Source organism: Lutra lutra, chromosome 7 (assembly GCF_902655055.1).
Source record: "Lutra lutra chromosome 7, mLutLut1.2, whole genome shotgun sequence".
In the NCBI taxonomy this organism is placed as follows: Eukaryota; Metazoa; Chordata; class Mammalia; order Carnivora; family Mustelidae; genus Lutra; species Lutra lutra.
Window position 1 is genome coordinate 131,267,999 of NC_062284.1, and position 576,716 is coordinate 131,844,714.

General features: G+C 44.6%; 8 protein-coding genes, 2 long non-coding RNA genes and 1 other non-coding gene across 27 annotated transcripts in view; 5 read left to right on the forward strand and 6 right to left on the reverse strand.

Moving 5' to 3' along the window:
* Positions 1 to 649: 649 nt before the first annotated feature.
* On the reverse strand, positions 650 to 6,019 carry LOC125105095 (uncharacterized). Its single transcript, XR_007128805.1, has 4 exons — positions 5,812 to 6,019; positions 3,445 to 3,843; positions 1,509 to 3,202; positions 650 to 1,399 (listed from the first exon to the last, which is right to left on the reverse strand). It is a non-coding gene; the product is annotated as an uncharacterized LOC125105095 (long non-coding RNA).
* A 1,917-nt stretch (positions 6,020 to 7,936) lies between these two features.
* Positions 7,937 to 88,703, reverse strand: IFT43 (intraflagellar transport 43). Of its 2 annotated transcripts, none has more exons than XM_047738200.1 (9): positions 88,617 to 88,703; positions 85,414 to 85,506; positions 57,947 to 58,011; positions 31,038 to 31,070; positions 30,339 to 30,385; positions 9,241 to 9,313; positions 8,916 to 8,991; positions 8,397 to 8,459; positions 7,937 to 8,210 (listed from the first exon to the last, which is right to left on the reverse strand). In XM_047738200.1, the coding sequence occupies exons 1-9, from the start codon at positions 88,668 to 88,670 to the stop codon at positions 8,091 to 8,093; spliced, it is 624 nt and encodes a 207-aa protein (XP_047594156.1). In that variant the 5' UTR covers positions 88,671 to 88,703; the 3' UTR covers positions 7,937 to 8,090. The 2 variants fall into 2 exon arrangements, with proteins under 2 accessions (XP_047594156.1, XP_047594158.1); XM_047738202.1 differs by having other exon boundaries at positions 88,480 to 88,635.
* Positions 88,704 to 92,325: 3,622 nt separating this feature from the next.
* Positions 92,326 to 114,507, forward strand: TGFB3 (transforming growth factor beta 3). The gene is made up of 7 exons (XM_047735333.1): positions 92,326 to 93,679; positions 101,566 to 101,729; positions 102,018 to 102,147; positions 108,072 to 108,179; positions 109,929 to 110,100; positions 112,294 to 112,447; positions 113,329 to 114,507. The coding sequence occupies exons 1-7, from the start codon at positions 93,190 to 93,192 to the stop codon at positions 113,485 to 113,487; spliced, it is 1,377 nt and encodes a 458-aa protein (XP_047591289.1). The 5' UTR covers positions 92,326 to 93,189; the 3' UTR covers positions 113,488 to 114,507.
* Positions 114,508 to 115,979: 1,472 nt separating this feature from the next.
* On the reverse strand, positions 115,980 to 400,213 carry TTLL5 (tubulin tyrosine ligase like 5). Of its 10 annotated transcripts, none has more exons than XR_007128458.1 (35): positions 399,892 to 400,213; positions 398,413 to 398,581; positions 392,355 to 392,461; positions 380,376 to 380,458; positions 378,703 to 378,809; positions 370,021 to 370,151; positions 365,416 to 365,498; positions 358,225 to 358,294; positions 357,721 to 357,805; positions 346,506 to 346,607; positions 344,646 to 344,737; positions 343,753 to 343,860; positions 333,382 to 333,463; positions 331,757 to 331,818; positions 329,934 to 330,028; positions 327,690 to 327,731; positions 319,385 to 319,498; positions 319,012 to 319,103; positions 312,502 to 312,564; positions 306,941 to 306,979; positions 299,997 to 300,164; positions 298,543 to 298,875; positions 294,164 to 294,284; positions 291,454 to 291,600; positions 290,239 to 290,342; positions 287,312 to 287,439; positions 283,705 to 283,788; positions 282,691 to 283,092; positions 273,349 to 273,536; positions 251,732 to 251,886; positions 199,731 to 199,926; positions 182,030 to 182,247; positions 163,975 to 164,057; positions 117,820 to 117,939; positions 115,980 to 117,088 (listed from the first exon to the last, which is right to left on the reverse strand). XR_007128458.1 is itself a non-coding variant. In XM_047735325.1 (35 exons), the coding sequence occupies exons 2-34, from the start codon at positions 398,502 to 398,504 to the stop codon at positions 159,791 to 159,793; spliced, it is 4,059 nt and encodes a 1,352-aa protein (XP_047591281.1). In that variant the 5' UTR covers positions 398,505 to 398,581; positions 399,892 to 400,213; the 3' UTR covers positions 140,240 to 140,256; position 159,790. The 10 variants fall into 10 exon arrangements, 8 of the variants coding, with proteins under 8 accessions (XP_047591286.1, XP_047591281.1, XP_047591280.1 ...); XR_007128457.1 differs by having other exon boundaries at positions 115,981 to 117,085; XM_047735325.1 differs by lacking the exons at positions 115,980 to 117,088; positions 117,820 to 117,939 and adding exons at positions 140,240 to 140,256; positions 159,790 to 159,912 and having other exon boundaries at positions 273,349 to 273,533; positions 298,543 to 298,849; positions 300,007 to 300,164.
* On the forward strand, positions 259,607 to 263,031 carry LOC125103653 (uncharacterized). Its single transcript, XR_007128459.1, has 3 exons — positions 259,607 to 259,715; positions 261,163 to 261,165; positions 262,711 to 263,031. It is a non-coding gene; the product is annotated as an uncharacterized LOC125103653 (long non-coding RNA).
* LOC125103652 (small ubiquitin-related modifier 2-like) lies at positions 375,265 to 375,884 on the forward strand. The gene is given in 2 exon segments (XM_047735337.1): positions 375,265 to 375,595; positions 375,597 to 375,884. Coding segments are annotated over 2 exon segments (282 nt in total). The 5' UTR covers positions 375,265 to 375,347; the 3' UTR covers positions 375,631 to 375,884.
* On the forward strand, positions 390,733 to 390,922 carry LOC125105950 (U2 spliceosomal RNA). Its single transcript, XR_007129186.1, has one exon. It is a non-coding gene; the product is annotated as a U2 spliceosomal RNA (small nuclear RNA).
* A 196-nt stretch (positions 400,214 to 400,409) lies between the features above and the next one.
* On the forward strand, positions 400,410 to 409,608 carry ERG28 (ergosterol biosynthesis 28 homolog). Of its 3 annotated transcripts, none has more exons than XM_047735334.1 (5): positions 400,410 to 400,540; positions 403,131 to 403,294; positions 405,929 to 406,023; positions 408,629 to 408,747; positions 408,875 to 409,608. In XM_047735334.1, exons 2-5 carry the CDS (start codon positions 403,162 to 403,164, stop codon positions 409,059 to 409,061), a joined length of 534 nt encoding a protein of 177 aa, XP_047591290.1. In that variant the 5' UTR covers positions 400,410 to 400,540; positions 403,131 to 403,161; the 3' UTR covers positions 409,062 to 409,608. The 3 variants fall into 3 exon arrangements, with proteins under 3 accessions (XP_047591290.1, XP_047591291.1, XP_047591292.1); XM_047735335.1 differs by having other exon boundaries at positions 405,929 to 406,019; XM_047735336.1 differs by having other exon boundaries at positions 405,929 to 406,066; positions 408,875 to 408,889.
* Positions 409,609 to 410,639: 1,031 nt separating this feature from the next.
* FLVCR2 (FLVCR heme transporter 2) lies at positions 410,640 to 463,000 on the reverse strand. Its single transcript, XM_047737998.1, has 10 exons — positions 461,259 to 463,000; positions 434,794 to 434,935; positions 431,701 to 431,841; positions 422,986 to 423,053; positions 421,297 to 421,400; positions 418,142 to 418,252; positions 416,931 to 417,036; positions 416,669 to 416,780; positions 416,023 to 416,078; positions 410,640 to 412,315 (listed from the first exon to the last, which is right to left on the reverse strand). The coding sequence occupies exons 1-10, from the start codon at positions 461,979 to 461,981 to the stop codon at positions 412,241 to 412,243; spliced, it is 1,638 nt and encodes a 545-aa protein (XP_047593954.1). The 5' UTR covers positions 461,982 to 463,000; the 3' UTR covers positions 410,640 to 412,240.
* Positions 463,001 to 487,864: 24,864 nt separating this feature from the next.
* Positions 487,865 to 510,600, reverse strand: BATF (basic leucine zipper ATF-like transcription factor). The gene is made up of 3 exons (XM_047738674.1): positions 510,307 to 510,600; positions 507,854 to 507,958; positions 487,865 to 488,426 (listed from the first exon to the last, which is right to left on the reverse strand). Exons 1-3 carry the CDS (start codon positions 510,367 to 510,369, stop codon positions 488,217 to 488,219), a joined length of 378 nt encoding a protein of 125 aa, XP_047594630.1. The 5' UTR covers positions 510,370 to 510,600; the 3' UTR covers positions 487,865 to 488,216.
* Positions 510,601 to 558,202: 47,602 nt separating this feature from the next.
* Positions 558,203 to 576,716, reverse strand: part of JDP2 (Jun dimerization protein 2) — a 38,831-nt gene continuing 20,317 nt past the window's right edge. For all 5 annotated transcript variants that reach the window (XM_047737627.1, XM_047737629.1, XM_047737630.1 and 2 more), the window contains 2 exons: positions 566,480 to 566,584; positions 558,203 to 559,338 (listed from right to left, as the gene is read on the reverse strand). In XM_047737627.1, coding sequence (XP_047593583.1) covers positions 559,153 to 559,338; positions 566,480 to 566,584 — 291 coding nt within the window. In that variant the 3' untranslated portion in view covers positions 558,203 to 559,152. The remainder of the gene's footprint in view (positions 559,339 to 566,479; positions 566,585 to 576,716) is intronic.

Consider the following 576,716-nt stretch of genomic DNA (forward strand, 5'->3'; position numbering starts at 1 on the left):
AATGAGTGATGGAGGAAACTACCTCTGGCCAAACTCCTTTTATCCCTCTCCGGGAACCCCACACCCCAGCGGAGCCACCCCGGCTCCTGAGGCAGGTGGCTTTGCAGAAGAGGCCACACCCCTCCTCAGCCCTGCCCAGGAATGGGCCCACCCTGTCTCGCAGGACCACCGCAGGCCCACTGTTTGGACCCCTGAGGAAGCAGACACGCAGTCGTTCAGGCCTGTGAAAGCTAGAGAGGGGACCAAGCAGGAGTCGCAGGGAAAGCCTCCAGGGAGTGACGAAGGTCTGTCACCAGAGAAAAGAGAGGAGGAAGGAGGGAGGACTGGGCAGTCAGAGTCTCAGACCACTGGGTAGCTCTTGAGAAAGTCCTAGCCGGCCTCAGGGAGAGTGCTGGAAGCAGGACTGTCATAGAGGAGTCGTGCAGGCTGGGAATGGCGAGCCTCTGCCACCAGCAGGTTAAGTGACCGGCTGGGTGTTGTCAGCACACCGGGGCAGACCCCGAAAGCTCCATTGCTGGAGGCTGTCCACTAACTGTGTCCTCTCTCTGGAAGGGTGAGCTGAGTGGGGCACCCTCGGGGGTGTCCCTCCTCCTGAGCACAGCACAGAGACCCTCCTGCCTGATGGGTGTGGGCGCGCTCCCGCCCCTGCAGCCTGCAAGCCTCGGCTCCCCCCAGCTTCCCAGTGCCTCAGTGGTGCGCTCGAGGCACCAGAGGCTGCTCCAGAAAGAAGGTGACAAACCTCCGCTTCTTGACTGCTGAGACGGACGCTGTTCCTCAGCAGACACCACGAGTGCCAGAGCACAGTTTAACGGTTTAACTGCCCTTGACTAAGGGCAGAGGGCTCACCCGTCGCTGGCCTAGGACTACCGCAGGACTCCGGTCAAACTCCTCTCGGATCCCTGCTGGACACAGGGTCAGGCGTCCTGACCCGAGGAGGAGAAGCCCACGGCACCTGGAAGTGCGGAGGGAGTGGGGGGCGCGCTGAACTGCCCCTACTTAAAGGAGCTGTTGCTTCTTTGCTCAAGCCAATCACCGCCATACGAGCCGTGGCCCCAGCGCGGACACATCCCCTCATTTCCTCAGAGAAGCCGGAAATCTGGGTTTAATGTGAAACCTTAACATTTTTAATGCTGATAATTAACGAAGTGATTTTTAAAAAGTGTATAGGCCCGATCAAACACGTTGTATGGTTGATCCAAGGTTAGCCCACAGCCCTCCAGTTCATGACCTTGGGGTAGACGCCCACACAGGTCCCCTCAGTGCCTAATGTCCATGACTTCTGTTGGAGGCAACACGTGACCACTGACAGTCCCTCGGTGTCATCAGAGCTCCCCCTCACTGAGTGCTTCCTTTGTGCCAGACCCCTGATGTGTTGCAGGCCGTTTGATCACCCCAGAGCCTAGGAGACAGTAATGATTTTCGACCTCACTCTGTAGACGAGGACACCACCGCACAGACTCCCCGTGCAAAGCTGTGCAGGTACAGCGTGGAGCAGCAGAAAAGCGAACCTGGCGTCGTCTGCCTTCCCAGCCACCACGCCCTCCTGTGCGGCTGCCTCTCCGTGGATCTCGGACTCCCGAAGGACACTCTGCAGTAAGAAGCCCAGACAGCACCCGGGGGGTTTCAGGGACTGGTACTCCGGAGGGCATCCCAAGATCTCTGCGTTCTTGCCTCTCCCAGCACTGTTGCTTACATCATGCTTACATGCGAATCTACCGCAGCCGAGATCTGGAAGAGAGCGCTTTTGCAGGACCCTTACAGGCCTTCTCTCAGCCCCTTCACAGGCAGGTGCTTACTTGCAGTGAGCATGTGGAGGGGACCCCCCCCCGGCCTCCTCCCAAGACAGCACTGCCTGCCACAGCTGCAACAGATGTTCCTGGGCGTGCTGGCCAGCCATCGTTCTGTGGGAGCCGAGAGCCCCAGCAGCCCGGGAATTCTGGGCTAATGCTCAGCCCTGGCAGGGTCCTCTCTCTCTTGCTGACCCTTCTGGTCCAGGCCACCACGACAGATGCCGGGAACATATGCCGGGAATTAATTCACTCCATCATAGCCACAAGAGGGCCCGGCCGCTTCCTCTGTTGGCTCCCGCCACCCTCGCGTTCTGATATCTATCTTGCCAAAAGAAAAACTGGCCTTTTTCTTCCTCCCTTGCTCCTAGCCCCCCTCCACTGGACTGCCCCTTCATTATCCTGAGCCCAGCGCCAAAAGTATCTGACTTCCAGAGAACACCCTCCTTCCCTACATCTCCAAGAGGACCGAAGGGCCCAGAAATCCAGAGTCACCCCTCCCAGCTTTTTGTCTCCAGATAGCTTATGTCCCAACTGTGCTGGAGTGGAGAAGTGTGTTTGTTGTTGTTGTTGTTGTTTTTTCTTTTTCCCTTTTCCGAAGGGAAGTTTGTCTCTCTGAGGAGCCAGAAGGTTACCACCTAACCTTGCCACCCGTCCAGTCTTTCCTTACATCTGATTCAGATCACGGTTCCTGCAGTTGATTTTCTGGATATCACCACGCAGCCGAACTGTGGGAGCACATGGGTGTTGTTATCTGTCATCTTCATTCTTTCCTCTAAGGAGATGTTGGCAAAATCTTTCGGTAAAGAGCCTGACTGTAAATATTTTAGGCTTTGCAGGCCACATGGTCTCTGTCACAACTAAGTTCTGCTCTCATAGCACAAAGGTGGCCACAGACAGTATGTAAACAAAACAGCAAAGCTCCGTTCCAGTAAAACTTTTATAAGAACTGGTGGCAGGCTGAATTTGGCCCCCGGGCTACCATTTGTGGATCCTGCTCCAAGCAAACCAGCCCCACCTGTGTACTTCCCGGTGGACACTCCAAGTTCCCTATCTTCCTGCTTTCATCTCCACTTTGCAATGGATGGTGTGGGGTGCTTCCATCTGGAAAGCCTCTGAGGTTTTCAAAACTAGGGCTTTGAAAACATAGATGAGACCTGTCTGTTTCTCTACTAGTTTGTGAGCCCCTTGGGGTCAGGACCATGTCTTATTTGACTGTTAAACTCCTGGCAAGGCTTTACAGAAACTCAAACAACACCCCCTTCTTACCCTGAAGAAGCTTCCAGGCTGGGGCAGAGGAGGGGGGCACAGAGAGAAGAGCTCTGCATTCTTAAAACAGAGGTAAGCTCAATGACAGGAAGGAGGAAGAGAGGGAGGAATCAGGAGATTGGGCCAAGTATAAACTTCACCGCCACCTTTGAAAAAGTTAAGGAAAGGAAACAAACAAACAAGCAAAACAAATCAACTACTTCATTAATCCTGATACCCGAAAGCACCTGCAGACAGAAGTGCTGCCCTGAAAAAGTCTGGCAGTTTCTGCAAAGTTAAACATAAATAATTCTCCAACTGTTCTGTCTGCTCTTTAACCTTTAAGTTTTACACAGTGTTTTTCTTTAAAGAAAGTGAAAAAAAAAAAAAAAGTTAAATGTAAACGTACCCGATGACCCCGTGATTTCACTCCTTGGAATCTACCCGAGAGAAACGAAGACGTATGTCCACACAAACACACGCACAGGCCTGTGCAGAGGGCATTATTCCTGAGAGGCCCAAACAAGAAACAACTCAAGCGTGCGCCCACGGGTGCATGGTCCAACACCGCGGTGCGGGTCCGTCCGGCGGGGTTCCGTCTGGCGGGGTTCCACGGAACAAAGATCAAAGGACTGACACGTGCGAGGGCGTGGCTGGACCGTGAAAACGTGGGAAGTGAAAGCAGCCACACTCAGAAGATGGCATATTGCATGAGTCCATTTCTATGCAGTTTCCACAAACAACAAATGTATAGGGTCGGGAAGCAGATCAGTGGTTCCCGAGGGCTGGGAGCGGGAGCTGGGATTAACTGTAAAGGGACACAAGGGAATGTTGTTGTCGGGTGATGACGATATTCTGAAACAGGATTATGGTGACAGTCGCACCACTTGGTAAATTTACTAAAATCACTGAGTTGTGTGTTTTCGGTGGTGACTCTGAAGGCGTGCATAGTGTGCCTTAGTAAAACTGCTATAAAAACAAAAAACCTCCTGCCAAACCATTCTTCTATCCATGGCTAAGAAATAATGCACGAGGGGAAATGAGGGTGACAGTCCCCGGCAGAGTGTAGGTTCGTTGCAGTAACATATCCGGTGGGACCTTCCCTATGGTCACTTTTGGAGCCCATCCAGTTCTAAAATCTAGCAGAATTCAGCTTTCACTGGGCATCACTATCTTAAGAGTGATATCTTAATCTCACTAATATCATCTAATATCATCCTAATCCTATTCTCATACTAATATCATCACCGTTTTACAGCTGAGAAAACAGAATCAGAAAAGGAAGGCAGCTCACTCAAGGACCCACAGCTACCAAGTGAGAGAGACAGACTGGAACCCAGGTCTTCCATGATTCTGGAATCTGGGTTCTTTGCCCCTTGCCCCCTATCCCCATCTCTCCGGACACTCCCTTTTCACCCAGCTATCCATTCCCCAATGACTCTTTGGGCTGTGAGAGAAACACACAGCGCCGCTTGGGCAAAGCTGAGCAAAGGAGGCTAAGCTTCCTTATCTTGCTGTAGTAAATACTACCCTTCATTCAGGTCATCGGCCCCGGGGATCCCAGGAGCCCCCCGACCACTACGCAAGAAAGGCCCTGATTGACGTAAGCTGCACATTTGGATCAAGCAACACCGAGCAGGTGCTAGCATCAGTTTCCGTCTGGAGCATGTAGTACCTAAATAAAGCCTGTCTGGGGTGCCCCGGGGTCCAGCAAAGATGAGCCAACAACCAGGGATAGAGATGACCCAAGGCGCAGCCCAGATGAATTTCTCTCTTGAGCTTTTCATCAGAGCTGTGAGTTTTCGGGGAGCGTTGCATGCAGGGGCCCAACAATTCCGCCCCGTCTGCCCCACACAGGGCCGGGCAGGGTGCGGACAGTGGCCTCCTGACCTCCGGTTCATGGCAGATAGAGCTTATTGTGCTCCACTTCTCCCAGGCTGGGGCTTGGGAGGCCCAGGCAGCAGTCTGAGTTCTCTCTAAAGGCCATCTGGCGAGGGGGAGGCGGCCCGAGAGTGCGCGTGTCCCTGGAGGGCGTGGGCCCCACGTATCCCGAGACCATGGGCACGGCAAGACAGAGCATCTCCTCTCCCCATGCCCCTTCCACCCAGGAACACCGACCGCCTCTGCTACTCAGACAAGCCAGGTGTCTGTTCGCCTGCTGGCTTTGCAAGTACTGTCCTCTCTCCCTGGGACACTGCTCTGTAGCTCCTTGTCTTGCCCCTACTCTTCCCCCTGCACCTTCTCTAGGTCTTTGCTCAAATGTCACCTTCTCTGTGAGGCTTCCCCTAACCACCCCACTTAAAAATCGCAGCCCCTGACCTAGCATGTCCCTCCCTGCTCCAGCTTTGTTTTTCTCCAGGGCACCCTTACCACCTAACACGCTGTGTGTTTGACCCACTTGTCCGTCCCTCCCCCACCCTACCCGAAGTGAGTGCTACGAGGGAAGGGAGTTCAGCTTGTCTAGTGTTCTCTCTGCCATGCCTAGAACAGAGCCGGGCACGTACAGAGCAGCAATCCATATCTCATGAGGGAGCAAACTTCCCCACCACTGCCCAGCCTATGAACGGCATCTCTGCAACTAATGCCCAAAGCCAAGGTCCCCACGGGAGACTTTGTCAGAGACCAGCTGGGAGGTCTCGGGCCCACTCAGAGGTGACATGAGCCAGCCTAGGAGAAGTGGCTGAGGGGCCAGTCAACATGCCCCATGAAGGAGGTGGCCACAGAGACCTGTCCCGTGACTCCTCGACACGCCTGCGGAAAACCATAGTGTGGGTACCTGTAGCCGCGGGTCCTTTTGGTCATACCTCCTGAGCCCTCTTCCGGGGAGGCCCTCTGAAGTCTGGGCTGGGTGGCACCGCTGGATGAAACATAAGAAAGGTAGCTCAGGGGTCGGGTAAGAACCAGGTGGTCATAAGGTCTGAGACACCTTGTCAATGCCCAGGAGCTCTCGAGGTGTGGCACTTGAAGGCTATGGAAAGGATGAAGCCCAGACAGGTGAGAGGACACTTGGCCATCCCCGGCCTGAACCTGACTCTTGGCCAGGCTTAGCTTATTTGACTTCGAGCTGCTCCTCACCCGGGTCTGTGGGCTTCATCCTTACCTCCCTGGGGCCAGGACTCTGGAGCCCAGTCATCCTGGGAGGCTTTGTACGCTCTGTCCTGTGGTCACTCCATGCAAAGGAGGGATGCGTGGTCTGGGAGGTGGAGGGCGGTGGCAGGCAGCTTCTCCCAGTACACTGCTAATTCTGCCTGCTATACACTAGGTTACTTCCCCCAGCTGAAGGCACCAGAAGGTTCCTTTTTACACAAATGTTAAAAGCACAGCAACGTCAGATACCTTGGTCTTGAGTTCCAGCTCCGCCACTAAGTAGCTGGATTATCTTGGGTAATCTCTATACCTTTCTGAGCCTGTTTCCTTATCTGTAAAATGGGGTAACAGCAACTGTGTTTCACTGGGTGGTTGTGAGTAGTTAGTGGGATCACGCGTATGTGCCGAGCCCAGTGCCTGGCCTGTGGTGAGGACTCAGTCCACAGGAGACCTTGTTGCTGTCACTCTCATAAAATAAAGGGAGGAGGGAAGTCAACCCCTAGCCACCTGCTCAGGCTGGCTGCAGCCCTCCCAAGTTTATCAGCGTCCCAAAGCAGCTGAACTGGTCAGTAGTTAAGGTACGAGAAATACCTTTCTCCTTCGGATTTCAGGATGGTGCTCAAGAAAAACCAGAATGGGCGGACACTTCTCAGTGACCATGGGAATTATTTCAAAGGGGGAGCCATCGGAGCTAAAAGTGTGACTCTTGAAAAGAAGGAAAAGGGGGCCCAGAGCCACTAAATCCCTTAGTTTATAATTAACAGCTGCGCAGTCTCATTGGTGCTTCTTGAGACCTCCGGGCTCAATGGGGAAGGGCACGAGTAGTCATACAAAAATAACCCCCCAGTGGGTTTTTGAAGTGTTGAGCCTCTTTGTTTTACTGAATTTTAATGAAGGGCTTTCCAGGCAGGATAAGAGCAGCTCTCAGCTCTCCCCATGGCCGCCCCATGGCTGCGGAGTGGGGCTCAGTCCACAGCTGCCAGCCTGGGTGGGCTGGACCCAAAGTGGCATCTAGGAGAGGTGGGCAGGGAGAGTCCCTGTCCTCAGATGACAGGTCTTGGGGGAGAAAGTGAGAAAAACAAAAACAAAAGATGTCTCTGTTTCGAAAGAAGGTTGGGCTCTGCTCCAGATACTGGCACAGTTTGGAAACAGCGATGCTGCTTGGGGGAGCAACGGAGACAGGCAGCTACGTCTCCGAAAGGTCAGAGGGAGTCCCAGGCTCCCCGGGAGAGAGCTTCTGTGGAACGTTTGGGGTTGCCAAGCTGGGCCCCGCTGACCAGAACCAGCAGCGAACCTGGGGCGGAAGGGAAGGGCACACCTGGGGAGCCCCAGGCATGGGCTGTGAGAAGAAAGGAGAAAGGGGGGGTGTTGTCATAAAAGCCCCCCAGACCCCACCGTGAGGAACGGGTCACCTTATCACACCCACTCCTTGCTGTCTCCTCAGCGAAGCTGCCTGCCAGCGTGAAGATGGTGCAGCTTCGCTGACGTAAGCGACACCCCACCATGCCCTCCCTGGACCCCGGCACCTAGCAGCTGGCAACCTCCCGGACCCCTGTGTCCAGGTGCTCACAAGGAGATGGATGTTCCGGGCAAATGCTGTGGCCCCTGTGGAGCAAACAGCATCCAGGAGCAGCGCCGTTCGTCTCCCTGAGCCAAGCTTTCCCTCACGCTCTTCAACGGCCGCTGGCGTACCTGTCAGAACCTTCAAAAGCCGCCCTCCTTCACTCTTGACGAATCTTTCCAAGAGGTGCTGAAAAGAAATGGAAGAGATGGCCACAGAATAAAGTAATTTATGACAACGGAATGATCCCATGTGGTCTACTGAAAATAAGTATTTTTATTACAAAATATTGCATAGAAAAGTTCTAAGCTGCTTGCAAGCTTCTCTAGGTTTAGGCTTCTGGCCTTTTCTTCAAGTCCAAAGCAGAAATGACTCTGTGTGGGGAGAGCAGGCTGTTGACCCAGGGCTCAGGGATGCGCAGGCTGTCCCACGGGCTCGTCCTTCTCTGCCTGCAGCAGGTCCCACTCGGTGAGGAGCTCAGAGGATACCTCGGTGTACAGACGGTCCCAGTCCCAGCTGACATCGTCCTGCCAGAAGAGGTATTGCTGGGTCATAGGAAGGAAGCCTTTTCCCTCCGTCACATCCGACCTCCCCTGAACCCCCCACCCCACCCCCACCACCCCATGGGCCACAGGAAGGGTGCGCTCATGCTGGGGAGCCAATCGGTCGCAGGAAGGACGCAGCACGGAGAAGGAGATCCTGTGGCTACTTACCTCTCGGACTTCATGCTCTGGTGCAAGGACTTTGGTGAGGAGCTTCAGGTCAATCTCCCCATCCTGCGAATGCAAACAAACAAACACATACACCAGCTTGTGCACCCCAGGGGACCTCCGGACAACCATCTCTTGCTAAGTGGGTCAGGGTGTGCGTGGTGGGGCTTCCCAACCCAGACCTGCAGAACCGCCTTAAAGAGTAAAAATGTGAGGGGACCACACAGCCATCAAGGGAGGCAGGACCACCATAATCTCCTGCAGGCTGGGCATTCTTTGCAGGAAGGTCAACAGCAAGAGGGCAGGGCATGACAGCGGCAGATCTACCGGGCCACAGTGTCTACCAATGCCAGTGGGCAGCCATGGAGGTGGGTGGGATCCTGGCCCTGGGAGACACTGGGGTAGGCTGGGTCTAGGGACCTCAGATACCCGAGGACAATGGCCCCGCCAGGCGGCCTCAGAGCCCTGTGGAGGAGATGCTGCCTGGAGCCTGCCCTCTGGGTGAAAACTGTTTCCACTCACCAAGGTCTGGAAGGCTGAGTACTTCATGAGGTCATTGTCAAGGTCACGGTAGGTCATCACCCGGTTTACCTGGACGCTGTATAAAGAGAGAAGGTGAGGTGGAACCCCAGGTGGGACCAGATCCAGGAGAGCCATGGGGCCACCATCCCCAGAGCCTCCTAGGTAGCTGGGAAGGACCAAAATGGAAGGACTATGCCTAGCAAAACGGGAACCCATCACCAGAAATTCCCGATCTCCACTCAGGGAGCAGCACCACTATACATGGGATTTGGAATGTATGAATTCACATGTTCTCTGCCTCCTGCTAACTTCATGCTCAGTGTACCTGGGAGGGGCGGCCACCTGCAAAGCAAAGTCTTCTTCCTGTACTTCTTCCAGATCCGGAATAACAGGGATATCTGCAAAGAGAAGAGAAGCAAGAGGTTAGCAGGACAGACAGGGAGGGACCTGGCCCACTTCTCTGTTTATTACTTATCGCCTTCAATGAGCCAGGTGTGGGGCTGTGGGCTGGGAGTAGAATGGGCACTTGGACACAGTCTCTGGCCTCCAGGGATTCCCAGGCTTGGGCTGTGTGGTCCTGAAGCACAAAGTCAAAGGCAGACCTCAGAATCCCAGGCCCTACCCCAGCACCTGCTGGAGGAGAATCTCCTGGGTGGGGCTCAGGATTTTGTACTTTTTCCTAAGATTTCTTTGGCGATCCTGATGTATTCTCCAGCTCAGGAGCCCTTGGAATGGCTCTCCCAAGGAGAGATGTAAAGAAAGGAGAAGAGAGTCCCAGTCTGTGCTCAGGGAAGTCTGTGTTGGAGGAGCCGGTGAATGAGCCCGGCCTGGCCAGAGACAGAGGAACGTGCAGTGACATGACCTGGACATCACTATGAGCGACTGCCTCATGACCAAAGTCCACACGTGCATTAGCTCATCAGAATTCTTGCCATCATCATAGCTGTCAGGGCCCTGAGCCTGACTCTGAAGGACACTTTACACCTAAGGATATGAACGGCTCCCCAGTGGTGTCCCCAGGAGTCTCCACTTGCCAGATCTGGTAGAATCAACAATGCTGATTCTAAAGATGACACTTGTGTGTCACAGAGATCTCTCCCTTCTTCAAACCCTCCATATGAGGCAGAAGTGCAGACAGAGGAAGACACAGGAGGACACACAAGGCCACTTCTCTCATCAGACGAACAAAGTCATGTGAATGGAGAAGCCAAGAGATAGCAATGTAATGGTGAAGACTTGTTGGAAATAGCCTGTCTTGTCATGGGCACCACCTAACCCCCTAAAGTAGCACTTCCTTTTCCACATGAGCATCACTGGCTAGAGGCGGGGTTCTGTTTGCTTTAACCAGTTGGAGTTCAAAAAGAGAAGGGGTCGGGGGAAAAGGCCACGTGGAGAGATAGAATCCTAGAATTCCCAATCCAACTGCAAACAATAAAGGGGGGAAACACCGCAGAGAGGACAGAACAGTGAAGAAACCGTTCATTTTTGCTTCCGTGGATTGAATTCAATTTTATTTTTAAGACACGCAGCATCGTTCCAAGAACATCTGGGAAGACCTCTGCCACTTTTCGGCTATTCGTTCTTTAGGCTTTGCCATGGCTCTAGGCCAACTACGGCCGAGTATAGAAATGTCAAGGTCGAGCCTGAGCTTTGGTCGTTGCTCCTGACTAGGGAGTTACAGATACTGAACCTGAAAAGAGAGGGAGGAAGTGCATGGGGGAGAGACAGAGACACAGAAAACAAGACCGAGAGAGAAAGAGGATGGTTAATAAATAAAATATAAATAATAAAAATAAATAAAAACAAAAATGAATAAATGAATAAAAATGAATAAAAAGAAGCTTAGAAAAGAAATGGCTGATAGGGGAGATAGAGAACACATGCACGCCACCCCCAAAATAATGAACCACGTTCAGCCAGTCCTCTGTCCACAGAGCAGCTGTGCAGAACTCAGAGTCTCTCTCTCCGTCCTGCTGGGGAATTAGAGAAGGAGTTCTCTAAGATTCTATCTCTTATGCTAATCGGAATTTAGCTTTCTCATTCACTCTGGCTCTGCGTGATTAATACCGTCCATGGTGAGAGCTGCTGACAGGACCGTCCCTGAGCCCGGGCCGAGCGGGGCTCCCAGGCTGCAGAGATGGCGTGGAGCCTGCGGCTGGGCAGGGAGGAAGCCGGCTGTGCCACGCGCCATCAGCAAGGTGACAGTTTTGGAAGGAGCCAGTTAGTGGCTCCTGTCTCTCCTCGGGTGTGGAGTCCAGCCTGAGATGAATATTCAGAAGGTGGTAAGAGGAGGCCCCATGCTGGGTTTGGGGCTCAAGACAGGGTCTTCCCAAAGTCCCCTTTCCCTCCACAGCACTAGCATTTGGGTCCTGTCAACTCTGCCCAGCGTCTCCCAGCTCTGAGGAACTGCACTGCTGCCCAATGTCCACTCGGACTCCCCGTGGGCTTCCCTCTTCAGCCTCACCCCTCTCCTCCAAATGCGCACAAAGGAGTGTGGGACTGGCCCATCTGTGACAGATCAGAGGTCAGCCTGGGCCTTGGCAAAGGGACCTCTCAGAGTGGCACTGGTGAGGCTGGCCACACAGTGGGATTTCTCTCTAATTGGAAGCCTGGTGCCCAACAGAACCTGGTGAACCGCCTGAGTGGGACAGAGCCAGCGATGACAGCCAGGCGGAGGCGAGCTGGAACATTCCGGTGCAGTGACAGCTTGAGCCATCGCAATGGAGTGGGGCCGTCCAACTCCCGGCCCCCATGGAACAGGTGGCCGAGGAGCGGGTTTGGGGCAAACTTCAAAGAACTTCACAATTTCACAGTTCCTGGTTTCCTCCCATGGACAAGGGCTTATGTCTACGTAATTTGTTCTTGGAAATTTTCGTCTTGCCTCTCTCCCCTTCCCACTTTCCCCTCAACACACACACACACACACACACACACACACACACACATCCATGAACAAACCTAGAAAAAGAAAATGGACCTGAGAAATTTGCTTCACCAGACTACCTACATGGACATCTCAGTTACCACTGCTTGACCTGCATGTCTGGACTGGGGACCCAGGCTGATTCACAATGTCAGACTGAACTCTCAGAATGTGACTAACACAACACTTCTTTGTCAACTGTGCTCAGACTAAAAAAAAAAAAAATTAAATTAAATTAAATAGCATCTGATTTTAACAGCCAGGAAGAGGAATATGGGGGTCTGCTCTCGCTGAAAAGGCTACCACTATTAAAAAAAAATTAGGGGTGCCTGGGGGGCTCAGTGGATTAAAGCCTCTGCCTTCAGCTCCGGTCATAATCCCAGGGTCCTGGGATCGAGCCCCACATAGGACTCTCTACTCAGTGGGGAGCCTGCTTCCTCCTCTCTCTCCCTGCCTGCCTCTCTGCCTACTTGTGATCTCTGTCAAATAAATAAATAAAATCTTTAAAAAAATTAATAGTTTCAGGAACTTCATTCTCATTTTGTTCGTGCTACCAAGAGGAAGAACGGGAACGGAAACAGTGAGTAGGTTAATTATATAGGCAGGACGCCCACGCCATGGTTAAGGGCACAGGCTCAGAAGACAGGGAGGTTGGCTTTCAATCCTGGCTTCCCCTTTACCAGCTGCGTGACTTTAGCCTCTCTGTGCCTCAGCTGCTTTACCTGTAAAACGGGAATCATAATTACACCCACCTCACATGGTCACCGTAAGTATGAAATGCAATCGTCTTTATAAAATACTCATCACTGGGGTGCCTGGGTGGCTCAGTGGGTTAAGGCCTCTGCCTTCGGCTCGGGTCATGATCCCAGGGTCCTGGGATCGAGCCCCGAATCGGGCTCTCTGCTCAGCGGGGAGCCTGCTTCCTCCTCTCTCTCTGCCTGTCTCTCTACCTACTTGTGATCTCTATCTGTCAAATGAATAACTAAAAAAAAAAAAAAATACTCATCACTGTGTTCAGTGCATAATTAACAGATAAAGTGTTGAGCCTGGGAGAAACTATATGGCTCTACTTTCATCTTCTCCTTTAGTCTCACCCATTTTGCAGGCAAGAACAGTGAGGCTCAGCAGAGAAGGCAGCTTCATGACCTATGATCATTGATAACAGACAGTGCCAGGCTTCCAGCTCTGTCCTACCATAACCCGTGAGCTCATCCTCTCTACCCACTGTGCTTTCTTCGCAGAGGGATGAGCCTGGACAGCTGTTACTCTGCCTGAGACTCATTGTCCCCATTTCTGGGTACTTCTCTTGATTCCAATCACCACAAATCACTGAAATACCCTCCCTCCCCCTATGCCCCCACTTGCTACTTCCCTCTAGCAAGGCCACATGGAACAGAATGGAAAGAGTGCACTGATGCCAGAGCCCTGTTGCCCATGTCTTAACTCACCCAGACTCCTGGAGGTGATGGAGGACCTCAAACAGTCTCAAGAAAGGGGAGCAAGGCGGGAGGGCTAGGATGCCTCCAGGGCCCCGGGAGTGGGGGCCTTTCTCCTCCATCTCAGCCCCGCAGGCAGGCAGCGCCTCCTCACCCAGACCGCCCCCACCCCTCCCAGGTGCCACCACGTGCTTCTATCCTTCCCAGCTCTGACCCCTTCAATATCACGGGTTTTCTTTGCTCTCTGCACTTCTCCCTGCCTCTTCTGTTAGCCGTCTCTCCTGCTGGCTCAACCTGCCTTTCTGCCCTGTTTGTCAGCCGGTTAGCCACACGGTGGGAAACTGCATTTGCTCGCTTGTCCATTCATTCACCCAGCCCTTCCTTCAAGGAGCGCTGACGGAGCGTCGCTACCTGCAGGTGCGAAGCTCGCGGGGCCAGTGACAACAGCAAAGGAAACAGTCCCCGTCCTCACGGAGCACCGGGAAAAAACGGGGCTGAAACAACTAATTGTCTTATGTTCAAAAGGTAAAATATCATGTGTGATAATAATTTAGATGCTACAGAAAAGTTTAAAGTCAAAATTTTCCTCGTCTTCTATGAGCCCCAGTCTGTCTCCCTAGAGGTGCTATTAACAATTTCTCCTATATATTTACCGAAAAGAACGCAATGCCTACCGCAGCACGGATGTCCTTTAAAGGATGTCTGCAAAGGGGATCGCTTTACACACGTAATCTTCTGCAACTTGCTTTCTCTTTCCTCATCAGTACCCTGATAGATCTCATTCTTTTAAATGACCACCTAGTATTCTGTTGAACTGGTGCCTCCTAATGCATTTAATCCGGTTCAGAGAAGACCTCACTTAGAACTTTGGAAGAGGGGTTGGGGAGTTGGGAAAGGTCTCTGAATTAGGGACGATATAGCTCAAAGCCAAAGGATAGATAGGATTAAACCAGGCAGGGATGGCATTTGCAAAGGCACTATGAGGTAAGAAGTAACTTGCAACACTGCAGAAACTGGAGAAAGGCCAGTGGGGTCGGCACAGGGGCCCCGGGGAAAGAGGCATGGGGTGAGGCAGGAGAGAGCGCGCTCGATGCCAGGTGAGGAAGGCCCCGCACCAACCAGCCAGGAAACATGGACTGGGTGCTTGCTCTACGCAAGACCCCTTCTGGGGCGCTTCAGGGGAAAACCAACATTGATGACGCATGGCTACACTGCAAAGGGAAGAATACACATAAAGAAATAGTAATCATAAAAGCAGAATCAGGAAAATGTATATCCCTTCCTTTGTAGAATCACCTTGGAATCCAACAGGCAGAATTCAGAGCTTTCTACTTTGGCTTTCCATTATACCTTATTTAGGGCCACAGGATTAACCTCACCACCTTGTAACAGGTAGAGTAAGTGAAATTTGCCCTACGTCTGTCCCCTATATGGTGAACTAGCTGAGGGCGACAAGCACATCCCAGTCACTGTCTTCCCAAGGACCATCAAACCAAAGAAGAGCTAAACAGAACGGAATGGACAGACGCCCCTCAAATCTGAAAGTTCCACGCAGGGAAGGGCCACGCCGATCTTCTCTGGATCGTTCCAATTATGGTGTAAGTGCTACCGAGCCTTAAAAGTTGCCTGAGTAGGATTCATTTAATAAACAACCAAGCACAATCCTTGGATCATGCCTGGACTTGATAACATCACAGCAAAGGTTCTGCCTCCCTTGACAGCTGCAAGGCCTAGCTGGGAAGGGCCTGGGCACACGCAAGAAACAACGGATGAGCGAGCACAAAGTTACAGGGGAGGAGTCATTCAAATTCGGTCCATATGGACCACTGGGCTTCCATCCTGAGGCTGGGTCACACTGCTCCTCACCAACCTCCCAGTGTTTCTTTCTTCTTGGGATTTCTGGAGTGCCCCCTCCTGTATCACTCCACTTTCTGGAAGCCCCCAGGAAAGGTTTATTAATATACAACAGTAAGAACTTACTTCGAAGAGAGAGACTGCCAAATGGGAAATTCATTATGATGCCAGAGTGCTAGTCTGCCAACAGATCTGCCCCAACAAACTGACCACCAGACGAAACCACAGAATGAAGGGGTGCTGATATAAATAACGGAAACACGTGGGAACACCTGTAGGATCGATTACAACTGGTTTCAAAGATGTGAGAAGCTGCCATTTGCCCTGAAATATATTCGTTCTGGATAATATCATCATACACGCACACTAAAAAGCTAACTATCCAGTAAAGTCCCAGAGGGCTCCTTTTCAGCCCCTGCGGCCTGACAGTAAGAAGCCAGCCTGCCTCTTCCAATAAAGCAGCCTCCAGATCTCCGTGGTGATTCGGAGAGAGCCCGCATTCAAACCCACATGTTGTTGGCCTGTTTTGGTACAACCGGAAGAGAAAGTGATTTTTTAAGACCGGACTCAGCATGCAGGGTACACCTGAGTACACCCTGAGTGTAACTCAGGCTCTTTACCTGGAGCATAACTCTGAATTCTGCAAGAAGGAGAGAACAAAAGAGGCTCCCTAATCTGGACCTTGGGTCCCCCAGGGAGCCTTGCCTCTCTGTGTCCCTTGAGGGTCTACTCTTTGCTGACTTTCTTGGTTGGGGATTTCTGAATGGGATTTCCTGGTTGTAACCACAAGGGTTTCCGGAGAGCTACAGAAAGTCTCTTCTATACTCTAGCACTTTCTCGCCTTGACACCTTAGTAAGGATACAAGTGTTTGACTTACCTGGCAGGTGTGTCTGTGTTCCTTCTGATGACCTCTGTCCCTCTTACTTCATCCTCTAACTAAGCTCCCCAGGGCACAGTCCCTGCTTGGCTACAGGCACTCTCTTCCCAGAGCTGCTTTCCCACGCAGTGCCCTTTCCCACTTACAAAGCATCCATGGGCTCTTAACGGCCCACATCCACCATCCATAGCCAAGTTCAAAAACCAATCCACATGGAAGGAATCTAGACATACTGCTTAAGGACGCCGCAGGAAGAGTGGTCCACACAACCCCTAATTCTGTGCCCAAAGTTAAAAGACCTCAACAGAGCCCAAAAGCGAAACAATGTCCATGTTTTTGGGAGATGGCAACTTTAGACCAGAGATCATTATGATTTTTCTCTGCAGCTGCAAAACTTTGTTTTACTGAATGCCGTTACCTTCTGCATCACGTATGGGGAATTTTAAACAGGCAAATGGAAGAAGGTCTGATTGAAGATGAAGTTAAGTGAAAGAAATTGGTCTCATTTAGCACATGACAGGATTCATCTGTGTTCCCAAGTCCACTGAGGTGGCATCATGGGCGTTCCATATTCATGAGCTGCTGCGACACTGTGTCCCCTCATTTACAAAGAGCCGTGTTCAGCAAATTCTGTCCCTGTGGACACACCGTGCATTTCATGGTCTTGTCAGAGAGACATCAAACGCTCCAGTAACCAAATACCAGAAAATGGCTTTAATTAGCGGATCTCAATCGTATAAATAATTTTTTTTTCTAAGTGAAAAAATGGAGAATTTTTGAAAAGAGAGAAGAAAAGGGGAAAGCAGTAGGCAACAGGCTTCAAACACCCGAAGGAACAAGAGAAAGAGCCGGTCTCAGAGGAACTCAGAGCGCGCCTGGGCCCTGCAACCATCTGTCCCCCGCACTCCCCAAGTCAGGGTTCGAGGGGCACAAACAAGTCTGCAGGTCCCTGGCAGGTCCGCTGTGTGAAGACTTTTCCCCTGTGACTACCTGATCGAAACCGGGTCCCGCCCGGACCCGCTACCGGCAGGGGAGGAGAGAGGCAGTGGACACGGCCTGGAAACTGGGATCCTGGCTAGAGACCCACACCGCAAACGCTGAGGAACAGGCATGGCCGAGCCAGTGTCTACTCTGGAGCAGTACACGAGCAGGTCCCCAATGAAGCGTGTGACAGACCGAAAGAAAAGGTGCCCCGTCCTGGGGTGCCAGCTTGGTGGTGGGGGGGGCGCTGGGGTGGAGGGATGTTCATCTGTGTCCTGCAGGTTGAAATGCCTCCGTGCTCCTGCCCAACTGCATCTCTCTAAATGTTGCCAGGGAAGGAGATCACAGACCTTAAGATCGGAATAGCTGATTGTTCCTCACGGCCCTCCAAGCCATAGTGACTCTCATGGCTGAAGACGGTTTGACGAGGAAGGTTTGGACTGACTTAGTTTCTGGGATCAGCTGGGCCTCCGTATACTGTGGTGCTGGCTGGACCACGGGCAGAGAAGGGGCTTTGCTAAGAGTGGCAATCCAGCTCATGGTAGATTATGGTGTGTGACAGCCTGACCTCCTCATATGACCCCCAAAGGGATGTTAGGATGTATCTGAAGGAGCTAGGAACGCAACACCCCAGAATGAGATTTCCCACATCTCCTCACCCAAGGGCATTGAGTGCTTGGAAGAATCATTATCAGTAACGCAAAAGGTCCTCAACCAGGATTGAGCCTTTGGATCAATTCAAAGGTGGCGCTCGCAAGAAACCAGCATGGCCCAACAAGGGTTCTCTATAAAGAAAGATCCCATTTGGCCCAGGAGCACGACACTGGGAGGACCCCACTGCCACCTGCGAGGTGGCCTCTAGGGTACGTCACACCACGGGTCGCTGGCGGTTGAAGGAAATGAACAAGGAACAGGAATGCTCTCTACCACTCGAACAGCTCTCAGAGCTTGCTGGGGGTTCCAGCTTTGATCTGCACAGATGTGTTAAGGACAAGGAGGGGTAAAGGACTTTGAAAGTGATGAGCAAAAAGTGGCTGGAAGGAATGGAGACTGAGGAGCTTTCCACTCTCTTCAATAAGGCCCAAGATGAGCGAGACAGCATTAACGTGACACGGAGCGCCTTCTCCGAGCCGCCCGTGGAAGCGCGGATGTAAGAAACCAGGCATATCTGATTCTATTTCATCCTCTTCGTGTTACACTGAAAAAAACAAGACAAACTACACCGCTTTTATTCTAAATCCTTAGGTTTTGTATTTTTCCATATATATATTTATTAAAAAAATGCTACTTTGATCGGTGCCACCCGTGACACTCCCACATACGGAACGCTTCTGAGCGGTTCCTTCCGCGCGAGGCCACTGCTGGTGACAGCCAGCTGGTTTTGATCACAGCCATTCCGAATCGGATTTTCATAAGATAGATGAGGAGTCTTAGTGCTGCTCTCGCTCTTATCAGATGAGAAACAGAGGGGGAGGGGGAGACCAGGTCCTGAGGGAACAGCTCAACAATCAAGGGCTGTGTGGTTCTTTCTCTGTCCCTCCGCTGCTGCAATTTTCAAAGGCGTTTGCCTCAGGCTCTTTTAAATGATGGTGTCTCAATTCTGTAATCATCTTTCAAGAGCTTTCTCTTAAAGGGTCTTTTAGGTAAACCTAGTCCGTCAACCACACTTATGGACTCAGGAATCACATTCCCAGTCTGTGTCCTCCTGTGTGTATATATAGACGAGAACACACGCACACACACACATGCACGCACGGACTCCACATCTGTGAACTTTTGGAAAACTGGGAGACCCTAATGCTGGAGAGGAAGATCTACCATGTGGCTACATCAAGTTCTTCTCTTGCTAGGGTAAGACAGTCCCCGTTACCTCGCCCCTCGATTTCCACTAGACCTAACCCTTCTTTAGAAAGGAATTTCCCTGTGTGATGTGTCAGAAGGAAAAGACTTCTCCAAGTGACGGCTAAGAGGGGCACCGAGTCCAACCTCCAAGCACAGGCTGTCCCTTTCTATCTCACCTCAGTGACACACATGGCTGTCGGACTTCAAACCTGGCCACCCACTTGGGAGAAGAGTCTCCTGCTATCCCAGGGCACAACGGGCTGTGTGTTTGCTTATAGACACTATCTGGAACAACTCCACGACATTGTCTTCTTACACGCAGAGAACAGAGTGCCTATGCATACAGTCTCCCTCTTTTCAAAGAGGCATCCTAGAAAACGGAGCCCCTATTTCTTTCTAGGCAGATAGAACCCCAAGTCATCTACCAGCTCCCTGGGGGAAGTGGTTCTCACCAAGGCGGGCCTGTCTACTGCATGCAGGGCTCCCGATTCCTCACTTGTCCACTCCCTTAGCACCTGTGGGATGTACCTGCGCCTCTCCCCGAATGCTGGAACACTCCTCCAATGGTCTTGTGAAACTAAATGGGATTAGCTCTGCCCTATCCTGGGCCTGTCTTCTGTATTCACCCAGGATGGAACCCAGGGAGTTATAGAATAAATACCCTGATCTCTAGAATGATTTCAGGGAGATTTAGTTCTCTTTTACTTTTGTCAGTGCTTAATGTTGGATGATTTATTGTTAATCACATCCCTCCAAGCTGATGATAGCATGACAGAATGCTGACGGAGCAGTCTCTGTGTGTGTGTGTGTGTGTGTGTGTGTGTTCCTGGAGGAAGGGGACTATAACCTGCCTCATTTAAAACAGGTATGCACCCAGGGTACCTGGCTTTCGTTTGCATTCCCCATTCTGCCTCTTCAGATGGGGACACACAAGTAAGCTGTGCACACGAACAAAGCAAATGGAACCCAGAAAGGTTCGTGATGATACGTTTGGCAAGTCTGGCATGACCAGAGATTTCAAGGCACCACTAGCGGGTTAGAGCACTGAGTCCCGGCTCTGCCAACAGAGCAAAAGATCTGGTCGAGATGTTGGGCTATGCCTTGCAGCTGGACTGGGGCAGGGCGGGGGAGTAAGGTAGAACATGACTGAGCTGACAAAGCAGAACTAAAATCTGCTCAAAGCCCAATTCAGCTCTCAAAAGCCCCCCTGACATTCTGCCTTTTGGGAAGGCCAGAAGAATGCAGCCAAGCCAGTCTCTCCCATATTTGCTGAGTTAAGTAATTCTAAGTATCTCTCCTTCCCATCGACTCTTACGTATCTACTCTTTCATGGCTTATACTTTGCCTAGGGTAGGGTCATGGGACCTTGAATCACCTCCTGCAAAAAACCGAGTAAATAACAACTGTGGCTGCATTAAAGAAACTTCTGGCAAGTTCCAGGTCCCTTCCTTGGTGTCTCCCTAACTCTGGGGACCAGCATTGGCCACACCCATACTGGAGAATAGAGAAGTCAGCCCTGTGGCCTCGAGAGTCTATATCTATTAATGCTCCTTTTTCTCTTATAAATCAGGACACCTGGGTCCCAGATTTGTCCTCAATTTGCTGAACTTAGGCAATCACTTGTCAACTCTGGTCCCAAGTCTCCTTATCATCAAATAAGCTCTACTCTACGATAATCTTATTCTGGAGTGTCCATTAGAATGTATCTCATGATGTATTAAAAGAAAATTTAAAAACCACCTCTTCTGTCACATTTGCTCACAGCAGTGTCTTCCCAAATATTCCAGCCATAGTTATGGCCTACGGCTTGAGCACGCCAAATCTCTGTTTAGTCACTGTAATAAAAATTCTTTTCCTCCAGTGTAATTAATATGCACAGATTCCACCTGTGGCTCCATGACGACTCCAGCTCACACAGCGACCCAGTTCAACCCCCTTCCCCACCCTCCCCCACCCCCTGCGGGGGCTCTTCCATGTCCTAGGCATGCCTGTGGTGTCAATCCTTCTCCTGGGCTGCACCTCAGAGGGGCAGGCCGTGGAAGAGCTACCAGCATGGCCCTTCAGGCCCAGCTGGACGCCTGTGGGGCCTTGGTTCTCACCAACTTCCCAAACTGCCCAGCCTCACAGTGAGTGCTCCCTGCGTCAGCCCAGTGACCCTCCTTCCTCGTGCCCTGAGGTAGGCTCTCCTCTCCGGAAGACTTGGCAGAGGCACCAGACACCATCATGGCTTTGCTAGAAAGCGAAGCATAACGAGAGAGAGGGGAACGGTCAAACCTGAGGATTCGGCCCCCCGTCACGGGCCTGGTCTCTTCGGCTTTTGCCTGTCATCTGGGGGATGCCGGCAGGTGAGACCTGACAGTGAGAGGGCCGGCAGAGCCCAGGACAGGGCTGGTCTGAGAACGGGGGTGGGAGGGGATCTGCCACGGGGTGGGGGAAGCTAGAAAAATGAGGGGAGTCCAGCTTCCTCAATAAGCAGGGTTGAAAACCCCTGCCGATACTTTTACAAGGAGGAGGGCTGTGACAGCAGAGTGCTCGGGAGTCACAGGGACATCTAAATTGCAGCTGTGCTGCCTTATAAGAGCGACCAGCCCGATGTATAGGAATATGGCATGCAGGTCGTTAAACATAAGCATCATAAATGACTAAGTTATGTACTCTTTGAGCTAGAGACATTGTATTCAAAACACAGGCAATAAATTGTTGAAACTGAGCACTTCCTGAATTTTATACTTTACTCTACCCATGCTCCTGCAATTCTTTACCTCCATTGTGCCTGTGTGGCAGAAATCGGATACACTGGTGAGCTCCCGGCCATCTCTTCCCGGCTCTGTGATGAGTCGGGAAGATCTCTTCCGGGATCAGTGATGTCCTGGTGGGAGTCCGAGACCACTAGCAAACATGACCAATGATACTCGCTTCCCCTGGAGAGCCGGTTGTTGGACATTCACCAGGACATCCCTGCCTCTTAGCCATGTGACTTCTGTGCGTGACTTCCCTTCACAAGGCTTCGATTTCCTCCTGTGACAGGGGTGATCATCACAGTATCTCCTCCAAGAACTGCTGAGAGGGTTACTGCACGTGACGCGGTGCAGGGGCCTGGCTCACACTAAACACAAACATTAATTGTCAATACCGTTTCCTACAAGAACGACTTCTTTCTCCAATCTGTCACCCAGTATCTTGTAAGCAGAACAAAGCACAGATACAAGAGATGGGACAGCTAACCCCTGCACCAGCAAGTCCCACCCCATCCCACCCCTCTTCTGGGCTAGATATGTAACAGCTCCCGCTCGTGTTTATGTGTTGGGGAAGGGTGGGAAGGCATGGGTTTAGAAAGACCTCAGCATCCACTCCTAGTGACTCTGAACCTAGAAAAAAAAATTTTTTTTTTTTTAAAGTAGGCTCCATCCCTAGTGTGGAACCCAATGCAGGGCCTGAACTCATGACCCTGAGATCAAGACCTGAGCTGTGATCAGACACTTAATTGACTGAGCCACCCAGTGCCCCAAAACAAACTGATTTTAAGGAACATTATTTCATCAAAAAATTAGCGCTGGTTAGAATAGTTTAAAAAGATTAGGGAGGCAAAGGAAAACCAGGTTTGGGGACGATCTAAGAAATTCCATATGCTGAATGCTGATTTAATGGAACATTCTTATGAAGCCAGAGAAGGGAACTGAGATGTCAGGGTTCCAATTTATCTGTACTTAAAGAATTCTTTCCACTTTCTCTTTGTCCCCATTAAAGCTGTTTAGGCTCAGAGTGACTTCACAGTTTGCAGGATAAGGGAGGGAGGGCATGGTGGGAAGATTAAATACGGAGTGAAAAAGAGCCCAAGAAGAGAGTTAGAGGGCACCTGGGTGGCTCAGTGGGTTAAACCTCTGCCTTCAGCTCAGGTCATGGTCTCAGGGTCCTGGGATCGAGTCCCACATCAGGCTCTCTGCTCAGCAGGGAGCCTGCTTCCTTCTCTCTCTCTCTGCCTGCCTCTCTGCCTACTTGTGATCTCTCTGTCAAATAAATAAATTAAAAAAAAAAAAAAAGAAGAGAGTTAGAAAGCCCAGAGCTGGTGATGCCCAGGTAGAGGGGAAGACAGAGGCGAGGGAGCGACAGCCCTCTTACAGATGGCATTTTTCTAATTCCACTGACAGTCCAGCATCTCACATCTCATCCAGCCTCATTGCTTGGCTGTTTTCAGCCACTTTTACCTATTTTCCCTGTTGACATGGATAGAAAATTGAGCTATTACCCTTAAACTCAGAGCTCTCAGATCATCCAGATTGCTACACTTACAGAATTAAGTCCTCAATTGCCCCTGGCTAGAAGTGGCTCAACTTAGCTTGTCCTTTAGGAATTAAACACTTTTTGGCTGGCCATAAGGATTTATTATTTCTAAGGTTTTGAGGTATTCGATTCTGTCAAAACTGGGCCTGAGTAGCAAAGAACACAGCCCTCTCTGGTGGGGATGGGATGCCCAAGAGGGGCAGAGAGCGGCCGGGAAGAGATGGTGAGCATTGCACCCATGGTCCTGTGGCACGCCAAAATGCAATGGTTAAATGCAAGAAAGATCCAATCCTTTTTTTTTTTTTTTAAAGCTCCTGTTTTCAGAGACTTTCTACTTTTGAAAGACATCTTTGGGGCTTACAAGTTCTTTCCTAACTTGAATTTCACTCTCAGACGAACTATTCGAAAGGCAAGTCCGTATCTAACTGTGTTTCCAAAAGTTGTTTCAACCTCAATACTAGTCATCTTTCTTAAAGACAGGGAAGTGCTCTTCTCCCATTTGTGTGCTTCTCAAAGCTCATCTCAAAGCTTCACGTTCTATCCAGAGTTCACTTTCTGAGAGCTGGACTTTAGAGCTGGAAGAGGCCACACAGGACTAGAAACATTCCTGGAGTTGGAGAGCTGACAAGATTTTTCATGTGCTGTCTCCTCTTCCGGGGCCCCCCACTGATGCCCCAACTCACATCCCCCTCTCAGGGTAGCTTCACTCCCCCTTCAGGCTGAGGTATAAAAACCACCGCTGCAGAGCGGCCTTCCCTCATCACCCGATCCAAGTCGGGTCTCCACGCCATTCTCTCTCAGAGCGCCCATGCCCCGCCTTCAGTGGGCTCAATCACTCCTTGTCCTTCCTTCTTTAGTTGTGTGACCATTTGTTTAGTCCCCAGTTCCCCCACTAGGCTGGAAGCAGTATGAGGGCAAAGACTAAGAATGGTTTCTTCTACATCATATCCCCAACACCCAGCCCTAAGCATCACATAGTATGTGTTCAATAAATGGTCGTGAAATGAACGAATGAAGGGAAATGACTTGCCCAAAGTCACTTGTAGAGGCTGCATTCAATCCCATCCCAGATTTGATGCTCTTTCTTCTAACACCGTACAACCTTCCATGACAAAAGAAGTCTGAAGGCCTTAGTGCACACCAGAAACTTGATTCCAGGAACAGGGATGGGTAACTGTGCTACCAAAGGATGGTCATCTAAGAAGGAAAGATGAGTGTGGTTGTCCAACAGTTTTGGAACCCTGCAGTCTTCTGGGGGATCTGGCTGTCCATCCTTCTCAGCTGTTCTGATCATGACTCCCAACTTCCTGAAGCATCATGTCAACTCGAGCTGTGGGCGATTCCACCGAGAATCAGCAAATCAGATGACTGGCCATCTCTCGACTTCACGAAAGGCAGTTTATGTGGGACGTCTACTTCCTGTAGCTGAGAATGGACCAGAACCAGGGCTTTCCTCTGCAGAACCAGCTTCTCTTGTGGTTACCGAAATTCCCTGTTCATTCTCTGCGTGGAGTCTCTCCTCCTGCCAGGCCTCACCCGCAAGGCCCTTCGCTTTCTTCTTTACCTGTTCAAAGACTGCCTGGCCTTTAGGACCCACAGCTCGTTCTTCCTTCCTCCTGAAGTGCCCTCAGCCCACAGGGATCGTTTTGTTGCCTGAATTGTGGCCCTTACTAACGTGAATCACAAACACAGCAACCACCTCCGGCCGCCTCTGCCATCTGGTATACTGTGTCTTTGCCCCTTAACTCCATTCTTTCCGTCTCCGTGTTCTGTCTCCCCAGCAACGTTGCGTTCCTGCAGAGCACAGCCCTACAAAGCCTCATGGAGCACTTGCAGATCACTTCCCACTGGCCTCATCCAACTGGCAGGTGCATTTTGTGCTGCTTATGAGCAAATTTTTAAAAATTCGGTCATTTTTTGAAATACAAACATGAAAACTTTCAGGCGGCGCCATCTCCTCTCTAGGTTTACCACAGGCCCCACTGTTCTTTACTGCCTCATACTTCTGCTGTTTCCTGTGTGTGTGGTATCTGCCCGGCCCCTTGAGTTGTGTGAGCTTGTGGACCGCCATGGCCTTGCAAAGGGTCCCACGGAGTACCTTCTAGTTAACCAAAAGACTCTGAAACCACCTCTAAATGTCACACACCTTATCCTAAAAGCCTTTTCCTTCTTCTACTTTTCTGTTCTCTCTCCTTGGAAACCTGAGGCATGTATGGCGGGGAGGAAGTGCTTCTCTTCTCTCCCTGGGCATCCTCCCCACCAAAGGAGAGTTTGTACCATGAGTGAGGACTAGGAGGCTGGATGCTGAGAAACAGATCTGAGAGACAGGGTTCCTGAAAGTTCCCTACAGAAGACGGGGAGGGAGAAGAGGGGGTTATTTCTCACTACTTCAGAGTCTCTGGGAGGGCCAGGGCTGTCTTACTTGCCACCATCTCCAGCATCTGGAGCAGTCGTGGCCACAGGGGGCACTGTCCAACACCCACTAGCTTTCCGCAGTAAAATTAACCTCGAAGACAGGTGGTAGAAGAGACCACCTGTCTGAAGGAGGCCCTAGTCCTTGGCTTCTCATTTCTATTCCCCAAGATACATTCTCTTTTGGGATTGCTTGCCAAGACAGCCCTACCAAATCTAGGGAAACTAGCAGCCCGTTCCCAGCAGACAGCGCTCCTCGCACTGACAACCTCGAAGAACCTGGGTGTGATTTTATTATGCACCAGTAGGTTCCCTCAGAGGTGCCCAAAGATCTGCTTAATATCATTGCTGAACGAAGACTCCATGGATGATTCTAGGCAATCATTCACGGAGCATCCCCACCCACTGGTTATTCCAAGTTCAAAGGAGAAGCCTTCGCTAGCCAACCAAGTAATTCTCTGAGCAAAGATAATTCTAGAAACTAGTTATATGTAACATATGATTCCTACCGCATAATGGATTCTAAACAGTCACATATAGTGAAATGGACGAAGTCGAGTGTGAAGTGTAACATATGAACTGATTTTTCCATTAAAGGACTCGGGCATAACTGCATGGAAAACAGATTTATGCCGGGGAAGAGGCATCCCTCCTAGAAGGTAAAATCAAGTGCACTCTGATGAAGGGTTTTATGCGTCAAACCTCCAGAGCCAAAATAAAGGCCAAATCACTAATTTCACACTTCAAGTTTATGAAGGGAAAAAAAATACTAGGTGGTGTTCTCTGAAAATAGGTATCTTTCTTCTCTCCTTCCTTAATGGAACTGTTTTAAGCATCCCATCAATCATGCTAGGCACTCTATGCTACAAACGGGAGAGCTGACATTAACATGAGACACCTGTGGAAGGAGATGCCAGCATGGCTGAGGGTAATACCATTTACTATAGCCCCAAGGCCAAGAGCAAGGACTCCGGGGGCAAGATCTGTGTTCAAATCCCAGTGCTGCACTGGGTGGCATCGGTGGTGAGGTGGTGAGCAGAGATGCCTTCCAAGTGTTGTCACTTACTGTGTGAACTTCGGCAAGGTTATTTTTCTTGTTAAAATGGGGATAATGAATGATCCAAATAAATGAATGAACACCAGGTGAATACATCACCAAAATGTGGATGTCCATACACCAGAATATTACTCATAAATAAATGGAACAGGCTAATGGCATAGACAACAACCTGGATAAACTCACAATCATTACAATGAGTGAAAAAAAGCCAGACACAAAAGCATATGTACATAGATTTCAACTTACATGAAAGTTCTAGAAAATGAAACCACTGCATAGTGACAACAAACAGTAGCTGCTGGGAGACAGGGACAGGGGAAGGACGGACTGGAGAGGGGCATGAGAAATCTGGGCCGGTGGGGGGGTGATGGAAATGTCCTATATGTTGACTGTGGCGGCGGTTTCCCGGGCATATACATCTGTCAAAACTCAAATGCTATGCTTTAAATGGATTCGGTTTATCGTATGTAAGTTAGGCCTCAATAAAGTTGATTTTTAAAAACTTTTCCATAGGTTTGAGAACTAAGCGAGTCTGGTGATGAGTGGTAACAGCAGTGATGTTGGTGGGCGTGTGGTAGGAGGGAGAGTGGTCTCTTGTGGGTAAAAAGACCAGAGTTCCCCTGAATCCTGCTCTTTTGTGTAATAATCTCAAAGCTTCGATGCTGTAACACGGCAAGTGAGGGGCTCACACAAGATGGCCAGAGGAGTTGCCACCACAGCAGCTGGCACTAGCTTATGCTGACACACATCTAGAATGTGTGTACACTCCGGCACTTGGAAGGTTTTGGTGGAACATTTAACAGTTACTCCTTGAGAGGCGCCTGGGTGGCTCAGTGGGTTAAAGCTTCTGCCTTCAGCTCGGGTCATGATCCCAGGGTCCTGGGATGGAGCCCCACATCAGGCTCTCTGCTCGGCGGGGAGCCTGCTTCCTCCTCTCTCTGCCTATCTCCTCTGCCTACTTGTGATCTCTGTCTGTCAAATAAATAAATAAAATCTTTAAAAAAATAAAACAAAACAGTTACTCCTTGAAATGTAGCATTTTCACATGTTGAAAATAGTGGAAAAAGGAGGATTTCAGTCTGCTGAAGGGAGTAAGAAAGAGGTTTAAGGTAGGGTAGGGAAAGGCCTGAAGAAGATACCAGCTGAGCGAACCTTCTGGAGACCCTGAATGTAATGAGTACCTCGGAGTGGGCAGCGGCATCATTGCCCCGCACCAGCAGCTCTGTCAATGTCCAGCAGGGCCCCTGACTCCTTGAGCCCTTTGTCACATCCTTCTGGATGGTTAGCCCATCGTCCCCCGCGACAGTGGCTGAAGCAACAGTGTGTGAGGATGGGCGGATCGAAAGTGTAGCCAGCACCAGTAATCACTGAGCCACCGCAGGTCAGCACCGGCCCGGGGCCTCCCGGGGACACGTGCAGGGAAAGAGACCTGGGCAACAGGGGTGCGGGACACTTGATTTCACAGGGTTGCTGGGAATTCTTAGTGGGTGGGTGGGTTTGATGGCTACAAGGAGTTTAGTGAGTTGAGCTAAGGAGGAAGAGCCAGTAAAAAGGAATGAGCTTGTCAGTAAGAGAGTCTAGGCAACCCAAGAACAAATGCTGAAGAGTGATGAAGTCAGGCTCATGAGTTCTTACTAAATCTCTGAGTAGACGCGCAATTCCTGACTTCCAGTGACTACCTTTCAACCCGAAAACCCCTTTGGCACAAGGCAGAAGTACCTTTTCATGATTCCTGTCCTTTCCCATCCTCAATCCTGACTTTAGAGCCACTAAAGGCTTGGCAAGCTCAGGTGGGCAGAATGTTCATCCAGGGAGTGTACTGAGATTAGTACAGATCTCTGGGCCCCGGATTCTGATTGCTGGTGGCTGGGCGTCTGTGGTTCACCAGCACGCCAGCGTAGTTCGGATGTTGCACACGCCCCCAGGCCTGTGGGGCAGCTAACTTTCGGGTCATAATCTAAGCTTTCTAGATTGAATGCTGCCCTTCGCTTTGTGGTCCCATGGTAAGGTTAGTTACCAAAAGCTTTGGGGGTGCCACCTCCACCCACGAGGCAGTAACCGGGACTGGACTCCTGCCGGGAACAATTAGGAAACTGGAAATAATGGAAGGAACAGCTGTGTGCAGGCAGTGGACAACAGGTAGCGCAGGACAGGGATCCCTGAGTGAAGGGAAATGCAGTGAGCCTTATCATCAGCCCTGGCTTTCTGCTTAGCTGTATACTTCCTGGACTAGGAGGGGGAAACCCTAGGGAAGCATGGCGATCTCACTGGGTTGAGGAAGCAGAGGTCAGGATGTAGACAGGCTAAGGTGGCTGGAATTTGAGAAGCAGAGGATGAGAGAGGCACCATGTGGCGGAAGGGTACAGAAATCTAGATCGATTACTTTTTTTTTTTAATGTATATGCAGGTGAGGTGCAGAGGGAGAGATAATTTCAAGCAGGCTCCATGCCCAGTGCAGAGCCCAACGCAGGGCTTGATCTCCTGACCCTGAGATGGTGACTTGAACGGAAATCAATAGTTGGGTGCTTAACTGACTGAGTCACCCAGGCGCCCCTAGATGGACTGCATTCTAAGCTGTGTGTGTATAGGGTCAAACTCCACACGCCTGGGCAAAGAATTACTACCAAGAAGGTGTGAGGTGAACCATCCCCGTAGCTTATAAAGGACCGGAAGAGGCTCAGCTCCCCTCAGGCAGAGCAGAGAGTCCTGGCTGAACCACCAGGCAGGGACACCTGAGTATCTTAGTGTTTAGGGTTAACTCTCGATTTGCCCTAATAAAACTTAAAAACAATTCTCAAAATGATCACAAGTTGATCAACAGATACATTAACTGCCTATTAAAACAGATATATGGGTCTTTAAAGAAAGACAAGATGCAGACACTCAACATAGGAACTAACACTCACAATGACCAGCATCCAATCAAAAACTACTAAACATGTGAAGCAGCAGAAAAAAATAGAACTTGTAACCAGAAGAAAAAATCAGTTGGTAGAAACAGAGGAAAGAGAGAGACGGTAGAATTAGCAGAACAGGACTTTATAACAGTGACTATAAAGGCTGCCATCAAGAACGAAGCAAAACGTGATCAAAATAAGGAACTGAATGGAAGACACGGAACTGAACGGAGCTTCTAGAGCTGAAAAATAGAGTTTCTGTAAGAACAAATCTGCTGAGAGGTTTTAACAGCAGATTAGACTTTGTAGAAGAAACATTTACACAGCGGTAGAAACTACCCGCAATGCAGCAAAGAGTTCAGGGTGAACTGGAAAAAACTGACTTCATCTCTCTGTGCTTTAGTTTCCTCAACTGTAGAACCCAGTTCACAGGCTGTTGTGATGATTAAGTGCTTTAACATTTAAAAGCTGGTAGGACAGTACATCAAGTGCCTAGTAGATAATAAACACCTAATAGGTATTAGCTAGTGCTGCTGTTGTCATCTTGGAGGTTGGCCCAGGAAGCCTTGGAAGCACAGGGAAGAAATAACGGAGTAAGAGAGGGAGGGGGGTGGGAAGGGAAGACATTTCAGAGGAGACACTTCCATTTCAGAGGACACACAAGGCTGGTGGAAAGCCATGGGGGTGAGGTCCTCCAGGCAGAAGCAGTGCTCAGCAAGGCACAGAGACGAGAAGGGATGGGGCCACTGCTTCCCAGGAAGGGTGCAGCCAACAGGGCCTTAGCTGAGGCCCAGGAAAGGCTCTGGGGGCTGTGGAGCCTCTCCGAAAGCCTTTTTGATTTCCTCCCAACACAACTTACCTCCTCCGTCATCTGATCCAACCAAGCTCTGCTGTCTGAGGCGGTGACTGCCCCCAAAAAGAAGGAAAGGAAAGAAAATGAATTTCACATGCAGAAAGAAACCATCCAAATTATTACTGTGTCTGTCGTTTTTCCTAGATGAGGTCTCTGGACCCACTTTCCTCTATCAACTTGGTGAAACCTAATTAGGCAACTGGGTCTGCCAATACGGTTGCACAAGCCGTGCAGTGCACTATTCCATAGAATATGATATGAACACTCCTCTCACTCCTGGGGGGGGCAGGCGTGAAATTCAGTGGTCTTGCCTTTACATTCTATCTTCACCTAGAAACCTTCTCCTTTCCTTTCTGTTACAAGTCTTAGGAGAAGGCTAGGTTCAGAAAGCTGGTATTGTTTCTGCCCATCTGAAACAACAGAGAAGAATCCATGGGTCAGCACTCTGATACCTGGACATACGGTTCTAAAAACCCCAGGGTGGGAGAAGGACATGGACATTAATGCCAGGGTCTAGACCTTCAGCTAAGGAAACAGCATTAACTAAACCCTGGATCCAGTGTGCATCACTAAACGCCCAGATGAAAGCCAGATTCGTTCTATTTTCTAATGCTGAGTCCAACAAAGGCTGCATAGATAATGACCACCAAGACTGCACTGCTAGCAAAGTTTACCAAAGGATGCAAAAGAATGCTGGAAACATACTCTTCTATTTCTTCAGAAGCCCTCCTTCCTGACCTGAAAAAAAGAAAAAAGAGGTTCATGAGAACCTACTAGTCTCATGCATTGGCGGGGTACACTGGAGAGGGGGGTTTCAAAAGCAAGGGCAAATTAGCATACTCCAAGTGCTTTACTGACCTGGACTTCTTTTTCTAGACCAAGGCCCATAACCAGCATGAGAGAATTACAGACCTCGTAATGCCTACTTAACAGCCTTATTTCACTGTAACTCCAACTTAAATCGTCGAGTTTAAGTGTAGATTGGGAAGTTCAGAACTTGAATGGATATTGATGATACGGTGCCCTCCTTTCAACAATCAATGGGCCAGTTTATAGAGCACTTTCTTAGGACTGAGGCCTTGGGTCTTCCCTTGGAGCTTTAGTTGTCAGCATGGGCAGCTTCGCAGTAGTAAAAAGAGATGAACTGACCAGGCAGTTTAAGCCATAATCTCTGGGCCTTTCCAGAGCCTCCACTTGAAGCACCAGAAGACCCCGTGAGTGATGCTGAGCAGATAGTGCCCTTCAGATGTTCCATGAGAACAGGAAGCCTAAAGATATACAGACATTTATCTAAGGCTGTGGTTCTTAATCTTCAATGTGCCTAAGAACTATCTGAGAAGCTTGGTAGACATACAGATCACTGGACCTGGCGGAGAGAGCTTTCTGGATCAACTGGTCTAGGGGAAAAGGAGTCCGGGAATACACTTTTTTTTTTTTTAAGATTTTATTTATTTATTTGACAGAAAAAGAGCGAGAGAGGGAACACAAGAGGGGCAGTGGGAGAGGGAGAAGCAGGATTCTCACCAAGCAGGGAGTCCTATGCGGGGCTCGATCCCAGCACCCCAGGATCATGACCTCAGCCGAAGGCAGACATTTAACAACTGGGCCACCCAGGTGCCCCTGGGAAAATGCATTTTAAACAAATCCCTAGGTAATCCTAATGTAAGGTGGTCGTTACTGACCCTCTGAGAAACACGGATCTAAAGTCTTCTAAATGAGACTGGCCAAATGTTGACAATTATTAAAGTTAGGTGTTGGGTACATGTTGATTACTTTTCTGTATGTCTGAAAATTTCCCCAGTAGATTTGGTTGGTTGGTTGGTTGGTTGGTTGGTTTTTTTAACGACTTCTTTCAAATCAGAAGTCAATCACCATGATGAGCATGGGCAGAGGGTGGTGGCAGTGTCAGGAGTCGGGGTGCATGAGAAGGCATTTAACAGTGCAGGGCCCACTAGCCTCTCCTGAAAGCGACACTGGAACCAACCAGCAATTCCTGCAAAATGCAAACAACGCCTCCCCCTCTCTGAGTATAATCTGAAATTAAGGCCAAGTTTAAAGGAACTAGTGTCCATGAAATTTAGACCACGCCAACTGCACTGTTAAGGAAGGAGATGGGGGAGAATTTTGGCCTCCATTGGGAGGGAGAAGAGAATGGGTAGCTAAAGCTGGACGAACAGGATGAAACAACTCTGAGGGGGTCTCCCAGGCTGCAGTTCTGACTCATCATAGGATAGTAAAGAGGCAAAGAAAGTCGGGGGAGGAGGACAAGTGGGACAGAGAAGGCAGGAGGGGGCATCACAGGTAACCTGCAACGGGGTGCCCAAGGCATCACCACCGGGGTACTGCTGGATGATACTCATTTCCAATACTGCTCTAAGTCAAGAAAATCCTAACAGTCACCAAAGCCACCTCTATCTGTGTGGGAGGACAGAGGCTCTGCTTCCAGTTCACATCTGCTCCCCATGACCACTGCCTCTAATTGTCCCAGTGAAGTTGAACTCTACCAACCCACCATCCAAATGCCTTGGTAACATGTCACCAATGGCAGGAGGGCTCAGATGAATACAGGGTCCAAGAAGAACAAGGTGATTAAGGCACCTGCATTTTGTACGTAAGAGACATAGCATCTCTGATCACCCTTAGTAGTTGTTAGCACATCGTTCCTTCCTAAGCAACGGGACGTGGCCAAAGTAGTGGCGATTCCGTCTAAAGGAAACAATGGTAATGCGAATCTTCAGGGGAAGGTTGATTAACTACCATTTATCCACTCAACATCCAGAGCCGGGATGAGTTTCACATTCAGCATAATTGCTGCGGAGCTCACGTTCTACTCTCTCTTGCACCAGGAGGAGCCCAAAGACCCTCCCAAATTTCATCTCACCCCATGACAAGGAGCAAGATCAAAATGGAGCCCTTAAGGTCAGAAGGCGGGGATGCTCTCAGGCAGCCTGCTCTCCCGTTCTTCCCCATTTTCTCGCACTCTCTCTGCCAGAAACAGCAGATTCTGGGCAAGCCTTCTGCTTGGGAGATGGACAGACAGTCCAGTGGGAACTCGGGCAAGGTCCTGGAGAACTGGCCACGGAAGGCCCTGCCTTTGACAAAGCTGAGCGTTTTCTGGCCTTATCTAGCAAGCCTGCCCATTTGTTGTGACCACACTGTCGTTCATTTTTGTTTTGGTTTTAATACGAATCTGTTGCCCAAATTGGGAGATGCTCTACAAAAATCCAGACTTCTGGATTCTTCAAACACAAAGCCTGCAAACTGGACCTGCATTCCCACATGGAAAATTCTGGGGAAGTGGAGTGTGGCTGTGATGAGCCTGAGCTCCCAGCCCTGCCCGACACTGGGGGGCGCGTAGAAGCCCTTATCCTTCACTCTGCACTGCTGGCTCTCTTACAGTGGAAGTTAAGAAGCAAGTGAATTATTTCGTGTAGCTTTATGGCGACCAAAAGCAAGAGAAGCGAAAGGAAGGCTGAGTGGGAAGCATGTTCAGGAGAACTGGCAGAGTGTGTGTCTTTAGAGGAATGTGAATGTCTGTGTGGCCACCTCAGTAACGTAACTGAAGGTGTTATTCTGAAATAAAATCCTGCTTCACAGACATACTGGACCTGCCTGGTCCCCAAAAGTACCTCAGGTCTCCCAAGGACATAGAATCGAGCATAGCGATTTTCAAACTATAGGTCATGCCCCATGGTGAGTCATGGAATCAATTTAGTGGATCGCCTCCAGCCTTTCTTATCTTTTCCTTTAATTATTTATCTTGACAGAGAGAGTGAGGGGGAGGGGCAGAGAGGCAGAGAGGAGGGGCAGAGAGAAGAGAGAGAAGAGAAGTTGAGAGAGAAGCTCAAGCAGGCACCTCACTGAGTGGGGAGCCCAACATGGGGCTCAATCCCATGACCCTGAGACTACGACCTGAGCCAAAATCACGAGTCGGATGCTTAACCCTGACTGAGCCACCCAGGTGCCACTCTTTTTGTTTTTTAGAAGCATAAAGTAGAATAGGAAAGAGAATGTCCTGCAAATAGTAAGGGTAAGTACTACACAAACTCTTTCCCCCAGTTTTAAATACAGACGTAGAGTATATTTTTAAATTGTTGGTGACAGGTTAAAAACAAAATACAGTGGTCTATCAGAGCTCAAGAGGATGGGTAACTAAAGAAAGATCTGGACTGAAGTCCTGCCTCCCACAGACTGGGTAAGTGAAGTAGAAAACTGTGGGTTCTGGCTCATCGTTTCCTCACATTTCTGAGGAAACCGTGTGACCTGGTCCAGGCCCAGGGTAGGCTGTCTACAGGGCTGCGGTCAGCTCTGCCCTGGGCTTCTGGTCTCTTACTACACCCTCTGGCCACGTGCCTTCATCCTCAGAAGTGGCTCCTTGTGGGGGGGTGCTGGGAACCTGACAACCGTAACATGGGGGACACCATCTTAGGCAGCTGGATCATTCTTCAGGTTTCTTCCCCTTCCTGTCTGCCAACTGCCACGTGCTCAGCCCCACTGTGGAAAAGAGGCAACGCCGGTTTCAGAGACACTATGTGACAGAAAGGGCCATGGGCCACGGCCATGTGTGCTTCATCCAAATCACCCAGCTGGTGAGTACCGAGGCTGCAGCCAGAAGCCCCATCTCCCGACTTCCACCCGGGGTTCCAAACACACTGCCCCAAGCCTTTTCAAAAGGAGTTACCCACGACTTTCAGATGTCCCCAGGGCACCCAGACATCTGTTTGGATTTACTGGGCAGAAGGCCCATTCCTGACTTGCCACACTTATAGAAGGCAATAGAACGTACAGAGAACTGAAAGCTACAGAGAATCCTTTAAACCAATAGTTCTTAACCAGTGGTGTGCAAGAGAATCACTGAGGGTTTTTTGTTTTTGTTTTTGTTTTTCAGTGTCTCTGGGCTACGCCTCACCCCAGGCCCTCTGAGGCAGTAGTCTCTAGAAATGGGACCCAGTCACACATGAGAATCAATGGCCTACACCTCACCGCAGATAGTAAGCTGAACTACGGGTACTAGGCAACAAAATGGAAACCTTCCGAGATGCCCCCTTCCTTCTAACCAAAGTGTTAATGAACTCTCACTTGACCTAAAGGTTGAGGGGAGGGAAGAAAAGACTTCACAGACTGCAGCCTCCATTCCTGAGTAATCCTGAGTCGGCTTCTCTGAAATCCAGACAAGATTCCACGCTGTTCCTAACCAAAGCAGGTGCTCTTCAGGCTGGCAGGCCCAGGAGCAGTGTAGATCCGATTAGAGATGCTTGTTCAATATTCAAAATGTAAAACATAGAGGTTGCTGAACCAGCACTTGGAAAAGTTAATTAAATGCCAGGTTTCTTTTTAAGAGCTACTCCATCACTTGCTGATTGCTTTGGCCATTTTGCAGAATGAAGCCTTAGCTCTGGACAGTGACCGGAGTGTTCCCCTTCACCTCCCACCTTGTGGGGCTAAGGTAACAGGGGTAAGGACACGCGGGCTTCCTGCTTGGGAGCCAGTGACACATGGGTGGGTGACTTGGCACGGGCGTTGTCTCGCTATCCCTACCTTCATGGAAAGCCTTGTTCAGCCCAACCCTCAACCGGTCACTCCTGGTTTTCACCCTGCTTCTCTCCGACCCATGCTAGGTTTCCTCCCCTTGGCTTCCCATAGCCACCTTCGCTCCTCAGGGGGAGGCCCATTCCCAGGTCCTGCCCCACAAGCCTGTCGCAGGAAGGCTGATGACTGAGGCCATCCACAGTTAACAATTATTGAGGTTGGTGGGTACCTAGAGCTGTTATTATATTATTTTCTTTACATACATTACTTTTACATACTATATATGTATATATTTTTTAAGATTTTATTTATTTATTTGACAGAGAGAGTGAGAGAGCACAAGCAGGCAGAGCAGCAGAGGGAGAGGCAGGCTCCCCACTGAGCAGGGAGCCTGATGCAGGGCTCAATCCCAAGACCCTGGGATCATGACCTGAGCTGAAGGCAGAGGCTTAAGCAACTGAGCCACCCAGGTGCCCCATATATAATGCTATATATATTTTATTGATATATACCATTGTACATTATTTTACTTCATTATCACGTTATCTTTTCTGATTTGCTCCATTTTACAAACGAGGAGACAGGCTCAGAGAAATAGAGAAGGTTGCCTAAGGTCACCCAGCAAGAAAGCCATAGGGACTGAATACAAACTCCAGGCCGTCTGCCATCAACGCCCAGCTCTCAATCCCTACATCCCAAAAGCACGCAGGTAGCTCTACATGATGGGAGATGCTCATTCCATAGCCTCTGCTTCAAATCCAATTACTATTTTCCATGACGAGGACGCCCTTTCCACTACAGTAGTACTGTACTTTGTCAGGCCTGAAAAATCATTAATGTTCGTTTAATTGTTCTGTGGCATTTATTATATGTTTTATTTACAACACAGCCGTTCGCATGTGGCAAAAGAGATGGCATGTAGCGAAGTCACCTCTTCCTCCACACCCTCCTTTTCTAAGTTCTTCTGCTCAAACACAACTCTCTTCTCTTGGCTTTCAGAGACCACACTGCCATTCGATGGGCGTGAGTTGGTCAGCCGGGGACCAGCGTGGTGGCACAGGTACGTCCTGTGATCGCAGCCTCGCGGGAACACGACTGAATCCTGGATTCTCGGGGTCATTCTGGCGCTCCGTGGGGGAAGAAATGCGGTGACGTGCAGACCCTTCCACCCAAGAAGTCTGTCTCCTGTGTCCTCCCCGCTGGATCAGACACAAGGCCTCAGCTGCCGCTTCCACGGGTTACGAGCTGAAGGGTGAAAGGCAGCTCTAATGTAGACATCATCTCAGTTAAAATGTTTCTCTCAAGTTTAATGGAATACTGCAGAGATCTAAATGGAGATAAAGTACCACGGCTCAGAGAACAGCCCGGATGCTATCTTTATGCAGCATGACAATGTTCGGTGGTTAATTAGACACCGTTAACCTATTTTAGCAGGGGACATAACTGGGATAAATGGGGGGAAGTGTCCTTGAAATCTCTTAATATCCACAGCACATATTGGACCCTAGACTCACCTTCTTGCTGCAAGACAGAACAGGCTTAAAATAGACCAAAGGGCCAGGCATCTAGCGGCCTGACTGTCCCAGGGGAAGGCCCTCTGCTCGCCCAGCCCCCACAGGCCACGGCCTCTGATCCGGATATGAAGGGTCTGGACACATGGTTGAAGTGCAACTTGTTACCTGGGAGAAAAAAGCTGGAGCCACGATATGTGGCTCACAGGGCTCCTATGACAAAAGGAGGAAACTCCGCAGCCAGGGGGCCAAAGTCAGAAGCACTCGGCAAGGGAAAGAGCAAGAATGAGCTACCAGTCAAACAGGAGCCAAAGCTACCTGACGTTGCCAAAATATATCACTCCTCTGGAGGAAAAGAAGTCAAAATACCACTTTCTTTTGAGGTTTTCCTGCCAGCATAATTTTTAAATGTCCAGTAAAAATCTCCCAAGTGCCTCCGAACCTCACTTGAGGTAAATTTTACCAAGGGATGAGAAAAAGGAGGTAATGTGTCCCAGATCGTGTAACAGCTCACTAGCACATCAAACACCAAGGCTCTATTTTATACATTGTGTGACCCACAAAAAGAGCCTTCACGTGAAAATCCAAATCTGAGCGAAGGAGACGTTGCCACTGTAATCTCAGCTACCAGGTCTAGACAGTAGCAGGCCATGGACTGGGTCATCTGCTCTAAGATGTCCTCATACCTATCATACCGACTAAAAGTCAGATATCTGCCATGGAATTTCGCTTGGCAAGTTGCAGATCCCACTGTTCTCCCCTCGTCTTGGCTCTTAGTTCTTCCATGCATGGGTTCAGAGTTCAGTACGTGTTTTCTTCCTCCTTTTAAAGACGAGTAGGAACTCCTCAGCACTCAAGTGTTGGCATTTGGGGGTTTTAGGTCATATTAGATCGTATTTAGCTTCTGCTGGTATCATCAACAAGGTGCCCAGCAGAAAGATGAAAACCGAAGGCTTGGTAGACTACTAAGCCTGGGTGGGTCGAAGGTATAGTGATTTTGTAAGGCAATTCCTGGGTGAAGTTTGCCCCCTGCTGGTCAGATTCAAAATACCAACTCTGTTCTGATCCAAATTCTAAAGGCGCATTTATTTATATCAGGATGATAAAAAGGTTGAAAGTTTTAATAGCTAAAAACAATTAGGGGCACACATGAAATGTATGTATATGTCTGCTATCAAAAAAAAGTGGAAGAGTTGAGAACTCTAGATCTTTGGTGTCTCAAATGAACATTATTTTATTCAGACACTTTATTGGGTAACTGATTATTTGGCATCACTAAGAGGTGTTGAGATTTGGGAATCTTTCACCCAGGATTTTACAGACTGGAGAAAAGAACATTCTAGAAATAGCAGTAGTACTTCCAGAAGACACATATGGCAGTGCCTGAAAGACTACTACTGCTACCTTCCCTGTGCATCTTCTACCTGAGAAAAGAGAGGCCAGGAAGCAACCTAACCAGAGCCCTAAGGCTAGCAGACACAGAGTTGGAGCTAGAGACCAAGGTTCCCACTCCTCATCTATTGCTGGTCCCAGCTTCCCAGGACAAGCAATGGAGATGGAAGCAACATGTCATGGTAGCACAAAAGAGGGAACTAGCCATGCTGGCTGCAACCCTTGGGGCAGACTTTCTAGAAGCCTGGAAGATAAGCAGGCTTGGAGAGGCAGAAAAGGCTCTAGCAAGGCTCTTCCTGCTGGAAGAAACAACCTGAGTAGAGGTAGGAGGCAGAAAGGGCCAGGGGTGTTTGGAAGGCAACAGGGGACCTGGTGTGGCTGAAATGCAGACGAGGTGCTGTCACGCGTTGGTATCGGCGCTATAAATATACACACTGACATTGGTCAGGGATCAGGAGAGAACCATGGGACTAGAAACGAATTTTCACAGGGTTCCCTTTTCTTCCTTCAAGTTAAGTCCACAACTGAAAGAGAGGTGGCAGCGAACACTGTGCCACTCATTGGGCATCAAAGGAGCAGGAAGGGGTGAGTGGCAGAGGCTCTGTCAGCCCTCCTGCTGGGGGAGAGTCTGGGGAGGAAACACAGGGGTAAGCCGCACTCCAGGGCAGTGTTTCCCCGACCGGCTGTCATTTTCAATGCTACCTTCAAGAATTTTGCTACAGCTGCGCAATTTCTGCACCTCCTCCATGTTTTACTTTTACTTCAATACATTTATTTAAAGGAAAACTTTAGCTCCTCAATGGAAAGCTAGCATTACCAGCCATATAGAAGGTAAACTGTGAAAAACGAGCATTTTTTAGAATCACAGAACTTACACTATCAGGCCGGTGGAAAAGACAGGAACTGTGAGGCTGAGCACCTAACTCTGGGAAGTGCGGCCATGAGGACGGAGTGTGAAACAAGAGGAAATCATGGGTCCCTGAGTCAGGGACAAACGTTTATCAGTGTTTCCGGAGACCCGGATTTCAGTCCATTTTTAATCACTGAAGAGAAGTTTCTGTTCTGTAATGGAGAGACCTATAAAGATTTCCTTCCAATCCCTTACCCACAGTTTTCTCTGCCTCTCCTCTACATCCTGTGGTCCCCCAAAGGCCCTTGAATATATTCACACCCAACCAGGTGATGGGGCGCTCAAAGAGAAGGTGACACATGCCATTTCAGGTGATGCTGTTCCGGCTAGCTGTTGGAGGCCTCCTCGAAGGCTCTGGACCCACCCCGGTGACTCCCTGCTATAGACGAGCCTGCACAAGGCCAAGGACGCCCTGGTACTTCTAAACCCGGCCTCTCCTACGAGGACCACAGTGAAGCCAGGGGGCCCGGTACAGCCACCTGTGACCAGCTGTGGTGAGAGAAACACGGGTCAAAAAGTAAAACCCCTGGCAGCCTCAGAGACCAGAGAAAACCTAGATTCCGTGAGGGGGCTGTCCTCTGGGTGTATATTCAGACCGACAGATGCCCGAGTGGCTGTTTCTGTACTAAAATTGCTCTTGGTTACTTCTCAGTAAAGAACTAAAAAGAAAAGGGAAGAAGTGTGAGGTAAGGAATGACGTACACACAGGCACTTTATTTCTGAGAGACTGAATCCATCAGAGGAGGGAGGACAAGAAGATCATTTCTGTCAGGGGAATCCCTAGTCACCTCCTCCTGGCATTTGGCTGCCCAAGTTACAAACCAGCAAGTCCCCCACAGCAGGCTGGCCGGCCCAGGATACATAACTTTGTCCTCTGAAAGTTTGTCTATTCAGTAAGATTGTTTCATGCATCAACACTGCATTTCTGGAAGGGTCCCAGAGGACTGCTGGGAAGATAATTTCTTGCTAACAGGCTTGCTATTGCACAAACAGCATAGCGCATGGCCTTTCCGTGAACTTGATAAACGCGTGCATGTGAGGTTTGTGGATGGGCATGGGCCGTAGAACGAGAGGCACATTCTATTACACTAATTAGCTGTATGACCTTGGGGAGCAGGCCAAGGTGACATTTTCTAACTCTCAGATTTTATACCTGAGTCCCTGAAGCACCCCAGGCCTCACTCATTTCTCCCTCTCTAAACTGAAGGGGCCCCGCACTCCATGACTTCCCAGGTCTCTCCCCAGCTCTGTGAATGACACTAACCCTGCCCCATCATTCCTCATTTATACCATTCTCTAGTCTCATCACGTCCCCCCAGTAGACCCTTCCCTGGAACTGGCTTTTCTGGCCCCAAAATTTCAACTACTGGGATGTGCTGGTTTGGAGATCCCAAAGTTAACACGGCAAGGAAAAACAAACAAAAAAGGAAGGGAGGAAGGGCAAAAGAAGGAAGGAAACCCTCTTTTCTTTATTCAATCTTTTAAAAAGTATTTATTTATCTGAAAGAGAGAAAGAGAATGAGTAGGGGGAGAGCAGAGGGAGAGAGGGAATCTCAAGCAGACTCAGCAGTGAGCGCGGAGCCTGTGGTGGGGCTCAGTCTCAGAACCTTAGATTACGACCCAGGCCAAAACCAAGAATCGGCCACTTGAAGGACTGAGCCACCCAGGTGTCCCTGTTCAATCATTTTTAGAGACGATAAACATGAACTCCCTTCCTTCATCAGAAATGTAGCACATTTCCATCCTGGTTCCTTAGGGGTTGTCAAAACCAGCCACTACCTTCCCAACTGCACAGGGAAATTTACTTTCCCTTCACCCTCCTCTCCTGTAGAGTTAACCCAGTCTTAACGTTCCTGGTGTTTTCTTCCTGCTTACTAGGACTCCTCTCTCCTTTCTCTCTCTCTGAGCAGCTGGAAAGAGGATGTCTGCCTGGCCGCGCAGAGCCCGCCAAACCTCCAAATCAAGCTCCCCAGAAAGCAACCCTTTGTCCTCTGGGTCCCAGAGGACTCAGAGCCCCGGGCTCAACCACTTGGGATCCGGCCAGCCTATGTGTGGGTGCTAAGCTCTGATCTTGGGCCCTGATGGGGCTTAAAGCCAGCAGCCGAGTGGGGCTCTGGAGTCAGAAGGTTCAAAGCAGAGTTCACCATTCACTAGCCGTGTGCTCTCAGGCAAGCCACGAAAAACTACAAATCGGTGGTACCACCACATTCTGCTTCACAGCGTGGTTCAAAGATTCCAATGAGCTAATTCATACAAAGCATTTAGCACAGTACATGGCACACAGGAGGTGCTCAGGGAACAGTGGCTGCTGCCAACATTATTATTATTACTATGTTGTTATTCTCACCCCAGTCTCTATTCCCTATGCTGCTGATCACTGCCCAGGCTGGACACACTGTCTTTTTCCTCCTCAGTCCTGCAACTGAACCCCAGCTCTGAGGTGGGTGCTGGCTAGGTCCACCCAGCTGAGTTGCTTCATACTTTTTGCTTCTAGAGCCCTTGTTCCCCACCCCTGCTTCCCACATTCCTGCTGCCCCTTACTGAACTTGCCTGGAGCCCTCAGCAGACATGCCCAGCAGCCTGCCCTCACCGCCTGGCCTGGATGGTTCCTCCCATCCTCACAGGAGAAACACTCTGCCTGACTCCCAGGGCCTCTCCACCAGCTGGACCCTGCTTCCTACAACAATATTAACTTCGCCTTCAGCATTAACCTCTGGGTTTTTCAGCAGACACCCCTCTCCTGTTTCCCATCTCCTGCTTTATTTTCTCTGCATTTTGGTTCCCTTCTTTCATTTCGGCCAATTCCATTTATCTCTGTCTAAAGGGCAACTTGTTCTGGCTTGCAAATCCTTTGAAAGCATTCCCCACTGCTGGGAAGCTTCTAGAATTCAGTGAAATTGTTTCTAGGCTCCTTAGCACACCTGACCCTCTATATCACACAACACAGTGACTTCTACAGCTCTTCCACAGATGGGGCTGGCTGCAGAAAACAACTTGGTACCCACCCCAAAGTCCTTTCTCCTTCTTCTGGATTCAAACCCTAATTTTGTTTGGGTTGGCAACGAGCCCAACTGAAAATAATCAATTCCACAGCCTCTTTCACATTGAGGGGTAGGCATACACCATATTTCTGACCAATGAGAAAGACAGGGCAGTCCCAGGAAAATATATCCCCCCAATTCTGTCTCCTCCAAAAGACAAATTCCTGCTAAGAAATAGCCCTATGCCTTCACCTCCATGTCATTCTCCCTTCTTCTTAGCTGGAAAACAGAGGTGAGGCCTGGAGGTACAGCAGCCATCATATAACCATGAGGCATGAACATGAGGACGAAGGCCTAAATGTGAAGGATGGTGAGCAGGAGGATGGAAAGTGTTCCATCCCTGTCATCACCATGGAGCTGCCACACCGGTCTTAGACTGTGGAGCCTGGACTTCTTGTTTCCTGAGACAAATCTCTTTCTCTTTAAGCCTCTGTTAGTGGGGTTCCCTCTTGCTTGCAGATACAAATGCAACCTCAACTAATACAGCACATCCAGTGGCCAAATGAGAGGTCATCCTAATTGAGAAGGAACACAGATCCCATGTGAAAACAAATCTCAAACAATTATATCTAGTTAAGCATATGGTCTCCTAAGAGAAAGCAAGCATTTCAATCAGAACAGGAACAGTGCAATCTCGGGATAGGAATGAGCAACATCACCAAAATCTGCTGGGAAAAAAGGCATCCAACTTAGGGAGAAAAAAACGAGCAGACTCTCTCCACAAATTTGTCTAGTCTAAAAAGAGAACGCTCTGCCATCAAGAATGGAGAGGAGACCAACTTTAAGATGATTCCACATGAGGAGAAATGGGTCTTTTTATTCCAGCAAATAGCCCAAACCATGAAACATCAAAAAGGCATTCGGAGGTGCCTGGGTGGCTCAGTCGGTTAAGAATCTGCTTTTGGCTCAGGTCATGATCTCGGGATCCTGGGATCGAGTCCTGCCTCAGGCTCTCCACTTAGCGGGGAGGCTGGTCTCCCTCTCCCTTGGTGCTCTCCTTCTCTCTCTCTCTCTCAAATAAATAAAATCTTTTTTTTTTTTTTTTTTAAAAAAAGGGCATTCAGAAGAGGTGTTATACTGTGTCCCTCACACCACTGGTCACATACCTGTCAACACTTCAGTGGCTCCCTGTTCTCTAAATAATTAACTGTGTGCCCAGACTTCAAGGTCCTGCACTCAAGCCCGTTTCTACCTCACCTATTTCTATCCCCTTCTCTAGGCAAACCCTGGGCTTTAGTCACACAGGCCTGTTCATTCTAAATTCACTGTGGCACATTCAGGCTGCACACCCAGCCTGTGCCTGGAAGGACTTCTCTGCCTCAGTGTCTGTCAGCTGCTTCATTTCAAGGCAGTGATTTCGAAACTAAAATATTTCAAGTAACCATCTAGAAAGCAGCTTTCAGAAGTTCAAACATCCCTTCTGAGTTCTGGAGGGCCTGTGAGACCACTCTGCTTTAATGCTGAAGAGACAGAGCACGAGGGTGTTGAGCTAGCAGACCTATACTGGCCCTCTCCTCCTCTCTCTCCCCGTTCAGTGTCCTCTGAGAAGAAATCTGGCATACCCCAAGGCTTACGCATTTGGGATTTCCCAGGATCAAATCCAGTGCTGAAAAGGGAACTCAGAGATCACCCAGTTCGGACCCCTCAGGGAGCCTCCACCCCAGGAGTCCACACGACTTGCCCTGAGGTGACACGGTATGTGTGTGTTTGGCAGAAGGGGACTAGAACACAGGCAGACATCCCAACTCCTAATAGGTGCTTGGGGAAAGGGTTAGTGGCCCTAAGAAAGGAGGGCAGCCAGAAAGGAGCTCAGGAAATGGCCTGTCTTTCACATGTACTCGGGGCACCCTGCTACGGGCTGATCTGGATTACTCTGCCCTCAGCCTCAAAAAGGAGTCAGAGGCCCGAAACCAGAGGCGGGGCTGCCGAGGCACTGGTAACTAGAACTGGCTCTCGAGCGCCTGCCTGGGAATGGATCCAGTTCTTGGAGGGCAACACAGGGTTAGAAGGAATGATCATTTCCAATGCCTAATTGAACTTAATGATGAGCCTAATTAGGCCTTTCAGTGGCAGGACTGGCCTGGCCTTAGCTTGGGCCCCTAAGTGTATGCTGCATCCTTTGCACTCACCTTCCTGGGGCCCGGTGGCTGGCTGGAGCACAGCTCTGCACACACGTAGGCCAGAGGAGGTGAAGGTCAAGTGCTCACTCCCTGTTACTCTTCCCACAGGCCGACCAAGCTGGATGCTGGAACCACATGCAAACAGTCCTCACGGAACCTCTGCTGAGGGCCTACTGAGTGCAAAGGTACTAGACCAGGAGCCAAGGGCGCAAAAACAGAAGGCAGCAAGACACAGAGAATTAAGAGAGTGACCCTGCAGCCAGGTGCGCCCAGGCTCAACCCCTAACTGGTTCCTTACCAGCTATGCGACTTGGGGCAAGTTATTTAACCTTCCAGAACTTCTACTTCCTCATCTGTAAGCTAGGGCAATAAGAGTACCTATCTCACCAGGTTGTTTTAAGGATAAAGTAAGACAACTGTGCTTAGCTGTGCCCAGCACAAAAGCCACAATAAATGACATGCCCAGCACAAAAGTCACAATAAATGGCATAAAAACTAGAAATAACTGGGGCACCTGGGTGGCTCAGTTGGTTAAGCGACTGCCTTCAGGTCAGGTCATGATCTCGGGGTCCTGGGATCGAGCCCCACACCGGGCTCTCTGCTCAGTGAGGAGTCTGCTTCTCCCTCTCCCGCCTGCTCATGCTCGCTTTCTCTCTCTCTCTCTAATAAATAAATAAAATATTTAAAACAATTAAAAATAACCTCAATGCCCACCAAGACAGTGAGGAGCATGTCTCCACCATGGCACTGCGATGCTGCAGTTAGAAGCATGGGAAGAGGGACGCCTGGGTGGCTCAGTTGGTTGGGCAGCTGCCTTTGGCTCAGGTCATGATCCCGGCATCCTGGGATGGAGTCCCACATCGGGCTCCTTGCTTGGCGGGGAGCCTGCTTCTCCCTCTGCCTCTGCCTGCCATTCTGTCCGCCTGTGCTCGCTCTCTCTCCCTCTCTCTCTGACAAATAAATAAAATCTTAAAAAAAAAAAAAAAAAAAAAAAAAAAGCATGGGAAGAGCTCCAGATGTACCGCTAAATGAAAAATGAAAAAAAGGAGAACACTCTTAATATGAACCTATTTATGTAAAATAGATAGATAGATAGATTTCAGTAAGCATACCTATTGTGTAAAATTATATATTGAATATCTATTGTTGATAAAAGCTGACCGACAAACTGTTACCAATAGTTACTTCTAGAGTGCTGACTAGCCTTGGACAACATGGTGGTTTCAGGCAAATTTAGCTTTATCTGTCTTGTTTGAGTTTTTATATCATTAAAGTGCTCTTGGCTTCCTTGCACAACTAAAAAAGGCTTTTAAAAAGTATACTCCCACTGAGCTCCCCAGCCATGGAGGGATTCAAGCAGACCCTGGACCAGCACTGCTAGAGGCTAGAGACTAGACTCTGACAGGAGTTGAGAAGAAACTGGCTCTAACCTTCTGGTTTCAAAACCTCTGCACTGTGCGATGATCCAGAGAGAGAGACGGGAATATTCCACACCACGCGGTGTTTTTTGGCTGTTACCTAAGGGATATTTCCGCAGGCCTATCATTTCTTCCCTGACCCTCCGAGACCCTCTTACTTTGCGATCCTACCCCTGGCTCCACAGAATGAGCAGCTCTGGCCACAGAAGACTTTGCACTTCTGCAGAATGAGAAACTACAAAGGGCCACAAGTCAAAGCCTTCATAGGACACGCTGAGAACTCACTCCAGAACCACTCCCAGTTTTCAGTTATAAACATCAAATACAAGGGGCGCCTCCATCGGTTGAGCCTCTGACTGTTGGTTTCAACTTAAGTCATGATCTTAGGGTGGTGGGACTGAGCTGTGCACTTGGCGGGGAGTCTGCTCGAGATTTTTCCCCTTCTTCTCCCTCCCCCTCTGCTCTTCCCCTCCCACTCTCTCTCTCAAATCAATCTAAAAAAAAGAAAGAAAGAAAGAAAGAAAGAAAGGAAGGAAGGAAGGAAGGAAGGAAGGAAGGAAGAAAGAAAGAAAGAAAGAAAGAAATTCAAGAGTAGCTTAACTTGTTAAGAAAAACTCAAGGCCTGAAAGGAAGTTGAGAGCAGGCTCGGGGGGGAAGTGGGGATCAGGGCCTGGACATCGGAGTCTTCCAGCGGGCCTCCCCCCAGGCCTCCACACAGGTCGCCCCACAGGCAAGTGGGAAGCAGTTCTGCTGACCTAGGCCCTTAGAAACACAGCCACTGGATGCCATGTGGCCTCGGGACCTCAGCGGTCCCTTCCCTGGTATACAGGCGTAAACAACAAGTTCACTTCAAGTCACGACACGCGCTCCTCCCCTCCTCCTTGGGCCTCAGGTACTCACCTCTGCGCCAGAGAGGGGACTGACGAGGGCCACTTGTCAGGGAAATGGCTCCACTCTTCAGAGTGGGAAGTGAAGTGTCCAAATGCTACTCCACATGGGGGCTTACGGGAACAGACTGCCATCGCCTTCCACTGGGAGGCACTTGACAGAATTGCAAGATTCCAATTATTTCATATTTAGTCATTTGCATAAGTAAATTGGTTTTGTGACACTAGACAAGCCATCCAGGGCTCTAACCTGCACGGACTATAACACAGAACATCTCTCTGGCTCTTAACTGAACAGCACTGTGTCAGTCTAAGTGGGAGTGCATGAAAATGTCCTCCACGGAACCTCAAAGAGAAAAAGCTTCATGCATGCTTCTTATCTTTTCCTTAGCCTAAGGGGTGTATATGTACCTTACCTGAAGCTTTTATGATACTTTCCACAGGATCACGTTATATTCAGTACATAAATAAACATGGGAAGTCTGCTTTCCCAATCTGGGAAAATAGTACATCTATGGTGAGCTTATGATTACTTTCATTGAGATGGGAAAGTTTGGAGTACTACGTAGCCCTTAAAAATGATACAGTTCTACTCTGTCTTGCAATTCAGAAAGACCACCAAGAAATACTGTTGTATGGGGGCATGTGGGAGGCTCAGCTGGTTAAGCATTTGCCTTCAGTTCAGGTCATGATCTCAGGGTACTGGGACTGAGTCCCGCATCAGGCTCTTTGCTATGCAGGGAGTCTGCCTCTCCCTCTCCCCCTGCTGTCCTCTCTCCCTCATGCTCTCTCTCTCTCTCTCAAATAAATACATAAAATCTTTAAAAAAAAAAAAGAAATAATAGGTATGTTACCATTTATGCAAGGGGATAAAAGACTATATGAACCTGTACTTCTTATAAATGCACAGAGTCTCTTTGGAAGGATACTAGTGAACAGTGGTTGCCTCTGGGAAGGGAAATGGAGTGCCTGGGGGGAGCAGGGAGGGAGAACTTTAGCTTCCTATCATCCCTCCTCACCCTTCGAATACTCTGTTATGTATATTCCTAATGTATATAAAAATAAATAAAATTCAGATTCACTGAAGAGTGCTAATGTCTCAAAAGATGACACCAAGTTATACAATGACTTGGATGTAGGAGTTTGTCTGAAGGGTGACTTTTAGTAAGGACCTCATTGCTGTGCACTGAGGGGCAGAGTGGGAAACGACAGTCCTGTTATTATCTATTATTCTCACTCCTTCCCACCAACCAGCTACCAAAACCGATAAAATCTATCAGAATGGTGCAGGTGTGTGCAAGGCCTAGGGACAGCTGGGCACACTCCACACCTCCCACTACTTCATGGAGGACACTTCTTTCTTCGTGAGTTATTTCACTGCATACAGTCTAGGTGTTCCTTATTTCATCTGCAGATTCTACTGAACATATGTAATTTCCAGCAATAAACAATGCAATTGAATTCCAATTAAAAAAACAAACTGTGAATTCTCCAAGTTCAATTAAAATAGAAACTAATCTAGACCTTCCTTTACCAACTTTCTGTCCAGGCTCTGAACATAGGTGGAGAGCAAAGCCAGAAACTGCTGTTTGGGAGCCTACGCAGAAGAAACGAATACAAGGTGTACATTAAAGAGATCTGCTGTTGAGGCCGAGGTTACCTTTTCTGAATACGCCATGTCTTGGAGGCCACGGAGTGGAACTTCATAAATGCATGAAAAAGCACGACAGAAAGTCGATACAGAAGTTTATACTGGAGGCTCTCGTGGGCATCTCCAAAAGCCACAGAAACAGGGACACGGCACCCAAGCCCAGGCATGGCCACTGGAAATGGGTGCACAACTAGCTAGCGAGGACTTTCCCTTCTCACCAGCTCATATGCAACCGCTTTACTGATTTCACCTGATCTTGGACACTCATCTCTCATGGCCAACCTCACTGAGAACCAAGTTCACCCACGGTGCCCAGGATCCCCGGTCCCACCATGCCGACCCTGGGTTCCTTGTGATGGTTGGCAGCATGTGGAAAATAAATTCTCAATATTTCTAATTTGTTTTGCTTTGCTTTGAAAACTAAACAAAATCATGTTTGTTGATGAAAATCTGAAGGTCAAGGATTAAGATCTTATAGTTGGCAGTACAGACCTGGGGATACTTGGTCCCTTTTTAATTACTGGAGCTCTGTAAGAAAAGTCCCAAACTCACTCACTGACCAGGCATGAGCTGAGCACCTCAATGTGCCGGGCACTACAGACTCAGAAACAACATACAGACAAAAATCTCTAGGAAAGTAACCGTTGACTAGTTACTAGTAATACCAATGCAGAGGTAGCTGCAGCTCTCAGACAGGTCAGCAGAAGAGAAAAAAGGAGAAACAAATAGGGAAGAGAAAGAGCCACAGGTGGTAAAACATTACCCGGAAGGGTGTTTGTTGTACCAGCCTTTCCACTTTCTTACAGGTTTGAAACTTTCTGAAATAAAGATGGGGGTGGTGGGGGGAAGGCAGGATTATAGACATGAATTGTATTTCAGGCCACCAATGAAGTGACAAAAGCGTTCTTTATACAAGAATTTTTGTTAAGGGAAAACTGGAAAATCACCATTTAACGTCCTTCGATTGAAATCATGCTCTAGGCCACAATTCTGCATGGACGCTACGACTTCTAGGTGGGAGTTTGGTGGGGGGCGGAAATGGAGGGCACATTCCTGGCCCCACTCATGGATCACAGCCTTGCCTCACATGGAGCCCCCGCACACCTGCCCCTCTCACACCTGCCTGTGTCTTCCCATGCAACGCAGGAGGATGGGCAGAACACCACCCTCAAAGTCTCTTGCCAACATGGTGAGCCGGAGTCTAACTTGCTATATCTAGATGTAACTACAGCTACACAAGGAACATGAAGGACGGAGGAACAAGCGAAACGCCATAATCAGGAAGTGCGAGCCAAATCCAGAATGTGGGACATTCCACAAGACAAGGAAAGAAAGAAAGAAAGAAAGAAAGAAAGAAAGAAAGAAAGAAAGAAAGAAAGAAAAGGGAAGGAAGAGGAAAGAAAAAAGAAAAAAAGAAAAAAAATCAACAGCATAGAGAAAAAGGGAGGCAGGGGTGTTGCAGAACGAAAGGGAGACTAAAGACATCTAATAACTAAATATAAGGTGTAGACCTTGATTTGCCCTTTTTACAATCCAACTGTAAAAAGACATCTTTGAGACAATGGAAGGATCTGAATATGGCTAGATATCAGATGACATTAAGGGATGATTTTTAATTTTGACAGACAGGATAACGGAATGATGGTTAATAAATAAAAATAGTCCTTATCAGTTAATAAAAATTATCTTCAGCAGGAGAGGAAGGAGGGAGGGGAACAATGACGTTCTTTCTATATGGTCATGCTTCTCTGTTTATCCTTAGACTCATAAAGGATAAAAGATTTCTCACATCTCTATGTATACCTTCTTAACGCTAAGTAACTACATACAAACACACATACACATATAGATAGAAAGCCCAGTACTATACCACACACACACACACATACACACACACCCCTCCAGTCCTTCCTTCATCTTTTTCAAAACATAAAACACTTAAAACTATCATTGTAGTGGCGCCTGGGTGGCTCCATCAGTTGAGTGTCTGCCTTCAGCTCAGGTCATGATCCCAGGATCCTGGGATCGAGCCCTGTGTCAGGCTCCCTGCTCAGCAAGGAGTCTGCTTCTCCCTCTCCCTCTGTGTGTTCTCTCTCTCAAATAAATAAATAAAATATTTAAAAAAAAAAAACAATTATCATTTTAATGGAAAACTCGGGTGACAGACAAGACCGCGCATGTGGTCACAGCCTAGGGACCTTGGCAACCATTGGCCTGGCCCCGCAGCCCTGCGGCCAAGCACCCACATCTTGGCACGCTGATACCCACCAGGCAGCACAGGGCACACCAGTGGAGAAATTCCAGCTAAGCTGCCCTCCATGCTAAGAAACTGACTCCCATGGGGAGAGAAAGCCTGTCACAATGCTGGTGCAAGAGGACAAAACACGTTTGCAACGGTGCTTATAGATCTAGAAGCCCGGAGGCTCTGTGAGTTTTTGCCTTTCACACTTTTGTGGCCTAATAAGAATGAACTATCCGTTGCTAACAAGAAGGTAGGGAGACTCTGGTATGGCAATGACACACACACACAGAGAGGACAGAAGCCCTTTAGTATTCTTGGAACATCTATGCCATTAAAAAAGAGAGAGAGAGAGAAGGAGGAGGGAAGGGGGCAACCTCGGGCCTGGCACTCGGCTGTTCTCCCGCCATCTTGATGTCCTTGACGCGTGCAGATGGTGAGGAAGTGCTGGCACCAGAACGGCCCAGGAGAAGGAACAAGCGGCCAATGGAGATTTATGTGAGGAGAGTGAGATGGACAAGGTAAAATTGTCAGGAGGAGTTGTTAGAAAGTAAAATATATTGTGACAATTCCACTCCTGCCGTTCATCAATAAACTGACAGATCATTTAGTGTCAATTAGGAGTGATAGATGGACAAGTCCCCATGATCCTGGGCCAAAATTAATGGCTGGGAGGGAGAGGGTGATTGAAAATGACGGCTGACATTGAGAGCAAAGTCCTGAAAGTCCCTGAGGGGCCATTACTTGCCTCATTCCCTTGCAGATCAATGCAGGGACAAACCCAAAAACAGACACTTTGAGACAAAACTTAATCAGACTACCTTTCCTTCCTCTCTTTACCAGGTCTAGTTGCCTCTCATTCAGCTCTGTTCTCCATGGCCAAGTCAGCGACCCACAGGCTATAAGGGCCCCAGATGGAATCTTTGGCATAGCTATGACTTTGGTGCCCGGAGAAGGAAAGGTAGTGATCCCAATAGGCCCCAGTATATTCCTGAATACGGCCCTTTCCTGCGGCTCGGGGACAAGCATGGGAGTCCTGGCATCCAGAATCTCTAGCCAGTGTGGCGGGTGATACACGTTCTGCTCTCTATCTTGGGCAGTGTCATACAAATAAAATAAATCCCAGAAATTCATATCCCTGGGCTATAAGCTCCTGGTTCATATCTGGAATTAGCCCTTCTACCTCCCACTGGCAACAAGACAGCTGTAGACCTCTGTAAACCTCCTTTTCCTCCTACCTCCCTTGTAGAGAGGTACCTAGCTTCTAGAATAGAGCCTACCCAACAGAGCTGGTACAATGTGCCTATAAGGAACAGCTGTGGACCAAATGTTTATATGCCCCCCAAATTCATACACTGAAACCCTAATCCCTAACGTGATGGCACTTGGAAGTGGGGCCTTTGGGAGCTAATCGGAGTTAGAGGAGGTCCTAAGGGACCCACATTGGGATTGGTGCCCTTATACAATGAAGAGATACGAGATCTCCCTCTCTCTATATACACACCAAGGAAGGCTGTGTGAGGATATAACCAGGAAGAGGCCCTCAACAAGAACCAGACCATGCTGGGAACTTGACCTTGGACTTCTGGCTTCCAGAACTAGCAATCAAGGTGACAGATACACGTTTGTTGTTTCAGCCACCCCGACGATGGCATTCTGTTCTAGCGGCCTGAACTAAGTCAGTGCCATTATTATCATTTCAAAAGAATTCAAGTAGAGTGCATGACTTTCCAGCATGAATTCCCTGCTCTAAGCAATAAGGTTACTATCCCTGCAACACTTCTCCGTACACCAAGGCTCTCCTCATGATCCTCTGCGCATGCGAGTCCACCCAGCCTGACCCCCGTGTCCTCTGCAAGGGACCCCCAGTCCCTGTGATCTGTCTCTCCTCCGATGTCCCATCACCGGCGTGAGCCAGTCCATCTGGTTTTCACTTGCAATGTGCTCCTTCCATTGTTCCTGATTTTCGTGAGCAAAAATCCCCGATCTTCCCAAGGTGAACCCAAGCTCTTGCAGGGCAGGAAGCACAGCCACATTTTGTCCTCGCTGGAGTGCCCCGTGAGGCACAGGCGGCCACGCTTTCCAACCTGAATGGGTGGGTCCTCGATGTGGCCGGACGATAGCCGCTCCTACCCCTGGCCAGCAGCCTGCTCCTCTTCCTGCAACACGCCTGGCCTACATTGCCGCCAGAGGCCAGCTCTCCTCGGCTCCTGCAAGCTCAATGGTCTGCCTTTCTACTTTGGAAAAAGAAGAAAACCAAAGGGCCGATCCAAAATGAAATTCCCCCAACTCCCTACTCCCTCAACTTCTCTTGATAGCTTACCCAGCCTTTCCAAGCTCCCTCTTATCTTGGAGGAAAAACGTCCCTGCCTCCTTCTGTCCAAGGTTTATTGACCTCTCTTGGAAGGTTTTATTCTTCCAAGGATCCTGCTCCTTCCAATCCTTCCTGTTTTACGTGCAAGCACTCTTTGCCCACGTATTACACACATGGTTCTTTTTTTTTTTTTTTTAAAGATTTTACTTATTTATTTGACAGACAGAGATCACAAGTAGGCAGAGAGGCAGGCAGAGAGAGAGGAGGGAGCAGGCTCCCTGCTGAGCAGAGAGCCCGATGTGGGGCTCGATCCCAGGACCTGAGCCGAAGGCAGAGGCTTTAACCCACTGAGCCACCCAGGTGCCCGAAACACATGGTTCTTGACACAAACCTCTCCTTCCAAATACTGTCCCCTATTTTCCTTTCTTTCTCAGGGAAGATCACCATTTCTTCACCTCAGTTCCTCTTCAGCCCCAATGCTTCTGCCCCAGTGCAAATCACTGTAACTTTCTCAACGGCCCTAGTAACCTCCGAACAGCCAAATCCAAGGCTCTGTCCTTGGCTTCTGTCTGTGTAGATGACCAAGTTGTACCTCCCTTTTGGCCTCTCTTCCAGACTCCCAAACTGTGGAAAATTATCTACGTGGACCATCACCAGCCTACAAATCAGGTCTCCCCTTCTGCGTTCCCTACCTGATGGCACCGCCCCCAACCAAGTCATTGAAGCGAGGCCCCTTGCAGAACCTGCCACTCCTCCCTCCTTTGCCCTGTATCCAACCAATGGTCCCCAGAGCTCCTCTCCTATCCAGGCTCACACCACTGCCCTCATCCAGCTCTTATCATCCTTCAAACAGAGTATTACCTTTCCAACCACGCTTCCAACCTTCCAGATCTCCACTTCCCACACTGACAGCAAAGTGACCTGATCTGAGAGCAAAAACACCAATGAGATCATTCATTTGTTCAACGAGCAGTCACGGAGCACTGGTTATGGACTGGCACTATTCGAGGTACGGGGCATAGGTAAATAAGAGTGTGTCTCTTCTCGAGAAGCTTACCTGTAACGTAAGAGAGAGAAAGAGACTGCATGTATGTGCACCCACAAATACACACATGTACATACGTATATATGTCATGTGCGGATACATGAAGAGATGGGAGCACAGAGTGACGAGGGGAGCTACTTTTCATAAACTGAGGTCAGGGAGCGCCTTGCCGGCCCTGGTAAAAACTTGGGGATTTACTTAGACTGTGGGGAATCCCCACTGGAGGGCTCCGAGGAGACAAGGGAAATGACCTTGCTTGTGTTTTAAAAAGGTGCTTCTGGCTCTGTGGAGATAAGACGGAGGGAGAAAGGATGCAGGGGGAGACCAGTCCGGGACATTCTCGGTCGAGCTGGTGCTAGAAATGACAGTGGCCACAGCCGAGCACCGGCGGTGCAGACCACAGACGTATTTTATCTGTAGACTTCACCTGCTTTGCTGACAGACCGAACATGGGCTGAGATGAAAAGTGGGGTCCAGCAAGATTCCAAAGTTTATGGTCGGAAGTAACGGGGAGGCCAGAGTCACCATTTACAGAGATCTGAGGGAGACTCTGGCAGGTGCAGGTTAGGGGATGGGACAGGAGGGGTAACAAGGAGGAGCACTGATTCAGATATGCTGTGACTGAGTCGTGTATCCAAGTGGAAACTTCACCTGGATGACTGGATGTTCGGGGACAGGACTAGATGGATATATATTTTGGGGGTGTCGCTGTGAAGGTGATAGTCAAACTCCCGAAACTGGGTCGAGATCCTGTAAGCGCGCATGTTGACACAGAAGAGAGAAGGTTCGAGGATGGGCACTAGGTTCCCCAACATTGAGAGAAGTCAACACTAGGCCACAGACTGAGGAGACACACAAGATAATACTTTGAAAGGTAACATATGAAATGGAAAAATATCTTTTTTCTGGAGCAAACTGATTTGCTTTGGAAAAATCTTCAATATATTCATTGATATATTCATTTAAAATAGTCATTTTTGAGATTTCCTTTTGTTCTCTAGGCAGCAGATACAAGGTTTGTCTCATCTCCATATTTCAAAGTAAATTCCAGATATTACAAGCACTAAAATCCCCTAATACCTTGGAAAAATGGGGCGACTCTGGGAGACTCTCACTGATATATGAGACCTACATTTCAAAGTTACCTTCTTCTCCTTGGTTAGCACTAGAAAGTAGTGCTATGTTCTAAAGCAAAGAGTGGTATTTGCCAGCAAATGAATCGATGGAAAGACCAATGGAACACAATAACAAGTCTGAAAGTAGACTCAGGTATGTGTGAAGGTGTAGAATTATGATACAGGTGGTTTCTAAACTTACCAGAGAAAGACGGATTTTTAAATAAATGGTGGTGGGACCACAGTCATTTGGAAACACATAAAACTGATCCATACCTTATATCATGCAGTAGAATTAACTCTGAATGGATCAGAGATCTAAATTTTTTAAATGAAAGGGTGGGGGGGGCGCCTGGGTGGCTCAGTGGGTTAAGCCTCTGCCTTCGGCTCAGGTCATGGTCTCAGGGTCCTGGGATCGAGCCCCGCATCGGGCTCTCTGCTCGGCAGTGAGCCTGCTTCCCCCTCTCTCTGCCTGCCTCTCTGCCTACTTGTGATCTCTCTCTCTCTCTGTCAAATAAATAAATAAAATCTTTAAAAAAAAAATGAAAGGGTGGGGTCATTTTCCAATAAAAGATGATCTCTAAAAACTGGCAGTTAGCTTGTGGGTCAAAGTTTGCTGAATCCAGGGCGCCCGGGTGGCTCAGTTGTTAAGCAGCTGCCTTCGGCTCAGGTCATGATCCCAGGGTCCTGGGATTGAGCCCCGCATCAGGCTCCCTGCTCAGCAGGAAGCCTGCTTCTCCCTCTCCTACTCCCCCTGCTTGTGTTCCCTCTCTTGCTGTCTCTCTCTGTCAAATAAATTTTTAAAATCTTCAAAAAAAAAAAAAAAAGTTTGCTGAATCCTAGTATATAGAAACAAAGAAGAGTAAATTAAAATTGTATATGCTTATGTTTAATTCTGCAAAAAAGAGTATAGGTCAGATAGACCAGAAGCTAATAAAGAGGTTACCCATAGGGGATGGATGGAAATGAGGTGGAGGGAGTAAGGATGGCAGTGAGACATCTCTGAGTGTGTTTCTATACCATTTTCATATGATAAGAAGTATATCAAATCACGTTTTCTTGCCCAAAACCTACAACTTGAACCTGATCATGAGGAATCAGAGAAAACCAGAATTTAAGACATTCTACAAGACAACTGGCCAGGACTCCTCAAAAAAAAAAAGCAATATCTGAGAAAGCAAGAGGAATTGGGATTATTTTAGAACAAGAACGATATTTCAGATAAGATGAATTTATCTAAACAAATGTATCTACATAAACTTAAATAAAAGTAATTCTGGCTATAAAAAGGCAGAACTACCCGACATAAGGTGTGAACTCTGACGGGATACTGGGGCTATAAAAGACATTTTGGGACACCTGGGTAAATTTAAATATAAATTCTTATTAAATATTAAATCATTATGAAATTACTTGGATGTGAGAATTACACAGTGATCATCTGGAAAATGTCCTTAATCTTGAGAGATGTGTGCTGAAGTATTCAGAAGTGAAACATCATGACTTCTGCAACCTGTTTTCAAATGATTCAGGGGGAATAAGTGTATGTGTGTGAGACAGAGCGGGGAAAGGAAGGGAGGAAAGAAAAAGGGTATATTTTTAAGGCAACAAGTGCTGAAGGAAATTCAAGATAACAGCAACGTCTGTATTTTAAGGAAAAAATTCCCTTCCCAAGTCTACCTTAAATAGTTAAACTTGATAGTCAGTGATCCTCTGCCGGTGTAGTAAATATTCTTTTCTGGTTTACTTTTCATCTACTACTTCGTGCGAGGGATTAAAGACCAAAGTGGTTTGTAATCCCACAGTGACTAATGGGCAATTCTGTTCTATTTAGAAAGTTACTTTAAGAACACAGAATGAGGGGCACCTCGGTGGCTCAGTGGGTTAAAGCCTCTGCCTTCGGCTCAGGTCATGATCCCAGGGTCTTGGGATCGAGCCCCACATCAGGCTCTCTGCTCAGCAGGAAGCCTGCTTCCTCCTCTCTGCCTGCCTGCCTCTCTGGCTACTTGTGATCTCTTCTGTCAAATAAACAAATAAAATCTTTTTTAAAAATGTTCTAAAAGTAGGACACCTGGGTGACTCAGTTGGTTAAGCATCTGCCTTCTGCTCAGGTCATGACCCCGGGATCCTGGGATGGAGTCCCGTATCAGGTTCTCTGCTCAGCAGGGAGTCTGCTTCTCCCTCTCCCTCTGCCCCTCCCCACTGCTTGTACTCTCTCAAATAAAGAAATAAATCTTAAAAAAAAAAAAAGTTTTAAATTGATTGTGGTGTTTGCACAACTCTGTTGGGGCACCAAGAATGACTGACTGACTTATACATTTTATATGGGTGAATTACGTGGAATAAGAACTATACCTCAGGAGAGCTGTTCTAAAAAAATTAAAGAAAAACAACCCAAGAGCCAAGTGCCCACGTCCACACTCACGAGCTGCTGGCACTTACTTTGAAGACTTCACGGAGTCATCTGCCCAGCCTCCTTGCCTGCGGGGCGGTTTGGGAGGGGGAGCCTGAAAGGGGACAAGAAGCCAAAATCACAGTCACTCACCACTGGTATTCATGCATGCAGGGGATGAGGCTGAGGCACCTCAACCAATATTCTATCAAAATCTTTCCAATAAAAATATAGTAACCTTTCTAATTTACTTTCAAAATCTGGATGCTTTTGAGCCCTTCGGGTGGGTGTTTAAAAGCAAGATCTGTAGGGCAAGATCTGGATGGCAGAGTCTACCGAAAGCCTTAGATGGCTGCCTTGGTGGTTCAGAGAGTTGGTTGAGCGACTGCCTTCAGCTCAGGTCATGATCCTGGATTCCCGGGATTGAGTCCCATATTGGGCTCCCTGCTCAGGGGGGGGTTTGCTTCTCCCTCTGACCTTCCCCCTCTCATGCTCGCTCTCTCTCATTCTCTCTCTTTCAAATAAATACATACACTCTCTCTCTCTCTCTCTCTCAAATAAATAAATAAATAATCTAAAAAAAAAAAAAGAAGAAATGCTGCATACTTTTTAAGCCAGCAATTCTAATCCAAGAAATTTATCCCAAAGAAACAATCAGAGAGAGAGGTAAGGGCTGTTTCTGAATAGTAAACAACTCAAAACCAAAATAGACGGTAATAAGACATTACGTAAATCATGGAACACACATGTGAAAATACTATGTAATAACAAAGAACTATGGTAAAAAAGAATACTTAATGAGATGAGAATGTTCGGTATATAGTAACTCTTAAAAAAACATATTGCAAAACAATAGGTATATGCTTCCAATTTAAGGAAAAGATTTTTAATACATAATATCTGGTGTTAACTAGCTATAAGTACATGAATGAGAGGGATTCCAGGGACAGAACTGTGGGCAATTTTTTTAGTCCCTTCTTTGTGTTGTTGTGCATGGTCTAATTTTTTTTTATACTCACCTTATATTACTTTTATAAACTGAAAGGTAATAAAAGATGTAAGACGAAGGTTTGCTTAATAGACATAAATTAAATGGGTGGGTTACAAATCTACTCAGATTACTTAGGGAAGATGCCAAGGATGCATTCAGGAGCCTAAGTGCAGGCGTTCTGGTCCAGCATACAACTGGAAATACCAAGGGGATGTCAAGCAATCCACTGAGTCAGTCAAGTTGGATAAAAGAGCAAAGAACACTTCCTACTTTCCATTCCCCAGCATTCCCCTGAGACTGTTTTTTGAGGTATCAATTTCCTTATTCTAACAATGGCATATAATTATAATTCTTAGTCTTAAGAGATACTTTGATGAATGGACTTAAAACATGGGTTGGCCAACTTTTTCTACAGAGGGTTGAGTAGTTTTGACTCTGCAGGCCATATAGCCTTTGTTCCAAATAAATTCTGATACTGTAAGGCAATAAAGAGCTATGGACCATAAATGAACAAATGGGTGTCTCTGTGTTCCAATAAAACTTTATAAAAATAAGCAGTGGGCCAATTTAGCAGGAAGGATGTGGTTTGCAGAACCGTGAACTAAAATGTAGCATTGCAACATCCTTTAAATTGATCACTTAAAGCCTAACTTGTAACTTTTAAAGAAAACATCCTCTCAACATGCCAAAATACATTTATACTTTCCATATTTTATTTTGCACCAAGATACATTTCCTTTCTGGCTTCTCTTGTAGCATGGGACTTTCTTCAGAGTGAGCCAGAACCTGCTGGAAATGGCTAACTGAGAAGAAATCAAGCCCCAGGATGCCTGTATCCAACTCAGATCCCAGGAAATGGTAAGCGGAGCTTTAGAGAAAACAAACTTGAGTTTTCTTTGTCAGAGGCAGGTAATGGAGTTATGTGGGGGACTCTGTTAGAAAAGCCGAGAATGCCAAAGTGGAGAACAAGCTATTATTTGTCTCTACCAGAAGGATATCCAAAGAAGACAGACCAAGAGATGCTCACTGGTGCTTCCCACTCCACATACCCTTATCTGCTGTCCCTGCCATCCACACTCACCCACCCCGAGGCCACGAGGGGAAGCCTTATAGTCCAAGACCCCCACTGCCCTGAGACACTGACTGAACCAGGGTGCACCAGAATGACCCCGCTGGAACCAATCGATATGCCTGTCCTAGTGCTCCAGAACTGAGGCTCAGAGGCTGGGCTGTTCGGAAGGCATGAGCATTGAAACTATAAGGACCAGCGGGAATTAGAAAAACCCCAAAGTGCCAAAAACCAAAGTTGTATAAGCAGAAAATGACAATATTGCCCTGTCGACCTCCTACTGTGTATAAAGCACTGTGCTGGGGAGGCCTGATAGGTTAAAGAGAAGAGAATCACACGGGGCCCCTCTGAGGATGTCCGAAGGCAATCCGGTCTACAGGCGATCCTGGGGCTTCTGCAGGTGACATCCCACACTTCTCCACCCAAGGACAGGACCACCTTGTGATAATGAACATTCCTGAATGTGGAGGTCACAGATGTGTAGCCACACGTTGTGTGCGGACAGACAGCGGCTTCTTGGTGTGTTTCTCTTTTTAAATTTAGGCTACCACTGTAAAAACTGGACGACTTCCACATAAAATGTCATTTTCCAGCTTCTCTCGAAAAACTCTAAGAGCCAGTAACAGTGGGGCTGGTTATGAGTGGCAGCGGTCCCTGAAGACAGGACCTGCGCGTTCCAGGTGGCCCCAGTCCTCACTCTCCCTCTCTGCCTCCTTCCTGCTAAAGTCAATGCCCGCTGCGGCTTACTAGTATCCCCCTTGTGCTGCTGTTTCTCTTCCAGGGCAGAATCCTGCGTTCCTGTGTCCAGCGGAAGTGGGAACGGGAAAGCTAGGTCAGCCGTTTTGAGAAAAGTGGGCAAGAGCATGTGTCTTAGTCGGGAGTGTGAGCTGACCTTGCGACTTCAGTGCGCACACTGAAGGAGCGTCTGTCTTACCCCTCGCCCCACGTCACTCCCCGAAGCTGCCTGCCCGCCCCCCACCCCCAACAGTCACCTGGGCATGTGACCCCCAGCTACCCCCCACCCTCAGAGCTAGGCTTTCTTCTCTTGGCTCTGGATGTTGGAAAGCACAGAATGAACCAAGTCAAACCCAAGGTGCCACAAGGTTGGGGTGTCCGAGCCTGCCTGGCGCCTTCCCAGCGCTGGGAGCTGCAGAGAGTCCGCAAGAAGGCAGGGGACCTGCGTGGCACTGGCGGGCTCCCGCTACTTGTCTCCTGATCCTGGCAGATGCACAAGCAACGGACACTTCTGTCAAAAGGCAAACCTTTGAGTAACCGCTAAACTGTGGGACTACATCAGTGGCTTCACAGCAAGTACTTAGAGTGGCGCAGGGCACGTCGGTACCCCGTCTTCCCTGTCACCATCCCCGTCGTCATCCTTATTACTCACGTCCATATATGAAAGCTCAGACTGTGGGTCATAAAATATCCTGCCCTTTAGAAAAAAGAAAAAGGAAAAAAAAAAAAAAAAAGACTCCTTTGAGCCTGGCCTGAGCTGTCACTCTGACTACTAAGGGACACTGTGTGATTAATAAAGCTCCCTAAGATTCTAAAAACCAAAATGACCGGCTTTATCTCCTTTTAACCGCAAATCCCAGGAAGCCATGGCTATTGGGGGGATGAGAACAAATCCCTTCCGGCCAGAGGAAGCACAAAGACACACTTTCTCTCATGCTCCTCCCATTACAAAATGGTACCAGCTGCTGCATTAGGACGGCAGCTTCAAAGCAAAAAGATCCTCACAGAAGAGCCACAGCTCCACGTCTGATGGGGACTGGAAAACTGGTTCCAAAGTCACAGGGTATTTTCACAAGTAACTAAAGACTTCAAGGGTTGACAGGATGCCGTAAAAACCACGTAAGCTACTCTCCCATGAGAGGCCAAGAAGTTCTCTGTGCAAAGTGGGACTGAAGCGATGATTGTTCTCCCCACTCTCCACTGGGGGTCTCGGCCAACCTCAGGAGAGCGCACGGGGCAGATGGGAGACCCGAGGGGCAGGCAGAATATGCTCTCTGCAAACTAGGGCTCGGGTGTGAAGCCGGGGCTGTCTCCTTCCTCATGAGGAATCCTTATGTTCAGTCTAGCACTCTGGGGCCCAGGGTAAAAACATTTTTTTTAATACTCCCTACCATGAGTCTTATTATGGCTACACACAGACACCCTATCTAGATGAAAGACTTAATTAGCCACTCTGAAGTGATAAAGGCTCTTCCCCAGAATTCACCTTTGTTCCCCACATGGGGAGCCAGGCACGGTCCTATGTGCACTGAGTGAGACAGGAAAAGTAGACGTCACCTCTGTCCTCAAATATTATCTCTGTTCCGTGAGGCAGAAGAGAGGTCAAATTCGGTGTATATCAGACATATACGAACTCTATGTGATGGCATGTCAGGGCCACTGGGGAACTTAAGAGGCCACAGTGGACGTGGGACACACGCATCAGCAATGGGGGCAGGGGGCTACTCCAGGGACAGGCCGCATCCATGGTCCAAGGGCGAAGCTGAGGAAATTTTGCAGTTTTCTTGCCACCTCTCGTGGTTTTACTGGAACACTCTCTCCTGTCTCATTCAGACAGAACTCAGGACACAACCGAGGATGAAATAGAACTGTGCCAGGCCAGGAAGTGCCAAAGACCCTTGGAGAGGGCAGAGAAGCTTTATGGATGTGAAATATAAAGAGAGATGAAAAGGCAAAGCATTTCTGAAGGAACCAGATGCAAGGTATAGGGGTTCCAGAATAGCACATAACACTCGGGCCGCAGCAAACGCTAGTAACCAATCGTCATATTTGTAGGAGTCCCTGGGAAAACTGTCCCGGAAGAGGGGGCAGTCTGAGCAGGCTGGCATCTATCCTTTTACAATGCAGGCCATAAGAGGAAGCTGATGCAACCCGGTCACAATGCAGCGATTCGACATCAGGTGCAAGTGACCTCGTCTGAAACGTAAGGAGATAACCGACTTTCAGCAATATAATTTAGAAGGTCTGGCAGGTCCTTTGCACGGACAGTCCAGCCCCTGAGAGCCTGGCTGATCTTCCTAAGAGCTACGATGACATCTAAATACCCAATAAGCCCCTGTTTCAAAAAGAATGCCACGGCTTTCTCCCAGGGTGATCTGAAACTCAAGACCCACTCATAGGCCATGGCCCTCCTGTAGCTCCTTTTAGAACCAGCTGCCAGAACTCAGCTTCCCCCTTTTCCGAGGTGACAGATGAGATGTGGGAGGATGTCAGGGGCCTGCATGCGCTCTCCAGCTGAACTGTCAGGGATCCAGTCCCTGCCAGGAGTAGTGAAAGGTTGTAACCCTTCAGCTATGGGCCCTTTGTTTGGGGCCAGGGGTGCTTCCCTCTCCTGCCCATCAGGTCTGGGGAGGACAAAAAGACATGAATGTATGATTTATGCGCTCTCAAATCTTTGGTGCCTGAGCTCTCTGTGTAATGACCCCAGCATTTAAAGGAAAAGGAATTTACTCTTGCTCCATCCACTTAAACTAAAAACTTACACTTGAGGCAGGCTAAGACAGTCAGTAGGGGCATTTTTTCTTCTTCATGGAGCCCAGCAACTCTAAAATCCTCCCTTATCCACGCACTTGGGAAGACATTACCAATCTGTTTGAGTCATGACTTTGGAAGAAGTCTGTACGCTATGTCTGTGTTAGGAGGAGGGAAAACCAATAAAACAAAACAAGCAAACAAACAAACAAAAAACCCCACCCTGGATGGGTAAGGAGGGGACAGCTCAAGTGATCTTAAAGGCCAGAATGCAGACCCGATTCCAGAATTCATAAGTCCTGTGTCTCCTTCACATTGCTCTGCTTCTGAAAGTCAGAGGCATAGCGCCAAGACCATCTGCAGGGAAACCCATTTCTAATTTGGGCAGATTTACTGCCAGGTAACAGTATCCAAACTTGCTTTAAGAAGGACAGAGTCTTAAAATGTGCAACACTACGAGGGCCAGAAATAGGAACGGGTGACGGGAGCCCACAGGCAGCAAGCGCATCCCTCCCATTCTCTCTTGAAAGCTGGAGTCACGTCTCCGAGTGTGGGAAACGAGCACAGCCTGCTGGGGCTGCCGCCTGATGGACGGAGGGGGCAGGACCCCGCATAGCTCCTGGAGAGAAGCAAAAATGTGCTCTCTCCAAAAATAAACAGGGGGCAGGAGAGACGGAGAGTAAAGAGTTGAGAGCACGTGACTGGTGGTTGCGGTCCTGAAATACCAGCATTCTACAAAAAGGAGCCTGTGAGAGGCAGGGAGCGGGCGATTCAGGAAACGGCCTCTTTATATGGTCTCATCCGAATGGGCCAGGATTCAACGAACTGGAATTACTCTGTCACAGGGAGCCTTCGGGGCCAGACTGGCTTCTGATCTTTATATGGTTTCCCCCAGATTCTTAAGATGCCGAAATAGAAAAGATGTTGCAGTGCCAAAAAAGGAGCCTTTTGGGTTGAGAAACTTCTCACACACTCTCGAAAGTCCTGGAGAAACCCCACGATATGAATCAGTCCCAAATCCAAACGGCAACCTGCTTCAAACATTCAGTGCAAACGCACACACAAATTCCCAAGAGCAAAGACATTCAGTTAGGCAAGATCCACCGCAAACTTGCCAAACACCCCTCTATCTCCCAGCTGCCAGGGGCAACGCAGCTCCCGTCCTCAACCCTTGCGTGTGGGCTAAGAGCAAACTTCCCTTCCTTTCTCTAGCAACCCAATGGAAGATCCAAGAAAGGTGTTCGTTGATGCTGGGTGAGAGACAAGGCTAACACCAATTAAGATAAGTACAACGCAGGGGCTGGAGTTCATTCCTCAGATCTGTCCTCCAGCCTCCACCCTGGCTGTGACAGCTAATTCATCACAGACCTCAGTTTCTCCCTCATGGATTTAAGGTCATGGAAGGTAGCGGGCCATCCAAGCTTAAAACGGAACCCCTGTGAGTCAGCATAGCTCTTTCGAGATGCAATGCACGTAACAAAATGCAGAATCTGTTTTCAGTATAAGAAAGAAACCTGAGTGTCAGTAGATGTTAAAGCCATTAGGTGAAAGACTGATTGATGGGGAACCAGACATTCTCGTGGTGCCAAAGAATCGCCCCATACATCACCCGCAGTCACAAGGGAGAGAATGTTCCTTCGCCATGGAGATACCTATCATGACCTTCACTCACTGAGCAAACTTAGCAGCATGACCAGTGGGAGGCGAGGAGTTGCTGCTGGAGGCTCAGGGCCCCACCCGGGGAAAATTCCCGCTGCTAAAGGTCCTCAAGTCCTCCAATGGGATTCCCAGGTTATTGCCAGAGGAAGAGCGAGAGCAGGAAGAATCAGAAAGATCTAGCATGGGGGGAAACTCTAGGACAACTGGCCCTAAAAGTCAGTCCCAGACTATTCTCAACTGAGAGAGACTTAAGAGACATGGAATTCGGAGTGGTTCTTGATTGGATCCTGATTTTTAAGAAAAAGCTATAAAAGACATGTGATGACAACTGGGGAGAATGAATATGGACCTGGTAATAGATGATATTAGGGAACTCTGAGCACTGAGAGGTGTGGAATTGTGGATTTCTAGGAAACCATCCCACCTCCCCGGTTTTTTTTTTTTCAGAGATACGTGCTAAAGTATTAAAGCGACATACCAAAAAACATATATAAAACACATAAATATATATCTGCAAATAGTTTATAAATTATCATTCAAGCAAATCTAGCTCATTGTCGGTAACAGCTGAAGCCACGCAGTGGGTATATGCTGTTCGTTGTACTCTATTACTGTGTCTACTTTTCTGGATGTTTCCAATGTCAACGTGAAGTTAAAAAAAGAAAGAAACCAGATGCATAAAGTTCAGGTTAACGAAAGAGACAAAAGGCAGGGATGATGAGGGACAGGGGCACCAATATGAGCATCTATCTGCTCGGGAAGAACCATGCCGAACAGGGACAGGCATTTTTTGCTTCACGGCTGGAAATTCTTAATACCAACACCCTGAGGACCAGAAAACTCTATATCCCAAATCTCCAGTCTTGAGATCCCTGCCAGAACTACAATGACAGGAGAGTGAGCTTTTTATACGAAGTGCCTCCTCACACCCTCCCACACTTCAGTTTACTGTGGATTGTAGTTCAGTCTTGTGCGCATATGGACATAATGAAATTTGGGTAAGAAAAAAGTGGGGTGGAAAGAACATGAGACTGGACACCAGGTCATCCCGGGCCTAGTCCTGATTCTACCAATAGCTACTTCCATGATTCTGGAGTTTCACTCAATCTAGAAGGGATTCCTCTCAGTGGTACAATTTTGTGATTCTATGAGTCCAGGCATTAAAGTATTTTCAATTCAGGGAGAGCATACAAAGGGTAAGAAAGGTAAATAATGACAAAACATTGATCATCGGTTTGAGCTGGAATGAAGAAGATGGAGACAAAGAGAGAAAAAGAAGACAAGGTCAAGAGAAAAAATGAGAATAAGCAAGAGGATGTGATCAATGGTGAATGAGCCCATCGATGCAATGACAAAGCATAGACTCACTAATTCATAGCAACTGATAACAATATTAGTCAGCATCCCTTGAGGGTTTGCTAGACACCAAAGCTTTAACAGGGTTACTCTGCAGAATCCTCATGCCCCAGTGGAGGACAACTACCACATTTACCATTGCCAAGTTCACCAATGAAGAAACTGAAGCTAAGAGGTTAACTCACCTAAAATCATCCTGTTTCTAAGTCATAGAGCAAGGATTCGAGTCTGTGTCTGACACCAAAGCTTTGCACTGAACCAGGTGATACATGAATTCCTAGACATTAGATGCATGCCACCTAGAACAGGCTTGAAAAGACAGAGGAACTACAGGAAAGATTCCAGCTGGGTTGAAACAAAGTGCCCAATAAGGGGGACTAGAATGACAAGGGTAAAGCTTGGGCAGGCCAAACCAAAAGGACCGTCTCCTTCCTTCACTTTCTGGGCAGAGAGCAAGGTGTAGCTGCTCATGATGGCAGTGTGTTCAATGAGATGGAGGACCAGAAAGTAGCTTGGTCTAACCCTTACCTCTTCGCCATGGTCAACCAAGGGATGGGTTAAGGGTAAAGTCAGGATTGAAAAGAGATGCCAAAAATAAACCGTGCCATCACTGAGCACTGTGTCGGACTGTATTAAGATGAATTCAATATAAATCTTTGTGCTTGGAAAGTGGCTGTCTTTACTGCCTGTCACAAGCTAAGCTCCTCATACCAATGGAGCAGTAGTTGGAAGAATGAGGGACTGAATGTGGGGAGAAGGGAGTTTGCCAGAAAGAAGGAGATGAGAAAGGCCATAGTTTTTTGTTTTTTGTTTTTTGTTTTTTTTTTTAAAGAAGATTTTATTTATTTATTTGACAGAGAGAGATCACAAGCAGGCAGAGAGGCAGGCAGAGAGACAGGAGGAAGCAGGCTCCCTGCTGAGCAGAGAGCCCGATGCGGGACTCGATCCCAGGACTCCGAGATCATGACCTGAGCCGAAGGCAGCGGCTTAACCCACTGAGCCACCCAGGCGCCCGAGAAAGGCCATAGTTTTAAAAGAGGGGTGGAGGGACAGGTTGAGGGGAAAGGAGGGAGAGTCCTGGGTTCAAATTCTAGAGTCGTCATTTTCTAGCTGTGTAACCTTGGGCTAGTTGTCTTCACTAAGCCTCCTTGTCCCTGCATGAAACACAACAAGGGTCCTGAATCCCTTATAGATCCATTGTTGTTAATGCTGGAGACCCTCTCTGGCACAGAGCACACAGTAAATGGTGGTGAAAGTGGCTGATATTTACCAAAATTCATAATATTAATCAAATGCACACTCTGGAGCCAAGAATCTTGAATGCCCATAGTTGAGATGACAGAAAGGTTCTGACAGGCAAACACGGCAGGGACCTTTACCTGGGGCTGCCTTGCACAGGTTTCATTTTGGGGATCCAATTCTTCCCTATTCCAGCTTCCCTAAAGATAAAGAAATCCTTTAACGTTGCCTGAACCAAGAAGAGGCAGCCAGAGTTCTGCCGCTCACTGAGAAATAAATGTGAGGCTCGGGACGACCACAGGGTCTGGCACTTACTCTGGCGGTGTCACACTTCACCAAATATTCCCACGTACCCTGTAATAAAAGACCCATATCCCATATCTCAGGCCACAGTCATCAAACCGCCTACTTCAATGACTCACGGGATGGGTCTGCCAGCAGTTTGCCGAAGTGGCTGATCCAAAGAGAACAGATTTCAGCCCCCAAAATCATTCTTAAAATTCATCCTGGATTTTCTACCCTGGATGGCATCCTCTTGATCTCAGTTCTACTGCTCTGGGTCAGCCTAAAGCAGCTCTCCCCTCTTCTTGGGTCTATACCTACCAGACACTTTGAAAGCAATGCCCTGGTTCCCCCATACTTTTTGCAGTTCAGCCAAAATAAACATTCCTTTCAACTTTCATCATAAATCAAAACCAGTACGTTTCTGTCATTCTCTTAACTCCTTTCGGTTTGCTAAAATTCATCTAGCAGAAATGTGTACCATGTCGAGGGTGGAAATTCCCAGAACTCCAAGAGGCAGGCCCTCCTGTCTCTGGTGACTTGGTATAAGCACGGTTTAGACTTGCTACCTCAACCAGATCCAGAGTGGAAGAACTCGGAGGAAGCTGAGAGTGGAGAAGCAAGCTTTGAGAAACCTGATCTCTCACGAGACTGACTCTTCAAGGACGAAGACTGAAAACAAATGGAGGGAGCTTGAAAGAAGTCTTAAATCATGGGCAAGCAGCCCTCATCACAGAAGACGAAGAAGGGGCGACGCCCAGCTCCACACCCTGCTCGACCCAGTGGTGAAATGCCAGACATCACAAGTCTCACCCTGCAGTTCCTCCCTATCTTGCCTCACTTGTGGGAACAAGAGGAGAAGGTGCCCACATACAGCAAGGCCACAGCTGACAAGTTAGCACCCACTTAACTCACCCTCCAACATCTCTAGTAACTCAGTAATCACAATTTTTTTATTTTAATTCTAGAACTGTGTTTCCCTAACTTCTAAATTTCATGGACTGTCAACATTTCAAGAAACAAAGTTTGTGGGGCATAGGAGATGGTTGGACATACAGAGTTAACAGTTTTTAGTTTTGTGAAGAATCTTTTTAAAAAAACCACCATTGCCTCTCATGGTCATTTCACCTTAAAGAGGGGACCTTTTCAATCTTTCCAATAGGAAGGACACAAACCAGGATAAAGAATGTTCCTTTCCGGGCACCTGGGTGGCTCAGTCTGTTGGGTGTCTGCCTCCAGCTCAGGTCATGGTCTCAGGGTCCTGGAATTGAGTCCCTACCTCAGGCTCAGAGAGCCTGGTTCTCTCTCTCCCTCTCCCCTCACCTCTCTCCAGCTGGCTTGTACTCTCTCTCATTTTCTCTCTCAAATAAATAAAGTCTTAAACAAAAATGTTCCTTTCATTTGATTAAATTCAGTTTATGAAAAACTTACTACATTGTTCTTGGTTTTCTCATGTTGGTAAAAACTTCCTCATAGACCAGGGTTGAAACATGTTATGTTCTATCTCCTTCCAGACACTTTGCAAGCAATGTGGACTTCTCAGGTTTTCATCCCACCCTTTCTGGAACAAGGAAGGCTGAAGGCCAGCCACTCTACTCCTCCCAGGTGATGATGCCCTAACACAACAGGCATGACCTAGGTAGTCACTTAATCTACACACTTTGCTACTCAGTTTGAAGTTGTTCAGGAAGACCTTCTATCCTTCAAAGAACCACTGCCAGCCTCTCCAACTCCAGAGGAGGCCTTTCTAGATAAACTTTTCACAGCGCTTGGCACAGGGTGTGCAAGAATGGGTACTGTCAGCCTTGACTGGATCACAGTTCTCTGGGCCTCTTCCATACCCAGGTTTCTGACTGTTACTTCCAAGTGCACCACTGATGTCAGAACACTTTCTGTCTCGATAGCTAACATACCTAAATGCCCCCGGTTAGTTATCCTAAGAGGAAATCGACATGATCTGTTTCTGCTACAACCACTCTCATTCTTTTCTTGTCAACAGTACCGCTTGAAAAAAACCACAGTGGATTCTGAAACAATCCAAAAGCAATTGGCAGGTTCTGGAATCAGAAATGGGAGAGTGGTCTGTATTCGACTAACGTTCACACAGACAACCATAGACTCCAGATGAAATACATAAAACAACTATTCGAAGGCCCTGGAGGGCAAACAAAAGCGGGCAGAAACCGGAGGGGACTTGACCCTTGAAGGAAAAAAACCGTATGGGGTAAAAATCCATGTTTAAGTGGATTTTCCCCTTGAGTGCACCCTCCAGTCTGGGCAGCAACTGAGCAGCTAGAACTCAAGCAGAAAGCTGCAGTTTTATTCGCCTGAGGACAAATTTGCGGACGGCCAGGGTCACTAAAATTAGAAAGGGAGAAATCCTGGGAAGAAAGGAGCCCCAGATCTGCATTTTTACTCCCCTAAAATCCTTTAGGCAATACCTGAACTGCATTAAGAAATCTAGTGAAAAGCAACTGCTAAAGAAATAAAGAGAAAAAAAGAAAAAGCACAAAGAAGTGCTGAGTAGAAATGAGACTTTAGCTGCTGCTCCTTGGAAGGGACAGGAATTGGTTTGAGTTCCACCAAGTTAAAGGTATTTGGTACATACCTTGAGTTTTTTCCAATGAAATCTCAAAAGAATCACACCTTAGGATTAACAACCATGTTCCAGGACTCCGGGATTTATTCTAGGACTAAAGGCAAAACCCAAATAGACCTGACCTAACAAAGTCTAAAATCAAGTCTTCATAAGTTCAAGGTGTTCTGCAAATAATTAAACTGTCTATTAAAACAAAAATCAACACTTTTCAGAGGACGATAACATAATCCAGAGTTTCCACAATGTATTATCCACAAGGTCCTGTATATAAACAGAAATGACTAGACATGTGAAGAAACATGAAAATGTGACCTACAATCAAAAGAAAAACCAACAAAAACTGACCCCAAGATGACCTGAATATTGGAATTAACAGATAAAAGTTTTAAAGCAGATATTTTAAGAATATGTTCAAGGACTTTAAAGAAAAGATGTTCATAATGAATGCACAAATGGGGAATCTAATAGAAGCTAAGGGGGAAAAAAAGAAGAAGAAAAAGAAAAAGAAAAGTGGAAATTTAGAACTTAAAAGTTCAGAATCTGCAATAAAAAATTTTAGTTTGACAACAGCAGAAGAAATAATCACTAAACCTAAGGAGAGAAAACAGAAAATAAATCCAGTTTGAAGGGAAAAAAAAGATAAAAGATGGGGGAGGGGAATTAGCAATGCTTTAGGGAGGAAAAACATAGGACAAACCAAAGGGACAATATCAAGCAGTTTAACACATTTGCAGTTGGAGTCTCAGGAGCAAAGAGAGAGAAAATGGAGCAAAGATATATTTGAAGAAATAATGGCCTAAAGTTTCCCAAATTTGGTGAAAAATACTGGCTTACTGATCTAAGAACCTCAGCAAATTCCAAGCAAATCACAACTAGCTACATCACAGTCACACTGCTGAAAACCAAAGAAGATAAAAAGAAAATCTTTGAAGCAGCAAGAGAGAGGAGAAGAGATTTACATGAAGGAGAACAATCCTCAGAAACAATGAAGGCCAGAGGACAAAAGAATGAAGATCTTTAAAGAGCGTGGAAGGCAAAAAAATTCTCAATTCAGAACTCTATATGGACAGAAAGTATCCTTCAGAAATGGGTGTGAAATAAAACTATTTTCAGATCAAGCAAATAGGGAGTGGTTCTTAGCAAATCCGCACTATAGGAAATGCCAAGGGAAGTTCTTCAAGCTAAAGAGAAACGCTGTCAGAGGGAAACCTAGACAACCAGGAAGAAATGAAGAACAAGAGATGTGGTAAACACGTGGATGGATAGAAAAGACGATCTATTTCTCTGAACGTCTCTAAACGACAGCTATTTAAAGTGAGGTGACAAAGGGTATTGTGGAGTTTCTGAAGTAGTAGGGAGGTCTAAAGCATGTGACATCACCAGCACAAATGATGAGAGGGGTCAAAAGGACTTCTACTGAAGGGGTATGACAGTAACTTCATGTAGCCATGGATGACTTAAAGATGTATTTTCTAATCCGTGGAGCAACCACTAAAATAAAGTATAAAAAACTATACCTAAAAAACCAATGGAGAGCTGAAAATGGAATATAGAAGCAATTGGCTAACCAGGCTGACATCATTCTCTATGATCCCGGGTAGAGGCATGGGACCAGAAATGTTTCAATCACCAAGGACATTCAACACCCGTCAGTACCCTTCTGCTGTAAAATATCATTATTAAAAGGATATTTTACTATCATTCTGTTCCTTCTCAGTAATTATTGACATGCTACATAATGAGAAGAAACCTAGCCCAGCTAATGATTTCAAGGAGGCTTTCTGACCACAGTCTTCTGGTTCCTAACTGACTGGATACTCCCTACTCACAGCATACCCTTTCTTTCCATCTCCTCACCTCTCCTAGATCCTGGCATTCCACCCCCTGCCGCCGCCCCCACAATGTCTTTTCTCAGGCAGTTCTTTCAAGGAGAGCCTGTCCAGTGTTTTGAGACCCCACAAAGCAGGGCCCAGCTAAGGCTCACTCCCCAAAGTTCCTCAAGACCATTATTCTTCCAAAGTATTACGGAACACTTCTCTGGAAACTAATCTTGTTCAGCTATGTCACCTCTCCTTCCTCCTTCATGTCTGTCACAACCGCAGTGAGCAAGACAGATCCAAAATTACATTATTACCACTCCTCGACCTGCCCCACCATTCTAAGCAAAGCTGATGTTCCCATCAACAGTCCAACCAATGCTTAGCCAAAGAGTTCCCGGACTCTTTAAACACCAATGACCTTGCTACTTTTCCAACGTGTCACAACCCGGAACTGCTCCATTTCTGAAGTATCTAGCCCCCTCCTTCCCTCCTCACCCAAGAACTCGCTTCTTGGTTTTCTTCCTTCTCCATCAACCCAGCTCACTCCCAAGGTCTATCACACTATGCTTCACTCCCTTGCCTTTTTACATTTCCCCTAGAACTACCCCCAAATCTAGATTGAGTCACTCACACACCTCCACTCCGTCAATACCCACCTGCTGAGGGGTGCTGGGAACCTGTACAACCACGCCAATTCAGGCCTACCAAGCTCATCTTCTGCCTTCTCTCAGCTGGATCCTACTGGTCTCCCAGCTTCTGTCTCACGTTCCTCCAATCTGTACTCCACACCTGCATGGGCCCCTGGGAGTTACAGAGTGTTCTAGATAGTGAAGGGATACTAGGTCTCAGTCAGGAAGGTTTTTCTATGTAAGCCTTTCTGGTGGGCTGCCTAACAAGTTCTCTAAAGAAAGGTGTCTGAACATCCAGGGCTCTTGTAACTTGGCCATGATTTCTCTTCTCATTATAATAAGTATTTACTTTCATAGTTCATTTTGAACTCATAATTTTGAATTATTTTTCTTGAAGAAGGCCTCCAAACTATTTAAGTCTTGGGGTCCACAAAACCTGGTTCCATCCGTGACCAGTGCTTGGCAAAGTGTTCCTTCTAAAAATGCAAATTAAAAAAATAATCATAAGGGCACCTGGGTAGCTCAGTCGATTAAGTGTCCAACTCTTGATTTTGCTCAGGTTATGATCTCAGGGTTGTGAGGTTGAGCCCCATTGTCAGGCTCCACAATAGGTGTGGAGCCTGCTTGGGCTTCTCTCTCCCTCTGCCTCTGCGCCCCATCCTCTCCTCACATGTGCTCTCTAATAAAAATAATAATAATAATAATTTAAAAAAGCAAATTTGGTCGTAGCTCTTCTCTGTTTAAAACTCTCACACATTCGCACCCTGGAGATCATGAAAGGTCTGTGAGCTACCCAAAGGAATGAGAAGTTTTTCCTGTATGTTCTTAGATACCCCCGTTCTGATGACTTGCACAACTGTTATTATCAGTTTCAACTTTCTCTTAAGCTCCAGCCCACATTTTCAACTGTTTACTTGACAGACCTCTTTGAAAATCCTGGAGGCAACTCAAATTCAAATTGCCCTGAACTGAAATAATGATCCCTTCTGGCTCCCCCACTGCTGACACTCTTAAATCTTCAGTCTCAAAAACATCAGTATCTACTCAGTCACAGTAGCTATATGTGGGGTGAACTCCAGACTATCCTTCCTCCTACCTCCAACAGCCAACCTGCTACCACAGCCTATCTATCTTCTCTTCAAAGCATCTCTGGGCACGGACCTCTTCTCTTCACCCCTTTTGCCAGGTTTCAGTTAATTGTTGCCCAAAGTAAGGGACATACAGCACCGTAAGCAAGACCACCACAGGTGGTAGGTGGCCATGCCTTTTAAAAACAGCCATGCATTTAATTTTTTTTCTTCTTTTATTTAAATTCAATTAATGAACGTATAGTGTATCATTAGTTTCAGCAGTAGAATTTAGTGATTCATCAGCCTTATCTAACACCCAGTGTTCATGACATCACGTGCCTTCCTTAAGGCCCAGCACCCATCACCACCCCCGCCCTCCAGCAACCCTCAGTTTGTTTCCTAGAGTTAAGAGCCTCTTATGGTTTGTCTCCCTCTCTGATTTTGTCTGGTTTTATTTTTCTCTCCCTTCTCCTATGATCCTGTTTTGTTTCTTGAATTCCACATTTGAGTGAAACTATATAATTCTTCCTGTGATTGACTTGTTTGGCTCAGCATAATACCCTCTAGTTCAGCCATGCATTTTAACGTGAAACCACAGAGACCGCCCTATTGTTAAATCTGACAGACCCTGCTCAGATCCTCTTAGCGACATTGAACACTCTTGACCCCTCCCTCCTCCTTGGCACTGGATGCTACAGGTGCCTGCACTTCCCTTCCCCACTCTGGCGAGTCCTCCGCAATTTCTTTTGGTGAGACACTCTTTGGCCGTGTGTTCTTTAAACACGGATGTTCCTCAGATTCTGTCCAATGGCTTCCTCTCTTCTTTTGCTACGAACTGTCCCTTACAGAGCTGGGCTTCCACTTATCACCTCAATACTAATGACTTCCAAATCTCTAGCTCTGGCTTCCTGGACGTCTCCAGCTAGGGCTCTCATAGGCATCTCAAGCTAACCTAGCCCGGAACTGAACACGCCCCCCGACCTGCTCTTTATTCATTGGACAAGTACCTTACTGAGGGCCTACAAAGTAACAGGCTCACGGAGAACAGAACAGTCACTTCTGGAACTTGCAATTAGTGGGGGACAATGACCTAAATAATCACACAAACATAATTACAAATTGCAGTTGAAAAAATAAAGTTAAAAAAAAAAAAAGTTAAGGAGTATAATAAGGAGTGGTAATGAGAAGGATAATATTCTTATTTAAAAAGAAGTGATATTCATGCTGAACACAGTGCAGAAGAGATGTATGAATCAGCCCAGCAAAGACTAGGGGTGAGAATTTAAGGGATCCACTCCACTCCAGTCCATTCTACTGAATTACAGTATTCTAGGGAACTACAATAGGGAACTTCATAATCTAAAGACTCCACGTGAGTCTTTACACACAGCAGAGTGGCAGGTGTGAAAGGAAGCTGGAGATGTAGGCAAGTACCAAATCACACAGCTCCAGGGTCAGGATTTAGGAATTTTTTTTTTTTTTTCTAGTGAGCTCTACACCCAATGTGGGACTCGAACTCATAATCCCCAAGACTGAATTGCATGCTTACTGACTGAACCAGCCAGGCACCCCTAGGATTTTTTTTTTTTAAATCCTAAATGCAATAGGTAGCTATTAAAGGGTCTTGAGTGTGAAATGAATGATGCACATTTCTATCAGACTGCTCTAGCTGAGCAGCAGGAGGACAGAAACACAAAAGAAGAGTCCAAGTATAAGGCAACTGCTACAGTTCAGGTAAGTTAAGAGTGGCTTAAACCATTTTGCTCATTCTTGATCATTTTTTTTTCCTCACAGGATGGTATTTCTAGCCATAGATTTCAAGAAACCTTCGCTCTGGGAACCTTGCCTGAATATAAGTCAGTTCTCATTACAACAGAAGTATCATCATCATGAAAATCTTCACATTCCAGAAAAAAAAAAAAAAAAGATCTCTGAACACAGGCCAGCACTCTACATATTCCAAACAGTGGTCACATCAAATTCTAATGCTACAAGAGCATTGAAGTCTTTTGAGCTGGGTCACGATGAGCGGGTATGACCTGTGTTGTTAGATCTTGTACATTCTGAAGATTTTATTTATTTATTTGGCAGAAAGACACAGTGAGAAAGGGAACACAAGCAGGGGGAGTGGGAAAGGGAGAAGCAGGCTTCCCGCTGAGCAGGGAACCTGATGCGGGGCTCGATCCCAGGATCTTGGAATCATGACCTGAGCTGAAGGCAGACGCTTAACCGACTGAGCCACCCCGGCGCCCCACATGTATGTTCTTCTAATACCAATTAGGAATGCTGAGCTGAGAGTTCTGATCCCCCCTGAGGCAAAGCAATAGCAGTCTGTCTTAGGCACCAACCTGGCTCATGTCACTGATTCATGGACACATATTTTTATTAAGCATCTAGCATATACTTGTTAGAGCAGGATTTGGAATAGCATTAGTCTCTTATTTTGTGAAGTCAAAGGACATTTTCTAAATCCAATCAGATCACAGCTACTTTAATGTTACTTTCATAACGAGCAGATTTCTCTCAAGGGTTACTAGGATCTATCATATATGGGAGAATAATCTATGTTCAGAACAATCCTCAGAGGAAGCTAAGAATTTGCAGGATATGAACGAAGTATAAACACTATAAACTACGGGTCTACTCAGCACCTCCCTGTAAAGGATAAGCCAGGAGAGTCACAAGTCAGTGACACTGCCCTTGAGCACACCTCTGAGTTTTTCTTGACCAGCAAACATGAACACAGAGTGTGGAGTGTAATGGCTGCACTGAAGATTCATCAATGAAAGGCTAGAAAAGTAGAGAAAGGTCAGTCCATATACAAAATCATAATATTGCCAATTTGTTCAGCATCAAATAAGACACATTGCCTCCTATGCCTCATTTGTCAAAAAAGACAAGGCAGCTGATTCTGGAATATTTGGAAACTATCTCGTTGCTTGCAAAAGTAACTTCCAACCACCATTCCATCGCTGGTGGTTTATCAGCGCCACTGACAAACCCAGCGTGCCAAGCTCTCTCTCCCTTACCTCCAGGACTTGGCACATGCTCTCGCCTCCACTTGGAGAATATCCTCCTCTGTCCCTTCCCTGGGCTCACATCTACTTATCCTGAAAGTCTCAGCTCAAGCATGAGTTTTTCCCTAGAAAACCTTTCTGGATGTCCCCCAGAATAAATGGGGCGTGATGTAGGTATTCCTGTATTTTTCTGTGTTCACCCCTACCTGGCACTCACTTCTCTGAGGCCCCCAGATCAAAGTTCTGGGAGGACAGGGAGCAGGTCTGGTTTATCAGTACTGCCAGCTGCAAGCACAATGCCCGGCATGTAGAAAATTCTCAATCTGGGGCGCCTGGGCGGCTCAGTGGGTTAAGCTTCTGCCTTCGGTTCAGGTCATGATCTCAGGGTCCTGGGATCGAGCCCCGCATCGGGCTCTCTGCTTCCCCATCTCTCTCTGCCTGCCTCTCTGCCTACTTGTGATCTCTCTGTAAAAAAGAAAAAAAAAAAAAAATTCTCAATCCAGTTTCACAAGTGGATGAGTGAATAAATTAATAGATATTACCTTCTACTCCAAGGTCACTGAAGTTACCAAAGTCACTCTTGCCCTCCTCATTTTCTACCTCTATTTCCCCAGAATGACAGAATGATATAAGTCAGCAATTAAAGATTATTCTTTGGAAAGACTCCCAACCTATAGACAGAGGGTTGGGTTTTGAAAAGAAGATGGAAAGAGACTAGCAGATGACTGGTCTGCTGTATGGGCAGAAAGGCCTAGAGGAGGGAAATAAAATGGCTTTCAAGTGGCACAAAGAATTCTCACCAAAAGGGCTCCTCATCCAAATGCTTCTGGTCCTAGGGGCCAATTAATTGTAAGAAATATGGATATCTCTGCATCTTGAGCCAAACTGCAATCAAACCTAAATGAGTGATACTTTCTAATTCTTCTGTGACACACACGACAGTAATAGTATGTACCAGGCACTATCGGAAGAGCGTTACACGTTCTTTTTAATCTTCCAATGGTGCTAATGGATAGCTTCTACTGTTATCTCCATGGGATCTGTGGAGACGAGGAACAGGGTTTGGGTGGGTAAAGAATGTGCCCAGGGCAAACACCCTGAAACTGGCAGACCGGGGATTAAAGACAGAACGATAACGAGGTCTGCTTCTCACATTGTGTAGATCACCTGAACAACAGCTAATGTGAGGCCCTGGGCTAAACTCTTCACATATATTTCTCACCTAACGCTGCTCACAGGGGCCGAAGAGAACCTTCAGGTGCTGTTCAAGCACCGCCTCTCAACCTGGGACTCGCGGAAGCCAGCAAGAGTGACTCCCCCTGCCCTTACAGGGAGCAAACCGAGGCATGAGGTGTTCCCGTGCATCGGGCTGGGACAATGAAAGGGCTCGAGCCAGTGCTGGAAGAAAACCTAAAGATGATGTTTCTAAGGACAGGCTCTGCCCTCAGTTGACATTCCCTCCCCCACAGTGGCGGCCCTAGGGATGGGGAGCGATGTGCATCGCCCACCCTGAGAGAGAGAGTTCAAAACCGAAGCATGCGAAGCACGACATAAATATGAAGTGTGGAAAACGCATTCCTCACAAAACAGTCCTTCATCAAATTCCCTGCATCCCTCCTTGACGACGTTATTGGGAGCATCCTTCCAACCCAGCCCATTGGAGCGCGCCTACTAAAAAGGCTGAAAAATGTGACCAATCAGGAAAGTTATTTTTGTGAGAAAGAAGAAAAATGTCACCAAAAAGGGTCAGCAGATAACCCTATTGGGCTGAAAATAGCTGTCCGGTTGGCAGAGCAGTCAGGGAACAGGCAGAGGGCGAGAAACGTCATGCAAAGTGCCGAGGGAGCTCCAGCTGCGTGAAGCTGCTGAGGGATGAGGAAATTGGCCTAATTTGGGAACATGAGCCCAACAGCATTGCTCAGATTCCTGTGAGAGAATCTGGCTAACTTTCAGTTCTGCGTCCTAGGAGGAACACTGAAGGGATGGGGGGGTGGAGAGAAAGGGAACAGCTGTGACTCGAGCATTTCTCTAGACAAGTGGACGGATAAGGGTCATCAAGTAAGAACTTACTCATGCTCCAGAAGGATTCCAAGGGAATAACCCAAAAGCTTCTCTTCCCTCTCCAAAAGCCTTCCTCTGCTGGGAGGGCTGTGCACCTACCTATCTAGCAGGAATCACAGAGACCAGTCTAGAGTCAGAGACGGGCTGGATGACTCTGGACCAGTCGTCCAACCTCTCGAAGTCTCAGTGTCTTCATGGCTAAAGTGGGATAAGAGTAGCCACTGCTTCAAGAGCCGCCACGAGCCTTAATGAGGACCCCACATGCAGTTCACCGAGAGATGGCAATCGTTCCAAAGTCAGTCGAAATTATTATTAAAGGGAGAGTCTGCAAATTAAAAGTTAAGCCACAAAGAGGTCTAGACCCAAGTGAGAAGTGCTCATCCCAAAGAATGGCCAGACCTAGACAGGTTTTGCCTGAGATCACTTTTCACCAATCCCATGATTCGGTAGTGTAACTTTATGGTAGAAGATGTCCTGGTCTTGAAGGAGTGTGTTAAGGGCAGAATCATCTGTATCAACAGAAGGTGAAAGCTCGGGCAGAGAAACTCTCAGAGCTGCCCTTACCAGAGAAAGGTACCTACTACAGACATGCAGGCATGCATCACGGGACAATCTCTGTAACCATAATACCAACCTCAACTACCACTCAACTATGCAGCTAGTAATCCAAGCCTGAGTTGTGACAGGTGACCCCCAAAGTCCCCAAGACAGAGAGTGCAGTCAAAAACTTTCTCGATGCCTGCTGTTTCTTGAGAGATTCCTGTGAGCCGGAGACTGTGTTAAGCACTTTATCTGTATTACTTAATTTCTTTATGACATCCCTAAAGAAGTAGGTATGACTCTAACCAACTCTGAGCGAAACTACACGGGGAGCTCATTTTTAAGGTTACTCAGTACAATCAAATGGTTGGAGTTCTTGCAAAGTATTCAAAACTTACTGAAGGACGAGTCAAAGAAAGAGACCTTCCCTCTCTCCTCTCAGAGAGGGAGGAAGCGTTTCATCACCTGGACCGAGCCACAGGTAGAGGCAAAGAGCCCCGGGAGGCAACAGAGAAAATGGGCAGAAGGAAAAGATCCAGAAGGGTTGACAAAGGCAACTCAATCAGGTATCCTGGAATTTCAGGGCACACAATGTTTCACTGATCTCTACATGACTTCGAATTAGAACTCTGGAGAGGAATGTGGACTTTTTTGTTGTTAGTAAAAATAATTCTTTCCTGTCATACGCAAATTTATGAAAAAAAATCTGTGTATGAATTGTTTTTTTAAAAAATGATGACACATCGGTTGGAAACTACCTACTCAGCAGCCAGTCTCCCCCACCCCAAACTGCCATGTTATGGCTGCGGCGACAGGCCTCACTGAAAAGTGCCTTGAAACTCAAGGCTGTTTGAAGAGCCAGTTCTGATCAATGAAATATAACTAGAAGTCTCCTTGGTGAGGTCTCTGGCTACCCTTTTCCTCATAAGAAACAAACTTAGTGGACAAACACCTTGAACTCTTCGTCTCTTGCCCCTCTCCCTACCTAGAATGCAGGTCTGACCCCTGGGGAGCAACCAGCCATCTTACAACTATGGGAGCAAGTCACAAGCTCCAGCTGGCAGAGGAGGAAGCTAGAAGGGGCCAGGGTAAGGCACGATGTTGCTCAGTGACTGCACCTGCCCTACTCTGCCCTCCACTGGATTGCCTGCTGTTAGAAATATCACGCCTGGGGCACCCAGGCAGCACGGTCAGTTAAGTATCCGACTCTTGGATTTGGCTCAGATCATGATCTCAGCGTCCTGGGATCAAGCCTGGCATCAGGCCCCACACTCAGCGCAGAGTCTGCTTGGGATTCTCTCTCCCCTCCTCTCTCTGTCCCTCCCCTTGCTCGCTCACTGTCTTTCTCTCTGAAATAAATCAATCTTTTTTTAAAAAGTCATGTCTGCTTGATTCAAAAACTGGGATCAAGTGTCTGATGCATGTGGCCAAATTACTGATCCTAATAGATACACGAGAATGCCTGAAAATAGATCCATCCTCAAAGACCAGGAGTTTTCAACTTAAATGGAAATAGAAGAAGGCAGATCAAATGTGAGTAAATCTGACAGGTGTATGAAGGGAAGGCGTGGCAAACTGCATGAGGTAGGCCACACACCAGTTCGGGCCAGCTCCTGCCAACTGCCGCCCCTGGGGGGTGGCGGGGGCGATGCCAGCCCAGCATGTCCACTGTGCCAGAAGTTCTGATTTTAAAGAGAAGCCCAGAATTGGGATTTTCACGTCAAGTTTCCTAATGTATAAATAACAACCGAATTTTAAAAGTTTTAGCTCTGTAAGGATCAAACAAGACATCACTACAGGCAACATTCAACGTCAAGGCTACCAGTTTTCAACCTTAACAGAGAGAGTTAAGGCAAAATAAGAAGAATCCAAGTTCTACAGAAATAATAACAATTAGCAACATACTGGGTGCTTCGTGCCAGACTGTGTGAAGGGCTTTACATCAATTATCTCATTTTTTCTTTTTAGCCACCCTGTGGAGGATGTGATATCATTACTCCTGCCTTACCCATGAGGAAACTGAGGCTGAGTGAGGTGAGCCTGTGCTGTGCTCCTGGGACGCCGGGGTGGCGCAGTCAGTTAAGCGTCCGGCTCTCGGTTTTGGCTTTGGTGGTCTCAGCCAAGGTGGGCTCTACACTCAGCAGGGAGTCTGCGTGACATTCTCTCTCTCTCTCTGCCCCTACCCTGCTCCCACTCACTCTCATGAGCTCTCTCTCTCTCTCTTTCTTTCTCTCACTCAAATAAATAAAATCTCGAAACCAAAGGAGGGTGGGATGAAACAGTTAAATAACTTGCTGAGTCCTAGGGTTCACGTGTGGCAGAGCCAGGATTTCAACCCAGGCCTGTATGACCCCGAGCCCTGTGTCCTTACCCACTCTTCATGAGGAATGGCCCCTGCACTCAGAAAGCACAAACCCTGCTTTAGATCACTACCAGTCTCCTGAAGGGATAAAGGAGTAGAGCTCTCGAAGAGACTTCCCAGTTTGACAGGAGACCCAGGCTCCTGGCCTCCTACGTGGCTGCCCTGTAATAAAAATGGCAAAGCCCTGTCCAATCCTCGTGTACTCACGAGTTTCCTGAAGGAACACAAGGCGTGTAGTGCTGTCAAACGCATTTCTCTCTTAATCCCCACAGCAACCTGGTGGCATTGTTACCGCCACTTGACAGACAGTGAAATGGAGGATTAGAGAGATCAGTGAACTTGTCCAAGATCCAGGTAATTAGCAGAGCCGGTCTCCAGCCCCGGTTTGCTGGTGTCAGGCCCTATGTTCTCTTTGTTCTAGCAGACTGCCTCTCTGCTTCCTCCACCAGAGCACCCAGCTCCGCCACCTCGCCTCAAAACAAACATTCCTACCTATCTCTACAGTCACTCCAGGATGTCGGATGGCCCCCAGGTGCCATGTTTATGTTTGCAGGGATAGCTTCCTCCTAGGATCTAGTCAGCCAGGGGACAAAAATAAACATGTCAGGTCATACGCTCAGAACTGGAATGTAAATGGGCACACACCAAAGTCCTGGGATCTAATTTTAGAAAGACACAGCCGAAAAGTCCCACACAGCACACGGAGCATCTGGCCCCAGGGGAGGCTGCCCACACCGCTTTAAACCTCAGTCAGCCCAGGGAGGGAAGGAATCCTGGAATTCTGACCGGCCTGTCACTGCTGGAGGCACCAGTTGGGCAAAGAACAGAAGGACTTTTCATCATGTTCTCTCAGAAAAAAGCTAAGGCCCAGAGGTGAATGTCCCTGGGAAAACACGTAGGTCTTCCAGAAAGGCTGAAACCCTGTCTGTGCTTTTGAAGTTAGCTGCTCACAGTCCTCTCACTGGGATCCACAGGGAAGGCGATGGGTAGGTGAACAATGCCTACTGACCCCAGCCAGGAAGCTGATTTGGTGTGGGGGTTACACAGAGCCTCAAGGCCAGCAGGTCATTCCAGGATATCCTGGCCTACCACAGGCCCATCACCTAACCACCACAAGTGGCTAAAACCTCCTTCACAATTAAGTAGACATGTGATCGGTCTTTCCAGCTGCCAGTGATCACAGGAGTGAAAGTTCCAATATGGCAGTAGATTTTTTTTTTTAAAGATTTTATTTATTTATCTGACAGAGAGAGATCACAAGTAGGCAGAGAGGCAGGCAGAGAGAGAGGAAGGGAAGCAGGCTCCCTGCCGAGCAGAGAGCCCGATGCGGGGCTCGATCCCAGGATCCTGAGATCATGACCTGAGCTAAAGGCAGAGGCTTAACCCACTGAGCCACCCAGGCGCCCCCTGGCAGTAGATTTTGTCTCTTTTGTTCACTAAAATATGCCAACCCTCTGCAATGGTGCCTGGCACATAATAAACTTCAGTAACTATTTGTTGAAGAAAAGCAGAAAAGGATTTACTATTGGGAAGATGTCCCTGGACCCACAGTCTAAAGTGGCCAGCCATGAGGAGATTCCATTAACCCAGTCATCGGCTTGGCCGTTCTCTCCTGGCAGGCACATGCTACTGTAGGTCAAGCTCCCTCAGACAGGGGACGGGTAGGATATGTACTCTTCTGCCATCTCCCCACGCTGTACCATCGTCCCCCTTACTGGGGCCTCCGGTGCACCACTATGTACCCACCTGCCATCCTGCGCCACTCTTCCTCAGCCTGTGACAGCCCCCGTGAGCACACGGTGCACCTCACCACCCACCCCCTCTCAACCCCGGTCCTGTCAACCTCATGCCTGTGCTGGGCAATGTGAGTGACAGACGGCCTTACAAAAGCTCATCTCTTATGAGGGGGCCAGTCATGGAAACGACTAGAATACAATGTAATAAGCACTATAATGCAGGTGCTCTGGGCTAAAGTCACCAACTGACAACCCACGGGCCTAATCCAGCCCACATGGAGATTTAATCGTTATAATTAGTTGCTCACCTATAAAAACGTGTTGCTGTCTCACAAAATTTTAGACTGCCAGCATCTCTCAGAAAATCAGAGGATCTGGCAATATTGGGCCTGTGTTCCCCACAGTGTCCGTCAGCTTTAGCTAGGCAGTGGTTTCCTCTTTACGGGGGACAGGTGGCCTCTGGTTCGCACAACCTGTCTCCCACCCTCTCCCTATGGTGTCCAGGCAGTGAGGCCACAGGCCAGCCACCAGCAGCTCTGTGCTGGAATGACTGTTTCCTTAGAATAATGATGCTCTGTACCCACATCTCTACATTAAGTGAGAAAGTAAAAGACACATCGAAAGGGCCACGTGGACTGCTCACAGAAGTGCTAGAGGACTTGCTCCCCATGAAAGTGAAGACTATTCCTACATCTGTGATACCGTAAGTAAGTGTACCTGTGTCTTGTCCCCAGCATGCTTTGCTCAGGCACCTGCCTAGCTCGTTAGGCCTCTCAGCGAAGGCCCCTCATTGATTTTAAACCTCCTATGGCCAATGAACTAAAGAACTGAGAAGAAGCCAGACTTCCCGCATAGTGGGGCAGACAACACCTAAAAAGAAAATGAGCGCACTGTGTGAGAACATGCAGATGTCCTACAACAGGTACTACGGGCACCGAGAAGGAGCCCTACGCTGGCCTGCGGAAGTTAGGAAGAGCCGACAGAGGGATTATCTCGAAACTGGTTCTTGAAAAGAGCACAGTTTATTCAAACGGACAGAGGAAGATACAAAGGGGATCTGAGTAAACTGCCAAAAATAGTGCCCTGGCATTAAAAGTGTTCCTCATCAGGAGTACCCACGCTCCGTGGAGCAGCTGGATAAATTCCCACAATTCCAGGCCACTCAGAAAAGTTTCCAGGGAAGTGAGGCCAGCACTAATCCCCTTCCTGCCTGAAAATTGTAGCAAGCGCAGGTCACCACTGAGAGCAAACATCCAGTTGTGTAATCCAACCTTACATCACCAGCATGCCTCACTGGCACTGATTCGACAGAAATAAAAACCTGGATTTCCACTGGATTTTGAAACTTCCTGGTCCCTGGCTTCAGCGAACTTAAGAACCTTCTTCACTGAGAATATAACGCAATGCACAGAAACTACTCTGGCTTCAAAGAAAAAAACGTTCCTCTTTCATTTCTTGCTACCAGGATGAATGCCAAGGAAGGGAATTCCTAAATCAAGATAGGAGGAAGGGCTGGCATTACAGAGAAGTGATATCAAATCCCAAATCCTTGCTCATTAAGTAATTACTTACTCTTAGAAAGCATTTTTTTTAACACCTACCTCTCCAGTCAGAATTGAAGAGGAGTTCTTGCTACTGAGATGATTCTCGACTTGAGCTGCCTCCTGTTGAGCTCGGCGACCCATCTTCGGCCCCTGTAAAAAGAGATGAGGAACGCTGCTGACCCAAAGATCTTTGGGCCACTGTGAGAACGAGAATTCTGGGAAGGTAAAAGCAAGGACAGGATTTGGGGGATGGGGAGGAGGATGGGATTTGAGCAACTTGAACATATTTTTCAAAAATGCTCCATACCCTTACACCCGATGCCACTTCTATTTGATAGGAAAATATGAAATTCCTGGATTAATGACCAGGGGTTTCTCTTTTAACTGCCATAGATCTTTCCTACCCAAAGAAATGCACACAGACATTCCTCTAGAATGAACAGAGACCTCATGCCAAAGTTCAGGGAAGAAGGTGGCAAAGGCTCTCATGTTCCAATGCAGGATTCCAGAAAGGCCTCATTTCAAAGCTGCAGCCTGGCATGAAATTGTTATCAAAAAGGCTTTTGGGGGAAAGTATCCTTAAATTCCATGGCAACTAGCACCAGAGAAATACAGTTCGCATTTGCTCTGACGTATACACTAATTGGATTTGCGCTTCTAGAGAGTAAAGAAAATCTCTTACGAGAATTTTGAGCCATCAGCTTCAGAAATCAGGACGCTTTAAATTCTGAGTCATCAAATGAACCATCTGCAGGTGTTCCCCAAAGCCTTCCTGGGGTGGAGGCTCTGTGTCTCAAATGCTTCCCAGCACAGAAACAAAACTTTATTTAGGCAGACTGGTGGATGTTGAAATATTTATATTTCAGTTGTTGGCTTTTCTAAAACCAGCATTAATATAAGCACTCATTAATAAAATCTCATTTGATGTGGCTTCACTGGATTCTCACAGGAGCAGGGACTAGGACTGATGCCATTTCACAAGTGTGGAAAGTGAGGCCCAGCAAGGCAAGGAAATGGCAGAAGAAAATCGAAAAGCAAAATCTTCTTCGGTCTTCAGCTTCTCAGTTCTTTCCACTATCCCATGCTGGAGTTTCAGTTTTCAGATGTTCTAAGAACCGTCTGCACCCATACATTGAGAGGGGTTACACGGGAGTTGCATAAAAACCCCTATGACCTGTTTACATTTCAAATTCAAGCCAGTAATTTAGGATTCGGGGATGATGGAAACAATCTTTCTGATCAGCAGCTCATTTTCTTCCCGAGGCAGATAGTTCCACCCCTCTGCCTATCTCTCCCCTTTCCCACTTGTCCTAGCACTTGGTATCTCAACATGGTGTACTATGCGCAGTGGGTTGTGCTAAAACAAAAATTCAACGATCTTGTCTCTAAATGCGGTTTCCAGGCAGTTTCTCTAATGACTGTTAAGTATTTTAAGGTTTTAAGCTTTTTTGAAGGCCCTATATAAATCCACAGGAATGACTGGTAGAAAAACTATTTTACTATACTTAGATGTACGTGTATTTTAAATGTATAGTCTGTTTATTGTCCATTTTCCCCCGTTGGATTGTTAAGCCCCCTGAGGACAAGGACTTGTTGCTGTTGTTTTTTAAAGATTTTATTTTTTTAAGTAATCTCTACACCCAGCATGGGCCCTGAGATCAAGAGTCGCATGCTCGGGGCACCTGGGTGGCTCAGTGGGTTAAAGCCTCTGCCCCCAGCTCAGGTCATGATCCCAGGGTCCTGAGATTGAGCCCCGCATTGGGCTCTCTGCTCCACGAGGAGCCTGCTTCCCCCACCCTCTGGTTGCCTCTCTGCCTACTTGTGATCTCTGCCTGTCAAATAAATAAATAAATCTTTAAAAAAAAAAAAAAAAAAGAGTCGCATGCTCCACCATGCTCTGAGCCAGCCAGATGTCCCTGTGTTGTTCGTTTTTCCGTTTTTCTTTTCCCACTGCTACATCTCCAGCACTTAACACAATGCCTGAAACACAATGCCTGATACACAATAAATATTTGTTGAAAGAATGAATGCATAGCTACGCTTACATTCCCAGGGACTAAACAAGTTCACATCTCAGAAAGACCCGGTGACCTAATATTCTCTTTGGTCAGTCAAGGGACCTGCTTCATCCTAGAACACCTGTTCTTGTCCCCTGAGAGGTGCTCCTCTCCAGTATCTTGGAGGACATCTGATGCTCTCAGGGCCCTTCAAAACACTTAGAGATTCCAGAGCAGAAACTGAAGACCTGCTGTGTGCCCCAATCTTCTAGTGACTGTGGTCCTGACTAATTTTAAAGGTAAAAGGGTTTGATGGGACTGTGATGGAGTTACAACACTGAACTTGGGTCTTGAATCTAGATTGATGATTTACAGACTATATACACAACCAGGTAAATCGCAGCCTCAGAAGTCAGAGCAGCTAACTTCTTCTAATAACTTAGCACATGACAAGTGCTGCATTAAATGCTTCCCAGGCGTTACTCTGTCTCATTTTCATTGCAGCACTTTACTTTGAAGTATCAACATCTCCATTCTAAGATAAGGAAACCAAGGTTGGGGAGCGTGTGTTTGTTTGTTTTTAATTTTTTAGATTTGGGTACAGTTGACACACAATGCTAGCTTTTTTTTTTTTTTTTTTTTTTAAACCCAGTAAGCAGCTTGGTACTCCATCCGACCTCTGGGCCCCCAGCACCTAGCCACTCCTCCACGTTATAAATCCTAAACCATAAAAATAAGGTAGTGCCCACGACCCCTTGGGAACTCAAGGGGCAAGAAAAGGCCCTTCCAGCCTACCAGCCTGCCCTCCATGCATAAAACACTGAGGTTTTTACATGAAATTACAGCATGAGAATTCTCAAGGAAAAAAACCCTAGCATGGGTGCAAGTGCGACTCTGGCCCGGGATGCCTCCAGTCACCCTCCGCTCTAGGGGAGTTAGCACTCACGGCTCCAGAAAGCGGAGCCTGGCTGGGAAGTTTCCCACTGGTCCCAGAGGCCGGCAGGGGCAGGTTCTGGTTTTTTGCTTTCAGAGAATTTTAAAGAAAGCAAACCCCAGGCCCGTAGCGGCGGAGCCCACAGCTGCCTCGGGGGCGGGGCGGCTGAGGCAGCCTCAGCACCGGCCTCACCCCCGCGCGGCTCCGCGTCCGCCCGCTCCGGCCACTTGGGACAGGCCAGGCCGAGGCGCCTCCGGGAAGCCGGGCCGGCTAGGTCGCCCCTCACCACCCGCCAAATCCTAGCCCCAAGCCCCCAAGTCGGTCCTCACGGAGGTGGCCAAGCCGCTGCGCCGCTCCTCGCCTATGTCCAGCACATCCTCCATCTCCGCGGCCGCCTGAGGTCATTTCCTGGAAACCAAGCGGCGCAGTCGCGTCCCTGGCGACGGCTCCGCCCTTTCATCTCAATATTTAAAGGATCCGCCGCAGGATTCCTGGAGTCCCTGTGCCACCTCTGAATTTAAACCCAAACTTTCCTAAACTGCTTTGCCTGACTTCTGGAAGAAACCCCCAGCTATTAAATCCTGCTAGGGCCGCTCCTATGCGACAGCGAAAAAAATATTAGTCTTTAGGAACTGTCTACGTGTGTAGCTCTGTTTAAATATAGGTTATTAAGTGCAAAGCCTACTACTAATAGTAGTGATTAAATTGATCCTTCCTATTTATATAGCCCCTTACTATGAACAAAGGACTTCCTCAGTTATTAGCTCACGGGAAGGGTATAATAACCTTATGTGAAAAGCAAGGTGCGCCTATTATTTCCACAGGACAGATAAGAAAACAGGCTCACGGGAGGGGAGAGTGGTCAGGTGCAAATAAATAGTTTCTCATGGAACATGCAATATACATAATCTCTGCCTTCAAGAAGTTGACAGAGAGACGGAACCAAAATGTCAAATACCTAAGTAGTGATAACATTGAAAAGTCAAGTTATCCCTCCAACACCCCCACATAGTGAGCATCAGTGATATCTCTGTTCAAAAATTGAGGACCCTAAGGTGCAAAGAGGTGGCTTGAGGGAAATCATCTGAGTGCCAAGCAGCAGAGCCTGATGCCTTTTTGATATCAGATCTTATTAGAGTATTTTTCTCCTGCACATATTCCTGGGTACCAGCCATATTCCTAGGTCAGCAGAGGAAGATGTTCCTCGAATTCCCAGCTTAATGGAGCAGCCGAGTGGAGTCCTTATTGACTCTCCATGTAACATCCCTGAGTCAACACCACGGGCCAGGTCCCTGGTGCTGGTTAGCTAGACACCCTCTGCCCCCCTGCCAGAAGATGGCCTCATGGTCCTGAAAGTGAGCAATATCCCCATTATCAGACTAGGGTAAGGCCTAGATGCCCACTGCTAAAAAGCCTTTTTAAATACCCAATAAACTACTCAGTTCAACCAGTCACCCACACATGTTTACTGGGTAGGGCTGTGTGTTAGCATGTCTGGTGACAGCAACAGCACAGCTTGATGTCAGGAGAGTTGTGGGCTCATCCTAGCTCTGCTGATAATCACCTGGTTGGCCAGGCAGAGCCCTCTCTGGACCTCAGTCTCCTCCCTCGTAATTGCTCTTGGAGATGACCCCCAAGATCTGATCCTCCCTGAGAATACCCGTTTAGATTTTAATCTGATGAAGCATTCATTGCCAAAATCCAAGACAGATGAAACGTAGGCTCCCATGAATCCTTTGTTTTCATATTCCTTGGCACCAGATGAGGAAGAAGGGATTCATCTTTGGATTTTTCCATTTGGTGTGAGCTCATAGCTACACTACCACCACCTTACTGCCAGTTTCCAAACCCTAACTCCCACTTCCTCCCTGACTTCCTGAAAGCAAAAGGTGCACTGCGTGGTGCTCAGTTTGAGCAGAAAGAAGCCCTAGGGCAGTGGCTTCCAGACCTCGCTGAGCACCTGATTCATCTGCGGGGTTTGTTAAAAATACACATGCCAGGGCCGCATCCCTGGAGACTGACTGGAAGTCCCAATGGATAGAACTTGAATAATTTTCCTCCCATCTTGCAGGTGTTTGCTTAAAGGCCTCAGTAAGGTCTTCTCTGTTACCCTATTTTAAGTTTCAACAGTTCCAACCTGGGCACTCCCTAATCTACCTTCCTGCTTTATTTTCCACCATGACGCTTATCTTTTATCATCATACCTAATTATTTGATTTACTGCCGGTTTCCCCGCCCCTCCTCCCCCCACCCCTAATGTAAGGTCCCTTCAGGGCAAGAGTTTTGTTAGTTTGTTTTCTTCAGGGCTACATCCACAGAGCCCAGAACAGTGCCTGGCATACAGAGAACGTCAAAATATTTCTCAAATGATGGCTGAATTTCAGAGGCAGTATTGCCTAGGAAAATGCATAGAGCCTGGCAATACATTTCCTGGGTCCAAATCTCAGAGTTGACACCTACTGCCTATATATTTTAGGTAAGTTACTTTTGAGCTTTCTACACCTAGATTTCCACATGTTATTCAAAGGACAACAATGCTTACCCAAACTAGAGAGCCTGGATTAAATATCGCTTCCACCACCCATCAGCAGGGTGGCCTTTAGAGAAAAAAAAAAAAAATCGCTCTGTGCCTCAGTTTCCTCAACTGTAAGCTGATCAATCACTGTTCTGGGCATTCAGTGAACATCCCAGAGGCCTAGGAGTCAGGAGCAGGAAGCAGACCTCACAGGAAGGGTCCAGGAAGGCTGGGTGAGGTGGGGTGGGGTGGCGGGGTGCAGCACTGATTCCCAGGAAAGAGATCAAGTCAGAGGCAAGTCCTATGTTGCCGGAAAGCAACGTGCCTTGCCCTCTCTGAGCTTCTCGTGGGAAAAGACCTAGAAGCTTAGGCGGAGAAGACAAACGAGAGCGAACGGAGAGAAAACTTCCCCTCACCCATCTGGGAAATGGGCTGGGGCCAACTGCTGACTTTGCGCTCGCTGGCGCAGCTCCCTGCGGAACCCTCGGCGGGGAGGGAGGCTGCGAACATCTGGAGGACATTTCTGCGAGAGCGGCTGCCGAGCGGGGCCCCGGGAGGAGAGAGGTGCACTTGTGCGCGCGTCGGGCCGAGAGCGAGGCCGTCCCCCCAGGCTCCGGTGTCGCTTCCCTCGCCCTCTGCCGCGGCCCCTCTTCTCCAACCCCCCGGTCCCACCCCCAGCCCTCCCCAGTGTCCCGGCCCCGGCCCGCCGCGCTCCTTCACTGGCGCGCTCGCCTCGCCAGAGGGCACCCTCGGTCTGCCGGAAAACGCCACCATTTTCAATGGCCCTGGAGCATCTCCAAGCTTCAGCCCGCCGCCCGACTCCAGGCTTGTCCGTGAAGAATCGGGGCCCGGATCACCGTGGAGCCGTGCCCACCTCTGACCCCGCTCCCCGGCCGGGCGTTGCTTCCCGCGCCGCCCGCCTCCATCCCCGAGGGTGGGCACAGCCGCCCCTGCGCCAGCCCCCCCGCGCGCCCCTGCCCGGTGCCCCGCGCCCCTGCCCGGAGGGCCGCTGTGCCGGGGGTGGGGTGGGGGTGGGGGTGGGGGCGGGCCGGGGCAGGAGCGAGAGACTGGCGGAGTAGAGAGGACGGACTGACAGCTGGCGAGAGGGCGAAGGAGCTGGGGGAGAAGGAGGGAAGGGATTCGTCGGAGTAACTTTCCAGAAAAACAGTCAACGTGTAGCAGGAGTGACTCCAAGAGGGGAAAAAAAGTTCAGTTACCACGTCGAACGAGAGGGCTCGCAAAGTATTTTTCAAACGGGCTCGGCTTTTCCTGTGCCTGTTTAAAACATTAAAATCGTGCAGCAAAAGAGGCTGCGTGCGCTGGTCCCTCCCTCCCCCACCCGGGCCAGAGACGTCATGGGAGGGAGGTATAAAATTTCAGCAGAGAGAAATAGAGAAAGCAGTGTGTGTGCATGTGTGTGTGAGAGAGGGAGAGGAGCGAGAGGGAGCGAGGGAGAGGGGAGAGAGAGAGGGAGAAGGAGAGGGAGAAGCAGCAGGGAGAGGAAGGGAGGGAAGGGAGGCCAAGGGAATGAGCAAGAGAGGGGAGAGATAGGCGAAGAAGCCTGAGAAAGAAGGAATAACAGCTTTCCGGAGCAGGCGTGCAGGGAACTGGCTGCTATTTTCTTTTCCTTTTCCTTTTTATTTTTTTTTTTAAGAGAAGCAGGGAACAGAAGCAATGGCCGAGGGAGAAGACAAGCCGAGGTGCTGGTGACACTGGGCGTCCAAGTGGATTATTGGGGCTGCTCTCCAGGGGCCTGTCCTCCCTGCCTTCCAATTGCACATACCCCCACTTCCCAGCCAATGAAGACGAGAGGCAGCATGAACAAAGTCATTTAGAAAGCCCCCGAGGAAGTGTAAACAAAAGAGAAAGCATGAATGGTGTGCCCGAGAGACAAGTGTGTCCTGCGCTGCCCCCACCTTTACTGGGGCCAGCCCAGCCCAGCCCTGCCTCTCCCCACCTACTCACTGGCGATCTGACTTTTTTTTAAACATTTTTCCCCCCTTTTCTTTTCCCTTCTCTTTTCTTATCCTCCTTCAGGGGAAGGCAAGGATTTTGATTTTGGGACCCAGCCATGGTCCTCCTGCTCCTTCTCTAAAATACCCACTTTCTCCCCATCGCCAAGCGGCATTTGGCAATATCAGATATCCGCTCTATTTATTTTTACCTAAGGAAAAACTCCAGCTCCCTTCCCACTCCCAGCTGCCTTGCCACCCCTCCCAGCCCTCTGCTTGCCCTCCACCTGGCCTGCCGGGAGTCAGAGCCCCGCAGAACCTGTTTAGACACATGGAGAAGAAACCCAGAGCTCCAAGGCACACAGTCGGCTTCTTCGCGCTCAGGGTTGCCAGCGCTTCCTGGAAGTCCTGAAGCTCTCGCAGTGCAGTGAGTTCATGCACCTTCTTGCCAAGCCTCAGTCTTCGGGATCTAGGGAGGCCGCCTGGTTTTCCTCCCTCCTTCTGCACGACTGCTGGGGTCTCCTCCTCGCTGGGCCCTGCAGCCTCCCCCCGGCCGCTCTCTCCAGCTTGAGCAGGAAGATGCACTTGCAGAGGGCTCTGGTGGTCCTGGCCCTGCTGAACTTGGCCACGGTCAGCCTCTCTCTGTCCACTTGCACCACCTTGGACTTTGGCCACATCAAGAAGAAGAGGGTGGAAGCCATTAGGGGACAGATCTTGAGCAAACTCAGACTCACCAGTCCCCCCGAGCCATCGGTGATGACCCACGTCCCCTACCAGGTCCTGGCCCTTTACAACAGCACCCGGGAGCTGCTGGAGGAGATGCAGGGGGAGAGGGAGGACAGCTGCACTCAGGAAAACACCGAGTCGGAGTACTATGCCAAAGAAATCCATAAATTCGACATGATCCAGGGGCTGGCGGAGCACAGTAAGTCCAAATTCTCGCTGGGGTGTCTGCTCTGGAGGGTCTGGAGTAGGGAGTCCCGCGGAGGGGGGGCCCCGAGTGCTGGCCTCTGAGCGAGGTGGGGGGTGCCCCCGGTTCACCCACACCAAGGCTCAGGAGGTGTGATGCACAGTTGGGGCCGGGTGGGTGGGTGGGGAGGGAGACAGAGCCACTCTGGTAAGAGCAGGGGGCTTTTGGGAGGCCGGGAGCCCTGGGGTTGAGTGGCTTGCTGAACTGCCATCACATCCTGGACTGCTTTGACTTTGGAATTACATTGTGCTGTCCCGTTAACCTCTGTGCTCTGGCACGTGTCAGGGGCTAGGTAACTGAGCAGACGGGTGCCCGGGAGGGCAGGGCCGAATCTCTTGAAAGCCCTTCTGGCTCCACGAGTCTGGAGACCTGGGTCTTCTCCCCCGTTTTCACAACTCCTTGTGACACGTCTGTGGTTTAATCTTTCCCGTTCTTGGGAAGAAGGGGATACCTGCCCCAGATTCATGTCTGTCAAGCTTCTTGAAGCCCGGGCAAGGCGCAGCGTCTTGCTGTCCAGGCCCCTTGGTCTGTGCCACACACGTGACCCACGTGAGCCGTGAGCATGGTCACACCTCTGTTCATACGTACATGTGCTTTCAGGCTTTGTACAGTAGACAGATTCCTGGGATCAAAATGGGCGGCTTCCAGGCCCGTGGACACGGGGAAAGCAGGGTTGTGGCTCTGGACGTGTCGATGATTGCTGGCCGCCCTTCTGTGTCTGCGTGTCACGGGAAGAGTGGGTGGGAGGTGTGGCTGTGGGTGCAGAGAGGACATGTGTCTGGGAGTGTGTCTTCCCAAGAGGTTCCCGTCTGTGCCGAGAAGCTGGGAGGCTTCTGGGTGAGACGTCCGTGTGTGTGTTTGTACACGTGTGGAAGTCATGTGTGTTTGCTGAACGGACATTTAAAAAACCTCAATATGAGAGAGAGAGAGAGAGAGAGAAGAGAGAGAGATTTGGCAGATGTTGAGAAACTGACAGCCCAAGAAGGAGGAATGTGAACCACGGCAGGCCAGGGACTCTGGGAACAGCTCTGTTTGCTTTTCCTACCAGCAGGTGTCCTCGCCACCCTGACTCCATGGCTCCCTCTTCTTCCCGGGCTCACCTGGCAGTGGGAGTAGGGGTGGGAGAGTGGGAGGGAGGAGGCAGGGTGAGAGGGGTCAGCTGGGGGTGGGGGGGGGGGACCGCAGGGGTTGAAAGGAAGCTGGCTGAAGAGGAGGGAGAGAGGTAGGTGGCCGGTGGGTGGAGCAGCTCTCGCTGAAGGGGCAAAAGGCCCTATTGGGAGCGGGCCCAGGCCAGATCCAGGAGCCTGTGGTTCCTGGCGAGGGGTCCCCACTCCCGTTTCCTGTGGCTGCCTGGAGCGCCTTGCCTTAGGATGTGGCTACCGTGTGGGGCGGAAGCCGGAGTACGAGGCAGAATGAGTAGAGTACGAGGCTCCCACCCCGGTGTCCTCCAGGTGGGGCTGGCTAAGGGTCTGCCAGGGGCCTGCAGTTCCCAGAGGCACCTGGATGGCTGAAACCCGCCCCCCCCCGCCAGCCCCTGGCAACTGCCAAGTGAGGACGCAGTGGCCACAGATAGGGACAGCTGAGGCCTGCAGGAGAGGTCTGAAGAGAGCTCAGGGTGAGGGAGAAGGGCTCAGACCTCAGTGATCCAGGCCAGGAGGTGGAGTCTCGGGGAGGAGGGACTCTGAGTCACAAGGGCCCCATCCAGCCTGAAATCCCGAGCCCAGAATGAATGGGCCAGATGCAGGCAAGGGCATACAGGTGCCAGTGGACATGGATTTTGTGCAGCAGCTCGGGGCACATAGAGGGGGTAGCCCTGGGGAAAGCCAGGACAAGGGCACACGGATGCCGGGCAGCTCAGCCGGAAGCACCAGGACCTTGCAGCTGGGGTAGGCAGGGGTCAGTCGCCCTCGGACCACAGAGCCTGGTCAGTCTGGGAGCAGATCCGGCCCAAGGATCCAGATGCTGTGTAAGATCTTGGGGAGGAGCTAGGGCCGTGAGGGACACGGGTGATGCCGTGGAGGCTTGCAGGTGCACACAGGAAGCAGGCCCAGACTCTGCAGCTGCTGGAGGTGACACAGGGGCTGAGCAGACGTGGCTTGGGCCCGCCCTGCAGCTGGTCAGGTGCTGAGCCAGCCCTGAAGAGGCAGATGCAGAAGACACGCTAATTAAAAGGAGGCAGTGGGCAGATGCGGAGCAGGAGCAGAAAGCCATCCTCAGAAGCTTAGCGTAGGGGAAGCCTGTCCGGAGCTCGTGAGGGTTGGCCAGTGGCGGCACTGGTTCTGCGGCAGGACGCTGGTCTGGGTGCCAGAGCTTCTGGGGAAGTGATGAGATCGAGTTCCCTTCCACATTTCATCATTGCCCACGCACTCCTGTACACAGTGGACAGTCACTTAGAGAGGAGTGACAGCAGGGAGATGGGGGAGCCTGGAGAGCAAAGTGTGGTAAGGAGTAATTTCTGGGGGGGTGGGCAGGAAAAAGGGCACCAAGGTGAGCAAAGAGGAGAGGGCCCTTCTTCTGGCAGATAGGGACCCCAATTCTCCACCTTACAGATGAGGAACCAGAAACATGCAGTTAAGTAATTTGGCTCTAAGAGCAGGGACTCTAACCTAGACGCTTTGCCTGCAGAATGCATATCGTTAGGCACCAATGCCGGTGTGTAACATAAACATTGCAAGTCCCACCTTTAACCTTAAGGCTTCAATATGACCTTGACTTACAATATGAATAAATCACATATTGGACCAAAGCGATGGTTGGGGGAGGGCGGATAGGAGCTGTTAGTAACCCCGGGGCAGATCGCGGGGCCAACTGGGCGTGTTCTGTCTTAGCTCTGCCTGTTGTTACGGCCAGGAGATTCATACCACCGCAGATGTTCTCCCAAATTCAACAAAAGGGTTTTCTTTATCTAAAGAAAAGCCTCAAGTTGGTTAAACAGCCACACCAGGGGGCAGTGGACTGGTCACCTCTCTGAGCCCAGTTTCCTCATCTGCGAAGTCAGAGATAATCTCCAAACGCTCTTGCAGCTGAAACAATTTTGTATCTGTATCTGGGACGATTCAATAGTCTCCGCGCGGAAGGCAAGCCTCTGTAAATCCTTTTATAATTCACCGGGAGTTGGCCATAGAGAGGTTCTCTCTGACATCCGCGATGGAGAAAGACACAGCCTTCTCCATTCTTTTGTCATCCCTATTATCAAGATATCACCAGGGTGGGTGTCATTTTAACTTCTGGCCTGTAATTATCCGTGGCTGGCGGGAGACTCTTGTTTTCGTCCAAAGCTGGCGTGAAGACAGCCAGCAAACCCAGAGATCCTGAGCAAAGAGAAAATTTGATATGTTGGCCTTTTCTTTCCTGGATGCTACATTGAGATTGGGTTCATTCTGAAAATTAAAAGACCTTTCGTAGCCCGAGAACTCATTGGTTCTCAGTGCCAATGCCCTCGGCACACTAGTCAGTGTTTCTCCAAGAACGGTCCAGGGGCTGTGTGAGTAGGAATTATGTAGATTCCCAGGCCCAACCTCACCCTTCCAGAATGAGAATCTGCGGGTGGGGTCCTGGGGAGTCTGTATGTCCAAAAAGCGCCCACTGCTTCTTAAGCTCCCTGAAGCTTACAACTCAGTGTACTTGGGCGAAACCTTTCCTTCAGAGGCTGCCAACCCAAGTGTCCACGGAGACGAAGCAGCTATTGCAAAGGATCCGGAAGAAAAGTCTCAGCACCAGCACCATGACAAAGCACACAGGGCCCTTGGCCTTGGGGTCAAGGAAAGCACAGGGTGTGTGGGAGGCTAATGGGGGTTGGCGGGAGCCGGAAGCACCCACGCCCTGGTCAGAGAAAGCACCCACTGCTCAGTTCCTACCGATTTCTGCATTTAGGAATGTGGGTCCAGCTTCTCTAGACCTCGCCGTTTGCCAGACATGCCGGAAACCTGGCTCTTTTTGTCAAATTTCCCACTTTTACCCTGGGCTTGAAATATCGATGGGCTTCTAATTAAAAAAATTTTTTAAATGATGCATTGGCCAAACTGCGTGTCTAACACTTCTGAAAGGTCAACCTCTTTAAAGGTTAAATCACTGAAGCGTGGTTTTTCAAACTTCCAGAACATCTGGAAGCCATGGTACCCTTTGCAGAGCACTGTAAACTGTGGTTCTCAACCCTGGCTGCCCATTAGAATCATCTGAAGACCTTTACAAAGAGAAGAAAGATAGGGGAAAAAAAAAACAACAACAACAAGCTCTGGACCCACCCACTCCAAGGTAGTCATGGGTTTGTAAGGCTCTGCACGTGATTCTAAGGGGCAGGGAGTGAGAAGCAGCGCCTGGCTGGTGTCTCTGGGCCGCCACTGGGAGCAGCAGGGACCAGGCAGAGAGGACGGATAGACACAAAGGCACGTCCAGGAGTCCCGGTGTCTGAAAGCATTTTAAGAGGCATGGTCGAAACATAGTCAACCTTTCCACATTTTTTCATGAAGACTCTACAGGAATATCCTTTGCTTATTTTTCTCTCCCTATAGCAAAAAAGAGAAACTCGCCTCCATATATATATATAACTTATTTTTTGCATAGTGGAAAAAGTTGGTCCTAATGTAATTTTCAGGGTGGCCCCTCTAGCGTCCTGAAGATGCAAGGCCTACACACAGAGCTGAGCGGGAATGGGCTGTTGCTTGGGCCTAAGTTGGTACTCTAGGCCTGCTCCACGGAAGCTTTCATTTTTTTGGTGAAACTGTGCCTCCATTAGAGGATCTCTTAGGGCTCCCCCCAACTTCCAGAGGCCCCATTTTAAGAAGAGAGGGGTGGTCAGATGACCTGGCTGAGTTCAAATACTACCTCTGCCACCCCCTGGTTGCGTGACCTTGGGAAGGTCACTCACTTTTCTCCTTTGTAAAATGGTCAGTTTGACTTATGCTCATTCTCCTCAAGGACTGTTAGAGGGCCAGGTGAGTTGGGAAGAGGTCTGTGCAGTGTAAGGTGGTGTTACTACAGTTGGTTTATTTATAATCTCAATCCACAAATGATTTAAAATACCATCATTATTCTGTGGATTTAAATGCCAAAAAGGTTATATTTACATTTTTTTCTCTCTCCTAGGCAGTTCCCTTGTAGTCACTAATGATTCTATGTCTGAGCTTTCCTTGCTGGTGTCAATTTGCTTGCATCAACTAATTAATGAGTGGGTCTGGCAAGACCCGTCCGAACATCAGTGTCTTCGTCTGAAGAGGGTTGCCCTAGATGACCCTAATGTCCCTTCTAACTCTGCTAGAAATCTGTAGGTCCCGGTGACTTAAAAAAAAGAAAAAAGAAAAGAAAAGAAAAAGAAATAACACTTCCCAGGGAGCCTTGGTGGCTTAGTTGATTGAGCATCTGACCCTTGGTTTTGACTCAGGCTGTGATTTCAGGGGCATGAGATCGAGCCCCACATCGGGCTCCGTGCTCAGCACAGAGTCTGCTTGGGATTCTCTCCCCCTCTCTCTTCTTCTGCTCCTCCCCGCACTTATGCACGTGCGTGCTCTCTCTCTCTCTCTCAAATAAATAAGTAAATAAAATCTTTAAAAAAAAAAAAAAAAGATCTTCCCCACCTTCTTCTTGAAATCTCCTTGAAGTTCCCAGCAAGAGGAGTCCGTCTGAGGGACTGGGATTGATTGATTGACTGATTGATGGGCTGGGAGCCACAAAGGAGGGATGGTTACCTACGAGAGTGTCCCGAAGACCGTCTTAGCTCCTTGCTGTCCTGGCCTCCTGGGTCCTGGTCCCGCTCTGACTCTGCTTACGGGCACGTGCCCTTTTCTGTTTCATTTCCCTTCCCACAGCAACACGGACACACTCTGCTCCCTCTTTCAGCAGTTACTGGATGTAGGGTTCTAACCGGAGCCGCCTCGATGACAGCTCCTTCAAGAACCGAGTGTGTCAGTGCGTGACAGGGTTGCCAGTCCATGAGCTTGTCCGCGTCCAGAGGCTTCCAAACTGGCAAGCTGAACAATTAAATTGCTATCACTGATGCCTCTTTCTGGTTCTCTCTGACACGGTTTAGGGAGTAGTTGGCAACATTTGTTTTCTCGAAGGCAGTTATTAATCAGGGTTCGTTAGGCGGCATTCACACATTTATTTTCCTAACATCTGTTCCATTAATTTTCTAAGAACCAGTGTCAGGCCCACCAGATGGCAATTTCCAGAAACACTCACTCATCCTTTCCTAAAGATCAGTAGCACACGTGCTTGTTTCCAGGCCTCTGATCCTTCCCGCCTTGTCCGTGACTTCCTACACCATCCCTCGGGCTGATGATGAGCTCATTCCAGCCACATCCATTATGTGTGCAATCTGGGTCTCCAAGCTTGAATTTCAGGTTCTGGCTATTGTTACCATTCGTGCAGAAAGTTTTTCTCTGGGTGTTAATGCTGCTCCGACCTTGAGGTTGTAACGCATACAGGAGAGAAAGATAGGATCTTTTTTTTTTTTTTTAAAGATTTTCTTTATTTATTTGACAGAGAGAGAGACAGATCACAAGTAGGCAGAGAGGCAGGCAGAGAGAGAGAGGAGGAAGCAGGCTCCCCGCTGAGCAGAGATCCCGACGTGGGGCTCGATCCCAGGACCCTAAGATCAAGACCTGAGCCAAAGGCCGAGGTTTAACCCACTGAGTCACCCAGGCGCCCCAGGATCTTTCTTTTCTCTTTGTCTGGTGCTGAGGTATGGGAAAGAGCATCTGCTGCCCTGTGCCTTGTGGACAGGGACGAAGCAGCCAGCAGTGTGGCAGAGGCTGGCATACCACATGCTGTCAAGGACAGAAACCCTTAGAAAGGAGCCAAAGCGGATGGCCTAGCTCTGTCTGAAGATATGTCCGTGGGTCTGCCCGGCTTGAGATGTGGGCCCTCTGGCATCCTGATGCTGCCTCAGTGGGCCTAAAACACGGTGTTAATTATGTCACTGCGCAGCTCTAACACTTTCCATGGCTCCCACTGCTAGTGGGGTAAAATCCAGCCTCTTGGTCTAACATTTCAGCCTCCCTGTGGGCAGAGCGCAGTTAGCTGTCCTGACCTTGTCTTGGGGCCTCACCTGGCTGCTTCAGGTCGTCTTACACACGGGCACCTCCTCCCTTCCCCGCTTTGTTCCCAGCAGTCCTTCCAAGGAAAATCCCTTCCTCTCCATCCTCCAACCCTTTCCTCCTGCAGGAGCCAGATTGAAGGGTGCCTCTTCGCCTCAGTTGCTCCCTGCTGTATCCTTCCTCGGATCCCTTTGCAGCAACTCCTGGGCTTCTCCAAAGGCCCTCAGCACTTTCCTGCTGGTCCTGTTATGTGGGTCTTTGTATTAATATCCTCCCCTGGATCCGAATCTCCTGAAGGCAGGGGCGCGTCTCTTCATTTTTGCTTCCCAGTGTCAGCACCGGGCTTGGCGCACAGTGTGTGCTCAAGCCAGACGTGATGAATGAATGAATGCCTGAAGGGACGAACGCAGGAATGGGTCAACCAGCGGTGAGATGTTTGAACTACTCGGGGCATTTGCTGTGACCTTTTGAGAATCTGTGTCTTCTAAAAGAGCGGGAAAGCAGGCTGGAGAGCCTGTCAGAGCTGGGATGTCGAGGTGATGGGAGGAGGGGTGATTGCCTCTGAACGGCCAGTCATTCGTGCCGTGTCCTGGGGCTCCCAGGTCTCCCTGCTCCTGAATCAGGCCTGTGTGTGATTCCAGGGCCACCCAGATCTTCCTCCTGTCCCCACCTTTAGGCCTGAGCCCTTGAGCCTCTAGGGAGGTTGTGGGTAGGACCTGGGCCACCTGGTCAGTGTCCCCGGGCACCACATGGGCTCCTATAGGTCTCACTCACACTGCCCTTCTCCCCGCTTGCTTGATCTCCTAGATGAGCTGGCCGTCTGCCCCAAAGGAATCACCTCCAAGGTTTTCCGCTTCAACGTGTCCTCAGTGGAGAAAAATGGAACCAACCTGTTCCGAGCAGAATTCCGGGTCTTGCGGGTGCCCAACCTCAGCTCCAAGCGCAGCGAGCAGAGGATCGAGCTCTTCCAGGTGAGCCCCTCCCAGAGCAGAAGCCCCACAGACAGGAGAGCCAGCATCTCTACCATTCTGGGCCCTCCCTCTGCTAGAGCTCAGCAGACCTGTCTGTGAACCCTGCCTTCTCGGACTCCTTGCATCTGTGTCTGTCCTGGAGAGGACGAAGCATTAACTAAGGGGCTTGCGGGAGCCTTCCAGAATTTTTAGCTTCCCGTCGCTGCCCTCGCCTGAGCTCCTGCACTGTGACCTAGGCTGCCGACCTTGTCCTGGCCTGGGGTACTTACGTCTCTCTCTGCCCTCTAGATTCTCCGGCCCGACGAGCACATTGCCAAACAGCGCTACATCGGCAGCAAGAATCTGCCCACGCGGGGCACCGCCGAGTGGCTGTCTTTTGACGTCACCGACACTGTGCGTGAGTGGCTTCTGCGAAGAGGTAGGTTGGCTCTTAGTCTGAGCGTTTTGGAGGGAACCTCGGGTCCCTTGGTTGTTCCCGAAACAGAAGGAGCAGGACAAAACCAGAGGAGTCCCAGATCTGGGTTCAAGCTCTAGCTTTGTCACCGGCTCTCTGTGCTCTTCATTCACTTACTCAACCCCGTGTTTATGCACGGGGCGGGGGGGGGGATGCAGCCGTGAACATGACCAGGGAGGTCTGTCTCCCATGGGGCTGTTGTTCCGACGGGAGAGACACACAGTAACCAAGAAAACACACTGAGGAGCAGGAACGTCAGTGATGAATACCACAAGAGAGAGAAAGGGGACAGTGTGGCCGTGACGGGTGGGATCCGGCAGGCGGTGCTCAGGGAGGCTCTCTGTGAGCGGGAATGTGTGCCCCGAGGTCTGAGGGATGAGAAGGGCCGGCGTGTGAAGGCGAGAATAAGGATGTGCTGGGCAGACGAGGTGGGGAGGTGCAGCCCCCAGGTGACAGCAGGTGTGCTTTGATCTGATGGCAGCACGCGGGGGGACACCGCTGGAATGGAGTGAGCTGGGGGCCAGAGGTAGCTGGGGCCATATGACTTAGGACCTGAAGAGCCATGGTCAGGTTTGAGGACCTAGTCCCTGTGTAATGCGAAGCCTTGGAGTATCATAAGCAGGGCTGGGATGTGGAGTGAGGTGATTTGGTTTAGACTCCTCTGTGGGCACCTGGGGCCTCGGTCAGTGGAGTGTCTGTCTGCCTTCAGCTCAAGTCATGATTCCAGGGTTCTGGGATCGAGCCCCATGTTGGGCTCCCTGCTTAGCAGGGAGTCTGCTTTGCCCTCTCCCTCTGCTCCTCCCCTCTGCCCCCACTCACACTCTCTTGTGTGCTCTTTCCATCTCAAATAAATAAAATCATTAAAAGAAAAGAAAAGACCCCTCTGCTTGCATGAAGTCAAAGGAAGGAGAGGGAAAACCAGCTCGGGGGTATCACAGCAGCCCAGATGAGTGCGGCTGGGGCTTCAGCGAGGGCGGTAGCCGTGGGCGTGGAGATGCTTGGGGTCTGTTGTCCATTTTGGAGGTCTGGCCCATACAAAAGGCTGGTTAGGTAAGCGGTGTGAGGGCTGGGATGGCCTCGGAGGCTGTGGATGGAACCCCCAGGTGGTAACACTGACACCGGGAAGACTGAGACCAGAGTAGGTTTGGGGCCCAGTTCTGTTAGCGCCAACTAAGTTTGGAAGGCTTGGTGGTTATCCAAGGGGAGCTGTACAATATGCATATCAAATGTCACATGTCCCAAATATCTCAACCACTTGCTGTATTTCCTTACCTGGAAAATCAGGTCACGGTTCCTTCCCTGTATGTCTCACAGAGCCGTTTTAAGGATCAAATGGACTAGAGAGAGCTGCATGGTTTTTATCCTGTTACACAAGAGTAGTCTTTGGTTAGGTCAGATAAGGAAACTGAGGCCCTGAGAGGTTAAGTGGCTTAGCCAGGGTCATCCAGCCTAGATCAGGACTGGAGTCTCCTGACTGGCAGTCATGGTGTCTCATAATATCACGTCTGCTGTTTCTCCCCTTCTTTACTTGGGGACACTGCCCGAGGACTGATGCTCAGTGCCGGGGGGTGTCTGTGGCAGGCGGGCCCATCTGTTCCTTCTTCCCGTCTTGCCCAGAGTTTTCTTCTGTCATCAGCTGCTGTGGGGGCACAGTCCACCCACAGGCTGATGTCCAGAGTCCCTGGAGCCGGTCAGCCCTTTCTTGTCATTGACATTTTAGGAAACTTGTCTTGGTGTTTGGGGGCTAAAGCACTAAGTCTGACCTACATGATATTTTAAATTTAGAAATAGTCAACAGTTTCTGTTCTTCAAGTCAGGAGATGTCACATAAAACCTGGACTTCTGGATGTTCTAGAAAAATAAGAAGATTTCCTAGTGACGATCCACAGGAGATGAGTCGTGGCCACCTCTTAAAATGGGGCGGGCGTCCTTCACATCCCCATAGGCCATTCAGTCCCTGCTGTCCCCCAAGAACGAGGCTGGCAGTCCCCGTTGAGCACGATCTGCTGGCTCGTTTTGTTCACTTACGTAACCTGCCCGGGCTCCGCAGGCCTCCGAGTCTGCAAGTCCTCATCGAAGGGGCATTGCCTGCTGCTGAGCTGGCTGATCGTGGGCTGGAAGTCCTGCCTCAACTCCAGGGATACCCGGGAATTCTGTCCCATCTCCCCTACAAAGCTCTCTTGCCTGAGAGCACCCACAGGATGGGGACCTGCCGTCGGCAGCACGGTTGGGAAGTCTGACTCAGACGGCACTCCACCTAGAGCCTGACATGGCTGCAGAAAGGGGAGACTGGGGAAATTAATCTCTTAGCTTCCCTGTCTGATTTTGATCAGCTCCACCTGGATTTCTTTGAAGCCCTGGGCACTTGAAGGAGCTCTTATTTTCCCAGCTGCCGAGCTCAATGCAACGTTTGCGCTGAGAATGATTTCCATCTTCCTTGAGACATCAAAAAGATAATTTCGTAATAAAACCTGTGAGTCCCCCACCCACCATCCCTATGGTGCCAATTCTGAGGTTAGTTCTTCCTTGGAACCTTCAGTTCCCACTTAGGCAGATGCTTCCCGCCCCTCGCACAGGGGAATCACATGCAGACCTTGACTTTCGCAGAGCTCGTGAGACTCCTCAGAGTTCATGGCCCCAAACAAGGCAGCAGGTGGACTCCAAACGGAGCAGTGGGTGATGTGGACTGATGGGGAAACTGATTCACATATTGGGTCTTGGATTCATTCAGCAAACACTTGGGAGCCTGCTGTGCACCAGCTTGCCAGCCTGCCTTCTGGGTCCTGGGGCTGGCTGGAGCCCCACCGAGAGTTAGGGGCCTGGGTCCTCATACCCTTGTGCTCCTTCTCCTTCTCCTTGGTAGGCACTTTCTCCCCCTGCAAAGCTAGACATCCCCTAGCGACAGGGGGAGGGAACACAGCCAGCATCATAGCTCAGGAGAGGGGCGACCCTGCGAAAACACAGGCATCTTCCCTGGTGATCTCTGTTGCCCCCTCTTTGTCCCTCCTTGTCTCTAACAATTAGGAGTGTGACTTGGGCATCAGGTGTTTGAATCTTGGCTCTCCCACTTACTGGGTGGGTACCTTGGGCAAGCCATTAAATTTCTCTGAGCCTCGGGGTCCTTATCTTTTAATGGGGATGGGTAATAATTGCTCCTGCTCTGTAGGATTATTATAAAGATGGAATGAGTTCCCGCACATACAGTCTTAGAGCAGTGCTCGACATGTAATGCTCAGTGAATGTTGGTGATTATTGCCATCACTCTGAATCTTCTACCCAGACAGAGCCTGTTGGCCAAGCCAGTCCTCCATCTCTCACTACCACCTGTCCCCTAAGCCTAACTGTCCCCAACACATCCGTCTGCACCTTGACTTTCTTCTTCTTCTTCTTTTCTTTAAAGATTTATTTATTTATTTTAGAGAGGGAGAGAGAGAGGGCGTGCTCACGAGCACACACCAGGGAAGGGACAGAGAGAGAATATCTAAGCAGACTCCTGCCAGGTGCGAAGCCCGCTGCGGGGGTCGATTTCATGACCCATGAGATCAGGGATCAGGACCTGAACTGAAACTAAGAGTCAGATTCAACTGACTGAGCCACCCAGGTGCCCCTGCACCTTGACTTTCTAACTCAGAATCATAGAACTTGCTTACGGCGGGTCTCTCTTGGCCTACCTTGAGCCCTTCTGGGTAATAGAAGTTGTACTCTGCCGCCCATCCCAGCTGCCCCTGCTCCTTCCTTCAGTGGCCTTCAGCCAGGAAGAAGACACTCCCATGGCTCCGTCTCTATTCACTTCTTTTTTTTTTTTTTTTTTTCTATTCACTTCTTGTTCTCTGGCTGGCCATCAGCTTCCTTGTTATAGTAGCCCCATGCCTCCCCACCAGAGCGAACCTTCTGGAACCGAAGTCTTCAAGCTCACCAAGGGTCAGCGTGTCCTAGAGGTTGCCCTGGCTTAGAGGAGGACAGATGAGACTGGGTTCTGGAATTTATGGAGAGAGGATCCTGGCCTGCCTAATGGTGATCGGAACCCTGGGCTTGAGTCATTCTGTGTATGAGAGGGTGCTGAGCTGGCTTAGACTCTGGGGTTTTCCCTGATGACACCAGATTTCAAGAAGACAGCACGTTGGTCCCAGGGCTGGATGCTCCCACAGAACGAGGGTGGCCTGGGGCACAGTAAATGAGTCAGCTTGCTGAGATGCTGGTCCTGAAGAGGGGTCCTTCCCCCATGACCTTTCCTACAGCACAACCTGCTGCTCCCTTTGGGTCGACAGAGCTTCCCTAGCTGACTCTGACCCACCGGAATTGATAGTATCTCAGACCCTTCCTGGTCTCCCTGCACAAAACTTCCGGATTCAGTTCAAATGTGTCTCTTCTTTTTTTTTTTTAAAGATTTTACTTATTTATTTATTTGACAGACAGAGCACAAGTGGGCAGAGAGGCTGGCAGAGAGAGAGGGGGAGGCAGGCTCCCCGCTGAGCAGAGAGCCTGACTCGGGGCTTGATCCCGGACCCTGAGATCAGGACCTGAGCCGAAGGCAGAGGCCTAACCCAACTGAGCCACCCAGGCGCCCCCAAAATGTGTCTCTTCTTATACCTCCTTTTCTCCCTGCACTTTGCTCAACCCATTTTACTAATCTCCTTGCTTCCCCCATTTTAGTACAACACAAACACCACTGGTAGAAGAAAGGGCCACAGCTGGCCTTCTTACACCAGAGAATCTGTCCCCAAACCCTGGCATCTCCATATTTCCTCCCGTTGCTTCTCTGAGCTGTGTCATCTGGGCCCTTGGCCCTTGGCCATGTCCTCCGGCCAGTGCTCTGATTTCAGAACGGTCTTCCTGAGCGGCTCGTTTCCCCACAGCGAGCCATCCCTGTCTCCAGCTTCCCCAGGAACTGAACAGGGATTCCCAGGGATGAAACTTCCAAGTAACTTTGACCTCATTCTGTCCTTACCCCTTAAGGAAAATACGGTCAAATTTAACTGTGATTTTCGTCTTCTCTCCTCCGGAAACTTGAACTCCATTTACACCCACAGTCGTGGCCCTGGCAGAAAGGCTGCCATCCTCCCCATACACGGTTTGTCTGCAGGTGATCTTGCCTGTAGCATTGCTTCCTAACTCCTCTAATTCTATGGCTCAGACTCCGCCAGTTTCCGCCCAGCTGGTGGAATTTGTGGCCTTTTGCATCAATGCCTCTCTGCTCCGAATTTCCCGGTGAGCCCCCTCCCCCGTTCTCTCCCGGTCCCCCGGCCCCTCAATTCGTCCTTCTGTAGCAGGTTGGCTTGAGCATCTCCTCTCCCAACAAACACCTAGGAAGGGGGTGATGGTTAGTTTTCTTCCTTCTTGTACCCTCGTTTTTTTTGTCCCCAAGTAGGCAGGTGACAGTCTTTTTCCCCAATACCATCCTTTGAACATAGATGACCGTGAATATTCTCCTTCGGGATGCCTGGGTGGTGCAGCTACTTAGGCATCCGACTCTTGCTTTCAGGGTCCTGAGATCAAGCCCCTCTCTGGGCTCCAGGCTCAGCACAGAGTCTGCTTAAGATTCTCTCTCTCCTTCTGCCCCTATCCCCACTTGCACACATGTGCCCATGCTCTCTCTCTCTCTCAAATAAATAAGTCTTTCAAAAAAAGGAAAATTCTCCTTTATAATGCTCCTTAATTTATGCCTTTATTTGGTTGTTCATGACATAAAAGAAACACCTGCATTGTGGTGACACGTGTGGAGGTCCACTCCAGCTTTGGTGGCACCTTCTGGCTCCTGTGCCTTCAGTATCACTCGGCTCCTGTGACTGCCTAAGGGAGCAGAGGGCCTGTCTAACCGTGTGTGGTGATGGGCACACTTCCCCATCATGTAAAGAATGTTCTCACTGATTCCTTGTCTTATTTTGCAGAGTCCAACTTGGGTCTGGAAATCAGCATTCACTGTCCATGTCACACCTTTCAGCCCAATGGAGACATCCTAGAAAACATTCACGAGGTGATGGAAATCAAATTCAAAGGTAACAAAATGGATGTGTATAGTAGGTGGGGGGGGGGGGGTCAATGAGGCAGGGTAGAACAGTAGACCCAACCAAGGCCCAAGAAAAACCACCGAACTCCATCACAGAGATAGACCACTATTTTATACTCGAGTATTTCTGCTTTGCTCCAAAGCAAGGTGTGTGACTTTCTGATTATAGATAGAATATGTGAGTGTCTGGAAGACAGTGTAGTGTTGGGAAGAAGGGTGCAGTCAAGGCCAACCAGTCTGCCTCTCTGGGCTCAGTCAGTAAAACAGAGATGAGAATACCTCTTCTGTAGGGTCATCACGCAAATTAAATGAGATAACAAATGTGAAACCCAGTGCCGTAAACACTCAACAAATAGTAGGTGTCTTCCCCCTCCCTAAAAGAAATGAACTGCTGCGGTGACTGGGAATATGTTTCCTGACTCCTGAACTTCCTAAATGCCCCAGAAGCTACCTGATTCCTACCCAGGAGTCATCATGGTTTGAATGATGGCTTTGGGCTCAGGGTAATTGTATGAAGATGGAAAGAGAGTTGACAGTCTTTTCAGGTTTTCCGGTTTTCCAGTCTGTTTTTGAGGCTCTCAATCTCTGGACGGTCTCTCGATCCCAGGGACGTTCCCCTTCCTTTAACAGTCCCATCTGGATAACTGAGGCACACCCAAAGCCAGGCGGTTCCTCAAGATCCAACCAACCACGCCAGAGCCTGAGATCAGAGGTTTGTCTGGGAAGAGATGTACCCTCTCTTGGCTGCCAGCCCTGGGCAGTCTTCTTACCCTTCTTGGCCTTGATTTGAGGGCCCCCCGCCCTCCCTTTTTTAAAGCCAAGCATTCAACATCCTAGTCACAGAACTTCAGAGCTCAGAAGACCTTTGGGGTCTAACCTACAGGCCAGGTCAGGATGAAACCCTCCCACTCTGTCAATAGTTACTTTGCTCATAAAGATGCTCAGAAAAGGGAATTTCAGATTCAAGCCTCCCATTTGTCTTCTGGTCCTAGTGTGCCTTCATGGGGCGCAAGTTCCTTCCGTCACTGTATAAATTAAGCTCCTTGTGTTCCTGTCCCTGGTGGAGATGGACAGCAGCAGGCAGCTGCCTGTCGAGAAATAGATCTTTTAGTTGAGACTCGCTCTAATTCAGTCCCCAGTTTTTTTTCCCTTCCAGATGAAAGAGGGTCCCCACCACCACCCTGGCTCTGCAGAGTTTGTTTGCTAATCTGTGCGTCACATCCCTTGTAATCTCATCTGAGTGTTACAGTGGAAACACTTTGAAACTCCTAGAGCGTGTGTCTGTTAATGGTTATGGTCTAGTGCCTCCAGCTCCCATCAAAGGGATCTTCAACCAAGACACCTTACGTTATAGGGAGGACTCAGGGGCTGTCTTGATCAATTCAGAGCATACGAGGAAACTCACACCCCAAGATTCTAAATCTCAGAATCTACACCGAAAGCAATGTGTTAGCTGCCCCCACCCCACCCCCAGGGTACTTCATGGAAGCTTCTTGGGCCTGACGTCCCAGGAAGCATCTCGGAAGGCCTCTCTGCTCTCTGGATGGTTTACACAGAGGAGACATGAGGGGATCCGAGTATGGGTGTCTTGTGAGTTCCTGTGAGGCTGGTTCCTCCACCTGGTCTCCTCCTTCCCCTCACGAGCAGGACGCCCGGGCAGTGATGGGACAGAACAGGAGGCCAGCCTCCACTCTGCCTTCCTTAGACAGGAGATTGTCCTCCTCCTTCCTGTCCACAGGTGTGGACAGTGAGGACGATCATGGCCGTGGGGATCTCGGACGCCTTAAGAAGCAGAAGGACCACCACAACCCCCACCTCATCCTCATGATGATTCCCCCGCACCGTCTGGACAACCCGGGCCAGGGCGGGCAGAGGAAGAAGCGGGCCCTGGACACCAATTACTGCTTCCGGTGAGCTTGGGCCCACTCATGACCATGAACTCCTGAGGCAGCCTTTACTGTGTGCCCGTTGTGGCTCAGTCCCCACGCCCAAGCTGGGTCCTGGATGCTATTCGCAAACCTCTCTAGGAAAGAAGATTGAAAACCTCTTCCCAACATCTTCCTGCTTTTCTGAGAGCTGCAGGTTTTCCACAGCACAGCTCTTGGGGGGACCTGGCTGAAGCCAATGGCCAGGAGAGTGTTGCTAAGATAGTTTGGATTGGAGAGACTTGGCCGAAGCCCCTCTTCCTCTTGTGTTGTAAAGTACTCCTACCATGTGTTTTTGTGTGGGGGAGGGATGAATGCAGGACTTTTTTTTTTTTTTTTTGGGCTATTTAAATTCTAATTAGTTAGCATATGGTGTCATATTGATTTCAGGAGTAGAATTTAGTGCTTCATCCCTTATATCCAACACCCCGTGCTCAGCATCACAAGTGCCCTCCTTAATGCCCATCCCCCATCTAGCCTGTCCCCCCACTCCCCTCCAGCAACCCTCAGTTTGTTCTCTATCGTGAAGAGTCTTTTATGGTTTTCTTCCTTCTCTTTTTTTCCTCCTTTCCCTATGTTCATCTGTTCTGTTTCCTAAATTCCATATATGAGTAAAATCATGGTATGTCTTTCTATGACTCATTTTGCTTAGCATCATACTCTCTAGCTCCATCCATGTCATTGTAAATGGCAAGATTTCATTCTTTTTGACGGCTGTGTAGTATTCCATTGTAGATATACCCATGTCTTCTTTATCCATTCTTCAGTGGAGGGGCACTTGGGCTCTCTCTGTAGTTTGGCTATTGTTGATAATGCTGCTGTAAACTTCAAGGTGCATATACCCCTTCGAATCTGTACTTCGGAAAAATACCTAGTAGTGCAACTGCTGGATCGTAGGGTAGCTCTAGTTTTAACTTTCTGAGGAACCTCCATACTGTTTTCCAGAGTGGCCGCACCAGTTGAATGCAGGGCTTTTCCATGAAAGGAGTGCTCAGTTCCTTGTGAACTGTCCAAGGATGCTCCTGGGTGAGGGGAAAGAGGGCAGTCGCCATGTACCAGGGCATTTGGAGCTGGAGAAATTAACGAACTAATTCAGAAGTACTAGGAAGCCACTGTGAAGACAAAAAGAGAGTGAGCCCCTTCTCTTATTTAGTTTTCTTCCTCTTTTATGAGGGGATGATAAAACACACCTAGCAATGACGAAAAGGCAGAAAACAACCACATCCACGAGAAGGTCCGAAAGATAGAGTGCTTTAAGAATCCGGAGCAAGTAGTTCCTCTGTGGATGCAGGAAAGGCTTACGAAGGGCGCACAATGTGAGCCTTGGCAGATGAGTGAGGTTTGGGCATGTTGGGGCATGGGGGAGGAAGGAAGGAACACGAATGGGTCAGTTTGGCTGGGGAGGAGGATGCCTGAATGGAGCCGGGGAGAATGAATTAGAGCTTTAGATCTAAACCCATGTCTTATAAGGAGGGACTGAGTGAACGAGGGATGTTGAACTTGAAGGTGTAGTAGAGGCAATGTAGTTGGCCGCCAACTGTCTGAAGGCTGGCATGTAGGTTTGCCCTGTGTGGCTCATAATCAGTTAGGAATGGGTGCTCTTAGCTGCAAGGAACAGTGGCCTAAACCACAAAGGATTTCTTGTTCACAAGAAGCCTGTAGCAGCAGGCTCAGGGTTGGTCTGGCTGCCTAATTACACCGTTGGGAATACAGGCTCTCTCTCTGCAGTCCGCCATGTTTCCTGTGTTCGCAGGCTAATGTATGTAAGCCACATGAGCTTAGAGTTCACGTCTCGCTGAGTGCTCCTTAGGAAGGTAACAATAAAACGAACCTCCACAAAGCTGAGCTGGCCGAGAACATGCAGCGCTTGGTTTTATGTGACGCGATTTATGTCTCTGCTTTGATCTATGATGTAAAAGGAGGCAGGACCACCTTTGCCTTTTGTCCTCTTCCTCATGCCTTGTCTTTATCTGCCTATTATGCCCTTGGGATCATGGTCTTCAGTACAGGAAGATGCTTTTATGGTATGGTATGCACTTGAATGTGGGATTCCATGGATTAGGGCCACCTCTTAGGATGACCAGGAAGGATTCCAGGTACAAATATGAGGGCCATTGAAGTTTTTGATATCGATTTCCTTTAGGTTGATGGTCTATAAATGTTTATTTGTTGTTGTAGCAATCTGGAGGAGAACTGCTGTGTGCGCCCTCTCTACATTGACTTCCGACAAGATCTGGGCTGGAAATGGGTCCATGAGCCTAAGGGCTACTACGCCAACTTCTGCTCAGGCCCTTGCCCCTACCTCCGCAGCGCGGACACAACCCACAGCACGGTATGGAGTGGGTCTATGCGATGTGGGGCTCTGGGGCCGTGCCCGCCGGGCCACTCGTTCACACGAATGCGTGAGGACTGAATGTTGAATGAGCGAATAAAGATCTAGGTAGAGTAAAATCCCTTTGCTGAAGGTTCTGATCTTGGCATCCTGGGCTGACTCTATACTACATTCTGCCCTTTAAAATTTCCTCCATGGTTTCAACCAGCCTTTTTTTAGTTTGTTCTGTATAAAGCTTTTGTACCATTCTGGCAATTAATGCACTGTCCCAACACCGTATGTCAGAGACGCGCATGCACGGCTAGCAAGGAATGTTGGGGCAGAAAGGCTTCCACCAGCAGTGAAAGGACTGGAAATTCCAGCCTCTTGGGATTTTGAAAGATCATGCAAAGCACACAGAAGAAGCTTACAGGCAACAATGGGAAGGAAAAGGGAGAGAGGGGAAGTCAGGATTCTGACACTAGCTTGCCTTTCTTTCCCTCGAGGGGAATCGGAAATAGGGCAGTCCTTTGGGAAGCATGGTTCCGGAGAGCTCATGGTTACTGCATCCTGTCTGGGGTCCCACACTCTGGGGCTTACTAAATGGCCCAAAGCAGCATTTAGTGAGATTGCTTCTCACCGGAGTAAGCAATACAGCTAGCAAAACCAGAGTGTCTCCTAACAGCTAAGAAAATTTCATGATGCATTTCAAGTCACCCACTAGTTGTTATTGGCTTAGCCTGATAACGCTCAGCCCACACAGTATAGGTGTTCACCCACACCCAGACAGCATCCATGGCCAGTCTGTAAGCGGCTGTCTCTGGAGAGGCCCCCAGAACGTGGTAGAGGGCTCCAGGCCTGTGGCTTGGCCTGCCGCCCTCTAAATGATGTGTCCTCCTCAGGTGCTGGGACTGTACAACACCCTGAATCCTGAAGCATCCGCCTCACCTTGCTGTGTGCCCCAGGACTTGGAGCCTCTGACCATCCTGTACTATGTCGGGAGGACCCCCAAGGTGGAACAGCTGTCTAACATGGTGGTCAAGTCCTGTAAGTGTAGCTGAGACCCTGCCTGCGATGGAGAGAGAGGACAGAGGACTGCCACCGCCTGACCACCTGCTCCTCGGGAAACAAAAGCAACAGACCTCACCTAGAGGCCCGGAGCCCACAACCTTTGGCTCCGGGCGGATGGCCGAGATGGAAGTTCCCTTTCGGGACATTTCTCCTCCTTGCTGGCTCTGGGAATCACTGTGGTAAAGAAAGTGTGGGTTTGGTTAGGGGAAGGCCCAACTCTTCAGAATACACAGATTTTCTGTGACGTAGACGGAGGTGGTGGGGACAGAGGAAGAGGGATGGCAAGTCGACACGGGGACGCATCAGGTGACAATGGATCTGGGATACCCTAGGGAGGAGGAAGGGCAGAGGACAGCTGGGATAGGTCCAGGCCCGAAGACACTTCTGAGGTCAGACGGGCTCATTGCTGCCCCACATCTGCTCTAGGGAATAGGAATTACCTTATTCAAGGCAAGCATTTTCCTTCAGACAGGTGACCTAGACAAAGTCCCAGAATTGTATCTTGGGCTACCTGGGATTAAGGAGGAATGTGTTATTTTTGCAAATTGTCCTCTCAACATCAATCAGCAGCACCAAGGGTCAGTACAGGGAGAAAAATCCAGGGAATGGAGTTCCTGGGCCGTCAACTCCGTGGGGCCATCTGGACACGCTGAACTCAGAAGCAGAGGGTGGGAACGAACGCTCTCCTGTCTGCCCTCTGGGTCCCTTCTCTCGCCTTCTTCCTCGATCGCATTTCCCCTCGGACATATGGCTAGACACCTTCCAGGGCAGGGCGCACATATTGGGATTTGGGGTCTGTGCAGTCTTGGGGCATTATGGGTTCTCTCCCCCCACCCCAGACCCTGCGTTCATCTGGTGTTCCTGGAAGAAGGTGCTAGAATGGGTGAGGCGTGCGGGGAGGTCGCACACACGCCACACAGTGACTTGGCCCCAGACACGTAGACTGAGGTATAAAGACAAATACAAATATTACTCTCAAAATCTTTGTATAAATAAATATTTTTGGGGAATCTTGGATCATTTCATCTTCTGGAAGATTGTCTCTAGAACAGTAAAAGCCTATCCTAAGGTGTTCAGTCTGACTGGATAAATATCCTTGATTGCTCTTTTCTTAATCCCATGTTCGTGTCTACTAACCTGAGGTAACTGGGACATGGGGCAGAGTGTCTCAAACGTGGAAAGCGTTGCTTAGCGTGCACACCTTGGACGGTGGGACGCCGCTCTACCTTCTGCCGTCTGAGAAGACTGAACCGTCTGTGTTCTCTTCCTTCTTGTGGAGTTATTTTGTTCTCAGACACACAGAGGCAGTGGCTCAGATTTGCAGAAAGTTGTATGAACGTGACCTACATTTAACTGGGCAAAAATCATTTGCGGTGAACCCTTGCCTGTGGAAATGTGTTCGTTTGTACCTGCGCTATAAATTATGAACATTGTCATTTTTGAAAATCTAATCTCACCCTTGAGGCAGTTGAGAATTACAGAAACTGTCTGTGGCAAACGGCTGAAGAAGATGAGGCTAATTCTGTTATCGGGGGAGCCTGCCAGGAACACCTCTGTCAGTGATTTGGGGATGGGAGAGGGCGAGGAAGTGCAATCCCATAGTTCTCTTTTGCGGTCACAGATCCCAGAGCGATGCAGAATTCTACTGTGGTATTAATGTGTACCTGAAGCAACCGTCTGCAATGCAGAGGAACCATCTAGCAACTCCCCCAAAAAACATGTTCCTCTATGGAAATCCCCTTACTGTTGGTGAAAAAGTCTGTTTGAAGCTAAATTTGCAGGTTGAAGGGTCTATGGGATATGTTCTTGCCTGTGTGTGTGTGTGTGTGTGTGTGATGTGTGTATCTTGCTCCTTCTGGAATTCTCCCAAATTGAATTCCTGAGTTTGGTGAAGACCTTCTTTCCTGCTTTGTCAATGCCCAGCCAATTCTAAGAGCTTTTCTCTCAGGCTTCATCCCCTGTGGCACCCATTCACTTCCACAGTGCTTGGGGGGCTGTGTCCCTGCCCTAAAATCATGGCTGCTGGGTCTGTGGTCCACCTTACCCAAGGGAGCTAGCGGGCCTAGAGAGGGGATGCAGCGTGCCCATGGCCATGGGCCATTGCTTTCCCAAGCTGCAGTCTTTTAACTCGTGGCAGCTGCTCTCGAGTTTCACTGGGCATGAGAAACACCCAAGTTTTTATCTGAACACAGTAATAAAAAATAAAGTGATTAAAAAAAAAGTGCAATTTCAGCCTGTAGCTTTAGAGATACCTTCAGGCGTTGGGGGAGGGTCCAGGCTGCCTAAAAGCTACATTTTGAGCAGCAGTGTCATATATGACATCACTGGTCCTTCCTTGAGACTTAATTAAGAAAGAAGGGAATAATCTTTTTGACCCTAGAATAAACCTTCTTTCTTCTCCAACCTCACAGGACGTCACTAGAATGTTGGTCTGTGGCTCATCCTAGTGAACCAAGGCAATGAGTTATGTTTCCTTAAGTATCCCAAAGAAAACAGAACACACTGTGATTCCAAATGTTCTTTTTATACGAGAGCTCTATTCTTATCTTTATCAGCAGATACAAATATGGGCGGGGGTCTGAAGTTCAGCCTCTCCATTCCACAGGTCACTGAGAGGCACTACAGAAACTTGAGCCATTGTCTGTCTGTCTGAAAAGATACACACTTATTTCGGGGGAGGGGAAGGAGGGACACTGGAAATGACACCATTTTTGGAGGGTGGAATCATATGATCGGTCTCGTTTATTACCAAGAGAAGTCCAGTACCAGTAAAAATGACACGAAAAGTACTTGCTTAAATGAAAGAGAGATCTGGAGTCTGGTCTTAACAGCTGATAAGCACATGGGGTGTGCAGTAAGAAATGAGCCTGAGGACCCGATTCTAACGGCTACCTAGGGCAATTCCACACAGTCTAGCTGGTCTCCGAGTTCTTGTCCTGGCCTCATGCCCTCTTATCCTTTCTCACACGATCCATACATGGAGTCTCCCATGTACCTTATTTCCCAGTTCTACACATCACCGGGGAGTCAGGAAGGAATTGTCTCCTACCCAGTTCACAACCAAGTTGGCCAACAGTTCAGATGGTCCTCAGACTACTAACCAGAAGTCCCAGGCACATCAGGAATACATTCTCTCCCCTCCCTCAAGTGACAGTCTTCATTCCTCACAGGCAAACAAAATGCTTCCCTGTGCTCAAACCTGTTTGCACTCACTGTGAGGTCAATAAAGTCCCTTTTCTCTCTGCCTTGTTGGGCATCAATTCTCCTTGTGGGTTTCAATGCTCAGTCTAGAGTACCTTGCTGTAGAAAAACCCAGACTCTGGATCCTCCCCCAGAAACTCCCCAGGGTAGCTGTCAGCCCTTCAAACTTTTTCTTCAGTAGAAGCCAGAGAGGGGACCAGGGAAAGGGGAGGAGAGGGAGCAGAGGTCAAGTGGAAAGGCATCGGGGGTGGGGGGGGGGCTGTGCCGCCTCATTCTGACGAGGACCCCTAGAGGACCTGTTCGCTGCGGGCTGATGATGGAGACATGTGCACATACGAGCTTCCCAGGTTCAGGAGCTGCTCGTGGGGAACAGCCTGGACCCACCATCTGCTGAAACCAAATGGAAGAATAAAACATCTCTTTGTAGTTCACATTTCTAAAGTGAAGTTTAAAAAACTGCCCAGCAATGAAAGGAAACGAGAAGTTGGTCCCACTTCAGGCTTGTTTGTGAGTACTGATTGTTGGGAAATTAGTACATGGAAAAAAGAAAATAAAAATAGAATTACTTTATTAATTTTAGAAATCAGTAATTCCAAAGGGTGCCTTCGCCATGGCTCATGTGGTCAGCAGCACACTGACTTTCCTCCACTCTCTGGGAAACTTGTGATGCGTGCTTCCCCCTTCCCCCGAACCCTTGGAAAAGGGAAGAACAACTTTGGTAGATAATGTTGTTGGGATTTTAGGCTTGTAGGAAGTAAAGCTTAATTCTGCAATCTGGAAAAGAAGAGGAAGCAAAATGCAAATAGCCAAAGAGCCTCTTTTATATCATCTCTGTGTGGTAGCAGGGGAGGGACAGAGAAGGCCTAAGCAGATTTGTGGAGGAGGCTAAAAGGGATAGAAGATACATGTGTGCTCTGATGGGGTATAGAACGTATCAGCTGAATGTCCCCACTGCCAAGTTCAGTCAAAACCCAGCTGACGTGTTTTCCCGTCATCTCAGTAAAAGTCTGAATTGGCTGATTGGCAACAATCTACTGCCACTGTTGCTTGAAGGCTCTGGGGACTGAGGCAGCAAAAAAAGAAAAAAAAAAGAAAGAAAGAAAAGAAAAGAAAAAAAGTACCGTGGACCCCTCGCAGCGCAGGTGGATGCTTCAGCCTCGGTCACGCCCCCGCAGGTGCGGGAGTAGCAAATAGGTTCTTCTTCTGGGCAGTCGCGGTTCATCTTTTAGTGTGAGCGGGATCTGAAAAAGAGAGAACCAGCTGCTAAGTGACCAAAATGAAGAGTGTGGGGTTTTATTTACAGCAACGTCTGGTTTAGTTAACACTACTGAAGACTAAAGAAGTTGTGGCCAAATAAATGTTCACCTTGAACTTGAAGACTTTTCGTTTTAACCACTTGGTTGGAAACCTAACACATTCCTGTTCTGCTGCTTTTTTCTGTGCTTTTCTTAGTTCCTCCCTTCCTTTTGCTTTTTATCTGGATAAGAACATTTTATCCCTTTTGCTTCTTAAATATAAAATGCTGAATATGTTAAGCTTTTCTAGAAATGTAAGGTCAGCATTATTAGCGTTCGGTGTTGAATTACAGGGAAAAACTGTTCCATGTACGCTTCTGAGTTGTGTAAGTCTTTGCTGAATGCTGGGTTGTTGGAAAGCACTCTGCCTTGGACCGCTGTTCCCATCCTGATCATACACACCTACATCCCACCACCCAGTTTACAAGGACATTACTCTCACCGTGCATCCCCTGTGAGGCCCTCCCACTGCCTTCCCGTTTCCACTCTCCTGAATTCTGTGTTTATCTCTCCCTTGTTTGGTTTTTAAAAACAGGTTTATTTATTACATACACTCCTAACCATAAAAATTGTGTTGTTTTCACAATTTTGTGGTTCAGTCTGACAGTGCTGCCATAACTATTATTATACGTGATCTCAGCACACAGCTGGGAAAACTTCTTCAGTTATATACTTAGGAGTGTAACTGCTGGGTCCTGGATGCTTCCATCTTCGATCCTCTAAAAATAATGCCCTATTACATTCCAAAGTTGTTTGTACCAATTCCCCCTCCCAACCCCCAGGGCAGCTTCTCTACCTCCCCTACATGTGGAGAAGGGGGATTGCCTGAGTGTAAAATATTTGCTAGTCCAGTGGGCACACAATGTGTACCACTACTGCAGTTTTAATGAGCATTGTCCAATTAGGAATGAGGTTGAGCCTCTCTCCAAGTATCTATTGTGCATTCATGTTTTTTTCTTCCATGAAATGCCTGGACATGGCTTTTGGTTATTTTCTTATTGAGGTTACTGTTTATTGATTTAAAAAAATAAAACAGCTCTATTGAGATATAAGCCACACAACATACAATGCACCCATTTAATGAGTATAATCCAGTGGCTTATAGTATATTCAGAGTTATGCCTCCATCACCACAATCAATTCTAGAACATTTTCATTGCAAGGAGATGAAACCTATACCTACTAGCCATAGCCCTTGCTCATCTTGTCCTCTGGCCCTAGGCAACCACTAATCTGTTTTCTGTCCTGTAGGTTCACCTCTTCTAGACATTTCATATGAGTGGATTCATGCAATATGTGGTCTTTTGTGTCTGGCTTCTTTCACTTGGCATAATGTTCTTAACGGTCATCTGTGTTATAGCATGGAGCGGTTCTGTCTGCCTTTTTATGGCTGAATAATACTCCATTGTGTGTGTATTTTATTTATTCATTCATCCCTTGATGGCCATTGGGGTTGTTTCTGCCTCCCGGATATTAGCAGTCATGCTGCTATAAACAATCATGTACAAGGTTTTGTCTGGACATATGTTTTTATTTCTGCTGGGTCATATGGTAACCCTAAGCTTAAAGGTTTAAGAAACTGCTAACCTTGTTTCCAAAGCAATTGCACATTGTTAAAACATATACAACTTGCAAACTGTTTTATTTTATTATTTTTTAAGTTTAGTCACTCTCCCCATTCTCTATCTTGTATAGTTTTATTTTTTCTCTAGAACACTCACCATTATGTAACATACTGTGTTTCTTAGGTGGTTTGTTGTCTGTATCTCCAGTTAAGGTTTTGGGGCTGTTTTATTCACTGCTCTGTGCTATATGCCTAGTGTAGCTGCTCAGTAAGTATTTGCTGAGTGAATCAATCTTTCACTTTAACTGGAATGTTAAGTCCACTCACATTTTTGTAATTACAAATACTTTTATTTATTTCTACTGTCTTAAGTTGGGTTCTTCTTTAAAGATTTATTTATATTAGAGTGGCAGAGGGAGAGAATCTTCAAGCAACTCCCTGCTGAGCGTGGAGTCCAATGTGGGGCTCGATCTCAGAACTCCTGAGATTATGACCTGAGCTGAAATTGAAGGTTGGGTGTTTAACCAACTGAGCCACCCACGCCCCATCTTAAGTTGTGCTTTCTATTCATCCATACTCATGTGTTTTCTTTTCCTCCTTCAAGTTTTATAATTTCTATTCTTTTAGTAGTTACTCTATTTATTTTTGCATTTGTATATACTGATTACGGAAAGCTGAAATGAATCATCTTTATTTTTTGCTTTACAAGGTAAAGTTAGACTACTTAACTCTGATCATACCTTCTGTCTTGCTTAACACAATACTGGTGTTGGATATTTTCATCCCCTTCCTTTTTGAACTTCCCAAGAACATGATTACTTTATTGATTATTATGCTTTTATTTGCTCATGTTTTTCTACATTCTTTGCACATAAGTCAGTTTTGGCATCTCAGACCTTTCTCTGGTATCATCTTCCTCTGTTTGAAGTCTATTCTTTAGAATCTTTCCTTCTGTGAAGGTTTACCGATGTCAAATTTGTCTGGGTTTTACATGTTGGAAAATGTCTTTATTTCATCCTCATTCATGAAAGATATTTTTGCTTAAAATACATTTCTGGAGGGGTACTTATTTTTTCTCACCAATGGCAACATCACACTGTAGTTCAGCTCTACGACTGCTGTCAAAGGGCACACTGTTATCAAGCTGGCATTCCTTTGGAAAGCCTTCCTTGGCCATGAGGGGCTTAAATTTAACATCTTTTGTCTTTAGTAGTCCAAAGTATGGTATGTCTAGATGTGGATTTCTTATGAGTCACTATAGCCAGTTGTATCTTCCATTAGTTTTTGGAATATTTTTAGCCATTATCCCTTCAAATATTGTCACTGTCCCTTTTTAAATGTTTCTTTCTAGAACTCCAATTGTCTAAATATCTATCAGGTCCTCTCATTTGGCTTTTCATCACTTTTTCTTTCTGTCCCGCAGTTCATGTAATTTCTTTAAATATATCTCTGAGCTCATTAAATATCTTTAACCTCTAACCTGCAGTTAAGCCCACTCGTGGATTTGAGAACTGTAATTACTGTATCTTTGCAATTCTAAAGTACTACACAGTTCTTTTTCAAATCTGCTTAGTCATAATTTTAATCTTTTGATTTTACTCATACTTTTACTCCCTCAATTTATCTAAACACCTGAGAAAATTTATTTTTCATTGTCTGGTAATTTCAGTATCTTAGTCTTTGTGGGTCTAATATTGTTGTTATCTGTTACTTTGCTGACTTTCGCTTATGGTGCAATGATTCCTTATTTGTTTTGTGGTTTTAAACTGTGATCTCACAGTTCTTAGACCTTTAGCTGTAAGAATTATTTGAGATTTGAGTTGAAGGAAGATTCTTCCAGAAAAAATATGCATTTGTAAAGTATATGTGCCTGGGGTCGCTATTAGCTTTGGATCACCTTAGATTAAATTCTCCATTTGAAGTTTTTCAGGGTACCTAGGGAATATGAATTCATGCCCAACCTTACACAAGGGCTAGTTTGTGGTTATAAGTCATCAGGGGACAGTCCCCTACTCCATCTCACTCAGCACCCAGGCTCCAGATTGGCAATTTTCTTTCAATGCCTGTGGGAGAAGAGGTAAAGTGGGAAGGGAAGGTTTATTTCTGTTGACCTTTACATGGAGAATATAGCCTTTTGGGGTCCTATCTTCATGTGAAGGGTCTCCAATTAGATGCTCCACCTGTTGTCCATGATACCTGCCATAATCCTGGTCCAGAGCTGCTTGGATCTCCACTCCTGCCTGCTGATAACCCCAGGGCAGGAACAATGCACAGGACAACAATGCTACTGTGTTTCCCCCCCTCACTGCCTCCGTGGCCATGATCACAGCTTGGCTCTTTCTTGGTAGGATTTTGAAAAACCAGTCATTGAAGTTGTCCATCTTCTTCTTTGCTTTGATGTCCTGACCTGGAAATTCTCTCTCTCTCTTTTTTTGAAATGCCTATGGTTCGTACTATCTATACACTCACTTGGTGCTTAACAAATAAATGAGGTTGCATCTTCTTAGGTTAGTTTTAAAGTCAACCAGCCCATAGATAAATTATTATCAGAATTACCCTTAAAAACCTTGAAGCCCTGGTTTGGCCACTATTGGAGTCCAACAAACCCAATCTGTCCTCCAGCCTACTATTCTTCCAGTAGTATCACAGTAAGCAACTGGGTTGTGCTACTGTAACACAGCAAATAAAATACTTTAAACACTATGGCCAACATGTGCCAGGGGGCGTGAGGAGAAGCAGCCAGGCATGCAGAACTGCTAAGGGAACAGATGACGCTCGTGCTCACTTTGAGCAGTACGTCCCCTGAAGGGGTGGTTGACAGACTTTCCCAAACCACCCAAATCATTGTTTCTTACACCTTTCTTGGGGGGTGGGGGGCTCTGTCTTGCTCCTGTCCTGTGGATACACTCTTTTAAGTGCAGAGACAGCATCTTACACATCTTCGCATGACCTGAGCCAGCTCCTAGCATTTTGCCACGTACTTGTTTATACTGGGGCTGCTTGGAAAATACGGGGTCAATGATGGGGACAACGGTCAACAGCAGTGCGCTCTATGGGCAGCCAAGGATTGCCAACTAACAATGCAAACTTGGCTTCCACAAACACCACAGCCTCGTGTGAAAAGCCGTAATCCGTGCTCCAGACCAGCGCTCCTACCACTCATCGGCTGTGTGGAGGAAAAGGAAGCACATTTTCAATGAGGTCATCTGACTCACGGCTTTTCCAAACGAGAAAAAAACAGAGGATGCATCATGACTTCCACGCCACTAAAGAAGGCCCAGACCTCAAACAACACGGATGTGTCACTGCAATTATTTTTCTCCCTCCCAGGTCTGAAGTGAACCGGAGAAATAAAATTAAAAACTTAATTTTTAAAATGACTTAAATGCAAAGGCTTTTGTACATTGTGCCTCGTAGATGGGCCCCTAAGGCCGTTCCAATGGGTTAGAGTGGCCCTGATGGTACCTTCTGGCAATGTTCTGGTTTGATAAGAGAGTGAATGAATCACTTTATTTATATCCTGAGTGACATTAGGAGAAAGGGACAGCTGGGGCGTGAGGGCCAAGCTGCTGGCCCCTCACCTTCCCGGGGCACAGCTTCAGTATGTAGGAATGAACAACACAGGCATAAGAGCATCAGATCCATTTCCTGAAACCCTGCCTGGTGACACAGAGGCGCCGGGCACAGCTGCAAGGGGCTCGTTCAGAGCAGAGGCAGCCCCGGAGGCACTCTGAAGCCAGCCCCAGGGGAGAAGGGAGCGAGCTGGCTGACCACAGCAGTACCCCAAGCACTCAGGCCTCCCCGAAACCCTTCTTCATGTCTAGCGAAACATATGGGCACTTGGTTGAACTCTCAGATGCTAAATGCAACCCAAGTCAAGGGTCCGTCTATGGGGGAGAATTTCTGCTTGCAAGTAAGTGTAGAAGAGTTTTAATAAGATGCTATTTTAAGGAATTTGACTGTAAAGAACTGAAGTCATATATGCAAGAAGCCGAATTCTTCTAAGAAAAATGGTCCCTAACTCATTTCCGAAAGTATATTTAACTCCTATAAACCTGTAAAAACCATGTCCCCTCACTCTGGTTCATTTTCTCACTTCAACAAAGCAGTCAAATGGGCATGACAGAATGATGTCGCGGAACAGAGAAACCTGTCTGGACAACTTTTCAGTGTTACTCAGTGAAAAATGTTTCTTTTTGTAACTCCATTTTGATAGTTAAGGGGAGACCATTTAACATGTTTGCAGGGCTCTGAGTTTTTTGCATGAAAATATTTAGTAACTTCCCTTTAATGAAAATTTAAAAATTGCAAGGCTGATCTGAATCAAAGTTCTTGACATCTAATTCCATGATCTTTATACATCTATCTAGTTTTGAAACATAATCCACTTAAGCATATTTGGGATATTAATATATATGTTTACATATATTGTGCTTTTTTTAAAGATTTTATTTATTTGACAGAGATCACAAGTAGGCAGAGAGGCAGGCAGAGAGAGAGGGGGAAGCAGGCTCCCTGCAGAGCAGAGAGCCCGATGTGGGGCTCGATCCCAGGACTCTGAGATCATGACCTGAGCCGAAGGCAGAGGCTTAACCCACTGAGCCACCCAGGCGCCCTTATATATGTTTATATATAAAATGTTTCTATATAATGCACATGTACGTATATATAAAAATATATATAAAATCTGGATTTATAAAACAAATCACTAAATCATTAAAAGGAAAGTGATTTACAAAAAGTTTATTTACTTCAAAAAAGATTTAATTTCTTTATAGAAAGTTCTCATAATGAAGAATGGTAGAGTAACCCAAGGCTATGTGCTGAAGTCTGACTTCTGCTATTTATTGGCCTTCTAATCTTTGGGACTTATAATAATGATTATTGCTTTCTGAGCATAGGACAAATACATGTTCGCTCTACAAAAATCTTTGGTGGGATGTACAAAGAGATTTTTTTATGTAGGTTTGAGTTCAAAAGAACTGATATATAGGAGGATTTTGTCTATTCTAGAACCTTAATTTCTAGCTTGATACAAATTCAGTCTTGTTCCTCCCACAGCAGATACAGCATTCATTCAAAAAAGATGCCGGGGGACGCCTGGGTGGCTCAGTTGGTTGGATGACTGCCTTCGGCTCAGGTCATGATCCTGGAGTCCCGGGACCGAGTCCCGCATCGGGCTCCCAGCTCCATGGGGAGTCTGCTTCTCTCTTTGACCTTCTCCTCGCTCATGCTCTCTCTCACGGTCTCTCTCTCAAATAAATAAGTAAAATCTTAAAAAAAAAAAGATGCCGGATATTAGTAGTTCTTTGCCTAAATATCAGCGGAAGAGCAGACTTTCAAGTACTTGAGGAAGGTAAATGGAAGGACCCTAGACCACTGACTTTCAAACTTATTTTTAGTGAAAAATACATCTTATATGAATACATACATAAATATCTTTTTGACCTAAACAGAAGTCTCACAAAACAATTCTTACTTTTATCACAGATGGACCCTCATTCTTTTTCTCTCTGTTCTATTCTGTTCCATTGTAGGAAGGGTGGGAGGGAAGGGAAGAAAAGGTTATGATCAGTGGTACGCTAGTGAAGGTTTAACAACTGCTTCTCTGTGGTAAAACGAACAAAGGCCCCAGCTTTGTGGTGTTGGCTGATTCCCACCACAGCCAAATTCAAGTAACCCACATGAAGAAGTTACTGAGTGTTCACAGTGTTGGGAAGACACATGCACCACTGGCTCTGGTGAGCCTGGTCATGACCCATTACCTGATTTGATGACCCACTGTTTGCTTATGACCCCATTGTTCACAAATTACTGTTCTTGAGTCTAGAGATTCAAACTCCTTAGTATTTCAGAGGAACCTGAGAGGGGCCAGTAGAAATTGTTTCCAGGAGTATTAAGGGAAAGCGCCCGTGCTAAGGACTACAAGCTGCCAAGGCACTAGTTTGAGGGGAAACTACTCTGATGCCCACTAGGCATCATCTGTCTTCAGCGTCCCCCAAACTGATCATCTTGGGAAAACGAGAGGTACCAAACAATAACTTTAGGAAAACCTCAATCTCCCTGAGATTCAGTTTCTTTCTTGTAATATGGGAATTACAACTTGTGTACTTCACCAGATTAAGGGCTAAATAAAATAATCCACATGCCAGTGTTCTGAAAATTATAAGGGGCTCTCCAGGAAGGTATTCACATGAAAATTATTCAATTTAACAAAATTTTAATTACGGGTAATTAAAAATGTCATCTGAGCTCATCAATCATCCCCACCCTCTTGACTCTTCTTCCCCTCTGTGGGTCTCTGAGATTCTGAAATAACCAGTGCCTCTCAAGACTGCTTCCTTGGATGGTTCCACTGTAGCCTCTTTCTTTTCTGTACTTTGCTGCCTTTTTTTTTTTTTTTTAAACATTCTTTCCCTCAGAGAATTTATCCGCTTACAGCTAAACTCTGGATCTGGCTTGAACTCTTCCCTGGTTTTGAGAAGACTTTTCTGAGTTGAATGTTCAGCCACCATGTCAAATTTGACTTTTGTAAATACTCAGTGTTATCTGTCCCATGCATCTACAATACTCGATGCTCTACTTCTGTCAATGGCACTTGTACTAGCCCAGTTACCAACGTTTAATTTAAATAACTTACAACCACTTCACCCATTAGCATGGCTACCTTTCAACCATTAGCATGGCTACTATAAAAATAAAAAAAGAACTGTTGGCGAGGGTGTGGAGAAAGGGAACCCTTGGGCACCATTGGTAGGCGTGTAAAATGGTGCAGCTGTATGGAAAACAATATGGCGGGTCTCCACAAATTCAACATAGCATTACTATGGAAAACAATATGGCGGGTCTCCACAAAATTCAACATAGAATTACTACACGACTCAGCAACTCTACTTCTGGATATACATCTAGAAGAACTGAAAGCAGACTTGACCAGGTATTTCTACACCTGTGTTCACAGCAGCATTACTCACAAGACTCAAAAGGTGGAAGCAAATCAACTATCCACTGACAGATGAATTAATAAATAAAATGTGGTACAGACATACAATAGAGTACTATTTAGCCTTCCAGGAAGGAAATTCTGACACATGCCACAACATGGCTGAACCTTGAAAACATTATGCTAAGTGAGATAAGCCAGTCACGGAAAGACAAATGCTGCATGATTCCACTTATATGTGATATTCAGAATAGTCAAATTCATAGAGACAGAAAAGAGAACAGTGGTTGCCGGGAGGTGGGGGAGAGGAGAATGGGGAGTTACTGTTCCATGGGGAGGGTTTTAGTTTTGTAAAAAAAAGTTCTAGAGATGGATGGTGGTGATGGTTGCACGAAAATATGGATGTATTTAATCCACTGAACGGTACATTAAAAAATGGTTAAAGTGGTAAATCCTGTGTTAAGTGCATTTTGTCACAATTAAAGCAGATAGTCAATCAAAGAAGCTAGTCCATAGATATTGCCCTATCATTTATTCTGCTGTAGGTACCATATGAACTATTTATCACACACATTGTCTTATTTAACCCCATATTTGCACAGTTGCAAAGAAGCTCTGGGCTAAAAGTAGGGGAAATCTGTCTTTGTCTCCTAATATCCCTCCCCATCTGCCTGTGGTCTCCACTCCCTTCACTTCCTTTGGAAAACAGCTCCCCACTTGCTCTATTCCAACCTGGTGATTATGGCCAGACTACAAATGTCAGGACCATAAGCATTTTTTTAAAAAAATTCCAGTATAGTTAGCACACAGTGTTATATGAGTTTCAGGTATACAATACAGTGATTCAGTGATTTCATATGTTATCCGTGCTCTTCGACCAAGTAAGTGCACTACTTAATCCCCTTCCTCTACTTCACCCATCCCAGCCCCCCAACCTCCCCTCTGGTAATCTTCAGTTTATTCTCTATAGTTCAGAGAGTCTCCTACCCTCTTGATCACAAAAGCTGGCAGGTGATCCAGACCTGGCCAAGGTCCCCACCCCCTGGGGCCACAGCAACTGCCACAAGAGTTGGTCACGTCATCCAAGCCAAGCAAATCACAGCCCTTCCTCGGGATTTCTATATCCTAACATAAAAAGAGAAATACTGTTTGTACTCTGTGGTCATGAAACTGGAAAGAATAAGGCTGAAGCTGCTCCAACTCTACTCTCCACTGATCTGCTCCATGGAAGAAAACTCATAAAGAAGGAAGAGGGAGGTTTACAGAGCTGTGAAAAGAAATGGAAAGAGATGAAGACGGAGAGAAGGAACATGAGGCAGAGAGAGAGATAGAGCATAGGAAAGATCTCATGACGCTTAGCTGGAGTCACTCTAATTCTCTCTACTCAAGTGAGCTCACAGGTGCACGTTCTCCTTACGTGTCTGAGAGATTTATCGCTGTAACGGAGTCTGGGTGCCCACGGTGGAGGCTCCCCGGTGAGCACTGTTAGAATGAAGTTGAAGTTCTGAACGTGACTAAAATCAGAAGCGCGGAGACAGGAAATACGAACAGAAGAGAGAAACTCAAGGGCGAAACTGACCAGTGCACCCCTCAGAAGAAGGGTCCCTCCAGTCTTTGCTGAAGTAAAGTGCTGATCAGGCATTGGGCAGAAAATCTATCTTGGAACTGTGTCCCCTCCATCTTCTAAAAAGTCCCAGAGGAAGAAACAGACAAGTCTCAGCTGAAAAAGGAGACCGGAAGAAACATCCTCATGCAACTGCTGTGATGATGAGGTGAAGCAACTCCATGTAAAGCCCCAGCACTTGGGGCAGAGCAGGTGCCCCACGGCTAGCGGCTCCTGCTGTCAGGAGTTTTCAAACTGCGATGACAAGAGGGGAGAACTGGAAAGCACAGGCGCCCGCGCGGGAGGACACAGTGTGAGTTCAAAGGCTTTATGTGGGAACTAAAATTTCCTCTCTTCAACGCCTTTCTCTTTAAAAACTGTTTCTGTTTGTGTTATATTAAAAGTAATTCATGCACCTTCTATATACTAATAATGAAGCAGGACAAAAGGAAATTGAGAAAACAATCCCATTTATAATTGCACCAAAAATAAGATACTGAGGAATAAACTTAACCAAAGCGATGAAAGACCTATATTCTGAAGAGTCTAAAACATGAATGAAAGAAATGGAAGACTACACAAAGAAATGGAAAGACAGTCCATGCTCACGGACTGGAAGAGCCAGTATTGTCAAAACATCCATTCTACCCAAAGCAATCTATACACTTAATGCATCTCTATCAAAATACCAACCGCATTTTTCACAGAACTAGAACAAATAATCATAGAATTTGTATGGAACCACAAAAGACCCTGAATGGCCAAAGTAATCTTGAAAAAGAACAAGACTGGAAGTAATCAATTCTAGATTTCAAGATATACTACAAAGGTGTAGTAATCAAAATAGTATGGTGTTGGCACATAACCAGACACATAGATCAAATGAAAAGAAATGAAAATGAAATGAAAAGATGCTTAACCAAATGCAAATCAAAACTACAATGACCCGTACCCCTGACACAAATAATACATTGAATGTTAATAAAATAAACAAAACAAAACCAAATACCACAATGAGCTATCACCTCATTCCTGTCAGAATGGCTAAAATCAAAAGCATAAGAAATAGCAGGTGTTGGCAAGGATGTGGAGAAAAAGGAACCGCCATGCATGGTTGGTGGGAATGCAAACTGGTGCAGCCACTGTGGAAGACAGCATGGAGGGTCCTCAAAAATTAAAAACAGAAATACCATATGATCCAGTCATTCCACTACTGGGTATTTACTCAAAGAAAACAAAAACACTAATTTGAAAAGATACATGCACTCCTGCATTTGCTGCAGTATTTACCATAGCCAAAATATGGTAGCAACCCAAGTATCCACTGACAGATGAATGGATAAAGATGTGGTACAAACACACACACACACACACACACACACACACACACACACACACAAGCACGCACACGAATATTACTTAGCCATAAAGAGGAATGAAATCTTGCCATTTGCAACAATGTGGATGGATCTAGAGGACATAATGCTAAGTGAAATAAGTCAGAGATACAAATACTATATGATTTCACTCATATGTGGATTTAAGAAACAAAACAAATGAATAAAGAAAAAAAAGAGACAAAAAAACCAGACTCTTAAATACAGAGAACAAACTGGGGAAATTATCAGAAGGGAGATAGGAGGGGGGAATGGTTGAAACAGGGAAGGGGATTAAGAGCACACTTTTGATGATGAGCAGAGTAATGTATAGAATTTTTGAACCATTATACTGTACTCCTGAAACTAATATAACACTGTGTGTTAACTATATTGGAATTAAAAAATTCTACAAATGACTGAAAAAATAAAGGAATTTTTTAATAGCTTCTTAACTACAAAAAAAAAGTAATCCATGCACAAATTAAAAAAAAATCAAATAATACAAGAGGCATAGGGTTAAAAGTGTCTTCTACCTCAGAATCATTCCTGGTGTGTATGTGTGTGTGTGTGTGTGTCCTTTTCAGAGCAGCCTATGCATATACAAATGTATATTCCTGCTCCCCTTTTTATACAAATGGGAACATAACCTTCAGTGGGCTTCTTGGGTATCTTTTATTTAACAATGTATCTCAGAAACTGTTCCATACCAAAATAAACAACTACTTAAGGGGAACTCTTTAGATTATCCGTAGAATCACTATTCAAATCTAAAGGGACCTTTCTAGGGAGGGTCATCTTGTGAGATCCCCGTACTGTCCCGCTCTAGTTCCACAGCTTTGTGTAAGGAAAACTGAAAGAGACCTAGAATTGGTGGTCTGTCATCTCTTATCGTGCAACCAGGAGATAACAGGAAACAGCTTCTTCCTCTCTTAAAACAAAGGGTCACCCAAGGGGGAGTTCTGATGAAGCAGGAGCCAAATTATTGAAGCTTAGTATTCGGAGGGGTTATTATAAGTGATAGCTTCTAGAATGTTCTGGAAGGTAAAGGGACAGTTTAACCTCATGATAGCATCATTTAAGAGGTCAAAAGGAGGGCTGTTGGTGAAAAGAAGTCTGACTGTGCTTGGGAATAAGAAAACTTTGCCACATAGATTCTGATTGTTAGAAAAACATGAGACAATCAAGCTGACAATGCTACTAATTTTAGAGCCTAAAGCTATTGGAATCCCAGCATACTTACCGAGGAATCAGATGTCAGCTTGCAATCATGACAGAGCAGATGTCCTTTGGATCCTTTGAACTAAAGCTTGGGGTTCAACTATCACCCATCCTCCTCTTGTAGAGTTCTTCCTACTGGCTCTCAAAAGGCCCCCGCATATGTCTGTTAGATTGCGTTTGCCTTCCAAACTAATCCATAGAACCCATTAATCATTTTTCATTCCTCCCTGGATTTTCTAAAATGTACCCCCTCTCTGGGTATTATGGCTCACTGCATGCTCCCCTCTAACCCGCTATCCCTTATCCCTCCTTTTTGTCTATTAACAATAAAAGAGTTGTTTCTCAACTTTTTACGACCTATGTTCTATCATCCAAGAAGATTTTGTTCAGTTTTACTTTCTGTACTTTGTTTTATAAAAGCTGTTTCTTCTCACTTTTCCTACAGAAGATTATATTATGGTTTGCTATGCTTTTTTTACGACTCATGCTATCTTCCCTCCTCTTTCCCTCTCATTCTCCTGCATAACCCCTTGGTATATACAGCCCTGGGTGAGCATCACTGTATTAGACACAGACAAGATTCACTGGACCACTTCTCTTCAATCTCATTCACAAAATCATCTTTTTCTCACCCCTAGAAAACCTTGTCCTAAAGGTCAAAATTTTAGTTTCCAGATCAGAACAATCTTAGCTTCACAGAATGATGAAGAATCTATAGGCCATGCTACACCTTCTATCAGCCAGGGTGCCGTGTATTTGATGACATTTTACACACGTAAAATATACCAGTTTGCCCATCTGTTGACTTCTAATTTCTACTTTGTTAAAAACAAACCTAAACTAGTGTGGTAGGTAGGCAGCCTTAAAGATGGCCTCCGGTGACTTCCACTTCCTGGTACCCATGCCCTCTGACATCCCCTCTGAGTAGGGACTGACTGGACTTACTGACTCACTTCTGACAAAGAGAATATAGCTGAAGTTACGGGGTATCCCTTCCAAGACCAAGTTATAAAAAGATTGTGGCTTCTGTGTGGGTGCTTTCTCACTTTCTCATGGATTGCTTGCCCAGAGAAGGCAGCGGCCATGTTGTAAGGCAGTTATATTAGCGTGCCACAAGCAAATACCACACACTGGGTGGCTTAAACAACAGAAATTAACTTTCTCATCGTTCAGTTGGAAGATCAAGGTGTCATCTGGTTTGGCTCCTTCTGAGGTCTTCCTCCTTGGTTTACAGATGGCCGTCTTTTCCCTGTGTCCTCAGAGTCTCTCACTGTGTGGGTGCCTCCCTGGTATGTCTTATGTTCCTCTTCCTATAAGGACATCAGTCAGGTTGGATTAGGGCCCATCCTCTCAATGTAGTCACCATTTCAAAGGCCCTATGTCCAAATACAGTCACATTCTGAGGTAATGGGGGTTAAGACTCAACATAGGAATTTGGGAGTCACATTTCAGACCATAACAGCATGAAGAGGCCCAAGTGGAAAGAGGCCTGCCAACAACGATGTGAGTGAACTGGAGGTAGATTTCCCAGATGAACCTTCAGATGAGCTCCCAGCTCCCAGCCAACAGCTTGCCTACAACCTCATCAAGAGACCTTGAGCCAGAGGTATGCAGTTAAGCTAGGATGCCTGAGCCATAAAAAGTGTGATATAACAAATGTTTTTTGTTTTAAGCCATAAGTTTGGGGGTAAAATGTGTTATGGGTTTTACAGTGTACTAGATGACTACTAACCACCAATGACCTCACACACCAACAAAGAAAAACCTGTATTAACTAGAATACTTGGGGGGCGCCTGGGTGGCTCAGTGGGTTAAAGCCTCTGCCTTCGGCTCAGGTCATGGTCCCAGGATCCTGGGATCGAGCCCCACGTCGGGCTCTCTGCTCAGCGGGGAGCCTGCTTCCTCCTCTCTCTCTCTCTGCCTGCCTCTCTGCCTGCTTGTGATCTCTGTCTGTAAAATGAATAAATAAAATCTTAAAAAAAAAATTTAACTAGAATACTTGGGCAAAGAATATTGTAGCTACTTGAATTTATAGTTAATTGGGATTAAGGTCAAATTTTTCTTTGCTTCAAACCTTGCTGCAAATGAATCAGTTGTAAATTTTTTTTTAATTTTTATTTTTTTGCCAAAAATAAGTCTTTGACGACTAGATGTCAAGACTGCTCTAGGTGTCACTTGATAGTGAAAAATATCAATGTTGCAACAATTGCACATGCAATATGCCATCTAGCTTTCACAGCAACCCCATGAAGAAGACATGAAAACTATCTGAAGTCAGGAGCCAGGCAAAATTCAGGCATTCAAGACGCATCTCTAAATGAATGCTATTTCCATTTTATAGACGGTGAAACTGATCCTAGAGAAGTTAACTAATTGTTTCAGATCACAGTTACTAAGCAGCAGGTATGGTAACACAACCTGAGTCCAGAATTTTTCCTACTGTATTGTGTCACCTTATATATTTGCTGTTTGCTGCTTTCTTCCTTCAAATGATAAGTGAAAACATTTAAAAAAACAAAAACAATCAATCTGTTGTCAATAGAGGCTTTTCACCCAATGGTTCTATAAGAGCCCTGGCCAATTATCTCTCATGAGTTCTGATGCCTTTGGTAATAGTATTGATACTAATTGTTCAATAGAACCTTTAGAAAGTCAGTTTCCTCGTAGGGCTGCATATCCACATCACAGCAATCTTTGAAGTTCTCTGCCCCACCCCCTCCTCTTTCTCCCCAGCCAAAATGTTCACGTTTCTATTTTTATAGGAAAGGATATTTGTGAAGTATTTTTTTTCCTAGTAAAAATTTAACATGAATGATTTCTCTAATATGTTGAGTAGGCCTTTAAAAAGTGACGTCCCAGGAGCCTGTGAAAGTAAATCAGAAGGAAGGAGATCTCATTGCCTTTTAGAATTGGAAGGGTCTGGCCCATAGTGCTGACAGATGGGGAGGTGGGATTAAGCCCTCGCATCCCAGTAGTGGTTTTAGGACCCAGAAAATTCATGAATGATCAAAAACTGCCAACTGCCTGGTATGGAAGATGTAGAAAGTACATTTCATTTGTTTGACAGCCTTATCTGATGGTGCTAGGCTACCTTGGCTACAACCAGCTACCTGACTGGAGGCCACGTCTCTCTATCATTCGTCTACCTCCTGTAGTATATAGCTAGAGAGATGTTTTGTTTTTTCCTTTTCTCAGACTAAAAGAGTGTTTGATAGCATCTTGTCCAATTCCCTCATTTTTAGGGGGGAGCTAATACACAAAAAGATGGTGTGCCCACACTTGGGAAAATATATAAAATCCTGCATTTTAGTGTCTCAACAACACTGGGACTTGTAAAGATTATACCAACTCAGAATTATCCTGGTTGTAAAGTAATGGAAGATTTCATATTAAGTCTTCATCAGTTAATCTGTACAAACACCTTTTTATTTTATTTGTGTATTCATTTGAAAGGAAAATATTTCAGACTCTATGTCTGAACTTTCCTTTTTGTGGATTGTACAAATAAAAATGTGATTATGGCATAGATTTTTTATTTTCAAGATTTAAAAAAAATTATTCACTTGAGAGAGAGAGAGAGAGAGACAGAGCACAAGCAGGGGGAGAGGCAGAAGCAGACTCCCCACTGAACTAGGAGCCTGATGTAGGGCTCGATCCCAGGACTCCCAGATCATGACCCAAGCCGAAGGCAGATGTTTAACCAACTGAGCCACCCAGGTGCCCCTAGCATAGATGGTTTTAAAAGGTGAAATTTTCTTCTTCTACAATTTGTTAATAGGTTTATAGTATTTTTAAAAAAATGTGGTATTGGATCATCTCCAAAATTGCCTCTTCTGTTTCCAGATGGTAGATCCCGGACACAGGAGGATTCAAAACTAATTTAATATTAAACATACCTATTATGAGTATCTGACTCAGTTAAGAAAAGTTATCTATTTAAAAAATAATCATCTTGGTAAGACTGATGATTCACAGGCCTGTACCCCTGAAACAAATAATATATGTTAATAAGAAAAATATCATCTTGGGGCACCTGGATGGTACAGTCAGTTAAGCATCAAAACTGGGTTTTGGTTTGGGTCGTGATCTCTGAGTCATGGGATCGAGCCCTGTGCTGGACTCCGCAGTCAGTGTAAAGTCTGCTTACGGTTCTCTCTCCTCACTGCATGTGCTCCCTAAAATAAATAAATCTTCAAAAAAAAAAAAAGCCATTTTAACACATTTCAGAATGCACTGTATTTTAATGAGTCACCAGAGCTCTCTTCTCAGTGGGTCAAACAAGGTTACTCATTGTGATGAGGCCATCAGTGATCATTTTCCATCAACATTATGAAAATAGCTATGAGGCTATGATGGGTGTAGAAAGCAAAAGCTATTCTCATTTTCTCATCATCCTGCACCACTCTGTTCAGTTAGTCAGGACTTAACTTCCCTGCCTAGACTGCTAGTGGCTTACTGGCCAAGGAAGTTTTTAACTGGAAGTGGTATCAGGGGTGGTGAGGCTATCAAAATTCACTGTTTAAAAACACATGCTTCTACTCTCTACCACTGGTAAATGGGATTTGGTAGGCCTCGCAAGGGATTTTGAAAGGATATTTTCGGTAAAAGGTGATTTTTATACATTTCCACAAATGGGTCACTGGAGACAAATCTGATGCCATTGGGGCACTCTAGACACAACACGATAGCACGAGTTCACCAATGAACAGAAACCCACTGAGTATCTATTACTGTTTTCTCCTGGGACACAAGATGCTGCTCTACAGAAATAAATTTTAGTTAAAAGATGATTGATTTTACATTTTTCTTTTTGATGAGGGCTGTGTTGGGATGAATGAAAAGCAGGTGTAAGCAAACAACTATATTCCAAAAATGGTCAATTCATAAAATATGGGCACATTCACCCTAGTTTGCTACTGAGTCAACTCTAGAAGATGTCTGTATACATGTATACATTTTGTATCTTTTTAACAGTCAGTAAGTAGTGGATTTAACATCTTTAGCTTATCAAAGATAGGTATTTGATTATATGTTTGTTTTTCCCCCCCACATAAATTTCTGGGTGAAGGAATACAGCTCCTGAACACCAGGGAAAAGTTCACAGAAAAAATGGCATAGAGTTAAGGTTTCCTCTGAGAAGTCCAATGGGCAGAAAGTATAGAAATAGTTACTAAAAAAATCCCATAATTTACAGGATATAAACACTTGATCTTAACACTGTCCAGAGACAGACTTGGCAAATGACATCAATTCCTGATCCCCCCGGGAGTTTATAAATCTAGTGGAAGAAGCCAACAAGTCAAATAAAATATTTTAGCAAATTCTATGGCAGAGGGAGGCAAAAGGATGCTACGGGAGTTGATGGTAAGCGATGGAAGTGGGCACTGTGGTCAGCGAAAAATTCTGGAAGTGATGACAAGATCTGGAGATGGAAGCAGGGGCCAGAGTCAGCCAAAAAAAGACCAGATTTCCCTGAATGAAGAAACAGTGCCTACAACAGTACAGGAGTTTGAGACAATGTGGCAAGTGGCCTAGAAAGACTTGAATGTCAAGGTTCCTGCTGGGGGGAGTGGTAGAAAATACAGAGAAGAGAAGAGAAAAGACCATGAAGGGCTTTGGTTACCCACTGCACTTTGAAGGGAGCTTTTGAAGATTTTTAGTGGGGGGAAGTGTTCATAATTTAACTGTTGTTTAACAGATCACTTGACGAGCAGCGTGGAGGACAACGCAGGATGAGACCGAGGGTGAAGACACTTAATGTGGAAAACACGGTAGTAATTCAAACAAAAGTGCTACATGTCTGGACTGAGCGGGAACTATGGTCAGCTGACTATGGTTTGTCTTTGACTTTGACTCTATGTCTTTGTCTTTGACTCTGGAATCCTGTCTTTGGTACTATCCCATAGTTGCAGCTGACTCTGGACTGATGCAGTGGCAATGAGGTAGACCGGACACAAGATCTGAGAGGTTTAAGGTGAGAAATAGAATAACTGGGTGAGGAGACCAGCTAGAAAGATTCTTAAGGTTTCTGGTTTCACCTTTGATGAAGGGAGGGACTGCAGGAGGGGTGTGTCTGAGAGGATGGTGAGTTGAGCTTGGGATGTGTTGGGTTTGAGAGGACTGTGAGACACTTAGGAGAGATGTCTACAGGCAGTCGAGACATATAGATCCTGAGAGAAGTCTGGGCTGGGGCAGGGCTGCGGTCTCTAATACAGGACCTCCAGAACTGTGCAGTGCATAACCAATCTGAGAAGTCATATGTGACAGCCCTGGCAGAAGGTACAGGTCTGAAATTAGTGCAGGTCAAATACAGATGTCAGCTGGAACTATGGGACAGTACCAAAGACAGGATTCTAGAGAATGAAAATTCACAAGTAAGCAAAGGATTTTTGAAAAGCTTTACAAAAGAGAGTAAGGTGAGAAAGGAAAAAGCCAACATTACCAAAAACTCAGTATCAGTAAAGACTGACACTTTAAATATGTAGGTGGTATTTCCCTGAAGTGAGTGATAAAGTAAACCATTCTTATTATTCCTTATAAGATATATTATTAGTCATACTTATTTTTTTTCTAACTAATGCTAGGATTGTCTGGCTAAAATTGCTCTTAGCCAGAACTTAATTTAAGTCTCAATATTTCTATCAGCGACTGCTACTTTTCAAGGTACTAAAAGTACTTCTTTGCCTGATCCTATTTTCACGTTTTTTTCCCTCCTAAACCTCCCATGCGACCCCTGATCCAGTTGTTTCTTGAATTTTCTTTCATGTTTTACTTATATTACTGCCGTGAGTCCCTGTTCTCTCTGCATTTTCTCAGTAGATATTTAACTAATATTTCTCAAAATATAAATTTGTAATCATTCTTTGCCTCACTCTATAAAATCTGGAATTCCATTTTTCTTAGTATATATGCTTTCGTCTCTGAATTCAGAGTAGGGATCTTGTGATTTATTTAGTTATTCCTTATGAGAACCTAATAGTAGGAAATTCCTACCACACTCCCAAAGCCCGTAAGAACAATGCTGACCGTCTGAAAGGTGGAAGTTGAAAACAGAAGTTCCACAAAACTTTTTAAAAACTCTAGTCAAAAGCCTGTGTTGGTCTGAATAACTGCTTTGGCTCCTAAGTGCACTTTTTAAAACTAGAAGTCACCTTGCCGTATATGAAACTATGTTTCTTTTCCCCAGGAATGAGATTTGGAAGTTGAAAAGTTAGTTTCGGGGTGCCTGGGTGGTTCAGTCGTTAAGTGTCTGCCTTCAGCTCAGGTCATGATGCCCGGGTCTTGGGATCGAGCCCGCATCAGGCTCCCTGATTGGCTGCAAGCCCGCCTCTCCCTCTCCCTCTCCCACTCCCCCTGCTTGTGTTCCCGCTCTCGCTGTGTCTCTCCCTGTCAAATAAATAAATGAAATCTTAAAGGAAAAAAAAAAAAAGTTTCAACTGAGGCTGGCAAACACACCAGGCACGTGACAGATGATAGATTTCTACTTCATTTCTCCAAGTGTCAAGATGTTAATCAGCATTACAGGACCAAGGGTCCTAGTGTTAGATAAATTCAAGAAACGCTGGGTGAGAAACAAGTTTCTTTATTGAAAGAACTCCTCAGAGATAGAAATATATATATATATATATATATATATATATATATATATATATATGACTCCTTAAGAAATGACACAGCATAAATGGAATTTCTCAAATTTATTTGACTTCGAAGACTTGCATTTTGCAGAACACCCCGGAAAACACTGCTGTAATTTTGCAGATGAGGGTCCTAACCCCAGTGAGGTTTGGTGACTTGCCCAAGATCATACAAATAGTTAGCAGCAAAGCTGAGATGACAGTCAGTTCCTCTGATTTTTAAATTGCTCCTTCTGGGGCACCTGGGTGGCTCAGTGGGTTAAAGCCTCTGCCTTCGGCTCAGGTAATGATCTCAGGGTCCTGGGATCGAGCCCTGGATCGAGCCCTGCATCAAGCCCTGCATTGAGCCCTGCATCGAGCCCTGCATCGAGCCCTGCATTGAACGAACCCGCATCAGGCTCTCTGCTCAGCAGGGAGCCTGTTTCCCCCCGCCCCCCAACTGCCTGCCTCTCTGCCTACTTGTGATCTCTTTCAAATAAATAAATAAGATCTTTAAAAAAAATTGCTCCTTTTTCCATTATACCGCACTGCTGGTATGCTACTTCCTTTTTATTCGAACCTGTTCATGGAGCGCAGACCCAAAACTGATAGTACTGACCCACAGAAATTTGTACCTCTGGGACTTATTAAGAGATTCCTCCCACAACAATGACAAGATCTCTCCGGGAGTCTGTCAGCTGCTCTGTGGCCATGAAATGGGCTGTGGGGGTGGGGAGGGTGCATGGGAGGAGAAGCTCCCTGGGATGCTTTAGGATGCTTAAAAGAAAAATGGATTTATGCCGAGGATAATTCCTGGAACAGATGTGAAACCAAATACTTCATCTCACAATCCAGCCCCCGCCCTCTCTGAAAGGGAAATGAAATCGTAGGATTAACCTGCTCCTCATCAGATCATGCTTTGTTTCTTTCAAAAATCCCATGACCCGGGCAGATTCCATTTCCTGCTACTCCCCTTCCTCCAGCGAGAGGGGAGAGCCCAGGAGGGAGACGAGGCTTTCCTTAGGCTCTGTAAGCGCCAGGAGCACGGGGGAGTGGGGATTAGAGAGACACACATGACAGTAAGTCACATGCTACCATGCGCTGTTACCCCCCCAGTTTCCAGCTGCATTTCTCGGTCCACACGCCATCAGGAGGTATCCTTTCACAAATATAACCAACATGTCAGTACACGGATAAACTCATCATTTTGGGAACAGAGAGAAATTAGAATGAGTTAGTTCCAGGGCTCTGTGAAAAAAGTACCTATCGACTGAAAAGTGACTCATTTTTTGGGGGGGGGAGGCATAAAATCCAGGGCTTGTGAGAGAAATAGATGAAACTTTATTATTTTTATTTTTTAAAGATTTTTAAGATTTTTTAAAAGTGAACTCCACACCCAGCGTGGGGCTCGAACTCACAAGCCCGAGAACAAGAGTGGCATGCTCTACTGAGTGAGTCAGCCAGGTGTCTCAAGATGGATGAAATCTTAAATAAGTTGTAATGTCCTGACCAGGTAATGATAGAGCAAAGTAAAAATCCGATGTACGATATACATAATTACCACCAAGCCAGCTGTGCTGTGCTTCCAAGGGATTTGATAATCCAAATGCCAGAGCGTGAACGCTTCTCTAAGAGCCAAAAAGCACGGGAGGTTTCTCACGGTCTGCACCTAGCAGTGAAATGCTCTCCCTGGCGAGCCAGCCCGCTAGGCCAGGATCTCGGGGGCGTCAGCAGAGGTGACTTTCTCTTCAGGTTAGGCTTGGCTGGCAAGTGTGCTCCGCCAGAGAGCTCTGGTGCCCCAGGGCGATGAACGTCAAGAGCTTCCCGGCACACCAGGAGCTGGGTTACTCGAGGTGTCTCGAAGAATCACCTTTCAAAGCCAAGCCACTTGTTCACCCCTATCACAGGCGGGCAACATGACAGTGTGAAGGGAGCGGTGCCTGTGGATGGCAGAATTAGGGGGATTAACAATGGGACAGAAGCAATTGGCGGCACGGCTAGCCCCATTCTCAGCTGCTCTGTTTTGGATTTGGAGCACGAGGGGAAGCTTAAGGCTCCCAGACTAGAGTTAAGGTCCTCCTTGCTCTGTGCTGACTAAAGCCCCCAAAATGCTCTGGAGCCTGACACCTTTCCAAACGGGGAAAAAGCAAGAGAGGCCAGGCCCAGGCACAGCTGCTGTCCCCGAGGCACACCACCTTACTTGGGAACGTCAAAGACCAGGGCCAGAGCGGGACACAGGCCTCTCCCTGCTCATGACCTTACAGCACACCCCGTACAAAGGGGACAAATATTTGCTGACTTCATGAACTGGAGGCACTAAATAAATACTTACTAAAAAACCTGGCCCTCTGAGAAGTACATACAACTTGCTTACACTGAAGGCTTTTTTTTTGTTTGTTTGTTTTACTCTTTACTATTACACTTTTTTAAAGATTTGAGATCTATTTCCCATGCTAATAAAATTCACCCATTTCAAGCGTATAGCTCAGTGGTCTTCTATCACCACAACCTAATTTTAGAACATTGTCACTGCCCCAAAAAGGAAACCTCTGTGCCTCTCGGCAGCCACGCCCCAAACGCCTTTCTCCCCACCTAGCCCTAGGCAACCACTGATCTACTTCCTGTATACGATTTGCCTATTCTGGACATTTCACATGAATAGAATTATTCAGTATGTAGTGGCTTTACATCTCCAAGGTCCATCCATGGTGTAGTCTGTATCAGTACTTTATTCTTTTTGACAGCTGAACAGTATTTGTTGAATGGATATACCACAGTGTGTTTAACCATTCATTATCTGATAGACATTCATGTTGCTTCCCTGTTCTGGGTATTGAGGAATGCTGCTATGAATATTCACATGCAGTTTTTAAGATTTTATTTATTTGAGAGAGCGCAAGAGAGAGCACAAGTTGGGGACATGAGCAGGGGCTGGGGAGGGCAGGGAGAGGAAGAAGTTTGTTGTTGTTGTTGTTGTTGTTTTAAAGTAGGCTCCATAGCCAATGTGGGGCTTGAACTCATTACCCTGAGATCAAGAGTCACACGCTCTACTGATGGAGCCAGCCAGGTGCCCCATGTACAGTTTTCAGGTAGACAGTGTTTTCGTTTCTCCTAGACACACATTTAGGAGTCAAATGCTGGGCCCTAGGGTAACTCTATGTTTAACTGTTTGAGACACTGCCAGACTCTTTTGCCAAAGCTGTCGCACCATCTTACATTCCCACCAGCAAAGCACAAGAGTTCCGCTGTCTGTATGCTCAAGGACACTTATTGGTTATCTGTCTTGATTGCAGCCATTTAGTGGGTGTGAAGTGGCATTTCGTTGGGGTTCTTACTTGAGTTTCCCTGATGCCTAATGATGCAGCTTTTCAGGTGCTTATGGTCCATTTGTATATCTTCTTTGGAGGAATGTCCAAATGCTTTGCACATTTTTAAAATAGGGTTCTCTTTTTATGTGAACTGTATGAGATATGTATATATTCTGTAGTTAAGTCCCTTTCCAGAGACATAATTTGCAAATATTCTCTTTTGTTCTATAGGCTGGCTTTCACTTTCTTGATGGCACCTTTTTATAAAATTTATTTTTTAAAATTTTGTTTTATTTAAATTCAATTAATTAACAGATGGTGTATTCTCAGTGTCAGAGGTAGAGTTCGGTGATTCATCAGTCTCATAGAACACTGAGTGCTCTTTACATCAAGCGCCCTCCTTAATGCCCATCACCCAGTTACTCCATTCCCCCTTCCGCTCCAGCAACCCTCAGTTTGTTTCCTATGATTAAGAGTCTCTTATGGTTTGTCTCCTTCTCTGCTTCGGTCTTGTTTTATTTTTCCCTCCCTTCCCCTATGAAACTGTTTTGTTTCTTAAATTCCACCTATGAGTGAAATCACATGATAATTGTCTTTCTCTGACTGACTTATTTCGCTTAGCATAACACCCTCCATCCATGTCATTGAAAATGCTAAGATTTCTTTTTGTTGTTGATGGCTGAGTAGTATTCCATTGTGTATTTATATACCAGATCTTCTTTATCCATTCACCTGTCAGTGGATTTCTGGGCTCTTTCCATAGTTTGGCTCTTGTGAACATTGCTGCTATAAACATTGGGGTGCACATGCCCCTTTTGAATCACTACATTTTTATCTTTGGGGTAAATCCCTAGTAGCGCGATTGCTGGGTCATAAGGTAGCTCTATTTTCAACTTGTTGAAGAACATCCATACCATTTTCCGGAGTGGCTGCACCAGCTGGCATTCTCACCAACAGTATAAAAGGGTTCTCCTTTTTCCACATCCTTGCCAACATCTGCTGTTTCCTGACTTGTTAATTTTAGCCATTCTGACTGGTGTGAGGTGGTATTTCATTGTGGTTTTGATTTGTATTTCCCCGATGCCGAGTGATGTTGAACATTTTTTCGTGTGTCTGTTGGCCATCCAAATGTCTTCTTGTCATACAGGAGAAATGTCTGTTCATGTCTTCTGCCCATTATTGACTGGATTATTTGTTCTTTGGGTGTTGAGTTTGGTAAGTTCTTTATAGATTTTGGATACTAGCCCTTTATCTAATATGTCATTTGCAAGTTATCTTCTCCCATTCTGTCGGTTGTCTTCTGGTTTTGTCAATTGTTTCCTTTGCTGTGCAAAAGCTTTTTATTTTGACGAAGTCCCAATAGTTCATTTTTACCTTTGTTTGCCTTATCTTTGGAGGCATGTCTAGCAAGAAATCACTGCAGCCAAGGTCAAAGAGGTTGCTATCTGTGTTCTCCTCTAGGATTCTGATGGACTCCTGTCTCACACTGAAGTCTTTCATCCATTTTATCTTTGTGTGTAGTGTAAGAAAATGGTTCAGTCTCCTTCTTCTGCATGTGGCTGTCCAATTCTCCCAACACCATGTGTTGAAGAGACTGTCTTTTGTCCATTGGACATTCTTCCCTGCTTTGTTGAAGATTAGTTGACCATAGAGTTGAAGGTCCATTTCTGGGTTCTCTACTCTGTTCCATTGATCTATGTGTCTGTTTTTGTGCCAGTACCATACTGTTTTGATGATGACAGTTTTGTAATAGAGCTTGAAGTCTGGAATTGTGATGCCTTGGTGGCACTTTTTGAAGGAGATGATTTCTGAATTTTGATGAAGTCCAACACCGTTTAATTTTTGTTGCTTGTGCTTTTTGATGTCATATCTAAGAAACTGTTACCTAACCCAAGGACATGAAGATTTACTTCTATGTTTCTTCTAGGAATTTTATAGTTTTAGCCCTTACATTGGATCTTTTATCAATTTTGAGTTAATTCTGTGTATGGTATGAGGAAGGAATCACACTTCATTCTTTTGTATGTGGATAACCAATTGTTCTAGTACCACCAGTCTCTTCAATCCTAAGTTGAAAAGACCATTGTCTCTTCTTGGCACCTTTGTGGAAAAGCAACTGGTCATACACAGGTGCATTTATTTCTGGACTCTCAGTGCCAGTCCATTGATCTGTCCTATGCCACACTGTCTTGATTACTTTATTTGTATTTATAGCTTTGTACTTATTGTTAGTTTTAAATCCTGTTTCAAATTCTCTGACTCATTATTACCAGGATCCAGCTGTATTCTTTTTGGAGAATCTCAGCAAAGACCTGAAGCACAAGAAGCATTTCTTTAAATGCAACAGGGGTCGTTAATAACCTCTCTCAGTTTCTGAAGTAGCTGTACTGTGAGCAAAACCTTAGGAAGACAACACACATGAAAAGAATTTAGTGTTGAATAAAGTTAAACTTACAACAAGGTTAACCTGCATAATTTGAGAATACATAATCATTCTGCTACAGAAAAATCAAGAGCAAATAATGACTAGTTCATGCAAATAAATGTGCTATACTGTCAATTTATACTGTGTTTAGAGCAATTTATCATTTTATTTTTTTTATTTTATTTATTTATTTTTTTAAGATTTATTTATTTGACAGAGAGAGATCACAAGTAGACAGAGAGGCAGGCAGAGAGAGAGAGAGAGAGAGAGAGAGAGAAGCAGGCCCCCTGCTGAGCAGAGAGCCCGATGCGGGACTCGATTCCAGGACCCTGAGATCATGACCTGAGCCGAAGGCAGCGGCTCAACCCACTGAGCCACCCAGGCGCCCGCAATTTATCATTTTAATTAAGAAATGCATTCATAGGGTTCCTTTTTTTTTTCTCTATGCCTTGTTTTTCCCCCATTCTCCTCTCTTGTAATGACCTTTCTTTTAGGAAGATGGGGACTCTCTTGTATTCCTGAAACCTCCAGGTATCAGGTACTTTCAAGCCCCCACGTACTAAGAGCAAGCCCTAGGTTAAGGAACGGTGTTCCTCTTGGCAGAGTCAAGAAGCTGGTGGAGAAGGGATGGAGAAAGGTGATGGATTCCATCCAGCAGGGGAGGAGACTATGGAAAGAAAACGTGTTGTGACAGAAACTAATGGATGTTTCTTGACATCCATTCTCCCCTTATGCCTCAATAAGAGATTCTCAGAGAATGTGAGAGAGAGGCAGTGTGCGCAGCCAAAAGACTACCTCTCCAGACTTGTTTGCTGCTAGGAGAAGTGGGCCTGGGGTCCAGGTCCGGCCAGTGATGGATTAGTTGGAACTGTTGGGCTTCCAAGGAAGCTTTTTAAAAAAAGTGGGCCAATTTAGGGGCGCCTGGGTGGCTCAGTTGGTTAAAGCCTCTGCCTTCGGCTCTGGTCATGATCCCAGGGTCCTGGGATAGAGCCCCATATCGGGCTCTCTGCTCAGCAGGGCGCCTGCTTCCCCCTCTCTCTCTGCCTGCCTCTGCCTACTTGTGATCTCTGTCTGTCAAATAAATAAATAAAATCTTAAAAAAAAAAGTGGGCCAATTTAGCCGGAACTTGTCTTTTGCCCTTCCTCCCAACCCCCTCTTCTTGCCAGGAACATGGACACAATGCCAGTAGGAACAGGAACCACCCTGTGACCAAAAAAAAAAAAAAAAGAACGCCAATGCTTTAGGGTTGGTCGAGCAGAAGAGAGGAGCCTGGTTGCTCCATTACGTCTCTGAGGAGCTGTGCTAGCTGTCTCCAAATTTCTTGACATGGAAGAAAAATAAATCCTTCACTTATATAAGCCACTGATGTGCTGAGTTTCTGTTACCTGAAGAGAGAAAGCTCTTCTGTCCTCTCTCTTTCCCCCCAACCCTCCCATCTTCACCCCCCTCCTGCTGCACAGCTTCCTTGCTCCATTCCCATCTAAGCTCCCTCTGCCAGTCAGAACTGCTGCCCCTCCAGAGGTGTGGCAGGGAGTGTGGGCAAGCTTAGCACCTTCCCTAGCCCTCCCATCAGTGGGAGCAGAGGCACAAGCCCACCTTGATCCTTATCCTCTCCCTTCCCCCATCTGGCTCCACCCAAAGAGGGAACGTGAAATGGTTGGAGAAAAGGAAAGCCCACCTCGCCCGCAGATGTCTCCACATTACCAGGAATTCCCCTGAGTGACTGGAGATAACTACTGGACACTTCAGAGAGATTCCCAGGCTGGAGAGTTGGGCTACCAGCCACCCAGCTCCATCAGGAAAGGAAGCTGGGAACATGAAATCATCCTGACGGGCCTAGCGTTCTGATATGACTAGGCAGCTCCTAAGTTCTGGAAATAGGGCTGTCTGGCTTTGGATTTCAGCTCCGCCATTGACTGTGTGGCTCAGACAAGGCACCTCACTTCCCTCAGCTTCCGTTTTCTCATATGCAAACTAGAGAACAAAGCCTCCTTCTTCCGTAGGGTTGAGAAGATGAACTGTGACAGCGCCACAATGCTTAGCACAGCCGCCGGCACATAACAAGTGCTTGAGAAAATGGCGGACCATTGTTGCTGTTATTATACTGGTAAAGAGAAAGGGCTCTGAAGTCACATCCGGGTTCAAACCCAGCTTCCCCGCCCATCAGTTATGTCGACCAAAGCTGTTTCCTCATCTCTGCCCCTTTGTTTTCTCTCAGTGAGAGAATGGTGGACTCACTCATCCATAAATACCTATCGCGGGCCTGCCTGACACCAGGTTTTCTGCTCCACTGGGGGCGTATGAAGGGAACGCTGCCACAGTCTAGTGAGGAAGACAGACACTACAGGAAAATCGCAAGGGACTGTAACGAATGCTCCAAAGGAGCACTACCCAGGTCTCTGTAACAGGGACATGTCCTGTCAGAAAGGCCACAGAAAGCAAACGCACCTGAGAGTGGGAGAAGAGCACGAGGAGTCAAATAGCATCTGCGGAAGCTCTGTGGACCCAGGGGTGGTGCGGGGAGCTCAGAGATGGCCAGGACGGCTGGTGTGGAGAACGCATGGAGGGAAGGCGATGTGACATCAGGATGAAAGGTACGCATGCCATGTGAGACCTCTTACCTAGGTTTACCTTCATCTTAAAGGTAATGGTCAGCTTTTCTGAAGGGCTTTAGGTGGTGTGTGTGAGAAACAGTCTGCATTTTGAAAAGCTCAGTGCACAGTGATGTGGAGAATGGAAAGAGAGTAGGGATGGCTTGAGGGTTGATGGGGAGAGCTAGTAGCATAGGTCCAAATGAGAATGTCTGGTGACTTGAGCTTGACTCCTTTCAAGTAGGGAAAACGAATCCATGTTTCAAACTAGACACTTAAGTCACACTTAGTTTTTGGGGTCACTCTGAGCACCCTCTTGAATAAAGGCACAAAGGCAGGGGATTCATAGATCAGCCAAAGCTATAACCATGGGCTTAGGTTGAGTTCCCTCCTCTTCTACACACTTTCAAAGTCATTTTACAAGGCCAACATTACCCGGACACCAAAACCAGACAAAGCTACCACAAGAAAATTTCGGACCAATATCTCTGATAAATGTAGATGCAAAAATCCTGAACAAAATAGTAGCAAACTGAATCCAGCAATGCAATAAAAGGGTCATACCATGATCAGGTGGGATTTATTCCACACACGCAACAATGGAGCAAAATGTGCAAATCAATCAATGTGACACACCATACTAAGAAAATGAAGGATAAACATTAAATTATGTGATTATCTCAACCGATGCATAAGAAGCATTTGACAAAATTCACCATACATTTGTGATAAAAACTCAACAAAGTGGGTAAAGAGGGAACATATCTTAACACAATAAAGGCCATATATGAAAAGCCCGTAGCTGACGTCCTACTCAATTGTAAAGAGCTGACTGCTTGTCCTCTAAGATCAAGAACAAGACAAGGATGCACACCCTCCCCGCTTGTATTCAACAAGGTATTAGAAGTCCTACCGAGACCCATACACAAGAAATAAAAGGCATCCAAATCGGAAAAGAAATAAAACTGTCTCTATTAGTAGATGACATGATATTATACAGAAAGAACCTCAAGGACTCCACCAGAAAACTGTTAAAACTAATAAACGAACTCAGTAAAGTTTCAGGATACAAAAATCGATATACAAAAATCTGTTACATTTCTATACAGTAACAACAAACCATCACAAAGAGAAATTAAGAAAATAATTGCATTTATAATTATATCAAAGAGAATAAAATATCTAAAATAAATTTAACCAAGGAGGTGAAAGTGTTATACAATGAACACTATAAGACATTGATGAAAGAAACTGAAGAAGACATAAATAAACGGAAAATATTCCATGCTCATGGACTGGAAGAATACTGTTAAGATGTCAATACTACACAAGGCAATCTACAGATTCAGTATAATCTTTATCAAAATTCCAATGGTATTTTTCACAGAAATAAAACAAACAATCCTAAAATTTGTATGGAACCACAAAAGACCCCAAAGAGCCAATGCTATCTTGACAAAGAACCAAGCTGGAGGCACTATGCTTCCTGATTTCAAACTATATTACAAAGCTTATAATAATCAAAACAGTATGACATATTGTATTGGCATAAAAACAGACATACTGACCAACAGAACAGAAGAAAGAACTCAAATAAACCCATGCATATGTGGTCAAGTAGTTTAGGACTCATGGAACCAAGAATATACAAAGGAGCCAAGAATATACAATGGAGAAAGGACAGTCTCCAATAAATGGTGTTGGAAAAACTGGACAGCTACATATAAAAGAATGAAATTGGATCCCTATCTCAACCAGACATAAAAATTAACTCAAAAATGGATTAAACACTTTAAAGTAAGACCTAAAACCAAAAAACTCCTAGAAGAAAACATAGGTGGTAAGTTCCTTAACATGGGTCTTGGTGATTGATTTTTTTGGATTTGACATCAAAGAAAAGGCAACAAAAGCAAAAATAAACACATGTTGACTGCACCAAACCCAAAAGCTTTTGTATAGTAAAGAGAACAATAAAATGAAAAGGCAACCTGCCAAATGGGAGAAAATATTTGGAAATCGTATATCTGATATAGGGTTAATATCCAAAATATATAAGGTATTCATATAACTCAGTAATAAAAACAATCTAATTAAAAATGGCAGAAGAGGGGCACCTGAGTGGCTCAGTCAAGCATCTGACTCTTGATCTCAGCTTAGCTCTTGATCTCAGGGTCATGAGTTCAAGCCCCACACTGGGCTCCACACTGGACATGGAGCCTACTTAAAACAAAAATGGCAGAAGAACCCAACAGACATTTTTCCAAAGAGGACATACAAATGGCCAACAGGCAGAGGTAAAGGTGCTCAACATTCCTAACCATCAGGGAAATACAAATCAAAACCACATGGAGATATCACCTCGTACCTGTTAGAATGGCTAGTATAAAAAAGACAAGAAATAACAAGTGTTGCTCTGTTGGTGGAGACGTAGACTGGTATGGTCCTGGAACGCTCTGGAGGTTCCTCAAAATATTAAAAATATAACTTTCATATGATCCAGCATTCCACTTCTGGGTATTTATGCAAAGAAAACAAAACCACTAATTCACTGCATGTTGACCCTCTGTTTGTTGCATTGTTTACAAGAGCCAAAATGTAGAAACAATCTAAGTGTCCATTAATGGAATGAACGAATAAAGAAAATGTGGTATATATATTCAATAGAGTATTATCCAGCCATAAAAAAGAATGAAATCTTCTCATTTGTTGTTAACATGGACAGACCTTGAGGGCATGCTAAGGTAAAATAATTCAGACAGAAAAAGGCATATATCATATGATCTCACTTACATGTGGGATCTAAGAAAACAAACAAACAAACATACCCAAACAAGCTCATAGATACAGAGAACAGGTTTGCAGTCGCCAGACATGGGGATGGGGAAAAATGACCAGCTTAACCACTTTTAAGTGAAGAGTTCATGGCATGAGGTACATTCATGCTATGCAATCATCAGCACCATCTATCTGCAGAACTTTTTTCATCTTAAAAAACTGAAATTCTGGGGGCACCTGGGTGGCTCAGTTGGTTAAGTGTCTGACTTGATCTCCGCTCAGGTCTTGATCTCAGGGTCCTGAATTCAAGCCCCACATGGAGCTTACTTAAAGACAAAACAACAACAACCACCAAAACTGAAACTCTGTATCCACTGAAAAATAACCCCCCATTCTCCCATCTGGCCAGACCCTGGTAACAACCCTTTTGCTTTCTGCCTCTGAATCTGACTGCTCTAACTATCTCAAATAAGTAGAATTATATACTATTTGTCTTCTTGTGATTGGCTCATTTCAGTTACCATAAATCCTCTCGGTTCGTCCATGATGTAATGTGTATCAGAATTTTCTTTCTTTCTAAAGGCTGAATACTATTGCATTGTATGTACATACCACATCTTGTCTATCCCTTTGTCCATTGATGGACACGTGGGTTGCTTCCACCTTTAGGCTGCTGAGAAAAAACTGCTATGAAAATGAGTATACAAGCATCTATTCAAGACCCTGCTCTCAGTTTTTGTGGTTATACATCCAGAAGAGGAATTTCTGAATTATACGGTAATTCTGTTTTTTAAAAGTTTTTAGAAAACGCCATATGATGGCACTGAACTTGAAGCAAGACCAGGTAGGGAAGGTAGGAGGTAAGAGTTGAGAAGACTTTTGTTTTTGAGAGCATGGTATGCTAAAAATAAACTAGAACACACGACTCCAGAAGCATCAGGGTACATCTTACACTACGCATAACACGAGGCGGATTTCTACGACTCGAGTACAGTGTCCAATGTCAGGTAGCAGACAACTTAGGAGAAGCCTAAAAAATTCATGAAGAAATAAAAAAAGAATTAAAAAAAAATCTGAGTGTCCAAAACCAAAACCTGATCTGTGTTATAAGGTCAAAGAGCTCCCTCCGATCAGCTGGTATAGAGGGACAAAAGCTGAAGGAGGACGTTTTCCAAATAAACTAAACCTCATTTTGACTTTGTTCCCTTAAAGTGAGATCCTTGGATGTGGTTAAAGTAGAACATCTTTTTTTTTTTTTTTTTAAGATTCTATTTATTTACTTGTCAGAGATCACAGGTAGGCAGAGAGGCAGGCAGAGAGAGAGAGAGGGGAGGAAGCAGGCTCCCTGCTGAGTAGAGAGCCCGATGCGGGGCTCGATCCCAGGACCCTGGGACCATGACCCTAGCCGAAGGCAGAGGCCTTAACCCACTGAGCCACCCAGGCACCCCTAAAGTAGAACATCTTTATACTGAATTCTGCTTTGTAACAAGTAAGTGTATTATTTTTTAAAAGATTTTTTAAAGATTTATTTATTTATTAGAGAGAGAGAGAGAGTGCACAAGTAGACAGAGTAGCAGGCAGAGGCAGAGAGAGAAGCAGGCTCCCTGCTGAGAAAGGAGCCCGATGCAGGACTCGATCCCAGGACCCCGGCCGGGATCACGACCTGAGCCAAAGGCAGCCGCTTAACTGACTGAGCCACCCAGGCGTCCCAACAAGTAAGTTTATAGTAAGTTTCTGAATGGGTATAAGAAGTTGTAATCTGAAGGACAGTGACCAGTCATTCTCTGATTTCAAGGAAGTAGTTTTATAACTTTGATAGGCTTGAAATACTGTACTAGGTAATTTATAAGGAAGGTTATTCTGAGTTTTAAGATTGTTTAATAATATCGAAGAGGTTGCTGCCTGTGTTCTCCTCGAGGAGAACACAGGCAGCAACCTCTTCGACGTTCAGCCGCAGCAACATCTTCCTAGGAACATCACCAAAGGCAAGGGAAGCAAGGGCAAAAATGAACTATTGGGATTTTATCAAGATCAAAAGCTTTTGCACAGCAAAGGAAACAGTGAACAAAACCAAAAGACAACTGACAGAATGGGAGAAGATATTTGCAAATGACATATCAGATAAAGGGCTAGTGTCCAAAATCTATAAAGAACTTAGCAAACTCAACACCCAAAGAACAAATAATCCAATCAAGAAATGGGCAGAGGACATGAACAGACATTTCTGCAAAGAAGACATCCAGATGGCCAACAGACACACGAAAAAGTGCTCCATATCACTCGGCATTAGGGAAATACAAATCAAAACGACAATGAGATATCACCTCACACCAGTCAGAATGGCTAAAATTAACAAGTCAGGAAATGACAGATGCTGGCAAGGATGCGGAGAAAGGGGAACCCTCCTACGCTGTTGGTGGGAATGTAAGCTGGTGCAACCACTCTGGAAAACAGCATGGAGGTTCCTCAAAATGTTGAAAATAGAACTACCCTATGACCCAGCAATTGCACTGCTGGGTATTTACCCTAAAGATACAAACGTAGTGATCCGAAGGGGCACGTGCACCCGAATGTTTATAGCAACAATGTCTACAATAGCCAAACTATGGAAAGAACCTAGATGTCCATCTACAGACGAATGGATAAAGAAGATGTGGTATATATACACAATGGAGTACTATGCAGCCATCAAAAGAAATGAAATCTTGCCATTTGCGACGACGTGGATGGAACTAGAGGGTATCATGCTTAGCGAAATAAGTCAATCGGAGGAAGACAACTATCATATGATCTCCCTGATATGAGGAAGAGGAGATGCAACATGGGGGGTTAAGGGGGTAGGAGAAGAATAAATGTAACAAGATGGGATTGGGAGGGAGACAAACCATAAGTGACTCTTAATCTCACAAAACAAACTGAGGGTTGATGGGGGGAGGGGGGTTGGGAGAGGGGGGATGGGGTTATGGATATTGGGGAGGGTATGTGCTATGGTGAGTGCTGTGAAGTGTGTAAACCTGGCGATTCACAGACCTGTACCCCTGGGGATAAAAATATATGTTTATAAAAAATAAAATAAAAAAAAAGATTGTTTAATAATAAAATACATTATTTATGAAATCTTTAAGGTTAAAGCATTTTAATTTGAGGTTAAGCATTTTACTTGAAGCCAGGAGAACAGGGGGCGTAGATTATTTTTCAGAAAAATTTTATGTGTTTTATGTATTCTTTTCTTTAGGGCTGATATTACAAGGTAATGAAGCATTTTGGGTGTTCTTATGGATTCCACAAACACACAGAATGTAATCCTGCCGTCATAGAATTTATGGTCTTACTGGAGACAATTTACCCAAGGAGAAAGTAGGATAAAAGAATGACAAAAATACAAACTTTGTGACGTAAATTGTAAATGCTCTAGGGATTTAAAAAATGGCAAGATAAAATCTAATTATATGAATATAGCTTACTAGACAAGACCAAAACCTAACTAGACCTTTAGAGGATAAGAAGGATTTGTATATGTGGACAGGGATTCCAGGTGTTAGGAGAAATATGAAAATTCACTCATTCATCCATTTAATCAGCCTTTTACGTCCCTGCTCTGGCCTGGACACTGTGCTAGGCCCTAGGGTTTCAGAATTAAGTGAGAGCTCCTCCTTGCCTTCAAGAGGATTACGGCCCTGGCAGTGGGGTAAGGGTCAAGGAATCCAGAAAGATACTAGAGTGTTGTAAATGCCCCAGCAGATAGCTGGAAGCACAGTCAAAGCACCTAAATCATACTGGGGGTGGGAATGGGCTAGGGTTGGAAAAGAGGAAGGACAAATAGGAATCAGCCCGACTGGGGGGAAGCAGGCATGAGGTGCCTAGGGACAGAATAAAGGGACAGAGAGCGAACATGCCATGACAGGTCAGAACGGTGCTTGGCTCCAGTTTCCACGAGACGTTTCCTCTGCCACCTGCTTTCCAGAGCACATCGGCGCCATCTTCAACGAGCCATGTAGAAGACTAGGCCTCTGTGCCTTTGCCTAAGAGCACAACTAGCTCTCACCGAGCCATCACCCGAGAGAAGGTATAGGATATGTAGGATTATCTAAGACACATGCAGTCCATCCACCCCTCCACAGAACCACTATCTCATTGGATTATACTGGACCACAAAGTGACTTGGACTGTAATAGTTCACAAAATTGTCTTCACTGACTTGAACTGCCATGTTTTGCCTCCGTGTAGCTCACACCGAGGAGCAGTCCCTTGAAACACACCGCTGTGCTGTGAGGGCACCATTACTCTGTTCAGTGTCCTCGCTTTAAAGCATGTGAAATACTTCTTTTAGAATAAGATCTAGGAAGGGGCTCCTGGGTGGCTCTGTGGGTTAAACGTCTGTCTTCAGCTCAGCTCATGATCTCTGGGTCCTGGGAGGGAGTCCCACATCTGGATTCCTGCTCAGTGGGGAGTCTGCTTCTCTCTCTCTCTCTCTCCCCCACCACTTGTCTCCTCCCCTTGTTTATTCTCTCTCTCTCTCTCTCTCAAACTCTCTCAAATAAATAAATAAAATCTTAAAAAAAAAAAGCAGCTAGGAAAAAGTTTAATAATTTTCCTCTGGAGTATGGCTTCCTTTTTGAAAATGAGAACTACAGACCTCGATGTGTCAGGTTTCTCTTTTTGTCTGGCCTGTGAGAGAAGACTCAGAACCAAATCTAACCTTGATTATCATAATTTTATTTGGTCTTATATTTGAAAAATGCGAACCATCTTGACCTTTGGCCTTGGTTTTCCCTTTATATTTTGTTATTTTCCTGCAGGTGCTTTTATGTTTTGAGACTTGATGCTAGGGATGAAAAGTCTGTTGCACGTGCCACCTGAAGAAACGGCCAGAAACGCTGAAGCTGGCAGCTTCGTGTCATGTCGTTACACTCTCCTGGTCACAGGCTGGCCCTGGTCTGCAGGCAGCAGCCGCCCCCTTTAGCTCTGTACACCAGCGGCACTTTGTTGGGTGAATGAAAGCCCAGTTTTCGAATTCTGTCCTTTGATAGCTGCACACCGAGAGAGAAACAACCACACTGAGAGAGGCGGGGTCCTGAGGAAGGCAGAGGTGCTACCCAGGAGAAGGGTGGAGGCCAGCTGTCCTGGGCACAGGGACAGACTGACAGACATGCTGTTGAGCCACTGATTAGCCATTGCTAATTGTCCCAAATAAGTGGTAGGTTTTTATGAGGTCTGGCCCCCGAGACTATTCCCTATGCTGATGTACACGAACTTTCCTTAACAGAGGTAAACTGAGGCGGTCTCTCTTTTATTAATCAAAAGGCTACAGAGACAACTCGACTTCTCTGCATAAAAGAGGAGGGTAAGAACACGTACACAGAACTGCAATTTATCCTGGAGAACAGCAGCAGGGATGGCTGAATACAAGGCCTGCGAGGAGTCCTATTTCTTTCTTTCTTTCTTTTATTTTAAGATTTTATTTATTTACTTTACAGAGATCACAAGTAGTCAGAGAGGCAGGCAGAGAGATGGGGAAGCAGGCTCCCTGCTGAGCAGAGAGCCCGATACGGGGCTTGATCCCAAGACCCTGAGATCATGACCTGAGCCGAAGGCAGAGGCTTAACCACTGAGCCACCCAGGTGCCCCGGAGTCCTATTTCTAAAAAAGAGCTGCATTTTCAAGATGCCGTGTTCCAAAACCCAAGTAACGGCAAGCAATTTATTACCTAATATTATTTTGCAGTTCAGCCATAAGAAATTATAAAACAACAACAACAACGACCAAAAAACCAAAACACTTGTTAAATTCTAAAACATCTTCATTTGGGTTCATCCCACGAACAAACATGTCTTAATTTCCCTGGGAAGCAGAGGAGAGGTGGATGGGAGGAGGAGAAACACCTCTGTCACCTTTTGGTCCAATTGAATGTAAAAAGGAGGGATTTCTTTTTTTTTTTTTTTTTTAACCTGATAACCATAAACAAAGAAATAACATTAAAATACTAACTTCTAACCAGTTGACCTTTCCATTCACTTCACTGTCTTAGAACCAGGTTGGTTTCCCAGGTTACATCCTCCTTTTGTACTGGGGATACATGCTGTGTTTTACCCATACGGCTAAGGGGACATGCTGCACATTTAAGCTGTTCCTCTCTGGTGGCAGGTAACTACCTTTTTTTTTTTTTTTAAGGTTTTTTATTTATTTATGACAGAAAGAGATAGCAAGAGAGGGAACACAAGTACAGGGGAGCTGGGGAGGGAGAAGCAGGCTCCCCGCTGAGTAGGGAGCCCTATATGGGACTCGATCCCAGGCCTCTGGGATCATGACCTGAGCCAAAGGCAGACGCTTAATGACTGAGCCTCCCAGGTGCCCCTGGCAGGTAACTACTTAACCTGGCCTTAGGTTTCAATAGAAGAAGGTTCCTGATACCTACAGGAGTCCTGAATGGAAATGCTGGCATGTTCGAAAGAGGAGTACACAAAGAAGTATAAGAGACTATTGTTTTATATTTCCTAGCGATGCTCTGCTCATTCTGAGGACAAGAGAGGCCCAGTCTTTTCCTTTATAATTATAATTTGAAAGAATAAATGTCAATGGCAATCAATGCTAATGGAGAAATAGACTTCAAGCCACCATTCTCCACGCCCTACAGTTACCCACCCACACACTCTGGGGCCCAGTAAATTCTACAGATCAGGCAAGCAGAGATGTAAATATTTCCATGTACAAAACTTGCTTTTTCCAAAGACAGGCATGGCCTAGCATGCCATTTTCTTTCTTTAGAACTTTGAGGAGCAATTATGACCCGAGGTTATAAGGATGGTAAAGCAAAGGTATGTGCCTATAACAAGCATTTCTTTGAAACCGACAGCAAGATGTGTGGGTTCCACACATCCAGAGTATAGACTGATAACTTGTAGTGATAAGTATAAAAGCTAACAAAGTAAGGCAATGTTATGCTGGTTACCAGCCCAGTTCAGGAATACAAGAATAAACAGGATCCACTTCCACCCAAAGTGAATGGATATCTCACAGGACAATTCGAACGCACTACGAGCTGGGGTGGTAGGCACAAGTCTAACCACCCAGGGTGCCAAGCAACTTTTTTTTTTTTTTTTTTCCAGTGGGTGTGTGTGCTTCTGTAACATGAACGTAATTTGAGAAAGGGGCCACTGCACTTTCCACGTCTCTTTATAACAAAGTAGTAATTGTTAACAATGGAAGAATCATCACTCCTCTCTTGGGAGTTTGCCAGCTCAGCAAGAGACAATATCAATTTTCTGATGTTATCTCTCTCCGTGGTCCACTTCTTAATCCATTTCAGAAAAAGAGTTCCCTGGTTTTCTTTAAGGCAAATGAACCCCCTTTTGGGTGGGATCTTAGAGGTATCCCCCTACTTCCTCTGAACTGAAAGTCAAGTTGTCTCCTGCCCCACTTCCAACCAGGTTGTTCTGCTAGGCTTGAGTTTTGTTTCTGAACGTAGAAAGTTACTAAATGAAAAGAAAGAGGCCTCGGGACAGGAAAGCATGAAATTTCAATGGCTGACAGCCAGGTGATTTGGCCACGTAAAGGGATTCACATCCTTCTTGTGTGGCTGCGGCCAGACTGCGGCTAGCACCACACATACTGTTAAAACATCACTTGTAGAATACAGCCTAGAATGAAGTGAGTGCTGTGACCAGTTGCTTAGAACTTGGTCATATAAACCTAATTGATTCAGATTTTTCCGTGTTCCCTGCTAGACATATTAAAGATATTCTCTCCATTGCCGCGTGTTCTAAGAATGTACAAGTTGAGTAAGGTATGGTCCAGTCAGTGTGGCTATGGAGGCGATGAGAACAAGGCCTGGCAGGAAGTTGATTATACTCAGGGTCCCAGAGAGTGGGTCCCTACGTGCCTCACAGGGGAAAACACCAGTGTGGTCCAGAGATGGAAGACAGGAGCGAGGAGAAAGTCTAGGCCAGAGCCTTATTTGGGATTTCCTTGGAAAAGGCAAGGCAGGGCAGAGTAAACAGCTTAAGACTGGCTTGTTTTAGTAATTCTGGTGGCCTCTGGGCTATAGCGGTGGTCTCCAGCTGCCTGGAAGCTGGCCCTGGAGTGATCTGGGGCAAGGGAAATGTGGGTTTTCCATGTGAGAGTTAGATAAGGAGGTGGTTGGGTATATAAACTTGGGATTAGCTGGTTTCTGTCTGAAAGGCATACCCGTGGGCAAGCTGATAGGATCTTTCAGAATCAGCTAGCCATGGGATAGGCAGTCTCCCCCTGGCTCCGTAAGGCCCCAAATGCTAAAGCATCAAGAATACAGAAAACACAGTTAACTGGCTCTGTGACGAAGAGATGCCGAACAGACGACACAGAACCTAAGAAGACACAAAATCGTGCATGTATTTAAATATGGCCCTTGCCTGAGACAACAAAGTAGGCGTCTTTGAGAGTCTCAGTCCCCGGTATCCTTCGGTGTGGCTCCCTCATTCTTCGATAAGGACAACTGACGTTTTCTCAGTCTTAGATAACAAGCTATGCAAACACACTTCAATCTTCTCATCTCCTTCCTGCCTCCCTAAACCCATACAGGAAGGGGTTCTAGGACTGTTAGAGCTGGTGATGACATTCCTTTGTGTCTGCGGTTGAAGGGACGTCTGCCAAGCAGTGATCTGCCTACACCCCATTCACAACAAGGAGAAAGCAAGCATCCAGGTGGACTCTGGGTTCTCCCCGCTTCACGTCGTAAACTACCTGTTTCTCTTATTTGGCCTGGCAGGTGGCAATGGGCTGCCTCTGGGACCTCCCAGCAGTTCTGCTGCACCATGGGAGGCCGGTCCTTCAGTGTCGCTCTGACCCACTCTGTTATCTGAGTCCATACACACTCGGCACGAGGTCTCACCACTGCAGCTCATCACGAAGTACAGCATCACCCACCCCTAGCTTGTGCGCAGCTCAGTTCCGCAGGGCTGCTTGCAACAGACTGACGTGTCGAGAGATGGGCTCTTTCCCAAGGCTTCTCTGCGGATGATCTGATTTTGCCATGCAATGTTCTGGGTGGATTGTAAGAGATACTAATGAAATAGGTTCAAGGAAAGTGATATTACAACTGTGGCAGGTCCAAGTCTCACAGTCCTGGAAACTGATGGACATTAGTACTTTTTGGCAGGTCAGTGGTTTAGTTTGGAGCTTGGTGTCACATTCATTCTTTTGGCTGCCAGTCTCCTCAAGGAAATATGGACCTTCTCGCTTTAGTTTTCTATATTTTGTTAGTTGTTCATCCCTGGATAGGCTGCTTCGTATCAGAATTAAAGGATCATTGGCAAAGTATTACCAAGACAACTCTGGTTGTTTTCAGTTTCATTGGTACATTTTGGTAGATGACCAAGCCATGGATTTGGTGTTCCTTTCTCTCTTCTCATTCCTTTTTGGAAAGAGTTTAGATGGGCTGGGGAAAGATATTTGAAGCTTTCTGATCCAATGTAAATGAACCCTGTGGTGGGTAAATAATCTTCCTCCCTCCTTTGCTCTCCTGGGGTATTTTGATGAATAATGCTTCTCAAATAAGTCTGTAAGTATTCCCTTAGAGGTAAGAAGGGTATTAAGCTTCTAGCAGTATGCCTTTAATACTTTAGTGTGTACGGTAGAGCAAAGAGGAAAGGAATCATCACAACCTTGTGGTTTCATAGAATTTTCTGAAAGTTTTGAAGGCCAGGGGCTGGGAACAAAACACTGTGGGGCAGTGCTAGTGGTGCGAGTACAGCCTCACGAGCTCAAGTCAGGCCATCCCTTTAATGTTGGAGATTTTTATGGACGGGGTTTACAGTTTGTTTTGCTGCCAATGACAGCACATGCTTATCTTAACTCAGAAAAAAGCATATTAATCAACCTCACCAAAAAAAAGTTTTTTCAAAGTTGTGTTCCTTCCTGCCTCCCATTACTTGGAAGTCCAGTTCACAAACTACACAACTCTAATCTAACAGCCTTCTTTAATAATAAATATCTTTAACAACATTCATTCTCTTTAGAGGCTATTGCAATTTGACCTTCAAATACCATGTTCTCCAATGTATTCTGTTACTCTTTACCTGTGATAACTCGATTATGGCTTTAGTTTCTTCCTTTGATTGGCTTCATGTCCCCATATTTTTAAACAAAAGCCTCCATAATAGTAAGGAAATTTCTTACTGCCACAGCGCCACCTACTGGTGGTCCAGTGCAGAAGCACGCTAGCAGTAGCTTAACTTTGACTCACAGTTTGGAGTCCTTCTGAGTTCTGGTTTTATAAAATCAAAATTTCTTTGTCATTCTGAGAAACTGTCACTTCTCTTGATAGCTATTAAGCCTCTTGCTGTGATATAAAGTCAGCAAGTTATCATAAAAAAATATGCTCTTATTCTTACTGTTACCTTAAATTGGCCCTGACTTCACCGACTTTGATTTTCTCTGTCCTATAACTGTAGCAAGGGCTCCAGATTGTGTGGGCAAGGGTTTGGATCTGGCGAAAATAACTTGGGGAGCTTCCAAAGATCCTGAAAAATGTAAAAAAAATCCCTACTTAATACTTTATTTGATCTTGGTGAAAGGACAAGAGGTCAAATCTAAAACTAGTCTTAGGATAGGACAACAACCAGAGAGAAGAATAGCAAGGGACACCAGGCCTGGAAAACTGCCCAGAATATAGCATCAGGTGGCGGGTGACAGAAGGACCAAAGAAGGAAAGAGAAGGTTGAGAAATACATCGAACATAAAGAACGGAGAAAATAAACAGCTATGTGTATTGCAGGAAAATAAACAAACAAACAAACAAAAACCAAATCTAGGTTTTAGGGGATCACTGCCCAGATGCTGACACTGAGTTTCTTGCCAAACACCAAATCTGTGCCCCTTGCTTTCTAACACTGTTAGAGTGGGTAGTCAACCCAAATTCTTAACCCTCTGGCTCCAGGGAGAAAAGAACATTCTGGGAGCGATAAAGGATATAAGCCGCTAGGGCAAGCGTCTCAAGAGGTTTATGATTTTCACTATTAATCTACTATACTCCAGATCCATCCAGGATCCATGACAACTATATAACGCTTGGTGAAAGGCATAAGAATCTAATAATAAAAATGGGTCATTCAGCTGAGAACTGCCGGGCAAATGATTTCGCTTCAAAGTTAAAGTGACTTCTAGATCCTTAGAGTTTACGCTCCACTGGGTTTACTCTGTATTAAAATAAGTCCCTTTCTCTTGTCTTAGGGGAGATGGTGAAGTGGGCAGCCGGACTCACACCCCCATGCAAAGAAAGAGGATAAAGCTAACCTGTGTTTTCCTGAGGCCCCAAATTACCAACACTTAACAAGGACATTGTTTCTCACTTCTTGTAAATGAAATCCAACACTGGTGTTCAAAAGGCAGTAAGAATCCCTCTACCAACTACAGACCCGTAAGAGCTTTAAACAACAACAACAAAAAAATTGGGGTGGGAGGTGGGCAGAGGCTGGGCTCCAGGACAGAAAAGGCGTAGGCGGAAGCTAAGGCCAGGGATGAGGGCAGCTGGTACCTCAGACCCTACAAGAATGGTGGTTTACACTATCAAGCCAGCACGAGAGAAATGCCAGTTATCTAATCTGTGGCTCCCTGCTATTTTAGTTCACCATCTCCACTTCAGAACTCAAGAACGCCATGCTTATAAAGAACGAAGGCCAATGGCTTTGGCTTTGAGCCAAAGGCCCTCACTCTAGCCTTCCTTCTCAAGTTTCCCAATTTGCTGACTCTACACCTTTCCTTCCATAGCAAACTCAGAATATTTAGCTTGAAGGAGGGAAGTCAAGGAAAAAGTAACATTCGTGGAGCATTCCAGGCCTTCTGCTAGCAGCCCTCACATCCACTACCTCATTTAATGTTCACAATTAGAAGAACACCGGCACTAGGTCACCTTCAGCGGGAAAGGATTCTGAGTTGTTTTTCAACAGTGTGCTGGGCTGAACGAGTTATCTCATTCAGGCGCCCGACGAACAAAGTGACACAGCTTTAAGGCCCGGCTGGCTAGACTTGTAGAGGGTCAAGGGGCCAGGAAACAGACTTCTGCTATATTCATGCCGTCGATAACACCATGTTTAACCAGCTGAGTTAACCAGACTAGACGGGGGCTTAAATACCTGTCCGAGTCAGTGTGGTGCTTCCTGTTGGGGCAGAAACGTCCCATCTCTGAGAGACATGTCAACTTTGACTTACTGTGGGGGTTGCTCTCCCTTCTTATGGGTTTAAAGAAAAATGTTGCTGATACCAACCTACCCTCATTTTTGTAGGACACCCTTCTGAACCCCTAGAAGACCATCTTTAAATCTCTGTGTCATAGAGAAAAACACGTGCTTTGTAGTTGAAACCTTAAAGTGCCAAGTAGTTCCTGACTAGCTGCAAAAGTAACTCTTAACGGGGCAAGCTGCCGTCGTACTGCCAAGGCAAAATATGGATTGGGAAGGATTGAATATACCATGTTCATCAGTGTTTCTTCAACTGAGGATCAGGAACACCAGGAAAGGCACAGAACGGAAACAAATTCAAGGCACTTTAGAGGTCCAGAGTCATTGGAGACAAAAGCAGTCAAGAGCAGGCAGCCTAAACAAGGTGACAAGAATAATGCACTTGTCTTCAGACAGAAGCAGGGAAAAACTAGATATCGGGATCCAGGGAGACACACAACTTCTCTTTGCTCTGTGGCTTTATGTGGCTACCGAGTTCATTACGACTGTTACAAAATCCCTAACAGATCACTTCAGTCAGGAAATACGAATTCATGATGAGATGCTGAGAGTATGAGCCCTCGAACTTCCGACTCCCCCAGCCAGAGCGCACGCAGAGAGTTCAAGTCTGCATGTGACACATCAGTTGGACATACAAATGCGGCAGGCACGTTTCCTGCCTCTCCTATGCTTTGCAACCCTCCCCGGCTGCAGCAGTTAGCTGGGTAGAGATACTCAGCTGTCTGTGGTGCAAAATTCTCCCAGCCACCCAGTTCCCAGGCCGTAACAGTTCCAGGGGGAAATTTTACTTCCTTAAAAATAACTACCGTATTCTAGCCATTCTTTTTGGGGGGAGGGGAAGAGCAAGTAGATACCCATCAAATATTTCTTGAATTCAGGTTCAAGATTTTCAGTGGAGAGCAAAATCTTTATACTCTTATATTATTACCTGAATGGGTGTCGTTATAAAGCTTTTTCTATATATTTTGTCCTTTAGGTCCACAGGAAGCCCATGACATATATGGAATTATCCCCATGATACAGTCCAACCAAGTTTCTTGGTGGTCTTATAATCATTTGAAGGTCTATTATGTCCCCCACGCACCCTCCATACCCCGGCCCTAGACTCCTCGATGGCTGCTTCTTGCTCTCGGGACCAAGTTCCCTACACGGCTCACGAACTGGCCCTGCTATCGCCACGACCTGTTCTCCTGCTGCTCCCTGCCCACGCTCTCAGTCCCTAGCCACGGTGACTCAGGAGGGCTCCCAGGAAACCGTGCATTTGCACCCCTACCCCGACCTCCATTTGTGCAGGCCTTATTCTCTCTTCCTGGAACTCTTTTGGCCTCACAACCCCCCCTCTCCTGGGGGACTTGGCAGCGTGCAACCCTCCGCTTAGATGTTTCTTCCTCTAGAAGAAACATCCACTCTAATCCCTAAAGAACCCAGGCCAAGTCGCTGGGCTTCCAAGACGGCCCTGCCATTTACTAGCTATGAGGTTTGGGGTGTGTTTCATAATCTGTGCCTTTATTTCTTCAGCTGTGAAATGGGCAACACAGTTCCTGCTCTATGCCTGTTTGGCGAACAAATGAGTTATCATGTGTGAAGCATTCAGAACCGCGTCGAACACACCAGATGTTCAGCCGCTGCCGCCTATGGTTATTCTACACATCCCCAGGCCCTGAGAACCACCCAGCCTGTACCCACTCCCTGCTGACTCTCCTCTCTCCCTGAGTCTGTAGGGTCCCTGGCCGCAGGGTCTGCCTGGTGCACCTTCTGCGTCCCTCAGTGCCCAGCGTCTTTCTCCATGGGAGGCGCTCAGTAAGAAATATTTGTGGAAGGGAATCCATGTGATTTTCTTTTAGTTTTCTGATTACTTATCAGCATGTTTTTTTACAAATTAGTACTCCTAGAAAACTCTCCCTGGGCCGATGCTGCCTGACTTTTAGGTGGGTCCCTACACTGAGAAGCTTTAAGACCTCAGTAAGTATCTGGCAATGGACCAACAGGCCATCACACTAGCGTGACAGGTCCCCGACCAAAGACTGAGGGCTCCAGCGTGCGGAGGAGCCAGTGGGAGCTACTAAGGGTGAGGATCTGAGATGAACGGGGAGGAACACCAGTCAGACACAGGCCTTTCTACTAAATGCTGCAAATCCCATTACACTCTCCCGGACCAAGAAACGTCATCTACCCTGAACTAGTTCTGGAAAACCATTCCATCCTCAAGCGGCCATTTGCAATGCTTCAAAAGCCCGGATGCTCCTTCATTCTTTGAACCGCACGTTTCTTCTGAGGCACAAGTGAGAACACGCCCAGGGTGGCCCCCGCCCCGTCATCCCGGCCTCCGTGGCTGTGCCCACTGACCTGTGTGGCCGGTGATGGGCGCAAAGGCCGCAGCGTTCAGGCTGCCCTGGAGTCCGTTCAGCTGCCCTTCCGCGGAGGAGCCCCTGAAACACAAGCAGGTCGGTCAGACAGCAGACGGGAGGGGGAGCTCAAATCCCCGCCCTCTGGGGGCTCTGCCTTGTCCTCTTCTCCGAAAGGACCTCTAGGACCAACCTCTCCCTTCTTCTGAAACATGAAAATGTATTGCCTCGCTCCCTCCCCTGGAAGGTAGTTTCCAGAAAGCATAGGGCCGTGACCATGGCTGTGTCTCCGGTGCCTCGCACAGCGCCTGGTGCTAAGAGGCACTCAGCAAACACGTTTATTGAGGAATAAATGCTGTTCCCAGCATTGACCTGGATAAATCACGAGGTGAGGCATTTTTTAAAAAACCAAGTTTTAAGTAGGCCAGTGGTTCTCAACTGAGGTACAAAGGAGGGGCAGAGTTTGCCCTGACTCCTGCCCTTCCACAAGGGACATTTGGCAGTGTTGACACATTTGGGGGTGTCACAGCTGTGGAGTCTACTGGCCTCTGGTGGGGTGAGCCAGGAATGGAGCTAAGTATTTCCTATGGCATACTGGAAGGTGTCCACAAGGCCCAAGATGTCTGCAGCGCTGAGGCTGAGAAGCCATTATACAGAAGCACCTTCCCTCACGCCAGCTCTGACAAGACACAGGACCCAGGGTACCGCATGCTCTGGGCCCAGATTCCCCAGCCACATGTCTTAGAAATTCTGTGACTCGCTTACAGGCCATGCCAGGTCTCCCTACAACAGGCTCTTATAGATTTGTCTTTCTCTCATTGCATTTACAAAATTATGAGACTGTGTAACTGGTTGCTTAATTCCTGTCATCCTCGCTAAAAAGCTCCACAAAGACAAGAGATTGTATCCGCCTTATTCACTGTTGCCTCCATAGCTCCTAATACTGCATTTTGCACACATTAGGTATTTATTAAGTATTTTAAAAATAAACTGATCCATTGTCCCATAAATACAAATTACTGGTTAGACCCGTCTACTTTGCCTTCAGTTGATATGTGCAAATTTTACCTTGGAAGATTCAAATTTTCCTATGCTCAGTTCGTTATTTGTTGAGCAGCGTTCAATCCAACCTGTGAAACCCTTCTCTGAGCACTAGTTTTCCATTTGTTCATCCATGCAAAAAATACTTCTGGAGTACTGTGCTTGGTACTAGTGAGGAGGTAGGTATTAGGCAAATACACAAGGTACAAACTCTGTGATAACTGCCAGGGAGAAAAAGCACAAGGTGATTTAAGAGGATGAAACAAGGGAATCTGATGCAGATGGTGATGAGAGTGGTCAAGGATGGTCTGAAAAAAAATCACATTTTAGCCGAGTTATGAAGTTATGAGAAGTAGGGATTGGCCAAGAGTAGGGAACAGGTAAGAGCTTTCCATGGAGAAGAAACAGCATATACGTATAATGAATCTGAGACAGAGGTTTAGAATGTCCTATGAGCATTTAAAAACGAGCAAGGTAGAGGGGTAAGAAGTCTGCCAAATGTCCTTGACAGGAACCACCTGGGATCACTTATTCATCATAGAGCTTTCCAGGCCCTTCCCTTGGAGATACTGACTCAGTGGGTCTGGGATAAAGCCTGTGAACTGAGGCTTTCCCTAGCTCCACAGTTGTCCGGTTTCTATCGCCAGAGAAGTCAGGGAAACGTTGACTTGCGGGTAAGGGGAAGGAGGTACAAGAGCACTTAGAGACCCTGGCAGATGCTCAGGTGATCAGGTGGTCCCTCCGCCCTCAACAGAGACACGCCCCTCGAAAGCACACTCCAGCAGCAATGCGAGGATGGCGCTGTCTTGCACCCTTCCCCTCCAGCAAGGTGCGGTCTGGGCCCTACCCACTCCTTTCCACTCTCCTTTGGAGGACAAGGAAACTGGAGACAAAAAAAGGAGAGAAAGGAACAGAGGGCTTCTCCCTTTTCCCATGAGCCTCAGCCTTGGACAGCTACCCCTGAAATGCTTATGCATTTTATTTCAGCCCTTTATGGACCCAAAGAACTAGCCAAAGCATCTATAGCTAATATTGGCTCTTCCAGGTCCAAGTGAAAAAGGAAAAGTTCTGGAGCCTGGGATGGGTTCTTTCCTCCATAGAAATTAAAAACCATCCAAAAAAAAATCACAAACCTTAGGGCCGCTCGACCACATTAGGGGCAGCGAAGTCTAGAAAAGCCACAGGGCTGGTCTCAGGATCACAGAGGAATTAAATAGTGAAAGGGAGATAGGCAGGCAAAACACTGGAGTCAGTAGAAAAAGTGGGGAACAGGGATCTACCGGAGGGATGAGCAGCGCTCTTACATGTTTACAACTCATTAGTTCAGGATCCTCAAACTCTTTCTCCTCTCTTCTCTGGAATTCTTACCCACCCTTCACCTTCATGGGTTTCCTCCTGTTCCTCTCCCAACATCTCCTGCCCCTATGACTGTCCCCCTTGTCCCCAGCTTCGGTCACTCTTCCAGCCTCCTCTCTCCATTCCCATCAGAGGCCTTGGGAGCCACCTCTGATTCTGACTTCAAACATTGCTAATGATTCTGCTGTTTCTAGCATAGGCTCCCCATTTTCCTAGCAGTGGAGAAACGTGTCCAGCAGCTGTTCAAGAGGAGAGTGAGTTTTTCCATGAAAATGCTGGTATGCAAAATGGTTTGGGTCTGTGTTTTTACTACTTCAGGCACACCAGGGGTAAACAGGCTTTTGTTGTGATAACATCATTTCCCTGGGAAAATACATTTCAGCTTCTGGACAACCCACTCCTAAATGAGAACTTTTGAACCACAGCTAGTTTAGGGCCTGTATGTTAATTTGTACTTGCTGGCCTCCTTCTGCAATAATTCTTTGCTGCTTTCCTGGGAGCACCTGTGTTTTGGGAAATATTTACACAGGAAGGTATGTACGTGTTCCCTTGCTTGTCTAACTCAGTCACTGCTTTAACATCAAGACACCTCATTGGGTTATTAAGGATTAAATGAGATGGTGAATCTTAGCGCCGTGTCTGGGATTATATTAATGGCTAAATAAACCTTAACTTTTATTAGTATTGGTATTTTTACTTAGAAATACCAACCATCTTTGTATTCACCATAAACCTATCTATCTACTGAAATATTAAGTCTGGGGACTCGGCGACTCTGATTCAGTGTGGAATAGGACTGCTAAACAAACTATAGAAGAAGGACCAACCACAACATATTCAGAACTTAGACGTTAACAGCAATTTGCTATTAAAGTCAGAAGGTAGTTAAGTGGCAATCCACCCGGCAGAAATCGCATGGTCAAAATTACTCTTCAACTCCCCGAAGAGAGGTCTATTTGCGATTGACAAACGACCTCTCAATAAATCCAATATACACGTATTTTCAGCATCAGAACGAACCACCATTTCTTCACCTGTGTGAAGTGGCTGGCCTGTCATCTAACATGGCTTTCTACATAAAAAGAGCACACAGCATGGGGGAGGCTCGTCCTACCTGAGAGGCTGGTAGGAAATGAGATGGATGGGAAGGAAGGATACATCTCCCATCCATCCCATCCCATCCCATCCCAAGAGGAACGTCGAATGGAGTCAGCTGCTACTGAAATTGCACATTCCCTTGCTCTCTGGAGAGCTGAACGTGTGAAGTTCCATGTGTGTCTGGTGCAGTCCCATTACCTGTCGCTGACCATAGTACATAAGGAATACGAAGAGGTGGCTAGAAGATGAACTCAGAAAAGTGACTTCTAAAAGTTTCAAGAATTCTGCAGAGAGGAAAACCGAAAAGATGGGACAAGAGAAGGGCCATTAATTTTATACTACATCAAAGTTAGTTTAAACCAAGAAGAGTGCTACATGGGACTACGTAGTCCCATGGCATTCCTTAATTGCTCTTCTTGGAAGTGGGGCAGGTTCCAGGAGATGGAGGAGCCCAAGATACAGGCCAACGTCAGGAGTTTGAGACTTCCTACAGTCTCAGCTGTGGTGCTGGGCTTAGTTCAGACCTGTCTCCAAAGGACGAACTGTGTAATTACCAAAAGCCACTGAAGGAAGGGCAGGCTTCCCCGGGGAACCGAGCACCTTCAGTGCGGACATGATACATGGCCATGCGTACACGGTAGTGCATATGGCAGCAGTGAAGAAGTCTAACTAGAAAAATTCCGTTAATAATGACAGGCTCTTTTCAACTAAGGCAGGACCTTCCCTTTGGATAGATTCAGGGCCAGTAACTGAAGAGTTTCTTTAGGTATTAAGTGTGCACTTTCTAACCCAGAATTCAATTCACTGGCTTCACTCTGCCTACTCCTTCGATCTCTTGCATTTTCCTGAAGTCTAAGAAAAGGCCTGACTCTGCGGAGGGGAGAATAGCCTCTCAGCCTTTCCAAGAAACTGTTCAGTAATTACAAATAAATAATATCTTCATAAGCAGAAATATGGTCTACATTTATTATTGAAAGATTTCTTCTAGTTCTAGTCTCTACTTCGGGTATACATGCAGATCAGACAGCTGGCTAGGAATTCTGCTGGCGTCAGGAGCACATGATCCAGACGGCCTATGTGACAGATCAGCACCAGTCAGGGAGGGTTCTAATAAGCAAAATCCCTACTATCCATTTTGCTGGTAAGGCTTCTGACGTGCTTTTTCATGATCTTTATTTCCTTTATTTGTGGTTTCCTCTGTTTCTTTTCCCCCTCCTCCCATTATTTTGATCAGTGGAAACTTTACTGAAAGTGATATCCTTTCTTTAAGATCTGTTTTGTTCATTACTTCGCAAGATTGACTGTGGTTTGGTGCTATATTGTTTCTCTTCGAGTTCTTTTCAAGACTTTCCACATCTCTAACACAGAGGTACTAGTTTTCTGTTCCAATGGTTTTGTAAAAGTTTATCTTGGATCCATGCCACCACATCAGGGATGACCTTTCTACAGAAGTTGGGACCCACAAAAGAAAAATGCTCAGGATTTCACAGGAAGAGGAGAGCTAGAGATGCCGGCCTTGCCGGGGATGTGGCTGATAGGCGTGGTGGCATTTGTGAAGGTCCTGAAAAGAATCCCCAAACTTGATCATTTTTAAAAATATTGGTGAAACCAACCTCTTTCAATTCCTAAAGGAGAGAAGAAATCTCAAGGTACAAGTTAGGTTAAAGAACTGAATTCCAAAAGGAACACATACTGATTTTTCTTAGCAAACATTTACTCACAGATGAATCCTCTCCAGTTTCTCACCACCTACACGTGCACAGGTGTCTCTGTGCGTCTTCCTTTTCTCCATCAGGCCAGGGATTATGTATGTGTTGCCCAAACAGAAGCTAATATGCTAATCCTTAGCAAGTAACAATGAGAACATTATTGGGTCTGGTTCCAAAACCAATTCAGGAAACATATCACAAAGTCAACTTCTGTGTGTAGTGCGCACAAGACACCATTTTATAAATCCACTACACGTGGGGCGCCTGGGTGGCTCAGTGGGTTAAAGCCTCTGCCTTCCGCTCAGGTCATGATCCCAGGGTCCTAGGATCGGGCTCTCTGCTCGGCAGGGAGCCTGCTTCCCCCTGTCTCTCCCTCTCTGCCTGCCTCTCTGCCTACTTGTGATCTCTGTCAAATAAATAAATAAAATCTTTTAAAAAAATAAATACAGTACACATTATCTAAGCCATAATCCATTATCTTTGCTGCTATATTCCTTTTTATTCCTAATCTTTTCTCTGTGGGTCTTTTTTTTTTTTTTTTTTTTTTAATTTACTGGATTAGTCTCTCCAGAGGTGAGCCCCTCTATGGGAGCCCCACTTCGGGCTCTCTGTTCAGTGGGGAGTCTGCTCCCCCCCCCACCTACTTGTGATCTACCTCTCGGTCAAATAAATAACCAAAATCTTTAAAAAAAATAAATGCTACAGATTGTGTGTGAATTATTTAGCTGGTTTTTTTCTAAGTATAAAATTTAGCTTTTTTTCTACTTTTTTCCTTCAATAGTTCTGTCTTGCCCTTAGAACTGTTATTATTTTCACTATCCACTGAATCCCCTTGTCCCTCAATCTTGTCTTTGTCTTAAACATATTTTAGTTTTTCAAAATACCAATGATGTGTATAGTCATTAACATTTATTATCATTTAATAAAAGTTTTGCATGTCACTGTCTTCATGTTATCCCCCACTTCTGTGTTCACTTTTATCCTATCCAGTCCTCACCCAGTCTTTCAGGGAAAGTCACAGGTGGTACATAATCTTAGACTTTGAATATCTCAAATTACCCGTACTTTGGCGGGTCTCTTGAATGACAGTTTAGCTGGGTATAAAATTCTAGACTGAAAGTTACTTTACCGCAACACTCTGAAGCTATTAGCTCTTGTCTTCTACCATCTATTATTGAAGAGGAGAATGCCAGTATTCTGGGTTCCTTTGTGAATTTTCTAGCAAATAGTAGGTAAGTCTCCCTTTTAAGCTCAGTGTTCTGCAGTTTCACTCTGATGTGTCTAGATGTGCATTTGTTTTGGTACATGGGGTGAATTTTTCAGCTGAGGACATTTACATTTATTTCTTTAATTCCAGAGAAGTCTCAGTTATTATTTATTAAAATGTATCTTGTCTACCTCTCCCTCGGGTCTCCCTCCTGAGACTATGATCAGAGTTTCAAGAACCAGACTTTATACTGGTATTTCAGTGCCCTTGCCTCTGTCATACTTAGGAATCCAGGTGAATTCTGGGACATGAATAGCTGTACCCTCAGGCAGTGGGTCCACGCCAGTTTTACCAAGTCTCTGATAAGGAGAGCCCACTGCATTCCTTAGCTCAGGATTTTTAACCTTGGTACTATTGACATTTTGGAATGGATAATTCTTTGTTGTGGGGAACTGTCCTGTGCTTTGCAGGATGCTTACCAGGAAATTCCTAGACGCTACTCATTAGATACCAATAGGAACTCCCCACCCCCACCCAACTATGATAACAAAAAAATTACTCCAGACATGGCTAGACATCCTCTGGGGGCAACATCTTCCCCAGCTGAAAAATTACTGTTTTATTTTCAATTAATGAGCTCGGTTTCTTAAGTCTTTCGTCTTGCATAGGGCACTTTCAGGCCCTGACATGCCACTTGAGCTGAACTCTGTCTAGGCTGTCACTACCTGCTTCTAAAGCAGAGCTCAGAAAGCTTGTTGTTTCAACCTCATTCACTGATTCTCAGTTATTTCTGTCCATCTGGGGGCCAAGGAGATGTTTCCCTTGTTCTGAAGCTCAGTTAGGCCCTTCTGTTTTTTTTCTTTCTTTCTTTAAAAAAAAAAAAAAATCACTGCTATGTATTTGAAGCAGAGGGAGGGTATTAAGTGTTAACTGTGGAGACAACTTGACTGGAAGTTAGTACGTCCAAATTTAGTCTTTCGTTTTATTTGAAGCTAAGCCCTTGCCTTCAATAGTCATTAGAGTTATTAGTGTTCAGGATCTCAGAATGCGTTTGAATTTCCACAGCCTTGTCAGCTAGAGCCAAACCACACTTAGGAATATCAGCTTAATAACAACAAGAATGCCATCTTTTTAAATAGGAAACAACAGCAGCAGCAGAAATTGAACTATACCAACATGCATGCATTGGACACTTGATGTATGTCAGGGAAATACATGATCTCATTTAACCCTAAGAACCACTCTATGATGTAGGTAATATTTTACAGATAATGAAACAGAGGCTTAGAGGGAGCCCCAAATAACAGTCAATTGACAAAGGAGCCAGGATTCAAATTTAATTAGAAATCTTGGGCTGTTAACAATTGTGCTCTCCTGCCTCCTGTACACTACTACTACTCTATGTGGTATAAATAATTACTTATGAGGTCATTGCTATTTGGTGATCCCTGACACATACACCCTGATACACAATACTGCACCACCACCACTTCTGGCACGTCTCCATCTTCACCACGGTCCCCTGTACCACCATTGCCTGAGAGGTCGTCATGAATAGAAGCCAGCCCAGGGACTGAGGAATATATACTTCTCTCCCCTCTCTTAAAAATAAATTTCCTGGGGGCACCTGGGTGGCTCAGTGGGTTAAGCCGCTGCCTTTGGCTCAGGTCATGATCTCAGGGTCCTGGGATCGAGTCCCGCATCGGGCTCTTTGCTCAGCAGGGAGCCTACTTCCCTCTCTCCCTCTCTGCCTGCCTCTTTGTCTACTTGTGATCTCTCTCTGTCAAATAAATAAATAAATAAAATCTTTAAAAAAAAATAAATTTCCTGGAAACTAGGCTTGTATCTGTGTTGTCCACTGGTCTTATCAGCAATATTTAGAGCAACGCCCAACACAATGGACATTCAAGATATGCGTGATAAAGGGTAAAGACAAGGTATCTATCCCTAGAGAATTATGGGGAGAAGAACATATATAAAAAGGAAAAATCAGACAAGGAGGTAGATGATAGAGTTAGCTGAGGCACTTGGCAAAGCTGCATCAACGTGATAAATTAAAACCTGATCTTGAATAAAACACAGGACTTAGATTCAAGGGGTCAAAGGGTGGGGCGCCTGGGTGGCTCACTCGTTAAGCATCTGCCTTTGGTTCAGGTCGTGATCCCAGGGTCCTGGAATCGAGCCCCGCAACAGGCTCCCTGCTCGGTGGGAAGCCTGCTTCTCCCTCTCCCATTCCTCCTGCTTGTGTTCCCTCTGTCTCAGTGTCTCTCTCTGTCAAATAAATAAAATATTTAAAAAAAAAAAAGAGGGCAAAGGGCACAAAGAAGAGGGGAAAACATGAGCATGTGGGAACAATAAATGGAAGCATGGGTGTAGAGCAGACTGTAAAATAGTATAGGGAAGGCTACAGACAGCACAGAGGACATATTGCTGAAGGCTTTAGTGTCAGAGTGAGGACTCTCAACTTTATCTTGTAGGCACTTGGAAGTGTCCAAAGATTTTGGAAAAAAAGTTTCAAAGAACTATTTTAGAGATGATATTTTAAATTGCTTCCTAGGCCTACCCATGTACCCTATTTCTTTAAGAACAAATTTGGATAGTTTAAAGATTTCTACCTTGTTCTACTTGGGTGGTTCTACAAGAACCAATCTTGAATAGTTAATATTTTTGAAAATATTAGAAAAAACTTACATCCAGTTTTTAAAATTTAGTAGCATTTAATTATGCAGTATTCTTATAATTTTTTAGTCTCCCCTATATCTACTTTCATTTTTTAATTTTTTTAAATTAAAATTTTTTAAATTAAGATTTTATTTATTTATTTTTTTTTCATAGAGGGAGACACAGTGAGAGAGGGACCAAAAGCAGAGTGGGAGAGGGAGTCTAATGTGGGGGTCAATCCCAGGACCCTGAGATCATGACCTGAGCCAAAGGCAGACGTTTAACAACTGAGCCACTCAGGTGCCCCTACTTTCATTTTAAAAAAAGATTTATTTATTTGAGAGAGAGAGAGAATGGGAGGGAGGGGCAGAGAGAGAGGGAGAGAGAATCCCCAGCACACTTTATGCTGAGCATGGGGCCCAACATGGAGTTTTATCTTAAAACCCCTGAGATCATTACCTGAGCTCAAACAAAGGGCCAGATGCTTAAATAACTGTGCCACCCAGGCACCCCAACCCTGTATCTACTTTAAAAACCTTTTTCTTATTTTTAGTTCTCTTCTTTTTCTGGCAGAGCTGTTTATTTTCTCTTTCCCTGTCGCTCTACCCCAAACTAAATAAGGTTCTGAATTTAACTTTTTATTGCTTTTCACTTTATTTATATTCCTTTTCTTCTTTATTTCCTTTGACCTGTTTTTCTTAGTTTTGTTTTATTCACCCTTTTCTAACATCAAGAAAGGAAACCTTTAGTTCAGGTATGACAAACACGTGGCGTGCATATTCATTACTCATACTCCCTGTCTGTGGCAGACATTACTAATCTATCAAAGCACTCCTTCTTGCTGGGCTCAGAGAAGTGCTCATAATTCATGTCAACAAGACACTCTAGATAATCAGCTTCCGCCAGTATATCAGTTGAAGCAAATCTGCCATTTGTATCCTGGTTAATTTCTTTTCAATCTTCCTACACAGTAACAATGAAAATAACTAAGATTATGAACTTACCTTTCAGTATATCTTTGACTATAATTCAAATATAAGTTTTGATAAATACAGTTCTTTTTATTTTTAAAAATATTTCAGCTTTATTGAGGTATAATTGACATAAAATTGTAAGATATTTCAACTATATATTGTAGTGATTTGACATACATACACATTGTGAAAGGATCCCCACCTTCTAGTTATGTAACACATCTATCCCTTACTCACCTTCTTTATTTGGTGAGAAGATTTAAGCTCCACTCTCTTAGCAAATTTTAATTATACAATACAGGGTCATAAACCATAGTCACCACATTTTACACAGATCCTCAGATCCTCTGTAGCTGGCAGTCTGTACCCTTTACCGACCTCTCCCTGTCCCCCCACCCCCACCCCCACTCCGGCAACCACTTTCCTACTCCGTCTGAGTTTTGTTTTGTTTTTTCAACTCCACATTTAAGTGGTACCATGCAGTTTTTGTCTTTCTCTGTCTCACTTACTTCACTTAGCTTAATGCCCTCAAAGTCCATTGTGTTGTCACAAATGGCAGGATTTCCTTCTTTCTCATGGCTCAGTAATCTGTGTGTGTGTGTGTGTGTGTGTGTGTAACATCTTCTGTATCCATTCATCCACTGATGGACACAGAGATTCTTACCCTATCTTGGCTATTGTGAATGATGCTGCAATGAACACGGGAGTGCAGATATCTCTTCAACATCCTATTTTCATTTCCTTCAGAGGCATATCCAGAAGTGGGATATATATGATCATATAATCATATGATAGCTTTATTTTTTATTTTTCTGAGAAACTGCCATACTGTTTTTTATAGTGGCCACACCAATTTACATTCCTACCAACAGTGCATATCCTTGCTAACACTTATCTCTTATCTTTCTGATACAGTGTGAGGTGGTATCTCTTTGTAGTTTTGATCTGCCTTTCCCTGATGATTATAATGTTATAATGTCATTATAACGTTGAGAACTTTTCCAGGTACCTGTTGGCCATTTGTATGTCTTCTTTGGAAAAATGTCTTTTTGGTTCTTTTGCCATTTTTAATTGGATTGTTTGTTCTTGCTACTGAGTTGTATGAGTTCTTCATATATTTTGGATATTAACCCCTTATCGGATATATGATTTGCAAATATCTTCTCCCATCTGACAGGTTACCTTTTCATTTTGATACAGATTACACTGAATCTGTAGATTGCCTTGTGTAGTATTCACCATTAATTCTTTCAATCCATGAACATAGAATAACTATTTATTTTTGCATCTTCTTCAATTTCTTTCATGAATGTCTTATAGAGTTCAGTGTATAGATCTTTCACCTCCTTGGTTAAATTTATTTCCAGGTATTTTTTATTCCTTTTGATGCAATTACATTGTTTTCTTAATTTCGCTTTCTGATGGTCTGTTGTCAGTGTATAGAAATGGAACTGATCTTATATATTGATTTGTTTTGTTTTGTTTTTAAAGATGTCATTTACTTATTTGAGACACAGAGATCACAAGTAGGCAGAGAGGCAGGCAGAGAGAGGGGGAAGCAGGCTCCCGGCTGAGCAGAGAGCCCAATGCGGGGCTTGATCCCAAGACCCTGAGATCATGACCTGAGCTGAAGGCAGAGGTATAACCCACTGAGCCACCCATATGCCCCTGTATATTGATTTTGTATCTTGAAACTTAACTGATTTCATTTATTAGTTCTAACAGTTTTGTGGTGGAGTCTTTAGAAAACATTACATATTTTCTATATATAATATCAAATCAGCTGCACATTGTGAGAGTTTAATTTCTTCCTTTCCAATTTGTATGCTTTTTATTTCATTTTCTTGCCTAATTGCTTTGTTTGGTATTTCCAACACTATGTTAAATTAAAGTGGCAAAAGAAGGCATCGTTGTCTTGTTCTGATGTGTATAATTCTTACTTTTAATATAGTTTGCAATATCATTCTGATCTAAGTTACTTAAAAGAATGTTTAAAAATTCCAAAATTATTTGGGCATTCTGTCCAGACTTTTAATATCTCATTTTATTGTAAAGTGGTTCGAGAATGATGTAATTCTATATCATCACCCTACATAATTGCTAATTTTTGAGGCTTTAATTAAAATGTTCTAGTTTTGAAAAATATTCCATGGGAGCTCTGCAGGGCACAAAACTGTGTATCTATTAATTTAATCTCACTAATTATTACACTGTTCAAAACTTTTCATGTCCTTATGTTAGCTCTATTTTGCTGGGAAGAATGACTATTCCTTCTATTCCCTTTCTGGAATTCATTATCTTAGGGTGAATCCACCTTTTGTCAACATTTTTATCTTTATATGCTGTCCTCAGAATTTTGAAGGAATTTTTGAAATCTGTCCTCTCTTTCGCTAACTCAACTTTCTGCAGTGCTCAATTTACCGTGTTTAGCCCAATTTTTCACTTAGGTAGTTTTCATATTCTCCCTGACCATAGACTACTTAGTCTCTACGTGAGATAGCTTTTTTTAAGCTCTACACATCAATGTTGTCTATACTTACAATTTTCAAGAATACACATTAGGGATTTTCTAAAATGTTCTCTTGCTTGCTTGAACTTATTTCAGAGGCTGGCAGCTCCCCTGAGTCTTCTTCCCTGAGCTTTCTTTTAAGCTGTATCATCTATTCCTAGGCCCCACTTATTTAAACATTTGCTCGTCCTCAGAAAGGTACATCTCAGTTTGCCATTAAAGACTCATGATCATGGAGGAACTGATATGGATTTTATAAAACCCATAAGATCCTGCCCATATCTTTTAAAAAGGGATTTTCCTACTCAGATAAGAGAGAAAAGTGAGACATGGGAAATATCCAACAGTTATATTACCATTTTATTTTTTAAAGATTTCATTCATTTATTTGAGAGAGAGATGGCTAGAGACAGAGATAGTGGCAGAGAGCAGGAGCGGGAAAGAGAGGGAGAAGCGGGCTCTGCACTGAGCAGGGAGCCCAACATGGGGCTTGATCCCAGGACAAAGGCAGATGCTTAACCAACTGAACCACCCAGGTGCCCCAGTTATATTACCATTTTAACATCCCAGTGGCAGGGAGGAGAAGTAAGATTTTAATTTAAATTACCCAAGTATGAATCACCAAAGGAAGACCCACCATTCCATGACTCTCACATACTTCTCCTCCTCATTGGACCATACACATGCCAGCAGAACTTCTGGTTCCGTGTGGTTCCTAGCACCCAGGTCTCTGACCAATGTCATCATCCACGCCAAAAGCAAAACCCTAAGATATCCTAATGCTACTGCTGAAGTCCAAATGCTGAAGGCTGATAGAGGAAAGAGTCTAAGTTGGGGAACCCTTGACTAGCTCCTGCCCCCTCTTCGTACTTCCAGGCCCTTCCCCTTAGAGTGAGAGGGTGTTGTCTTGTATATTCCACTCATTTTCTAGACTTCACTCTCATAGGAAGGCAGTATATAAAGGCCTTCAGTATTGTTCTTTAATCCAATCCTTCCCAGGCTACATCTAACAGAAATTCTCCCAACACTGCAGTAGGAGAGTGACAATAATTCTTCCCCCTTTTGAGTATTTCAGTGGCCACTTAAGTAGTAAAACTGGCGTGGAAAGGGAGGGGAGCGTGCTCTTAAGTGCTTACGTTGCATTTTCCCGGAGGCAATATTTTAGGATGATTAACTTGTCATTTGCAGTACAGAATGGATCTGAACGGGTTGGCGGGGGGCCTTTGAAATTAGGGGTCTATTGGGAAGAGTCTGGGGTTAGCACAGTAGGTGACACAGATTTGGCTTTGGCTCTGCCAGGACCACCTGTGGACCTTGCTACACTCACAGCCTTTCACTACCCTGCAGTCTTTTATCTTTCAGCACTAAAATTCTATAATACATATTTTGGAAATGCGTAATTTAGAGAATCCTGTATTTAAGATGGACATGTCACAGATTCGATCATATTTCTTGAAACTACACATAATAAAAAAGGCTGAAAGACTGACAGAAGATGGTTGCTACAATACGACCTCTTGTATCAAGAACCTAACTTTTGGACCGTTTCAACTCCTGATCCCTTTGCCTCACATTAATGATGCTTATGTTAAAAAGATAGAGCGCGTTGTTTTTTAAACCCGATCCCCATTTTTTTATCTGTCTGACCTTAATCTCTGAGCATCTTTGCATCTTTCATCATATTGCTCCTGTCAGCAATCCCGTCCCACAAATGCGTCCTGGTCTCCCCGCCGTTGCTGGGCTCCTGGCCACCCTCCTCCCTTCCTGATGCCCAGCAGCCATTAACAAACACCACTGTCCTGGGTCCTGACATAGAACAAGCAGTTACCTTCAATTTCCGCTGAGGTCACCCTGGTGCAGAACATCCTACAACTTGGACAAGGAAAGGTAACCCCAGTTACTTAAAGAAGAGCACTGTAGTTAAGTCTGGGGTTTCTTTTGGACCTTTCTTTCTTCAGAGCGGCCCCAGGCACCACAGTTTTGACTCTGCCCTTCTCAGTCATGGTTAGTCTGTGAGTTTTGCCCATGTCCCTGGCAAACTTTAATCTCTGCAGGTTTCTTTCCCTATATTTCCTGGAGAGCACGATTCTTGCTCTGAGAAAAAGGTCATTTATACATGGAAGACGCAGTTCAGATGCATGTCGCTGATCCTAGCCTGTCATCCTGTAGTGCAAATATGTAGATCTGAGAACTATGACAAAGAACTTCTGGGCCAAGTGGGGACAAGGAAATGGCTGTAAAGCAACAGGATGAAAAAAACGAATGTGCTCATAAAAAGCTTTCAGCAGAACAGACAGAAAACAAGTTATTTTGGTTAATTATTCAGTGGGGACAGGGGTTTTGTTTTACAGATGGGAAACTGAAGTCTTTAGAGGGAAAGTCACTTGAATATTATCATAAAGAAATAGGACCCCACTGTTCTGATTCTCAAATCCCTTTGCACCAACATCCAAATGACATTCCATCTTTTATGTTCTATTGTTCTCTAAACTCAACCCTCTAGGATGTGGAAACTTTGATGCTCTTGGAAATTGCTTCTATATTTGTCCAATGCCAACTTCTGTGCTAGGAGAAGTTTGAAGCTCAACCCAAAAACACAGGGCTTGGCACGGTCAATAGCTCATTACAACTTCTCATTAGTTGTGTCTCTTGGGGCAACTATGACATTCCTGAGTGTGACTCAATGTCACCACTCATAACTGAGGGTTCCTGATTAATCTGAACCGAGCCAGAATAAAGGCTGAAATGAGCTCCCAGCAAATGAAGCAAAATATCCTGCAGGAAAAGAGTAAAAAGTTATCCGAAAATTTCTCGAAATGTCATCTTAGTATGAACCTAAGAATGACACAGTATAATGGTGAACGCTAATTCAGCATGTTTAATGTACCAGGCACCATGTCTGTACCTGATACTAATTCATTTATTTCTCTTAATAACCCCATGAGGCAGGTCCTATTATTATCCCTATTTTAAGTAGGAAATGAAGTCACACAAATGTTAAGTAACTTGCTAGGCTGGCAAGGAGCATTAATTACTTTAGAACAATAAGAATAAATCGGCTGATACTCAAGGATCCTAATTTCAGGGGCCATGAAAGTTTTCTCTAGATTAAAAATAACTTCATCAATCCAAATAAAGTGCGGCATTTCTAGTTCATAATAATGTACGAATGACGGTTTCTCAGTTCGGCACCTTCTTCAAATGTACATGGTGACACAGGATGTTAACAATGGGGAGAATTGGGTGTTCTTACCTTCGTGTGTACTGTCCGTACAACTTTTCTATAAATCTGAAATTACTATAAAATAAAAAGGTGATTTTTTTACCTGAATACTTTCTAGGAGGAACTTTCCATTGAGTCGGGTCAGATAAGAACAATGTTTTTCCTTTTCCTAAAAGTCTGAAGAGTATTAAAAACGGGGGGCCCTGGCAACACTACATTTTACGTGTAAGTGAGAGAAATGGGAAGGTCTCCATTAGTACTAACTTATGTAGCTTCGGAGACTTGTGCTAGAATTTTAAAGGCAAATTGGAAACTATTTCCTGGAACAACGCCTTACAGCATGCCTTTTGATACTTGGATTGTATTTCTTCAATTCTGAAGAAATCTTGCCTTTTTCCCCCCTTCTGTGCATTTTTGGTGCTGAGCTGTTTCCGGTTTTCCCACACTCCTGCCTGTCAGAGAGAAGAAACCACAAAAATGCAGCAAAGTTTGTCCATAGAGCTGCAATTCCATCTCTAAGGGCTGAAGAGCTCCCTTGCCAGCAATGAGTTCAGGGCGGTGGACGGCGTCTTCAAAGGTCCGGCGCTGCTGCCTGCTGACAGAGCCCACGTCCCCCCGGCATACCAGCCAGCTACACAGGCCACCGTGGGCCATCTCGGGCTACTGGCAGTACTCAGAGGAGCCACAAACAGGGAGTGCACTGGCAAATTCAACATTCGTATCTGACTCACGGATTTTCCTACCTAACTGTGGGCTTCTTGAACCTGTGAAAAGGAGCATGCTTTTCGAATGCTTACGATGGCAACTACGGCTCACTGAGTTCTTCCGTGTGCTAGGTCCTGTTCTGTGTACTTTCCGTGGATTAACTCTGCGAATAGTTAGCAATGTCCTATGAGGCAGGTACTCTTTATTATCCCTGCTTCAGAACTGTGGACAGTGAGGCTAACAGATAAAGGACCTTGCAACTTGCCAGAGGTCTCCAGGTCGTAAACTGCGGAGGGAGGGTGTGAGCACAGGCAGACTGGCTCCAGAGGCTGAACCTTTAAGGACTCGCCTCTACTCCTGCCAGAGTGAGGAGCCATACAGCGTCCTTCTTACTGGGCTCCTGGCCTTCGACCACAAACTGCTCCCTTCTGACTGCTCTTCTCTACTGCTCCAGAGAGTTCTCTGTAAAGTCATTACAATGCCAACTCTTCCTACGATGGCACTTAGCCCTTAGTAGGCACAGAGTAAATATTTGTTGGATAAATGAATAATGGCAGCAGTATAATTAAAACAGCCACGAGGGGTTGGTTTCCATCCAAATCCAGAATTTGATTCATGGTCCAAGGGGAAAAAAAGAGGAACTGCTTTTTCTGTGTCCTAGGATTCGTTCTCACAACTAAAATTGATTTTGCAAAGGACACATGAACGAGGAGCCTTAATGAGGGCAAGAGAAAGACACAACCCCCTCTAGGTGTTTATCCAACAGGAGACACCTGCTTTTTACAGGAGTCCTTGAAAAGTTCCCCAATTTTAAATGGAGAAGGGCTATTAGAACTAATACTCTTTATTAGTCTATGACTGGTTCGTTAGCTAAAATATGGCTGGCAACAGTGAAGGATGGAATGTGAAAAAATTTGATTTGGGCATGGAAGTGTCTTTTTGAGGTAAAATGGGCAGACTACAAAAGGTATTAGAAACACGTTGCTCCACAGAGCCTGTATACTAATGTCAAGGAAGTTAACTACCACCCCCCAACCCCAGCTTGAAATCCCATTCCAATGTCTTCCCATCCAAATGCCTAGAAGTAAACAACAAACAAGGGTTGGGGGGGGTAGTACTGAATTTTATATGAAATTGAAGAGATCAGACTCTGTAGAAAGACCAAGAACAGAATATATCAGGAAGAAGCCTTCCTTTCCTTTCTCCAAGCCCACAGCTCAGCACCGTTACCTGGCGCACTGTCTGATCGCAGTTCCTGTCAGAGGCTGGAAGACTTAGAAATGATCTTGAACCTGCATCAGCTCTCATCACAATCCCCAGGGACGCTAAGAGCCGCGCCTGCCCCTCCCACAGGGTACACGGCCCCAACCTCGGCAGGGCTCACTAGTTCCCTTGGTGATTCTGACCTACAGCCCAGGCTGAGAGCCAGAGTTAGCTTTCAGTCCCCATCACAGGCTCCTGTCTTCAACATTTCAGTACAAACACTTTTGAAATTCTCATAAATAAAGAGTACTCTTAGCACAGAATTGACACCACTCAGGAGAAACCGAACAGAAGATTAAGGACAACTTACTTGGAGGCCTTCTGGGATGTGGTCTTTCTGAGGACTTGTTTGTGATTGGCTGGGGGCTTGGGGGTCAGCGACGAGGAAGAACTTGGAGGCGGCACCACTTTCTGGGGCAGAGGGGTTGGCTTCTGGCCACTACCTGTGGCACTTGAAATTCTGCAAGCTGCACCAGTATTTATTGTCCATAAATTGGAGTTAGAGAGTGTGTGACTGCCAAAGATGGCCTACAAGAAAAAGAAAAAAAGATGGGCAATGGAGATGCCCTTTATAACCCATCTGCTATAAATGAACTTGGCTTGTAATCCAAAGGAAAAGGGAAACCGTTCAGGTAATTTTTGAGGGAAAACTTCTCTAATGAGGCCAGTGCAGGGCCACGCTCAGAGAAGGGAAATCTCTGGAAGCATAGAGTGGAGACGGTCTTGTTGAGAGTACACTGGGCTAGGAATCAGGGTATCTGGGTACTGTGTATTTTCAAGCTGCAGAAATCAGAAAAGCATTTGGTCTCTCTCAGCCTTCGCTTCCTTCATTGTTAACAAATATTTCACGAATGTCTCCTAGTGGGTGTCAAGCACAAGAAATAACGCACAAAACAGAAGTGGCTTGAAGCTTGACTCAACTCCAGCCCACTTGGAGAACCTGGAACTCTTCTAGAAGGTTTGCACATTTGAGGAGTAGAGAGAAGCCAGGGTGGCAAGGGCATAGTGAGTAGAAAGGGTGGAGACAGGAGGCTGGAACAGAAAGCTCGTTACTGGGGCGCCTGGGTGGCTCAGTCGGTTAAGCCGCTGCCTTTGGCTAAGGTCATGATCCCAGGGTCCTGGGGTCAAGTCTTGCATCGGGCTCCCTGCTCATCGGGGAGCCTGCTTCTCTCTCTGCCTCTGCCTGCTTGCTTGGGTGCGTGCTCTCTCTCTCTCTCTCTCTCTCTCACAAATAAATAAATAAATAAAATCTTTTTAAAAAAACAGAAAGAAAGAAAAGAAAGGTGGCATTCTGTTACCTATCCATCTTTAAAAAAGCAAGCAAGCAAGCAAGCTAGTTACTAACTTTAACTTTTCTGACACAGTAACACCTTGTGGACCTAAAGATTGACGTAAAACTTTACATTTCAAAACACCCTCAGGGGCACCTGGTGGGCTCAGTCGGTAGAGCATGCGACTCTTGATCTCAGGGGCTGTAGGTTCCAGTCTCCTATGTTGGGTGCAGAGGTTACTTAAAAATAAAATCTTCAAAAAAATAAGGTACTTCAAAGTGAAACTACTATCTGTGAATACTGCTCGCTAAATGAATCTAAGATCAACACAAAGGTATATTCGCTCAGAGGGTAAGCCTACAAATCAATAAAGACCTAAAAATCACCATCTAAATATCACAAACACCAACACGTGTCTATAGTTAGGATGTAAATGTATGCTTTCTCAAGTACATGCTTAAAAAATTCTTACAACTTATTTACCTCATTAGAAATTCGGTTTTTTGGGGTCACAAATTTTGTTACTGATCATTCAATACTATTAATACTGCTTTCAATATCCATGCATTATAAAAGCTTTAAATGTGAAATAATACTAAGAGAAAAAGAATGAAGTTGACAAAACATAAGGTCTTTTTTATTAAAAGAATTTCTGGCAATTGATTTCCATCTGTAGACACTACATTTAAAGAGACATGGGAGAAATGTCATTTCTTTACAGCAAGGCCTAAAGGAATAAGATCAGATGCTCTTAGGAAACATTTACCTTCTAGATAGACTTTATTAGTATTATCTTTTATGACTTTTTTATGACTCTTTTATTTTTTAAGATATAAAAGATAAATTGGTAGCTTTAGTAAAATGTTAACTAATCCTTCTATACTCATGCTTTGGAATGTCCCATTTCATGGAAATGTGCCAAAGGTCCTGGGCTAGACAGGTCTGAGGGGGATCAAAGAGTCTTGTGCGGAGGAAATGTATCGCATGGACAGGCCTGACAAAGAGCAAAGCGATTTCAGAGCAAGGGGGTCAGAGCATTCTCAAATGGAATAGTCTGAGATGTTCATCTCTGCAAACCATCCAAAACAGAAATTGAAAAGCTCTTCACTCACCTTCATCTCTGATCCAAAGAAGGGGAACAAAGGAAGACCCAAGCCCATGGGCAGAGCCCGGAGGTTGGCACTGGGGGAGGGGGCGGTGTCTGTACATGTGGAAGGTCTTAGATGGCCTGAGAGGGCCTAGGAGCCCTGATTCTGCTCCGGCAAGCCTTCTGAGGACAAGTAACCAAAAAGTCCAGCAAGGCAGCCTCAGAAACAAATCCTTTCCTTTCAAGCACCATTTCCATATGTGAGGGTCTCCACATCTGTGGGAGACATTCAACTGGAGGGGAGGGAGGCAGGAAAGGGCTCCTGTAGGTTCCTCTTTTCACCACTACATCCTGACTCGTGAGCATAGATTGCAGAGTGCTCGAAAGTGCCCCATTCAGGCCCCTATCAATATTTTTGTTCATAATAAAGAAAGGAAGAAAGGGAAAAAAAGGTGCCTCCTTCAGGCTAGGGAAGACCAGAAATCAGAATGAGGGCTGCAGAGCGCTACAGCAGCCGTCCATAGACAAAGTCACTGGAAGGGGAACCAGGGAAGAAAAGCCATTGTTAGCAAAGGGCTCTTGGAAGTGAAAATATTCTTTTTTTTTTTTTTTAATATTTTATTTATTTATTCAACAGAGAGAGAGATCACAAGTAGACAGAGAGGCAGGCAGAGAGAGAGGAGGAAGCAGACTCCCCGGTGAGCAGAGAGCCCGATGCGGGGCTCGATCCCAGGAACCTGGGATCATGACCTGAGCTAAAGGCAGAGGCTCAACCCTCTGAGCCACCCAGGTGCCCCGGAAGTGAAAATATTCTTTATTGAGTGCGATTTTTCATGCTGTAAAGGAACTGCCATCAATAAAGAACATCGATTTGATACATGTTGCCAAAGTGACAACTTAACCATATTTTCAAGATCACTGAGTTTTTCTTTTGCTAAAACATCTTGCTGGAACATCTAAATACAATAAAAAAATGAATAAAAACAACAAGATCAGAAGTAAGTTTCTATTTTTGTAAAAAGCAAAAAGAATATGCAGAACCACACACACATACACCAACACACACAGATACACAAACACACAGAAACATACACACATAAAGTTGCTATCTGCACAGAACAATTCTGAAAGGATATACAAAAAAACTAGTAACCTCATGGAAAAGAACTGGTTAGCTGGGGGTCCAGGAGAGAGGGAAACTGTTTACTATATATCATTTGTATCCTTTTGAATTTTGTACCACCTATATGTAGCTATTTATTACAAAAATACATTATTCAACAGTCGAAAGGAAGTCCAATTCTCTTAAGATTTAAGCAGGTAACAAAATTAACTCTGAATGCAAGTCAAAGTATCCAAGTGACGTTTAAGTTTTAACCAGGTGGGAATAGGACTCACTATTATGCAGGGCTGAAAAAGGAGTTCACTGTTCAACACTTACTATGCCTACAAATCCAGATTTGGTCATCAGTGAGAGGCAGAGACTCAGGTCTAAGTGGAAAAATAGCAGGGCTTTGCAGTCCAGTATGCCTGGGCTCAGATGCAGGCTCTGTTACTTACAAACGGGGTGACCTTTTCAAGTTCCTGAACTTCTCTGACCCTTAGCTTCCCCATAGGCAGTTAGAATTACTTTGCTGGATTACTGAGGATTAAATGAAGATCACATATGAAAATCCAGCCCAGGCATTTAATAAAGGATTCTTGAAATAGACCAAACACCAAGGTCCTACTAGACACTCAACAGATGCTCCATTCCTCCCCAAACCTCCACGTCAGCTTACTGAGGAACCAAAGGATGGGACGACATGCAAGGCTGCCTCTCTGTAATGATCTGGGAATGGCACTGCTTGTGCATCAGCAACATATCTTTCCAGTCTTACGATGATGCTCACTAGCTGTGAAAGCAAACTCTTAAAATGAAAACATGTGCTTAGGTTCCCCAGGTCATGTTTACTCACTTCTCTCTGGCAGGAATGATCTTTCCCTCTTCTGAATGCCTGTAACAATTGATTTGTATGCGTCCTATCACATTAGCACATTCTACCTTGTGTTATGGCCACTGATGTTTGTATTTTTCTCTCCTTCCAGACAATGCACACTGGTGATGGCCAGACTGGTATCTGATTCATTTTGTTTCACTCACAGTGCTTAGTAGAAGGCTTGTACATAAAAGGTGCTTAATAAACATTTACCCCATCAATGTAAATTAAAAAAAAAAACTCATATAACCACTACTTATCTTTTTTTTTTTTTTTTTGCAACTACCAAATTCCTATAACAAGAAAACAGGCAAGTTTGCATTTACATAGAGATGTAATCTTGTACTAGGACCATTCTCTGGACTGTGAATACGGCCCAGTGTATTATTTGTGTTCAACTTATACTTAGCCACAAAATATAAGTAAGCCCTTCTAGCGGATCCCAAACAAAAATAAATTCATCTTCCCAGATGTCAATTTTGTGGCAGCTCCTTAGACACTGATGTTCTGTGGTGAGAAGGTCAGTCTTCACCTCAAATAACAAAATAAAAGCAATTAGGATAATTTATTGCTTAGAAGACTGTCACCTGCCCAGATACTAACACTTCTTTCCCTTTTCCTAATAATACTGCCCTTATTTTGTTCGGGCAATGGTGTGTGCCCAGCTAAAAAACTGTATTTCCCAACCTCTCCTGTACTTAGAAATAGCCATGTGACATAGTTCTGAGATATAAACAGAAATTTCCAGGTGCAGTTTCCAGGGCAGCTCTTTAAATGGGGGAAAAGTGGTTAGTACACAACTTTTGCCCTTTACTGTTCTTCCTCCCACCCAGAACACGGGTATCTAGCTAGCATCGGGTGGAAGTTACTTCCTAAGGATTGCAGAGCATAAGGACGGGGAAAGCATGGGCTCCTGACAGTACCATAGAGGTCAAGAGAACCTAACTCTAGATTTCTGATTATATGGGGGAAAAAAATCTTTTTTTTTTTTTTAAAGATTTTATTTATTTATTTGACAGACAGAGATCACAAGTAGGCAGAGCAGCAGGCAGAGAGAGAGGGGGAGAAGCAAGCTCCCCGCCGAGCAGAGAGCCCGACGTGGGGCTCGATCCCAGGACCCTGGGATCACAACTCGAGCTGAAAGCAGAGGCCCAACCCACTGAGCCACCCAGGCACCCATGGGGGAAAAAAATCTTTAACTTGGCAAGCCATGGCAGGGAGAGGAGTCTGCTAGATGCAGTGGAAGGGAATCTCAATCTACCAGAATCACCCTTGTTTAAGCATTAATATAAACGTACTACATCTCAAAAAAGCAGATACTCTTTCCAAACACAGCAAAAAAGCTTTTAGGTTCTCAGCTGCTGTTCAGTAACCATACTCTAATACACTGAATAGATAAAGACATGATCACAATTCCGTACCCTCCAAAATTCCAGAGAGTCGGTAATGTAGACGAGTTCCCAGGTATTTCACCAAAACCAAGGCTAAGTGTAATGAAATTAAGGCAGCTGAATTTGATAAGAAGAAACCCAGGGAAGTACTAAGGCAATGTTAAGAGGCAGATATATAAATGAATTTATTTCGACTGTTGGTAAAAGTCAGCCTCTCCAGGACTCTCACAGCATGTATCGGCCCCGATCCTACAATTCCATCAACGACAGATTATGTCAGTTGTTTTGCCCTGATATTCATTCATAAATGGACAGAAGAATTAGATCAAGTTCTCTCTATATAAATCCTAAAGAAAGGTGAGGGCTGGATACACAATACTAGCACGCTGCGCTTGTGGGTTAACAACCGGGAAGGGGGCTACACTGTCATCAGTCAATGTCCTGGGAATGTGAGAGCTGTGTAAGCACTGGCCTCCACTCAAGACCTGGTCAACATATACAGGACTTTTGCTTCTTTATTGGGTGTGGGAAACAGCCGTGCTTCAGTAAGGAGACTCAGAGAAAACCACAGTTTGAGGGTTGGCTTGGCCCCAAGCCAAAGACTGGAAAGGCCCTCCTTCTCCCACAACAGAAGGGTACTCGTGGGTGGGAAGGAGGAATTTCTGATAGACAGAACACAGACTGCAACTTGGAAGGTTAAGGGGGAGCAAGATCTGGGCTCTCTTACTAGAAAGATAATACTGTTCAGAGATTAAATTCTGGGAGGTTTTTTCTTTACTTTTTTTTTTTTTTTAATTCCTTCCAGAAAAACACTTCTTTTCGTCTTTGCTTGGGCTTCTTGGTGATGGAGCGGAGCTGGATAACTCTTTGTATTGAAATAACTCTAAATTCATTTCTTTCTTTTTTTTTTTTTTAAATTAAGGGAGATAAAGTAGGGAAATGTTGACCTTTACTTCAATGGGTTAACGTCTTTTTGTGCCCCTTTTACTTTGGTTCCAGAAAAGAAAACATTTTTATGCATTATTCTCCCCACTAAGATTTTTATCCTAACTTGGACAAAGTTCCCATTACATAGTACACAAAACTGCTTCTAGAATGTTGCTCTCTGGCAGCTCAAGTACTGGTTTTGGTATATCTTCCTGAGCATGTCCGATGCTAATCACTCACCTTACTACAACCAGCCAAGAGCTGTTCGATGCAAAGAATACATTGTGTCTTTTGTGCAATCATATGATGCTGCGAAAAGCTTGGGGCCAAGGTGAGGGTGAGGGTAGCTGTTTCTATTTTAGCAAAAGCAAACTTCCAAAAGGCCTTTGTCTCACATTGTATGGAGTTCTTGGCTGTCTTCCATTCACAATGTTTGTCAGCTGGGACAAGACTGGAGTCTGAGCAAGAGAAACAAGAGTACAACCTCTGGGATGGGGCAGAAACCCAGAAGACGCTACTGTTCATACGGAGAGAGACTGATGACGTGAATACCTGAGATAGGGCTTTGAGTGGTCAAAGATACCAGAAGTTCTCTGGCATACCCCTTTATTTCTAAAATCAATTAAGAGGCTCTGTCTCTTTTACCAGCTAAGATTGAAGGCTCTTAGTAATTCAAATGATCTACTCTTCAGGATGTGAATACAGCTGCTTACCTGTAATGAAAAATTTATTCACCAACAAAAACCATTGTGTTTCAGGCAGTTCCTAAGTCAACTCTACTTGTACATTTGAGAAACAATGCCGGTCATTAAGAGATACTTATATATGCTCCTGGGCCTCAGACTCTGTCATTTGATAAAACCGATGATTCCAGCAGTAGTCTCTGAGTTGGTTTTTCAACCAACCAGCATAGACAACTGAACTGATTTTGGGCCAGAAGTGTGTTATGACCAAAGAAGTCCAACCATGAGGCAGCTGGCTAAGGCCAGAGTTGCAGCCCAAGACCAGAAAACCCAGTCAAATTGACTAGCCCTAAGATGTCACGTAGATGACCTTCCCTCACTAGCAGCCTATCATGGTATTAATCATCCTTTCTACTTTTTCTTCTCGTATCTCTCTGGCAATTGTGAACAAAGTAATTTGCATTTATCTTCAATTGTTCAAACATGTAAATATAAGTTAAAAAAAAAAAGTAGCCAATTAATACTTTATGAAACTTGAACTTCTCCTAAAACGCTTTCCTGAATATCATTTTAACTAGCTTCTGCTTCTGGCACGGGGTAGGGTGTGGTAACTAAAACCCCAAAGTTGGAATCATAATGCTATGCACATTTAAGGTTAAAAGTAATACATAATAGGGGCACCTTGGTGGCTCAGTCAGTTAAGTGGCCAACTTCTGGTTTCGGCTCACTTCATGATCTCAGGGTCGTGAGAAAGCCCCGTGTCGGGCTCTGCACTAAGTGTGGAGTCTACTTAAGATTCTCTCTCTCTCCTTTCCCTCTGCTCCTCCCCCTGCTGCTGACAGACACTCAAAAACAGAAACAAACAAACAAACAAAAGGGAATACATAATAGAAGAGATAATCTGCACAACCATATTCACTGAAGCATTATTCACAACAGCTAAGATGTGGAAGCAATCTAAATGTTCATCGATAGACGAATGGATAAAGAAAATGCATATACATAAGATAGAATATCTTTCAGTCTTAAAAAAAGAAAGAAATCCTGTAATATGCTACAACATGGATGAACCTTCAGGACGCTATGCTAAGTGAAGTAAGATAGTCATGAAAAACACAAATACTAAGATTCCACTGTACGAGGCGTCTAAAGTAATCAAACTCATACAAATACAAATTAGAATGGTTGTTGTCAGGGGTTAGGGGGAGGGGGAAACACGGAGTTCAATGAATACAGAGTTTCAATCATGCAAGATGAAAACGTTTTATTGGGGCTCCTGGGTGGCTTGGTCGGTTAAGCGACTGCTTTTGGCTCAGTTATTGATCCCAGGATCCTGGGTTCGAGCCCCACACTGGGCTCACAGCTTAGCATGGAGCCTGCTTCTCCCTCTCCCTCTGCCCCTCTCCCCTGCTTGTGCGCTCTCTCTCTCTCACTCTCAAATAAAGTCTTTTTTTTTTTTTTAAAGACTATTTATTGAGAGCAAGAGAGAGAATGAGAGCGAGTGAGCATGAGAGGGGGAAGGTCAGAGGAAGAAGCAGACCCCCTGCTGAGCAGGACGCCCGATGCGGGACTCGATCCCAGGACTCCAGGATCACAACCTGAGCTGAAGGCAGTTGCTCAACCAACTGAGCCAACCAGGGGCTCCCAAATCTTAAAAAACAAAAAACCCAAAAGACAAAACAAAACAAAAAAAACCACGTTTTATTGATCTGTTACACAACAATGTTCATAGTCAACAATCCTGTACCATACCCTTAATTATTAAGAGGGTAAATTTGTGCTATGTGTAAGAGCTATGCATTTTTTAAAAAAAGATTTTATTTATTTATTTGACAGAGAGAACATGAGCAGAAGGAGGGGCAGAGGGAGAGAGAGAGGGAGAAGCAGACGCCCTGCTGAGCAGGGAGCCAGCCTTGGGGCTCCATTCCAGAATCCTGTGATCATGACCTGAGCCAAAGGCAGACGCTTAACAGACTGAGCCACCCAGGTGCCCCAAGACCTACGAATTTTTATTGCGCTCTCACCATGGGTCAACATGCCCTTAAGCACTTTACATGCTATTATCTCATTTAATCCTCCCAAGCATTGAGGTGGGTCCCATCATCATCTCTATACAAAGGAAGCAACCATGGCACAATAAAGTTCCATAATTTGTCCATGATGGCACAGCTACTAAGTAGTAAAGTAGGACCCATGCCCACGAAGAATCTGATTTCAGAGTCCCATTACACAACACAGCCTTCCTCATTTATGTTATGCTGACTCTCTTTAAATGCAAATCCACTGAAATCATATTTCCCTTCCAAAGCAAATCTAGAGCAAACCTAGCAATGTGTCCAATTTTCATCAGCTGCATTTAAAAGACCCAGATTTCGCTAGCTTTACTCCAAGAAGGAAAGCTTGAAAAAAATCTGCCTATATGCAAAGTTTTGTTACTAATTTTAAAAGTTAAAGTACGCATGCATGTATGTATGTCTATAAATAAAGATAACCTCAAAAAGATAACCCCAGCAATGGGGGCGCCTGGGTGGCTCAGTGGGTTAAGCCTCTGCCTTCAGCTCAGGTCATGATCTCAGAGTCCTGGGATCAAGCCCCGCATCAGGCTCTCTGCTCTGCAGGGAGCCTGCTTCCCCCTCTTTCTCTGCCTGCCTCTTTGCCTACTTGTGATCTCTCTTTCTCTGTCAAATAAATAAATACTATCTTAAAAAAAAAAAAAAAAAGATCAGCAATGACCCCAGACTCAGAGTTGAATTGGTTAAAAAAGATAATTCAGAGCATCGTTTTCCATTGTCTCTTATCTTTTATTAGTTAGTAGTTTTAGGGAATTATTTCTCCATCAGGGTCCTTGTTCTCCTGATGATGTGTCTGTGTCTTACGTCTCCTGATGAGTAAAATGAAATAATCAGACAAAGCAACCTCTAGGTTCCCTCACAACTTTAAATTCAGAATTTATAAGTGTCTAACTGGTCTCTGCCTTTTGATGTATGGTTTGTCTTATTTGGCTCAGAATCTCAAATGGGTGACCTACTGTGTATCTTTTTTTTTTTTTAAGATTTTATTTATTTGACAGACAGAAGTAGGCAGAGAGAGAGAGAGAGAAGAGGAAGCAGGCTCCTTGCTGAGCAGAGAGCCTGATGCGGGGCTCGATCCCAGGACCCATCCCAGGACCCTGGGATCATGACCTGAGCCAAAGGCAGAGGCTTTAACCCACTGAGCCACCCTGGCGCCCCCTACTATGTATCTTTGCACAGACCCGGCTGTCGTCCGTTTGCTATGCTTCTTTCTGGGGCTGTGTCTACTTCAGATGAACGCAATTCTTTATATTTAAGGAGGAGGTCTTTCGTTATCTCACAGTTATGGTTTCAAGTCCTTCCTATGCCCACAGACGGAGAAAAACAAACCACAGGTCACAGAGTGAGGGCAGGGAAGGAAACTGGTTGCCAGGCAGCAGTAGCAAGACCACATGTTAAGGCCATACAACAAACAAGGTTGAGCCCACGCGGCTGGTAGGTGAACAGTTGACTTTTAACACACCCACAACCAAGCATAGTTTTATACTTTGATTTATTACGTTGACCCTTTCTTTCGTATTTGCATGTATGGGTCTGTAGCAGCAGCGGCATCAATAAATTTGGAATGCTTTATCTGACTGAGAATAAATGTGTAAAACAAAAAACAAATGAATAGTCCCTTCTCTCAAGAGGGAGGGTGGTAGAGTGGAATGGGGCTTTGGAAGCTCTCTGACCGGGTCTGAATATTATCTCTGTAATTAGCTAGTTATGCAACCTTGTGTAAGTTACTTAAACTCTTTGAGTTCCCTCATCGGTGGGATGGAGATAGTGTTATATCCAGCACACAGGTGGCACTCCCTCTGTGTCCATTTCCCTTCCCCTCACCTCCCCCCAACCAAGATTCCAGAGGGGCACTTTCCAGCGGCAGCTTAGAAAGCAACCTGGCGGGGCCCCTGGATGGTTGAGGAAAGCCTCTGCTTTCGGCTCGGGTCGTGATCCCTGGGTCCTGGGACTGGCCCCGAGTCAGGCTCCCTGCCAAGCGGGGAGCCTGCTTCCCTCTCTCTCTCTCTCTGCCTGCCTCTCTATCTACTTGTGATCTCTGTCAAATAAATAAATAAAATCTTAAAAAAAAAAAAGAAAAAGAAAGCAACCTGGCAGTCATCAGGGGACTTCTATTACTAGTCATGATGAATCAGCATAACAAACTGGTATCTCTATTATAACAACATATTAAGAATCAGATTTATATGGAATTGAAACAGCAAGAATAGTAATCATGCAAAATTATCACCTAGGGTAGTCCCATTTGCAGACACTGGTCATGTTTCCCAGTAGTCTTCTCAAATATGCCACCATAGAAATAAAATTCAAATACCATGACCCGCAACAGTAACAGGGTAGAAAGGACAATGTGATAATTGAAGAGATAACGCCCATGTTATTAATAACAACCCCCACAAGTGTTTCAAATCTTCAAACTTCTAGAACTTATTTCAGGATACTGCATGACTCAGTAGACCCTAACCATATTACTATATAATAAAAACACAAAAGAGGGTAGACAGTGGATGTTTCCAAGAGTTCTAAAGGAATACTTTCTTAAGACTTTTTTTTTTTTTTTTTAAGAATTTGAGATACCTGGGAGAATGTCTAGACCTGGGTTTACGTATGTTCAGTAGACCTTCTCTTTTATGACAGTGTATATGATGGATGAATGCTAGCAGACTAGTCAGGATACTTGCAGAGGACTTTTCAAATACAGTTTTATAGGTGTCCGTAAGTACACTTGTGAATGTATGAACTGCAACTTAAAATTTATGTAATCATATACATAGATTAATACATATGTGTGTGTATGTGTGTGTGTATAAAATATACACGAACGCTTCCATGTGTCATCAGGGTGGTAGCACACAGCGTGACAGTCTAGAGGCTAGAGGCTGTGTCTGCACGCATACTTGGGGTAAAAGACCTGGTTTTTTATTTATTGCTTACATGACCCTGAGAAAGTCACCTTAAGTGATGATCTGTTTTTTTGTCTGAAAAATGGGGCTACGAAGAGGATTTAACGTGATGATGCGGGTGAAAGTCCCAGTCCAGTGCCTGACCCGTGGTAACACCCTGAGAAATGCAATCCTCACGATACGTACCGATACACATTATCCTGTCCTTAGCAGACATCAGCAAACTGAGGACCAGAGAAGTCTGAACAGCCTGTCCCTTGCATGGGCTGGACAGAAGCAAGATTTAAATGCCAGATTATCTGACTCTAAAGCCTGTCCAGGGGGCCCACTTCCCGAACACCTAAATGTAGTTTTACATGTATCATTTCACATGTTTTCAATGTATTTTTATTAGGTGAGAAGAACAGAGTTTGGCTTGGCAAAAATCTACTAAATCAAACGGTTCTACGAAAATCAATCAGTCATCATCATCATCTAGAAACTGAGTGTTGTATGAGTTCCTGATAAAAGTCAGAAGGAAAACCAAAAACGCAACAAAACACCCAACAACACAAAACAAACCGGCACTAGGTTATGACATGCTCCAGGAACTTAAGCACACGCACACAAGTTCTTCCTCCTGAATAGCTCCAGTCTCATCCTCCTCCTGGACACTGTTAGAAGGATGGAGAAAAGACTCCCCCCGCACAGTCAGCCTGTTTGCTTGCTCTCTTTGTGCCATGCTGAGGACCCAGAGTGTTATTGCTGGCTGCCTGGAAAAGCCCGGGTGCCTGCTGAATTTCTTTCTTTCCCCTCCCCCACAAAACAAACACACAGCAGCTGAAGGCTTGGAGAAACAGTATTCACTCCTGTAGGGGGGCAGAATTTTTCTAGACACATGCAATGGACTTTTAGGAGCAGTATAACAAGACTTGGCTGGGCATATATGGGAATCCTTTCCACACCTGTGGGGTTGTGCATGGACACACTTGCCATTAGCCAAAAGCTCATTACAAATGGCACTCAAGACGTACTCGCATGCTGAAAGACCCTTTGGTGTGAACCCAGAGCCCCCCAGCTCCCACACTTGTTCCAGGAACATGAGTTTCTGTTGGCCCTTACTGATCTGGTCAGTCTGGCAAGAGAGAGCACGGTGGGCAGGGGGACGTAAAAGCCAGATGGGGTGGAAGGATGAAAGGAGTTCGGGATGCAGTTTTCTCCTACCCCGAGTTACCTCACTAGGTACAAAATGAAGTCTACTAAAAACTGAGCTGCTCTGGCTAGAGAGTGGAACCAGTGAAAAATGAAGATTTTTAAATATTTAAGACCCCCCTCTTTCTCCTGTCTGTTGTTAAAAGAAACTTCAGCGATTCTGCCTTGGCCATCAAAATGTCCTTAATTTTTCTGCTTTTGGGGCTTTTTTTTCAGTCTGGATGAGGCAGAGAAGAGAGTGGGAGGGAAGGAGGGGGGGGGCTGGGAGCAGAAGTTTAACAAAGGATCGCTTTAACAGAAACTACTGAGTAATCGCTCTGTCCTGGGCCAAGAATAACATCAGCTCAATGTCAGCAATTAGAATCAGGTCAGCTGGGCCTCACAGCCGGTGCGGACCTCCTCGCAGCCCCCCAGCACGAGGGCTACTCATGCTGATGTCACCAGCAGTCGCTGCTGCCCGAGAAAGTCCCCCGACGCAGCTGAAAGAAAAGTGTTCTAGCCTTCTTCGGGGGCAGGAAGCCGGAATGAGAAGGAAGGGGGTTAGCAATGAGTGTAAACCAGAGAGAAGACACACACCCGCATAGATCAACACATAACGGATTCATTTCACCACCCTGAGCTGACTTCTGTCACGTCTCCAACCACCCTGACAGTCCCGTGACATGAATGAATATATATGTGAAGCACCGGGAACAGGGCTGGGGCCACAGTGCTTACTGAGTGTTGGCTATCACTATCAAAAACAAAGAGGGAGGAATCTGTCCCCTTACTTATCTTCTAGCCACCATAAAACTTGCAGCCGGAACAGTGATCGCTGAGCAAAACGTACCCTGATAAGAAAAATGTACACGACGGTTCTCGAGTCTGGAAAACTTATTTATAAGGAGACTGTGGCAGATGGAGTGAACAAGATGGAAACAAAGTTCCTATAAAACAATGAGTGCCTGAAATTTTATAAGGGCAACACTAAGTTTTAACATTTTCGGTCACCCTGCCAAAGGACAGAAAACAAGTCACTGAAGAGGAGATATTTGTAATCGCTTTCTCTGTAGCTCAATGGTTCTCCAAGTGTGGTCCCTCAAAGACAAACACTGGCACTACCTGGGGAAAAGGTTAGAACTGGAAATAATTGAGCCTCATTCCCAAACTTACTGAATCTGAAATGGGGTGGGGTTAGCAATTGGTGTTTTAACAGGCCCTCCAAGTGGTTCTGTTGCTCATAATCAGGGGTCCACAAACTAGGGCTTGTTAGACAAATCCGGCCTGTTGCCTGTTTTTAATAAATAAATTTTCACGGGAGAATAGCCACACTCATTCATTTCCATACTGTCTACGGCTGTTTCCATTCTACCGTGGCAAAGCTGAGTAGTGGCCACAGAGACTCTATGGACTACGAAGCCTTATGTATTTACTATCTGGCCATTTACAAAAAAAAGTTTATTGACCCCTGTCTGACTTAGGATGATTTCTTCCTTAAAACTGCTGGTTTTACTCATCAGTGTGTAAAAGTGCACGGTTTCCATTTTGCCTTACTTTGTTTATCCTGCTCTCTGTCAAATGGACCAGATCACATCTATTTCCTTGCTCCTCAGTCCCTGGAAATCCTGCCCATGGCTCTCGGTGACTTCCTCTCCGATGCCCATGTTACAGTTCCAGTCTCACTCTCTCTCTCTTTTTTTAAAGATTTTATATATTTATTTGACAGAGAGAAACACAGCGAGAGAGGAACACAAGCAGGGAGACGGGAGAGGGAGAAGCAGGCTTCCTGCCGAGCAAGAAGCCCGAAGCGGGGCTCGATCCCAGGACCCCAGGATCATGACCAGGATCATGAGCCGAAGGCAGATGCTTAACGACTGAGCCACCCTGGTGCCCTAGTTGAAGTGGATTCAGTGCATGACACTTTCTCAGTTTATGAGTGCAACGCCAGACAGAGATGAAGATCAAACCTTACGGCATGAATGGTTAGAGATGTCTATTTCTGAACACATCCCGAATCAGAGTTTCCCTTCTTGAAATCAATACCTTTAATAAGCTGGCTACCTAAGTGCAGAAAGGGATGGAGAACTTCCTTTATGTGTAATGCAAGAAAGGTTGCATGATGTTTCCCAAAAATATTTTTAGGGAATCACTATGAAAGCCACAGTCCATGCATAAAATCAATATAATTCGATATGCTACAGTACAATAGAACAGAAAGCCCCCTTTAATGACCCGATCCATAGGTATCTCTTACGGCTGAATGTTAAGTAAATTAGATTCCAATTCTACCCTCAAACAGACAATTAACCAAATTGTTACTTATATCAATGGCAATGGATACTTCAGAAGAATGAATCCAAAACATAAGGAGTTCATCAGAGAAACCACCTCTATTAACCCAAGGGCAGAAACACAGAGAATGCAAAGCAGGCTTCCATCAACTATGTGGTGATAATTATAATGGTTGAGTCTAGCACAGCCATAAGGTAGGCTAGAAAAAGAGGCTTAAAATCTAGGGGACATTTAATATCTTATTTGCTATTTTCTTAGTTATAAACTCTTCAAGCTATGAATTTAGTTTCTTTAGCTCTCCCATAGTCCCAGAACCTCACCCTGACTCGTTTTTACCTAAATCGGCTATGGGTTAGAAGAACAGAGGGAAGAAATAAATGATGTTATAAACATATATAAAATTATGATGAATGCTTTTCTGTTACCTCTCCAGGAGACACGAGATAACTCCCTTCTTGGGAGTTCTAACTCCTCCCTAAGACAGATACTCTGACAGATTCTAAAAAACATGTTTTCCATATACTTCATAGTTCAGTGAAACTAAACCAGTATAATCCTCACTGGAAAAAAAAATCCACACAAGAAGAGCAGTACTCTGAATTTTCAAAGGAATGTGAGTCACTGGAAGTTAATCAAAAGAATGAGAAGGGCTTTTACATGAAGCAGTTTCTAAAAGTGGAAATCAGTAAAATGGTCTCTCTTTCCCCCAAACTTTAATGCCCCACAATCACTTTAAAAATCATCACCATTTCAAGGTATGGAAGCATGAAAAGGGCCCGACTGTCTAGATTTATTAGATCATCGATTATGCTCACGTAAGGGAAATGAGGCTGTTTCTGAGACCTCTGCAGTCCAGGATCTGATTAAGCTGGCATTCTCAAGTACCCTGCATGATGAGAAGTTCAGAAGTTCACAAGGTTTAAGAAATTAAATAGATTTAAAAAAATCTAAGATAACATTTAAATCTACAATTCTGAAATGTAAACTGCCTATCCGAAGGACTTTCTAAAGGAGGATGGAGGGCAGTGTGGTGATCAAAATGAGATGCTACGTTCCATGCTTCCCAGGTAAGGAGTCTGGATTTTCCTCCAATAAAAATGACCTACCAAACTACTTCACAACTACTGACATTTGCAATTTCTCATAAATTACACTGAGTTAATATAATATAGAGAGTACACCAGCATAGGAAGAGATGAGCACGTAGTGAATGAAATAAAAATAATAAAATGTCTGGGTCTGGACAACAGCTAAAAAGGTTAAGTAGACACAGACAACATAATGGCAATTGCTTTATTTAGAGGAGAAGAAAAAACTTTGGGAAATGCTGCCTTAGCTCTTGAGTGAATATTAATTTTGCACAAACTAATGCACACTACGTACTACATGTTTATAAGAGCAAATAGTAAGAAATCAAACGGATATATTTCTTCAAATAACCAGCTAAAAGGACAGCTCATAGAATCAGCACTGATTTAGCCTAAAACAACATGTAGAACGTAGTAATTGATTCTAATGATAACCCTGAAATCATCAAGAAAAAGTTAATGCTATAAGGGCTGAATTTTTGTGAAGTCATACTTTTCCTGTAATTTGGGCCCCACTGACACACTAGTACCATGCACTTACACAGCTCCCTCGTGCATACCCTCAGGAGTTTCTGTCACTGTAGCGACAATGAAGAGGAGACCAATGTTTCACAAGTTTTGTGTACTGTCAAACCGGAAGACCAAAAGCCAAACTTATGTCCATTTCCTATGAGAAGAACTTGAAACATTACTTATATCTTGAAAATTCTGATAGGTCATGAAGGATTAACGTGTGCTTATGTGAACCAAGTGTGTAATGATAGGGGAGTAGTACATTTAGAAAAAAAAATTGCTTCAAAGGCTAACTCTTAGGTAGATGGAAAGTAGATCCTCTGGGAGCTTACTGAATTACCACCATGCAACAGAGAGGGGAAACGCTCAAGAGATTTCTAAAGAAAAAATATTCAAAGGAACGAAAATGTCAAAACTGGATCAGTGTTACATCCCAGCGAAGCCAACATCATGGCTTCAGAACATTTCTTCCATTAGAGGAGACTCTCCGAGTTGTCCGAGCCATGGTGGTGTTGGTAAACCCTGGGGAAAGTGTTCCTACCTTTCCCACGGATCTTACTCCACCCCTGCACACCCACCCCCGACCCCTCTTATAAGGACGATACTAGCATATGGAAAAGCCGTATCTGAATCACCTGGTGCCGGGCTCGACTCTGGTCCAGAAGCTGCTGGGACTGAAGTTTCTGTTGTTCAAGCTGCTGCAGGGCAAAGTGGAGTTGGTAGCTGCCCGCTGTGGGGTGGTACTTGTGCTGCGGGACCACCCCTGTAGCCTTGCTATACGCGTTGTTTTCTACCTCTCCCTCCCAGGCAAAGCCACCTGTTTGAAGGCTCCTGGAGAGAAAAGAAAGCAGATTTCTTAAGAGAGGTTGTAGGAACAACGTAACGGAAAAGAGAAGTATCACAGGTATTTTTTTTCCCTGTGTAGAGCCAGGCACAGTGCGGGATTACAAATCTACTTGTGTGATAAATGATCTGAACTGTAGCTCCGTGAAAACAAAGTCAGGGTCAGCTCTGCTCTCCGTTCTAGTCGTAGCACTTATCCCAAGGCCTGGCACATGCTCCGTGTACAGTATCTGGTGAAGGTTAAATAATGTATCTAGTGAAGGTTAAATAATGAAAAGAGTCCCTTCAGTTCCCCTGTGATGGCCACAGGGCTTCCGAGAGGAGCCAAGAACTTCCAGTGCAGGATGGCAAGCTAAATGTCAGGTAGGGACAGAGGTGCAGTCATCTTCTCTAAAATCAACTTCAAATATATAGGGGTGAATTACACAGAATTCATGGTTTTTCTTAACCACCCATTAGTGAGCTCATGCATCCCTCACGGGATAAAATAACTGGTCTGAGAAGATTCTTTTTTCATTATTCTAAATTTACCTCAATGGAGTCCCCAGCCAAGCTGAGGTTTAGCCTGTGCGTCTGAAGAAGATGAAGGGCTGGTGGCCTTTGGGACTGTTCAGTACCCATGCTAGGCTCTTTATTATATACTCTGACTTTCTTTGTTGCCCAGATTCCAAAGTTTTAGATTCTGGTGACCATGTCTGTGTATATCCCAGCTAAAGTCTTCATAACTACAGGCCTACACTTGCCCTCTCAGTCTGTTTCTTCCAAGCAGAAAAGTCCCCATTTATACCATTCCATACCCATTAGGATGGCGACTGTTAAAAACAATACAAATGGAAAAAAAACAAATGCTGGCCAGTGTGAGGAAACACCGGAACTCCTGTGCATTGCTGCTGGGCACGTGAAACGGTGTAGCTCCTGTAGAAAACATGCCGGCAGTTCCTCAGAAAGCAAAACACAGGACTGCCAAGTGATCCAGCAATCCCCCCCGCCACCCGCCAGGTACGTACCCCAAAGAGGGGCCTCAGACACTTGTACACCAATGTTCACAGCAGCATTATTCCCAACAGCCAAAAGGTGAACACATCAACAGGTGAATGGATAAACAAAATGTGATCTATACATACAATGAAATATTACCCTTAAAAAAGAAAGAAATATTGACATGTTACAACAGGGATGAACCCTGGGGACATCATACTACATGAAATAAGTCTATCACTAAAGGACCAATGTTGCATGATTTCACTTTTGTCAGGTCCCTAGGGGAGTTAAGTTCATAGAAACAGAAAGTAGAATGGTGGTTGCTGGAGCTGGGGAGGTAGGAGAATTGTGAGTTACTGTTTAGTGGGTACCAAGTTTTTAATTTGGGATGACAATAAAGTTCTGGAATGGATGGTGGTGATGCCTGCACGAACCGTGAATGTACTATATGCCACTGAATTATACACTTAGAAATGGTAAATTTTAGGTTGTATGTATTTCCTCACTGTTTTTAAAAAAAGGTCCCCATTAATTTTTAGAACAGTCTTACCTGGCAGCCCTTTTCTCTCATTTTTGGTTCTCCTCTGGACCTTCTTCAACAAACCCGTGCTTTGTTTTGTTTCCTTTTTGAAGTACAATGATCAGGAAATTGTACACAGAAAAAACAAGAAGAACTTCCTAGTCAGCAATCTTGCCCCATCGGGGCTTAAAGAAAGGAAATAGTGCCGAACTGAAGAGAAGTAGTCATAGTGATTTAAATCATCCTGCCGTCATTTCCTCTGCAAATTTCCTTTGGCATTAGGGGCCATTTCAATGGTAGAGAGGCAGCAACACTGGGATTATGTTGACCTTCCTGAGGCCTGACCTATAGGCCACCTAGTTCTTTACAGCCTGATCCCTAATGACCCCAACAGGGCCCTGGGGAAAGGACCAAGGTGGAATGTCTGCTGAGTCCAGGAGCCCAGGCTTCTCTCTCGTTCATGTCCTCCCACATTACTTCATCGGTTCAGGGGTCTGCTTTGGTTTCTCCGACTCTCTTGAAGGGATTTCCAAATACCCACGTAAGGGAAAGTCTGTGTAATGTATTCTGAAGTCCACGGACGAAGGGTTTACTCCTCACACACTCTCACCTCTGACAGGTCACCTCCTCCCACAGTTCGGCTCCCCTAGTTCAGTGGCACAATTACATGCTTTCGGCTAATCTTCTCGGAGAACACTACCAAACAGCTCAGAGCTTCTTTATGAATTTTTCTGAGTATGACATCTGATCTTCAAGGATCCCTCAGTGCAGGCTGTTCTGTAGTGGAAAAGACAGGATCCTTCCCAAGGGACTTCCAGAGATACAGAGCCGTGTGGCGACCAGTGACTGAACAGAAGTACGTACCTAAATACGCAAGTGAAATGTTCCCATTTATTCCACAAAGTGCTGAGTGGGAGTCGAACAGGAGTTACAGGGGGAGGAAAGGAGGAGCCAGAGGAAGCTGGTATCTCTCTTCTCATTAGTGAGGGAAGAGAAAAGCTTAGTGAAGAGAACGTGCAAGAAACAACTGAGCCCCTCGGGGAACTGCACGGGCTCTGAGTGGAAGGGGTGGTGCAGAAAGGCATCAGGTAGAACCGAGAGAAGGGGGGAGGCGGGAGCGGGAGGGTCCACTGAACGAATGAGCACACGGGAAGAGACAGATAGAACAGTAGGAACGGCCGGGCTGAATAACTTTGAGATTTCCATCAAATAGGGCAGATACTCAAATTTAGAATGAAACTATTATTCGGATAACTGCACCGAAAGTCAGAAAATTCATCAATTGCGATTCTACTTCCAGTTCTGGCTTGATGGGTATAGAAGTTTTTAGCCACGAGTAGCCATCTAGACTCAGGAATTAGATAGTAAAGGGTTTTTGTAATGACGTTACAGCTCTTAGGTCAAAATTCATCTCACTGGCAGGCTAGATGGGTTTTGTTTCCTAAAAGCGGCTTATTAACGCCCTCTTGTTGTACACCGGAAATCAGAGTAATGAGGCCCTCTTATACAAAGATGACCAGGGACAGATTCTCAGGTGTGTGTCCACAAAGCAGGGGTCTGTGAGTGTCAGGGGTAGGACAGAGGGTAAGAGAAGGTCATATAAGAGAATACAGATAAGAGGTCTGTCCATCCAACCGTACACATAGTGTACAGACTACAGTATCATAAACTTTTACAGTAACAGCTGTTTCTAATCGCATCAGTAACCTAAGCCCAGTCTCCAAATCACAAAAGAAAGTTTCCCAAACAAGTAGAAACTTTTACCAGAGGCAGGAATTTTTAGAGTGCACCCGGGTAGGGGCAGGAGTGCTCAGCTGTGCAAGGCAATGTGGTGGGAAACTTGCTTGCATGGAGTGATGCTGGTGGTACCCAGGCCAGGGCATCTCACAATTAAAGCACAAGCCTCTGGGGTTTATAATATGCAAGTTCTACAGCGACTGACTCAGAGGAAGTCAGGTGCACTCTCATTTGCACTTTACCTGAGATTACATATCTCCGTATTCCCTTCTACGGCATCGAATAGTTTCCATTTCCAGCCAAAATCCATCCTGAACCTTGATTCATTGTAGTCTACTAGCAATATATTTTCTACCGCCATCAAAATTTTGAGCTTTAATTATTCTCTCTGGTTTTTATGTTATTCTTTGCTCAATACTAAAATATAATATGGTACATGCGCCTGGCAAATAACTTCTAAGAGTTTTATATTATTTCTAGAACAGAGTAGAGACAGCCAAGAAAATTAGCTGTGGAAATGCTCCGAATGTCTAACATTTGACTCAAATTCAAAGATTCAAAAGCAAACTATGCTGTATTTCGCCTTTACTACTTATGTAGCTAATAGGCAACAATATGGCGAATTTTTCTGAATATCACCTTCTCTCATTAGCCCGCTCATTTAGAACTTCATCTCCCTTTCTATATTACACTGTGGCATGGCAGGGCTGAATGTTTCTCCATTTAACTCCAGCCAATACAGACCTTCTCCTCTGCTTTAATATGTTCCATCAAATGGATGTTGGTTGTAAGGAACTCGCAGGCACTGGTTTTTATAACGTGCTGGTTTTTAGCAAAGCAATCACCAGGCTTTCGGATCTTCTGAGACTGATGTGATGGTTCTACAGAGTATGATCCCGCAGTCCATGTCCCCAGCATCCTCCACCCAGTCCCAGCAAGACTTGAGTTGCCATGTGTAGGGAGGGTTGGGAAGTGTGTAGATGTAGAAGATATAAAGGACAACAGAGGCTACGTTTTCTTTGTTTACAAATTCTCAGTCCCAAACTAATCTCAGCACCTAGTGAGTGCCACAAAGGAGCTGTAAATGCTGGACATCTTACAGATGAGAGCAGGGCCCCCAAGCAGAACAAAGCAGTGCGGGCCAGAATTAGAAAGCTTTGAGATCAGAGAGGCATCACGCAAGGTAGTTTAGGGACTTCTCTTGGCTTTAGGGGATGTTTCCAAGGACAAAATTAGAGTGATTCTGCATGGACTGTTGCGTGTCCCATCCCCAGTGCCTCCCAGGGCAGCTGGAACAGGGCCATATTCATAACGACCACACAGGGAAGAACAAAGCAGCGAAGGGTCCTCTCCACTAGGGCCTGCATTACGCTAACTTCTCTGTGTCAACTGTTCTCATCTGTGACATGGGGCTAGGGCAGTAAAGCCCTATTTCAAGAGCTGTGTGGGTTCAAGAGCTAACAGAAGTGAAAGTACCAGCATCCTGGAATGGCTCCAACAGCCTATCACCACCACGAATACTACGATTATTACTATTCTTCCCCCTACCAAACGATTCCATTTGACGGCTGCCCTACAGTCCTTCCAGGTAGTACACAGAAAACACGAATTCAGTCATTCACCTTCAGAGGATTCTGTGTTGCCAAGTTAGCACAACAGAGCCATCAGCACGGTATTAGTTGTGAAGTCAACAGGGCGCTGGCTTACTAAAAACTCTCCGCCCACTCAGTCTATTTGACAATTATAGCAGAAAAGCTCTGCTGAACAGTATCCTCTAAAGGGTTATTACAATTGTGCTACAACTCTGTATGCTGCAGGCCAGAACAGGTTATCTGGAAAGTGATGAATCTGCCTCCTCTTCAATCCACTAAACAGTGGGAGGGGAGCGGGGGCAGAGGCACATATATCTTTTTATGCATTCAGTTTTCTGCTGAAATCTACTTCCTGCTCCTCCATCAGAGCTGATCGCCCCTGCCGTCTACTCTTTACTGGCAATCTCAGAAAAAGGACTGTTTATACCTTCCTGTCCTAAACTCCTCCCCAGGGTCTTTCAGCCGGACCTCCACCCATGTAAAGGTGGTGGCTGCCTTTTTCTGCTCTGGAGGGGGCTCCACTGAGAGTCTGAGTGAGCTGCACAGACCTCTGGGACTCTCCTTCAAAACCCCTGAGCCCAAAGGGAAGTCCTATTCTCCAGTCTCAGAAGTAATGAACTAGAACCCTCTTGGTTTTTATGTCGCTCCCTCATTCTCCATTCTGGATGTTACCTCTCCTGGAGTTAAATCAGAGGTAAAGCTCAAAAAATACTCGAAAGCATCTGTTGGACTTCTGCTTCTGAACAAGCTCTAGAAAGTTTTAAGAGACTGTCATTCCTACCTTAACACAAAGAACAAGCTGAATAAGCCACTAAAACATTCTTCAAACCCAACAAAATGCTGAGGATGTGCAGAAACCATAATGGATGAAATTCCAGGATATGACAAGCCTTAAGCTTTCAGCCAGAATGGACCCCTCGAAGGAGGAGGTATCTGCCACAGATAAGGGTTAAGGCACCACTGCCTAACTTTTGACAAACTCAACCTGCTTGGGGGATGGTATGATATATTAGACTCCTTGCAGCCCAGCCACAGAGTGAGTCTGTGGCCACCTACTAATTCTTTCACCAAGTGCATGGGGAGACCAAAGGCTGGAGATGGGGCAGGAGACCGACCCAAGTCGCTTTCAGTGAATCGTGTATATTATTCTTTGACCTTCACCAAAACTCAATAAGTAATAGTCTAAAAGTTAGTGGTAATATAGAATCTGAAACCAAATCAATGAACTTTTCATACTCTGTTGTTTTATCCTGCACTTTGAATGGATCTTTCTATTTATACAAGATTTTATAATGCATGCATTAGCCTTTAGGAGTAATGGTTCACTTTACTTACACAGACCTTCCAAATGTTGACACACTTCATTATACAATATAAAAAAAATAACATGTGTTAATATTACTCAATCACATCAGAAAAGTCTTCAAGTATTAGGAAGCTATCAAATCCATAATGGTGGATACAAGTTTTCCACAATTCTAATTTTTTCGTGAAAGCTAGAATTTTATCACTGACAACAAATACCATCAGTTGTTTTCCTGAAAGTGCTCAGTTCACCGTTTATTTTTGAGAAAATACCTGCCACACATCTAAATCTGAATAACCAGAGTTCGTCTACCAGTTGTTCTCTCAAGTGAAAATGTTTAATGAGAAAAGCAGCTAGTCTGGACTGTAATTCAGACAGTCCCACAAGTGCTTTTCCTTGAGACGACAATCACACAGGACACAGAAGTGCTCTCTATGTACTTCCTATTTTGTCAGACAGAACATGAAAAAGATATGTAATCCAGAGTTGAGATTTCATTATTATTATTGCATAACAAGGATTTTCTTAAGTAGCACTGGGATTTCTCTTGTAGCTACAAATGCTCTTGTGGTAAAGTTTACCATGATTACTACTATAGTTTGGTGCCACAGCCTTAATTTGTACTAAGGCATGAGGAGTTTTATAAAAACACCATTGTTTTTGCACCATGTGCAAATGCCAACTTAGTGAAAAAGGCAAAAAATGTCTTAGAGCTACAATGGAAAACATTTTGACCCTACTGTGTTCCTCAAAGAGTCTTGAGGACCAACCCCTTGCCCTTTCTTCCCACCGCCCCCCCACACCCAGAAGAGCACTTTGTGAACCACAAACCTGTTGCAATAGAGTCTGGGGACAGGGGAGAAGAGAGAGCGCGACTGGAAGAGGACTCAGCTACTTGAAAAGCTGACATCCAGGATGAAAAGCAGACAGTTCATGTGGTTCAGAAAACTAACCACATGATTGTAAAGCATAAAAGGGTCTTAGAATCTTACTGGTGCTCACATTCTGCTCTCAAAACATCTGAAGTCAGAGATGAACTGGAATGTCACTAAGGTTGCAATGAAGTCCAGACCCAGCTTAGTTATCAATTAGATCGGCTCAACCCCTTCTCCTACTGTCCTCCTTCCATACCTTAGCAGCCTGAGAAAAGGATAAGCATGTCTTTTCTGGGGGGTGGGAGGTAATACTTTTAACTTACTAACTTAAGACTTTGGTTTTACATAAAATGTCTAGCATACCGTTAATAATTATAAAAGTCATGCAGAAGCATGAAAATGGGATCCATGAGAGAAAACAGTCAATAGACGGGCACTGAGAGATGGCACAAATGTTGGACTTAACAGACATGGGCTTCAAAATAACCATGATAAATATGTAAAAGGGTCTAGTGTAAAAGGTGGGCAACATGTATAAACAGATGGGGAACTTCAACAGAAATTCTTATTTAAAAAGAGAACCAAACAAGAACCTGAGAAGTGAAAAAACACAAAATCAGAAATGAAGAATTCATTCAAAATGCTTAATAGCAGACTGAACGCAACAGAGGAGAACACGTAACATATATAAGATTGGAATCCCAGAAGGCAAAGAGAGAGAATGGGGCAGAAGAAATGTTTAAAGAGACAAAGGCTGAGAATTTCCCAAAGCTGATGGAAGACATTAACTTACAAACCTTAGAAGCTCAGCACATCCTGAGCAGGGTAAGTACAAAGAAATCCACACCAAGGCACATCATACTCAAATCGCTGGCAACTAAAAATAAAGGAAAAAAAAAATCTTGAAAGTAGCTCGGTGATGGAGTGCTGACTGGCAGTGGTAGGAACATTACCTACGAGGGACCAACAATGCAAATGGTTGCATTGTTGACATCATCAGAAAACAAAGATCAGAAAACAAAGGACAGGTATTTTAAAGTACTGGGGGAGAAAAAAACAAAACCAACAAAAACCAGCCCGTACAGACTTAAACATTTAAATCACCCTCCACCTACTCAGTCTATTTGACAATTACAAAGAACTATACCCAGTAACTTTAGACCACTGATTCTTTTCAAGTACACGTGGAGAATTCGCCAAGATAGTCCAAATGCTGGGCCACAAAATAAGTCCCAATAAAAATCAAAGGATCAAAATCCAGAGTATAGTCTGACTAGAATGTTACTAAATTAAAAATCAATAATAATATATCTAGAAAATTCCAAAATATTTGGAAATTAAACAACACACTTCTAAATAATCTATAAATTAAGGAAGAAGTCACAAGACATATTTAAAAGTGTATCCAACTGAATGGTAATGAAAACACAAACAAAATCAAAGAGTACTTAAATAGTCTTAAATGTCTATATTAGAAAAGAAATGTATAAAATTAACAATCAAGCTCCTACTTAAGAAGCTAGGAAAAAGCAAGTTAAACAAACAGTAAGTAGAATAAAAAACAGGATAATATTAAGAGCAGAAATCAATACAGCAATTAAACAAGGATGCCATCAGACTGAGGCGGCTCTAAGCCTTGGCAGCCTACATAAACACACCAAAACCTAAGCCAGTGTCAAGGCGCTCAAGTCTGAGAAAATGATATTTAAGAACAGTCCATCACAAACAGCTTACTAGGCTTTCCCACATAAGGCAACTGCTTAAGCTGTAGTCAATCAAGCAATTTCCTGGCTTTACTTAAAAAAAAAAAAAAAAAAAAAAAAAAAAGCCCTGCCCTTAGTTCCTGCTGGTAGATTGCTCCTAGCCATTTTCAGTTTGTCACTGCCCAATTAAAATCAATGTTTGCTCCAATGAACTCTTCCAAATCTTAATATACTTCAGTTTATTTTTTTAACACAATGGAATAGAAAATAGGCAGAGAATAACAACAAAATCAAAGGTGGCTACTGGAAAAGATTTTAGAAGTTGATAAGTGCCAAGCAAGCTGATCACAAAGAGAAAAAGGACATAAATTATTAATATCAGGAATGAAGAAGAACATCATAGAGTCTATCGATATCAAAAGTACAACATAATATTATGAATAGCTCTATGCCAAATATTCAACAACTCAGATAAAATGAAGAAATCCCTGGAAATACAACTTATTAAAAGTGACACGATGAGAGAAAGTCTAAATAGCTCTCTCGATATAAATATGTATATAAAGAAATTTAACTTGTAATCAAAAACCTTCTTTTACAAAGAAACCTTAAGCCCAGATGGTTTCAATGAATTCTATCAAACATTTAAAGAAGAAATAATTCTACTCTTTCACAAAATCTTTCAGAAATAAAGGAGACGGGGAAAAATTCCCAACTTATTATATTATGTTAACAAAAAACACAACAAAGACATTCCAAGAAAATTACAGGTCAATATGCCCAATGAACATATACACAAGAGACTTTAACAAATATTAGCAAATAAAACCAATCAATCCTTATCTATCTTCTATATAAAAAATCTACTTCCTATAAAAAACTAGATCATGTATCATGACCAAGTGGTATTTGCCACAGGAATAGTTTAAGATTCAAAAATCAATCATGTAATTCACCACTTAAAAAGAATAAAGAAGAAAATCATAATAGAACATTATAAGAGGGTATAATGCATTGGACAAAATGCAACAGCCATTCATGACAGAAACTCTTAGTAAACAATAACAGAAAGAAAGGTTCTCAATCTAATAAAGTATATCTAATATTATAAAATAAAGTATATCTATAAAAATCTATGGTTAACATCATACTTATTAGTGAAACACTGAACTCTTTCCCTTTAAGAATAGGAATAAAGGAAGGGTGCTTTCTCTCACCACTTCTATTCAAAATTAGTAATGGAATACATAGCCAGTGTCATAAGACAAGAAAAAAAAAAACTGCCATTATTCATAGATGTGATTATTTACATAGAAAATCCTATGCATTTTATAAAAACACTGGGAATAAGGTTGCAGAAATCAAGGTCCATAAACAAAATACAATTATATTTTTAAATGCCAGTAAGACACAATAAGAAAATTAAATTTTAGAATGAAAATTAAATTTTAGAATGCAATACAATTTGTAATCTCATAAAAACACACCAAATATATAGAAATAAATATACTAGAGAAAGTATAAATTTCTACACTGAGATGTTCTATAAAGAACATTAATGAGAAATATTCAACAAAATCTAAATAAATATATAGGTATACTATGTTAATCCATCAGAAGACTCAATATTGTTAAGATATTTATACTACATCAGATACTGTTTTTTGTAGTTTCACGATTTCCATCTGGAATCTGTCTTGAGATTTCCTCTTTGATTCACTGAAGCATATTTTCCTTTACATCCTTATTCATAGTTATAATAGCCACTTTAAAATCCATTACTATTAATTCCAACATCTGAGCCTTCTTAAGACTGGCCCCACCTTTTATTCTACGAATGGGTCACATTTTCCTGTTTTTTCAGATGCTGAATAATTTCATATTGTAACTTGGACACTGCGGAATGATATAAATACTGGATCGTATTATACTGCTCCAAAGACCAAGTGTGTGTTTTAAGCAGGCAGTTACCTTGGCTGAACTCCAGCTGCAATTCTGTCTTTCCCTCAGTGGGCTGAGGCTCAGCTCTATGTGCGGTTCTTTTAGCTTTAACTGTGTAGTCAGGATATACCCTCCTTTCTGCTTGCCTCATGCCAGGGTTCTCCGCTTACTCACCAAGAGGCATGGCTGTCCCGAACTCCATCCTCTGGTTTGTCAAGCCAGTTACTGGGGATTTCTACCGAAGTTCTAAGAGCAAACTTTGACCTGACTTCCGGTTAAAAGGCAATAAATAAAAGTCAAAGCTCACTTCTTTGCTTTCCTCTAAGTGTTCATCTCCTTCTTCTGAACACTGGCTACTCCAGTGTGCGCCAGCTTTTGTTTACCTTTTACTGCCTTCAGGTAGTTGTATTTTGTATTTGATCCACTGGGCTGATCAGATAAAAACTTAATCAACCACTACCAGAACTGGAAATTGCCCCCAACGGAGCTACAGATCCAATGCAGTCACAATAAAAATCCCGGGAGGCTTGGCCGCTATTGAAGAAACTGACCAGCTGACTTTAAATTTTAAATGGAAAATTCAAAGAATCTAGAAGAGTCAAAATCATTTTGAAAGGGAGATTTATATTACCTGACTTCAAGGCCACTATAAAACTACCACAATCAACATAGTACAACACAGGCGTAATAGTGAAGAAGCAGATCAATGATAGAGAAGAAAGAGTTCAGAAATAGACCCATAAATACATAGTCCATTGATTTTTGACCAAGGTGCCAATTCGTTGGGGAAAAGAAAGTTTCTTTCTTTCTTTCTTTTTTTTTAAAAGATTTTATTTATTTATTTGACAGAGAGATCACAAGCAGGCAGAGAGGCAGACAGAGAGAGAGAGGAGGAAGCAGGCTCCCTGCTGAGCAGAGAGCCCGATGCGGGGCTCGATCCCAGGACTCTGAGATCATGACCTGAGCCGAAAGCAGTGGCTTAACCCACTGAGCCACCCAGGTGCCCCGAAAAGAAAGTTTCTTAAACAATGGTGCTGACACAACTGGATAGCCATATGAAAAAAAAAAAATGAACCTCAACCTCTACTCTGTTCCATACACAAAGATAAATTTGTGTTGGATCACAGACCCCTGAACTTAAAAGCCTCTGAAGGAAAATATGAGACTGTCTTTGTAAGCTTGGCACAGGGAAGGATTTCTTAAGACACCAAGAGTTCTAATCATAAATGAAAAAAATTGATAAACTTTATTAAAATTAAACATCTCTGCTCATCAAAAGCTATCACTAAGAAAATGAATAGGCAAGCCATGTCCCGAAGAAAAATATTTACAATACATATATATGTGAGAAAGGATTCCTCATTGATAATATATAACGAAGTCCTACCATTAACTATTGATTTTAACAAGATGATAACCTAGTTTTAAAAATGTATAAAATATTTGAATAGATGCTTTATAAAAATATATATACAAATGGACAATAAAACACAAAAAAGCACTTAAAAAGTTCTCAGTATCAGTTGTCATCAAGAAAATGAAAATAGTATTTTACATCTATTAAAATGATTAAAATCAAACATGACAATACCAAATGTTGGTAAAGATGTGAGTGATTAAAATTCTCACACATTTCTGATGGGAGTGTGAAGTGATACAATAGTTTCAGAAAACTATTTGTCAGTTTCTTATAAATTAAAACATATATATATGACTTAACAATTCTCCTAAGTATATGCCCAAAAGAAGTAAAAACATATGGTTATGAAAAAAAACCTGTATAAGAATTCTCATTGAGTTCATATTCGCAACAGTAAAAGACCGAGACCATTCCTAGTGTCCCTCAGTAAGAAAAGGGATAAATAATTTGTGGGAATACTGATATAGACTACTACTCAACAATACAAAAAACTGCACTACTGATATGAGCAACAATATAGATGAATCTCTAAAACAGTGTGTTGAAGGAAAGAAGCCAGATACTAAAGAATATTATATGTCCAAGAATAGGCAAAACAATATTTACATGCCCATGTTCGTAACACAATAGCTAAAACGTGAGAGCAACCCAAGGGTCCGCCGAGGATGGATGGATAAACGAAATGTGGCATAAAATTCAATGAAATATTATTTAGCCTTAAAAAGGGAACTCTAAAACATGCTACAACATGGTTGGACAGTGAGAGCATTAGGCTAAGTGAGAGATACCAGTCACAAAAAGGCAAATGCTGCATGATTCCACTTTTGAGTAGTCAAAATCATAGAGACATAGTATAACAGTGGTTGCAGGGACTGCGGGGGGCGGCGAGAAGAGGGGAATTTACTGCTTAATGGGTACAATTTTCAGTTCTATGAGATGAAAAGAGTCATGGCGATGGATGGTAGTGACAATTATACAAGAATGTGAACGGATTTGATACCACTCTACCGTGTTTGTAAATTCTATGTTATGTGCATTTCATCATGATAAAAAAATTTTTTAAAAAAGATTAGGCAAAACTAATCTATCATAAGAGAAGTCAAAGGAGTGATTACTGAGGGAGGATTACTGACTGGGGAGAGATACAGGGAATTGTGAGTGTGATGGAGATGCTCTACATCTTGTGTTGCGTGGGGGTTATGTGGAGGTATAGAGTTGTCGAAACTCATTGAATTAAATACTTAAGGTCCATGTACTTTATGTAAATTTTATGTCAGCCAAAAAAAGACATTTATCTTTCATGAAAAACCTAATTATTAGTATTTCCCATTCTGTGTATATGTTATATCCCTATTCTTGACTTCCCTGATGTTTGTGGTAAAATCACTTTTTCTCTTCCCGCGTGTTGCAATACGGGGATTCCGTGTAAAAGTACGTGCCTATATAGTTCTCCCATTTCAGCAGCATTCAACGCACATAAGTCAAATCCCACAAAATAAATTCAACCCATCTACTGGACCCTGTTCCTAGGGACTAGCAAGAAAAAAACTTGTTTCCAAAGAGCTCCAGATCTGGGAGAAGGACGCTTGTGAAGCTGAGTCCACGAGGAAGAGAAGGAGGTGGGAGAAAGTCAGGAAGGGCAGGACTCTGGAATAGGTGGCATTTCCAGAGGCGTTCAAAGCTGAGGAGCAACAGTGCTGGGCAGGGTCAAGGGGAGCCAGCCTACATGGTAACGTGAGTGAGGAAAATCACATCAGCCCCCGAAGGATCCAATAAGTTGGCAGAAGGTCTGGGGAAGTGAGGGGAATGTAAGCAGAGTGGCAATAATGATGGTAAATGAGCAGTCTGGACGAAAGGCAGAAAGAAATGCTGGCTCGGAACAACTATGCCTGAAGATATATTATGAGATTAGGAGTAATATGTACTTAGAAGGGAGTCAAGGGGTCAGTGACAGTTAAGTTTAGCATTAAAATTGCGTGCTGTGAGCTCCGAGAAAAAAGTCTGCTTACTAAAGGTATCCAGTGAACGACTGTGAACTTTCATTAGCCAAAGAATAAAAGTCAAAATGCATTTAGACACAAATTTAATAAATAACACTGTAGCTGTCTACTAACAAGTCTTCAGGCTTGCTGTTGCTAACTGCTGATTGGGAACAGTGATAGCTAGCCAAATGAGATTTGTGCCTGAAATTATTTAAGTGGAATGAGTTAGACCTGCCAAGAGATTTTACACTCGTAGTGACAGGTGCCTCGATTTGAGCAAGTTTTTGTGTTGGAATATTATTTTTAAATGATCTCTGAAAATGCAGGTGCTGAAAGACTAAATTTTTTCCTTTGGAGTTTGCTCCTCGAGATAAAACTATATAGAACACTTCGACCTTTTCCATTTTGAATCTGTGGAGTTATACTGAAATGATACTTTTGTAGGAAAAGCTGAAGTACAATGGAGTGGTATCAGAGAGACAGAAAAGCTCAGAAATTATCTGGAAAATTGGTAAACGTTTAAAGACCTATATGTTAGGCCAAAAGCACAGAACTATATAAAATTATAAATGCAAGCTGATCTTCCTGCTTAGGAACAGGGTGAAAGGGCTTAAAAACCTTTAAATATTTTGTTTATTTGAGAGGATGAAAGGCTCTTGGGAAAGGATTAAAGAAATAATCCAAGAAAGAAGGCAGAAAGAAATGAAAGGTTTTAGATTCTGGAAAGGAATCAAAACCAATCCAAGGGCTGGGTTAGTGAGAGAATTCTGGAGGAAGAGCAGAGGCCCTGTGTCCTTGGATCCACACCCCAGGTTCTGAACTGGATGACCCCGAGAACAGAAGGAACCACAGCTTAGTGGCCAGGAGATGTGCTCTACAAGACAGCTGGGTTCAAATCCTGGCTCTACCACTCACTTAGCCTCTCTGTGCCTTGGTTTCCTCAGCTGTGAAATGGGAATAAAAACCAATCCCATCTCTCAAAGGGTTGGTCCAAGAATTAAATGGGATTTAGCATCTGGCACAGTGTTTAGCACACATAATAAATGGGAGCTATTAATGCCATCCTTCCCATGGATGTGAATCCAAACCTCTGGGAAAATCAACAACAAGGGCACTAAGGCACAGGTGAGAGCAAGCTGGGAAGAAGAGAAGCAAAGCAGTACTTATAATCTCCTTCCAAGTATTGTGCCCATGTGGGTTAACTGGGTGATAATGGGGGCGCCAACCTAGTGGATCTGGAAAAGGACTTGAGAGTTGCTCCGTGTGTGTGAGCAGGGGAGCCCTGTCACCCGCCAGTCTTCCCCACCAGAGATGGATGTTGCACGGTGGCATGCTCATGATGGAGGCCCGCTGCTCCAAGCTGACCCAGATGGATAATGCTTGAACCTTGGGCAGGACCCTGGCCCCCGTGTGGAACTGGGTTTATTCACGGTGCTGATTACCAGGGAGGGGCAGCTGTTCAGGCCGTGGATGTGAGCATGAATGAGGGAGAGAATCACGGTCCTCTTCCCACCCCTAATCTGGTTAGTAAAAGCCTAAGCTACCAGCAGTGCCTTCATCTCCCTACATCTTTGCAAAATGAAACAAAAGTAATGTTTTTTTTTTTTTTTTTTTTAAGGAACAAAAGCAATATATTCTCAATGCCATAAACCTGACAAATACAAAAAGATGGGCAAAAAAACAAGTCGTCTATCTGTGGTCCACCAACAAAGATGGCTACCGTAAACATTTTGATGTATGTACTTCCTTTGTGTGTCTTTCCCTCACACAGAGCGATTCTGCACTATCTGCTTTGTAGACTGCTTTTCTCACCGGCAATCTGTTGTGAAAACCTCCCCACATGATATTATTGGGTTTTGCCAGTTCTTATTTCACGGTTAACCTCTATTAGACTTAAAGTCAACCCAAACCCTAAGACTTCTTCACACTTGAATTTCTGAAACTGTGGGAAGAGCTTTATGCTTTTCCTTAAGAAATCCCATGAACCAGATGCATCATTTTGGCCAGATCCAATCATTGTTAATACTGATTATCACTCAAGGTATTCCATATCCCATGTTCATGTTGTTTGAAAATGGGATCAGTAGGTCTTCTAGCTATGTAAGTGCCAAGCCTGTAGTAGGGGCCTAAATGAATATGAATGAATGAATGAATTCATTGATAAAAATGGTGAACTAAGGGGCCAGTGAAAAAGCCCCAGAGACCTAATTCTCAAAGTCAAATGGACGTATTGTTTGGGTAGAGTTAGGTGGGTAGGGGGATGGGGTAACCGGGAGATGGGCCTTAAGGAGGGCACCTGATGTAATGAGCACTGGGTGTTCTATGCAGCTGATGAATCACTAAACTCTACCTCTGACACTAATAATACACTGTATGTTAATTAATTGATCTTAGATTAAAAAAAAAGAGTTGCCTATTTAGTAACCAGATAATCCTAATGACAGTATTATCTCATTCACATTTCCCTTCTGTGCTCACAAAATTTCATTTGGCCGTGCTGAAACCCAGTTAAGATAATTCTTTCTTAGTCCCCTGATCTTCTCTTACTAAAGTAATTCTACCATGAAAGGAAATGAGGTTGGTCTAGCATGGCTTTTTTTCTTTTTTTCATGAATCAATGCTAAGCTTAAGTAATTCTCTTTTCCTTCTCTAACGGCTGCCAAATCACTGGTTTGCTAACCTGTTCAATTTGGGCCTGAAATGGACGCCTCTGTTACTAGTTTACATATTCAGCATCTAATTTATTTCTGTCTCTTCCCTTCCTTTCCCAGTGTACGAGCTTCTTTACACATTAAATCATGCACTGAATCACAAGGACTAAAACCATAAATCATGAATTAGTAATCCTAAGAAATTCTCCTCTTTGGAGATGGTAATTCAATTATTAAGCAGAGAAAAATAAGATTGATTCAATACCATGAATCTTGTGAGTCTCATTTTCCTTGAGGAGAACAGCATTTGGAGGAGGCAAAGATGTGCCCTGAAAATTAAGAACCTAAATAAGGGAGAGACTGTGTTTCAATTGGCATTCCCCAAAATAAATCTATCACCTACTGTTTACTACCCTTCTTTTAACAGAAAAGCCAAAAGTGGAAGTAGGACAACATGCTAAAATAAGGTGACTCAAAATCAGTAGAGGCCAAAAAAAAAAAAAAAAGAGAGAGAGAAAAGAAAAGGCACAAATCAAAAGAGATTAAAATGTGAGCAGGGTCCAAATAAGATACATAACTTGAAATACAGAATTGCAAGCAATTGAGAGGGGAGGTTTCCGATTTAATTCACTCAATAAGCAGAGATCCAGAAAAGGAAAAGGAAGCAGTATTGATAGCTGGAAGTTGTCTGGGGGCAGCGGGGGGGGGATGTGATATTTTGGCTACTACTTTGAGTTTATTAAATACCATGTGATAATGATATAAATTTGGGAAGAACACACGGAGGTATCATGTCAAAAAGCTAAGCGTCAATATGCCTGTCCTTTAAAAATACAGTGAGAGCCCAGCCAGCTGGACTTGACAATGGATACCGAATGTGAACCAGACTTTTGCCGTCTCCACACTTGTACCACCCCGTGATTGATGGAATGATCCCCAGGAGGAGGAAATAAGGACAAAGTTGGGATTTCTCAGTACATCTGGCACAGAATCTGGGGGCAGGCTTGATGGAACACAAAGCTGGATCTAAAACCTAACCATTGGAAGGTTACGTTCATAGCCCTGTTCCAGAAGGCAGCTTAGGATTCTAGCAGTCAGCAAGTTAAACAGACGGAGACTCCCTCGTCCTTTATCTATTAGCAGTCTGGATCTGAAAAGACAGATGGATCCTCAGCCTTATTAACAAGAAATGTCTTTGATACAGCTCTTTACTTTGGCATAACCAGCAGACCACATGAAGCCTGAAAAATGTAGCTGTGAACTAAAAAAGAAGTGAGCAAAGAGTGACCTTTAAGAAAGCCAAAAGAGAACTCCCTGACACCAGTTCATTCAACAATGAAGACCGAGTCCAGCTCAGCAGGGTTTTCATCAAATGAAGGGAAAAATCTGATGCCTTTGTGACAAGGCAGGTACACACGAGCACCGCTGGCCCTTGTAGACCGGCCTACCACCGGCCAGCTTTCACACCCTGCAAAGACAAGCCAGGAAAAGTTTTCAAAGTGGAAGTTAACGTGCAGATTGTCTAGGGCAGCTGACGTGCCAGTTTCCAACAACTTCTACACGGAATCGTAGCTGGGTTCAAACCTAGTGCACACAAACAGCTTGCAAAGTGTCACAAACTTAGAATTCCTGCCTCATCACATCAGGCAGGCTCCTTTCGTTTCTCCTCTTTTCCCCAGGAAGCAAAACAGCAGGCAACTTGGAAGAGTCAAGCCTCCAGCTTTGGCTTCAGTCATCTGTCTCTGGCCCCTTTCTTCAACTGCCCAAGGGACAACTCAAAAAACACCACCTTTCTTTTCTTTCTTTTTTTAAACCTTTTACCTTCTCCATCAGTGCTTTTTTCTTTTCTTTATAAATAAATTTGTTTTTATAAAAGAGAGCAAATACTGGGGAAATCGCAAGACAGGAGGTGTTTTTTTTTTTTTTTTTTTCTTCAAAGCTATAGGACCAAAAAGAAGGAAATAAAATGTGTACTGATGGTCAAATCCTTTGTCTTACTGCATTTTGTGTGTGTGTGTGTGTGTGTGTGTGTGTTGCCTTTAGGGGTCCAATCCCAAGCTACCTTCAATGTACAATCTATGGAAACAATACTTCATCATACTAGGAAATGGCCTCTTATTCATGAAGTCCATGGCACGGCAACCATGGCACATGCTTCTGTTATGTCAAGATGAGTCTACTGCAATGTGCTGTCCCCTGGGGTGCCTGGGTGGCTCTGTTGGTTAAGTGTTGGGACTCTTGATCTCAGCCCAGGTCTTGATCTCAGGGTCTTGACTTCAAGCCCCATGTTGGGCCCCACAGTAGGCATGGAGCCTATCTGGGGGAAAAATAAAAACAAAAGAGGAATGTGTTGTCCCCAGGATTTACTAGAGGGGCTTAGTTCAATGTCACAGCTTGTGCAAAATGTAGGCACCTGCCTCCGATAGGATACCACTGAAACTCGTGATTATGGTCCTCAGCTGCTTACACTGAATATTAACTCATTACCAGCTCCAGGACAGTGATTCTCAGAGTATGGTCCCCTGAACCAACAGCATAACATCACCTGGAAACTTGTTACAAATGAAAATAATCGAACTTTACCCCAGAACTATTGGAACCAGAAGCTCTGGATCTGGGTTTAGCAATCTCTGTTTTCATAAGCCTTTCCAGTAATTCACACACACACCATTCAGAATCACTAGGAGAGTGGTTAAGAGCATGGGTTCTGGGGCGCCTGGGTGGCTCAGTTATACATCTGCCTTCGGCTCAGGTCATGATCCCAGGGTCCTGGGATCAAGCCCCACATAGGGCTCCCTGCTCAGTGGAAGCCTGCTTCTCCCTCTCCCACCTCCCCACTCCCCCTGCTTGTGTTCCTTCTCTCGCTGTGTCCCTGTCAAGTAAATAAATAAAATATTAAAAAAAAAAAAAAGCATGGATTCTGTGACTACTTGCTTGGGTTTGAGTCCTGACTGCCATTCACCAATGTGTATCTTGGGCAAATCATTAAATTTCTCAGTAGTTAGTCTCTTCATTGGTAAAATGGAAATAACTGTACTTATCTTACAAAGTAGCTATGAGCACTAAATCAGTTAATACATGTAGAGTTTCGAGAACAGTTGCTATCACATAGTAAAAGCTTTTAAATGAGTTAAGGTATACATAAATCATTTAGTGCACAGCATACCTTAAGCACTACATATTGTTATTAGCTACTATTATTCTTCTACGATTTTATTTTTGAGGTTCAATGGGACAGAACTTGATATCTCAGAGATCAACAGACAATCCATATTCTTATACAATAAAATGGGTCCTCTTCATATAGAGAAGCAATCAGCATTGTTATGAATATAATAAAAATGGGAATATAAAATTTATATTTTAGGGATTGACTCAAAAATTCTTTACTTTTAGAGCTCTAAATTCAGACATTATACTTGCTGGTGAAAAAATGTATGATTTCTCTCTATGTCTGTCTACGGCCTGGTTCCCCACACACTAAGTCCATAAATAGCCTGGAGTCTAAAAGGGACATCTTTCATTATTTCTGTTTCTTTATATCCTTTTCATGATAACATGGTTCTCTCCAACTACTCGATCTTAGCCAAAAAAGCTGAGAAGCAATGGTTCTCTTCTAACATACCATAGTTAGTGAATAATGCATTTGTTAAACCATGGCTAAAATGATAAATCATATTTCTAAGACATGTTGACCAATGCCTGTATGATCAGGCCACTGTAAGAAACCAAGAAGATTAAAAGTAGCCGTCCTAATCTACCTGAGCTGCTGGGTCAAATCTGTGCAAGAAATTAAAACAAACAAACAAACAAAAAGAAAAAACAACCTTACAGTCAGAAAAATCAGCATAGAAAGCAAATAGAAGTTTCATCCAAGTTCTAAATACAAGCCATATACTTAGAGTTCACTCTTCAGGCTAGTGATGTTTTCTGCCCAGACACAAAGCCCGAGAGTGGTGAAAGTGAAAAACAGTCCAAATTCACAGACTATGGTCAAGGTCAGCTTCTAACTAAATTTGTCTCCACTTTTGTTCACAGGGTGTTTCTTACTTTCCACAAATGATGGTTTATTTTCAGAAATCTTTCTACCTCTCTTTTGCACATTACCATCATTAATAACTAGGTCTTAGACTAGTTCGGGATGCCACTGTGAAAAGTCTAGTACTGATCTTCCTCCTCCAAAGAGTAGGGAAGTTAAGCTAGTAAAAAGAGTATGAGTTTTCATGTCTGCAAGAGCTGGACACTAATACTGTTGAAATGTCCATCTTATTCAAAGCAATCTACAGATTCAATGCAATCCCTACCAAATTTAGCATTTTTCACAGAACTACAATAAATAGTCTTAAAATTCGAATGGAACCACACAAGATCCCAAATAACTAAAGCAACTGAGAAAGAACACAGCTGGAGGTATCAGAATCCCAGGCTTCAAAATATACTACAGAAAGCTATAGTAGTAAAAAAAAAAGTTGCCACTGGGACAAAAACAGACACATTGATCAATGGAACAGCATAGGGAGCCCAGAAATAAACCCATGCTTATATCGTCAATTAATCTTCAAGAAAAAGGGGGGACAAGGGGAAATGAGATGGGGGAAATCGGAGGGGGAGTCAAACCATGAGAGACTGTGGACTCTGAGAAATCAACTGAGGGTTCTGGAGGGGAAAAGGGTGAGTCTGGTGGTGGGTATTAAGGAGGGCATGAATTGGGCGCCTGGGTGGCTCAGTGGGTTAAGCCGCTGCCTTCGGCTCAGGTCATGATCTCAGGGTCCTGGGATCGAGTCCCACATCAGGCTCTCTGCTCAGCAGGGAGGCTGCTTCCCTCTCTCTCTCTCTCTCTCTCTGCCTGCCTCTCTGTCTACTTGTGATCTCTCTCTGTCAAATAAACAAATAAAATCTTTAAAAAAAAAAAAAGGAGGGCATGAATTGCATGGAGCACTGGGTGTGGTGCATAAACAATGAATTTTGGAACAATGAAAAGAAATAAAATAAAATGGAAAAAAGGGGGGGACAAGAATGTGCAATGGGGAAAAAAAAAGTCTCTTCAATAGATGGTGCTAGAAAAACTGAATGACAGCTACATGCAAAAGAATGAAACTGGACCACTTTTCCACACCACACACAAAAATAAACTCAAAATGGATTAAAGACCTAAATGTGAAATCTGAAACCATTAAACTCCTGAAAGAAAACATAGGCAGTAATCTCTTGGACACTGCATTGGCAACATTTTTTGAGATATGCCTCCCAGGCAAGGGAAACAAAAGAAAAAAATAAAGTATTGAGACTATATCAAACTAAAAAGCTTTGCATGGCAAAGGAAACTATCAACAAAATGATACGGTAACCTATTTAATGGAAGAAGATATCTGCAGATATACCCAGTAAGAGGTTAACATCCAAAATAGATAAAGAACTTATACAACTTGATACCAAAAAAAGCCACAACAATCACAATTTGAAAATGGGCAGGGGAATGATAGACATTTTCCCAAAGACGATGTATAAAAAGATATTCATCATCACTTAGCAGCAGGGAGCTGCCAATCAAAGCAGCAATGAGACAACATCTCACACCAGGCAGAATGGCTAGGATCAGAAAGACGAGAAACAGTTAAGTGTTGGTGAGGATGTGGAGGAAAAGCTCTTGTGCAGGACTGGTAGGAGTGTAAATTGGAGCAGCCACTGTGGAAAACAGTAAGGAGATTCCTCAAAAAGTTAGAAACAGAACTACTGTATGATCCAGTCATTCCACTACTTGGTATTTACCCAGAGAAAACAAAAACACCCGTTTGAAAAGATATATGCAGGGCACCTGGGTGGCTCAGTGTGTTAAAGCCTCTGCCTTCGGCTTGGGTCATGATCTCAGGGTCCTGGGATCGAGCCCCACTTCGGGCTCTCTGCTCGGTGGGGAGCCTGCTTCTCCCTCTCTCTCTGCCTGCCTCTCTGATCTTGTGATCAGATCTTGTGATCTCTCTGTCAAATAAATAATAAAATCTTAAAAAAAAAAAAAAGAAAAGATATATGCATGCCTATGTTGACTGCAGCATGATTTACACTAGCCAAGCTATGGAAGCAGCCCAAGGGTCCATCAACAGACGAGTGGATGAAGAAGATACAGTGTACACAATGCGCACACGTGGAATATTACTCAGCCACAAAAAAGAACAATAGCTTGTCATTTGTGACAACACAGATACCTCTAGAGGGTACTACGCCAAGTGAAGTAAGTCACAGAAAGCTAGATATTGCATGATGTCATTCAAAGTAGACTCTGAAAACAAAACAAAAAAAAAACCCAGAAGTAGATTCATAAATACACAGAATAAACCGGTAGCTGCCAGAGGGGCAGGGTGAGAGGACGGGCAAAAGAGGTGGGGGGTTAAGAGGTATTGCATTTTTTTCTAAAGAGGTACTATATGTTAACAATAAAAAAAAAAAAAGGAGACAAAGGAAAGAGCTAGACTCAAATGGCAATATTTGTAAGGCTGTTTCATCATCTATATTTGAGGGTAACAATACTCACGTTACCGTGTGTTTTCAGGAAATAAATAAGATAAATCATCAAAGCACAGGATCTGGCATAAACTGGGCACTCAGCTCTTTTTTTCTTCCCTTTCTTTTGTTCCCCTCTTTAACCAATGGCAGAATGGAATCTCATTATTTACATTGGGGAGGCATACTTCTGAATTAATAATAAATTGTAAGGCACATTAAATAACATAAAAGCCAACTTAAAAATTAACACATGCTGACTATGAAAATGTCCAACTACTGAAAAATGTAAAGAAGGAGAAAAAAATGTCACCCTTAGTCCTATACTGCAATCCTGGTACTCTGCTATGTGTCACTCATCTTGTTCCAGTATACTGCGATTATATTATCCTGCTTTTATCATTTCATATTAATGTGAACACGTATGAATATATTTTATTTATTTATGCATTGTAAGATATATATGTATATTTTTCCAACAGAGGAAAAAAACTCTTGCTACTCTCCAAACTCCGTATGCCACTGTGCTGGAAACAGGACACTAGCTTTAGAAAATAAGAGGAAGGGAGCAACGTCCTATGGAGGAAATCAAGAAAGGCTTCAAAGTAGAGATGATCTCAAAAGATGACCAGCAATTTGACAACTGGAAAGGACATTCCAGGTAGAAGGAACAGCATATAAGAGAGCAGGGAAGAATACGAAACCCAGTGTGGCTAATGGTAGGGGGTGGGGGAGGGGGGAGGGATGCTGTAATTACAGCTGGTAAGACAGCGATCTCTCATCTGCTGTGTTCTGAAATAGAAATGTTGCTGGTCAGAACTGTCATCTGAGTAAAGCACGGCACAGTAGCTTTAATTGGAATCACTCATGCACTCATGATGAAGCTACCACAGAGAGGCTAAAAAAAGCTAAGCTTTGTGGAAGGCAAAGGGCGTGATTAAGTATGGCCTAGGATGGCCAAGCAGGGAGACAGGCAGCTCTCACTGCCACTACTCCATTAGCATGAGGACTTCCTAAGTGTCTGACTTCCAGTGAAGCCCTTTACACGCCTTACCGTGCTTGGCCTTCACCGCAACCCACTGAGACAGGTGTTACTGTTCTATATTAGAGATTGAGGACACAGAGGCTTACACTAAATAAAAGGTTTACCTTCACATACAGAGTAAGTGAATGAGCTGCTTTTGACCCTAAATCTGTTTGATTCCATAGTTATGAGGAAGAACAGAAAATGAGAAACTAAGAGTCTTTGCTAAGGATTTTCTAATTAACAGTTATTGCTATAGGCCTTTGTTTTAGGAATAGAAAAATCACCAAAACCTGGGCATAACTCTTGATCTCGGGGTCATGAGTTCAAGCCCCACAATGGGCATAGAGCCTACTTAGGGAAAAAAAAAAAAAAGTTGAAGACTCAGTACCAAAAATATTTAAAATAAAACAAAATCATCCAAGACCCACACAAATATGGAATGATTTTTGACAAAGCTTGAAAAACCAATGTGATGGAGGAAGAATAACCTTTTTAAATTAGTCATCTGGTTGCTAACCAAGGGGCTGGAGCGATGGCATGTTGATAGGCCAAAAAATGGACTGCAACATAAACCTCATACTTCATACAGACGTTGATTCAAAATAGATCATAGACTTAAATGTAAAACATGAAAAAGATAAAATCATCCCCAACAATGTATTTTCAAACCATCTGAAACCAAAGAGATATTTTGGTTTCAGGCGTGGACAATATGAGAGTAACCACGAAGATGGAGAAAGGTAGATGCCTGGCAGTGTGCGCCATGTTTTCCGTGCTTTACCTATGGAAGCCCTTCACGTTCCGAGTGGGGGCAGAGCCTACTCACGTCTCGAGTTAGAGATCAGGCAACTGAGGCCTGGAGAGGCCCAGCAGCCTGAGAGCTAACCTCGGGTCTGAGCCCCGCTGGCCCTCCGTGTGGGGCTGCCTCTCTAAAACGGTCAACATCTCACATCAAAAGGTAAGACTTGACTTTTTTCTTCCTTCTTTCTTTTTCCTTCCTTCCCTTCCTTTATCTCTCTCTTAGCCAAAATGGACTTTGAAAAGTGCCTAAATGAAGTTTAAACGCAGGTGGAAGTGAAGAGCCACCTGAACCAGCATCTTCATCCCTTCGCCCCTTTCCATTCTCCCTCTAAGGCCAAAGGGCGGGGCTAAAAGACCTGTTCTTGACCACCTGGAAGTGCCATCAGGGAGTGCCCTTCCCTTCCACAGAGGCGTGAGAGGACTTCCAAGAGAAACAGAGACCCGGGCCCTCAGAGGAGTGCACCTACTTGGCACCCAAGAGGACTCCAGACTCCACGGAGGGCCGTCATGCAGCAGGATCATTACTGATGGAGAGGGAGTGCCTGTCCGTTATGTGGCAGTCCTCATCTCCTTCTAGGTCCCCTTCTGGACAGCAGAGAGAGAGGTTATCATCACTTCCAAACTGGCAGGCTACTGGTCAGGCAGGCTACTTTGCTGTCTGATATTAAAGCCCATCACAGAAAGAGAAACTTAGGCAGTGTTGGCGGGGTGGTTAGCAAGCAGGTTCATTCACTCCTCTACTACTTGCCTCCCCCCACTTCCTTTTGTCATGGTGTCAAGAGGGCAAGAGAAATTCTCCATGTACCAGGACTCCTTCGAAGTGGACCAGCCTCTGAAAAGCACTGGGTGTTATATGCAAACAATGAATCGTGGAACGCTACATCAAAAACCAATGATGTACTGTATGGTGACTAACATAACACAATAAAAAATAAAATTAAAATAAAAAAAAAGCTGACTGGAAGAAGCTGTCCAGGTATGGAAGGGTTAAGGCGTGTCCTGCGCTGTTGGCTCCTCATTATTATCACTTTGAAAAGCCGCTGGGTTTACAGGAAGAGTGTGAGAGCTGCAGCTTTCCCAGCCAACATTTGGTTCCCATTACCGTGAATAATCTCTCTCTCCCCTCCCTGCCCCAACCCCCACCCTTCCCCTACTTTTTCCACATTTTATATTAAAAGTACATCAAACACTTTTCTTCCTTTTTAATATTTTCCTTAAGCTTCCTTCACTCGGTTTGCTGGGCTCTGTGACTTTGCTGGTTATTCATTACTTAAGGAGGGGGAAGGGTCAGGTTCCACGGATGAAATCAGTCAAAAACAAAACCAGGAGAGAAAAGCACCTAAGCAGTGTGGTGGAAAGAAGCTGACTCACAGGGATTCTTTCTAGTCTTAGCTGATATTAAGAAAAGAAAGAGACCACGCAGAACCCTTTATCTTCCCACCACCGGAGGATCTCAGCTGTACTCCTCCCCTAAAACAAAGCCTCCCTGATATATCTAAAGATAGGTTCTAGTCTAATTTCATCATCAGTAAAAACGGGAGGGAGTTTATGGCAGACGTGACAGTCCAGCAGCAGAGACAGGAAGATCAATGGTGGAATGCTGGCAAGGGTATGGGGAAAGGGCGTGCTTCTGTACTCCAGACTGGATGGCATATTGATATAGACTTTGTAGAAGCCCATTTAACAGTCACTCTAAAAAATTCAAAGTATACACAGCATTTGACGCAACAGATTCCACTTTCTGGAACATGACCTATAGAAATACTTGCACATGCGCACAAAGATCTATGTAGGACGTGCTCACTGCTCATGGCTAAATCGGATACAAAGTACTGCTCTTTAACAGGAGAACGGTGATAAATTACAGAGTATTCATACTTTAGGAAACTAGTAAGTAGCTAAAAATACTTGAGTAAATTAATACAAACAGACCAAAAAAAAAAAAAAAAAAAAGGAGACACTAGGAAGGAAAAAAAGGCACAGAAAAATATTTGCAAAAATATATAAATAAACCTTTTAACAATGGCTGCCTCTGAGTAGAGGGCTTTACCTCCTCACAATCTGTATATATTTGTTAGATTATTTTATCACGTGGCTACATGCGTGTATTATTTGTACAACTACTTTTTTAAAATATGCAAATACTTCAGTCTATAGAAAACTGGAAAATATATAGTTATGTATATATTTTATTATATTAATTACAATGTGTGTGTGTGTGTGTGTGTGTGTGTGTGGGTACGCACACATACATTCCCCCCTTCCCCCACTGTGGGTTTACAGCAATATATAAATTGTCTTGAACTGGAAGAAATTTGAAAGGCAGAACATTTCTTCATTTCACAACGTGTATCAAGTTGGACTAGGTAAACAGACAGTGTAAGAAATTATTAAGAGAATCCTCCAGAAATTCAGATAAGACAGAAGTAGATAAATAGGAGAGAAGAAATGATGACTCTAAGAAGCCCTAAAATTTCTAAGGGCATAGTAATGATAATGGAAACAGTGAACACTGATCAAACAAAAAAAAAATCATACTATATGTATGCAAGGATGTGAGGAGGGAAAGTGTGTGTGTGTGTGTGTGTGTGTGTGGGTGTGTGTGTGTGGTAGGGGTTATGCTGGGAGGAGGTAGTTAGGAATGCTAAACTTCCGTCTCTTGATAGGAAGTTAATAAATAATATATAAAATGCAAAGTCCAAAATGGTGGAATATATGATTTAGAATTAAGAAGGTAAATAACAACTTAAAAGAGTAACTGAAAGAGTATTGCTGAGGTATGGAAATTAACATTCTAGCAGTGAGGAAAGAAAGAACAAAGGATTCCCATTTTCACTCTAAATCTTATAGAACTATTTAACTTTAAAAACTATATACCTTAATTATTGTGGGAATCAGCCTTCAACATGGCCCCCAACGACCCCCACCTCCCACTATTCCCCATCCTTGCGTCATCTCCTCCCATCCTCAATAGAAGTGACCTGTGTCACAATAAGATGCTACAGAAACGACAGTGTATTTGAAACACTTAAACATTAACAGCTAAAATGCTAAGACTCTTAGAAGAAAACAAAGGGCACAAACTTCATGACATTGTATTTGGCAATGATTTCTTGAATATGACAAAATTAAAATTTTTTGCATTTCAAAGGACACCATCAACAGAGTAAAAAGGCAATCTATAAAACTGGGAAAATATCTGCAAATCATGTATCTGATAAAGGATTAATACCCCCAAAATACATAGAGAACACCTAAAATTTAGAAAAACAAAAAAAACATTAAAATCTTGATTAGGGGGCACCTGGGTGGCTCAGTGGGGTAAAGCCTCTGCCTTCGGCTCAGGTCATGATCTCAGGGTCCTGGGATCAAGCCCCGCATCGGGCTCTCTGCTCAGCAGGGACGCTGCTTCCTCCTCTCTCTCTGCCTGCCTCTCTGCCTACTTGTGATCTCTGTCTGTCAAATAAATAAATAAAATCTTTGAAAAAAAATCTCGACTAGGCATTTTTCTTTTTTTTTAAAGATTTTATTTATTTATTTGACAGACAGAGATTACAAGTAGACAGAGAGGCAGGCAGAGAGAGAGAGAGAGAGAGGAAGCGGGCTCCCTGCTGAGCAGAGAGCCCAATTCGGGGCTCGATCCCAGGACCCTGGGATCATGACCTGAGCCGAAGGCAGAGGCTTTAACCCGCTGAGCCACCCAGGCGCCCCCTAGGCATTTTTCTAAGGAAGACACACAAATGGCTAACAAGCACACGGAAAGATGCTCAGCGTCACGAATCACTAGGGAGGCACAAATCAAAACCACCATGAGGCATCACCTCCCATCCGTAAGGATGGCTACTATCAACAGAAAATGCCACATATGGAGAAACTGTCACCTTTGTGCACTGCTGCTGGGAATGTAAAATGGTGCAACTGCTATGGAAAATAGCATGATGGTTCTTCAAAACATTGAAAAGAGAACTGCCCTTCTACTCCAAGAAAACACCAAATGGCAGATGATGTGTGCGTTGTGGGAAACCTGGAAACAACGACTCCCAGAGAGGTTTGGGCAACACCTTCTGGGACCAGAGATGCAGGTGTGCTGAGCCACAGAGCTCACTCAGTCAAGGATAAGGACAAGTGGCTGTCCATCACCAAGCTGGGCCACATGGTCAAGGGCATGATCAAGTGCCTGGGGGAAATCTATCTTTTCTCCTTTGCCCATCAAGGAGCCTAAGGGATAATGGCTTTTTCCCAGAGATGACTAGTAAGAGTAAGCTGGAGGATTATGCCTGTGCAAAAGCAGATCCCAGCTGGCCAGTGAACCAGGTTCAAGGCATTTGTTGTCATTGGGAAACTACAAGAACCAGGTCAATCTGGGTAGATGCTCTAAGGAGGTAGCTACAGCCATTCACAGGGCCATCACCCTGGCCAATCTCTTCAATGTTGCGAAGCAGTGAGGGTACTCGGGGAATAAGACTGATGAGTCCCACACCAACCCTTGCAAGGCGACCAGCTGCAAGCTCTGTGCCAATGGGCCTCATTCCCCAGACCGAGAGGCACTGGCATTATCTCAGCCACTCTGCCCAAAAAGCTGCTGCTATTGTCGGGTATCAATGACTACTACATCTTGTCCAGGGGATAAACTGTCACTGTGGGCAACTTGGCCAAGGCCATCTTGGATGCTACCTCCAAGACCTATAGCTATGTCACCCAACCTCTAGGAAGAGACCCTGTTAAATCAAGTAACCCTCTAAGGAACTCACCATCGACCATCTATTAAGGAGCTAGACCAGAGTCCCTATGTAGAGGAATCAGACTCTGTCTGTGGCCACCAAGTAGGATATTTATACAAGAAAAATCAAGTGAAATAATTAAGTTTGGAAAAAATAGAATTACCATATGGTCCAACAATTTCACCCTGGGTATTTACTCAAAAGAACTGAAAGCAGGGACACGAATAAGTATTTGCACACTCTTGTTAATAGCAGCATTAGTCACAACTGCCAAAAGGTGGAAGCACTCCAAGTGTCCATCAACAGGTAAGTGGATAAACAAAATGTGGTATATACATACAATGGACTAGGATTCAGTCTTAAAAAAGAAGGAAATTCAGAAAGATGTTACAACATGGACAAACCTAGAGGCTATTCTTCTACATGAAATAAGCCAGTCACAAAAGGACAAATATTGTATGATTCCACTAATATGAGGTACTTAGAAAAGTCCGATTCATAGAGCCATAAAGTGGAATGGTGACTGCCAGGAGCTAGGGGAGAGAGAATGGGGAGTTACTGTTTAATGAGTACAGAGTTTCACTTTTGCAAGATGAAAGAGTTCTGGAAGTATGTGGTGGTGATGGTTGCGCAACAATGTGATGTATTTAATGCTACTCAGCCGAACACTTAAAAGGGGTGAAAATGGTAAACTTTATGCTATGTGTATTCTACCACAATTTAAAAAAAAATTTTTAATGATGGTATGTGACTTCTGAGTCTAGGTGATAAAAGACATTGTGGCTTCTGTCTTTCTCTTGAGTCATTCATTCTCAGGGAAGCCAACTGCCATGTCATGAGGACAGTCAGGCAGCCCTGTGGAGAAGTCCATGTGGTGAGAAACCAAGGCCTCCTGCTAATAGCCAGCATGATCTCATCATCCATGTGAGAGTGAGCCATCATGGAAGTAGAGCCTACAGCCCCTGACAAGCCTTCAGATGATGCAGCCCTCTCAGCCGCCATCTTTACTGGACCTCATGAAAAAGCCAGAGTCAGAACCACCCAGCTGAGCTGCTCCTTAATTCCCGACTCACAGAAACTAAGATAATAGTAAATGTTTATTGTTTTAAGCTGCTAAACTTGGAGATAATTTGTTATGTAGTTACCTAGATAACACATTTTAAAAGGAAAAGAAAACTTCACTTTAAAGCACTAGCCTATCCGAGTGGCCCACTTTCCTAACATGGCACAATGTCAGGGTAGATTACCAAGATGGTCTGCTATTGAATTCCAACGCATCTCTTCACTAAAACCTTAAGAGAGAGATACTCAGCTCTTCTGTACTGGGAAAACTTTGTAAGTGTGGAACCTTGACCAGTAGGTAAAAGATATTTAAGTATACATTTTATTTATTTTTGGGTGGAGGGGCAGAGAAAGAGAATCTTAAGCAGGTTCCACGCCTGGGATTGGGCTCCACGCTGGGCTCAATCTCATGACCCTGAGATCACGACCTGAGTGGAAATCAAGAGTCTGATGCTTGGCCAACTGAGCCACCCCGGCGTGCTACAGCTATGTCTGTCAGAAGAGTGCCGAATTGTTCAGATCTTGTAGCACAGTGCAGAGCCCTGTATGTTGGCAATACTGGAGAAATAAAATCTAACAGCAAGCTGGTACCAAATACAGATTGCGTGTTTATTAGAATACTAAGAAGCTTCACCTTGAGAGAGTAGTCGTCTAGTCAGGGCTGTTAATAAATAGTACTACTCCAGCCACATAGTCCTGAGAAATAGCCAAGTAAAGATGACTATAGACAGTTTAGTGGATGCTGTGAGACACTGCTCTGCTTTAATATTGATTCCATGGGGCGGAAGTCACTGGGCTGAGGGCTGTCTTCAGTCATCCAGTCCCATCAGGTGTTTGAGCACAGTTCCGGTATGTGGAGGTGTGTTGTAAACACAAAATGGTTTTTGTACAACAGCAGGTTTTTGACAACTTAGTGTTAGGGTTCCGTACTGGAGGAAGCCAAAGCTCAGATCCTAACGACGGCAAGTGCATTGAGTTACGGTTCCCGCTAAAGGGAAAGTCTTGACCTGATCCTTCCACATTTTCGGGCAGCCAAAGATAGGCGTTGGCTAAAGAGCTGCCCAGGTGGAAGTCGGGGCTGGGATTATGAACCTAGAGGCATTTACGTTCATTCAGTATCCATTAGGTTGGTGGCTACTATGTGTTAGATGCCCTAGTAAAGGACAGCAGTATAAAGATGTTTCAGTCTTCACTTCAAAGGAGGTAGTAGAGGAAAGACATGAAAATGAATTATGACACAGTGTGACTGCCACAGGCAAGTAGGCCGCCTCTGTGTGAGATGATGGAAGAAAGTGCAGAGTAAGGGTTAGCACTGGGCTGGATCCAGAATGATGAAAAGAGTTTCCCAGTTATGAATGAATAGGGAAGAGAAAGAGTGGAAACCTGAGGTACAAAGACCCAGGAAGGCAAAGTCACACATCTACGTACACGCCCCCTGCCAACTTCTTCCGTTGATGTTAATTAACAGGGGAGATACTGGGATAAAATCCCCTTAGAATGGCACTTTGAGCACTTGAACTTGCCTCCTCCTCAACCATTCCCTACTTGCCCGGCGACACTGCACTTCAGCGGTGCTCTTCCCCGCTTCTCTACCATTGTCACCTGGGAAGACGCAACAATTAATCCTCTGCAATGCCTACTCTGGTTCTCTTCTGACAGAGCTTATGCCCCAAGGCCCCCAAATGCCCTTTATTGGTACGGTTTTTTTGGATGGTGACTGTTTTTCACAGTGACTATTTCCTACCCACTGGACCAACCTTTCAACCAACTGAGTTCATCACTCTGGTCTCTCTCCACCCAGAGCCTGACAACATCATAGTCACGCAATGTTTGCTGAATGAACAAACGGATGAGTAAGTAAACATTCCACCCAAAGAAAGGAAACTAGAATAAGCCTTTGGAGGAGTTACAGGAATCAAATGGAAAATTCATCAGGCAGAAAATTCGAAGCCCTGGGTTCTAGTCCCTACTTTATTAAAGGTAGGGGTGAGAATTTACACAAATCACTTAACTTCAATTTTTAACACCCGCAAAACAGGGTGTGGACAGATGACATGGAAGTTTCCAAGAATTCCCATTTACTAAGGACTTACTCTACAGCAGGCACTTTCTAGAAGTGCTTTTCTCATGTCGCTTGATTTTCATTTGTTCCTCAGAATATCCTTAGGAAGTAGGCATTCTGTCTTCATTTAGATGTAATAATAGTGGGTTCAAAGAGCTTGCCCTCACATAGCTAGTAAGTGGCTGGAAAAAGGAGGGATCCAAATTGGTCTGTCTCTACAATACATGTTCTTAAATACCAGGTCATCACACTTAAATGTGAGATCTTCAATAATTTAAATAAACAAATTTGGACCTTCTCAAGCCATATGACTACTCTAAAAAAAAATGGCAATGTTTGCTTATCTACTGAAGGTGACAGGGACTGGGTGACAGGCACGTGGTGATGTACCAAACCTCAGGGTCTTGAAAGGGGGAGGAGCTTTTCTGGATGAAGTCTGAGCCCAGGAAAAGGAAGAAATGCAAGAAAAGATGCCGCGGGGGGGTGTGCAGGCAGAAAAGCAAGGGCACCCACAGGCAAATAGGAAGTGTCCCGAGTGGGCTGCTGCTGAGGTCGTGGGGCTGGGTGGAGGGAGAATGACGGAAGGGCCAGTGCTGCTAGGCGGGCAGAGCTGTGGGTGGCCACCTAGGGAGAGAAGGGTCCACTGGGGTGGCAAATTCAACCCAAAGCAGGAAATGGGACGGGTCAACTTTGCTTTGCTAAGAATGGAGGGGGTTAAAGAGAAAACTCAGCCTGGGGCCCGAGGGGAGAAGAAGGGGGAGACTAGCAAGAAAAACAATGACCCCGCAGGTCTGAAAGGAAGAACCTGCAGACGGAGAGAGAGGTGATGACAGAGAGGGCCTGGAATGGCCCATTTCATGCTTTAAACCTGTGCCAAGCTGAGTAATGCGGGACTGAGCTGGTAATTTACCTCAGCTCTGGGGGAGATTAGTCTATGTATCATCAGCAGCATAAACAAACATCACTGTTCTACAGCGATAAGTGCTATTAATATCAAAGAGACCTAAATGGGTATATAACTATGTAATTATATATAACTACATAACTACTTTATAGTTCACAAAGCACGTTCACATACAGGATGGCATTGAACCCCCAGACAACCTGGGCATCGTCACTCCCACATGGCAAAGTGAGGCTGAAGTTTTGTCAGATGATTTAGCCCAAGTCAGGAAGTTCCGGGAAGACCTAAGTGCCAGTCCTGGTCCAGGGTTCTTGGGATAGGAATAAAATCTAGGCTTTGCCTTGTAAAGACTTACATCTCAGGAGAGAAAGAACAAAGATAGATGGATGGATGGATGGATAGATAGACTGATTACACAAAGGAGCAGACACTATACTCCAGAAGAATGAAGTCCAGAGGAAGGGGCAAGGTTGGAGGCAACTAGAAACAGCTCGAGGTGACTGCAGACTGGCTGGGAGGTGACAGTCACTAAGCGAGAAAGCAAGGAAGCAGAGGCAGCTCCGAGTGTGGGCTTCAGAGGGCATATTCTGCCTACCTAGCCCCTACCCAGACCCTCCCCACAGCACAGCAGCTCCCAGGGCCATCATTTAATAAATACGTACTGTTGACATTGTGCTGAACACTGAAGATCCAAAGGTGTACGAAAGGCAGGTTCAAGAAATTTACTCCCAAGACCGAAAGTGTCAGGGTTGCTTGATGGCGGCGGCGGCGGGGTGGGGGTGGGGGTCTGCCATCTGTGCTTTCGGAAAAGGGAGATTTCTATTCTCAGAGTGATAACCCAATCTATCAGAGGAATGTAGGACCTCCAGTTTTTCGAAACTTACTACTTCCCCGAAATAGAAGAGGATGCTGTTTGCCTCTCCTTTGGCAGGTGGTCAGAAGGGGTCAGAGCTGCAAAGGGAGAAGGGAGCATTCCAGTAGCTGCTTCACAGCAGAGTCGTAGAAAAGGAACAAGCAAGAGCGCTGTGTTGAGCGACTTGCCCGCAGTTTGGTATTCACCCTCCCAACATTCAAGCCCCGCTGTGTACACGATGCACACACAGTGTGGAGAACATGCGAGATGGGAGCAGAGTGAGGAGCCTGCAAAGTGCTGAAGCAGCATACCTGGCAGCTGCTAAAACAAAACTTCAAAGATCTGGCTTCTCTGAAAAGCCATCCAGCAGGACCCCACCCACTCCCCCTGCTCGCCGCAGCTTCCCTGGGAGCTCGGACACTGAACGGCTTCCGCATGTTTGGCTCTGTTCCCCAGGGCTAGAGCCGCTCCGTAAGCCAAGTCACGACTGCTGGCCGAGCAGGTGGGGGGTTGGGGGGCGGGGTGAGCATGGGGACACGGGACCTCTCCCCAGTATTCAGCCATGGGCATATTGCAGAAAATAAAATGATCATGCTGGGATCTGCTTGAAAAAAACCCCCTTCCTCTCGGTCAGCCCAGGTCTGATTGGTTAGACACTAGTAATACAGAAGCTCTGGGCTTTCCAGGCTCCCAGGGCATCAGAACATGCCCCTCCCAGCACCGCAAATTAGTTCAAGAACAGCATCTGTGGTAAATCTCTAGATCTAAACAAAAGAGGCTTGACATCTACAGAAGGCCCTAAGAGGAAAATCAAGAGTACGCCTTTCTTGGAAACTCACTCCTTTTTATTTTTTTAATCCTCGGACCAAGCTTGGGTCTTTATCACATCTTCTGGGTCAGCTGTCAGCCGTCTAGTCCTGTGCTACTTAATAAGGAAGCCATGAGCCTGTGAAAATGGGGCTAATAAGACTGAGCAACTGATTTTTTTCATGTTATTTAATTATCATTAATTTAAATTTAAATTTCCATACCTGGCTTGTGGCTACTGCACCGGACAGCACTGATCTTATTCACCAAATGTCTACTGAGGACTTCGTACAGGTCACCGTAAGGACGTAAAATTGTGTAAGACTCGGTGTCTCCCCGCAGAAAGTTTACACTCTAACATGACAGGTTAAGACAAATATTCTAAGAACCAGAATATGAGAAAGAGTGGCAGGTGTTGTAGCAGAGATAAAGAAATGATACTTGAACATGGAGTAGAGAGATGGTGGCCTGACACTATGCCTCATACCAACCACTCAGGAAGGGAATACCAGTAAGTCTATCCAATGAAGGACAGTGAGAGGAGAGAAAGCACTATAATGAACACCAAAAAGCTGAACCTCACAAAAACATACATTCAGTAAACATTATAAGTCATTAGGCAACCCAATGTGAAAGGTCGGAGGAAAGAGATAACTATCCCATTCTGGGCTGTCCAAGATGGTGGATACCGTCCCACTTGCAAGATCTTCTAGGAGTGGTTCTTAAGATTCCTGTGGGTTAGGTGGGATGGGAGAAGGATGGAGGTTAAAAAGTTCTCTGCCTTTCCCTCTCCCATATCTGCTTCTACCCCTCAGATGAAAGAGATCTCTTGCTTGTTGGGCACTTCTAAATTTTGGATAACATGAAAGAACTGAGTAGGGTGCAAAGGAGAAGCAGTAAAGACCGATGACATGGGAAGGGTGGGGCGGTAGGGGGTGTTTTGGGCTTTAAGTTCAATAAAGGAACTAGGTAGGGCATTTTTTTCCTAGTGTTCAGTTCAATAGGATAGGAAGGGCCCCACATTTCCATTCTCTAGGAATTAAAACTGTGTACTTAGCCCGAGCTTCCTCTGAATTACAGTTTTTAAGAACAGGAGTCCAATGCGTAAGGAGGGAAGAGAAGAAGAGAAATCCTAATGGTATCACTCAAGGAACAGGGAAGCCTGTACTGAGCCAAACCCTAAAGAACAGGGTGTGGACACATGAAGATGCCGTGAGGGGCCAGGTGTCCACCCACTCCTTCCTTTAAGTCGAAGTTCCTTAAATATTAATTTAATATCTGTTCTTATTTATAAGTGCCTACTGCTCCCCAAGGCGCAGGATCTGATTGTAACAGGACAGCTTACACTTCTGTTGAAGGAGTGACAATAAGGAGAGAGTCAGCTAATACAGGGGGGCTACAGAGCAGCACCTGCATGGAAGTGCTGAAGGCAAACACATGAGGCTTATTTCTGATCACTGCTGGAACTGACCGTGTAGAGAGAAATAATAGTGGAATAATACTGGAAAGTTTGGGACCAGATGCAGGTGTGCATTCTGGAAATCAGGCCAAGATTTTATTTGTTTTTCTTTTCATTTTTAAGACTATGGTGCATTAGGTCTTTTTATGTCTTCTAAAACTTTTAATTATTAGAGAAATTAACCAACAAAGAAAATCTTTAGATTAAATAAAATAAGTTAGAAAGACACAGACTTGAGAGGTCCAAGCCCAACTGTGCCATATTCAGAGGCTATCTCCTCCAATTTATCCTTCTCAATAATAAAGCTGTCTGTTGAAGGGCATCTTGGTTCTTTCCACAGTTTGGCGACTGTGGCCATTGCTGCTATGAACACGGGTACAGACGGCCCCTCTTTTTACTACATCAGTATTTGGGGGGTAAATACCCAGTAGTGCAATTGCAGGGTCATAGGGAAGCTCTATTTTTAATTTCTTCGGAAATCTCCACACTGTTTTACAAAGTGGCTGCATTCCTACCAACTTGCATTCCCACCACAGTGTAAGAGGGTTCCCCTTTCTCCACATCCTTTCCAACACTTGTTTACTGTCTTGTTAATTTTGGCCATTCTAACTGGTGTAAGGTGGTATCTTAATGTGGTTTCGATTTGAATCCTCCTGATGGCTAATGATGATGAACATTTTTTCATGTGTCTCTTAGCCATTTATATGTCTTCTTTGGAGAAGTGTCTGTTCATGTCTTCTGCCCATTTTTTGACATGATTATCTGTTTTGTGTGTGTTGAGTTTGAGGAGTTCTTTATAGATCCTGGATATCAGCCCTTTGTCTGTAGTGTCATTTGCGAATATCTTCTCCCATTCCATGGGATGCCTCTTTGTTTTGTTGACTGTTTCCTTTGCTGTGCAGAAGCTTTTGATCTTGATGAAGTCCCAAAAGTTCATTTTCGCTTTTGTTTCCTTTGCCTTTGGAGACAGATCTTGAAAGAAGTTGCTGTAGCTGATATCAAAGAGGTTACTGCCTATGTTCTCCTCTAGGATTCTGATGGGATTCCTGTCTCACGTTGAGGTCTTTTATCCATTTCGAGTTTATCTTTGTGTATGGTGTAGGAGAATGGTCGAGTTTCATTCTTCTACATATAGCTGTCCAATTTTCCAGCACCATTTATTGAAGAGACGGTCTTTTTCCCACGGTCTATTTTTTCCTGCTTTGTCGAAGATTATTTGACCATAGAGTTGAGGCTTCATATCTGGGCTCTCTACCCTGTTCCACTGGTCTATGTGTCTGTTTTTGTGCCAGTACCATGCTGTCTTGGTGATTACAGCTTTGTAGTAAAGCTTGAAATCAGGTAACGTGATGCCCCCAGTTTTTTCTTTTTCAACATTTCCTTAGCAATGTGGGGTCTCTTCTGGTTCCATACAAATTTTAGGATTGTTTGTTCCAGCTCTTTGAAAAATACCGGTGGAATTTTGATCGGAATGGCATTAAAAGTATAGATCGCTCTAGGCAGTACAGACATTTTAACAATGTGTATTCTTCCGATCCAAGAGCATGGAATGGTCTTCCATCTTTTTGTGTCTTCTTCAATTTTTTTCATGAGCGTTCTGAGTTCCTCACATACAGAAACTTTAACTCTTTGGTTATGTTTTTTTCCCAGGTATCTTGTGGTTCTTGGTGCTGTAGTAAATGGAATCAATTCTCTAATTCCCCTTTCTATATTTTCATTGTTAGTGTATAAGAAAGCAACTGATTTCTGTGCATTAATTTTGCATCCTGCACATTACTGAATTCCTATATGAGTTCTAGTAGTTTAGGGGTGGAGTCTTTTGGGTTTTTCATATAAAGTATCATGTCATCTGTAAAGAGAGAGAGTTTGACTACTTCTTTGCCAATTTGAATACCTTTTCTTTCTTTTTGTTGTCCGATTGCTGTTGCGAGGACTTCTAGTACTATGTTGAACAACAGTGGCAAGAGTGGACATCCTTGTTGTGTTCCTGATCTCAAAAGGAAGGCTGTCAACTTTTCCCCATTGAGGATGATATTTGCTGTGGGTTTTTCATAGATAGATTTTATGAAGTTGAGGAATGTTCCCTCTACCCCCATACTTGAAGGGTTTTAATCAGGAACAGATGCTGTATCTTGTCAAATGCTTTTTCTGCATCAATTGAGAGGACCATGTGGTTCTTCTCTCTTATTGATTTGTTCTATCACATTGATTGATTTGCAAATGTTGAACCACCCTTGCATCCCATGGATAAATCCCACCAGGTCATGGTAGATAGTACTGTTGGATCCTATTAGCTAGGATCTTGTTGAGAATCTTGGCGTCCATATTCATCAGGGTTATTGGTATGAAATTCTCCTTTTTGGTGGGGTCTTTGCCTGGTTTGGGGATCAGGGTAATGCTGGTTTCATAAAAAGAGTCTGGAGGTTTTCTTTCTGTTTCTATTTTTTGAAACAGCTTCAGGAGAATAGGTATTGTTTCTTTTTTGAATGTTTGGTAGAATTCTCCAGGGAATCTGTCAGGTCCTGGGCTCTTGTTTTTTGGGAGGTTTTGGATCACTGCTTCAATCTCATTTCTAGATATTGGTCTATTGAGGTTGTTGATTTCTTCCTGATTCAGTTTTGGAAGTTTATAGGTTTCCAGGAATGCATCCATTTCATCTAGGTTGCTTAACTTATTGGCATATAACTGTTTTTATTTATTTATTTATTTTTAGCATAACAGAATTCATTGTTTACGCACCACACCCAGTGATCCATGCAATACGTGCCCTCTGTAATACGCACCACCTGGCTCCCCCAACCTCCCACCCCCCGCCCCTTCAAAACCCTCAGATTGTTTTTCAGAGTCCATAGTCTCTCATGGTTCATCTCCCCTTTCAATTTCCCTCAACTCCCTTCTCCTCTCCATTTCTCCATGTCCTCCATGTTATTTGTTATGCTCCACAAATAAGTGAAACCATATAATTGACTTCCTCTGTTTGACTTATTTCACTCAGCATAATCTCTTCCAGTCTCGTCCATGTTGATACAAAAGTTGGGTATTCATCCTTTCTGATGGAGGCATAATACTCCATAGTGTATATGGACCACATCTTCCTTATCCATTCGTCCGCTGAAGGGCATCTTGGTTCTTTCCACAGTTTGGCGACTGTGGCCATTGCTGCTATGAACACGGGTACAGACGGCCCCTCTTTTTACTACATCAGTATTTGGGGGGTAAATACCCAGTAGTGCAATTGCAGGGTCATAGGGAAGCTCTATTTTTAATTTCTTCGGAAATCTCCACACTGTTTTACAAAGTGGCTGCATTCCTACCAACTTGCATTCCCACCACAGTGTAAGAGGGTTCCCCTTTCTCCACATCCTTTCCAACACTTGTTTACTGTCTTGTTAATTTTGGCCATTCTAACTGGTGTAAGGTGGTATCTTAATGTGGTTTCGATTTGAATCCTCCTGATGGCTAATGATGATGAACATTTTTTCATGTGTCTCTTAGCCATTTATATGTCTTCTTTGGAGAAGTGTCTGTTCATGTCTTCTGCCCATTTTTTGACATGATTATCTGTTTTGTGTGTGTTGAGTTTGAGGAGTTCTTTATAGATCCTGGATATCAGCCCTTTGTCTGTAGTGTCATTTGCGAATATCTTCTCCCATTCCATGGGATGCCTCTTTGTTTTGTTGACTGTTTCCTTTGCTGTGCAGAAGCTTTTGATCTTGATGAAGTCCCAAAAGTTCATTTTCGCTTTTGTTTCCTTTGCCTTTGGAGACAGATCTTGAAAGAAGTTGCTGTAGCTGATATCAAAGAGGTTACTGCCTATGTTCTCCTCTAGGATTCTGATGGGATTCCTGTCTCACGTTGAGGTCTTTTATCCATTTCGAGTTTATCTTTGTGTATGGTGTAGGAGAATGGTCGAGTTTCATTCTTCTACATATAGCTGTCCAATTTTCCAGCACCATTTATTGAAGAGACGGTCTTTTTCCCACGGTCTATTTTTTCCTGCTTTGTCGAAGATTATTTGACCATAGAGTTGAGGCTTCATATCTGGGCTCTCTACCCTGTTCCACTGGTCTATGTGTCTGTTTTTGTGCCAGTACCATGCTGTCTTGGTGATTACAGCTTTGTAGTAAAGCTTGAAATCAGGTAACGTGATGCCCCCAGTTTTTTCTTTTTCAACATTTCCTTAGCAATGTGGGGTCTCTTCTGGTTCCATACAAATTTTAGGATTGTTTGTTCCAGCTCTTTGAAAAATACCGGTGGAATTTTGATCGGAATGGCATTAAAAGTATAGATCGCTCTAGGCAGTACAGACATTTTAACAATGTGTATTCTTCCGATCCAAGAGCATGGAATGGTCTTCCATCTTTTTGTGTCTTCTTCAATTTTTTTCATGAGCGTTCTGTAGTTCCTCGAGTACAGATCCTTTACCTCTTTGGTTAGGTTTATTCCCAGGTATCTTATGGTTCTTGGTGCTATAGTAAATGGAATCGATTCTCTAATTGGCATATAACTGTTGATAATAATTTCTAATGATTGCTTCTATTTCCTTGGTGTCAGTCGTAATCTCTCCCTTTTCATTCATAATTTTATTAATATGGGTCCTCTCTCTTTTCTTTTGGATTAGTTTGGCCAATGGTTTATCGATCTCATTGATTCTTTCAAAAAAAAAAAAAAAACCAGCTCTAGTTTCGTTGATGTGTTCTACTGTATCTCTAGTTTCTACCTCATTGATCTCTGCTCTAATCTTGGTTCTTTCCCTTCTTGTGTGTGGGTTGGCTGAATTTGTTGTTGATTCTCCAGTTCTTTAAGGTGTAAAGAGATCTGGTGTATTATGGATTTTTCAGTTTCTTTGAGGGAGGCTTGGATAGCTATGTATTTCCCCCTTAGGACCGCCTTTGCCGTATCCCATAGGTTTTGGACCAATGTGTCTTCATTCTCATTGGTTTCCATGAATTGTTTAAGTTCTTCTTTCATTTCCTGGTTGATCCAAACAGTCTTAAACAGGGTGGTCTTTGGCTTCCAAGTGTTTGAATTCCTTCCAAACTTCTTGTGGTTGAGTTCCAGTTTCAAAGCATTGTGGTCTGAGAATATGCAGGGAATAATCTCAGTCTTTTGGTATCGGTTGAGCCCTGATTTGTGACCCAGTATGTGGTATATTCTGGAGAAAGTTGTATGTGTGCTCGAGAAGAATGAGTATTCTGTTGTTTTAGGGTGGAATGTTCCATATATATCTATGAGGTCCATCTGGTCCAATTTGTCATTCAATGCTCTTGTTTCTTTACTGATTTTCTGCTTGGACGATCTATTACTGAAAGTGGTGTGTTAAGATCCTCTACTATTAATGTATTCATATCAATATGACTCTTTACCTTGATTAACAGTTGTCTTATGTAGTCGGCTGCTCTCATATCGGGGCATAAATATTTATAATTGTTAGATCTTCTTGGTGGATAGACCCTTTAAGAAGGATGTAGTGTCCTTTATCTCTGACCACAGTCTTTAATTTAAAATATAATTTATCTGATACAAGAATCATTACCCCAGCTTTCTTTTGAGGCCCATTGGCATGAAAGATGCTTCTCCATCCCTTCGCTTTCAGTCTGGATGTATCCTTAGGTTCCAAATGAGTCTCTGGTAGACAACATATGGACGGGTCCTGTCGTTTTATCCAATCTGCAACCCTGTGCTGTTTTATGGGAGCATTTAGGCCGTTCATGTTGAGAGTGGTTACTGAAAGATATGTTTTTATTGACATCATGTTGCCTGTGAAGTCCTTGTTTCTATAGATTGTCTCTGTAAATTTCTGTTCCATGACACTCTTGGGTTTTTCCTTCTTTTATAGAACCCCCCTTAATACTTCTTGTAGTGCCAGGTTGGTGGTCACGTACTCTTTTAAACCTTGCTGATCTTGCAAGCTCTTTACCTCTCCATCCATCCTGAACATCGACCTTGCTGGATAAAGTATTCCTGGCTGCATGTTCTCATTTAGTGTAGGGCAGTATTCTTTATACCACCTGCCTAAGCTGTCACCTCTAACTTAGCAGGAGTGTGGATCACTTTTCTTTGATCCTTGAATAGTGTTGAGCACAAAGCAAATGTACAATTATCTCTTAATTTATTACTATTAGCCTCTTGGCCCATCCACACTCCATCTGCCCTTCCAGATTCAGCTCATGCCCCTTTCCTTTCCATAGACCTTTCGCCAGCTTCTCCAGTTAGTGATCAATTTCTCCTCTGAACTCCTACCTACAGGATAATCCTCTCCTTCAACCATTAAGCACATACTGTTCCACAGTATTTGCATCCATAGGGCTATTAATTTTCCTCTTGGAGAACAGAGACCCTGTCTAACCCTCCTTCAGAGCTCAGCCCAGTGTCTTGTGTTTAGGAGATATTCGGTAAATTTGCGTTAACTATTTGGGGATAATACTATTTTAACAACTACCAGATGATGCCATTTCCCATCCGGGATGCTATTAAATGGCAGTTTCACCTTTCCTCTTTTTCAAATATTTCAATATAATAATGATTTGGGACAGAAGGTAACAAAACTCTTCTTTTGAGGGCTGGTATTCCAAATGCATTGGGTTCACGTAGTTAAGCAAGAGATTTGAGAACACTAATAATATAGACAGATTCTTTCATCTATTCAATTTTCCTTGGTGCAACTTTTCAGAAGAACATAATTTGATTTCCTTTAGCCTTTAAGTACATCCCATTTATTAACCTCCTTTATGGTTTCCTTACCTGCTATGCCAGAAAGCCTGCTTTTCTCATCTAAATCCTTCTAGATTATAGTCACGTTCCAGAGATGCACCCATATTTCATTTTCATCACGGAAAGATAGTAAAACTTATTTTTAAAGAACCAGGCCAAACATGGTATTGATTATTGGCTTTGAAGCCAAATTAATACAAGTTTTAGCCTGATAATTCACGAAAGTCAAAACATCTCTTTACTGCATCTGAAGCAGAAGAATGGTCCAATTAAGACAAGAGTTCTAGGGGCGCCTGGGTGGCTCAGTGGGTTAAGCCGCTGCCTTCGGCTCAGGTCATGATCCCAGGTCCTGGGTTCGAGCCCCACATCGGGCTTTCTGCTCAGCAGGGAGCCTGCTTCCTCCTCTCTCTCTGCCTGCCTCTATGCTTACTTGTGATTTCTCTCTGTCAAATAAATAAATAAAATCTTTAAAAAAAAAAAAAAAAAGACAAGAGTTCTACTGTTACTTATTACGAACTCCAGGGGCCGGCCATATGATGTGACATTTTGAATTCTAGGCCCTCATACACTGCCTCTCTCCCATCTCTAGCTTTCCTTGCATCTCCAAAGAACACTTGGCTCCATATTTAAGTGCCCTTTTAAGTTTAGCTTCTCTTAGGTATCTTTCTTTAGGAGCATTTTCATGGTTTGTGATTAAAATTTTAATTTATGGATATTGACTTCACAATAAAAATAAATCGTGTAAACCTCAGTGTTATGATTAGGTATACCTGTTTTCCCTACTGTGTATCTAGTCTAAGCATTAAATGGAGTGGTGTGGGAATATCATGTCCTCAGTAGGTCTAATTTTGTTTCTTTCTTTTCTGGAAAGGGAGCAAAGAATTATCAAGAAGCTATACCCAGGCCAGAACCTCTGCCAAAACTGCTTCTCCAAGTGGCTGCAAGGGAAGAGAGGATCTTTACTCGTTTTCAGATACTGTCAGTCTATTGTTTTGTTAAAACAGAGATACAGGGAGTTTTTTCCTGTTATCCTCTTAAATCCTAGGAATTTAAAAAAAAAAAAAAAAAAGGAGGGGTGCCTGGTGGCTCAGTCGGGTAAGCATCTGCTTTTGGCTCAGGTCATGATCTTGGGGGTCTTGGGATCAAGCCCCGCATTGTGCTCCCCTGTGATGCCTCTCTTTTTCAAATAAATAAAATCTTAAAAAACAGAAAAAGCAATGATTTCTTAGTTGTACTTAATTGGGAACATGCTGAAAGTCTTAACAAAAAGAAGAGTGGGAGAGGCACTTGGGTGGCTCAGTCGGTTAAGCATCTGACTCATGATCTCGGCTCAGGTCATGGTCTCAGAGTTGTGACATTGAGACCCATGTTGGGCGTAGGCCCTGCTTGGGATTCACTTTCTCCCTCTCCCTTCCAAATAAAATAAAATAAAATAAAACAGAAAGAAGTGGGAGGGAGGATGGGATCTTCAGCTACAGATTCAGGAAAGCTAGCTGGTCTTCCTTCTAAAAATTCATGGAGTCAACAGTAAGCTTTAAAACTGGATCGGCATGTCTCTCTACAGGAGTCAGAAAGAAAGATAGGTTCTTTGCCACTCTGACTCTTTCTAAGCTCTTTCAAGGCTGGTAAATGCAGTTAACTTGGAAAGATGAAAGGAGAAAAACCATGTGAGAATTAAACTGAATTACGAATAAAGTAACTCTAACATAATTTCTTCATTTTAGAAAAGGAGTCTCATTCAGCTTAATATTAATATGTAGACTTTTGGCATTCAGGTCTCTTAAAGCCAAAATAATCACCAACTGTGGATGAATATAAAATCATAAAGTGAACAGTCAAATAAGATAGGGTCTGCCTCCCAGATTGACTGTGCGCGTGCAAGTGTACACGTGTGCCTATGTGTTAATCCCAAGGAAAGGTGAGGTGGTTTCTCTTTGGTACTCTGGGGGGGTTGGGGGGGCGGCTTGCTGAACTGAAAAAACACTACACTGGCACACCACAAAGCAACCTGCATTTTGGCTTGCAGATAAAAGATCTACTTTTTTCACTCCTGATACTAGGCCCCAACATTCCCACACATACTTTGCCCAGGCTCTGCTATGATGTCCAGCCAGCGATCTTTTGACACATTTCCTGGGTTTACCCACATTCCTTCAAGAGGCAGAAGCCCAACCCTTCGGCCCTTGGCACAAACACCTATGGCCCTCAGCTCTCTCGGGGAAGAAGGAACTGTGGAATCTGTCATAGAGCTTGAACTGACACAGAGCATAACCCCTGAGAGGTTATATGCCTGGGTTAGTGAGAAAAGAAACAGAGAAATTTTAGATAGAAGTACAGGCCTTTATCACTCCTGTGCTGAAGAAACATTTTACTCATAAGAGTAAAAGAAACATTTTACTCAAGGGGAAGGAATGGTGAGAGCTAAGACTCAGGAGGAGGAAGGTCAGGTTAACTTTATTTTATGGGAAAGAAGGAAGGAGAATAAGAAGTGAAATACCACTTCTACAGAACTCTGAACATGAAAGAGTTTCTTTTTTTTATTTTTTTAAGGCACCCCCCCCCCCCCAAATTGGTTTCTTTTTGTGATTGTGCTCTTTGGCTAGAGAGTGTTGTTTACATAACAGTATAAAGTACAAAATTATAAGCTCCAAACTCCTCCAGAGAAAAGCTCTCCCAAAGCTAGACCCCCAGGATAGATGGAAAATATGAGTGTTTACTGGCTGGAACATCGAGCTTCAGTGGAAATTTCAACATTCAGAAGAAGATAGCAGAAAGGGAGGGCCTGGTGAGTAGAACGAAGTCACCCTTCAACAAAGAGGTTAGAGAAAAAGGAAGAGTCTCCTGTTGGCCCCACTCTGTGCTTTCCCTTCCTCAGCTGGAAAGGGCACAGCTCTGTACTCCAGCCCGAGGAGCACACCACCTGTAGGTGACGGCCAGTCCCCTCTGTACAAGATACTAACCCAAGTGTGTAGCAACACCATATCCCAAGCAAATGCAATTTTAACTTTACTCCTTTGGGGGAAGAAAACGAAACGTTATCGACAACCTACACCAAAACCAGACAATACACGGGCTCCTTTCACATACACTACTCAACTAAATCTTAAAACAACTAAAGGAGGTAGGTATTACTTGCATATCTAAGCAGATGGGAAAATTGTGGCCCAGAGAAGCAACGTAGCTTGCCGGTGGTTACATACTTAGTGAGGCGCATCCAGGCCCCTCCAACTCAACGGCTCCTTCTCTTTCTATTACACCGTGCCACCTTCCTCATAGGGGTCAACGGCCCCCTCTCCTATAAAATTAACACACTCTTAAAGAAACAGAAGCATTTCAAGGACTAGGCTCAAGATCGTACCCCCTACAGAGAGGCAGAGGACAGGAGCAAAACTTTGCCATTTTAGTCACTAAGTACAACTTTTGTGGAATTGTGGTGCTCTCTTTTAAGCCCTTACAATAGTCTTTTCCATTGAGGTAAAAACCTCCTATGTTTAAATGTACCATCTAACCACTTCTGTGCATACAATTCAATATATATACATGGTTGTGCAACAGATCTCTGGAACTTTTTTATCTTGCAAAACTGAAACGGTAGCTATTAAATGTTAATTCCTTCCCCCTCTCCCTGCAGCCCCTGGCAACCTACATTTCTAACTTACCTAGACACTTCATTCGAATGGAATGATACAGTATTTGTCCTTTTGTGATCAGCATATTTCACTTCTCACAATGTCCTCGAGGTTCACCCATGTTGTAGCAGGTGACAGATTAAAACCTCATACACTCTTCTTGATAGCTTTTCTTCTAATTGCCTGTGCTGTAAAATTTAAATCTTTGCTCTATGCCACTGGACACTACTCTGTAATTGTTTCGTGCATATATGGCTCCTCTTCTCTGCTAGATAGTAAGCTCTTAGTGATACAAACAAACAAGCAAACACGTCTTCCAAATCTTTGAGACCAACCCAGCGCCCAGAACGACCCCCGCTGAAAATGTGAAAGATACATCACAGACTGTAAGCTCTGTGAGATCAGGCATTATCCTGTTTTATTTATCGTGACTCCCCAGCATCTAAACTAATGCCTGACATGGAGAAAATGAATAGGACTTTAAAAACAACAACAACAAACTTGGTATTTCTGAGGATTAAGAATGAAAAATGGAAAAGAGACTTGACTCTCCAACAACATTTATAAGAGATAATCTAAAGAAGGGAGAAAAGTATTAGCTAAACTAGAATCAAAATCTCTGAAAAACTTGTTCTTAAAAAATGATGTAAAGTAGGGTATCAGACTCTATAATTTAGCTCCAGAGAGTGAGAGGACAGAGGGACAGAGCAATGTGACATATAACCCCAGTTTCCAAGATTGGGCGCTTCACTCTACCCCGTTCCCCTATGCCATTCTCTACAGTGGGGGCTAGCCAGGCCGAGCACCCTAAGCCCATGAGCTCTTGCCCGGTCGCAAAAAGGAGGCACAAACTCGTGGCTTTGCTTTCAACCTCCCCCACCTTTAATATCGAGGAACAGACAAATCCCCAGGTTGCATGTGTGAAAAAGCCAGAGATGGATAAAAATAATTCAATGACAAATACTGGAAAAACATACAAAGGGGCAGAAGCCAGACATTCGTGGGATTCCCTGACAGCTCGATCCACAAGGAAGGGTTGGACTGGAAAAAAACAGGGCCTCAGGTTCCTGCCAAGCCGTCTGAGGCCCTGTCCTTCCCAAATCATTCCAAGCAGCAGCCAAGACTTTACAGTAACCCTTCCAGGTCTCACAAAGAAAGATGCACTGTGGGGCGCCTGGGTGGCTCAGTGGGTTAAAGCCTCCACCTTCGGCTCAGGTCACGATCCCAGGGTCCTGGGATCGAGCCCCGCATCGGGCTCTCTGCTCAGCAGGGAGTCTGCTTCCCCCCGCCACCCCGCCACCCCACACTGTCTGCCTCTCTGTCTACTTGTGACCTCTGTCTAATAAATAAAATCTTTAAAAAAAAAAAAAAAGGAAGAAAGAAAGAAAGATGCACTGTGCGCCCACTGAGTGCTCCTCACCTAGAAAACACTCTGCCCAACTCCAGGCAAGGCTGGCAGTCCTGGGGAGATGCCTCTGCTTATGGCTTCGAGCCCCTAACAACACCCCATGGGCCCAGAAAATGTACACTCAAAAGGCTGCCTGAAAATACCCCCCATCTCATTGGCTGAAGAAAAGCTTAGATACCCAGGTATCTGCATCTGGGAAGCGAAACTGATCCCTTTAAGGAGGAGGTCAGGAACACTTGGTACCTGTATCCCGGAGGCCCTATTGTAGAATTCTGAATCGGCCTCGCTTAGAGGTACACCTCAGGCTTCTCAACATGTGACTGATTTTGGCCCTGACTACTTTCTCTTCTGGAGAATGGCCTGCAATTAATCTCACTTATTACCTCTGAAGAGTAACAACAGAGGAATGGCTGGCCAAGTCCAGCTCCAGAGTGTCTAGGGAACTGCAAGCTACATGGCCAGGCCTCAGACTGTCTGGGCAAGTCGTGGGCTCTCTGCTTTCCTCTCCCACAACAAAGCTTGAACACGGACTCCAGACAGACCAGAGGAACCAAGGGATTTGAGGAGCCGGGCTGAGCTCACACTGACCCAATGGGAGACGACAGCCCTGAGGCTGCGTTTGGGGTGGTTTCAAAACAGCGGGGGAAGAACAAGATTGTCTGGTGAAAACGTGTGTGATCCATAAAATCGAGAACAATAGCAACACCACAGGGAAATGAAAAATAATACGATTTGCCGAGTTCTCGTGAGTCACCAGTTTTCATTCCTGTGGCTACCAAGTCACTGAATCCTCCAACATGCAGATGAAAAGCACAGCCAGCGAAGGATTCTCTTTACGTCTTGTCACCGTTGACGGGGCAGCCCCTCGTTTAGTGAATTATCAGAGCTTATCAGCACCGCAATCCACTGTTGTTATGACAGATGAACTAGTAAGAGCACCTCTTATTTACGTAGCGGCCACTTCCAGGGAGATCAAAGTGCCATAGGGGCGATCTAAAAGCTCTCAAAACAGGCCAGTTTATACGTAAGTATGCTTACCCCATAAAAAGATTCAATGAATAATTTAGGGTCACTTAGTGTCAAAACCAGTAATAAAACTCAGATCTCTAAGCTGTTAATCCTCTATTCACTGGGCTTAGTCACCCTTACTACTAAGCGAGGGACAAGAGCCCATCCACAAAACAGTGACTTACCAGGTAAAAATGGAAATTGGGGTACGGTACTGTGTAGAATGCCTGCTGGAGGTCTGGCTGTGGCCCACATCACAGCCAGCTCTTGTAGAACCCTGGAGAATTCACTTAGCGCTGCTTTTGGGTAGACACCTCTGGGAATTCCACAAGGTGCCTCCAGGCTGCTCTGGCAACCAGAGGTTACCTGGGCTCAGAGGAAGGTTTTCAGGGCTACACTCAACTGAAGTGGGACCTGACAACCGACCCTTCGGCTTGAAGAGCAGGTGACAAGAGGGCTGCTTCGGGTACAACTAACCCGAAAGGGGAAAAGACCGAGGACTCTGCACGGGCCACTTTCTGGTGCTGGGGCTCTGAAGTCAATGGTATAATGTGCTATTTTCCTGCCGCTCAGGAAAGCACAGTCTGGCTAGGAGAAGGCCTTTCACAGTGCTGGACTCTAGGTCTGGGCTCTGACCTGGACGGATTCCCACATCTTTCTGGGTCTCAGCACTGCCAAACAGGTGCTACCCAAAGAAGGTTCTGAACCCAGCCATGATGTGGAGTTTTGACATTTTGTTTATAGTATGGAAAATGGTTCCAGCCTTGTCCTACAGGCAGATAATATACTCTAAGATTGCAGGGAACGTGTCTGCCATAGAAACAAGGCTCTGATTGTAAAATGAAAATGGAATATTTGGAAATATTTTATATGGAAAATAAAGCTCTATGGTATAAACAGAATTCTTTTTTACGACTTATGTTTTAGGAATGTGGTTATTCTGTAGACTGTAAATCACCAAATGACAGACTTCTGCAAAGAGAACTTCGTGGGAGGATGTCCTGTCTGAAACAGTCCTGCCTCTCAGTCTTCAACTCTTTATAACTCTCAGTTAAGATGATTCTTTTCACCCTTGACCACAACGATTACTGGTATGAAAGACACTGTACTCAAGCATGATGTAATGTGCTTATGTTTATGTTGCTTCCTGGGCAGAGTCTCTGCTTCCCAAATTAGTTCTTTCAGTAATAATTCTGACACTAACAGATACTTCAATGGCAAATAGGTATTTCCTTCATCCTTAGGTCTTTGGTCACCCCTCGCAACCACGAGGCAAGGCAGCATGCTAAGAGCTGGCCGGCTGGTGGAGGCTGGAAGTGCTGGTGCGGGGTGGGGACTCGCTGGGACATCTGTGGCAGAGCTTCTTTATTTGGAGGGAGCAATTATCTTTACTTGGAGGGAACAGAATACTTCATCGTAACAGTCACATTCCTCTCTAGCTCACTTCACTCAGGGACAGATGCAATCAGAGCCATTTTTAATAGCCACTAATGCAAGATTCCTGGGAATCCATTTCTTACATTTTTTTTTTTTAAATAGGAGACTTAAAATATGGATTGAGACTAGAATTCAATACAGTGGCTTCTTTTTTAATTCAGAAGTTGCTTATGTTATGGCCAGAATCTATTTGGATTTTATCCTCTGCCTCTTTGCTCAACTACATAAAGGAAATTTCCTTCCCACTTCCCAAATGAGCACTGTCCAGGGAGGCTGTTTGAGTTTAATTATATAACCCAGATGCAAATATAAAAAACAAATATGTCCTTCAACAAAAAGAGTCCAAAGTTAATGAGACACAACATAGTATAAGGTATAAACAAGAATGAGGAGACAAGGGGAGAATGTCAAAAGTCAAAACAAGAAAATGTGGACTACAGGCAAGGATAGAACACAGTAGGAATTCTTCCTCTTTTAACCCGTCTGAATTGCATCAGAAATTTCCTTTGACTTTGGTTTGCCTGTAAACTGTCTTACAAGTAAACCGAGGCCCTCCATTCAAGTGCCAGAGGACTGGGACAGGCGGAAAGGCACGTGTCTCCCAGGTGTCAGTGCAGGGAGCTCAAGGTGAGAATGGCCCTCTTCAGACCCAGGCTGTCTCTGCGCCCCAAACGCTGGCTCCAAGACCCTTCACATACCTGCTTCCAGGAGGGGTGCAGTGGCTCTCAGGAGCTTGGGGGTCTGACTGTATTGACCATGTCGGGCCACTAGGACTGATGACAGGCCGAAGGGTGGGGGGGGTTGAAGCACTGCTTCTGTTTATGACGCCACTTGCCAAATTCAGGTTTGTTACCTAGAAATGAAGTGAGGGGGAAATAACCTGATTTTACAGCATTTTCAAAAAGTCTCATTAAAAAACAGATGGAGAAAATCAAGTCAAGTTCAGGAATGCTGATCATCTGAGCTGAAACGGTGGCTGTGACCAAGGCGGTCATTAAAGGCTGGCTTCTGCGCACACCAAAGAGGAGAAGTGAGGGTGGCTGGTGTCAACAGAAGTTAACCACGCATGGATTCTGCCCCTACTGTGTGCAAAGTGCTGGATTGTGCCAGGTGCTGTGAAATACAAAGATTAGTAACAAAGACAGCAAGAGTTTACTGTGTATTAACTCTGTGCCAGGCTAGGGTCTGTCTGACACACTAGGCAAACTACTTAGCCTCTCTGGCCCATGTTTCCTCATCTGCAAGTTAGAAATCACAATAAATTTTAGTTATACATAATAAGAATGATTCTTATGACACACAAATTACTTGCTGATTTAGAAAAAAGATGCACAGGCAAAAGAAAAATGGGCACTGACCCCAATAAACAATTTACAAAAAAGGAATATAATTAGCCAACTAAACATTTAAAACTAGACATTTCTACTGATAATCAAAGAAACGCAAATTACAAGATAACATTTTTGTGTATACATGGATATACAATAATAAAAATATACTACCTAATTTAGGCAAGGGGTGATATTAGATACATACTTATACTATTTATGTGTCTATAAATTGGTAAAATCATTCCAGAATTTGGCAATATTATTAAAGGTATCATAGTATTTGTACTACCATCTAACTTTCAGCACCTGTGCTAAAAACATTGCCCATGATGGGGCGCCTGGGTGGCTCAGTGGGTTAAAGCCTCTACCTTTGGCTCGGGTCATGATCTCAGGGTCCTGGGATTGAGCCCCGCATCAGACTCTCTGCTCGGTGGGGAGCCTGCTTCCTCCTCTCTCTCTGCCTGCCTCTCTGCCTACTTGTGATCTCTCTCTCTGTCAAATAAATAAATAAAATCTTTAAAAAAAAAAAAAAGAAAACAAAAAAACCCAAAAAACTAACTGCCCATGATTAACAATGGTGATTATTATTATAACTGCAGTTACTATTTAGGAGAACTTGCAATGTGTGAAGCTCTGTATAAATATAAAAAATATAAGTGAGTACATTATATACAACCTGTTTTAAACTGTCATAATTTTGTTGGTAAGTACCATTATAATCGCCATTTACAAAGAAGGAAACCAAGGCCTGGGAACAAATGGCCGAACTAGAATCTGGAACATGGTCTTTGGAACTCCAAAACTCATCTTCTTACTCATGACCCTATATTGTGAACAGATTTTGAAAAGAAGCATTGGAATATTGGAAATATTTTATATTTTTAATATTGGAAAATGGGAAGATCAAAATTGCTAACAGTGTTGTTAAGTAAATTTTGCTCTGTGCATATGAGGGAATATTAAGTATCGCCACAATTTTTCGAGGAATTCTTATTGATAAAGAACCATGCTGATATCTCAAGTTAAAGAACAAAAAAAAAACAAATCACACTATAAAACTAGAGAAAGCAGACCCAATTTCCTTCAACACACGCACATGGATACATACTCATGAACTGCATGGATTACCCTTATAATTCAAACGAGAAAATGTCAGATATGATGAGAAATACAGACACGAGGTGAGCTTAAAGCCTAAGCAATGAGAATGAAGTCAGAAAAGAAAGGACGGTTGGAAAAACATTTCAAAATCAGTTGCAAAGGGAGAGGATGCTGAAAAGAGGGAGGGCACAGAGTGAATGCACGTGCTGGGTGTGAGACACCAGAGAGGAGAGGCACAGGAGATGGACATTCCAGGAAAACTGTTCTCTTGGGAAACTGTCCTAAGAACCTAGTAATTTTGACATTTACAGATAGGAGAATTCTGGAGCATTGTCACGTCTTTTTCATCTGAAATTTAGTATTATTATTTTTTAGTTTATTTATTTGTTTGAGAGAATGAGAGAGCAAGCATGAGCGGGGAAGGATGGCAGAGGGAGGAGGAGAAGCAGGCCCCCTGCCGAGCAGGGAGCCTAACTCGGGCTCCATCCCAGGGCCCTAAGATCATGACCTGAGCCAAAGGTAGACATTTAAATAACTGAGCCACCCGGGCACCCCTCATCTGAAAATTGTGAAAGAAACATAGATCATTTATTTTTTTGGCAACGGTACAGTGCCTCATCCCTAATTAGAGAACTCAGTCCATGAAAACGGCCTAGGACTAGGTCTTCACACCAAAGGACTCAAATATTTTTCTGGGGAAGAACGCGTTTTCCATAGTTCAGGAGTGATTCCTGGTGCTTGTGGAGGCTGAGGTCCAGGACACCAGAGCTGTGCCCTCCAATGTGGGTCTGTCTTTAGAAGCAGCCTCAGAAGCCAACCTTGCCTTATTATCATTTCGGAGCCCCTTCTTCTGCTATCAGGGGAGAAGACACACAGGGACTAAAGAAAAGTGGGGAGGGAAGATCCCGGGGCAGGTTATGGCAGGATTCTCTGGCCCGTGGAGCCTTGGACGAGCCTTGCCTTCTCCTGCACCTCAGTGGCAAAAACAGTCAGACTGTCAGACAATCAAACCGCTCCCTGTAAGACTGACTTCACTCCGGCCCCACACTGAGCCTTCTTCCTTGCTGCTCTGCTCCCTGGCCTTTCAAATGAGACACGAGCTTGCAGCTTATAAAAACAGTAAGTGAGAAAGGTCTTTGTGATAAGTAACAGCTTCTCCAATTACTGCCTCCGTTCGTGTGCCAAAACCCTAATAACAGAGGCATATTAATAATTTATAGCGGAACAGCAATAAAATAAACAAAATGTACACACTTCACCATGTTTAGTATCAACTATGGTTCAGAGATTAGTGAATGGGAAGGAAGGCAGCTATGCTCACCACTATACCACCAACGCTAGTGAATGGGAAGGAAAAGAAGTATCAGATTTGTTGAATCTTGTCTCTTTTGGCAAGACCACCCCTAGTTTAAACATCATCATTTTCATCATAATAGCTAAGTTATTGAATGTTCACCGCGTGCCATGCATCAGATGTCCTTGCACTGTCTCCATGTGCGTTATCTCGTGTAATCCTGAGCAAGCCCCCTGAAGCAGGTTCTCCTGTTACCTCCATTTTACAAAAGAGGAAACTAAAATCACATAACTCTAAGGGTAAACAAGAGCACAAAAATCACAACCGCACTAAAAACACCTACTAAGTGCAGGGCCAAGATGAGAACAGGGAATGGTTTCCTCCAAGTGCATGTGGTATACTTTCCCCAAATAACATAGTTTAATGTTTGAGCCCTTGCAGTAGCAATGGCCAGTACTTAAAAGTGAGGTTTTATATCTCACTCCTTTTACGCCATTACTCATGGAAGCAGACACTGCTATACTCCCTTTCAGAGATGGAGAAACTAAGGCTCAGAGAGTTTATAGTAACTAATTTGCTCAAGGTTACATAATAGTTGCAGAAGTGGTACTCTGGTTTTAAAATCCCACTTTCTAGGGATGTCTGGGTGGCTCAGTCAGTTTAAGTGTCTGCCTTTGGCTCAGGTCATGATCCCAAGTTCCTGGGATCGAGCCCCGCATTAGGTTCCTTGCTCAGTGGGGAGCTTGCTTCTGCCTGCTGTTTCCCTTGCTTGTGCTCTCATTCTATCTCTTTCTCTAACAAATAAATAAAATCCTTAACTGAGCTCAGTTAAGTGGCTGTCTTCAGCTCTGGCCATGATCCCAGGGTCCTGGGATCGAGTTCCATATCAGGCTCCCTGCTCAGTGGGGAGCCTGCTTCTCCCTCTGCTGCTCTCCTTGCTTGTGCTCACTCACTCTTTCTCTCTCTCTGACAAATAAATAAATAAATAAAATCTTAAAAAAATAGTTTAAAAAAATCCATTTTCCCATTTTAAAACTAGTAGGAAACAGCCCAGTTATCCTAAATTATCCTTAATTATTAGAAATTTTTCAAAATATAATTAGATACCTCAAATTCTGACAACAGTGATTATACAAGAATTGATTTTACCAAACTATACCAGTTTTTCCTTCTTTGCCTTAAATTTTATTCCCCATTTGTTAACAACATGCATGTTGTTAATATCCTTCAACAGAGCGCATGAAAAGAGTGGGAAAAAAACCCACACCCATCCTCAATCAGTTCTTGTTTCTTAACAGGTATAGTAAAAAGGTAGCATGAACATGAAACTAATTTTAGATTCCTGGTGGGTTTTGTTTTTACATGTAAGATCAATTCCTTATTTCATGGATAAACCAAAAAAGGGTAACTATTGTGATTTCCTTCTACACAAAAGCAAAACTTCATTGTTAATTTATTTTGAAAATAGCAAAAGGGACCACTACTTATTGAGAGATTATTATAAAGAATAACAAAACTACTAAAGCTTCTCATCTTTCTTTCCAAAGGATTCCTGCTAAAAATATAACCTGTCTCTTTAAATAATAACAACTGACCCTCTATTGTAAATATTCTATTCTGACTTCTGTGGTTTTGTCTATGAGACATCCAGGACCTATGCCACGACTACCTCCACCCACCCAGCTCAGTCTTCCTAGGACATATGTTGCTAGTAAATAATCAAACAATTTGGGGCTCACTTAGATATGGCCTCAGAACCTTCTTTACACAGTCCTCCAGACAGCCAATGCCAATCAATCAGGAGATGAACCCATTTTTCAACCCCTGTTTCTAGAACAGGACAATCCAGTAGAATATATTGTGATGATGAAAATGTTCTGCAGTCTGTATCAACTAATACAGTAGTGATAGCCACATGGTATGAAGGCTTTGAAGCCTCCACCAGATCTGGCTGAATCTTATTTGTACAGACTGATGCCTTGTTAAGAGTTTGGTCCAAGTGAATCATTTCTAGATTAAATGACTTCTTCCTTTCAGTTTCCCAGTTTTTTCCTAGGATGGGCAGAAGGAGTCACTGAACAAGAATGGACCGAAGCATCAACTGTGGCCCTAGAAGCACCTGGCATTGACTACGGAAGATCTAAGAGCAGGGCAGGTCTCCCAGCATTGGGCCAGGCCTTAAACTCTACAAGCCAGTTAGGCTTCACATCTGAAGGTCCTCCTTAACAGGACAGGACGATGACGAATATGGTTGTCAGCAAGTTGCATCTGCTTCTCTGTCCACCTATATTCCTCCAGGTAAATAAAGTTTCATTAGATGAAGAGAAAGTGGAAAATGGCATATATGTATCTGATTTTCATTAACGATGAACATTTCATGCTAAAGAATTTTAAAGGAAAGAATTACAGCACATAAAGACATAGCATCAGTAATGAAAGAGAAAGCTCATCATTTTTCATTAGGAATTTTAGGCTATTAAGGTGGAGGGTGTAGCCAGGTGGGCCAGGTGGCTTCTCTGGGTCGATAACCAGACTCTATGCTACTAAGTCTAGGCTAGCCAACTCGGGAATTCAAGCCCCTGGTCACAACAGTCGGGAGACAGGTGGGATAGTTTAAAACGCTTTTAATTACTGAAACCATGACACAAATAACATGTCTTGCTGATAATGGATATCAACATCTTTATGTGTGAGAAAGAGTACACATCTATAAGAACTGTTTAAGTCTGTTTGGACCTCTAAAACATTTTAAATTTTTAAGAAAATACAAAACCTCTTAGATTCACTACAGTAACAGTAATTGTAAAAACAAAGTCGTATTATTAGCACTAATGATAGCTTAATTCAATGAGCACTTAATTTTTGCCAGGCATTGTTCTCTGTGCGCGTGTGGGCGCGTGCGCATGCACGTGTGTGTGTGTATAAACTCATTCGATATTCAAGATAACTCTGTAGGTAGAATTATTGCCCTAATTTACAGATGGGGAAATTGGGGTTGAGAGGCAAAATAACTTGCCCAAGCACAAATAATTGTTCCATGGCAGCCCCTAGTTTCAATTCCTGGTCACCCTGATTCAAAATCTCCCAACCTTGTAGTTTCTAGGCATTGTGGTACTCCCACTGCCTTGCCCCATGGAGCCTGGAGCTTACAATTCCATCCATGGACCAGCAGCAACTGCAATCCCTGGGAGCTTGATGGACAAGCAAGCTCTTAGCCAGTCTCAGCCCCAGGGAAGGAAATCTGCATTTGACAAGATCCACAGGTAATTCACGTGCAAGTTAATGTCAAGGAAGGACTTGTCATGGGAGATGGTGACAAAGGAAAGAGAATTCAAGGGTTCCCCTGCAAAAAGGTCAGGGGATCTTCCAAAAACCAGAAGAAATGCCTTGATGGGGTGAAGAGTAAGCAAGGGAAAGGAGTAGAGAGGATAATTCCATCAGGAAATTTAAAATGTTACTATTTCTCAATGTTGTCTGGATGTTCAAATGATGACATGAATAATCATTCAGTTTGCCAAGGGTGCAAACGTGGATAAAACAGTTTAGAACAAGGTTCAGAAAATCCCGAGTCTACTTGTGATGCTGCCTTGAGAAACGGTGGTCATTAATAAACAACCGAGACACTGACGCGTAAAAACAATCGGCTGGGGCACCTGGGTGGCTCAGTGGGTTAAGGCCTCTGTCTTAGGCTTGGGTCGTGATCCCGGGGTCCTGGGATCGAGCCCCGCATCGGGCTCTCTGCTCGCCGGGGAGCCTGCTTCCCCTGCTCTCTCTCTGCCTGCCTCTCTGCCTATTTGTCATCTCTATCAAATACATAAAATAAAAAATCCTAAAAAAAAAAAAAAATCAGCTTGTTGAATATTCTTCCACCCTGGCCTTTCTCAGGTTAGTCAGCTAAGTGAATGATCACCTGTGGGAAAATCGAGTCACAGGATCCCACCGCTGCCTAAACCTTAGGCAGATGCTTCACCCTTGGCTGTCCTCCTCCTCCTCCTCTGCTCCCACTCTCCTGGAGCAGCTTATCCAGAGGTTCCACTCCTGTTCCCTTCTTCATGTCCATTGCCACGGTGACCTCGGTGCATTTTTTTCTTTTAATACCAAAACGCTGTTTATCTTAGAGCCAGCCTTCCGAATAAGGCAGGTGAGCAAATATCTGAATGTGTGGGGTAAGGACACATTGCCCGCATTCCATCTAGACAGGTGTTTAAATTACAGCAGGAATAAATACAGGTGATGGATTGAAAAGGGGGTAGGAGAAACACAGAGCGGGAGGCCAATTTCCGGAGGCCGGCCCGCCCAAGTGTTACTGTTTGTTACCGCTGTTGCTAAAAGGAGGGCTGCTGCCAGTGCTATAATTAAAATATGATGGCATTGCCCTGATGGCTTCCCAGAATATACCCACCACCCACCCAGATACATAACCTTTTGGCATCCAAAGAAGATCCAAGGCCAGGCCTAACTAGATCACTGTAGCTATAGTTGGAATGCTCTAGAAATGCTGCACACCTGAATGTGCAAAAGAAGTTCAAACCTCAGAGAGAATCCAATAAAGATCCACTGCATGGCCTAGCATAAGCAAGGCCTCGGGTAAAATCCTAAGGGAACAGGAAGGAGGGTGGGGGGAATAGGGTAACTGGGAAATGGGCCTTAAGGAGGGCACGGGATGTCATGAGCACTGGGTGCTATATAAGACTGATGAATCACTGACCTCTACCTCTAAAACTAATAATACACTATGATGTTATTAACTGAATTAAAATAAATTTTAAAATCCTAAGGGGATACACAGATTAAAATGTGGCCCCTGTCCTCAAGCCATGAAGGTACTGGTAATATAGTAAGTGAGACAAGACACCTAGACAGTTAATATTTAAGGCCGCTAGAAAGTGGTAACTGGCCCAATAAAAAGGCAAAGGAAAGTCCAAGGCCACCTCTGAGCTGCGCCTAAAAGGACAGGTAAGAGGATTACTGGGGGGGAGGCGGGAGGGCAGGGTGGTCATGGTTTCCTAGAGCAAAAAAGCCTAAGTAAAAATGCAGAGACAGATAAGCAGGAAGAATGTCTGAAAAACAGGAAGCAGTCTAATTTGGCTAAAGCTCAGAACAATAAAAGATAGGAAAAGAAAGAAAAATGGCTGGGGAGATCCTTGAATGCCAGACTAAAAGATTCTGCTCTTGACCTAAGACATAACAGGAAGTTTGCTCAAGGGTTCCGGTAAGAGTAGTGCTCTGTCACAACTGTGGTGTAGGTAGAGAAATCTAGTGCTATTTTCATGGGCTGGGGTGAAAGGGGCTATTAAGGAAAACCAAGACTTGTGGAGAGCCACGGCAGTCAGGCAAAAGGTACCAAGTCTGGGATGCAGGATGTACCATTGCTGGGCTCCTCTCACTTTCTGCCTAAAGCTCAGGAAGAATGCTGGGCCTTGTAGCTGGAGACCTGCTTTGTAATCAGAGGATAAAAGTTCCTGAGTTTATGTGTTCATTGTTCATAGTGTCTTCTTCCATCAGCCCTCTTTGGGATTTATGTTCCCATGCAGCTGGTAAGCCAAGATGGCGCTGCCTGGCATTTTAAGAAGGGAAGGTCAGAGAGTGGGCCTTAGGGCAAATACACCTTTTCTTAGATTTATCTTTCCATGCCTCTCTTCAACAGAACGGCCTGAGGATCAAGATTAGGGGGTGGGCTTGGGTGGGGAGAGGTCTGACTAGATGGCTTTGGTCTAGACCTGAGGCCTAAGGTCTGAGACCTGGGGGGCAAAAGAAGACACTGGATCATACACCCTCTAGTCCAAGTCACCAACTAGAAACTACACTCAGGAGTTTGGAACCAAAACAGTAATAAGAGGAGGCTATGGCCTGAAGGACCCTCTCCGGGGGCATCTTCTCCTGAACCTCAAGGCAGTGACTATGGAATCCTGGATTCCAGGCACTGTTCTCCCTAAATCAGTGTTTAATGACCACATGTGCGGTCACTTCCAGTGCTACCATGGAACCACAAAATCAAACAGATATTTAAGGATGGTGAAGCTTTAGTAGATGTTGACAAGATGACACAGCTTACTGAAAAATAAGATGCCGGCATCTGTGTGAGCCCTAGAGTCTGCTACCAGATTGATCAGAAAGCAGCATCTGCCTCCGTGTATGCCTGTGCTATCAGCCCCTTAAGGACAGGACACTCTCCACATATAGCAGACCACGAATGCTCCATTTCTACAAATGCAGCCCTCCGCTGACTGGGGCTTGTGGGTTATCACGTGACCTTTACCTTTCTTAACATAGTACCACGGATTATCATTGCTGCTGGGGAAAATCCAACCAGCAAGTAACTATGCCAGGAGGCAGGGATTATCCCCAACGTGGAAGCGGAAAGATCAGAAGCTTAATTTGTTATTTTATCATTGGCTCTAAGAAGGTCCTTCAAACCCCTTCAGCACAGTAAGATCCTGAAATCCTGCTGCTACTACCTTGCATTTTACTTCCCAATGTCAAATTTATTTTTTATAAACAATCTCCCTTACTGTAAAGAAGCCTTGTCATTAAACTGTTTCAAAAACATAGTGGTTGTGGGGCGACTGGGTGGCTCGGTCAGCTAAGAGTCTGCTTTCGGCTAAGGTCATGATCTCAGGGTCCTGGGATTGAGCGCCCAACTCAGCATTGAGTCTGCCTCTCCTTACCCCCCGCCCCCACCTTCCCCCTTCCTCTCTCATTCAGTAAAATCTTAAAAAAAAAAAAAAAAAAAAAAAAAAAGAGCATAGTGGTAGAGCTGAAAGAGCTTCATGCCATGACTTGTACTATATTATAACTGCAGGTTTATTTGCCTATCTTGACCCACAAATTACTATATCTCATTCATTGTTGTATCCTCAGAATTTAGCTCAGCAGGCACAAAAGTATTTATATACTAAATGAAGTGGGTCTCATCTAGTCCTAAATACATACACACACACACACACACACACACACACACACACACACACACGCCACAGCCTCTAGCTAGCAGCTAGTTTCACTAGTGAGTGGAAAAGTGATTAATGTCACTGGAAGGCCAGAGAGGAAATTAAAGGTTCCAAATTACCTCTTTCTGCAAATACCACAAGGGAGGGACTGCGTTGCAATAATGGGAAATAAAATAATCAGTGATTAGAGGGAGGTAAGTGTTGCTCTTGCTAGTGCCCTGCATAATTTTAGAGATGAGTTTTACCTGGTCTTGAAGCCTTGGGCAAGGTTCTCAAATGCGGGAAATAAGAGCTTTGCATACATTTTTCGTTCCTTGACTACACAATGTTCTCCTTGGCACTGAAAACTCCATCTGAAATTGGGTTGCATACATACTCTAGTACTTCTCCAGTGATGAAAATCGTCTACGAAGGATGGATCTAGCACTTGGGGTGTTCCTTTTATCTTGAGTGAAACAAATCTTGAGCATCAGTTTCACCAGGCTCTTTGTAAATGTCATGTATCTTATTTATCAAAATGGAGATTGGGAATTCAACGTGAAAGACCAAATAACAGCTTAACACATGAGCCAACTGGTGACACAGCGCTCCCAGTGCAGCTTTTGGGATCTCGGCTCAGCTCAAGTGAGGCCAAGAGATGCAGCATCAACAGATTATTTCATTAATCCAATGAATATTTATCAGCTACTCTGTGGCATTCTTTTCAGCACCAAGCACAGAATGAAAAAAACACACAAAACAAAAATCCTTGCTTTCAGTGACATGACACCCTACTTGGGGGATATCACTGAAATATATACAGAATGTGTGAATAAAGGTGATCACTTTTGGCCAAATTACTGGTATTATTGGCCATATGCTATCTTAAAATTTTCAGAGGTTCTTAACTTGGAGACCAAGGGTCCAAAGAGCATCAAGAGGAAGTCTAGGTTGGGGGGTGTCTATGGACCTTTTGAAATGAATGCAAATTTCTAAGTCTGAATGCACTTTTTTTTCCCCAGAAGAGAGCCTTCATGCAACGCTCAAAGGGATCTCTGACTCCGAAAAGGTTAAGAATCACTCGGGATGATATGAAGATCAATTTGTCTAAATCTGCATTCATAATGTCCTCAGAACTACACCAATATCACCTTGAGAATAAATGTCTTTGTGCCATTCATATGCAAAGACTGATCAGAATATGGCTAGATCAATAGAACCTGCCCTGGAAACTTTCATTCCCCCTGGCCCTGGGGCTTTGAGTGATCTGGAATAGGGAAATGCAGCAGCAAGTCCTTCTGACTGGTTTTAGTGTATGAGCTAGAACCGAAGGCAGTCTTTGAATAGGAAACACCAGTGGACCAAGATCCACTTTCCTCAAGATAAAAGAAAAGGAAAACCAAAAGTGCCTGATATGCACTTACTACATCATTTTCATCACTAGAGAAATAGTAGAGAATATATTCAATCAAGAACATGAAAAAAAAAATCATCCTTAAACAGCTACCTTTTTAACCATTGTTTCAAGGGCATCTCCTGAGAATGTAGAAATCATCAGCCACACCAACCAACATGTTTTAAGACAGTTTCAACTCCTGTATCAGTTCCTGGATGCCAATAAAATGAACCTCAAGAAATCTACACTCTGATCACCAAGAGATGTGAGTTGTAATGTTAACTAAATTTTAAAAGGGGTTAGGAAAAGCTGGGAATCTCTGTAGTTCTAGTACATCAACACCAAGTTCTCTTGTCATGTATCCCCTTCCTGTTGAACATTGTCATTTACATGACACAGATATGCACATCAACATTCAGCGCTCCAAAATCCAGAAAGAGTTCCAGATTAGGATTTGAGACATTCTTGGGAAACCTCACAAAACAGCCAAATTGCTTGAGAGTGTTTCCAATGTATACATTTGGTTTTGAGGAGTCAATGAGAACTGCCACTACCACAGTAAATTGATCCACTCTTTCTACATCTCTGCAGATTAAGGAGGCTGAGTTTTGCCTGCTCAAAGGATCAACGGCTTTCACCATAAAATAATCTGATGCAAAGTTCACTCAACAAATACTTGTTCTCTCAACAAATAACTGATAATCTAGACAAAGCCACACACCTCTCAACCTGTTTGGAGTGAGAAGCTCTTCTAATCATGAAAACAGCAAGTTCAAGTCCTCGGCTCTCTCTTGCAGGCTCAAGCACCATCTCGGCTGGCACTCTACAGCCATGTGCAGCTGATGAGAGGTTAGAGCCCTGCTTCCCACAGGAGGCGGCGGGAAAACTCTGAGGGGAAGAGCGTGGCACCAGGCAGACTTGGGTTTGAATCATGAGTTCAGTCACTTGCCATTTGTGTGACCTTAGAATTGTCACTTATCTTTCCAGCTTCACCTGTTATAAATAAGTATTTACATCCCAGGATTAAAGAAATCATGGCCATAAAGAGCCAGCACAGTGCCTGGTGCAGAGCAGACATTTGGTTAACGTTGGCTGCTTTATGATGAAGGGCAGGTGTGGTACGATCAATGAGAAAACAAGGACGAAGAAGAGTTTTAAAAAAAGATATAAAAACCAACAAAATGCAGAAGAGAAATTCTTTCCAACTTAGCAAGGCTGTGACAAGTTTCTGCCTAGTGCAAGGGTGCTGTGCTAGGTGACAGATTAGAAAGAAGTGTCATCACACAGATCTAACTCAAAAGGAAAGAGGTGCAAAATCACTACGACAAGTTTACTACACAGAGAAACTAATGAGGGGCTATAGGAGCAGGGAGCTTGGAAAGATGACTTCTGGCTGGGGCAGCAGTGGGTTCTTCATTCATTTTTTTATTCAAAAACGTATTCAGGGCATGTCTTATACCAAAGCTGAAAAAAAAAATGGTGAAAAATGGGTCCCCATCCTCAACCAAGTAACTTACAGTCCGGTAGAATGAGCACATTTACTGAGTATTACCCACAAGTCAGGTTCTGAGGCGGCGTAGAACACGGCCCCCAGAGCTTCCCGAGGCAGGAGATAGCTCTCCGGACACAGAGTGAGGCATGAAGTGACATGCATCCAAGCGAAGGAGCACCTGCTGGGGAGCGCCGTGAGAAAGACACGGCTGCCGACGGACCCACGAGCTGGCCCGGGGAACTGAGAAGCTCCTCAGCCCCTCCTTCCATTCTTGGAATGTGGGTGCCACTTGCCTTTCCTGCTCCCAGATGCCTCTCTAAGGACGTGGCTTTGATGTGCTGAAAACACGTGCACAGTACACATGACTGAGCCCAGTTAGGGCCTCTTTTTTTAATTTATTTTTTATTTTTTTTAAAGATTTTATTTATTTGACGGCCAGAGATCACAGTAGGCAGAGAGGCAGGCAGAGAGAAAGGGGGAAGCAGGCTCCCCGCTGAGCAGAGAGCCCGATGCGGGGCTCGATCCCAGGACCCTGAGATCATGACCTGAGCGGAAGGCAGAGGCTTTAACCCACTGAGCCACCCAGGCGCCCCAGTCAGGGCCTCTTTACAAACTTTTAAGATTTGGCGGCAGGCGTGGGGATCCATTCATCTTGCTGCTGCCCAAGATGAGCCTCGTATGTAAGTTCCCTTTGCTGGCACTGAAGCTGCCACCTACCAACACAGAGTGGCCTGCCTCTTTCCCTGGTGTCTGCCTGCTTTCTGAGTACAGAGGCCATTTTCAGATTATACCAGGAAAGCTCCCGAGACGGTCGTGAACCAAACAGCATCTATGTTGAGCCTGGATGGACGCATAAAGTCGGACATGGTGACAGGGGAACATTTCCCATGAGAAGACAGCAAAAACTAAGGCGTGGAAACGAACAAATTCTGAGTGAGTTGCACAAAACCACATGTGATGGGAGAGGCAGACTAGAGAAGTAGCCAGGAGCCAGATTCTACGTAAAGGCTTTGAATAACATTTAATAGCTCAGGCTTCACGTTGTGTATAACAGAAAGCCCCCTCGGGATTCCTGAGCAAAGGAGTTCTTACCACCAGACTTGTGATCCAAAAAGATTCCTTTACAGCAAAGATTAAGGTGGACAGGACACCGTTTCGGAGGTAACTGCAGCTGTCCAGGTGAGATCATTAAGGCCTTAAGCAGGACAGTCGATGTGAAAAGGAAACAGGGAAGATAGATTTGAGACATTCTGGACTCAGCATCAACCAGACTTGGCAACTGCCTGGATGCAGAGAGAATGAAGAAGCAAACGGAGACAATGATAAATCAAACGCGCCATACCTAAGTCCCGAGGAAGACTGCCGTGTCACCAATACTGAGAGAGAAAAGGGAGATGAACAAATAGGTTTTAGATGTCTTCAACATTTTTTTAAAAAAAGATTTTATTTATTTATTTGACAGAGAGACAGTGAGAGAGGGGACACAAGCAGTGGGAGCGGGAGAGGGAGAAGCAGGCTTCCCGCTGAGCAGGGAGCCCGATGCGGGACTCGATCCTAGGACCCTGGAATCACGCTCCAAGCTGAAGGCAGACGCCTAACAACTGAACCACCCAGGCACCCTGTCTTGAACGTTTTTTTGAATATTTTCAAAATATGTTTAAAATGCAGTGCATGATCAGGGAAATACAAACCAAAACCACAGTGAGATACCACCTCACACCAGTCAGAATGGGTAAAATTAACAAGTCAGGAAATGACAGATGTTGGCGAGGATGAGGAGAAAGGGGAACCCTTCTGCACTGCTGGTGGGAATGCAAGCTGGTGCAGCCACTCTGGAAAACAGCATGGAGGTTCCTCAAAAACAGAGCTGAAACAGAGTTGAAAACACAGCTACCCTATGACCCAGCAATCACACTACTGGGTATTTACCCTAAAGATACAAATGTAGTGATCCAAAGGGGCACATGCACCCCAATGTTTATAGCAGCAATGTCCATAAGAGCCGAACTATGGAAAGAGCCCAGATGTCCACTGACAGATGAATGGATAAAGAAGATGCGGTATACATATACAAAGGAATACCATGCAGCTATCAAAAGAAACAAAATCTTGCCATTTGCAACGATGTGGATGGAACTAGAGGGTATTATGTTGAGCGAAATAAGTCAATCAGAGAAAGATAATTATCATATATGATCTCCCTGATATGAGGAATTTGAGAGGCTGGGTGGGGGGCTGTGGGGGGGTAGGAAGGAAAAAATGAAACAAGATGGGATTGAGAGGGAGACAAACCATAAGAGACTCTCAATCTCATGAAACAAACTGAGGGTTGCTGGGGGTAGGGGGGTAGGGAGAGGGTGGTGGGGTTATGGACACTGGGGAGGGTATGTGCTATGGTGAGTGCTGTGAAGTATGTAAGCCTGATGATTCACAGACCTGTACCCCTGGGGCAAATAATACATTATATGTTAATAAAAAAAATTTAAAAAATGCATTGCACGTGTTGTGATGGACACTGGGTGTTATACTTAACTAATGAATCACTGAATACTACATCAAAAACTAATTGTGTACTATACAGTGGCTAATTGAACATAATAAAATAAATAAGTAAATAAAATTTGGTTTATATAAAAAATTTAAAAATGCATTGCGTATTTTGGATGCTGATAATATAGTTAGGCGGGGATGTCTGACAGCTGGAAGTCTGGGCTTGGCACTCAGCAAAGAGGTTCACACTAAAGATGCCTGCATGGAAGAAATCCACAGAACAGTGCCAGATGGAGCTATGAGAGGAGAACATGTACCCAAGGGGAAACTGTGTGTTGAAAAAAACCACTGTGTTGTGCCCTGACTTCAGAGGTACGCTGGAGGAGAGCTCCGAAGAACGGGAAGAAGCAGATGTCCAGGCATCATCCCACTGTCTTTAACTGGGGGAGCCTACCACTGCCGGTTTTACACATTTGAGGTCTCTATGCCAGTGGCTTTTAAAAAATGTTGCAAATGGAATCTAGCCTTCAGGGGTAAGAGGAGGATGAGCTCCCAGGGGAATCGCTAAAGGGCTGGAGAAGCTAAGAAAAGTTTTCAGGTAGGAGGTGGTTAATAATAGGGCCGAATACTGAGGCAGGAGGAGGATTAAAAACAGGTGACCGAAGTTGGCAATTCCAAGGTCACTGGCAACTTCTGAGGGAGAGCTGGACAACATGGTAAGAGATAAGGCCAGACTGCAAGGGTAACTGTGGAGGAGATGCGGTCAGGGGCACTGGAGCAGCAAGGGCATGCTACTTTAACATTTGGCGGTACAGGGAAGACAAGAACTTGAAGGGGTGGCAGGGTGAAAGAAAGGTTATTTTAGAATAAGGATTTATTTTATTTTAGAATAAGGCTAAGGAACTAAGGAACACTGCGGGCTGAAAGCCTGGAGAGAGAGAGAAGAGCTAGCGAATTAGACAGGATCACTCCAGCGGATCCAGGGATCCAGGAGGAGAATTAGTCTCGATATTAAAATTACCCCATTCTACAGAGAAGGAAATCAAGGCACAAGGAGGTTAACTAACTTCTCCAAGGTCTCATTGACTCAAGAGCTCCTGTTTTTTCCATCTATTCTTTTCTGTTTCTAGAAATGGGAAAAAGTAATATATATGATATAAAGAAGTGTCACTATTTCTACCCGGAAAGAACATAGGACCAAAGGAGCTAGACTTGGAAAACTACCACCAAATCAGAACATAAACATACAGCAGCTCAAATGCGTCCAGGCATGCTGAAGAGGCAGGAGGAGCGTTCCCAAACACCCAAGCCTGTGATAAACTGGGGGCCATCTGCCTCAGGTCTGGAGAACATTCATCATCATTTCGGAAATTCAGCTCCCTCTCTGCCAATTTCACCTTCAAATTGGAAATTCTGAAAGTAAGATTCACTCAAGGTCCACCTCGGCAGCTTCGGAAGCAGAAAAAATGATTGAGAAATTCCTTCATACATGAATGCGTGAGAGAAATGAGTAGCTGGCGGAAACCAAACATTCTCCACCTCGGCATTATACCCTTCTCTAGAACTGCTCTAGAAAAATACCACGGTGAGGAGCAAAAAATGAGAGAAATTGAGTGGTTTTCTTTCCCACTCTCCATCTACATGAAAAATGTGAGAAGCAGAAAGTGTCTCCTCCCTCTTATGTATCTGTCAGCACATTTCCAGGAGGCCTGGCCACATCCCGGGCACTGGCTGGCTGAGGAACAGAGACTGACGCAGCACATTCGTTCGCCTTGGAGCCCTCGCCTGGGTGGTCTGCTGTTATTCCTTTGATTAAACTCCCAGGCTGGAAGAGCTGGAGCTGCTCCTAATGATAGCCGGGTCCTGAAACCTCACACTCGCCCGCACAGCGAGGGCCGGTGCTCCCTCCGAGTGGCTGCCTCCCACTCCTCACCACAGAGCTGGGCTCCTCCGCCACATTCTTCCGCTCACTCACGGCGGTGACCACAAAGGGCGCCGTCCGGGCAGAGTGCGGCAGTGGGAGCGCACACCTCTCCCAGCACTGAGTGAGGCACAGATCAGGGAGACAGAAGCTCTACTCCTGTCAGCGACCACAGCGCTCCCTACCACAGGAGAAAGATGCTTCTAGAACACCCTGCTTTCAGAGACGGAAACACTCACTTCCCAAGGACCCCAGCCCCAAAGGATAGCCCGCCTCTCATGTGCCAAGGGGAAGAACTAAATTTGGCCTGCTCTCTGCTCGGGTCTGTAGGGTAACCTCCACTAAGAACACGTATGTCTTGCGAGCATTATTTCAGGCGCACGCATGCCGGCACAAACATTTCTGAAGTGGCTGTTGTGGCTACTTCGTGGGGCAAGGAACGTTTGATGTTCGCCTGTGCTGCAGGCTATAAAGTTACATCATAACAGAAGTAGTGAAAGTAATCACAAGCTAAATAAGGCTCTGTTCTTGGCCACGCAAATCCATAACAATTTAGCCTCTCATGTAAATTCTGGGTACCTCCAAGTTTTATTATAAAATTTTGGGGCTGTCAGGGTAGTTTGCTTCTTTACTTCTGGCTAGCTCACTGTTCCTCAGCACCTTCGCCAGTGAGCAGGAAGGAAATGTGGTGACGTTGCCTCACCCTCCAACCCACCCTCCTCTCCAGCTACCTGAGTGATCATGCGAAAAGGCAAAGCCAACAGTGTCTCTGGGACCCCTTTCTCCAGCCCCATCATCTATGAGATGAAGATGAGTTCCTTCACAGAGAAAGCTTTCCCTAAATCAGCTTTTGTCTTCTCTTCCAGCTTCCATCCTAGCTGCTCTCTGCTGACTCCTTCCACTGATCAGCCTATTGTTTCTCTATACACATACAGGCTAGCTTTTATTCTGGAACCTGCCCTCACCCTTCTCCTGCCACCGACTTGCCTACCTTCAAGATTCAGTTTCGATATAATCTCTTCCAAGAAGGCTACTCTGGCCTTCTCACTCCCATACACAGGCTGGGATAGGTAGTACGCCCTTTGATACTTCTGCTAGTCCCTAGAAATATCTCTTTCGTGCATATTCCATGCTAGCACTCTGATGTGTTTATGTGGCTGTCACCCTTACCAGATTGTGAGTTATTTCATGCCAAGGACTATGTCTTATATCATCCCCATGGCTTAGTACCAAAGCTTGGAACATTCCTAAGAGCTTAATAAAATGTTTTTGAATGAATAAATTAAAAAACCACACTTGAATTAAAAGTTTTATGAACAATGCCACTAAAAGGTTTAATGGGGTAAGCAGCTGAAATTATAGACAAAAGAAAATGATTTTTCAAAAACGGACCCAAGGATTTCAATTTTTTATACTCATCTTCCAAAACACAAGTAATTAAAAACCTGTGTTCCTTATGTAGTGGTAGGTTTCATAACACCTTACCCAGAAAAGCAATGTAAAGATACATCAGAGTTTATGGGATATGATGAAAGTGATACTCGGAGGAAAATTCATAGCTTTAAATACAGTGACAAACAGGAGTGAATGAAAGTAAGTATCCCACTTAAGAGACTGGGAGAAAACAAAAGCTAGCAAAAGCAGAAGGAAGGGAATTAGTAAAGACAAAACAAAACAACCAATTAGAAAACATTAAAACAATAGAATGAATAAATTTAACCAGAATGATCTTATCAAAAAAAGGGAAGCAGGGGAAGAAAACATTAACCCTATTGGATTTGAAAGGAAGGAAGGAAGGGAAAAAGGGATAGGAAAGGAGGAAGGAGGAAGGAAAGAAAACACAAACTTGAAATAGGAATTGGAAATAAGCAAATACTCACAGGTATGAGGAAGTAAAAACGCATTCGAAGTAATTACTGAACACAAAGCTGCTTCTGATGAATCTGCCATGAAGGTTTCACGGCCCAAGCTGAGAGAGAAGGCAGAGCAGCCCCCACTTCGGGTCTGCACCCCCACTAGTAAACACAAGGGCCAGAGCCCCTATGAAGCCATTATAACAGGTTATTATTTGCTAGAAGAAGGATAAAAGAATTTTCCAAATTCCAAATTAAGGAATTACTTGCTCTGAGGGGAAGGACCCAGAAAACATGTAATTGAGCTTTTCAATAACCAAGTTCATTTGGGTAACACTATATTTTATCTAAAAACTACTTTTTTGAACCAAATTAGAAATAACTTATTATTGAAAGCCTTTTATGGCAGAGATACCAATATTTTCCAAATATCTGATCTTTAGACTTTACAAAGTAGTTTTTGCATAGTATCCTCGGGAGCCTAATGTATTTACTCCAACAACAAGAGAAGACCCTTAGGTTGGAAGTTCAGTGAACTGTCTGAGATCACACAGCTGGTCCGTGGTGGTGGAAGACAGATCTGCAGATGGCTGGTCTAGCTCGCTTTCCCCCACCCAACCCAGCTTATTCCAGGCTCCCGCCCCTCCCTCAGTACTGTCCGGAGCACCAACCACCCTCTTACCAGACTCTAAAAGTTAAGACTGACATCTAATGGTAAGTTCAGATTCCTACGTACAGGAGTCTGATGGACTTTTAATTCTGTGGCTCTGAAGCTCTCCTTCCACAAGAAAGATGGACTGAAGGAAATGACTTTGAATTAGAATACAATCTCCCTGGTGTCCCAGAGGATCAGAATCTTGTCATATTGCAAGCTTTGCAGCTTACCAAATGACAGAAGCTGAAAATATGTAAACACTAATATTGGCTATGTTTTTTACTATGACTGCAAAGAAAATTTCCTAATATGTCTTGGTGCTTCTAGCTGCTCATTGATAAACTGGGAACATAGACTCTTGTCAGTGACCCAACGAAAAACAGGTAGCAGACCACTGGCCCTCTCCCTTCCTCACACCCACTTCACATTTCCAAAATTCCTTCTTCTTCTACCATCGTCATAACATTCTAGTACCTTCCTCCTATCACTCTATCTGTAAAATCTACCTCGTCCACCCGCTCAAGTCTCAAAACTGCTCTCCTAAGATTCTTTGCTTCCTATTTCAAATCAGTCCTCCTCATCTACTCCCTTCAAATGATCAGGGATTTGAAAAAGAATATTCATTACAGCCTCACACACTGGGATGAGGCTGAAGTAAAGCTTAAGCTTACCTTTAATTTTGGTTCTAAATTTCATACTGAGAAGCAGGGCACCACCAGGGAGCAGTGTCTTGCCTACTTTTAACATGTGCTCGTAGTCATTTGCAGCTTCACTTTTTCCCAGACTTGATCACCATTACAGAGTTGCCGCTAATTAAGACTCTGCGGCAGAGAGATAGCAACATGTAACTGTGGAGTTAAATTATAGTAATTTCTTAGGAGGACTTTGATGCCATTTTGCATTAAGGAAAGGGAGAAGATATGACTTCGACTTCTGGTTAAATGCCATGAGGACGATCAGCAAGGAGGGCAAAAACAATCCCTAAGTTCTTGTAGAAGTTTCATCTAACTTCATTGTGTTGTAGGCTTGTGATTGTGTCTGTACTTAAGGTCAACAATGTGGTATCTATTTCCATCCAGCCAGCTTCCCGAATGACCCTGATTGTATCACTTCTTCCAGCCTCAGTTTCCCCCATCTGTAAAATGGGGAGAACGACACGTGTTGACTAAAGGTGTACTGAAGTAGTTTACCAGTCAGTAGCCATAAAACATCCTGAGAGCAAGAGATGAAAGGTGGTATAGTTAAAAAAAAAAAAGAAAGAAAAAAAAAGGAAAAGGTAATGTTATGGCATTCTGGTAAAAAGATTTCTAAAATGAGAATTCACTGGAAAATTTTACCAAAGAGAGAGGCTATTTTTAAAGATCCTTTAAAAGTCTCTTTGAGGGGCGCCTGGGTGGCTCAGTGGGTTAAGCCGCTGCCTTCGGCTCAGGTCATGATCCCAGGTCCTGGGTTCGAGCCCCACATCGGGCTTTCTGCTCAGCAGGGAGCCTGCTTCCTCCTCTCTCTCTGCCTGCCTCTCTGCTTACTTGTGATTTCTCTGTCAAATAAATAAATAAAATCTTTAAAAAAAAAAATAAATAAAAGTCTCTTTGACAGCTGAACGTTCAAGTCAGTTTATCCATGAAATGAGTACATCAGAGTTAGGAGCAGACTTAACTTTGGAGTACCTGTAATAGAAGCTCATTTTCTTTAAAGATGGAGAGGAACACTCTTTCTTTAGCTCACCCCAACTAATACTCCTTCAACAAGCATCAGCATACAGGAAATGAGCAAAGGCAGGGAAAGACAGAGGCCCCTGTCCTTAATGCGATCCTTGGAACCAAAGAGCTCTTTGGCTCCCCAACCGTCCGTACCTGCTGGGTGAGGAGGCTGATGTGGGTGGACGGGGAATACTGGCGGGCTGCCTGCTTCTCAGCCAGCCGCTGCAGCTCGGCCGTGACCATGCTTGGGTTATACCGTCTGCTGTACAGAGACCCATCTTCTCCCTCTCTTTGTGTTTTAGCCATTCCCGAGTGCGGCTTGTTTGGATGGCATGAGCCTGCTTAAAAAAAAAAAAAAAAAAGAGAGAGAAAAGTTTTTACCCTCTTAGGAAATAAGCCCTGAAAAACTTAGGGTGAGGACAGAGAAATCTCAGCCAACAGATACTTTACGGAAGCCCCGGGATCTCTGACAACTTGTCGCAAGCATTTATCAACATGTTTTCGTTTACCGGGAAAGCTTCACGCACACCAAATTTCATCATATGCAGCGGGAAACAACCACTCCTAGAATTCACTAATTTTGATGAATAAAAAAGCGTAGTTTTAAAACTCAGTATAATTCTTAATATTTCTTGTAATGGGACTTTACTTGTCAGTCGTCTATGTCATCCACGGTCAAATAACCCACCTTCTTACCAAGCTCAAAAGGGACAACAGATGAAAGCAAAACAGTGTAATTAGAAAAGCAGCAATAATCTGTTATTGATGAAATGACTCATTTTCCTTTCAGACTTAAATGCTCTTCTTCCAACTACAGTATCAGAGTTCTATTATTTTTGAGCACTGAAATTCTGGCAAGAAGAAATTATTTAATATAAAATCAAGGTTCATATTTTTTCTATGAAGAAAGTCACACATCTCACTGGAAAAAAAAATTTAACCTAGAAAACACTGTAACATGTTTTCTTTCTGGCTTAATGCTTATATAACTGTGATCATTGGTATATACAATTTGGGTGACACTGCTTTATAAAAATCTGTTAACTGTTTCATGTTTACTTTATTGTGTGATACATAGAAAATTTCGTAACAGATGTGTAAATTATAGAGAATACTATAATGAACCCGTGAACTTACTACCCAACTCAAAAACCATATTACCATTGAATATACATCAACTGTATGATTCTCTTGAGACATCCCTTATCTATCATTCATTCCCTCCCTTTAAAAAAATATCTTCAGTAATGTATTTGTGTGCATGTGTGTGTGTATGCATAAACAAAATACTAGGTAATTCTGCTTGGTGTTAAGCTCTACAAAAGCGGTATCTTATTGTAGTAGTTTCCTGAAATACGCTCTTGTCATTCAATACCATACTTTCAAGATTCATCCTTGCGAAGCATAGCTTAAAATGCATTAATTTACCTGGGGCTTGGTGTTCCATTTTGCAAGTACACTACCACTTATTCTTCTCTTCCCCCACAGTGGGTGTGTTGGTTACTTCAAGCTTATTGCTATTATGAACAGTGCTGCGGTGAACACTCTTGAATACATCTCTTGGTGAATGTGTGAAAGAACGTCTCTTGTATGTAAGCCGAAGAACGGGATTGTTGAATCACAGAATACATAAATCTTTAAATTTATGTGATAACACCAAAGTGGCATTTTTTACACGCCCATAAGCAAAATATGAGAGTTCCTGCTGATCCACGTCCCCTCCAACACTTAGTATTGTCAAGTATCTTAATTCTTCCCACTTCTTTTTTTTTTTTTTTAAAGACTTTATTTATTTATTTGTTAGAGAGAGAGAGAGCATGAGCACAGGCAGACAGAGTGGCAGGCAGAGGCAGAGGGAGAAGCAGGCTCGCTGCCAAGCAAGGAGCCCGATGTGGGACTCGATCCCAGGACGCTGGGATCATGACCTGAGCTGAAGGCAGCCGCTTAACCAACTGAGCCACCCAGGCGTCCCAATTCTTCCCACTTCTAAGGGGGTAAAAAACTCCTCGTAGTCTCCATTTACATTCACAGATTGACCATGATGCTAAGTGTGTGTTATCTCTTTTCTGATACCACTGATCATTTTTCTATTGGGTTATCTTTTTCTTACTGATTTATGGAAGTTTTGCTTATGTTTTCACTTGCTCCATACCCTGTAATCTTAAAGGTAATCTTACTTTACCCTAGAAGATTTTATTAAAGATTTATTTATTTTAGAGAGAAGGAGAGTGAGTGCATGCATGTACGCATGCGCCCAAGTGCGGGGAGTGGGGTAGGGAGAGAATCTCCCAGAGACTCCCTGCTGAACTCAGAGCCTGATATAGGGCTCAATCTCATGACCCTGAGAACATGACCTGAGCCCAAATCAAGAGTCAGATGCTTAACCGACTGAGCCAACCAGGTGCTCCTATTTTATTACAGAAGTTTTAAGTTTTGCATCTGAAATTAATTTTATATATAGTTTAAGTCAGTGACCTGATTTCATTTTTTCCTCTGTGTTATTAACTAATCATCCCAGTACCATGCATTGAGAAACCCCTCCTTTTCCACTATACACAATGCCATCTTGGATATGTATCAAACACAGGATATGTATCTGTGTGTCTCTAACTTCCTGCTCTTTTCTATTAGTCCATTTGTCTATAACTACACTCTCTTAGTTATATCTTTCTTTTTAGTTTTTTTTTTTCATTTATTCATTTGAAAGAGATACAGAGACAGAGAGAGAGAGAGAGACCTCAAGCAGGGGGAGAGGCATAGGGAGAGGGAGAAGCAGACTCCCTGCTGAGCTGGCAGCCAGATGTGGGGCTCCATCGTAGGACCTGGAGATTGTGACCTGAGCTGAAGGCAGATGCTTAACCATATGAGCCACCCAGGCGGCCCATTAGTTATTATATCTTCATATAAGTAATAATAAGGTGTTCCTCCACCTTATTTTGTTCTTTCATAGGTTCTCACTACTGGACATTTAGAATGGGCTTGTCAACTATAACAACAGACCTGTTGAGGTTCTGGTTGGAATTGTATTGAACCTAGGGATCAATCTGATGAGAACTGAAACATTTAGGACACTGTCTCTTTCCATCCATGCACATTAGGCTATTTAATCTATTTTATTTAGGTTTTCTCTAATGTCCCTCAAAAAGCCTTATAAAATTTCCTTCCTTTCCTAAATTTATCCCTAAATTATATTCCTAAATTTATTATTTCCTTGGTGGTGACTCTAACACAACAATGTAATGTACTTAATGCCACTGAACTGTAAACTTATAAACATAACAAAAAAAAATTTAAGTAGACTTAAAAGAAATATAAAAAAACTTAAAAGTAGTTAAAATGGTCAATTTTAAATAAATTTAACCACACTACAAAAAAATTGCTTTCTAACTCTTTTTTGCTAATATACAGAAAAAGCTACTGATTTTTAATATTGATCTCGTGGCCATCTATACTGCTAAGATAATTATTTCTAAAATGTATCTGTAGATTGCTTTCAGTTTTCTATGCAGATAATGTATTTTCTGCAAATAAGCAAATTTTATTTCCTCTTTTTTGATCCTTATGCTTTTAATTTCTTTGGTCTTACTATGCTGGTTCTGGTAAAACATTAAATAGAAGCAATATTAGTGGGCATCTTTTTATGGCTCTTAATGTTAAAAAGAATTTTTTAACATTTCCCCACGTACACTGATACCTCTTGTAGGATTTTGGCAGATAGCTTTTTTCAGCTCAAGAGGGCTTCCTTCTCTTCCAAGTATGCGGAGAGCTTTATCATGAATGAGTGTGGAATTTTATCAAATTCTTTTCTGCATCTACTAAGATGAATATGGTTCTTCTCCTTTAGTTTGCTGATGTGACAACAAATGTCAGTTATACATTTTCTAATGTTAAGCCCCTCCTGTGTTCCTTGGATAAACTTGTTTACGGTGTCCTCTTTCATATGTTGCTAGATTTGGCTGGCTTATAGTTTGATTAGAATTTTTGCATTTGTGTGCATAAATGTAGCTGGTCTGTAATTTCCCTAATACTATACTCAACTGGTTTTGTTATTAAGATAAAACTAGGCATTCAAAAAGAGATGAATATTGTTTCTCTTCCCATTTTTGAGAAGAGTTTAAGATTGGAATTATCTGCCCCTTGAAAGACTGTTAGAACTTTCTTATAAAATTATCTGGGCCTCAAATTCTGTGAGATTTTTAACTACTGTTTCAATTATCTTAGTATTTACAGGACTGTTGAGGCTTTCATCTTTTTTTTTTTTTTTTAAGATTTTATTTATTTACTTGACACAGAGAGAGAGAACACAAGCAGGGGGAGCAGCAGAGGGAGAAAGAGAGAAGCAGATTCCCACTGAGCAGGGTGCCCAATGCAGGGCTCGATCCCAGGACCCAGGGATCATGACCTGAGCCAAAGGCAGATGCTTAACCAACTGAGCCACCCAGACACCCATAGATTTCACTTCTTACTAAAATACCTCATTTAGTGAGCATAAAGAGTGCTGTATTAACAACACATTCAGTTTCTTGGCTTTCATCTTCTTGAGTCAATTTTATGTAAGTTATACTTTTCTATTTGTCCATTTTATAAGTTTTCAGTTTTATTGGAATAAAACAGTTAAGAATCCTTTTGTCACCTACACAGTATTTGCATGTTCTATAGCTTTTCCATCCCTTGTACTATTTCTCCAGGTCTGCTCTCTTTTCTTTTTTTTTTTTTTTAATTAATTTTATTTTTTATAAACATATATTTTTATCCCCAGGGGTACAGGTCTGTGAATCACCAGGTTTACAGACTTCACAGCACTCACCATAGCACATACCCTCCCCAATATCCCACCCCCCTCTCCCAACCCCCCTCCCCCCATCAACCCTCAGTTTGTTTTGTGAGATTAAGAGTCACTTATGGTTTGTCTCCCTCCCAATCCCATCTTGTTTCATTTACTCTTCTCCTACCCCCTTAACCCCCCATGTTGCATCTCCTCTCCCTCATATCAGGGAGATCATATGATAGTTGTCTTTCTCTGATTGAATTATTTCGCTAAGCATGATACCCTCTAGTTCCATCCACGTCGTCGCAAATGGCAAGATTTCATTTCTTTTGATGGCTGATCAAGAAAAGAGAGCAGAGTGGATAAAGAAGATGTGGTATATATACACAATGGAATACTCTGCTCTCTTTTCTTGATCAGTCTCACCAGAGGTTTGTCATTCTTATTAGGGTTTTCAAAGAACTCCCGGCTTTGACATTCTCTTGTGTACTTTATTTCTGAATTCTCTGATTTTTTTTGCCCTATCTTTATTATTTTTTTCTTTATTTAGATTTATGATGTTTTGCTTTTATAATGTCTGAAATTAAATACTTAGAAATTAATCTTCAGCCTCTTTTACTTTCAAATAAAGTTTTTAAGGCAGTCAATTTCCCTCCTCATAATGCCTTTCATTATGCTCCATAAACTCAGACGCACAGTTTTCTCATTATCATTCAGTTCTAATACTTTTACATTTATTTCCATTATGATTTCTTCCTTGACGCTTTTTATGTTTTTTTTTCAGGTTTTAATTTAAATTCGTTAGTTAATATACATTGTAATGATAGTTTCAGATATAAAAATAGTGATTCAAACCTCCATACAACACCCAGTGTTTGACTCTTTTTAATCCAGAAATTCATGAGGATTTGTTATACACTATAACTTGTTATTGCCATTCAATTTAACTGCAGTGTGACAGAGAATGTGCCTGTATGATACCAATTCTGTGATATTTGTCTTAAATGATGTAGGATGACTGGTTTTATGAATATATTATGAGTGCTTACAAAGGTGTTTTCTCTAATTATTGGATCCACATTTCTATGTATGATCAACTGATAAAGCTGATCAACTTGTTTAAATCCTCTTTATCTTTGCTGATTTAAAACAATCTGTTTAGTCTATCTGTACTTGACAGGAGTATGTAGAAATCTCCCACTAAGACATGTACTCATGTACTTGTATCAATCTTTGTTTTGGAACAAATATTATATTTGGAAGTTATTTTTATTAGGTGAACTTAGAACTGCTTTATCTTTCTGCTGAACTAAAAAACCTTTACCTTTTGTCTTATGTAATTACTGTCTGTACCTGTAAGAAAATTTTCTATCTCAAAGTCTATTTAAGCATATGTTAATATAGCTATACCATGTTTCTTCTGGTTGGTATTTACATGGCATTTCTTTTTTTATCCTTTTTTTAAAAAGCAAGTCACTTTTCTTTTTCTATTTTTTTTTTTAAGATTTTATCTATTTCTTTGACAGAGGGAGAGAGATCACAAGTAGGCAGGGCAGCAGGCGGGGTGGGGGGGGAAAGCAGGCTCCCCGCTGAGCAGAGAGCCCTATTCGGGGCTTGATCCCAAGACCCTTAGATCATGACCTGAGCCGAAGACAGAGGCTTAATCCAGTGAGCCACCCAGGTGCCCCTCTTTCTTTATCCTTTTATTTTCAACCACTCCTTCTTCTTCTCTTTAGGTGTATCTCTCTCTGGTAAACAGCACATATCTGGATTTTTAAAAATTCAACCCGACACTCTTCTAACAAGTTCAACCCATTTACATTTATTTGATTCTTGACATTGGGACTTGGTTTGCTATCTTTTCAGTTTCATTTCTCCTGCTTTTTCTAAGCTTCCTTCTAATTTCATTTTTCTTCTTCCAAAAGGTTTAGAATTTCCATATTTTTACTCTTTTGGTGGGAACCTTTGAAATTTTATACTGTGTATTTATCTTTAAAATGTGTGAAGTTAAATCATATCCTACTCTCACTCTCAAACTATTCAATAACCACAGACAAATTGAACTCAAATCACTCGGAAGCTATTATCATTTATTATGTTGTTGTCTACTACTGTTTAAGCCATTCAGGGTGTGTTCTCTGACCGCCACGGAAACAAGTGAAATAGACAATTACAGGAAGCAGAGAACGCCGATTACCTGAAAATTAACCAGTACACTTATAAACAATCCGTGGGTCAACGGATAAATCACAACAGAAATTTAAAAATATTTTTGTACTGACTAGCTGTTCCCTATCCCTCTCTGGGAAAAATGTGAAAAAGGAAGGTTTTTTAAAGAAAATTTTGATTAGCACAAGGTATTAGAGACAATGATCTTACTTAATCTCTCTCAAATGGGAGAAAATAGTTCAAACCAGAACATTATTGATTATTATTACTCTTGATCTTAGATTAAGTCACAAGAATAACCACTCAAAATTAGCACACACATACATGTCCATATTCATAGTTATGACTTATTAGACATTCAATATCTGATTCAAGCTGTGTAATATTCATTTCATTTGAAATCAGATACTAAGAAATATAAATTGACTATTTACAAAACAGCTTAGCTGTAACTCATCTTAACATGGATATTACTAAACTGTTTAAAAACTTGACCAATGGTAAGGCATTTGCCAAATTAATCTGCAGATTCAACACAATCCTATCCAAATCCCATCTGCCTATTTCTGCAGAAATTGACAAGTTGATCCTAAAGTTCGTATGAAAATGCAAGGGATCCAGAATATTCTAAACACTATGGAAAAAAGGAATGAAATTGGAAGAATCACTCTTGGTGACTTCAAAACTTACTATAATTCTACAACAATCAAGATAATGTGGTACTGGCATAAGGCTAGACATATTGATCAGTGGAACAGAAATGAGACTCCAGAATAAACCCTTACATTCATGATTAAATGATTTTTTATAAGAATGCCAAAACAATTCAATAGGGAAATAATACTGTTTCAACAAATGGTTGAACTGGGACACTGTACACTGGTACACTGGGACAACTGAATATATACATGAAAAAGAGCAAAGTTAGACCCTTATGCCACATCCTACACAGAAGTTAAATTCAAAATGGATAAAAGTCCTAAATGAAAGAACTCAAACTATAAAATTCTTAGAAAAAAACATGCATATGAATCTTTGTTACTGTGGGTTAGGCAATAATTTTTCAAATATGATACCAAAAACATAAGCATAAAGAAAAACAGATAAATTGGATGTCATCAAAATGAAAAGCTTTTGTGCTTCAAAAACATGAAATGATAAGCAACAGAAGGGGAGAAAATACTTCAAAATCATGTATCTGACAAGGGACTTGTATCCAGACTACATAAAGAACATAACTCAACAATAAAAAAACCAAGTATCTCAATTTAAAAACAGGCAAAGGATTTGAATAAACATTTCCAAAGAAGGTCTACTGATGGCCAAAAAGCACATGAAAAGTGTTCCACATCATTAGTCATTAGGGAAATGGAAATGATAACCACAAAAATGAGACACTACTTCCAAGCCACTAGAATAGATAAAATCAGAAAAACAGACAATAGTAAGTACTGGCTGGCAAGGATGTGGAGGAACCTTCATGCATTGCTGGAACCAAAATGATGCAGTCACTTTGAAAGAAAACAGTTTGGAAGTTACCAAAAAAAAAAAAAAGCAAGCATGAAGCTACCATATGACCCAGTGATTCCACTGCTATGTATATACCCAAGAGAAATGAGAACATAGGTCCACACAAAAACTCATACACAAACGTTAATAGCAGCAGTATTCATAATAGCACTTAAGTGAAAACAACCCATATATCCCTCAATTGATAAATGGATAAACAAAGTATGGTATATCATCCAATGGAAGACTATTCAGCCATACAAAGGAATGAAGCACTGATACATGCTACAACATGAATGAACCTTGAAGACGCTGTGCTAAGTGAAATAAGTCATTCACAATACACCACTAATTGTACAATTCCACTTACATAGAATGTCCAGAATAGGCAAATCTACAGAGATAGAAAGTAGTTTAGTGGTTGCCAGGGCTGGGGGAAGGAGAAAACAGATACTGACTACAAAAAGATATGGGGTTTCTTCAGGGATACAGAAAATGTTCTAAAATAAGAGACAGTGGTGTTGGTTGCACAACGATGTGAATATACTAAAAACCATTGAATTGCACATTTTAAAGTGGTGAATTTCACAGTATATGGATTGTATCTCAATAAAACTGTTATCAAAAATGGAGGGAAAAACTTCACCACCTACTTCATTTAAAGTTAGATACCTTAAGAGTTCCTTGGTTATTTATTCAGGTCATACTTGACTTTAAATACATTGAAAAATAACAATTTACTCTGAAAGAATGTATATAGCACACTTGTAGGTCTATGATGGTCTGTGATGGAAAATCTCCTGACTAGACTGTAAGCTCCTTGTCATTCATCTCTTTATCTAGCATCTCAAAGAAATCCTGATTCATTTTGTATTAATGGATGAATCCTACCGGACCAAATGCAAGACTCTTCCTTAAAACAATGCATGTGTCCCTTTATCTTTCAAAAGAAAAGGCAAAGGGAAGAGATGGCATTCTTTTCTTCTTTTTTTTTAATCGGGGCTGGGGAGAAGAGGACATCAGGCTGCCTTTCATTTTCTCACACTCACCTGCCTTTGCTGAAGAGGGACGAGACAGTTTCTGGCTATAGATGTGTGCAGCACTTTGGAAAGAGGAAAAGGGGCCAATGGTGTAACTGCCTGATCGACAGCGTGGCAGGCCAGCAGGGCTTGGTGCGTTCTGTGTCCCAGGATGTATGGAGGGAGAGGCACTGTGAGGGACTGGGCTCAGTAAAATTGTTGGCTGGTGAGACATGCTGGGGATAGCTGGAGGAATCTGAGATAAAGAAGAATGGTGGCCAGACCCTGCTGAGAGGTCAGAGGTTGTAATAATAGATGACAAGTGGGTATTGGGAATTTTCTGCAGAAGAGTAGCAGCAGGACCAGAGAAAGAAGCAGAGGAAGAATTTGTATAGACTAATTTAGCCTCTTTTTCTGCTGAAGTAGTAAATCCTATTAAAACAAAAACAAACAAATAAAACAAAACAAAACAGATCATTTTAGGAAAAACTGACATATAATCTCTATAAAACATGAAGTAAACATTTTTAAACATCAAAATAATCATGGCATGAAACAGAAATCATCAAAGATAGAGACTTCAATGGCTGGGCATCATGAACTTAATGAATTATGCCTACCAAGACAACCTGGCAACAGAAACAGTTTACTTTTAGTCCTAGAATTTCTAAAAGCTGGAGTTGAGGCTACTTCCATCAACCAGAGCAGGCATTTTACAAATGTGAGCACATTAAGACAAAAGTTTCTGGTGGTGACAGCTAATTCCTCTCCCTCTGCTTTTCACCCTTCTAGGAAAAAAAAAAAAAAAAAAAAAAAGTGCTCAGAATTTCTAAATATTAAGAAAATGAAAAATTCCTCAGAAGGAAAACAGGTTATCAGTAAACAGAAGGAAATTCTAAGTCAAGAGAAAAGAACAAAGAAAAGGAGCTTCTTTGGGGTAATGCCTTGCGCTTTAGAATAATTTACTATCTGACGACTTTTTTCCTCCCCTTTTAGTGATTTTATAAGAGAGCGACAAATCTAGGAAGGTTTGAAGTCACTCACGAGATAATTTGTCGGAGTGAATTTCTGTTGCCTGCTGTTGTTTGGGCTGCTTTATTTTCACTTCCTCTGTCGTCTCAGGGTGATCTGAAATAGAAGATAAATACTGAGCTTAGGCTCTCCTACTAATCAAATGCTCCACATATAATTTTATTCCCAAAATATAACACAACTCCTAATTGATCGCAGGAACACTGCCTACCCCACCACACTTTCCCAAGTCTGGCCACATCCACAGCCCTGCTGAGTGGGCAACCAGTCAGAAGATTCCCAACTATCCCCAACCCCAATTCCAGCTAACTGAACCAGGGAAAAGTACTTAAACCTAGGGCAGCCACCCATGGATGGCAACAAGCTAGGACATGCCTGGAAAAGAAGAAAAATAATAGTAAGAATAAGAGTAAGAGTAGGAGTAAGGGTAAGGGTAAGGGCAGTCAGATGCCTCTACCAGGAATTCAAACTAGGGAAACTAAGAAACCAAGGTCGGTGGTACCCACTAGAACAAAGAAATCGTATGGAGCAAAGAAATCGTATGGAGTAGTGCAATGACCAAGATAGAACAGCCCCAGTATTTGTTGGCACGATACCTGAATACTACCAGAACTTTGTGTCTTTTTATTTATTTGAGAGAGAGTGGTGGGGGGATAAGGGCAGGGGGAGAGGGAGAGAGAATCTGAAGCAGGCTGCACACCCAGTACAGAGCAAGGCACGGGGCCCTATCTCACCACCCTGAGATCACGACTGAGCCAAAATCAAGAGTGGGATGCTTCCCTGATTGAGCGACCCAGGCGCCCACAATAGCTCTGGATCTGCAAATGAACGTCTAAGTTTTACCGGAGCAAGCCGAGTGAGATTATTTGAGATAGGGTGATCAGTATATTCATGACAAAATCACTCTAATAAAATAAATTCCACTCTAATAAACTAGTTTGTTTTCTTTCTTTTTTTTTTTTTTTTTTTTCTACCACAGAATTGTGCAACAGGACAGCCAGGGCTAATCACATATTTGCAGAAATATTCCAAAATCTTTTGTCAGGGCTAGTTCATATAAAAACTCAAAAAAGGCCAATTTACACACCATCTTTCAAAATGAAAGAATAAGAACGTAGGGATTATTTTCTGTGTATCACCACCAGCCATGGTGATACTGTCACACGTGTTTGCTCATGTTTGAAATCAGTCCAGATGCTACCAGATGTCATAGTGTGGTTTCCTGGATTGAGGCCTTCCTACTGCCTTTCTAGTTATTCTTGATAGGTCTAGATAGATCTAGATCTTCTTATGTAGAGGTCATCCTTAATACATGAACTCCAGAATTTCCAGGGACCCATATGCACAAACAGATGCTGTCAGGGCTTCCCCACAGGGCTTCCCCAGGGAAAAATCACTATCTGGACGCCAATGTAGGCCCTCACCTCCTTAGGTTAACGAGCTTTTCTCTACCCCAACCTCATTGTAAGAACTGTTAGAGGAGCTTTTCAGAGCTTCCACTAACCTTCTTCCTACATTTATGCACCCAATTCTATCTACTAGACAAGAAACGTTATGAGTCAAGGTATGACGACAGCCCTGGTCACTTTATACCCAGCATCCATCACAATGTCTGATACACAACAGGTGCTCGGAAGAAATGCGTAGAAGGAATGAAAAAACAGATGAATCAACTTCAGAACTTAGATAAGCTAGGACAGTTCAAAGGGGGCTGGGCTGGGACTTCTAGAAATATTCGATTATACAGTGAACTCAATATAAATAGGCTTTTACCCTATTTGTTTGGGAAAACTCACTCCACTTTTAATTTTTTTTTTAAGATTTTATTGATTTATTTGACAGAGAGAAAGAGAACACAAGTAGGCAGAGAAGCAGCCAGGGAGAGAGGGAGGAAGCAGGCTCCCTGCTGAGCAGAGAGCCCGATGCGGGGCTCCATCCCAGGACCCTGGGATCATGACCTGAGCCGAAGGCAGGGGCTTTAAGCCACTGAGCCACCCAGGAACCCCTCACTCCATGTTTTAAATGATCAATTATCCTCACTATTCCCACATCAGACTATGATAGTCTTTTTTTTTTTTTAATTTTATTTATTTGACAGACAGAGATCACAAGTAGGCAGAGAGGCAGGCAGAGAGAGAGGAGGAAGCCGGCTCCCTGCCCAGCAGAGAGCCCAATGTGGGGCTCAATCCCAGGACCCTGGGATCATGACCTGAGCCGAAGGCAGAGGCCCAACCCACTGAGGCCCAACCCACTGAGCCAGACTATGGTAGTCTTAACAGCAGGGAACGAGTCTCTGTCTTTGAATTTAGTGCTTAGCATACCGACAGAATTGGTGTAGATTTCCTATGTCTTATGCTTCCCATCTAGATTTTAAATGAATCTTACTTTAAGGCACAGAGCTTTGTTTATAACAGAACTGCTATTTTTTGATCAGATGACATGAGCTACAGAGTTCGGTCCACATTAATCCTAAATCCCCAATCACCGAGTTCCCCTGCAGGGAGCTCTTTTCTCTCGGTCCTCAGCAGGGATTAAGAAAGAACTCGGTGTGCACAGCAGATCCCCGAAACTGGCGGGCTTGACTTCCTGGCAAATTGCTGCATTTTCCCACTTTTCTGTTCAGGACCACTAAATGCTGAGATGTGGATGCATACCGAAATAAAAGCGATTCATTGTGTTCTAAAGGGTTTTTTTTTCTTAATTTAGTGTTTATATAAAACCACCTTTTGAAGGAGCAACTATCAAGTCTGAAAAGCAATCTATGTTTCCATTAATCTTTTTCTGGGGGATACCTTAGTTCTAAGGATTTAACATCCTGCAATTAAAGTTCAACATAACAGTATTCCATAAGCAGCCTTTTTATTGTCAGACCATTGCCTGATTTTAATATAATTTTAAAAATTGCGTTAATAGTAAAAAAAAAAAAAAAAAAAAGGAAATGCGTGGGAACATCCTGGGCTATCGCAGTGACTGAAGGAAGCTAAAGGCATTTAGGATGTGAGATTCAGGATATTAGACATCCCACCAGGTATTGAATAGTCCCACGCAACAAATAATTCCTCTGCCCCAAACGCCAATGCAGCTAAGCCAGAGGTAGCAAAAAACTTAAATAAAAGAATGGGAAATAACCATTAGGAAAGACAGAAGAGCACAGATGAAGAGCATAAGCCTTGAGTGGGGCCAAAGAAGGTTCAAATTCCCATCCCACTGCACCATGAAGGGGACTCCTGGGCAAGTTACTCCGTCACTTTCAGCTTTTGTTTTCTCATCTGAAAAGAAACTGAGTAATTCCACCCACTCCATATGGTTTTTAAAAGTAAAAAAAATTAGATCACATCCAGCAGATTATAATAATATGAGCACTCAAATGTTAGCTATTATTAGCTTGTCTTGAAAGCTCTCTGCTGTTAATTTTCATGAAAAAATTTTAAAAAAGGACCATGTTCCTCTTGTTTTGAGGACAAAAATGGAAAGCCCCCTCAGCCCCAACCCCCACGCTGCAGAAGTTCACCATCTTGGAGTCTGTTAGTGCTCATGCGGCACAGGATTCTTGGCTCTCTTTGGCATGTCTCATTTTTTCACTTGTTCTTATTTTTCATTAATAAACCGTCATACTTACCACCCTTTGCCCCGCTATCAGAATAACTGTTGCTGTTTTTAGAACTTTTTGAGTGAGTCCCCAGGAAGACGCTTGCAGACTTGTTTTTTTGGGTATAAAAAGTCAACACCTCCTCCAGCTCAGCCTCACTGAAACAAGGAGAGAGAGTATGGTCAGAACAGGAAGCTGTTCTGGAAAAATCTTTCCACTAGATTTTATTCTGGAAATGGAGTCAGCTGGAGAAGGGGAAAATGAAGAGTACAAGCTGAAAACTCCCTATTAGTAGATGGTTACATAGGAATACAAACAAAGCAGTCTGAAAAATTTCAACACGATAAGGCTTTCTTCAACCCAAAGTGAATTTTCGAGATGCACTGTCCGATATGGTAGCCAGGAGGCATATATGATGATTTCAGTTTAAGTGAATTAAAATTAAGCACATTTAAAGATTCTTCTCAGTTAGACTAGCCACATTTCATGTACTCAGTAGCCACAACACAGAAAGTTCTCTTGGGCAGCCAAGTTCTATATCAGAGGTCAATAAACTACAGACTTTACGAGCTCAAAACTGGCGAACTGATGAGCAACACATGTTCTTGTATGGCTTCCCGCTACAAACAGTGTTTATCTTTTTAGAGAAGAACATGCTATGAAGATCATAGGTATCCTACGAAGTGTGAAATATTTATGATCTGGCCCTTCACAGTTTGCCCTCCACTTCCAGATAACTGAAGTGTGTTCACTAAAGGAGCCACTCGTCATTTTAATTCCTTCTGTCCGAAATAAGGAGACCTACCAGGAAAGCCACAGAACAGTTCCCTAACCAATGAAGGAGATGGAACTAGATGGTTCTAGGTCACTTCAGATATTGAAATTGTACGCACTTTATGAACACCCACAAAATGGAAAGTACAAGGAGTTTGATGAGGGCCCACAGGACTCTTCTGGTAAACATATTATGCATGGATTTTTTTTAAATTTTTTACTTTTAAAGATTTTTATTTATTTGACAGAGAGAGAGATCACAAGTAGGCAGAGCAGCAAGCAGAGAGAGAGGGGGAAGCAGGCCCCTTGATAAGCAGAGAACCCGATGTGGGGCTCGATCCCACGACCCTGGGATCATGACCTGAGCTGAAGGCAGAGGCTTTAACCCACTGAGCCACCCAGGTGCTCCCATATGCATGGGTTTTTTTTTTAAACAGCTGTGGGAGGTTCTCAATGGCTTTCCGCATCTTTTTGCTGGAGCCAAGTTATATCCCAGATTCGCGGCCTTTGAATAGGTAAAAATAGTCCTGCATTATCACAAAGGACCTATATCCCATCTTGAGAATATGTTGTAATGACAACCTAGGAAACTGCTTCTACGAATCTCAGAGTAAACCCCACCATCTCTAGAGTAGGGAAGTGCCATATAGTAAGGACCTCAAGGAACTACTAAAGGTCCATACGCAGCTGAGGTCACAAACGTGTGAATGACTGTGTGTGTCATTCACAGAAAGGGAAACGAAAAGGTTCAGGCTGGTCAAAATACAAACTGCTTGCTGCCTCCTCTCTTTTACCTTTGCTCACTTCATAATCTGTGTTTCCTTGTCTGACTCCTGCAAGTATCTAGATTTACCAGCCTCGATGGAGGTATCCGTATACCCCCTTAAACATAATAAGCCAATGCTAGAAGAAATTTCCGACAATCAACACTTAATGTACAACAGTAATAAACAGGTTCCAGCATATTCGAACACTAACTCTGTATCACTTGTTTTAGTACATGCCAGTCACTTTTAGCATCCAGTTAGGCCTGGTAAGGGAATACACACCACTTTTCAAAAAAAGTTGGCTTTCCTTTTCTTTGTTTATATTGTAAGGATCTTGAAGACCCCTAGGAGGAACTGAAAATTAATCTTTTAAAGTAGAGTCATTTTCTGAACATACTCTAGTTTGTCTTTCCTATTTGTATAATGTTGATATGAGAAACCATTTCTTGCTTTGTTTCTATACCTGAATTATCAATCATACAATTCAAGACCCAAGAATGTCATCAAAATAACAATACACTATTATAAACTCCTACAAAATGATGTATTTGTTTGCTGTGTGTTTTTAAGCACACGGTAGTGAGGCTGTAAGTGTAGACTTAGGTCTACACAAGGTCTTAAACACAGATCATGCTATCTTGGTCACTGATAACTCGCTACCTGATTTAACTTCATAAACCAACAGAGAATCAATTTTCTTCTGCTTTTCTTGCCACAGTGACCTCGATGGTTGAAGACTAATTAATGGGATTGTATAGATAGTTTTACCCTTTATTTGAGTAGTTTGTATGACTCTCTGTTTTAGAAAAAGGCCCTCCAGTATGAGTCTTACAAAATTTTAAATGAAATGCCTTTGTTACCTCTTCCTTTGGAAACATATTGTAAAAGGACAAAATGGCCTGACTGATTTATATCAAGATAGAGCTGACTGCTGAGATTTTCAATCCTTAAAGGCTAACTCTACTCATGAAGGACTTGTTCTATTTTATATAAATTAGGCGTAACCCTCACAGTGCTGAGAAACTGCCAATTCCTCAACCCACTCAACATAGGCAAAATTTGGTCATCGCCACTGCATCAGGAGGTCAGGGATAAATTCAGATCCAGTAAACACTGGGAGCCTCTAACTTCAACTTTCCAAAGGGCTCTCTCAGTACTCCAAGTGGTGTGTACTTTAAAGGCTGTCTAGAAATACAGCCCAAATACCCAGCAGCAGTGTTTTGATAACTGAAACCATGACAACAACAACATAATCGACTGAGATACGGAGAGGCCAAGCCTATGGAACTCTTTTTCTCATTCTGAGAGCGATTTTACTCACATCCGTATGTTAGAAACAAGGAAGTATTAAGAATTGAACGAGGCAGTATGGCAGATAAAGTAGGATAGTTTTTATTAATCAAGAATATCTTCTACCTTGCTTGTCTGATGAACTCCTGAAAATTTTCTGTATTCACCCCATCTTCCTCTTCTTCTTCGAGTTTCTTCTTCGATTTCTTTTCAGCCATCTGTTCTGTTTCCTACCCAGTCCCCAACCCGCATAAGAAAACAATTAAGATAAAACTGACTCCTGATAAATGTACACTTCATCAGCTGGTTTCATGACCATTGGGTTCATCTGTCTCTAGAGTAAAGACACTTACTTCCCCATGTACTTTTGCCACCTATAAATTTGATATATTATTCTCTGCCATTATTTCATAAAACATTTTGGAATTTCCAAATAAAAGTTGCAGAATAAATATAAATTTGTATCGTGTTTTTGCCTTCTGCCCACATAACCCATTCAAAAAGAACTTTATAGTAGCTTAGTAACATCTGTGCTCACACTTGCAGCTTTACCAATATGACAACAGATATACTGTATTTTGTTACAATTAGGGAGAGGAAAGAGGTTTTGGGAGTTACTCCTATACCAGCATCCAAACTGAGTAAATTCTTCACTTATAGAAGACATCTCAAAATTCTCAACAGATCTGGAGTAAATAGCAGCTATCGATTTGGTATACTGATATTCTACTAATCATTCCACACATTCTTACAAATGCCATTTAAATTTCCAGGCCTCAGTTCTCCCTTCTGCTAAATGACCATACTTTTTTCTCCCAAATACTGATACTTCCAAAGCATTCTAAGACCCTCTGGACATCAGATACTTTGCAAAATATTCTAACCAAGTAGTATATTTCCTAGTCTTGGTTGTAAAATGATGTCACCATCTAAGATGTTCTCTGATACAAAGTTTAACTCTCTCAGGAAAGAAGATTATGTCATTCTATTAAATCCACAGTTAATTTGCTCTCAAATAGTCAATTCACCACTGTCTATAGGCATAATAATGATAATGCAAATTCACATAGTCCATAGTTCATCTCAGCCTCAACAGCATTTAAAGGGAAGATGCTTTTTGATAAGCATTAACTATGGCCACTGGGCTTTTAGAAGTAGTAAGTAGCTTTACAGAGCAGCTAGGTTAAGGGGTGAGGTCCAGCTGCCTGTAATAGTTACACACAAGGGCTGACAACACTAGAAGAAAGAAGGACCTCTCCACCCAGCAGGACACAGGCTTCTAGCCCACTGCTAACAGGGTATAGCAATCTAAAACACACGAGTAAAAGAAAAACCACCTACCTTGTTGTACACAATAATAAAATCACCCAGTTGGTGTGCCAAGATTCTTCTGCGTTCCAGAAGTGCCAATCGTCGACTGGGTAGTACCATCCTCAGTGAGTGTTGGAGGTTACTGGATGCTCGTTTAAGGAAGCGAACCACTAGCTCCTATTAAGAGTTGTCGGGGAAAAGAAAACAGGGATTGTACTAAGCACCAGAAGACACGCTAGGAAGGGTTTACCCAATGGAGATATGAGAACAGGTACACTGAACATTTTAACAAATAAGACCCAGAGGAAAAACATTAGGTATAAGAAGGAGACAGAGAGACAAAAGAAACTTACTCTTCCCTCAATAAGCTGACAATCAGAAAATCAAAAAGAATTATGTACGCAAATAATTATATATTAGAGAAGTAACTGTAAAAGTACCACAACTCACATGCCAATAGTGCCATAATAATTCAATGTGCAGATACCACTGCTAGTAGGTTGATCAGAGAGAGCTACTTAGGGGAAGTAGCTTTCAAGGATAGACAGTGGAAATTAAAACCATGGGAGCAAATGAAATCATCAAAAGTGAGAAGGCAGAGAAAGAAACAGAAATATTCATACTTAGAGATAGGAAAGAGGAGGAAGAATCAGAAAAACAAGAACAAAAAACCCATGGCAGAAACACCAGAAATTTACCAAACCAAACCAAACAACAAAACAAAAACAAAAACAAAGCCTTAAGAGAAAAGAGTGTCATGGAAGCCAAGGGACTTAACGGCTCCACGTCAAAAGCTTCCAAGAGACCAGAGCTGAGAAGACCCAGGACCAAGACAAGGCTGTGGATCTGGCCATTGTGAGATAACTTCAAGAGAACACTTTCAGTAGAGGAAAAGGAATAGGAAGAAAGAGGCCAAGGAGAGCACAGGTAATAAAGAACAGAAACTGCTCATTTAGAAAGTTTAGTGATAAAAAGAAACAACCAATACTGTATATATGTGAGAGGTGGTGGCTTCTTTTTCCCTTCATTCACAGCACGACAAATGCTTCCAAGAGAGATTTTGTGAGACCAAGGGCCTTAAAGAGAATTGTTCCTTCCCTCCTCACACCCCCACAACATGTTAAAATTGCCTTAAGATGATAGGTTTGAGGACCTTCTATGGACGTGCCACCTGTGAGTTCTGTGATAAAGAATGTCTAACCCTAACCTGGGGCAGAGAAGACAATCCTAACCCTTACTTTCCCTGTAAAGACCGCCCCTGCTGCAGTTATCAGAGAAGGGAGGGCCTAGGGTGTGCTCTCCAGCTAGATTTTCAAACAGGAATGCACAGAACTGGTATTAAATTTTGCGGTGATGATCCTAAGTATTCTCGTAACCCCCCGCTGCCCCCAAATCCTGTGTGGGTTCCAAGCCAGCGCTTGCAGGAGTTATTATATTCTGAGCTCTTTTTTTTTTTTTTTTTTTTTTTATTCCTGAATGTGATTTTGGTTCATTGCTCTTTGGTGCCAATTTACTCCAGCATGAAGGAACAGCCTCATAACCACAGGTTGGATTTCACGGTTCTATTCTGCTGTCTTTACTATCGGTTGGTTTAAGCTATTACACTAAAACATTATTTTTTCACCGTGGAGCAGACAAACTGACTCTCAAAAAGGCAGTTTCAATTTTCCACTTGGAAAGAGCAGAGCTAACATTTTCCACTGATGGTTGAAGGATTATTCACAACACACAAGGTTTTATCTCTGGGTTGTATGGACTACTTTAAATTCACAGGTTGTTTTCTGGGATTTCCATCGTGTTTTTATAATAAGCCTGGCACATAGTATGCTTCTTGTATGTGGAGAACTGAAAATTATGGGAGGGTCACCACTGAGTTGGACAAAGGATGCAGCTTTCTCAAGCTTTAAAGGTCTCTCTCTTGTGGGGAACAGATCCCTGTGGTCAAAGGCTATGGAAGGGCTGTGGATTCTTCTACAAGTGTTGACCTTACGAAGAACATGAAGTTCCCCGTCCTTCCAATTCAAGAAACACCTTGCTAGAATACTAAATCCTAGGCATGTTCAAATGACTGATAGGCAGCAAAAATTAATACACGGTTTGTTTCCACAACTTTATAAAACTTCAACTACTAGAGAATTAATGTTAAAATGGAGGACGGTACATTCTCAGAGAGCCTACGATAAAGTGTTGACTTTCACGGGGCTAACCGGACCCTCTCAGGACAGAAAACAAATGCCTTGTGATGCATGGAAACAAGGGAAGAGCAAACACTGTACAATCGTAACCTGTGAGTGCAAGTTTCAGTCTCACTCCACACAAGCTGTGGGACAAGAGGCAAATTATATCCCTGCTCTTGGTCTTTGTTACCTCAGCTACAAAATGGGATGATGGTGCCTACGTCAAAGAGTTAATGGAATGGGAAAAATGCAGAGTTAAAGGATTCTAAATTACTGTTCTTTCTGAGGGCTTTGGACAGGGCCTGACATCTAATGAGCAACCAATTTCCATTTTTAGGATAAAATAAACCGATGCCCTCAACATGGTGTGATGAACGTGGCCCCAGATCAAAGATTTACATCACGTTAAAGTAAGGGAAATCTGTAATCTATAGTGTGGAACAACTCTTTCACCAGAAGACTATTTTGCTCTTTACCCTAATTGGGGTGGTGGGGGAAGAGGAAGAAGAAAAAGAAGAAAAGAAAGAGGGCAAGTAAAATGGTTCCAGCAGGAAGAGTCTCACCATCTGTTCATCCTCTTTGGCGGCCCAACTGGCACTGAACGTTTGACCTCCACTGTCTTTCATCAGGCGAATTTGAACATGCTGGAGATAGGCAGAGAATGCTATCCGGGCCTGCACTTTGCTATAGAAATCCAAAACAACATAGTGTTTGTTATGAGACAGAATGGTAAGCCTACCAAATACGTACTTGCTTCACTCGAAGTGGACTGTGACAATCATCCCGTTAGGATGGCAGAGACAAATGAAGCCCATTATGTAATCATATGACTATAAAGATTCCTTCTACAGAGTATATGAGATTTTTTTTTCTATTAAAGAATCCTATTTAGTTTCTCTATTATTAATGTGGGAGGAAAAAAATCAAACAAGAAGAGGAAATCAGGTTTCCTACTCTTTTACCTTATCTCTGAACTTTTTAACAACTTCCTTGGGGGAAATGGACAGGAAAAGTACTAAATCTTCACAAGAACATGGAGGCCCTTATATACTTATCAGCTGGGGCAAAAGTATGCTTTTGCTATGGCAACTAATATTTCTGGTGTGCAAAGGCCTCCAATGCAGGAAATAGATAAATCCTACAAAGGAACTTTTGAGACCAAATTTTTAAGGTCATGCTTTTCTCAACTACAAGACAGGAATGGCTGGAGCCCAGAACAAATGAGTGAGGTCCAACAGAGTTTGGCATAGATGAACTGACAGGCTAGGACAGGCCCAGATGTTCAGTGGGAAAAAGAAATCTTTACATATAGTAATGAGCATCTCAGCGACATCGCTGAAAAACCCAGCACATTTCTGCTTGGTGGTCTAGGTTGGAAATAAGGAAATCTGTTCAAGCTATGGCTTAGAAGGCAGAAGTACCAGAGACGCACTGACGATTTTCACTTCAGCTGCTAATTGTAGCAGATCTGTTTTCCTTCAGGACAGATTTTGGTTACTTCAGTTGATCGGCCTTCTGACACTACAGCCAAAATTACATCAGCGAAGATTAGGGCCCAACACAAACTCTGTTTACAGCCCTCACACATGCAATCACTGAATGCTTTCTACTCACTGCTCCTCCACAGTTAGGATGAAGGACTTCTCCAGAGGGAAGTGGACAGCATAAGAAGATCTAGGTCTAACTTCTATGTTTGTGGTGGAGGGACTGAAAGGGAGGGGAATCAGGTTGAGAAGTAGATTTGCTCTTGAGAGTTTAATACAGAAGATCTTCAGAGCATAAAATATAAGGCAGGCTACATCTTTTTTACTAATGGGGAGAGTTTATGGGAGTACAATATGATTTTGAAGAAACAAATTTAAATTTTCGAATGTTTCTCAACAAGGGCAACACTTACGCTCTTGTTCACCTGGAGACCACATGCCACTTTCCCCTCAACCATTCCCATAAGACTTCTCTCCACAAGAGATTCTTTTCATGACAAAACAAGTGAAAAAGATTCTTAGTTTTGGTCCACAAATTCACTTGCTATCGAATGAGGTAGAAATGGCATGTTTCAGACATCTCCAAAGTGCAGAATATCTGATTTAACTATTCCTCTAATGCTAAAACATAAAGGTCTTTTGGATAAGGGAATTATCACTTGGAGGTTGAGATTTCAACCATTATTTTGTTGCAAATCATTGCCACAAATCAAATGAACAAGTACTGTGTTTTTCATTTCTATAAACCTTCTTGAAACGACCTGGGTTTGTTCATTCTGGGACTGGCCTTAAGGTACTGTACACATTGGCCAGCTAGTCATATGCAACAAACCCAAAAAGATGAAAGAATGAAAACTAGAATGATTATACCAAAGAAACCCCTATTTTTTTAAAAATTAAGCTTATATGGATCCTCAGTATAAAAATTACACAACTTAAGGCTAGGGCTGAGAGTCTCGAATCCTTGCCATGACCTCCCTGAGACCCCTCAGTAGCCATGGAGATGCCCCACGGAATGATGGGTAGCTCGAGGCAACAGAGTCTGAAAACCACTGATTTGCATTAACACACCAGGCAACTGCAACAGTCACTGAAAGTCAGATCCCTGAGATTTATGAAGAAATAATTTATTTCTACAACAGCTAAGTAGAATGTTATTGCTGGAAAGGGCCTTAGAATATAGTCCAGTGGTTTTCAAATGTTCTATTTCAATTCAGTGGAATCTATTTTCCCCTCCAGAAAGCACAGTTTGAAAAACATTTGTTTAACCCCATACCTTGGCCTAAAGGAAAAGGAAACTGAGGCGTGGAGAAGCTCTCTAAGCAGCCCATGATCACACAGTCCGTCGGTGAGCCCTAAAAAGTGAGCATCCAGGTCTTCGGACAATGTGGTGTGGTCTCCACTGAACAAAACTACGCTATTCTCCATGGGCACTGTTCCAAACCTTAACTTCATCTCCCCACTTCCCCGAAACCCAATGTTACCCACCAGCCTTGCAATATAAGAACTGACCTCTAACTTATAAAGGCCAAAATGCATAAATACTTAACCTTCCTTCCTGCTTAACTTCTAACTACTGCATTCATCCCAGTGCTTTCTTTCTGACTTACAGTAAGAGACACCCCTCCAGTGGCCTCTTTCCACCTTCCTTTAGGGCCCTTCTTAGCAATATATCCATTTCTGCATCTCTAATCCTTGTTTTCTTTTTTTTTTTTTTTAACAATTTTATTTCTTATTTATTTATTTATTTTATTTATTTATTTATTGAGAGAGCATGAGCCGGGGGAAGGTGGAGGGGGAGAGAGAACCTCAAGCAGAGTGTGCTCTGAGTGGGGAGCCCGATGGAGGGCTCGATCTCACGACCTTGAGATCATGACCTGAGCCAAAATCAAAAGTCAGATGCTTAACTGACTGAGCCACCCAGGTGCCCCTAATGCTCTTTCCATCAAACCCTTCTTCCCCTAGTCTATAAATACACTCCAGAATCCCCATCTTAAAAAAAAAAAAAAAAAATCCTTTTCTCTTCGCTTGCTCTCGCTGATGCATTCTCAACTCCCTTTCACTGCCAAATCCTCTGAAAAAGTTGGCTTGCACCTGCTTTCTTATTTCTACAACTCACAATTTCTCACAACTCACAAGTTGGCCCTGGGTCAGAAATGCAGGAGTCTCTTCTCACTCTGCGTGCTCTCTCAGGCTGTCTGAGGCACACTACAGCTTGGAACTCTCATTCTGGAGCTTCTACCACACTCTCTCCTCCTAGGCCTGGTGCCTACCTCTCTTAACTGCTGGTTCCTATCTTCTTACTATTAAACACTGGTCTTCCCCAGGCCTCAACGCTCCTCCTTTTCTCCTGTCTGTGCTTGCTGGACTAAAGTGAATCGGACAAGCTCACTCACTCTAACATTCCCAACTGCCCAGTTCTGGTTCAACTCTGACCTTCAAAGCTGTATCTTCACCTATCCACTGAACACTTCATCCCAGAGCCCTGCCGCCTCACTGTGTCCCAAATGAAATACTTCTGTCCTGAAACCAATTCCTATGCTCCTTATATTGACTGACTGCAAATTTCACTCAGTCCATCCCATTCTCTCCATTCCAGTAGCCATGGCTCTGGTCAAGGCCTCATCTTCTGGCTCTGGACTACTGTGACAGCTGCTAACTCACCTTCCTACTTTTCATTCTCCTCTTATCAATCACTGACCCATAATGCACCCAGAATTTACCTTCTAAATCAAGATCTGACCATATCATTCATCGGCTTAAAAATTATCCATCTAGAAAATATAGTCCCAGCTCCTCTTAGAGAACTTTATAATCAAATGACCACCATTTTTTTGGTCTTATCTCTCACTGCACCCTTCTCTCCACATAACTATATAGCCTAGCACAATTCCTGCATAAAGCAGGTGCTCAATAAACCACTGTTGAGGGGCTGAATGACTTGACCAAACCATCGCATCTCTCTGCCTTTCTTTCCCCTATGGGTACTCCAACACACAGCTGCCACCGCCCAGCCCTCCTGGCATCCCTGCTCATCAGCTGTAGCTTGGTTCAAATATTGCACCTCCCTAACGTCCCTCTTGCCTTCCCAGGAAGTACTAGTCATTCCTTTTTCTGTGTCCTAAGAGCACTTTGTCCATATTGGGGCCCCTGCCCGGTGAGTATCCCTACATTAAACCATGAGCCACTTGAACTCTGCACTTACACTGACTGACATTCAAACCAACAAACATTTGTTGGGCCTGTGAGACATGGGTTTTGGATCATAGCTCTATACCTTGGACAAGCAACTTCTCTAAGGCTCAGTTTCCTTAACAGTAACAATAACAATAAAATCACGGTCATTACCTCCCAGGGATGCTGTAAGAAAAGGAAAACGGCTGCAAAGCCACCAGCACGGTACCTGCTACACAATGCAAGTTATCAGTTTTATTATCACAATTACCAAAGGTACATACCTAAGATTGCCATTATCTTGTAGAATCTGCATCAGGTTAAATTTAGGCTCTGGCGCCTGAGTCTCCATTTTGCAGCACTGTTCACCTTTATTATTCCATTCAGAAACTTTCATGGCATTTTCTTTGGGCGGATTTTCTACCATAACAGTCAATGAGGGGGTGTATTTGGCTTGATTTTCTCCAAGGGACCCTGCGGATTCCTCCTGGGAAGCCTCCTGCTCTTCGTCTTCATTTTCTAACGCGACTTCTTCCTCCTCGTCACTCTCTGTCTCGGTTTTAACATTCATTTTGGCCGGCTGAGTGATCACTAAATGCGGAGAATCACTAATGTTGCTGAAAAAAGGATTAAATTTTCCTCTCTCCCAATACCTTCCTTCCATCTTTTTAGTAAAAACCCATCTCTAAGACCACAAAAGAGGCACAAAACAAACAGCATACACGTCCCTCTCCAGCCTTTCACACTCTAAAAACCCAACTGCATTAGAGCTCATGTTTCTCAGGAGAATAGCAATGGCTCTCTCACAACTTCAGGCAAATATCTACGTAATCTTGACAGTGTGTTAGAGGTTTCTAGAAGGGCACCTTTTATGGAGGTACACAGAGCAGGGGAATATCTTTCTTTTTTTTTTAAAGATTTTATTTATTTATTTGTCAGAGAGAGAGAGAGCACAGGCAGACAGAGTGGCAGGCAGAGGCAGAGGGAGAAGCAGGCTCCCCACAGAACAAGGAGCCCGATGTGGGACTCGATCCCAGGACGCCGGGATCATGACCTGAGCCGAAGGCAGCGGCTTAACCAACTGAGCCACCCAGGCGTCCCAGGGGAATATCTTTCTATCCTACTGTTTATTCGTTATCTTTCTCTTTCACCGACTTGGCAGCTCTGTGAGGACAAGGTACCTATCTTTTTTATTCATTGATGAAGCCCTAGTGACTAACGTGCCGGATACAGGTGCTCAACAAAGGAGGGCGGGGGGAGAGGAGAGAAAGGGTCAGTGACAAATAGACCTAAAAATGAGATTATCTGGGAAAGAAATTCCTCCTTGTCTGTTCATGGTTAAAATATTTATACCATTCAGCAATGTCAAGGGGTGAACTAGATTTAATACCTCATCATAAAAAAGCTGAATAATGATGCTCAGGATTCCATTAAACTTAAGGTAAAGCATTTCTTTATATTTTTATACCTCAAGTATTTCTAGAGTACCAGCTAGTTATACAATGCTGAAGAGCAAAAGCCAAAAACATGTATGTTTTAGTTATTCTTCAGTACAAATATCACAGAATGGAAGGTTTAAAAACTTACAATCCTCCTGAAATTAAGTTTTGGAGAAAAAGACTATACAAAAACCTTAAGCAGATGTGATCAGGAAGGTTCTTATTCATTGAGTATTACTTAAGAAGGCGATTAACTCAGAATGGCAAGACCCGGTCAGTGGAGTTTGGCGTAAGCTCACCAGCAGGTACCTGGGTATTTTGGCCTCATTGCCCTCAATCTGCCACTCCGTCGTCGACGTTTTCGCACCTCCAAAGACAGGAGCTTCCGCTCATAGAGGGCAGCGTGCAGTTTGGCCTTTGAATTCATACTCTCTACCTTCAGTTCCGGGGTTCCGTCAGCAGCTAGTCTATGGGAAAAAACCAGATGGTAGCTACAGTCTTCAGAGAGTTCTCTCCTTTATTTCAAGGCTATGCTTGACAGAATTCTGTAATGACGACAGGATGGATATGGTACCTCTAGTGAATTGTACAAGGTTTGGCAGATAAATGGGAAAACTGGAATCTACATGAAAACTTCACTAATGGCCTGTCTGAATTTGTCAAACAAAAATATACCTGAAGACAGTGTTTAAGTGTTTTTAAATATTCGGTCATACTGGCTGACTATTTACGTCAGGACCCATACGAGTGCTACCCAAAACCTTACACGGAGGACTGGGCAACACTGGTAACACTTTAATTCTTAAGCTGGGTGGTGGCTAGAGGTGTTTGTTTTATTGTTATTCATTATAATTTACTCAGACTTATACAAATATTCTTCGAATGTATATAGTACTTAATAAATGCAGATTTAGCAGAGGTTGAGACAAGGGGAGGGACAGCTGATACCTGTGAATATGGTAGCACAGAGCTAAGACTTACGGGGGAAGTGTCCTAGGAAAGTTACCAAGGCCCAGAGACACACCAAGTCTCTAGCATTCCAACAAGAGGAACTCCTCTCTTAGGGTCTACTTAGTTAAGAGGGATGGGGTGGGGGAAGTGATAGGGCATCTCCAGATATTGAGTACAGGTCAGGAGTTAAGAGTCAGAGGCACAAACAAGGAAAGGTAGCAGATGTTGGACAAAGCCAAGTTCAATCACGCTGTGAATGGGAGGTGGGCTGGGAAGGGGAGGGCAGCAGCTACATTAGGCATTAAAGTAAGATAAATCGTAAGTTAGGGAAGTAACTGGTATCAGGCCCAGTTCAAACAAGGACCGGGCAAAGTACCATGCAGGCAGAGGTAACCAGGTCAGCGGAGAGAGGGGGTCTTGGTCATTGGGTCAGGAAAGAAGTATCCGTCTAAGTGTCTGAAAGCAGGCAGCTGACCGTGTATACTCAGAACTCAAGATCTAACTGGTTGGCTATGAATTCCCTCAGAGAACTGAACTCCCTAGAATTCGAAGTGTATTCCCTTTGAGGTCAAGGAATCATCATCTTTTCTCTGGGAGTTTTCAATCTCTGATAATGATGGAAAGGCTGTGTCTTTTGATCTATGTAGGAGTTTTAGGGATTTCTGAGTGGATAAACTGGACAGTGAGTCTTCCAGAAACTTTCTCTCTAGAGCAGGAAACTGGGCCAGGAATAGGGATGGTCCTGACACATTGGGGCAGAAACCAGAAGCAAATTAATAAAAATACTCCAAACCTAGCTTACCATCGTCCCAAAAAATGAACACTGCACTCCCCCCCCACCACACCCACATGGTTGTGAAAATATTTAGCCAATTAAATAATAAAGAAAATGAAACAAATCTAACATTTTAAAGTAACAATTGTGAGCTTCAAAGAAACCATGAGCAGAGCAATAAATTCAAATAGTACAAGGGCTGGAGGTAGGGAATAATGGAGAAAGTGTGATAAACATTTCTGATAAACACAATTAAGGTTCTATGAGGGTAAGGACCATGCTTGTCTTGTCGACCACTGGGTTAGAGATGTCCATGAGACTGCCCAGCATACAGATGACATATCATTAATATTTTTGAATAAATGATTGAATTCTGTATAAATGAATTCTGTATAAATAAGCTGCATCTTTTAGCTACATCTACCTCATTTTATTTTTCCAACTTTTTATTATGAAAATATTTACACAAACAAAAGTTTTAAGAATAGGACAGCAGACTTCCATGTACCAACAGCCTAGTTTCTGCCATGAATATATTGCTATATTTCTTTCAGCACATATATCCAACTGTCCCTTCTTCTATTCAACCATCAATCCATCTAATTTTTAAAGCATTTCAAAGTTATACACATAAGTCAGTGCAATTTACTCCTAAATGCTTTAACACGCACATCATTAAGTCACTAGAGTTCAGTATTTGTTTTACAGGGCTTTTGGTGGTTTGGTGTTTTTGTTTTTTGCTTTTGTTTTGTTTTTTGGTGAGCTAAACACTACATACAGTGAAATTCCCAATTAAATGCCCATTGATGAGTTTTGACAAATGCCTAGACCTATATAACCTGAACTCTGATGGTACTACCCCCTCAGAAAGTTCTCAGGCCTCTTCCTAGTCAATCCCTCCCCTTCACACTCTTAAAGGAGACCACTGTCTTAAATTTTTTCTTCACATTTTCATTGGGTTTGCCTGTTCTAGAACTTCATACAAATGGAATTATTCAGTGAGGACTCTTGTGTGTAGGTCTCCTTTCATTCTGCATGTTTTTGAGGTTCATCTGTGTTGTGTGTATCCATATTTATGCTTTTTTATTGTGGAGGATTAGTCCACTGTGAATAATCCACAGTTTACCCACTTTCTGGTTGTTGGACCCCCTAGGTTGTTTCCAGTTTGGAAATATTATGAATAAAGGTGCTAGGAAGAATTTTGTACCAAGTCATTCTATGGTTATTTTTTTCATTCCTTCTGGGTAAAGATCTCAGCATGGCGCTTTCTAGGCTAACAAACTGGCAGGCTCCTTCTCAAGTGCTTGTACAAGGTTATGCTGTCAACGACAACTTATCAGACTCCCATCAGCTCCCTGCCCTCACCATCTGATGCTGTTGTTCACTTGGGCTCTGCAACCCCCCACCAGCTTTCCTGAGCTGTAACTGACAAAATTGTAAGGCATTTAAAGTGTGCAACATGATGACACAATTTTAGCCACTCTGCTGGATGTTTAGTGGTATTTCACGATTTTAATTTGCAACTCTCTAGTATCTAATGTTAAGCACATGTTCACGACTGTATTGGCTACTCACACACCTTCTTTTGGTAGTGTCTGTTCAAATAGTTCATCCATTTGTAAAAGGGTTGATTGTCTTCTAATTCTTCAGCAGGAGGAGCTCTTTATGTTTCCTAGATTCCAGTCCTTTGTTTGATGAGTATCTGCACTCAGTCTAGGGCTTGCCGAGTCACTTTCCTCACAGTATGTGATGATAAGCAAAAGTTTTTTATTTTGAGGAAATCTAGCTTATCATTTTTTCCTTTTGGGGTATTGCTTTCTGTGTCATGTCTAAAAACTTAGGCCAAGCCCCAAATCACAAAGATATTTTCTTCAAGAAGTTTTATAGTAATAGCTTTTATGTTTATGACTATGAATCATCTCTGATTTTTCTGGGAGATAGGGGTTGAGGTTCATTTTTAAGAGCACGATATCCAGTTCCAGCTCTACTTGTTAAAAAGAGTTTCCTTTCGGGGCGCCTTGGTGGCTCAGTCAGCTGATCCTCCAACTCTTGATTCTGGCTCAGGTCACGATCTCAGGGTCGTGAGACTGAGCCCCATGTTGGGCTCCATGCTGAGGGGTCGAGCCTGGTTAAGATTTTCTCTCTCTCCCTCTGCTCCTCCCCTGCCCCCACACTCTCTCTCTCTCTAAAAATAAATAAATAAACAACAACAACAACAAACACCCAAAAAGCAAAACAAAACAAAGAAAACAATGACATTTCTCCTATTATGATAGCCTTTATAAAATCATCTCTTAAAAAAAACGTTTCCAATGGTGAGTGCTGTGAATTGTGTGAGACTGATGAATCACAGACCTGTACCCCTGAAACAATGCATTATATGTTAATAAAAAAAAGTTTCCTTTTCCCATTGGACTTTGGGCCCTCTGATGAACTCAAACGACTATATAAATATAGGACTATTTCTGGACTCTTGATTCTGTTCCACTGATTGGCTTGCCACAGTTTTGCTTACTACAGCATTATAGTATTTCTTTCAGTCAGTTACCCTAAGTCTTTTTCAAGATTACTTTGGATATTCAAGACTACTTTTGGATATTACTTTGGATATCCTTGTATTTCCACATTAAAAAAAATTCTTTAAGTCATTTTCTGCTGGTGATGAAAAAAATATAGTAAATTTCTACAAAAAAAAAAAATCTACTGGAATAGATTAGAATAGAATAGAATAGACTGGGATTGCACCAGATCTTTAGATCAATTTGGAGAGAATGAACTTTTTTTTGGCGATATTGAGACTTCTAATCCATGCACATCACTTATCTCCCCACTTATTTAGGGCTTCTTTCAGTAATATTTAGTAAGCTTTTACTGTGTAAGTATTGAACATAGTTTATAAAATTTATCCCTAAGAATTTTGTATTTTCAAATGCTATCATAAACAAAATTTTAAATTTTTATTTACTGCTATTATGTTAAAATGCCATCGATTTTAGTATATTAACCATGTATCTTCGCTAAGTGCACTTAGCTGTTCTTGTAGTTATTCTGTGGAGGCTTTAGGATTTCCTATTAACCAGATCATGTCATCTAAGACTAAAGACTTTTGATTTCTTCCTTTCCAATCTGTATGCCTTTTCTCCCCTACTCTCCACCCCTCGCTTTATTGTACAGGCTTGGGATGACTTCCAGTATAAAGTGCTTACAAATACCAGAAGTGGACATCTTGCGATACTACTAATATAGACTAATATAGAAGGACGCCTTCAATATTTTGCCATTAAGTATGATATTAACAATAGATCTTTCACACAAGGCCTTTAAGAAATTCCCTTCTATTCCTGACTTGCTAAGAGTTTTTCTCATAAATGTGAATTATATTGGATGCTTTTTTTGCACCTAATAAAATGATCAACTAATCCTTCTCCTTCATACATGGTGAATAATACTAATTTTCAAATGCTAAACTAACTCTGTACTACTAGGAAAAACCTCACTTGGTCATGTGTATTACCTTATTTTATACTGGTGGATTCAATTTGCTAAAAATCTTTGAAGAAACTTTGTATCTATGTCATGTCTATGTCACACCTGTAATTTTCTTCTTTTTAAAAATGTCTTGACAAAGAAAAGGTTTTGATGTCATAGTTAATGCGGACATCATAAATGAATTGCGAAGTGTCCCTTTCTGTATTTTTGAAAGAGTTCATGTAAGATTGGTGCTGTTCTTCCTCAAATGCTTGAAAGAAATTACCAGTGAAACTACTGGGCCTGGGATTTTCTTTGTCGCAAGGTTTTTTTATTATGAATTCAATATTCTGAATAGATACTGGGCTATTCAAAATTTCTATTTCATCTTGTGTCAGTTTTGCTAAGTGTTCCCTCCCAAGGAATTCAGCCATTTCATCTGGGTCATCAAAGTTGTAGAATAAGATTGTTAATGATATTCCCTTAACATCCTTTTTATGTCTGTAGGGTCTGTAAATTATTTTCCTCTTTCCTATCTGATACTGGTAATTAGTGTTCTTTTTTTTCATTGGATCAATTTATGTAAGAGTTCATCAATTCTGCTATCTTATCAGTGAACAATTTTAGATTTTACTGATATTATTTATTGTCTGTCTTTTATTTAATTGATTCCTACCCTTTATTATTTCCTTTCTTCTACTTACACTGGGCTACCCTTCTTTATCTGGTTTCATAAAATGAAACATTAGATCAGTTATGTATGCCTCTGTTTTCTAATATAAGCACTTAAAAAGCTATAAAGTTCCCCCAAAACACTCCTTTAGTGCATCCTACACATTTTAATGTTATATTTTTATTATTAATCAATTTAAAATACTTTCCAATTTCCCTCATTTCTTCTTTGATCCATGGATTATTTTTGAAATGTGTGAATTTCCAAATATTTGGAGATTTTTCTGTTGTTACTGCTTTCTAATTCCATTATGGTCAAAGACCATGCAGTTTATGATTTTATTTTTTAAATGTATTAAGATGTATTTCATGGTCTGCCATACATCAGCCATATGCCAGCTTTCCTCTGCTTCTATCTCTATGCCACCAAAAAACTCCTGAAGGTAATATAAAATGAGTGTCAAAAACAAAGAAAGGCCAGAACCCACTGACTTTTAAATAGTCTTATTAAGATCTTTTTCTTTTGTTTCGGTTTTCTCTAATTGCCAAATTCATAGCAATATACTCCAGGAAGCATTTTCTTTGACTAAAAACTGGAGGAAACTTATAAATTTACTGTGGCTTTCATTTGGAAGTTACAAACTTGACTTTCCCCAGTTTTCCCTTCTTTAAACAAAACATGTTATCCTTCTTTAAACAAAAATTAGATTTATGCTTCAAGGGGTTTCGATGAGAAACCAGGTTTATCTTCATTAATCCTTAAATGTAAAACTAAATGCTAGGTACAGGATGTCTCTTTCTCCTTTTTGCCATTTCGATTTCTAAAGAGGCACAGCACAAAGGGGATGTATGTAAGGTCTCAAGCTAGGGCGGTTATATGCTTAGGTTTAAGAGTTGTTGGGGGTCTGGTCTTTGGTTGGTCAAGGCCACCCCAGCCCTTCTCTGAGACCCTTCTCTCCCCCACCAGAGTGAAGAGTCACAGGTGTTCTGCATACTTTCAGTTCTGTGGCAAACTGGGAGCAGTTCTGCTCAGTTCCACAGGGCACCGAATTACATGTCCCAAGTATATCAAGGCCAACCATAACCACTTATCTGACTCTAACATGACTCTAACACAGTTCTGAAATCTCAGTTATACTTTGGTGTCTTTCACACCGCCAAATGATACACCCGTAGTTATAAAAAAAATAAAAATAAATCCCAAACTTGGTTTGTAAAAAGTTGCCTTGGAATAGTGTTCGAATAGAAACGTTTTTTTATGTTACTATTCTAGCTGAGCCAAACCAAAAACGGTTACATAAAATATCACGCTTAGCCTCTGCATGGTCACACGTTGTGCACATGGAAAGACTCTCTCAACTTTTAAAAATCAGTTACCGTGTTCTTCCTGTCAATAAGCTTCTTCTTGGGTTTCCCCTACAGAAGTAGAAAGGACAACTGGGTTAGAGGAGTGCTCAGATATTCTCTCCTGACTTCACACGTGCACACACACTCATGCTCCTGGATAACATGGAATTATGCCAGGGTAGGCCTCTTTGGGGAGAAGCAGAGAGATGTGTCAAGAAAAAAAGGGAGTCCCATATGCATGGGGGAAGAGCAATAAAAAACAAAAGGGAAAGGACAAATGGATTCTAGAAAAGAAGCATAACAATTACATGCATTTGTACCTTTAGTTACAAATCAAATCGAACTTATTCTTCACAACCACCATGTGAAGAAGGTTACTATTACTTTCATTTATTAAAAAAAGGGGGGGATAGATAAGATTATTTAGTGACATACCCAAAGGGTTCAAATGGGAACCCAGAGGTTAGGTCTCAGACTCCAGTGCTCTTCTTTAGGCTTTCACCGAATTGTTTTATGTATTAGTAAAGGAAAACAATCTCAATCCTCATAGGGTTCAAAAAGGGTGCTCAGGAGAAATCGATTTTTCACAATTAAAAAAAAAAAATCCCTTTTAAAAAAGAGATGCTCTCCATAGTGTCTGAACTAGAATTGGGCTCTCACTACAGGATGTGAATGCCATTTATGTTTAAATTAGCTTTTATTTTTAAAACATTCTCTCCTCATTTAATTTCCTTTCATTTAACATACACACTCTCATCTGGCCGGTTAGCTCAGTTGGTTAGAGCGTGGTGCTGATAACATACACACTCTCTCTTTTTTAAGTTCCTCAGTTTTACTTGTATCCATTTGTGAATGTGTATATTTAGCTCAGTACAATTTTATCACTGTGTAGATTCATGGAGACGTCACCCCAGCAAGACACTGAACAATCCCATGGCCATAGGATCCCTTGTGTCAGTTATCCTTTTAAAACCACACACCTCTTACCTAACCCCTGGGTCCTTTTAATCTGTTCTTCATCTTAAAACTTTATCATTTCAAATTTATCATCTAAAAATTTCAGGGGCACCTGGGTGGCTCAGTGGTTAAGCCTCTGCCTTCAGCTCAGGTCATGATCTCAGGGTCCTGGGATCGAGTCCCACATCGGGCTCTCTGCTCTGCAGGGAGCCTGCTTCCTCCTCTCTCTCTCTCTGCTTGCCTGTCTGCCCACTTGTGATCTCTCTCTGTCAGATAAATAAAATTAAAAAAAAAAAAAAAAATTCAAAAATGTTATGGAAGGGGGCGCCTGGGTGGCTCAGTGGGTTAAGCCGCTGCCTTCAGCTCAGGTCATGATCTCAGAGTCCTGGGATCAAGCCCCGCATCGGGCTCCTTGCTCAGTGGGGAGCCTGCTTCTCTCTCTGCCTCTGCCTGCTTCTCTGCCTACTTGTGATCTCTGTCTCTGTCAAATAAATAAATAAATAAAATCTTAAAAAAAAATGTTATGGAAGGAGACCAATGCAATCAATGTCAAGATTTTCTATTTACAGAAAATCAAGTGAAAAGCAGATCTTTAAAATGTTTAGTCTTTCCCTTCCCATGTCTTCTTTTCATGGCAATGTCTCCTTATCATCAGAAAGCCTCAAGATGATTTTAACTTTCTCATCAGATAATGGTTTGTTCCAGTAATATGCAGTCATGGTTTCACTTTACAATCACCTAGGCCGCATTTAGAAGTACCAATACTTCAGCCTGGAGGTGGGGCCAGAGTATCAACAGGGTTTACAAAATCTGCAGGTGTTACTAATACGCAGCCAGGGTAAAACTGCCATCATACTGTAAGACCGCAGGTAAGATACTGTTTGCCAGGCAGGGTGGCAGGTGCGGGATGAGAAGGAGGGGGTAGGTAAGAAAGACGAACAATTAGGAAAATGATTTCCCTAAGAAGTAATTAGGGAATTAGTTTGAAAGTAATTCTGACAATGATACAAGGGGATTTTCAAGAGGAAAAGTATCAGTTCAGACTGAAGAGAAACAAACTTACTGGAAGATGTTAGGGCTTGCAACAAATAGCATTTCATTTCTCCAGTGCATGTTTGTGTGCCTGCGGGTGCCTACCAGGTGGTACGCTCTAGAAACTGACAAGGACAAAGATGAAGGTAACAAAGTACTACTCTCCAAAGCCAACTTGTAAAGTAGACAGGCTAGTAAGTGAACAAGCAATTATAAGGCAGTGTGGCAATCTGATCACACTGAGGGATTGGAAGGGCTGCAGAACCTCCTCCTAGCCTGGGTGAGAGGATGAAAGAGGCCGCTAGGAGAACTGAGGGATGGACTGAAGGCCATTCCATGGGACAGCAGTGTGTAAGGAGGAGGCATGAAAGAGTAAGCTGACACGGAGAGATCGGCCATCGGTGCATGTGAAAAAGTAGACATCAGGCTAAAATTAATCCTCCAACTGAAATTTAGCATTTCTTTCATATACATGTGGGAAACCATCTGCAGCAGTGTTCATATGATTTTATTACCAAACCACCCCCGACAAAACCAACACATCTTTTTTCCACATTACTTTAGAGATGTTGTTGGTATCTCAAAATATTGCAACATGTATCATACTTTTGAAATTATGGTGATTATCAGACCCACTGGTGATCTTGTTTATTGAATCATTAATAAAGAAACAACATATATTACTATCTCTGAAATCTCTTCATTGTTATGCTCCCCCTAGGAGAATGCTATCTCATTTTGGTGATGGTTCCCAAATGGAAAGGTTTACTTCCCTCTCCCTCAATGGGAAGCCCAAGGCTGGAAAGACTGAGCCTCAAACACAGAGTCCATGTCAGTAAAGACTGATACAACACTCTCTCTAAAATAAATGAGTACATTTAAAAAATAAAGAAATTAAAGAAATATGTATTTGGTCTTCATTCCCATCTCTGGCACAGAGTACCTAAAACCTCTGGAACTTCCTAAGCAGTAAGCACCGTAAAGGTGCCTTTGGTTATGCCAATGAGGTGACTTTGGGAATGTCCTGGATCACCATCAGGATGTGGGCTGGTCACCAGAGGAACCAACCATGTGATCAAAGGGGTGGAACTTCCGGCTCACCTCTAGGAAGGGGAGAGGGGCTGGAAATGGGGAGTTCAATCACCAACGGCCAATGATTTAATCAGTTGTGCCTATGTAGTGATGCTTTCATAAAAATGCAAAAGGACAGCATCCAGGCTGGGGCACACATGGAGATCTGGGGAAACCTACCACACCTGGAGAGGGCATGGAAGCTCTGTACCCTTTCCCCATACCTTGCCCTCAGTGTCTCTTCCATCTGGCCATTCCTGAATTATATCCTTTTATAACAAACCAGTGATCTAGTAAGCAAAATGTTCCTTGGAGTTTTGTGAGCCATTCTAGCAAATTAATCAAATGGAAGGAAGGAGAGACTGGTAGGAACCTCCAATTTTTAGCTGGTCAGTCAGAAGTACAAGTAACAACCTCGACTTGCAACTCGTGCCTGAATTAAAGGCCCAGGACCAGGTTGTTCGAAACCCCAATCTGTGGCCAGTCAGTTGGCAGCACAGGTGACAACCTGGCCTTGCTAACAGGCATCCAAAGTCAGGCAAAGGCAGAGGAAGTGGGGAATGACACAGTCTTGTAGGCCTGAACTCTTATTAAACTGCACAATCTGATGCTAATCTCTGGGCAGATGGTGCCAGAACTGAGTTGAATTCTCAGATCCAAACAGGCAGGCAAGTAATTGGTGCTATGCGGGAACCCGCTCACACTGAAATGGTACCAGAACCATTTTAATATTATAGCCATGAACTCTAAAATCTAGCCAGAAATAAAAAAGTAGTTCTTGGATATTAAAATGACACTTGCTGGGGTGCCTGGGTGGCTCAGTGGGTTAAGCCTCTGCTTGGGCTCAGGTCATGATCTCAGGGTCCTGGAATTGAGCCCCCCCAGCGGGCTCTCTGCTCGGCAGGGAGCCTGCTTCCCTTTCTCTCTCTGCCTGTCTCTCTGCCTACTTATGATATCTCTCTCTCTCTCTGTCAAATAAATTAATAAATAAAACCTTCATAAATAAATAAATAAATAAATAAATAAAATGGCACTTGTCAAAGTTAAAAAGGTAAACTGAGCAACCTTCGCCTGTCTGGTACTGAATAACAAAACAGATCGGGCTGCAGATCAATTTAAAATTTTAGAAGAAAACGTTCAAGAAACTTTCCAGAATTTAAAGCTAAGAAACAATGAGATCAAAAGAATGAAAAAAAAAGCTAAAACAAAACAAAACATGAAGCATATAGCAAAAGATTCAAAATTCATCTAACAGAAGTTCTCAAGGAGAGGAAAAAGAGAGGTCAAGGGGAATATTTCCATAGATGGAAGACTTAAATCTTCAGACTCCAGCGACTCACCCACTGCAAAACCAAACTAATGAAAAGTAACACACTAAATAAAACATATCTTGGTAAAACACCTGAACTCTTAAATATAAAGGAGCCTTATAAAAGTTTCTACGATAGTGGGGGAAGAGAGAGAAACTTTAGAGAGAACGGAGTTTCTAGTCTTCTAAGTGAATCTGAAGGTCTTGTTTCATTAGAAGCTAAGCAGTATAATTATTCTATCAATGGTAATAACCACAAATTTAAGGGGAGAAATGGCAAATTGCACATAGTTCCTGATAATAGATCACGAAATTTTAAGAAATACTGAAATCTGGGTATCTGTTTTAAGTATCCTGCGAAAAAGTACACATACCCTGAATATAATGTAAATGTCTCTAAATAACTGAGGTTCCTTATTTTGATAGTCAATTACTAAACTGTACTGCAAGATAATTATGTCTTAGGGATAATAAAAGTATGTGGGACTAAGGAGTCCCTGATTGTTGTGCTATTTGAATTCCAATGTACATTTTTCATCATTCTACCCTAATATCCCTTGTATTGAGATTATAAATTGTCATTTTTTACAACCCCTGGTGTATTTATTTTGTGAATTACTGCCCTGCTCTACCTTTCTTAATCTGATTATTCTAATCTCTTCTGGTCTAGAAAAACACATGATCATGTCTGTTAAAATTGTGTCTAGGGGCGCCTGGGTGGCTCAGTGGGTTAAAGCCTCTGCCTTCGGCTCAGGGCATGATCCCGGGGTCCTGGGATCAAGCCCTACATTGGGCTCTCTGCTTAGCAGGGAGCCTGCTTCCTCCTCTCTTTCTGCCTACTTGTGATCTCTGTCTGTCAAATAAATAAATAAAATCTTTAAAAAAATTGTGTCTAACGTGACATGTGTCTAATGTAAAAAGGCACAGAGTACAGGTCTTCTTTTAAGAAGAATAAAGTTTAGGGCATTTGTTAAGATTGTTTAAAGATAGTTATGGTTTAATTTGTGGCCTCTACATTCAGTGCTAAGAGTTAATGAATTCTGGAACAATAGGTATGATACTGTGTTTTCTCTAAGGCCCTTTGTAGCAGAGATTTTACGAAAGCCCTTTTTTTTTTTTTTTTAATAAAGCCTCTTTCCTTCTTTTGTATGTGCCTTCTCCTTATCACATGATCTAGTGATCTTATAAGATTAGCAAATTTATAAGATCAGCAAATCCCTACCTGTCCTGGAAGAGACGCGTTGCCAGCATATAGTTCATGGAGGTCTTGTGTTCCAGGTAGGACCTGAAAGACAAAGAATGAAACTGGCTATTTCTTAAGTTTGGCTGAAGGAAAAAAACATGGAAATAAAGCCATGAATCAAGCACAAAAGGGACAGGTTACTTATATATGGTTTCTAAATAAATGTACAGTTCTCTACAGTGGCAAAGGAAAAGAAAGTTGCTTAAATTAAAATTATAAAATACCAGAGGAGCAGAAGATACAATAAAATGAAAAGGATAAATGGAGAAGCTGATTTAGAAGTAAAAATAAAAAATAATGGGATTTCTTGGATTAATAAAAAGTGACATCCTACATTCAGAAAATAAAACTGTAAGGCAAAAACAAAGCCACCACCAAAAATCATATAAAACTAAAAGAGAGGGCAAATAAAGCTAGGAATGGGGAGATGCATAAAGGGTGTGAAAATGTGACAGAACATGGTTTCAATCATTATTTCTCAAGAGCTTTCAGTGGCTCCTTGACACTTACTGTAGGTGGCATACTCTTTCTCTTCCAAGCTTTCAAAAGTTGGGTAAGCTACACAACCAGTATCTTCATGCTTTCTCCAGACATTTCCTCAACACTGATCCTGCCGTACGGCCACACAAGCTCCCTTAAACTCCTCTCGCTCCACACTTCCCAGTGATCCTTTCGCCTTGGTCTGGACACCTCCTCATACCCTCTCCAATAATCTATGATCTACCCTTCAAAAAGCACCTCAAGTCCAGTCTGCTGCACAAAGCCTCCCCTGACTGGACTGCTCTGAGACTAGAGAAGTGACCTTGTCTGAACTACCTTAGCTTTTCCTGAATGCCCAAGGAGGGACCTGTCAAACACTGTCTCATAGAGGAAAAGTTTTCTTCTCAGAAAGCAGCCTGCTATAGCGGGAAAAAAGTCAGATTCAGAGTCAGAATACCTGAATCAAGTCCCCTGGGTGATCATGGACAAGTCACGTAACCTTACAGAGCCTTACTTTCCGTATCATTAAATTGGAATAACAGTGATATGCATGAAATACATTATAATGACGAAAAGCCATACAAATGAGCTCTTTTTATTATATGTATAAGTAATTTCTCCATTATCCCACTGTTAACTCTCAAAGGGCAGGGGTCCCATCTAATATTGGTTTTATACTCCAAAGCAGCAAGCACAGTGCTAGACAGCTAGCTGATGCTCAATAAATATATATTAGTAAAAAGGCATATTTGCTAGTAGATAAATACATCGTCCCCACCCTACATGACGGCAGCTCAATTAGTTTAATATTCTTGGCCCAACTCTGCCTCTTTCCTCAGAGATCCAGAAGAGGTGGAATGACTTAACTGGACTGGTAATTTAAGAAGAATAAACAGAAATGCATCAATGAGCAAGTCCCATTTTTCTCTTGGGATACAATTTCCCTTTAAGAAGTACATATCCTCTGCTGGTCCTACAAGGTCAGGTGCTCCTCCCACACAGCCCAGTCTAACCTTGCCTACAAATGGGCATGCAAATCTGCCCATATCAGAAGTTCAACTTTTTGTTGAGCACAAAAAGTGTGTTTGCTTGTAGACAGATAATAATCAAATCTCCCAGCCTAGACTTTATCAGTAAAGAAAGAGATATTTTGGTCTCCACCTCTCTTAGTCTTTGTCCTATTTCCACTGGTTCAGAATCAAACCAGTATAACAAACTAATCATTACTGGACTCTGTTAAGAGACCACAACACTACCTGTAATTGGTTCCTTAGAAAAGGGATGCAAGTTAAGGTCCTGTCTCTTGAAATACTCAAGAGTAGAGGTTTCCACTTTCATTAATTAAAAGATGTTTTCTAGAAACTGTAAATACCTAAATTCTTCAAAAACATATCAAAAGAAAACCCAAGCAATATCTTTCTGTTGTGTTCCTAGGTCTTTCTTTTCTTTCTTTCTTTTTTTTTTTAAATATTTTATTCATTCACCTGACAGACCGAGATCACAGGTAGGCAGAGAGAGAGGAAGGGAACAGGCTCCCCACGGAGCAGAGAGCCCGATGCAGGGCTCGATCCCAGGACCCTGGGATCACGATCCGAGCTGAAGGCAGAGGCTTTAACCCACTGAGCCACCCAGGTGCCCCTCCTAGGTCTTTCTAAGGCATAATTACATTCATAGAATATTTTGTAAGATGAAAGGAAGATTTCTCTATGAACAGCTGGGTTTTCAAAACAAACCAAACACAAAATAGGTACTTTTTTAAATTCTTCTAAGTTCTAGCTCTATACTTAGAACCACTAATATCCCAACTAGATCAAAAGCCAATCACCAGAGGAAGAGAAATATGTTAACTATAAATTAGTACAGAGATTCTCAACATTATGGTAATAAAAGAAAAAGCATCACAAGGGACTCTGAATCTTTGGGTGAACACAAATCTGCGTAGTCATAGGGTAATTTTGTCCACAGGCTGGGCAACGAGCAAGTGACAAGGTAAAGAATATTAAAGAGAAAGTATAAGCTGAGTACTTTCCAGAATTCATCCATCAGCCAGAATGGAGAAATTTCACTGAATTGGGTTAAATGGGCTCATTTAACAGACATCTCCAAAGAGTCTTTAATAGTAAAACTTCCCTAGATCTAAACAAAAAGCTACCCTAAGCAAACAACAGAAATGGTTTTAAATGAACTAATGTACAGAATTACTGAATCACTACATTATACACCTGAAACTATATTACACTGTATGTTAATTATACCAAAATTTTGGTATGTTTTTAAATGAGCCTGGAAAAGATTAAACTGATCTAAAAGTAACCTAACTATCAGACCAAAAAACCTTCAAAAGCATTTAAAGAAGGCAATAAAACCAATTCAACAATACATTTATAATGTGCAACATCCAATGTTTAAAAATCATTGTACACGTGAAGAAAAAATGGGAACATGAGGAAAATCAGTCAATAGAAACTGATGCAGAAATGACAGAGAATAACAAAGATTTAAAAACAACTACCATAAATATTATAATGTATGCACAAAAATCTAAAAAATCATGAAGATAATGGGAAAAAACAAAAAGAAGATATAAAGAGAAACAGTGGATTCTAAAGTTGAAAAATAAAGTAACTGAAATGAACATTTCATTGGATGGAATTAATAGAAGATTTGAGACTGCAGACAAAAAGATGAATGAATTTAGAAACAGAGAAACAGAAAACCATCCAAAGTAAAGAAAAAGAATCTTAAAAAAATGAGGAGGGCCAGACTTGTAGTGTAGTATCAGCCAAATGAAATCAGAATCAGCCAATCATGAAATCCGAGTCCCAAAAGGAGAGCAGAAGAAAACAGAAAAAAAAAAATATATTTGAAGATATAGTGGCTAAAAATTTTCCAAATTTGATGAAAATGATAACTCCACAGACCAAGAAGCTCAACAAATCCAAGTAGAAGAAACATGAAGAAAATGACACCGAGGCATATATATCATAATCAAACTGTTGAAAATGAGTCATAAAGAAATAATCTTAAAATCAGGCTATAGGGAAAAAAAGACACATTCTGCACAGAAAATAAAATAAAATAAAATAAGAATTGCCACATGCTTCTTGCCAGGAAAAATGCAACCAAAAGATAATGGAACATTTTTCAAGTGCTAGGAATAAAGGAATATCCAGAATATATGAAGAGTTCTCACAACTTAATTATAAGAAAACAAATAACCTCATTTAAAAATGGGTAAAATATTTGATTGACAGAGACATACAAACAGCAAATAAGCACATGAAAAGACACTCAACATTAGTCATTACAGAAATGCTGTTAAACCTATGTGCTATCACTACACACCTCCTAAGGAATTAAAATTAAATCGACCATACCAACTGTTGGTGAGAATGTGGAGGAACTGGAACTCTCATACACTTAATATGGAAATGTAAAATGGTACAACCACTCCAGAAAACTGTGTGGCAGTTTCTTAAAAAGTTAAACATATACAATAATATGATCTAGTCATTCCACAAATAGGTATTTACCCAAGAGAAGTAAAAAGTACATGTCATACAAAAATTTGTATATAAACATTCAAAGAAGCTTCATTTGTAATAAAAACCTGAAAACAACCAAATTGCGCATCAAAAGATGAACAATAAGCAAATTCTGGCATACACCTGTAACAGAATACTACTCAACAATAAAAAGGAATTAAACTACTGATACATGATACATGTATGAATCTAAAAATAATTTTAATAATAATAAAGTAAAAAGAAAGACCCAACAAATAAGAGAACAATCTGTAGAATTCTATTAAATTAAATTCTAGGAAATGCAGATTAATCTTTGACAGAAAGCAGACCATCGCTGCCTCGGGACAGGGATAGGCAGGGAAGGGCCAGGAGGGGCAGGTGAGAGGAATTACAAAGAGGCCCAAGAAGACTTTTGGAGGTTACAAATAAGTTTATTATGTTGATTTCTGTGGTAGTTTCACAGGTATATACCTATGTTAAAACGAACGTAACATATTATACTCTTTAAATACATAAAGTTTCTAACTCAACAAAGCTATTTTAAAAATAACGTGGTTTTTTTTTTAAAGGTTTTATTCATTTATTTGACAGAGAGAGACACAGCAAGAGTGGAAACACAAGCAGGGGGAGTAGGAGAGGGAGAGCAGACTTCCCGCAGAGCAGAAGCCAGATGCGGGGCTTGATCCCAGGACCCTGGGATCATGACCTGAGCCGAAGGCAAAGACTTAACCACTAAGCCACCCAGGTGCCCCTAAAAAATAACGTTTTTAATACTGTTCAAAAGCATGAAATACTAAGTGACGAATTAAAAAAAACAACAACATTCAAGACCTTTACACTGAAAACTATAAAACACTGCTAAGAAAAAGAAAAGACATAAATAAGTGCACTTGTCATGATTAACACTGGATGGTGTATGGAACTGTTGAATCACTACACTGTACACCTGAAACCAACATGACACTGTATGCTAACTAACTGGAATTGAAATAAAAACTTAAAAGGTAAAAAAAAAAAAAAAAAAAAAAGATGACCTAAATAAACAGAGAAATTTATCATGTTCATGGATTGGAAAATTCAATATTGTTAAAATGCCCACTGCCCCAAAATTAATCTATACACTCAATGCAATCCCAATCAAAAGCCAGCAGGTTTTTGTGTAGAAACTGATGAGGGAATTCTAAAATGCCCTGAGAAATACAAAGGACATAATAGTCAAAATACTTTATTTATTTATTTTTAGTCAAAATACTTAAAAAGAAGTTGGAAGACTTACACTATTTGATTTTAAGACAATATAAAGTTACAGTAATTGAGACAGATTAATTAGTGAAATTGAATAAAGTCCAGAAATAACCCACACATATATTTGAACTAATTTTCAACAAAGATGCCAAGATAATTAAATAGAATAATTTCAACAAATGGTGCTAAAATAAACATATTACATCATATGAAGAGAAATGAACCTCAATCCTTACCTCACACCATACACAAAAATTAAGTGAATACTGTTCCAGACCAAAATATAAGAAGTCAAAGTTAAAATCATTACGAGAAAAAGCTTTATGATGTTGGGGTTGTCAAAAATTTCTTAGACAGGAAACACAAAATGCATCTTTTAAAAATTTGGGTCAATTGGACTTCACTGAAACTTAAAAACTCCTGTTCTTTGAAAATCACCATTATAGAAATGAAAAAACTTGGGGCATCTGGGTGGCTCAGTTGGTTAAGCATCTGATTTTGACTCAGGTCATGACCTTGGGGTGCTAAGATTGAGCCCTACCCTGCATAGGGCTCTGCACTCAGCAGGGAGTCTGCTTCTCCCTCTTCTTTTCCTTCTGCCCCTCCTCTGACTTGTGCACTCTCTCAAATAAATAAATAAAATCTTAAAAAAAAAATGAAAAAGCTAGCCACAGACTTGGAGAAAATATTAATATTCTCAATGTGACTGTCTGAGAAAGGATCTGTATCAAGAGTCCTTTATAACACAAACATCAAAAAAAAAAACAAACCCTAAATTTAAAATGGAAAAAAAGAAGATACACAAATGGCCAATAGCACATGAAGGCTCAATATCATTATTTACAGAGATAAATGCCCACTGGAATGCCCAAAATTAAAAAGCCTAACAACTGTTGACAAAGAGGAGGTGCAACTAGGACTCTCATACACTCTTGGTAAAATGTAAAATGTTACTGTAACTTACTTTACTTCAAAGGTAATGATGACCATTAAAATTTTTAAAAGTGTCTAACCTGGGGTTAAGGGGCTATTACAAAGGAGGCAGGGGAATTTTTTTTTAAAAGGAATAATGCACAGGTAGATTAAATTTCTGTTAATGCTCTAGGTATTGGAGTAGTAAATACACAGACAGACACACATGGAAAGCAATGCCAACACCTGTGTCATAATTAACCCAATTCTGTGGACCTGAGGCACAGATCAAAAAAAAAAAAAAAAAAAAAGGTAGTCATCTCACCCATATATTTCCCATGTCTCCGATGTAGGGAATATGCGAATAAATCCACCTCTCCGATCATTTTCTTCCTTCACTCTCCGTAAAACTTTGATCTATATAGAGAAAGAGAAAATTGGGTAAGCACTCATTTTGAAAACTGCAATCCATGTGTTTACAGGGCAGAGGAAGAGAGTTACGACCCACAAATATGAAAGAAGCATGAAGGGAGAAGTTAAATCCATCTAAGATTCTGTTTTCTAAGAACAAGTTTCTCCCATCTTGAATCTTTGTTCAATGTTCAATGTAAGATACGAGTTGGTCATCAATGTTATAAATCACTCAGTAATTTTCACTGAACCCTATATTAGCCCACAAAGGCCTGAGTTATCTTTACCTCCTCCATTGACAGACCAAGCACAGAACCACCTAACTTCCCCGGCACCTTCTCTCGGGCTGAGCCCACAAGGTTTTTCATTTCCGCATCACAGGCAGAGAGTGGACGGGAACGCTAAGGAGAAGGAAAAACAGAAACAAACAAAATGTTTTCATCATCATTTCTTCATTTCTCTTTATTCAGTCCCTCAACATCATTATCTTCCCTAATATGGATAGGCTTAAATCCAAAGCCCATTTTCTGTAATTACTCTTAGCCTTAAACCCTGGGAAATAAATGAAATCTAGTAGACTCAAAGGCAAGAAGAGAAAACAGAATAGAAGAAAAATATTACGGGTTGAGAAGAAAACAAGGAGAAAAACAAGAAAGATGTCCCCGTGACTTTCTAATCCAGTTCTTAGTCCTAATCCTGGTTTTAGAGTACACCTGACATTTTCAAAGATATAGAAGAAATCTGAAGATAACTGCCACATAAGATTAAACAAGTATTTATTTCAGTAAGTAACTATATTCTTTTCAGCAGTGGGGAAGTGTGGGTTAGGAGAAATGAGACATAAGACAGAAAGCCAAGGAACAATCTATTATGTCACAGGTGAAAATGGGGCCATGAGATGTTTTAGAACTCGGGCATGGGGTAGGGGGGTGGAAACTGAGTTAAGAGTCATCAGTGACACAGAAAAGAGATGTGACCAAAAGAAACACTGTAGCCGCTGGACTTCAAGCAACATGACCAAGGACAACTGCCTGGGCACTCCAAGGCGGCAGCCAAATGGGCCATGCTCATTCAGTTTTCTGAATGCCCATCACAAAGGTCATCTGGAATGAAACAAGGGGAGATGGAGAGAAGGGAGTTGAGGGAAATTGGAAGGGGAGGTGAACCATGAGAGACTATGGACTCTGAAAAACAATCTGAGGGTTTTGAAGGGGCGGGGGTGAGTGGGATGTTGGGGGAACCAGGTGGTGGGTATTAGAGAGGGCACGGATTGAATGGAGCACTGGGTGTGGTGCAAAAACAATGAATACTGTTACGCTGAAAAGAAATAAAAATAAATAAATTAAAAAAAAAGAAAGTTTCAAGTAATTCTGATGTTACGTGAGCAAAAGAAATATAAAGGTAACAGAGGAAGTCAGATGGTATGAAGCTTGTGAACACACTATTATTGAAAGAGATAAAGTGATAAGACAAATACGTCTGCCAATAAGAAGAAGAAGAAGCAATAACTCGGGAAATGTGCATGCAAATTGTCTTCCTAAATTCCTAGAACATGATGAGAGAAAAGCAGTCCTACTGTCAGGAACTACGTTTATTTTTCTCTCTGCGTATACTCTCTATGGAAAAGCTTTCAACCTTCTCAGCAATGTTCATTGTTACAGACTGAAGGTTTATGTCCCTCCACTATGTTGAAGCCCTAACCTCCAAATTTGATGGTATTTGGACATGGGGCTTTGGGGAGGTAATCAGGATTAAAGGAGGTCATCAGGGTGAGACTCTTGCCTGACGCAATTAATGCCCTTAAAAGAAGAGGTATCAGAGAGCTTGTACACTTTCTCTGCCCGACCATGTACAAAGAGGTCGTGTGAGCACAGAGCAAGATGGTAGTTGTCTACAAACCACGAACAGAGACCTCAGAATGAAACCTGCCTTGCTGGCACCTTGATCTTGGGACTTCCCAGCTTCCAGAACTGTGAGGAATAAGTCTCTGTGGTACTTAGTTACAGTAGCCCAAGAAAAACTAATAGCACACACCTATACACATCACGAATGCTTTTACCTTTGACACACAGGAGACCAATACATACCAACCTTCAAAGCTAGCATGGGAGTTATAAAAGACAGATTTCCTGATAGGAGACTCCATGATGAGATAGATACCTTTAGCGCAAAAAACCATGAAATCAGCAGATATAAGCAACACGTAAAGGCAGGGACTTTCACTTGTTTAGCTTTTCCTATGGTATCTTCAGCACCCAGAACAGTACTTGGCATGGGGTAAGAGATCAATAAATATTTGATGAAGAAATAAATAAATGAATGAATGTGCTGAAATGCAGATTAATCATGGTTAGAACTACACTTTGCAGAGGATTTGGGGGAAATTTTTAACTCCTTTCCAGTTTCTGGGTATGCATTAAACAGCACATGTTGGGATGAGAGGGGAATCAAAGGGCAACTTCAAAGATTTAGGAAGGGAATCATGTAAGTAATATGATCTTTTCGAAAAGATTTTAAAGTGTGAACACTTATATAGTGACAATTCAGTAAAGCCAAAATATTAACTGGATGCTTTAAGGACTTTTCTCATTTCACACACTACTTATCGTTGGCTAAAAATACTTTATTTCACATGTGATGACACGGCTCTGATCAGAAAGCTACTGGCAGTCAAGTGCCTTATCCAAGGTCAAGTTGCCTCATCACTCACACTATTTACAAGTACCTTAAAGTCCTCTGAAATTATGTAAGAGAGAATATGAAGTAAGCACTCATTTAAATGTATAATAAAAATACAAATTAAGCATTTTAGAATAGAAAAACTGATTTTAAAACGTTGGTAAGCTAAAATCTGTATTAAAGGTTAGTAATAAAAATATTTTAGGAAGTAGTTACTAGCTATTTTAAGAAATACATGGTTGGGGAGCCTGGGTGGCACAGTGAGTGAAGCGACCGACTCGGTTTTGGCGCAGATCACGATCTCAGGGTTTTGAGATTAAGCCCCTGTCAGGCTCCGCACTCAACATGGAGCCTCTTCAGATTCTCTTTCCCCCTTCCACTGGTGCTCACTCTCTCTTTCTCTAAAATAAAATAAATAAATCTCTAAAAAATTTTAAAAAAATGCATCATCATATTTACAAGAACATGGGTCAAACCACTACTGAAAAACATCTAACTGGCACATCCAATTTGTTTTTCATTTTTTTAAATTTTTTTGCTTTTTGTCTTTCTTTTGTTTTTGTGGTTCATTTTCTTGTCTGTTTTTTTTATGACTGGTTTTGTAGTTGTATTTTACTTGTTGATCTTTTTATCATTTTTTTTTTCTTTCTCTCTTTTTTAGGACCTAATTTTCATCTTGTGGAATTGCTCTGAGGTGGAACAACATTCCTGGCTTCCAGTGACTGAGATTACAATGATGTTGCCACCTTCTTCTACTCATCTAAACCTGCTCCTAGAAACACTGAACTGACACCCCCCCCAAAATTCTCAGTCTTCTCTCCCAAGTCACTTTCAAAGAGCTGTCTCCAACACAGGTTCACAAACACTCCTTCATTATGCATGGCCCACGGTTCTAACTCCGGCCACTTGTGTATGTACATGAGCTGTCCGGGTGAGGCACGGGGGAATTCAGGAGGTCCTACCAGCTGGGGCCTTCAGGAGGTTTGAAAATGGAAGTGGCTGAAGGGTAATGGTGTTTGTTAGGTGAGCGCTCTAGCTGTGAACTCCCATTGGCTGATGGCTTTACTCTTTTATTGCCACAAACATCACAAGGTTGCAAAGAAAAAGGTCAATGCTATGCCTAGTGGAAAAAAGATGGTTAGAAACGCCTTTTACCTCTTCACCTATTTGCCTCAAACTAAACTACTAAAAAGGCTGAGAGGGAGATACGGAAAGTTGTAACTACCAATGTCTATGTATCTCAAATGCCTCTCTAAAATCCACCCAGGTCTCCTGTGTCTTCGGGGAGGCTGCTAAAAAATATAAGACTAGAAAGTCAGAAGTATTTTGCCAATCTCAGCTTTTCAATAAATTTGAGATTAGAGAGAATTTTCTGTATCAGCATAATATCAGCTGTACTGGTCTACAGAGATGTGTGGCTACATACGTACTATAAAGCACTACTGTCACAGACAATTGGTTGAATCCTTACCAACATCTGTTAATGAAATGAACTGTAGATTAAATATGTGTTCTCCTACTGTTTACTACTTCCAGCATGGTGGAATTTTATGGACAGCCTGCATTCTTTACGCAAACCAAGAAGGGCCAACTTTGAATTATATTTGTTATGTTTTTAAAACCAAATGGCTTAATAAGCTAAATTTTAGAGATTTTAGGAAAAAAATAAAAAAAGAAATGTGACATGAATTGTAGACACAGGTGAGAGAAAACACTGAGAAAAAGGATAGCAAAGAAAAAAAAGAAAGGATATAGAAATGCTTATGAGTGCCAAGAAAGACATACCTGGAGATTAAAAGCAAAGCAAAAAAAAAGGGGGGGGGGATCGGATTTGGAAGGCCATCAGGACTGCCAAAAACAAGAGCAAAACACTCCAAGTGCAAGCCATTCTGTGGTACTGATCTTGAGCCTATCAGCACAGGAAATGACTGAATATGCACTGAGGAAATAGAGTTCTTCTGAACTTAGAACCACTGCCTCTGTCTAGGTGACACAGGATTTTAACTACTGGGTGTTCAGATAGATTTTAAACCGCCAAATTACTGCCTAAGCCAGAATTCTGTCATGCGGCATGCACCAAAGATGTAAAATTATCATTAGTGCAACTTACGATTTAGAAATATATGCAGAAAAGAAACCTTTATACATCTAACCTTTATCACTACGGAAGAACTGACTGAGAATCATTGAGATGAGGAACCCCTTGTCTCCACTAAAAGTAGAAAAAAAACAAATGTTGAATCAGAAAAATGATTCTCTGCCTAGAGAAAGCTGGCAGGTACCAGCAATGAGAAGAACCGAACAAAACTCAGAATATGAAAAAGGTGAGGCATCATAAAAGATACCATAATTGAGGGGCAAGAATAAAACCTCTTTGGCAGAGAACATACACGAGGAATAAAAATGTCCTAATGCAGTTTTACAAAGTTTGGAATTCTGTGTTAGAAACAAATGAGCTAGAAATAGCTCAATTTGTGTATGACACATCTTGCCACCTAGAAAATAAAAGGTAAAATCTAGTTTAAAAAGCAAAATGAACTAATGCTATCAAACAAAAGCAACAAAAAGGACCACAAATGATTAAATCTAAGTGGGAAATAAACAAAAAATGGCTAATAGAGAAGGTCTAAATGTAATTGACAACCAGAAATATACTCTGAAACCAGGGAAGGAAAAAAAAAAAAGGAAAGTAAGTAGACTTGTGTTACAGTCAAAAAGAGACAGGCAACATCTGGAAATTTGGCGTAAATACAAGTCAGCAGGTCTAACAGACATGCATCTTGTTATTAAGGGAACTGGCTTTAAAAAACAAAACAAAAACTTACAGAACCACTTACAATTATGTTTGAAAAATCATGAAGAACTGAGGAGGTAGCAGAGGATTAGAAAAAAACAAATGAGGTACCAATCTTCAAAAATGTAAGAAATGTGCTTCTGGTGACTACTGCCTGGTAAGTCTAACTTGAATCCCTAGTAAAATAATGGAACAAATAATAAAAGAAAAAAAATCCGTAAACATTTAGAGTTTAATGAGCTCATAAAGAGTAAGTATGGAGACTGCTTTGTTTATTTTAAAACACGCTTAAAATGTTTATGTTTAGGACAAAAATTACAAAAAAGGGGAAATAGAGCAAATACATTTAATGTCTTTAGGTTTTACAAAAGCATTTATACAAATTTCATAAAATTTCCATTCTAAATTATATTTCTGATTGGGGCTTAGTGTCATAATATAATGAATAAAACACACCAACAAAGACTGAAAAGAGTTGAAAGATGTTATGTAGGATAAACAGCAGTGAATCAAATTAGGAAGCGATTTTCAGAATGGGTACTGATTGAGCATTACTTAGAATCTTCACTGATGTCTGGGAGGATGGATAAATAAAAAGATAATAGAGTAATTAATCTGCATTTGTAGATGAAAGCAAATGTGAAAAGAATGGCTATAGATACGAATATCGAAATAACTCCCAATGCCTCTAACAAATGCGTAAAAGGAAAATTAACAGGACCCAAAAGTGTAAAGGGAGCTATGTGTCCAAGGTAAACTATGTGTCCAGAACTAGCCCAAATTTTTACTTATGCTTTATCGTTTCTTTCACACCCTATCTCCATGTATGTATTATCTTCATTGGACAGACGTGGATAGTGAGCCTCAGAGACACAAGGGACCTTGCCCGAAGTCTAACAGCTAGTTAGGTAGTGGCAGAACAAATTTGAACCGGGAGCTATCTGACTGTCTGTGTGTTTTTCACGAAACTATGTCATCTGCCTGGCGACCCTGAAAAGTGACTTCTGGTGAGTGGGAAATCTGAACTAGAAGCATTCAAGGGAAGGAAGAAATGTAGAAAGAGACGATGGACTAAAAAGGAATAGACAACGGGAAAAGAACTGTGACTGCACAATCTGACAGCAACAGAAGAAGAAAGCTTGACAAAGTGTCCATGGCCAGAGCAGAGAACTTGTTTTCGTTTCTAACTTAGCTCGGACAAAACCCCCATGGGGTTGAGAACGCTTCATTCACACAAAGTCGGTGACTTTGAACACTGCAAAGAACAAGAGTCAGAGAATTCCACACGTATCAAGTTGGTCAAATAAAGCTAGAAAGACTTTGTGTCACTGGAGCAGTGTTCAATTACACAGCCATGAGGGAGAGGCCTTGCTCAGCCACAGGCTATCACAGTCTATGGCCATTCTGGCAAGCAGAGCTAGACAGACATGAGAAAATTAAAATGGGTGAAGGGAAGTTAAGATTAGAATTACACAGCAAAGACACTTCTTTGAAATCAAATTCAGAAGGCTATGAATTAAGGATTTTTTCATGTTCTCCTGAAGAGGAGATATCCCTAAAAGGTATTCAGAATGTAAGCTCTTGGAAGTCAACAGCTCTGGGGCTTTTTTGTGGTTGTTTTTGTTTTGTTTTGTTTTGTTTTCTGTTTGGCACAGAAAGTAGCTAGCACACCTAGGTTCTCGCTAAACATAAAACACTAAACATTACAGCGTTTCGAATTCTACCAATGAAACACCTACGGAACCACATCAGCCAGTGACCAAACGCTAGACAAGACAACCAATAAGCCTCTTTTTCACTTCTTGGACTCATATAAACCATATAAAGCACTTCGTCAAAAACAGTAGCTGCGGGAGTTACGACTCAAGCTCCCAAGCTGTCTGGTCACTGTATCAGAGAGTACTAAGAGAGTACCAAGGCCAAAATAAATATCCTGGAGCTTCTCGCTGAAGAACTACTAGTTGCAGGGGCTCACTTATGTCTGACACATCTACAGCCCTCATTTCAGAGTATCAGCTAGCAGGAGCAGCACCTTCACTGCTACCCTGTCACTTCGACGAGATGTTTAAAAGAAAACAAAGATCTTCATAGAAGAAAATGACAGTTAATCTCAAATATGCTAACAAGGACAGAAGGAGGACAAATACTGTTCATTAGGAGTTGGAGATAAAATATTTTTAGTTTCTGGGGCGCCTGGGTGGCTCAGTTGGTTGAACAACTGCCTTCGGCTCAGGTCATGATCCTAGACTTCCGGGATCGAGTCCCGCATCGGGCTCCCAGCTCCTTGGGGAGTCTGCTTCTTCCTCTGACCTTCTCCTCTCTCATGCTCTCTCTCACTCATTCTCTCTCAAATAAATAAATAAAATCTTAAAAAAAATATTTTTAGTTTCTTTTTCTTTTTATTGTTTTTGAAGATTTTATCTATTTGACACAGAGAGAGAAACAGCGAGAGAGGGAACACAAGCAGGGGGAGTGGGAGAGGGAGAAGCAGGCCTCCTGCTGAGCAGGGAGCCCAATGCAGGGCTTGATCCCAGAACCCTGGGATCATGACCTGAGCCGAGGGCAGATGCTTAACGACTGAGCCACCCAAGACGCCCCTTGAGTTTATTTTTAAAGGTAGCATCTCAGACACTTATTATGGCAAAGGTTCCACGATTCATAAAACTGCAAATCACGCTGTATAAGAAATATGTAAAATCAAATGCAGCCCAATACCCAATGTAAAAATGTTTTTAGTATGAAGCTACTGACAATAGTACCTTTCATAAGACATCTGAAGAAAAGAAAGGGTGTCTGTGAACTATATTTCCTTCCTGGAATATTCTGGTCAAAGCGATAGATATGCCTCTAAATCCCGTTCTTCATTTAAATCCAACTGCCTCCTTCACAGCGCGATCACTATCAGGAAAAGAGGATTCATAAATTCCTGCAGCCTCTCCTCTTGTGTTCTATATCTGGAAAGACCTCTGTGCATTCATTTTCACTTAAACCCTATGTTATTAAAGTTCAAAAAGCAGGTACATCAAACACAGACTGTGAAAGAGCAAAGCTAAAAGGCTTTCCATTTGGGGACTAGAAATAAGAATCTGAATGAAGTCTCCAAGTGATCCAGAACTTACCAGTTTGGCATCTGAGGCCTGACACTGTGCAGACACTGGACGCTACAAGAGATAGAAAAATGGAATAAAGCCTTATCTTCCCCTACCACAGTGAGGTTTTCCAACTCTATGATGTCTATGATCTCACAAGGGAGGAGATGATCTCCAAGCAGAAAGCAAAAGCAAGAGCCCTACACTTTGTGCTTGTAAGACCAGAACATTATTATGCTTCACACCACTTTCTCCTACAGTGTATTTATCCCAGTTTCGTCTTCTAAGCAGGAAAGCAAAATACTACTATACATCCTGAAGCCAACTATTCCACCTGATAAATTTGTTCCAGAGTACATAGAACTAATCTACAGTTTTTTAACCCTTTAAAAAGTGTCCTATAGGCGCCTTATGGATGAAGTCATGCCATGACCTACCAGTTAGCAAATCAAATGGTGGACGGATTCTCTATGATTTGCAAAGAGCAGCCAATAAACGCTGAGAGGCAGGCTAAGAAAAGGGGCCAATTCATCCAAGATTGACATACAGCTAACCCCTAGAGTAAAATTTGGCAGGAACTCTTGTGAAAGCTGCACAGAAACATTTGCAAACCTTTACACACAATCCTGTGGCTCTACCACAGATACTGCAGGAAACTACCTGCAGAGGAATGTGATGGCCTAAAGTCAGTTTTGCTAGTACACCTAGGGCAATCCTCTACTTTTTCTTATTAAAAAATTAAAGAAAATCTTTTGATCTGTGATAATGTACTGATCAAGAACAACGTTGCTGCCTGGTTTTCTTTCTAATCCAAGATAACAATACCCCTTAAAATCCAGTACACCCTGCCCCACGTCGCAACTCTAGTGCTAATAGGGGACGATCCTAGAGCAGGTGGTCACGGAGTGCGTCTAGCTCAAAGACATGTTGCGTTTGGTCTGCAAAGTATTTTTTCTTTAACTGGACCAGTTGGCAATTTTTTAAAATAAGACTTCTCATTTCTCTTGACAGGAGGAAGGTTCTGACAACACGTGTCCCACACTCATGCACGGCAATGATCAGTTAGAGCATATCAGAAAACAGCTGCTCCTTTTTAATATGGGGCACAGGCTCCAGTCCAGCACAGCTGCATCCCTTCCTCCCAGCTGTCCTGTACCCAGCCCTCTTACCCATTCCCATTGTCTGCCCGCAACCCCTCTAAGGCAGTAGAGCTTGTAGACCCTGTTCTAATGAAAACTTAGAAATACAGCTGTGTAAGTAAGAGTGACAAGCTTGGCAGACAGAAATAGCACTACTCAAAATGACACCAGCAAGCTAAAGGAAAAAACGCAGAACAAGTGGTGACAGGAGAAGGGAGAAGTGGAGGAGGAATCAATGGAGGGGAGAAGAAAGGGAAAGGGGAGGCAGGGGGAAGCAGCAGCTATTTCTGCCTTCAGAGAGCTTACAGTCTAGCAGAGGAACACTGGACAATGTCAAAGCAACAAATCAATGAATGCCAAAACCATGCACTGGAGTCATGACGGAATGGGATGGATTTAATAGGAAATGATTTCAAGACTTCTGAGCAGGCAAGGTCATTAATCCAGATGGGAAGAGAGGAGGAAGGTGGACCTTTTAGCTAAGAAGAAATGTTAAAGGCAAAGAACACAGTAGAAACTAGCCCGGTCTAGACAGGCAGGGATGGATTAGATGATGGACCGAGCAGGCAGAACAATGAGCTGATTGGTTTAACTGGAACAGAGATGCAGAGGACACAAAGATGGGAGCGACGCTTGATCAAGTGACGTTTCAGACACGCACAGGATTCTGTAGGCCTTGATCTCACGGAACCTCAGTTAACACCTCATGATCACTGAGCACCTGTAGAGAAGATGTTCTCTCAACGAGCATTTTTTCACAAAGCTGGCCTGAAGATCAGAAAGGATGTAGCAGAGTAACGACTAGGAATTTGTCGGCTCCCTCTCTGTGCCTTGTTTATGAGCATATCAATTTGGGGAAAAAGCAGGTGATTCTTAAAGAGAAAAAGAAAAAAGGACAGATAATGAAAAAAGGCAAAAGAAAAGAAAAACAAAAAGCAGACAGTAAGTTAGCTTGAAAGCAATGAAAGCATATGCTATCAGCCACAGCAGAATGTAACTGCCTCCTGTCTGGAATGATCCCCAAATTCTCCTGCTCTCAGTGACGTCCTATCTGTAGCGCTTCAGCTCACTCATTTACATCAGCTACCACTTTCCAGTAAGCCTCTTTGGGCTCCCTGCTGCTGAATTTACTTACCTGAGGTTTCTGGAAAGGGTTTCGCCTGGAAGACTCAAAGGTGGGATAAATTGGCCGGGTTGATGCCCTCTGGGCAGGATCCTGGCACACAAATCCTGAATGGGGAATGGCAAACATTAAAACCTACCATTTTCTAAGAAATTAGCAGGTTTAGCTGTCCCTTTTCTTTAGAGATACAAAGTCAGTTTCACAGTCATAAATATTAGAGATCTATCCTCAGAAGGATGAGGCATGGCTCTCTCAGACACACACTCCACTTGAACTTCAAACCACCAAAACTGGACAGCATGAGAATGGAAAATATGCAGATAAATCAACCTTCCTTGCTAGGGAGCGGATTCTGATTGAAAAAGAGATGTGGATTTTTTATGAACTTCAGAGTAAAAAGTGTAAATCACCATTTAAAAATGCACAGTTGTTTATAAAAACAAATTATTTTAAAGTGGCCTCCTAGAGGGTGACTGGAAAATAATGTTGTTTTTACTGGGAGAACCCAAGAGCAGGTGAGGGTTCCTGTCCTGTTACAAGATCTACTCCTGGGGCGCCTGGGTGGCTCAGTGGGTGAAAGCCTCTGCCTTCAGCTCAGGTCATGATCCCAAGGTCCTGGGATCAAGCCTGCATCAGGCTCTCTGCTCAGCAGGGAGCTTGCTTCCCGCCATCCCCCCCCCCCCGCCCCCCGCACCCCGCCTGCCTCTCTGCCTACTTGTGATCTCTGTCAAATAAATAAATAAAATCTTTTTTTTTTAAATTTTATTTTTTATAAACATATATTTTTATCCCCAGGGGTACAGGTCTGCGAATCGCCAGGTTTACACACTTCACAGCACTCACCATAGCACATACCCTCCCCAATATCCATAACCCCACCCCCCCTCTCCCAAACCCCCTCCCCCCATCAACCCTCAGTTTGTTTTGTGAGATTAAGAGTCACTTACGGTTTGTCTCCCTCCCAATCCCATCTTGTTACATTTATTCTTCTCCTACACCCTTAACCCCCCCATGTTGCATCTCCTCTCCCTCATATCAGGGAGATCATATGAAAATAAATAAATAAAATCTTAAAAAAAAAAAAAAGATCTACGCCTAGAACAGCTGAAGGTGGTCTCCTGGCAAAGTGGGCTTCTCAGATTATCTACGCTTAAGCAGTTAGGTGTGCGCTCACTTCACCTGCTTCCTAAAAAGAAGCAGACTCCCATCCAGGGAGACTAGAGTGGCTAAGTTTTACAGCATTTTCTGGTCCACCAAGTACTAGTTCATTTCAAATGTGTTTTGTCATGCCTTAGTAGAGTACTTAGGTAATGACAACAAACCCACAATAAACCCATCCGATTGCCCATCTCCATTTCAAAGTTTTTGGCTTATCTGCTAAAAAAGGGATTTCTTCCTTGGACTTCCTTCAGTTATAACTACTGGGAGGGGGGACGGTGGCACCATGTTGACACCAGCGGAGACCGCCTAGTGGAAACTAGACTGCCTAGTGGAAAGGAAGCTTTGTTCCTTTGTAACAAAGCTTCTTCAGTCAATCACACTCTCCCAGCTCGGAAAAAAATAGACTGTCTCCGGACCTTCGGTTAAGGCTCTTCCTCGGCTCGTAATTCCTGTGCCCCAGGAATTAGTTCTCAGCCCTAGTTGTGGTTCAGCCTCAGGACAGGATGGAGCCAGGGGGAGTAAAAACATATAAACACTTGCCTGAAAACATAATTTCTCAGTACAAGACACTCAGCATGGCTTACGAACTGCCAATTGGCAACACCTAGAAAGCCCGACAAAATGGATGCTCTGGTTAACTTTTATATGAGTCTTCAGAAAACACCACTACTCACCTACAACAGTGAACATATCTGAAATCATACTGGCTTTAATCTTTAGGTCCAGAGGTGCATCGCTAATACAAGAGAGAAAGAAAGGCCAATCGATAATGTTAGAAATTAACAGAAGAGCTACCCCTAATGGGCCTCAGTATAGCAGAGCTTCCAAATGTCGATGAGAAGCAACACATCAAGCATACCAAACCCATGGAAAAAGAAAAAGAAATCTGGGCAAAAATACTTGAAATAAAAGCCCACTGCTAAACTCATCCTCTGTAGGGCAGGTCCAGCACCAAAGTTGATTCCCTGACATGCAATCTTTTTATTCCAGAAGGTCTTGTGCAATTCAAACCGTGTACAAGAACACTGCATCATTAGCACTACAGATTTCAGAGGTTTGGACCTTTAATATGCTCTTTTATGAGTGTGTCCATCCTTCCAATTATTTTTTACCGCTACAATAGTCAAATCACATTCACATGCAAGAGAAGAAACTCTGGTCATCTTTGTACATTTTTTAAGGCTTCATTTTCTGTTCTAAATCAATCCTCTTAAGCTTTTAGGCTTGCGAATGAAGGCAAAAAAATACAAGTTATACCAAAATATCACCAGATGATGCAGCAGGAACCCACATGGAAACACAAACATGAACCGAAAGCTGGACGCTCGCTGTGCCAGTGGCTGCCATGTTGGCTTTGGTGTTGAGGTGTTCTTCCATGAACCAGATTACTTTGGCTGCTGGACCAGTGCATCATTCCGGGGATCTCTAACATCAGAGGACGTACATGGCTGGGCAATTTGCTAAGAGCTGACTTAACAAAAGAGTAGCCCAACATTGGAAGCATCTCTGTGATATCTAGTTCTATACCTTACTGCTGGGTTGAAGCCGAACTCCCACCCCACGAAGTAGTTAATTTGTCTTTATTTGATGACTTGGCATTTTGCCAACATTTTTCATCCTTAAACATGCAGCTGCTGGGTGGTCTGTAGCACAAATCTCTAGGGTCCTCTAGCTGTTTAGAGAAGTGTATGGCTAATAGAAACTCTGGCTACAGCTGCAGATATAAGCACAATCTTCTCTGGTATTGAAAAAATATGTTTCTTTCCTTCTTCTAAACGATGGGTTTAAAAATTTCAAGATTGTTTTGAAGTTTTTAGACTCTAATCTTAGATGCATACCAGAATACAGAAAGGGTAAAAGGACCAAACATTATATATATAATACCCTAGGCCCAGCTCTATACCTTACAGTATATGTGGATTTGAACCTGTACAAACCTTTAGTAATAAAGGAAATATAATATCTCATGTATTTCTTTAGCCTTGGCAGAACACCTACAAAGTTAAAAGACAGAAAGAGAGAGAACTGGAAATAAAAATGAACACAAGAAGCATCCCTTAGACGCTCAAGAAGACAGTCATCAGATCACAAATTGACTAGTAAGATAGGGATACACGGTTACCATTTGGAGGTTAACCACATGTCACAAATCCCTCAAATTTAGAAATTCTAGTCATTTCTATCTAATAACTAGGGTAAAAAAATCTAGCGCCAAGAGAAACGACTTTTTTTAAAAAGTTTTTTTAGTGCTATTCATTGAAGGTTTGTCCTTTTCCAGTTGATGGAACAGACTACTTACCAGGCCAAAGAAGGGGAGAGATTTACTTCCAACAACCATGGCTTCAGAGTAGAATCTATGAGCACATCAAAGCCATAGAGTTCTAGAAATACAATATAACATACAAGATCATTTTCGATGTTACAACTGAACAAAAATCTGAAAGACTGAAGCCAATCAACTCCCACCAGAGGCCTAGAAATTTGGGGAGTATAAGTGATGAGTGGAAGTAGAAGCAGAGAATCTTTCCAGTTCAAAATAAATTAATCAAGTTCTAGAGATCATGAGATAATGTTATAAAATTCCACTGCTTTTATCATCCACTCTATTGACATTCCTGAGTTCTACACAGAAAGTGACCTGATCTCTAAAAGTTGGCAAGCATGATTCTGCTGTGCATATGGGTTAAAAAAAAAAAAAAAAAAGGAAAGAAAAAAGTTGGGAATGGGAATGCCACAAAGGCATCCAACATCAAAGCTTCAAAGCTGCTTTGGGTTTGTTCTGGATTGTCCCCCCATATTCCGAAACAGAAAAATCTCCTGAAGGAATCTCCCTGGGCCCTTCCACTACATTTTTCTAAACCAGTATCTTGTTTTCGCAGCCTAGGTCAAGAAGATATTTAAGTGTAAAATATATTTATTCTTCCCCTCTCCTATGGTTTCAATTTCCCTTTGGAGACAGAAAATAAAGTACAATGGCCCAATATAGAAAGACAGAAGAGAAAGGAGGGAACCCGTAGCAGACAGAGCAGGACTGTGATAAGCCATCCTGCACCACTAATATCACTGAAAAAGGGAAGGAGCCAGAGACCAAATTTCCATGGTTTCTGGTTTCCTTTTCATGGTTTCTTTACTGATTCTCTTCCCTAATTCCGCAACTGTTGTAAAGAGTAAAGCAAGAACATGAGCGGGCTTTTCTCCCAGGATGCAGGGATAATAGGACGCTAACTTTGGAACCTCAGCCGGCAACCTTCACTCTTATCATTAACGAGACCCTCTCCACAGTCCTCTTTGGGATACACAGATCAAATACGTCTAACTTTCATAAGTCCCACTCATTCTCAAACTTTCCACTCCGTGTCCCTCAGATAAACTGTCTACATCTTCCTTCCAAGAGAAAAGATGAGCTTCCTTACAGTTCAACCAGAGGTCACAGGCCACAGCTCACACCTATAGAAACAAATGTCTTTACTTCAAGAAGGATTCTCCCCATTTCTTAATCCTCTCAAGAACACAGGAAAGTACGTGTAAGTTTCTAGAAAGATGGTGCCCAAGACTGTCTTTTGAACAGGAAGTCTGATATGGGACCAAGAATCCTAGAAGGGAAATCTAGAAACCTGGCTCCTTCTCATGACTCTACCATTTATTCACTGTGGCACGTGGGGACATCATTTCTCTTCTCCTTTCATTTTTCTCTATTAACCACCACCTGTCAGTGCCTGTATGCTCAGTAACGCTAAACCCAAAATTCCTATTTATGCAACACTGATTAGACAATCATATTCAAGTTTTTCTCACAGGAAAAGTTGCCATGAATGAATTTGCTTCCATGGTACTTATTCAGGATTCAATTTAACTTGCAAAATGAATCTCAAACCAAAAGAGAGTGTGAGGTGGGATTTTCCTTCATGTAACTACACAAGAATCAATTATTGGTACTTCAAAATGTAAAGAAAAGAAAGCTCCTATCTCTTGCAGGTAACAAATTCATAATTTTTATGGCCAGTACATTCTTCTTAAATATTTTACCTAATCTTCAGCCATCCTACAGAATATTCCCCTTTTAATCTGAAAGAAAAATCTTTTGTGATATGGCGCTCAATAAGGCATTTAAAAAGAAAAACTTAATTGCTAAATCTACAAGCTCATGTTAACATTACACAAGCGGGATTATACAGGATTCAACTGTTTCATAAAGTGGTAATATTATTAATAATAACAGTATGAGGAACAGGGTAAGAATACTGCCTGATGCACAGAGTGACCAGACTTGTGGAGCAACCAGAAACGGAGACAAGCTAAAATCAGAATGACAACCCACGAGCCCCATCATTTAAACACCTTGCATTAAACAGCCAACACATGGACTATTTCCCAAATTAAGAGGCAAAGTCCAAGTATCTCCATTGAAAGTCTGAGAACTAACATTCTAGGAAGAAAAAAATAAAATAAAATAACCAAAGAGAGAAAATGCCCTTTATAGTACCAACTGCATGTTTACTCAGGTGAATGAAACCCGTCAGGGCTTAACAATCTCAAAATCAGTTTTGGCTCTGACTGCACCTGTATGCGCACAAGGCTTAGATCTACTACCATCTAAGAGTGGGCTAAGTTTGGGACAGCATTACAACCCAGAGCCAAGCCCAGCTCCCCTTAGAGGCGGGGTCTGGGGGGTGGGAAATGGTAAATGGTATGAAAAAGTAGCATTTGTATCAGGTTTATCTCTTAAAATAATCAACTCAGCTTAAGAAAAATAATTTGGGCCCTTGACAGGCTACAAAGTCCTTATAAGGACCCTTTTAACTTATGACTGGTCTTTTTCATGGACATTTAAGATTTTAAAAGGTAAAAAGGAGGTTGCACTGAGAATATTAAACTTCACCTTCAATATTGTGTGTTTTGCCAGTGTCTAGAATTTTGAAAACTTGGTAATCCAGGATGAGATACAGCAGTGTTCCTGTCATTAAAGGGTGCAGGCAAACTAGGTTTTTCCCGCTCCGAGAGCTACTTTCTTTGTTCCTCTCTCTTGTCCTCACCACAACAGAAGAGCAAGTATTTTCAAAGAACTATTGCTCCCACCTTGTTCAACAATGTTTCCTTAGGAAAATTTTCTTTCATGAGATGTTTTCCTTCAGCCCCCAGCCAAATCAAAACAAACTTGAAAATATTCTCGTGACTAAGTGAGGGGAAGCCTGGCACCACCTCTACTTCACACTGGTGCCCTTTTGTCCCTATTTCTTGAATGCAGCTTCCTGTAAAAGCGATCTACAATTAGCTGCCTTAACCTTCTTACAGCCTATTCCATTCCCCAGCCCGTAAGGATTTGCTCCCATTCTCTAAGTCAGTGTCAGAGAACAGTCACTGACTGTTCTCACTGGGATCACCAAAGACCACCTTACTGCGAAGCCCAAACATCTGAAACTGTTGACCACCCCTTACTTATTGGAACTTTCTTCTCCCTTGGTTCCAGGCCACTGCTCTCTTCTGATTCTCCTCCTTTCACACCTTCTCTTCTGCCCAGCTATTCACTGGTAGGTTTGCTCAGGGTGGCATCCTCAGGGCTCTTTCCTTCTCAATTCTACTTCTCTTCTGGGGTGATCTCATGTATTCTCATGGCTGCAATTAATATGATGATGATGACATTCAAATCTCTATCTTTAGTCAAGTGTCTCTGGGACACCAAATCCATAACTCCAATCGCCTTCTAGATAACTTCACTAGGATATCTCATGAGTACTCAACCTCAACAGAACATAACTTGTTATCTTTCCCCCAAACCTGTTTGAATTCCCATTATTCTTCACCTTGGAAAATGGTAACCCCATCTGCCAGTCGCCAAAGCTAGAAACACTCTCTTCACCACGTCCCAAATCCTACACGTTACCAGATCTCTTCTCTATTTCTCTTTAATCCAGTCATATAAATTCCTTTTTGACATATAATTCATATATAATGAAAGGGACAGATCTTAAGTGTACAATTTGATCATGCATGATAATTGGATACATCCATGTAATCCACACTCATCTCAACCCATAGAGAACATTTCCATCATTCCAGAAAGATCCCTCATGCCCCTTCCTGGTAAATACCTTGCTTCCCCTCATCATACCCTCAGATAATCACTATTCTTCTTTCTTTCACCATAGATTCATTTTGTCCATTCCAGAAAGCCCTATTAAACAGGAGCATCCCGTATGTACTCTCTTGAGTCTGGCTCTTTCATTTAGCCTTTCTGAGATTCATCCACCCGTTATTGTTTCTTGTTTTAAAGTGAGTCAATAAAATTATTGTATAATTTACATACAACAAAACCCTTTTCAATTGTAGTCTGATGAGTTTACACAAATGTATATGTTACTTAACCATCACCACAATTAAGATAAAGGACAATTCTATCAGACATTCCCCATGCCCCCTTAGAGTCAATTCTCACTCCCCATCCCACCAGAAATCATTGATCTGATCTCTGCCTTTTCCAGGAAGTCAAATAAATGAAATCATATGGTATTAGCCTTTGAGAGTGGCTCCTTTCATTCAGCATTGTGCTTCTGAGATTTATTGACGTTACTGTGTTTCAACAGTGTAGTCCATTCCTTTTATTCCATGTTATGGATATACCATAACCTATTCGTCCATTCAACAGTTCATGGGCAGCTGGGTTGCTTCCGATTTTGGATAATTATGAATAAAGCTGTTCTAAACCTTCACGTACAGGTATTTGTGTGAACATGTATTACTTTTCTTGGGTAAACAGCTACAAGTGGGATTGCCAAGTCTATATTATCACTACACACTTCTTACCTCCCCATCCATTTCCCTAGGACTAGTCTCTCCCTGCTGCAGTCCATGCTTCATATGGCTATCAGAATTTCTAAGACATCAATCTGTCAGATAGAGACAAACTGTGAACGACCCCAACAACAGACACTTGATGTCAGGTTGGCTCCTGCAGGATTTTAGTTACTTCTGGTCACGCTGTACAGTATTCCCTTTATTGTAATTCCGTCTTACCAGTTTGGGTCATATCATGATAAAAATGAAAGCAAATAATAATAATCTTACTGCTCTCCGGGCTCAAAAAACTCCAGTGGCTGTCTGTTATCTACAGGATAAATTTAAACATGTCAGTCCTCTACAATCAGGCTCCAATCTACTTCCATATCTCCTCTCCTGTCACCCCTTCCCATGCAGGTTCTATCTAGTCACAGTGAGCTTCTCACTTCAAAAAATGTCACACTGTGTCTGAACACTGTGCTGGGCACATCCTATTCCCTCTGTTACAAATGGCTTTCCCCGGCTTCCCCTAGGCATAGCCGGTAGCTCTGGTGTATTCCAAGAGTACCCGAGTCCCTCTACTCTCTATACTGTCGTTTATCATTTCATGTCTGCTCCTCCCCACCACTGGAGGATAGGGCCGTGCCTCATTCATTGTAAACTACAAGCAGCCTATACCATAAAAAGCTAGAGGAAGCAATCAAGACATGCTAAAAGAAAGAAAAAGAAAAGAAAAGGCTAAAAGAAAACCAATTAAGTAAAAAAATACTGTATGATTTTTGAAAAAGACCAAGTAATATGTAGCTACTCCCCCAAAGTAACCCTAGGACAAGACTCGAAATATTCATAATAAAGCTAGTAACCATAAAGACAATAAGAGGCATTTTTATTAAGACTTTTACATATTAAGACATATTTTTTAAAAAACTTGATAAAGGGTGGTCTAGGAAGGGAGGGGAAAAAAGATTTGATAGGGCAAATAATAACACGTGCAATGCCTAAAAGATTACTAAACATGTCACACCACTAATTGTGGAATCAATCCACTCACCCTCTCCAGAAACAAAGCCCTGGCTGCAGCTGTAATCCTGAGTCAGTGGAAAGTGCTGACATTAGCCAGTCCGCACTGTCAGTCAAATGCTATTGTATAAAGAAATTCTTTTTACCTTGGCTTTGGATTTGAGTTGAAAACCTAAGGAGGAAGTCTTTATCTGGGCTCCAGAAGGAGAAGTTGGAAAGAAGCAAATCAAGATCCCACAGGAAAATGAGCTAAATAAAAGAGAAAGCCCAGAGCCAATTTGTTAACTAGTCCAATACATCGACATGGTATCTGGCTACCATATGTAAAGGTAGATTTGAAAGCAGTTTCTAGGACTCGGTACTGTTGATGAGAGCCGAAAGAGTGCCCTTTTCAGGCCTGATCGGCTAGAGAGAGTGATATCATTTTTCCTGAGATCGAGTTACAGGAGGGCAGGAGAAGAATCCAGGATATGGGATGTGCCCAAAGTGGTCAGACTCATCAGAACTTGTCTTTATGTGAGTGGAGAAGAGCCAGAGAGACCTGCTCCCAAACTTGGCTTGGCCATTTGTTAACTGCGTGACCTAGGAACGGATTATTTAACCTTTCCGAATCCCTCGTCTTTGTTATAAAACCATGGGTAACAAATACCAAAAAAACTCTCAAAAGAGGGCGAAAGGGAATAACCAATGAAAAGTGTTTGACAACAGTAGGTACTTCCTCCCCTGAACCTTCCACAGTGAACTTCCCTTCCCTTCCCACCTGAAGAGGAGCATGGAACAAAGCAGAAAGGAGACTCTTTCGAAAAGTGAACTGTTAGAAAAGAAGAAAGAAAGAAAAATGAACTGTTTGCTGACTTCTATTGGTGATGGTCAAGCAGTTTACATAATTGGGGAATGTACGCTGCCCACTTTCATGCCTTCCACAAATATTTATGGACACCCACCCTCTGAGAATGTCAGCTTACCCTATTAAATGGTCTAGAATAAGAGCAATGGAAGGCCGAAGTAGCATTCATTCAACAGACAGAGGTGTACTGAGCATGGATCGTCCCGAGCAAAGAGGTCATTGGCCTCTGACCTAAACAAAGCCAGCCACATCGCCTCTACAAGTGGCATGGCAGCTGGCTCAGAGGAGTCCCAAGCCGGAGAGGACCAGGCTCCTAGCCTGTTACTTTAGCCGTCCTCACACAGAGAGATAAAACTGCTGTCAGCAGCAGCATCTGTAAAGGACAGCTAACATCCTGTTGCTCTTGGCTGGTTTTCTCCAACTGGTCAAAAAAGCCATTCTCGTTGCCAGTTATGTCACAGTGCCAATTTCCTAAGCATACTTAAAGGGTTGCTGTTTACACATACATTTCACATGGTACCATATTTTTACAACCTTGAAGGCAATAAAAATTAGAGTGCCAAAAATCTATTTTATTGGGAGAGGCATCAAAAAGTCTGTAAGTCAAGAGTCCAATGACTAAGATGACCTGACAGCCAACCATCCTGTGGGCCCCTGCCCTCCAGGCTGGGTCTCCTTCATGTGGGCTCTTCTATTCATGAGCTCTGGGACCTCAGGAAGGGCTCCAGTTTCTCAGGTCTCAACTTCTTTTTATGGACTAATTATTCTCTGGGGTCCTTTCCAGATGTATAATCTATGAGAAGGCATTACATGGCTAAGTCTTAGATTGTCTGCGAAGGTTCCCAGGTCTACATTTAAATACCAATAATACAATGCAGGTGTATGTAGATATCATCCATGTAAAATCCAGCTTGAGAAGAACAACACTTACAATCTATGCCTTTCAGCAGGGACTGAAAATAAGTTAAATGCATAGATAAACAGATGAAAAGAATATTGGCAGTACCAAAAAGCAATCATCAGGCATTACAGGTGGTAGAGTGGGAAAGAAATCATAAGGACAGAAACGCTTAGATAGAAATGGACTGCTCCTGGTCAAGATCCTTAATGTGTACGTGTGAAACCACAACTGGAAAGAATATAGTGGACCCTCTCAATGGACTACTGGCTTCCACTAAAAGCACCAATGCTCTGTGTAAGCCAAATTATTCTGGGAAGCTCTCAATTCCTGTTTACTCTAAAACAAGTAAGAAAGAAAGAAAGAAAAAAAAACAAACCCAGTTTATTCCTTGTAACTTAAACCCCAGGGGAAGTTCGCAGGAGTCAGTGGGAGCCAGAGAGACTGACACAAATATACACACGTATGCAGAATCATATCTGATGAGGGAGGTTAACGAAGCACACAAAATCCCAGGGCTGACAGGAAGTGGAATTAGAACCACAAAAGCCAAGACAGTCAACAACTTAAAAAACTCCAGATGTACTCACTTTATTAAAGCTGAAGAAGAGGAGGGAGGGGGAAAGGGGACCCAGGGATGATGAAATGGACTTAGGGGTATTTCACTGAGTCAGAGAAAGTCACTACTTATTTCATATCGGAATCTCTACTGCCACTAAGTTCCAGAAATTCTCAAGCTTCCAAAAGGCAATCAGGTAATAAAACAAATAGAAGAGGAAACCTTCAGAACAGCTTATGATCATTTCTACAACAAAGATTTTTACGGCAGGAAATTTACCCTCATATGAGAGCCAAGTAGATGCGGAAAAGAAACTTAAGTTTTTTAATCTAGTGAGGTTTCTGAAGTTGAAAATATGTTCTATCACCCCTTGCTCAAATAGTTTCGAATAACACTAAGAGCTCTAGGCCCTTACCAAACCAGATCTACTGAGAAGCCCACTATCAGGCTACCAAAGGGCAAAAAAGCAAGTACCAATGACTCACTCAACAAACACTTCTTGAACATCCGCTAAGAGCAAAAACAATGCTATTGTGCACAATAGGAACAGAAACTAGGGAGACACCCCCCCTCTCTGCAAGGAGCCTCTAGTCCAGGAGGGGAGTGACACACACAAACGGGTACCAGATGACAAGCAGGTACCACTGCAGATTATGAATGGAGAGCTGGGCACTGGGAGGGCTAACTGTGACTGGAATATTTAGGGGAAAATTCACCAAAGAACTGACACTTGACTTCATCTTGAAAAGATGTCAGTAATCAATAAGTAAAGTTAACATGAGAAAAATTTATCAGACACAGGATAAAGCAGGTGCAAAGACACAGGGAAGGGAAGGACCTGGCAGGCCTAGGCAGACAAGTGAAAGGTCTGTTTGACAAAAAGACGGTAAGAGGGGAAGGAGACACACAGTGGCTATTGAGAATTGAGAGAATAAGCTCAGAGACTACCAAGGAATTGCAGGTGTAAACAAACCATCACAATATGATAGGAAAAGAACATAACAGAACAAAGGATCAAACAGCGTGAGAAAGGAGACACAACAGGGCACTTTGTTAAGCAAGGGTTCCTAGAAAAGGCAGTAGTGAACCTGAGTCTTAGAATATGAACAGAAGTGTGCCAGGCAGACAGGATAGCAGAATTTATACCAAGGCACAGTGGCATGGAGTGCTCAGTGGTGTAGTTGGATTATGAAATATAAGAGGAGATTCTAGAAACTTCTAGAAACTTCTAGAAGTTTCTAGAATATGCAGTTGGGGTCAGGTCCTTAGAAGCCTTGAAGTCATGTCAAGTTTCTATTTACTAGTTAAGCCTAAGGAGCCATGTGAGGGTTTTACAAGATATGAACATAATTACATCTAGAAAAGATGTCACAACCTCTTCTTTTCCTATATAATTTCAGGTCCTGGTTAATCTATGTTCTTCTTTTCAGAGTCTCAACACCTCCCTTTGTTTAGTGTCCCTCAAGTACAGACTATTATGATAATCCATGAAAGAGGTCAAGAATTATTAATTCTAGTTATAAAAATAACAAAGAAATAATTTCTGTTGAGTACAAATTGAGAAGCAGACATTGGGCCAGTTGCTTTGCATATCTCATCTCATCTCCACAGTACCCTTGGGAGGTAGGTACCATCATTACTGCCATTTTAAAGCTGAGGAAACAGGACTGGAGTAACATGCTGAAAATGAGAAAACTAGTAAGAGAATGGCTTTTAAACAAATGGCTTTTAAATTAACTCCCTCAGGCTCTAACGCCCATGTTCTTTACTTTCCTGTTACCCTGCCTCCCGAGCAAGTCATGCTGTATATCCTCATTACTGCACTACTTTAAATATCCCCCCAGCAATGATCCTGGTGTGTTTTACTAACAAAGCCTACCACCTGCTGAAAGCCTCGTGGACTTTACAGACACTGGCGCTGGCCATCACTGAAGAGCTCATATCCACACAGAAAGCAAACATGCGCAGGCACCCTTGGTGCCAGTCACAGCCAGTGGGTCAGTAGGCAACAGGTTTCCTGATCTAGGAGCTGTGAACTATTTCTTACTCCTTCTCTGTGCAATTGGGGAGTCATGGGTGGAACAAAAGGAGACGGAAGGAGGAAGAGGAGGAGAAGAAAGGGAGGCAGGGGGAGAAACCCACTAGAAAGAAGACTAAAACAAAAAGGAGGAGTCATTGGAAACTGGGAGAAAGCACATACTGGTACCAGCCAGAGCTTCTTGGAACGGTTCCCAGTCTGGCTGCCAAAGAGCTCTGGAATATATTTGTTAGAGCTGGATTCCTGTACAGCCCATTGCTGGCTTTTTCTGATTGCTCTCTGACAAAGAGACCCATACTTTGGTTCCAACCCCTGCCTCCCATACAGAAAGCTAGTGAGTCCTCAGGGAACCTCCAATTAAGCTCACCACTGGCCTCTCAGTGGGACCTTCATGTGCTATGTGAGCCTAGAAAGAAAAGTCCACCACACACCTCTTACTCCTACAGAATCACTAAGCCTCTTTACCCCAGGATCCCATCCCAACTTCCCAAGCCCCTTTTCATAAAACATATTAAGCTTCTTGAATCTCCTTACCAAAACAACTGCTGCGGTGAGGAACAAAGGTTTTACAGGCTGTAGCAATAGCTAGTTCAGCAGAGATGATAGTCTTAATAATCAGGTCTTCCACATGGGCCATCAATGCTACAAAAAAAAAAAGAAGAAGAAGAAGAAAAAGCAGCAGCAGGAGCAGTAGAAGAAGAAGTAGGAAGAAACACTATAATGCATGGCGTAGAAAGACTGGATTCCAGAACACAATGTGATTTATAAAAGCATGTGTGCTCTTTCCAAAAAGTCTCTAGGTGGTGGTTGTGCTTCTCTCGGAGAAGGCGTTATCTATGAATAAGTTGACACAGGCCAGAAAATAGGTGCTGGGGACTGTGCTCGAGTGGCCTGCTACAACAAAAGATAGACATGGAATGGGAAAGAAGCCTTACTCCCCGCTTCTCAGCCTTCTCCTATCACTCTCCCCTTTGTGGACTGAGCGTTAGCCTTTTGTGCACTTCCCACCCTGCTCGAGGCTCAGCAATAGTGTCCATTTTGTCGCCAAGCCCTGAGCTCATATTTGACACTGCTCATTCTCCAACTCAGCAACATGAATGAGAGAGATTAACATGGACGAATTTGCACCCCAGGCCAATATGGAGAAAGTATTTCAGTTTGCACTTCAACACTCAAGAAGGATTAACTCACTAAAGGCTAAGGTTTTAGTGTGCCTTCCAAACTAGAAATAAGAAAAGGAATTTCAGGGCTCATGGAAAGCCTGTTCTCCATCTTGGACAGGACAGGAAAACTTGACACCAACACCAGTGACCCCATCAGATGTCTCAGCAACACGGTCAGAACTAAAAGAGCGTGATTCACGCTGAGAGGCCAGGGCAGGCTAGATAGAGAAGAGAGGTCAACAAGGAAAAAGGCCTGGTACTCACCAGTTGTATCTCTGCCTTCCTGTTTCAGATACCTAAGCATGGCACTCATGCTCCATTTGTTCCCATAATCCTCCACCTCTGGATCATCACAGCTGAAACAAAGGAATAGATCAAGATCACACACGCAAACAGGCCTGGCAGTAGAAATCCGATTTTTTACAAATACTTGTCCTTTTAATCATTAGGAAAACATTCCCTTTGCTGCCCTCCACTCAGCAAGTTTTCTTGGTCCTTTTTGTCATATATACGCCCTATCTACCATTGAAATGAAAATGCATATGGCTTCCCTGATTGGGGTGGGGGGGAGAAGGCAGCAAATTCCTCTTTAAGCAAACAATAATGTATCATGAAAAGGTGGAAGAAATGTATGGAAGAATGTTAACAACGGAAGAGTGGATACGTTAATAAAGTGAAACGTTCAGGGATACTAACCTAGTCTTTGAGGTAAATGTCCCACGAGCCCAACTCAATTAGAACAATTAGCCCAATTAGAACAACTTCTAATGCCATTTTCAGACCAGAACTGAGTCTGTGGGCTAGTGAGCTTACGGTAGTGTAGCATGTAGCATTTTAATGAGCTAACCCAGCACAGAATCGCATTAGCATCTGAAGCAAGCTCCCTCCTCTTTAGCGGTAGACACAGGTCTTTTTTTGGTACTTTCTGAGGTAACACTGAAGGGAGAAGGCACTGAGGCAACAAGAAAGCGATGAAGTACCCCACGGCCAGAGCAGCAGACTAGCAAACGGAGTACACTGCCATGACCACCGGAAGGGTCTTGCAACGTGTGACCGTGTCTCGCAGCTGCCCCCTCATTCTCTACCACCACCCCACCACCCACCAGCTGCGCGTCTGCTCATCTTCCAGAGTGAAGGATACAGTATCTTCAGCCATTCCCAACACTGGTCACAGGACACTCCATGAAATCTACAGAGCTCTGGCAACTGTGCCATCACTTCCAGATTCTTTTCTTTCTTTCCTTGGACCTTCTAGACACCTATTTTTAGTCTGAGGAGAAAGTAACTGTTTGGGTTTCTTTTTTATTTTTCCACTTTCTGGCAAAATTATCAGGATGAAAGAAAACAGAGCAGAAGGAATATTTCCACACAGCTGGGCTGGCACTCCCTTCCACCGAATCTTTTTCTGAGATGGCCTCATTTCTTTCTTCATTTAATTTATTCCTAACTCCTCCCCCCCAATCATACAAGTATTTACTTCAGAAAAATTTAGCAAATACATAAAAGCACAGTGAAGAAAACAGAAGTCACCCACCCATAATCCCGTCCACCACAGTTAAGCACTGCTAACATTTTAGTATATATCCTTCTAGTTTCCATCTTCTCCCCCTCGGCAAACATAAACAGCTTTAGTTATCTTATATATTCAAAAAAGAAACTGCAAATAGTGTCAGGCAATCTGTTTTTTTCCACCTGACAATGTATAGTCGTGAACGTTCTTCTCTCTGAAACTGTGTGCACATCTCTTGTTATTTCTTAAGCTTAAGTTCCTAGAAATGGAAATGCTGGGTCAAAGGGTACCAATATTTTTAAAGCTTTTGATACATTTTGCCAAGTGCTGAAATAACCTCACTTCTTGACTTCTAAAAAGTTCCATATGCCTATTAAATTCCCACCCGTTAAGTGAAGTGAGGAAAGACAGTGAAGACGAAATGTGGGAAGGCATATTTTGGTACAGAAAGGCGACACTCTAACAGGGACGGCAAGCAACGGAGAAGCGGGAGCTAAATGTGCTAGATGACGACAGCTTCCCGTAGGTTCCATGAAGATAAATGTAGGACAGCGAGCTGACTTTCCACGAGCACCACACCCGCACGTGGATGTTGGCTCAGACGGAGCTGGTACCTGACATAGTCTCCACTCTTCTTATTCACACTGTAGTTTGTCAGGTGCATGAACTGGTTCCGAATGTTCTTGGCTCCTTGATCATATCTCACAGTTGCAAACCTGACAGAAAGGACGTAAGTTAAATGTCAGGAACAGGGGTTCAAGGAAATGCAGTCTAGAACTCAGGATCAATGTGGTATTCATAAAAGGAGGCTAACATCATTAACAAATAATGAGTGCTTGGTAAGTGCCCACTCCCATGGTAAGTGTTTCATATATTGTATTTAATTCATTCCTTAAAGCAAGTCCTGAAGTAGATAATATTATATCTCATTTTTAGAGTAGATATAAAAACTAAAGGGTAACCTAGAAAAATTAAGTAACTTGTCCAAAATTACACTAACAAAGTACAACATCCACTTTCTTTTTTTTTAAAGATTTTATTTATTGGACAGAGAGACACAGTGAGAGAGGTAACACAAGCAGGGGGAGTAGGAGATGGAAAAGAAGCAGGCATCCCGCTGAGCAGGGAGCCAGATGTGGAGCCCAATCCTAGGACCCTGGGATCATGACCTGAGCCGAAGGCAGACACTTAACAACTGAGCCACCCAGGCACCCCTACAACATCCACTCTTGATAAAAACCCTCAACAAAGTAGGCTTAGTGGGGGGATACACCTCAACATAATAAAGGTCATATATGAAAAAACCCACAACTAACATCATTTTCAAGGGGAAAAAAAATGGAGAGCCTTTCTCCTAAGATCAGGAACAAGACAAGGATGTCCACTCTCACCACTTGTATTCAACACAGTAATGGCAGTCCTAGCCACAGCAGTCACACAACAGAAAGAAATAAAATGCATCCAAATTGGCAAGGAAGAAGTAAAACTTTCCTATTTGCAAATGACAGGATACTATACATAGAAAACACAAAAGACTCCACCAAAAACCTGCTAGAATTGATAAATTCAGTAAAGTCTCAGGACATAAAATCAACATACAGAAATGCATTGCATTTTTATACACCAAAAATGAAACAGCATAAAGAGAAACTAAGGAACCAATCCCATTTACAATTACAACAAAAAGAGTAAGATACCCAGGAATAAGCCTAATCAAAGAGCTAAAAGATCCGTACTCTGAAAACTATAGAACACTTATGAAAGAAATTGAAGAGGACACAAAGAAATGGAAAGACATTCCATGCTCATAGACTGGAATAACAAATATTGTTAAAATGTCTATATTACCCAAAGCCACCTACATATTTAATACAATCCCTATCAAAATCCCAACAGCATTTTTGCAGAGCTAGAATAAATAATTCTAAAAGTTGTACTGAACCACAAAAGACCCAGAATAGCCAAAGCAACCTTGAAAAAGCACAGCAAAGCTGGAGGCATCACAATTCCCAGCTTCAAAGTTACATTACAAAGCTGTAGTCATCAAAACAGGGTGGTACTGGTATTGGCACAAAAAAATAGAAACACAGATGAGTAGGACAGAACAGAAAACCCAGAAATGAGCCCACAATTCTATGGGCAACTTATCTTGGACAAAGCAGGAAAGGAAATCCAATGGAAAAAGACAGCCTCTTCAACAAGTGGTACTGAGAAAACTGGACAGCCACATGTGAAAGAATGAAACTAGACTTTCTTCCATCAGACATGAAAATAAATTCAAAACGGATTAAAGACCTAAACGTGAGACCCGAAACCATAAAATTCATCCTGGAAGAGAACACAGGCAGTAACTTCTTTGACATCGGCCATAGCAACTTCTTCCTAGGTATGTCTCCTGAGGCCAGGGAAACAAAAGCATAAATGAATTACTGGGACTACATCAAAATAAAAAACTTCTACACAGTGAAGGATGGGGAGAGATTAAGGAGGGTACGAGTTGTGATGAGCACAGGTGTTGCTTGGAAGTGTTGAATCAGTATACTGTAACACCTGAAACACATATTACACTGTATGTTAACTAACAGAAATTTAAATAAAAACTTAAAAAAAAATAGCACACCTCAGAATCGAAACCAAGGCTGTCCCAACTCTAAAACTCATGTTCCTAGTCACAATGTTGTTGTCCCATATATATCTGGTTCAGTGTTGAAATAATCATTTCTCCCTAAATTGAATTATTTTCTCACCCTCCATATTGCTGTCTGCAGATCTGGCTGTTGTAATAACACACTGAATTTCCATAAGTAACATTAAGTTCAAAGAATGGAACTTGAATAAATTCATCAATATTCCCCACCCCCTACACTGACTCTGCAACACATGTTGCTGCTACTTTTACAGAACCTTAGACCAATAGGAAGGGTGAAAAATGAAAACAGAGTTACCCATGCCTGGGAAATTGTGTGTGGGATGCTGTGGATGACAGGGCGTGAGCTGGTCAAGAAACACCCCGTGGGTGTGGATACAGTGCATGGCACCATAGGATTCTATGGACAACATTAAGAAAAAAGAAAAAACTGTCGGCATAACGTTATATAGATTTAAAACTCATCTGCAGAAATACCAGAGCTGATCTTTAAAGTTCATGTTAAGAAATAACATTGGCAGCGTTAACAGCACACAAAGCCTAGGTCTGCAAGCACAGCTTAAATATGAGCATCGTGTAGGAGACTAATTCCTGAATTTGGAATGAAGGCAAAAGATGGAGGGATTAAACATGGAGCCCACTGAAAACAGAGCAGCAATTTGATACCCTGGACTACTGCCAAAAGAAGACCGGAGTATAAAATATACGTGCCTCTGAAGGAAGTAACCAGGGAAAGAGAAAACTTTCCAGTGATGCGCAACATCAACAAAAGGACACTTGAGTCGAATGGTTATGGTAAGTATCAACCCCTGTTTACATACCGCCATAACCATATCACCCTTCGCTAAAGTGGTTTTCCCAAGAGGCACATCCAAGTGTGTGAAAAAAAATCCTGGAAGGCCACAAGTTTATTTTCATATGATTTACAAATTATTTACATATGCTTATTCAGACTATGAAGTCAACATGAATTTCCACCACATTAAAGGGCAGCATTTAAAAATGTTCCTCTTCTCTATTTCTTCTCACCCACCCACTATCTCCACTTCCTAATTCCCTGTACTGGAAATATATGAAAGCCAAAAAAAGAAAAGTAAAAAACAACCCCCAAAAAACCCCGAAATTAAAATAAACAAACATGAGGACAGGAAGAAGGATGTGGACGAAGAGAAAATGCTGACCAGGCATGTATGGCTAAGGGACAAGGGTCTGATGTCCATTATGTCTGTGTGTGAGAAGGACCTCTGATTTTTCAGAAACTTCCAGTAGTTATCACCTAACTTCAAACCATGTCACTCCATGGTAAGTAAACCCTACCTATGCATCCCAATCTTCCTTCTATAGCCATTCCCCAATCAAGTGGGAGACAGTCATTCTCTGAATTCTTAAGAAATGCAAAGAGGACCCACGGGGCCTGCCTGCCTCACCCAGACATTACCTCACAGTGACATACCTCCTGCCATCCTCTCCCCCCAAAAGAATGGAGAGGGAGGGAAAAGGTTCTGCTTCAGAGAAAGAGGCTTTTCGTCTCTCCTTGATATGATGATCTGATCTAACTTGATCGACAACATGAAAGATTGGCAAAAGCCTGCCAGTTGAGTAACCTGGTACTCTACTCATCTGTCATTTCCACACTTCTTTTTTCAATCGGACTGCATCTCTAACAATGTTTCTTCATCCTAATCTTCTTTTTCCCTGAGGAATTTATATTCTGAACTCCAGCAAGGACAAGATTATTGGTGTCATAGAGTGGGCTTCTAAAGAACATAAAAAGCAGTAAGAAGTGAGAATTAGAGAAAACAAAAACAAAAACAAACTTAGGCTCGGTGGAAAGTTACCAAAAGGGCCAAAAGCCATACTCTGTTTTGCTTAGCCCGATGGGGAATGTAGAAGGCCACATAGGTGTATGCATGCTCATCTCTTCCCTCCTAAAATGATAAGGTTCTCACTAAAGCCCCTATTAAAAGACCATGTTCATCCCTGGTCACCAGTTCCCAACATCTCCTTTGTATTATCTAGACTAGAGGTTCTACCAGCCTACCAATCAAGTTCTTGATTTAAAACAAACTTTTTAAAAAACAAAACAAAACAAAAAACCTGGATGATTTGGCCAGTGTTTAAAAACTAGACCTTCCTTCCTGCAGCCATGACTGATACGGAGGAAGATGGAGGACAGCATAGGAAGGCAGCCCACAGGCAGTACACAGAGGTTATCCGTGCAGGATGGTGGCCCCACAGGGTCAGAGTCCACACAAGGAGGGCATCTGAGGGAGACAGTGGCCAAGGAGGTCCAGAGATTGGCTTCACACAAGGGAATTGGGTAAATAAATAAGTTGAAGATAAAGAGAGTCAGATTTCTCACTGTTGAAGAGAGATAAAAAACAAGGACAGAGAAAGTCTCAAATGACCTCTGTAGTTTTGAAGAACTGGAGGTATTCATATAAATTCCTGCTTTTCAACATATGGAAACAGATACAAAAATAAATATAAATGGCAATGTGTGTCTCTGTCCATGTATATATATACATATATATATACACAAACATAGATTTCCTTGGTCTACCCATTTCAAGGACCTGAAAGCAGAGATATCCCAGAGCAATGAGATTATCTAGCTCTTGGATCTTGATTTCTAAATACTGTTCTCCATTAAAAGCAACTAGTGCCCCTTTGAGAAAATGGTTGGTTCCAGAGCTGGGGCGCATAAAGAATGAGAGAAGCCTGAAACATCTTGTGCTCAAAGAAATGAGAGGACACAAAAGCCAGTTTACAGGGGCTCCCACTGGCCAAATCTGAGACAATATGATGTCAAAATAAATCCTGATAATAAAGGATTATAACCCATCAAATAAAATAGAGGAGTCCTTGAGTCCCCACTGGTATAAATAAATGAATAAATAAACGGGAAGAAGAGACAGCTCTTCCTTGGAATAAAATGCCAAATAATAAAAGGAAAAGGAATAATGGAATCAGAAAGTCGTCATTCGGCAACTGTCATAGTAATAACTCGGGCAAGAAACATCAATGGATAGTAAAATCACTGAGTTAAAGCGAGAGGAGGGATGAGATTTTACATAGTCTCAAAATCTCCTCAGAAGACACTTATTAATGAGAGAGCGGAAAACAAAGTAATCTTACAGCAGACACATCTAGTAGACATAACCTTAACCAAGTGGTCAAACACCAATAAATCATTATCGCGTGCCATCAGTTTTAATGCAATAACAACATGGCATCGCTTCTGTGGTATTCTGGCCAAAAATACATAAGCTGGGTCTACTCATGAAAAACTATCAGATAATTCCAATGGAAGAACATCCTAAAAAATGACTGGCCTGTCATCTTCACAAATGCTAAGGTCATAAAAGTCATGGGAAGACTGAGGGAACCGTTCCAGACCAAAGGGGACCAAAGAGACATGACAACTAAATAAACCATGTGATCCGGGCTCAGAGGCTTTTGTTACAGAGAACATTATTAGGACAAATGGCAAAATCTGAATGGGATCTCTACATGCAGGGTAAAAGGTAACTTGGCGCTACTTTTACAGCTTTTCTAGAAGTCTGAAATGGTTTCAAAATTCAAAGTCTAAAAACAGAAGTAAGTTTCTCAATAAAAATCTAGATATTCTCAGGGTGCCTGGGTGGTTCGATCGGTTAAGTGTCCAACTCTTGATTTTGGCTCAGGTTGTGATCTCAGGGACATGAGATGGAGCCTCGAGTTCTGCTCAAGGCAGAGTCTGCTTGGGATTCTCTCTCCCTCTGCCCCACCCCCTACTCACACTCATGCTCCCTCTCAGTGAATGTCCTTGGGAGTCTGTAGGTTTGTGACCCCTGATTTAGAACTTCACATATCAAATTTCAACCCATCTAGGTCTGCAAGCTTCAACGCGAGCTCTTCATTAGCCGCAACCTAAAAGATGTAATTCACCAGCCACATTTGCAAATAGTTATGCTGGCACATACTGAAATCAAAGTGATGAATTGAGTCTTGAACCTCCCTCTTAATGAAATCAAAATTTAGAAAAAGCTCTGATGACAGCATTTCACAGCCTTGACCTTTAAACCAAAAAAATAAAAAATAAAAGGGGGGGGGAGCCTGGACTTCTTTGCCAAATCTGAAACTCTGTTTACTATTTCACAGCCCACCAATGGAGAAGTATATGCCTTTTTATAAACCAAACTGAAATACATAATCTTTGTTCTGATAATGAATTCTTTTTTTTTTTTTTTTTACTATTTTATTTATTTATTTGACAGAGAGATCACAAGCAGACAGAGAGAGAGGGGAGGAAGCAGGCTCCCAGCTGAACAGAGAGCCTGACGTGGGGCTCGATCTCAGGACCCTGGGATCATGACCTGAGCGGAAGGCAGAGGCTTAACCCACTGAGCCACCCAGGTGCCCCCTGATAATGAATTCTGAAGTCAAAAGCTACATTTCCTTTTTGCTTCTTAATGTTTCTCCATGAGAATGGGGACAACAGTAACGATCTGTCTAAAACTCTTGAGTGTCCATGGGAAGGGATCCTGTGTTAGGCACATAGAAGGTACTGGACAAGCATGAACCAAAACTGCACACGAGTTGCTTGTCCCAGGAACATCACCAGTGTGGAACCAAAACAGGAAGGAAAGCACAGACTTAGTGGAATCCTTTTAACTCTCTTCCTCCATTCAAAACCTATGCTGTTCTTCACGGATACAGCAGAATAGCCGGAGTCAGAGATAATCTGGAAGTAGGGCAGTGAGCCCCTCCCCTTTGAGAGTCCACATCATCTAACAAACCTTCAGTCCAAAAGTACAAAAGAAAAAGGAAGCCAACCCCGTGGAGCCCCTGGCTGGAGCACCTGAGTTATCTTGCGGCAGGTGTAGCCATTCCGAGCCAGAAAGGCCCGGAGGATGAAGAGACAGCACCTCCGGCGGCCTTGCCAGGAGCCACTGGGTTTCATCCTGGCCTGACCCAGACAAATCTTATGGACGAGAACAAGAGGCCCAAGGGCTCTCTGATCTGCTGTCAACCAGCTGCAGGCGGGAGACTGCCAGCGTGCTGCACTGACTAGGCAGCGCCCCCACGGAGCTGTCTGGGAGGGGATTACCAGCCTGATCCCTGGTCTTTGGAGCCAGAAATGACTCAAACTTCACAAACAGCAGAGGCCTGCCAGCGAGGGTGACAATGAGCACCGGAGAGGGTTTTCTTGCCCTCGATGCTGTCTCCACAGCCCCCCACCCCCCTCACTGCTGTGGCAGATTCTGGACAGTGTGCAGCCTGTGAGGTAATGTGAATTCCTTGGCAACCAACGAGTACCTGAATTCTTTCAAAACCACAGGAATCCAGCAGAGAAAAGGTAAATATCCCTGTGGAGCCAGTGTTAATTAGCAAGGAAGGCTACTGAAGAAGGAACTGGGGGGTGGGGAAGAAGGGAAAGGCATTACAAATGCTTTGGGGTCTTTTCTGAATTCCTGTTGAATAATGCGGCTAAGGCAGAAGAGAGGCAGGGCCTGACGGACCTTCTCACTGCCCTCGCCTCCTACCTTCCAGTGTGGATGGGAGTTTCCAGTTCTGTGGATGGGCACCTTTGCTGCCCCCGAGTTGCCAGTGCGACCTATCTCTGGGTGTCTGACAACACACTTGGTTTTCAAGTCAATTTTGACTTTTTATTTTTCCCGTTGTAGTGAAAATGTGCCTATTAGCTCTGTCTCAAAAAAGGCCTCATCAAATCGTTTAGACCACATACTGGATCCACTTAAAACTGTAAAATCCAGAACAAAGTCTTTTTGGATCCCACCTCTGACAAGAAAAAGAATCTACACCATTTTGGTAGAGAATGGTACCCCTTTCTGGAAACTGAGTGTCCCCTGCTGGTGTAAAGCAGGAACACACTTGTCAAACAAAAACAGGGTGAAACTTTGGGGCAAAAATGCTGGGCCCAAATACGAGGAACCCAATTTTTTTTCTAAACATCTCCATAGTTTGCCCATGTATAGGAAAACAATGATAGTTTTTCTGTGTTAATAAAACAACAAAGACAACTGGAAATTATTAATCTAAAAAGAAACTATTTCTGGTCTTTTTCTTAATAAGTTTAAAAAGGTCAAGAATTGACACAAAATATCTAGTTTACAGAACAGTCTTGGGAAATGCACTTAATCTTTATGTCTCCTAAGCATTAATTTGGGGCCCAAAACAGGAGTGACACAGGAGAAGGCCCTTCTTTTCTAAAGAGGAAGCCAATTAAATTTGCTGCCAATGCTTTCTCTTTAGGAAAAATTATGGTTTTCCTTGTTGAGCCTCAAAGTAAAACAGCCTAGTAATCTCATCCCGAACTGATTATCTTCAGCAATGTCTACAGAAAACACACGTGACCCCAAATTACCAGAGGCTGCAGATCTGGAGACGCTATGGACTATTGTTGAATGTAATGACACAGTTGAGCAGATTCTGAGGATTAAAAAGAAGCAGATGAATGCCAAGATACACAGTGAGTTAAGACACAGGAACTCGGGCACATCGAAGTGGCTGTGAACGGCAGCGGAGCCTCGCAGGCCTCACCGAAAGCCAGGCACAGGCCATACTGCACCATGCTTGTGTGAAGCCTGGAGATGTACCTATACTTTTACATTAACTGAGCCCAAGCCCTGAACAGTCCTATTATTACTTGGTTCAATTTGGTCTGAGTTTTTTTTTTTAAAAACTGTCTTCCAGGGGCGCCTGGGTGGCTCAGTGGGTTAAAGCCTCTGCCTTCGGCTCAGGTCATGATCCCAGGGTCCTGGGATCAAGCCCCGCATCGGGCTCTCTGCTCAGCAGGGAGCCTGCTTCCCCCCTCTCTCTCTGCCTGCCTCTCTGCCTCCTTGTGATCTCTGTCAAATAAGTAAATAAAATCTTTAAAAAAAAAACTGTCTTCCAAATAATTCTGGTGGGGAAAAAAAAGCACTCACATGCACCCACACATACACACACTCAGTCCCTGCTGGGGGTGAGGGAAGACAGTTACTCAATTCAGTGGATCTGATTTCCCACATACACCCGGTAGACACAGCACTCGCATATCTGTAGGAAGTTCTATAACCAATGTTGTAGTGCTGTCATTTCATATCTGAACCACTGAGGTCTGAAAGCTACACTCAATTTTACCAACAGAGAGGGCTACTGATAGCGTGAGTGCAAGGCCTTCGGAATAATATGCAGAAGATGCTGGTACCGCATCCTTGAGAAACAGTGGGTGTAACCTTGAGGTCTTTTCCCTATTCAAGAAGTTCACTTTGTGGCAGGACATAATCAGTTCCTGCAAAAGGCACAGGAGGCAAGATGGGGTGAGGAGGCAGGGAAGGAAGGAGGTGGAGAAGCTCACGCTGGACAAGAGGGTCAGCTCATGTACCTCGACTTATAAAATGGAAACCCCTCAGCATCTTATACTCCTGAGCAGAAGGAAAGGGTATCTTTTCTCTTCTTTTTGATCTACATAGTATGGGGATTCAGCTTTTAAACCTTTACTTCAAAGTCTGAGAGCACGTGTGTATACAAACACGACAGAAAACTGTCTGCCTATGAAAAGCTGGTTAGAGCTAGGAGGCCTGGTGTGCTCAGATGCCCGAATCAGCCCTTTCCCTAAGAACTGAGAAAGACTTTAGCTTCCCCCTCCTTTCCAAGGAACAAGAGTCTAGAACCATGGAGCTTCAGCAGCCTCGTGTTCCTCACACTCAGACTCAGGAATCTTCCAAGACCATGACCGTGTTTCTGAATGCTGTCGCTGCCACCTAGAGGGGAAGGGGAGGCTCACCTCAAACTGCTACAAGCCGGTTAAAGGCGCTCACCCTGATTCTAGTCACAGGATGCATCAAAAGATGTGAGTCCATGACAGAATTAAAATAACATTCTAAAATAACAGCTTCCAGGGCACCTGGGTGGCTCAGTGGGTTAAGCCTCTGCCTTCGGCTCGGGTCATGATCTCAGGGTTCTGGGATTGAGTCCCACATCGGGCTCTCTGCTCAGTGGGGAGCCTGCTTCCTCCTCTCTCTCTCTTTGCCTGCCTCTCTGCCTACTTATGATCTCTCTCTGTCAAATAAATAAATAAATTCTTAAAAACAAAAAAAGAAAAAAAAATAAAATAACAGCTTTCAGAGGACAATAATTTGTGTAAAAGCACCTAAACTTAGATAGGTTTTTTAAGCGTGATATTTCCCATCTTCCAAGTGCATTTTCTAAAATACACAAATACAGACCATACTTTTTAGCCTGCCATGGCTGACTGCAGATGCAAAGTAAGTCCTCAACTGCTGGGTCCTATAAGGCCACCAAGCAGAAAAGAAACTTCAGGGCAAGCTAGTTAGTAAAGAGATTTATATATTAGTTTTGTAGGGGAAAAGAATCCAAGCACAGCAAAATTACATACTTATTCTAAACAATTTAAAAGGCCTATGTCACCAGTAAAATTTTCTGACTGTGGAAAAAAAACTTCAAATTATTATAACTTGAGTTTAATTTTTTAAGTAAGTCACTTTTGTTATCTTAAAACCTAAAAAGTACATCAAGAGAAACAGAATGTAAATACAACCACTGTAAGGAATATTATTTACAGGTAGGGGGGAAAAAAAAGCAGCTAATGTCTCCAAAATACAAAAGGGCAACAAGAGGCCATGAAACAGCTCAGGCTATGAGCTCTGGAGTGATCTCCACCAGTTCAAAGCCCCACTCCACTACCATCCAGCTGGGAGAGCTCTGAAAAGTGACCAAATTCTCTCCTCACCCCTGGAAGCCTGTTTCCCCAACTGCAAAACTGCATCAACTACAAGGTTGTTGGGAGCACTGAAATAAATGTCTGTTATAGAACAGGTATATCAATATTGGATTTTTTCCTTCCTAGATCGGTTGTGAAGAAAAGTGACAAATTATCTCAGGGTATCTCAGGTATGACCCTAGGGTCATCATAACTACCATGTGGCCTGAAAACACAAAGTGATCCTGGATCCCTGCTAGGGAAAGGTGTGGGTTTGTATAGAGAGGCACGTGCCTAGGTGCAGAGATGCAAGGGAGACTGCAAAGTAACATGACTGATGTTCTGCCATCTGAAGCCCATCTGAGTACACTCTCATCTTCTGAGTTGAATGTGACAAAAACAGCCTGATCTTAACACACTCGTTAAATGGAGCCATTTTGATAAACACCTCTTCCCCCCAAAAGTCTCTTACCTAGCCAATCCCTCTTCATAGAGATAGATGACAAGAGGATCATAGGAAGTCACAAGCACATAGAGGCGCACGTCAAACTTGAAATCTAGAAAAAAAAATTGGGGTTCATAAAGGAATATGAAAGAAAGAATAGTCTTCCTCTCCCCACAAAACACATACTGCCTTCATACCTTGCCCTTTTAGAATAAATCATTACTCATTTCCTACAAATAAATAAATATATATATATATATATATATATCAATCATACACATTGAGAAAGAGAGCTTACATATACAGACTGTGCAGCTCTCACGTAGATGTACTACAAAGCACTTTTTCTTTTCTATTCTCTCATTTCACCTTCAAAATAATCCTATGAGGTAGGTAAGGCACCAGCCTCATCTCTGGAGCCACAGCTGCCAAGAATTATACCAGCTTCATAAAGACTTACTAGAGAAGACTGTGAAAATATTCTTTAAAATTAGCAAGATCAAGCCCGTCAAGGGCCCAATCTCAACTCACCATCTATGAGCAGGGGGTTGTTAATGTAACGGGAGACCAGGATGTTCTCCTCCAGGGAAATCTGGTTCGGCTATTGAGTAAAGAGAAAGAATAAAAGGACAGAAATCCTAACTCACAATGAGGGAGCAGAGTTCTTGACCTTTCAGAAACAATAAAGCAGAAAACTACAACTCTTAAGAAAAGTTTTCTTCCAACCTACCCCTACATTCAACTGGTCAGGTAACACAAGACTTATAAACACTATGGGTATCCAATTACAATGAGGGAAAAATAAATTTACATACCACTTCTCACATAATAAAGAGAGCAATAACAGCTTTAAAGATTTATATACATGGTATTAAAAAGTTACATGCCAAGAAAACAAAAGCTACTTAAAAAATAAATAAAAACGTGCTTTCTCCAAAATGTAAGGTGTGATGGACATTTTAAAATATTACCATTATTCTTAAGCAAAGGCTTTCATCAAGTTGCTTAGAGAACTTACAGATCTTCTCCCAATGGATCCTGGCATTTTCCTCGAGAAACAGGACAGATGTTTCATTGATTCATCCAGTTGTATTTCCTATGCTACTTTATAAAGACTGAACTAGATCTTAAAGAGTTTTTCAATGAAAAAAGAGTTGTTATACAATAAAGAATCATGAGGACTGTTTGATACTCATAAGGCACTGAGGATCCAGTGAAGACAGAGAGACTCCCTGCCCTCAGAGACCCTAATCCATCCTTCCAAAGGGTTTAATATTTAGGTAAGGGGACAGTAAAATGTACAAGTTAAAAGAACACAAAGCAGCATAGTTACAAGCGCAAGACATGGGACTGCACAGTACAAGCACTGCCCAGTTTCGTGAATCAGTGAAGGAAGGTCTATTCTGGAAGAGTAGGTGCAGAAGCGAGTGTTGAAAGCTACTAGCACATGGTGGAAAGGAAAGGAAGCTGCCACGGAAAGGTGGCAGGTACAAACTTTAGTAGAAAGGAGAGGACGCAGACCACTGACCTGGGGCTAAAAGACCGACCTGAGGAATAATGAAAGGTCTGGTTAGCATATCAGGAGGGAGGGGACACCACCGGCAAAGGGATTTGAACCCCCAACAAAGGAAGTTTAGCCTGAACATGGTGGGAAGGAGGAAATGATTGTGGATTCTTAATAGTAAGATTAAAATATATGGAATAGCACAACTCTAAGTGAAATTAGATGAAGACAGAAAAGTCAGCTGGAAGCCACCACAATCTATACAGGACAAAAGGACTGGAAAAGGGAAGTGGCTATATTCATAATTGTAATGATAATGGCTGCAGTAGAAGAAACAGAAGTAACTATTAACATTTGCGTGAAAAGAAATGTAATAAATGCACAGAACATTTGCTACACGTCCAGCTCTGTTCTAATTCTTCACAAGTATTATTTCCTAGAGTCCTCACCCAACCCTCTGAGGTAGTTGTATCACCATTCGAATATTACAGATGAGGAAAGAGTCAGAGAGGGTGACAAAGTCACATGGTGACAGAGGAGCACTGGAACCCAGCCAGTCTGCCTGAGACTTAACTCTTAGAGTACGATTCACATCTTTCCCCAAAGTTCTGACCTGACATACTAACCCCCAAATTCAAAAGACGGTCTTTATAATAATGCATTTGCTACCCCCAAATATTACAGTTACCATGAAACAAGGATAATTTTGTGGCCTGTAACATCATACACAACCATGATGAGCAACCCCAGAGTTAAGATAGAGATTCCCCGCTCATCTCCCACTGTTGCATCACACGGACCCGGCGATAGTCAGTGCTGATTCAGACTCATGGACCTGATCGCCCACACCATTTCCGGACTCCCTTACATTTCTTGATCACTTTCTCACAAGCACTATCTCCATTTTGAGTCAGCTTAGTATGTAAGAAGTGATGAATCATAGTACAAAGGAGCAAGCCTCAGGCTGTGTTCCAAACCTAAAATTAAACAAATGCAGACCTCTTCCCACTGAGTAACACCTATAGGCTGCGGCAGATACGTGACCATCCAACTTTCCTCGGAACTAGAGACTACACTGGCGATGGCCATCATCCATGACACATCTAATGTCCTTGCCCACTTCCTCCCTCCCCTCCCTCATCACACACATGTATCCCTTGAGTTATGCATTATCTCGTACGTTATTTAACTTTGATATTTGTTCAGTGGTCTGAGCCTCTCATTTCTACCTACATCAGGAGTTAAATTGTAGTTCATCAAAGAAAAAAATAGTTTGGGTATAGTTTCTTTGTATAATGTTACATACTAAGAAGCAACTAATGAAAGCTTTTTGGTATTTTCAAGCCTGTTTCCTTTTCATCGTTCCCCAACTAACTAACTCATTTCAAATGATTTCAATCCCAAGCTCAAATTGCCCTCCAAAGCACGCTAAAGCAAGATCTAAATTGTTGGGAAAGCTGGAAACATATCCATTTTTCTAAATGGACTTTGAGATTAAAGCTCATGGTATCTGTTAAGTTATTGTAAGGCAGAATGGTACAGTGGTTAAGAGTGTTATGCTCTGGAATCAGCTAGACCCGAGTTATAATCTTGACTCTACCACTTACTAAGGAAATAACAGTAACTACCTAGGGTTCTTCTAAAGACTAATTGAGTTTATATTTGGAAGGTACCATGACAGGCACACATTAAATGCTCAAGACCTACCAGTGAGTCAATAGTAACTCTATGGTTCTACTAAGTTCTATAACTCAACAGCCTTCATCACGGCGCACAACGTGCCATTCCACTCAGAGCTGCGCACTAAGTCATAATGAAGACACATTAGCTTAGTATCAGTGTTAGTATTAAGAGATAATCCCTATTCCTCAAAAGGTTTTAAGGAGTGGCAGCACCTGGCACACAGCAAGGACTCCCTAAATAGTTCTTGAACCATGATAAAAAATAGAGAGCACTTTAGATAACAACATATAAACAAATAGAAACAAATAGAGAATGATAAAGTATTATATTCACAAATATAAGAAGTAAACAGAGTGACCTATTCTCCTGCTACTTCAAAATCTCAAAGAAAACATTAATGTTGTATTTGCTGTGGCTAATGTGTGAGAAGAGGATGACGAAATTTGACCTCCATAATCAAATTTGTACCTTAATCAGAAAATGCCAGATCTTTCCCTCCTCAACTTGAATATACTAAATTGGGAAAATATGGCATTTAGTCATGGTTACTGAGGGAGCTGGGGCAAACGCAACTGTGCTCCTCTGTGCTGTATTTCTAGAGGTAAAGAGCACATCTTAAGAAGCCATGCATGTTAGCTGAGAGGCCAAGGTACTTTCGTCTGCAAGAGCTCACACCTCTCCCTTTGGTCTTTCATAAAAGTAACGCCTTTTCTATCCTTGATCCTGTTCTTGTAATGGTAAAAGTTGCTATTTGTAGACATTTTCCAGAAGGTTATGACTATAATTGGGAATTTTTAATAAGAGGCCCTCTCCAGTGGGGAAGACAAGGAAAGATGTTTTCATTTGGCCTTCACACCTAACTCCACCCATCCCCCAAGTCCCTCGCCCACTCCCATTAGTTCTGTTCACAGACCCTCCGCCTGAGCACTCCCTCCCCCGCCACCAAATCTAAAAGGAAAGCAGGCAGCAGCCTTGGAAAGAGTTACTTCATCCAGTTGGCTAATGGGTCACATATTCCATGGGAAAGGATCCAGGTATGGAAAAGACAGGATGGTGAGGCCTTGTGTGTAAGGAGAGAGAGAAGAGTATTAACTACATGGTTTGCAGGTCTGAGTAAAAGGTGATAAAATTCCAGTTTTTGGAGTGAAATGGGAATATTTTCCCTTTTTGTCCACATGTTGCCAGCTCCCCTGGTGCCTGCTGGCATCTTCCCAGGCTTCTGTCTGGCACCTTCACCAAATACCTCAAAGAATCAGACTCATTCCAAAGCTTCACTGAGGGGGAGGAGGGAGGCAAAGGGTCCTGCCAAGTACTTTGATCTATGCAGGGGGTCTCTAGGGATTCAGTCCAGGGAGAAGTGGGAGGGAGAAGGAAAGCCTGCCAAACACATTCTCTAAAGACTTGTCACCCTCTATGAGACTCCATCCAGGGAAGAGTTAGGGCACCGGGTTCTCAGCCCCACCAAGGAAAGTTTAACTTTTCTATTCTTTATGATGTTGGTTTCAAAATAACAAATCACTAGAGCAAAAGTGCATTCCAAAAGAAAAACGTCCCAGATGAGCTGGAAATAGATCCTATTCCTTTTGACTCATGTCTAAGAAAATAAAAAGCAAACTTGTACCACAGTTGACTTTCAATAGCAATTCCATTTGGCAGCGAAAACCCAAACCCAAACGAGTGCCGTCTATGAGAGTCAAACAACACTGGAGCTCCTGGCACGGAGCTGAAGGAAAAGCTGTCAGACAGGAGCCTTCACGCCAAGGTCAGAACAGAAACAAGAAAAGAGAGCTCCAAGCCATATGACCAGGGCCTTCTGTCACAAGAGACTCAGGGGCAAAAGGCCTCCAGAGGGACTGACCCAGGGCCAGGTAACAGGACTTGTAGCCTAGGCCTCAGGCTGGAGTAGCTCCTGTACCAGAATGAGGCCCAGTAAGGTCCGGCCATCAGTAGTCACCGAACAGTTTTCAGTCCAGACTGAATTTAAGGATTTTTCGATGTGAAAGACCTCTCAGAAAGTTAGTTTGTGCACATGTAGGAAATAGCTCGGACCACATAAAAAGAAAATTGGGGAATTTGAAAACAGAGTACTTGACCACACACACACACATATCTACCTCCCCTTCTTCCCTTCCAGAGTCCCACTGGAAGGACAGAGAAGATATTTTTAAAAGAATGAAATGATAACAAAGTTAGAAAACATTTAAAGGAGCCAGTAAGAGACCAAAAGTTGAAGGAAACCCTCAAAGACAGAAAGCAGATGGGATCAGGTTAAGAAAACAGAGCAAAGGAAGCAAAATACCAGAGGTGAGAATGATCTTCTCAAGGAGCCTCTGAAAAGCTCCAAGCTGGCAGGAAACAAACATGAGGAGCAGGAATGGGCCAAGGAAGGAAAATCAGATAATTAATTCTTAATTAAGTCAGGGGGCTTCCTCCAACACCCAGAGCTTTGCCCTCAGGATAAAACCTAATGATAATACTCTGAGGAGGACATCTTGTGTGGGCAGAGGGATTTGACAGACGAGCGGAATTTGAGGCCGCTCTATCCCTACAACAGACACAGAGAGGAAAAGACAGGAAAGATAGTGCTGCCCAGAAGGGAAATCACCAGAATCTTCCTCTGTAATTCACAGTTAGGCCTGTTCTATTTTGGCAGGGGGCGGCAGGAAGAAGCATGCCCCTCACTCACACCCACCTGAGGCACTGCCTGTCAGTCAACACCGTTTGTCCTTGCACCAAAATGAGTTCGCCTTCTGTCCAGGGAGAAACTTTGCAGGGAATCAGTCCTAAACAAGAGTACCCAAAACCTGAGCCAGCTGTCTGTTTCAGTCAGTCTAGTCTTTAGTTCATAAATACACCCAAGGTCACTGACACGGAGAAAACCCAACAGCAAGGGATTAAAAAAAAGACAATCCCAAGAAAACTCACACGAAACAAAAGAGAACTTTCAAAAAACTTTCAACTGATATCCTCACTAAGGCCAGTAGACGAACCGCACCCATTAATCCATTAAGCAACAACAGGCTTTTTTTAATTAAAAAAAAAAAAAAAGATTAAACAGAAAGTAAGGATTCCTATAAAATATGATAGCCAACAGAGAAATATAGTAGATAAAATGAATACTAAAATGGATAAAGTCCAAACTGGTGATCCAGAAAGATCAATATGGGGAAAACAGAATTTAATACCAAAGGAAAGTTGACATAAAGTAAAGACCCAGGATGCCTCAAAAATGAGGTCTAGAAGCAGAAACAAAGGCAAAAAAAAAAAAAAAAAAAAGGATAATTTTCCCTAAACCAAAGAAGAACACTAGTTTCCAGACTAAAAGGGCTGACCAAATGTCCAGGAGTAAAAATGAGGAAAGACCCAGAGTGAAATACTGGTTCAACTTCAGGATTCCAGGGGTGTCTGGCTGGCTCAGTGGGAGAAGCATGTGACTCCCGGTCTTGGGATCGTGAGTTCAAGCCCCACGTTGGGTGTAGAGATTACTTAAACAAATAAAACTTAGAAAATTTTTTTCAGAATTCCAATGCTGTGAGGTTACTATTCAGTTTAATTCTTTTTACTCAACTTATAGATAAAGCAGAGAAATGGAATCAGTTACTGAAGAAAGTATAATTGTATAAACTTTCAAAATATAAAAACAATAAAGAACAGGAATGTGGAAGGGAGGGCAGGAGGTTATGTGAATACAATACACATCAAACTGGGACTTAACAAACACAACGTAAAGCCAAGAAAAGAAACATAAAATCAACTCCGTTAGGTTATAAACTACTGTTAAAAGTCTTCTAGGAAGTGAGCCTGGGGTTGAGATTTTACTTTATTTATTTTGTATTTGTTCAACTTACAAACCACTTTTAAGAAGGATTTTGTAAAGAATCAAGATACTGACAAGTTTTGAAAAAAAGAAGAGGATGAGGAGGAGGGAGGGAGATACAGAAACAGCATCAAGGATGCCATACCAAACCGAGGTTAATTTCCTCGATGATCTTGAGGGCAGGAACCCACAATTCTCACACTAAGAAACTAAATGTATATGCTACCAATTAAGGCTTGGTACTGAGGAATTAATATGACAATGTGCTTCAAGTAGAAAAGGAACCTCTTTTCTGCTGACACCAAAGGCTTCTCTTCCCTAACATTTGATCAACTGACTTTTTAGCCATAGAGTAACTGCTGGAACAGGAAGAGGTTACTGCTGGTAAGGCAACTAGTAGCCAACTCATAATCCACCCTCGACTCACACGTCTGAATGCAGATTTCAGAAGGGAGCACCTACTCTTCATTGAAAAAAAAAATCATATTAGTAGCTAAGACAAAGGGTGAAACAAGAAAAAACTAGTAAGAAGACAGGGTAAGGGGGCGCCTGGCTGGCTCGGCCAATGAAGATTGTGACTCCTGATCTTGGGATCATGAGTTCAAGCCCGACATGGGGTGTAAAACTTACTTAAAAAAAAAAAAAGAAGAAGAAGAAGAAGAAAGAAAGAAAGAAATAGAAGAGGAAGAAGAGAGGGTGCCACCTGCTGCATACTTACATTGTTGATCAGGTAGACGCCCCGCCCCCTAGAAGAGGCCACTGGTTTTACTATCCAAGGTCCCCGGTCCTTTGAATATGAATCTGCTCAAAATATTGGGAGATTAAAAGAGGGACAGAGAGAAACAGAGAGAAAGAAAGGACAAGAGTTTATTATTTTAAATTTCAACAATAGTTTATCCACTCAGACACCCAAAGAAGTTTCCGTATTTCTAAGTCGAGGGCGGCCAGGCTAAAATAGCTGTATTTTTGAACTGGCTTCAAACATCAACACAAAAACAGAGAGGGGAAGGAAAGGAGGAAGGAGGAGGCAGCAAAACTACACATTACTTCCACCATTTCCCCTCCTTCTTGAATGAGAGGATGAAAACAAAGTAAGGCCGCTCTCTCATACTGGTCTATGACTATCACGAATGGCCTACGGGAATCTGAGGTTCTCGCCTCCGTCAACCAAAGGACCTCCGGAGGCTCCCACTGCAGACAGTGCCACTGGGGGTCAAACACTAGATCACCTGAAATGATAGCATTCCTTAAGTGATTTCTCTTAGCTTGGATGAAAAAAATCGCTGTCAGTCAAACTGTGTGCAAGTGATGCAAGAGGACAATAATTTACAAGTGATCGAAAGGTGCCCGTTACTTTTTTTTGTACAATACAGTGATTCAACATCTATATACATAATGAAACAGCACAATGAGCATAGTTACCATCTGTCCCCACAGACAATTACTACGATACTGACTGCCTTCCCTACGCTGTACTTTTCAAGTCCGTGACTCATTTATTTCATAACCGGAAGCTTGTACCTCTTAATCCCCTTCACCCATTTCACCCTCCCCCCACGCCCCGCCCACCGCCTCCCCTCTGACAACCACCAGCGTGTTCTCCATATTGAGGAGTCCTCTCATTTTTGTTTATCTATTTGTCTTGTTTTTTAATATTCCACATATAAGTGAAATCATAGTGTTTGTCTTTCTCTGACGTATTTCACTCAGTGTAATACCGTCTAGGTCCACCCATGTTGTCATGAATGGCAAGATTTGATTCTTTTTATGGCTGAGTCATATTCCATCATGTATATATACCACACCTTTATCCATCGTCTATCAATGGACAGTGAGGTTGCTTCCAGAATTTGGCTGTTGTAAATAATGTAGCAATAAGCACAGAACTTTTTGAATTAGTGTTTTCATCTTCTTCCTGTAAATACCAAGAGCTGGAATTGCTGGGTCATATGCTATTCCTATTTTTATTTTTTCAAGAACCTCCACACTGTTTTCCATAGTGGCTGCACCAATTTACTTTCCCACCAACAGTACACAAGGGGCTCCCTTTTCTCTACAACCTCGCCAATACTTGTCATTTCCTGTCTTTCTGATACTAGACATTCTGCCAGGTGTGAGGCGACACCTCGTTGGGGTTCGGATTTGCGTTTCCCTGAGGAGTGATGCGGAGCCTCCTTCCACATGTCTGTTCTTGATTTAACCCTCTCCTGTCTGCTCTGGGACCCCATTCCCTTGTTCATATCTTCAAGCTCACTCTCCTCTCTGGGGTGCTTCTTCTCTTTTTCTCTAATAATCACCTCTCCTTCCATCCCTGCAACTTCCAGGATCTATTACCTTTGGCCAGAACTCAACTCTGGCTTTACAGCTGCCTGCAAATCACCCCGTTGAAACCTGTAGGTCTCTCAAATCCGTACCCGGACCCAAATTTCACACTCTTCATGCCTTTTAATAGCTCTTCCTTTACAGTCCTGGTTACACTCCCTGGTGAAAGACGTGCTGAGGCTCCTGGCTTCTCACAGTCACCCCTCTGCAGCCATCTTTGGCCCTTGCCTCACTACTCACAGCCAGTTGGTTCACTTTACTCTACCACTCTTTCCGCTCCCTCTCTTCTACTCCGGCTACCTAGCTCAATCCAACTACGCTTCTTGTCTGGATTACCGTCGTAACCTCCAAGTCATCACCGTGTTCTTCCCCTCGCACCCTCCGATTCATTTCAGTTATTTTTCTAAAGGCTAATCTGTTTGTGCCCCTTTCCTTCTCGAAACTCTCCTAGTGCCCACACTCAAGTGAGCTGCAGAGGGATAGGAACGCAAGAGTCATAGAGAAAATGGAAATTTCTGGGTTACTATATGCTAAGGGGACATGATATCAAAGGAAGAGAAGAACTTAAGACAGACTTCCTGAAGAAGAGGAACGTCTCTTTGAAAGAGGAAGTGGTACCAGTAAGTGGGTTTCTCCCCTAAGATATAACCTTAGCAACACAACTAACCTAACAGTGTTGGATCCTTTCCCCACTGCCAAATGAATTTTAGCGTAGAGGTCATAGATTCTAGACAACTGGTAAACAATCACTGGCATCCTGGCAAGACTGAAACCAAGAAGACCCTTCTACTATCACGTTGTCCCTGTTCCCCTTTTCCACAAACACAGTGAGTCCCTGCTGTGGTGTTTGGTGATGACGTCAGTAAGTGATTTGTTTGAGGGACTGAGGAACACCATTTGCCTATAGTAACTGCCCTGGGGCTAAGCGTGGTGGCTTTGAGTTATGGCTATATTAATTCCATGTGTTCTGCTGACCTTTTAAATTCATTTTTGTTAAAAAGTAGCATGCACACAAGTTTGAATAATACGCTAAAGAAGCAATCCTACTAAAAGACAGGTCATGCTTGAACTCACGGAGGAACCCTAAGTCTATCCATTCATCTGAAGGAACACCCCCACCCCCCCAACCTGCCTCCAAAGGGTGAACAGAAAAATAAGAAATAGCAGAGAGAGGACAAAGGGAATTTTCATCTCAGATTCCTGTAGACTTCAACAGGGAATTATTGTAGAAGTTAACAGGAGGAGTTCACATCTGGGTCATGCTGCTAACACATTAACTGAAGTATTTTTATGCTATCGTGTTGGGTTTATTGCATAATTTTTTACCTTTACTACATAACAATATATCTCAACATAACTCGAAATAAGGAGTAATACTGAACATTTATTAAGCGCCTATTGGGTACCATTCCAAATGCCTTCCATGTATTAACCTACTTAAACATTGCAACAATACTATGAGGTCAGTACTAGTAATAATCCCATTTTGCAGAGGAGGCAGCTAAGACACAGTGTTTTAAGTAACGTGGCTAAAGTCACATAACAAAAATTCTTAACTGTAAGTTTTCAGCTTTGCATCCACTGTCATTTTGAACTTAATTCATTTAATTACTAGTCTCTTCTGAGCCATTTCAGAGCCTTCTGCGGGCAAACACTGAACATATCTAACGTTAATGGTCCCCGCTTGAACAGGGAGTGCTATCAGAGAAATTGCCTCACCGACGTGAAACGGGAGATCCCAATGACGGAAATCCCAGAGGACAAACGCCCTGCACTGGGCAACCAGACCAGACTGTTATGTCCGACAGGTTAAGAAAATCACAAGTCAGGAAGTCTAGAGAGAACTTTCTCTTCCTCTCTCTGTGCTTCCTAAGACAGGCGCAGTCTCTCTCCTGGACATACTGAGAAGAAAGGGATCTATGTATCTGTCCTTAGACCCTTCTCACAGAAGAGGCCTCTCTCACTGATGGTACTGGGAAATTGACATGTGTACACACAGCCCCGGGTCTTCAAGCAGTAAGGCCTGGTGGTGAAGAACGCGGTCTCTGAAGCCAAACCACAGAGTCTGAACCACCGTTTGCAAACTACACAACTTACGGAAAGCTCCTGACCTCTCAGTACGTTCGTCTCTTCATCTGTAAAACTGGGAAAAACAACGGTACCTACCTCAGAGTAGAAATGCCACTCAGAAGAGGGCCTAATAGAAATGAGATGTTCGTTCCATGTTAGCTTTTATTATTGTTACTTTTCAGACTCTCACAATAGACCTGCCTCCCACCTTCTCTGTGCTCACGCCTCTTCCATGCACCAGGCCTCCTGACTCAGGCTCTGCCCTCAGAGAGGAAAGTCTGAAATAGCCCATTTCATCTACTTGGACCTGAGGAAGATAGCTGACTTCAAGGCAAAAGGAATTAGAAGGCCCCATTGAGACTGGGAAGCAAACCACATGCTCCTAGCAAGCTTTACAGGCAAGAAAGTGGACATTTAGATCCCTATTGGGCTAACACCTGTCAGGGTTCTCCAACCAGAGTGTGACTAACGGGTACCTCTAAACCCTCACACTAAACAATGCGTGATACTTGTACCTCGTAAGTCATACAAGTCGAGAAATCAAGGTGATAGGAATATTCCTTAAATGGCAAGAAAAAGCAGACAACAAAAAGGAAGCATATATAGTTCAAAGTCAGAAGTATATACACCCTTCCATAGGCACTGGCTCTTGCTGGTGAAGAAATGCTCTGTACCAGACAGGGGGGCACAGGTGTGACACCCATGTATCCTTCTAGAAATGAGAGCAACAAGCTTACTAAAAATAAACATACAGGGACACAACCACAACGAAAACGGTTTTAAAATCATCCCTCCAGCTGTTTTACTAAAGAAACACACTGTTTTAAGGATTTGAAAAGCCCTAAGTAGTTACTAACTCAAGGTGGCCCGAGCTCAGTTGCGGGGGTGAGGTGGCGGGGGAGGAAGGGGGCATTCACACCCAAGCACTTACTACAGAATTCCGCATACTCGGCTGGCAAAAGGAAGGTCTGAGGGAGGATGTGAAAAGCCTTGAATCCGTGTGTGTGCTGCATTCGAATGATGTTTTTGTAGAGTCGGTCTTTCCGGGTTAGTTCATAGGACCTAAAAATCATATAAGTTTTCCATTTCAGTAAAGTCTGACTCCGAGGCCTTCCTGTGTTACCACATACTACAGAGTTCGTAGTTCAGAGCTGGAACGGGTACCGAGGACAGTATTACATGAGATCAACCACTCTGTCAACCCCAAAGATGAGTTTGAACAAACATATACAATTATTTAATCGCTACCACGAATGGTTCTAGCATCCCAGAAGTTACCTCCGGTCTCTTTGGAGCGAATCCTTCCAATCCCCTTCTGCCACTGGTAAGTATTCATCTGTTTCCTGTCCCTTAGTTTTGCCTCTTCCAGAAGGTCAAGTTCATGGAATCATATATATGTGTCCTTTTGAGACTGGCTCCTTTCCCCAAGACTGACAACAACTGAGATTCATCCCTGCTGTTGCCTGCATAAGGATCTCACTCCTTTTTAGGGCTCAGGAGTAATCTATTGCTCAGAAAGACTGCAGTTTCCTTATTCATTTGCTAGTAGATGGACATGTAAGCTCTTTTCAGTTTTTGAAGATTATGAATAAAATCACTAAAAGCATTACGGACAGACTTTTGTAAGAATGTAAGTTTTTGTATGGACATAAGTTCCAAGCTCTCCAGGAATGAGACTGCCAAGTTCAGTAAAATTGTTTAGTAAATTCTATTAGTTATCTATTGTTGCATTAAAAATTATTGCCACAACATTATAGCTCAAAACAATGATAAACATTTTCTATGGGTTAGGAGCATTGGGGTAGCAGGCCTGGGTAGTTCTATCCAAGGGTCTCTCATGAGGCTACAGTCAAGACACTGACCAGAGCTGCAGGCATAAGGCTCGACTGGGACTGAAGGACCCACTTGACAAATAGCTCTCTCGCCTGGGGCTGGTCGTTAACAAGAAGCCTCAGTCCCTTCCCATATGAATTCTTCTGTAAGGCTGACCGAGTGTCTTTGTGACATGACAGCTGGTTTCTCCCAGATCAGGTGATTCAAGAGGGAAAGGGAACAAGGAAAAAGCTGCAATGTCTTTAATGACAGCCTCAGAAGCAACAGGCTGTCACTTCTGCCATATTCTATCCATTAGAAGGCACAAAGGCTGGCTTACACCCAAGAACAGAGAAATTAAGCTCAACTTTTTGAAGGCCATGTCAAGGAATTTGTAGACATGTTTTAGAACTAACACATGTATGAGTATACATTTAACTTTCTAAGCAACTATGACCCAAAGTGGCTGTACCGTTTTGCATTTCCCACTGGCAAAGTTTCTGCCTTCCATTGCACTGAGTCCTGACCGGCACTTTGTGTTGTCTGTTTTTTCTGTTTTGTTTTCAGCCATTCCAACAGGTAGGCAGTAGTACCTCAAGTGGTTTTAATTCCAATAGTGACTACTGATGTGGAACGTCTTTTCACATCTATCTTCTTCAGTGAAGCATCTGTTCAAATATCTTTAGCCCGTTTTACAAAAAGGAGGGCTGTTTATTATTGAGTTTTGAGAGTTCACTATACACTATGGATACAAATTCCTTATCAGATATGTGTTCTGCAAATATCTTCTCCCAGTCTGTGGCTTATCTTTTCATTTTCTTAAAAATGTCTTTCAAAGAGCAGACATTTTAAATCTGGAGGAAATCCAATTTATCCATGTCTTTCTCCTATAGACTGTGCATTTACTGTTATGTCTAAGAAATCTTTATGATTTAAATCCAAGCACATGAAGATTTTCTCCTATGTTTTCTTCTAGAATTTTTTTACAGTTTTAGAATCAGATTTAAATCTGATTCTTTTTGCCAAGTGGGTCTTATGAGTATAAAATCTGTTCTAAAACAGAATTCAAATATAAAGAAGCAAAAAAGACTGTTTTAAGCAAAAAAGACTGTTTCTAAGTTTGACTTTTGATAAATATATTCAAATTTTCAAGGTCCACAAACCAAATACATCAAATAAATTCTAGCTTCATTAGCAGCCTGTGACTATTCACTACTAAAAATAATTATGAAACATTTTAGGAACACTACATGTTGTATGTTCACTGAATCACAATTCTTTAGTAGTAGAAAAAAAAAATCTAGATTACCCAAATAATGAAAAAATACTAGTACCCCAACTAACAAGTTCTAAACCCAAAGCATTCTGGAAATTTTTACAAAGATATCTAGAGGATTTGACCTTCTGAGAAACATGGCCTGGGCAAAGGTTGGCATACTTGAAAATAGTACCATTCAGGAAAATAAAAGATATGGCTACCTTACCCATATTTAACAGCAATAATTGTCCAACCTTTGCTATAACTACATGGAACTTGCATCATCATTAGTAAAACAAGAATCAGGGGTCTGATATGTCTCTCCTACATAGCGTCCAAGATAGACCTTAATTTTAAACTACAGTGGGCCTACTGGAGTAAAGTCTCAGATCACTACTTTAAGAATCCCACTGACGGGTGCCTGGGTGGCTCAGTTGGCTGGGCAGCTGCCTTCAGCTCAGGTCATGATCCTGGAGTCCTGGGATCGGGTCCCATGTCGGGCTCCCAGCTCCTCAGGGAATCTGCTTCTCCCTCTGACCTTCTCCCTTCTCATGTTCTCTCTCACATTAATAAAATCTTAAAAAAAGAAAAAAGAATCCCACTGACAACTAAATTTACATCCTTAGAAGATGGATATGTAAAAGATAAAATGTTAAAGAAAAGCAGGAAATGACCCCTATAAACTTCAGGCAGCAAATGCCACCTATCAGCGAGTACTTTCTGGAGTTCTACAGCAGCTACTTTAGTTGGCCTCAGCTGGACTCATGAGCTCCACTACCGGCTTCCAGTCACGGTTTCTTCTACTAATTAAAAACCATCAGGACGCCTGGGTGGCTCAGTTGGTTAAGCGGCTGCCTTCGGCTCAGGTCATGATCCCGGGGTCCTGGGATCGAGTCCCACATCAGGCTCCTTGCTCGGCAGGAAGCCTGCTTCTCCCTCTGCCTACCACTCTGTCTACCTGTGCTTGCTTTCTCCCTCTCTCTCTCTCTGACCAAAAAAAAAAAAAAAAAAAAAACCATCTAAGAATCTTTGCTGTAACCACTAAAAACTTACTGTGCCTCTTCCTACGTTCTAATTTTTCACTATGATTTCTAAAATTCAAAGGTAGCTTTGACAAGTCTAGGTATCACAAACCCACTGTCCTCTTCATAAATGCAGAGAAGAGGTCCTTAAATTTCAGATAAGAATCACCCAGGAAGTGAATTACTAAATTCTGTAATTAGTGAATTACTAAATCACCTAGAAAGTCAATTACTAAAATTACCATTCCTGGGCCCCAGCTCTCACAATTCTGGAATAAAGCCAAGGATTCTGCATTTTATACAAGTGTCCCAGGTGATTTTGGTATAGATGGTCCACACTATAATGCTGATTTAGTCTAGAATAGTAATTCCTAAAACTTCCCAGATATAGATCACCCTAGTGCTTTTTAAATATATAGCTTTCTAGGTATATATTTACCTGGGAAGATTAAGCAACTAGAAGGCACTTATTTATTTATTTATTTATTTATTTATTTAATTCTGTTCAGTTAGCCAACATATAGTACATCATTAGTCTTTAATGTAGAGATCAATGATTCATTCACTGTGTGTAACACCCAATGCTAGTCACAACACGTGGCCTCCTTGATATTCATCACCCAGCAGAAGGTACTTTTTAAATATACACCTTCCCTGGATATGGTGAGTCCCCGAATCTGCAATGGGATCTATGATTATATATTTTTGTGTGTGTGTGATTGTCTATTTTTAAAAAGGATCCTTAGTGATGTTTATCATCAGTTAGAAATAATGAGGAGAGGACAAGGAAAAGGAATGCATTTCCTATAGATGCCCAATCCTAGTGGTCTCCAAATCCTTCTGCTTAATGCCCTCTATACAAATTTTGGGAAACTATGTATCCTTTAGTTGACATCTAAGATTCTTCATCAAAAACTTAAATAGGGGTATCTGGGAAGCTCAGTCAGTTAAGCATCTGCCTTCAGCTCAGGCCATGATTCCAGGGTCCTGGGACCAAGTCCCACACTGAGCTCCTCCCTCTCCCTCTGCCCCTTCCCCAGCATGTGCACTCTCTTGCTCACTCTCTCTTTCAAATAAATAAAATCTTAAAAAAAAAAAAAAAACTTAAATTGTCCCAAATGAGCCAATGAATGATAAATATTATTTTAAAATAAAACCCTAATACTACCCTTTTCAGTATATTCAAGGGAACCTAAATAACATGAGGATTCAACAGCTACCATACCTTTTAAAAATTATATCAAAGAGAAAGCTCTTTTCTGTCAGTACATTTTTCACTTTTTAAAATACACTTCTGGGCGCCTGGGTGGCTCAGTGGGTTGGGCCGCTGCCTTCGGCTCAGGTCATGATCTCGGGGTCCTGGGATCGAGTCCCGCATCGGGCTCTCTGCTCGGCAGGGAGCCTGCTTCCCTCTCTCTCTCTCTGCCTGCCTCTCTGTCTACTTGTGATCTCTCTCTGTCAAATCAATAAATAAAATCTTTAAAAAAAAAAAAAAAAAAAAAAAAAAAAAAATACACTTCTTACTGGAGGTAATATATGCAGAAAAGTCTACAAATCACAAATGCAAAGCATGATGAATTTTGGTCACCTGTGTGAGCACCCCTAGAAGCCTCCTTCATCCTCCCATCCAGGAATTATCCCCCAATCACCCTTGCTTTTAATTCTTCTATGCCATTTCCCCCAGAGAATGGCTTAGCCTCACAGAACATATTTAATGCTTGCAGATCTTTTATATCATAGCATACCTTCTCTACAATAAAATATGCATGTGAATTAATATACATTATTTTCAAATTCTCTGTAATCATTCGGCTACAAACCACTTACACTAAATTGACTCTCTCTGCAACTACTGTAGTACACGATTCATCAAAACACCATAAATATTATAAGTTTTGATTAAAATGCATATTATACCAATGTTTGGGTCTCCATTTTGATAATTATACCACAGTTGTAACTGATGTTAATGTTGGAAGAACAAGGTAAAGCATACTGAGTAACTATATTTTTGCAACTTCTCTAGAAGTCTAAAATTACTTAAAAAGTTAAAAAACTGTATTAAGAAAGAGTTGAGGCCGCTCCTGGTGCTGCTTGTGTGCTCGTTCGGTGCGGACCTGGTACCTCTTTTGTGAAGCGGCAGCTGAGGAGACTTCAGCGCTCGCCATGGCCGACGAAAAGCCCAAGGAAGGAGTCAAGACTGAGAACAACGATCATATTAATTTGAAGGTGGCGGGGCAGGATGGTTCTGTGGTGCAGTTTAAGATTAAGAGGCATACACCACTTAGTAAACTAATGAAAGCCTATTGTGAACGACAGGGTTTGTCAATGAGGCAGATCAGATTCCGATTTGATGGGCAGCCAATCAACGAAACAGTCACACCTGCACAGTTGGAAATGGAGGATGAAGATACATGTGTTCCAGCAGCAGACAGGAGGTGTCTACTAAAAAGGGAACCTGCTACTTTACTCCAGAACTCTGTTCCTCCAGACCAAGAAGACATTCTCAATTAGAAAGCCGCAATTTGGTTCCACCACATCCTGACTACTACAGTATAGTTTTCTCTATTCTTTCATTTTCCCCTTCCCCATTCCTTTATTGTACATAAAGTAACTGTGTATGTGCACAAGCATATTGCATTTTTTTTTAACTAAATGGCCAATGGTATGTTTTGATCGACATCAAATGGAGATGGGATGGGGGAAAATACTGCTTCTGTGAAAATACCCCCTCTCTCCATTAGTGGCATGCTCAGTCAGCTCTTATCTTTATATTCCAGTAAGTTATTTTGCTCTCACTGTTTAACAAAAAAAAGAACAACATAAAAATTCTTGCATACCTTGTTCGATTGGAGAATTTTAATGTTTTTCATTTATCATTGTAAAACCAAGGACAATTTTATAACTTTTTTGTACGTAGCTGTTACATGTAGGGCAATCTGTCTTTAAGTAGGGATAAATTACTCTAAAAGAAATGAATCCTAGATAGTTTTCCCTTCAAGTCAAGCGTCTTGTTGTTTAAATCAACTTCTTGTTTAAAAAAAAAAAAAAGAAAGAGTTGACAATAATAGTAGAAACATTTTAGTGCTCGAATTCCTCTTGCATATGAGTTCAAGCCTTTGGATTGAAAACATGAGAAACAGAGCAGCAGAAGCCACAAAGGACATTGCATTTAGATAATGGATTATATATTTTTTATTATTAAAGATTTTGTTTATTTATTTGACAGAGAGAGAGAGATCACCAGTAGGCAGAGAGGCAGGCAGAGAGAGGGGGAAGCAGGCTCACTGCCGAGCAGAGAGCCCGATGCGGGGGCTCGATCCCAGGACCCCGTGGATCATGACCCGAGCTGAAGGCAGAGGCTTTAACACACTGAGCTACCCAGGTACCCCCAGATAATGGATTATTAATGTGCTCGAACATGCAAGAATAATACATTCAAGAAGTACTCAAGAGAAGATAGGATTGAATTTATGAATACTGACTGAGCCTAAACTAAGATAGAATTCTTATATACCAACGGGAGTATTTCAGAAACTATTGAAATAAATAATACACTGCTCACATGAATTTGGAATGCAGACTCTAATGTGGGCTATTTCAAGGACTCTTTCAATGCCTATTTAAAACAGATGCATCTGATTGACTTCAATCATCCAGTCACACATTTAGAATACCAAATCCACATCTTCCAGACAATGAGGAAGAAAATAAAGTTTAAATTACTCTCTGCGAATGAAGCTGAGACATCAAATAAAACTGGAACTTGTTATGAAGACTCAAAACACACATTTATCCCAGATGATAAAGAAACTATTTGACACTGGCCAGGTACTTAGACACAGTGACGAGATATAAGACAACAGAATTGAGCGCCTGGGTGGCTCAGTGGGCTAAAGCCTCTGCCTTTGGCTCAGGTCATGATCCCAGGGTCCTGGAATCGAGCCCCGCATCGGGCTCTCTGCTCAGCAGGGAGCCTGCTTCCTCCTCTCTCTCTGCCTGTCTCTCTGCCTACTTGTGATCTTTGTCTGTCAAATAAGTAAATAAAATCTTTAAAAAAAGAAAGACAACAGAATTAAAAAATCAAGAAAGAAATTTCATGAGATAAAAATGAGAAAAGCCTATGAAGGTAACTGAAAATGAAACCTGTTAGCATAAGTACATAAGAATATTTTGTAGGACATAAGTCCTGGAAATAATATAAAACATAACTACTGACCAAATTAAAAAATTTATAGTGGATTTCCGTCTCTTCATCAAATGAGATTTGTTTCTTTCTTCTCTATAAGGTCATCTATCTATCTCTCCATGGTTGAGTATGACTGCCAGAATTAGGTAGGGTCTCAGCATCCATTTATTTATTTATTTGTTTTTAAAGATTTTATTTATTTGACAGACAGAGATCACAAGTAGGTAGAAAGGCAGGCAGAGAGAAAGGAAGGGAAGCAGGCTCCCCGCTGAGCAGAGAGCCCGATGCAGGGCTCGATCCCACAACCCTGGAATCATGACCTGAGCTGAAGGCAGAGGATTTCACCCACTGAGCCACCCAGGCGCCCCTTTAGCAACCGTTTTATTCCTATTTTCTTTTTCGTGGATGAAAACACTAAGAAACTCTGGTCACGAAAACAGTAGCTAAGACTTCTACAATGTTTACTATGTGACAGGCATGCACTGTTTTAAACATCTTAGATCCTAATAGGTTAAATCCTAATGACAGTTATACAAAGTCTGCCTTTAGCAACATCTTTTTACCAATGAGGAAACTGATGTTCAGAAAGGTCATGTTTGGTGGTCACTCAGCAGAGCTGGGATCTAGGCCCAGGTAACTGATTACAGAGCTCATGCTTCTGGCCACCAGGCAGCATTGCCTCCCTAGGCTGCCATTAACAATGTGATTGGAAGGAGTTTTCTACAGCAATGACATTCAATTCTCTGAACTCCTCCCTAGTTCTGTGTCAGAAAGTCACAAGATGATCTATCATTAAAAATTCAAATTAATGGTCTACCAGCTAACAACCTATGTCTCCTTTAGTTCCATTAAAAGTAAGGAAATGGAAATCACCATCGTGGTTTCTGTTGCTTGGTCATTTGTCCTTGTCAGAATTCAATTCAACATCATGTTTTTTTGTACTTTTGTTTAGAATCCTGAAAACTGTCTGCACCCAAGGACAATGTTTGTACCATATGAAGATTCTAAGGGGGCCACTGTTAATAAAGGGGAAAACAATAACACTGGAAAAACGAGGTAAGAAGGGAGAACCCATTCATATGAAGGGCTCTCAAGCTGCGCAATTTTAGGAAAGAGAACCTATGGAATTTATAATCCAGAAACAGTTTCCTTCAGGACCATCCATGTCTACATAGTCCAATACATGCTTATGGATGTGAACACCTCAGTTTGATCTGCAGACTGCTGCCCTGTATCACAGACTTCTTTTTTAAGGACATTAATTATCTCTGCTGGCTACATGCCCAATGTCAGGCACCTTTAAATGGAGCAAAGTAGCTACAAGAGCATTACCTGGGAAAGTGATTAACCTTTTGTGCTTCAGAGAGTGTGCGAAGTAAGAAGGGCTTCAGGTGAGATCCCGTCCACATTAGGTTATAGTCAGTGCTGCTTGGGTGAACCTGAGGGCAGATAAAAAGATAAAGAAAACATCAGAGATAGCCTCTCTCCAGAAAGAGAGACGGCAAGAAAGGCCATAGAGATTTCTCACCTACAGAGCACAGTGGGTACCCAGTTAGTATATAAGCCTAATAAAATAAAAGCTGAATATAAAGAACACGGGGATGATCAAGTTTAAAGAATGGGATAGTTGGGCAAATCTCAAATGCAGAAAGTAGAAAAAATGAATCCTTCTAAAGAAGTCTGTTACGTCTCTTAACATTCTTGCATATCAGAGTATGAGAAGAGGGCTCAACCCCACAACTCCCTTCTCAGGGTGTCCTCATATCCCTGCAGATGATGGATATAAAGTACTGATCAGAACTAAAACCTTGTGGTGACAAACCAACTTAGACTATCAGCCATCCATTCATTAATTCCTAAGAATTCATTTGTCAATTATGTACTTGATGCCTATGATGGGATATGTACCATGTTAGGCCCTGGAGATAAAACAACAGGACAGGATATGAACTAGTAACAGAACTTCCTCAAATACTCTATTTCAAACCTCAACCTAAGGTAAGGGGCTAGCAACTAGACTTTTATCAATTTATCAAAATATCTACAGGGTAAGACTATCCAACATTTTTGTCTGTCCCTTTGATATCAATATCCCAATTTTCCCAATTTTGGGGGGGAATAACATACTACTTAGTTTCAAAAGACTGCCAGTCACACTACCCTCCCCCCTTACAAGGTGTAGATCCATGACCCAAGCTGGACCAGCCATATTATCTCCAGAATGTGATTCTTCAGGGAAGAAAAGCACAAGGACAGTGAAAGGAGTTGAGTCACTTCTGTAGCAGTGCCTTGAGGAGACAGTCCTGATTCCTATTTCCAGATTCCCAGGATTTGTCCTAGGCTCTCTCCTTCCAAAGGCCTACCTTCTCAACCCTTCCTCTGATTCTGCTACCTATGCTGTATATACCTTACCCACAAATCCTTTTTGGTTTAAGTTAGGCAAACTCTGTTTCTGTTGCTTGTAATCAAAGCACCTTAATTAGGTATCAAAGGATTCCTTAGGGGCAAGTCTGTCTCCACCCCAACCCAAAAAATCATAGCAAAATGTTTGGGCTTTTGTTTGTTTGTTTAAAAAAGAGAAAGGGCGGGGGCGCCTGGCTGGCTCAGTGGGTTAGGCCGCTGCTTTCAGCTCAGGTCATGATCTCAGAGTCCTGGGATCGAGCCCCGCATCGGGCTCTCTGCTCGGCAGGGAGCCTGCTTCCTCCTCTCTCTCTGCCTGCCTCTCTGCCTGCTTGTGATCTCTCTGTCAAATAAATAAATAAAATCTTTAAAAAAAAAAAAAAAGAGAGAAAGAGGAGAGAGAGAGAGAGAGAAATCTTGTGAAAATGTTTTCCATGTATGTCAAGAGAAACTGACAAAGCCACTCGGAAATCCAGGGTGGGCTCTGCATTATCACTAAGCATAGGTCCCATAAACCTTCCAGAGCTGCCCTCTTAACCAGTAGTCAGGGGGCTAGGATTTTCAGCTTTGGAGCAGATCAGGTGAGATAGTAAAAATGAACTTACTTCATGAAATCCATGGGCTGTCAGAATGCTGCGTACCAGGCGACTATCTGTTCGCACAATTTTGTAAGACAAACGATAACGTTCTAAAGAAAAACAGAGTCAAATTCAGTAACCAGAACGTTAATTGTAGAGACAAAACTAAACTGTGTGACTTAATTCTTAATTATACTCAAGAATATATACTGCTCCCCTCATGCTACGATGAGCGGGCTGCAGATCATTTTGGACTAAGGGTTCTTAACGTGAGGTTCACTGGGGGTTATAACATCTTCGTTTCCACTGCTAGTCTACATTTAACATGACCTGCACTTATGTAGGCACAAAACAGAGCAGTGGTAGCAAACTCCTGTGACCCTGCCTCCTACATATACTAGGTGTTTTAATATTATTTTACAGTTGTTACAGTTATCTCACAATATCACTTCTCACAGTATTCAGAAGTTACGGTTAATGAACAGACCTTCCACAAGATCATGTTATTTAATGCACAAATAAAAATGCACATATGTCACAAATTTAGCTTCTAAGAAATATTTTGGTAATTCCATGTCAATACAATTGATTCTGTTTATAATCCTATAGATTTCTTTATACACTTAAAACACATTATTCTGACAACAGACCCACCGGCTTCCCCACCCCTTACACATTTGGTCCACTGCAGAAAAAGGCTAAGAACCCCTGCTCTGGACAGCCCTGTGTGTGCAGTGATGCTGCTTACCAGTATATCTTAGGCCAGAGACTGTAAACTGCTGATCCAATCTACAGAGAGAGTTTGTTAATTTCTCCCTGTGTGTTAATTTCTCAAGAAAACTGAATTACCAACCTTTTGAAACTAGAGGGATTCGTGTAAAAATCTAGATTTCTGGGCCCGTCTTGAAAACCCCGGCATTCCTGGGCTAGCTCTCTTCGCCAGGACAAGAGTCAACAGGGAAACACCAGTGCTCTCTTCAGCACAGACTCCCGGCACTCTAGCTCAGTACAGTCCCCGCCACAGTTTCCTGCCAGGCTCTACAAGCATAGTCACTGCTCCCTAAGACAAAACTCTGTAATCATGTGAGGTTTCTACATATCCCCAAAGACTAACATTTATTCTGGCCCCTTAAAGGCAATCTTTCTATGCATCCCTACAAATTGAGAAAATTAGCCAAGAGTTCTACAGAACAATTTTTTTTTTTTTTTAATGAGGTAATCTCTATGCCCAGTGTGGGGCTCAAACTCATGACCCTGAGAGTCACAGGCTCCACTGGCCAGGTACCCCATGTGCAGAACAACTTTTTTAAAGGACTACATATTGAACACTTTCTGAATGAGAATAATACAGAAACTTATGAACAGGCCTTAGAACAAAATTCAGCCTCTAGAAAGAGACACACACCTTTTCATGAATTTATGTGAAAATCTCCATAAATTCCTGCTGCTACTTGCCCAGCCCTGGCAGGAACACCACGCAAAGCAGACACCAGAAGAAAATAGAATGAAAAGGCCAGACACTCCATAGTTCTCATTCTTGTGGCAAACTTCTAAAGCCCAGTTACAGGGTTTCCCCAGTGATTAATCACTATTAAGTTGCCTTTGCAATACTATCATAAGAAAAACAGTTTAGAGTCCTCGGTGTTGGTTCCGGCGCAGAGTAGAAGGTAAGAAACAGTGCTTAAGAGTTTGTCTTGTGACTCCAAGGTGGGGAGGGAAAGCACAAGACAGGCCTGAGATATCTTGTTCTGCCAAGAAAGAGGAAAAGTGCTCAAAAATGGATATGTCACAAGGATGCCAGTGGCCAAATTTAAGACAATTTCAACACAGATATGAATATGACAGAGATAGACTACAATTCCCTTACCAATGAGTCCACACTGATAAGAAGGTAAGAAGCCATCCTGGTTTTCTATCACTGCTAAAATAAACTACCACACTTGGCAGCTTAACCAATATGTCTGATATGACTGTCAACAAGGCAAGACTGGGGCTGCATTCTTTTCTATAAGCTCTGGATGGGTCCAGTTCTACTCCTTTTTCAGCTTTTAGAGGCTGCCCCCGATCCATGGCTTATAGTTTACTTCCTCTATTTTCAAAGCCAGCAATGGCAGGTCTAGTCCTTCTCATATAGCATCTAGCCTCCTCCTACTTTTTTTTTTTTTTAAGATTTTATTTATTTGACAGAGAGAGAGAGAGCACGTGCGCACTAGCGGCAAGCAGAGGGAGAAGCAGACTCCCCACTGAGCAGGGAGCCCGAAGCGGGACTTGATCCCAGAATCCTGGGATCATGACCTGAGCCAAAGGCAGACGCTTAACTGATGAGCCACCCACTGAGGTGCCCTGCCTCCTCTTACTTAAAGGGCCCTTGTAATTAAGGTCAGCTGATTAGCAACCTTAATTCCACCTACAACCTCAATTTTCCATTGCCATGTCAGGTTCTGGGGACTAAAAGGTAGAGATCTTTGGAAGGACCATTATTCTGCCTCCCATGGAAAGGAAAGCTCTTCTTTACAGAAAATCCAGCTAATAAATACAAAAGGAAAGAAATAGAAAATCAGCATTTTACAAAAACCATAAGAGGAAGTAGTTCAGACTAAAACCAATGGATACCCATGGGTGAGAGACTATTGGGAAAGAGGATATCCATGCATCTCAAAACATCACTCCAGAGAATGCTTGTAACAAAGAAGAAAGGCACCCTTCCAATGAGCCAACCTGGTGAACAATATCTCAACCAAATGATGAAATCTGCCATCACCAGTAATGTGGTACAATGACATCACATCCTTCCTAATGTGATACACTGAGGAGGACACAACTGCACTAAGTGATAGTCTTACAAAATTTTTAAACCTGAGTCTAAACACACAGAAACAATCAGACAAGCTCAAACTTAAGGACATCTGCAAAGCAGCTAGTTGGGAAATCTCTAAACATGTCAATGCCATGAAAGACACACACACACACACACACACACACACGCCCCAAGTCTGGGGGGTTAGAAGAGAAATATGAAAACTAAATATAATCTTTGATTTAGTCCTGGATTCTGGAAAAATAATAACAGCTATAAAGATCAAAAGGGGGACAAAAGGGGTAATGCACATAAGCACTGTATGCCAGAGTATTTCACCAATGGCGGATTTCCTGAGCGTTACCGTGGTACTGTGGTTATGCGCAGGGTGAGCCTGAGCTTAGGGACACACTGCTGAATAAGGCGTTAAGGTATGAAGTATCTGAACTAATTCTCAAATGGTTCAGAGAGAGACAAGAAATATGACAGAACATTACCAGGTGGTGAGCACATGGCAAGAGTATACACATATTCAATGAATGTACTATCCTTACAGCTTGTCTAAGGGTTTTTAATCTTTTTAGAGTGAATGTTTAGAAAGTGAAAGGAAATCAGGACTCTTCATTATGATAACCGTGACCACTGACATCTCCATTTCTGCACATGCAAAAGCCAAAAGCATCATCTGTGCTGGAGACCAGAAGTGTACCTGATTCCACGCCTGCTCAGCAATGCTCACCTCGCAGTGCCAGGCCATAGGGAAGGGAGTCACTAAGGCAAGCAGAAAATCAGAGAATGATTATCCGGGGACTGGGGAGGAAAGGGAGATGAAAAGAGAAACAATACGTCTCTGGAGTGGAACTGCCAAGAGCTCAAATCCTGGCTCTACCACTTCCTGCCTGTAATCGTGAATAAGTTATTTCTCTATGGTCAATTTCCCCCCTTCTCAAATGGAGTTGATAATAAAGGTACTTACCTCATGGGGTAGGAGTAAGCACTGCATCAATGACCAAGCGTAAAACTTTTAGAACATTTGTTGCTATGTAGTAAAAATTTTTTTCTTTTTTTTAATTTAAATTAGCCAACATATCATACATCATTAGTCTCAGGTATAGTGTTCAATGATTCATCAGTTAGTTGCATGTAACACCCAGTGCTCATAGTAAACATTTTTTTTAAACAGTAAAAATCATTTTAAAAAAGTAAATATGTGGTAAAAGAGCCATAATATATAGTGTCATGCATAAATTATGCATTTTACATAGCAATTTTAAAAATAAAAATGCTATTAATACTTTTTCTCCTGCTCTTCCTAACATAGAAGAAAAATGCAATTATCACTGCACTCAATGACCCAAGCAAGCAGTGATCAACTACTTCTAATCCATACCAACTAGCTATAACCCAACTCTGATACCCTGTGCATGTTTCAAAAGGGGAGTGCAAGAAAACTAGGGTGGAATGACATAAGGCAAGTGTGATTGCTGGGGATTTTAATGCACATTCATGTTCTGTGTCCAACAATGCTGATAACCAGTTATAAACTAGTGACCCAAGGGCCAAATCTAGCCTGCAGACATGGTTTGTTCATTCTTTGTGGTGTTTTAAATTTAAAACCAAATTAGTCACTAATCTTTTAAAATTGAAAGAATTCATATAAAAATCTCAATTTCTGGGCTTCACTTGAAAGACCTGGCAACCCTGGGCTCTGCTCTCACAGCAAGAGTTAAATGGAGGCTTTGCGACTATAAACTGAGCGGTCCCACTGCCCAAGATATAACCACCTTATCCATATTTCCTTCCATAGAAAAACAAGAAGCAGGGCATGGAACTGGTCTTGCTAGCAAACTGCCAAACATCTGCTATCTGAGCCTCCGGACACACACTGCATCGATTCCAGGAGATTACAGAATTTCCTCCTCTCCAACCACTCCCGTGTGCATCAAGGAGGCGACCTAAAGCACCAGGACTCCTGGCAAATTCCAGGACCAGCAGCAGCAGGGTGAACTAAAACAAGGAACCAATAATCTGTCAGCACAGAAGCACCTAGGAAGTGATGAATGCCCTAAGAGGTCTGGACAAAAATAGCCTGGGAAACTAGAATAAAGATAAAACAGATTTTTTTTTTAACTTTTAGAATATAAGAATAACCCTTCTAATGGCAACAGAGTGTAGCTTTGCCTGGGTCAGAAAATGAAGTCTAGACCTGCACTATTGAAGATGGTAGTCGAGAGCCACATATAATTACTGAGCACCTGGAAGGTAAGTAGTGTGGAGCGCCTGGGTGGCTCAGTCAGTTAGGAGTCCGACTCTTGACTTTGGCTCATATCATAATCTCAAGGTTGTCACATCAGCCTCACATGGGGCTCAGTACTGGGTGTGGAGCCTCCCTGAGATTTTTCCCTCTGTCCCTCCCTCGCTGCCTCCCTTTCTCTTTTTTTTTTTCTAAAAAAAAAAAAAAGAAAAAAGTAGAAGAAGAAATGTAACTAGTGTGACCAAGGAACTGAATTTTAAATTTTACTTAACTTTGTTAATTTAAGTTTAAATGTGAAAACTGATACTTAATTCAGTTATTGGAAAACTTGTTTGGAACAACCTGAACATAAGAATTTACTTTTTCATCTATAATGTTTATAAAGTCTAAATACTGATAAAAACTTCTGATGAAAATTTCGTACCACACTGAGATTGTATACTTACAGTGTAAAATATACACTAGATGTCAAGTATCTTTTTTTTTAAAAGATTTTATTTATTTATGTGAGAGAGACAGACAGCAAGAATGAGAGCGTGGGGGGAGAAGGGCAGAGGGAGAAGAGAAGCAGGCTCCCCACCGAGCAGGGAGCTCTGTGTGGGGCTCAATTCAGGATTCCGGAATCATGACCTGAGCCAAAGGCAGAAACTTAACTGACTGAACCAACCAGGAGCTCCTAAATGTCAAATATCTTAATGAATTTTTCTATACTGAGTAAATGTGGAAGTGACACTTTGGATTAAATAAAATATATTATTGGGGCGACTGGGTGGCTCAGTGGATTAAGCCTCTGCCTTCGGCTCAGGTCATGATCTCAGGGTCTTGGGATCGAGCCCCATATTGGGCTCTCTGCCATGCAGGGAACCTGCTTCTCCCTCTCTCTCTCTTTCTCTGCCTGCCTCTCTGCTGCTTGTGATTTCTGTCTGTTGAGTGAATAAATAAAATCTTTAAAAAAAAAAATAAAAGTAAAAAAAATAAAATATATTATTAATACTAATTTCACTTATTGCTCTTTTTTTCTTTTTAAAGATTTTATATATTTGTCAGACAGAGCACAAGCAAGGGGAGCGGTAGGCAGAGGGAGAAGCAGGCTTCCTGCTGAGCAAGGAGCCGGATGCAGAACTTGATCCCAGGATCATGACCTGAGCTGAAGGCAGACGTTTAACCAACTGAGCCACCCAGGCGCCCCTATTTCTCTTTACAGTTTTTAATAAGGCCACTGGAAAATTTGTATATACCTAGCTTATATCATATTTCTATTGGACAGTGCTAGCCTACACAAATGCAAACTTATGAAACTGACACATTCAGAGGCAAATTATAAAAAGATGTTTCTTTCTAGGAACAGATTACCTTAAACTGAAAATATCTTTCTTGCCTCTAAAATGCAATCCCGTTTACATGTTCAAAGTATATGCAATTTTGAAAAAAACATGGAGCTAAGTAAGGAAAAAAATCTATTTCTGGAATATTTCCCAAATCATACTGTACCAAAAATATTAAAAGTAAATTCAATGGAACATTTAACAGATAACAGAAAAAACAAGGCTGGCATCTAACACTCTAAGATCAGCAGAAGGTACCTAATGCCCCAGAAACACTTCTCAAGGGGATTTAAACACAGGATTATGATCTGAGCAGATCTATGTCAGCTATTTAAGAGAGGAGGGGGAAAAAAAAAAAAGACCCAGAGTATTTAACAATTCAGAAATCTGAGGCAGTAACTAGAAATACTCATTCTAAGTCGTTCTTTTCAGGGGTGCTTGAGTGGCTCAGTTGGTGAAGTGTCTGAATCCAGCTCAGGTCATGATCTCTGGGTCCTAGGACACAGCCCCACGTCAGGCTCTGTGCTCAGTGGGGAGTCTGCTGGAGATTCTCTCTCTTTCCCTCTGCCCCTGCCTTTTGTTTTCACTCTCTCTTCTTCTCTCTCTAAAGTAAATAAATCTTTTTTAAAAATTGTTCTTTTGGGGCGCCTGGGTGGCTCAGTGAGTTAAGCCTCTGCCTTCAGCTCAGGTCATGATCCCAGGGTCCTGGGATCAAGCCCCACATCGGGCTCTCTGCTCAGCAGGGAGCCTGCTTCCCTCTCTCTCTCTCTGCCTGCCCCTCTGCCTACTTGTGATCTCTGTCTGTCAAATAAATAAATAAATGAATAAATAAAAAAATAAATAAATAAAAATTGTTCTTTAAGGAGGTTTAAAAAATCATGAAACCGCAAAGAATGGGAAAGATACAGAAAATTTGAAAACAAAGTTTGAAAAAAAAGTATAGTGGCTTTTTCTTTAATCACAGGATTGTGTCAAGGGAAAGAAAAAGAAATTTAAGTTCCAAAAACACAGGAATTGCTTGAGAAATGAGATGACAACACCGATGAATACTGATTTCCAATAAATGCTAGCTATTCTAAAAAAGAAGGGTCTGCTTATTGCCACGGAATACAGAGATTCATTTATGTGAAAAGCAGACTAAAACATGTATGTTTGCGGGAGATTATTTACTTCTGTTGTTTTACCTACCTTTGATGTTTGACTCCAATCATATTGAGAGGGAGTTTCTTTGCAAATGTTAGCAAAATCATCAGTTCCTCCAAATTCAGAAAATATGAGTGAACCTATCCCTTTAAGTGGTAACCTAGCAACTTGCTAAAGGGATTAGAACAGGACCCTTTGGGGAGGGAGGACTCAAATCCCAGAAGCAGGTGTTCACTGTCCTCTGAACTCCTGGCTTATTGTGGGGCAAGAACAGACTTTAAAGTCATATCAAAGTAGAACAGATCCTATTCAACAAGTAAATAGCACAAATTGTGAGCGCCTACTATGTGCCAAATATTGAATGATCTCATTAATTCTTCATAAACAATGCCTGTAAGGTAGCTATTATCTCCACCTAACTAATACTAAAACAGATTGAGAGAGTTTAAGTGATTTGCCCCAGACTCACAGCTAGTAAATGCCAAAGCGGGATTTGAACCAGTGACTGAGAACCCATGTAAGACTCTTTCCACTGTATCACACAACAGTTCTGATCCAGTTCTGACAGTGTTCAGAGTTCTGTAACCTCTGAAGACAGCTACAGGCTAACCCCAGAATTCAGAGCACTGCTTAATATCAAAGAAGAGTAGAGATAAATGAAATTGAGAATAGAACAATAGAGAAAATAAGCAAAAGTAAACGTTTTCTCTTTAAAATTATCAAAATTGACAAACCTTTAGACTAAGAAAAAAAGGGGAAAGATTCAAATTACTAAAATCAGAAGTGAATGGGGACATTACAACTGATCTTACAGAAATAAAAAGGATTACAAAAGAATACTATGAAGGGGTGCCTGGATGCCTCAGTGGGTTAAAGCCTCTGCCTTCGGCTCAGGTCATGATCTCAGGGTCCTGAGATCGAGCCCCGCATCGGGCTCTCTGCTCAGCAGGAAGCCTGCTTCCTCCTCTCTCTCTGCCTGCCTCTCTGCCTACTTGTGATTTCTGTTTGTCAAATAAATAAATAAAATCTTTAAAAAAAAAAGAATACTATGAAAAAAAAAACAAATAAAAAGATACTAAGAATAATTGTATGCCAACAAATTAGATAAACACAAAAACTAAAAACACACAAACTACCAAAACTGCACCAATACAAAATATAAAATATGAATAGACACATAGCAAGTGTCTATTTGAATCAGTAATCAAAAACCTCCCAATAAAGAAAAGCCCAGACTATATGGATTCACTGGTGAATTCTATCAAACAGTTAAAGAATCAACAGCAATCCTTCTCAAGTTCTTCCAAAGAAGAGGAGGGAACACATATGGCCAGCATTACTCTGATACCAAATCCAGATAGCTATCACAAGAAAACTACAGATCAAAATCCCTTATGAGTACAGATGCAAATATCCTCAACAAAATAACAGCAAACCAAATCAAGCAGCATATTTAAAGGATTATACCATGACCAAGTGGGATTTATCTCAGGAATGTATGTATGGTTCAACATACAAAAGTCAATCAATATAATATGCCACATTAATATAACGAAGAAAAAAATCTCAATTAATGCAGAGAAAGCATTTAACAAAATCCAATACCCCTGCATGATAAAAAACAAAACAAAACAAAACAAAAAAAAACACCAAATAAAGGAATAGAAGGAAAATTCCTGAACATGATAAAGGGCATTCATGAAAATCCACAGCTAATATATTGAACGGTGAAAGACTGAAAGCTTTCCCCCTCAGATCAGAAACAAGAAAGAGAAAGATACCCACTTTTACAACGTCTATTTGACATTGTACTTGAAATTCTAGCCAGAGCAATTAGGCAAGAAAAAGAAACAAAAGGCATCCAGGTTGGAAAGGAAGAAGTTAAAATCTCTATGTGCAGATGACATGATCTTATATACAGACAATGCTAAAGAATACACACAAACACACACACACACACACACAATTAGAGCTAATAAATGAGTTCAGCGAGGTTTCAGAATCCAAGATCAACTTATAAAAATCGGTTATACTTATGCACACTGGCAATGAATAATCCAAAATGGAACTGAAAAAATAATTCCATTTATGATAGCATCAAAGAGAATAAAATATTTAGGAATAAAGTTAACCAAGGAACTCTAAAACTTGTACACTGAAAACTACAAAACATTGCTAAAGAAATTAAAGATGACCTAAATAAATGACAAGACATCCCATGTTTACAGACTAGAAGACTTCATACGAAGATGGCAATATGCTCCCCATCACAATCCCAACAGCCTTTTTGCACAAAAGGAAAAGCTGATCTTAAAATTAATATGAAATTGCAAGGGATCCTGAATAACCCAAAAAATCTTGAAAAAGGAGAATAAAGTTAAAGTACTCACACAACCCAATTTTAAAATTTAGTACAAAGACAGAGCAATCAAAACAATGTGGCACTGGCATAAAGTTAAGATAAATGGAATATTAAGAGTCTAGAAAGAAACCCATACATCCATAGTCAGCTGATTTCCAATGACACTGCCGAGACTATTCAATAGGGAAAGAACAGTCTCTGCAACTAATCACAGTGGGACAACTGGATATTCACATGCAAAAGATGAAGGTGGACCCTTGTTTCATACTATACAGGAAAATTAACTCAAAATGGATCAAAGGCCATTTAGCTCTAAATGTAAGCACTTAAACTATAAAACTCTTAGCAGAAAGCATAGGGATTATGACCTTGGATTAGGCAATGGTTCCCTTAGATGTGACACCAAAAGCATAAGCAACAAAAGAAAAAATAGATAAACTGCACGTCATCGAAATGAAAAACTTTTGCTCATGAGAGAACACTATCAAGATATAAAAAGACATATCGCTTCTTGGCCTTTTGGCTAAGATCATATGTAGTATCTGTTCTTATCAGCTTAATATCTGATACGTCCTCTATCCCAGGACAATATATTAAATGGATTTTTGGAGCAGGGAGATGGAATAGGAGCTTGCAGCGTCCACTCCGCGCATCGACCTGGTATTGCGGTACTTCAGGAATGGTGCACCTTCCCCACCAAATTGGGGAAAAAAAAAGAGAGATAAAAAGACAAACCAGAGAACAGGAAAAAGAGTTTGGAAATCAAATATCTGATAAGGGTCTAGTATCTAGAATATATAAAGAACTCTTCTAACTCAACAAGAAGTGAAGCAACCCAATTCAAAAAGAGGCAAAGGCGGAGTGGGGGGCGCCTGGGTGGCTCAGCTGGTTAAACATCCGACTCTCGAACTCGGTCCACTCAGGTTTTGATCTCAGGATCATGAGTTCAAACCCACACTGGGATCCACGCTGGGTATGGCGCCAACTTAAAAAAAAAAAAAAAAAGGCAAAGGCTTTGAACAGACATTTCTCTAAATAAGATATGCAAATGACCAAGAAGTACATGAAAAGATGCTCGGTGTCATTAGTCATCAGGGAAATGAACATCAAAACCACAGTAAGATACCACTTCACACCCACTAGTCGAGCTATAATCTAAAAAACAGAAAATAACAAATGTCAGTGAGGATGTGGAGAAAATGGAACTCTCCTACATCATTGGTGGGAATGTAGGACTGTGCAGTCACTACAGAATATCCTTTGAGGGGGTATAGCTCAGTGGTAGAGCATTTGACTGCAGAATATCCTTTGGCAGCCCTTTAATAAGTTAAACATAGAATTACCATAACACCTAGCAATTCCATTCCTAGGCATAGACCCAAAAGAATTAAAAAGAGGTGTTCAAACAAAAACACGTACGTGCATCTTCAGAGCAGCACTATTCACAATAGCCAAAAGGTGGAAACAACCACCAACCGATCGATCAACTGAAGAATGGATAAACAAAACATGGCCCTCCATGAGAGTAACGAGGTACTGATACATGCTACAACACGGATGAACCTTGCAAACATTCTATTAAGTGAAAAAAGCCAGACACAAAAGACTACATATTGTAGGAGTACATTTGTAAGAAATATCCAGAATAGGCAAATCGAAAGAGACAGAAAGGAGATGAGCAGTTTACTATGAGCTGGGGTAAGGAACCATAGGGAGTGACTGCTTAATGGAAATGGGGTTGACTTTAGGATGATGAAAATGTTCTGGAACTAGACAGTGGTGTGGGTTGTACAACACAGAGACTGTACTAAATGCCAGTGAAGTGTACACTCTAAAATATTTAAAAGGGCACATTTTGTTCTGTGTCTGTTACCACAAAAAATAACAGTAACACATGCACATAATTCTGAAGAAAAAGTTCAAAGAAGGAAAGCAATTTCAGATGCAGAAAATTCAAGAAATTCCAAATAATCCCAAAGTATATAAAAAAAAAAAAATCATGAGATTTGGTTTTTTTCTCATGACCTAGGCCCTTTTCCTATTTACCTATGATACCAACCTTCTGTAAGTCGAGGTTACCAGGGCCATGCCCAGCCCTGCCCGCCATTGGGGAGGCCATACCTACCTCCAATTACTCGAATATTGTTGTCCTTTGTCAAAATAGCCTCAGCGTGGAACACCAAAACTGGAATTCTCCTGCAGCCTCCGGTCCACATGATACACGGATGATCCCTACAGCCGTAACGAAAGGCTTTTATTAAGTGACAGCTCAAAATCTGAATTAATGACTGAAGCAGATCACCATGGTTTGCCGCTTAACAACTTTCCCTCCTCTTGGAACAAGAATACCAAATGTCCTATGGGAAACCATTCAGCTCCCATTCTTAGCCATGAGGTCTAGTTATGATTAACTCCATCCTTGCTCCGGGGATGGCCTTCGATTGGCCTCAGCCGATCAGGGCCTTCCACCCCTCAGTTCTAGTTAGTGGATCCGGAATGAGCACATAAACCAAATGCAGCCAGTGAGTGCCAGAAGGTACACTGTGAGACCCTCTGAGAAAGAGATCTTTTCTTTCTCTTCTGTAGCAGTGACAGGAGATATGGCCTCTTCCCCTGGATGGTATAAGAGAATGAGGTATGTAAGTGCAATTGTCATTTTATGACCTTGAGAGGAAAGCCTGGAGCTACAGGTAAAGGAGGAAGTCAGTGGGAACCCCACTGGAAGAATGAGAAAAATGAGATCCTGAGAGGCAAATGTGGCGTTACAGAATCAAGTCTTTCCTAAATATGAGTTAATAAATTCCCTTTTTATGTGAGACCATGGGAAAAAAAAAATCTTTAAAATGAAATTTTTAAATTCCTTTTTATTATTTAGGACAATTTTTATTTTAATCCCTAGCATATATAAAGAATTCTAATATGTAGCATCTACAATCATTTATATACCTTTTTATGTCCTATAGTCCCTTTTTAGGACAATTTGATAATCCATCCTATGATTCTGAGCTGGGAACCCAAAATTAATACAAGCGCTCCAATTAAAACCACATTATTTTAAAGCAAGCCTATACTAAATGGAACAATATTTTTCCAGAAAATACTCTCCAGAAAAGGACCTTCTTTGACTTTATGCTCTTACTGTAGCCTCAGGAAATCTGTTTAATCAATCTTAGACAGATAGGTATTTACTCACAGATTGGGAAAATCTTCAACCTCCTTAGTGCTAGGGAGCCAAAAGGGAAAGAAATGACCTGAGCCCCTACTGTGTGCCAGGAATTAAAGTAAGAGCTTTCACATGTTGTCTCACTTAATCCTCTTGTCTGCACTATGAACTGAAAAAAGGTGTCTCGGGGAGGATAAGTGATTTGCTCAAGATCAGAGAGCTGGATAAGTAAGGGAACAGATATCTGAACCCAAGTGCCTGACTGTGCTCTAACACCCTCCCATCTCCCTGATCACATTTCAGTGATGTTTTATATACACCACACCTCAAAACCCACCCTTTTGGGAACCTACACTAATCAGTTCCTTAAGCAGAATAAGATCCATTTAGCCAAAATTTGGGCTGCTCTCACTCACATGACCACATCCTTTAAAAAAGGTCATACTACAAATCTCTGGGTCAAGTCAGACCTTCCCAACCCAAGTTTAAAAAGATCCCCGTTTTGAATGCACAGGCTGCCAGGCTACCAGTCTGAGAAGTGAGGCGGCCTTGGGACTTGGGATGAGCTGCCAAAGTGTTTTAGTGAGGAAAAGCAAAGAACACCTAGTTCACTGCCTGTTTTCTCTGTTCCTGCTTTTTGACTTGAGTAATAGCGCCCATTTGTGAGAAAAGGTATTTATCACGGGCACTTTTTTAGCAAGAAGGATTTTTTTTTTTTCATGGTTTGCTTGCTTTTTAATCTTAAATACCTGTAAAATGTGGGCAGGGGGCCAGATGATTCCTAGGATCTCTTCCAACTATAATTTTTCCGCTCTATTTCTAAGTCAGAGGAGAGAGAAAAAATAGGCAGCCTAAACTGCAAAGTCTTGGACAGAAACTCTGGAAATTATCCAAAGTTCCTGTCAATCTAGCATTAGCTACAAACTGGCACCACTGTGCCCTCTCATTTACAAACAATGGATTACTGCTTCAAGTTAAAATGCCTGACAAGGGTCAGGAACACAATAAACAGATATACAACTGAGAGGAGCCGAGGCCCCAGCTATGCTATTTGTGGAAAGCCAAATCCCTGTCAGAGAAATCCTTCCACTTGCAACCTATGAAAAGATAAAAGATGTGGTAGACACATTATGAATTCAGTACAGTCAACCAAAACACACTCCGAGCAGATGCTGTTATCCTTAAAAGCACGCTCCCACCAGGTGGGGCTAAAGGCAAAAGATTCAAAATGGTGAGGAAACTGAAAATTGGGACTTCCAATTTTCATTCACACCAGAAACTGGTATATATTAAGAAAATATGCTTGTATAGGCATGAATGAACACAAAACTTGGATGCTTAATTACCAAAGTAGAACAGTTGTAAGGTTCACTTTATTGAATGCTTAACATTTTGGTTCTTAAGAAGGAATTTCATGAGGCATATATATTATTCACTCCTGGGACCTAGCCTACATTACTCGAAGCTTCAAGGCCTAATTCATACAATGCCCTCACTGGAAATGCCTTCCCCGCTTCTGTCCATCTGATCCCACATTTACGCCCAAGACATCTCACTACCCATGTGGGGCCTTCCCCCAACTCCTCCAGCCCACAGTGATGATGCCTTCTGTCTCTGAACTCCCGTAGTGTTCACTGTATACTTTGTATACAAATATACTTTGTATATTTGTTGAAAATATTTTTATCCCCCATGTATATGTTCATGAACTACTATTAAAGCTGGCTTTTATGATAGGAATTGAAATTATTTTTTTAGTGCCCAAAGAAACCTTATATCACATCCTTCCACATCTATATATAAATTTGTATTTGGGATCTGCTAGCTAAATATAGAAAAAGGGCCCCTTTATATTTAGTATTTGAAATAATGTCGTGCAAAACAAGGATTTCCTGGACAGATCCTAGCCCTAAAGTCCATTAACACTTTAACATAGCCTTGGGATCTGAGGAGATCTAGCAGATGCCCACGGATAGACATCTTTGGATCACATCAACACCCTTAGATGATTTAAGGACTTATAACTTCTGAAACTTTAAAAATGTAAGCATATTATCCCAAGTGTAAATCAGATTAACTTAAGATTCCTAATGTATATAATAAGTGTCTGATAGACAAGACATGAGCCAATGGAACGTTAACTGTCAAAAGTCACCAGGAGTCTGAAAGGAAGAGCAAAAAAAAAAATCCATGAATTTGGATTGGGGTAGGGAATTACACCTGTAGGTTCACTTACTTGTACTAGAAATTTAGCCATTTCTCAATTATGAATATAGGCCACAAAGCATTATTTGTGTCTTTGAATCTGTCTGAAATTATACATTTTTTATACCATATTACAGCTGTTGCAGATATCTCAAAATATCATTTTACATTTACCACTACCTCTAAGTTATGGCAGTTATTACACTTGCCACCAGATCACCTGTGGTCACGATCTTCCTCATCTGGCATGATGAGGCTGGACAACAATTTGGCAGCTCTCTTCCCAAGCAACCATTCAGCTGCTAAATGGTGACACATCACAGTGGTGGTCCAGACACCTATGATGCTTCCCAATATTCCCCACTTACAACTGCTAATCAAAGACTACCCCCACAGGGTCGGGGCACCTGGGTGGCACAGTTGGTTGAGCATCCCACTCCTGGTTTCAGTTTTAAGACACCTGTCTCAGGGTGGTGAGCTCAAGCCCTGAGTCAGGCTCTGCACTTAACACAGAAACTGCTTGAGACTCTCTCCCCAACCCCAATTCTAAAATGGATAGATAAATTGGGGAAAAAAAAAAAAAAAGACTACCCCAACTCCCCACAGGGTGATGAGCTTATGCAAACTGAGCAAAACAATCTTCAGGCTGCTGTCTTTACAAAATAAAATCTAACTTTCCCAGGTTTTATTTTATTTTTTATTTTTTTTTTAAAGATTTTATTTATTTATTTGACAGAGAGAGATCACAAGCAGGCAGAGAGGCAGGCAGAGAGACAGGAGGAAGCAGGCTCCCTGCTGAGCAGAGAGCCCGATGCGGGACTTCGATCCCAGGACTCCGAGATCATGACCTGAGCCGAAGGCAGCGGCTTAACCCACTGAGCCACCCAGGCGCCCCTAACTTTCCCAGGTTTTAAATGAGTAATCTTGTTTAATGCAAAGAGCACATATTACATATCACAAGTTTGAAGGTTTTTTTTAATTTAATAACTGCATTTCAAGGTAATTGGTACTACTAGCAATGATGTGTATTTTATGTTAAGCACCTAAAAATATTATTCCGATAAGGAATACATGACACCAAAAACCTAAGAACCCCCTGCTCTAGGATCATCTAAAGCAGAAAGTCTCCATTATTCATTCGGATCGGTGGGTCACTCAGTTCAACTATTTACCAAGTACACACTGCAATATTAGGTTGAAAATCTGATATTGTCGTCCGGAATTGTCAATATTTGACTATTTTTAACCTACTAAAACACCAATTTCATGGAGTTCAACCTAATACTCATCAGACCCAACTCATTAGCCCACTAATAAAAGAAATAGCCAGGGCGCCTGGGTGGCTCAGTGGGTTAGCCACTGCCTTCGCTCAGGTCATGATCTCAGGGTCCTGGGATCGAGTGCCGCATCGGGCTCTCTGCTCGGCAGGGGGCCTGCTTCCCTCTCTCTCTGCCTGCCTCTCCATCTACTTGTGATCTCTCTCTGTCAAATAAATAAAATCTTAAAAAAAAAAAAAAAAAAGAAATAGCCATGAAGTAAAAGAATGATCTTGAAATTAGACTGATGCTTGTAGAAGTTAAAAATTTTGTGAAATAGGTAACACGCAGCACACAGAAAGCAAAAAGTCACAAGAAGATAAAGCGACCACAGGGAATTATCTATTTAATTATCCTGAATAAGAATGACCCAAATATAATGCTAAATCTCTTTTATTTTCTATGACCTCACAGTGATGAGAAGCCTTTCCTAGAGCTTTATGAATGCTTCAATAATTTCTTCTAGTTACATTAAATGTTATCTTCTACTTTATAGAAAGAAATGCACTTTAAATTCAAAACTAAAGCCAGTAGGAATAATCCCTTAACATTTGTATGGCACATCTTCATTTAAAAAGTCATTTCATACATATCATTCTATCTGATCCTAACCATACCCCTACAAAACAGCCTGAGAGATATTACCCCGACTTTTCAAGTTACATAGCACACACATATCCAAGAGGACTCCAGAGAAACTGAAAAAACTAATCTTAAACTTAAGTCAGACTCTCTCTTTTTCCTCTGTGTCAAGGAATAATGCTTAACAGAGGCAAAAGAGTAAAGTGCCTCAAAATCCACGAAAACTGGGTCTGATTCTCAATTCATCACTCACTCTGCATACTTGAAAAAGTTCTTTGATCTTTAAGGCCGAGTTTACTAAAGTGGAAATAATAACATCTTCAGATTAAATGAGACACATCAGTTAAGGCCCTCACCATCTTCTATGCCAAATGATAAGCTACACTTATTCCCATCATTCATTTTTATTGTTACAAGAATCCAGCAGTCAAGAAACCTGACTCTTTCCTAACAACTCGGGAAAGCAATGTGGTTCAACGGCACAGCAGAGGTTATAGAATTCTAATGTACTGTCCCACAGTTACTCTGATAAGTTACTTTACCTCCCTATAGACTATCATTCTATCATTGTATAGGTTTCTGAGAAAATAACGTAACCTATCTCACAGGTTTGGAGACCTCCTTTGCCTTCGTATCTACAAAATTTAAAAATCTCCTACATTAGGAGCTCCAATCAAGAGTTCGCAAAGAGCAGTACCTAGGGCCAGTGTTCATTCATGAGCCCAGAAACAGAGCCTTCTCTCATTTCACATAGCTAAGGGTGACCAACTCACAAAATCCTGGATTAGACTGTGGATAGAAACTAAACCAGAGTCTGACTACACCAAAGGAAGGAGACCACGTGAAAGAAGGTAGAGTAAGAGAATTATTTTCTACCCTAAAGGCAAAGGGTCAAACGCAGGCTTACTCTTACTTACTCTTGGCTTACCACCCTCCTCATCCTCTGAGGATGATGCTGTTTCCTCCAGTCCCGGGCCATCACGACTGGCATTTCCTTTAGGTTTGTCATGCAGTCAGCAGATGGGGGCCTCAGAGACCTTTTCTTGCAGATTCACCGGATCAAACAATTTAGGTGGCACTGAGTTCCTGCAAGAAAGCCAAATGATTTGAAAACACAATGGCATTTTCTATTTGATTATTGCTATTGAATCTTCCAAGTAATAAATAGAATGTTACCTAAATGGTGTCCATTAGATAAGAAGCTTACCTTCTATCACAATGCCTCACTTATGCCACAAAAATCAAGATTGTTTCAAACATACTGTCTGTCCTCTATGTATTTAAAGAGCTGTTGTTAAGTTTGAGAGCTGTTATTAAGTTTCTCATTTTTCTTTTATATACTAAACGTAACAAGAATTAGCTTCTAGGAAAGTCTGAGATAGGTGGCTGACTGACTAAAACATAGACTCCTTGCTAGAAAAGCTTGACTTGGGTTAAAAATAAAAACTCAAGATTTACTACCCTTGAATATTTCTTTAGACACTAGGCAAGCACACAGCTGAAATGCCTTCATATTTCACTAAAACAAATTCAACCACTAAACTAAAAGATTAATATATTCTCCTCAATCAAGGTGATTAAGTAGCTGGGAAAAAAAACCAAAAAACAAACAAAAACTCTGTCCTTCCACTCTCAAAAATTATTCTCCCTTACTAAAAATCACAAACTATGATTTGAATCTCAAGTAGACATTAGAGTGGGATATTTCTAACTTAAAATATTTTTTGCATATGTAAAAAGTACAAGTGTGTTGTGTGTTTAAGGATGAAATCGAAGTTACAGATAAAGAAAATGAACAAGTTTAAATGACCATAATCCTGTTACTCAGAGATAACGATCTGATGTCTATCTCTGCAAATCTTATTTTGTTATACATTCAAAATATGGTAAGATCGTAATCGGGACCAAAAACCGCCGATCCCGATCCCTACAGATCTTCAGCGGAATGGGCATATCTAATACTTCAAACGCGTTCTTCCGAGGACTCCCGACGGGATTTCTAGATCTTTCCCAAAATGTTGGAAAGTCCTTTAAATTAAAACAAAACAAGCAAAACCTCCAAGCGAGGAAGAGATGACAAACCTGTCCCAGGCTGCCCGCAGAGTAGAGACAACGGAGATCGGAAGAAGATTAAGGACACTCGCCCAAGAATCGTCTTCGTCCTAAAGGGATCAGCCCCTCGGCCCCACCCCCGGCTCACCCCAATCCCGGGTAGATCCTCAGATGCTCCCCAAGGGAAGGACAGGAATGACTCCGCCGCAGCGATTCAGCCCAGCGCGCCCGGAAGCCAATAGCTACTCCCGGGCTCCGAGAGGGAAGTGTAGCCGCCGGCGCCCGCCCAGGCTCGGGAGCTCACCTCCCTCGCGTAGGGGAGCGCGGCAGGCGCAGGCGTTTACCTGTCTCATCTTCCCATGGCTCCGGGAGGGCCGCGGGGACCGCGCTCTGCGCCTACCCACCCTCCTCCTTCCCAGTCCGGCTCACGGCCGCCGCGGACGGGCTGCTGCCTTCCCCCGTTACTACAACAACCAACAAGCAACCGCCCGCTCGGAGCCACTGCGCAGGCGCCCGCCTCCCCGCGCTGACAACGCTCGGCTTCGGGCGCGAAGGAATGTCGTCACCGCCGCGCTGCGCGGGCGCAGAGCTTTGCTCTCAGTAGAAGTCTAGACTTCTTTTTTCCGCTCTCTTTCCCTCCACTCCTAACGGGTAGACTCCAGCCCCGGAGTTCTTCCGCCACGCTCAGCAGGAGGTTTCGCTGCGTGAGCGGCGGTACCTGGGTGAAGCTTGGGCAGCGGCAACCACTGATTGGCAGTAAAGGGGTTCACGCCCCATCTCCTGCTCGAGCAAAACCGGAGCAGCCAATCAGAGCGAGGACTGACGGAAACAACCCAATCCTGGAGCCGGGCTGTGGGCGGGGGCGAGGACAAATGGCTCAGGTGGACTCCTCGGTAGATGTGCTTTGGAGCTTTGCTGCTGCTGTTCTTATTGCTGCTGCTGCCGCTGCTCCAGCTGGTGCTGCCGCTGCTGTGCTGGGGGTCCGGTCACCAGGTACCGAGAGTGTTGGGGAGAAGAGGGAGGGAGGCGTTTTTGCGGCATCTAATTGAGAGCATAGGGAGAGTCTGGAAAAATGGAGGTGAGATGGAAGATCGCTGATAGCAACCTTTTTGGGGGGGAACAAGGGGTTCAAGAGACCTTGACAAGGGGGAGCTGGGACTATGAAGATGAAGAAGACTTGGTAGGTTCGGGGAACCAAAGAATGAATGAACGAATGACCAGCCACTCGGAGCCTAGCGCAGGGCAAGCAAGGAACCTTTTCACTTTCTCTTGTAATTCCCACAGTAACCCTCGAGATAGGTATTTTTAAAGCTCCGTTTTGCAGATTTCTCACCCAGGGTCGTACAGCTACAAAATGATTGTGGAACGATGGGAACCTCCCTCCTGACTAGTTTTAACACCACACCTTTGCTGGACCAGGCCAGGACAAAATTTGAAAACAGATGTTAGATACTTTAGGAGGCCCTAAAGCTTTAGGGAAATGGGGTTGAGGGATTTGGTAGAGCAGTTCCGAAGAGTGCTCTGGCTTTGCCCTCATCAGCTATCTGTTGGGATTTCTAAGAGTTTCCGTGAAATGGGCGTAAGCTCTCTCAAAGAGGGGAGCCATCCATATGGCTTTTCTGACCCTGGGAGGACAAAGCCTGAGTCACCTGTTGAGAAATGGGGAAAAATAAGGAGGATCAGGGGATCTTGGCCCATGCCCTGACCGTTTTTGATTGCCAGTAAAACTCTATTCTCCCTGGACTTCAATAACATCCATTGTTGCAATCTACCATTCCCTGAGGGATTTTGCTTCCTCCTCTAGAGCTCTTTTTTGGTTGTTCTTTCTTTTTAGTGCTTCACATTGTCTTAGGTCATGGCTGACTTTCACATTTATTTCAGCTGGGTAGCATAAGACCATACTGAAACTTCTGTCAGAGTGTCAAAGAAGCCTGATGGTTTATCACCACTTCAGGCCCAAGAAGTCAACCTGACAACAGATAAACTTTGGGAAAAACAAAAGACAGCCAAAAAAGAAAAAAAAAAAAAAAAAAAAAAAACCACCCAAAACCCAAAAAACACAGACTACAACACTACAATGAAGATGAGAAGAAGTAGTTGTATTATTGGATTCTTTATCTACACCCATGAGTTTTATTTAAATCAAGTTGATTGAGGGGCCCCTGGATGGCTCAGTTGGTTAAATGCCTGCCTTTGGCTCAGGTCATGATCTCAGAGTCCCGGGATTGAGCCCCACATCGGGCTCTCTGCTCGGTGGGGAACCTCCTTCTCCTTCTCCCTCTCCCTCTCAAATGAATAAGTAAAATCTTTTAAAAAATAAATCAAGTTGATTGAAATCATTGCTCTTCAAGGGTTTATCTAAGCTTTTTTTATTAAACAAAAAGTAAATAATGTAATTATATTTTGTATACAACTTCAAGACAGAAGTGGATACAGTGTGCTTGCCTACCTTAAAAATAGAAACTTCATCAAAATATTCTCAGTGAGGCAGTATTGCAGAGCAGGATTCTTAGCTCTGCCATGTTGTTAGCTGTGTAACCTCAAGCAAATCACTTGATTTCTCTGTGCCAGCCCTCATCTGTCAAATGGAAATAGTGATAGTGCCTATCCACCGTGTTTAGAGATTAAATGAGATACTTTATGTTAGGTGCTTGCACAGTGCGTGACACATACAAGTGCCCACTACCTGTTAGCTATCCTAATTTCTCTTGCAACACAACACCAACATTGTTGGTCCTCCTCCACATAATTTTCATGCTAGTTCTCAAGTCACAGCAGTTCATTTACTTTTAACTTTTATATCATTCTAGCTTATGGAGCACGAATTACCTGAGAACCAGAGTAGAGAATACCCAAGAGTGTACATAATGCCTTCACTCCATAGATACCACTCAAATGTGTGTGGCTTTTGTGAGCTTCGAAGGGTCTGTCATCAATAGCCAGGCAGGTATCTGTTGGTAGATCTAAGTGAGCCACTTGGATTACAAGGGAATGACATAAACAAACAAACAAACAAACAAAAACCAGGCTAGTAGTAAAGATATTAAAAGACTGATTCCAGCCAAGAGAAAAGGGTTCTGATTTAGGCTAACACTGTGGAGAAGTTGCTTAGACAAAAGTAAGTACTGTGCCACTTACTGCAAAGTATCCTGTTGATTCACCACTAGCAGTGAGAATAAATAACAAGACCAGTTTCTATGACTCTTACACAGAAGGCCATTTTATTACCTGATAGTCATATCTGTACACCTTCTCTTTGTCTGTTCCCTTTTTTCTCTGTTATTTTTGCTTGGCTTACCATTTCTAGGCCCTGCATTTAGCCTTTGTCACTCTTGGTAAAGGAGCACCCTTGGGTTTAGGGTAAATGTCCAGGCAGCTTGCGAACCCTGTGAAGTAAGAATGGCACATGAAGATAACAGAGTGTGGGCAACTTCAGGGACTGGAAAAGGAACTAATGAAGTAATTCCCAAGATAAGCTTCGTGTAGCCTCCAGGAGTGGGGCACAAGTTAACTACCCAAGCCAGAGAGCTTATGGTTGAATAAGCTAACTGCTGTCTCCTGTTTTTTTGCCTTTGTTCCCAAGGCAAAAAGCCCTCTTGGGTTGGAGGGAAGTCATGAGCCGTTTCTTGAACGTGTTACGAAGCTGGCTGGTTATGGTGTCCATCATAGCCGTAGGGAACACCCTGCAGAGTTTCCGAGACCACACCTTTCTCTATGAAAAGCTCTACACAGGCAAGCCGGATCTCGGTAAGAAATTGGAGAATGGTATCCTTCATGGGAGTGGTCCCAAACTGTGGTTTCCAGACTGGGCTGTGCCTAAGAACAAGCTAGGACGTTCAAAAACAAATACACACACAGCACAGGTGACCATTTTCTTCTCTAGACTTAGCTCCTGAGACTTCCACCCCGAGTGGGGCCCTAATTTTTCATAACTTCCCAGGTGATTCTGATGCTGGCTAATCTAACCTTTGGTGGCCATTAGAATAATGGCCTTCGTGGATAGCACTTGGCCCTTTTTCCTCCCAAGCTTGTCTGAATATCTTTTCATCCATTTTATACTGTCCTTTGCATATTACAGGCAATACAAAAAGTATTACAAGGGCAGTGAGAAGAGAGTTATTTGGTGACACTGGGGTGCCCCACTAGAAAGCTATAAAAAACCTTTTCATATTATTTCATTCCTCTTCAGAAGCTAGGTTGTGCCACATATAGTTTATTCTGTGTTCCAGATGGGGAGTTACTGACTTAAGGACTTCTTAAACTGTGAAGAGTCCCCAAGAAGCTATCCAAAATTCCACTGAGCTGGTCTCCCAGAGTGGAACTTAGAAGGCCTCTGGTGGCCTTTCCCAGTTTCTTGAGCCTCCCTGCTGAGCGTATTTTCAAATTTCAGCTTGTGCTTCCTTGCACTGATGTGTGGGATAATGGTGTTTGAGCTGCAGCACCATTTCACGCAGCTGACAACTCTGTGTCACATTTATAGCTAACCCAGATTCGGGCTGTGACCTAGCTCATGTTTCTGCAAGATCTCCATACAGAATAGATCAAAGTAGGCTAAGCCTCCCTTTGAACAAAGCTCAATCGGAGTAAAGTACCTGGGAACGTAGGTAGGACATTTCCACCGTGTCCCCCTCAAATGCTGCTCTCTGATGTCCAGGAACCCTTTGTAGATCCACAGGATTTTAGGGATTATCCGGTCTAGTCCTTTAAGTTTAAACTTGACAGAAAAACCCAGGGGTTATGCGATTCATTCAAGGGTGTATAGTCGAGTTGAAGAACTGTTGGGAGGTGGGGAGCATGGTGGGCTGGGAGGAGTTGTCTGCCTCCAGCCCAGAAGTAGAGACTGCCCCCCCCCCCCAATTCAGGAGGCTCTCATGGTACTCTGCTGATGCAAACAGTGTTCTGGAGCATCCCACAGAATTTTGCCTGATGCCTAACCTGCCTGGGGTTGGTGAAATGCTCCACTTTTGTATCTCACTAACTAGACCCAGATTCGGGCTCTGGGTCTAGTTAGAACTCTTTCCTCAGCGTTTTCATCAGAAGAGCTATCAAATTGGTTTATAAAGAATGTAGCCTTCCAGGGCCAACCACTAGATATTTGGTTGGCATGTGGAATTTTTTTTCTCACCTTACTACCATCTGAAGGTCTTCAGTGTTGTAGGAATTGGTATCACTGTGTGGTTTTCCAAAGGATGGAAAATCCTGAAAGCCCAAGTAAACATTAATAAACCTTTCAGGGCGCCTGAGTAGCTCAGTCAGTTAAGCATCTGCCTTCAGCCCAGGTCACGATCCCAGGGACCTGGGATGGAGTCCCACATCAGGCTCAGAGCCTGCTTCTCCCTCTGCCCCTGCCCCCACTTGTACATGCACTCGCTCTCTCAAAAATAAATAAATGAAATCTGTTAAAAAAAAAAAAAGAAAGAAAGAAAGAAATAGACCTTCGGTTATCAGTCTTGTCCCTTGAAATTTCTCTTGCTCAATAGACCAGCAAAGGAAGTATCTTTGCTTTCATGGCATCCCCTGCCACAGAATATATTAGATAAAGAATTCTACAGTCACCCAGAAAGAAAGTCTTTTTAGAAAATACTTACTCCCAGGGCCTACCTCCAAAGAGTATGATTTAATTGGTCTGCTACCCAGGTCTTGGTAATTTCATAAAACTTCTTTAGTTGACTCTCATAAACGCCCGGAGTTAAGAACCTGCTGTGGTAGACTGTGATCCCTACTTTCAGGACAAGATATTTCATACAACAATCCAGAACAAAGCCACCCAGAGTAGGGTGGCCTCAGCAAACACCAAGGAAGCAGCACTTTGTTTCAGTACCAAGTGCACAGGAACCCTGCCCAGTGTGGGCTTTGTTCAAATAATATAGATCTGGCTTCAGGAGAAGACTTAGGTCTCTTCAAGGCCAGATTGAGCATCTAGATATGTTGCAGGATTTCTGAGCTCCCTCTTGCATCAGCCTTGAAGGCTTACTGACCTCCTAGGCATCTTGTCCTGATGCCCCACTGTGTGCAACATTCCCTCAGACCTGTCCTGATCCAGTCGGGCTGGACGTCACCTGCACCAGAGTGGTTTTCAGGACAGAGGTGGAAACTGCGACAGTCAGGAGTTACAGCCTAAGTGGGCTCTTTGTTGGGTTCTTACTCTCGGAATGCCCCCACCCGACTGTAGACATCTGAAGAGGAGCTCACAGTTCTCACTGTGGAATTCCTTCCATTCCTTCTCGTTACCATGTGCCGCCCCAGAGCCTCCCCTCTGTCCAGCTGAAGGGAGTTCAGGCTCAGCAGCCTGCCTCCCATGAACCACCAGTGAAGTAAGAGGAGTTTGGAGGGAACCCTGACTCTCCCCTCTCGACACTCTTGGTTTTTTCTGCTCTACAGTGAATGGCCTCCAGGCTCGGACTTTTGGGATCTGGACACTGCTGTCATCAGTGATTCGCTGCCTCTGTGCCATCGACATCCACAACAAGACGTATGTAAGGGAAGGAAGAGTTTTAGCATCCTATCGTTGGAAATCAGGTGCTAGGCATACCCAGTGTGGGCCTCCCCTTGGAGACCTGTTAATTTTCATACATTAGCCTAGAAAGTGGATAATGAAAAGTTAATGGTTCTATTCTTTCCAGGCCTTAAAAAAAAAAAAAAAAAAAGAAACCATAATGGGCCTCACAGGCCTTTACAGTTTGAAAATTCTTTGGAAGTGGATAGCAACAGGCCATGTCATGATCCAGTGGCCTGCATCACACCCCTCTACTTCTTCACTAAAGAATCAGCCTTTCTTCTACTAAAGAAGGAGAGTAGTGCACTCTTTTTAGAACAGCCACCCACATAGACCTTATTCTCACATTCCTCCTTAAGAAATAGGAATGAACAGAAACCCCAGTCCCCAAAAAAAGGAACCCACGAGGAAACCACAGCATGCTTGTGCCCCGTGTATAGGTGAGGCTGAAAGTGGACCCAGGATTCCTATATTCTGCCTCTCTAGGGTAATCAGACCAGGCTGAAACATTTTGCAGACAACCACAGCCTCTGGTCTGATTCACGCTATAACCGGTGCTGACCACTGGAGGGGGCTTGAACTTCCTTTCCAACCCTCCTCACCACAGTCAAAAGGGGGAAGTCTGCTCAGATCACTGGCCGAGGCCATCAAAATGTCAACTTCACACCAAAATATTTTTCTGCCATATCTAAGCTCTCAGCATTTGGGAAAAGAGGAGGTAATGATATTTACTGAGCATTCCTGAGGATGCCTGGAGCTTTCACCTGCATGACCTTGATTAAGTCTCCCAGCAGCCCTGGGAGGGGGTAATGATTTTCATTCCTGAGTCTGCAGATCTACATGTTAGAGACACAATTAATTTGAACTAAGGAAGACTGACTCAAGTGGGATTTGAAGCAGGGCTGTTAATTCTGTGATCTCTCCAAGTTTTAAAAATTTTTTTTGAACTTGAAACTATGGTTTGACTCTTTCTACACTGACATGTGTTTTGGGAAGCAGTATGGTTCCCAGTGAAAGTAGCAGTGGAAACAGCCTGGGGCCCAGGCATGAAAACAAGAAAATGGGCTCTTGTCTCCGTTGTGTTAGTAACTCCTTTTGGAGCTGTAAAAGTTCATTACAGCGAAAATCCACTGTATAGATTTGACTCCCCCCTAACTTAGATACTAACAGCCTGCTACCCATCAGAAGCCTTACTGATAAGAAAGTTGATTAAGACATATTTTGTGTGTCTTATGTGTTAGGTACTGTATCCTTAAAATCAAGTAAGCTAGAGCAAAGGAAATGTTACTCAGAAAATCATAAGGAACAGAAAATGCATTTACCGTACTGTACTACGATGTGTTTTTTTAAAAATCCACATATAAGTGGACCCATGTTGTTCAGGGGATCAGCTGTTGACCTCTGCCTCTTGTTCTCTTTATGTATACAATGAGACTAGTAGATCTGAGGGCAGGGTGACTAGGAGGGCGAAAGAATTAAATAATCCCATTCATTTCCCCTTGTCCTGACACAGGATAGCCATCAATGCGGACTTCTGTTTCTAGCCTTTTGTAACCTGGGACTTTCGTACATGCTCTTCTGATAATACATTCTGATTCTATTTCCTCCCTAAACAGAAATTCAAAATCAACACCCATATATACATATTTACTAAATGTATAAAAACATGCACAGGAATGATAAAATTGAAATTTAACATATCCGTTCCTTCTGCGGAGGGGAAGGCAGGGGAATGGGGTCTGGGTGGGATAGGGATACATAGAATGCTTTAACTGATATCTGTGATATTTCATTTCTTAGAAAAATGTATCTGGAGCAAAAATGCCAAAACATCCCGATTGGATGGAGCAGGGTATTGGTTGCAAATGGGTTAATTATAGTATTCTATCATCAACGCTTTTTTGTACCTTTGCAATATTTCATAATCTTAAAAATGTCATTGTCAAAAAAAGAGATCTCCAATCTAAGTGGTCAGTCATCCTATAGCCTTTCTCCCCTCCACCTCTTCGTCAAAACTGAGGAACACGTTCTCTTCCCATGAGGTTATCACTGTGTCCTCCACCTGATCATGTTCCCAGGCTAAGACCCAAAATAACAACAGCCCTCATGGCAAGAGCATCTAAAAGCCCCAGAGAGGTCCTCACTGCTCATGCCGCACTCAGGCCCTTCATTCTGTGGCATCCATCCTCTGAGCACTGACCAGCTCCTGGTCCAACACCAACCAGGTGGGCTTGGACTACGAGCCAAGCCAGTCTGAGTAAGTAGAATGTGTAAGCATGATTGCTCCCCAGCTGTCTATACTGCTAGGAGTGCCGTAACCCAGACTCTGCTTTGCTCTGGCTGGCTTCACCACCTTGCTACGATTTAGAGACCCACTCTGGATGCCAGGACCATTCTCCTCTCAGTCTAGCCCTTGAAGCCTTCAGTTTTGCCCTAGTAGACGGTAAATTAGTGTAGTGGAGCAGATGGGTCTTTCTTGGGCGCAAGTCTGGATTGACGTTGGGGGGGCGGGAATCAGACTGTTGCTTGTCCCGTGCACTGAACAAGCAGGCCTCCAGTTCCCATTTCTGTCTGCTCCTTTGTAGGCTGTACCACATCACACTCTGGACCTTCCTCCTCGCTCTGGGGCACTTCCTGTCCGAGTTGTTTGTCTTTGGGACTGCAGCTCCCACAATTGGCGTCTTGGCCCCCCTGATGGTGGCAAGTAAGCACCTGCCCCCCAGACCTCCTTTGGGAACTGTACCCTAGGGCCGGGGGTGGGAGAGCAGACATACAAGAGGATAAGAAAGTGCTGTGCTGATGTCCGCCACCTTTCTTTTCTCTTACTTAAGGTTTCTCAATCCTGGGTATGCTAGTTGGCCTCCGGTACCTAGAAGTCGAACCAGTATCCAGACAGAAGAAGAGAAACTGAGGCCGGCGTTAACCACCTCTGAGACTTCGTCTTCCACCTTCCGTCCCCTTCCGTCATCCTCCATCCTCTTCTTTCTGCTCCATCCTGAGCCCTCTTACCACTCCTAGCCTTTTAGGTTTGGGGTTTTTCTTAAAAAAATTTTTAAGCTACAACCTTCATACAGAAAATATAATGTGTACATACAAATGAAAGAATCCTTTTAAATGATTGAATACTCTGTCCCTTCACCCAGATCAAGAGATGTCCAGCACCTCAGAAACCCACTATGTGCCCTTCCTCTACCTACAGTCTCTTCCAAGATCCCTTTTCCAGCCTTCTGCTTTTTCCCTTTATTTTCATCCCTTCCTCTGACTTGTGTGGTGGGAACACGTGAACTATGAAACTTACAGCTGCTGCGCCACCCAGAGCAGCTGCCACCAAGGGCTGCTTCAGGAGGTCGCCCTCCGAGGTTGGGCTCCTCTCTGCTGTTGGCCCCAAGACTCTGAGCCATCCGAGGAACAGGCAGTTCTTCTAAGAAGGGCTCCCCTGTGAGTAAGCATGGCTCGTATACTTGTGTCTACAAGTGGATCAGGGTTGGAAGAGTCTGGGCTGTTTTTAGACCTTCTGGTCAGCTCTATTTGTGTAACAAATTTTGTAATAAATAGAAAAATCCTCTGCTTGGATCAGTCCTTGTACTTTGATCTCCCCTAAGCCAGGAGCACTCCTGCCCCTCTCCGAGCCAGAGTGTAGGAGAATCACAGCTTTTTGCTGATCAAATATACCCTAATTGGTAGGACAGTTCAAGGACCCAGGAACCCACCAACTATTGTCAAGAGGTAGTAAGAAAAGCAGTGATCTTCCGGAGTTAGCATGTGAGTGTAGAGGCACGTGGAGCTCACCTTAGAAAGTGAATGAAAGCATGCATGGTCTGGATTTGGATGCTCTAAGCATACGTCATAGAAACATAATTCCAGATAAGCCAAGACAAGACCCAAAGGATCTGAAGAGATGATTTAGAATAGAATGCATCATGAATATTATCATTCTTTAACAGCCAGCCTTGGCTCCCTTTCAAGATGATTTAAAGTAGAATTCGTCGAGTCTCTCTCCAGCTGAGAACTGCTAACAGATAATGGTGCCAGAATGCCACAGGCGCCGTGCATTCACTAAGAAAGAAACGTACAGAAAACTGAGAGCAGCATGTCCAAGCCACAGCGTAAGGCCCACCCGCCTGGGAAGGGAGAAGTGGCAGTAGGTCGGACAGTTCAGAAGGAAAAATGGTGACATAACTGCAGAGGCCAAAAGCATGGACTCTTGCCAGGGCCGGATGGTGCAGTCGTACAGCAAACACTTCAGCCACACTTTGAGGCAGAGCCAGAAACAACAGCGGGCTCTGAGCGGCCCCCCTGTGTGTGGACCATTCACATGTGTACACAGCCCAGAAGGTAGGCAGGGTCATGTGCAGGCCGGTGAGGTACAAGGTACCACATAGGCCCACATTCAGTCTTCCAGCCTTGTCTCGAAACAGTAGGCCGTGGGGAGGGTCACATCTGTGTGAACAGATGATCCACCTCTGCAGTGGGCCCTGGGAACTGCTGCTCTAGCCCCAGGCCCCTCCCATCCCATCCCGTGGGCCCAGGCCCCACAAATGAGCTGGAATCTCGGCTACCACAAGACACCTCTGCTCCATCTAATGACATGGCAGGCCACTTGGAGAATCTTTTATTGTCTGGCATCTGGCATTACAAGTAGAAAATACAAATTACGCTTTTAAAATAAAGGAATGACCAATCTGGTAAACGTTTTGTTAAAAAGTTTTAAGGAGCTGGAGAGTAAACACATTTCTCCGTATCGAAAAGCAAGACATGCTTCCTCTCCACCTCTCTTCCACCCCCCAACACTCCCCCAGCAGAAGTGTGAATTTCTCTTACAGCACATCTGGAATGTCTGTACACACACACACACACACACACACACACACACACACACGGCTCCCCTCAGGCAGCAGCCCCCCTGCCAACCCAGGCTGCCCCCAGATGCCCAGACCAGGCAGTGGCCACAGCCCAGCAGCACCATGGACATGATCACAGCTGCTCAGCGCAGGAGAAATGATTCAAATGTCTTATTTTCGTGGGACACTACCCCAGCCCATGAGGAGAGCCCGGACAGCAGGCTGGGCAGGCGAGGAGGTCACCCTGGGTTGGTTTAAAGGGAATCCCTTGAGAATGAAAAAAAAGGGGGGGGGGGAATCCCTCTACATTCACAACATCTATTAAAAGGTGATTGCTGGAAGGGGACGGTGAGAGGGGTTGGGTGTGTGAATACGATCCCCTCCGGAGGCAGAAGGCACTTAATTCAATTCCTTTTCCTTCTGCCCCTTTCCTCTCCTCTCTCAGAAGCTGTGGATTTCTCAGGGTGGAATGAAACAAAGTTTTCAGGAAAGATTACAGGAAGGTGGCTGGGATTTCCCTCCCTTCAGAGAAAGGAAGCACTAAGGCTGGTGACAGTTTCTCAAGGCATCGGCAGTGACAACAACACACAAAGAAGTCCCTGGGCAGAGATCTTGTAGAAAAGAACCATCCTGTCCCCAAATCTAGCTACCATAGTTCCCAAAGGCTGGACTTTCACAAGCGGCCTCACGCTGCTAGGCAGGTCACCCTCCCAGACAGGCTTCTCCTTCACGGCCACAGCCAAGTTTCTGTCAAGTTTATTGATGTTGGGTTTGATCAGCTCTTAGGAGAGGGTCTGGAAACAGACCCCAGCCTTAGGGCAGGAGAAGCTAGGCCGAGTCCTGATGGGTTCGTTCTGATGTTTTTCTGATGGTGCTTTCTCTCCCACAGAACATTAGCCACAATGTGATGACTCCAAAATTACCCCCTCTCTGGAGCAGCCGCCTCTCCTTAGAACTGGGCTTCTAAGGGTCTTATGATTCTAAAAAAAGTTAATATCCTGAATAAGCTTTCTTTCCGTGATAATTTTGCAGGCCCTCTCCTGGCGGGCTGGAGGGGAAGGGGGAAAACGAGGCACCATGGCTCTCGAGCAGTCTCTCCCAGCACCAGCTCCCACAGCCTGCGAGGGGGGCGGGGATGGAGCGGGCACCCAGTGGAAGGTGCCATCTTCCCCAGCTAGACCATGCAAGCTCTTGAGTGGGTTCCAGATGGCAGAGGCCTTGCCGTCTAAGCCCCCAGTATTCCAGCCGGTTCCCTCCAAAAGCTGCTGCGGCAAAGGCCTATGTGCCGGCGGTAGGCACTGACGGAAGAGGTGGGGAGTGCTGTCTGGTTCCCTGAGTCGCCACCACCTTTTCCTCTCAGAGCTGCTCCTCAGACACAGTGGTGGGCGCTTTGCTGGTGTTGCTCTCCTCCTCCTCCTCCTCTGGGAGCTTCTGCAAGGCACAAGAAGGAGGCAGCCCTTTGGGTGAAGAGGAAAAGGACTGCACCCTTGGCTGCAACAGCGGCCCGTCAGGGTTGTCATCAGTGGGAAAACCAAGAGCCAGAGGCCCCTCAGCAGCCCCAGGACCAAACAAAGGGAAGTAGAAAAGCAGCACCCAGCCTCTGCCAGTGTGCTCTCTAAACACACACACACCCTCACTGTGTCATCAAAGAAAAGCCAGAAAGGCCAGCTCTCTGTGACACCACGGCCACCACAAATGGTCCCACTCCGAGTACCACGGTTCAGGCTCCTTCTGGGACCTGCGAGAGAAGCAGAGCCCACCCTCCCTCCCCATTCTGACTGCCTAAAACTCACCTGGACTGACCACTGAGTAGTTCTCCAAAGTGTCAGCTCTACAACCCCCGCAGAAATTCTGACTACCTTCCTTTGGAGGAGGCCCCCAGCATGAGGAATGTTATTATAGTGTGCAGGGAATGGAGGCAAGAGAGAATTTTTGTAAAGGCAGGATATAAACTCAGTGGCTAAAATTATGTATATATACCTTATAAACCAGGGAAGAAGACTTTGGGTCAGTCTGGCTTTGACTTTGTTGGGGAAAGATGGCCCAGGATTAGCAGAGTCCTGTGGCTCACAATTGTTCGGGTGGGTCTGGAATTAAGTATGGCCTGGAAATGATCCTCTGGGGTCCCTAGGTGTATGCTATGCCCAGCTTCTTACCTCAAGCACTCATCCGTGAGCGAGAAAGCCCTGGCACGGGCACAGCACTGCACCATCACCACTCGAGAGCTCAAGGGACATCTACAGGCCCAGTGCCAACTGGACACATGGTGCTTCTCCCCCAGGGACTGTCTCAGGCCTAGTCCGCAGCTGGGACAACAGCTGTAGAAACCCAACCTACCCATTCTCTTGCCGGTTCCTTGCCAGCAGCTCAGCCTCAGCCATGAGTAGCTTCCATTCAGGCCACCAGCCGCCTGCTTACGTCAATCAAGCAGCCTCTTGCCTCTCTCTCACGCACACGTGCACGCCCACGCACGCCTGCCCCCTCCAAAGCCGGCACTTTGAAATCACAACTAGAAACAGAGATTAGTGGGGGCAGAAGTACAGCCGCTGTCTCTATCAGAGAACCACCAACTGGAAGAAAAACGGAAACCCAAACCAAGATTCTCATCATCTCAATTAGCCATTAGCCCCAAGCTAGACGTTCTTTCTTTCTTTCTTTCTTTCTTTTTTTTAACCAAAACTGTGTATCTCACTGATTAGAAAGAGCAGCTCTGGCCACAAATGTTGGGTGCCCTGTGCTCAGCTGGCACTGATCATGAATTTGTGTGCCGGTGGCCGGGTCTCCCTTACGCAGACTGCCATGGCGTGCATAATGGTGGGTTCCAGAGGGGGGAGGCTCTGTGACAGCCCTGCCTTCCCAGGGTGTCAGTGCACCATGATTCTGACCTTCCCTGAACAATAGTCTTCCCCAGGTGTAAGGGAGGTTCAAAGGCACATGGTGAGTTATCCAGGGACACAGACTTTGGAGTACCGTCCCCGGATTTGTCTCCTTACTCCTACGCAGTGCTATTTCCTATACTCCATACAGAAGATGACCAAGCCAACAGCTCCAACCTTGACTAACAAACCTGGTCCCTGTGCACCAAGATACGGCTGCGAGAATAGTGAAATATCGCAATAACCTAAATATTAAACAAGAGGAAATGGAAACATATCTATGTAGATACGAGGTGGTAGACTGTAACTGTGGAAAGTTTGCCAAACTACTGTTAAGCAAATAAGCAGGCTAGGACCCCAACCTGCTCCCGAAGACTCCCACAAAACAACCCTGAATGACGGACTGCAATGTTAATCTCCAGGTAATCTCCAGGTATTAGGGTTATAGGTGACCTTTTCTTTCTTCCTGTTTGCCTACATCTGCCAACGCAAACACAGATTACAAAGTAAACAGCAAAATCTCCTATCCCTTGACACAAGATGTCACATTCCAAATTGAAACCTTCTCACAAGAAATCTCTCCTGTTTTATTATAGGCATCTTGTTCCCAGGCTCACTCTATATTTCAAACCCTGATGCCTCCTTGTAGTGGGGCCAGGTGAAAGCCCATCCTCATGGAGGTAATGCCAGGGTCCTCGCGCCAGTCTAGAGAGCAGCTTTTCAGCTCCAAGGCCTTCCTTGTCTCCCCACTGAGTTTCCTGCGCTAGGCTCTGCCCTCCACATGCTACCCGCTGGCCCGCCAACTCCAGAGTGTGATATCAGAAGACAAATAATCAATGAAAGCTTGTCATCCATCTGCCCACATATGTCCTTACAATACTAAATATACTCTTTCGGATACCATTTTTGCCTCACCAACTGGCAAGCTTTTCCAAAATGATAAGGCCTCCGTGTTGGCACTCCTACACTTCTAGAGCAATATACTCTGATAGTGTTGATAGGACCTTTCTCGACAATAGTTCAGCAATATGTACCAAGATCTTAAAAATGTGCATGAGCACTGATCCATTTCTCAAGGAAATAGTGTGCTTGGGAACATGCACAAAGGTTCAGCTTCCAGGACTTTAGTCATGATATTGTTTATAACAATGATTGAGAACAACCTTAATGTCCACAGACAGCAAGACTGTTAAATCATGGTTTATCCATATGCACTCATTAAAACACTGTGTAGAAATGAGAAGCATGTTATAATGACCTGATAAGGTGTTCACAAGTAAAAAAAGCAGAAGATTCCATCTTTGTTTAAAAAAATTTACATATCCATATATACAACAAATATAGATATAGATATACATACATATTATATGTAGATGTAGACATGTAAGTATTGCAAAAAAAACAGCATTTCATCTCTAGATGATAATATTACAGATGATTTTTAACCCACTGAGCCACCCAGGCACCCCTATTACAGATGATTTTTAAATTTTGTATACCTTTCTGTATTTTTTTAGTTTTCTACAAAGAACATGTATTACCTCTATAATGGGTTTTGGGTGGTTTGTTTGTTTTTTAAGTAATATCCCACTTTCCTCCTCACATTTGAAATTGTTTTCATCCTGGCTGATTTGATTCAACCTAACATTTTGGTTGAAATAGTCCCTAGCTGATTAAAGCAGATGGGATACCCTCTGGTGTTCTAAATCATACCCCTGGTCCTCCCCCATCTACCACCATCAATGCCTACTCCCTGACTTGCCCTTTGTGAGCCCTGTTGGAAATGCACTGGCACCAGCCCCTCTAGCTCCACTGCACTGTCTAAGGGGCTGGTACATGCAAGGAGAACCACTGCCTTGGGGTCACCACCACCACATTCGAGGTAGGCTCCCACCTTTCCTCTCTAGCCACTGAACCCTGGGCGAAAACAGTGGAGCCAGGGTCTCGGGACTTGTTTCAGGATCCAAGGAGGGGTTGCTGCTCAGCAGACTGTGACAACAGTGACATACTCTGGGGACCACAGCAGGGAGGCCAGAAGTAGGGAAGGAAGCAGAAGAGGCCAGGAAACAGCAGCACAACAGCCATGCCGAACACTCACCCAGGAAGCTCTTGGGTGCCATGTTTATGTGAGTTGAGCTGATCTCATGGCCTCCAGAGTGGGAGCCCCCCACAGTGGGAGCCCCCCGGGCTCACCCATGCTGCCACAGCCTCAAACAAAACCTGGGACCCCACTCTCAGCCCAGCAAGCTTCTACATACTCACATTCTCAGGAGTTTCTTTGTTTGCTTTCTGCCTCCGGAGATCTGCCTTAATGAACGCTGAGGTCAAGAGATTGAGAAAGAACACCAAAACACAGAATTAACAAGAGACCAATGATGAAGTTCACCCAAGAGAGGGAGTCCTCACTTTCCGAAGGGTCACAGGTATCTCAGACCTATAGATATCCCAGGGAGATGGAGGTTCCCCCCACCAACTTGACAGAGCCTGGGGATCACTGATGTGCCTGACAGGCAGAAGCCAATGATGACCTAGGCCTTCATTTATATACCCATGATATTTGCCAGGGAGTTTGCACATGTTGCGCTAGTCCTTACAACAGCTCCCATTTTATAGTTTAAGAAAGTGAGCCTTCCAGAAGTTGGTCCACTTGTCCAAGGTCAAAAAGCTATGGAGGTCAGTATCACAGTCTTGGATGCAAACAAGGGTCTTTTGGTACCAAATTCTAGGCTCATTCTACCAACACATGCTACTGCCCCTCAAAAACATTTCTTAATAAGCCTTCCCCTCTGCCCCTCTGCAAGTGTACCCCCGATCTGTACGATCAATCAAAACACTGAGGTCTCAAATCACCAACAGCCTAAGCTCAGGAGCGGCCTAAGCACCATCTTGTCTTAAGGCCCCAACTCACCAGTGAGGGCTGCTCCAAGGGTGAGGAACACACAGAGAAAGATATTCCCAGGCATGGTTCCGTAGTTGTCAATAATTTGGCCCTGGGAGATGGTGAAGATGATCCCGAACACCTGGAAAGGCACAAAGAAGACCGGAAACAAGGGCCTGGCCAACCTGCCCATGGGAGCACCGAGCTGTCATGATACAATGCCAGCGGCAGCCCAGTCAAGTAGGGAAAAAAGAGCCACTGTTTTGGGGCCACCACCAAATAAGAGTCCTACCTGGGCAGATACATTCAGGAGGCCAGACGATATGCCTTCCGATTCTGGGTATGTCAACTCCACAGCAAACTCAAATCCCAGTGGGAGGTAGCCCGTCATGAAGAAGCTGAAGGCCAGATCATAGAAACAAGATGGTGGAGAACTTCAAGAACAAGAAGGATAGGGATCCCACCTCACCCACTTAGAACTCCTTTTCCTGCTTTGTTTCTGGTCACCAAGATATTCCAGGCCATCCCTCTGGTGACCAAGGAAAGAGATACCCCTGCAGGTCAGGAAGAAGTTCCTATGGAGGCTTCATGTTCAGGAGCCCCCTGGGTGTCCCCTGCTTCTTCTATGCCCAACCATCAATTACTGTCAGCATTGGGAGAAGGGATGGGGATGCCTGCGGTGTTCAGCCCTCAGCTGAGAAATTCTGCATCATCGGTCCGCAGGCCCTGTGCTGGCAGTGGGAACTCCCTGGACACTGAACAGCATCTCCCTGCTCTCTGGGACCTGGAAGGAGGATCTCAGTGTCCTCCTTTTTCCCTCTGGAGGCTCACCAGCTGAGAAGGACTGAGTATCTGTGTATCTCTGTCTCTGTCTTCCTCTTTCTCATACACACACTCATGTAGCACCCAAAGGAAAATAACGGGGATGTGCAGCTAAGAAGAGACCCCCACGGAAGGTGTGCTGTTTCCTGTGCTTTCTCATACAACAGGTCCAGAAAGTTCCAACTCTAATTTCTTACATCTGTAGCACACTTTGGGCTACTTTCACACTTATTTCTCTCTCACTCCTTGCAACAACCCTACAAGACAGGCCACTCTCATCTTCATTTACAGATGTGGAAACTGAGGCTCAGGGCAGTTAGGCAATGCACCTGTCATCTAAAGGTCAGCAGCAGAACTGGGACCAGGACCCAGACTTCCTGATTCCTAGCCCTGTGCACTTTTTCTGCCCACCCCACTGTTCCAGGCAGAGCTACAAGAGACTCTAAACATTTCCTAGCCTCCCTGAGTTCTGTGAAGGACAGACTCCATCCTAATGGCATGGAAGCCCCAGGCAGCCTTTTGAAGTGTTGCAAGTAAACAAGACCTCTGGCCACGATTTCCACATCTCCAGAGATCAATGAGAAGGCAGAAAAGGGACGAGTGTTGCTTCCAAGGATGGTGGCAGCACTAGGAGCCACAGGATGCCACTTTCCTGCTAGACAGGTCAGAGGTCAGACTTACCCCATTGTGCCAGCGGTGATGAACACTACCCACAGGTATCCCAGGTTCAAGGTCAGTGTGTACACCACCATGCCCACTACCGTCATGATGTAGACCAACAGGGTTGTCTCTCTAAAAGCAGAGACAAAGAAGTTGACTCACTGGCTTCTGACTATAACAGGACCATTCATTCATTCATTCATTATACAAGTATCATTTGGGCACCTGTTATGTGTCAAGCCCTCTGCTGTGCACTGGGACATCAGTTCTCACAGAACGTTCTGTCCATAAAGTTGATGGACACTGAACCAATGATCACACAAATAGTTATTTAAATACACTGTGGCCAGTGCTACAAAGGGGAAGCCCAGGAGAGGATGAGGCCCTCTTGTTACATGTGTGTGTTTGACTCCCACAGAACCCTCTCAACAATATCACACTGCACCCCAAGCAAGAAGGACACAACCCTCTCCTTTCCTCGTCCTCCACCAAAAAACAAACAAACAAACAAACAAACAAACAAAAAAACTACAGAACAAACATCAGCTCTGGTCAGGCAGCAGTGGCGTGCGGGACTAGCTCAGAAGCCACCTCCTCCTGCTGGTCTGCTTTGCCCCAAGACCCCGTGGCCGTGGCGGGCAGTGAGCTGAGTTTTTAGATTCTCTGTCATCTGGAACTTCCTCCTGCCAATGGCGCAGGGGCAGCGCAGATTTTTCGCCAAACCTGAACTGCTCCACTCCAGACAGCAGAAGCTAAGCAAGAACATTCTCCAGCCCTGAACTAAGTGCTTGAGCCCAAAGCCCAAGTGCGAAAGCTTTGCCCACTCCCCATGACATTCCCCTTTGCCAGTCCTCTCAGAATGACCATCAGGCATCTGCTGCTTCCTGTCTGGGGTTCGCCCTGCCTGCGCCCCTCCTACATTTCTCCTCCCACGTTGCCCACTCGTGACTCTGCCGCAGCCCCATCCCTGCCACCGAACCTATGTTCCTCCCCCTGCCCTGCTGATGGCAGGCTGCGGGCTCCGCCACCCCCCTGCCCACCTTCCCACAAAATGAGCACTCCGACACTGAAAGCCAAAAACCCTCACTCATCCCCCCTGAAACCAGAAACAAGGTGGGGGCGCCAGTAGATGTATACTTCGGTTCTATCAAACTAATCCCGCATTTATTGGATGCCAGGAATTCTGTTAGGTGCCTCGCGTGCATTTATTTTCTCACTCGAGCCTGACAAAAGCCCCACGAGAAACGTACGACTACCCCTAATTTTGCAAATGAGGAAACTGAGGCACAGACCCCTTAGGTTAATTCAGAGTCACCCACTGAGTAAATGCAGAGCTGGGATTTGGACCCAGCCCTGGGATCTGAAACCTACGCTGCTCTTTCTACTGCTGGACACAGGACCTGATACATTAACACACTTAGACACACTACATGGTTGCCTCTTTGGAAATGCTCAAGGCCAGAGTCTGCAAAGGATGCCCCTCCCACTCAGGGCTTCACAGCAGCTGTGGAGGGCAGGCGGGCGTCCACATTCTCCACCTGCACCTGTCTGTGTCTGGTCCCACCCCACCGCAGACAGCAGACAACTTCATGGATACCCGTTTCTTCTGCCGGCCATACAAGCTCCCCTCTTGTCGAGTTTGCTTAACTACAGCTTCGTTTTAAACCACTGACCCATTTAGAAAAACTGTAAGTAGTCCCAGCCTCAAATAACGGGATGTGACCCACCCAATTTCGAGCTACCATGTCAAACGGGTCAAATCTGGGAACCTCAGAGAGAAGAGAATGGGGCACCGAAATGCCCCGATCACAGAGCATCTTTCTCTGCCTGGGTCATAGCACAGGGTGAAGAGGAGCTCACACTGATGGCAGGAGCTGGACATCAGGGACACTAGCAAACAGTGGTGTCTACATCCCCAAGTGTGCCCTCAGCCCTTTCCCTGTATTTTCTAGTTCTTCTCAGTCATCTGGCTGCACATCCCAGCCCCACCACCATTCCAATCCCTTCCTTCTCCTGCCACAGATCGAGCCCTGGAAAGAGGGACGCTGCTGTTCCCTGGTTTTGGGGAGTGGCCAGTCCTCACTGCCCTCGGGCCGGGCTGAAGCAAGCCACTGACAGATGGCAGAGACGAGACGGCAGCCAAGCTCCCCCGAGCAGTCATTAAGCCAAGCCAGGCTCCACGTCGCATTCAGCCAAGCGGCCACATCCCCAGAGATGACCTCAGCTGCCCTTTGTCTGGGGCAGCCAGAGTCAGACCTGGTCTGACCAGAGCCTCACAGAAGCGGGTTTGTGTGACAGAGAACAGGTCTGCCACTGTCTGTCGCCTCCAGACACGGGGCGCTTTGGAGGCCTCGACAAAGCAGCCACCCTGCCCCAGGGTAGGACAACCCTGGCAGCTCCCCAGCTGACCCGCATTAATGGAGCACCTAGTGTATACACAGCACTGGAAAGGAGCAACAAGAAGGGAAGGGCGTCAGGTCTCCATTCTCCAGAGCCCTTCCTCTAAGCCTGGCTATTGGCGTGAGGCACTGAGTGGGCTGCTTTTTACAAAGGCGGTTTCCCCCACTGACCTGGCAGCCATGAGGATGGGGCCCAGGAATCTATTTTTAATAAGCATCCTGGATGAGCCTGGCATACACTAAAATCTTAGAAAGGCTGCTCGGGGCTCCTGGAAACACGCTGGGCATTCAGGCCCCAAGCCCATCACGGTATTTACGAAGGAGGTATAAGCAGTAGCAAGATGATACAGTGTAATCCAGAGGAAGCCCAGCCACCTTGCTTAACCCCTGGGAGCCAGGGGAACGGGGGCAGGGCATCACTTCCTCATCGCCATTCTTTGGGATTTCCATTAACTTTGCAACTGCTGGCATTTTTCTACCTTCGTTTTCATTTCTCCCTCGTCTGCCCCTTTCGCAAACTACATGGGGGAATGGGGAAAGAGTACTGGGCTAGGCCTCATGTCCTCCGTCTCTGACCTTATCAGATCCTCCATGGAACGGGTACTATTTCCCTCATTTAATAAATGGAGAAACTGAGGCTTAGAGAAGATAAATGTGAACCGCTCGACCACTGAGACCCCCAGCTCTCACACCCAACCCTCTGGAGCCAAATTGCTGAGGAATGTGTCATTTCAAAACAAGGGTCCCCAACTGTCAGTCCAAGAGGAGGACACTTACTTGTAGGTTTTGGACCTATCCAGCCAGATGCCTGAGATCACGGCCCCAAGCATTCCTGCAATGACGATGGTCAGGCCAATTCTTCCAGCATTCACTTCTTCCCCCTGGGAAAACCACAGCCCCCGTGATCACCCAGGCATGGGACAAGACACCAGAGCACAGTCAGCAGGAGGTGACAGGGGAAAGAAAGGCAAGTAACTCAGGCTCCATTTGAGCTGATTCTCTGAACGTACCAGGGCAAGGTGACCGAACTGTCGCAGAGCCACTCTGAAGTAGATCTTTTTAAATTTAATCTTTACGGCAGCCCTTTTATCTTATTTGTCATTATCCCCATTTCACAAACAGGGAGACCGAAATACATATATCCAAATATTCTGTGCTTAGTTGTTTTAATTTTTGAATTATTAGTGCCAAAAAGAATAGGAATATGACAGTTATATAATCTCGTTTGCTTCTCAAAATTCCCCACTGTGAGGTTAGAAATCAATAGTCTGTGCTTTATAGATGGGAAAAAAAAAAAAACAAAAACAAGGCACAGTGAGATGAACCTGCTAGCGGGAAGGTCGTGAGGCATTTATTAAGAACAGAGCTAGGATCTGAACTCAGACCTGTCAAACTCCAAAATGGGAACACGTTAGCCACAGTGGCCTACCACCTCTGCAAGTGTGAAACCCCTGTCCTTTTTTAAAAGATTTTATTTATTTATTTATTTATTTGACAGAGAGAGATCACAAGTAAGCAGAGAGACAGGCAGAGAGAGAGGGGGAAGCAGGCTCCCTGCTGAGCAGAGAGCCTGATGCAGGGCTTGATCCCAGGACCCTGAGATGATGACCTGACCCGAAGGCAGAGGCTTAACCCACTGAGCCACCCAGGTGCCCCGAGACCCCTCTCCTTTCAAAAGGGGGTTGGACCTAGGATTCCGGACTCCAGGACACACAGTATCCCACTCCTAGGATCCAGCCCTTGCTGGTTCTGTAAACATTTAAGAAATGCTTTCAGGGATGCCTGGGTGGCTCAGTCAGTTAAGTGTCTGCCTTTGGCTCAGAGCGTGATTCCAGGGTCCTGGGATAGAGTCCCATAGTCTGGCTCCTTGCTCAGCGGGGAGCCTGCTTCTCCCTCTGCCTCTGCCCCTCTCCCTGCTCATGTGCACTCTTCCTCTTCTCTCTTTGACAAATAAATAAAATCTTAAAAAAAAAAAAAAAGAAGAAGAAGGAGAAATGCTTTCAGTTGGGCAACCAAGAGTTCAAAATTAAACTCTGCCCCATTTTACAAATTAAATCTTTCATACATGATCTGTATGTCTGTAGGTTTACCTACTGTACAGCTTGTTGTCATGCCATGTGCTTTACATACATAGAACATATGAATATATACATATGGGCACACATACATAGTATTAGTTTCTAATGCTAAAAAATAATCTTTCAATAAGTAATTATGCTTCTTTTGCAGAAAGGAGAATGAGAGTTCAGAGAGGCTAACCAGCCTGCCACACAATTAAGAGCCACCAGAACTAGGGCTGAGAACCAGGGCCATCTCCCTCCAAATCCCGTAAGCACAGCACCGTACGATACTGTCTGGAATGGCGAGGGCAGGGTGCTAGGGGGACTAGAGTTAACCACTGCCCCAGCTCCTGCTGGGATGGACAGAGCTCTCACTCTCTTCAGCGTGCTCAGGGGACTACCTTACCGGGTAGTGCAAGATCACCATGCGATTCAGCAGTGTGGACAAGGCGTAAAAAGCACCAGCATTGAGACCTGAAAGAAGGAGGGAGACACACAGCATTAGGGGCAGCCTCTGCTGGACCACTGCTAACGTCTCCCCCTGGCAGGTAGGGAGGTCAGAAGTCCTCAGCTTCACTGCCATTATGAGTGGTGTCCCCAGAAAGCAGGAGGCTACTCAAGACTCCAAAACAAACCAAAGTAACTATTTTAACCATTTCTCAGCCCACACCACTGCCCGCCGATCCCTTTAACCCTGCCCTGGAAACACAGGCGCTAGAAACATTACTCCCAGGTCAGAACCGTCTACATTCCTCTCAAGCATTGACCTATTGACCTACAGGGTCAGCAGAACCACTGGACACCTTCCATCTCCTCCTGATGACCTGTCCCCACCCCAGACTGCTCCAGGCCTCTGACCTGTGACATCACTCCTTCTGTGGGTCGTTTCTCTTTTTTGTCCCCATTTTTCCTTCAGCTTTCTTTTTGGCCCAATGTCACACAAAATCTCATATCTGAAACCAGAAAGCACCCTAAAGAGCACTGAGCTGACTCTCCTAACTCATCAATTCATCCAACAGATAAAAGGAACACCTAGAATATACCATAAGAATCCATGAGGCCATTTGTGCAAAGCTATAGTAGCTTTGATGAGACTGAAACTGACCCAATGGCGATGAAGATAATGATGATGATGGTGGTGAGGAAGATAACGGTGAGGAGGAGGATAGAGAGGAGGAGGTGAGGAGGAGAGTGGGGAGGTGGGTGGGGAGGAAGGTGGCAGTAGCACATTTTTATGTACTAGATACCATTTAGGGATCTTACAATCCTTATAGCAAGGTAGCTAATATTATCATCCCCATTTTATAGATGAGGAAAATGCACCCAGTTTTAAAACAAATACAGAAAGTCACTTTATAATGCTCACCAGGGGTCTTAATTTTAACTAATTTTGAGGCTCACAAGACCATCACTGGTACACTTGACATTAGATGCCCTGGAAGACTCTAAGTAACAGGACACAGCTCACGAGCAGGGCAGCCTCAGGGGTTCCTCTTCCACGAAGCCTAGACCATGGAGCCATCCAGAACCCATCCTCTTTGGCCTCACAGTGATAGCACAGGCGCAGGGAAATGTGGGCATGGCAGCCACCCTGGTTTAACCTCGCAGGAGCCACTATTGCTGGTGGCATCTCCAGAGGCATAGCTTCGGGGCCCCAGAGAGGACAGGCCAGTGAAAAGAGTCAGCACACTCAGAGAAGCACAAAGATTGGCCTCCTAGCAGATATGAAAAGGTCCCCCAGTCCAGACAGTCATTTTTAACATTGAGGTCATTTTTATCATATGCGATGTTGCCTAAATGCAGTTCACTTACTCCCTTTATCAGGTTCCCAGAGAAATGAGATACAAAGTTAAGTGCAAAATAGTTTTAACATGCAGATTCCTGGGCCCCACCCTGGATCTACTAAATCTGATTTTCCTGAAATAGAGCTAGGAATCTGTAATTTAAAAATAACAACAGGCACCTAGGTGGCTCAGTCAGTTGAGCATCAGAATCATGATTCTGGCTCAGGTCACTATCTCTGGGTCATGAGATCGAGCCCTGTGTTGGGCTCCGTGCTCAGTGGGAAGTCCCCTTACCCCTGTCCCTCCCCCTCTCGCCCCTCCCCCATTGCTCACTCACATACTCTCTCTCTGTCTCTATCTTAAATAAATAAGTAAGGGGCACCTGGGTGGCTCAGTGGGTTAAGCCTCTGCCTTCAGCTCAAGTCCTGATCCCAGGGTCCTGGGATCGAGTCCTGCATCCGGCTCTCTGCTCAGCAGGGAGCCTGCTTCCCCGCTCTCTCTCTGCCTGCTTGTGATCTCTCTATCAAATAAATAAATAAAATCTTTTAAAAAATTAAATAAATAAGTAAAATCTAAAGTAATAATAATAATAATAATAATAACAATAACAATAACAACAGGGGTGCCCGGGTAGCTAAGTCGATGAAGTGTCTGACTTGATCTCAGCTCAGGTCTTGATCTGAGGGTCTTGAGTTCAAGCCATGCACTGGGCTCCATGCTGGGTATAGAGCCCACTTAACAACAACAACAACAACCCTAGCCATTTCTTAGACTCAGTAGAGTTCATAAATAAATGACCTTGGGAATCTGGAAGATCCAAGACTAGGCCCAGGCTCCCAGGTTAACATGGCAGCAAATGGTATGAGAAGGGTTTTCAAGACCATGAGAATGACCCTACGTTAGAGCTGCTCAATGCTGCTGCAAACCAGAATCACCTGGAATGCCTTTTAAGAGCAGATTCCCAGGCCCTCACCCAGACTTTCTGAAACTGAATTTCTAGAAGAAAGGCAGGGAAATTCAGGCACACACTCAACCAAGCACCCCAGGCGATTCTGTCATCAGGCAAGCTTGGGAAACACTGATCCCAGATTCTATCTCTGGGTTCTGGATACTCTGTGTTCATTTCCCTTGGGTCCTTCCTGGACTTGTAGTAAACCCTCATTTTAAAGGGTTTAAAGCCTCACCTCAGCAAAGCCCCAGGGAATCACAAGAAGGTTATTATGCCTACTCTCAAGCAGGATCTGAGAGGAAGCGCAATCACCCTCCCTAAACCCATAGGGTTGTGGGCAGTAGTAAAGCCCTTGAAAGCCCCAAGGGAAGGTGATAATCTTCCCGTGTTGGGCTGTGAGTTTGGATGTCCAGCACTGGAAGATTATTCAGAAGGGTAGCTGAAGGCAAGGCTGGGGGACAACATGGAGAAGTGTTCCCTTTGAGGACATTCTTTAGAAGAGAAGCCTTTTCAGTGACTTTTCAATGTGGCAATTGTTGTGCCATTGATGATAGAGCAGAAGAGGCGGCCATGTGAAAGCAGGGCCTAGGGACTCAAGGAGAAGGTAGCCAAGGAAAGGTTATTCTCTGATGCCACACCACTGCCCGACTCTGCTGATACAAATCCTAAGACCCACTGGGCCCCCAGACTCTGGCAGACCTGTAGAGAATATGGTTCCAGCCCTGGGTCTTCCTGCATTGCCAAACCTGGAGAAGGGGATCGGGGGGGAGTGTATTTTACTAGAGGAAAAGGCAGTTTTTTTATTCCTGTGATTTCAGCAATATCAAACACAAAACCCATCTCTGCCCTCTCCTCTCTAAGCTGGGCTGCCAGATTTAGGAAAAAAACAAAAACAACACATCCAGTTATAATTTGAATTTCAGGTAATACTTTTTCAGCATAAATATGCCCCCAATACTCCATGGGACATGTTTATGCTGAAAAGAATGTGCTGTTTACCTGACATGCAATTTAGTTGGACAGCCTTTATTATATCTCTCAAACCTATCTCTAAGGGTATGACCAGAGGCCTACAAGAAAAAGCCCCCTGAAATTCCTCCAAAGCCCTCACCAGGCTCTACTCTGGGCAGCAGACTCAGCAGCTTGGGGAAGACTTGGAAAGCCATGAGAGAGACAGTACCGGACCTCCCACCAGCTACATGGGAGCTACTCCCTACCTGCTGAAATGCGGTTCAGACCAATGAAAGAATGTAGGAAATCAAGTTCGCCAACACAACAGCAATGTGGATCCATGCGGTATCTCTTTGCAACTGCTTTAGAAGCTTTCATTGCCGTTCAGAGCACTGCAGCGGGGACCAAATTTGATTCTTATTTTCAGAGATTTTTATTTCATGAGCACAGGATGGGTGGAGGAGGTACAGTCAGTAATTTGGTAGAGCAGACATTAAAACCCAGACTCCTTATTCCTTGCGTGCCAACTCTGAATTCACCACTCCAGCATTCAAGGCTCCTACCCCAAGACATGTTCACCCACATCTAGCAAATGTGCCCATGAAATGCTATCATCGGCTAGATTCAAGCCACATGCTCTTAAGTGCATGTAATTCAGAGGAAAATATGAACATCATACGTACAATATAAAAAGTATGAACCATTTCCTTTTTCAAAGCCCAACCTGAAACTACAGGAAGGGTGGTGGGACACTCGGGAGAGCTTCAAAACACCTAGGTGAATTTATAGAGGGTTTTGTTTTGTTTGTAATTTGGAGCAAAGATTTAATTTGGAGGAGAGCAGTGATTCTTAGGGGGTCTGAGTCCCAAACACTGCCTTTACATGACCTCTAAGCCTTAGAAAGACGCTAAAGTCAAGACCCCATCGTTTCCAAATCCCAAAGATGGCTGGTCAATATAAGTTGATCCTGCTTCGAAAACCCCAGAACTGATCTGCATCTTAGGAGAAGGCAACTCCTAGGCAGCTAGTTTAGAGGATTGAACCTGAAGAAGGAAATACCTCCCCTAGGTAAACCCAAGGACCACTGAGACAAGTGGGGCTAAAAGAGCTCTGGCTTTGTCTCTAGATGTTCCTTTCTCCATAAGGACACAAAAATGGCATGGTGGTGAGGAAGATAGGCTTCGGCATCAGTCAGACAGAAGTTTAAATCCAAGCTCTGTTGCTTGCTAGCTGTCCAGTTGTGGGCAAGGAACTAAACAGAGCCTCAGCGTCTTCATATATAAAATGGAATGGAGTTGAGAACCGATGTCATGGGATTGTTCTGAAGATTAAATGTGATAATCTATGTAAAGCACTTAACAGAGGGCCTGACACACATTAATAGCTCAATAAAATTCTATCCAAATCTGTTATTAAGCCTAAAAATCATATCCTTGTTGGTACAAAGTTTAGTCACCAAGTCCAATTATCTATCATGGAAAAAGGCTTGCAGTTTTCTAACTATAATTAAATATATGCAAACATCCAGATTAGTTTAACTCTCTCTCACTGGAATAACCCCAGGTCTTTGATGGAAAAAAAAATTAATAAATTCTATCTCTGCAATGGAGTCAAATGCTCCTAGAGACTCAGAAGCAAATTGTTTTTCTGGGTAGCACTATCCCAATTTTTTTTTTAAAGATTTTATTTATTTATTTGTCAGAGAGAGAGAGGGAGAGAGAGCAAGCACAGGCAGACAGAATGGCAGGCAGAGGCAGAGGGAGAAGCAGGCTCCCTGATGAGCAAGGAGCCCGATGTGGGACTCGATCCCAGGACGCTGGGATCATGACCTGAGCCGAAGGCAGCTGCTTAACCAACTGAGCCACCCAGGCGTCCCCACTATCCCAATTTAAATGACAATTTACTTTCACCCTTTCTCTCCTCACCTTCTAGGACTCCCATTATGCATATGTTGATTGGCATGATGGTTTCCCACAGGTCTCAGGGCTCTGCTCATTTTTCTTCTTTATTTTTTCTGTTTCCTCAGACAGGATAATTTTATGTGATCTATCTTCAAGTTCAATGATTCTTTCTGCTGCCAGCTCATATCTGATTTTGAGTCCTCCAGTGAGTTTTTCATTTTAGTTAGTGTACTTTCAATTCCAGAATTTCTATTTGGTTCTTTTTTATTCCTGTCTTTACCGATATTCTCTATTTGGTAAGACATTATTCTCCACCTTTTTTTTTTTTTTTCATTTTTTAGGCATGGTTTCTTTAGTTCTTTGACATATTATATTGTTGATTTATAATCTTTATTATGTCCATAGGTTTATTATGTCCATATGTTCCTTAGGAACAGTTTCTATTAAGTGCTTTTTTTCCCCTTGTGTATGAGTCATTCTTTCCTATTTCTTTACATGTCTCATAATCTTTTGGTAAAGCTGGACATTTTAAATACCATGTCAGCTCTGGAAATGAGATTCTCCTCCCTCCCTGGGATTTGTTGCTATTGCTGCTGTTTGCTTGGTGACTTTCCTGGACTAATTTTGTAAAGTTTGTATTCTTTGTCCTGTGCAGCTGCTGGTTTCTGCTACATCAGTTTAGTGGTGAGGTCATGATTAGACAGATATTTCCTTAAATACCTTTAACCAGTAAGTCCCCACCTTTGCCAAGGACCTCCTCTGTATGGGGTCTGAGGCTCTCCTTCAATGCTCCAGCAGGCAGGTGTCAACCCTGCCTTAGCCTTCACTTCCTCCTTGCCCAGAGCCTCAAGGTCAGCCAGAGGTGAGAGTTTAGGGCTCATATGCATGTGGACTTCTATCTAGATTCCTAAGAATATGTCAGAGCTTTTCAAAGCTCCTATGACCATCTCATTCTCTAGATTTTTGTTTCAAGATTTTTGGCCAGCTTCCTGTTTACCTAAACTGGTTATTACTACCTTAGGCAGCTATGATGCTAAACAGTGATGATTTTCAACAAATGCCCTAGAAATAGTGCTTTTCCCACAGAGCAAGCTCTGAGTCAGGTTAAATAAAAGCAAGTCCTCTGAATGGGGCTCTTCTAGGGAACTGTCAGATATCAAATAATGACCTAGGAATGGGGTTTGGGGGGAGCTCCAGAATTGTTTTTGCCCCATCAAGTGGCTGTGAGGCTGCTGATTCTCACAACTACCATGGCTGCTAGGCTGCTGGTTGTCAAGGCTACCACAGAGACTGGGAGAGGCGGATTGGAATAGGGCAAGTTAAAACACAAAGCTCACTGTTCTTGCTGTTATTCAGTCATTTTTTTTTTCCTTGAATAAATGCCCCTTGGATTGTTGCAAACCTTTGTTTAAGAGTTCTGGAAATTTGATTTTGACAATGTTTGTCAGTGTACTTGTTGCTTTATGGAAGAACAGATTATCCAAGGTCCTCATTCCAGGTCCTCATTCCAAGGTCCACCATTCCAGAAGTGCTTCCCTATTTCCTGTGTTATCATTTAACCAAATAGATGAATGTGCAGAAGTACAGTGTTAAAGCCACACTGCCAAATGAAAGACCATATAAGCAACCAGCCATGCAAGAGCTGAAGAGGAAGAGTTGCTTTGCTTCCCTGCCTATACACTGGGATCATTGCCCACTTATCACCACTATCATAAGAAAAAACTTTATTAAGCACTCATCTGCCCTAGAATGCCAAGGTAGGCCTAAAATACCCTGATATCAGATGCAATAAGATTTACGGTGTTCAAAAGTCAATGCACTTGAGATATTTAACTCAAGGAAAAGTGAAAGTTCTTGGAGCCATGCAATCCTGAATCTGAAAGGGATCCCAAAGGTCATGTGGCTCTACTATCCATCCATATAGCCTGATATTCTCCAAATATCCCCACTAAGTGATTGGTCCCATCTACACTTGAGTGCCTCCTACTTATGGGCAACTCACATAACTTCTTTAATTGGACATCTTAAGTATTGGAAAGTCTGTCTGTATATTGTGGGTGAAGGCAGAGACATTCTCAGAACGGAAAAGCTGGAGAGAATGAGAAATGGAGACCTGAGACCTTGAAGACTAATCTGTTCATCCAACACTTTTCCAGGTGAGAGATCACTTATTTTTGTGAGTGCCTGAAAAATAGGCTGCCACTCTCCTGTGTGTGACACTACCTCTTCTCTCGTGCCTCCGCAGATAAACACTCTAATTTAGATAAAGAGCATGATGATAAGCCTAACATGAAACTCTGGCATAATTCAAAAAGGGGTATAGGCATTAATTGTGTAGGCTTTGGAGTTAGATAAACCTGCATTTGAATTCTGCCTCTGCCAATGCAAAGCTGTGTCTTCTCGAGCTAGTTACTTAGCCTGTCTTGAGTTTAAGTTTTTTCCTCTGTTAAATAGGGAAAACTATGGTACCGACCTCACATGGGCATGATGAGAGTTAAATGAATAAAATCATACATGGGAAGTCTTGGCACATAGCAAATGCTATTGTTATAAAAAAAAAAAGGTTAAAGCCAACTGGGGTTTCACTAAGCATAAATTATGTCAAACCAACCTTGTTTCTTTTCTTCTAATGGTTACTAAGCATGTTACACAACTGTTAGCTCTTGATTTTTAACAAACTAACTAGTAAGGGTACCTGGGTGTCTCAGCTGGTTGAGTGTCTAACTCTTAGTTTCAGCTTAGGTCATGATCTGGGGGTCATGGGATCAAGCACCATGTTGGGCTTGCTGTTCAGCAGGGAGTTTTCTCCCCTCTCCCTCTCTCTCTGCTCTTCTCCCCACTCATGTACTTTCTCTCTCTTTCTCTCTCTCTTTCTCCCCCTCTCTAAAATAAATAAAATAAAATCTTTTAAAGAATTTTAATGCATATTCAACTGTATCCTCCAAAAGCCAAAAAGGGAACTAAAAGAGGGATACTGTCTTGTATTCAGGTAAAAAAAGAGTCAGTGTTACAAAATGACAGAGGATTGGTTGGGGACCAGTTTATGTGACAAGACTCATGAATGCATTCATTCATTCATTCATTCATTCATTCACTAAATAACTGTTAGAGTGTCCAATCCAGGCTGGCCACTGCTAAGGAACTATAAGGATGAAAAGCCATAAATCCCTACCTTTGGGACATTCATAGTCTAGGGGGAAAAGAGACCTGGAATTTTCTTTTTAAATGGTAAGTGTTAAGATGCACCAGGAACAGCGTAATAAAACAGGTAAAGGTCACCTTTATAGCAGTGATACTCAGGTAAGACCTGAAGGATCAGCATGCATTTGTCAAGACAACTTGATTTGGGAGGGAATGCTTTTCTAAGTGAACTTCACAGAACATGCAAAGGCCCTGAGGCACAACTGACTCCTCTGGGTTGGTCCTGAGCAATAGCTTTATATACACACTAGGGATTTGGAAAGAGTAAGACACACAGACACATGAGGTCTTACGTTACTAATTTAAACACACTCCTGGACACACATGCACCTTACCATAGGTGATGACAAGCAGCACAAAGTTGAGGTTTTTGAAGAGCCGGACAATGGAACTTAAGTACGATGCATCAGGGGACGCCAAGGCATAGCTCAGAGATTGTGCCCTGCTCGGGGGGTGTTTAGGCTTCTCCTTGAATACTGAAAGGAAAGAAACAGAGATATCACTGCAAATCCCCATGGCCCCACCCCTGCAGAGCTAACACATGGACAAGAGAAAAGGTTAAGACTCAAAAAGGAGGGCGCCTGGGTGGCTCAGTTGGTTGAGCGACTGCCTTGGGCTCGGGTCATGATCCCAGAGTCTTGGGATCGAGTCCCGCATCGGGCTCTCTGCTCCATGGGGAGTCTGCTTCTTTCTCTGACCTTCTCCTCTCTCATGCTCTCTCTCACTGTCTCTCTGTCAAATAAATAAATAAAATCTTAAAAAAAAAGACTCAAAAAGGAAATATTAATTCTTCAATTAAATCCATCAGTCCCTCTTTCCTGAAGCTGTTTCTCACCACCTGTGGCTTTTTCTTCATGGCCTCTGGATGGCTGCACTCCCTGGGCCTCCCAGGCAGCGTTCGAGGGTCAAGGAGTCCCATAATCAATCAGCAAATAACATATCACAGCACACTGAAAATAACATAGTAGTAACACATGGAGAGAGAGAAAGTGAGAAAGTTTGGGGTTAGTGAGCCCAGTGAATGGCTTAGCACCAGAGCGCCTCCCAAGGGGGAAGGGACTGTGTCGCCCCTGCTTAGCAGAGAGCCTGGCACATGGCGGCCAAGGAATATTCCCTGAATAAGTGAAAAGATCTTCTTCTGTTGGAAAAAACCTCAAGTCAATTCCTAGTTTGTCAAATTCTGACTCTAATGTCTGCCTTGTGAAGAGACAAGAGAATTAACACATACCCCTGCAGGAGAGGTAGGAAGGACTGGGGAGAGAGAGCACGAAAACCATTCATTTTGTATTTGATTTCCAGCACAGCTGGTACAATCCATTTGATGGCACTGATCGCTGTTCAGGTTCTGGGGGCAAACAAGTGTAACCATTTGTTTGGTTAAATTGCTTTCCCCACCCCAAGTTGGGTCCAGGCAAGCTCCACGTAGCTTCTCCACATGCCATGAGAACGCTCCTGAAAGGTCAGTTGACTGTCTCTAGTTAGAGGAAGCTCTGGACGTGAGGTTTACTCTCGAAGATCAACCCCCCCTCCGCCGCAGAAAACCTTCAGAGCCCTAACTTCAGAGCCTTGCTTCTTCCTTCTCCAGAAATACTCCTGGATTACTTCCTGGTGTTGGAAACCATTCATCCACTGTCTTGTCCATTCACCTCCCTTTGCATGAGGAGAAAGAAAGCAAGGCAAGAGGCTATCTCTCTTCCATTTCTCCAAGGGCCTGGAGAAACTACAAACCAGAATTCAGATCAGATTTTTCAGTTCTTTACTCAATTAGCCACTCTCTGGCTTGATAATAAAATGTCAAAACGTAGAAATGTCTTACCTTCAGGATTTCAAATGCAAAGAACCACGCACTCATCTGCTATGAGCGCAGGCATTTGAAGCTGGGCACGTTACAAGTTGAAACTTAAGGTCTGGTTGAGTAAGAGGGACCCTGGGTGGACTGCTCTTTCCTGCGGCCATCCACACTCCTGTAGCTTCTCCCCTTCCCAGAAAAAGCAAGTCCTCCACCCAACATATCCTGCCAGCTTCGAAAAGCCATCAGACTCTCATCTTGGAGCCCAGGGGGAGAGAGTTGACTCAGTGAGAACAGTGGAACGGGGTGCACAATCATAAAACAGGAGGTGGGGATGGCAGGGAAGAATGAGACCTTTACCACGTGAGATGGAATGTTAGGAAGAAAGCTGGTTAACCTTTAAAGGCGAATGACTAACTGAAAATTAAAAAGTCTCTACTATGCTATTTCTGAATTTATCACAACACATGTAATACCATTCAGGTGATAAAAGAGGATATATAAATATATTAACCAATATCTCAACGATCAAATGTACCTGCACATAAAATTAATAGTGGTGGGACGCCTGGGTGGCTCAGTTGGTTAAGCAGCTGCCTTCGGCTCAGGTCATGATCCCAGCGTCCTGGGATCGAGTCCCGCATCGGGCTCCTTGCTCGTCAGGGAACCTGCCTCTCCCTCTGCCTCTGCCTGCCATTCTGTCTGCCTGTGCTCACTCTCTCTCCCTCGCTCTCTCTGACAAATAAATAAATAAAATCTTTAAAAAAAAAAAATTAATAGTGGTTGTCTGAGGTTGGTGGTGGGGATTAACTGGTACAGTCTAAGTTAATGGTTATTTCTTTTTATTTTAATTATTTATTTTATTTATTTATTGAAGTAACCTCTACCGCCAACATGGGGCTCGAACTCATGACCCTGAGCTCAATCAAGAGTCGCATGATCTACCAATTGAGCCAGCCAGGCACCCTGGCTATTCTTTTCTTTATGCTTTTTCATATTGTCCAGATTGTTCCATAACCAACATGTATTCCTCTTATGGTTTAAAAAACAAAAAGCCTCAAAAAATGTGGTCCCCACGTATTCTCAGATGAATCTACAAGAATATTAGTGTTTGTGGGTCAATTCTGTTTTTAGTTTTGTTCCAGAAATTTAGAGTATGGAGTTACACAGGGTTAGACGATCTCTGCCACTTACTACCCATCTAATCTTGAATAATTTACTTAACTCCCCTTAAGTCTCATTTTCCTCTTTGTGGGAAAGAGGGGTTGATGGGATTGATGATGGGAATTTCCCTCAAGATTCAAGGAGATCAGGCATGCTTAGCACAGTGCCTGGATATATTATCATAAGCACTCAGTGGGGTTTCATCACAGGGATCAACAGCCTGCCCGTTAATTCTGGTGAGGTTTTATTGGGGAACCGGTTGATAACAATTAAATCCTTACTGAGCAGCTAACAAAGTACACAAGATCAGCTAGCACTCTATTGGCTAAGACATTTGAAGACCTTGACTAGCAGCCTGGCATCTACTTTCTGTAAATGTCCGTGGTATTCTAAGGTCATGTTCACAAGGTTCCCACCCAAGTCAGCAGAACCTCCCTGCCTCATGGCCCCCCCATCATTCTACTAATGACCTTACCGATGATGACAAGGATGAAAAGCAGAGTAGCCACGCCTGCTATTATGTAAAACATGATGCTGATGTGGTAGGCAAGCTTGTCCCGGTCTTCGATGTTGGGTACCAAAACTGGAGGGACCAAGAACCCAATTGCAATTCCAAGCTATAGAAGACAGAGACAATCAAACACAGTTTCCAACAGCCAAGAGATGATAGCATAAACTTAAAGAGACTCCTGATAAGAAACATAAACCCTAATTTCCAGGCCTCCTTAAAACCCCAACAGGGATTGGTTCTCCCCTCTCAAAACACCAGAGAGATCTTTCATTTCATTGACAACTCAACTCTTTTTATTGATTGAAACTCACCCCTGATCACCCTAACTATTGATACCTATTGGAAAACATTAGAGTTGGTGTTCTCAAGGCACGCTGGCTCTTCTCTAGCTGCAGACTAATGAACAATGTACTCTATAGTAGAGTAAAACAACGTTGATTTTTTTTTTTCCCACTGAATTTTTCATCTCACTGAATCCATTAACCTGGAGCTTTGAGACTGGCTGACAGAAAAATTCTATACCCTACAGCCCCAAGAACTTGCATTCAGTAGGAGATGAAAGCCTAAAATTGTTACCCCACTCACACATGTGAAAAAATAAGTCCATTGTGTAAATAACTCATAATTTACAAAGCTTCTACAGTGTGAAGTCACATGTCACCACGTAAAGGTACACACACAGGACACGGGGACGTGAAAACTGGTTATAAACATGCACGGGCACACACCAGCGAATTAAAACATCTCATACCTGCCTCACAATTCAAATTCCCAGGACCTGACAGATAACATGACTTGGGCATTACCAAGTTCCCAAATGCCTCGATTCAGTAATGGCTTACTGTGACGTAACTCCCGAAAGCCCTTCCGCCACACATACATACCAAGGCAGAAATCGGAAAACAGCCTGAGAACTCAGGCAAGCCTCAAATTCCCAAAGTGAAGGAAGATGAGTTAATCTTTTAAGGTCCCACTTTTCTTTACTGCACTTGAAAGGAACTGCGGGGTAGAGGGTGAGTTAGTTTCATGCCACACTATAACAACGTCTGTTACACCTGTCTGTTGACCACCTTGATTGCTTTTCCAGCCTGTCAGTTACAACCACTCAGGATGGTGGTTCTCAGCTCTGGAACAGTGGCAAAAGTCATCATCGATAGGCTCGGTATAGGGTTCTTCCAAATTTGCCAATATATAATCAATAAATCAAACAGATCTTTAAACCATCTATTGTGTGAAAAGTACTCTGCTAGATATTTTACCAAGGTACCACGATGGATATGGCACAATTCTCGCTTTCAAGTAACTTTATAATCTAGTGGGGGCAGGGACTTTAAAACAAAGATACAAAAGAATAACACAAATGGGGTTATTGTGGGTTGAAATCATAGGATGTTATTGTTTTGAAAGTTCCTTTGTCATCGTCTAGTACAGCCTGATTAATAGAGGGTCAAGTGGAAGTTAATTGAAGGTAAGCTCTAGGAGGTGAGTCACACAGGGTCATACGAGTTCTAGCAGATTTGAGATAAGAAAACAGATCTCCTAGCTTCTCTGGCCAGGGCCTCCCCCACTGGGCCTGACAGGTCTCTCCAGCGCTAAGAGTCCTGAGAAAGGGCCAAGTGAGCAGACTTCTCCAGAAGAGAAGATATTTCATGTCCTTGGAATCTTCTCTGATCCTTGGTCACAACGATTTGCCAGAGTTAAGTCTAGCTTAAGGGTTGATCTCCAAGAATTTAAGGGGTTAAAACCAGCCAAAGACAAAGGGACAAATACAATGGGCACAGTTGGAAAACAGGGCCCCCTGCAGGTTCTATCTGGTCTCCCACTACTTCGGTGTTGGAGATCTAGGCGTTCAACCGAACCCCAAAACGTCCCTAGGTATTAAGGAGGACACGTATTGCATGGAGCACTGGGTGTGGTGCATAAACAATGAATCTTGGAACACTGAAAAAATTAAATTAAATTAAAAAAAAAAAAAAGAATGAGGGCAGATATGGGATATTATCCAAGGCTCTATGATTCTTTCATTCCCCAAAGGACCTTGATACAGGAAAACCTAATACTCAGTAATCTTCTGCTTTGAGAAAGAAGTCCTCCCAGCTGGTTCTACACCAGACCAGACTCTGATTCCTCAGAGACCACACTCCATTCTGTCTACACACGAGGCCTGAATGAGTGCTATTCCACATGGAAGCCTTCTCCAGACAGCAGGCTGAGGCAGTCAGCTGTAGGGGCCTGTGGTGACCCAGCCAGATAGCAATACTGCCACAAGGTACCCTTTCTTCAGAAGGAAATTGACTTTGGAGGTACTTTTGTGGTCAGTGTGGAAAACAAAAACATCATTGGACAGTTAACTGCTGCTGCCTCTTCTGTTTTTTTCAAGACGTATCTGTTCCTTCTTCTTGAGATCTGTGTTCAGTGAGAGTTTACAGGCTCTGCTCTGCTCCCAATTCCTCAGTCTGTCCCCTGGCAGGTGTTCAGTCATGTTGGCTAGCTGGACAGATGAATGGATGAACACTGGTGGAAAATTCTTCTCTACGCAAAGCTGGCGGTATGGCACAGGTCTGCCCATGAGGGTCCCTGTTCTTTCTACAAACCACATTGGATTCAGAGGGGTAAGGGGAATATAAAAAGGTTTACAGGGGAAGAGGTAGGGAGAAGGTAGGATGGCTGGCTATTTCTTGAGCATCTACTATGTACTGTGTATCTAACAGCATTTATCTTTTTCATTTAACCCAAGAAATTTTACAATAAAGACAAAAATGAGAAACACTGATGGTCCACACCCTGCCTAAGGTCACATGGACAGCTAGCAGAAGAGCTGGCCCTCCTATACCAGTTCTGACTCCAGAACCTGGGCTCACCTCCCATCTCCTGTGACAAGTTGGTATGACACTAGTCAACATGGAAGCCTAGGTTCTCACCCATTCAAGTTCTGTCATGAATTTTCTAGGACACCTCAAGGGTAAAAATCAGAGACCTGCAGCCCAAGTCAGTACAAGATTGACTCAAAGAGATGGGAGAATGCCGCCCCAAGAGGGTGTGCCGGCACCTTTCCTGCACTTACAAAAACAAGACCCGGGCCGTGAATGAAAATGATTAAAAATAATTGCTAACTGGTTTGATTGGTTTATGTCCTAGCATTTGTCCTAGTTTTATCATCATCAACAAATTATTAGTCATGGGCAAAAAACACAATACACAGTCAAACCATCCAGTCTTGGCTCTACAGGAACTTATGCTTTAAAAATTGCTTTTCAGGTGCACCTGGGTGGCTCAGTGGGTTAAGCCTCTGCCTTCAGCTCAGGTCGTGATCTCAGGGTCCTGGGATCGAGCCCCGCGTCGGGCTCTCTGCTCTGTGGGGAACCTGCTTCCCTCTCTGCCTGCCTCTCTCCTTGTGATCTCTGTCAAATAAATAAATAAAATCTTTTTTAAAAAATTGCTTTTCAAGTGGAATTAGGTTCTCGTCATTTCTACAGTACTAATAGCAAGATTGCCCAGGTTGCCTGAAAAGGCCACCAGCCTTGACCTCACTGTGATCCCGCAGGTCTGGGATTCATCCTGAGTACCTGTATGTTCATATGTAGGCAATCCTTGTCACCCATCCAGGGAACTTGGGTGACAGTTTGGTCATGGGTGTCCTAACAACTTCCGCGTGGCTCTACTCGCAGACATTTTCCACTCTGCAGCCAGTGATATTGGCAAAATATGATTGGATTATGTCCTTCCTCTACCTAAAACCTTGCAGTGACTTCCCCTTGCTTTTAAATGAGGTAAAAACCTAAGCACACCCACAAAGTTCTGCACTGGGGGTCATCTGCCCCGGCCAACTATTTGCTCTCTGAAACCCTGCCACACTGGCCTCCTTTCCATCTTTCAAACATCCAAAGTCGGGGTCTGGGTGCCGTGTCCTGCTCAAGAGGGAGTCTGCTCCCGCTCATATGCATGCTTTCTCTAACAAATACATAAAATCTTCTTTAAAAAAATGTCCAAAGCACCTTCATTTCCAAGGACCCACAGGGACTTTGCACCAGCTTCCGCTGACCAGACTAGAATGCCCTCCCTCCTCTGGTTCACCAAGTCAATGCAGACATCCTTCAGGCCTGAGCTCAAGCCGCACTTGGTCAGGGAAGCTTTCTCTAGTGTCTCATTTGAGGTCAGGCCCCACCCAGGTAGTTTTATACTTGCATGATTATTCAATTACCATCTGTCTCCCAACCAGACTGTAAGTACCAGGAGGGCAGGGCTTCCATTGGTCTCTAGAGCCCAGCACGTGATACTGATCAGTAAAATGCACGGAGTGGAGGATCTCAATCCTCGAAACAACCCCAGAAAGAGAGGTGTGGGTGTCCCGCTGTCCCAGTTTTATAGTCGATGAAAGGGAGGTACAGAAAAGTGACTTGCCCCAGGTCACACATCTGGAAGCAGGAGAGCTTAAGTTTGAACACGCAGCCGTTCTGAATCTGGAGCCCACGAGTCTCATCACTGTGGTTCACTTCACCCCAAAGAAGGCATTTAACAAAAACGTGATGAACACAAGCATGAAAAACAGGCAGGCTGGGGTACTCAGTGCTCACACCCTGTTTTCTTTTTGCCCTTTCTGCAAACCCAAGGGTGATGTCTAAATGCTGTTGCAGTATCAGTAGTCATGAGTACTTCCAGAGCAAGTGTCACAGTCAAAACCACACCAGCACCGCCTGAGGGGATTGGGGAACAGGAAAAAGCCATACTGTGTGTAATGCACTCCTTGTCATTCTTGCTTACTCTGCATTTGGCAGAGCAAAAGGAAACCTGGAAAACCACCAGGCTGCCTCTAAGAGGGTAAGATTTCCAAACTTAATCCCTTTGCACAGGACCAAGCATGTGTTATGTTGGCTCTAAGATCCACAGAACCACTATCCCCATCGCTGACCACAATGGGGCATTTAGCAAAGCCCTGAGTCACCACTGAGTCAGAATCGTGGCACACAGCTGTCCTCCTAAATGTCGTGTGGCCATGAAGATACCCAAGCCATCAAACGAGGACCCTGAGCCTTCCATGAAAGGCACGGAGCTCTGTGCCAACACCATGGTCAGGTCTTTGGTCCTAATATTCCAGGGACAGACCACTGGTCCCCATCTGAATCCTTTGCTAGGCTCCTAGGCACCTCATCCTCCTGTCCTTGGGCCATTGGTAAGGTGGACACTGCTCTTCTTGATAGAAGGCAACCACCTGAGCAAACAAGTTCTCACTCGCCCAACCCCCTCTTCTGCCCACTCCTCCCCTGGGGCATACCTGCCATCCAGACAGAGATGAGCCCACTCTGCACCAGGGTTGGGCCATTTCTGGGACATTGCCTCATTCTTTTCACCTGGGCACAGTCACCAGGTCAGGGCCAGGCATGTCTCTGGGATTTCTGGGCTCCCAGGAGCTGACACCCTGGTGTCATGGGTAAAAAATGTCCCCTAACTTGGTGGGCAGCTTTCCTTGCCACAGAGCCCTTTAAAACAAAGATAAGTCTTTGTCTTACTTCAAACATGGTCTGCTTTTGACCTAATAGGTTCACTTGCTCCCAAAGAATTCATACCTATGTTGCATATATTTAAAAACAAACCCCTCGGGTGGCCTGGGTGGTTCGTTGGTTGAGCAACTGCCTTCAGCTCAGGTCATGATCCCGGAGTCCCAGGATCGAGTCCTGCATTGGGATTCCTGCTCCGCGCGGGGTCTGCTTCTCCCTCTGACCTTCCCCCTCTCATGCTCTCTCTCTCTCTCAAATAAATAAGATTTTTAAACAAACAAACAAACAAACCCCCACCTTTCCTCCTTTCAATCTCAACAGTCCTGGAAGACATCATCACTCTAATATAGTGGTTAGGGACTCAGGCTCTGGGATCAGAGAGATCAGAGTTCAAATCCCAGCTCTACCTGCTATTACATGTCTGACTGTGGGAAGTGGATTTACCTCCTTGTGCCTGTTTTGTAATGCACAAAAGGAAAGATACCATTATCTAGTTACACTGTCTAGCTCTCGTGGTTGCTCTATGAGCTCCTTTGAGTGGACTGTGCAGCAGGAAGCTTCACACCAAGGGATGGCTACAGCCACAGCTCTCCCCTTACGCCCTCTCACAGTAATGGCGGCCGTGAGAAGCTACCAGGCCTTGAAGGCATGGTCTGTTTAGGGCAGTCAAACTGTCCTCCCTGGTTCTCCTCATCTTCCCTCTCCAATCCTTCCTTCTTGTGGCTCTTTCTCCGTTCTCTCAGTCACCCCTGACCCTGCCCTTTCACACTCACTCTGTCCTCGAGCCTCCCAAGCCCTCCCTGGAGCCCAATCTGAGCGGGTAACCATGGACTCTCCTCTACCGCCCTGTGCCACACACTCAGGCACACGTTCCTCGGCGCAGGGCTGGCCACCAAGCCCCTGTGGCGGGGGGGGGGGTCCCCTCCAAGGAATCAGGCCTCTCAGAGGGAGGAAGGAAGTCCAAACCCCTCAGACTGCTGTTCTTGGCTTTCTTCACCTACTTTCAACTGTCTTTCCAGGCCCTTCTCCGCCCACTTCCTGCTGTGTCCCTGGTACTCCAGCCAGATTGGACTTCGACGAGTCACGATTCCAGTCTCTTCGTGGTCTAGTTTCTACCTTTATGCAAGCAGCTTCCCTGCTTGGAAAGGGCTCCCTCTTTTAATGTTTCAGAGCCCATCTCAACATCAGCTCCTTTACTGGGTTTTCTTTGATTATCCTAGCGAGGAGAGAACTCCTTGCCCTGAACTCCTCTAATCCCTTGGTCTTCTGCCATTTTTCTGACTCTAGTCTGGTGCCTGGTAAACAGAGCAGGGGCTCGCTCAATAAACGGGTGTTGAATGAAGAGGCTTCAGCTCATTGGCATGTCAGGAACACCTCACTCCCCTTCCAGATTAGCCACGAGCCTAGACCTGGGGAAAGATGTTGCCGGAAATTGAAATGCAGACCAAGTTCTCAGAGAAAGTTTGCTATTTAAAACCAAACCAAGCCAAGCCAAGCCAAGCCAAACAAAACAAAAACGTGATTGAAGGCCCTTTTAAAATCAGAGCCACGTGAAAGATACATTGGGGTTCAATCTAGATTTTCACATGCTCAAAGCCCATCAACCCACGTGAACAATCTTAAAGCACACGGCCCAACGCCACCCCCAGGAGGGTATTTTTATATCATGAGTGACGAGATACACGTGCGAACCTACACATCTCTATGTACACTGGCAATGGTCTTATACTCTAAAAATTAACCCAAAGCTAAGGTTCACAGAGTACCACAGTTGAGGAAAAGTTAAATTACACAGGGGTGCCTGAGTGGTTCAGTCGGTTAAGCACCTGCCTTCAGCTCAGGACATGATCCCAGAGTCCTGGGATCAAGCCCTGTGTTGGGTTCCCTGCTCAGCAGAGAACCCATTTCTCCCTCTCCCTCTGCTGCTCCCCCTGCTTGTTCTCTGTCTCTGTCTCTCTGTCAAATAAATAAATAAAATCTTCAAAAAAGAAAAATTCAACTACACAGACCAACGTCAGGAAATGTTACTACACAAAAGGTCATTTGAGTCCATGCAGAATTTATGGACACCAAAACGTGCTAAAAATGCGGTAAGCCTAATTTCCATCCCATACCTAATTATGCCCACACACTTCTGGGGCTGCGTGGCTCGACACGGGTGTCTTCGGCATGAACAGCACGGCGCCACTCACGCTTTGTCTCCTGGGACCACATACACATGGGGAATTAGGTGCAACTCAGGAGTGACTTCAACACTCATTGGCCATCCCCGGTATGTGCTGGTGCGGGCATTTAAACATGGCAAAAATGCTTCTATGGAAACACACACTAGCACATTCCAGTATGTCACTTAAACATCTGTTTTTACACCTACGTCTGGGTAAAATGATGTAAACAGGGGCTCCAGGGTCCCAAATGTAAGGTACTAGGCCAGAGGAAAGGCACTGGGCAGGAAAGCCATCTTTGGATCTATGGGGGAGGCGCAGAAGGGGCATCCTGGCACTGAGTCTGCGGATGCCCCAGAAAAAAAACAAGGAGAATGGGGTGGGTGCATTGAAACACGAAAGCTGAACACCAGCTGAATTACAGAAGTGAGCCTCGGGCCACCTAGGAATGCCAGGCAGCTCCTAGGAAATGCATGGTAAGCAATAATGTGCCTGCAAAGCCCGCTCATATGACTGTATTTTTGAAATTCCCAAATCCAAGCCTTTGGCTTCTTTTGAAAAGACCAACTCAGGATTAAGGAGGGAGCAGACCTTCAGGAACAAAAACAATCTCATTGATTTAAGAGGAAATCACTCACCAAGGGGGTTTATGGATTTAGAAGGCTAAGCGGAGGTCTCTAAGAACTGAGGAAGCAAGGTCACAGTGGTCACAGCTAGTCAACCCAAGACTTCCTTAGGGCTCCCACCCCATTCACAGGGTCTGTCCTCAAATCTACAACTGTGCTGGGGGCTTCTACCACCTGGACACTGTTGGGCTTCTTCAGTCCTTTAGGGGAAAAGAGGTTAGGGAAATGCAGGAAGCAGCAGCTAGAGAAATTAGGACGGCCTGCTTCTCAGGGAAAGAACTAATAGCAGCTGATACGTGGAGCTCACATGCCCGAGTCACCATGGCACTACTAAGCCACATACACACATACAAGCACAATCTTTTAATCCCTATTTTAAAATTGAGCATTCAGGGGCACCTGGTTGGCTCAGTCAGTTAAGCACCTGTCTTCGGCTCAGGTCATGATCCGAGGGTGCTAGGATCAAGCCCCGTGTTGGGCTCCCTGCTCAGCAGGGAGCCTACTTCTCCCTCCCCCTCCACCTGCCCCTCTGCGTACTTGTGCGCTCTCTCTCTTTTTTTTCTCTCTTTCTGTCAAATAAAATAAAATCTTTTTAAAAATAATTTAAAAATTGAGCATCCAGGAGGAAAAAATTTGAGGAAATGATATTTGAGTAGTTTAGCCAAGGTCATATAATAATAAGTGATAAGGCCAGATTTCAAGCTCAGGCCATCTGGACTAGAGTCTGTACCCTAAGCCTTGGGTTAAATGAGCAGGTCTTGGCTGTTAGCAAAACTGAAAGGAAGAGCTTTGATGCATAACGAGCACCTACTACATGCTAGGCAGTGCGCTAAGTGACTTTTTCACGTTATTTCATTTAATCCCCATGGCAACCACCTGAAGTTGGCATCGTTGTGTCGAACTTGGTTTTTATAGATGACAAAACATCTCTTACTTGCCCAAGGCCACTCAGCTTCTAACAGCAAGACTGACTCCAAATCCAATACGCAGGGTGATTGTCACAGAAGTGAGTGCCTTCAAACGCCTGACGATTCCCCCAGTCTTGTATGCTCCATTCCGTAAATCAAGCCCCTTCCTCTAGGTCTAGCTGTTGGAGGTGAGAGGTACCTCCAGCCATTGTCTGTTTTGTTTACTACTTAGTTAGACCTTACGCGATTTCTTATTCTTATGGGATGCTTTTTGGATTTTTCTCCACGTAGGGTGGTGTTGTCTCCCCAGATAGATGGTTAGCACCTTGAGTTCAGGGTCACTGATTTACATTGCCTTCTGTGACTCTTCCCCACATGGCACCAGGCATAATGCCAAGGGGAGAGAAGGTGCTTGGGAAACAGCTTCTAAGTAAAGAGATACAGGTTGGGTATAGCAGCAATTAGGTCCATTCCGAGAGCTTACCACCACAAGAAAGCAGAAGTGAGGAGGAATGACCTAGAGAAGACCTCATATTTGGGCTCTGAAGATCCGAGATGGAAGCCACTGGGATATGGGACTTCCCACCATCAAACCTACATTCAGTACTGATTGAGCGCCAAATGGTCATACTAAAAAGAAAGGGAGGAGACAAAGCGCTTGTATCACCAAGCTTATAAGCTATCGAATATAACTTGATCTTGACCTACAGCCTTGGTGCTGGGTTTCCTCCTCATCTTTGGGGGGGGGGGTGCAAGGTAGCTGAAGAGCAGAGGTGCCCTAGGCTGTAAACAGAGAAGATGCTAGGTTTAGGGAAGGGGTCTGAGTTCTACAGGGAATTTTTTTTTTTTTTTTTTTACAAAGGGCTTTCTTTCTTTCTTTCTTTCTTTTTCTTTTTTTAGCTGAACCTCCTATCTGTTCCTGCTTGAGTCATCCACTCGGGAGGCTCTCCTCCTTTTCAGGGTTGGGGTTCCTCTTGAAATTGTCCTCCTGGTGACATCTGCAAAGGGGTTAGTCTAGGTCTATATGAACACAGATGTGAAGCCTCCTCTGCCTCCCTTTTCACTAAGAGCCCGTGGCGCTGCTGGCTTCACTACTCAAAGGTCCCTCTGCTGACACTGCTGAGGGCCGATGACCACAGGCTCACAGAACTTCCCCATGACTCTGTTGCAAAAGAGGAAAAACGAGGGGGCATCTTTCGAACCACCAGGCCAGCCAAAGCAGCGGAGCACAGACCTCACTATCTCCTAGTTTTCCGCCCTGGAAGAGGGCAACGTGCTTAGCTCTATTCAAAGGCTTTGGGACTTTGCACCAACTCTGCCCCAGAAGCCCGTACATAGTAGCCAACGGATCAGTCCTGCTGTCCTGGGTACAGATGGTGGAAACAGCCCAGACACATGCAGTGTCACATGCTGTTATCCCTAAAAGGAGTTCATGTGACAATAAATGTTTCTATCCCTCCCACATTTCTTCAAAGTCTGATTGGACTTTCTGAGTGACAGTCCTCCCCTTCTGATTTCAAGGGTGAAGTTCGGACCCAGGTGATTACTCACGGGGCAGGCCCTGGAAGAATTATTGTTTTGTGGGTTGCCATGGAAAGACCCAGTTCCTCTTCCTGCAGGGTGTGCCACCAGAAACAGACAGGGTGGTTCCAAAGCTGCTTTTTCCTAGCTTGTGAAGTCAACTGGTACAAGTTAACTAACCCTGCCTCGTGATCCTGAGGAGAAATCTAGAAAGAGAAAGAAATCTCTGCCACCCATAGCTAACCCCGCCCCAAGGAAGCACCACCATCAGATCTGGCTCTGTGATCTAGGGAGATACTCAGGGACCTACTTACACAAGAACATCTCCCAAAATCCTGCTCTGAAGATGCCTCCCCTCCTCCTGACCTGATATTTCCACCATTAGTCACTCCATTACTCGCTGCCTTACAGTTTCATCTCTCCTCTCTTAAATGTGAACTCAGGGACCTTTTCTTTCTCATTCATTGCTTCATGCTTAGCACTCAGACTGCTGCTCAGAACAAAGTATATGCTCACTAAACATTTGTGCAATACAAAAATGACAGTTGTGCTGCACTGTCTCAAAAAAAAAAAAAACAACAAAAAAAACACCATAGCTCCTGAGAGCACTGAGTTCTAGAAGCACAGTGTGTGACCTCTAACCCGAGGCTGTCCTTCCTGAGATGGACCGGCCAAGAGGATGAGAGCCTTTATTCCCTGGCTCCCATTAGTCACATTACCTGCTATCAACCGGGGGGATGTGGGGAGGCTGGATGGATGGAATGAAATCCAGAACAAGCAGGATTCAAGAAGACAGAGAGGATGGCCAGGGGACTGTGTGGGTTATTTGCAAGGGACAGAGATGTGGCCCAAGGCGGGAGCACCCTTCGAAAGGCCATGGGTTTTGGGGGAGCAGCATGAGAATGCAGGACTAGCCATTCCTGGGGCAGATAATGGGGTAGCCTCTTCTCTGAGAAGGAAGGAACTCTGGAAAGAAAAAAGACAATGTCCTCACAAGGACAGCCCAAGCCCCACCAGTCCCTGTCTGTTAGCACTTATCACTGCCACTAACTGTAAAGGGCCTGGGTGGAAATAGGGTAAGGCCAACATCACCACGCCCTCAAAAGAAAGCTCCTCACTCTGGGCCCCGTGTCCTCCGTGAAGACCAAATTGGCTCTGTGCTGTGCCACCATGGATACCCACCTTCACTGAAGAAAGGAGCCATCCTGGGCACATATAGATTGAAAAGCTGCTTTGTGCTTGGCAAAAGCCCCTTCTGGCCATCAAAAAAAATCAGAATGTTCTGCAGGATTCCTGGAGCTGCAGAATGGGTCAGGCCAAGAGGCTCAAATTAGCAGGAAGACTCCAGAACCCAGAAACTCTGGGACAGGCTCCTACAGCCAGAATGACCAGAGAGCTTTCAGAAATGAAGAGCAGATTCTAAAGGGCAAGAATGCCAAGCTCTGCAGACAGAGGCTGCCGTCCTCGAGCCAAGTGCATTCCAACACCGCACTTCACAAAGGCAACGGGACATGCACTTTACGCATGTCCAACGTTTTATTCCTTGAGTGTCACTGAGCAAATCCAGAGTCATTTTTTCCTTAAAGGCACTTAAGAGCCTAGGTTTGCACAGCATATAACCTGAGCAGCAAGGCAACCCAGTGAGGTCAAGGTCAACAGCAGGATGCCCAAAGTCTAGGTGAAATGACACTGCCCTGGGAGGCACATGCTGTGTTCCCCGTTCCCTAACTGAATTTAAGCAACTTGCTGAGTTCAGAGCAGTGAAGTAAATATTGGGACTTCTGATGGTCCCGTTCCCGGCCCGCTGTCTTCCCACAGAACCTCGCTGAGCCGCGACAAGGCACCACCAACCAGCCACATGTGCCTGGAAGACGTGGTCTGAGACTCCAGATGACCCAGGGCCTGATGGACTCCTTTGCAGGGCGTTTGTGGTAGAACTGAGGAACGTGTTTGGGTCATCATAAAATGGCAAACACATTTACCCAGCACCTCTTATCAAAGTTCTTTCTGGACAGGGAATCAGAAAGCAGTCCGATGGGAGGAGAGAACATCAACGTTTCCTTCGGTCCCTCAAAACAAACCTCTGGCCAGTGATCTGGGCTCTAGGAACACGACTTCATCTCCCCCCCACAACAGCCTGAGAAGCAAACACTGGCAAGGACGGGTTTTGCTCCACCAACAGGGAGGGCTGTTGAGATGCCTGCCTCAAGGCCACACGGCAGGCCAGGGGCTGAGACTATCCCTTGGGACAGGGACAGTGATACTCCAGTGACACTCAGGACATAGGGGTGGGGAGGGTTTCCAGGAAGCTGCTCCAGAAACCGGAGAGCCTTGATCTTTCCCGGCCCTGCCCCCCTCGGGCAGCCCGGAAGGGAGGCTTTATCACCACCTGCTGCCTTTCCTGACCACCTGCTTCCAAGGCTTCAAGGGAACTGAGGCTCTAGGTGGAGGGGATTTTCTCCTGGGGCCTAGTTACAGAGAAAAGGTGGAAAAGATTAGTCAGAGAGTTGAGTCAAGCCACATTCTTCCCTCACCCCCACTCCTCTCCTCCTGAGGCTACAGCTGACAGGGTATGAGACGATAATCACAGAAAATGCTCTGGAAATCTTCCCTCAGTGATGAGAAGATAAGGTCTCACAGCTAAAGCGTAAAAAAGCCAGAGCACCAGACATCCCCCTTCCCACCCAGAGAGTCTCAGTCGCTGCTATGTGCCAGGCGTGGTCTCTTCTGGTCGGTGTGTTTCAAGCAAGCGGTGGTTGTGGGGGGGTGACCTCTCTGCAGGAGGCTGATGACTGCTGGCCCCAACCAGCTCACCGCTGAGAGGCTGAGAGAGTGGACATGGGGTGTGGGCCGCTTCAGTTCCCCCACGTATGGACCTGGGGAGGGGCATCTGCCAGCCTAAACTTCAGGGATGGCAGCAGAGATGAAGGAAAGTGACTGAAATCGAAAGACGCTGCAGAGTGTGGTACAGAGGGAGCAGGCGGGTGTGGGATCAGGAACCATTTACGGAGGGCTTCTTTGATTCCGAGAGACTTCACACGCTCCCTCACCTAATTCTGGTAACAGCCCTGGGAGGCAGACTTTCCTGCTACAGATCACAAGGCTGATGCCCGAGGAGGGCTGGTGTCCTGTCGGATGTCCCAAACACAGCGGCAAGCAGCGCTGGGTCCGGGCTCCACGGCTCTTTCATCCCAGGAGTTCTCGAACTTCAGAGAGTGTCAGAATCCCTAACAGAGGATCAAAAACACAGATTCCCAAGCCCCACCCCGAGACACTGATTCCCTGGGTCTGCTTGGTGCCGAGGAATCTGCATTTTAACACCCCCCCACACACCCCCGCAGGTGCTTCTGGTGCTGGAGGTGCAGGGCCCCTCCCTTCGCAGTGGCTCTCGGCTGCGCTCGGTGCAAGAAGTCAAGAGACTGTTCTCCAGGGCTATCTTCCCTGTGCGTCCTAGACAGGGGTGGGGGGAGAGAGAGGGATCTGTATGCCCGCCCAGCTCCTCGGGAGAGAGGAAACGGTCCTCCGAGCGAGCTCACTGAGTGGTTCCACAGACATGCCCAGCACTGAACTAGAAGCCCAGGGCAAAGGTCTGAGGAGGCACAGATTGCTTCACGGGGCAGCCACCACCCCGAACAAACAGCCCATTGGATGGGCCCCGCCCACTTCTCGGAATAGACGGACACCACAGTTGGCCTTGTGTACAGAGAGCGGTCTCCAGAGCCATCAGAGGAGACCCAGCCATGCCAACACAGTAATTTGGGGCAGAAAGCACGCATTTCCAGGGGAGAGGAGAAGGGGGAAAAGGAGGGGGAAAAAAAAACCCAACTCCTAAATTGGCTCCATCATTGTGTCCTCTCACCCCCCCACACAACCTCCTCGGGAGCCAGCAGAGCTGGCCAATCAAAAGCGGTCTCCTGGAAACGAAAGGGACTTGTGTTCACCTCCGCTCTAGAGAAGGAATCAGGCTCCAAAGCAAACACTGCTCCATTATGAGGTTCTGAGACACACAGATTGCAAGAAGATGGCAAGCAAAGAGAGCCCAGTGCACCTCCCATCTCCCCTGCAGCACCCCGATGGCACTTCTATCATCTGCCCGCATGCCCGAGCAAAGCCTCGTCTTGAACCACGTGGTTCTGAGAAGCTGAGCTCATGTTTTTGCAAAGCATAAAAAAGGAAAGATGCCTGCAACGAGGTCAGAAAGCAGAAGAATCAAGGTGGACAGCTGGAGCCTGCAGGAAGGCTTCGCCCCTCGGAACCACTCAGTAAAGAAAAAAGTCCTTCAGAACCAAGAGAAGAAAGATGCTCCATTGGGTTCACTTCAGGAATGGTACTGGGTAGAAGTCGGGAGACAGAGAACAAAGAAAGAAGAGGAGACACCGGCTGTCATGTGAACCACACAGTTTTTTATCACGCTTGATGGGGTTCCAGCCCTTATCCTGCAATCCACTCAGGGCTGTTTGATGTTGGGGATGGGAGGTGTAGTCTAAGTCAAGGAAAGGATATCCTGTTAACAGCATTGCTGGAAAAAGATCAAGAACCAGGCAGTAGAAACCAGCTGTGTCCACCTAACCTTAGGTTTGTGAGATGAAGGACTGATGATAACACAGCATCTGTGTTATCCCAGAGACTTGAAAGTCTTCATCACAGACAACAGGTGTCATCACCACATGCTGGGAAAGAAACACCACCTCTGAGCCCCTACATATAGCTGTCCAGTTGAGTGGCTTTCAAGTGGGACAAGTCCCCATTGTGATACTGCCTGGACACTTCCCAGAATGGCCCACCCTCCCTAATCACCCAACCCCTGGTCACTCCACTCATGAAAAATCAGCTCATAAAAATCACCTCCTCAGGGAAGCTGTCCTGGTTGCTCCCCATTATGCTCATACTGGGATAATGTCCTTCCATGTGCTGTGACCTGTAAGATCCCATGAACATACATGGTGGTATTATGAGCCGTTCAGTGTTGGCCTCTCCTTCTAGATCAGGAGCCCCCTCTGCAAAGGAGCAATTGTGTTTATTGACGGTAGTACTGATAACGTCTGTTCTTCATTTAGCACCTTTTTATCAGACAAATTCTGCCAGCTGAGAGCCCTCCATTATGTCTCACTTAATCCTCTCCTTTACCTTCTGCAATAGCCACTATTTTCTCCCACTTACAAAAGAAGAAATCAAAATGTAGAAAACCTAATGGACTTGACTGAAGGAACACAGCAGAGCTAACGATGGTGTTCTCAACCACCCTGGGTCTGGCATGGTTCAAGGCACACAGTAAGGACTGCATAGCTCTTTCCATTGAAGGAACAAGACTGAATCACATGAGAAAGACAAATCCAGGGATGCCTGGGTGGCTCAGTTGGTTAAGCTGCTGCCTTCGGCTCAGGTCATGGTCCCAGCGTCCTGGGATCGAGTCCCATATCGGGTTCCTTGCTCGGCAGGGAACCTGCTTCTCCCTCTGTCTCTGCCTGCCTCTCTGCCTACTTGTGATCTCTCTCTCTGATAAATAAATAAATAAAATCTTAAAAAAAAAAAAAAGAAAGAAAGACAAATCCAGGTATGACAGTTCCTTCCTCCAATGACCTGAGCTCTCAACTATGTAGTCACCTTAATTCCTGTGTATTAATCTGTCTGTCCATCTGTCAGCACCTTTTACACCCAGAGCCCTGCTCTGAGATATGGGAGAGGTTTATTAGTCAAATTTCCAGCCCTCTGATAAGTTTCCCGTGTAGCTGAAAAAGGTGGGGGGGGGGCGGGGAGAGGGAGGGAAGGACAGGAGAAAAGATAAGGAAGAGGGGGAAACACAAACCACCAGGAAACAAAGTATCCCAGTGTCCCAGTGAACTCAGCAAGCACACAGAGGGCCCAGAATGCTCTCCTCCAAGCACAGACACTAATGAGTTGAAGACAGGAGGTGAGCAGGCACCCAGCCAGAAGGAAACGCCTCACAAGCAATGGATTTTTTTTTTTTAAATACACATAGCATGAAACTTACCATTTTAACCATTTTTAACTGTATGGTTTAGTGGCATGAAGTATATTGCTATGCAACCGTCACTTCTACCCATCTCCAGAACATTCTTCATCTTCCCAAACTTAAACTCTAAACTCATCAAACAGTAACTCCCCGTTCTTTCCTCCCCTAGTCCCTGGCAACTGCCATCCTACTTTCTGTCTCTATGAATTTGAGTACTCTTTGTACCTGTGGTATCATCAGAACATATTTGCTCTTTGTCCCCGGTTCCTGGGTCAGAGTTCTGAAAGCTGTTGGCATCTCGTGAGTGTAGGAGTGTCTTTTGTTACTCATAAGAATCCCTTTTCCATCACACCTGATTTTATGCTGCTGAAGTGACTCAGAGCACAGCCTGTCAATGGCCTTAGGATGGGCTAATCTCCAGAAAATTACGTGATTCAAGTTTGGGAACTTTCAGCCTCATCCTCCCCTGACCTCTGAAGAGGGAAGGGGAGCTAGAAATTGAGCTCTATAAAAACACGTGAGCAAGGAAATTTGGTGAGCTTTCTGGTCAAAACACATGACATCAGGGTGGGGAGGCAGGGTGGCAGGCCCAGAGAGACCCCCACATGTCTTCCACTTGGCCGTTCCTGAGTTGTATCCTTTATAATAACGAGTAAAGTTACCTTACTAGTAAACAAAATGTTTACCTGCGTTCTGTGAGCCATTCTAGCCAATCATAGAACCTGAGTAGGGGTCATGGGAACCCTCAATGTATAACCAGTGAGTGAGAAGTTTGGCTGGCCCCCAAGACTTGGAGTTGGCATCTTAAGTGGGGGCAGTCTTGTGGAACCAAGCCCTGAACTTGTGGGGTTGGCTGGTCGGCATTAACTCCAAGTAGTCAGTGTCAGAATTAAACTGGATTATAAGACACTCAGTTGGTGGCAGAGAATTGGAGAATTGGTCAGTGTCAGGAAAAAATACACATCAATACCTCATATAAGTGGGATCACATAGTATCTCTCCTTTGGCGGACTACCCTATTCCATCTACCATAATGTCTTCAAGGCTGATCCATGTGGAGCAGGGTCAGAATTTCCTTTCACGGATGAATAATATTTCATTTTATATGTATATCACATTTTGTTTACCCGTTTATCTGTAGAGGGATACTTAGGTTACTTTCACCTTTATGGCTATTGTGAATAATGTTGCTGTAAAAACAGGCATACAAATATCAGGTTTAACTTCCTGCTTTCAGTTCTTTGGATAAATAGCCAGGAGCAGAATTGCTGGATCATATGGTAATCACAGTTTTATTTTTCTGAGGAACTGCCATACTGTCTTCCAGATGACTGCACCATTTTACATTCCCATCAGCAATGCACAAGGGTTCCAATTTCTCCACAAGCTTGTCTACACTTCTTTTTTCTTTCATAGCATTCTATTGAGTGTGAGGTAGTATCTCATTGTGTTTTTGACTTGCATTTCCCTGATGATGAGCATCTTTTCATGTGCATACTGACCATTTGTATATATTTTTTGGAGAAATGCCTGTTCAAGTCCTTTGCTCATTTTTAAATAAGTTTTGTTTTTTGTTTTTTGTTTTTTTTTTTTTTTATTTTGTTCAGCTGTAGGGGTTCTTTATATATTCTGGATATCAACCCTTATCAGATATATGATTTGAAAATGTTTTCTCCCATTCCACAAGTTGTCTTTTCACTCTAATGATCAGTGTCCTCTGATACACAGAAGTGTTTTATTTTGATATAGTCCAATGAATCTTTTTTTTTTTGCCCATGATTTTAGTATCACAACCAAGAAATCATTGCCATCATTACCAGATCCAACATCACCAAGCGTTTTCCCTGTGTTTTCTTCTTACAGAGTTACAGTTTTACCAACACCATTTGTTGAAATAGTGATAATCATGTGTCAATGTAGGTTCATCAATTGTAACAAATGTAGCACTGTGGTTTATAGTTTTCTCCACACCATTTGTTGAAAAGATTGGTTGTCATGATGTGTCAATGTAGGTTCAACAACTGTAACATTCTGGTGGGGGATGTTGACAACAGGGGAGGCTATGCGTACTGAGGAGTGGCAGTAAGAAGGGTAGGGAGAAATCTCTGTGCCTTCGACTTAATTTTGCTGCAAACCTAAAACTGCTCTAAAAAATATTAAGGAAAATGTTTCCATTGGCCTTGGCACCCTTGTTGAAATCATTGGATCACATATGTGAGGGTTTACTTCTGGGCTCTCTATTCCATCGGTCTCTATGTTATGTCTTTTTGCCAATATCATACCACCATGATTGCTACAGCTTTGTTATTAGTTTTAGGGTCAAGAAGTGTGAGACCTCCAACTTTGTTGTTCTCCTCCAAAATTATTTTGGCTATTCAGCGACCCTTAAATTTCCACATGATATTTTCTTTTTTCCATTTTTCTATTTCTGCAAATAACATCATTGGCATTTTGATGGGGATGACACTGAATCTGTAGATTGTTTTGGTAATATTTCCATCTTAACAATATTAAGTCTTCCACAAACACAGGATGTCTTTTTCATGTATTTATGACTTCTTTAATTTCTTTCAGCGATGTTTCACAGTATTCAGTGTATAAGTCTTTCACCTTTTTGGTTAAATTTATTCCTGGGTTTGTTTTGTCTTCTTAATTTCCTTTTTTGGATTGTTCATTGTTAGTGTACAAAAATACAATTTGGTTAAAGTGTTGCAAATTCAGTTTACAGAAGGGACCTGGTTATTGGGAGTACAACATGTGGGAGGAAGGGAGGGAAGAAAAGTTAAGTAAAAATGCCATGAAATCTCCCACCATTTTGAATGGGGGTTTTTCTTGGTTGGGTGTTTGCCTGGTTGCTGTTTATCTTTGACTAATCTCCAGAACTCCTATAAAGAAGTGATTTTAGCTGGGTTTTAGTTTACTTAACATTTCTGTGAGGGGCGAGGGTCTGAAGCTTCCTGACCCACCATCTTGCTGACATCACTCTTCAAAGCCTAAGGCTTATTCCCCAAGCAGTGAGTCTATCTTCAAGGAGAGAATTAAGGAGCCAGGCTGGTCAGAGCAGAGCAACAAGGCTGGGAGAGAACAAGAGACAGACTGGATAGAAAGAAATGGTGAGGAGCCGGAGTCTGAGCATGCTAACTCGAAGACTCAGACTTGATTCCATGGAATTGCCAGGCACTTGCAACAATGCCACCAAAGGAACAAAGACAAGACAGAAGTCACGCCAGGCCAACCCAAGCCTCCTCCAGTGCCCTGAGCTGAAGGTTAAAGAAACAAAATGAAGAGGAGGGCGCATAAGTTTGGTTCCACCTCACATTCCACCAGGGTGTGCCCCCCACACCGGGGGTGGGAGTATATTTTTAAAACCTTAAATGAATCCAAATTATGAGCCCTACCCCAGCCCAGCCTCTTCCCTCAATCTGGAGGCTGAATGGCTGAGCTCCCCATTGCTTCCTCGAGCCCACCAGACCAGCATTCAGCAAACATGTAATAAATCTCTCAGGACAACAACGTGGCTCCAAGCGAGAGGCTGCCTTCCCATAGCCTGCTGCTTTCTCCTCCTAGTGATTTCAAAAACTGACCACTGGTCTCACCTGGGAAGCCAGGTGAAGAGATAGGAGCCCCGGCCCCAGCCCTAGAGAGTCCAGGTACGGAAGTCCACCTCGGGGCCCAGGCATCTGTATTTTTACCCAGCCCCTAGGGTGATCGCCGTTTTTGTCTGGGAACACGGGTGGGTCTGGATTTCTCCCCAGAGCAGCTTGCCTCCTAGCTCATTCTGCTGGCCTGCGTCTTTGGCAAGGGCGTCCCAACAGACAAAGGAGACTGGGCATTCCCTTCCACTATATATTCCCCAGAAGCCTCAAACTCAAGTTTTATCTGATCCACAGTTTCAAAAGATGGAATATAACTAAACACACACACACCTATGAATTAGTTATCAGCACTTAATAGATTTCATAAGCCAGACCCAGAAAGACAAACGTTGTATGATTCCACTTATGCGACGTACCTAGCCGAGGCAAATTCATAGAAACAGAGTAGAACAGAGGTCACTAGGGGCTGGAGGGAGGGGGATAAGAGGAGTTATTATTTGATGGGTACGCAGTGGTGGAGGGTATATGAAGACGTTTTGGGAATAGATAGTGGTAGTGCTTCCATAACATTGTAAAACTAGTTAATGCCATTGAATTGTACACTTATGAATGGTTAAAATTATAAACATTATGTCTCTTTTACCATAATCATCATCATCATAATAATAAAAACAGACTTTATCTAAAAATCTGGATCTCTGGTTTCTCCCTAAAGAAAAAAAAAAGAGATCTGGCAACACTGGGCCATGCTTTGTATACCAACAGTTGGCGGGAGCTGATGTAGCTGCTGTCTTTAGATGGGAAATGGACTCTCAAGTTTGCCATGACCCCATCACACCCCACTGTCATTTTGACTGTCATTTATAAGACCTGGCTGGCCCCCAGGAGGGTGTGGTCCCAGCCACCACCACCCCCCGCCCACCACTGCATGTCAGTCACCTCTAGCCTCCTTCTGCCCTCCCAGCCCTGGACTATTCCTCTCTTCTAGTGCATAAGGGGAGGCCAGGAGTGGTCAGCCACGTGGGCAGGCACTCTGTGTGCTTTAAGTAACAAGAACAATGGCCAGAAGAGAACATGAGTTTGCCTTCACCTCCCCCAACTTCAATGAGACCTTGAAAGGCCTCTGACATTAGAAAATCCAGAATGGTAAGCTTAGACTTTAACACATCTCCATGGCAAATGACCATGATCTGGGAACAAGAGTGGGCTGACCACCCACCTCATGACCCTGACCCCTGAGTCAGTCTCAAACACCCAGCCTCTCTGGTATTACCACTCAATCAGCCAGCCAGCAAACTCCACGTCCTCAAGGCTAGACTTTGATTCCTAGGGTCCATCTTTATCTGCTAGAACCTATTTCCAAACACTTAGATATGATGTGGGTCAGGACACACTCCTCCAAATTATGGCACCCAGATTAGTTTAAGCTGAGGGAGTTTCGGAAAACAGCAGAGTAGGAAAGCCACTCTGACTTCCTCCTCCTCCTCACCCTTCTTCCCTGAAACAGGTCTTAAACTCTCCTATAAGAGCTACCCCTCCCACAGCTGGAGCAAAGGAGCACCCCTACCTCTGAAGACAGAAGGATACCAAGGAAAAGCATAACAAGTAGGCCTTGCCCAGCTTCCTCCGGTTCACTACACTAACTTTACACTCCTAACCTACATATTCCTCTATGATGATGCACTTTTTATCAAACTTGGCCTGAAACCACACAGGTCTGAGTGTTTCTTCATTTCCTTGGGAAGGCTCCCACATCATGTAATACTTATACTAAATAAACTTGGATGATTTTCTCCTGTAACCTGTCTCCATCAGTTTAATTTTTAGACCGAACCAGGGCCCCTAAGAGGGTCAAGGATATTCCCCCCTACCCCCTAAATGGCATCATTGTTCTAGATCTGCACTGTCCAACCTGGTTATTGAACCCATTCCTGGGAAATGTGGCGAGGCTCTAAGTGTCAAATACACGCCGATTTTCGAAGACTCAGTATGAAAAAATAATGGAAAATAGCTTATTAGTGATTTTGTTATATTGATTATATGTTGAAAGACTATTTTGGATATACCGAATTAAATAAAATATCCTAGTAAAACCAGTTTCACCTGCTCTTTCTACTTAAAAAAAAAATCAACATTTCACCTATTCTTAATGTAGCTAGTAGGAAAATTTAGTTGTACACGTGGCTTGCCTTATGTTTCTATTGGGCGGTACGATTTCCAAAAGCCCAAACGGCATGGCCGCTACACGCCCGATTCTGGAAGGTGACTGCACCAGACTGCTAAGTCTATCCTTATCCACGGGGTCTGTATTCCCAGACCCCCCATAGGGTGCCTCAAACTGCAGATAGTACTGAACCCTGTCTGTATGACGTGTTTCTCTATACCTACCTCTAACCATGGTAAAGTTCACTTGTCAGTGAGGCAACGTAAGAGATTAGCAATAACTAGCAATAAACTAGAACAGCTGTAACAATACATTGTAATGAAAGCACATGAATGTTGCCCCTCTCTCTCTCTCTCTGTCTTACTGTACTCTGCTCACCCTTCTTACAATGACGTGCCAGGCTAACACACCTGTGTGATGAGACGAAGCGAGGGGAATGATGTGGCATTGTGACATCGTGTAGGATGACCCTCCTGTAGGTCAGGAGGAGGACCATCTGTTTCCAGGTTGACCGCAGGGGACTAAAACCATGGAAAGTGAAACCAGGAAAGGGGGGACTCTGATATTTTTCGCAACCCGAAAAGCAAACATTCTCTCCTATTCTCTTTCTGGTAGGCACTGGGCTCTCAGCTGCCCAAGGGTCCTTGAGGAAGTCCCTCTGCCATCTCGGTGCTGTAAATTCCTTCTCGGGGCTGGCACTGACTCGGCCCCTTTGAGATCCCACCTCTCTCCCGTCCAGTGCCACCAAGCTACCACCAGACTCTAAGGGGCTTTCTTCCAATCCTTCTGCTATAACATCATTCACGTCCCTGGAACCCCCACGTGGGTCATTTCCCTTGAAGCAATGGAACAAGTGTTGCCAGATGCCAGGTGTCACCACCTGCGCAAATGGCCAGAGCCAAAGGGAAGAGGCTCTGTTGCAATTCTAGCATTCCTTCCCTCTCTCAGCCCCGCTGAGGACTCGCTGGTTTCTTCTTGCCAAAGAGAGCCCCACCTGCTTGTGACTCCTGCTAGGCTCCTAGAGGCAGAATCTGCCCTTCAGCAGTTTAGAACAGGGTAGGTGGGGAGGTGATACTAACGCCTAGCCCTTCAAAACAGAAGCCAGGTGGAGAGGCTCTCTGATTCTGGAGAAAACTGCTAGAAACTTTATCACCTCCACCAACCAGACACAAGGGGCGAAATTGTACCCTCACAATCCTGACCTCCCCCCTCGTAAAAATATAGGCTTTAGGGGCACCTGGGTGGCTCAGTCAATTAAGGGTCCGACTCTTGATCTCAGCTCAGGTCTCGATCTCAGGGTCATGAGTTCAAGCCCTGCCTTGGGCTCCACTTTAAAAAAAAAAGTAATGAATGAAAAAAATAAAAAATTAATTTAAAAATTTAATTTAAAAACTAAAAAACATATGCTTTATCCACATGACAACTCAGCACTGGCGTACCGACACAGGATTTTGGAGGTGGAGTCGCGATCAAATCTCCCTTCTACCACTTAGTAGCTGTAGGACCCCAGATAAGTTTCCTCCAATTATCTGGGTCTCAATTTTCTCACCCGTAACAACAGGGACAAATTCCACCTACCTCACAGAGTTGAAAAAATAAATAACAGACGACAAATGCCTTGCACATAATAGGTGTTTGATAGACATTGGCTTCCTTCCCCTTCAATTTCCTCTAAGCAGTTAGGCAAAGATGATATTAAAATTCTCCTGGAGAACTGAAAATAAATCCTTTATATGCTGATCTCGGTTTTGTTTACTTGATTGTTTATCAGAATTCTAGTGCCTGGAACAATTTTAAAATCCTGTATGGGAGCTCTGCAAAGGCAGGGATTATCTTTGTGGGCCTAGCCCAGTGCCTGGCAAACCGGGAGGCACTAGGTGAATGCTTGTTGAATGAATGAATGAATGAATAACGAATTTGATGCCAGCAGGGCTGGTGCACGTGTGGAGTGGTTGGAGGCACTAGAAGAGGGAGGCTCAGAATTACCAGGGTACAGAGTTTAGCGGATCGGTGTGAGGTTCACAGGCCCAGAAGAATTAGAGTGCGGAATACCATCCGAAGTCTGTTTAGACAACTCTGGGGAGCCTTTTTTTCTAAGCGGCAAAGCTCTCACTACCACTCTAGTACTCCATTCAGCCCTGCTTTCCTCAGAAAGAAAGGTTAAATAAAACACATGCCTGGGTGGCTCAGTGGGTTAAGCCTCTGCCTTCAGCTCAGGTCATGATCCCAGGGTCCTGGGATCGAGTCCCGCATCGGGCTCCCTGCTCGGCAGGGAGCCTGATTCCTCCTCTCTCTCTCTCTGCTTGCCTCTCTGCCTACTTGTGATCTCTCTCTGTCAAATAAATAAAATCTTAAAAAAAAAAAAAACCCACATGCCAAGCACCAAACATAGATCGTCATCCCTACGGGAGGGAGCACAAACAATTCAGTTTTTCATACATTTTTTTAGGGTTAAGCCGAAAAGATCAAATTGAGTAGATGGCTCTGTGCTACAAATATATTCTGTCAGAGTGTTTTTAAAATCTAAAATTCGGGGCACCTGGGTGGCTCAGTGGGTTAAGGCCTCTGCCTTTGGCTCAGGTCATGATCCCAGGGTCCTGGGATCGAGCCCCGCATCGGGCTCTCTGCTCAGTGGGGAGACTGTTTCCTCCTCTCTCTCTGCCTGCCTCTCTGCCTACTTGTGATCTCTGTCTGTCAAATAAATAAATAAAATATTTAAAAAAAAAAAAAGTAAAATTCTTAGCATTTCCTGACCTTGGTGGGGATTGGGGGTGGGGAATGAGTAAATAGTATTATTAAATTTTAAAGATTTATCTGGTGTCAAGTTCCCTCATAGATGTGTGAGGAGGAGTCTGAAAATCTATTAGTTTATGCTTTATGATTTATAAAAAAAAAATTTTTGAATTCTCTGATCTCGCCTGGCCACCGGGGAGGGGCTTCTCCCACTTAGCCAACCTGCTCTCCCCAAACAATGGGTTTGAGACTGCAGTGACCTCATAGGAATCCTGTTCTGCTGCTCAGACAGAGATTTAACCCTTGGGAGGCTGGAAAGGTCCTGCCCTTCACCTCCCAGCTTTACTCTCCTATAAGGGAAAAAATCCTATAAGAACTAAGGGTTACTGGTCATCTGTTAAATAAAATAAAATGGAAACAATGGCAGGTGCTTGGGAAGCAGTGGGACACGGAGGCAGAACTCCATAAATACTTGCTTCAAATATTTAGAGAAGGCAGTCATAATATGCCCAGCATCTTGGATCATAACCTCACTGAGGTGCAAAGAATTTGAGATCTTCCTTCCAAGAAGAAAGAAAGAAAAGGGATTGAGATAGGAGCTCTCCATGCCTTTCCAAAAAGGTTTCTAGGCCTTAGAAATTCAGGGTGAGACTTCTATTCCCTCCTGCTAGGCTTGGCTCTAACCCCCAGGAAAGCAGTGTGTCCCAGAGCACCGTTTCCACTGTCCTGGCTTCAGGTGTGTAAAAGACGGTCAGCACAGGGCCAAGCACCACCAAGCCAGCACTCTGTGATTGTACGTTAGTACAGGAGATTCTGTGCTCTAGGAAAGCCAGTGGGTCCGGCTAAAAATACCCATCAAATTCTGACAACCCCAGAATAACCTGATGCCCACGGGCTGCTCCCTGAGGAAGAATAGCTTTCCTGAAATCCCAGGTTTAAGCCGCAGACTGCGGGGTCAGGAGGATCATAAACCCAAGGACGTTCCAGAAGCATGCTTCCTGCTGGGGGAGGAGGAACTGTCGGTCAAAGACTAGGTCTCCTCCTTCTGTTCCCCTGCCCTTCTCTTACACAGCCATCCAGTCACAATCCCTCCCTCCCACCCAGCCACGAAGTCACCCAGAGTCACAAACACTGCTGAAGTCAGAAAACTACAGGCTCCCCCACACTCAGGTGCAACCTAACACAGAGGGCCTCACCATGACAATGACGCCCATTCCTCCAAACGGCCCACCCACAGCTCGACCCACCTGATTGCCAAAAACAGCTACGGAGCAGGCCGTTGACACCTCGTTAGCCCCGAACCAGACCGAAGCAATGCGGGAGGGCATGCCCAGGATGAAGACCTGGGCCACCGAGCAGACAACCTGGCCCAGGACGGTGACTGGGAAGAGATGTGGCTTCAGGCTCCCCAACTTCACCCAGGCCCCCAGGCAGTTGAGAGCAGAGCCGGTGAGGGCGATGGTGCGCAGGCCGAATTTCTCCAGCAGCCAGGCCACGGGCAGGAGCAGAGGGATGTAGGTGAGCATGTAACACATGGACAGCCAGTCGATGGCAAAGGCGCTGACCCCGTAGAACTTCATAAAGATGTTATTGATGGAGCCATACTGGATCCACTGGAAGGCGTTGCACATGGAGTAACCACTGAACAGCAGGACCACCACCCAGCGGCGTTTGCTCACCTTGATCACGCTAAGGTCCTCAGGGCCTGAGCTACTGGGGTGGGCCAAGCCACCCGCTTGGGCCAAGGTACTGGGGTGGGCCGAACTGCTTGGGTGCGCCGCAACGCAGGGGTGGGCCGAACTGCTGGGGTGGGTCGAGACGCTGGGGTGGATGGAGACGCTGGGGGGGGCAGACACGCTTGGCTCTGCGGACACGCTGGCGTGGCCCGAGGCGCTGGCATCCGCCCAGAGGGCAGGCTCCTGCGCAGAGCTGACGTCCTGCTCATGTTGGTTGGGATCTTCATTCACCATGACCACAGCCTCTCCTGGAGCCCGAGACAGGTGCTGAGGACTCTGGCAGTCTCAAGGGACAGTGGCCTCGGCTGCTCCCTTAGAGCTGGCAGGGCACTTGCCCTGGCCCAACCCCAGAATAAACGGATATCCGAGGCTTCGTAAAAACCGCGAGCCGGGCTCCCTTCACTCACCCCCAAGCTTTGGCTCCCACTTTTCCTTGGTGTCTCTTGCCACCTACCGCTATCCCCCCAGGCGGCCGCAGACACCTCAACCCAGTCCTGGCTCCGGGGGCCTGCAGTCCACCCCAGGGGTTCAGGCCAGATTCAGTCCCTCGGTCGTGGAGAAAAGTTCGCGCCTGGCACGGAGCCTCTAGGTGGGACACGGTTCCGCTCCGGGGTGGCTTTGGGGCCCCGCCCCCTCGGGCGCACGTGACCGCCCCACCCCCGTCCAGCCGGGCTTCCCCCACCCTCCCGCCCCCCCTTCCCTCCCGCCTTCTCGAGCCAGGCTGGTCAGGCTGCGCAGTTGTTTCGCCACAGCTTGCGGGGTGCATTCCTCCCCCACGCCCCGGGTGCCATGGAAACCGCCGGGTTAACCCCCACCCCCTGCACTGCCCCTCAGATTCATTGCCTCTCTCAGGGGACCCCGCAGGAAAAAAACCCCGAAGTTCTGCCGAGGTAATCCCACAGATGGAGTCTCCTCGGCGCGGGTCTCCATCCCCTGCGCGTGGGCATCGATGCCCGGCTCCTCCAGAGTGCTCTGGGCAATCCAGGAGGGCTTCCCGACTTTTTACCAATTGGCTGAGCTCCCAGATCCTTGCCGAACTTTCGGTATAAAGAGATTTGTAGATTTCTCGGTCTGGTTGCGCCCCCCGGGTAAATGCGAATTGCAGGAAACTCGTATTGCTCGCTCGTTGCTTTGCCTGCCGAAGTGGTCTTTTCTTGGGGGACTCAGATTTGAACCCGTGAGGTACGCCTCTTCTTTCCTGTCGGTCCCTGGTCACCTAGGCAAACACCGGTGGGTGGAGGGTACCCGGGAGTTTTGAGAGTTTTTAGAGCTGGTGGCCTTGTTGCTGGGTATTTAAGTAGCCCTGGGCTGCCACCTGTTGATCCCAGCCCGTGACAGAGGGTAATCCTTCAAGTCATCGCCTCCAGAATGTCAGGCCTGCAGGGCAGAAATGTCTGTTTTCCAGTGTCCATTTCAGCCCAGGAGGGCGGGGGTGGGGGGGTGCGGGACCCAGATTCTCTCTGGGTTCAAACACCAGCTTAACTACTCCCAGGTGTGTGATGTAAATTAAGATACTCTACCTCCCTGCCTCGGTTTCTTCACCCATAAAATAGGGATGATGAAATTATAAGTACACACCTCACAGTGTTGTTTTGAGGCTTGAATGATACAAGACGTGAAAGTGCTTTAAAAATTTCCTGGCGGATCGCAAGCGTTCCATGAGTGTTAGCTATCCTAAGAATCCAAAATCTAATATTTGTTGTATTGTGCCAAAATGTTTGCTACATTATGTCATTAAAGCATCACAAGAACTCTATGATGTAGTTACCATGGCCAGCCTGCATTTAAGATCAGAAGACTAAGGCTCAAAAAGTAAAGTGACTTCTTACTTAAGATCCCAGCTGGCTTGAAGAACCATAGTTCTCAGTCAAGTCTGTATTCACTCCAGCTATACCTAGCTGCTCACATGCGGTCTGGGAACAGCAGTGTGGGCATGCCCCTGGGAGCCTGTTACAAAGGCAGAAGCCCAGCCCACCCTGGACCTCCCGAATTAGAGGTTACATTTTAGAAAACCTCCAGGTGATCTGTTTGCACATCAAAGTTTGAGAGCCACTGAGTGCTACTGCTTTCCTTTGTTTTCTTTTTAAATTTTCAAGTGAATGTTCAATTTAAAGCCCTGGGCAACGGTTCTCAACTTGGGTTGAACATTAGAAGCACATGGGGAACTCACCATTCCCAGTGCTTCAGCCACACCCCAAATCTGGTTCATTAAGAGAGGACCCCTGGCATCTGCACATTTAAAGGTCCCCAGGTCGTTTGAGCACCTCTGGTGGGGCCAAAGCCACTGGTTCCTAGGAGGGGGAACACTGTTTGGAGGCACCCACTTTTTTGCAGAAATTATGGGGTCTTGGATTATCGTGGAATGTTTGGAGAGAAAACTCATACCCAGGAAGAATCTCTACACTAATTTAACAGTCCCCATTCTCAAAATTCCAGCAGTGTTTCCTATCATTCTTCAAGGAACACAGAACCTCTATTTTCTTGAAAGATCTTCTAAGACCTCGTACTGCATTTAATTCCTAGATCATCATAGACCTCTCTCCAACTCTTAACAATGTATTCAGAAGAAGAAGGAGGAGGAGGAGGGGTAGAGGAGGAGAAAGAAAGAAAGAAAGAAAGAAAGAAAGAAAGAAAGAAATTCATTTATTAATTTTTTTAAAGTGATCTCTACACCCAGTGTGGGATTGAACTCAAGATCAAGATCAGATGCTCTACTGACTGAGCCAGGCAAGTGCCCTTTTACAATGTATTCTTACCTGTATCTTGCATATATGGAAACTGAGGCCCAGAGATTTGGAGCCTGTAGCTCAGAGCCCCACAGCTACTTAGCATCAAAACAAGCAACAATATGGTTCTGTGAGTTCTCTTCCACCCAGCACACCTCCTCTCCCCTACCGTGTGCTGCTATGGGGTAACAAATGCTAGAGTTTGGTGACAAATCCCACTGGTCTAACCACTGGTCTAATCACTGGTCATTCCAGTGATATTTGGGGTTGCCTTTTGTGGTAGAGTGAGCCAGATCTAAGGATCTAACGTGAGGTCTGGATTCAGTTTACTAATCTCTCTATCCTCCAGGTCTATAAAATGAGAATTAAAAATATCGGCAAAATTGGTTTTAGTAGTAATAATGTGGCAGCCATCACAGTAGAGCTTGGCTGATTCCCACCAGGGATGGACAGCTATGTAAATGTTGGGATGATATTACATAGAGAGAAACATTCTGTGTTCACCCATTGAGAAAACATTTACTGAGCAGCTTACTATGTGTTACATCTGTTTACCTATCGATATATATGTCCTAAGTATAGGTAATCTTGAAGAGGAAGGAGAAATACACTTTAGAGATTGCTTCCTGAAAGGAGGCCCTGGTCCCTTGTTTACCCCAACTGGTTCTCTGGGAGTTTGAGGGACCCTCTGGCCTTGAACACAAGCTTTCCGGGCCTTCAGCGGAACAGCAGCAAAGTCTGCCCTCTAGAGGCTAACAACTACTCCCAGCAATAAAAGTAGGACTAGAAGTCACAACGTCCTAGCAGATAAGCCAGGACTATGGATGGGTGAGGCATGGAATTTGTTGAGTCTGTAGGAAGGCTAAATTGCTAATGAATGAATCAGATCAAGATTCTGGATCAGTCTCTTTTAAAAAAATACCAACACTTAGAATTTGTGGAAATGCAGCTCTTACAAATCTTATGTGTGTAATAGCACATCCTCACCAAATCCTACTTTCCCTTGTCTCCCACACTCCCATACATTTCCAGGTCCTTAAGGACTTGTGTATGTCTTTGCGTACTTTGGAGCTTTTGGTGGGATCATTCATACAGCACATGCTCTCGGTACTTATTGGTAGTATAGAGTTGAATTACACTCCACCATGAAATTTCAGAAAACTGGGACAGAAAGGAGCTCCGAGAGGTTTCCAGAGATTGAAAAACAGGTTTCATAAAATGCATTCCAAAAAAGCAGGCATGGAATGTCATCAGAGTTATCCAACCTGGAAACCTGAAGTCAGGGAAATAATGCCTTCAGAAGAAAATCGTTTCCTGCCTAGAATTCCATACCCAAATGACCAAAACAAAACCAGTATGACAAGAGAATCAAACATTTTCAGAAATGCAGAGTTTCCCAAAAAAGGTAGTGCCTCATCCTCTCTCTCAGAAAGCTGCTGAAGGATGTGCTCCACCAAAACAAGGGAGGAAGCCTAGAGAATAAGTTGTTAGATCCAAGAAAATGGGGACTCCAATGCAAGAGGCAGGGAACTGGAATCACCAAGATCATAGTAAAAGAAAACCCCAGATGAACCACTACGGGCCAGGAACGGAAAGCACCTTGTTCAGAGGGAAGCTAGTCAAAAAACTCCAGGAAAGTTTTATTCAAGTAGATGACACTGATAGGATTGTGTGCGAAACTCTTGAGAAGGGTTTACACAATTGCGGTGAATTAGAGCTCGGACTTGTGATAACGTATCACAAATGTAATTAAGTAAATGGGAGGGACCAAGTGTTAATTCCAGTGGAATATAAAAAGTTGTGGAGAGAAGAAGGGAAAATCATGGTTATCTTAAGTGACTCAGGTGTGAATCACTTGGTCATCACAATGTGAAGACTGGAAGCTAATACAACCAAGTATGATGTAACTATATTGGGAGATCGAGGGAATGGGAAGTGAGCACATGTGTGTGGTAGAGGGGAGGGTTGGGTAAACAGAGCTAAATCTTTGACTGCCTTATTGGAAAGTCAATGCATAATGCCTAACATGGACAAAATCAGAAAGTATCAATATACCATCTGATTTAGAGTTATGGAGGTAAATACCGAAAGACTTATCTAACAAAAGTTAGGAGTCCTTGGCTTGGGTAAGTAGGAAAGGTAGTTAAGCAACTAATATTCTTGATACATGACCATTTGATTTATTAAACTTTGTATAAATTTGGCTTTAAAAAACTCTACACTTTTTTTTTAAGATTTTATTTATTTATTTGACACAGAGAGACACAAGGAGAGAGGGAGCACAAGCAGGGGGAGTGGGAGAGGGAGAAGCAGGCTTCCCACTGAGCAGGGAGCCTGATGAGGGGCTCTATCCAGGACCTCAGGATCACGCCCTGAGCTGAAGGCAGACGCTTAACGACTGAGCCACCCAGTCACCCCCCAAAACTCTACACTTTATTTTTTTTTTTAAGATTTTATTTATTTGACACACACACACACAGAGAGAGAGACATCACAAGCAGACAGAGAGACAGGCAGAGACAGAGAGGGAAGCAGGCTTCCTGCTGAGCAGAGCCTGAAGCGGGGTTCAATCCCAGGACCTTGAGACCATGACCTGAGCTGAAGGCAGAGGCCATAACTCACTGAGCCACCCAGGCGCCCCTCTACCATACATGTTTATTTAGGTCTTTAAGTCATCCACTGCCTTGAGTTTCTCAAGTTATCCTGCCCTATTCATATTCTATGTCAGTCTCTCGTTTGATGTCCGGCCTAGAGAAGGGAAGTGAAGGCGTGATTGAACTGCCTTCTGAAATGCAACTCCTAGGCAAGTTCCATCTCCAGATGGCCTCAAAAGGAATGGCAACATGTCCAGCTTGTCCTGAATACTCATGCCTCCTTTATTTTGTCTTTTTGTTTTTTTTCCCCCGAAGACTCCCACAGAGCCCATAGAGTGGGAAAGCCCCAGATCAGTCCCGTGGTATGGGATTCTGGATTCCTTCCCTTCTAGGGTCCTCTCAGTTCAGAGTGTCTCCAAGTCTGTCCTTGAAGGGAGTGGGACCAGGACCTGCTGATGTCTTAAAGAGCCGGGGAAGACCCATTCTCTTTAGAAGACAGGACAGAATGAAAGCTTCCTAGCTGGACACGTCAGGGCCAGGCTGTGTCCTGGACACATGGTTTGAAATGAATGTTTCAGTTCCCTGGGTATACGGGGCTGTATCTTGAGAGGCCTCAAATGGTATCAGTCATTATCCTAAAGAAAAGGCCTGTGGACCCAGGTCACATTGTACTTCCTCAGCTGTCCACATTTTGATGTGTTCGTGGTGCTCACTATGTTGTTCTTGATAGCTTTTATAGATTTTAAATATTTCTTAATAATTAGAAAACAAAGTTCCTCCATAAACATAAGAAAGGCCTCACTAAACAGTCAAAGAGGAAGGAGATATTAAGATTTTTTTTTTGCATAATCTATAGAAAGCCCAGAGGTGTGAGGTTTTCTTTGCATAATGAAACAGAGGAAGTGTGGTAGCAGTGAGATTTTTTGATCACCAAGGCAACAATTAAAGGTACGTGGGGTGACAAGAGGGGTGCTGAGCAGACAGGGTTAGGTGATGTTGAAACCAGAGTGCTAGAGAAAGGATAGACAGAATCATCTGGTGAAATCCCTCCGTGTTTGCAGATAATACCCAGGCTCTTTTAACAGAGCCATTTATTCATTCATTCACACACTCGTCTCCTGCAGGCCAAGCACTGTGCTGGGCGTCAGGGAAACCAAACACAACAAGGACAGTGGTCTTAGTGGTCTTACCCTCTGGGTGTCCACAAACTTATGGTGAGACAGACTAGTGAGGAAGTCATTGCAGGGTGGTGCAGTAAATTCTTGGTGAAGGTCGGTGCTGGCTCATGGATTGACAAAGCAGGAAGCTAGAGAGGGCTTCTCAGAGAGATGTTTGACCAGGACCTTGAGGGACAGATAAGACCTATGGCCAGTGTTGGGGATCCTCTGGTGAGTAAAACAGGCATGGTCCTTTCCTGCCCTGATGGAGCTAATGGTTTAGTTTGGAGGACAATCACCAAGCAAACTCTCACACATGCATAAGTAAAATCGTTACAAGTGCTCTGAAGGTTATTGGTAAGAATTTATCTAGGGCAGAGAAGTTAGATCTTAAGCCAGCTCTTAAGAGTGAAAACTAACTAGGTGAAAGAGGGGGGGGAGGGCATTCTAATCAAGCAAACAGTATGTGCAAAGGCCCTGAGGCAGGAAGGAGTTGAACATCAGTGTGGCTAGGGCAGAGTGAGGGTGAGGGCGACCGGAGAGGCAACAGCTAGATGGTGCAAGCATCACTAAGAGATTTTTACTTTGTCCTAAGAGCAAAGGGGAGCCATTAAGAGGTTTCAATCAGATGAAGGGACGTTATCAGATTCATCTCTTGGAGAGTCCTGGCTGCTCTGGCTGCTTTGGGGAGAACCCAATGAGGTTGGGGGGGTGAGCATGGGGGCAGAGGGACTTCTTGGGAGGTGTTGCTCTCACCCAAGTGAGAAGGGAGTTTGGAAACTGAGAGTGGCAGCAGTGAGAGGATGGGGGAGGAGCCGCAGCCTTGGCGAGAGGTGACAGGATTGGATGGGGGGAATGGAGGGCAGGGAGGAATCAGGATAATTCTCTCTGGAGGGAGGGTAACGACTTCCCAGGAAAGCTTGAGGAGAGAGAAGCAAAACTGTATCATCTCCCCCGCCTCTGGTTCCTCTGTCCTTCTTCCTTTGTTGGCCCCCCCAACCCTTTCCTACAGCTCCCTCAGAAAGCTCCCTCGAAAGGCCAAGGAAGCTGCTTTAAATGCTGAGTATAAATTCCCATGAAAATCCAACAATCAAATTTTATGGAAAGTAGGGAGTCCCGAATTCATCCTCTCATCTTTCACTCTTTGACACCACTCCCCCTCAGGACTGCAGGGCAGGATGCTTGGCTCAGGTTCACCTTGATTCTGTGAATAAATAGAAAAATTAGAAAGAAACAAGTCCAAAATGAAACCCACGTTTTTATGGATTCTCTTTAAGTTTTCCGAAGTAATAGTGGCGTGAAGTCCCTGCCGGTGGTGCCATCAGCTGCCCCGAGCTCTAAGTAGTCTTGAAAGTGTTTTCTTGTGTCTCAAATGGGGCAACTGAGCATGCCAACTGGACCCCGATTTCAATAACCTTTTCTTTTTACTGTTGCATTGATTGCTATATTGGTGCCCAATTTGAACCAGCTGAAGCTTAAAAAGCTTGTGTTTCGAGAACACTGGGGGTGCTCAAAGCCTTTACCTGAGAAAGAGTTGATCACTCAAATGGTAGAAAGGGCAGAGTGTGGCCGAAGCCTGGGGAGCTGCCAGAGCCAATGTGCTCAGGGCTCCTTCCTTCCTGATCTCTGCCTGCGTCTCAGTGCATTTGGGCGGCTGTCACAAAAAACACCTTGTAAATGACAGAAATTTATTTCTCACAGTTCGAGAGGCTGACAGATCCCAGAGTCCAGGTGCCAACAGATGTGGTGTCTGTAGGGCCCCCTTCCTGGTTCACAGACGACATCTTGCTGACCTCATATGGGGGAAGGGGTGAGAAGCTCTCTGGGGTCTCTTTTGGAAGGGCATGGAACCCATTCACGTGGACTCCACCCTTCTGAACTAACCACCCCCTAAAGGCCCCACCTCCTAATGCCATCACACTGGCACAAACAGTCTGTAGCATCCTGAATGTCAGCTTTCTTTTTTCCTCTTCCTAAAGACTAGTTTTTCTCCACACTGGAGTTTTGCCTCTTAACAGCCTCAGCTGCCTGAGAGAGGCTGCCCTGATTTTTTGTCCTAAATACAAACCCCCAGATGCCCATTCCTAGACCCACCAAACATGCCCATAGGGGCAGCTCCCAAGGGGGCTGTATTGGAATGGAGGGACCGTTTCCAGAAAGAGAACAGCAATTAACCAAACAGACCAAATGATCAGTGCCACACAGCCTACTGAATGGGAGAAGATATTTACAAAAGACATAGCCGATAAAAGGGTAGTATCCAAAATAGACAAAGAACTTAAATAACTCAACACCAAAACCACAAATGATCCAATTTAAAAATGGGCAGAAGACATGAACACTTTTTCCAAAGAAGATATCTAGATGGCCAACAGACACATGAAAAGATGCTCACCATCACTCGTCATCAGGGAAATGCAAATCAAAACCACAAAGAGGTATCACTTCACACCTGTCAGAATGGTTAACGTCAAAAACACAAGAAACAACAGGTGTTGGCAAGGATGTGGAGATAAGGGAACCCTCATGCACTGTTGATGAGAATGCAAACTGGTGCAGCCATTCTGGAAAACCGTATGGAGGCTCCTCAAAAAATTAAAAATAAAATTATCGTATGATCCACAAATTCCACTACTGCATATTTACTCAAAGACTATGAAAACACTATTTGGAAAAGATACACGCTCGCCTGTGTTTACTGCAGCATTATTTACAATAGCCAAATTACGGGAGCAGCCCAAGTGTCCGTCAGTAGGTGAACAGATAAAGAGATGATGGATATGTATGTGGTGGAATATTACTCAGCCATGAAAAAGAACGAAGCCTTGCCATTTGCAGCAATGTGGATGGACCTAGAGAGTATTAAGCTAAGTGAAATAAGTCAGTCAAAGAAAGGCAAATGCCATATGATTTCACTCACGGGTGGAATTGAAGAAACAAAACAAGCAAAGGGAAAAAGACTATGAGAAAACCCGACTTAGCTATAAAGAACAAACTGATAGTCACGAGAGGGCAGGTGGGTGGGAGGATGGGTGAAATAGGTGAAGGGGTGAGCACTGAGTAATGCAGAGAATTGTTGAATCACTATATTGTACACCTGAAACTACTATGACAGTATGTTAGTTATACTGAAAAAAAAAAAAAGAAGTCGGTACCTTCCATGACCATTGACACAAATGTACTGAGAATCACATACGTTTAGAAGGGAGGTACCTATTCTCTACACCCTTGGTGCTTGGAAGGATCCCCATTTTCTTAATAAGGACCCCGTCATGTTTGCTCGATCAATGACCCAGGAGCGCAATCCTATTCAAGGACGGGCTGGGCCCACTTAATTTCTCATGCACAGTAGCCTGTGTGATTCCGTAGAGGAGTCTAGAATCCAAAGGCAGCTTTGTGTCTTCGAAGCTGGTAGTTCCTGCTGTTACTGATCTCTATGTGACAACTTCCCTTTCTGCTCTTCCCCATCTTCTTTCTCATTCTCCGGCATTCTGCTTAGTCCCCTGTGCTCCCAAGAACCCTTTCGTCTATCCAGCTGGAGAGCACATTTCTGGCTTTCTGGTCCACAGAGTCCTGGGTACCGCTTCTTTAGAGTAGGGCTCCGTGTCCCCCCTCGGTCCCAGGCCGCTGCCTCCCTTTTCTCTCTTGTCCATGAGACTCCCAGGGCCTGGCAGCCTCTCCCCCTCCTACCTTCTCTCCTCTGCCTACCCCTTAGGACCTGACTGACTCCCACAACCAACCGCCTCCCACCTTTGGGGCCGGAGCCATTGCTTCTGTCCTCACCGTCTGGCCGCAGCTCTCCCTCTAGGGGGGATCTGCCGGGCTGCTCACACCTTTCCTTTTGGTCTTTCTGATTTGCTAGTTTCCTACATACATACATACATACATAAAAATATATGTATTCAAGTAACAAGAGTGAGTTGATGTAGAAAATGAGGTCACGAGCAGTGCGGACGGTTCCTGGGGGCAGGAGAAATGGTGGTGGTACATGAGTAACTCAAGTTTGAGAAATACTGAGTTAGAGGAACGGGTATAAACTCAGATGGAAAACAGCTACCAGACTCACGCAATGACAACAGCCGTGTGTCACCTAATTTTATCTGTTGGCATGGCCTCGCTCTGTCTGCAGATCAGGTAACCACAACACAAAACTACTGACACAACCTGTTTCCATCCCCCACAGCCTCTGTGGCACACGGGCCAGGACCTAGTCTCCCCTCTGTGCCTGGACCCAGGTACCTTCAAGGAGCTTGTTACCCTCTATATCCTGGGCACTCACTCATTTGGGAAGCTAACATATCCTTCCCATGTCCACGGCGATCTCAAGAAGGTTTGGGGCCAGCGTGTTGAGAGTTTTGGGACATCAGAAGGAATCCGTGGGGTCTTGACATTGAGAATTCCCTGCTTTTTTTCTTTGCTAAAGCTAGTGAGAGGTTTAGAGGAAGCAGGGATGAAAGGTAGCTTGAGGGGTGGGGATAGCCATTCGCTCGTTTATTGATTCAACAAACATGGCGGAGCCCTGATTACAAGTCCGGCACTGCCGTAAGCACAAGAGATACAGTGGTGAACACACTACAAGTTTCTTTGAAAGTTTACAATCCCAAGGAGAAGATAGCAATGAATGAGCAGCTGACAATATCATGAAAGATAGAAAGATGGAGAGAGAGGAAGGTGGGGGTTAGGGGAGGCCTCGCTAAGGTGACATTTGAGCATCAGTGAGGAAACAAGCCATATGGATATCTAGACCCAAAGGGGCTCCAGGCACAGAAGTAGCAAAGAACACCCCTGCTATGCTCAAGGCAGAGCAGCTGCGTAGGGAGTATGAGAAAAAGAGGTCAGATGGGGAGATGGGGCCCAGATTCAGGGGAGTCTGGTGGGCTCTGGCAAGGGCTTGAGCTCTGATTGCAGTAAGAAGCTCCAAAGAAGGTTTTAAGCAGGGGGTGATGTGGTTGGCTTGCGCTGTAATGGGCTCCTCTGACTGCAAAGTGGGGAGCAGACAGGGAAGTGAGGCTAGAATCAGGGAACAGTTAGGAGACATCAGTGGACGACGAAGGAGAGGAACAGAAGTGTCTGCCCGGGGTGAGAAGCACGGATATATATATATTTTTTTAAAGATTTTACTTATTTATTTGACAGAGATCACAAGTAGGCAGAGAGGCAGGCAGAGAGAGAGAGGGAAGCAGGCTCCCTGCTGAGCAGAGAGCCCGATTCGGGGCTCGATCCCAGGACTCTGGGATCATGACCTGAGCCGAAGGCAGAGGCTTTAACCCACTGAGCCACCCAGGCACCCCAAGAAGCATGGATGTATTAACAGGTGGGCTGGACAGGCCAACTTCTTTCCTGTGAAAAATGGGGGTGCCCTCTGTGGAAGTGTAACCCAGCACCAGTACTTCTGGAGGCAGTGAAGTTAAAAGGAGGTTGTCATCTCTCCAGTATTTGGACACCTCAAGCCAAGCGATGGCCGCTCAGTATCACACTGGGATGCGTTCTTCCTACTACCTAGAACACGCTTCTTTATCCTCCTCATCTTCTCAACATTATTCACTGCTCAGCATTCAAGTGAAATCTCGCTTCCTTGGGCAGACTTCCCAGATCTCCTCTCCTCCAAGAAAGAGGTCAAGAGCAAGTGTACGCTCTTCCTAGTTCTCTGTGCCTCATTTCCATGGTACTTCTCACCATTGTCATTCATTAGTATAATTAGTTCTTTGGTCTCTATATCTCCCACCAGACGGTAGGCTCTGTGCAGGCAGGGAAGGGTCTGCTTTCTTCACCTCTCCATCCTTAGTCCCTCGCTGTCTGCCTGACTGACATGGTGCTCAATATATTTTTGTTGAATAAATGGATCAAGAAGTGAATGGAGAGTAGAACAAGAACCAGAAATACACAGGGAGGAGAGCTGGTTCTCAAAGGAGAGATGCAAATAGAAACAGGCTTGTGTCAACTTAGCAATCAAAGGACCCACAAGCACTTAGTGTGGAAAGAATTAGGACTCTCTCCTGGACTTGCAGACGGGCCTAGGCTTACAGACCTGCCTATGTGGATACACACACACACACACACCAGCAGTAACAGCAGTAGCTCCTGTTAAGAGAGATAAAGATAGGTCAATAACATAAAATCTCTAAGGACACTTAGTGAAGTTGGAGCCCAAACCAGGACTAATACTCTGAGGGCCAGATTTGCTTTTGAGGCAAACGACACAACCAACGCTATCAACTGAGTTTCAGTTGAAACCAGATCAATACTGATAGAACTCATGACATGATCACTTTGGTTTCAATGCTTCTAGCTCCAAGCCTCCTTCCTTATCCCTTCTCCCAATCTCTAGCATTCTTATGCCCCCTCCACCCTTCTATGAGCCAAAGAAGACCTTCAGAGAAAGAATGGGCAAAAATTCTGTCTACTGGGTAAATGGCTGATTTGACAAAGTATTCCTCTTACAAAGAGCATTTTGGTTGTAAGAAAAAGTTTGAGGTCCTAGTGCCCTTGTGATTTTGCCCCATGGACAGCCAGCTGTCTCACACATGTTCTAATCTTTCGTTCACTGCCCTTGGAAGGCACTGTACGTGGTGGTTTTAGCACAAGAGCATTTTGTCAAAGGGACATTTTTTATATCATTTTCAAAAAGGTTCCAACTGTAGAAAAATCACCAAGTAACGTACCTAACATACTTCCTCATTCCATCCTCATCCCCGTCCTCCTTTCTTCCCACTGATGACACTTTGCATCAGAGCTGCCCAATCAGAATGGTCTTTGAGTCAAACATTCTGCCTCATGTCAAGTAGGTTTACGTCTTGCAAATAGGAAAACCTCCTGGCTCACTAAATTGGGATGACTGATGAGAACTCCTGACTTCCAGTTCAGTGCTGCGTGCCATGGACCACACTCTCTCCTGGTGCCGTGATTCTTGAGTTTTGGGTGCATGGTGTGTTGACCGAGGAAAGGTTTTTACCTTGGGGTCTATCAGTGGATTTTAGGAGCCTATGAGGCTCTGAAATCATATCATCCAAATTTGATGAGCACGTATATATTTCATAAAGGAAATGGTTTTCATCAGATCTTCGAAGCGGTCCAATGACCACCAAACGTAAGAAAACACGCGCTTAGATGGGTAATCCAGATATTTCAGGTAAAAACATCTACTTTGGTGTATGTCACTTACTTAGTATCTGCCCTCATTTGATCCATGGTGTTAGGGGCAGAGCTGACTGTTCTGTCCTGTTTAGTTTGTCACTGGGTGACTGGTTTATGTAGCACGAAATCTCAAGTGGGTTTCTTGACATAAATGATGCACCTTGGAGACAACCTTGGAGGACTAAACAGAGAAGTTTCTGGGGTAACTTTGAGCAGAGTGAAACACGTGTTTTGTGAGACCGGCCTGCCTTCTAGAAGGCGACCTTTTATTTTCTCTCCATTTGCAACAAGATTCCAAGAGCTGGATCTAAAAGAAAAATGTCTTCTGGTTTCTGCACTGCAGGTGACCTTAGGTTGGGAACGAGACCCAGCAGGAGCTGCAAAGCACAGGGAGTGGGAACTGCTTCTGCTTATCTGCCTTGCTAGTGTGTCCTGTTATGTTATGAATTCTTCCTCTACCCTTCAAGGTCTCCCAGCTGGACTAAGACTTCAATTGACATGAGAGAGATTAACAGGACGAGAAAACAAAGCTTTATTATGTGCACCCAGAGATAATGACTTTGAAGAATGAAATTGAAACCCAAAGAAATGACCAAGGCAGGTGGTCTTTATATATTTTAGACAAAGAAATGATATATTTGTGAAGAGTTTACAGAATATGGAAAACGGGTGTTTGGAAACTTTGGTTAGGTAGGAATTCTAAGTGGAATTTGGGCTGAGGGAATAGATTAGTAAAAAAAAAAAAAAAAGTAACAAAGTTTATTTCTGCAGCCTTCTGGACTTGAAAGTCCCTATCTCAGGTGATAAGGATGTCTTTGTACTTCTTAGTATAGGGAGGGTAGTTTTCATATGGGAGATTTTTTCCTGCTTTCAGGGGGAGAGAGGAAGGTCTGAGTGTCCTTGCACTGGGCTATTTTCCTAGGTAGCTTCGACTCAAAGTCATCAGTGTGCCACTGTGCACAGTGGGACGGCCTGCCCTGGGCCCCTGCATATGACTGAGACTAGAATCACTCCCCAGCCACACGTTTCAGATTGAGGTAACTCCTCGCTGCCTTAAAGGTCAGGAAAGCCGCTGTGCTGACACAGGTCCTTCTCCCCTGACAATCTGCCCCACATTGACCCTTGAGTCATCACATCTGGATGACTAGGCTGACAAAAACAAGTTTTCTTGGGGTGAGTCGAATTGGGGGTGGGGGAGGGGGAGGAGCAGGAAGAACCCGGCCCCTGGAGTCTGAGGGTCTGGGTTCCAGTCCTGTGAACTTGGGGATGCTACTTTGATCCCTTTGGGTCTCGGATAAAATTAGATAATGCAAATCAAACTGCTTAACATGATACGAGGGACCTAACGGGTGCTCCATGAAGGGGACAGGGCAGGACCCACCCTGAGACAGAAGACCTGGCCCTACCCCAGGATGTGGTCAACAGTGATCTGCACAGTAGTGTCCTCTGAGGCTGTGCATGGGGACGAGGTTGATCGCCAGATCTGTCTTCTGACAAATGCACCTTCAGAGCCGGCTCTGGGATACCTCCCAAGCACATAACGGTTGACCAAAGTAGAACTCAAACTGCCTGGGTCTCTCTTAACTGGGAATTTAGGCCAGAGCCAGGACTGGGGAAGGAAAGAGGGGGTTTGTCTCCACTGTCTTGTCACTAGGTGGCAGCACCAACATAGGGCTGCTGCCCCACAGCCCCTGGCAGTAACCTGGGACTTTAGAAATTCCCCAAAGTGCACCCAATCTTGGTTTACAGCTCCAGGTTCCCGGCATCAAAGGCGAGTCTGAGTCCCATCTCCACACTTGGCTGTGTGACCTTGGGAAAATCATTTAGCTTTTTTCTTTTTCTTTAAGATTTATTATTATTTTTTTAAGATTTTATTTATTTATTTGACAGAGACCACAAGTAGACAGAGCAACAGCCGGGGGTAGGGGGGGCAGGCTCCCTGCTGAGCAGAGAGCTTGATCCCAGGACCCTGAAATCATGACCTGAGGCAAAGGCAGAGGTCCTTAGTCCTTGGGTTCCTTAGCAAAACCCACCGAGCCATCCAGGCGCCCCTAAGATTTGATTTTTAAGGAAACTCTGTACCCCACGCCGGGCTCAAACTCACAACCCCGAGACCAAGAGTCATGGGCACCATCCGCTGAGCCAGCGGCATTCCCCGACCCCATTTAACCTCTTCTGAGTCCATTTATCTGTTAAGTGGGGATAGTAAAAGTTACCCACAGGACAGAGTGAATAGAAAATGAGGTAAATGTTCGGTAAGTGGCAGCTGATATCACCTCCGGAGGAAAGGAAGATAAGTTGCACAGTCCTCTTACTCTTTCATGTGTCACCCTTATTTTGTACCTTTTTTCCTCTTTAAAGAGTACCCCGGTGTTTATTTAAAATAAGCATCCCGATAAACATTATGGGGTGGGGGAGTGGGGAGGCAGGAGGAAGGTCCACAGCGTGATTTTTCTAGAACAGACTCGACGTTTCTCCTGCCTTTTTTCCTCTAGCTCTTCTCTTCCTCTTCATTTTCTTTCTCCTACCTTGGGATTTTTACTCTTTAAAGTAAAAAGTAACTTGCTGCTCTGCGTAAAGCCCTGGGCGAGGCAGGGACAAGTTGGGGGCAAAGGTTGAGGACAGCAGAATTAGACACAGAGGAGAGGTCTACTCTCAGTATTTACACGTATAGGCGCTGAACTGATACCCAGGGAGCATGCACCCAGATGCAACTAAAATGAGCAGTAAAATATTAAATATTTACATTCCAGCCCCTGCCCTAGTGTCCCTCGGTGCTGCTGGCGGGCATGCCTTGACCCTGCTCCACCTCCCCTCCAGCTCCAGCATCCACGCTGATTGGCTGGCGCCTGGCCTGACTTTGAAGACCACCCAGAGCAGGTTGGCTGGGCTCCATACACCGTGCACCAATGGGGATGGGGTTGCAGTCTGGAGGTTCAGTTAAAGCTCCCAGGGATGGTTTTCAAATTACAGCTTGGGATGCTTGCCAGAAGCAGGAATGGGTCTTATCCAGGTCAGGCTTGCCAGAGGCTGGTGCAGTTCTGGCTGCATGCCCAGCTTCTGACAGAATACAGGGCATCCCAGAGCACTCTCGGAAAGCAGTGTACCCTGCTGGGCCCCGACATTAGGAACCAGTCCCCCTGCTTCCTGGGAGACCTTGGTATGATTCTTCATTTTTGTGTTTTGGGTTCCTTAGCAGAAGCTGATTCTGTCTGGGCTGGCTTCAGCAGGAAGTGAATTTGCTGGAAGGATATTGTGTGGCTCACAGAAGCCAAAGAAAGGCTGGAGAACAAGGCTCAGAAGAAGGCAAGAACTAGGACATTTTCCAGTGCAGAAATTCTCTGGCCAGAGCTTCCCAGTTGCAGTGGAGCCCGCCCCCCCCCCCCCCCCATCTTTTGGGTCTTTCCTTTGCTCTGTTCAAGAGTCAGATTCCCAGGAAAGAGGCTGTTTGGCCTAGCCTGGGTCACATGATTCCACCTGGGTCAGATAAAGAAAGGCACCTAACTCTACACATTGAAACAGAAATTAGGGTACTTTACCAAAGAAGAAGGAGAAATGAGCCCTCTAATCACCTGTATCCTAGTTTCAGGTCACAGTTGAGTGGTACCCTGTCCCCAGCCTCCATGGGTAGACCAGACAGAACTAGACCCCCATCCTAGTACCCCAACCCTCCTGGAGGCCACCAGGTTCTATGAGGGCAGGGATTGGCGACGTTTGGCTCGTGTTTCAATTCTCAGCCCCATGCACAGTAGCATAGAACCTGACACACTGTGGGAACTCAGTAAATATTTGTTGACTGAGTGAAAGATTGGATGGATGGGTGATGAGATGAATGAAGGACAAAGCCTACCTTCTAGAAATGTAGAGTCCAAGACAATTCTTATTCTGACAATGGAATATGAGTAACAAAATAAACATTTGCTCCACATATAAACAGTAAGCATCAATCAGATCTCATAATAGCAGGAATCCAGTGATTCTCATTCTTGTGGAGATGATAGAGCTTGGGGTAGGACTGGGTGGGACCGGAGGAGGCTAGGGTAGTGAGCTATGTTTCTTGAGTCGCACTGTCATCTAGCTTTGTGTCCAGATGTCACCCATCAGAGGCAAGGACCAGCATCAATGTAAAAGCAAGATGGAGTCCTGAGCAAAACTCTGGAAGAGGAGACTTGCCTCTCTCCTCTCAGCCTTTGTCCTATTCCTCCAAGTCTGTTTGCTTGATAATGTACAATAGAAGTTGGCCTGCCAGCTGGCTCTCTATTCCCTCCCCACCTACACATACACACTCCATGAACCAATCCTCTGACTCAGAGAAGAAAAGGACACATTCCCATGCAGCCTCTTCAATTAGAGCCTCACATATGACGGCCATGTTGGTTTCTCCTGAGACCACCAAGAGACAGTGATAAAGAGAGGACATCCACCCATATCAGGGACAAAGCCACCAGTGGTGACCAAGGGTAGCCAGTCAAATATCTGTCTGCCTAGGTCATTCACTAACCCATGAGCAAAGGTAAATATCGTCTCTGTCTTGATTATATCCTTAGTGCCCAGCACAACAGACTCTTAATATTTCTTGGTTTGATAAAGGAAGGAAAGAAGGCATGAATGAAGTATCTCTGATATTCTCAAGGCTTATCTACTTCAGATTAAAGTTACCTATGGCTCTCTCAGAGGTTAGTGTCCCATGTTTATTCCAAATAAATAAAACTAGAATAAATAAAAAAAAAAACAAATAAATCTGGAATTTCAGTTAATGTCTATGAAAGAAGGGGATGTAGAGCTCTGAAACCATGTGATAGCAGCAATCTGAGGTGGTCTGGGGATCCGACAAAACTGCCCTACACTGATATTGGAAGAAGAGGTAGGAGTTGACTAGATGGGGACGGGGGAAATACGGGATAAAGAGCAGGTCAGCTGAGACCAAAGGGCAGGATTCTGCCATCTGAGGGAGTGCAGAGAACCAGGCCAGAGGCCAGCACGGAGGAAATGAGAGTGGTTTGAGGTGAGCTGAAGGGCAGAGGGTGTAAGGTCTCCGGGGTCCCAGCCAGGATTTACGTCTTCTCCTTAGGAGTCACCTTAAGTAACACCTAAACCCCCATCGTGCCATGTGCCAGCAGGCCACCGATAAGCATTTGGGTGAATAACGCTGTCTTCACTTACAGAAGATGTGCTAAGGGGGAGGGTGTGGGGCCCGGTACGGAGGTGACTTTCAGCCTGACCTCACTGCTCCTGTGACACAGCTATGAAGAACCAATCTCCAGGAATGGGGACCTTTGTCTCTGCACGCTGAAAGATGCTTTGGAAAGTTCAGTGTCAGTTTCTTCAAATGCCGCAAGATAGGGAAATGAGATATGATGCTTTTCACTTTTCAGAACTGGATGTTCTCTAGAGAAAACAAGAGGGGGAAATTTCAGGGAAGCTTCTGGGCTTCCAAACTGTAGTGTTTATACCCTATGTTTGCTAGATGTTAAAAATCTCAATATACGTATTTTTAGACAAAAGAAGACTGTAATTGATCTCGATTTTGGACAACATGGAGGTTTTATTCATATCACTTAAAAGGGGTAAACCCCTTCTTGTCTTCTAGGCACCAGCAACAAGGTAGAAAACAAAGCACATATTTACACAGTGTCCATTACAAAAGTGATGTTTCTTACATGAAGCAGTTTTTAACATGTTTATTACTTATTTAATTTTTGGAGAGAGAATGAGAGCGAGCTTGTGTGTGAGTCAGGGGGAGAGGAAGAGAGAGAGGAAGCAAGGTTCTGTGCCCAGTGCAGAGCCCAACACGGCACTTGACCTCATGATCCTGAGATCATGAGCCGAAATCAAGTTGGGAGCTGAACTGACCGAGCCACCCAGGTGCCCCAAGCATCTTTTTCTTTAAATAAGTTTGCTTTTTCATAGGAGTAAATTTATCTGTAGAGGAACATATATCTCATTATAATAAATAGAAAACCAATAAATTTATTAGGATAAATATGTATTGATTAAAAAAATATGTTTTAACCAAGTGTCACCTAAAATCACCAAGAAGGCACTGTGGCAATGGAGGTGGATTCTAAAAAGGGGGTAGAATTTTGAAAAACAAATGTGGCTTCATAAAGTCATCCATCTCATGCCACTTAGATGAGAATCAACAAGGAATCTTATTAAAAATGAAAATTCCTGGGCCCCACCTAGAGAACCACTGAAAAGATGACAGAGCGATTCTAGACAGTGGGAACAGCACAGAGGAAGAGCAAAGGTTTATCTCAAGTGCAAAATATGGCCTCAAACATGAACTTTTTGGCATGGCCTGTTCACTGGATTTCTTTCCAAGAGAGGAAGGATGGGTACCAGGATAGGTTAGCAGGCTAAGGTCTAGTGGCCTGGAAGCAATGAGGACTAACTGCTGGGTTCCTCTGGGTTCCTCAGCCCTGCTAACACGTGGGGCTGGAGAATTCTCACATGCTGTGTGGTTAGTTGCCTCCCTGGCCTCCGGTCGTCACCCGTCTCCCAAACCGTAACAACCGCACATGTCTCCAGACGTGGCCAAATGTCCCCCGAGAGATCAAATCACCCCCATTTGAGAACCGCTGAGTTGGGGGAATGGCTTAAATTCTCTGTTTGGTTGTTTGTTTTCTTGGATCCCGCGTCAGGCAGAATTAGGTTAGTGGCCCTTAGTAGCGCTGCTTATCATGCCTTCACCAAATAAGTTCGTTTCTGGTTTCACTTAGAAACAAAACAAAACAAAAAACCCAGACGCGGGCCTTCTAGAGCTTGTATCATCACGTTTCTGCACTATGACCAGGGACCCCCAGACTCTCTTCTTCCTTTTTTTTTTTTTTTTAAGAGCTAGACCCATTTTCTTTCTTTCTTTTTTTTTTTTAATTTCTTTTCAGCGTAACAGTATTCATTGTTTTTGCACCACACCCAGTGCTCCATGCAATCTGTGCCCTCTCTAATACCCACCACCTGGTTCCCACCCCCCGCCCCTTCAAAACCCTCAGATTGTTTTTCAGAGTCCATAGTCTCTTATGGTTCACCTCCCCTTCCAATTTCCCTCAACTCCCTTCTCCTCTCCATCTCCCCTTGTCCTCCATGCTATCTTCCTCCTTTGCACACAACTGCCTCATAGTCCTGAAGTGGTTGCCTTACTTCATATATTGCATCTGTCTTCCAGACAGAAAGGAAAGAGGCATGTCCCAACTGAAATGGCCCCGCCTTTTTTTTAAGATTTATTTATTTTTATTTGTGGGGGGAGTGGGGAGAGAGGGATAAGTGGAGAGAGGGAGACTGAACCCTCAAGCAGACTCCCTGTTGAGCACACAGTGCGATGAAAGACTCAGTCACACCACTCTGAGATCGTGACCTGAGCCAAAATCAAGAGTTGGATGCTTAACATATTGAGGCACCCACGGGACCCTTAAGATGGCCCCACCTTTATTTTAAAGTGCTTTCCCATAAGCCCAAACAGCAATTTCTCCTTGTATCTCAATGGTCTGTGTCACATGGTCATCCCTAGCTGCAAGGGAGTCTGAGAAATTAATCTTTTTAGCTGGGTACATTGCTATCCTAGACAAAATTGAGAATTCTGTAATTAGAAAAAAGGGGAGAATGGCTTTGAGAGATCAATTTTCAGTTCCTGCCACTGCTCCTAGCCTTTGTTTGTAGGTATAGGGGCAAGCTCTCTTACGAGTACTCTTCCAGAAGGAACCAGACTCACTCCCAGGCAGCAATGGAGTTTGTCTGTGAAAATGTCCCTAATAAATTCCTTCTTGTCTCTGACTGCTGGTAGGGTCTTTAAACAAAGATCAAGTTTTTATTCTATTTTTCTGGAAGGAGATGAATTCAATGATCTTTGGAACAGTTGAAAAACAAGATTTTTAGGAGGGATGTTCTCTTTGTACCCTCATTTCCTGTTTCCCTGAGACCCACGTGAGGCCGGTGTTGTAACTGGTCATTCACGTGGCAACAATTCCATTAAATATCTGCTCTACACACTTGCTCCAAATGCCACCATTTTGGGTCGGGCATCACTCTTTCTGGGTGTTTCTTAGAAATGCCCGTCCTCTCAGGCAGACATAAAAGATGATTTAATCCACACCCGTAGCATTGGTCTTAAGTTCATGAGCCCTTTCTCTCCCTTGGAATCCTGAGCAGCAGGGATTTGGGACACTGAAACCCGAGAGAGGAAGGAGGCTAGGGGGCCAGAGAGAGAGACAGCATGTCTGTCCTGAGAAGAAGTGGGGCCCCCCCGTCCTGCTCATCTCCTTTACTGTAAAGCTACAGCCACATTGGGACTTTGGTTGGAGGTATTAATAAACACTGCTGGTAAGTTTGGGTCCAGCAGATGGCAACCCCATGAACTTTCAGTTGACTTTGCCTCCCTTTCTCTCCCCACCCACACTTCTCAAGCTGAAGACTAAAAATCTGGCTTTCCTGTAATTTGCTTTGACACTAACTCAGGGAATAACACGGCTAGTAAGAGACAGACACAGAGGGTGGCAGGTGGGGAAATAAATATTCCCCAGGAACCCTTACATAGAAGTCACAGATAGAGACGACACTGTCATGTGCCCGTTTCTTGTTGAATGGAGCTTTGCCTGAGCCTGGGCCTTCTGGGGCAACCTCGCTGACCGAGATCAGAGTTACAACTCGCAGACCTCTGCAGGGCCACCTCAGCCCTGGGCGGAAGAGGTCCTTATGCTCTTCTCACCACGTGACAGGAACAGGCACAGACCCTTCTGTTAGTCCCTTTCCCTTGGGGCAAGGAGTCCTTAGACCCAAGGGGTCATGCCTATCCAGGGCTCTCTGTCCCTTTTTATTTTTTATCTTTATTTTTTTTAAGATTTTTATTTGTTGGGACATCTGGGTGGCTCAGTCTGTTAAGTGTCTGCCTTCAGCTCAGGTCACGATCCCAGGTCCTAGGATCAAGTCCCACATCTGGCTCCTTGCTCAGTGGAAAGCCTGCTTCACCTTCTGCCTGCCCCTCCTTCTGCCTGCCCCTCCCCCTGTCTGCCCCTCTCCCTGCTCTCTGACAAATAAATAAATAATCTGGGGGGGAAAGATTTTTATTTATTTATTTGAGAGAGAAAGAGAGAGAGGGAGAGAGGGAGGGAAGGAGGAGGGGCAGAGGGAGAGAGAGCATCTCAAGCAGACTCTGCACTGAGCGAGGAGCCAGACAAGGGGCTCAATCCCATGACCCTGAGATCGTGACCTAAGCTGCAATCAAGAGTCAGACGCTCAATCGACTGAGCCACCCAGGTGCCCTCCTCTGTCCCCTTTTAAAGCATGCACCGTATACCCAGGAGATTCCAGAGTCCCCTGCCTGGGTGACCCGAAGCTGGCTTCCAGAAGTTGTAGCCCTCTTCCCTTCTTCTTCTTCAAGGTAGACCAGACCACTGGTATATGCACCCCTGGACCCCAGGGGTGGCCAAGGGAAGGCTGTCTGTGGCGGGGGGGTATAGATGGAACCAAGTCTGGCGGGCCGGGATGCACACCAGCAGGGACATGAGGCTGCCAAGGAAGAACCGGGGGAGGGATCAAGAGAGGACAGCCTGCCGTCCTGGAGCCGTTTGTCCCTGTGCTTCCTCGTGCTGACACAACATTCTGAAGCGTTGAAGAAGTCTAAATTCAGGGGCGCCTGGGTGGCTCAGTCAGTTAAACTTCTGCCTTTGGCTCAGATCATGATCTCAGGGTCCTGGGATTGAGCCCCACATCAGGCTCCTTGCTCCACGGGGAACATGCTTCTCCCTTTCCCTCTGCCTGCCGCTCCCCCTGTTTGTGCTCTCTCTCTCTCTCTCTCTCTGTCATATAAATAAATAAGTAAAATCTTAAAAAAAAAATAAATTCAAACCCTACCTTCCAGATTGTTGTGCAGATATATTTGCTGGAGAAAGAGCATGTTTTGTTTAATGTATTTAGTCTGTTTTATAAGCTTGATTTTTAATGTGTAAGTATTTAGACACATGGTACGTGACTTCTGTACTTTTGTTAGGGGCCGACCTCATCCACAAACCTATTTTGTTTGGTCTGCAGAGTGTTTTGAAAATTGGAAGATTTCATGCGTAAATTCTGATTCAGACTTTTCTTTTTTTTTTTTTTAAAGATTTTATTTATTTGTTTGACAGACAGAGATCACAAGTAGGCAGAGTCAGGCAGAGAGAGAGAGGAGGGGAAGCTGGTTCCCTGCTGAGCAGAGAGCCCCAAGCGGGGCTGGGATCACTACCTGAGCCAAAGGCAGAGGCCCAACCCACTGAGTCACCCAGGTGGCCCTGATTCAGACTTTTCTTGACACATTGGCAGATATGGCAACCCTGGGGCCACACTCCCACATGGCAGCCCAGGGGCAGCTGCCTGCTTTAGGCAGATAAGCACTCACTCCTCAGTTTGCCACACCCCCCACCACTCCCAACTGCCCTACCTCTGGTGAGCTTCATGTATTTACAGAGGCTGCCTGAGCCATGGAGGCATTTGAGCATGGGTCCATGGCCCACTGACCTCGGGGAGTGATCCCTGTCAGGGGCAGGAGGCTGGGACGGAGCTGGTGGTGGGGACATCCTGGTCAGAGCTTTGGAAGTTCGAGTGGATTCAGAGCTGCCCCTCCAACATTCGTGTGTGGAGATGAAGTCAACACTAGCACTCACCCTAGGCTCAGCTTGATGCTTTCTCTACCAGACTAACCAGAAAGGAGAAGTAGAACTGCCCAGGGTCCTTAGAAAGTAGAGAATGAAAGAGGAAGAGCAGCTCTTGTCAAGAGATGGGAACATGCACGTGAGCCCTGCTTTTCTAGTTCGGCCCCGAGGGTCATTCAGTAGATGCCCAGCACAGGTCATGTGCCTTCTGCGGGGGTTTCTGGGGGAAAATCACAGTGCTGGAGAGGGGTGGGGAGGAAAACCTCTGATTGGAAGGAAGCTTGCCCCAACCTCCCACGAGAGGCCGGGCCTTCGTGGAGTTGACTGTAAAGATAGCAAAGCCTTAAGTTCTGCTTCCTGAGAATGTGAAAGACAAATGAATTCTATACAATGCCCATAATGTCTGGAGTGACCCCGGGCTTCTTTGCTCTGCCCGGACCCTGAGGAAACTGGTGAGAGCGGGTCCTCCTTGCCGCAGCCCCTCATCACCACCCCAGTCCACACTGAGCCCGTGCAGGGAGAGGAAGCCCCATTTACCAAGTATTTTAGGAGACCAGAGATTAAAATGTCAGATTCTGCCTCCGAAGCAATGCTGATATCTGGGGAAGGTCTTCTGAGCTGTCTCCAGCAGGTTCTGCATGCAGTGCCCGCACTCTGGGCATCCACGGGCATCGGCTTCAGGGTTGAGCGGACCGTGGGTGCCAGTGTGCCCTCAGAGGCCCTTGGGGTGGACTCCTCCCATAGACAGGCTACAAGGAGGTCAGGTGGTCCCACATGCTGGGACACGGCTCTTATAGAGCTCTGCAAAGGTCCATAGTCACACTAGCCCAACACCGGTGAGATCCCAGCGGGGTAGGAGAGACTCGTTGGGTGGAGCCCAGGGTTGAGACCTTGGATCAAACCAACCCCAGCTATCCGCCCGGCAGGTTGAGGAGGAGCTGGCCCAGGGAAACAGAGCTGCTCCACTCCTTCCCTGTGGTCACCATTCCAACCATCCAAAGACAGGTGCCCATGGGGAGACCATGGACAGGGGCTGTCTCTCTGAAGGACCAAGGGATGAGTATGAGGCGGCCGCTGAAGGGGCTGAACCAGACACCTCCCTGTCACGTTTGTCCCCGGATGACTCAGTGGAGGCTGTGGGTGTGGGCAGGGCCCGTCATTGGGTGAGGCTGTGTGTGCTGTGCAGGCCAGTGGGCACTCAGCCCAGGCATCTGTGAGGAACAGGTGGACTTTGGAGCAGGGGAACCAGAACATACTGGGTTCAGGCTCTGCCAAAACTAGTCAATCTGAAGACTGGAAGACAAGCCTGTGTTGACGAGGCCCTGCTGCCCTCAAACTGTGCTCAAAATGGCAGCCTGTCCACAGTCCCAATGTAAGCCCATTAACAGGAACGTCCTCATGGACCCAAGCCACACACTGCCTCGTGAGAGCATGAGGCAGTGTCTTCTTGGGGTTGCCATTGTGTTACTGGAACACCTTGCCTAGGGCCCGGCAAGGAGCAGTTACCAGGGCTGGCTGTCTGGGCCGAGCTGAGGGAGCGTAGCTGACCCTTCCTCTGAAGAGCATCTCACACTGGTCCTTCCCCACGTCCGGAGCACGGCCTGCCGACAATCCGGGAAGGACAAGGCAGTGAGGAATGGAAAGTGGAGGTCATCGTGAGGTGACTGGGGGAGGAAACCAAGAAGATGCCTCCAGGGAGGGCTGAAGATGCTTTGAAAAGCCCCAGCTTCCCAAGTAGGCTAACAAACCATGGGAGAGAAGAGATATTAGCCGTCTACAGAGCTTTAATGAGTCTCGAGACCAAGGACAAAAGAAGGTGCCAACCCCACAGAACTTAGGGTTTCAAGGAAGTGTGTAAAAGAAGAAAATTGTTTGCCAAACTGGTTTCTTTTAAGAAATTTATTTAGAAAAATAACCCCCACCCTCTCCTACCCTCCTCCCTCAATGCCATGGGTCTCGGGCATCATGTCTGGTCGAACTCTGGATTGGGCCTCCCATCCGCATGGGGGCTCAGCACACACAGACAGGCGGCGACACCACTGGGTGGCCTCCCACACTCCCAGCTGCTCCAGTCTTGTGCTCAATCCTTGTCTGGGCCTCTGCATCCGGGTCTCCGGATGGAGAGAGGCCCTGGGGGGAAGGGCAGCCTGGCTACAGTCCGTGTGCCCCTCCTGAGGCCTGCCAGGGCAGCTGGGGGCTGGGGGGCTCCGTCCCCCACCACCCCATGTTTGGAAAGTCAGGGCTGGAAGCGAGGCGAGCCAACGTGAGGCTGGTGGAAGGCGTGGGCGCTGTACACCACGTCGGGGGGCGAGGGCGTGCTGGCGGCCAGCACCGAACACAGGGGCTCATGGCTGCTCAGCACTGACGTGAAATACTTCATCTCCTCTGTGAGCTGCTTGATCTCCTTCCGCAGAGCCGCGTTCTGTTTCTCTAGGTCTTCGCTCTCCTGTGCGGAGAAAAGTCAGCATCAGAGATCAGTCTCTAGGAAGGCACAGGATGGGAGGAACGGGGAGCGGGAGGAGACAGGTTCACTTCTCACCAGCACAGCCGCGGGGAGGGGCATCAGTGATTTTTTTCTGCACGTGTGTGTGCATGTATTTGCGTGTGTCGTATGAGAGCATGGGTGCCTTTATAAACACATGTGTGTGCCCAGATACAAGCTCGAACCCATAAAATTGCTGGGTTTTGTCCGTTTGCCCTATAAGGGTGGCAGCTTCGTAGGATCTCATCTGATAGAGGAGCACGTGGGAATGGGTGTGAGTGTGCACCTTCGTGTGTGTGTGTATGTGGGTCTCTGCGAGGGTGTATGTGGGTTGAGAGCGGCAAGTGTATATTATGGGAAACAGGCTGACAGGTGAGAGCCTGAAAAAATGGAAAAGAGTTTGAGAGAACAGCTTATACTAATTTCATGCTTTTCCACCCAATGTTATACCGCAAGCTCTCTGAATGTTTCCAGGGTGGGCTTTTAGCCTAACGGAGTCCATGGTTAACTGTCTACTTAACCAGATTCTAGAACACCAGGGTCTTTATAAACATCAAGTGGTCAAAACCCACCACAAGGTTCAGTTCCAGTCCATTCTGCTGGCTGGTTTCATTCTGCTGGCCAGTCCATTCGAGAGCCTGGTTTAAAGCGCCCTGCGTGTGTTCCGCCCAGGCGTATGTGCTTTTTTTCCAGAAACACCTTTCCCCTGTTGCTAAGAACACCATCAGATAAACGCTAATCAGGCAAACTCTGGGTCCAAGAATGCTGATTCCTGATCACATCATTAATTAATCAACAATTCCACTCTGGTAATTAGTGTGTACTGGAAAACAAAGCTACCTAAGGGAATTGCATTTCCAATGTGATTTGAAGGTTCACATTCCTCGAGTCAATCAAACAGATTGACTCATCTAATCCTTGGTGCCACAGAGGAAGGGAAAAGGGCATTGGAGAGGTAAGTAAGTTACACTTCAGTTCAAAAAATCAACCTGAGCTGGCAACCAGGCCTTAATATTTCTAGTTTTCTTTGACTTAGGTCAGCATGGCCAAAGTATTAGAATTATTTGAAGGGCTTATTAGAGTTTCAGGCTGTTCTTGAAATCTAGAGATTTGAACTCAGTGGGTTTGGGATTTGGGGTGAAATCTGGGAATTCACTGAGTTTTTAACAAGTGCCCCAGGTCATCTAACTAACGATCAGGCAAGTTTAAAAACATAAGTTAAACACACTATTACACTGGTTTTAATCAGTCAAGCACTTACCAAGTGCCTATTCGTTAGGTGCCTGGCACACAGTATGAACTCAAATGTCTGTTGATTGACTGGCTAATGACTCCGATGGCTGGAGGAACAGTTGACTCGAAACCGTGATGGGCAGTGAGCAGGTGTAAGATAACTGGCCGATTAAGAGGTGCCTTACATAACCCACCAGGAGCAGGAGCTGTGGTCCAATGAGAGAGCTAGGTAGGCTGGCAACTGCCCTAATCCGTGAACCCCAGAGTTCCTTTTTAAGTGGTAGAGGAGCTTATGCCTGTGGCCTTACCCATCAGGCCGGCTTCCATTCCACTTGTGAAGGACGGATACAAGCAGGCTCAGCCCTAGCCTGGCATTTCCTGTATGTGGCTTTGAGCTAGAAAATGGTGCCGAGGTCAGTACAAAGGAAACCCCCATCTCTGAAATGGGATGGGGGTGGGCAGGACACTCAGACCCACGATGGTGGAGTCAGAGGCACCCGCTTTTTCTGCGAGGTATGGCGGCTCCGTTATCTTACCATTTCCTTGTTTCCAGGCACATCCCAGAGACAGGGCATCCCCTCTTTACCGAAAGGTAAAAGAAAGCAACCCATGAGACTGGGTGGGGGGGTGGTTTTAAGACGGGAACTGGGGGCCGGGAGTCCTCGCCCCTTCCTCTAGCCCTTTTCTTCGCCCCCTCTGAGAGTTTCCACTGGTGACAACGTTTACTGTAAATTCTGTGCTCTGAAGAGCCTGGGCAAACCCCGAGGCAGAAGGGAGGGGTGGGGTAGGCGGGCCACAGGGACCAACCGCTCTGACCTTCTCCCCGCCTAGAGGCAGGCCCAGCTTTCGGGAAGTGACAGCAGGTTCTTCCTCCTCCCCAAGCGAGCTCTGTTGAGCTCTCTCTAGCTTTCGCTCCCCACCGCCACCACCCCCTCCTGGCTTGCAGATTCCAGAGCTCTGCGAGGGGGTTCACAACCACTGCTGCCTCTGACCAGAAAACAACCACCTGTGACAAGAAGCTTGTCTTTACCTTGGGAAGCATGACGGTTTCCTGCTAGGGCCGCAGAGAAACCAGACCAGGCAGCCCAGGAGCCATGCAGCCAGCCAGACACTGGCAAGAGCAAGAGTTCGACTTCCCTTTCAGGAGGAAGTGGCTGGGGGGGCGTGGGGGGGGTGGCCTCCTCCCAAAATGTCCCCGGCTCAGTCCACTCTGACGGTCCCTGGGGCAGTCATGCGCTGGAAAGCACTCACACAGGGACAGTCTAGCCAAGGCGGCCAACGGGAGCAGGTGTTTACTCACAGGTACAATGACCACATCCCCCCCATTTCCCTTCCCTTCCCAGTGGCAGCTGGAAACCTAGGACTCAGCGGGAAGGGGAGAGGAATGTTTGGGAAGGAAATTTTGGCCTCTCACACGCATGTCCTCTGTCAGTCAAGGAGCGGCAAAGCCGGCATCTGGGCTTCTGCCTGACCTGCTTTCCGCTTTTCAGAATTCCTTTCTGTCCTTCAGGCTCCTCATGGTAACCCCCTGAGATGGACACGGGAGGCCAGCCCTTGCCATGATCCCCACTTCTCAGATGAGGCCAACTGAGACACTGGGACAAAGCTACCCAAAATACTCCCTCCGAATGATCACAGGCTGGTGGCAGCACTGCTGGGAGTGAGGGCTTTGGAATTTGCCTCAAGACACTGATTTTATCAGAGGTCCAGACACTTCGGCGACTGACCCAAAGCCCCATAACCACATAGGGGCAAGAGAGGGTTTGGCTCGAGGCTTTCCCATCTTCAGCCCAGTTCTTGCTCTGGCATACCCAATGCTTCCCCTGAGAGACCAGTGACTTAAGTGACTGAAGGTCTTCAGAAATCACTAAGAAGTCCTCGGCTGCCCTACAGTGTCCCGAAAGAGCACTGGGTCTCGATTTTGGTGATCTTTAAACACCACACTGGAACCCCGAGTTGGTCACACTCTTCCAGTCGAGGAGCTGATCGTCTGCATTCCTGCCCAGAGATGGGAGGGAATCTTCTGTCCAGCTCTTCTTTTTGAGAGCTCACTCACAGCCAGGCCTTCCTCCATATACAGAGTGAGGTCCAGAGCACATGGCGATAGCGGGTTCCATCAGCAGTAACTGGGGACTGGGGTCCTGGTTAGGTGAGCCTCTGTGACTCGCTTTCCCTCTCTGAGCCCCTGTCCGGTTAGAACAGGAAGACTGGACCACAACAATGGTTCTCAACCTCGGCCACGCCCTGGGATCCATGGGAACCTCTGGGGAGCTTTACCAGTCCTGGTGCCTGATTCTGATTTAAGCAGTCTGGGGTGCAGTCTGGCATTGGGTTGCTAGAGGCTCCCAGTGCAGTGAATATTGAAAAACATTAGAAGGACCCATTAGCTTCGAAAATCTCCAAGCCCTCTTGGGCTCTCGAATATTTCAGATTCCAAACAAAATACCTGAGTGTATGAGCCTTTAACCCGGTCCACTTGTTAGGAAGGAGTGTGTGTGAATGCCAAGGAGAAGGTCGCAGGAGGCAGAGGGACGTAGACTCAATTTGTACAAGAAAAATTAGTAGAAACCAAATTTGTAAAAGAATAGTCTAGCTTGACTTCATAACTCACGTTTATTGAATGCTACCATGTACCAAGCACTCTTTTAAGTATTTGACAGGTATTATTATCTTTAATCTTTGTGGTAGATAGCATGATTATCTGCATTTTGCAGAAGAGGATAACCTAAAAGTACAGGGAAGTTAAGTAACCTGTTCAAGGTCACACAGCTTGTAAAGAGGCAGCACCACCACTTGAATGAGGCAGCCTGGCTTCGGAGTCTGTGCCTACCCTATTCTCTTTGTCTTTGACATTTGTTTAAGTCGTACGATGTTTGGTAATTAGCTCCTGGGAGGCTTCAGCCCTGTCGGCTTTCCAATTTTAGCTTTCCTCTTTCCCACCTCTTACAAATCCAGACAATAATGCTCATAATTCACCCCCAGCTCTGAAGCTTGAACGTTGATGCCAACCCTGAACTACAGGCAGCTTGGGGGTGGTTAAGGAAGAGGCTTCATGGGGGTGTGGGAACATTCTGGGAAATTCCCTACTGGAGGGGCTGAAAGGGGGTCACTCAAAGAGCTCATGAATGATGGGGAATCCCCAGACAGTTCCCTTACCCACAAGGAAGCCAGTTAGGAGCAAGGCCAAGGACAGGCTCTGGCCCCAGGCTCTGGCAGGGACTCTCCGGGCATTGTGAGCAGGTCTTTGGTCCTCCTCCCTTCCAGCTTTGGTTTAGTGCCTTGACCTTCTCCTTGAAGGCTCTAATCATGATTTCCAGAAGAGTGAAAATAGTCCCTGCGTGTTCCTCTTCAACAGAACACGTAGTTATTTATCAATTGGGTGACCTTTTAGCTCTCACCTACACTTAAACATGAGAATGGTAAGTGAAGCTTATCTCTCACACCTAAATATGTTCAGTCTCCAGCAGTCACCAATCCACCAAACACAGATACAGCGTGGAGCCCACCATTTCTGAAGAAGTCTGCGAACCAGCGTAGGACATTTCCCAAGCCCTGGGAGGATCTATGCCTACCCCTCCCACCAGTCCCGGGAAAACTGGCCCCAACTCCTCTTCCTCACCCAAAGAGGAGAAAAGAAGAATCATCAAGCCACAGGTCTTTGCACTGAATAACAAACAAGTCCGATTCTGAAGAAATCTCTACTGTACTAACCTCCTCCTCCTTGCCTTCCTCCAGAGAGCTAGAAAGAGAATTTATCAAATGCTCAGCTTTTCTCGTAGCTGGGCAACCCATGTGACAGATTCTGACCAATAAGATCTAAGTCGAAGTACCTGGGGGTGGAGCTACCCTTTCCAATTGAAAAGGTAAAGCCTCGCCAGGACAAAAGCCACCCACCCTCCCTCAACCCAGATTGGTGCCCAGAGGTCCAGAAGCTATATCGCAGCCTTGAGGATGAAAGTCGCATAGCAAGGATACCTGCACACAGACAGAAGTAGCCCGGTTCTTTGATGATGTTCTTGCACTTGGCCCTGTCCTGTCCATTCTGAATTCCTTGTTATCTGAGACTTAGTGATGCCCGTTTGATAGTCTTTCTATTACTTTTAGCTGAATGGAATCCTGACTGATATCTCAACCTAGGAAGGTTATCACTAGCAAACCCAATTCCAAAAAACAAACAACTAGTAATTGCCATGAACACAAAGGTTTAAATTAAATTATTTTTTTCTTCAATCCTGCCAGTCCTCTGGGGACAGTGTCTGGGCACGTATATACCCCCAGTTGTCCCAGACTCACTCCGCACATTCTACCACATGCACCTGGCTGCACACTGAAGTCACCTGAAGAGCTTCAAAAAGATTTTAACTCCTGAACTTCACCCCTGTGAGAGGTTCCAATTTGACTGTCCTCGAGCAGGTCTCAGGCATCAAGACTTGAAAAGAAAACACTTTGTAGGTGAGCTTAATGAATCATGTTCATAGCTGGTTCCTCTTAAAAATATATATGTCCATTGACAGAGGAATGGGTAAAGAAGATGTAGTGTTTATATCTACCATGGAATATTACTCAGCCATCAAAAAGAATGAAATCTTGCCATTTGCAATGGCGTAAATGAAGCTAGAGGGTATTAGGCTAAGTGAAATAAGTCAGTCAGAGAAAGATAAAAACCATATGATTTCACTCATATGAGGAATTTAAGAAACAAAACAGATGACTGTAGGGGAAAGGAAGGAAAAATAAAATAAGACAAAAACAGAGAAGGAGACAAACCATAAGAGACTCTTAACTATAGGTAACAAACTGAGGGTTGCTGGAGGGGAGGTGGGTGGGGGGTTGGGGTAACTGGGTGATGGGCATTAAGGAGGGCATTTGACATAGTGAGCACTGAGTATTATATGCAACTGATGAATCACTAAATTCTACCCCAAAACTAATAATACAATATATGTTAACTTAATTGAATTTAAATAAAAAATTAATATATATGTAAGGATATAAATATTGGGCAATGTTTATTTTACTTTTATTAAATTTATATATTTATAGTTTTATTTTATTAAATATTTTTATCTTAATATATAGGATAAATAATGTAAGTATAATAAAATAACTTTAGAAAAGTGGGAGAATGTTTCTAAGTCAAAAAAATCTTTTGAAAGTAAATGTTTGTTTAAGGGAAAGTGCCTCTCTATTGCACTGCTGTTATATTTGGTGAAAACAATTTCAAGTAGACCAGAACAGATCATTGAAATGATGGAAAAGCAGGAGGTAGGGTATCTATTGGAATCTCATTAATGATAACTATCTAACTAGTTTCCCTTTAAATTGTTGAGCTCTGTAAGGGTCTATCGCTGTCTTCACTGTTTTGTCATCATTGACTAGGACAGTGCTTGGCACATAGTAAGTGTTTGATAAAATCGTGTTGCTTGACTACCAAATTAGACTCTAATAATTAGCCAAACCCTGCATATGGACAGTCTTTTAATGATGTCCATGAAACTTCCCATGGAGTGTTTAACCAAGACTTTAATATCTTTTATAGCTTCTACTTTATATGGTTATAAATGAGTTTAAGAGATTCCCTGTTTAAAAAAGGCCCAGGTCAGATCCCTACTTAACAACACTTATGTTCCCCAAAATAAAGCTATGGGTGGGAGTAGCAGAATTAACAGCATTTTAAGAACTCTGTGTATAGTTTCCTTAACTGGAACTTGACTTTCCCCATCCATACCAAAGGAAGGGGACTTGCCCAGCGGTGACGGCTAAAAGCCAGGCCAGTGAAACCGTTAGTGCTCTTAAAGCTTTTATAAACAACTGGAAGGAAGGGCATATGCTTTCATCTATAATAATACATCTGATATCCTCATCTGACTGATTTATAGGAAAATGCCAAGTGCTGGGCGCCTGGGTGGCTCAGTAATTAAGCTGCTGCCTTCGGCTCAGGTCATGATCCCAGGGTCCTGGGATCAAGGCCCGCATCAGGCTTCCTACTCTGTAGGAAGTCTGCTTCTCCCTCTCCCAGTCCCCCTGCTTGTGTTTCCTCTTGCTCTATGTCTCTCGCTGTGAAATACGTAAATAAAATCTTTAAAAAAAAAAATGCCAAGTGCTTTGCATTCAAATGAATGAATAAATATAACCTTCACCTCAATGCAAAACAAAACAAAACAAATACACTATTGCTTTGTTTTTGTCTTTGCCCTGTCATTGAACTCCTGAACAGCCCAGTGAGGTGTTACTGCTTTCCAGTCTGTAAATCAGAGTTTAGGTTCAGATATATGCCCCAGGCAGATCTGGATTAGTCTTGTTGACCGCCCCCCTCCCATCGGGTTCCTGCTACCTGTGGCTCCATCACCCCTGTTCCTGAGCATCTCATGCTCTCAAAGGCTGGTCCTACAAGGCATCTTTCTGACCCTTGACTGGCCACACAAAGTTTGGCCTCCAGCCTCTGCCAAGCACACCCTTCCCCCAGATCTTCCCAGTCTCTTTCTCTCACCCCATTTGATCTCAAATATCAGGGTCTCAGACCCTCCTTGATCACTGTCCCCACCCACCCCTTAACCACATTCAACATTGCACTATTTGATTTTATTTGAAGTCCTCTTCACTTGGTTTGATTAGCCTGTCCATTTATTTGCGTGTTTTCCAGTGTGACTTCCAGTTGAATGTAAGGTCCATGAATTCAGGGTCTCTGTCTTATCCCTGTTGTATTCTCAGTGCCTGGAAAAAAACCATACCTGGCATGTAGGACACTAATATATACTTGTTGAGTGGATCCATCATCTCTTCTAACACTGGATCGAGTACTGGGAAATTGGCCTTTGTTTATAGAATTTTCTGGACTGTCCCACCTCTAACCAAAATGTTTTCTGGGTAACTGTACCAGCTGAGCACCCAGAAAACATTTTGGTTAGAGGATCCTCAGTTGTAAGAAAGTGTACTTTGGCCCTAGGAATCTAGTCTCCTCTGCTTGGCTCTGAACTTTTTCCTGCTTTTGAATAAATATCTTGCTTTATAAGAGCTCCAGGTCACCCTCCTTAGTTTCCCTAAACTGAGAGTGATGAGATATGTACTGGGACAGTCCCATTCCATACCCGTTGTCCTGGGGTCATTCTTATGTGAGCTCTTTTCACTTCCAAAAGTGTTCCTGTTTGGAGGATAAATGGTAGGATTTACTAAAACTTGACCATCAAATTTTAGCTCAATGATATCATTGCTGCCCTTGTCCTCAGTGTCCTCCTGAGTTCACACAGATCTCTAACCATTTTCTTGTTTTTAAATAAAAAATATACAGTATAACTACATTTAAGATGTTTTTTAAAACTCATATCCACCCACGATCCTAGTTCTTTCAACACAACTGTTTTCATTTGCACATATTGCCATCTTTTTAAGATACACATACTTATTTTTATGAAATTTCAATCATTGTATTGTAAAGATGATTTGTATTTTGCTTTGTAATGACTTTGTCACATCTACATCATCACCATAATTATCATTTTTAATGGCTATGTCATCACATGGAAGAGCCACAATTTACCTAAAATGGTTTTTTTAATGTTGGACATTTTGGTTGCTATCAAAATGTTGCTATTATAAACAATGCTGCAATGAACATCTTAACCCATAATGGGTTTTGTTCAATCATTTCCTAAACTTGTAGGAGTGAGATTAGGGGGGCAAAGGGCATGGCCAGTCTTCCAGTTCATGGTTGTAATGCTGTAAAAGGTTACATAAGATATATAGTGTCATCAGCAGTGAACATATAAGTCAATGTTACTACAACCCCTTTGGCATTTAAGCACTATAACTTTAAATAATATATTTTGCCAATTAGACTTCTGAAGTTTTCTTAATTTCTTTTTTTTAAAAGAGTTTTAAAATTTACTTGAGAGAGAGAGAGAGAATGCACAAGAGGGGGTGGGCGAGGGATAAGGAGAAGCAGACTCTCCGCTGAGGAGGGAGCCCAATGTGGGGCTCCATCCCAGGCTCCTGGGATCATGACCTGAGCTGAAGGCAGATGCTTAACCCACTGAGCCACCCAGGCACCTCAAGCTTCTTAATTTCATTGTAATTTTATAAATTATTGATTACCAAGGAGGAAGAATTTTCTATGTGTCTGTTCCCTAGTACAGCATTCTCAACCGGGGGCAATTTTGCGCCCCCCCCAGGGGACGTTTGACAAGGTCTGGAAATAGTTTTCATCATCACAATTGTGGGATGAGCTGCTGCTACTGGCATCTAGGAGGTAGATTTACTATTTTACATGCACAGGACAACCCCCTCCCCCAATAAAGTATGATACAACTCAAAATGTCAATAGTGCCGAGGCTGAGAAACTCTTAGTGTATATCATTTTCACAATCAGAATAGCAAATTGGGTTATTTTCATTTTGGTAGGAAAAACGTTACACAAGCTTTCTGTTCATGGTTTCTGCCCACTTACCTATTGGAGTCTTGAAGTTTTTCTTAAAAAGGATGTTCTTTCTATGGTATAAATATGAAATCTGCATTTATTTAATCTGATGCAAATATTTTCCCCAATGTAGTATTATGCTTTTAATTTCAGATTACAACTTTAAGATCTTTTTAACATAAAGGAACACTTAAACTTCAGTCCCTCTCAACCTTGCACTCTCTTTCTCATCTCATGCTGTATATACTTGGATTCTATTACTAGGATTGTCTAGGTCATTCAGACCTGGTTAATGGCTCACTTCTTGGCTTACCCTTTGCAAAAGGACATGTAAGAGCAACACCATCTGCATAGCAAAGTCCTGTTCAACAAAGCGGTACAAAACAAAAGCAAAAGGTGGGCAGGCAAGAGGTTTGGGTTCTTGGGTGTCCTGAGAAAGACCTTGGTGTCCCCATTGGTTATGTGGCTGGTTAGTCTACAGCATCTCTAAGTTATCTTTTAATTCTGTGATCTTATAAACAAGGGAATATAACCATAATTATTGTTAGTCCCCCTCCCCCAAGCTACCATGTGGACCCAAAATGAGACTCTATAGAAGGGGACTTTGTCCTCTGGAACCAATCTATGCCCCCTAGGAAGCAAGGTGTCAGACTGAGTCCCACAGAGGAAACTAGGAAAATCCCTGAGCAGCTTAGAAAAGGACTTTTTGATGAGACTCCTATTCTTTTCAGGAGAAAGACCTTTGGGTGCTGCTAATGGCAGCTTTGTGAAGACTCCTGCTTGAATGGGCACCATCAATTTATGACCCGGGACCTGTAATCTCATTTGAATAGAAATTCTTTATAAATGTCAGGACTGGCGTGGAGTTGGCCTCCTCTCAAATATGTCTCCCAAACTTAGCCATACTGACTCATCATCAGTGGTACAAGCTTTTAAGGGTGGTGGATTGCCTTGACATGTTTTTTTTTTTTCCCCCAAATGAAAATAGTCTACTAGTTTGTTGTTCTTATTTTTAAAATGGTACACATTCATCACAATAAAAAATATATAGAAAAATACCAGAGTAAGGTAAGCTACTCAAAACTCAACCACTCAGAAAGAAACACTATTAGCATTTTGGAGAATATCTTTCCAGATATTTCTTTATGCATGCAAACGTGCCCCAAACCCACAAATTTTACATGAACGGGATTAGACTCTGCATACTCTTTGCAAGTTGCTGTTTCTTCCCTCAGTGCCAAGTCATTGATATCTTTTGGGGCTACAGATCTACATAGTCATTTTTAGTGGCAGTATAAAATTCTAGTGTCTGAATGTATCATAATACAGCTTAATCACTTCTTGTTGGGCATCTGTCCAATTTTATAGTATTGATAAAGTATCAGTTCATGGTGTTTATGATGAATTAGATATCTTTATGTATCATTTTTCTTTCAAACTCTTATAAGTAGAATTGCTGTGCCAAGGAGTGTTCTCTTATGAGAATTCAATATTTACTGCCACACAGCTTTCTTTAAAAAGGGTTTCAGAGGAGCCTGGGTGGTTCAGTGGTTAAAGCCTCTGCCTTCGGCTCGGGTCATGGTCTCAGGGTCCTGGGATCAAGCCACACATCAGGCTCTCTGCTTGGCAGGAAGCCTGCTTCCCCCCCAACCCCGCTCTGCCTACCTATCTGCCTACCTCTCTGCCTACTTGTGATCTCTGTCTGTCAAATAAATAAATGAAATCTTAAAAAAAAAAAAGGAGGGGGTTTCAATGGATATATTGATATATTTCATAGAGACTTTAATTTCTTGACTAGGCCTAATGTGGAGAAGGAACGAGTGTGAATTTTGGAAGATGTTCCTCAAAGAACAAAAAAGTAAAGTCAGGAAGAGACTCAAGGAGGATATCAGAGAAGATGAATACATCTTCATGAGAGTCTGAAGGAAGAGGCAGTATAGTTTAATGGTTAGGGAGATGGGCTCTAAAATCAGTCAGACCTAGCTACAAGCTCTGTGACCTTGAACAATTTGCTTAACCTAATACAAAAATGATATTACTATGATAATACAAAAAAACAGGTTTTTGTGCAGATTAAATGAGATACTATAGGTAGAGCACTTAACACACAGTGCCCGGTACATAGTCATGTATTTAATTAATATGTTTTTAATAAAAAGAAATTCATAGCCACAGAGGCCCAAGACAAATGCCTCTTTTCCACAGGTGGTTGGCTGGTTTTCACTGAATTTTTTAAGGGTGGAACAGCCAGAACATTCCTTCTGTGTTTTTTTTGTTTTCTACCTATGCTTTCTCTATGCCAATAAATCTTATGGCATGGTCTCCCAGAGAGAAAGCGAAGAACTCCAGGAGTGAAAAAGGACCACAAACAGCTTTCTCTTCCAGTATTCCCCAGAAGACCAAGAACAATAGTGCCATTCTAAGGCGGCCTGGGGGTTGACATCTTCATTGAGCTGCTTTTCTTCCATTACTCAATTTTCCTCTGATTGTAAATACCTTTTTTTCTCACAGCAATAGCTTTAAGCTTCATTTCATGCATAATTTATACTCAGAACATTTGTTATATATGGCATTAAAATATGTCCTAGAACCTATAATTGTTTCTTTTTTAGACTAGTTCAAGACTCCTTCAGGAGCCAGCCCCAGGAAAGCAACTTTCCCACCCCCAGCTAAGGGAGTACCCAAGTTCCAGCTTTCAGATTTGGCCCTGTTACTCCACGTTGCTTCCAATTCCACTCTTGAGGCCAGATCTGACTTGTCAAAGGCATAGCTCTGGGCTAACATTACTCTCTGCCCACCATCTCTTCTACCGTTAGCCTTTTCATGAACAAAGCTGCTCAGCTGACCTCAACTCTCTTTCCCACTGACCTAGGACACTGACTCAAAATCCTTCAAGCCATTGTACTCAACCAGGACGGTCACACAAGTGACACTGATTTGCCATCCCTTATAGAAGCTTTTCAGTACTGTAGACTTTAGGATCACTCCTGACAAACCCCAATGGACAGTTGGTTCTCCCAAAGGACTGAGATATTTATGTAGGATGTTCAAGGGATAAAATGTCACAGAAGAAGATGATTCAATCTTTGAAGTCAAATTAGAAATCATCCTAATGCATATGTAGTAATGATTGATGTTGAGAATGTGAATATCTGCATTATAAAAATAAAAGCACATGATAAAAACATCCAGACTCTATAAAAAAGGGAAAAAATGCACAGTATCCCTCCCCTGCTTTAGACCTTCCAACCTACTTTTTAGAAATAAGTGTTAACCTTGGGGGAAAACCTTTTTGAAAAATTTTAAGTTCATACACACATGCACATATATGTTTTTCTTTCTATTAAAAACGTACATGGGAGGGGCGCCTGGGTGGCTTGGTGGGTTGAGCCGCTGCCTTCGGCTCGGGTCATGATCTCGGAGTCCTGGGATCGAGTCCCGCATCGGGCTCTCTGCTCAGCGGGGAGCCTGCTTCCTCCTGTCTCTCTGCCTGCCTCTCTGCCTGCTTGTGATCTCTCTCTGTCAAATAAATAAATAAAATCTAAAAAACAAACAAACAAAAAACAAACAAAAAAAACGTACATGGGAGCAAAATATGTACCATATTCACATCTTTTTCATTTAAGAGTACAGAAGCTAGGGGTGCCTGGGTGGCTCAGTGGGTTAAGCCTCTGCCTCCGGCTCGGGTCATGATCTCAGGGTCCTGGAATCAAGCCCCATGTCAGGCTCTCTGCTCAGCGGGGAGCCTGCTTCCCTTCCTCTCTCTCTCTGCCTGCCTCTCGGCCTAAGTATGACCTCTGTCTGTCAAATAAATAAATAAAGTCTGAAAAGAAAAAAAGAGTATAGAAGCTGGATAATCTTCTCAGATTACCACATTCAGATGTAATTTATTTTAACAACTCCATTGTATTCCTCCAAATGGACTGTTGTAGTTCATTTAATTAGTTCCTTATCCATGGATATTTATGTTGTTTCCAGTCTTTACTATAAGAAACAATGCAGCAAAGATTATCTTCACATGTACATAACTGTGTAATCTGTGGGTACATTTGTAAATAGACTTCTAGATGTAAAACGGCCAGGTTACAGTGTTTTTGATGGGCATGGTTAAACTGACTTCTAGTGGAGTCGTACCAACTCCCACTAGAAGTATGTGGTGGTGCCTGCTTCTCCATTGTCTGGACAACATCCCATATTAGCAACATTTTTTGTCTTTGCCAGTCCGGCAGGGAATTTCACTGTTGCTTTAATTGTCATTTCCCTAAGTGAGGTCTAGAATCTTTTCCATATTTCTTTGCTATTTATTTCTTTCTGTAAATTACCCATTTCTTTAAAGAAATTATTTATTTATTTTACAGAGAAAGGCAAAGCGAGAGAGGGAACACAAGCAGGGAGAGTGAGAGAGGGAGGAAGCAGGCTTCCCACTGAGCAGGGAGCCCAACGCAGCTTCCCACTGAGCAGGGAGCCCAACGCGGGGCTCGATCCCAGGACCCTGGGATCATGACCTGAGCTGAAAGCAGAGGCTTAACCCACTGAGCTACTCAGGCTCCCTGTAAATTGCCCCTTTATAATCATTGCTCGTTTTTCTTTTGGATTGTTAATCATCATCTTCTTATTCATAAGAGCTTTCATATATGAAGTAAATATGCCCTTTTTTGGTCATATGTGTTACAGATATTTCCCCAATCCATCATTTGCCTTTGACTTTGTGTATTGTATTTTTCTTTTTTTAAAGATTTTATTTACTTATTTGACAGAGAGATCACAAGCAGGCAGGGAGGCAGGCAGAGAGAGGAGGAAGCAGGCTCTCCGAAGAGCAGAGAGCCCGATGCAGGGCTCGATCCCAGGATGCTGGGATCATGACCTGAGCCAAAGGCAGAGGCTTTAACCCACTGAACCACCCAGGCGCCCCATGCATATTGCATTTTGAACTATATAGAAATTTTCACTTTTTATGTATAAAGGTAATATATATCAGTTTTTTCCTTTATGGTTTCAGAGTTTTGGACTTTATCTGGGAAAGTCCATTCCAAAATAATTTTTCAGTGCTCTTTCCCCCCAAATTTCTTTATTTTTCTTTTTTTAGTATTTAATCTGTGTGCATGTTGTATGAGAAATGAAGACTCTAGTTTCTTCTTCCCAAAATGGCTAGCCAGTTGTCCCAATTCTATTTATTGAATGATTTGGCTGCCTTCACTGGTTTGAAATGCCATCATCATCATTTTGCATTTGTTCTTGTATCTTGTGCCTTGTTCTTAGGAATTGATATATGTACTTGGGTCTTAAATTTCAGTTTGCTTTGGGATCTCTTTCTGTATTCTCTTCTGCCCAGTGCTCTGTCTTTTCCACATTGTTTTGATTTCTATAATTATAATTCACTTTAATATCTTGTTCAGCTAATCTTCTTTAATTAACCCGCTCTAAAATTTTCCTGGAAATTGGCACACGTTTTTTCTCACTAAGAACTTAGAATAGCTAATCTAAGTCTCTTCCTTACTTCCAGAAAGTTATATTGGGTTTTTATTGGGATTACATTAAGTTAAATATCTAGATTATGGAAAATTGCTATTTTTACATAAGGCAGATCTTTCCACTTATTTGAGTGTTTTTAAAATCACTTAGAATAATTTTAAAGTTTTTAAAAATTAAGCCCTGCATTTTTTTTTTTTTTTTTTTGTAAAATGTATTCCTTCCTTCCACTTGCCAGTGTTGGTATTATAAATGGAATCTTTCCTCCCATGAAATTTTCTAGTTGGTTATGGTTTACATATAGGAAAGTCATTACATTTTGTGTTAACTTTGAAAGCTGACAGGGTTCCCTTATTAGTTTTAATAATTTTTCAGCTGATCATCTTGGATCCACTTACTAGCTACTGATGTCTTTTGGAGATGAACTGGTCTAGTATGTCTGCAAACTAGAATTTAAGTGAAAACTTAAAAAAATAAAATTTTCATAAAAAATGATATGCCTTTCTCCTTTTTAATCAATGCATTTACTGCCCCTAACAGATTTTATAGTTGTCTGTGGGAGGAAAGGAAATAAGTGTAGCCGGGGCTTGTGTGAAACACCCAACGAAAGAGAATTAAAACAGAATGTGGACTCTGTTGATATCACAGTTATGAAAAGAAGCACCTGAGCCAGTTTATGTGAGGGGTAGTGAATGCCAAGGATGTTCTAAAGTTGGCATAAGATTAAACAATTGTAGAAAGATGCTCCTTCCCTACTTTGCTTTTTTTTTTTTTAAGATTTTTTTACTTATTTGACAGAGATCAGAAGTAGGCAGAGAGGCAGGCAGAGAGAGAGGGGGAAGCAGGCTCCCTGCTGAGCAGAGAGCCCGATGGATGCGGGGGCTCGATCCCAGCACCCTGGGATCATGCTGAGCTGAAGACAGAGGCTTTAACCCACTGAGTCACCCAGGCGCCCCCTTACTCTGCTTTTTAAAAGCAATCAGTGTTTGGTGTTTTGTTGTAAACCATTTATAGGATAGACACTGAAAATGTTAAATAGTAAGTATCCCACACTCTCACTGGAGAAATGAAGTAATGCTTTTGGTATTTTAAAAGAGATAATAGTGACAAAGCTGAAACTGAGAAAACAACATTACCCCAGCCTATGAAGCTAACACAGCAATACATACATAGTCTTTATTTGTTACAGTGCTCTCAGTAGCTAGTCTTTAAAATATTGGCAGATGGGTCCTCTGGCTATGTCGTAGAGCTGGAAAGAGCTGGAACAGAAAACTGTTCCAGAACCTCAACATGTGGAGCCAAGCATGGAGTCAAGGTTAAACCCAGCTCTCAACCCTAAGAATGCTAGTGGTAAACCAGATTTTCTACCTGAATCACAAACATAATTAAGAGGATAATGGACGGAGAAGATGGGTGATTGCGTCTGAGAGGAAATTAACATTTCACATCACAGCCAACCCCTCTGTTTGATGGGGACAGACTTGAATGTCGCTGCCAAAAGCTTTTACCTGAAGTCAAGAAACAATCTGCTGTGGCTGCAGCCCCCAGGCTGGCTTCCCAAAAAGTGAAGATGAATGCTAGGGTGCTCCAAAGAAAAGGCTGGGGGGATGGGAACATTCTAGAGGCTGAGGCTGGAGGTGTGGATGTGACTGTGGTGACGGCATAACTTGCACCCCAAGACCCAGAGATCTTCTCAATCTAGTCATGGCTAGTATAATCAAGATGGGCCAAGTCTTCTGATTCTAACTCTTGTCTTACAGAGAGAGAGAGAGAGATGAGTCCGTTGAAAACCTTGCCACAGCAAAGAACTATACATGTCCCCCTCATTGATACGTCCTCCAGGCTTGGACAAAGACCAGGGGTGGCACAGCTCATGATAGGGAGGACTCCTTGGCTCATGTCAGGAGGAAAGGAGATCTCTGTCATTAGAAGTGAGCAGGCATACACTGGGGACCATTTTGGTGGTAGGGACTGGGGGGAGAGTGTGTAGAGGACTCTCAAGCATCAAAAATGTGTCTGAACTTTCCAGCCTTTAAGAAATCTCTCTGCCCTGAGATTTTGAGGTAGATAGATAGATATAGATAGATATCTAATTTTAGTTGTGGTTTTTAAAAAAGACTTATTTATTTATTTATTTATTGTGTGAGAGAGAGAGAGTACACACACAAGCAGAGGAAGGGGCAGAGGGAGAGGGAGAAGGAGAAAAGCAGAATCCCCACAGAGCATAGAGCCCAGCGAGGGGCTCCATCTTACAACCCTGAGATCATGACTTGACCTAAAATCAAGAGTCCACCACTTCCGGGCTTAACCGACTGAGCCCCCGAGGTGCCCCAGTTATGATTATTTATCTTGCTTCTATAATAATAACTATTATTAAAATTACTCTTATTACACTTAAATTTTTTGAGTATTGTACAGCAGGCACTGCATTGAACTTTTTATATGTGTTGTCTCTATGAGGTAGTCCCTGTCATTTCCCAATGTAGAGATAGGGAAACTGAGTCTAGGGGAGGTTGAAGGTCTCTGAGATCTGTCACACAGATAGCAAGTGGGGGAGTTAGGATTCAAACCCTGTACTTCTTTTTTTTTCCCCCAAACCCTGTACTTCTGACTGCAGAGCTGCTGAGCTATCCTTAATTTTTACTTTTTTTTTTTAAATACTCCAAACTTATAAAGTTCACAGTAGTTTTACAGTCTCAGGATATTGCCCACTTATACAAAAAGGCAGGTTTTATCCTTCCCAATTTTTATATATTTGCTTGCTTTTTGGCAATATTGAATTAGATTGAATATTGAATTAGAATTAGACTCTGATAGAGACAAGTGAGTGATCATAGATTTTCAAGCTTCAAATAGTAAACGGGAGTGTGTTAGGACCCTCAGCTATGATGAAATCACAGAGAACCCCTAAGTAGCAGTAGTACTGACAACTTCCCATTTAGGCAGCTGATCATAATTATCACAAAGAAGGGAGAATCTGGTGTCCATTCGTTCTTTTTTTTTTCCATTCCACAAATATTTATGAACTTAAAACTACGTTGGAACGCAATGGAAGATATGCTGAATATGTTTCTCATAAAACACAAGCATCCCATCAGAGATGTTGGTGCTGACTTTTCTCTGCTTCCTTACAATGCTAAAAGAAGCATCTCTTTCCTCCCCCCAAACTGAGTCTTACTCTTTCTGGATACAATTAAAACAACTATTCTAACTGACTGATTGCCATGGTAATCTTTCAAATAAACACAAACGCACTTATTTTGGGTACCAATTGCCCTTGACCATTGAAGTGAAGGACTAGGATGCAAGAGGTTTGGGAATGGTTCAGGAGGAAGGACAGGAAGGTGGAATTGCTAGAGGTGGGGTGAGAGGATGGAAGGGGAAGTAGCCAGTGAGGTAAGAGCTGGTTGACTGAGGACCAAATGAAAGGGCAGAATGAAGAGAGCTAAGGTATGGGAGATAAGGAGGAAGCACTGCTCTGGGAAGCACGCGGCCAGAATTCAGCAACATGACGAGAGCCTTGGTCCTCTGGTGGACTAGCAGTTCAGCATTACCCAAGGCTACCGCTCAAGCCAGGGCTCAAAGCCTTCTCTAGAAAGTTTGAGACTGGAGACAACTCAACCAGTATGGGGACCATCTCAGATAAGTGCACTTGAAACCACATCTTTCACAGACCCCTTGGGACAGCATAAAAGATACTTCAAAATAAAATCATAATGATGTTCTGGAAAGAGGAGTAGGGTGTAGCACCCTACGGACCTCTTTGTCCCAAAGGCAGGGACCAGGGTGGCTGCCACTGGCCTCCTAGGGGATGGGACCATTTGCAATCCCAACACTGGGATCAGGGCTCCCCCAAAGTGTTTGACATCTTCTAAATTCTTCCCAAAGACAGTCCTGCCTTCTGCTCTCTAGGCTCCAGAGGGATAGAGCTCTCTCTGGCTACCCCATCTCTGAGGCAGTGGTCTGCTTCCACCCAGCCTATCTCCTTCATACGATCAACTCATTGACACCTCATGCCCTCTCAGGGATCAGGAAGAAGGTTTCATTTCTTTTTCAGCACCCCAGCTCATTCCATGCTACTAAATCTCAAAACACCCAGAGGAGAGCCTCTCCTCTGCACCACACCCCGAAGCCCTACCCCTCCGCTTACCCCCATGCCCCACCCCCGCACATGCTCGCAAAGCAGGAAGCCTCAAAGCTGTGGTCCAAGCATCCACGGGTGGTGGGAAGCAAAGCCTATAGGCTCCAGAGGCTGAAGAAGGTTCTGAGTACTCACCAAGTGCAGGGTGTCGGCTTTCTGTGTCTGCCTCTGCCGGCTCTTCTGGGCAGCAATGCGATTTTTCTCCCTTCTCTGAACTTTCCTGACATCATCGGATGAGTCCTGGGAAGCACAGATGACGGGAATTAGGTGAACGTGCTCCTCTCTTCAGAGTCAAAGCACGTTCTCGGGCTGCTTGGTATCTGTCCATCCATCCTTCCATTTCTTCATCTTTTCATTTGCCCGCTCAAAAGGCTGAGCCCAAAAGAGAACTCTTCCCCACACTGTTACGCTCCCTTAGGTCCCTATAGCTATTTTGGCCAAAAGCTACAGGAAGAGGAAAAAGACCCTGGGGCCTCGATAGGGCTGTATTTGAAAAAAAAAAATGGCGAAGGTGATGAAGTGTGTTTTATCACCTTTCCTCTCTCTGGGTCTGCTTCACCCTTACTCTCCCACTTCTGGGCCTAGAATTTTCTTGCTATTCCCCCCCCCCCCCGCAAAACTTTGCTGAGCACCTACTATGTGCCAACTTCTGTGCAAGTACTTTTTCAGAGGTGCTCTTGTTTAATTCCTGTTTAATTAACTGTGTTTAATTAACTCCTTGTGTTTAATTAATTATCTCCTTGTTTAATTAACAGTGCAGTTAATATTATTGTTTCGCTCTTATATGCGAGGAGGCTGAGGCTCAAAGGGCTTGCCCAGGGGGCTACCATAATCCAGGCCCTTCCCTCTTCTGATGCTAAGTCTGACACCTTTCCAAGGACTTCCCACCCCTCACTGGTTTGTATTCATGTGTCTTCTGCCACATCCCTGGGCTGAGGTCCCCATCCCAGATCTGCCTCTTTTTCTCATGCATTCCCTTCATTATGCTCAGTGACCTTGACATTCCCCGTGGCCCTGAGCACAAGGCCTAATACAAACTAGAAGCCAAGAATAGCTTTAAAGGTGGTGATTACCTGTCTGTGGCAGGCAGTGCGTGGCTGCTTAGGACAAGAGGACCTCTGGGTGTCCTCTAAGTTTATCCCACAGACGGACATGTCCTCTACTTGGACAAAGAGGTTTGCTCCAGTTCCCCGCCCCCCTCCAGATATTGCAGGATGAGTATTGGAGTAAAACCGTCCACAGCGCCTGCCCTGTTCCCTCTCACGCCCACACAGGATCCAGAGACACTGTCCTGGGGCAAGACTGTGCCCACCAAGCAGATGTCTCACCAGCATGCCCAACACTTCCAGGCCATTGCAGTAGGAGGGCATTGGGTTAGATGGGAAGGAAGTGCTTCTCTAGAAGGGGCATGAGGAACTAGGTTACCATGGAAGCCATGAGTAATTTCCTTCCTAAGAAGAGTACAGACTTCCAGGCAGCCTGAGCCGCCGTGATACCATCTGGAGCAGGGGATTGGACTCTTTCCTTCTAGAGGTCTCCACCAGGACTCCCCCCAGCCTGCTGCTCTTCTGCGAGACATTGATGACAGATGCTGGATTATCCGTTCTTACACTTTTACTTCGGATGCAGCACCTTCCAAGCCCTCTTGGGTATCTGTGCTAAGGAAAGAATGTGGTTTTTAAACCACAAACTTGGAGCAGAAATGTTAATCCCTTGACCTATGGGGGAGAATGAAGCAGCCCTTGTCTGGAGAGGGATGTCAAGGAAAGTGGTGAAGAGAAAACTCCAGAAGCTTTGGGGGCAGGCAGAGTGCCCCCCCCCCTTTTTTTTTGCAAACCTCAAGCTGAAAACTTTGGACTTGGAAGTCACAATCTCGATTCTAAACATTCCCAGACTCTCTACCTCAATGGCTCTGGCTTCCCCGAGCAGAGCTGAACTCCTGCAGCCAGCTCCAACGCCCTCTCCTGATTCCTTTCCCCGTCTAGAGCCACAGAGGGGAGAGGCTTAGGTGGCAGCTCCCGCATCCCTCTCTGCTGGCCATGCTAGCAGCCAGGACGGTGCCCCAGTAGATAACATGGATGCTCTTGGGCTTGCCTGGCTTCCTCCTCCAGCTTGCCCTTTTCCTCTTCTTTGCTTTTCCCTGCCCCTTCCTTCTCTTACCCTGATGGCTGCCTCCCACGAAACCACACGCCTGGGCTAGGCATGCCAGCCGCCTCCTTAACGCGGTGCCTCTCGCCTTGGGGAAAGGGGGACCCTTTCCTTTGAGAGACCAGGGTTCCTTGATGCGCATTCTCCTCCTGGCTTCCTAGAAAGCTCCATGGGGTGGGGGCCCAGGGGAGAGGAAGGGGGGGCAGGCCCCGCTAGGAGTGGAGAGGGAAAGGGGCTTGGGTGGGATGGGTGCAGGAGGAGGATCTTGGCCAACAGGCGCGGCTTAGCTGCAAACACCACGTCCTGTGACAGGGTGCTCCTGCCCCCAGCCACTTCCTCGCTCCTCCTGGGGCTCCCTGGATGGGGACCTGTAGCCCGAGCTCCGAGGGCCCCCCTCCCGAGAATGAGAAGGTGGGCTGCAGGGAAAGGGGGGACTCTACCTGTTTGCCAGGGGGAGGAGAGCGGCTGAAGCTGGAGTCGCTGCTGTCAGAGCTGTGAGGCATGGCTGCAATCTTCCGGGCTCTGCACACACCCCGGGGGCCACGGGGCTCTCGGGTCACCAGCCGGCCTCCCTTCCTGACGGCTCCCCGGCCACCAGCTCACCCCCCTGCGCAGCTCCCTCCTCTGCCCGCCCTGCAGCCGCCTCTGCCCCCTGCGTCCTCCTCACTCTGGGGTGCCGAGGCACTGCTCCCCACAGGGACATGTCGCTCGCTTTGGGGCTCGTGTGCGCGCGCTCTCTCTCTCTTGTGGTTTCTGGTAACTCACACTGGAAGTCACATGGGCGGAAACTTAAACAAGTTCGAAGTTAATTTGAGAGAAAATACATATCTGGGAAAAGACCCACAGAATTATATGAAAGGAAGAAAAAAAAATACACAAAACCCCAGATACCTTCCGACTGTTTGAAAGGAAGAGCAGCTCTCTTCAATTGATGAAGATAAAAGAGAAAAACAGCCCTGGCAGGGAAAATCCCCAGCCCGAATTAGCAAGCCCGGCTCCTGTCAACATGGGCAGAGAGGAGAGGGCAGCAGGGAAAGAGTTTCCATTGTCAGCCGACTTGATTTTTCAACCAAAATAAAACAGTGAGACTGGGATTTCTTTCTGGTTTTTACCCGAAAGCAGCTGCCCATCATGGCCGGGGGGTAGGCCTTCCTCGCCCGCCCTGTGCAGCCTGGTCCTCGCCTGACTGCTGGCCCAGAAGAGGCCCCGGGGATCTGAAAGCCACCGGCAGGCTCTGGGGTGGATGTTTCAAATGTCTGTTCATCACCTACGCCTCTCAGCAGCACGCCGTCCGGAGGGAAGAGGAGCCTTTCACGTGGAGGGTCTTCTTAATGATTCAAGAAGGTCACCAGGTCAAAGCCCAGAATGCAGGAACAGTGAGAAACAGTGAAATGAGCACTGTACTCGGAGTCACACCAACTGGGATTTGCTTTCTGACTTTACCACAATGCCTTGGCCTTGGCTAGCTCACCTGAGCTCGATGCCCCTCTAGCTCCATCTGTAAACGGAAGAGTGATAAAAACCCGCCCTGCCTGCCTCTCAGGGCTATTTCCAGAAGCAAATGATGGCATGGATTAGAATGCCCCCAGCAGACAGTAAAATGCGCTCTGAAGACAGCTGTTTCTTGTAGTGTTTGGTCTTACTGTGAGCACACTTGTAGCATTCTCAGTAAGCAATGCAACACTCACCTGGGCATTCTGGCTTTTGAAAAAGCCCTTGCTTTATTCCCAGTATGGCTGAAAGCCAAATGCTTGCCTTGCTAGTCTTAGGATGGATAGGAAGCATGGCCCTTATAGGATTTTGTATCCACTGGCTGGATTTCTGTCCTAAGGCAATGTTGTCCTTAAGGGTATGTTGAGTAAAACAAAATTCCTTCCCTCCTGGAAGTTATACTCAAGTGCAGGAGACAGACAGTAAACAAAAGTTAATATAGAATACGTCAGCTGGTGACAAGTGCTGTGGAGAAGAAGAAAAGGTGGGAGGAGGTTAGGGAATTCTGAGGGTCAGTGGGTTGTTATTTCTACACGGTGGTCTGGAAGACCTTACTGAAAGGAGGGCATCTGAGTAATGACTTGAAGGAAGGGAGGGAACATTCTGGCAAAGACCTGAGGTGTAAGTGTTTGGTGTGTTAGAGGAACAGCAGGAGATGAAGGTGGCAGGTATCAGGCCCATGTGGTGTAGGGCCCTGGAGGCCATGATGAAAACTCTGGCTTTTATCCTGAAAGACTTGGGGAGCCTCAGAAATACCACCTTCCCACTTTTGCTCTGTGGTTCTCTCTACCCTAGCCACTATTCGTGTCCTTCATAGCCCTTATCAAACTTTGTCATTATTTTACTAGTTTAATTACGTAGTTTGTTGTCCCTGTTTCCCTCATTTGACTGTTACCTCCATTTATGAATTTAATTCGACAAATGTTTATGGAGCACCTACATGCAGTGTCCGCGTGCAGGAGACACGGTTATGCTTTGACTTTTTCCCTGAACCTGATGGTGAATCCGTTTGCTTCTGCTGCCCCGCAATCCACACACCAAAAAATTCAATGGCTTGAAACAACCATTTATTTCGCTTGTGAGTCTGTGGGTCATCTGGAAGGTTCTTCTAGGAAAGCCTGGCCAAGGCTGGGTTCTGTCTCTGTCCTCAGACAGCCAGGAGGTTGGCTAATAATTCGATGACTTGCCTGGGTCAGCTCTGCTCCACATGGTCTCTCACTACCCTCAACAGGCTTTCTGCCTAGCAGTTGCCAGATTCCAAAAGTCAGCACAGCGGTGTTCAAAACCTCCTGAGGCCTGGGCTCAGAACTGGCACATTCTTCTAGACAAAGAGAATCCCAAGGCCAGCCCAGACTCAGAGGGGTGAGAAACAGACTTCACCTCTTGATAAGAGATTTAAGGACTCCTGGCCATTTCTGCAAACCCCCCACAGGTGAGGAGCCCTGGAAGGTTTTAGAGCAGAGGAGTGATGAGCTCTAACTTGGGTTTTAATGAGATCTTTCTGGAAGCCGTTGAGATTTTACTGTAGAGGAACACAGTAGAATCGGGAGACTAGTCAGGATTATGGCATTGGGTTATTATTATTGTTGTAATAAACCAAGTAAAAGATGTTGGTGACGTAGACCAGCGAGGTAGTGATGAAGGTGGTAAGAAGTAAGTGTTGTGAAAACCGATGACTGTGCCTCTCTTGTTGACGATCGCATGCCCAACGCCTGGTAGGTGCCTGGTGAAAAGTTGTCAAGGGAATAAATGTATGAATGAATTCCCACAGAACTCTGCTCAGACTTGGGGCCCTTGTCATGACCTGTGTTATCCTAGATCTTTCCTCACCCTTAGTGTATGGAAAGCTCTATAAGGATAAAAATGGTCATATTTGGGGCGCCTGGGTGGCTCAGTGGGTTAAGCCGCTGCCTTCAGCTCAGGTCATGATCTCAGGGTCCTGGGATGGAGTCCCGCGTCAGGCTCTCTGCTCAGCGGGGAGCCTGCTTCCCTCTCTCTCTCTCTCTCTCTGCCTGCCTCTCTGTCTACTTGTGACCTCTCTCTGTCAAATAAATAAATAAAATCTTTTAAAAAATGGTCATATTTATGTTTTAATTTAATTTAATTAATTTAATTTAACATTTATTAATACCTATTATAGAGCAGAAATCATACATAGGACTAAGACAGAGCCTGTACCTTCACAGAAAGAAGGGGAAGTAGTTAAATAACCAAGGTTCTTACCAGTGTTACTACATTCAGATGTTCTTTGCTCTTTGAGCATGTAGTAAATACAAGCAAATACTTGTTGAATGAATGACTGCTTCATTCTTGTTTCCAAATCAATATTTGGATTTAATATTTAACAGAGATTAAAGAAGATAAAAATGAAAAACTATCTCTCACACAGAAAGATGGTCTCTTTCAATAGTACTGATTCACTGATTGTGAATTATTTTTACATATTTAAGATTAAAGAATAGACACTTGTGTATCCACCATTAAGCTTAAGAAATAAATTATGAACAGAGCTGAAGACCCCTGTACCATACATCCCTTCCTAACCTCATTCCCTTCCCACCCCAAGGAGAGCCATTTTTCAGATTATGGTCTTAATAGTCCTGCACATCTCTCTATGGTGGGACCATATCTATACATACGCTTGAACCGATACATGGTGTTGCCATGCATGATTTTAGGCTTTTTACATTGTCAATATTTTTACATTTAATTTTTATTTTTTCTCTGTATCTGAAAGGTCGTAGCAAGGCTTGGGATACTGGCATCGTTCTGAGGTTATTTGGGAGATCTCCACAAAGCCACCAAAGAATAGTTATGCTATAACCAGTATCTGCTTGGTAGACATCAGCCCAAAGCCTCAGGATAATGCTAAGGTAGTATTTACAAGACACTCAGATCCCTTATGCTGACAAGGAACACCTGTGGGGACAGTTGTTAGCTCCTACTTGGCCATGGTACAATTTAGAAAACAGTGCCCCCTCTTGGTAGGTAATCCCAGGCCAAAGGGCTCAGACTAGTGAGCCGGTATTTGACTTCTAAGATTGGGGCTCTTGAACAGTGAACAGTTTGTACAACTGTGCCCAGCATCCTTGCTATAGATCACTTACTATGTGCCAGACACATACATTGATTCATTCAATTCTCACAATAGTCCTAGGAGGTAGTATTCCCCCCCCCATTTTACGGATCTGAAATCCTGAGGCATGGAGAAGTTAAGGAACTTTTTCAAGGTCGCACGTGGCAGCTGACTTCCCCAGAGCAACCAAGCTGACTTCCCCAGAACAACCGAGAGAGAGAGAAAGAGAGAGGGAGAGTGAGAGGAGGGTGAGGCAGTGCCTTTTATGACCTAATCTCCCAACGCTTCTGCTCTATTATATTCGGTAGAAGCAAGAATCTAAGTCCAGCCCACACATGAGGGGAGGCAAAGAAGTTTCCATCTTTCGAAGGGAGGACTATCCAAGGACTTGTGGACGTTTCTTATAATCATCACAATTTCCAAACAGATTTCTGTGGGGACATTTAGCTGGACTCAAGCAATCTGCTGTGAGACCAGGAGGGAGTCAAGGGGCAACGTTTTGCTCCTAGCTTTGCATCCAATCACTCTGGGACCTCAGGAAGATCCCTTTCCCTCTCCCCAGGTATCAACTTGGTGGAAGGGAATGCAAGAGAGGAAGACATGCCGGAGTCTACTTCGTGAATCTAAGACTGGCAAAGGGAGAAGCCCCAACACATTAGCTCAGGACTGTCTTTTCTTGGATTGAGAGCAGCAGACCTGTGGCCGGCTTGACCTACAAGCCCAACTTATTAGCTGTTGACCTTGAGGCCAAGTTACTTAATCTGTCTGTGCCTCGATTTCCACATCTATAAAATGGGAGAATATACCATTACCAATCTCATAGGGTTGTACAAGGATGGAATAAATTCACATTTGTAAAGGTCTTAAAAGAGCGTCACAAGAGGCATTTTTGTTAAATTAAACAAACAAACTTGTATTGCTCTAAGGAAATACAGCAAGCAGAGAAACTTGGAGCAAGCTGCTTTCGTGAGTAGATCGAAATGATTTATAATCAAGGCTGACACACTTGTATAACAAGGGCACCCCCCATCAGAATAGACCCAGGCCACCTCTGTATTGAGCAAATACCCTTTGAGGGGCTGAATCATGGTAGGTGGAAGAGGGGGTGGTCCTGAAGGAGGGGAAAAGGGAGGGGGAAGGGGGAACTCTAAGAATTCAGGGCAACCTCTGTTTGCCAATCTGTATTTCAGTGTTTTAATAACTGGTGTCATAATACTGGTGCCTGTTAAATCAGCCTTGTTTCAGAGGAGAAGAATGTTTGCAGGGAAACAGGCTCCTTCAGGTAACTGAAAATAGATGGTGTTGATTGCCACAAACTTGCCATCTTCCCACCAGTTCATTTCTCCAATTCCTTATCGCTCCCAAGGCCAGGACAGATGTGTACGGTTAACCCTTGAACAGGATTTGAACTACATGGGTCCCTTATACACAGATTTGGGAGGGATATGGTATAGCACCGTAAATGTATTTTCTCTTCCTTACAGTCTTTTTAACAACTTTAGCTTAGTTTTTTTTTTAGAATACAGGGTATAATATACACCACATACAAAATGGGTATTAAGAGACTGTTCATTTGTAAGGCGACTGGTCAACCACAGGCTATTAGTAGTTAAGTTTTGAGGGATTCAGAAGTTATATGTGGATTTTCAACTGGGCAGGGGTCGCACCCCTAACCCCAAAGTTATTCAAGGGTCAACTCAACTCAATTCAGTCCAACGCTTGCTGAAACTCAGCTCATTTCCAAGACTTTGGGATTGAACTGACCTGTGTCTTACAAGAGCAAGGATGCTGTGACCAAGTCATGAAGGAAACGGGCTAAACCAACAGTGAAACCAAGGAGGTTTCTGGGAGCTGTCAACCACACGCAGAGGCTCTGAGATCTGTGAGGAAGCCTTGAGGTCCAGATGGACCGAGAAAATGTTGCTGTTGGGTGCTTGTTCTTTACCTCAGTGCTCTCACCTGGGCCATGTTGGCACCTTCCCCAGAGGGCATCTGGCTAGGTCTGGAAACATTTTGAGTTAAGTTAAAACACTTTTGAGAGCAGAAACCTCCTGAGTGTCCATGGTGTGCTTCCAGCCCCGGTGGGGGCTGCCTTTAGAGCTAGGTACTTTTCCTTCAGGAGAATCATTTCAGAAGTCAGGCTTCCCTCCCTGGAAGGAGGTGCAAAATCTCCCAAGGCCATAAAGAAGGAAGGAAATACTCGCTTGGGACCTACCCTCAGCTAATCCGATCTAACTGGTCTGGGCAAGGGTATTTTTAAGAAGCTCCCCAAGGTGGTTCTAACAGGCAGCCTTTTGAGTAGGGGAAATCTCGAAGCACATTTCTCCGGGAGGGCGCACTTTGTGGCCTCCCGGTCCAGGTAGGCTTCCTGGCCCAGGAGGGAGAGACGCCACCCACCGACCTGGCTCTCCTGCCTCTAGGTTCACTCCCTCAGCCGCCCACACAGACAACAAGATTCCAGCGCCCTGAAGTTAGCTGGCTCCAAATCTGTTCTCATCCTCTGCTTTGAGCTGGTACTTGACCCGTTTAAGTTCCCCCAGAGTCTAGGCCACCACGGCATGCCACGCAAGACTGCCCCTGAGGGGGACTGAGGGTCAGGAAGTGTTGGCGGCCCTCCCCTGTCCTGCCAGGTGCTTGGTGTCGTCAGCCCTCGGGCGCCAGGGGCATTTCAGGCCCTGTGCCTCTGCCACTGAGAAACAATTCGCTTGGGAACTCAACTTCAACCCAAGGCATTCATTTCCTAAGAGCCCACACTCTAGTTAGGAAAGATCAGACTTTCCCCAAGGGCCCCACACTGAGGTGGTTGGTGGCTGGGGGAAGGGTGGGCGGCCTTTCCAATCAGCTGTAGCCCAAACCCCTCAGGCTGCCCCCCCTCAGGTCCCAATGCCCAGCTCCCAGTTGAGAACATGAGTTCATGAATAGTAAACCCACTCTGCCTGCCCCCAGTTCCATCTGACTGCCATTTCAAGGGCCAGCTGGTGGATGGGCCACCTTTGAAATCTGAAGGGTCAACCACTGCTTTTATTTATTTAACTTAAATAATAAAAATCCCCTAGCTGTCTTAATTTTTTTTTTTCACTATACGGTACCTCTTCACTGCTTACAAGAGGGCTAAAGGGGATTTTTCTTGAAGTTTCCCAAACATGTAGGGAAAACATTTACCTGAGAGCAGAGCTCTCCAGCAAAGGGCCCAGAGGGCGTGGCCAGGTGAAGGCAGGGAAATTCCCTGAGGGCATGGCCTGTAGTCCAGACCTCTGGGGCTTCAAGCCCAGATGAGAGCTTGTAGAAGCTTCTTAGAAGAGCATGGCAGCACTGCTCCCGGCGGGTCCTGAAGGGTTAAAGCAGGGCTTCTCAACTTTGGCATTTTAGGGGCACTTTGGCATTTTAGGTAGACGACTCCTTGTTGTGGGGGCTGTCCTGTGTATTGTAGGATGTTGAGGAACATCTCTGGTCTGTACCCACTAGATGCCAGTCACCCCCTCCCCATGTAGTGAAACCCATGTAGCCAGATGCCCTCTGGGGAGGGCACCAACATGGCCCAGGTGAGAACATGGAGTTAAAGAACAAGTACCCAACAGCAACATTTTCTCAGCCCATCTGGACCTCATAGTTTCCTCACAGATCTCCTCAGAGCCGCTGTGTGTGGCCGTGCTGACAGCTCCCAGAGTGGGGCATCAGCATGGCTGCCTCTGGCACATTCCCCTCTTCATTCCTTCCTTCAGAACAAGGACTCTTAGAGATCAAAAAAGGCCACTCCATTTTTTAGTTTTCCACAGGATTAACAACCAAGATCTATGAAATGAGGTAACATAATAATAATACAATAATACAATATAGGTAATATTGCATACAATATATTATATACAATAATACAATAATAATACAATTATTAATATAATAATACAATTATGAATTCATGACTCACTGGAGGTGTGCTGTCAGGCAGGGAGAAGGAACCCCCCCTTCCCTCAGGCCTGACTGAGAGTCTCTGACAGGATATATGGCCTCATTCGGAGATAAGGTGCGTTGGGAATGTGAGGCCTGAATCAAATCACTTTAGGGCCCCCCTCCCTTAGCCCCTCACCCACCCAACCCTGAGAGGGTACGGATGGAGGGAACTGTGGCCAGGGCAGGTCAGAAGAAGGGAAACGGCTTATCAGCTTTAGGTTTGAATATGAAATCGAATGTTCTGGCTCTGCCACTTAGTGACATGATCTTGGGCAGAGCACTTAAAACTCTGTGCCTCAGTTTATGCAACGGGATGCCAGTGCCCACCTCAGGGCATGGGACATTCTTAAAGTGCTCAGTACTTGGGCCTCGTGAGCACCCAGGGCTCATAGCCGTTCCTGCGGTCATATTCATTTCAGGGCTGAAGCCAGTCCTGTGTCTCAACCAAAAGAAACACTGAGAAGAGGGAATGGCATCACGTACAAACGTTCTGAAAATCCTCTTTACGGTTTTTTCCCGAAGTCAGCCTCCTCGTGGTTACTGTGCAAGTCTAGCCTTTCTCTGTTGCTGCTTCCCGGGCCTCACAGGCCTGTCTGGAACCTTCACTCCTCTCCTGCTGGACAACCCTCGTCTCGACCTCCCGACCAGGTGTTCCCTGCTCCTCAGCTAGACATCTCCGGGCCAGGTTAGAACTGCTTGCCTTCTGCTTCCGTGGGCTGCCTCTCTACCCTCTCCAGCGAAGGTTCCGTAGCCACGGGGCCGGAACTAAGAGGCCTCCTGCGAGGGTAACATGTTAGCTATTCACCTGCTGGAGGACATTTGAGTTGTCTTCAGGTTTTGAAAATTATCAATTAAGTGGCTATGCATACTCATGTGTAAGTCCTTTTGGGGTCATTCTCTTTCATTTCTCGTGGGCGAATACCCAGAAGGAAATATCTGCAAGCTTGCTGAAGTCATTCATGAGTTTGACACTGTCTACGAGGGCAGATGGCTTTACTCTTCCCTTCCCACACCCCTGACTTTTCTCCTTGAGTTTTTGCATTTCTCTTTTGTGCAGGGCAATGTGGAATAAAGGGGTGGAGAGTAAACATCCTCACCTTTTTTTTTTTTTTAAGATTTTATTTATTTATTATTTATTTATTTGACAGAGAGAGACACAGTGAGACAGGGAACACGAGCAGAGGGAGTGGGAGAGAGAGAACAGGCTTCCTGTGGTGCAAGGAGACCAACGCAGGGTTCGATCCCAGGACCCTGGGACCATGACCTGAGCTGAAGGCAGATGCCCAACAACTGAGCCACCCAGGTGCCCCACATCCTCGCCTTCTGATCTTAAGAGATAAGCACTGGGGCACCTGGGTGGCTCAGTGGGTTACAGACTCTGCTTTCAGCTCAGGTCATGATCCCAGGGTCCTGGGATCAAGCCCCACATCAGGCTCTCTGCTCATCAGGGAGCCTGCTTCTTCCTCTCTCTGCCTGCCTCTCTGCCTAATTGTGATCTCTGTCTGTCAAATAAATAAATAAAATCTTAAAAAAATAATAATAAAAAGCAAAAAAAAAAGAGATAAGCACTCAGTTTTCTATCACTAAGTCTAATGTGAGATACAGGTTTATTTTTACAGATTCTGATTCATCAGGTTGAGGAAATTCCCTTCTATTTCTAAATTGCTGATAGCCTTCATCTTGAATGTGTGTTCAATTTTATCAAATGCCTTTTCTGAATCTATTGACACAGTTTCATGGTTTCCCTGCTTTATTCCATTAGTGGTATGAATTACATCGATTAATTCTCTCTCTCTCTCCTATTTTGCTTTTATTTATTTATGTGAGAGAGATGGTGTGTGTATGTGAGTGAGTGACGGGAGGGGCAGAGGGAGAGGGACAGAGATCTTCAAGCAGACTCCCCGCTGAGCTCTGAGCCCCAAGCAGGGGCTCCACCTTAAGACCCTGAGATCATGACCTGAGCTGAAATCAAGAGCTGGACATGTAACTGACTGCACCACCCAGGCATCCCTACTTTTTTTTTTTTTAAATTTTATTTGAGAGAGAGAGTGAGAAAGCACAAGTGGGGAGGAAGGAGAGAAGGAAAAGCAGACTCATCCCTGAGCAGGTTGCCCCACTCGGGGCTTGGTCCTAGGACCCCAAGATCAAGTCCTGAGCTGAAGGCAGACGCTTAACCAACTGAGCCACACAGGTGCCCTGACCTAATTTCCTCTAAAAGAAAAAAAAAAAAATATATATATATATATATATGCTATATTATGTTACAAATTTGGGGCATAGAGGATTTTACCTGATTGATATACTACTTTCTACACTGGCTTTTTAGTGAGGTTCTAGGGATTGTTGAACATGGTATAATCATTTTATGGTAGTTGGGACAAGATTTTGGAATAATTTGGGATGAGATTTTTTTTTTTTAAAGATTTTATTTATTTATTTGACAGACAAAGATCACAAGTAGGCAGAGAGGCAGGCAGAGAGAAAGAGGAGGAAGCAGGCTCCCCGCTGAGCAGAGAGCCCGATGTGGGGCTCGATCTCAGGACCCTGAGATCATGACCTGAGCCGAAGGCAGAGACTTAACCCACTGAGCCACCCAGGTGCCCTGGGATGAGATTTTAATCACAAATCTGTAGGGAGATGAATTAAACTCTTCTTCCAGGTTTAATTATAACTACTGTTATGCTCTTGCTGAAATTAGTTAAACCTGAGTTTGATGACTTACTTTTTTTGTTGAAATAATGTCTATCACTTTCTTGATAGTATTCTTTGAAACACAAACATTTGAAATTATAATGAAGTCCGTCTTATGTATGTTTTTTCCTTTGGTTCTTTGTGCTTTTGGTGTCGTATCTAAGAAACTATGGCTAAACCCAAAGTCACAAAGATTTACATCTACGTTTTCTTCTCAGAGTTTTCTAGTCTTAAATCTTATATTTAGGTTTTTGATCCATTTTTTAAAGATTTTATTTATTTATTCATGAGAGACAGAGAGAGAGAGAGAGAGGCAGAGACAGAGGGAGAAACAGGCTCCCAGCTGAGCAGAGAGCCCGATGTGGGACTTGATCCCAAGATCCTGGGATCATGACCTGGGCCGAAGGCAGATGCTTAACTGATTGAGTGACCCAGACGCCCTGTTTTTTTTTACCCATTTTGAGTTAATTTTGGTATGGTATGTGCTAGGGATCCAAACATTCTTTTACATGTGAATATTGTTCTAGCACCATTTTTGGAAAGACTATTCTTTCTTCATTGAGTGGTTTTGGCACCTTTGTCAAAAATCAATTAACTAAATATATGGGCTTCTTATTGGACTCTAAAATCTCTTCCACTGATTTATGTGTCTGTCTTTATCCCAGTACCACCCAGCCTTGTATTAAGTTTTGAAACTGAGAAATGTGAGTCTCCAATTTTATTCTTTTTTTTTTCTTCAAGATTTTTAAGGCTATTCTGGAATCCATGTAATACCATATAAATTTTAGGACTAGCTTGTCAATTTCTGCAAAAAGTGCAGCTGGAATATGTTATGGGTTGCATCTGATCTGCAGATCAGTTTGGAAAATATTGCCCTCTTAACAATATTAAGTCTTGGTGTGCCTGGGTGGCTCAGTCAATTAGGTGGCTGCCTTCAGCTCAGGTCATGATCTCTAGGTCCTGGGATCAAGCTCCACGTGGATCCCAGCTCAGTGGGGAGTCTGCTTCTCTCTCTGACTCTGCCTCTTCCTCTGCTCATGTTTTCTCTCTCAAATGAATAAATAAATCTTTAAAAAAATATTAAGTTTTCCAATCCATATACTATGCCACATAGAGAACAAGAAAGTCTTCTTTCTTGTGATTCTTTCTGTGATGTTTTATAGTTTTTAATATACATAAGGTTTACACTTTTTTGGTGAACTTTAGTACTAAGTATTTTATTCTTTTCGATGTTGCTATAAATAGAATTGTTTTCTCCATTTCATTTTTGGACCAATCATTGCTAGTGTTTAGCAATATAATTGATTTTTGTGTACTGATCTTATATTCTGCAACTTTGTTGAACTTCTTTATTCGCTCTAACAATTGTGTGTGTATGTGTGTATTCCTTATTCCTTAGGATTTTCTCTACAAAAGGGCATGTCATCTGTAGATAGAGATACTTTTACTTTTTTCTTTCCAATCTGGGAAGAAAATTATTTCTTTTTCTTGCTTAATTTCCCTGGTGAAAAATTCCAGCACAATGTTGAATAGAAGCACTAAGAGAGTATATCCTTTTTTTTGTTCCTGATCTTAGTGGGAAAACTTTCAGTGAGACTTTCGCTATTAAGCAAAATGCTGGCTATGGGTTTTTCATGGACATTTTTTATTATATTGGGGAAGTTCTCTTTTACCTCAGGTTTGTTGAAGTTATAATAAAGATTTGTCAAAGACTTTTTCTCCATCTACTGAGATGATTATGTGGGCTTTGTCCTTTATTTTATGAATATGGTGTATTTTGTTGATTACTTTTTACATGTTTTTTTAAAGCGATTTTATTTATTTATTTGACAGAGAGAGAGAAAGCACAAGCAGGGGGAGCGGTAGGCAGAGAGAGAGAGAGAGAAGCAGGTTTCCTGCTAAACAGGGAGCTGGATGCAGGTCTCAATCCCAGGACACTGGGATAATGACCTGAGTCGAAGGCGGACGCTTAACGACTGAGCCACCCAGGTGCCCCTACTTTTTATATGTTGAACCAATTTTGCATTTCTGAGATAAATTCCACTTGGTCATACTGTAAATCCTTTTTATATGTTGTCACATTCAAATTTGCTAGTATTTTGTTGAGGATTTTTGCATCTATATTCCTATGGGATAGTGGTCTATAATATTCTTTTCTTAGGATTTATTTCTCTATCTTAAGTATCAGGATAATACTAGCCTCACAGAATGAGTTGAGGAGTATTATCTCCTCTTCTAATTTTCTCCTTTTTCCAATTTTGGTTAATTATTCTTTAAACACTTGGTAGAATTCACCAGTGAAGCCATTTGGTCCTAGGCTTTTCTTTGTGGCAAGTGCTTGACTACTAGTTCAGTTCCTTTATTTGTTTTCAGTCTGTTTAGATTTTGTAATTTCTTCTTGACTAAGTTTTGGTAGTTTGTACCTTTCCAGGAATTTTTCCATTTTATCTAGTTTATCCAATTTGTTTGCATACAATTGTGCATAGTATTCTCTTATAATCCTAATCCTTTTTATTTTTGTAAGAGCAAAAGTATATCCCTTTCTCATTCCTGATTTTAGTAATTTGAGTCTTCTATTTCTCTCTTTTTTTTTTCATCAGTCAAGCTAAAGGTTTTTTTAACTATGTTGATCTTTTCAAAGGACCTTTTTCAGTTTCATTAAGTGTTTCTTTTTTTTTTTTTTTTTTCTATTCTCTACTTCACTTACATCGGCTTTAATTATTTCTATTAACTTCCTTCTGCTTCCTTCAGGTAAATTTGCCCTTCTTTTTCTAGATTTTAAGGTAGAGATTTGGGTTGCTGATTTGAGATCTTTCTTCTTTTCTTTCTTTTTTTTTAAGATTTTATTTATTTATTTGACAGAGATCACAAGTAGGCAGAGAGGCAGGCAGAGAGAGAGAGAGGAGGAAGCAAGCTCCCTGCTGAGCAGAGAGCCTGATGTGGGGCTTGATCCCAGGATCCTGGGATCATGACCTGAGCCAAAGACAGAGGCTTTAACCCACTGAGCCACCCAGGCACCCCTCTATCTTCTTTTCTAATACAGGCATGTACAGCTATAAATTTCCCTATAAATTTCCTATAAATTTCCTATGGCTTTAGCTTCATCTTAAAAGTTTTGGGTTTTTATGTTTTGTTTTCATTCATCTGGAAGTATTTTCTAATTTCCCTTGTGACCTCTTCTTTGATACATTGGTAATTCAGGAGTATGGTATTTAGTATCAACATGTTTGTGAATTTCCCAATTTTTTTCTTTGTTACTGATTTCTAATTCCATTGTGGTTGGAGAACATACTTTGTATGATTTCTATCTTTATAACTTTACTGAATCTTGTTTTATAGCTCAACAAATAGTCTATTTGGGGGGCACCTCGGCAACTCAGTTGGTTAAGCATCCAACTCTTGATTTCAGCTCAGATCATGATCTCAGACTCATGAGATCAAGCCCTGCTCAGTGGGGAGTCTGCTTCAGATTCTCTCTCTCCCTCTCTCTTTGCCCCTCCCCATTCTCTCTCTCAAAAATAAATAAATAAATCTTAAAAAAAAAAAAAAAAGGCAAAACAACCCAAATGGTCTATTCTGGAAATATCCTATGGTACACTAGAGAAGAATGTGTGTTCTGCTAAATTTTGTTGGGTGGAATGTTTTATTGATATCTGGTTTAATTGGCCTAAAGTATTGCTTGAGTTTTCTATTTTTTTTTTCTTAATGTTATGTCAAGTTGTTCTGTCTATTAATGAAAGCAGATTACTGGAGTCTTCAATTATTATTATTATTTTTAAAGATTTTTATTTATTTATTTGACAGAGAGAGATCACAAGCAGGCAGAGAGGCAGACAGAGAGAGAGGAGGAAGCAGGCTCCCTGCTGAGCAGAGAGCCCGATGCGGGGCTCGATCCCAGGACCCTGAGACCACGACCCGAGCCGAAGGCAGCGGCTTAACCCACTGAGCCACCCAGGCGCCCCTTCAATTATTATTTTTGAATTGCCTATTTCTCCCTTTAATTTTGTCAGTTTTTGCTTCCTGTATTATATTTTATGTATTTATTTTTTTAAAGTAGGCTGCACACCCACCATGGAGCCCAATATAGGACTTGAACTCATGGCCCTGAGACCAAGACCCAAGCTGAGATCAAGAGTCAGACACTCAACCCACTGACTAAGCCACCCAGACACCCCTGCTTCCTGTATTTTAAGGACTTTATTTTTAGATACATATATGTTTATAATTATGTCTTCTTGATGGTGTGGCTCTTTTATTATCATAAAATGTCCTTTGCCACAGAAATGATAGTTATTTTCAAGTCTATTTTGTGCGATATTAGTGTAGCCCTCCATCTTTCTTTTGGCAATTGTTCCTATAGTATATGTTTTCTGATTCCTTCCCCCCCCCCCGGTGGAATTTTATTTATTTATTTATTTATTTATTTATTTATTTATTTATTTATTTTTATTAACATATAATGTATTATTAGCTCCAGGGGTACAGGTCTGTGAATCATCAGGCTTACACACTTCACAGCACTCACCATAGCACATGCCCTCCCCAATGTCCATAACCCCACCACCCTCTCCCTCCCCCCCTCCCCCAGACAACCCTCAGTTTGTTTTGTAAGATTAAGAGTCTCTTATGGTTTGTCTCCCTCCCGATCCCATCTTGTTTCATTTTTTCCTTCCCTACCCCCCAAACCCCCACATTGCTTCTCCAATTCAACATATCAAGGAGATCATATGATCATTGTCTTTCTCTGATTGACTTATTTCACTCAGCATAATACCTTCTAGTTCCATCCACGTCGTTACAAATGGCAAGATTTCATTTCTTTTGATGGCTGCATAGTATTCCATTGTATATATATCCCACATCTTCTTTATCCATTCATCTATTGATGGACATCTAGGTTCTTTCCATAGTTTGGCTATTGTGGACATTGCTGCTATAAACATTTGGGTACATGTGCCCCTTTGGATCACTACATTTGTATCTTTAGGGTAATGTTTTCTGATTCTATTATATTCACCTTATTTTTGTCTCTGAATCTAGTCTGTTTCTTATAGATAGCATGTGGTTGATTATATATGTTTCAAATCCATTTTGCCAATCATTGCCTTTTGATTGGAATGTTTAATGAATTCAAATTTCATGTAATTGCCAATAAGGTAGGATTTATGTCTGCCATTTTGCTACATGTTTTCTAAGTGCCTTATGTCTTTTTTTTGTGCCTCTATCTTCATTACTTCCTGCTTTTGTGTTAAGTAGATTTTTTTCTAGTATACAATTTTAATTTAATTATTTTCTTTTTACAATACCTTTTGAGTTATTTTTTTAGTGGCTGCCCTGGGGATTATAATTAACATCTTACAGCAATCTAGTTGGGGTTAATACTAGCTTAATTGCCATAATATATAAGCAAAAATTCTCCTTTAAACTCCATTCCTCCCTACTTTGTGCTAATATTATCATACAAATTACTACTTTATACATTCTATGCCTATCAACACAGGTTTATAATTATGGCTTTATGCAGTTATCTTTTAAATAAGATTGGAAGCAAAAGTGTTATAAACAAAATACACATTTATTTTGTATTTTAATTGCTATAGTTATCATTGCCAGTGCTCTTTATTTCTTCATACAGATTCAAGTTGCTGTCTAGCATTCTTTCATTTCAACTGGAAGAACTACCTTTAGTATTTCTTTTTTTTTTTTTAAGATTTTATTTATTTATTTGACAGAGAGAGATCACAAGTAGATGGAGAGGCAGGCAGAGAGAGAGAGAGAGGAGGAAGCAGGCACCCTGCTGAGCAGAGAGCCCGATGCGGGACTCGATCCCAGGACCCTGAGATCATGACCTGAGCCGAAGGCAGCGGCTTAATCCACTGAGCCACCCAGGCGCCCCTACCTTTAGTATTTCTTGTGGGGTAAGTCAGCTAGTCATAAATTTTCTCAGGAGAATGTTATACGTATCTGGATATGTATAACATTCTCCTTTATTTTTAAACAGCTTTTTAAGAAAAAAAGGCAATGTCACCTGTAGGTATGTAGTATATAATAGTTGGGGTTCTCCAGAGAAACAGAATCACTAGATGTGTGAGTGTGTGAGTGTGTGTGTGTGTGTGTGTGGTGGGAGAAGGAGAAAGAGGGGGAAATTTACTCTAAGGAATTGACTAAACAAGGTCTACAGTCAGCAAGCTGGAGATCCAGGAGAGCTGATGTGTAGATCCAATCCAAGTTGGAAGGCTTGAGAAATAGGAGAGCCAATAGTGTTGTTCCAGCCCAAAGGCCAGTAGGCTTGAGACCCAGGAGGAACTGATATTTCAATTTGAGTCTGAAGGCAGGAAAAAGCAATGTCCTAGCTTGCAGGCAGGAGGAATTCCCTTATCTGGGAGAGTGTTGGCCTTTTTGTTTTATTCAGGCCTCCAAATGATTAGATGAAGCCCACCACATTAAGAAGGTGTTAGGACTTCTTAAAATTAACATTTGTTAACTGAAACTCAGGGTATGGAGTGGTGATCCCAGGCTCAAGAAAGGCCACAAGAGAAATTGAGATGGAAAAATTTATTATTCACAGGTCCTGGAAGAAATACACAATATACCTCAAGGAGTCACACTGGGAGTTCAAGGCAGGGCATAAGCAGAGTGATAGGGCCTGACACACAGGCCTTTGGTAGAGTCTGTGGGTAAAGTGTTTTGGGGTTCCCAGGAGGAACCCCTATTGGTTAATTTAAACCAAGAAGGGGAGGGTTTTGGTAAGATCCTTGGGGGTCTTAGCTAAGAGCTGCAGAAGGGGAGAACCCTGGAAGGTAAGGGGGACTGTTGATCACAGCACTGTTGGGGGAGTCACATCAGGATCTTGTATTTGCTTGTGACTCTGTGGGCAGTCATCTAGGGCATGTGCTTGCACGAGGGGCTAGTGTTGGCTTTACGCCCCTACAGGCCACTTGGCCAAACCAATCGAATGCCAAAGCAGCAATACCACGAAGTAATTTAACTAAACTCTCGACAGGAGGGCAACCTGTTTTAGTAAGTTTATCAATGTTAAATGTTAAACTCATCCAGAAACACTCTCACAAAAACACTCAGAATAGCATTTGACCAGATATCTGGGCCCCTCATGACCCATAATCAAGTCAATATACATAATTAACCATCAGAGCAACATTAGAAAAGTAAATAATTGAATGAAAAGACTATACAAAGAGGCCAGCCCACTGAGATGGAACGGCTGCCTGGCTGGGAGAACCACTGAGTAGTCCCTTCCTCCCTAATCCCTATTTTTTTTTTAAGATTTTTTTTTTTAATTTGACAGACGGAGATCACAAGGAGGCAGAGAGGCAGGCGGTGGGGGGAGGGGAGGCAGAGAGAGAGGGGGAGGCAGGCTCCCTGCTCGATGCCAGGACCCTGGGATCATGACCTGAGCCGAAGGCAGAGGCTTTAACCCACTGACCCACCCAGGCAACCTTTCCCTAATCCCTATTAAAATGACTGCAAAGAAGGGCAGTAAGGAGTTGACTCAGAACAAAACTGATCGTGGAAGGAGAGGACATTGGAGACCAGAGGCTTGATGGATTTCTAGAAGATTGAAAAAAAGTTTGGAAATGTGCATTCTTTAGCAGATAAGCAAAATCCAACTTAGCGCATGAAAGGAGACTGACCAGAGACAATGGTACAAGAGAACACGACTGCCGTGACCAAGGATGTTACAAAAGAATATTTCATTTAAAAAAATTAATGACATACAAAGATGTTCAACATATTAAAATAAAAAGTGGGTTGAAAAACATTATCTTAACATATTCCTATTTTTTTTTAATTTTTATTTATTTATTTATTTGACAGAGAGAGATATCACAAGTAGGCAGAGAAGCAGGCAGAGAGAGAGAGAGGAGGAAGCAGGCTCCCCGCTGAGCAGAGAGCCCAATGTGGGGCTCGATCCCAGGACCCTGGGATCATGACCCGAGCCGAAGGCAGAGGCTTCAACCCACTGAGCCACCCAGGCACCCCATATTCCTATTTTTCTTAAGAAAAGACATCAATGTGTTTAATCAGGAGACTATACATTATCTGTTAACAATGGCTATCTCACTATTTTCTCTACTAAACATGTATCCCATGAAGAGAATAAAAGTGACTTTCAACTAGTACGTACCTAAAAGAGACTGAAATTTTAGAACATTGCCATAGATTTCTAAGACTGTGGCTGTTGTGGGAGAAATGGCAATATACAGACGGAGCAATTGTATAGCTCAGTAAAATAGAGGAACTCACATAAGATCGGCCACCCTCCCCTTTGTGGGCCTCAGGTATGAACGTGTCAAGTGTCCCAATTCACGTCACACAAAACTCAGTCGTCACTCTGACTCCTCAGCAACCAGAGTGTGATTTGTCTGGACTTCTAGAGTCTCCATGTTTGGACATACACGTTCCCATATCGCCCATGTTCCCTGTGATCTTCCAACTTTCCCTTCATCTAGTCTCTCCCACAGTGGAGGTAATCATCATCCTCAGAAACCTAGGTGACAAGGCTCATGGTCAGGCCCATGTAATTTCGTACTAAGTGCCACATAAGGAAGAAAAGACTCGTTTTCCCTGTAGGCCATTCTTTTATTTTTTATTTTTTGTTTAAAGATTTTATTTATTTATTTGGCAGAGAGAGAGATCACAAGTAAGCAGACAGGCAGGCAGAGAGAGAGGGGGAAGCGGGCTCCCTGCTGAGCAGAGAGCCCAATGTGGGGCTCCATCCCAGGACCCTGAGACCATGACCCGAGCTGAAGGCGGTGGCCCAACCCACTGAGCCACCCAGGTGCCCCTAAGCCATTCTTTTAAATAGAGAGAAATTCCCATGGGAAATCTGTCGTGAGTATATTATAAAGAGAATCTGAATTGACTGTGGAACTAACCTAGGAGACATTTGATTTATATTTCTTCTCTGGAAGTAGGTAGGATAGAGTAACTAACAGCCCCTGTGCGCCCATCATCACCCCCAACATATGTCTAAGAAGATACAAAATTCTTATTCCTCTTTCTTTCTATGGTCAGGGTAGCTTTCTTGGATTTGTGAAGACATATGGTAGGATTAGGGTTAGGTGCTGAGAAAACAGATGGACCTGTGGGTTTTCCAATTTTGTTATTGTCTAAAGATTACTATGAATTTTGTTTTTTTTTTTTTTTTTTCTGGAGAGAGAGAGAGAGAGAGAAAGAGTTTGAGCAGGAGTGAGAGGAGCAGAGGGGGAGGGAGAGAATCTTAAGCAGACTCCATACCGAGTGCAGAACGCAACGCAGCTCTAAGATCATGATCTGAGCCGAATCAAGAGTTGGACACTTATCCCACTAGGCCACCCAGGTGCCCCAAGATTACTTTTATTTTATTTAAGATTTTGTTTATTTAGTTGAGAGAGAGAGAGAGAGAGACAGCACGAGGAGAGGGAGGGATAGAAGGAGAGGGAGAAGCAGGCTCCCCACTGAGCTTAACCAACTGAACCCCCCAGGTGCCCCCCAAGATTACTTTCAAAACTGCATCAGATCTCTGGTTCAGGATGGATTAGCCCACATGCCTGACAGGAAAATCCCACTGAAACAATTTGCAAATGACTTACTAGTGTGAGCAAGAGATATAGCAAAAAGGACTCTGTAGAAGGTGACAGACCAAGAAATACAGATTTCAGTAAAATGTCTAAAATGATGAAGGTCCAAAATTAAAATACAAGTAAAAACTGGGAGGTGGGGGCGGGGGGTGGGGGGCGACTCAGTTGGTTGGGCGAATGTCTTCGGCTCCAGTCATGATCCCAGGGTCCTGGGATGGAGTCTGGAGTCGGGCTCCCTGCTCAGTGGAGACTGCTTCTCCCTCTCCCTCTGCCTGCCACTCCCCCTGCTTGTGCTCTCTCTCTGTGTCCAATGAATGGATAAAATCTTTTTTAAAAAAATCGGGAGGTGGGGAAAATGAGGTAAAACATAACCGAATTAAATTCTTCAATATTCAGAGTGAGGTGGGGGGCGGTCTTTAAATAATGTCTAAAAGGGATAAGTTGGGAAAGAGAACTACAAACATATTTTAGAATTCTGGATATAACCACCAGAAGCACAAAGCCCAAACACGATTTTAAACATTGGCTTCTAGAGAGTAGGTCCAGGAGCGTAGGCCTGGAGACTCAGTAAACTTTCACATTTTCTTTATCTTTTTCATAATTGTTTAAAATGTTATTACCACATCCGTAAGTCATTTTTACAGTAGTTAAAACCAACAGCAACAGCAACAAAAGTCCACTTTGGTAATCTTGTGCACAAAGTTTCTCCTTTTACCTCCATCCAACAGACCCACGGATCCTGTGGCTTCTCCCGCCTTGTTCCCGGGTGGAAGGCCCACCAGGGAGGCAGACAGCGACTGGGCTTACAAGGTGCCCCTCAGTTTCATTTGTTAAAAATCTTAGATTTAACTTTTTACTTATTTAAGCAGAAAAGAGAACGGTGGCTGATAGGGAGTGGGAGGAGGGGAAAGGAGCACGTTGTTCAGTGAGTATAAAGTTAACGGTTGTACAAGATGAATAAGTTCTAGAGACAGGCTGTACCACGTAGTGCCTATAATTAACGAGATGGTGTTGGGCACTTAAAAGCCTGTTGAGGGGCACCTGGCCGGCTCAGTCAGTGGAGCGTGCGACTCTTGATCTCAGGGGTTGTGGGTTCGAGCCCCACACTGGGTGCAGAGATTACTTAAAAATAAAACCTTAAAAAAAGAAAATTTGTTGAGAGGCTAAACTCCTGTTAACTGTTCTTAACACACACACACACACACACACACACACACCCCGAGCAAAAGGACACGAAGAATTCTTTGGAGGCCAGATAGGTTTATTACCTTGATTATGGTACTGATCTCACGCAGTATATACATATGTACTAACTCATCCAAATGTATACATTAATTATGTGCATTTTTGTGTATCAATTAAACCTCAACAAAGCAATAATTTTTAAAATTTTTTACCATTTAAAATATTTATTTATGAAACCATTTTATGTCCTACAGTTCTGAGTAAATACCATCATGCCACCCTTTTTCCCCTGACTTGTTTTAGTCCTGGCTTGGTGAGCAGAACCTAAGAGGACAGCAGCTTGCAAAGACACGGTGACAGAAGTCGGGGATCTAACATCCAGTGTTTGGAGCTTTGGAGCTAACATCCAGTGTTGGGAAAGCTGCTGGGGTTGGGAATCCTCACTACCAGGAGTCTGCATTGACGTAACTCCTAACTGAGGAAGGTTCTCCCGGGCTCATTTCCAGTCTGGGGAGTAGGGATCCTAAGAGCAGCACCCCTATCCCCGTGGGTTTGCAGGGGGAGTTAGAGGAGAAAAGGACTATAAAGAATTTAGCACAGTGTGCCATTCCTCCCATGTTGGTTGTGCTGGTGTCATTGTGGCCTTGTTTAAAGCTCGGGGGTTGTCCTCTGCGAGCCCTCGTAAGGCATTTCATCTGGAAGGAGCTCAGCCCCAAGGACAAGAGAAGGCTCCAGTGCCTCAGAAAGCCCTCACTCTCGGGCCAGAGGCAAAGAAAAGGGGAGGTCCACAGGAAGAGATCAGCCTTGGTGAGTTCTGCACTTTTCTGTTGACCGCGCTCAGGTCATAAGGTCCAAATTTCAGTTACCTTCTCAGAAAAAGAAAAAAAGCCCTGTCTCAGGGGTACGCACATCCAGGAATTCAAACTGGGAATCACCAGGCAAAGGGTTTTCTAGAAGTCTAGGCTGTTGCTCCTGAGGTTTCCTGATCTGAATCACCCAGCACAGGGACTATCAGCTGTGGCTGTGACTCAGGCCACCACAGCACATCTGGCTGATTCTGAGGAGGAGATGGTGGCCCAGACTCTTCAGGGCTCCCGATCACATCTGCGGAGTAGTTCTCCACAGGCCCTGTGGGGTGGGGAGATTATGTTAGAATTTCTGTGTGTATAAAAAAAAAAAAAAGGTAAGAAGGAAATGAAGAAGCTATGATCATATTTAACATATTAGTACTTAACATATTAGTATAAGAACTAATATCTATCTTGTCAATAAATGTACACATACTGCTTCAGAAACACGTATGTTGTGTGTCGATGTTATAAATATGCATAGACATCTTTCGGATGCTCAGAAATATCGAACAGATTGTGTACACAAAGTGGTTTGGAGACCTTGCTCTGCCCGTCACTCTCCTGTCTGGCAAGCTTTCTGGCCAAAGCCTGGAGACGTCACACAGCGGCGGCTTTGATCACTTGTTGTCCTTCTCAGAAGCCACCATTGGGTTTCTCAACACTGTGCTTCTATACCTGCTGTTTCCTCTGGGTTGTCCCTTATACTCTCTGGCCTGGCCAACTCCTGTCTGCCCCTTAGGCCTCCGCTCAGTTGTCATCCCAGCTAGGAAAGTCTCTGACCCACCATGTTGGACATTCTTCAGGGACCATCCTTGCTTGTACCTTTATGTCTCCTGGTTATGAACTTGTATCCCCATGTCCGTCTCGCTCACTAACTGGGAGCCAGGAAGGTCTTACTTCATCTCTGTTCTTCAGGACCTAGTGCAACGGCTGAAGTGACCACTGGGGTCTCTTCTCTCCCATTCATGCCGCTGTGTAGACCACTGACTAAAAATCTTGCTCCCCTCCCCCGCCAAAAAAAATATGGATTAACATCGCTGAAGTCCTATTCCTTTTGGAGACTGGGTCAAATTGCCATCACCAGGCCTAGGGTCTCCCTTTAAGAAAAAACAGAAAGTTCCCCTTCAACAACATGCCCTGTTTCCGGACTGTGGTTCCTCCAGCACAAAGCATAACCAAGGACTTCCCCTAGTGGCTCTGTGAGAGACCTGGCTGAGTGAGCTCCTTCTGCAGAAACTCGATAACATCAGACTATGGTAAGGGTTCCAGGCAACAGACTGCCCTTCTCGTGTGACTGGAGGATGTGCCTCCGAAGGAGGTGAAGGCCTCCTCTGGGCAGGGGTCTCCCCAGGCACAGAGCAGTTGGCTTCTCGGGGTTCTCTGTGGGATCTTGGGGTTTCTCCTTGTTACTGTGCCCTCCACATCTGCTTCACCTCCCCCCTCTACCCCGACCTCCTCCATATACCTGAAGATGGATGGTTCCCTGTACCCGAAAGAGCCCCACCTCAAGTCATCAGAGGAGGCTGAGGAGCCCCTCAGGTCACAGTTCCAAACCAAGAGAGAGAGGCTCTCCTGGGTCCATTCTGAGTCCGGAGCCCACTCCTGGGCCACTCAGCCACTCACAGTGGGTCTGGGATTGGTCTTACAAACATGGCTGCTGGCGGCTGATCATTCTCAGAGATTGTGGCGAGGCACACCCTCTCAAAAGTACCAACCATGGGAAGTAAAGAAGGAAGCAGAAAGGAAATAGGCTGAGTTTCTGTTTGGTGCCAAGCGCGTCAGCAAATATCTTAAAACAAGGAGTCAGATCTGAGAGGATGTGAAGAATCGAGTCTCATCCAGTTCCCCAACTGTCCCTTTGTGCAAGCCCCGTACCAAGAACTCTGAAACGGGGCAGAAAGTGGAGAAGACAAATGCCTACCATTGAGGAGTTAATGGCTCAGTTAGGAAAAGTCACAAAGGAGCCTAAACTGGCATCAGGAAGCCTGGCCCCCCTTCTAAGGCCACCCATGACACTTCCATTCCTTCAGGCCCTGGTCATTCCTCCTCCTCAGGGAGGCCTTCCCTCACCATACCTGCCTGGATAATGTGGTATGACAGACAGAACCAAGAACTTAGAATCAGTCACCACCAGGGACCTGGCTCTGCCTCTGCCTGCCACCAACTAGCTGTGTGACCTTGAGGGCGCCATTCGTCCAGCCTCGGTTGCCTCCTCTAATGGGCTGAGGAAGCTTGAGTAAAATATAAAGCCTGTGTGACACGGTTGTTTCTCCCATTGACTTGTGAATTATTTCAAGCTGAAAAAATGTAATACGTATGCTGGTTAAGAGCATGGGCTCTGAGGATTCTGAGGTCTCTTCTCATTGCAGAATGATCTAGAATGGACTGACTGCTGTCTCCTGTGGCATCCCGGGCTTTGCAAAAGGAGAAGGCCTCCCACCTCCAGGGCTTTCCCACACCTGGGAGCGTATCAGCTCTAGATGACGGCACGTGACATCTGGCTATGCCTGGACTTCAGCCGGCATCACAGACAAGGCCCTACAGCTCTGAAGGATGCAAGCCTGCAGCCTCTGTTGCTGGTCCCAGGACGGTCCCAACTGCCAAACTTGGAATTATAATATGAAAGAAATCCCATCAAGGATATCGCATGTCTGTTTGGACCATTGTGGGACCAGAAATCTGCCCGTTTCCATTATTTAGTGTATGAAGAAAGATGAGAACAGAGGCCCTAAGTATTTTCCAACGTCTTGATTGTTTATACAAGAAGAGAAAGAGGAGGAGAAGGGAAAGAGGTTGGTGAAGGAGAAGGGGAAATGGCAGGAGGAGAAGAAACAGGAGAACAGGGAGATGAGGACAGGTGAGGAAAAGGAAAATGACGCTTTTGGGGCGCCTGGGTGGCTCAGTGGGTTAAAGCCTCTGCCTTTGGCTCAGGTCATGATCTCAGGGTCCTGGGATCGAGTCCCGCATCAGGCTCTCTGCTCAGCAGGGTGCCTGCTTCCTCCTCTCTCTCTGCCTGCCTTTCTGCCTACTTGTGATCTCTGTCTGTCAAATAAATAAAAATCTTAAAAAAAAAAAAAAAGAAGAAGAAGAAGAAAGAAAATGACACTGAAATTAGAGATAAAGAAAGAAAGCAATCACTAAGAGCCCGGGGCCAGGGCCGTGACTCTAATCCAGCACCAAGCCTCCCGCACCTGGGTCTGTGAATACTGATGATGCCGCTGCTTTCTGTGTAGATAAAATCTCAAGGTGTCAAATGTCACATGTCTGCAGATTGGAGCCTTGAAAGTCTACTCGGAGGGATATCAAGAAAGGAAACCCTGCTACCTTGAGATTTCAGCTATCTCTTATGTCCATCTATGCACAGACTTCATTTGAAATTGTGTTAAATGAAATCAAGAAAGGTTTACTATAACCACCCCCCTCCCAAAAAGGGGGGCGTTGTGGGGGAGGATCAAGAGTCAGACAACTGAATGGAATCACAGCTGCACCACCTGCCAGCTCTGTGACTTGGGGCAAATTAGTTCATGCTTCAGCACCTTTGTCTTCCTCACCTGAAACCCAAGGATATTTCCAGTGTAGACGTCATGCAGCTGCTTGGAGGGTTCCGTGAGATTTTGCATTCAGTGCACTCGGGGGACGGCAGCCACTGCCATCATGAACATGACCACAGGCAGCATCCTGTCTCTCCTCTGGAGCTGACGATGTGGCCCCAAGGGCGGGGCCCCATCACGGTCATGGCGGCATTCACGACACTGCCTGGCACAGCCAGGCAAAGGGCGTCCATCCTGTGAACTGAACTGATGAGGTCCTGGACCAAACTGCCCGCCCCTTGGAGCCTCTGATGTAGAATCCAAGGGGATGAAGAGTTGTTCCGACGTGGAACCAGACCCGAGAGCCCATGTCCAGTGACCTCCCAGTTCCCTCCCCAAAGCCAAGGATAATTTAACTCCACGACTGGACAGTTTTGCAGGCCGCATGGCTGGGATGAGAGAACCGAGTCCGAGAGAGGAGGCCGGTTTTGTCTGGGTTGACCATCTGGAGCCTTAAATTCTATATCTATATGTGGTTTCCTTTTTTCCAATAGTCTCCTGGATATATGCATTCGCCTGGGTAGTGGGGAAATGCAGCGTGAACACCTGGTGAGGTCCTGGCTCACCAGAGCCACAAATGAAATAAGAAAGAGCCTCCACCAGCCCATGTTCCAACGCAGCCTCTCACCTACACAGAGGGGCACCCACTAGCACAAATGCCGTCCCTTCTCTGCAGTGTCATAGACAAAGCGCAACACTTGGATTTCCCTGCACCAACGACTAAAGGTCACGTCTCCAGAAGCACATAGTGAGTGGGTGGCTGCCTGAGATTGCCAGCAGGCTTTAATTGTCCTTCCCAGATGATCACAGGAACAGGGAGATGGGGTTGTAGAATCCACCTTTGAAGAAACGAGCATGTCCTACTATCGTCCACTCATCCACTCAGGCCGAAAAGGCCTCACCTATAATGAGGGTCCCCCTGCCACCCCCAGTAAAATCTCCCCAGGTCAAAATGAGTGTGAGCCTGCACTGGGTCTCCCAGGTGCCAAAGACTGGGATCCATGCCAGTCTTTAAATGCTAATCATAAAAGATATTTCACTGTGACCAGACTTCTTTTAAAATAAGTTGTTCCAATTTTCTTTATCACATATGTATAAAAAAGCTGAAAAATTCTAATAGTACAGAAGTACCAGTATTGGTATTAGTAGAATGAAAACGAAAGAGATGCTTCCGGAAATAATAATGGCAGCTACCGTTTGCTGAACACCTACTATGTGCCACGCACTTTACAGTCGTGATCTCCTTTCAGGCTCACACCCGTCTGCGTGGTGGGGGCTCTGAGAATCCTGTGCCACAGATGAGGAAACTGGAGTTGCCTGACATCACACAATGTTGAAGGAAGAAAAAGAAAGTTAAGATTGTAAGTGCGGTCGGGCCATGGTTGAACACAAAGACTAGGATGGAAGAAGCCCAGAAAAATGAAAACCATTCATTTGATGGGATGATAAGTTCATGGGGATTTTTTTTCCTCCTTGGCCAACATCTGTGCTGTGGTGTGCCATACTGAGGAGAGAGAAATCAGTGTAGCCGTCTCGGGGGTGATGGCTGGGAAGCCTGTGGGAAGGGGTCGTGGGCTGTTCATCTGGTGACAAAGGCCCCAGCTGCCCGTTCCCCCCCAGGCCACCTCCCTGCACTTTCTCAGCATCTTTTGTCGATTGCTGAGTGTATGGAGGGACAGTTTAGGGGAAACCCCTTCTCCAGCTCACATTGGCTTTGGTTCTTTTTTTAAACTTACTGCAAATTTGTTTCTTTGGAACCTGGAACCTAGGGGGGTTTTTCCCTTCCCTTTTATGAATCAGCACAGAACTGGCCTATGTGGGCCAGAGAAGCTTCTGGAATATAAACATTGCTGAGGTCCTACTGCTCCTCGGCCTACAGATTCTCCCTCCTGCCTTGGATTCACTGGCTGGGTTTCAGCCCAGGCTCCCAGCTGCCTCCTGTCCCCAGAATCCCAGGCCCAGAGACAAGTTCCCACACCCCTAATCCCAGAAGCAACCTGCAGTGTCACTGTAATCCACATGCCTTCTGAAGGGAGAAGGCAGCGGGGAAACTGTGATCCTCCTCTCCCAAAAGCTCAGCTTTCCCTGTGGGTATCATGAGAGATACCCCATCCTTACCTCCAAGAAGAGCCCTAAGCCAAGTGGCCCCAAAGTCCATCCCCTTCCCCCACCCTCCCCCAGGCTCCAGGTCCCCCACCCCTAGGTGGTACTGAGAGCAGTAGCCCCATACACTTGCCCTTGTTCAGGTGTCTGATATAATACGTTGTCCCCTGGGGGCATTTTGTGTCATCGACCACTCATACCCACCAGGGGTCTCTGCTTTCAATGAGCCCATTTCATAGATGAGCTGATGGAGGCTCAGAACCATAAAGTAACTTGTCAAGGCCACCAGCTGGAGGCACCAGGCCGGGATTCCTGCCCTGTCACCGTGCTGGGCCATCCCCTCTGTCTTGTTAACTTGAGTTTTTCATATAAGGGCAGTTCTACTGGAATTGTGGCTTTTGTTCATGGATATAACTTTTTTAAAAAAAGATTTTATTTATCTATTTGAGAGCGAGAAGGAGCACGAGCAGGGGGGTGTTGAGGGAGGGCCAGAGAGAGAGAGGGAGAAGGAGGAGAGCAGGGAGCCCGATGGAGGCTCCATCCCAAGACCCTGGACGCCCAACCCACTGAGCCACCCAGGTGCCCCGAAACTACCTTCTTCTTAACATCAAGCTGTCGGAGGGGATTTGTAGCGCAGGAAGAGGAGCAGGGATGAGCCTGAGGGATTGGAGCCGAAAAGGGTCTTGGAACCCCGGAAAGAGGGGCAGTGAGTTAATCCTGGTCCCTTCTTAATCCCAATCTCAGCTACAGGCCAGATGCCCAGGGACAGTGAGGGGAAAAGGAAAAAAAAAAAAAGACTAATGTTAAAAACACTAAGTTTTGCCCCAAAATAAAGACTTGGCTTATAAGGAAAAAACCCTTATCTTGTTATTTCCAGAGTCACCTGATTTTCAGTGATCTATGATCACCTGGACTGGTTTTTCTCTATGATTCAGGTTTCTTTCTCTTATTGCATTCATTGTGTGAGTTACTGCAAAGTTTCTGGGGGAAGTGGATAGGATATAAATCGCAAACAAATAAATGTGATGCACCATTTTGGGGAAGTGGATAGGATATAAATCGCAAACAAATAAATGTGATGCACCATTTTATCGTGAGGGTGGTGGTTTGTTTCCTGAGTTCAAAACCAGGCCCCATAGAGTACATGTGCTGGAACCGATTGAGGGAAGAGACATCGGTGTGGGGCCATCCTCAGGGGCAGGTGCAGAGACACAGACAACCTGTGACCACATGTGGTGTCTCGGTTCCACTCTTAAAGTACAGACGCCCTGACCTCAACCTCAGAGGGCTTTCCAAGCCCTGTTCCCATCCATGGTTCTGAAACTTACTGGTGACCACTCCCACCCACATCCTCTGCCTCCCTGGCCACTGGCCCCAGACATCATCCATTCAACAACTATTGAGCGCCGGCTGTGTGCCACACTCTGCACAAATGCTGGGAATTCAGCTGTGGTGGAGACCGGCTTAACCCCTGCTCAAATGAAGCCCCCAGAACGGAAGGATAGATGAGTAAATAATCATTCCATGCAATGAATGCCTCAGGAAAGGAAGTCTACAAGAGGAGCACCCAAGCCAGACCTGAGGGGTCAAGATTTCTTATGAGGGGAATTATAATTTAAACCCAGATCTCACGGCTGTTTGACATAGGCATGGCAGAGACTGGCAGGCAGGTCCAAGTTCCGTTGCCTTCGGGTGCGGAGTCAGGCTACATTTCCCAGGCTCCCCTGAGGCAGAGCTGTGTGTTAAGGGACTACAGCTGGGGTCAGTAAGCACCACCATCTGGCAGGTTCCATGTTCTTTGCTCACTCATCATGAATGCAGAGGACTCCAAAGGCCCCCCGGGAAGAACAGGACCACTAGACAGGAGGAGCCTGGGTCTCAGACTCACCATGGGGAAGGCCTTTCCACCAAATGGGAATGCCCTCATGACTTACCGTACACATGAGAAATAAAGTTCTATTGTGTAAAGCCATGGGCTCTGGGGTGTGTGTTATAGCAACCGTCACCCTAACTTATAATCAAGTGGGAGTGGGGGATAAAGCGTTCTAGAAAAAAATTTTTTAGTAAAAACAGCCTACCCTTAGGAAGTAGCAGTCAACCAAACAGAAGGAAGGAACAGAGGCTCCAGAGCCAAACCAATTGGATCGAACTCATGTTCTCTATTTCCTAGCTGTGTGATCTTGGGTGAATTACTTAACCTTTCTGAGTATCAACTTCCATGGTTGTAAAATGAAGATAACACCTTCCTTGAAGGATTGCAGTGATTATTAAATAGTACCTAGAATGGTTTCTAACACAGGAAAGGCTTTCCAAATAATCCCTTTCTCCTAACTACATGCATTCTTAGAAAGACGTTGAACTAATAATATGCTTTGGTAACTGGTAATGGTAACAATAATAATAAAACATTTATTGAGAACTAATTATGTTCCAGGAACTGATCTAATCACAACCCTCTGAATTAGTCACTACTTTCCCCCAATTTTACAGATGAGGAAACTGAGGTACAGAGATGTTAAGTAACGTGTCCAAGGTTAACAGCTGGTACGTGGTAGAGCCTGGTAAATCCAGGCAGGCATGGTTACAATTCCCTTGTTACAGCGGAACAGCACAGTGACACAATTTACTTAAAGCCACACAGTCTCAAAGCGTCCCACGTTGGGGGCCTAACCACTTGTGATTCTGGTGGAGAACAGAGCAGCCATCTCAGACCGTAAGAAGCGCCGTCCTTTTGCAGGCATGCGGGTGGCTTTGGTAGTAACGATGCTGACCAAAACCAAAGATGGCTTTCGTCAACTGTAAGAAAGTAGCAGGTGAAGGTGAACGCGTGCTGGGTCCTGGCCCGTGATGAAACTCAAGCCCTCCGCCATGAAATAAAGACCGAAGGACTTTGGTTTTTACAAAAGTGACATTTTATAATTTTCCTCTTGTTTTCTGTCAATTCTTCACATTGGGAGTGATCATTTTCTCTTTATAATACCTTTTTACTATTCAATTCAGTTTTGTATTCCCAAAAAAATTCTATAAGAGCTTTAAAACTTAGCTGGGGCAAACTTCACTGACTTCAACCTTGGGGATGGGGGGAGGGGACAGTTCTAAGAAATGGAACTTGAGAGGGCAAATCTGAAGTAGAAGTAACAGCCCAGAGGCGTCTGGGTGGCTCAGTGGGTTAAAGCCTCTGCCTTTGGCTCAGGTCATGATCTCAGGGTCGCGGGATCGAGCCCTGCATCTGGGCTCTCTGCTCCGCGGGGAGCCTGCTTCCTCCTCTCTCTCTGCCTGCCTCTCTGCCTACTTGTGATCTCTGTCTGTCAAATAAATAAATAAAGTCTTAAAAAAAAAAAAAAAAAAAGCCCACCAAAGGGTGGGGGGCGAGTTGGGGGGTTGTCAGACTTGCTGAGGTCCCAAATAACCACCAGAGGGCAGCAAAGGCATTGGTCAGAGAAGACAGAGGCTCCTTTGAGTTTCTTCCAACCATGGAAGGATGGAAGGTGAACAGGAAAAATGAGAAAGGGCCTCCTCGATCACTCAAGGAGCATTTCCTAGATTCGGGATCCTAGCCATCTAAAAGAAAATTGGCTTTGAACTTGCTGTTCAGATCTTCTAACTAACGCATGGTAACCGTAGAAAAATTGGAAAATACAGAAATATGTCAAACAAACCCCTGTAAACGCCAACATCCAGAAAAAAACTGCAGTTATTTTAACACTTTAAAAATATTTTTTAATTTAAATTCAATTAATTAATATGTAACATATTATTGGTTTCAGAGGTATAGGTCTGTGATTCCTCAGTCTTCTGTAATACCCAGTGCCCATCATAACACACACCCTCCCCAGGGTCCATCACCCAATTACCCCATCCCTCCCACCTCCCTCCCCTCCAGCAACCTTCAGTTTGTTTCCTATGATTAAGAGTCTCTCATGGTTTGTCTCCCTCTCTGGTTTTGTCTTGTTTTATTTCTCCCTCCGTTCCCCTATGATCCTCTGTTTAGTTTCTTAAATTCCCCATATGAGTGAGATCATATGATAATTGTCTTTCTCTGACTGACTTATTTCACTTAGCATAATACACTCTAGTTCCATTCACATTGTTGCTTTAATCAATATCCTTCTGGATAGATGTAGAAATCAATGTAGATTTAGACGCAGAAACACACAGAGATTTACATATTTTTTTGGCTTCATGAAATTGATATCAGTATATACACATTGGTTGTCCTTTTCTAGAAATTCAACAGCAGCAACAAAATGTGCATATATATATATATCTATATACATAGATAGAGATATACAGATAGATAGAGATAGATAGATGATACGGCATTCTCTTGTCCAAATGTCTCTCGCTTGCTCACCTGTGAGCCCCTGGAAAGCCAGCCCCTGTATCCAGACAGGGGATGGGGCACAGGCAGGTGAGGGCTGGCTGGGCAGGAGCAGTGTCCTTGGAAGTCCACTGGCCACTCTGCTGGGTCTAAGCTCCTGCAGTTGGGGGGGTGGGGAGTTGTGGAGTTTTCTAGCTAAAAAAGGCTTTACTTAGTGAGCAGGTGCTCAGAGTTCGTTAAATTTCATCAAAATGAGTCACACTGAAGGTGTGAAGGACTGAGAGTTTTAAGGAGTTACCACTTCCTGCTTCCACACCAGCCCCGCATCCTTTACCCCAGACAGAAGCCAGGTGGCACTGGGAGTCCAGGCAGCGGCCACAAGCATGCCTGTTCTCTCCAGATGCAAAGCCTCCATGCCGTTTCTTCGTCTTCAGGTGTGACATCTTTCCCCCAAAGAAAATCACCACATCCTGACTCTGCAACCTCCTCGATCACTGTTAAATGAGATTCAAACCTGAAAAACCCACTGAAAGTGTAGCAGTGCTTGAACTGAGTCTTAAGTTCGACACAGGTGCTCCCCAGGTGAAGGGAAGAGGGAGGGGTGCTGCACCACACTTGCCTAATTCACACGACTAGATGGGACACCACTGATCCCCTAAGGGAATTCTCTTGGGCATGTGCTTTGGAGTGAGACAAATCTAGTTTTAAGTCAGCTTCATTCACTTCCTAATTGTGTGTCCTCAGGCAAGTCACAAAACCCGGGTTGTTCTAGGGGAGGGTCAAGGTGACCAGGTTGGAACCGTTTTGGAGGCAGCATTGCTTGTTCTGCCAGGCGGGAGGGTAGAATGAGGAGCCAGAGCAGGAGGCAGCCTCGTATGTCACATCGGGGAAGACTGGCAGGAGCTATGGCAAGATTTGAAGGAAGGTTAAAAAACGTGATAATATACAATATAGTCTGTTTGTACCAATCTCACAAGGGTTATGGTAAAAAGCAACAAAACGTGTTGGAGGAGTCTTTGTTGACAGAAACATACGTCCCTAGCACCCTCCTCTTGTACTTGGGTGACGACGGTCAGCTCCGTGGTGCAGGTGGGAGTGTTTCCCACATGCCTCTTCGTCCTGGCCGCGCCCATGAAACACTCCCAGTGCGTGTGGTTCACGCCTCTCACACCCACTGGGCTGACGCTCACAGCTCAAAGGGTGCTCTTCCCGGCATGCTTCGGGCTAGCCATGTTGGGGTGAGGTGTGGAGGGTAAATCAGTGGGAGGAAAGGAAAGAGGCCTCCCTCCTGGCACCTGGGGACATCTGGGTGCTGAGGAGAGAGACAATGGTCAGAGGCCAAGCCTCCCCTGACCTCAGTGCACCCAGACTCTCACCCTGCTCTGTCAGCAGTGACCCTGACTTTGAGCGCCTTCCTCACGCCTCTGTGTAGCGAGTTCTCAGTCCACCTTCCCCACTACGGACGGGAGGCAGCGTAACAGGGACGAATCCAGACCCGTGGGTTGCAGACTGAATCCTATCCCCGTCCCCAACCAGTGCATCGCAAACAGCGCATCATGGTGGGCAAGCGATGGCAACATTCTGGGTCTCAGTGTCCTTGTCTGCCAAGTGAAACTAATATTAGTTACGAGTTCTTAGTTTATTGACAGATTTAAACTAAAATCGTTGTTACTAATATTAATTGTTTTCTTTTTCTAGCTCTTCCCTTGGCAGGGGACCAGATTATATCCCATTCAACTTCCTATGATAAGCATATGGACCGTGCCTAGGGCCATGATACTTTTAGGAGGCCATGAAAATGCTGTGATTTCTTTTGAGAAATTACACAAGGGGAAAAAAGGAACATAACCCAGCCGGGGTTTTAGTTGTCTTTATATCAGTACAGTTGTAAAAATATAATTTTTAGTATATTTTTTAACGGAGGAAAGGACCCACAAAGTGTGTAGGGCTCTGGAGAGTTACCGCAGAGCCCTGAGCACAGGGGCTGGACATGAGGCAGATCAGGTCTGAGTCCCAGCTGCACCACTTGGCTAAGACCACGAGCCAGAGAAACATAGTGAATTTCCCTGAGCTGGAGCTTTTCCGTCTGATAAAAGGGCCATCTGATAACGCCTACCCCTTACGTCATTGAATTCCACCCCCACATTTTTTAATCACTCAATATATCTCTAATTATGTATTCGATGTTTGTCTTTTCCCACTAAGCTGTACATTCCACAAGGGCAGGAATTGTGTGTAATTTCACAGCTCCCATACAGAACACTTAAGACACTCTTACTATGTGCCCTGCATTGTCCTAAATGCTTTCCATGCGGGACATCAGTTCTGAAGGGTTTTAGCCCCATTTCACAGATGAAGAAACTAAAGCTAATCAGTTAACTGACTTGCCCCAAATCACAGGGTAGGATGTATGTCTGTGTGTGTGTGAGAGTAAGTGGGTGTGTGCGAGTGGGTGGGTGTTAGGGTTTTAACCCCAGGCCAGGGGAAGCCATCCTCTATGTGACTCTGATAATCTGAAATGAAGATTTGTTTCTGAGCAGGAGGCTGTGAAATGGGGGAGGCAGAGGTCATTAAAGAGAAGTCTTCCTAGCAGACAAATATTTTCGATTCCTGAAGAGGGACGAGTTCAGGTAGAGAGAATGATCTAACCACATCAGGACTGGGGCTTTAGAAGAGAATTGAACTTTTTTTTTTTTTTTTAAGATTGTATTTATTGGACAGAGAGAGACACAGCAAGAGAGGGAACACAAACAGGGGGAGTGGGAGAGAGAGAAGCAGGCTCCCAGCCAAGCAGGAAGCCCGACACAGGGCTCGAGCTCAGGACCCCGATTGTGAACTGAACTCTTCTTAAATTAAACCATTGAGATACAGAGACCATCTGTTTCAGCACCTAATTAGCACTTAACGTAAATTTGTTTTGTTTCCTTAGACTTTGCCTGTGGGTGTTATGTTCTATTAGGTAACAGTCTTCTTTCAAAAAAAATAGAATCCCCCTAGAGAAATGATCCCTTTCACTGCGCAGAGAGCCCTGATCCCAGAGAGAAGTAATCACATTCCTTGGGGCTTAAAAACAGAGGGTAAGAGAATCAAGACACAGAAAGCCAGGGGACAGGAGGGTAGTGGAGCAGGTGCAGAGATGAAAAGAAAGACACTTTAGCAAAACCTCAACAGGAACGTGAGCATCTGAGCACAGCAATCCCACACAGTGAGTCCCTATTCCCCTAAAATACAGAGAAAAGAAGACACAAAAGACAGATCAAGAAAAGCAAAGGAAAGTGATTTGTCCACATCACTTGAGGGATGGATGCTACAGAAATCGACATACAAATACATAAAAGCATGCATGGATGAAGATGTTCGCTGTGGCCAGGTTTATAACAGCAGTGAGGAATGGCGGGGAGAGAACTCAAACACTCATCAGTATGGGAAGGGTTGAATAGCGTATGTTTCGTACGTACCATGGCGCGCTGTGCGGGTTCATTCTAGCAGACCTGAAATTGGCATGAGCTGATTTACGGAAATACAAGGCATTCATGATAGTGCAGACCGCTGCCCTGGGCACGATCGGTGCTGGTGAGTGTTGTTTTGTAACCATGGATCAGAGGAGTTTCATCGTGGCTTTTACCAGCTTATCAGCAGTGTTTGTTTTTATTTTTACTTTTGGGGGCATTATTTGTTGATCACAGTGAAACTAATGATTTATACCTGGTTTTGGAGAGACCCCACCTTTGGAGGTCTCTGCTGCTCTTGTAGGTTATACAGAAAGCAATATGTTTGTATGGCTAGCGGGAAAGAAGAAGCCCATGTGGAAACTCCATCTGGGGGCGCCTGAGTGGCTCAGTGGGTTAAGCCCCTGCCTTCGGCTCAGGTTGTGATCTCAGGGTCCTGGGATCGAGCCCCACATGGGGCTCTCTGCTCAGCGGGGAGTCTGCTTCTTCCCCTCTCTCTGCCTGCCTCTCTGCCTGCTTGTGATCTCTGTCTGTCAAATAAATAAATAAAATCCTTAAAAAAGAAAATAAAAGAAATTCCATCTGGGACTTTCTAGGTCTGAGGTGTTCTGGGACACATCTGCGACCCAAGAGAGAAAGTGCTGTCTTGCAGGGGTCTTGCAGGTGAGGATGATTGAAGCTTACACCTGGCCTGTCTGGAGCCCTCGCTCTCTTGCTTCAATGCTTGTATTGCTTTACCTGAAGTAAACTGCAGATCTGCGAGCATTGTCCATTTGTTCTTGTGACTCTTCTTTAGCAATCAAACCGTTAGTGCCCATGGCACCGGACAGTTTTCAAAAAAAGTTAGATCTACATGTACAGCCTGGAAAGAGGTCCATAACATGAGTGAAATAAACACGTTGCAGGCTAATATGGTATGTAAAGCCTGACTTCATTTTAATTTTTTTAATGTGTGGTGCTGTGGATAGCTAGACACAAATATAGCTATATTTGTGGAAGCTTAGGGGAAAAGTCAGGAAGCGCGCACACCAGATTATAAACAACGGTTACTTTATTGGGGATATGTAGAGTTGGGTGATGAAATGGGCTGGAACGGCTACTTCTTACTTCAAATGAATTTTTTTTAAGACAGAATTATAGTTTTTTGCAATTAGTAGATTTTTTTAAAGGTTTTATTTATTTGACACAGAGAGAGAGAGAGATCACCAGTAGGCAGAGAGGCAGGCAGAGGGAGAGGGGAGAAGCAGTCTCCCTGCTAAGCAGAGAGCCTGATGCGGGCCTCGATACCAGGACCCTGAGATCATGACCTGAGCCGAAGGCAGAGGCTTAACCCACTGAGTCACCCAGGTGCCCCAACAGATTTTTTTTTTAAAGCACTTTCATGTTAACAAAAAAGTTGAGCAGAAAGCACAGAGAGTTCCCATAAACTCCCTCATCCTTCCACACCACAGCTCCCCGCAACAGTTTCTACACTATTAACATCTTAGTATTAGTATTAGTTTGGTGCATTTATTACAACTGACAAACCAATATTAACATATTGTTATTAATTAAAGTCTATAGTTTACATGTGAGTTCACTCTGTGTTGTACAGAACTATGGGTTTTGACTAAAGTATAATGTCGGGGCGCCTGGGTGGCTCAGTGGGTTAAAGCCTCTGTCTTCGGCTCAGGTCATGATCCCAGAGTCCTGGGATCGAGTCCCGCATCGGGCTCGCTGCTCAGCGGGGAGCCTGCTTCCCTTCCTCTCTCTCTGCCTGCCTCTCTGCCTGCTTGTGATCTCTCTCTGTCAAATAAATAAATAAAAATCTTAAAAAAAAAAAAGGTATAATGTCACAGATGCACTGTTATCCCGCATTTCAGTATGGGGCAGAATAGTTACCCACCCTAAGGCCCCCCCCCCCCCCCCCGTCCTCCACCTGTTCCTCCCTCCCTTCCCTCAGCCCCTGGCAACCACTAACGTTTTACTCTTCCCATACTTTTGCCTTTTCCAAAACAACATATAACAAACAATATACGATGTAGCTTTTTCCTGCTAGCTTCTTTCACTTAGGGATATGCATTTAAATTTCCCACGTGTCTTTTCATAGATTGGCAGCTCATCTCTATTTGCTGCTAAGTAACATCCCATCTTCTGGACGCTTCACTCAGCCATTGAAGGACATCTCGGTTCCTTTCAATTTTGGGCAATTGTGAATAAGGCTGCTCTAAACATCTGGGCGGACCTTAAGTTTTCAGCTCATTTGGGTTAATGTTAAGGAGCACGATTGCTGGGTTGTATAATACATCTAGCTTTGTAAGAAACCGCCAAACTATCTTCCAGAGAAACTTACCAGATGGCTTTGTCACCAGCAATGAATGCCACCTATGTCCTCGAAACTCTGTACCCCCACCAGGATTTGGTATGACCAGTATTTGGGATCTTGGCCATTCAAATAGATGTGTAGTGGGATCTCCTTGTTGTTTTAATTTGTGATTCCCTGGTGACATACAATGCTGGCATCGTTTCCCATGTTTGTTGGCTCTCTGTATATCTTCTTCGATGAGGTGTCAGGGACAGTTTTTCTTTTTTTTCTTACAGTTGAGTTTTGGGAGTTCTTTGTATAATTTGGATGCAAGATCTTTTTCAGATACGTGTTTTGCAAATATTTTCTCCCAGTTTTTGGCTTGTTTTTTCCTTCTCTCAATTATAAGTCATTTAAACACTTTTTGTGTGTTTTTCAAGTTAATGTTCAAATAAAGAAGATGAAGGTGACCAGGAATGACTTACTGTAGCCTCCTTGCCTGGCTGGACTACTAGTACTAATTCCTAGTGAGGAGGAATTGACAGCAAAATGTATTATGCTTGTAAACAGTTTTTGTATTTATGTAACAAATTTAGCAAATCCTATTAATCGTTTAACTATAGTTTATGATGAAAGACACCCCCCCCCTTTTTTTTGCAAAGGCTTAATGAAAGAATGGCAGTCCAGTAGGAGGAGTAGAAATTGTGGATTTCAGGGGACCCATTGGGTCATCTGCTCCTTGGTGGGGAGCCCAGGCAAGGATGGAGGCCAACCGCAGGGGGCTACCCGTACCTCCACCTACCTGACGCAGAGTGGGACCCCACAAATCTGTGCCCCAGAAAGTGACTATTTTACTGGCGCTTACTTCAGGAGTTCCACAAGCAGTGACCTTGGACTCACCCCCCTCCCCTTTCTAATGAGGGAAAGGAAGTCTCTAGAGCCCGGGCTACAAGCTGCTTTAGAAATGCAAAGGTTCAGCGACTTGAAGGAAATGCATTTGAGGGAAGTCTCTCCTGGTTTCCCCTGAACCTTCAAAGAGAAATAGAGCTTTTTCAGAAACCCTGTAAAAAGACAAGAGTTCAGAGGCCCTGGGCCCTGAGGAGATTTCTTCCCAGATGGTGTTATGCAAATCTGGCCTAATAGAAGAGTGGACTGAGTCTGTATTTTAAGCAACGAAAGGCAGAGGAAGGAGAATAATAATACCCTTCAGATTTGGGCTATAAATACCACCGTAATAGGGCTGGGAGGGAAGGATCTGGGGAGCTTGAATGGGCTCTGAGGCCTGTGGCTGGTTTGTCAGGGTTTTTCTCACAGGAGGGCAGTAGAAGCTGGGATTGAGTGACTGTAAGGGGCACCACGTGGAGAAGCCTGAGGACACAGCCACCACCACAGGGCAGCCCCTTGGCCACCAAAGAGGGCCAGGGCAGCTGTCGAAGATTAAAACACTGACAGGAAAGCTACTCTAGGGCAGTAAAATGACAAGATGGTCACCAAACCATGGTAGATGCCCACCTAAAATGGGGTTTTCTTTTCCCCCAGGAGGAAAGGGCACACAGCTTGAGGGTCGCCTGACAGGAGGTAGAAGCTCCCTACCTTGCTCTGTCTCCTGAGGGACTGCTCTCCTCAAAGCCAGGGATTCTGTACCAGGTCCCTGTTTGCCTTCCAGCCTGGCTCAGTAAATGGTTCTTGGACTGAATCCCGGGGTGCTGTCGCAGTTTCCTCATCAATAACTGGGACTTGAAGCTGTAACACCCACCTCACAAGAGCATATGGTAGATACTCAGTAAAAATTAGGATCTGTCCTTCAGTTCATTGGTGAACCATAGCGTCTGCGTGAAGGGGCTGCCATGTCTTAAAGAAGCGGAGTCACATGAGTCAGTGACCCTCTGAAATCCTCACTGCGATTTAACTCCAGAAACAATGTGCCCAGGATGTTAAAATTAAAGATTTGACTGAAACACCAAGGCACAATAGATGTGAAGCCCCATTAGCAAGTGCAGGCTTTATAAATTTTAAGGAATGGGTTCCAGGATGATTGGACCCTTCTCCAGTTTGAGGGCATGAAAAGGGGTCTAGGGACACCTGGGTGGCTCAGTCGGTTAGGCCTTATGCTCGGGTCATGATCCCGGGGATGTGGTTTTGGAATATAGGTGAGGTTCAGTGGGGTGGGGTCTGGAGCTGATGGCCAAGAGTCTTTGGTGCAAAAAAAAGGTGATTTTGTTAAAGCTTGGGGAGAGGACCCATGGGCAGAAAAAACGGCTACCCCGGGATTGTGAGGGGGTGGCTGATTACATACTTGGGGGTTGGGGGAGGTAAGGGAAAGGGAGGTTTCAGAAGAATTTTCATGTATTAAAGAAGACTCCCAGGATACTGGGAGGCCTTGCCATTGTCAAGTTAAGGTTGTTTTTCCCTCTGGCAAGGCAGAACAGGAGCGTGAAGACAGTTGGGAGCTTTCAGGAGGAATGTCACAAATATCCCACGGGGACAGGGTAGGGGCAGGGTGGGGGGGTTGCAGGTTGTTAGCTTGTCCTCAGCTTTGCCTTCTGCTTCCTCATCACCGGTGAGTCCTGGGATCCAGTCTTGCCACCCATCCCCCACCCCGACCCGTGGCTCAGCAGGGGGAGCCTGCTTCTCTCTCTCCTTCTGGCACCCTCCTCTCCCCGCCTCACTTATGCTCTCTCTCTCTCAAATGAATAAATAAAAATCTTTACAGAAAGGAAAAAGTGGGCTCCAGATGTAGAGAGATGAAAAAAAACATTTGTAGAATCATTCTTTTGGAGAGAAGTGTGGCGGTACAGAGTTCCTATTCTCTGCCAGGCAGGAGGAAGGGGCTGGTGCCTCCTTTCCCTAGAGCTGAGAGAGAGGGAGCTGCCCTGGGACCCCTTGAAGAAGCAGTTGTTCTGGGCCAGGTCCATATGTCCTGAGTGTCTCTGGACAGGTCACAACCAAGAGGATCTTAAGGCCAGTGTGGGCTGGTGTAGCTGGCCTTGGTCCATCCAATAAGGCCATCTAGAACATGCTGGATTGTACCAGAAAGAAGCTGGAGGTAGACAGTCTCTTGGGCCTGCGAAGAGCACTTCCTACGGATACATCTGCTCAGTTTGCCCTCAGGCCATAAACTATCAGACTGAAGCTGGCCTGTGCTGGCAAGGGGAGAAGATCTGAACACAAAAACTTAGAGGTTTTGCTTTCCTCTTAGACTGGACCTTCTAAGGAACAGATGGAGAACGGAGATTTACAAGGACACAGGGCCATTTCTTACCTGATAAGGAGCACGAAAGTTCCATGCCTGCAGGAAGGCAAGGAAAGCTAATCCTCGCGGATACATTTCACGGGGACCATGGGAGACAATACATAAGGTTTTATTTTAATTTTTCATGGGTTGCACATTCACAACAGCCAGCATCTTATGCACCGTGGAAACCTCCAGATCCCTGCGTGAGCCAGGTGATACGATAGCAGAGCCTATGGGGACATGTCCCATGGTGGCAGATCCCTCTGCACCATAGCCTGAGCTCCTAAAGAGCCCCACTCCAGACTGGCAGCTTTCCAAGTCACTGTGAAAGGGGTCAGAGCAGTACTGCCTTTTTTTTTTTTTTTAAGATTTTATTTACTTATATGTCAGAGAGTGAGAGAGAGTACAAGCAGGGGGAGCGGCAGGCAGAGGGAGAAGCAGGCTCCCCACTGAGCAGGGAACCCAACGCAGGCTCAATCCCAGGAGCCTGGGATCGTGACCCCAGCCGAAGGCAGACACTTGACCCACTGAGCCGCCCAGCCATCCCACGAGCAGTATTCCTAAGTGAGGTATATATGCTGCCTCCAAAACCCAAAGAGGTCCCTTAGGCCCTGAGCCCCTTTCTCAGCGGTGGGGTGCAAGGTGAGATTACCTGTCCTTTATCTTGAAGGGGGTGCTTTGGAACGCCGGGGCACAGGACCACTAAAAACTCCACCCACGCGGCAGGCGCCCAAACACTCATGGGGCTTCTTTCCCATGGGCTGGTGCTCGCGCGCCTTCCTGGGGCATCCAGAGCGCGGGCCACGTCCTGCTCTGCGGGTCCTATTAGCATCAGGCCCTGAGTATAAGGCCAGCAGTTGAATTCTGTGGAAGGACAGAAAGATCAAAACTCTGGCAAATCATATTCCGATGGGGAGCTGGAGAGTTAGTACAGCACCTGCCCCGCCCCCCCCATCCTGGCCAGACAGTGAATGCTATTTCTGCCTTCCTCGCAGTAAAAGTGAGCTGTTTTTGATTCTCCTTAGTGATGGGAATTAAGAAGAAAGCATCTACCAATTATTAGCTGCTTACCGGACGCCAGAGGCTGGACCATCTGTTGGAACAGCGCTAACACATCAAACACGCAGCAGTGACTCGAAGTACCAGGAGCCCATCGCTGCCCCGCACAATCCACCGGATCTCCCCCGCCCCGCCCCCGCCAGGAATGAGTCCCGCGGGAAAAGGATAGAGCCCGCCCCCATTTCCTTTCATCCCGGGAGTGATCGATGGGGGCGCTGTTCTCCGCAGCTGCTCTTGGCACGTACCCATCACTTCGGATTCACGCAGGTGAATAGAGGGGGCAGTTTGAAGCATTTTGTCTCAGGTTCTCCTATCAAAACCCTCCTATCGGTCAGGTTCTGGGTAGAGAGCTACGGGGAGGGTCTATGGGTGCACTGAACCCACTGACAGGCAGACTCTGGCCCGAATACCCTTGACCTCCTGGCTTCACTAAACCAGCCTCTAGCCAGGAGAGCATCTCTCCCTTCAAATATTCCAACATCAACATCATCTCATACCCGGAGTTTTAACGGGGATGTGGGATGCAGTGGTGCTCAAAAGATGTGAGAATTCCACCTTCCTCACTGTCTAGATACCCTTTGGGAAGTTTCCTGAATGTTTTATTAAGTAATGCAGGATCTTCCTCGAGGGGACCCAGCCTACCCTGCAATCAGTGGGTTCTGGCTCTGTGAAATGACTTAGATCTAGAAAGGGATGAGGGCCTTGCTGTCCATGATGCCGGTTAATTGCCTTCTCCTGACTTATACCATTCTGGAACTTGGTAATCCTGACTGATATTAGGGAGCCCCAGTTTTATGGCAGCATCTTCTGTCAACCCTGACATGTTCAGAGCTTCTCTAGGATGCTAGTGGCCCCTCTCCAGTAGCTCATCATTGCACTAATGAGCATTCCTCTGGCCCTCCTGAGGACCATGGTCCAGGTCATGGGGACTCCAGTCTCATATAACAAATCCATGCGAACATGGCCTCCTCCCTGAACCTTCTGACCCCTTCGTTGAGTCTCTGCCAGTGCTGTTTCAGGATCTCCACTTCCCATACTGTGGGTTCATGGCGTGAGGAAGCTTCGAGGAGCAATACTTGCAATCGTTCCTAGTGCCAGTGCCATGGCTTTGAGCCCAGAGTCACAGCTGAGTGCTCCCATGCACGGGGCTCCCCTTCCCAGACTGATGTCCAGGCCCTGCTGGTACAACACCCTCGAGGCACCATCATCACATATGCCTCCCTTGTGCCTGTGAATCCATATCACCCAGGTCTCTCAGGTCCTTCGACAAATAGGTGATTTCCTTATGGGGCAGCGACTGTATTTCTCCTACTCGGACTGTCCTGACACATGATCCTCTCTCTCTGGTGATTGTGAGTGCGGCGGAGGTGGGTCCTGAGGATGACCACCGTGCTGCAGGGCACCTGCATCGAGAGCAATCTGACGCAGGTAAGGGGCAGGGAGCTGCTTCTGCCAGTCCAGAGGGTTCAAGGGATTCTAGGATTTCAAGAGTCACATTTACCCAAACGGTAAATGGGTTTCAGCTCTCAAGGTCCTACCTTTTTCCCTTTAGCATACTGACTTCGATATGGAAACATTTTCAAGGTTAGACACTCATTCTCTTTAATGAGTCTGCCACCTTTGGAGTTAGATTCTGGGCCTAGTTCTCAGCACTGTGTCCTGGGACTAGAAGAACCAAACATCTCCTTAAATACTGCCGAGGATGTCTTCTGGTTTTGTGTATGTCTTGACTTTATGGTTGGCCAAACTAAGTTTTGCATCTTTTTTCCCCCAAGACTTCCAACACAGTTAATAAAAGAGAACCCACTCAAACTCCATACCTTAGCCTCGTACCATACAGATGCCACAGATAACCACTTCCCTTCCCACCTGTATCACATCACAATCCACACAGGAGACAACCGAGTAACTGTGATGCTTCTATAGGCCAGGGATTCTCTCCATCCCACTTACTGTCCCTGCCATCTGGCTGACAAGTGAATCCCTCCATATATCCCATCCTGCGGGTCTGATTTCTAGGGCTACTTCTGACGCCAGCTCTTTTCACCTGGGTTCCCCCTGAGACCAATGCTTATGCTCAGGTTCTTTATTTGGGAAGTGATCCCAGGGAACAGAGGAGTGAAACAGGGCAGGAGAGAAAACCAATATAAAAACACATACTAAGTTGGGCCAGCTCTGCGGGTCACTTCTACAGGACTTGCTTAATCTTACAAAACCTTTTGAGGAAGCTTAGGAAACACATCCCAGAACTCTCCACCTGGACACTCTCTACCTGGAGGATGAAAGGGAAAAGAATTTATCCATTGTTCCCTCCGCACAGCTAGTCAATGGAGGACCTACAGGCACTGACTCCCTTGAATTTCCAGGTTGCATATATGTAAGTGCGGAGGGGATCACCGGAGTCTCCCAGGACAGGAAGTGGGGAGTGCAGGGCATGCCTGGGGCAGGGGTGGGGAGGGCACGATCAGCTTGCACCTGTGTGAGGTTGTCCACACCTGCTCAGACCCAGTCATGCAATAGAATTAGAGTTTGAGGATTTTAAATGGGGCACGATAGGTGCCCAGGACCATCCACCCATATAAGGACCAACCCGCAGAACTGCGGAGGCTGATGCTTCAATGTTAATTTCACTGCAGGTGGTCCAAGCATTAGGACTCCACTTGTTTCTTCAGGAATTGCCCCCAGAGCAGTATAGAAACCAAACAAGAAACTCAGTGACATATTTAGGTTTTTTAAGCCAAAACAGTATGCCTGGCTTAATTAACATTGTCATTAGCCATAACAAGCTCTTCCCAAAAAAAGATGATTTGCCAGTATGGAGAAGTTCATTCCAAAATTATAGAAATGTAATATACAGGAGTAAGACTGGAGTCAATCTCATTACTTTATGCTCAGTCACACCTGACGTGAATAACTGTGTCTGTGTATCTGCCTGTGTGTCTGTGTGTTGTGCACAGCTGTACCTGTCTGTGTCTATACTGTATCACGCACATCTGTGAGTGTATCTGTGAGCTTGTGTGTCTGTGTGTATGGTGCTTGTGTGTTGACCATCAGCTCCGTGCCAAGCACAGTGCCAGGCATGAGGGATGCCCTGAGTAGAGACTGTATTCTCATAACACTTAGATGCAAGACAGCCTAACTTGCCAGGGAGAAGGAGAGACATAAGAACCCCCAACTCTTAAATTATTGTTGCAGGAGGCAAAGTTATGGCCTCCCAGGGACAGAACCTGTGAATATGTTATGTTACATGGCAAGGGGGAGTTGCGTATAGAATTAAAGCTGCTAATCAGTTGACCTTAAAATAAGATTGTCCTTATTATCCAGGTGGGCCCAATATAATCAACAACAGTCCTTAAAGGATGGAAGAGGGAAGGCAGAGGAGTCGTGTCAGAGTGATTCGATGTGACAGAGACTCAGCCAGCCACTGCTGGCTTTAGAGAGGGAGAGGGCCACGAGCCAAGGAATGTGGGCAGCCTCCATAAACTGGGAAGGGCAAGAAAACAGATTCCCGCCCCCCACCAGAGCCTGCAAATGGAACGCACGCCAGCTGACACCTGGAATTGAACCCAGTGAGACCCATTTTGGACTTCCGATCTCCAGAACTTTAAGACATTAAAATCTGTATTGCCTTAAGCCACTAAATCTGTGGTGATTCCTTAGGGCAACAACAAGAAATGAACATGCCTGTGGAAACGGCATTCAGCTCTTTAAAATACCTCCCCCTCGCTCTGCTTCGAGCCTTAAGTTAAAGGTGCAGTGGATTACATTTTACTTCGGGTTGGGATGAAAAGTCAGCATTTAAGGAGAAACACGTATGCCTTTCATTGCACAGTTTGCAGAGAGCAGGGACCAGAACCCAGTGAAAGCAGCAGATCAACACTCCCCAAGGTGCCCTCACTCCTGGGCTTGGCCTTACTGACTACAAGGGCCAGCTAAACAAATCACACCCTTTGAATGATCTCTCTCTCCCTCTAGGCATTCCACTAAATTTGCATCAATTCAAAGAGCACTTGCTGGAACTCCACTGTAATTTCAGATTTTGTATTTTATTTCCTGAGTTTGCTGTGGAAGGAATGGAAAAACAAAACCTGTTTGTGCTGTGGCAAGTTTTCTTTTATTATGAAATACACCAAGCATACAGAAGAATGTGACGATATCACTCCCCTCTGACAAATTCTAACATTATTCTATATTTGATTCCGGTTTTTTAAAATAAATGAAATATTACACGTACAGTTGAAACCCAGTGTCCTTCTTAGCCTTGCAGATGCTGCCTTCGGCCCCCTCTTTCCCCTCCCCACAGGAGCGCTCCCCATTACTGATTTTGATATTTGATTTTGAGAGCAGTCCTGTGCATGCTTTTATAACTCTACTATCCAGTTCTGTGTGTACCCGTAAAAAGTAAAGCATCAGTTTACATGTTCAGGAAGATTGCATACATGGTAGACTGCATATAACCTCTTGCAAATTGCCGTCCTCTCCGGCTCAACACTGTGTTCCTGAGATTTATCCGCACCGACACCTGTAGCTCTGGTTCATTCTTTTTAGCTGCTGAATAATATTTGATTCTATAAAAAATACAATTTGTTTATCTGGTCTTCTCTTCACATGTATTTAGGCTGTTTCTAGTTTCTCTATTACAAGCAGAACTTCAGTGACACCTTGTCCATTTCCTGTGCTCGAGTTCCTCCAGGGCACAGACTTAGGAGGGAAATTGCTGGGTCAAAGGATGCGTTTCGGGTTAGCATCACCGGTAATTGCCAAATTGCTTTGCACAGGAGTCACACCGATTTCCCACTAGTGGCCTCTGTAAGTTCCCTTTAATTCGTATCCTGACCGACACATACTGGTTTCTGCCCATCTGATTGCTAATGGGTCTTGACCTTCTTTGGGGTTGCACGATTGATTCTCACAGCAACTCTGGGCGGAGGCCTTATTTATGACCACCTGGCAGGAAGGCACGGGGAGGCCCAGGGAGGGGATGAGGAGCTCAACACCGATGACTGTGGCCATGCAGGAGCCAAATGAACCTAGGAATCGTGAATCCCAGCATTTGTTGCTAGAGGAGCTGAATACAGAACACAAACTCTGCAGCCACCTTTAGAGAACAGAAGATAGGAAATCATTGGCACTAGGTCATAAGTAACAACTATCCACACTGGCAGAGAACACGATAATTGTCATTTTATGGTGACTGCTCAGCTCCTTGGAGACTGGCTGGCACACACAGGGCACGCACTCGGGACACTCGCAGAGGAAAGAAGCTAAGGAAGTACTGCAGAGTTCTTGAACCTCTCTGAGTCTCGACTTCCGCATCTGTAAAATGGGCACATAAACACTTACCTGGGAGGGCTGTGGTGAAAACCAAGGGCCCACAGCAGATGCTCCAAACATCCCCTGATACCACACACCGGGAGGCCCCCCTGAGCGTGGCTGCACCCCACTCCCTAGGCAGACACCACAAGAGGCAGCTGAGTAGGTAAGAGTAACGTTTACTGAGCAATAAAGGACTGAGTACTATGAAGGGTTTACCAGGATGGAAATGCACCCCACACCTGCCCCGGCCACCCCCAACACCCAGAGACGACTACAGTACTTAGGGTTACACAAAATGGCCATAACTGCTGGATATCTGCTTGTAACAAACAAACCATAGCATATTTATACTATATCACATCGAGTGATTATAGAAATCCATATATATATTGCTTGTATAAAATCTTTTTTTTTTTTGTAAAAAATATTAAAAAAAAAAAAAGAAAGTATAAAAAAACATGTGCAGTTGAAAGCCCTGCCAGGACAGCCAGTCTGTAAACATTCGGTGAGTATGTGCTTTGGAAGGGCGCCTGCGCCTCGTGCCCGCAGCAAACTCCGGCAGGGCCGCGGAGGGTGCGTCCTGGCTGCCGCTCCCAGCGGGACCCACGCTGGACCCTGGTGGCCTCGCAGCAGGGTCGGAAGGCAGGGCCGGGGGCAGGCAGGCTGCAGTTGGTCTCTGAGTTCCATGCCCAGCCACATTTCGTTTGCAACTCAAGGCTTTTCCTGGCTGCTCCGAGGTCCCTCCGCGGGCACCCAGTGGAGAGGCCAGAAAGGCGCCCCAGGCCATTCGCTGGGATGTCTCTTTGGCCAGGGGTCTCTGTCCTGCCTCCTTCAAGCTGGGCCCCAGGCACGGCAGCTCCATCCGAGGGTCTACTTTGGTCTCAGCGCTTGGTCCTTCTGGTTTTGTCAGCCCATTCTTCCCCTTGTGTGGCTGATCGGAGTTTCACAAAAAAAGAAAAGCCCGGCCAGCGCTGGCTGGGCTGAGCCTCGTTGTCAAGTTTGTCATGCAGCAAGGAAGGGCCCTCTGGGAGCCCTGGTTCTCTCCCCTCTTCCCAAATCCTCCTCCTCGTCCTCCTCATCCTCCTCCTCCTGCTCCCAGCCCATGGTCACTTCTTCTCTAGCTGCTCGAGCAGCGGGTTGCCTTCAGACTCAGGGGTCTTGACGCTGTCCGTGCGGACAATGCAGGTGGGGCGGTGCCGGTTCAGCATCAGAATGAGCTGCTGTCGCTCCTGCTTCAGCTCCTCGATCTGGGTCTTCAGCTCCGCGTTCATGAGTTCCAGCCGCTCAGATTCCTGGAACAGAGATGGGGCTGTCAGCTCTCACTGGGGACCAGCTCTACCTGGGGAGGTACAAGGCATCCCCGGCTGGCCTCTGCCTGTCTTCTGCCTGTCACATTCCCACTGGAGGAAGCTTTGGGCCCCTGGGGTAAGTGATTTTCTGCAGCAGTGCCCGTCACAGTGGTGACACGGGCCGGGGTCAACGTGGGATGAACCCAGGTTATATTCCGGGGACCAGCCCATCTCTGGTCCCACCTCCCTCCCCTCACTCAGTGCACTCCAGCCACAGCGACTTCCTTGTTATCACTCAAATATGCCAACACGCTCCCGCCTCCTGGCCCTTGCCCCAGAAACAAAGGGTGGGAGAATAATCAGGGCCCAGGGGCACTACAGCAGGGGCAAGAAGGGTCCAGAGGGGGTGAGACATGGCCCACAGTTGGCAGTGCGGTGGCGAAGTGCTTAGATGTGTGATGTGTAACTGTACGTTGGGGCCAGTGGGATCCCCAAGCCCAGTGGGGTCATGTCATTCCTCCTAAAACATGGGTTTTCTGATTATTAGCCCCAAATCATTTAAACAGCCTCTTCTTTATCCTCTGTTATCTAGAAGTTTTGCCCATTGGGAGGCACTCAGCTGCCATCCTTCTGGATCCAAAATAAAGTTTCACATCTCAAGTGAGATTCCCAGTGAACTTCCAGCTTAGCTGGAGTCCCTTTTTCCAAGGAAAAAGAGCCATGCTGGCCATTTGATTTTGGGGGCGTTCACCCGTTCGGAGTGTGGATAGGTGATGAGCATATATACCAATTCAAAACAGTAAAGACTGGAAAGCTCCTGAATGATGTTTATGGGACTGTGTCTGAAAACCGGCAACCAGTTCGAGAGCTACAATTTACAATTTTCGCCCACTGGTTCTCAACTAGGAGTGGTTCTGCCTACCGGGAGACATTTGGATGATGACTGGGGACGTTTTTGGTTGTCACAACTGGGGAGGGGGTTGCTGTTGGCATCGAGTGGGTAAAGGCTGGGGGGGACGGCCCCACAAGAAGAACCATCTAGACAGAATGTCCACAGCTGAGGCTGAACAACCTGTAGCAGGCAAAGGACAAGCTGTGGTTGCGGTTGCGTGTGCGACAACTGAGCTGGGTGATGCCAGCTTGGGTCCAGGGGCTGGCCCCTCTGCCCGGTGGGGCCAGGCTGAGCAGCCTCCTTCGGGGGGCCCTCGGGAGGTGCCCACACACATCCCAGGGCTGCTGACTGTCTCCCACCCGCTGGCCTGCCTGAACTGTCCTTGCGCTGGTCTCTCAGGTCACAGCATGGGAACCCAGGCAGCTCAGACGGCCAAGACACACAGGCCTTGTGACCAGACACTGGGGGAGAACAGCATCGAAAGAGGAAAAAAATGCTCAGGGGGAAAATATTAAAAACCAGCTATGGTGGTTTTTGGTTCAACAGGATGAAGCACGGCGGGGAGGCTGGCCCTGTCCCCTGTTCTCAGAATTCCAAGAGAAATCATCTCCGGGAGCCGGGAGAGAGCCCACGTGAAACCATGAGTCCATGACCCATCAGTTGGGGTCAAGTAGCTGCTAATCTTGGGTGCCTGCTCACTGGGTCTAATGAGCTCGTGACCTTGGGGACTTCTCTCAAACCCTCTGACCGTCTGGTTCTCCTGAGCCAAGGTTTTAGCTCCAAGTTTGAGTCCTCGGAGGCTCTGTCTCTAGAAGTCTCTGCTCAAACACCCACCAGCATTTGTGAGGACTTGCAGGTACAATGAATGTCTTGGGGACCAGGACCCACACAGCGGGGAAGAGCTTACTATGGGCCCATCAGGGCTGCAGGGTTTAGAAGACCTTCTAAGAGGCCTAATGGCTAGGTCTGGCCTCAGGTTTAAAAAACGGTTGAGTTGAGAGGGTCGGTTGGTGTGGAGGAGAGGGGACATCAGGAAGGGAGCTCTGAGTGAACACGGACACAGACACGGGAAATAAGCTAAAGATGTGTTTAGGAGATGAGATCTTCCACTGTGACCATAGGTCACTTTAGGACAGAAGGGCAGAGAGCCTTCTGGAAGGTGAATTTAGAGCCACATAAGACAAAGCTTCAGGGTTTGGAATCAGAGTCTAGAGCAAGTTTCCTCACTACCCTGAGTCTTTGTTATCTTAAATATAAAAGATGATGCTTGTGGGGGATTAAAGGAACTCAGGGAAAGCACTTGTCAACTGAAAGATTAGGGTGGCTTAAGGAGGAGGCTCAACTTTAAGTGTTGAGCAAGGGCCTCTGAAGAGACAGAAGGAGAAGAGGAGTAGGATGGTTCAGAGAGGCCTGGCAGGCCCAGGTGACTGGATCTGGAGAATGAGAGAGGCTGCCTGGGGGAGGGGTCCAAGGACTGCGGTGGGGGACAGGGCTGCTGTTTGAGGGTGGCAAGGAAGCTGCTGGGTTGCGCGTGAGTGGACGTTAAAAGTGGACGTGCGAGGTCCGGTGTCAGACACACCGCAATCCGCACCACGCCTCCCCACCTCCTCGACCGCGCGTCGGACCAACGTCATGGACAAACATCTGTGCCACACAGAAACCCAAGTAGGCATGTGGCTTCACACATTCATTCATCACTGGAACGGCACTGTGTTCTGTTGGTTTTAAAATCTTAGAATATATCGTGGACCATCCCAAACTCTGACCGGCGGACTGTCAGAACACAACTAAGTGCTTTGTAGTTTTATTTCCTTATGTTTTATGGGGTGGTGCTATGTCTTTATTTATTGGGAAAGTAGAAGCTGAGTTCAGAAGAAACTTTTTTTTTATTTTTTTAACCACAATTGTAGAAGTTGTCTGTGGTTTTATAACAGCAACTACCTGGTCTGTTTTCCTAATTAATTAAGAAACGTGGGCTAGGGGGCACCTGGGTGGCTCAGTGGGTTAAGCCCCTGCCTTCAGCTCAGGTCATGATCCCAGGTCCTGGGTTCGAGCCCCGCATCGGGCTTTCTGCTCGGCAGGGAGCCTGCTTCCTCCTCTCTCTCTGCCTGCCTCTCTGCCTACTTGTGATCTCTCTGTGTCAAATAAATAAATAAAATCTTAAAAAAAAAAAAAAAAGAAACGTGGGCTAGGATCTTCACATGTTAATTACGAAGCAAATAACTTTGCTTGCGTTTTTGTTTGTTGTTTTGCCTTCTGGTAGATATTTATTGCCCTAGAGAAAATGAAACCATTTGTTGTTTTAGAATAGAATTAGTGCAAGCGAATGAACATTGTCTCTTCCACTGTGCTCAGCAAAGGCTGGAGAAAAGATACAGGTGAGGGGCTGGGTGTTCTGGCTTTTCATCCTGGCTGTGGGGCCTTGGCCAAGTCAATTCCTTTCTTGGGACTTCCGTCTCCTCCCAGAAAATAAAATGATTGGCCCAGGGGACTTTCAGCATTAAGATTCTCTGATTTTATCTTTTTTTTTTTCCCCAAAGATTTTATTTATTTATTTGACAGACATAGATCACAAGCAGGCAGAGAGGCAGGCAGAGAGAGGGGGAAGCAGGCTCCCTGCTGAGCAGAGAGCCTGATGCAGGGCTCGATCCCAGGACCCTGAGATCATGACCTGAGCCAAAGGCAGAGGCTTAATCCACTGAGCCACCTAGGCGCCCCTCTGATTTTATCTTTTAAAAAATAGTTACCCTAATGCACTTAAAGTAGAGTTCTGCTTCCTAACTTTTTTGGTAAGTATTGGGAAGAAGGCTGGTATGGCCCCTCCTGAGCCCAAAAGACCTGTCTGAATTAAAATCCCAACTCTGCCACTTGAGCTATGTCCCTGTGAACCAGACCCCAATTTCCCTGAGCCCGGCAACCCGAACAGCGTGCTGGCAGGAGAGGAAGCCCCAGGCTCTAAGTCCCGCCTCAGCTGCTGTGGGGGCTTGAGCAAACTTCCAGCTCTCTGAGGCTCCGAATCCTCGCTGGAGAGTGGGGGCTACCTTACCACCTTCAGGGTCGTGAGATGGAGCCCCATGTTGGGCTCTGTGCTCCGTGGGGAGTCTGCTTAGGATTCTCTCCCTCTGCCCCTTCTCTCTCTCTCTTTCAAATGATAAATAAATCTTTTTAAAAATAATAAATGAATAAATGGCAAGAGAATTCCTCAGGTCTGTGGGCACTGGCCATCAACACAGCCATCTGCGTCTGTGTCTTAAACCTCACACCCAACTCTGTTTCTGAGGCCAGAGGGGAAGAGAAGAGCACGGGAGGAGACCTGGACTGGGCTGGGTCCAGACAGGTCTGCCCAGACCTGCCTCCCAGACCCCGAGGCCACCAGGGACACCTCCACAGTCAGGTAACTGGCCTTCTCACTGCCCCAATCCCTGTTCCACACTGCAGCCGGAGGGATCTTTCCAAGGCCTGTCTCTCTCCAACGGAAACCTTGCATTGCTCTCCATGACTGCATAATCCATCATCATAACGGGGACACTTGTGAGAGTGAAAGCAGGAGTTATTGATAAATAGGCCAGGACCAGAGGCATAAAACGGGATTGCCCTAGACTGTGCAGCACAGAGGATGATCCTACATAGCGAGGACTGGGGGCTGCCTGTCCCTCCGTTCTCCCCCTTGTACTCTACATTGTAGCTACAGTGTAGCTACAGCTACACTGACATGTTTTTCAATTCCGTAATCATATCCTTAAACACCTCCTGCCTCTAGCCTTTGCTTGCACTATTCCTGCTAAGCCCCTCCATGCTGTCCTTCATCTCATTAGCTCCTGTGCCTCTTTTATGTCTCGATAAGCAATCTTTCCTCAGCGGGGGCTAGGCTAGGACCTCGCGGCATGTTCTATCAGCCCGCCCGGCTTGCCCAATACCTGACGCAGCGCGTATGACCAGTCCCCGCTTCTATCTGCTGTCCCATGCAGACGTCACCTGCTTGTCTGCTCTGCAGCGGGTACTCACTACACACTGCATGGGAGGAGGGAGGGATGGAGAGCTGGAGGCAGGGATGGATGGATAAACAAAGGGATAAATGAATTGCAGCTCTAACACTTGCTAGCAGTGTGACTTTGGGAAAGTAATGTGACCTCTTCTGAGCTCTAGGTCAATCTCTACAATGGGGATAACCAATGTTTATCTTACTGGAATGTTGTAAGATTAAAGGAGGCATGTGAGATGTCTGCATACAGTAGGTGCTCAGCAAATGTTCCTGGAATGTGAAGGACAGCTAGCAGCATTCATCGGGCGCCCTTCACTGCACCAGTGTGTGTTCACTTGGCATATCTTGCCTGCTAACAGGCTGTCAAGCCCTGGAAGGCGGGCATCTGGTGTGAGACTTCTCCACTCCCTGCTATGCCCTGCCCAGCTCTTCAGGCACTCAGGGCTGGAAAGTAGGTGCGGGACCCTCCATCCGTCTTCGGGCCTATGGGAGACCTTTGCCTTGGAACCTTCTTGAAAACTTCCAGCCCAGTGTTGGTCTACCATCTCTTCCAAGAAGGCTCCCCAGCTCTTGGAGTCTAACTCCGACCTGTCACGGCCATTTGCCTACCTCAGATACTCACAGCCCACTGGTGTACACATGGCCCCATGCTATCTACACCTGTGACCTTGGATTTTCTCTCGGCTTGTTGCAAGCATGAGAAGAAACCCGTATCTTCCTCAGCATCAGAGAAAACCAAGGCCATGTGAGCCTTCTGTCTCCAGCTCCCACAGGAGAGACTATGTCTGCTCCTTCCTATGTGTCCCCCATGGCAGCTGGCACAGTGCTAGGAACTTAGTACATGTCTAAAAATGTCTGTCAATGAATCAACGACTGAGTGAAAGAATGAACACACGGATGGGGCGCCTGGGTGTCTCAGTGGGTTAAAGCCTTTGCCTTCGGCTCAGGTCATGATCCTGGGGTCTTGGGATTGAGCCCCGAATTGGGCTTTCTGCTCAGCAGGGAACCTACTTCCTCCTCACTCTCTGCCTGCTTCTCTGCCTGCTTCTCTGCCTACTTGTGATCTCTGTCTGTCAAATAAATAAATAAAAACCTTAAAAAAAAAAAGAATGAACACAAAGATGAATGAATGAATGAATTAGAGCTAGCAGAGTGTTAAGAACAAATGCTTTGAAGTAGCCTCAGGCTTGAATCTCAGTTCTACCACTCAGCTGCTGAGGGTCCTGGGCAAGTAACTTAACCTCACCGTGCGCTAGTTTCCCCATCTGTAGAGAGATGATAATGAAGGCACCAACCTCACACAGTTATCATGCCAACGAAGAGATAATACACTCACAGGACTCGGCACACTGCCCGACTTTACAAATGTTAGCAACGGCTGCTACCTGCTGCATCCCACAGAACAGAGCCGGACCCACGGATACTGGTGTTACTATCATTACCTGGTAATGAACAAGCGATCCAGGGTAGGACGCTGGAGACTACCAGCCTGGACTGATGAGCGTTCCTGGTCATGTCCCTCCACCGATATCTATCATTTTTGAGACGTAGCAAAGGCTTAAGAGCTGGGACTCTGGTTGGGGGCTGGGGAGTGGTTTGGAGAACAAACACCCTGCTTGGCACGGTCCATGTGAAAGGGTCAGGACCCGCTTTGAGGGCCTGGGCAGGGGGTGGGGGAAGGTGACCCCCTCTGGTGGTCTTCACGCATGCAGAGCTGGGTCGGACCCCAAGGTCCCTGGGGGCAGAGGCTTGGGGGTCCCCCTGGTGGGGAGGGGAGGCTGAGGCCAGCCAGGTGAGATGCGGGGCTTGAAGAGCCCCCTGCAGCTCAGGGTGCCAAGTGCCTCTCTGGTGCTAGGAGACTCTCCAGGTGCCAGGAACACCGCTCCCAGCTCAGCAGCTGTCGCCTACATCTTTAGCATACGCCCTAGACGACTTTGGCAGCCACCAGGGTTTCGAAATGAGTAGGCACCATCCTAGGCCATGTGGGTCAATCAGCACCAGGTCTGATCTCATAGAGGGGACTTCGCTCCTCCCAGCTTCTCTGGTCTTCCGGGGATCTGGCTGGGCGGGATCTGAGGCCAGTGGCCTTGGGTCGTCTTGGGTTGGGGAAGGGGCACTGGCTGGGAGGCAGGGAAGAACCAAGGGGTAGCGGCCGTGGGGACAGATGCCAGCAGGTCCACCTCGATCCCACAGGCTTTGGCGACAAGCTCACTCTGAAGAACGAGACGGGTGCCCCGGCCCCCACCACCCCCCACGCTCACCCCGCTCACCCGCTGCAGAAACTCTGTCCGCTCCTTCTTCTTGTTCCGGCATCGGGCTGCTGCTACTTTGTTCTTCTCCCGTCGTCTTTTCCTCCGTTCCTCTTCTTCATCTAGCTGTGAGGGCACAGAGCCGCGGTCAGATGGGGAGGCAGGCCTGGAGGACAGCGTCCCTCCTGACACACACAGACGTATGGACCGCCTCCTCCTAACTCACGTCTCGGCAGAACGTGAGCCGTCCCTGCCTGCCAGCCCGCGGCTTCCCGGCTGGTGGGATGGAAACGTCTCCCAGCCAGCCCATGGGTCCTTCTGGAGCAGGTGGGCAAACCTGGGAGGGGTCAGTGGCCCCGGAGAGCAGGGTGGTCGGGTTCTGCCAGAGTTCAGGAGGCTCCGAGCCTGGCAAGTCTACTCACACAGAAGTCTCTTGCCCAGCCCAAGCCTACTGGGCACTATTTTCCAGGCCAGTGGTTCCCAGGCACTTCCTTTAAAAAATGCCTTGGGCATGAACACAGATTTCACATTCTACTCCCACGCACTTCCACCTCCCCGGGCTACCCTCCCTCCTGCTTCTTCCAGAGGCTCCCATCTACCTCCTGGTGCTCTCAAACAGACTCCCCAGTCTCCTCACCCAGCTCTGATTCTTTTCCTGTCTTCTGCACACTCCTCCCCTGACACCTACCTGTACCCCAGGATCCCAGGGCTCCCCAGAGTACCCTGCGCTGGACACAAGCAGAGGGGCTTCCTAAATCTCCAGCTTGACTTGCTTCTCCCCCGGGACACCTTAGAAAGTTCCCCACGCATAAAACAGGGCCCATTAAGGGAAGGTAGCAATTTACAGCCCACCAACCCTGACTTTCAATGGAAGTTGCAGGTTCTGTTGTTTCCTTAGTAATAACAACAAGAGCTGCTCTCCCATGCCTTTTTGTTAAATGCTTCCCACACAGGTCATGCTATCCTCACAATCAATGAGGAAGGTCCTGTTGCTGACCCATTTTACAGTTGGTGGGACTGAGGCCCAAGGCCATCCAACTAAGAAATGGCAGGGTTGGGATTTCAACTCAGATTTCTCTGACTTCAACCTTCCTGCTCTTGACTGACCACAGGCCCCACACAGCCCCATCAGGATCAGTTTGATGCTATGCCTCTCGCTGCCTGTTAGCTACGCGGAGGATCTGGAGGACACACGGGACCAGCTGGGCAGGGGGCAGCCTAGAGTCAGAGGCCACTAGAGAAGTCAGTGGATTGCTCTGGGCTTGCCAACTCTCTCACTTCTCGAGCCAGTGGGGGTGAATCTGGCAGCCTGAGGCCTGGAACAAGGTCTCAGCCCACAGGGCTCCAGGCCAGGAAAATAAACAGCCTCTCTCCGTGCACTCCCGGCATGCTCTAGGAGCTGAGGACCCAGAGCCTGGCCGGAGACCAGCACCCACGGCCATCAGCACAGGCCCCGGTGAGGCAGCCCTTTCTCCTCCACCACCTCTGAGCTTTTCCCTGACCCACGCCCACCCCTCCTGGGAGGCTGGCGGGAGAGGCTCCTTGTCAACACCGCCACACCCAAGCACCTCCCAGCCCCTTGGCCTCCTTTGAAACAGAACCAGAAGTGACAGCCCCTTTGGCTGACCTGCATCTGGGAAAATAGAAACCCGGACAAAACTGATTCCACCCAACCCCAACCTCACCCCCAGCACCTCCGAGGTAACCGTGACGACAGGCAGAGGGAAGGAACTGGAGGAAGTGGCTGGCAGTGCAACCTCCCCTCGGCCAGGAGGGTTTGCCCACAAACTGCCAAGCCAAGGGTGTGCAACCCGGGCAGAGTGCGGGGCTCATGGGGCCCGGGCAAGCCGGGGTCCTGGCAGGGAAGCCACTTCCCAGGAGATACAAGCTCTGTCCTCCAAGACCCCTCTCCCCACCCCAGACCTGCACAGAGCCAGACGCAAACGGAAGCTGCTCCTGCCACCGATTCGAAGGGGCTCAGTGCTGGGCATTTAAGAGCTCAGCTGGGCCAGGCTGATGCCCACAGGGGGGCTGCTCCAGCCTCCCTGTCCCGCCTCATCCACCCCCTCCAGCCATCACCCTCTCTCCAAATGTCCCCCCTTCTCCAAGCCAGCTGGGCCCTCCTGAGATGACCTTCCTTTCCTCCTTGAACTCTTACTCGACCTTCAAGAGCAAATGTCACCTCTCCCAGGAAGGCTCTTCTGACTCCCCAGAAAGAATTAACTGCTTTGTGTGGCCACAGCACTGAGTACCCCCCTGTAAGAGTCTCTCTCACGTCCTGTCATATTTGTCCTCCCCGCTAGGCTGAAGGATGGGGGACCTGAGCAGCCCCAACACCTGGCCAGAACACGGCGCTTCATACGGGCTCAGAAAATGTTAGTCAAATGAATGAAATAAAAGATACCAGGGAAAGACGGCACAGCCTTGGATTCTAGAATTATAAATGCGATTTATTGCCTGTGTTTGTCTCTGCATTAGCCTTTCCCCGGTGCTAGTAAGGAGCCCTTTCCACCAGGGTTGGCCTCTTCGGTCTGCCTGCAGGAGGCCAGCAAAGCTTGGGGGTTCAGTCCTGTCTTCCCCAGAAGCACGTGGACCACAGAGCCTCGATCCGGGGCAGGCCCCTGATGTGTACGGCGGGTCTGCACAAATCCTGAGTAGGCCTGGACACAGTCTGGGCTGGGCAGTGAAGCTTAACCCCTGCTAAAGTCCCACGGCCCCCCAGTAACCTCCAAGCCCACCCCCCAGGCCTCTCCTGCACCCCTGCTCCCTCTCAGCTGACATCTCCCAATAAAGCCAGAAATGGCCCGAAGCCCCACGACCACACCTCCCCCAAGGACACTGCACAGCGTCTTCCCCAAATCCTCCTGCCGCTACACAAGAGCCCTCCGAGAACATTTGGAAAACGGCAGCTGAAGTCCTGCCAAAAATAAGAGGGGAGCTGGGCAGTGCCCTCAGCCTTCTCTTCCCCATGGGCACTCTGTGTCCCCTGCCTGGGCCAGAAGGGAGACGGCCCTGCACCGCTGCCACGGCCTCCACCCTCCTCCCAGCCTTCCCTCCCCACAGGTCAAGGCTACTTCCCGCTGCTCCGATGTGCCCCAGGGTCCCTCAAGCACTTGGCCGGGAGGGGTGAGGCAGCAGACAGTGTTCTCGGCACACACAGTTCAGCTCTCTAAAACTGGAACCCCAAAACGGGGCATGACGATTTGTTTTCTGCAGATACAGCTGGAATTTACGAGAGTATTTAAGAGGGAGGCAGCTGGACACATTTAAAGATCCAGGAGATGGGTGCCTGTTCTCAAAGTGAGCTCCGGCTCTCCCCAGTTCCCAGGAAGGCCCAGGGCAAAGCTGTCGGTGTTCTGGGGTGAGAAGAGAGGGTACCCTTGTGCCACACTTCCCATTGGCCCCTGTGCCACACTTCCCATTGGAGGGACAGGCTAGGGGACCCATAGCCGAGAGGGTCCTCCTGCCAGGCAGTCCCCCCTCAGAGAGGCTATTCTCAGAGCTCTGCTGTGGGGCTGGGGGACATGAGCCCCTGACCACGGCTGACTGGACGAGATGTGATCGGCTGACCAAGCTGGGCTGCGTTCACTCCTGGAAATCAGAAATCTGAAATCGGGCTGCTGGGCCGGGGGGCAGCCAGCTTCAGCCCCGGGGCCCTGAGAAGCAGAAAGACCAGGCTGCTGATGTTCGGAGACGAGCAGAAACCAAATACCCTGTGTCGGGACAGAGACAAACACTCAACCAGAGAGGGGTGTCGGGGAGACAAAAAGAGGGAGTGGGTGACAGAGAGGAAAGCAGGGCCAGGCCCCCGGGTGCAGCCAGGGAGGTGCCCAGGACACACAGCGAGGGAGGCGCTCATTCTCGAGCTCACACAGGCCCAGGGCCGGCACCCGAGACTGACTGCCTCCTTCAACGGCCTCTTGCAGGGTATCCTGTTTGCCTCACCCCGTCCAGGCCCTGAGAGAGAGTCCGTCTCTCCCGAAAAAGAAGGTGACGACAGAGATGGAGAGGAAAGAGAGAAACACAGAGACAAAGAGGCAGAGCCTTTAGAAAGAGGAACACAGAGGCATGAACAGAGGTCGGCGGTTCATTCAGGCCGAGAGGACAGACAGCACATGCGGAGAATCCTCTGGATTCCACCCCTGGAGGGGCCCTTGGGTCCTGCCCCTTGGGTCCCTGATGCATACCTCTGAAACTACCCTGAAAAATTCCTCTTGTGGCCTGGAGGGAGTTTGAGAAGGTTTCCACCTCTGGGACACCAGGGTCTCTTCCTTAGGAAATCAGGTGATGCCAGATAATAATGGAGGAGCAGAAGGTGTCCCCCAGGGATTCGGGATTGGGGGGAATCACTGCTACCCAGGAGCCATGCTTCTAGAACGCTGAGAATATGGCAGAGCTGGGACGCAGAAGGACTTGAGCAAACAGAGGTGGGTCACCTCAGCAGGCATCAAATCCTTGGGCCTAGAAGTCCCAGCAGGCTAATCGGTCTCAGGAGACCATCTAGGACAGTCCTGTTACCCTCCCCCGTTTTTACAGATGAGAAAACAAAGATATCAAGGCTGCCTGGGGGGCAGGGACAGCTTCGAATCCAGGCCTTTTGGCCTCAGGGCCCAAGCGCCTCTGGCTCTTTGAAGGGCTGGTGGTCTCTGTCACGGCCCCCCTGTCCTTTCAGCTCCCCTCTGCTGGAGACCGGACTGTAAAGCTTCTGGCTCTGAGGGCCATGACTATGTTGTTCTCTTTCAGATTTGGGTCTTTTAAAATAAATACAATTCATTGCACAAGGAACGCTGGATGGGTCCCGTCCAAGCTGACCGGCTTTGAGGAGGGGCCCCCCGCCACTCCCCTCTCGCAGGCCATGTGGCTTTCACGTGGTGGCAACCTTCACCCAGACTTGACTTTGAATTCTGATATTTCATAAGCATTTCCAAAAATATATCTGGCAGGGCCCACAAAGAGATAGGACAAGAAAGAGTGATGACGCTGTGTAACCCGGGGCACCGGACATAGGGCCGCTCTCCTACGGACGGAGCAATGAAGGCGAGAGCAGTCAGGCAGGCGACAAGCAGGATTGCGGGTGGGAGGGGACCAGAACAAGCCCCCAACACTCGCCAGAGGGCCGGAGGTCTGAGAGGCCATGTCGTGCGCTAGGAACCATAGCACGGACAGAGAGAAGCAGGCTGAGTGGAGACTCAGGGCATCAGGGCGGTTAACCTGGCCTTCAGGGCCTCCGAGGCCTGTGTGCTCCTAGGCAAGTCTGGAGCCCAGACTTGAGCCCAGACATGGCCTCTCTGAGCCTCTATGTCTCCCCGTGCAAGGAAAGCACTGAGCACTACAGCCCAAGCTTGTAACAAGGACTGAGTTCTAGTCCAGAGCCTGGGACACAGGAAGTGTCCGCCACATGCCAGATCTCGGGCCTGCCTTCCCAGGTGAGGTAGGGAGACAGTGCTGGCACAGCCTGGGGCACACCCGCCCCCCCATGTGGCAGAATCTGGCACAGGAGACCCAAGGTGGGGGGAACGTGGAGGGAGGGAGGCTTGGGGGTGCTTCAAGGCACACAAGCTGTCCTTAGCAGCCCTACAGCCTCCACATTAAGCCCCAGCCGGGCACACTAGGGTCCCACCCCCCCACAGGAGCCACACAGCACGGAGGAGCCACATTTCAACACCAGGGACCCACAGCACCCTGGGAAGTAAACACCCAAATACCAAACATACCAGACATTCCCCCACATAAACAGGACTGCGCTGAGCCCGGGCTGCGGTTCCTCGCCACTCCCCTGTCCAGCCACGCATCCACACAGAGCAGGGCAGTTTAAGGGCAAGACCTCTGCAAGCCAGCAGGGCCAGGCCCACAAGCCTCCTCCTCCACAATTCCTCCTCCCCGGGGGGAGGAATGAGGAAACCCCGGGGGCCTCCACCCAACACCGTGGCTGACCCCACCACCCCCACCCCGCAGGGGCCAAGCCCCCCTTCCCATCAGCATCTCTCCAGAGCTGAAGCCGCTGGAAACCTTCTGCCCTCCTCTCCTGTCTTCTCCAGCAAGCCTCCCCCTCTCTCAACGGCCGTAGTCTGGATGTCAGCTGTGAAATCCTGGGCAGGGCCGTAAGAGAAAATTCAAGCCAAATGGTCAGTCTAAGGCTCGAGTTGCAAACTCAAGTCACCTCCAGGGGCCAAGCAAGGAACCATTAGTAAGGGAGGAGGGCTGGATGGGGCTGGGGTCTGCAGACAGGAACACCCCAGCTGGCCCCACACCGGCCACATGGCCTCAGCATGGACAGATCTTCCAAGTTTTCAAGGCTTGCTGAAAATATGAGTTTTTAAGTAAAATCTTCCAGTTTTCAAAGTTGGCAACAAATTCCATCTTGAAAAGAACACTTTAAGGGCTGAACTTGTGTGGGCAGCTGATTTAAGGACCCCCAGCAGGGGACAGACCCCGGCAGGGTGGGTCCTCAGACACTTGGCTCTAGTCACCGAGATGTCCCCCTCCATGACCGTGGGTCAATCAGTTTATCTCTCCCGTCCTCTGGCTCATCTTTAACAAACACAATATCGCCTACTTCTTGCTAACCTTCAAACACCTTTCTTTGCAAGGGGGGTTTTAGGGGCTTCATCTCACAGGCAAGGAAACAAGGCAAAGGTCAGCCCAAGGTTGCCAAGCCAGGAGCAGACAGGGCTCCGAATCCATGACGTCACGCTGCCTTCCGACAGGGGCTGGAGTCAAATCTCCCGCAGGCGGCAGCCAGCTCTGACGTCCTCGGGTTTTTACTCACCCAACCTTCAAGAGCAGTGTTGGTCTGACTGAGGGGAGAGGGAGGAGGATGTGGGAAGGACACCTTTTCCCTTTTAAAAAGTTTCAGAAATAGTCACTTCACAGATTCTTAGAGCCAGAAAGGGGAAACCCCTAAGCCAACCCCTGCATTTTATAGATGAGAAGACTGAGTCCCAGAGAAGGGAGTGGATTCCTCCAAGGCTCACGCTCGAGGGTAGGGCCTGGGTCCTCATGGACGAGTCCAAAGGATGCTGCTTGCTCAGCTCTCCCCTGCCCCGGGGGCCTTCTGGCTCTACCTGACTCCCTCTTTCTAGAATTCTCTGTGCTCTGGAAGCACAACCCTGACCTCGTCTGTCCCTCTTCTACTTCTCTGGCCTCTCCTTTTCTGTCCATTGCCCAGGAACCTCTTCCTGTCCCCGTCAGGCTGATGTCTCCCAGGGTCCCACCCTTGGCCTGTGGCTTTTCTCACTCCACGTGCACCAGCCACGGATCACTGTGCTTTCGACCACCGTCTGTGTACGAATGCCAACCAGATCTCTGGCATCAGGCCGAAACATCCAGCTGCTAGTCTGGGTGTTCAATCTGGATGTCCCTCAGCCCCTCAAAGTCTTTATCCTTGATTAGCTACTACTCTGCCCTTCTACTCTCTGCCCCAGGCTGGCACCGTGGCCTACGTGCTCACTGGACTGAGACATTCAGGCCTCCCCGCTCCCTCATGTGTCCTCTTTATGTCCAGTTTTGGCTACCCAGGCCGTCCCATTCTACATCCTGAATCGTCCTTTTCCCCATTGCCACTTTCCAGGCCTTCCTTCCCTCTCTCTCTCTCCTAGACCTCCTAGGCGGCCTCCTGACCCTGCACAGCCCTATCCTCCATCCCAGCCACGGGAGGGGAATCTTTCGAGAATGCAAATTTGATCCAGTTACCGGTCTTGGGTTCTCATTACCCTCAGGATAGAGCTCAAGCTCCTTAATGTGTCAAGTAAGGGAGGCTTTGACTTGGCCTCATGAACTCTGGTTTCAGCGCCCATCTGTCCCCCCCACCCTCCATGTTGCTGCGGCCCTGACCCTCTCCATACCCCACACTCCACAGGCCACATGCCTTTGCTGTCTCCTTGGCTTCCTCTCACCCTGTACATTCAGCTCAAGCATCACCACCTACAGGAAGCCCTCCTTGGTTCTCATCCCTTCCAGGCTGAGGAGGTGTCCTTTTGCTCTGGGCTCCCATAGACCTCTGAGCTTATCCTGGCCCCTGTCGTGCTGTATTGTGACCTTAGTTTCTGCCCCCTCCATGAAACTGGGAGTTCTGTGAGAGCATAACACGTGTCTAGTTGGCTTTCTGTGTGCTCTGCACCTTGCTGAGTCTGTGGCCACCCGGAGTGCTCACTAAATGTTTGCTAAAAGGAGGCCTGATCCACAGAGCTGGTGACCTGGGCGAGACTCCTCACGCCCATTCTGTGCCCTCTCCACTTCAGCCCGGATGTCCCCACAGCCAGGCTACAGCAAACACACCCACCTAGGAGCAAACCCACGTGGTGGGTGCCAGGCTCACTCAAAGCATCAAACCAGCCCAGCCAGCCACCAGGTGAAGGCTCTGAGTGAGCAAGAGCTGCCAGGGGCAAGGCCTCCACCTGCCAGGATGACTCACTCGGCTCCGCTGGCGGCGAGCGCAGGTGGGTAGGCACCCGCTCAGCGCACTCGCACTCAGCGTCCACAGGAAGTGGCGGGGAGTGGCGGGGCTGTAAAGTAAGCCCCATCCTGAGGTTCCGGAACTGAGCAGACCTAGAGATCCTAGCACCCTGCGGCACCCACAGGCCAGGAAGCTCAAGTTCAAAGAAGGGGAGGAAGTCCGCCTCCGACCCTGGTCAGATGGTGGCAGGACCAATCCGAACACCACCGCTTCCTAAACACCTTCTAGAGGGAGGGAACGCTTTCTTTTTGTACTGAAAGCCTGACGCTGCTGCCATTGTTGGGGCATCAGAGCCCATGGTGGGGGGAGGGGGGGCGTTTAGGGCAGGGTGGGGGATCAATCCCAACTGAACTGACTTCTCAGTCTCCTTACATCTCAGCAAGACAAAGCATCCCCCTGACCGTGGCCCTCTCAGCCCCCTGTCCTCAGTAAGAACCTTCTCCTGGGTTAAGAGAACCCGGAAAACATTAAGCTGCTGAGGCTTGGGGCTGGTTTCTATGAGCAGAATAGGGAAGGGCTGTTCTCTCAGAAAGCAGCGGAGAACAGCCCGTTTCCACAGCTAAGAAAAGACAGCATTGTGTTTGGAACAAAGCCTGAAGGAGCCAGCTGGGCAGGGTGACACCCATTTGTGGATGGTCCCGCGGAGAAAAGCACAAACGCTGTTCCCGCAAAAGGGAGCTAGGGGCCAGGAGACATGGGAAAAATCACCTTGGCTGGGACGGAGAGTCTAGCACTGAACAGAAAGGAGCTGATGATTGCCAGGAAAACCTTTTGCTAGAGAAGAGCTATTTGAAGAATGATGGCTTTTGTTGAAATACGTCTATTTCAGGCCTGTTTCATATTTATGGTCTGGTGAGGTTTCGTTTCCCACGAGGCCATCAATCAATTTTCTTGCCCAATTGACATTCGATTCAAAAGATGAGAAAGGGAGAGAAACAGTGGCCCCCACAAGACTCTCCCCACCCCAAAAGACTGGTAAGGAGCGGAATATATCTGGCAGGGAAAATCAATTTTCTCAAAAAGAGTTAATAACACAGTTAAAACCGATTCTTTAACAACAGCAGTGTAATATGCCTTGATTATACTGGGGTAAAAAAAAAAAAAAAAACAAACAAAAAACAAAACCAAAAACCAAAAAAAAAAAAACACAGACAAGAGCTCCTGCAAAATGACTACCTACAATTAAATGAAAATGCAGTTGTTGCAAAGAATTTTCATGAGCAGAGCTGTTCTCAAAGTCCCGAGTTGGCCAAAGTAGAAGAACGTTTCAAGTACCATCATCCTATTAAAGCCTTGGAAGTCATTTGTCTTTCATCATGAAGGTGAAAATCAAGGTCCTTGGCTTAATTATTCTCCACCAATGCTGTTCGGTTTCATCTGTATGCAGGGTGTGCAGCTAAAACACGGATTTCAGCCAATTTCTTTCAGGCATAAGGCTAGATAACAGACAAATCACTAAGCAGAACAGGCGACCTCTATTTGGCTAATAAAAATCCCACCAGGTGACGCGACCGGATGAATTCACAGCCAGGGATGCCTTGGCCCGGAGGATGGAGGGGTTTCACCATGGGTGATACATGTAAGGAAATGGATGCAATAAAAGTTGAGAGATGGGGAAGGAAGGGCTTTGTGGCACGCAGGCAGGTAGGGGTGGGGGTGGGGTGGAGCCAGAGAGCTCCCCCAGCCCCAGGATCTCAGACCAAAGCCCTGAGAACTCTAGCCAGCTACAGCGATGAACAGCTTATCTGATCTTCCCTCTGAAACTATAAAGCAGCCGGCCTACTGACAAACTCTGCCGCTTCA

Coding starts and splice junctions, on each gene's coding strand:
- IFT43 (XM_047738200.1), bottom strand. CDS start 88,670: ATGGAGGATGTGCTGGACATAGGCGAGGAGCGGCGCAGCGGCTTGGCC. Junction 8,992..9,240: donor CAGGTGGCCGCCCCTCCCAG/GTACACTGAGCA, acceptor CTCTTTATACAG/CGTCCAGGTAAACCGGGTGA. Junction 8,211..8,396: donor CAGAGCATGAAGTCCGAGAG/GTAAGTAGCCAC, acceptor CTCTTCTGGCAG/GACGATGTCAGCTGGGACTG.
- TGFB3 (XM_047735333.1), top strand. CDS start 93,190: ATGCACCTTCTTGCCAAGCCTCAGTCTTCGGGATCTAGGGAGGCCGCC. Junction 108,180..109,928: donor GATGGAAATCAAATTCAAAG/GTAACAAAATGG, acceptor TCCTGTCCACAG/GTGTGGACAGTGAGGACGAT. Junction 112,448..113,328: donor CGGACACAACCCACAGCACG/GTATGGAGTGGG, acceptor TGTCCTCCTCAG/GTGCTGGGACTGTACAACAC.
- TTLL5 (XM_047735324.1), bottom strand. CDS start 398,504: ATGACAAACCTAAAGGAAATGCCAGTCGTGATGGCCCGGGACTGGAGG. Junction 327,732..329,933: donor ACCCTTTCCAGAAACCTCAG/GTAAGTAAATTC, acceptor TATCTCTTGTAG/CGTCCAGTGTCTGCACAGTG. Junction 306,980..312,501: donor ACGCGTCTCTTCCAGGACAG/GTAGGGATTTGC, acceptor CTACTTCTGTAG/GGGAAACCCAAGAAGAAGCT.
- ERG28 (XM_047735334.1), top strand. CDS start 403,162: ATGAGCCGTTTCTTGAACGTGTTACGAAGCTGGCTGGTTATGGTGTCC. Junction 406,024..408,628: donor ACATCCACAACAAGACGTAT/GTAAGGGAAGGA, acceptor GCTCCTTTGTAG/GCTGTACCACATCACACTCT. Junction 408,748..408,874: donor GGCCCCCCTGATGGTGGCAA/GTAAGCACCTGC, acceptor CTCTTACTTAAG/GTTTCTCAATCCTGGGTATG.
- FLVCR2 (XM_047737998.1), bottom strand. CDS start 461,981: ATGGTGAATGAAGATCCCAACCAACATGAGCAGGACGTCAGCTCTGCG. Junction 421,401..422,985: donor TGGTGATCTTGCACTACCCG/GTAAGGTAGTCC, acceptor TGGTTTTCCCAG/GGGGAAGAAGTGAATGCTGG. Junction 416,781..416,930: donor TCCTGAATGTATCTGCCCAG/GTAGGACTCTTA, acceptor GTGCCTTTCCAG/GTGTTCGGGATCATCTTCAC.
- BATF (XM_047738674.1), bottom strand. CDS start 510,369: ATGCCTCACAGCTCTGACAGCAGCGACTCCAGCTTCAGCCGCTCTCCT. Junction 507,959..510,306: donor CTCCTCCCCCTGGCAAACAG/GTAGAGTCCCCC, acceptor TGTGCTTCCCAG/GACTCATCCGATGATGTCAG. Junction 488,427..507,853: donor AAGCCGACACCCTGCACTTG/GTGAGTACTCAG, acceptor TTCTCCGCACAG/GAGAGCGAAGACCTAGAGAA.